The sequence below is a fragment of the Pleurodeles waltl genome, chromosome 2_2, assembly GCF_031143425.1.
Source record: "Pleurodeles waltl isolate 20211129_DDA chromosome 2_2, aPleWal1.hap1.20221129, whole genome shotgun sequence".
Lineage (NCBI taxonomy): Eukaryota > Metazoa > Chordata > Amphibia > Caudata > Salamandridae > Pleurodeles > Pleurodeles waltl.
Genome location: NC_090439.1, coordinates 32614579 through 33191294, shown reverse-complemented (window position 1 = coordinate 33191294; position 576716 = coordinate 32614579). Strand labels below are relative to the sequence as shown.

At 45.5% G+C, this 576716-nt stretch overlaps 1 protein-coding gene across 3 annotated transcripts; it reads right to left on the bottom strand.

The window, feature by feature from the left end:
• Positions 1 to 205551: 205551 nt before the first annotated feature.
• Positions 205552 to 495147, bottom strand: LOC138279996 (MARVEL domain-containing protein 3-like). 3 transcript variants are annotated; one of them, XM_069219446.1, is made up of 6 exons: positions 494691 to 495147; positions 368714 to 368757; positions 360656 to 360922; positions 332559 to 332734; positions 222246 to 222284; positions 205552 to 207786 (listed from the first exon to the last, which is right to left on the bottom strand). In XM_069219446.1, exons 3-6 carry the CDS (start codon positions 360874 to 360876, stop codon positions 207107 to 207109), a joined length of 1116 nt encoding a protein of 371 aa, XP_069075547.1. In that variant the 5' UTR covers positions 360877 to 360922; positions 368714 to 368757; positions 494691 to 495147; the 3' UTR covers positions 205552 to 207106. The 3 variants fall into 3 exon arrangements, with proteins under 3 accessions (XP_069075547.1, XP_069075546.1, XP_069075548.1); XM_069219445.1 differs by lacking the exon at positions 368714 to 368757; XM_069219447.1 differs by lacking the exons at positions 222246 to 222284; positions 368714 to 368757.
• Between the last annotated feature and the right edge of the window lie 81569 nt (positions 495148 to 576716).

Here is a 576716-nt window from a genome sequence, read left to right as displayed (position 1 = left end):
TTTTTTGTGAAGTGCCTACCTGTAGATTTTGGCCTCTAGCTCAGCCGGCACCTAGGGAAACCTACCAAACCTGTGCATTTCTGAAAACTAGAGACCTAGGGGAATCCAAGATGGGGTGACTTGCGGGGCTCGGACCAGGTTCTGTTACCCAGAATCCTTTGCAAACCTCAAAATTTGGCTAAAAAAACACATGTTCCTCACATTTCTGTGGCAGAAAGTTCTGGAATCTGAGAGGAGCCGCAAATTTCCTTCCACCCAGCGTTCCCCCAAGTCTCCCGATAAAAATTATACCTCACTTGTGTGGGTAGGCCTAGCGCCCGCGACAGGAAACAACCCAAAGCGCAACGTGGACACATCAAAAATTTTGGAAGAAAACAGAGGTGTTTTTTGCGAAGTGCCTACCTGTAGATTTTGGCCTCTAGCTCAGCCGGCACCTAGGGAAACCTCCCAAACCTGTGCATTTCTGAAAACTAGAGACCTAGGGGAATCCAAGGAGGGGTGACTTGCGGGGCTCGGACCAGGTTCTGTTACCCAGAATCCTTTGCAAACCTCAAAATTTGGCTAAAAAAACACATGTTCCTCACATTTCTGTGGCAGAAAGTTCTGGAATCTGGGAGGAGCTACGAATTTCCTGCCACCCAGCGTTCCCCCAAGTCTCCCAATAAAAATGATACCTCACTTGTGTGGGTAGGCCTAGCGCCCGCAACAGGAAACACCCCAAAGCGCAACGTGGACACATCCAAAATTTTGGAAGAAAACAGAGGTGTTTTTTGCGAAGTGCCTACCTGTAGATTTTGGCCTCTAGCTCAGCCAGCACCTAGGGAAACCTCCCAAACCTGTGCATTTCTGAAAACTAGAGACCTAGGGGAATCCAAGGAGGGGTGACTTGCGGGGCTCGGACCAGGTTCTGTTACCCAGAATCCTTTGCAAACCTCAAAATTTGGCTAAAAAAACACATGTTCCCCCCATTTCTGTGGCAGAAAGTTCTGGAATCTGGGAGGAGCTACGAATTTCCTGCCACCCAGCGTTCCCCCAAGTCTCCCAATAAAAATGATACCTCACTTGTGTGGGTAGGCCTAGCGCCCGCAACAGGAAACACCCCAAAGCGCAACGTGGTCACATCCAAAATTTTGGAAGAAAACAGAGGTGTTTTTTGCGAAGTGCCTACCTGTAGATTTTGGCCTCTAGCTCAGCGGCACCTAGGGAAACCTCCCAAACCTGTGCATTTCTGAAAACTAGAGACCTAGGGGAATCCAAGGAGGGGTGACTTGCGGGGCTCGGACCAGGTTCTGTTACCCAGAATCCTTTGCAAACCTCAAAATTTGGCTAAAAAAACACATGTTCCTCACATTTCTGTGGCAGAAAGTTCTGGAATCTGAGAGGAGCCACAAATTTCCTTCCACCCAGCGTTCCCCCAAGTCTCCCGATAAAAATGATACCTCACTTGTGTGGGTAGGCCTAGTGCCCGCAACAGGAAACACCCCAAAGCGCAACGTGGACACATCAAAAATTTTGGAAGAAAACAGAGGTGTTTTTTGCGAAGTGCCTACCTGTAGATTTTGGCCTCTAGCTCAGCCGGCACCTAGGGAAACCTACCAAACCTGTGCATTTCTGAAAACTAGAGACCTAGGGGAATCCAAGATGGGGTGACTTGCGGGGCTCGGACCAGGTTCTGTTACCCAGAATCCTTTGCAAACCTCAAAATTTGGCTAAAAAAACACATGTTCCTCACATTTCTGTGGCAGAAAGTTCTGGAATCTGAGAGGAGCCACAAATTTCCTTCCACCCAGCGTTCCCCCAAGTCTCCCGATAAAAATTATACCTCACTTGTGTGGGTAGGCCTAGCGCCCGCGACAGGAAACAACCCAAAGCGCAACGTGGACACATCAAAAATTTTGGAAGAAAACAGAGGTGTTTTTTGCGAAGTGCCTACCTGTAGATTTTGGCCTCTAGCTCAGCCGGCACCTAGGGAAACCCACCAAACCTGTGCATTTCTGAAAACTAGAGACCTAGGGGAATCCAAGATGGGGTGACTTGCAGGGCTCGGACCAGGTTCTGTTACCCAGAATCCTTTGCAAACCTCAAAATTTGGCTAAAAAAACACATGTTCCTCACATTTCTGTGGCAGAAAGTTCTGGAATCTGGGAGGAGCTACGAATTTCCTGCCACCCAGCGTTCCCCCAAGTCTCCCAATAAAAATGATACCTCACTTGTGTGGGTAGGCCTAGCGCCCGCAACAGGAAACACCCCAAAGCGCAACGTGGACACATCAAACATTTTGGAAGAAAACAGAGGTGTTTTTTACAAAGTGCCTACCTCTAGATTTTGGCCTCTAGCTCAGCCGGAACCTAGGGAAACCTACCAAACCTGTGCATTTCTGAAAACTAGAGACCTAGGGGAATCCAAGGAGGGGTGACTTGCGGGGCTCGGACCAGGTTCTGTTACCCAGAATCCTTTGCAAACCTCAAAATTTGGCTAAAAAAACACATGTTCCTCACATTTCTGTGGCAGAAAGTTCTGGAATCTGAGAGGAGCCACAAATTTCCTTCCACCCAGCGTTCCCCCAAGTCTCCCGATAAAAATGATACCTCACTTGTGTGGGTAGGCCTAGCGCCCGCAACAGGAAACACCCCAAAGCGCAACGTGGACACATCAAAAATTTTGGAAGAAAACAGAGGTGTTTTTTGCGAAGTGCCTACCTGTAGATTTTGGCCTCTAGCTCAGCCGGCACCTAGGGAAACCTACCAAACCTGTGCATTTCTGAAAACTAGAGACCTAGGGGAATCCAAGATGGGGTGACTTGCGGGGCTCGGACCAGGTTCTGTTACCCAGAATCCTTTGCAAACCTCAAAATTTGGCTAAAAAAACACATGTTCCTCACATTTCTGTGGCAGAAAGTTTTGGAATCTGGGAGGAGCTACGAATTTCCTGCCACCCAGCGTTCCCCCAAGTCTCCCGATAAAAATGATACCTCACTTGTGTGGGTAGGCCTAGCGCCCGCGACAGGAAACGCCCCAAAGCGCAACGTCGACACATCCAAAATTTTCGAAGAAAACAGAGGTGTTTTTTGCGAAGTTCCTACCTGTAGATTTTGGCCTCTAGCTCAGCCGGCACCTAGGGAAACCTACCAAACCTGTGCATTTCTGAAAACTAGGAACCTAGGGGAATCCAAGGAGGGGTGACTTGCGGGGCTCGGACCAGGTTCTGTTACCCAGAATCCTTTGCAAACCTCAAAATTTGGCTAAAAAAACACATGTTCCTCACATTTCTGTGGCAGAAAGTTCTGGAATCTGAGAGGAGCCACAAATTTCCTTCCTCCCAGCGTTCCCCCAAGTCTCCCGATAAAAATTATACCTCACTTGTGTGGGTAGGCCTAGCGCCCGCGACAGGAAACAACCCAAAGCGCAACGTGGACACATCAAAAATTTTGGAAGAAAACAGAGGTGTTTTTTGCGAAGTGCCTACCTGTAGATTTTGGCCTCTAGCTCAGCCGGCACCTAGGGAAACCCACCAAACCTGTGCATTTCTGAAAACTAGAGACCTAGGGGAATCCAAGATGGGGTGACTTGCGGGGCTCGGACCAGGTTCTGTTACCCAGAATCCTTTGCAAACCTCAAAATTTGGCTAAAAAAACACATGTTCCTCACATTTCTGTGGCAGAAAGTTCTGGAATCTGGGAGGAGCTACGAATTTCCTGCCACCCAGCGTTCCCCCAAGTCTCCCAATAAAAATGATACCTCACTTGTGTGGGTAGGCCTAGCGCCCGCAACAGGAAACACCCCAAAGCGCAACGTGGACACATCCAAAATTTTGGAAGAAAACAGAGGTGTTTTTTGCGAAGTGCCTACCTGTAGATTTTGGCCTCTAGCTCAGCCAGCACCTAGGGAAACCTCCCAAACCTGTGCATTTCTGAAAACTAGAGACCTAGGGGAATCCAAGGAGGGGTGACTTGCGGGGCTCGGACCAGGTTCTGTTACCCAGAATCCTTTGCAAACCTCAAAATTTGGCTAAAAAAACACATGTTCCTCACATTTCTGTGGCAGAAAGTTCTGGAATCTGAGAGGAGCCACAAATTTCCTTCCACCCAGCATTCCCCCAAGTCTCCCGATAAAAATGATACCTCACTTGTGTGGGTAGGCCTAGCGCCCGCGACAGGAAACACCCCAAAGCGCAACGTGGACACATCAAAAATTTTGGAAGAAAACAGAGGTGTTTTTTGCAAAGTGCCTACCTGTAGATTTTGGCCTCTAGCTCAGCCGGAACCTAGGGAAACCTATCAAACCTGTGCATTTCTGAAAACTAGAGACCTAGGGGAATCCAAGATGGGGTGACTTGCGGGGCTCGGACCAGGTTCTGTTACCCAGAATCCTTTGCAAACCTCAAAATTTGGCTAAAAAAACACATGTTCCCCCCATTTCTGTGGCAGAAAGTTCTGGAATCTGGGAGGAGCTACGAATTTCCTGCCACCCAGCGTTCCCCCAAGTCTCCCAATAAAAATGATACCTCACTTGTGTGGGTAGGCCTAGCGCCCGCAACAGGAAACACCCCAAAGCGCAACGTGGACACATCCAAAATTTTGGAAGAAAACAGAGGTGTTTTTTGCGAAGTGCCTACCTGTAGATTTTGGCCTCTAGCTCAGCCGGCACCTAGGGAAACCTCCCAAACCTGTGCATTTCTGAAAACTAGAGACCTAGGGGAATCCAAGGAGGGGTGACTTGCGGGGCTCGGACCAGGTTCTGTTACCCAGAATCCTTTGCAAACCTCAAAATTTGGCTAAAAAAACACATGTTCCTCACATTTCTGTGGCAGAAAGTTCTGGAATCTGAGAGGAGCCACAAATTTCCTTCCACCCAGCGTTCCCCCAAGTCTCCCGATAAAAATTATACCTCACTTGTGTGGGTAGGCCTAGCGCCCGCGACAGGAAACAACCCAAAGCGCAACGTGGACACATCAAAAATTTTGGAAGAAAACAGAGGTGTTTTTTGCGAAGTGCCTACCTGTAGATTTTGGCCTCTAGCTCAGCCGGCACCTAGGGAAACCCACCAAACCTGTGCATTTCTGAAAACTAGAGACCTAGGGGAATCCAAGATGGGGTGACTTGCGGGGCTCGGACCAGGTTCTGTTACCCAGAATCCTTTGCAAACCTCAAAATTTGGCTAAAAAAACACATGTTCCTCACATTTCTGTGGCAGAAAGTTCTGGAATCTGGGAGGAGCTACGAATTTCCTGCCACCCAGCGTTCCCCCAAGTCTCCCAATAAAAATGATACCTCACTTGTGTGGGTAGGCCTAGCGCCCGCAACAGGAAACACCCCAAAGCGCAACGTGGACACATCAAAAATTTTGGAAGAAAACAGAGGTGTTTTTTGCAAAGTGCCTACCTCTAGATTTTGGCCTCTAGCTCAGCCGGAACCTAGGGAAACCTACCAAACCTGTGCATTTCTGAAAACTAGAGACCTAGGGGAATCCAAGATGGGGTGACTTGCGGGGCTCGGACCAGGTTCTGTTACCCAGAATCCTTTGCAAACCTCAAAATTTGGCTAAAAAAACACATGTTCCCCCCATTTCTGTGGCAGAAAGTTCTGGAATCTGGGAGGAGCTACGAATTTCCTGCCACCCAGCGTTCCCCCAAGTCTCCCAATAAAAATGATACCTCACTTGTGTGGGTAGGCCTAGCGCCCGCAACAGGAAACACCCCAAAGCGCAACGTGGACACATCCAAAATTTTGGAAGAAAACAGAGGTGTTTTTTGCGAAGTGCCTACCTGTAGATTTTGGCCTCTAGCTCAGCCGGCACCTAGGGAAACCTCCCAAACCTGTGCATTTCTGAAAACTAGAGACCTAGGGGAATCCAAGGAGGGGTGACTTGCGGGGCTCGGACCAGGTTCTGTTACCCAGAATCCTTTGCAAACCTCAAAATTTGGCTAAAAAAACACATGTTCCTCACATTTCTGTGGCAGAAAGTTCTGGAATCTGAGAGGAGCCACAAATTTCCTTCCACCCAGCGTTCCCCCAAGTCTCCCGATAAAAATGATACCTCACTTGTGTGGGTAGGCCTAGCGCCCGCAACAGGAAACACCCCAAAGCGCAACGTGGACACATCAAAAATTTTGGAAGAAAACAGAGGTGTTTTTTGCGAAGTGCCTACCTGTAGATTTTGGCCTCTAGCTCAGCCGGCACCTAGGGAAACCTACCAAACCTGTGCATTTCTGAAAACTAGAGACCTAGGGGAATCCAAGATGGGGTGACTTGCGGGGCTCGGACCAGGTTCTGTTACTCAGAATCCTTTGCAAACCTCAAAATTTGGCTAAAAAAAAACATGTTCCTCACATTTCTGTGGCACAAAGTTCTGGAATCTGAGAGGAGCCACAAATTTCCTTCCACCCAGCGTTCCCCCAAGTCTCCCGATAAAAATTATACCTCACTTGTGTGGGTAGGCCTAGCGCCCGCGACAGGAAACAACCCAAAGCGCAACGTGGACACATCAAAAATTTTGGAAGAAAACAGAGGTGTTTTTTGCGAAGTGCCTACCTGTAGATTTTGGCCTCTAGCTCAGCCGGCACCTAGGGAAACCCACCAAACCTGTGCATTTCTGAAAACTAGAGACCTAGGGGAATCCAAGATGGGGTGACTTGCGGGGCTCGGACCAGGTTCTGTTACCCAGAATCCTTTGCAAACCTCAAAATTTGGCTAAAAAAACACATGTTCCTCACATTTCTGTGGCAGAAAGTTCTGGAATCTGGGAGGAGCTACGAATTTCCTGCCACCCAGCGTTCCCCCACGTCTCCCAATAAAAATGATACCTCACTTGTGTGGGTAGGCCTAGCGCCCGCAACAGGAAACACCCCAAAGCGCAACGTGGACACATCCAAAATTTTGGAAGAAAACAGAGGTGTTTTTTGCGAAGTGCCTACCTGTAGATTTTGGCCTCTAGCTCAGCCAGCACCTAGGGAAACCTCCCAAACCTGTGCATTTCTGAAAACTAGAGACCTAGGGGAATCCAAGGAGGGGTGACTTGCGGGGCTCGGACCAGGTTGTGTTACCCAGAATCCTTTGCAAACCTCAAAATTTGGCTAAAAAAACACATGTTCCTCACATTTCTGTGGCAGAAAGTTCTGGAATCTGAGAGGAGCCACAAATTTCCTTCCACCCAGCATTCCCCCAAGTCTCCCGATAAAAATGATACCTCACTTGTGTGGGTAGGCCTAGCGCCCGCGACAGGAAACACCCCAAAGCGCAACGTGGACACATCAAAAATTTTGGAAGAAAACAGAGGTGTTTTTTGCAAAGTGCCTACCTCTAGATTTTGGCCTCTAGCTCAGCCGGAACCTAGGGAAACCTACCAAACCTGTGCATTTCTGAAAACTAGAGACCTAGGGGAATCCAAGATGGGGTGACTTGCGGGGCTCGGACCAGGTTCTGTTACCCAGAATCCTTTGCAAACCTCAAAATTTGGCTAAAAAAACACATGTTCCCCCCATTTCTGTGGCAGAAAGTTCTGGAATCTGGGAGGAGCTACGAATTTCCTGCCACCCAGCGTTCCCCCAAGTCTCCCAATAAAAATGATACCTCACTTGTGTGGGTAGGCCTAGCGCCCGCAACAGGAAACACCCCAAAGCGCAACGTGGACACATCCAAAATTTTGGAAGAAAACAGAGGTGTTTTTTGCGAAGTGCCTACCTGTAGATTTTGGCCTCTAGCTCAGCCGGCACCTAGGGAAACCTCCCAAACCTGTGCATTTCTGAAAACTAGAGACCTAGGGGAATCCAAGGAGGGGTGACTTGCGGGGCTCGGACCAGGTTCTGTTACCCAGAATCCTTTGCAAACCTCAAAATGTGGCTAAAAAAACACATGTTCCTCACATTTCTGTGGCAGAAAGTTCTGGAATCTGAGAGGAGCCACAAATTTCCTTCCACCCAGCGTTCCCCCAAGTCTCCCGATAAAAATTATACCTCACTTGTGTGGGTAGGCCTAGCGCCCGCGACAGGAAACAACCCAAAGCGCAACGTGGACACATCAAAAATTTTGGAAGAAAACAGAGGTGTTTTTTGCGAAGTGCCTACCTGTAGATTTTGGCCTCTAGCTCAGCCGGCACCTAGGGAAACCCACCAAACCTGTGCATTTCTGAAAACTAGAGACCTAGGGGAATCCAAGATGGGGTGACTTGCGGGGCTCGGACCAGGTTCTGTTACCCAGAATCCTTTGCAAACCTCAAAATTTGGCTAAAAAAACACATGTTCCTCACATTTCTGTGGCAGAAAGTTCTGGAATCTGGGAGGAGCTACGAATTTCCTGCCACCCAGCGTTCCCCCAAGTCTCCCAATAAAAATGATACCTCACTTGTGTGGGTAGGCCTAGCGCCCGCAACAGGAAACACCCCAAAGCGCAACGTGGACACATCCAAAATTTTGGAAGAAAACAGAGGTGTTTTTTGCGAAGTGCCTACCTGTAGATTTTGGCCTCTAGCTCAGCCAGCACCTAGGGAAACCTCCCAAACCTGTGCATTTCTGAAAACTAGAGACCTAGGGGAATCCAAGGAGGGGTGACTTGCGGGGCTCGGACCAGGTTCTGTTACCCAGAATCCTTTGCAAACCTCAAAATTTGGCTAAAAAAACACATGTTCCCCCCATTTCTGTGGCAGAAAGTTCTGGAATCTGGGAGGAGCTACGAATTTCCTGCCACCCAGCGTTCCCCCAAGTCTCCCAATAAAAATGATACCTCACTTGTGTGGGTAGGCCTAGCGCCCGCAACAGGAAACACCCCAAAGCGCAACGTGGACACATCCAAAATTTTGGAAGAAAACAGAGGTGTTTTTTGCGAAGTGCCTACCTGTAGATTTTGGCCTCTAGCTCAGCCGGCACCTAGGGAAACCTCCCAAACCTGTGCATTTCTGAAAACTAGAGACCTAGGGGAATCCAAGGAGGGGTGACTTGCGGGGCTCGGACCAGGTTCTGTTACCCAGAATCCTTTGCAAACCTCAAAATTTGGCTAAAAAAACACATGTTCCTCACATTTCTGTGGCAGAAAGTTCTGGAATCTGAGAGGAGCCACAAATTTCCTTCCACCCAGCGTTCCCCCAAGTCTCCCGATAAAAATGATACCTCACTTGTGTGGGTAGGCCTAGCGCCCGCAACAGGAAACACCCCAAAGCGCAACGTGGACACATCAAAAATTTTGGAAGAAAACAGAGGTGTTTTTTGTGAAGTGCCTACCTGTAGATTTTGGCCTCTAGCTCAGCCGGCACCTAGGGAAACCTACCAAACCTGTGCATTTCTGAAAACTAGAGACCTAGGGGAATCCAAGATGGGGTGACTTGCGGGGCTCGGACCAGGTTCTGTTACCCAGAATCCTTTGCAAACCTCAAAATTTGGCTAAAAAAACACATGTTCCTCACATTTCTGTGGCAGAAAGTTCTGGAATCTGAGAGGAGCCACAAATTTCCTTCCACCCAGCGTTCCCCCAAGTCTCCCGATAAAAATTATACCTCACTTGTGTGGGTAGGCCTAGCGCCCGCGACAGGAAACAACCCAAAGCGCAACGTGGACACATCAAAAATTTTGGAAGAAAACAGAGGTGTTTTTTGCGAAGTGCCTACCTGTAGATTTTGGCCTCTAGCTCAGCCGGCACCTAGGGAAACCCACCAAACCTGTGCATTTCTGAAAACTAGAGACCTAGGGGAATCCAAGATGGGGTGACTTGCGGGGCTCGGACCAGGTTCTGTTACCCAGAATCCTTTGCAAACCTCAAAATTTGGCTAAAAAAACACATGTTCCTCACATTTCTGTGGCAGAAAGTTCTGGAATCTGGGAGGAGCTACGAATTTCCTGCCACCCAGCGTTCCCCCAAGTCTCCCAATAAAAATGATACCTCACTTGTGTGGGTAGGCCTAGCGCCCGCAACAGGAAGCACCCCAAAGCGCAACGTGGACACATCCAAAATTTTGGAAGAAAACAGAGGTGTTTTTTGCGAAGTGCCTACCTGTAGATTTTGGCCTCTAGCTCAGCCAGCACCTAGGGAAACCTCCCAAACCTGTGCATTTCTGAAAACTAGAGACCTAGGGGAATCCAAGGAGGGGTGACTTGCGGGGCTCGGACCAGGTTCTGTTACCCAGAATCCTTTGCAAACCTCAAAATTTGGCTAAAAAAACACATGTTCCTCACATTTCTGTGGCAGAAAGTTCTGGAATCTGAGAGGAGCCACAAATTTCCTTCCACCCAGCATTCCCCCAAGTCTCCCGATAAAAATGATACCTCACTTGTGTGGGTAGGCCTAGCGCCCGCGACAGGAAACACCCCAAAGCGCAACGTGGACACATCAAAAATTTTGGAAGAAAACAGAGGTGTTTTTTGCAAAGTGCCTACCTGTAGATTTTGGCCTCTAGCTCAGCCGGAACCTAGGGAAACCTACCAAACCTGTGCATTTCTGAAAACTAGAGACCTAGGGGAATCCAAGATGGGGTGACTTGCGGGGCTCGGACCAGGTTCTGTTACCCAGAATCCTTTGCAAACCTCAAAATTTGGCTAAAAAAACACATGTTCCCCCCATTTCTGTGGCAGAAAGTTCTGGAATCTGGGAGGAGCTACGAATTTCCTGCCACCCAGCGTTCCCCCAAGTCTCCCAATAAAAATGATACCTCACTTGTGTGGGTAGGCCTAGCGCCCGCAACAGGAAACACCCCAAAGCGCAACGTGGACACATCCAAAATTTTGGAAGAAAACAGAGGTGTTTTTTGCGAAGTGCCTACCTGTAGATTTTGGCCTCTAGCTCAGCCGGCACCTAGGGAAACCTCCCAAACCTGTGCATTTCTGAAAACTAGAGACCTAGGGGAATCCAAGGAGGGGTGACTTGCGGGGCTCGGACCAGGTTCTGTTACCCATAATCCTTTGCAAACCTCAAAATTTGGCTAAAAAAACACATGTTCCTCACATTTCTGTGGCAGAAAGTTCTGGAATCTGAGAGGAGCCACAAATTTCCTTCCACCCAGCGTTCCCCCAAGTCTCCCGATAAAAATTATACCTCACTTGTGTGGGTAGGCCTAGCGCCCGCGACAGGAAACAACCCAAAGCGCAACGTGGACACATCAAAAATTTTGGAAGAAAACAGAGGTGTTTTTTGCGAAGTGCCTACCTGTAGATTTTGGCCTCTAGCTCAGCCGGCACCTAGGGAAACCCACCAAACCTGTGCATTTCTGAAAACTAGAGACCTAGGGGAATCCAAGATGGGGTGACTTGCGGGGCTCGGACCAGGTTCTGTTACCCAGAATCCTTTGCAAACCTCAAAATTTGGCTAAAAAAACACATGTTCCTCACATTTCTGTGGCAGAAAGTTCTGGAATCTGGGAGGAGCTACGAATTTCCTGCCACCCAGCGTTCCCCCAAGTCTCCCAATAAAAATGATACCTCACTTGTGTGGGTAGGCCTAGCGCCCGCGACAGGAAACGCCCCAAAGCGCAACGTCGACACATCCAAAATTTTTGAAGAAAACAGAGGTGTATTTTGCTAAGTTCCTACCTGTAGATTTTGGCCTCTAGCTCAGCCGGCACCTAAGGAAACCTACCAAACCTGTGCATTTCTGAAAACTAGAGACCTAGGGGAATCCAAGGAGGGGTGACTTGCGGGGCTCGGACCAGGTTCTGTTACCCAGAATCCTTTGCAAACCTCAAAATTTGGCTAAAAAAACACATGTTCCTCACATTTCTGTGGCAGAAAGTTCTGGAATCTGAGAGGAGCCACAAATTTCCTTCCACCCAGCGTTCCCCCAAGTCTCCTGATAAAAATTATACCTCACTTGTGTGGGTAGGCCTAGCGCCCGCGACAGGAAACAACCCAAAGCGCAACGTGGACACATCAAAAATTTTGGAAGAAAACAGAGGTGTTTTTTGCGAAGTGCCTACCTGTAGATTTTGGCCTCTAGCTCAGCCGGCACCTAGGGAAACCCACCAAACCTGTGCATTTCTGAAAACTAGAGACCTAGGGGAATCCAAGATGGGGTGACTTGCGGGGCTCGGACCAGGTTCTGTTACCCAGAATCCTTTGCAAACCTCAAAATTTGGCTAAAAAAACACATGTTCCTCACATTTCTGTGGCAGAAAGTTCTGGAATCTGGGAGGAGCTACGAATTTCCTGCCACCCAGCGTTCCCCCAAGTCTCCCAATAAAAATGATACCTCACTTGTGTGGGTAGGCCTAGCGCCCGCAACAGGAAACACCCCAAAGCGCAACGTGGACACATCCAAAATTTTGGAAGAAAACAGAGGTGTTTTTTGCGAAGTGCCTACCTGTAGATTTTGGCCTCTAGCTCAGCCAGCACCTAGGGAAACCTCCCAAACCTGTGCATTTCTGAAAACTAGAGACCTAGGGGAATCCAAGGAGGGGTGACTTGCGGGGCTCGGACCAGGTTCTGTTACCCAGAATCCTTTGCAAACCTCAAAATTTGGCTAAAAAAACACATGTTCCTCACATTTCTGTGGCAGAAAGTTCTGGAATCTGAGAGGAGCCACAAATTTCCTTCCACCCAGCGTTCCCCCAAGTCTCCCGATAAAAATGATACCTCACTTGTGTGGGTAGGCCTAGCGCCCGCAACAGGAAACACCCCAAAGCGCAACGTGGACACATCAAAAATTTTGGAAGAAAACAGAGGTGTTTTTTGCGAAGTGCCTACCTGTAGATTTTGGCCTCTAGCTCAGCCGGCACCTAGGGAAACCTACCAAACCTGTGCATTTCTGAAAACTAGAGACCTAGGGGAATCCAAGATGGGGTGACTTGCGGGGCTCGGACCAGGTTCTGTTACCCAGAATCCTTTGCAAACCTCAAAATTTGGCTAAAAAAACACATGTTCCTCACATTTCTGTGGCAGAAAGTTCTGGAATCTGAGAGGAGCCACAAATTTCCTTCCACCCAGCGTTCCCCCAAGTCTCCCGATAAAAATGATACCTCACTTGTGTGGGTAGGCCTAGCGCCCGCGACAGGAAACAACCCAAAGCGCAACATGGACACATCAAAAATTTTGGAAGAAAACAGAGGTGTTTTTTGCGAAGTGCCTACCTGTAGATTTTGGCCTCTAGCTCAGCCGGCACCTAGGGAAACCCACCAAACCTGTGCATTTCTGAAAACTAGAGACCTAGGGGAATCCAAGATGGGGTGACTTGCGGGGCTCGGACCAGGTTCTGTTACCCAGAATCCTTTGCAAACCTCAAAATTTGGCTAAAAAAACACATGTTCCTCACATTTCTGTGGCAGAAAGTTCTGGAATCTGGGAGGAGCTACGAATTTCCTGCCACCCAGCGTTCCCCCAAGTCTCCCAATAAAAATGATACCTCACTTGTGTGGGTAGGCCTAGCGCCCGCGACAGGAAACAACCCAAAGCGCAACGTGGACACATCCAAAATTTTGGAAGAAAACAGAGGTGTTTTTTGCGAAGTGCCTACCTGTAGATTTTGGCCTCTAGCTCAGCCGGCACCTAGGGAAACCCACCAAACCTGTGCATTTCTGAAAACTAGAGACCTAGGGGAATCCAAGATGGGGTGACTTGCGGGGCTCGGACCAGGTTCTGTTACCCAGAATCCTTTGCAAACCTCAAAATTTGGCTAAAAAAACACATGTTCCTCACATTTCTGTGGCAGAAAGTTCTGGAATCTGGGAGGAGCTACGAATTTCCTGCCACCCAGCGTTCCCCCAAGTCTCCCAATAAAAATGATACCTCACTTGTGTGGGTAGGCCTAGCGCCCGCAACAGGAAACACCCCAAAGCGCAACGTGGACACATCCAAAATTTTGGAAGAAAACAGAGGTGTTTTTTGCGAAGTGCCTACCTGTAGATTTTGGCCTCTAGCTCAGCCAGCACCTAGGGAAACCTCCCAAACCTGTGCATTTCTGAAAACTAGAGACCTAGGGGAATCCAAGGAGGGGTGACTTGCGGGGCTCGGACCAGGTTCTGTTACCCAGAATCCTTTGCAAACCTCAAAATTTGGCTAAAAAAACACATGTTCCTCACATTTCTGTGGCAGAAAGTTCTGGAATCTGAGAGGAGCCACAAATTTCCTTCCACCCAGCGTTCCCCCAAGTCTCCCGATAAAAATGATACCTCACTTGTGTGGGTAGGCCTAGCGCCCGCAACAGGAAACACCCCAAAGCGCAACGTGGACACATCAAAAATTTTGGAAGAAAACAGAGGTGTTTTTTGCGAAGTGCCTACCTGTAGATTTTGGCCTCTAGCTCAGCCGGCACCTAGGGAAACCTACCAAACCTGTGCATTTCTGAAAACTAGAGACCTAGGGGAATCCAAGATGGGGTGACTTGCAGGGCTCGGACCAGGTTCTGTTACCCAGAATCCTTTGCAAACCTCAAAATTTGGCTAAAAAAACACATGTTCCTCACATTTCTGTGGCAGAAAGTTCTGGAATCTGAGAGGAGCCACAAATTTCCTTCCACCCAGCGTTCCCCCAAGTCTCCCGATAAAAATTATACCTCACTTGTGTGGGTAGGCCTAGCGCCCGCAACAGGAAACACCCCAAAGCCCAACGTGGACACATCCAAAATTTTGGAAGAAAACAGAGGTGTTTTTTGCGAAGTGCCTACCTGTAGATTTTGGCCTCTAGCTCAGCCAGCACCTAGGGAAACCTCCCAAACCTGTGCATTCCTGAAAACTAGAGACCTAGGGGAATCCAAGGAGGGGTGACTTGCGGGGCTCGGACCAGGTTCTGTTACCCAGAATCCTTTGCAAACCTCAAAATTTGGCTAAAAAAACACATGTTCCTCACATTTCTGTGGCAGAAAGTTCTGGAATCTGAGAGGAGCCACAAATTTCCTTCCACCCAGCATTCCCCCAAGTCTCCCGATAAAAATGATACCTCACTTGTGTGGGTAGGCCTAGCGCCCGCGACAGGAAACACCCCAAACCGCAACGTGGACACATCAAAAATTTTGGAAGAAAACAGAGGTGTTTTTTGCAAAGTGCCTACCTCTAGATTTTGGCCTCTAGCTCAGCCGGAACCTAGGGAAACCTACCAAACCTGTGCATTTCTGAAAACTAGAGACCTAGGGGAATCCAAGATGGGGTGACTTGCGGGGCTCGGACCAGGTTCTGTTACCCAGAATCCTTTGCAAACCTCAAAATTTGGCTAAAAAAACACATGTTCCCCCCATTTCTGTGGCAGAAAGTTCTGGAATCTGGGAGGAGCTACGAATTTCCTGCCACCCAGCGTTCCCCCAAGTCTCCCAATAAAAATGATACCTCACTTGTGTGGGTAGGCCTAGCGCCCGCAACAGGAAACACCCCAAAGCGCAACGTGGACACATCCAAAATTTTGGAAGAAAACAGAGGTGTTTTTTGCGAAGTGCCTACCTGTAGATTTTGGCCTCTAGCTCAGCCGGCACCTAGGGAAACCTCCCAAACCTGTGCATTTCTGAAAACTAGAGACCTAGGGGAATCCAAGGAGGGGTGACTTGCGGGGCTCGGACCAGGTTCTGTTACCCAGAATCCTTTGCAAACCTCAAAATTTGGCTAAAAAAACACATGTTCCTCACATTTCTGTGGCAGAAAGTTCTGGAATCTGAGAGGAGCCACAAATTTCCTTCCACCCAGTGTTCCCCCAAGTCTCCCGATAAAAATTATACCTCACTTGTGTGGGTAGGCCTAGCGCCCGCGACAGGAAACAACCCAAAGCGCAACGTGGACACATCAAAAATTTTGGAAGAAAACAGAGGTGTTTTTTGCGAAGTGCCTACCTGTAGATTTTGGCCTCTAGCTCAGCCGGCACCTAGGGAAACCCACCAAACCTGTGCATTTCTGAAAACTAGAGACCTAGGGGAATCCAAGATGGGGTGACTTGCGGGGCTCGGACCAGGTTCTGTTACCCAGAATCCTTTGCAAACCTCAAAATTTGGCTAAAAAAACACATGTTCCTCACATTTCTGTGGCAGAAAGTTCTGGAATCTGGGAGGAGCTACGAATTTCCTGCCACCCAGCGTTCCCCCAAGTCTCCCAATAAAAATGATACCTCACTTGTGTGGGTAGGCCTAGCGCCCGCAACAGGAAACACCCCAAAGCGCAACGTGGACACATCCAAAATTTTGGAAGAAAACAGAGGTGTTTTTTGCGAAGTGCCTACCTGTAGATTTTGGCCTCTAGCTCAGCCAGCACCTAGGGAAACCTCCCAAACCTGTGCATTTCTGAAAACTAGAGACCTAGGGGAATCCAGGGAGGGGTGACTTGCGGGGCTCGGACCAGGTTCTGTTACCCAGAATCCTTTGCAAACCTCAAAATTTGGCTAAAAAAACACATGTTCCTCACATTTCTGTGGCAGAAAGTTCTGGAATCTGAGAGGAGCCACAAATTTCCTTCCACCCAGCGTTCCCCCAAGTCTCCCGATAAAAATGATACCTCACTTGTGTGGGTAGGCCTAGCGCCCGCAACAGGAAACACCCCAAAGCGCAACGTGGACACATCAAAAATTTTGGAAGAAAACAGAGGTGTTTTTTGCGAAGTGCCTACCTGTAGATTTTGGCCTCTAGCTCAGCCGGCACCTAGGGAAACCTACCAAACCTGTGCATTTCTGAAAACTAGAGACCTAGGGGAATCCAAGATGGGGTGACTTGCAGGGCTCGGACCAGGTTCTGTTACCCAGAATCCTTTGCAAACCTCAAAATTTGGCTAAAAAAACACATGTTCCTCACATTTCTGTGGCAGAAAGTTCTGGAATCTGAGAGGAGCCACAAATTTCCTTCCACCCAGCGTTCCCCCAAGTCTCCCGATAAAAATTATACCTCACTTGTGTGGGTAGGCCTAGCGCCCGCAACAGGAAACACCCCAAAGCCCAACGTGGACACATCCAAAATTTTGGAAGAAAACAGAGGTGTTTTTTGCGAAGTGCCTACCTGTAGATTTTGGCCTCTAGCTCAGCCAGCACCTAGGGAAACCTCCCAAACCTGTGCATTCCTGAAAACTAGAGACCTAGGGGAATCCAAGGAGGGGTGACTTGCGGGGCTCGGACCAGGTTCTGTTACCCAGAATCCTTTGCAAACCTCAAAATTTGGCTAAAAAAACACATGTTCCTCACATTTCTGTGGCAGAAAGTTCTGGAATCTGAGAGGAGCCACAAATTTCCTTCCACCCAGCATTCCCCCAAGTCTCCCGATAAAAATGATACCTCACTTGTGTGGGTAGGCCTAGCGCCCGCGACAGGAAACACCCCAAACCGCAACGTGGACACATCAAAAATTTTGGAAGAAAACAGAGGTGTTTTTTGCAAAGTGCCTACCTCTAGATTTTGGCCTCTAGCTCAGCCGGAACCTAGGGAAACCTACCAAACCTGTGCATTTCTGAAAACTAGAGACCTAGGGGAATCCAAGATGGGGTGACTTGCGGGGCTCGGACCAGGTTCTGTTACCCAGAATCCTTTGCAAACCTCAAAATTTGGCTAAAAAAACACATGTTCCCCCCATTTCTGTGGCAGAAAGTTCTGGAATCTGGGAGGAGCTACGAATTTCCTGCCACCCAGCGTTCCCCCAAGTCTCCCAATAAAAATGATACCTCACTTGTGTGGGTAGGCCTAGCGCCCGCAACAGGAAACACCCCAAAGCGCAACGTGGACACATCCAAAATTTTGGAAGAAAACAGAGGTGTTTTTTGCGAAGTGCCTACCTGTAGATTTTGGCCTCTAGCTCAGCCGGCACCTAGGGAAACCTCCCAAACCTGTGCATTTCTGAAAACTAGAGACCTAGGGGAATCCAAGGAGGGGTGACTTGCGGGGCTCGGACCAGGTTCTGTTACCCAGAATCCTTTGCAAACCTCAAAATTTGGCTAAAAAAACACATGTTCCTCACATTTCTGTGGCAGAAAGTTCTGGAATCTGAGAGGAGCCACAAATTTCCTTCCACCCAGTGTTCCCCCAAGTCTCCCGATAAAAATTATACCTCACTTGTGTGGGTAGGCCTAGCGCCCGCGACAGGAAACAACCCAAAGCGCAACGTGGACACATCAAAAATTTTGGAAGAAAACAGAGGTGTTTTTTGCGAAGTGCCTACCTGTAGATTTTGGCCTCTAGCTCAGCCGGCACCTAGGGAAACCCACCAAACCTGTGCATTTCTGAAAACTAGAGACCTAGGGGAATCCAAGATGGGGTGACTTGCGGGGCTCGGACCAGGTTCTGTTACCCAGAATCCTTTGCAAACCTCAAAATTTGGCTAAAAAAACACATGTTCCTCACATTTCTGTGGCAGAAAGTTCTGGAATCTGGGAGGAGCTACGAATTTCCTGCCACCCAGCGTTCCCCCAAGTCTCCCAATAAAAATGATACCTCACTTGTGTGGGTAGGCCTAGCGCCCGCAACAGGAAACACCCCAAAGCGCAACGTGGACACATCCAAAATTTTGGAAGAAAACAGAGGTGTTTTTTGCGAAGTGCCTACCTGTAGATTTTGGCCTCTAGCTCAGCCAGCACCTAGGGAAACCTCCCAAACCTGTGCATTTCTGAAAACTAGAGACCTAGGGGAATCCAGGGAGGGGTGACTTGCGGGGCTCGGACCAGGTTCTGTTACCCAGAATCCTTTGCAAACCTCAAAATTTGGCTAAAAAAACACATGTTCCTCACATTTCTGTGGCAGAAAGTTCTGGAATCTGAGAGGAGCCACAAATTTCCTTCCACCCAGCATTCCCCCAAGTCTCCCGATAAAAATGATACCTCACTTGTGTGGGTAGGCCTAGCGCCCGCGACAGGAAACACCCCAAAGCGCAACGTGGACACATCAAAAAATTTGGAAGAAAACAGAGGTGTTTTTTGCAAAGTGCCTACCTGTAGATTTTGGCCTCTAGCTCAGCCGGAACCTAGGGAAACCTACCAAACCTGTGCATTTCTGAAAACTAGAGACCTAGGGGAATCCAAGATGGGGTGACTTGCGGGGCTCGGACCAGGTTCTGTTACCCAGAATCCTTTGCAAACCTCAAAATTTGGCTAAAAAAACACATGTTCCCCCCATTTCTGTGGCAGAAAGTTCTGGAATCTGGGAGGAGCTACGAATTTCCTGCAACCCAGCGTTCCCCCAAGTCTCCCAATAAAAATGATACCTCACTTGTGTGGGTAGGCCTAGCGCCCGCAACAGGAAACACCCCAAAGCGCAACGTGGACACATCCAAAATTTTGGAAGAAAACAGAGGTGTTTTTTGCGAAGTGCCTACCTGTAGATTTTGGCCTCTAGCTCAGCCGGCACCTAGGGAAACCTCCCAAACCTGTGCATTTCTGAAAACTAGAGACCTAGGGGAATCCAAGGAGGGGTGACTTGCGGGGCTCGGACCAGGTTCTGTTACCCAGAATCCTTTGCAAACCTCAAAATTTGGCTAAAAAAACACATGTTCCTCACATTTCTGTGGCAGAAAGTTCTGGAATCTGAGAGGAGCCACAAATTTCCTTCCACCCAGCGTTCCCCCAAGTCTCCCGATAAAAATGATACCTCACTTGTGTGGGTAGGCCTAGCGCCCGCAACAGGAAACACCCCAAAGCGCAACGTGGACACCGCAAAAAACACCTCTGTTTTCTTCCAAAATTTTTGATAAGTGCCTACCTGTAGATTTTGGCCTCTAGCTCAGCCGGCACCTAGGGAATCCTACCAAACCTGTGCATTTCTGAAAACTAGAGACCTAGGGGAATCCAAGATGGGGTGACTTGCGGGGCTCGGACCAGGTTCTGTTACCCAGAATCCTTTGCAAACCTCAAAATTTGGCTAAAAAAAACACATGTTCCTCACATTTCTGTGGCAGAAAGTTCTGGAATCTGGGAGGAGCTACGAATTTCCTACCACCCAGCGTTCCCCCAAGTCTCCCGATAAAAATGATACCTCACTTGTGTGGGTAGGCCTAGCGCCCGCGACAGGAAACGCCCCAAAGCGCAACGTCGACACATCCAAAATTTTGGAAGAAAACAGAGGTGTTTTTTGCGAAGTTCCTACCTGTAGATTTTGGCCTCTAGCTCAGCCGGCACCTAGGGAAACCTACCAAACCTGTGCATTTCTGAAAACTAGAGACCTAGGGGAATCCAAGGAGGGGTGACTTGCGGGGCTCGGACCAGGTTCTGTTACCCAGAATCCTTTGCAAACCTCAAAATTTGGCTAAAAAAACACATGTTCCTCACATTTCTGTGGCAGAAAGTTCTGGAATCTGAGAGGAGCCACAAATTTCCTTCCACCCAGCGTTCCCCCAAGTCTCCCGATAAAAATTATACCTCACTTGTGTGGGTAGGCCTAGCGCCCGCGACAGGAAACAACCCAAAGCGCAACGTGGACACATCAAAAATTTTGGAAGAATACAGAGGTGTTTTTTGCGAAGTGCCTACCTGTAGATTTTGGCCTCTAGCTCAGCCGGCAACTAGGGAAACCCACCAAACCTGTGCATTTCTGAAAACTAGAGACCTAGGGGAATCCAAGATGGGGTGACTTGCGGGGCTCGGACCAGGTTCTGTTACCCAGAATCCTTTGCAAACCTCAAAATTTGGCTAAAAAAACACATGTTCCCCCCATTTCTGTGGCAGAAAGTTCTGGAATCTGGGAGGAGCTACGAATTTCCTGCCACCCAGCGTTCCCCCAAGTCTCCCAATAAAAATGATACCTCACTTGTGTGGGTAGGCCTAGCGCCCGCAACAGGAAACACCCCAAAGCGCAACGTGGACACATCCAAAATTTTGGAAGAAAACAGAGGTGTTTTTTGCGAAGTGCCTACCTGTAGATTTTGGCCTCTAGCTCAGCCGGCACCTAGGGAAACCTCCCAAACCTGTGCATTTCTGAAAACTAGAGACCTAGGGGAATCCAAGGAGGGGTGACTTGCGGGGCTCGGACCAGGTTCTGTTACCCAGAATCCTTTGCAAACCTCAAAATTTGGCTAAAAAAACACATGTTCCTCACATTTCTGTGGCAGAAAGTTCTGGAATCTGAGAGGAGCCACAAATTTCCTTCCACCCAGCGTTCCCCCAAGTCTCCCGATAAAAATTATACCTCACTTGTGTGGGTAGGCCTAGCGCCCGCGACAGGAAACAACCCAAAGCGCAACGTGGACACATCAAAAATTTTGGAAGAAAACAGAGGTGTTTTTTGCGAAGTGCCTACCTGTAGATTTTGGCCTCTAGCTCAGCCGGCACCTAGGGAAACCCACCAAACCTGTGCATTTCTGAAAACTAGAGACCTAGGGGAATCCAAGATGGGGTGACTTGCGGGGCTCGGACCAGGTTCTGTTACCCAGAATCCTTTGCAAACCTCAAAATTTGGCTAAAAAAACACATGTTCCTCACATTTCTGTGGCTGAAAGTTCTGGAATCTGGGAGGAGCTACGAATTTCCTGCCACCCAGCGTTCCCCCAAGTCTCCCAATAAAAATGATACCTCACTTGTGTGGGTAGGCCTAGCGCCCGCAACAGGAAACACCCCAAAGCGCAACGTGGACACATCCAAAATTTTGGAAGAAAACAGAGGTGTTTTTTGCGAAGTGCCTACCTGTAGATTTTGGCCTCTAGCTCAGCCAGCACCTAGGGAAACCTCCCAAACCTGTGCATTTCTGAAAACTAGAGACCTAGGGGAATCCAAGGAGGGGTGACTTGCGGGGCTCGGACCAGGTTCTGTTACCCAGAATCCTTTGCAAACCTCAAAATTTGGCTAAAAAAACACATGTTCCTCACATTTCTGTGGCAGAAAGTTCTGGAATCTGAGAGGAGCCACAAATTTCCTTCCACCCAGCGTTCCCCCAAGTCTCCCGATAAAAATGATACCTCACTTGTGTGGGTAGGCCTAGCGCCCGCAACAGGAAACACCCCAAAGCGCAACGTGGACACATCAAAAATTTTGGAAGAAAACAGAGGTGTTTTTTGCGAAGTGCCTACCTGTAGATTTTGGCCTCTAGCTCAGCCGGCACCTAGGGAAACCTACCAAACCTGTGCATTTCTGAAAACTAGAGACCTAGGGGAATCCAAGATGGGGTGACTTGCGGGGCTCGGACCAGGTTCTGTTACCCAGAATCCTTTGCAAACCTCAAAATTTGGCTAAAAAAACACATGTTCCTCACATTTCTGTGGCAGAAAGTTCTGGAATCTGAGAGGAGCCACAAATTTCCTTCCACCCAGCGTTCCCCCAAGTCTCCCGATAAAAATTATACCTCACTTGTGTGGGTAGGCCTAGCGCCCGCGACAGGAAACAACCCAAAGCGCAACGTGGACACATCAAAAATTTTGGAAGAAAACAGAGGTGTTTTTTGCGAAGTGCCTACCTGTAGATTTTGGCCTCTAGCTCAGCCGGCACCTAGGGAAACCCACCAAACCTGTGCATTTCTGAAAACTAGAGACCTAGGGGAATCCAAGATGGGGTGACTTGCGGGGCTCGGACCAGGTTCTGTTACCCAGAATCCTTTGCAAACCTCAAAATTTGGCTAAAAAAACACATGTTCCTCACATTTCTGTGGCAGAAAGTTCTGGAATCTGGGAGGAGCTACGAATTTCCTGCCACCCAGCGTTCCCCCAAGTCTCCCAATAAAAATGATACCTCACTTGTGTGGGTAGGCCTAGCGCCCGCAACAGGAAACACCCCAAAGCGCAACGTGGACACATCCAAAATTTTGGAAGAAAACAGAGGTGTTTTTTGCGAAGTGCCTACCTGTAGATTTTGGCCTCTAGCTCAGCCAGCACCTAGGGAAACCTCCCAAACCTGTGCATTTCTGAAAACTAGAGACCTAGGGGAATCCAAGGAGGGGTGACTTGCGGGGCTCGGACCAGGTTCTGTTACCCAGAATCCTTTGCAAACCTCAAAATTTGGCTAAAAAAACACATGTTCCTCACATTTCTGTGGCAGAAAGTTCTGGAATCTGAGAGGAGCCACAAATTTCCTTCCACCCAGCATTCCCCCAAGTCTCCCGATAAAAATGATACCTCACTTGTGTGGGTAGGCCTAGCGCCCGCGACAGGAAACACCCCAAACCGCAACGTGGACACATCAAAAATTTTGGAAGAAAACAGAGGTGTTTTTTGCAAAGTGCCTACCTCTAGATTTTGGCCTCTAGCTCAGCCGGAACCTAGGGAAACCTACCAAACCTGTGCATTTCTGAAAACTAGAGACCTAGGGGAATCCAAGATGGGGTGACTTGCGGGGCTCGGACCAGGTTCTGTTACCCAGAATCCTTTGCAAACCTCAAAATTTGGCTAAAAAAACACATGTTCCCCCCATTTCTGTGGCAGAAAGTTCTGGAATCTGGGAGGAGCTACGAATTTCCTGCCACCCAGCGTTCCCCCAAGTCTCCCAATAAAAATGATACCTCACTTGTGTGGGTAGGCCTAGCGCCCGCAACAGGAAACACCCCAAAGCGCAACGTGGACACATCCAAAATTTTGGAAGAAAACAGAGGTGTTTTTTGCGAAGTGCCTACCTGTAGATTTTGGCCTCTAGCTCAGCCGGCACCTAGGGAAACCTCCCAAACCTGTGCATTTCTGAAAACTAGAGACCTAGGGGAATCCAAGGAGGGGTGACTTGCGGGGCTCGGACCAGGTTCTGTTACCCAGAATCCTTTGCAAACCTCAAAATTTGGCTAAAAAAACACATGTTCCTCACATTTCTGTGGCAGAAAGTTCTGGAATCTGAGAGGAGCCACAAATTTCCTTCCACCCAGCGTTCCCCCAAGTCTCCCGATAAAAATTATACCTCACTTGTGTGGGTAGGCCTAGCGCCCGCGACAGGAAACAACCCAAAGCGCAACGTGGACACATCAAAAATTTTGGAAGAAAACAGAGGTGTTTTTTGCGAAGTGCCTACCTGTAGATTTTGGCCTCTAGCTCAGCCGGCACCTAGGGAAACCCACCAAACCTGTGCATTTCTGAAAACTAGAGACCTAGGGGAATCCAAGATGGGGTGACTTGCGGGGCTCGGACCAGGTTCTGTTACCCAGAATCCTTTGCAAACCTCAAAATTTGGCTAAAAAAACACATGTTCCTCACATTTCTGTGGCAGAAAGTTCTGGAATCTGGGAGGAGCTACGAATTTCCTGCCACCCAGCGTTCCCCCAAGTCTCCCAATAAAAATGATACCTCACTTGTGTGGGTAGGCCTAGCGCCCGCAACAGGAAACACCCCAAAGCGCAACGTGGACACATCAAAAATTTTGGAAGAAAACAGAGGTGTTTTTTGCAAAGTGCCTACCTCTAGATTTTGGCCTCTAGCTCAGCCGGAACCTAGGGAAACCTACCAAACCTGTGCATTTCTGAAAACTAGAGACCTAGGGGAATCCAAGATGGGGTGACTTGCGGGGCTCGGACCAGGTTCTGTTACCCAGAATCCTTTGCAAACCTCAAAATTTGGCTAAAAAAACACATGTTCCCCCCATTTCTGTGGCAGAAAGTTCTGGAATCTGGGAGGAGCTACGAATTTCCTGCCACCCAGCGTTCCCCCAAGTCTCCCAATAAAAATGATACCTCACTTGTGTGGGTAGGCCTAGCGCCCGCAACAGGAAACACCCCAAAGCGCAACGTGGACACATCCAAAATTTTGGAAGAAAACAGAGGTGTTTTTTGCGAAGTGCCTACCTGTAGATTTTGGCCTCTAGCTCAGCCGGCACCTAGGGAAACCTCCCAAACCTGTGCATTTCTGAAAACTAGAGACCTAGGGGAATCCAAGGAGGGGTGACTTGCGGGGCTCGGACCAGGTTCTGTTACCCAGAATCCTTTGCAAACCTCAAAATTTGGCTAAAAAAACACATGTTCCTCACATTTCTGTGGCAGAAAGTTCTGGAATCTGAGAGGAGCCACAAATTTCCTTCCACCCAGCGTTCCCCCAAGTCTCCCGATAAAAATGATACCTCACTTGTGTGGGTAGGCCTAGCGCCCGCACCAGGAAACACCCCAAAGCGCAACGTGGACACATCAAAAATTTTGGAAGAAAACAGAGGTGTTTTTTGCGGAGTGCCTACCTGTAGATTTTGGCCTCTAGCTCAGCCGGCACCTAGGGAAACCTACCAAACCTGTGCATTTCTGAAAACTAGAGACCTAGGGGAATCCAAGATGGGGTGACTTGCGGGGCTCGGACCAGGTTCTGTTACCCAGAATCCTTTGCAAACCTCAAAATTTGGCAAAAAAAACACATGTTCCTCACATTTCTGTGGCACAAAGTTCTGGAATCTGAGAGGAGCCACAAATTTCCTTCCACCCAGCGTTCCCCCAAGTCTCCCGATAAAAATTATACCTCACTTGTGTGGGTAGGCCTAGCGCCCGCGACAGGAAACAACCCAAAGCGCAACGTGGACACATCAAAAATTTTGGAAGAAAACAGAGGTGTTTTTTGCGAAGTGCCTACCTGTAGATTTTGGCCTCTAGCTCAGCCGGCACCTAGGGAAACCCACCAAACCTGTGCATTTCTGAAAACTAGAGACCTAGGGGAATCCAAGATGGGGTGACTTGCAGGGCTCGGACCAGGTTCTGTTACCCAGAATCCTTTGCAAACCTCAAAATTTGGCTAAAAAAACACATGTTCCTCACATTTCTGTGGCAGAAAGTTCTGGAATCTGGGAGGAGCTACGAATTTCCTGCCACCCAGCGTTCCCCCAAGTCTCCCAATAAAAATGATACCTCACTTGTGTGGGTAGGCCTAGCGCCCGCAACAGGAAACACCCCAAAGCGCAACGTGGACACATCCAAAATTTTGGAAGAAAACAGAGGTGTTTTTTGCGAAGTGCCTACCTGTAGATTTTGGCCTCTAGCTCAGCCAGCACCTAGGGAAACCTCCCAAACCTGTGCATTTCTGAAAACTAGAGACCTAGGGGAATCCAAGGAGGGGTGACTTGCGGGGCTCGGACCAGGTTGTGTTACCCAGAATCCTTTGCAAACCTCAAAATTTGGCTAAAAAAACACATGTTCCTCACATTTCTGTGGCAGAAAGTTCTGGAATCTGAGAGGAGCCACAAATTTCCTTCCACCCAGCATTCCCCCAAGTCTCCCGATAAAAATGATACCTCACTTGTGTGGGTAGGCCTAGCGCCCGCGACAGGAAACACCCCAAAGCGCAACGTGGACACATCAAAAATTTTGGAAGAAAACAGAGGTGTTTTTTGCGAAGTGCCTACCTGTAGATTTTGGCCTCTAGCTCAGCCGGCACCTAGGGAAACCCACCAAACCTGTGCATTTCTGAAAACTAGAGACCTAGGGGAATCCAAGATGGGGTGACTTGCGGGGCTCGGACCAGGTTCTGTTACCCAGAATCCTTTGCAAACCTCAAAATTTGGCTAAAAAAAACACATGTTCCTCACATTTCTGTGGCAGAAAGTTCTGGAATCTGGGAGGAGCTACGAATTTCCTGCCACCCAGCGTTCCCCCAAGTCTCCCAATAAAAATGATACCTCACTTGTGTGGGTAGGCCTAGCGCCCGCAACAGGAAACACCCCAAAGCGCAACGTGGACACATCCAAAATTTTGGAAGAAAACAGAGGTGTTTTTTGCGAAGTGCCTACCTGTAGATTTTGGCCTCTAGCTCAGCCAGCACCTAGGGAAACCTCCCAAACCTGTGCATTTCTGAAAACTAGAGACCTAGGGGAATCCAAGGAGGGGTGACTTGCGGGGCTCGGACCAGGTTCTGTTACCCAGAATCCTTTGCAAACCTCAAAATTTGGCTAAAAAAACACATGTTCCCCCCATTTCTGTGGCAGAAAGTTCTGGAATCTGGGAGGAGCTACGAATTTCCTGCCACCCAGCGTTCCCCCAAGTCTCCCAATAAAAATGATACCTCACTTGTGTGGGTAGGCCTAGCGCCCGCAACAGGAAACACCCCAAAGCGCAACGTGGACACATCCAAAATTTTGGAAGAAAACAGAGGTGTTTTTTGCGAAGTGCCTACCTGTAGATTTTGGCCTCTAGCTCAGCCGGCACCTAGGGAAACCTCCCAAACCTGTGCATTTCTGAAAACTAGAGACCTAGGGGAATCCAAGGAGGGGTGACTTGCGGGGCTCGGACCAGGTTCTGTTACCCAGAATCCTTTGCAAACCTCAAAATTTGGCTAAAAAAACACATGTTCCTCACATTTCTGTGGCAGAAAGTTCTGGAATCTGAGAGGAGCCACAAATTTCCTTCCACCCAGCGTTCCCCCAAGTCTCCCGATAAAAATGATACCTCACTTGTGTGGGTAGGCCTAGCGCCCGCAACAGGAAACACCCCAAAGCGCAACGTGGACACATCAAAAATTTTGGAAGAAAACAGAGGTGTTTTTTGTGAAGTGCCTACCTGTAGATTTTGGCCTCTAGCTCAGCCGGCACCTAGGGAAACCTACCAAACCTGTGCATTTCTGAAAACTAGAGACCTAGGGGAATCCAAGATGGGGTGACTTGCGGGGCTCGGACCAGGTTCTGTTACCCAGAATCCTTTGCAAACCTCAAAATTTGGCTAAAAAAACACATGTTCCTCACATTTCTGTGGCAGAAAGTTCTGGAATCTGAGAGGAGCCACAAATTTCCTTCCACCCAGCGTTCCCCCAAGTCTCCCGATAAAAATTATACCTCACTTGTGTGGGTAGGCCTAGCGCCCGCGACAGGAAACAACCCAAAGCGCAACGTGGACACATCAAAAATTTTGGAAGAAAACAGAGGTGTTTTTTGCGAAGTGCCTACCTGTAGATTTTGGCCTCTAGCTCAGCCGGCACCTAGGGAAACCCACCAAACCTGTGCATTTCTGAAAACTAGAGACCTAGGGGAATCCAAGATGGGGTGACTTGCGGGGCTCGGACCAGGTTCTGTTACCCAGAATCCTTTGCAAACCTCAAAATTTGGCTAAAAAAACCCATGTTCCTCACATTTCTGTGGCAGAAAGTTCTGGAATCTGGGAGGAGCTACGAATTTCCTGCCACCCAGCGTTCCCCCAAGTCTCCCAATAAAAATGATACCTCACTTGTGTGGGTAGGCCTAGCGCCCGCAACAGGAAACACCCCAAAGCGCAACGTGGACACATCCAAAATTTTGGAAGAAAACAGAGGTGTTTTTTGCGAAGTGCCTACCTGTAGATTTTGGCCTCTAGCTCAGCCAGCACCTAGGGAAACCTCCCAAACCTGTGCATTTCTGAAAACTAGAGACGTAGGGGAATCCAAGGAGGGGTGACTTGCGGGGCTCGGACCAGGTTCTGTTACCCAGAATACTTTGCAAACCTCAAAATTTGGCTAAAAAAACACATGTTCCTCACATTTCTGTGGCAGAAAGTTCTGGAATCTGAGAGGAGCCACAAATTTCCTTCCACCCAGCATTCCCCCAAGTCTCCCGATAAAAATGATACCTCACTTGTGTGGGTAGGCCTAGCGCCCGCGACAGGAAACACCCCAAACCGCAACGTGGACACATCAAAAATTTTGGAAGAAAACAGAGGTGTTTTTTGCAAAGTGCCTACCTCTAGATTTTGGCCTCTAGCTCAGCCGGAACCTAGGGAAACCTACCAAACCTGTGCATTTCTGAAAACTAGAGACCTAGGGGAATCCAAGATGGGGTGACTTGCGGGGCTCGGACCAGGTTCTGTTACCCAGAATCCTTTGCAAACCTCAAAATTTGGCTAAAAAAACACATGTTCCCCCCATTTCTGTGGCAGAAAGTTCTGGAATCTGGGAGGAGCTACGAATTTCCTGCCACCCAGCGTTCCCCCAAGTCTCCCAATAAAAATGATACCTCACTTGTGTGGGTAGGCCTAGCGCCCGCAACAGGAAACACCCCAAAGCGCAACGTGGACACATCCAAAATTTTGGAAGAAAACAGAGGTGTTTTTTGCGAAGTGCCTACCTGTAGATTTTGGCCTCTAGCTCAGCCGGCACCTAGGGAAACCTCCCAAACCTGTGCATTTCTGAAAACTAGAGACCTAGGGGAATCCAAGGAGGGGTGACTTGCGGGGCTCGGACCAGGTTCTGTTACCCAGAATCCTTTGCAAACCTCAAAATTTGGCTAAAAAAACACATGTTCCTCACATTTCTGTGGCAGAAAGTTCTGGAATCTGAGAGGAGCCACAAATTTCCTTCCACCCAGCGTTCCCCCAAGTCTCCCGATAAAAATTATACCTCACTTGTGTGGGTAGGCCTAGCGCCCGCGACAGGAAACAACCCAAAGCGCAACGTGGACACATCAAAAATTTTGGAAGAAAACAGAGGTGTTTTTTGCGAAGTGCCTACCTGTAGATTTTGGCCTCTAGCTCAGCCGGCACCTAGGGAAACCCACCAAACCTGTGCATTTCTGAAAACTAGAGACCTAGGGGAATCCAAGATGGGGTGACTTGCGGGGCTCGGACCAGGTTCTGTTACCCAGAATCCTTTGCAAACCTCAAAATTTGGCTAAAAAAACACATGTTCCTCACATTTCTGTGGCTGAAAGTTCTGGAATCTGGGAGGAGCTACGAATTTCCTGCCACCCAGCGTTCCCCCAAGTCTCCCAATAAAAATGATACCTCACTTGTGTGGGTAGGCCTAGCGCCCGCAACAGGAAACACCCCAAAGCGCAACGTGGACACATCCAAAATTTTGGAAGAAAACAGAGGTGTTTTTTGCGAAGTGCCTACCTGTAGATTTTGGCCTCTAGCTCAGCCAGCACCTAGGGAAACCTCCCAAACCTGTGCATTTCTGAAAACTAGAGACCTAGGGGAATCCAAGGAGGGGTGACTTGCGGGGCTCGGACCAGGTTCTGTTACCCAGAATCCTTTGCAAACCTCAAAATTTGGCTAAAAAAACACATGTTCCTCACATTTCTGTGGCAGAAAGTTCTGGAATCTGAGAGGAGCCACAAATTTCCTTCCACCCAGCGTTCCCCCAAGTCTCCCGATAAAAATGATACCTCACTTGTGTGGGTAGGCCTAGCGCCCGCAACAGGAAACACCCCAAAGCGCAACGTGGACACATCAAAAATTTTGGAAGAAAACAGAGGTGTTTTTTGCGAAGTGCCTACCTGTAGATTTTGGCCTCTAGCTCAGCCGGCACCTAGGGAAACCTACCAAACCTGTGCATTTCTGAAAACTAGAGACCTAGGGGAATCCAAGATGGGGTGACTTGCGGGGCTCGGACCAGGTTCTGTTACCCAGAATCCTTTGCAAACCTCAAAATTTGGCTAAAAAAACACATGTTCCTCACATTTCTGTGGCAGAAAGTTCTGGAATCTGAGAGGAGCCACAAATTTCCTTCCACCCAGCGTTCCCCCAAGTCTCCCGATAAAAATTATACCTCACTTGTGTGGGTAGGCCTAGCGCCCGCGACAGGAAACAACCCAAAGCGCAACGTGGACACATCAAAAATTTTGGAAGAAAACAGAGGTGTTTTTTGCGAAGTGCCTACCTGTAGATTTTGGCCTCTAGCTCAGCCGGCACCTAGGGAAACCCACCAAACCTGTGCATTTCTGAAAACTAGAGACCTAGGGGAATCCAAGATGGGGTGACTTGCGGGGCTCGGACCAGGTTCTGTTACCCAGAATCCTTTGCAAACCTCAAAATTTGGCTAAAAAAACACATGTTCCTCACATTTCTGTGGCAGAAAGTTCTGGAATCTGGGAGGAGCTACGAATTTCCTGCCACCCAGCGTTCCCCCAAGTCTCCCAATAAAAATGATACCTCACTTGTGTGGGTAGGCCTAGCGCCCGCAACAGGAAACACCCCAAAGCGCAACGTGGACACATCCAAAATTTTGGAAGAAAACAGAGGTGTTTTTTGCGAAGTGCCTACCTGTAGATTTTGGCCTCTAGCTCAGCCAGCACCTAGGGAAACCTCCCAAACCTGTGCATTTCTGAAAACTAGAGACCTAGGGGAATCCAAGGAGGGGTGACTTGCGGGGCTCGGACCAGGTTCTGTTACCCAGAATCCTTTGCAAACCTCAAAATTTGGCTAAAAAAACACATGTTCCTCACATTTCTGTGGCAGAAAGTTCTGGAATCTGAGAGGAGCCACAAATTTCCTTCCACCCAGCATTCCCCCAAGTCTCCCGATAAAAATGATACCTCACTTGTGTGGGTAGGCCTAGCGCCCGCGACAGGAAACACCCCAAACCGCAACGTGGACACATCAAAAATTTTGGAAGAAAACAGAGGTGTTTTTTGCAAAGTGCCTACCTCTAGATTTTGGCCTCTAGCTCAGCCGGAACCTAGGGAAACCTACCAAACCTGTGCATTTCTGAAAACTAGAGACCTAGGGGAATCCAAGATGGGGTGACTTGCGGGGCTCGGACCAGGTTCTGTTACCCAGAATCCTTTGCAAACCTCAAAATTTGGCTAAAAAAACACATGTTCCCCCCATTTCTGTGGCAGAAAGTTCTGGAATCTGGGAGGAGCTACGAATTTCCTGCCACCCAGCGTTCCCCCAAGTCTCCCAATAAAAATGATACCTCACTTGTGTGGGTAGGCCTAGCGCCCGCAACAGGAAACACCCCAAAGCGCAACGTGGACACATCCAAAATTTTGGAAGAAAACAGAGGTGTTTTTTGCGAAGTGCCTACCTGTAGATTTTGGCCTCTAGCTCAGCCGGCACCTAGGGAAACCTCCCAAACCTGTGCATTTCTGAAAACTAGAGACCTAGGGGAATCCAAGGAGGGGTGACTTGCGGGGCTCGGACCAGGTTCTGTTACCCAGAATCCTTTGCAAACCTCAAAATTTGGCTAAAAAAACACATGTTCCTCACATTTCTGTGGCAGAAAGTTCTGGAATCTGAGAGGAGCCACAAATTTCCTTCCACCCAGCGTTCCCCCAAGTCTCCCGATAAAAATTATACCTCACTTGTGTGGGTAGGCCTAGCGCCCGCGACAGGAAACAACCCAAAGCGCAACGTGGACACATCAAAAATTTTGGAAGAAAACAGAGGTGTTTTTTGCGAAGTGCCTACCTGTAGATTTTGGCCTCTAGCTCAGCCGGCACCTAGGGAAACCCACCAAACCTGTGCATTTCTGAAAACTAGAGACCTAGGGGAATCCAAGATGGGGTGACTTGCGGGGCTCGGACCAGGTTCTGTTACCCAGAATCCTTTGCAAACCTCAAAATTTGGCTAAAAAAACACATGTTCCTCACATTTCTGTGGCAGAAAGTTCTGGAATCTGGGAGGAGCTACGAATTTCCTGCCACCCAGCGTTCCCCCAAGTCTCCCAATAAAAATGATACCTCACTTGTGTGGGTAGGCCTAGCGCCCGCAACAGGAAACACCCCAAAGCGCAACGTGGACACATCAAAAATTTTGGAAGAAAACAGAGGTGTTTTTTGCAAAGTGCCTACCTCTAGATTTTGGCCTCTAGCTCAGCCGGAACCTAGGGAAACCTACCAAACCTGTGCATTTCTGAAAACTAGAGACCTAGGGGAATCCAAGATGGGGTGACTTGCGGGGCTCGGACCAGGTTCTGTTACCCAGAATCCTTTGCAAACCTCAAAATTTGGCTAAAAAAACACATGTTCCCCCCATTTCTGTGGCAGAAAGTTCTGGAATCTGGGAGGAGCTACGAATTTCCTGCCACCCAGCGTTCCCCCAAGTCTCCCAATAAAAATGATACCTCACTTGTGTGGGTAGGCCTAGCGCCCGCAACAGGAAACACCCCAAAGCGCAACGTGGACACATCCAAAATTTTGGAAGAAAACAGAGGTGTTTTTTGCGAAGTGCCTACCTGTAGATTTTGGCCTCTAGCTCAGCCGGCACCTAGGGAAACCTCCCAAACCTGTGCATTTCTGAAAACTAGAGACCTAGGGGAATCCAAGGAGGGGTGACTTGCGGGGCTCGGACCAGGTTCTGTTACCCAGAATCCTTTGCAAACCTCAAAATTTGGCTAAAAAAACACATGTTCCTCACATTTCTGTGGCAGAAAGTTCTGGAATCTGAGAGGAGCCACAAATTTCCTTCCACCCAGCGTTCCCCCAAGTCTCCCGATAAAAATGATACCTCACTTGTGTGGGTAGGCCTAGCGCCCGCAACAGGAAACACCCCAAAGCGCAACGTGGACACATCAAAAATTTTGGAAGAAAACAGAGGTGTTTTTTGCGGAGTGCCTACCTGTAGATTTTGGCCTCTAGCTCAGCCGGCACCTAGGGAAACCTACCAAACCTGTGCATTTCTGAAAACTAGAGACCTAGGGGAATCCAAGATGGGGTGACTTGCGGGGCTCGGACCAGGTTCTGTTACCCAGAATCCTTTGCAAACCTCAAAATTTGGCAAAAAAAACACATGTTCCTCACATTTCTGTGGCACAAAGTTCTGGAATCTGAGAGGAGCCACAAATTTCCTTCCACCCAGCGTTCCCCCAAGTCTCCCGATAAAAATTATACCTCACTTGTGTGGGTAGGCCTAGCGCCCGCGACAGGAAACAACCCAAAGCGCAACGTGGACACATCAAAAATTTTGGAAGAAAACAGAGGTGTTTTTTGCGAAGTGCCTACCTGTAGATTTTGGCCTCTAGCTCAGCCGGCACCTAGGGAAACCCACCAAACCTGTGCATTTCTGAAAACTAGAGACCTAGGGGAATCCAAGATGGGGTGACTTGCGGGGCTCGGACCAGGTTCTGTTACCCAGAATCCTTTGCAAACCTCAAAATTTGGCTAAAAAAACACATGTTCCTCACATTTCTGTGGCAGAAAGTTCTGGAATCTGGGAGGAGCTACGAATTTCCTGCCACCCAGCGTTCCCCCAAGTCTCCCAATAAAAATGATACCTCACTTGTGTGGGTAGGCCTAGCGCCCGCAACAGGAAACACCCCAAAGCGCAACGTGGACACATCCAAAATTTTGGAAGAAAACAGAGGTGTTTTTTGCGAAGTGCCTACCTGTAGATTTTGGCCTCTAGCTCAGCCAGCACCTAGGGAAACCTCCCAAACCTGTGCATTTCTGAAAACTAGAGACCTAGGGGAATCCAAGGAGGGGTGACTTGCGGGGCTCGGACCAGGTTGTGTTACCCAGAATACTTTGCAAACCTCAAAATTTGGCTAAAAAAACACATGTTCCTCACATTTCTGTGGCAGAAAGTTCTGGAATCTGAGAGGAGCCACAAATTTCCTTCCACCCAGCATTCCCCCAAGTCTCCCGATAAAAATGATACCTCACTTGTGTGGGTAGGCCTAGCGCCCGCGACAGGAAACACCCCAAACCGCAACGTGGACACATCAAAAATTTTGGAAGAAAACAGAGGTGTTTTTTGCAAAGTGCCTACCTCTAGATTTTGGCCTCTAGCTCAGCCGGAACCTAGGGAAACCTACCAAACCTGTGCATTTCTGAAAACTAGAGACCTAGGGGAATCCAAGATGGGGTGACTTGCGGGGCTCGGACCAGGTTCTGTTACCCAGAATCCTTTGCAAACCTCAAAATTTGGCTAAAAAAACACATGTTCCCCCCATTTCTGTGGCAGAAAGTTCTGGAATCTGGGAGGAGCTACGAATTTCCTGCCACCCAGCGTTCCCCCAAGTCTCCCAATAAAAATGATACCTCACTTGTGTGGGTAGGCCTAGCGCCCGCAACAGGAAACACCCCAAAGCGCAACGTGGACACATCCAAAATTTTGGAAGAAAACAGAGGTGTTTTTTGCGAAGTGCCTACCTGTAGATTTTGGCCTCTAGCTCAGCCGGCACCTAGGGAAACCTCCCAAACCTGTGCATTTCTGAAAACTAGAGACCTAGGGGAATCCAAGGAGGGGTGACTTGCGGGGCTCGGACCAGGTTCTGTTACCCAGAATCCTTTGCAAACCTCAAAATTTGGCTAAAAAAACACATGTTCCTCACATTTCTGTGGCAGAAAGTTCTGGAATCTGAGAGGAGCCACAAATTTCCTTCCACCCAGCGTTCCCCCAAGTCTCCCGATAAAAATTATACCTCACTTGTGTGGGTAGGCCTAGCGCCCGCGACAGGAAACAACCCAAAGCGCAACGTGGACACATCAAAAATTTTGGAAGAAAACAGAGGTGTTTTTTGCGAAGTGCCTACCTGTAGATTTTGGCCTCTAGCTCAGCCGGCACCTAGGGAAACCCACCTAACCTGTGCATTTCTGAAAACTAGAGACCTAGGGGAATCCAAGATGGGGTGACTTGCGGGGCTCGGACCAGGTTCTGTTACCCAGAATCCTTTGCAAACCTCAAAATTTGGCTAAAAAAACACATGTTCCTCACATTTCTGTGGCAGAAAGTTCTGGAATCTGGGAGGAGCTACGAATTTCCTGCCACCCAGCGTTCCCCCAAGTCTCCCAATAAAAATGATACCTCACTTGTGTGGGTAGGCCTAGCGCCCGCAACAGGAAACACCCCAAAGCGCAACGTGGACACATCAAAAATTTTGGAAGAAAACAGAGGTGTTTTTTGCAAAGTGCCTACCTCTAGATTTTGGCCTCTAGCTCAGCCGGAACCTAGGGAAACCTACCAAACCTGTGCATTTCTGAAAACTAGAGACCTAGGGGAATCCAAGATGGGGTGACTTGCGGGGCTCGGACCAGGTTCTGTTACCCAGAATCCTTTGCAAACCTCAAAATATGGCTAAAAAAACACATGTTCCCCCCATTTCTGTGGCAGAAAGTTCTGGAATCTGGGAGGAGCTACGAATTTCCTGCCACCCAGCGTTCCCCCAAGTCTCCCAATAAAAATGATACCTCACTTGTGTGGGTAGGCCTAGCGCCCGCAACAGGAAACACCCCAAAGCGCAACGTGGACACATCCAAAATTTTGGAAGAAAACAGAGGTGTTTTTTGCGAAGTGCCTACCTGTAGATTTTGGCCTCTAGCTCAGCCGGCACCTAGGGAAACCTCCCAAACCTGTGCATTTCTGAAAACTAGAGACCTAGGGGAATCCAAGGAGGGGTGACTTGCGGGGCTCGGACCAGGTTCTGTTACCCAGAATCCTTTGCAAACCTCAAAATTTGGCTAAAAAAACACATGTTCCTCACATTTCTGTGGCAGAAAGTTCTGGAATCTGAGAGGAGCCACAAATTTCCTTCCACCCAGCGTTCCCCCAAGTCTCCCGATAAAAATGATACCTCACTTGTGTGGGTAGGCCTAGCGCCCGCACCAGGAAACACCCCAAAGCGCAACGTGGACACATCAAAAATTTTGGAAGAAAACAGAGGTGTTTTTTGCGGAGTGCCTACCTGTAGATTTTGGCCTCTAGCTCAGCCGGCACCTAGGGAAACCTACCAAACCTGTGCATTTCTGAAAACTAGAGACCTAGGGGAATCCAAGATGGGGTGACTTGCGGGGCTCGGACCAGGTTCTGTTACCCAGAATCCTTTGCAAACCTCAAAATTTGGCAAAAAAAACACATGTTCCTCACATTTCTGTGGCACAAAGTTCTGGAATCTGAGAGGAGCCACAAATTTCCTTCCACCCAGCGTTCCCCCAAGTCTCCCGATAAAAATTATACCTCACTTGTGTGGGTAGGCCTAGCGCCCGCGACAGGAAACAACCCAAAGCGCAACGTGGACACATCAAAAATTTTGGAAGAAAACAGAGGTGTTTTTTGCGAAGTGCCTACCTGTAGATTTTGGCCTCTAGCTCAGCCGGCACCTAGGGAAACCCACCAAACCTGTGCATTTCTGAAAACTAGAGACCTAGGGGAATCCAAGATGGGGTGACTTGCGGGGCTCGGACCAGGTTCTGTTACCCAGAATCCTTTGCAAACCTCAAAATTTGGCTAAAAAAACACATGTTCCTCACATTTCTGTGGCAGAAAGTTCTGGAATCTGGGAGGAGCTACGAATTTCCTGCCACCCAGCGTTCCCCCAAGTCTCCCAATAAAAATGATACCTCACTTGTGTGGGTAGGCCTAGCGCCCGCAACAGGAAACACCCCAAAGCGCAACGTGGACACATCCAAAATTTTGGAAGAAAACAGAGGTGTTTTTTGCGAAGTGCCTACCTGTAGATTTTGGCCTCTAGCTCAGCCAGCACCTAGGGAAACCTCCCAAACCTGTGCATTTCTGAAAACTAGAGACCTAGGGGAATCCAAGGAGGGGTGACTTGCGGGGCTCGGACCAGGTTGTGTTACCCAGAATCCTTTGCAAACCTCAAAATTTGGCTAAAAAAACACATGTTCCTCACATTTCTGTGGCAGAAAGTTCTGGAATCTGAGAGGAGCCACAAATTTCCTTCCACCCAGCATTCCCCCAAGTCTCCCGATAAAAATGATACCTCACTTGTGTGGGTAGGCCTAGCGCCCGCGACAGGAAACACCCCAAAGCGCAACGTGGACACATCAAAAATTTTGGAAGAAAACAGAGGTGTTTTTTGCGAAGTGCCTACCTGTAGATTTTGGCCTCTAGCTCAGCCGGCACCTAGGGAAACCCACCAAACCTGTGCATTTCTGAAAACTAGAGACCTAGGGGAATCCAAGATGGGGTGACTTGCGGGGCTCGGACCAGGTTCTGTTACCCAGAATCCTTTGCAAACCTCAAAATTTGGCTAAAAAAACACATGTTCCTCACATTTCTGTGGCAGAAAGTTCTGGAATCTGGGAGGAGCTACGAATTTCCTGCCACCCAGCGTTCCCCCAAGTCTCCCAATAAAAATGATACCTCACTTGTGTGGGTAGGCCTAGCGCCCGCAACAGGAAACACCCCAAAGCGCAACGTGGACACATCCAAAATTTTGGAAGAAAACAGAGGTGTTTTTTGCGAAGTGCCTACCTGTAGATTTTGGCCTCTAGCTCAGCCAGCACCTAGGGAAACCTCCCAAACCTGTGCATTTCTGAAAACTAGAGACCTAGGGGAATCCAAGGAGGGGTGACTTGCGGGGCTCGGACCAGGTTCTGTTACCCAGAATCCTTTGCAAACCTCAAAATTTGGCTAAAAAAACACATGTTCCCCCCATTTCTGTGGCAGAAAGTTCTGGAATCTGGGAGGAGCTACGAATTTCCTGCCACCCAGCGTTCCCCCAAGTCTCCCAATAAAAATTATACCTCACTTGTGTGGGTAGGCCTAGCGCCCGCAACAGGAAACACCCCAAAGCGCAACGTGGACACATCCAAAATTTTGGAAGAAAACAGAGGTGTTTTTTGCGAAGTGCCTACCTGTAGATTTTGGCCTCTAGCTCAGCCGGCACCTAGGGAAACCTCCCAAACCTGTGCATTTCTGAAAACTAGAGACCTAGGGGAATCCAAGGAGGGGTGACTTGCGGGGCTCGGACCAGGTTCTGTTACCCAGAATCCTTTGCAAACCTCAAAATTTGGCTAAAAAAACACATGTTCCTCACATTTCTGTGGCAGAAAGTTCTGGAATCTGAGAGGAGCCACAAATTTCCTTCCACCCAGCGTTCCCCCAAGTCTCCCGATAAAAATGATACCTCACTTGTGTGGGTAGGCCTAGCGCCCGCAACAGGAAACACCCCAAAGCGCAACGTGGACACATCAAAAATTTTGGAAGAAAACAGAGGTGTTTTTTGTGAAGTGCCTACCTGTAGATTTTGGCCTCTAGCTCAGCCGGCACCTAGGGAAACCTACCAAACCTGTGCATTTCTGAAAACTAGAGACCTAGGGGAATCCAAGATGGGGTGACTTGCGGGGCTCGGACCAGGTTCTGTTACCCAGAATCCTTTGCAAACCTCAAAATTTGGCTAAAAAAACACATGTTCCTCACATTTCTGTGGCAGAAAGTTCTGGAATCTGAGAGGAGCCACAAATTTCCTTCCACCCAGCGTTCCCCCAAGTCTCCCGATAAAAATTATACCTCACTTGTGTGGGTAGGCCTAGCGCCCGCGACAGGAAACAACCCAAAGCGCAACGTGGACACATCAAAAATTTTGGAAGAAAACAGAGGTGTTTTTTGCGAAGTGCCTACCTGTAGATTTTGGCCTCTAGCTCAGCCGGCACCTAGGGAAACCCACCAAACCTGTGCATTTCTGAAAACTAGAGACCTAGGGGAATCCAAGATGGGGTGACTTGCGGGGCTCGGACCAGGTTCTGTTACCCAGAATCCTTTGCAAACCTCAAAATTTGGCTAAAAAAACACATGTTCCTCACATTTCTGTGGCAGAAAGTTCTGGAATCTGGGAGGAGCTACGAATTTCCTGCCACCCAGCGTTCCCCCAAGTCTCCCAATAAAAATGATACCTCACTTGTGTGGGTAGGCCTAGCGCCCGCAACAGGAAACACCCCAAAGCGCAACGTGGACACATCCAAAATTTTGGAAGAAAACAGAGGTGTTTTTTGCGAAGTGCCTACCTGTAGATTTTGGCCTCTAGCTCAGCCAGCACCTAGGGAAACCTCCCAAACCTGTGCATTTCTGAAAACTAGAGACCTAGGGGAATCCAAGGAGGGGTGACTTGCGGGGCTCGGACCAGGTTGTGTTACCCAGAATCCTTTGCAAACCTCAAAATTTGGCTAAAAAAACACATGTTCCTCACATTTCTGTGGCAGAAAGTTCTGGAATCTGAGAGGAGCCACAAATTTCCTTCCACCCAGCATTCCCCCAAGTCTCCCGATAAAAATGATACCTCACTTGTGTGGGTAGGCCTAGCGCCCGCGACAGGAAACACCCCAAAGCGCAACGTGGACACATCAAAAATTTTGGAAGAAAACAGAGGTGTTTTTTGCAAAGTGCCTACCTGTAGATTTTGGCCTCTAGCTCAGCCGGAACCTAGGGAAACCTACCAAACCTGTGCATTTCTGAAAACTAGAGACCTAGGGGAATCCAAGATGGGGTGACTTGCGGGGCTCGGACCAGGTTCTGTTACCCAGAATCCTTTGCAAACCTCAAAATTTGGCTAAAAAAACACATGTTCCCCCCATTTCTGTGGCAGAAAGTTCTGGAATCTGGGAGGAGCTACGAATTTCCTGCCACCCAGCGTTCCCCCAAGTCTCCCAATAAAAATGATACCTCACTTGTGTGGGTAGGCCTAGCGCCCGCAACAGGAAACACCCCAAAGCGCAACGTGGACACATCCAAAATTTTGGAAGAAAACAGAGGTGTTTTTTGCGAAGTGCCTACCTGTAGATTTTGGCCTCTAGCTCAGCCGGCACCTAGGGAAACCTCCCAAACCTGTGCATTTCTGAAAACTAGAGACCTAGGGGAATCCAAGGAGGGGTGACTTGCGGGGCTCGGACCAGGTTCTGTTACCCAGAATCCTTTGCAAACCTCAAAATTTGGCTAAAAAAACACATGTTCCTCACATTTCTGTGGCAGAAAGTTCTGGAATCTGAGAGGAGCCACAAATTTCCTTCCACCCAGCGTTCCCCCAAGTCTCCCGATAAAAATTATACCTCACTTGTGTGGGTAGGCCTAGCGCCCGCGACAGGAAACAACCCAAAGCGCAACGTGGACACATCAAAAATTTTGGAAGAAAACAGAGGTGTTTTTTGCGAAGTGCCTACCTGTAGATTTTGGCCTCTAGCTCAGCCGGCACCTAGGGAAACCCACCAAACCTGTGCATTTCTGAAAACTAGAGACCTAGGGGAATCCAAGATGGGGTGACTTGCGGGGCTCGGATCAGGTTCTGTTACCCAGAATCCTTTGCAAACCTCAAAATTTGGCTAAAAAAACACATGTTCCTCACATTTCTGTGGCAGAAAGTTCTGGAATCTGGGAGGAGCTACGAATTTCCTGCCACCCAGCGTTCCACCAAGTCTCCCAATAAAAATGATACCTCACTTGTGTGGGTAGGCCTAGCGCCCGCAACAGGAAACACCCCAAAGCGCAACGTGGACACATCCAAAATTTTGGAAGAAAACAGAGGTGTTTTTTGCGAAGTGCCTACCTGTAGATTTTGGCCTCTAGCTCAGCCAGCACCTAGGGAAACCTCCCAAACCTGTGCATTTCTGAAAACTAGAGACCTAGGGGAATCCAAGGAGGGGTGACTTGCGGGGCTCGGACCAGGTTCTGTTACCCAGAATCCTTTGCAAACCTCAAAATTTGGCTAAAAAAACACATGTTCCTCACATTTCTGTGGCAGAAAGTTCTGGAATCTGAGAGGAGCCACAAATTTCCTTCCACCCAGCATTCCCCCAAGTCTCCCGATAAAAATGATACCTCACTTGTGTGGGTAGGCCTAGCGCCCGCGACAGGAAACACCCCAAAGCGCAACGTGGACACATCAAAAATTTTGGAAGAAAACAGAGGTGTTTTTTGCAAAGTGCCTACCTGTAGATTTTGGCCTCTAGCTCAGCCGGAACCTAGGGAAACCTACCAAACCTGTGCATTTCTGAAAACTAGAGACCTAGGGGAATCCAAGATGGGGTGACTTGCGGGGCTCGGACCAGGTTCTGTTACCCAGAATCCTTTGCAAACCTCAAAATTTGGCTAAAAAAACACATGTTCCCCCCATTTCTGTGGCAGAAAGTTCTGGAATCTGGGAGGAGCTACGAATTTCCTGCAACCCAGCGTTCCCCCAAGTCTCCCAATAAAAATGATACCTCACTTGTGTGGGTAGGCCTAGCGCCCGCAACAGGAAACACCCCAAAGCGCAACGTGGACACATCCAAAATTTTGGAAGAAAACAGAGGTGTTTTTTGCGAAGTGCCTACCTGTAGATTTTGGCCTCTAGCTCAGCCGGCACCTAGGGAAACCTCCCAAACCTGTGCATTTCTGAAAACTAGAGACCTAGGGGAATCCAAGGAGGGGTGACTTGCGGGGCTCGGACCAGGTTCTGTTACCCAGAATCCTTTGCAAACCTCAAAATTTGGCTAAAAAAACACATGTTCCTCACATTTCTGTGGCAGAAAGTTCTGGAATCTGAGAGGAGCCACAAATTTCCTTCCACCCAGCGTTCCCCCAAGTCTCCCGATAAAAATGATACCTCACTTGTGTGGGTAGGCCTAGCGCCCGCAACAGGAAACACCCCAAAGCGCAACGTGGACACATCAAAAATTTTGGAAGAAAACAGAGGTGTTTTTTGCGAAGTGCCTACCTGTAGATTTTGGCCTCTAGCTCAGCCGGCACCTAGGGAAACCTACCAAACCTGTGCATTTCTGAAAACTAGAGACCTAGGGGAATCCAAGATGGGGTGACTTGCGGGGCTCGGACCAGGTTCTGTTACCCAGAATCCTTTGCAAACCTCAAAATTTGGCTAAAAAAACACATGTTCCTCACATTTCTGTGGCAGAAAGTTCTGGAATCTGGGAGGAGCTACGAATTTCCTGCCACCCAGCGTTCCCCCAAGTCTCCCGATAAAAATGATACCTCACTTGTGTGGGTAGGCCTAGCGCCCGCGACAGGAAACGCCCCAAAGCGCAACGTCGACACATCCAAAATTTTCGAAGAAAACAGAGGTGTTTTTTGCGAAGTTCCTACCTGTAGATTTTGGCCTCTAGCTCAGCCGGCACCTAGGGAAACCTACCAAACCTGTGCATTTCTGAAAACTAGAGACCTAGGGGAATCCAAGGAGGGGTGACTTGCGGGGCTCGGACCAGGTTCTGTTACCCAGAATCCTTTGCAAACCTCAAAATTTGGCTAAAAAAACACATGTTCCTCACATTTCTGTGGCAGAAAGTTCTGGAATCTGAGAGGAGCCACAAATTTCCTTCCACCCAGCGTTCCCCCAAGTCTCCTGATAAAAATTATACCTCACTTGTGTGGGTAGGCCTAGCGCCCGCGACAGGAAACAACCCAAAGCGCAACGTGGACACATCAAAAATTTTGGAAGAAAACAGAGGTGTTTTTTGCGAAGTGCCTACCTGTAGATTTTGGCCTCTAGCTCAGCCGGCACCTAGGGAAACCCACCAAACCTGTGCATTTCTGAAAACTAGAGACCTAGGGGAATCCAAGATGGGGTGACTTGCGGGGCTCGGACCAGGTTCTGTTACCCAGAATCCTTTGCAAACCTCAAAATTTGGCTAAAAAAACACATGTTCCTCACATTTCTGTGGCAGAAAGTTCTGGAATCTGGGAGGAGCTACGAATTTCCTGCCACCCAGCGTTCCCCCAAGTCTCCCAATAAAAATGATACCTCACTTGTGTGGGTAGGCCTAGCGCCCGCAACAGGAAACACCCCAAAGCGCAACGTGGACACATCCAAAATTTTGGAAGAAAACAGAGGTGTTTTTTGCGAAGTGCCTACCTGTAGATTTTGGCCTCTAGCTCAGCCAGCACCTAGGGAAACCTCCCAAACCTGTGCATTTCTGAAAACTAGAGACCTAGGGGAATCCAAGGAGGGGTGACTTGCGGGGCTCGGACCAGGTTCTGTTACCCAGAATCCTTTGCAAACCTCAAAATTTGGCTAAAAAAACACATGTTCCTCACATTTCTGTGGCAGAAAGTTCTGGAATCTGAGAGGAGCCACAAATTTCCTTCCACCCAGCGTTCCCCCAAGTCTCCCGATAAAAATGATACCTCACTTGTGTGGGTAGGCCTAGCGCCCGCAACAGGAAACACCCCAAAGCGCAACGTGGACACATCAAAAATTTTGGAAGAAAACAGAGGTGTTTTTTGCGAAGTGCCTACCTGTAGATTTTGGCCTCTAGCTCAGCCGGCACCTAGGGAAACCTACCAAACCTGTGCATTTCTGAAAACTAGAGACCTAGGGGAATCCAAGATGGGGTGACTTGCGGGGCTCGGACCAGGTTCTGTTACCCAGAATCCTTTGCAAACCTCAAAATTTGGCTAAAAAAACACATGTTCCTCACATTTCTGTGGCAGAAAGTTCTGGAATCTGAGAGGAGCCACAAATTTCCTTCCACCCAGCGTTCCCCCAAGTCTCCCGATAAAAATTATACCTCACTTGTGTGGGTAGGCCTAGCGCCCGCGACAGGAAACAACCCAAAGCGCAACATGGACACATCAAAAATTTTGGAAGAAAACAGAGGTGTTTTTTGCGAAGTGCCTACCTGTAGATTTTGGCCTCTAGCTCAGCCGGCACCTAGGGAAACCCACCAAACCTGTGCATTTCTGAAAACTAGAGACCTAGGGGAATCCAAGATGGGGTGACTTGCGGGGCTCGGACCAGGTTCTGTTACCCAGAATCCTTTGCAAACCTCAAAATTTGGCTAAAAAAACACATGTTCCTCACACTTCTGTGGCAGAAAGTTCTGGAATCTGGGAGGAGCTACGAATTTCCTGCCACCCAGCGTTCCCCCAAGTCTCCCAATAAAAATGATACCTCACTTGTGTGGGTAGGCCTAGCGCCCGCAACAGGAAACACCCCAAAGCGCAACGTGGACACATCCAAAATTTTGGAAGAAAACAGAGGTGTTTTTTGCGAAGTGCCTACCTGTAGATTTTGGCCTCTAGCTCAGCCAGCACCTAGGGAAACCTCCCAAACCTGTGCATTTCTGAAAACTAGAGACCTAGGGGAATCCAAGGAGGGGTGACTTGCGGGGCTCGGACCAGGTTCTGTTACCCAGAATCCTTTGCAAACCTCAAAATTTGGCTAAAAAAACACATGTTCCTCACATTTCTGTGGCAGAAAGTTCTGGAATCTGAGAGGAGCCACAAATTTCCTTCCACCCAGCATTCCCCCAAGTCTCCCGATAAAAATGATACCTCACTTGTGTGGGTAGGCCTAGCGCCCGCGACAGGAAACACCCCAAACCGCAACGTGGACACATCAAAAATTTTGGAAGAAAACAGAGGTGTTTTTTGCAAAGTGCCTACCTCTAGATTTTGGCCTCTAGCTCAGCCGGAACCTAGGGAAACCTACCAAACCTGTGCATTTCTGAAAACTAGAGACCTAGGGGAATCCAAGATGGGGTGACTTGCGGGGCTCGGACCAGGTTCTGTTACCCAGAATCCTTTGCAAACCTCAAAATTTGGCTAAAAAAACACATGTTCCCCCCATTTCTGTGGCAGAAAGTTCTGGAATCTGGGAGGAGCTACGAATTTCCTGCCACCCAGCGTTCCCCCAAGTCTCCCAATAAAAATGATACCTCACTTGTGTGGGTAGGCCTAGCGCCCGCAACAGGAAACACCCCAAAGCGCAACGTGGACACATCCAAAATTTTGGAAGAAAACAGAGGTGTTTTTTGCGAAGTGCCTACCTGTAGATTTTGGCATCTAGCTCAGCCGGCACCTAGGGAAACCTCCCAAACCTGTGCATTTCTGAAAACTAGAGACCTAGGGGAATCCAAGGAGGGGTGACTTGCGGGGCTCGGACCAGGTTCTGTTACCCAGAATCCTTTGCAAACCTCAAAATTTGGCTAAAAAAACACATGTTCCTCACATTTCTGTGGCAGAAAGTTCTGGAATCTGAGAGGAGCCACAAATTTCCTTCCACCCAGTGTTCCCCCAAGTCTCCCGATAAAAATTATACCTCACTTGTGTGGGTAGGCCTAGCGCCCGCGACAGGAAACAACCCAAAGCGCAACGTGGACACATCAAAAATTTTGGAAGAAAACAGAGGTGTTTTTTGCGAAGTGCCTACCTGTAGATTTTGGCCTCTAGCTCAGCCGGCACCTAGGGAAACCCACCAAACCTGTGCATTTCTGAAAACTAGAGACCTAGGGGAATCCAAGATGGGGTGACTTGCGGGGCTCGGACCAGGTTCTGTTACCCAGAATCCTTTGCAAACCTCAAAATTTGGCTAAAAAAACACATGTTCCTCACATTTCTGTGGCAGAAAGTTCTGGAATCTGGGAGGAGCTACGAATTTCCTGCCACCCAGCGTTCCCCCAAGTCTCCCAATAAAAATGATACCTCACTTGTGTGGGTAGGCCTAGCGCCCGCAACAGGAAACACCCCAAAGCGCAACGTGGACACATCCAAAATTTTGGAAGAAAACAGAGGTGTTTTTTGCGAAGTGCCTACCTGTAGATTTTGGCCTCTAGCTCAGCCAGCACCTAGGGAAACCTCCCAAACCTGTGCATTTCTGAAAACTAGAGACCTAGGGGAATCCAAGGAGGGGTGACTTGCGGGGCTCGGACCAGGTTCTGTTACCCAGAATCCTTTGCAAACCTCAAAATTTGGCTAAAAAAACACATGTTCCTCACATTTCTGTGGCAGAAAGTTCTGGAATCTGAGAGGAGCCACAAATTTCCTTCCACCCAGCATTCCCCCAAGTCTCCCGATAAAAATGATACCTCACTTGTGTGGGTAGGCCTAGCGCCCGCGACAGGAAACACCCCAAAGCGCAACGTGGACACATCAAAAATTTTGGAAGAAAACAGAGGTGTTTTTTGCAAAGTGCCTACCTGTAGATTTTGGCCTCTAGCTCAGCCGGAACCTAGGGAAACCTACCAAACCTGTGCATTTCTGAAAACTAGAGACCTAGGGGAATCCAAGATGGGGTGACTTGCGGGGCTCGGACCAGGTTCTGTTACCCAGAATCCTTTGCAAACCTCAAAATTTGGCTAAAAAAACACATGTTCCCCCCATTTCTGTGGCAGAAAGTTCTGGAATCTGGGAGGAGCTACGAATTTCCTGCAACCCAGCGTTCCCCCAAGTCTCCCAATAAAAATGATACCTCACTTGTGTGGGTAGGCCTAGCGCCCGCAACAGGAAACACCCCAAAGCGCAACGTGGACACATCCAAAATTTTGGAAGAAAACAGAGGTGTTTTTTGCGAAGTGCCTACCTGTAGATTTTGGCCTCTAGCTCAGCCGGCACCTAGGGAAACCTCCCAAACCTGTGCATTTCTGAAAACTAGAGACCTAGGGGAATCCAAGGAGGGGTGACTTGCGGGGCTCGGACCAGGTTCTGTTACCCAGAATCCTTTGCAAACCTCAAAATTTGGCTAAAAAAACACATGTTCCTCACATTTCTGTGGCAGAAAGTTCTGGAATCTGAGAGGAGCCACAAATTTCCTTCCACCCAGCGTTCCCCCAAGTCTCCCGATAAAAATGATACCTCACTTGTGTGGGTAGGCCTAGCGCCCGCAACAGGAAACACCCCAAAGCGCAACGTGGACACCGCAAAAAACACCTCTGTTTTCTTCCAAAATTTTTGATAAGTGCCTACCTGTAGATTTTGGCCTCTAGCTCAGCCGGCACCTAGGGAAACCTACCAAACCTGTGCATTTCTGAAAACTAGAGACCTAGGGGAATCCAAGATGGGGTGACTTGCGGGGCTCGGACCAGGTTCTGTTACCCAGAATCCTTTGCAAACCTCAAAATTTGGCTAAAAAAACACATGTTCCTCACATTTCTGTGGCAGAAAGTTCTGGAATCTGGGAGGAGCTACGAATTTCCTGCCACCCAGCGTTCCCCCAAGTCTCCCGATAAAAATGATACCTCACTTGTGTGGGTAGGCCTAGCGCCCGCGACAGGAAACGCCCCAAAGCGCAACGTCGACACATCCAAAATTTTGGAAGAAAACAGAGGTGTTTTTTGCGAAGTTCCTACCTGTAGATTTTGGCCTCTAGCTCAGCCGGCACCTAGGGAAACCTACCAAACCTGTGCATTTCTGAAAACTAGAGACCTAGGGGAATCCAAGGAGGGGTGACTTGCGGGGCTCGGACCAGGTTCTGTTACCCAGAATCCTTTGCAAACCTCAAAATTTGGCTAAAAAAACACATGTTCCTCAAATTTCTGTGGCAGAAAGTTCTGGAATCTGAGAGGAGCCACAAATTTCCTTCCACCCAGCGTTCCCCCAAGTCTCCCGATAAAAATTATACCTCACTTGTGTGGGTAGGCCTAGCGCCCGCGACAGGAAACAACCCAAAGCGCAACGTGGACACATCAAAAATTTTGGAAGAATACAGAGGTGTTTTTTGCGAAGTGCCTACCTGTAGATTTTGGCCTCTAGCTCAGCCGGCAACTAGGGAAACCCACCAAACCTGTGCATTTCTGAAAACTAGAGACCTAGGGGAATCCAAGATGGGGTGACTTGCGGGGCTCGGACCAGGTTCTGTTACCCAGAATCCTTTGCAAACCTCAAAATTTGGCTAAAAAAACACATGTTCCCCCCATTTCTGTGGCAGAAAGTTCTGGAATCTGGGAGGAGCTACGAATTTCCTGCCACCCAGCGTTCCCCCAAGTCTCCCAATAAAAATGATACCTCACTTGTGTGGGTAGGCCTAGCGCCCGCAACAGGAAACACCCCAAAGCGCAACGTGGACACATCCAAAATTTTGGAAGAAAACAGAGGTGTTTTTTGCGAAGTGCCTACCTGTAGATTTTGGCCTCTAGCTCAGCCGGCACCTAGGGAAACCTCCCAAACCTGTGCATTTCTGAAAACTAGAGACCTAGGGGAATCCAAGGAGGGGTGACTTGCGGGGCTCGGACCAGGTTCTGTTACCCAGAATCCTTTGCAAACCTCAAAATTTGGCTAAAAAAACACATGTTCCTCACATTTCTGTGGCAGAAAGTTCTGGAATCTGAGAGGAGCCACAAATTTCCTTCCACCCAGCGTTCCCCCAAGTCTCCCGATAAAAATTATACCTCACTTGTGTGGGTAGGCCTAGCGCCCGCGACAGGAAACAACCCAAAGCGCAACGTGGACACATCAAAAATTTTGGAAGAAAACAGAGGTGTTTTTTGCGAAGTGCCTACCTGTAGATTTTGGCCTCTAGCTCAGCCGGCACCTAGGGAAACCCACCAAACCTGTGCATTTCTGAAAACTAGAGACCTAGGGGAATCCAAGATGGGGTGACTTGCGGGGCTCGGACCAGGTTCTGTTACCCAGAATCCTTTGCAAACCTCAAAATTTGGCTAAAAAAACACATGTTCCTCACATTTCTGTGGCAGAAAGTTCTGGAATCTGGGAGGAGCTACGAATTTCCTGCCACCCAGCGTTCCCCCAAGTCTCCCAATAAAAATGATACCTCACTTGTGTGGGTAGGCCTAGCGCCCGCAACAGGAAACACCCCAAAGCGCAAAGTGGACACATCAAAAATTTTGGAAGAAAACAGAGGTGTTTTTTGCGAAGTGCCTACCTGTAGATTTTGGCCTCTAGCTCAGCCAGCACCTAGGGAAACCTCCCAAACCTGTGCATTTCTGAAAACTAGAGACCTAGGGGAATCCAAGGAGGGGTGACTTGCGGGGCTCGGACCAGGTTGTGTTACCCAGAATCCTTTGCAAACCTCAAAATTTGGCTAAAAAAACACATGTTCCTCACATTTCTGTGGCAGAAAGTTCTGGAATCTGAGAGGAGCCACAAATTTCCTTCCACCCAGCGTTCCCCCAAGTCTCCCGATAAAAATGATACCTCACTTGTGTGGGTAGGCCTAGCGCCCGCAACAGGAAACACCCCAAAGCGCAACGTGGACACATCAAAAATTTTGGAAGAAAACAGAGGTGTTTTTTGCGAAGTGCCTACCTGTAGATTTTGGCCTCTAGCTCAGCCGGCACCTAGGGAAACCTACCAAACCTGTGCATTTCTGAAAACTAGAGACCTAGGGGAATCCAAGATGGGGTGACTTGCGGGGCTCGGACCAGGTTCTGTTACCCAGAATCCTTTGCAAACCTCAAAATTTGGCTAAAAAAACACATGTTCCTCACATTTCTGTGGCAGAAAGTTCTGGAATCTGAGAGGAGCCACAAATTTCCTTCCACCCAGCGTTCCCCCAAGTCTCCCGATAAAAATGATACCTCACTTGTGTGGGTAGGCCTAGCGCCCGCGACAGGAAACAACCCAAAGCGCAACGTGGACACATCAAAAATTTTGGAAGAAAACAGAGGTGTTTTTTGCGAAGTGCCTACCTGTAGATTTTGGCCTCTAGCTCAGCCGGCACCTAGGGAAACCCACCAAACCTGTGCATTTCTGAAAACTAGAGAACTAGGGGAATCCAAGATGGGGTGACTTGCGGGGCTCGGACCAGGTTCTGTTACCCAGAATCCTTTGCAAACCTCAAAATTTGGCTAAAAAAACACATGTTCCTCACATTTCTGTGGCAGAAAGTTCTGGAATCTGGGAGGAGCTACGAATTTCCTGCCACCCAGCGTTCCCCCAAGTCTCCCAATAAAAATGATACCTCACTTGTGTGGGTAGGCCTAGCGCCCGCAACAGGAAACACCTCAAAGGGCAACGTGGACACATCCAAAATTTTGGAAGAAAACAGAGGTGTTTTTTGCGAAGTGCCTACCTGTAGATTTTGGCCTCTAGCTCAGCCAGCACCTAGGGAAACCTCCCAAACCTGTGCATTTCTGAAAACTAGAGACCTAGGGGAATCCAAGGAGGGGTGACTTGCGGGGCTCGGACCAGGTTCTGTTACCCAGAATCCTTTGCAAACCTCAAAATTTGGCTAAAAAAAACACATGTTCCTCACATTTCTGTGGCAGAAAGTTCTGGAATCTGAGAGGAGCCACAAATTTCCTTCCACCCAGCATTCCCCCAAGTCTCCCGATAAAAATGATACCTCACTTGTGTGGGTAGGCCTAGCGCCCGCGACAGGAAACACCCCAAACCGCAACGTGGACACATCAAAAATTTTGGAAGAAAACAGAGGTGTTTTTTGCAAAGTGCCTACCTCTAGATTTTGGCCTCTAGCTCAGCCGGAACCTAGGGAAACCTACCAAACCTGTGCATTTCTGAAAACTAGAGACCTAGGGGAATCCAAGATGGGGTGACTTGCGGGGCTCGGACCAGGTTCTGTTACCCAGAATCCTTTGCAAACCTCAAAATTTGGCTAAAAAAACACATGTTCCTCACATTTCTGTGGCAGAAAGTTCTGGAATCTGGGAGGAGCTACGAATTTCCTGCCACCCAGCGTTCCCCCAAGTCTCCCAATAAAAATGATACCTCACTTGTGTGGGTAGGCCTAGCGCCCGCAACAGGAAACACCCCAAAGCGCAAAGTGGACACATCAAAAATTTTGGAAGAAAACAGAGGTGTTTTTTGCGAAGTGCCTACCTGTAGATTTTGGCCTCTAGCTCAGCCAGCACCTAGGGAAACCTCCCAAACCTGTGCATTTCTGAAAACTAGAGACCTAGGGGAATCCAAGGAGGGGTGACTTGCGGGGCTCGGACCAGGTTGTGTTACCCAGAATCCTTTGCAAACCTCAAAATTTGGCTAAAAAAACACATGTTCCTCACATTTCTGTGGCAGAAAGTTCTGGAATCTGAGAGGAGCCACAAATTTCCTTCCACCCAGCGTTCCCCCAAGTCTCCCGATAAAAATGATACCTCACTTGTGTGGGTAGGCCTAGCGCCCGCAACAGGAAACACCCCAAAGCGCAACGTGGACACATCAAAAATTTTGGAAGAAAACAGAGGTGTTTTTTGCGAAGTGCCTACCTGTAGATTTTGGCCTCTAGCTCAGCCGGCACCTAGGGAAACCTACCAAACCTGTGCATTTCTGAAAACTAGAGACCTAGGGGAATCCAAGATGGGGTGACTTGCGGGGCTCGGACCAGGTTCTGTTACCCAGAATCCTTTGCAAACCTCAAAATTTGGCTAAAAAAACACATGTTCCTCACATTTCTGTGGCAGAAAGTTCTGGAATCTGAGAGGAGCCACAAATTTCCTTCCACCCAGCGTTCCCCCAAGTCTCCCGATAAAAATGATACCTCACTTGTGTGGGTAGGCCTAGCGCCCGCGACAGGAAACAACCCAAAGCGCAACGTGGACACATCAAAAATTTTGGAAGAAAACAGAGGTGTTTTTTGCGAAGTGCCTACCTGTAGATTTTGGCCTCTAGCTCAGCCGGCACCTAGGGAAACCCACCAAACCTGTGCATTTCTGAAAACTAGAGAACTAGGGGAATCCAAGATGGGGTGACTTGCGGGGCTCGGACCAGGTTCTGTTACCCAGAATCCTTTGCAAACCTCAAAATTTGGCTAAAAAAACACATGTTCCTCACATTTCTGTGGCAGAAAGTTCTGGAATCTGGGAGGAGCTACGAATTTCCTGCCACCCAGCGTTCCCCCAAGTCTCCCAATAAAAATGATACCTCACTTGTGTGGGTAGGCCTAGCGCCCGCAACAGGAAACACCCCAAAGCGCAACGTGGACACATCCAAAATTTTGGAAGAAAACAGAGGTGTTTTTTGCGAAGTGCCTACCTGTAGATTTTGGCCTCTAGCTCAGCCAGCACCTAGGGAAACCTCCCAAACCTGTGCATTTCTGAAAACTAGAGACCTAGGGGAATCCAAGGAGGGGTGACTTGCGGGGCTCGGACCAGGTTCTGTTACCCAGAATCCTTTGCAAACCTCAAAATTTGGCTAAAAAAACACATGTTCCTCACATTTCTGTGGCAGAAAGTTCTGGAATCTGAGAGGAGCCACAAATTTCCTTCCACCCAGCATTCCCCCAAGTCTCCCGATAAAAATGATACCTCACTTGTGTGGGTAGGCCTAGCGCCCGCGACAGGAAACACCCCAAACCGCAACGTGGACACATCAAAAATTTTGGAAGAAAACAGAGGTGTTTTTTGCAAAGTGCCTACCTCTAGATTTTGGCCTCTAGCTCAGCCGGAACCTAGGGAAACCTACCAAACCTGTGCATTTCTGAAAACTAGAGACCTAGGGGAATCCAAGATGGGGTGACTTGCGGGGCTCGGACCAGGTTCTGTTACCCAGAATCCTTTGCAAACCTCAAAATTTGGCTAAAAAAACACATGTTCCCCCCATTTCTGTGGCAGAAAGTTCTGGAATCTGGGAGGAGCTACGAATTTCCTGCCACCCAGCGTTCCCCCAAGTCTCCCAATAAAAATGATACCTCACTTGTGTGGGTAGGCCTAGCGCCCGCAACAGGAAACACCCCAAAGCGCAACGTGGACACATCCAAAATTTTGGAAGAAAACAGAGGTGTTTTTTGCGAAGTGCCTACCTGTAGATTTTGGCCTCTAGCTCAGCCGGCACCTAGGGAAACCTCCCAAACCTGTGCATTTCTGAAAACTAGAGACCTAGGGGAATCCAAGGAGGGGTGACTTGCGGGGCTCGGACCAGGTTCTGTTACCCAGAATCCTTTGCAAACCTCAAAATTTGGCTAAAAAAACACATGTTCCTCACATTTCTGTGGCAGAAAGTTCTGGAATCTGAGAGGAGCCACAAATTTCCTTCCACCCAGCGTTCCCCCAAGTCTCCCGATAAAAATTATACCTCACTTGTGTGGGTAGGCCTAGCGCCCGCGACAGGAAACAACCCAAAGCGCAACGTGGACACATCAAAAATTTTGGAAGAAAACAGAGGTGTTTTTTGCGAAGTGCCTACCTGTAGATTTTGGCCTCTAGCTCAGCCGGCACCTAGGGAAACCCACCAAACCTGTGCATTTCTGAAAACTAGAGACCTAGGGGAATCCAAGATGGGGTGACTTGCGGGGCTCGGACCAGGTTCTGTTACCCAGAATCCTTTGCAAACCTCAAAATTTGGCTAAAAAAACACGTTCCTCACATTTCTGTGGCAGAAAGTTCTGGAATCTGGGAGGAGCTACGAATTTCCTGCCACCCAGCGTTCCCCCAAGTCTCCCAATAAAAATGATACCTCACTTGTGTGGGTAGGCCTAGCGCCCGCAACAGGAAACACCCCAAAGCGCAACGTGGACACATCCAAAATTTTGGAAGAAAACAGAGGTGTTTTTTGCGAAGTGCCTACCTGTAGATTTTGGCCTCTAGCTCAGCCAGCACCTAGGGAAACCTCCCAAACCTGTGCATTTCTGAAAACTAGAGACCTAGGGGAATCCAAGGAGGGGTGACTTGCGGGGCTCGGACCAGGTTCTGTTACCCAGAATCCTTTGCAAACCTCAAAATTTGGCTAAAAAAACACATGTTCCTCACATTTCTGTGGCAGAAAGTTCTGGAATCTGAGAGGAGCCACAAATTTCCTTCCACCCAGCATTCCCCCAAGTCTCCCGATAAAAATGATACCTCACTTGTGTGGGTAGGCCTAGCGCCCGCGACAGGAAACACCCCAAAGCGCAACGTGGACACATCAAAAATTTTGGAAGAAAACAGAGGTGTTTTTTGCAAAGTGCCTACCTGTAGATTTTGGCCTCTAGCTCAGCCGGAACCTAGGGAAACCTACCAAACCTGTGCATTTCTGAAAACTAGAGACCTAGGGGAATCCAAGATGGGGTGACTTGCGGGGCTCGGACCAGGTTCTGTTACCCAGAATCCTTTGCAAACCTCAAAATTTGGCTAAAAAAACACATGTTCCCCCCATTTCTGTGGCAGAAAGTTCTGGAATCTGGGAGGAGCTACGAATTTCCTGCAACCCAGCGTTCCCCCAAGTCTCCCAATAAAAATGATACCTCACTTGTGTGGGTAGGCCTAGCGCCCGCAACAGGAAACACCCCAAAGCGCAACGTGGACACATCCAAAATTTTGGAAGAAAACAGAGGTGTTTTTTGCGAAGTGCCTACCTGTAGATTTTGGCCTCTAGCTCAGCCGGCACCTAGGGAAACCTCCCAAACCTGTGCATTTCTGAAAACTAGAGACCTAGGGGAATCCAAGGAGGGGTGACTTGCGGGGCTCGGACCAGGTTCTGTTACCCAGAATCCTTTGCAAACCTCAAAATTTGGCTAAAAAAACACATGTTCCTCACATTTCTGTGGCAGAAAGTTCTGGAATCTGAGAGGAGCCACAAATTTCCTTCCACCCAGCGTTCCCCCAAGTCTCCCGATAAAAATGATACCTCACTTGTGTGGGTAGGCCTAGCGCCCGCAACAGGAAACACCCCAAAGCGCAACGTGGACACCGCAAAAAACACCTCTGTTTTCTTCCAAAATTTTTGATAAGTGCCTACCTGTAGATTTTGGCCTCTAGCTCAGCCGGCACCTAGGGAAACCTACCAAACCTGTGCATTTCTGAAAACTAGAGACCTAGGGGAATCCAAGATGGGGTGACTTGCGGGGCTCGGACCAGGTTCTGTTACCCAGAATCCTTTGCAAACCTCAAAATTTGGCTAAAAAAACACATGTTCCTCACATTTCTGTGGCAGAAAGTTCTGGAATCTGGGAGGAGCTACGAATTTCCTGCCACCCAGCGTTCCCCCAAGTCTCCCGATAAAAATGATACCTCACTTGTGTGGGTAGGCCTAGCGCCCGCGACAGGAAACGCCCCAAAGCGCAACGTCGACACATCCAAAATTTTCGAAGAAAACAGAGGTGTTTTTTGCGAAGTTCCTACCTGTAGATTTTGGCCTCTAGCTCAGCCGGCACCTAGGGAAACCTACCAAACCTGTGCATTTCTGAAAACTAGAGACCTAGGGGAATCCAAGGAGGGGTGACTTGCGGGGCTCGGACCAGGTTCTGTTACCCAGAATCCTTTGCAAACCTCAAAATTGGGCTAAAAAAACACATGTTCCTCACATTTCTGTGGCAGAAAGTTCTGGAATCTGAGAGGAGCCACAAATTTCCTTCCACCCAGCGTTCCCCCAAGTCTCCCGATAAAAATTATACCTCACTTGTGTGGGTAGGCCTAGCGCCCGCGACAGGAAACAACCCAAAGCGCAACGTGGACACATCAAAAATTTTGGAAGAATACAGAGGTGTTTTTTGCGAAGTGCCTACCTGTAGATTTTGGCCTCTAGCTCAGCCGGCACCTAGGGAAACCCACCAAACCTGTGCATTTCTGAAAACTAGAGACCTAGGGGAATCCAAGATGGGGTGACTTGCGGGGCTCGGACCAGGTTCTGTTACCCAGAATCCTTTGCAAACCTCAAAATTTGGCTAAAAAAACACATGTTCCTCACATTTCTGTGGCAGAAAGTTCTGGAATCTGGGAGGAGCTACGAATTTCCTGCCACCCAGCGTTCCCCCAAGTCTCCCAATAAAAATGATACCTCACTTGTGTGGGTAGGCCTAGCGCCCGCAACAGGAAACACCCCAAAGCGCAACGTGGACACATCCAAAATTTTGGAAGAAAACAGAGGTGTTTTTTGCGAAGTGCCTACCTGTAGATTTTGGCCTCTAGCTCAGCCAGCACCTAGGGAAACCTCCCAAACCTGTGCATTTCTGAAAACTAGAGACCTAGGGGAATCCAAGGAGGGGTGACTTGCGGGGCTCGGACCAGGTTCTGTTACCCAGAATCCTTTGCAAACCTCAAAATTTGGCTAAAAAAACACATGTTCCTCACATTTCTGTGGCAGAAAGTTCTGGAATCTGAGAGGAGCCACAAATTTCCTTCCACCCAGCATTCCCCCAAGTCTCCCGATAAAAATGATACCTCACTTGTGTGGGTAGGCCTAGCGCCCGCGACAGGAAACACCCCAAAGCGCAACGTGGACACATCAAAAATTTTGGAAGAAAACAGAGGTGTTTTTTGCAAAGTGCCTACCTGTAGATTTTGGCCTCTAGCTCAGCAGGAACCTAGGGAAACCTACCAAACCTGTGCATTTCTGAAAACTAGAGACCTAGGGGAATCCAAGATGGGGTGACTTGCGGGGCTCGGACCAGGTTCTGTTACCCAGAATCCTTTGCAAACCTCAAAATGTGGCTAAAAAAACACATGTTCCTCACATTTCTGTGGCAGAAAGTTCTGAAATCTGAGAGGAGCCACAAATTTCCTTCCACCCAGCGTTCCCCCAAGTCTCCCGATAAAAATGATACCTCACTTGTGTGGGTAGGCCTAGCGCCCGCGACAGGAAACACCCCAAAGCGCAACGTGGACACATCAAAAATTTTGGAAGAAAACAGAGGTGTTTTTTGCGAAGTGCCTACCTGTAGATTTTGGCCTCTAGCTCAGCCGGCACCTAGGGAAACCTACCAAACCTGTGCATTTCTGAAAACTAGAGACCTAGGGGAATCCAAGGAGGGGTGACTTGCGGGGCTCGGACCAGGTTCTGTTACCCAGAATCCTTTGCAAACCTCAAAATTTGGCTAAAAAAACACATGTTCCTCACATTTCTGTGGCAGAAAGTTCTGGAATCTGGGAGGAGCTACGAATTTCCTGCCACCCAGCGTTCCCCCAAGTCTCCCGATAAAAATGATACCTCACTTGTGTGGGTAGGCCTAGCGCCCGCGACAGGAAACACCCCAAAGCGCAACGTGGACACATCAAAAATTTTGGAAGAAAACAGAGGTGTTTATTGCGAAGTGCCTACCTGTAGATTTTGGCCTCTAGCTCAGCCGGCACCTCAGGAAACCTACCAAACCTGTGCATTTCTGAAAACTAGAGACCTAGGAGAATCCAAGATGGAGTGACTTGCAGGGCTCGGACCAGGTTCTGTTACCCAGAATCCTTTGCAAACCTCAAAATGTGGCTAAAAAACACATGTTCCTCACATTTCTGTGGCAGAAAGTTCTGGAATCTGGGAGGAGCTACGAATTTCCTGCCACCCAGCGTTCCCCCAAGTCTCCCAATAAAAATGATACCTCACTTGTGTGGGTAGGCCTAGCGCCCGCAACAGGAAACACCCCAAAGCGCAACGTGGACACATCCAAAATTTTGGAAGAAAACAGAGGTGTTTTTTGCGAAGTGCCTACCTGTAGATTTTGGCCTCTAGCTCAGCCGGCACCTAGGGAAACCTCCCAAACCTGTGCATTTCTGAAAACTAGAGACCTAGGGGAATCCAAGGAGGGGTGACTTGCGGGGCTCGGACCAGGTTCTGTTACCCAGAATCCTTTGCAAACCTCAAAATTTGGCTAAAAAAACACATGTTCCTCACATTTCTGTGGCAGAAAGTTCTGGAATCTGAGAGGAGCCACAAATTTCCTTCCACCCAGCGTTCCCCCAAGTCTCCCGATAAAAATGATACCTCACTTGTGTGGGTAGGCCTAGCGCCCGCAACAGGAAACACCCCAAAGCGCAACGTGGACACATCAAAAATTTTGGAAGAAAACAGAGGTGTTTTTTGCGAAGTGCCTACCTGTAGATTTTGGCCTCTAGCTCAGCCGGCACCTAGGGAAACCTACCAAACCTGTGCATTTCTGAAAACTAGAGACCTAGGGGAATCCAAGATGGGGTGACTTGCGGGGCTCGGACCAGGTTCTGTTACCCAGAATCCTTTGCAAACCTCAAAATTTGGCTAAAAAAACACATGTTCCCCCCATTTCTGTGGCAGAAAGTTCTGGAATCTGGGAGGAGCTACGAATTTCCTGCCACCCAGCGTTCCCCCAAGTCTCCCAATAAAAATGATACCTCACTTGTGTGGGTAGGCCTAGCGCCCGCAACAGGAAACACCCCAAAGCGCAACGTGGACACATCAACTATTTTGGAAGAAAACAGAGGTGTTTTTTGCGAAGTGCCTACCTGTAGATTTTGGCCTCTAGCTCAGCCGGCACCTAGCGAAACCTCCCAAACCTGTGCATTTCTGAAAACTAGAGACCTAGGGGAATCCAAGGAGGGGTGACTTGCGGGGCTCGGACCAGGTTCTGTTACCCAGAATCCTTTGCAAACCTCAAAATTTGGCTAAAAAAACACATGTTCCTCACATTTCTGTGGCAGAAAGTTCTGGAATCTGAGAGGAGCCACAAATTTCCTTCCACCCAGCGTTCCCCCAAGTCTCCCGATAAAAATGATACCTCACTTGTGTGGGTAGGCCTAGCGCCCGCAACAGGAAACACCCCAAAGCGCAACGTGGACACATCAAAAATTTTGGAAGAAAACAGAGGTGTTTTTTGCGAAGTGCCTACCTGTAGATTTTGGCCTCTAGCTCAGCCGGCACCTAGGGAAACCTACCAAACCTGTGCATTTCTGAAAACTAGAGACCTAGGGGAATCCAAGATGGGGTGACTTGCGGGGCTCGGACCAGGTTCTGTTACCCAGAATCCTTTGCAAACCTCAAAATTTGGCTAAAAAAACACATGTTCCTCACATTTCTGTGGCAGAAAGTTCTGGAATCTGGGAGGAGCTACGAATTTCCTGCCACCCAGCGTTCCCCCAAGTCTCCCGATAAAAATGATACCTCACTTGTGTGGGTAGGCCTAGCGCCCGCGACAGGAAACGCCCCAAAGCGCAACGTCGACACATCCAAAATTTTCGAAGAAAACAGAGGTGTTTTTTGCGAAGTTCCTACCTGTAGATTTTGGCCTCTAGCTCAGCCGGCACCTAGGGAAACCCACCAAACCTGTGCATTTCTGAAAACTAGAGACCTAGGGGGATCCAAGGAGGGGTGACTTGCGGGGCTCGGACCAGGTTCTGTTACCCAGAATCCTTTGCAAACCTCAAAATTTGGCTAAAAAAACACATGTTCCTCACATTTCTGTGGCAGAAAGTTCTGGAATCTGGGAGGAGCTACGAATTTCCTGCCACCCAGCGTTCCCCCAAGTCTCCCAATAAAAATGATACCTCACTTGTGTGGGTAGGCCTAGCGCCCGCAACAGGAAACACCCCAAAGCACAACGTGGACACATCCAAAATTTTGGAAGAAAACAGAGGTGTTTTTTGCGAAGTGCCTACCTGTAGATTTTGGCCTCTAGCTCAGCCAGCACCTAGGGAAACCTCCCAAACCTGTGCATTTCTGAAAACTAGAGACCTAGGGGAATCCAAGGAGGGGTGACTTGCGGGGCTCGGACCAGGTTCTGTTACCCAGAATCCTTTGCAAACCTCAAAATTTGGCTAAAAAAACACATGTTCCTCACATTTCTGTGGCAGAAAGTTCTGGAATCTGAGAGGAGCCACAAATTTCCTTCCACCCAGCATTCCCCCAAGTCTCCCGATAAAAATGATACCTCACTTGTGTGGGTAGGCCTAGCGCCCGCGACAGGAAACACCCCAAAGCGCAACGTGGACACATCAAAAATTTTGGAAGAAAACAGAGGTGTTTTTTGCAAAGTGCCTACCTGTAGATTTTGGCCTCTAGCTCAGCCGGAACCTAGGGAAACCTACCAAACCTGTGCATTTCTGAAAACTAGAGACCTAGGGGAATCCAAGATGGGGTGACTTGCGGGGCTCGGACCAGGTTCTGTTACCCAGAATCCTTTGCAAACCTCAAAATTTGGCTAAAAAAACACATGTTCCCCCCATTTCTGTGGCAGAAAGTTCTGGAATCTGGGAGGAGCTACGAATTTCCTGCCACCCAGCGTTCCCCCAAGTCTCCCAATAAAAATGATACCTCACTTGTGTGGGTAGGCCTAGCGCCCGCAACAGGAAACACCCCAAAGCGCAACGTGGACACATCCAAAATTTTGGAAGAAAACAGAGGTGTTTTTTGCGAAGTGCCTACCTGTAGATTTTGGCCTCTAGCTCAGCCGGCACCTAGGGAAACCTCCCAAACCTGTGCATTTCTGAAAACTAGAGACCTAGGGGAATCCAAGGAGGGGTGACTTGCGGGGCTCGGACCAGGTTCTGTTACCCAGAATCCTTTGCAAACCTCAAAATTTGGCTAAAAAAACACATGTTCCTCACATTTCTGTGGCAGAAAGTTCTGGAATCTGAGAGGAGCCACAAATTTCCTTCCACCCAGCGTTCCCCCAAGTCTCCCGATAAAAATTATACCTCACTTGTGTGGGTAGGCCTAGCGCCCGCGACAGGAAACAACCCAAAGCGCAACGTGGACACATCAAAAATTTTGGAAGAAAACAAAGGTGTTTTTTGCGAAGTGCCTACCTGTAGATTTTGGCCTCTAGCTCAGCCGGCACCTAGGGAAACCCACCAAACCTGTGCATTTCTGAAAACTAGAGACCTAGGGGAATCCAAGATGGGGTGACTTGCGGGGCTCGGACCAGGTTCTGTTACCCAGAATCCTTTGCAAACCTCAAAATTTGGCTAAAAAAACACATGTTCCTCAGATTTCTGTGGCAGAAAGTTCTGGAATCTGGGAGGAGCTACGAATTTCCTGCCACCCAGCGTTCCCCCAAGTCTCCCAATAAAAATGATACCTCACTTGTGTGGGTAGGCCTAGCGCCCGCAACAGGAAACACCCCAAAGCGCAACGTGGACACATCAAAAATTTTGGAAGAAAACAGAGGTGTTTTTTGCAAAGTGCCTACCTGTAGATTTTGGCCTCTAGCTCAGCCGGAACCTAGGGAAACCTACCAAACCTGTGCATTTCTGAAAACTAGAGACCTAGGGGAATCCAAGATGGGGTGACTTGCGGGGCTCGGACCAGGTTCTGTTACCCAGAATCCTTTGCAAACCTCAAAATTTGGCTAAAAAAACACATGTTCCCCCCATTTCTGTGGCAGAAAGTTCTGGAATCTGGGAGGAGCTACGAATTTCCTGCCACCCAGCGTTCCCCCAAGTCTCCCAATAAAAATGATACCTCACTTGTGTGGGTAGGCCTAGCGCCCGCAACAGGAAACACCCCAAAGCGCAACGTGGACACATCCAAAATTTTGGAAGAAAACAGAGGTGTTTTTTGCGAAGTGCCTACCTGTAGATTTTGGCCTCTAGCTCAGCCGGCACCTAGGGAAACCTCCCAAACCTGTGCATTTCTGAAAACTAGAGACCTAGGGGAATCCAAGGAGGGGTGACTTGCGGGGCTCGGACCAGGTTCTGTTACCCAGAATCCTTTGCAAACCTCAAAATTTGGCTAAAAAAACACATGTTCCTCACATTTCTGTGGCAGAAAGTTCTGGAATCTGAGAGGAGCCACAAATTTCCTTCCACCCAGCGTTCCCCCAAGTCTCCCGATAAAAATGATACCTCACTTGTGTGGGTAGGCCTAGCGCCCGCAACAGGAAACACCCCAAAGCGCAACGTGGACACATCAAAAATTTTGGAAGAAAACAGAGGTGTTTTTTGCGAAGTGCCTACCTGTAGATTTTGGCCTCTAGCTCAGCCGGCACCTAGGGAAACCTACCAAACCTGTGCATTTCTGAAAACTAGAGACCTAGGGGAATCCAAGATGGGGTGACTTGCGGGGCTCGGACCAGGTTCTGTTACCCAGAATCCTTTGCAAACCTCAAAATTTGGCTAAAAAAACACATGTTCCTCACATTTCTGTGGCAGAAAGTTCTGGAATCTGGGAGGAGCTACGAATTTCCTGCCACCCAGCGTTCCCCCAAGTCTCCCGATAAAAATGATACCTCACTTGTGTGGGTAGGCCTAGCGCCCGCGACAGGAAACGCCCCAAAGCGCAACGTCGACACATCCAAAATTTTCGAAGAAAACAGAGGTGTTTTTTGCGAAGTTCCTACCTGTAGATTTTGGCCTCTAGCTCAGCCGGCACCTAGGGAAACCTACCAAACCTGTGCATTTCTGAAAACTAGAGACCTAGGGGAATCCAAGGAGGGGTGACTTGCGGGGCTCGGACCAGGTTCTGTTACCCAGAATCCTTTGCAAACCTCAAAATTTGGCTAAAAAAACACATGTTCCTCACATTTCTGTGGCAGAAAGTTCTGGAATCTGAGAGGAGCCACAAATTTCCTTCCACCCAGCGTTCCCCCAAGTCTCCCGATAAAAATTATACCTCACTTGTGTGGGTAGGCCTAGCGCCCGCGACAGGAAACAACCCAAAGCGCAACGTGGACACATCAAAAATTTTGGAAGAAAACAGAGGTGTTTTTTGCGAAGTGCCTACCTGTAGATTTTGGCCTCTAGCTCAGCCGGCACCTAGGGAAACCCACCAAACCTGTGCATTTCTGAAAACTAGAGACCTAGGGGAATCCAAGATGGGGTGACTTGCGGGGCTCGGACCAGGTTCTGTTACCCAGAATCCTTTGCAAACCTCAAAATTTGGCTAAAAAAACACATGTTCCTCACATTTCTGTGGCAGAAAGTTCTGGAATCTGGGAGGAGCTACGAATTTCCTGCCACCCAGCGTTCCCCCAAGTCTCCCAATAAAAATGATACCTCACTTGTGTGGGTAGGCCTAGCGCCCGCAACAGGAAACACCCCAAAGCGCAACGTGGACACATCCAAAATTTTGGAAGAAAACAGAGGTGTTTTTTGCGAAGTGCCTACCTGTAGATTTTGGCCTCTAGCTCAGCCAGCACCTAGGGAAACCTCCCAAACCTGTGCATTTCTGAAAACTAGAGACCTAGGGGAATCCAAGGAGGGGTGACTTGCGGGGCTCGGACCAGGTTCTGTTACCCAGAATCCTTTGCAAACCTCAAAATTTGGCTAAAAAAACACATGTTCCTCACATTTCTGTGGCAGAAAGTTCTGGAATCTGAGAGGAGCCACAAATTTCCTTCCACCCAGCATTCCCCCAAGTCTCCCGATAAAAATGATACCTCACTTGTGTGGGTAGGCCTAGCGCCCGCGACAGGAAACACCCCAAAGCGCAACGTGGACACATCAAAAATTTTGGAAGAAAACAGAGGTGTTTTTTGCAAAGTGCCTACCTGTAGATTTTGGCCTCTAGCTCAGCCGGAACCTAGGGAAACCTACCAAACCTGTGCATTTCTGAAAACTAGAGACCTAGGGGAATCCAAGATGGGGTGACTTGCGGGGCTCGGACCAGGTTCTGTTACCCAGAATCCTTTGCAAACCTCAAAATTTGGCTAAAAAAACACATGTTCCCCCCATTTCTGTGGCAGAAAGTTCTGGAATCTGGGAGGAGCTACGAATTTCCTGCCACCCAGCGTTCCCCCAAGTCTCCCAATAAAAATGATACCTCACTTGTGTGGGTAGGCCTAGCGCCCGCAACAGAAAACACCCCAAAGCGCAACGTGGACACATCCAAAATTTTGGAAGAAAACAGAGGTGTTTTTTGCGAAGTGCCTACCTGTAGATTTTGGCCTCTAGCTCAGCCGGCACCTAGGGAAACCTCCCAAACCTGTGCATTTCTGAAAACTAGAGACCTAGGGGAATCCAAGGAGGGGTGACTTGCGGGGCTCGGACCAGGTTCTGTTACCCAGAATCCTTTGCAAACCTCAAAATTTGGCTAAAAAAACACATGTTCCTCACATTTCTGTGGCAGAAAGTTCTGGAATCTGAGAGGAGCCACAAATTTCCTTCCACCCAGCGTTCCCCCAAGTCTCCCGATAAAAATGATACCTCACTTGTGTGGGTAGGCCTAGCGCCCGCAACAGGAAACACCCCAAAGCGCAACGTGGACACATCAAAAATTTTGGAAGAAAACAGAGGTGTTTTTTGCGAAGTGCCTACCTGTAGATTTTGGCCTCTAGCTCAGCCGGCACCTAGGGAAACCTACCAAACCTGTGCATTTCTGAAAACTAGAGACCTAGGGGAATCCAAGATGGGGTGACTTGCGGGGCTCGGACCAGGTTCTGTTACCCAGAATCCTTTGCAAACCTCAAAATTTGGCTAAAAAAACACATGTTCCTCACATTTCTGTGGCAGAAAGTTCTGGAATCTGGGAGGAGCTACGAATTTCCTGCCACCCAGCGTTCCCCCAAGTCTCCCGATAAAAATGATACCTCACTTGTGTGGGTAGGCCTAGCGCCCGCGACAGGAAACGCCCCAAAGCGCAACGTCGACACATCCAAAATTTTCGAAGAAAACAGAGGTGTTTTTTGCGAAGTTCCTACCTGTAGATTTTGGCCTCTAGCTCAGCCGGCACCTAGGGAAACCTACCAAACCTGTGCATTTCTGAAAACTAGAGACCTAGGGGAATCCAAGGAGGGGTGACTTGCGGGGCTCGGACCAGGTTCTGTTACCCAGAATCCTTTGCAAACCTCAAAATTTGGCTAAAAAAACACATGTTCCTCACATTTCTGTGGCAGAAAGTTCTGGAATCTGAGAGGAGCCACAAATTTCCTTCCACCCAGCGTTCCCCCAAGTCTCCCGATAAAAATTATACCTCACTTGTGTGGGTAGGCCTAGCGCCCGCGACAGGAAACAACCCAAAGCGCAACGTGGACACATCAAAAATTTTGGAAGAAAACAGAGGTGTTTTTTGCGAAGTGCCTACCTGTAGATTTTGGCCTCTAGCTCAGCCGGCACCTAGGGAAACCCACCAAACCTGTGCATTTCTGAAAACTAGAGACCTAGGGGAATCCAAGATGGGGTGACTTGCGGGGCTCGGACCAGGTTCTGTTACCCAGAATCCTTTGCAAACCTCAAAATTTGGCTAAAAAAACACATGTTCCTCACATTTCTGTGGCAGAAAGTTCTGGAATCTGGGAGGAGCTACGAATTTCCTGCCACCCAGCGTTCCCCCAAGTCTCCCAATAAAAATGATACCTCACTTGTGTGGGTAGGCCTAGCGCCCGCAACAGGAAACACCCCAAAGCGCAACGTGGACACATCCAAAATTTTGGAAGAAAACAGAGGTGTTTTTTGCGAAGTGCCTACCTGTAGATTTTGGCCTCTAGCTCAGCCAGCACCTAGGGAAACCTCCCAAACCTGTGCATTTCTGAAAACTAGAGACCTAGGGGAATCCAAGGAGGGGTGACTTGCGGGGCTCGGACCAGGTTCTGTTACCCAGAATCCTTTGCAAACCTCAAAATTTGGCTAAAAAAAACACATGTTCCTCACATTTCTGTGGCAGAAAGTTCTGGAATCTGAGAGGAGCCACAAATTTCCTTCCACCCAGCATTCCCCCAAGTCTCCCGATAAAAATGATACCTCACTTGTGTGGGTAGGCCTAGCGCCCGCGACAGGAAACACCCCAAAGCGCAACGTGGACACATCAAAAATTTTGGAAGAAAACAGAGGTGTTTTTTGCAAAGTGCCTACCTGTAGATTTTGGCCTCTAGCTCAGCCGGAACCTAGGGAAACCTACCAAACCTGTGCATTTCTGAAAACTAGAGACCTAGGGGAATCCAAGATGGGGTGACTTGCGGGGCTCGGACCAGGTTCTGTTACCCAGAATCCTTTGCAAACCTCAAAATTTGGCTAAAAAAACACATGTTCCCCCCATTTCTGTGGCAGAAAGTTCTGGAATCTGGGAGGAGCTACGAATTTCCTGCCACCCAGCGTTCCCCCAAGTCTCCCAATAAAAATGATACCTCACTTGTGTGGGTAGGCCTAGCGCCCGCAACAGAAAACACCCCAAAGCGCAACGTGGACACATCCAAAATTTTGGAAGAAAACAGAGGTGTTTTTTGCGAAGTGCCTACCTGTAGATTTTGGCCTCTAGCTCAGCCGGCACCTAGGGAAACCTCCCAAACCTGTGCATTTCTGAAAACTAGAGACCTAGGGGAATCCAAGGAGGGGTGACTTGCGGGGCTCGGACCAGGTTCTGTTACCCAGAATCCTTTGCAAACCTCAAAATTTGGCTAAAAAAACACATGTTCCTCACATTTCTGTGGCAGAAAGTTCTGGAATCTGAGAGGAGCCACAAATTTCCTTCCACCCAGCGTTCCCCCAAGTCTCCCAATAAAAATGATACCTCACTTGTGTGGGTAGGCCTAGCGCCCGCAACAGGAAACACCCCAAAGCGCAACGTGGACACATCAAAAATTTTGGAAGAAAACAGAGGTGTTTTTTGCGAAGTGCCTACCTGTAGATTTTGGCCTCTAGCTCATCCGGCACCTAGGGAAACCTACCAAACCTGTGCATTTCTGAAAACTAGAGACCTAGGGGAATCCAAGATGGGGTGACTTGCGGGGCTCGGACCAGGTTCTGTTACCCAGAATCCTTTGCAAACCTCAAAATTTGGCTAAAAAAACACATGTTCCTCACATTTCTGTGGCAGAAAGTTCTGGAATCTGGGAGGAGCTACGAATTTCCTGCCACCCAGCGTTCCCCCAAGTCTCCCGATAAAAATGATACCTCACTTGTGTGGGTAGGCCTAGCGCCCGCGACAGGAGACGCCCCAAAGCGCAACGTCGACACATCCAAAATTTTCGAAGAAAACAGAGGTGTTTTTTGCGAAGTTCCTACCTGTAGATTTTGGCCTCTAGCTCAGCCGGCACCTAGGGAAACCTACCAAACCTGTGCATTTCTGAAAACTAGAGACCTAGGGGAATCCAAGGAGGGGTGACTTGCGGGGCTCGGACCAGGTTCTGTTACCCAGAATCCTTTGCAAACCTCAAAATTTGGCTAAAAAAACACATGTTCCTCACATTTCTGTGGCAGAAAGTTCTGGAATCTGAGAGGAGCCACAAATTTCCTTCCACCCAGCGTTCCCCCAAGTCTCCCGATAAAAATTATACCTCACTTGTGTGGGTAGGCCTAGCGCCCGCGACAGGAAACAACCCAAAGCGCAACGTGGACACATCAAAAATTTTGGAAGAAAACAGAGGTGTTTTTTGCGAAGTGCCTACCTGTAGATTTTGGCCTCTAGCTCAGCCGGCACCTAGGGAAACCCACCAAACCTGTGCATTTCTGAAAACTAGAGACCTAGGGGAATCCAAGATGGGGTGACTTGCGGGGCTCGGACCAGGTTCTGTTACCCAGAATCCTTTGCAAACCTCAAAATTTGGCTAAAAAAACACATGTTCCTCACATTTCTGTGGCAGAAAGTTCTGGAATCTGGGAGGAGCTACGAATTTCCTGCCACCCAGCGTTCCCCCAAGTCTCCCAATAAAAATGATACCTCACTTGTGTGGGTAGGCCTAGCGCCCGCAACAGGAAACACCCCAAAGCGCAACGTGGACACATCCAAAATTTTGGAAGAAAACAGAGGTGTTTTTTGCGAAGTGCCTACCTGTAGATTTTGGCCTCTAGCTCAGCCAGCACCTAGGGAAACCTCCCAAACCTGTGCATTTCTGAAAACTAGAGACCTAGGGGAATCCAAGGAGGGGTGACTTGCGGGGCTCGGACCAGGTTCTGTTACCCAGAATCCTTTGCAAACCTCAAAATTTGGCTAAAAAAACACATGTTCCTCACATTTCTGTGGCAGAAAGTTCTGGAATCTGAGAGGAGCCACAAATTTCCTTCCACCCAGCATTCCCCCAAGTCTCCCGATAAAAATGATACCTCACTTGTGTGGGTAGGCCTAGCGCCCGCGACAGGAAACACCCCAAAGCGCAACGTGGACACATCAAAAATTTTGGAACAAAACAGAGGTGTTTTTTGCAAAGTGCCTACCTGTAGATTTTGGCCTCTAGCTCAGCCGGCACCTAGGGAAACCTACCAAACCTGTGCATTTCTGAAAACTAGAGACCTAGGGAAATCCAAGGAGGGGTGACTTGCGGGGCTCGGACCAGGTTCTGTTACCCAGAATCCTTTGCAAACCTCAAAATTTGGCTAAAAAAACACATGTTCCTCACATTTCTGTGGCAGAAAGTTCTGGAATCTGAGAGGAGCCACAAATTTCCTTCCACCCAGCATTCCCCTAAGTCTCTCGATAAAAATGGTACCTCACTTCTGTGGGTAGGCCTAGCGCCCACGAAAGGAAATGGCCCACAACACAACGTGGACAGAACATATTTTTTCACAGAAAACGGAGGTGTTTTTTGCAAAGTGCCTACCTGTGGAGTTTGGCCTCTAGCTCAGCCGGCCCCGGGAGGGGGGGGCAGAAATGCCCTAAAATAAATTTGACCCCCCCAAGCCCCCCCTGCCCTTGCCCGGGAACAACCCCTGCCTACGGGGTCGCTCCCCCTGCATGACATTGGCGCCAAAAAACAAATCCCAGGTGCCCAGTGGTTTCTGCCCCCTTGGGGGCAGATTGACCTAAAATCGGCCAATCTGCCCCCAAGGGGGGCAGAAATGGCCTAAATACAATTTGCCCCCCAGGGGAGCGACCCTTACCTGATGGGTCGCTCCCCATCTCGAAAAAAACAAACAAACAAAAAAAAAAACACAACAAAAAAATTTGCCCTGGTGCCTAGAGGGTGCTGCCCCCCCCGGGGGCAGTTCGGCCTAATAATAGGCCGATGTGCCCCCGGGGGGGGCAGAAATGGCCTAAAATAAATTTGCCCCCCCCAGCCCCCACCCCCGCCCCCGGGAGCGACCCTTGCCTACGGGGTCGCTCCCCCTGCGTGACATTAGGCACCTGGGATTTGTTTTTTTGCGCCAGTGGTGTCTGCCCCCTTGGGGGCAGATTGACCTAAAATCGGCCAATCTGCCCCAAGGGGGGCAGAAATGGCCTAAATACAATTTGCCCCCCAGGGGAGCGACCCTTGCCTGATGGGTCGCTCCCCATCTCAAAAAAAACAAAAAACAAAAAAAAAAATAACAAAAAAATTTGCCCTGGTGCCCTGAGGGTTCTGCCCCCCCCTGGGGGCAGTTCGGCCTAATAATAGGCCGAACTGCCCCCAGGGAGGGCAGAAATGGCCTAAAATAAATTTGCCCCCCCCAGCCCCCACCCCACCCCCGGGACAACCCTTGCCTACGGGGTCGCTCCCCCTGCGTGACATTGGCGCCAAAAAACAAATCCCCGGTGCCTAGTGGTTTCTGCCCCCTTGGGGGCAGATTGACCTAAAATCGGCCATTCTGCCCCCAGGGGGGCAGAAATGGCCTAAATACAATTTGCCCCCCAGGGGAGCGACCCTTGCCTGATGGGTCGCTCCCCATCTCTAAAAAAAGAAAGAACAAAAAAAAATACAACACAAAAAAAAAAATTGCCCTGGCGCCTAGAGGTTTCTGCCCCCCCTGGGGGCAGATCGGCCTAATAATAGGCCGATCTGCCCCCAGGGGGGCAGAAATGGCCTAAAATAAATTTGCCCCCCCCCGGAGCGACCCTTGCCTACGGGGTCGCTCCCCCTGCGTGACATTGGCGCCAAAAAACAAATCCCAGGCGCCTAGTGGTTTCTGCCCCCTTGGGGGCAGATTGACCTAAAATCGGCCAATCTGCCCCCAGGGGGGCAGAAATGGCCTAAATACAATTTGCCCCCCAGGGGAGCGACCCTAACCTGATGGGTCGCTCCCCATCTGTCAAAAAACAAACAAACAAAAAAAAAAAAATTGGCCCTGGCGCCTAGAGGTTTCTGCCCCACCCCGCCCCCGGGGGCAGATCGGCCTAATATTAGGCCGAACTGTCCTCAGGGGGGGCAGAAATGGCCTAAAATAAATTTGCCCCCCCCAGCCCCCGCCCCGCCCCCGGGAGCGACCCTTGCCTACGGGCTCGCTCCCCCTGCGTGACATTGGCACCAAAAAACAAATCCCAGGTGCCTAGTGGTTTCTGCCCCCTTGGGGGCAGATTGACCTAAAATCGGCCAATCTGCCCCCAGGGGGGCAGAAATGGTCTAAATACAATTTGCCCCCCAGGGGAGCGACCCTTGCCTGATGGGTCGCTCCCCATCTCTAAAAAAAGAAAAAAGAAAAAAAAAAAACACAAAAAAAAAAATTGCCCTGGCGCCTAGAGGCTGCTGCCCCCCCCCGGGGGCAGTTCGGCCTAATAATAGGCCGATGTGCCCCCGGGGGGGGCAGAAATGGCCTAAAATAAATTTGCCGCCCCCACCCCCGCCCCCGGGAGCGACCCTTGCCTACGGGGTCGCTCCCCCTGCGTGACATTGGCGCAAAAAAACAAATCCCAGGTGCCTAGTGGTGTCTGCCCCCTTGGGGGCAGATTGACCTAAAATCGGCCAATCTGCCCCAAGGGGGGCAGAAATGGCCTAAATAAAATTTGCCCCCCAGGGGAGCGACCCTTGCCTGATGGGTCGCTCCCCATCTCGAAAAAAACAAACAAACAAAAAATATAACACAGCAAAAAAATTTGCCCTGGTGCCCTGAGGGTTCTGCCCCACCCCGGGGGCAGTTCAGCCTAATAATAGGCCGAACTGTCCCCAGGGGGGGCAGAAATAGCCTAAAATAAATTTGCCCCCCCCAGCCCCCACCCCCGCCCCCGGGAGCGACCCTTGCCTACGGGGTCGCTCCCCCTGCGTGACATTGGCGCCAAAAAACAAATCCCAGGCGCCTAGTGGTTTCTGCCCCCTTGGGGGCAGATTGACCTAAAATCGGCCAATCTGCCCCCAGGGGGGCAGAAATGGCCTAAATACAATTTGCCCCCCAGGGGAGCGACCCTTACCTGATGGGTCGCTCCCCATCTCTAAAAAAACAAACAAACAAAAAAAAAAAAATTGGCCCTGGCGCCTAGAGGTTTCTGCCCCACCCCCCCCGGGGGCAGATCGGCCTAATATTAGGCCGATCTGCCCCCGGGGGGGCAGAAATGGCCTAAAATAAATTTGCCCCCCCAACCCAACCCCCCCCCCCCCGGGAGCGACCCTTGCCTACGGGGTCGCTCCCCCTGCGTGACATTGGCGCCAAAAAACAAATCCCCGGTGCCTAGTGGTTTCTGCCCCCTTGGGGGCAGATTGACCTAAAATCGGCCAATCTGCCCCCAGGGGGGCAGAAATGGCCTAAATACAATTTGCCCCCCAGGGGAGCGACCCTTGCCTGATGGGTCGCTCCCCATCTCTAAAAAAAGAAAGAACAAAAAAAAATAAAACACAAAAAAAAAAATTGCCCTGGCGCCTAGAGGTTTCTGCCCCCCCTGGGGGCAGAAATGGCCTAAAATAAATTTGCCCCCCCAACCCAACCCCCCCCCTGGGAGCGACCCTTGCCTACGGGGTCGCTCCCCCTGCGTGACATTGGCGCCAAAAAACAAATCCCAGGCGCCTAGTGGTTTCTGCCCCCTTGGGGGCAGATTGACCTAAAATCGGCCAATCTGCCCCAAGGGGGGCAGAAATGGCCTAAATACAATTTGCCCCCCAGGGGAGCGACCCTTACCTGATGGGTCGCTCCCCATCTCGAAAAAAACAAACAAACAAAAAAAAAAACACAACAAAAAAATTTGCCCTGGTGCCTAGAGGGTGCTGCCCCCCCCGGGGGCAGTTCGGCCTAATAATAGGCTGATGTGCCCCCGGGGGGGGCAGAAATGGCCTAAAATAAATGTGCCCCCCCCAGCCCCCACCCCCGCCCCCAGGAGCGACCCTTGCCTACGGGGTCGCTCCCCCTGCGTGACATTAGGCACCTGGGATTTGTTTTTTTGCGCCAGTGGTGTCTGCCCCCTTGGGGGCAGATTGACCTAAAATCGGCCAATCTGCCCCAAGGGGGGCAGAAATGGCCTAAATACAATTTGCCCCCCAGGGGAGCGACCCTTGCCTGATGGGTCGCTCCCCATCTCAAAAAAAACAAACAAACAAAAAAAAAAAATAACAAAAAAATTTGCCCTGGTGCCCTGAGGGTTCTGCCCCCCCCTGGGGGCAGTTCGGCCCAATAATAGGCCGAACTGCCCCCAGGGAGGGCAGAAATGGCCTAAAATAAATTTGCCCCCCCCAGCCCCCACCCCACCCCCGGGACAACCCTTGCCTACGGGGTCGCTCCCCCTGCGTGACATTGGCGCCAAAAAACAAATCCCCGGTGCCTAGTGGTTTCTGCCCCCTTGGGGGCAGATTGACCTAAAATCGGCCATTCTGCCCCCAGGGGGGCAGAAATGGCCTAAATACAATTTGCCCCCCAGGGGAGCGACCCTTGCCTGATGGGTCGCTCCCCATCTCTAAAAAAAGAAAGAACAAAAAAAAATACAACACAAAAAAAAAAATTGCCCTGGCGCCTAGAGGTTTCTGCCCCCCCTGGGGGCAGAAATGGCCTAAAATAAATTTGCCCCCCAACCCAACCCCCCCCCTGGGAGCGACCCTTGCCTACGGGGTCGCTCCCCCTGCGTGACATTGGCGCCAAAAAACAAATCCCAGGCGCCTAGTGGTTTCTGCCCCCTTGGGGGCAGATTGACCTAAAATCGGCCAATCTGCCCCAAGGGGGGCAGAAATGGCCTAAATACAATTTGCCCCCCAGGGGAGCGACCCTTACCTGATGGGTCGCTCCCCATCTCGAAAAAAACAAACAAACAAAAAAAAAAACACAACAAAAAAATTTGCCCTGGTGCCTAGAGGGTGCTGCCCCCCCCGGGGGCAGTTCGGCCTAATAATAGGCCGATGTGCCCCCGGGGGGGGCAGAAATGGCCTAAAATAAATTTGCCCCCCCCAGCCCCCACCCCCGCCCCCAGGAGCGACCCTTGCCTACGGGGTCGCTCCCCCTGCGTGACATTAGGCACCTGGGATTTGTTTTTTTGCGCCAGTGGTGTCTGCCCCCTTGGGGGCAGATTGACCTAAAATCGGCCAATCTGCCCCAAGGGGGGCAGAAATGGCCTAAATACAATTTGCCCCCCAGGGGAGCGACCCTTGCCTGATGGGTCGCTCCCCATCTCAAAAAAAACAAACAAACAAAAAAAAAAAATAACAAAAAAATTTGCCCTGGTGCCCTGAGGGTTCTGCCCCCCCCTGGGGGCAGTTCGGCCCAATAATAGGCCGAACTGCCCCCAGGGAGGGCAGAAATGGCCTAAAATAAATTTGCCCCCCCCAGCCCCCACCCCACCCCCGGGACAACCCTTGCCTACGGGGTCGCTCCCCCTGCGTGACATTGGCGCCAAAAAACAAATCCCCGGTGCCAAGTGGTTTCTGCCCCCTTGGGGGCAGATTGACCTAAAATCGGCCATTCTGCCCCCAGGGGGGCAGAAATGGCCTAAATACAATTTGCCCCCCAGGGGAGCGACCCTTGCCTGATGGGTCGCTCCCCATCTCTAAAAAAAGAAAGAACAAAAAAAAATACAACACAAAAAAAAAAATTGCCCTGGCGCCTAGAGGTTTCTGCCCCCCCTGGGGGCAGATCGGCCTAATAATAGGCCGATCTGCCCCCAGGGGGGCAGAAATGGCCTAAAATAAATTTGCCCCCCCCCGGAGCGACCCTTGCCTACGGGGTCGCTCCCCCTGCGTGACATTGGCGCCAAAAAACAAATCCCAGGCGCCTAGTGGTTTCTGCCCCCTTGGGGGCAGATTGACCTAAAATCGGCCAATCTGCCCCCAGGGGGGCAGAAATGGCCTAAATACAATTTGCCCCCCAGGGGAGCGACCCTTACCTGATGGGTCGCTCCCCATCTGTCAAAAAACAAACAAACAAAAAAAAAAAAATTGGCCCTGGCGCCTAGAGGTTTCTGCCCCACCCCCCCCCCCGGGGGCAGATCGGCCTAATATTAGGCCGAACTGTCCTCAGGGGGGGCAGAAATGGCCTAAAATAAATTTGCCCCCCCCAGCCCCCGCCCCCGGGAGCGACCCTTGCCTACGGGCTCGCTCCCCCTGCGTGACATTGGCACCAAAAAACAAATCCCAGGTGCCTAGTGGTTTCTGCCCCCTTGGGGGCAGATTGACCTAAAATCGGCCAATCTGCCCCCAGGGGGGCAGAAATGGTCTAAATACAATTTGCCCCCCAGGGGAGCGACCCTTGCCTGATGGGTCGCTCCCCATCTCTAAAAAAAGAAAAAAGAAAAAAAAAAACACAAAAAAAAAAATTGCCCTGGCGCCTAGAGGCTGCTGCCCCCCCCCGGGGGCAGTTCGGCCTAATAATAGGCCGATGTGCCCCCGGGGGGGGCAGAAATGGCCTAAAATAAATTTGCCGCCCCCACCCCCGCCCCCGGGAGCGACCCTTGCCTACGGGGTCGCTCCCCCTGCGTGACATTGGCGCAAAAAAACAAATCCCAGGTGCCTAGTGGTGTCTGCCCCCTTGGGGGCAGATTGACCTAAAATCGGCCAATCTGCCCCAAGGGGGGCAGAAATGGCCTAAATAAAATTTGCCCCCCAGGGGAGCGACCCTTACCTGATGGGTCGCTCCCCATCTCTAAAAAAACAAACAAACAAAAAAAAAAAAAATTGGCCCTGGCGCCTAGAGGTTTCTGCCCCACCCCCCCCGGGGGCAGATCGGCCATAAAATATAATTTTCACCCAAGGGGAGCGACCCTTGCCTAAGGGGTCGCTCCCCACCAAAAAAAAAAGAAATGAAACATAAAAAAAAAAAAAAATGGTCCCTGGTGCCATGGGGGCAGAAAAGGCCTTCTCAAAAAAATGCCCCCCCTGGGAGCGACCCTTGCCCAAGGGGTCGCTCCCTTTTGTCAGTTTCAAAAAAAAAAAAAAAAACCCTGGTGTCTAGTGGGGTTTCAAAAGCCGGATTGCAAGCAATCCGGCTTTTGAAACCCTCGTAGGGACTTCAAAGGGAAGGAAATACTTTTCCTTCCCTTTGAAGCCCCTCCGGGCCTCCCAAGTGATTGAAAAAGAAATGCTTTTGCATTTCTTTTTCAATCGCGTTGGAAGCAGAGCTTCCAGCGCGACTAGGGAGGCCCCTGTGACAAATCAGCGCGCGCTCGCGCGCTGACGTCACAGGGGGGGGTGGTGGGGTCGGGGTGGAAGGGGAAGGTCTTCCCCTTCCATCCCGACTTGGGGGGGGGGAACGGGGGTGCAAGGGGGCGCGCTAGCGTGCCCCCAAGTTCCCCTGTGCCATGGACGAGATGATCTCGTCCAAGGCACAGGGGAACTGTAGCCTTGGACGAGATCATCTCGTCCAAGGCACAGAACCGGTTAATAATGGTTTAATTATATTTTTTGTTAATTTAGTTACATTTTATATTGATATATTTTAATTGATATTTAGAAATATTTTATTATGTGTTTATAGGCTAAATAAATATTTTCAAATATTTTTATGTGAAATTTAGTAGTTTACAGCATTTTAAATTAGTAGTTTGTTGGACTTTAATTATAGTTAGATTTTTTACTTATTCTCAAAAATGCATTTGCTGTCAATATTTTTTTTATATATTTGGGGAATGTTCTGCTAACGCGCCTGGTCCTTAGGGCCAGATGTAGGTAGGTAGATTTTGGCGAGTTGCAATTTGCGAGTCACAGCGACTCGCAAATTGCAACTCGCAAAACGAAATGCAGAAAGACTCGCAATGGGGTCGCAAAGACCCACCTCATGAATATTAATGAGGTGGGTCGCAGTTTGCGACCCCATAGCGAGTCTAGGCACTCACAGGGATGGTGGCCTGCTGGAGACAGCAGACCACCATGTCCGTGACTGCTTTTTGAATAAAGCAGTTATTTGTTTTCTTTTTGCAGCCCGTTTTCCTTAAAGGAAAACGAGCTGCAAAAAGAAAAAATTCCGAAACCATTTGGTTTCATTTTTTTCAGAGTAAGCAGTGGTCCATAGGACCACTGCCTGCTCTGAAAAACAATTTTTTGGGGCATTCACAAAGGGGAAGGGATCCCCTGAGGACCCCTTCCCTTTTGCGAATGAGTTACCATCCACTTCAAGTGGATGGTAACTGCGAGTTGGTTTGCGACCGCATTCGCGGTCCCAAAGCAACTCTGCATGGCGATGCGGTCGCTAATAGGAAGGGAACACACCTTCCTGTTTGCGAGTCGCAGCCTCAAATTGCGAGTCGGTACCGACTCGCAATTTGCGGCTGTGCATCGCGTGAGGCCTTTTGCGCCTCGCAAACTGCGTTTTTCGCAGTTTGCGAGGCGCAAAAGGCTTGCTATATCTGGCCCTAAGTAAGTAAACTTATAAGGGGACGAGTATAGGTCGATGAACCTTTTGGATCGCATGGAACATCCTAGTCATGTAGCGACTACTAAAATCAGAAATCAACATAACCAACCATCAATATTTAATTGACAACATCTATAACCATTTATTCATGAACAACCACCACTCGTTAAAGTGTTAAACAATTTTATTTCCCTATTGATTACAAAACTAAATCATCTATTAGATCAAACTTTATTCAATCAGATTGATTATTAGTTCAATAATGTAACGTCAATAACATAATCAAATCACAACTTGAAGAAACATATGCTTGAATACTCCTGCATAAGCCAATAAAAGATTTCCAGCATTAATAACAGAGTTCAGCAATTAGTTTGTCAGTCAATTGTCAATGTCACCCCTAGGAAGCCTACCTAACCAAGATTAGCATTAGTATGTGGGGCTTCATGGAAAACAATTTAGGAAACATGAATTTGGAAAACATCTTTCTAAGAGAAAATCCATAAACAGCGCATTTGGGGCCATATTTATACTTTTTGACGCAAAACTGCGCTAACGCAGTTTTGCTTCAAAAAAATTAGCGCCGGCTAACGCCATTCTGAAGCGCCATGCGGGCGCCGTATTTATTCAATGACGTTAGCCGCCGGCGCTGACTGGTGTGCGTGAAAAAAAATGATGTACACCAGGCAGCGCCGGCGTAGGGGAATATGGAGCTTGGGCGCCAAAAAATGGGGCAAGTCAGGCTGAGGCGAATTTTTCGCCTCAACCCGATTTGCGCCATTTTTTTCGACTCCCAACCCCCATTGAAATGACTCCTGTCTTAACAAAGACAGGAGTCATGCCCCCTTGCCCAATGGCCATGCCCAGGGGACTTCTGTCCCCTGGGCATGGTCAATGGGCATAGTGGCATGTAGGGGGGCACAAATCAGGTCCCCCTATGCCACAAAAAAATAAAATAAAAAATACTTACCTGAGCTTACCTTAATGTCCCTGGGATGGGTCCCTCCAGCCTTGGGTGTCCTCCTGGGGTGGGCAAGGGTGGCAGGGGGTGTCCCTGGGGGCATGGTAGGGCACCTCTGGGCTCCTTCCGAGCCCACAGGTCCCTTAACGCCTGCCCTGACCAGGCGCTAAAAAACGGCGCAAAAGCGGCTGGACGTCATTTTTTTTGACCCGCCCACTCCCGGCCATGAATTTTGCCCGGGAGTGTAAATACGGCGCACATGCCTCGGAGTCAATTTTTGAGACGGGAACGCCTACCTTGCATATCATTAACGCAAAGTAGGTGCTAAAAAATGACGCAAACTCCATGGACTTTGGCGCTAGACGCGTCTAACGCCAAAGTATAAATATGGAGTTAGTTTTGCGTCGGAATTGCGTAAAACAAAACGACGCAATTCCAGCGCAAATAGAGTATAAATATGCCCCCTGGTACCTAGAAGTAAAGGCACAAGTTAGTCGGTCACATTTTCATAGCTACCTATCCACAGAATGGATCAGCAACAAAGTCAGTCTTCATCTTCAGGTCATCGAACGATCAGCTACACATCAGGCTCTCAAAAGTATGAGCCCAATGACAGAATCTCGAACAGCGTCTCCTGATGTCATGAATGTCTCCCCTCGCATCTGCCTAAATTCTCCCACATCTCCTGAAGTTTTTGCCCCTTGTCATGACTTTTATTAGGGTCTCCCAGTCCATGCCCTTAATTCCCAATTGGTCAGTCAGTGGATATGACTTTAACCTATTGTACTGCCATTTGATAAAGTTTGTTTTGACCAATGACTTTGTGTTTCACCACTGCGCATATTAGTTGCTCAATGTTCACCAGTAGCACATGGTATGTTTTGTTCAGTTGAGCCGCCTATGGGCTTTGACATGGCATTAGCCATTACTTTCTGTATTCAGTTTAGCCGCCTATGGGCTTTGACATTGCATTAGTCATTACATTCTGTATTCTGCCTATTGGCTTTGACATGGCATTAGCCATTACTTTCTGTATTCAGTTTAGCCGCCTATGGGCTTTGACATTGCATTAGCCATTACATTCGGTATTCTGCCTATTGGCTTTGACATGCTGTATCCAGTCTAGCCGCCTATTGGCTTTGACATTGCATTCCTATTGACTTTGACATGATGTATTCAATTTAGCTGCCTATTGACTTTGACATGCTATTAGATATTCTGCCTATTGGCTTTGACATGATATTGTATATTGCATTTTGTATTCAGCTCAGCTGCCTATTGGCTTTGACATGATATTGACATTGCATTTTGTATTCAGCTCAGCTGCCTATGGGCTTTGACATGATATTATACATTGCATTTTGTATTCAGCTTAGATGCCTATTGGCTTTGACATGACACTAGACATTGCATTTGATATTTAGGTTAGCTGCCTATTGCCTTTAACATGACATTGCATTTGATATTTAGGTTAGCTGCCTATTGCCTTTAATGTGGAGTTAGACATTGCAGTTGAGAATCCAAGCTGTATTTTTCCAAGCTGTGTTTTTGCACCAGAGAACCAAGATGTTTTTCTCACAGTAGACTAGACATGATAAGAGAGAGTACATGGGTGTTGTTCTCTCTGCTTGAGCTTGGGAACAGGAGTAGTCTTGGAGACCTGGCCAGTCTCCAAAAGGCTTGCTCAGTTTCCCAGGTCTGAGAGGAGGGGGCACACCTTTGTAACAAATGTAACAGGCTGCAGAGAGTCAGATTCGAATCTGCCGGACCTCGTGCTGGAGCTTGGCGCAGGCTGCCAGCAATCCCGTGTGGGTAGATGAATCTCTCTTTCTCGCGGCTGACAGGGGTCATCAGCTTGCAGACCTTAGAAAGATGAAGCTGTAAATAATTCCCACACGGTGAAGTATTTGTTTTGCTTTGCATTCAATATCTTATAAATATAACCTGCTGTGTATATTGCAAACTGATATATTTTGTTTGATTAACGCGGACTTGAAAGCTACTAATTCGTCATACATAAAAATTGTGGTTGGGGAAGAATTAACAACAATAAAAGTCTTCTTTGACCTCAGAAGTGCATTTCTGTTGTGTTATGTTAGTGCTTAGAAACTAGATAAGAGGAAAGCACTACAATTGGTACCAGGAGTGGGGTCGGTCATTAAGTGGTGATTAAGGGGGTTTGACGAGTTAGTAGATTTCTAAGTGCACACTTTAAAAGTGTAATTGTTTTTTGTTGTTTGGAGAATTACAGAAATTGTTTTCTGTTTGGGGAATCACAGTAGCACGGCAGACCATGTCTGAGACATGTGTTGATAAACTGCCTGATGGTGCTAAGAAAAACTGTGAATTGTTTTCTGTTTGGGGAATTACAGAAGAAAATGCATGTGTAGCTAAAATGCCTGATGTAGAAAACGTGTCTTTTGGAAGTAATGATGACAGAAAGGTCTGGATACCTTTATCTGCTTACAGAGAAATGCAGGAGAAATGTAGGAAGTTGGAACATGAAAATAGGAATTTACGTGAGCAAATTAGCCCGACTGAAAGTTATAAAAGGGCTGTTTTTGAAGAATCTTTCTTGTCCCATTCCAGTAATGAGGGGGTTAAGACAGCTCCGAGCTGCACTGAGTTTTCGTGTGAGCCAGGGTTTTTGGCAGACAAAATGCATTCCTTAACTGATAACAGGGACGAGCGAGACCAGAATGTGATTTACGAGTTACCGTTGCAAAATGCACAAGTAAAACGAAAGATTTTAGAGCAAGAGCCGACTTTCATTAGCTTGTTTGATTTTTGGAAAAAGAATAGCCTTCATTTGAGAGAAATCCTAACACTTTTGTATATGATCACTGTGAAAAATTATATGCAGCTGCGCGCTTGTGATTTGGCAAATGAAATAATGCAGACTTTAGGTTTCTGCGCAGTGCAAGAAGGAAATACTTATGTACATGTAATTCAAGAACAAGGGAAGAAAATAGTGCCCCTAGCTAGAATCATACAATGGATCTGGTACTTGCAAGACAGGGCTAGAGTACCACAGGTAAAAGAATTACCAGTGAAATTGTGTGCACCATTTGAATTTGTGTCTACTGAAGATAAAAAGCATGTTCGTTTTACTAATGATTCATTGACTGAAATGTTGTTTTCTGGCACAGGAGAAGGAACAGCGTTGTATAATGTGTGTCAGATTTTAAAGCAAGAGCTACGTGAGATGTGTCATTTTTATGCTGATTTTTGGTTCATTGCTAATGTTTTAGCACCTAACTGGTTCAATTACCTTGCAGATGTTAATGAGAAAAATTCAGAGAGAGAAGTGTTCACCCAGAATTCTGCCTTAGTGGGGATGGCTAAGTGGGTGCCCAAGAAATGTAAACAGCTGAGAGAAAAAGCCACTTACAGGTGGGCAGAGATGAGAGAGATGCACATTCCCCTAGATTTGATAAAAACTGTGCAGCACGCACAAAAGCAATCTGTCATGCAAGCAGTCACAGAGCAGTTGGGGAGAGGAAAGTTACCAGAACAGAAATGGCAAATTGATCAGGTTTTAGGGAGAGTGATTGCTGCAGATTACCAAGGAAAAATCGAAATTATGCTGATACCTAGAAAAGAATCTGATTCATTCATACAAATTGGAGACAGAATGGCCCAAATTGGCAAAAGTGCAGTGAATGGAGGTTTGTTAAAGAATGAGTCTGCCCCAGCCCTTCTGACAGTGCAAGAAAAGGGAAGCTGTGGCGCAGCAGATAAAAACCTCAGTGCTGATGTGTGGGCTGAAGCCCCAAGTGACCCTCCAGAACCTGCAGAAAATATAACAAAGGGCCCCAAAAACGTCCTGCTGATTATAAAACAGGGAAAGAAAGAGGAAGGGTGCAGTTTAAATGAAAAATGTTATTTGCAAGAAAAGTCATACTTGTTTCTTTTGCAGATCCTACCACATTTCGCCACTGTCCCTGAGTGTGCTGTGTGGTCCCCCTTCCGGTGTGTGCGTGTGGGGTCGGGGAAGGGACCGAATCCCCAACCTGAACCTGGCTGAGTAAAGTGCCAGCACCATGGATCCATTTTGCGCAAACTGCGCCTTCAGTTCAAGTTCAACTTGTTTGATTGCATTCTTCCACCGGAACTAAGCTGTGTTTTTTTTTTTTCCCTTCTCGTATGGAACTCTGACTTTTGCTTATCTTCCAGCAAACCTTTCAGGTGGACCGTGCCTCTTTACATGAGCAGAACTCATGCCACATCAAATTGCTAACACTGTTGAATTAGAGACTCATTCAGAGTATAAAAATTGCCCAGTCTTTTTTATGTAGATGTATCTGATGTGAAAGGTTATGAGATCAATGTGTTAATTCACTTCTATTGCTTTACAGGGATTGCTTTGCTCATTCAAATCTGACTTACTGATAATGTTTTTTTTTTGTGCCGATGTTTTTTGTTTTTGTTTGAAACAAGAGATATGTGAAACAAAAATTCATTGGTCAAAGGGCGGAATGTACTGCCATTTGATAAAGTTTGTTTTGACCAATGACTTTGTGTTTCACCACTGCGCATATTAGTTGCTCAATGTTCACCAGTAGCACATGGTATGTTTTGTTCAGTTGAGCCGCCTATGGGCTTTGACATGGCATTAGCCATTACTTTCTGTATTCAGTTTAGCCGCCTATGGGCTTTGACATTGCATTAGTCATTACATTCTGTATTCTGCCTATTGGCTTTGACATGGCATTAGCCATTACTTTCTGTATTCAGTTTAGCCGCCTATGGGCTTTGACATTGCATTAGCCATTACATTCGGTATTGTGCCTATTGGCTTTGACATGCTGTATCCAGTCTAGCCGCCTATTGGCTTTGACATTGCATTCCTATTGACTTTGACATGATGTATTCAATTTAGCTGCCTATTGACTTTGACATGCTATTAGATATTCTGCCTATTGGCTTTGACATGATATTGTATATTGCATTTTGTATTCAGCTCAGCTGCCTATTGGCTTTGACATGATATTGACATTACATTTTGTATTCAGCTCAGCTGCCTATGGGCTTTGACATGATATTATACATTGCATTTTGTATTCAGCTTAGATGCCTATTGGCTTTGACATGACACTAGACATTGCATTTGATATTTAGGTTAGCTGCCTATTGCCTTTAACATGACATTGCATTTGATATTTAGGTTAGCTGCCTATTGCCTTTAACGTGGAGTTAGACATTGCAGTTGAGAATCCAAGCTGTATTTTTCCAAGCTGTGTTTTTGCACCAGAGAACCAAGATGTTTTTCTCACAGTAGACTAGACATGATAAGAGAGAGTACATGGGTGTTGTTCTCTCTGCTTGAGCTTGGGAACAGGAGTAGTCTTGGAGACCTGGCCAGTCTCCAAAAGGCTTGCTCAGTTTCCCAGGTCTGAGAGGAGGGGGCACACCTTTGTAACAAATGTAACAGGCTGCAGAGAGTCAGATTCGAATCTGCCGGACCTCGTGCTGGAGCTTGGCGCAGGCTGCCAGCAATCCCGTGTGGGTAGATGAATCTCTCTTTCTCGCGGCTGACAGGGGTCATCAGCTTGCAGACCTTAGAAAGATGAAGCTGTAAATAATTCCCACACGGTGAAGTATTTGTTTTGCTTTGCATTCAATATCTTATAAATATAACCTGCTGTGTATATTGCAAACTGATATATTTTGTTTGATTAACGCGGACTTGAAAGCTACTAATTCGTCATACATAAAAATTGTGGTTGGGGAAGAATTAACAACAATAAAAGTCTTCTTTGACCTCAGAAGTGCATTTCTGTTGTGTTATGTTAGTGCTTAGAAACTAGATAAGAGGAAAGCACTACACCTATAGTATTTCCTTACCAAACCTTCAAATTTTACTATTTGTCCTTTCACAAGATGCGGATTGGTCCACTATACGATGTCCTCATCCTCCGGCTCTTTAGGCATTGAAATAGTTGCATGTTCCTCTTCAGTCAGTGCCTCCATTGTTCATGTCCTAGGAAAGTACATTTAGCCTACTCTACACATAATTGTATCAAATTGTCTTCATCATCTCCTGTCCGCTAGTACATTGCAGAAAATTCTAGCTAAGCAACTTTTAACATCGGGTGGCTCAAGGGCAGGTCATGCATTCAGCTTCTAGCAGTGCGTTTAGTATTTCAGCTCTTCATGTGCGAAGCCTAGGAAGACTAGGCCTTAATTCCAGCTAAGTTAGCACTACAAGTTAATGCAAAACATAGGTTATACATTTCGATATGACATATTACTACATTATTCTTATATTTTTGTTCATTATTACACACAGTTTCAGTTATATTAGTACAATCTCGTATAAATGGCTTACATGCCCGAGGGAACATTTTCAAACGTGCACATTATTTTCTCTAAGATTAGTTTCTCTACAAATTTTTCATTATTCAAAACACATAAACATCATTATTAATTTTCTAATTAGCATATCTGCTCCAGCAGTCCCTCCTCTGATGACTAAATATGTCATCACACCTTTCTTTACCAACATTTTACACTTCTGTCTCGGCTGTATTCTGCCTTCTTCTCAAATGTCCCCCTATAGATTCTTCCCCTGGGTGGTTCTTCCCTCCTCTGGTAATTTTTAGATCTCCTTAATTTTATCTTTTGCCATAATTTGCATATGCCCCTTAATCCTAATATACAAGCGATCACAATTAATATTCCCTGTACAATTTCTAATAACATCCCATTCCCAATTTGACTAAACCAATTGCCCACTGAAGCAAATCCCTTTCCAACTTTCTCCCAAACCCCTGGTTCTTTCAACTCCTTCAAATCCTTACTTGAATTAGTTAAGTTAGTGAGTAAGTCCCTTATCTCTTTATCATTATTAGGTATGAACGAACAACAATGCCAAGCATTAATCATCCTACAGACTCCACCGTCTTTCGCGAAGAGTATGTCTAAAGCAAGCCTATTTTGAAGCGTCATATCTCTATCCACAGCTAATTCAGTATCTAACAGGAGTATTGCCTCTGTAAAATTTGTCAGCATATTATCCACAATAGTAGACAACTTCCGTATCTTGATTGCATTCAAAATAACTCCTACAGAAGGAATTACTGCACCAAAAATATCTCCCACAATTGCAGAAGAGGTTTCCCTCCTCTGTCGCTTACGATGTAATTCAGTCATTTTCGGAAACTACTTTAGATCATCTAGCTGATAAATTTTAGGGGAAACTATCCCTAAATAGCGTGTCCCGTGACATCCTCTAGGAAGACGGTAATAAGCATTCAGTCCACAAATATAATAGATCCCAGGAATTGCAGGGTCCTGACCATTCAACATAAAGGTCCATTTATTCTGAAACAAAAACACATGCCTACATTCACTCATTCCCACAAATAAAGTGTCAGCGCGTGATTTTGGCCTGTATATACAAAGCTTCCCTACATGTAATGCATCTAGAGCTAACTTCCCTTGTGTTTTAATAGCAGTGTAAGCATAATCATTCTTATAAATTCTCTTCTCTAATCCCTTCTTTAACTTTTCCTTTAATGCTTTTCTCCTGTCATCTGTATGCTCTATAAAACTCTTCTCTATCAGTGTGAGCAAACATGTTAGGTTGTTCTTGTGCACGTATGCAGTCCCAAATGTTAATGTTGGTTCAAAAAAGCCTCTAAATAGTACTATATCATGTTCTTTAGCTACTTTACTCAAATATCTAATAATAAGAACAAATTGAAAACACTACGTCGTAGTTAGAATAAAAGTATTGTATATACTCTTGGTTATAAAATCTTATTAGTAGCAAACTACAGCTTATGCCATATGTTAAAGGCAAACTATGGTACGTAACTCCTTCTTCTACTGAAGAAGGAATTTGCATACACACAAGACAATTCCTCGCACCCATCGTCTCAACATACTCACTCAACAAGCTATAGAAAAAATTAGAAGAAAGCTCTCCCTGAGCATTAGTATAATCGTGCAAGTATTTCTCATTGAATTTACTACACAAACAGATTTAGAAAGGCTTAGTTTCAGGAACAGAAGCAATACTAGCCTTTTTCATATCATGAATAGACATTCCCACAATCATTATTACAAACATTATTCCACACATAACTGCCACTCCGACGTTCAAATATCTACAATACCTAACATTTCTAACTTAGTTATTTAGCTCAGCCATGATCTGTAAAGAATCAGAAAGTAACTCTTAGATAATAACAGCACAAAATCAGAATGAAGGAAAAATACTTTCTCACAATTCAGTTTCATAACCAGGAACCCTTCTCCTTTGTCAAAATTGATTAGCAGCTTGTCACATCCGGGTTTTCAATTGTCATATCAGGTTATCAATGTCTCTTCCGGTTTTATTTCAACAGTCTCTTTCTTAGGTTTCTTAGATCAGCTCAACAATTCAGTAATTCGATCGCCTTTAGGTTAAATCAAAGTACTCACTCGGAACTTCTGTATCAAAACAAAAGGACATAAACTTGAGTTGCCATTCACTGGTAGCTGTATATGCCCAATTAGGACGTGCGTATCTTTGACTTGCTTTTCTCTTTATTTTCAACCTTTGATCACCACTTAGTTCTCCTTCACTCAGTTCTTCCTTTCTCGTAGTATCCACTTCTTCTATTGTTTCATTTATGACCAATTCTTTTTTCTTCCCAATCTGTGATTCAGGACAATTACCTCATTTTCTCGTTCCTTCTATCAGTATTCTTCTAAAGATTGGACTCTTTTCCTTTTCCTTCTTTATGGTGTTTTCTCTTGATGGACTTGCAACAGACTCAGGAGGAGTCGAATCACTTTGACTTTGATCCGTCTCAACTCTTTCACCCTCTTGATCTGACACTTGCTCTGTCTGCTTTTCATCACCGTCTGCTTCTGGGAGAACGTCTGCTGCACTAGGCTCTCTTGTTATGTCCATTGAGATAGGTTCTTGCACACTCTCGTGTAATTATTCACTTTCATCTCTTTCAGGGGTGATAGACCCATCTTCCACCAGATCAGGTTCAACTTCATGTTCAGTTGGTTCTTGTTCTGGTTCAAGTGCAGCTATCTGTTTTGCTGTTGTTGGTGCTCTCAATAACACTTCTTCATGCTCTTGTGGACACACCACTCTCTTTGTATGACTTGCTTGTATCCAGTTCGGGAGTCCTGCACACTTCACAGCTGTCGTAGTTGTTAGCACCATCTGGTAAGGACTCCTCCAACGCGGTTCCAAACAGGTCTTACAAACGTGCTATTTGAGGACGACCCAGTGTCCGGCTCTCAGATTGTGACCTGGGTCATGGATGGGTGGCAGGGTGGTGGCCTTTACCTGCTGAGAGAAAAAGCAAAGCACATCAGCCAGACCCTTGCAGTAGTCCAACCCCATATCATCTGTAATATTGACAAGTGCATTTGCTGGAACTGCTGGCAGTCTCATTGCTTTACTCATGAGGATTTCATGGGGCGACAGCCCTGTCTTTCTGTCAGATGTGTTTCACATTGACATCAATACCAAAGATAGAGTGTCTGGCCATTTCAGATTTGTAGCGGCACACATCTTGGCAATTCTTGATTTCAAGGTACCATTCATTTGTTCTACTAGTCCTGATACTTTAGGGCGATAGCTACAATGCAACTTCTGCTCGATGTTTAGTGCTGCATACAAGAGTTTAATCACTTTGTTATTGAAGTGAGTTCCCCTATCTCATTCTAAAGAGATCGGAAATCTGAAACGTGGTATTAACTCTCTAAGCAACAGCTTTGCTACTGTGAGACTGTCATTTTTCCTTGTGGGGTATGCGTCAATCAAATGACTAAAGACACACACAATCACCAACACGTACTTCGGAACCCCACACGCAGGCACCTAAATGAAATCCAATTGCATTCTGCTAAATGGACCTCCTGCTCTTCCAATGTGGCTCAAATTCACCACTGTCCCTTTTCCCACATTCAGCTGCTGACAAACTATGCATCGATGACATACTGCCTCTGCTGCTTGCCTGAATTTAGGATTGAACCAATCAATCTTGAACAATCTAACCCTAGTATCCATTCCAGTATGTGCCTGCCCATGATAGTAACGGGCCATCTGAGACAAAAAACTGCTAGGCAAGACCATCTGACCCTCCTAAGAAATCCAAATTTCATCAGGTCTTTGGAGACATTGCAGGACAATGCAGACAAAGAGGAAAAATGACTTTGGGTCAAATTAAAATGTTTTCAATTCTTCCAATGTATCAATCACTTTTAATGCAAAACTTGTGCAAGTACTATCTTCTTCAGGCATCAGTTCCCATTTGTCTTAAAACGATATACAGTTCAATGCGCAAAACCTTGCGACTTGATCCGCACATCCATTTCCCAGTGAAATGTAGTCCTGTGTCTTTTGATGTGCACAACATTTTACCACTGCAATCTCTTCAGGTAACTGTATTGTGTACAACAACTCTTTTATTGTGTCGCCATTTCTCACTGGTGTACCAGTAGAGGTCAGGAACTCTATTTGCGACCACAGTTGACCAAAATCATGAACAATTCCAAATCCATATTGTTAGAAATGGGGTCTTTGGTTGGCAGTCAGGTTACCCCCTGTCCAAGCAAGGATCCTCACTCTAGTCAGGGTAAGTCACACACAATCCAAATTATAATGTGCCCACCATCTGGTAGCTTGGCACTGAGCAGTCAGGCATAACTTAGAAGGCAATGTGTAAAGTATTTGTGCAATAAATCATACAATACCACAATTTAACACCACAAAAATACACCACACAGTGTTTAGAAAAATATATAATATTTATCTGAATAAATGCAGGTCAACACGATTAAAGATGAAATAAGCAAATGTAGGGATCTCACTGAAAGTGATATCAAGTATATTTAGAGTTAAAAGATTACTGTAAAAGCAATAAAAATTGTCTTAAGTTCTCCTAGAACCAACAAGTATCTTTTGCAGGGCAAAGTACCTGGTTTGCATTGAAAAATCCTCGCAAGGGACCACAGAGGAGGAGATGCGTGGAAAACGGTGAGTGTGCGTCGGTTTCGCCCCTTTGCACATGGACTTGCGTCATTATTTTCCACGTGGGGAAGACATTGCATCGATTTCCGGTGAGCGGACTAGGATCCTCTTCAGGTTGCGTGGTTTTCAGACACCCCGGGGACAATGCGAGGAATCCTGGGCTTGCGGAGCGAAGTTACCCCGTCTGTGTTGATTCCAGTAGGCGATGCGTGGAATTTTCTTACGCACAGCAGGTGCTGCGTTAATTCCTCTCAGGAAGTCCGGCAGCATTGTTCTGAGTCGGCTTGCGTCGATCCAGTAGGGCTGTGCGTTGAAGTTCCAGTCGCGTCGCTGCGTCGATCTTCTGTTGCGAAGTCAGGCTGCGTCGTTCCGCACATGGCGTGCAGTGAAATTTTCCCCGCGAGCAGGCTATGCGTCGTTCTTGGCAAGTGGTGCAGTGATTTTTCACCGCACAGGGATTTCAGCTGCAGGAGAGAAGTCTTTTTGGTCCTGAGACTTCAGGGAACATCGGGCGAGCTCTATCCAAGCCCTTGGAGAGCACTTCTGCAGCAGAGCAAGAGAGCAGCAAGACAGCAGGGCAACAACAAGGCAGCAGTCCTCTTCAGAAAGCAGTCAAGTGAGTCCTTCAGGCAGCCAGGCAGTTCTTCTTGTCAGGGTCCAGGATCTGGTTCAGGTATCTTCTCCAGGAAGTGTCTGAGGTGGTAGGGCAGAGGCCCTGTTTTTATACCCAAATGTGCCTTTGAAGTGGGGGAGACTTCAAAGAGTGGCTTAGAAGTGCACCAGGTCCCCTTTCAGTTCAATCCTGTCTTCCAGGGTCCCAGTAGGGGGTGTGGCGGTCCTTTGTGTGAGAGCAGGCCTCCACCCTCCCAGCCCAGGAAGACATAATGCAGATGTATGCAAGTGAGGCTGAGTATCCTGTGTTTGGGTGTGTTTGAGTGAATGCACAAGGAGCTGTCATCTAAACCCAGCCAGACGTGGATTGTAAGGCACAGAAAGATTTAAGTGGAGAGAAATGCTCACTTTCTAAAAGTGGCATTTCTAAAATAGTAATATTAAATCCAACTTCACCGGTCAGCAGGATTTTGTATTACCATTCTGGCCATTCTAAATATGACCTTCCTACTCCTTTCAAATCAGCAGCTATCACTCAAACAATGTATGAGGGCAGCCCCAGTGTTAGCCTATGAAGGGAGCAGGCCTCACAGTAGTGCAAAAACAAATTTAGGAGTTCTACACTACTAGGACATGTAAACTACACAGGTGCATGTCCTACCTTTTACCTACACAGCACCATGCTCTAGGGGTTACCTAGGGCACAGCTTAGGGGTGACGTATATGTAGAAAAAGGGGAGTTTTAGGCTTGGCAAGTACTTTTAAATGCCAGGCAAATTGGCAGTGAACTGTACACACAGGCCTTGCAATGGCAGGCCTGAGACAAGGTTAAGAGGCTACTCAAGTGGGTGGCACAATCAGTGCTGCAGGCCCACTAGTAGCTTTTAATCTACAGGCCCTGGGCACATATAGTGCACTCTACTAGGGAATTATAAGTAAATTAAATAGCCCAATTGAGTGTGATCCAATGTTACCATGTTTAAAGGGAGAGAGCATATGCACTTTAGCACTGGTTAGCAGTGGTAAAGTGCGCAGAGTCCTAAAACCAGCAAAAACAGTGTCCAAAATGTGGAGGGAGGCAGGCAAAAAGTTAGGCGTGACCACCCTAAGGCTGTCAGGTCTAACATGTTTCCCCCCCAGCTGAAAGTGGGAAGAGCTACCCAACCTCCTGGGAGCTCTCATCACTAAGACGGAAGTATCTGGAGAGACCATCAGTATTGGTCAATCCCCGGGCGATGCTCCACCGTAAAGTCCATCCCCTGTAGGAAAATGGACCACCTCAAGAGTTTAAGATTCTCACCCCTCATCTGCATGAGCCATCTGAGGGGCCTGTGGTCTGTCTGAAACCGGAAGTGAGTCGCAGGTATGGTCTCAGCTTCTTCAGTGCCCAGACCACAGCAAATGCTTCTCTTTCAATAGCACTCCACCTCTGTTCCCGTGGTAATAGTCTTCTGCTAATAAAGACTACTGGTTGGTCTAGGCCCTCCTCATTTAGCTGTGTTAGGACTGCCTCTATGCCATGCTCTGAAGCATCTGTCTGCAAAATAAATTCCTTGGAGTAGTCAGGAGCCTTAAGCATGGGGGCTGTGCACATAGCTTCCTTCAGGGAGTCAAAGGCTTTCTGACAAGCATCGGTCCAATTCACCAACCTAGGTTGCTTTTTGGATGTGAGTTCTGTCAAGGGTGTCACCATGGTTCCATAACCCTTGACAAATCTGTGGTAATACCCAGTGAGGCCTAAGAAGGCTCTCGGCTCTGTTTGGGTTCTAGGTGGTTGCCAGGCCTTGATAGTTTCAATCTTGGCCTAGAGTGGCTGCACCTTGCCACCACCTACTAGGTGTCCCAGGTTCACCACGGAACCCTGCCCAATCTAGCACTTACTGGCCTTGATGGTCAGGCCTGCCTGTTGCAGAGCCTGAAGCACCTCCTTGAGGTGGAGCAGGTGTTCCTCCCAGCTGTCACTGTAGACAGCAATGTCGTCCAGGTAGGCTACGCAGAAGGCATCCTTGCCAGCTAGGACCCTGTTAACCAACCGTTGGAAGGTAGTGGGGGCATTTTTCCACCCAAAGGGCATCATTCAGAATTAGTAATGGCCCTCAGGTATGGAAAATGCTGATCTCTCTTTAGCCCCCTCAGTCAAGGCGATCTGCCAGTACCCTGATGTGAGATCAAAAGTATTGAGGAATTTGACAGCGCCTAGTCTGTCACCGAGCTCATCAGCTCGGGGATGGGGAATTGAGACCCCAGTAGTCCTCACAGAACAGAAGTTCTGGCTTGGCACAGGGGGCAGCAGCTTTGGGTACCAGCACCACAGGGCTGGCCCAGGGACTACTAGACTTCTGAATAACCCCAACAGCCAACATCTTGAAGACTTCCTCTTTGATGCTGGCCTTCACCTTGTCTGATACTCTGATAAAGGAGGCAGTCCCCCTGTAAAGAACAAAATTTACAATGTCATGGACACACGTGTGTGAGTCCAGGGGTGAGAGAAAACAGGGAGGGGTACTGTTCCAGTAACTGGTAGCAGCCCCCTCTCTGGTCTAGGGTCAGGGAGTCAGAGAGAATAACACCCTTCACTGACCCATCACCTTCCTTGGCAGTGAGGAGGTCGGGGAGAGGTTCACTCTCCTCCTCCATACCCTCATCTGAGAGTTTTGAAGTCAACATGCTTCTGGTGACAAAGTGAGGCTTCAGTCGGTTGACATGGAGCACCCTTAGAGGATTCCCAGGGGATTGGAGGTCCACTAGGTGAGTGGCCTCCCCTTTCCGCTCCTTTACTTCAAATGGGCCAGACCAGCAGTCCTGGAGAGCTCTAGGATCTACTGGCTCCATTACCCACACTTTGTCTCGATGTTGAAACTCTACCAGGGTGGCCTTCTGGTCATACCAGTGTTTCATTAACTCTTGACTGGTATGAAGGTTACTTTTGGCTGTTTTCCAGAAGCGGTGCATCTGGTTGCGGAGGGCCAGCATGTAGCTGACCACATCCTGAGGGAGGTGCCTTTGGAGCTTTCTCCAACCCCTCCTTGACAATGCTTAAGGGTCCCCTGACAGGGTACTCATAGAGAAGCTCAAAGGGACTGAACCCTACCCCCTTCTGGGGTACCTCTCTGTTAGCAAAGAGAAGGCATGGTAAGAGGACGTCCCACTTACGCCTCAGGGAGGCCTGTGATCATGCCTTTCAAGGTCTTGTTGAATCTCTCCACAAGACCATTAGATTGGGGGTGACAGGGTGTGGTGAACTTGTAGGTTACACCACACGCATCCCACATAGACTTCATGTATGCAGACATGAAGTTAGTGCCTCTGTCAGACACTATGGCCCTCATTCCGACCCTTGCGGTTTCAAACCGCCAGGGTGGAGGGCAGAGGAAGCACCGCCAACAGGCTGGCGGTGCTTCCCGGGCCATTCTGAAAAGGGGAACCAGCGGTTTCCCGACGGTTTTCCCCTGGCCCAGGGAATCCTCCATGGCGGCGCTGCAAGCAGCGCCGCCATGGGGATTCCGACCCCCTTCCCGCCAGTCTGTTCCTGGCGGTTTACACCGCCAGGAAGAGGCGGGCGGGAACGGGTGTCGTGGGGCCCCTGGGGGCCCCTGCACTGCCCATGCCACTGGCATGGGCAGTGCAGGGGCCCCCTAACAGGGCCCCACAAAGATTTTCAGTGTCTGCTTTGCAGACACTGAAAATCGCGACGGGTGCCACTGCACCCGTCGCACCCCTGCAAATCCGCCGGCTCCATTCGGAGCCGGCTTCCTCTTTGCAGGGGCTTTCCCGCTGGGCCGGCGGGCGATCTTTTGGAGATCGCCCGCCGGCCCAGCGGGAAAGTTGTAATGACCCCCGCGGTCATTTGACCGCAGTGCGGTCTTTTGGAGGTTTCCGCCCGGCGGGCGGCGCCCGCCAGGGTCTGAATGACCCCCTATCTCCTTTGGGAATACCATACGGGTAAATATCCCCATCAGAGTTCTGGTCTCCACCGGTGCAGTTACGGTCTTCAGACCAGAGGAATTGCCTCTTGGTAACGGGTGGCATGGTCCACCATAACCAGGATGAACCTGTTGCCTAGCGCAGTTTTGGGGTCCAATAGACCGACAATGTTGATGTCCACCCTTTTAAAGGGGGTGCCAATGACAGGAAGTGGAATCAGGGGGGCCTTCACCCTTTTTCCTGTTTTACCACTGGCCTGGCAGGTAGGACAGGACCTACAGAACGCATCTGAGTTTGTCCTCATTCTGGGCCAATAGAAGTGGATGACAAGCCTGGCAAAGGAATAGAAGTGGGTGATAAGCCTGGCAAAGGTATTTTCTTGCCCCAAATGTCCTTTAACGGGAATGTTGTGAGCCAGACACAGTAGGAAGTTTCTGTAACACTGGGGGACCACCAGCGCACGCGCTGCCCCAATGGCCGGAACCTTAGGCTCACTGTAGAGGCGATCATTCTCCCAATATATGTGGTGATCGCCAGAGGCTTCACCTGCTGCCTGGGCTGAGGCTTGCTTCCTCATGCCCTCTAGAGTGGGACATTCTTACTGTGCCTTGCAGAATTCCTCCCTGGTGGGCCCACCCTCAACTTGCCAGCCAGCAAGCTCAGGTAGGTCACCTAGGGTGGCAATGTCTTCCCCAGTTGGCTCAGGGGCCTCCTCCTCAGAAACCCCGTCAACCACTGCGGGAACTTCTGGGACTGGTTTCCCTGCACCCCTTGCCCCTCCTCTTGGCAGTTGTCTGGGCCAATGTTCCAGGCTCCAGACGCCCTTGACTTCCCTCCCGGGCAGCCATGGACCGTGTGGTCATGCAGACCCACTCAGGCAATCCTAGCATCTCCATGTGAGATCTTAGCTCTACCTCCTTCCAGTTAGTGTGCTCAAGGTCATTGCCTAACAGACAATCTACAGGCATGGCTGGACTCACAGCAACTTTCAGAGTACCAGAGACACCCCCCCACTCAAAGGGAACCAGAGCTACCAGTAGGTGGCTCTCACGATTGTCAGCGACTATGACTTGGTGGAATGTATTTGAGAGGACCTGCTCTGCGGACACCAGCTGACCCTTGACAGAAGTCATGCTGGCTCCTGTGTCACGCAGAGCTTCCACTCTTTGCCCATTGATGGTGATCAACTGCTTATACTTGGAAGTATTGGCAGGCATGTGGGTTTTTGGCACCATCTCTGCATCCCCCAGGGACACTAGGGTTACCTCTACCTGCTCCCCAAAACTGTCTGGGACCATCTCCTCCCCGAGTGCTACACTAGCCAACCCAGGTGTCTGCCCTCCTTTGGGGGGCTGTGCCCTATTGGGGCACTTTGAGTCGCCCGCAGAGTGCCCATAATTATTGCACTCTGCACATTGGGGTTTAAACCTCCCTGTTTTATGGTCAGTAAAACCTCTCCTTTTGGAATCAGTTTCCAAGGGAATAGTGGTAACCAGTCCCGGTCTATTTTGGGTGCCTTTTGAGAACTCCTTGTTTTTAAGTTTTTCTCCCTCTCCTTTCTTCTGATGGGAACCCTGACCACCTTTGTGGGTGCACCCCCCAGATACCTTTCTGGACACTCTGGTGCTAATCCAGAGGTCTGCCTCCTCACCATGCTTCCTGGGATCAGTCAGCTTACTGTCTACTAGGTGCTGGTGCAACTCTGTAAAACAAATACTGAGCATATGCTCTCACTGAATCAAATTGTACAATCCTGTGTAATCATCTACTTTGCAGCCCCGCACCCATCCATTCAGTGCCTTACTGGAAAAGTCAAAGAAATCTACCCATGTTTGTGTGGACTGTTTGGTGCTGTCCCTGAACCTCTGACGGTATTTCTCAGGGGTCAGCCCAAACTTGGCAAGTAAAATGGCTTTCATAAGTGGATCTGTGTTTTGATCCTTTGGGTCCAGTGTGAGAAGTGTGTCCCTCCCCAGTGCTGGCACGTAACTCCACATAACTGTACCCCATTGCCCTTCAGAAACCTCATGAGCCCTTAGATAAATGGCTAGCTGCTTATGAAGTTGCACTATGTCATCTCCCACCACAAAACTGGGCACCACATTTTTGGGTATTTGAACCTTCTTTTTTCCAGCAGGTCTTGCCTGTATGCTGCCACCATTACTGCTGGACTCAGACTGCTTCGTCTTAAGATCCAGCTCCTTGAGACTCAGTTCATGACCCAACAAAAGTTTCTTTTCAGCCAAGGCTCTCTCAGCTTCTTGCGCTTCTCTCTCTGCCCTCCTTTCCTCCTCTTGAGCCTCAATTTTCAGTCTTGCCATTTGCAATTGGAACTCCCTCTCCTCTCTCCTTTCCTCTGCGGTCAGGCCTTGACCAGAGACACTGCTCCCTGCTCTGGCAGGGGGCAAAATTGCAGTGGTAACTTAATCCACTGATGGCAATAAATCCTCTGTGGGGCCATGTTCTGGCTCCTCATCCTCAGCATCGTCCTCTAAATGGGCTTCTGCCCAGGACCTCAGCACCACTTGAAAGTCCTCCTTTCTGGAGGCCCCTTGGGTGGGTACACTCATCTCCTTGCAGAACCCTTTTAGTTGTTTGACAGTATATATCTCCAACAGGGCTAGGTCAAAATCTCCTGCTTGAGACCCAGCCTGAGACATGTTGATTGAGGATTTAGGTTTAGAAAATTGTCAGAAAAAACAAATTTGCAAAAAGAGATAAAAATCAAGTTGACCTTCAACTGTGGGTAGGTAGTGAAATACTTAGCTACTGTATGTGACTGCACAAATACAAGTCCTATCCTCACAGCTGATCACCAATGTTAGAAATGGGGTCTTTGGTTGGCAGTCAGGTTACTCCCTGTAAAAGCAAGGACCCTCACTCTAGTCAGAGTAAGTCACACGCAATCCACATTATCCTGTGTGCGCCCTCTGGTAGCTTGGCACTGAGCATTCAGGCTTAACTTAGAAGGCAATGTGTAAAGTATTTGTGCAATAAATCATACAAAACCACAATATAACACCACAAAAATACACCACACAGTGTTTAGAAAAATATATAATATTTATCTGAATAAATGCAGGTCAACACAATTAAAGATGAAATAAGCAAAGGTAGGGATATCACTAAAGACACTTGATATCACTTTCAGAGTTAAAAGATTACTGTAAAAGCAATAAAAAGTGTCTTAAGTTCTCCTAGAAACAACAAGTATCTCTTGCAGGGCAAAGTACCTGGTTTGCGTTGAAAAATCCTCGTAAGGGACTGCAGAGGAAGAGATGCATGAAAAGCGGTGAGTGTGAGTCGGTTTCGCCCCTTCGCACACAGACTTACGTTGTTATTTTCCACATGGGGAAGACGTTGCGTCGATTTCCGGCATGCAGACTTTGAAAACCCGAAGAGGTTCCGACGCCCCGGGACGATGCAGGGAATCCTGGGCTTGCGGAGCAAAGTCACAGCGGCTGCATCGATTCCGGTAGGTGATGTGTGGAACTTTCTTCCGAATGGCAGGCGCTGCGCTGATTCCTCTCAGGAAGTCGGGTGGCAGCGTTCTGAGTCGGCTTGCGTTGATCCAGTAGGGCTGTGCGTTGAAGTTCCGGTCGCGTAGCTGCATCGATCTTCTGTTGCGAAGTCGGGCTGCGTCGTTCCACACGGCATGCAGTGAAATTTTCACTGCAAGCAGGCTTTGCGTCGTTCTTGGCAGGCGGTGCGTAACATTTTCGCTGCACAGGGATTTCAGCTGCAGGAGAGAAGTCTTTTTGGTCCTGAGACTTCAGGGAATAGGGGGCAATCTCTATCCAACCCCTTGGAGAGCACCTCTGCAGCAGAGCAAGAGAGCAGCAAGACAGCAGTGCAACAGCAAGGCAGCAGTCTTCTTCAGAAAGCAGTCAGGTGAGTCCTTCGGGCAGCCAGGCAGTGCTTCTTGTCAGGGTGCAGGTTCTGGTTCAGGTATCTTCTCCAGGAAGTGCCTGAGGTGGTAGGGCAGAGGCCCTGTTTTTATACCCAAATGTGCCTTTGAAGTGGGGGAGACTTAAAGAGTGGCTTAGAAGTGCACCAGATCCCCTTTCAGTTCAATCCTGTATGCCAGGCTCCTTGTAGGGGGTGTGGCAGTCCTTTTGTGTGAGAGCAGGCCCTCCACACTCCCAGCCCAGGAAGACCCATTCAAAATGCAGAGGTGTGCAAGTGAGGCTGAGTATCCTGTGTTTGGGGTGTGTCTAAGTGATGCGCAAGGAGCTGTCAACTAAACCCAGCCAGACGTGGATTGTAAGGCACAGAAAGATTTAAGTGCAGTAAAATGCTCATTTTCTAAAAGTGGCATTTCTCAAACGGTAATATTAAATCCAACTTCACCGGTCAGAAGGACTTTGTATTACCATTCTGGTCATACTAAGTATGACCTTCCTACTCCTTTCAGATCAGCAGCTACCATTCAAACAATGTATAAGGGCAGCCCCAATGTTAGCCTCTGAAGGGAGCAGACCTCACAGTAGTGCAAAAACAAATGTAGGAGTTTTACACTACCAGGACATGTAAACTACACAGGTACATGTCCTACCTTTTACCTACACAGCACCATGCTCTAGGGTTTACCTAGGGCACAGCTTAGGGGTGACTTATATGTAGAAAAAGGGGAGTTTTAGGCTTGGCAGGTACTTTTAAATGCCAGGCGAATTGGCAGTGAACTGCACACACAGGCCTTGCAATGGCAGGCCTGAGACAAGGTTAAGGGGCTACTGAAGTGGGTGGCACAATCAGTGCTGCAGGCCCACTAGTAGCTTCTAATGTACATTGTCCTGGGCACATATAGTGCACTCTTCTAGGGACTTGTAAGTAAATTATATAGCCCAGTTGGGTGTGATCCAATGTTACCATGTTTAAAGGGAGAGAGCATATGCACTTTAGCACTCGTTAGCAGTGGTAAAGTGTGCAAAGTCTAAAAACCAGCTAAAACAGTATCTAAAAAGAGGAGGTAGGCAGGTAAAAAGTTAGACCTGACAGCCTTAGGGTGGTCACCCCTAACACATATTGGCTGTCTGTATAGATTGTGACTCTCAGCCTCGCAGAAACATGGCAAGAGCTACCAATTCCACCAGCTTCTAATGTGCCTGTGATTGTATATACTGCATATCCTGCTCTCAATGTCCCTGTCCCATCTCTGAGACATATACCATCAACAAAGACAATTTGGTCATTTTCCTCCAATCGTGTGTCTCTAATATCAGGCCTTGGTTTTGTACACAGTTCAGTTACCTCAAGACAATCATGCTCAATGTCTTCCTCCTTTTCAATTTCAACAGTATCACTTGGAAGCAATGTCGCTGGATTCAACACTGTACATCTTTTCAATGTTACATTTGGAGCGCCCAAAATGCTCGTCTCATACCTTGTCAGTCTTGCACCAGCCAAATACTGTGTTTTCATCCTTGTCAGTAAGATCTCAACAGAGTGTGGTACCATTACCGTGAAAGGATATCCCATGACTACTCCCTCACATTGAGAAAGACTTTGCGCGCAGCAGCTGCAGTTGGTCAGACAACCTGGTAAAGCTGCTGTGACTGGACCCAAGGTAGCTGAAAAATAGGCTACCGGGTGATAAGCAACTCCATGGACATGTCACAAAAAAGACAAAGAACAAGCATCACGTTCATGGCAAAACAATGCGAATAGTTTTGTGTAATCAGGTATTCCCAACGCTGGAGCTCTGCACGAACTCTCTCTCAGTTCAGTGAACACTTTCATCTGAGTCTCATCTAGGGTAATGGGATTCGTAAACTCCTTATGAGTCAACTGCAGTAACGGTTTGGCAATCTCAGCAAAATTTGGAATCCATTATCGACAAAACCCTACCATTCCCAGAAACATTCTGAAATCTCTTTGTGAAGTCGGGGGACTTCTCTGCAAAATCATGGTAATTCTTTCTCTGGAAATTCTCCTTCACCCTTTCTCAATTTGGTGTCCCAGGTATTTGACTGAGTTCTGACAATACTGCAGTTTTATGGGTGACACCTTATGTCCACATTTTCCCAAATGGTTCAACAGGGCAATCGGGTCATACTTACACTCGTCCCTTGTCCTGGATGCGACCAGCAAATCATCAATGTATTGTACTAGAGTTGATAGGTACGGTAGTTCCAGTGACTCGAGATTCTTTTTCAGGATCTGATTAAACAGTGACAGTATCTGTATACCCTTGTGGAAGCCTGCACCAGATGTAGACTCAGCCAGTTTCATTTTAGTTTCAAATTCCTAGATAATCCTCATGAAGAGGCACAGAAAAGAAAGCTTGTGACAAATCATCCACTGTGAACCACTCTGCATCGCAAGGAATCTTAAACAATGTCACTGCTGGATTTGGCACCACGGAACAACACTTGACCACCATGTCGTTCACTTTTGGCAAGTCTTGCACAATGCGCACTTTTCTACAAAGCTTCTTTAAGCCCATTATCGGTGAGTTGCATGGTCTACTCAACCCTTCATTCAAAACCCCTTGTTTCATAAAATCTCCAATTATTCGTGCCACTTTCATTAGGACATCCTGTGCCATGTTATACTGTGAAAGTTGCGGGAATACTACGTTTGGCTTCAAAGTGATCTTAATCGGTTCCACCCCCTTAATCAAACCTACTTCTGTACCTGTCAGGTCCCACACATTTTCTTGTACTGTTCCCTGCAAATCCACATGCAATTCTTTCACAGTAAGCATTGGGACAAACTCAATCAATGGGTATTCCTTATTAGCATTGTTAATCATTCTCTCAGACACATGTTCTTCTTCATCATCACTATTAGTTTGTACCTCTATCCCAGTGTTTTAACAATTAATGGAGGATTTTGTCTTGCACAGTAAGTCCCTTCCCAGTAGGGATACTGGACTTGAGTCACAGACTACAAACCTGTGCAGTCCCTGAAAGTTACCAATCTCAACCTGCACTGGCTCTGTGATTGGATTTGTTAACTGTCTGTTCTCTACTCCCACAACCTGAACTATCCTGCCTGAAAGAGGTAAATTTGGAACTTCTTACTGTAGAGAGTGTAGCTCCCGTGTCCACTAAAAATGAGACCTTGTAACCCATCACCTTTCCTTTCACAAAAGGTATCCTCTGATCTACTTCTAGGGATGCTGCAAGCATACACGGTCCTTCATCCGAACTGTCACTCATCCATTCTTCATTTATTTCATCCTCATTATTAAATGGGAATTGGTGTACTGTGTCATTACTTCTGTCTTGTCTCTGACCTGTGACCTGTTGAGTAAGCATCATCTGTTGCATTTGCTGCCTAGGTACCATGGGAACCTGCTGTTGTATTGGTTGCAACTGTGTTAGTTGTGCATGCAGCACTTGCATCTGCTGTATGGGTTGAAAGTTCTGCACTTGGTTCTGAACACTTGGAATAAATCCTCTCATTTTTGGGACTTTCACAGTTTGAAATGTACTGACGTCACCACCTTGCTGAACAACACCATCCTGCACCATCAACGGACACTCCTGCTTCCAGTGTCCCACGTTTCAACACAAATTTCACGGTAACATATTTTTCATTTCCTGTATGCCATTCTGAACTACCACAGTACACAAATCCGGACCACGTGTCTTGTCGATTCCAGGGCCTCTACCTCTCATCTGAGGCTGGAACATAATAGTTCTATGCTGCCGCGGCATTGGTTGTACTAAAGCTCCTTGCACTCCTGTCTGAGCTGCCTTTATTGGCATTACCATTGCTTTTTCCTTCATCTTTTTCTGCTTCAATTCAATCTCATCACTACAGTATTTTGCATACTGCAACACCTCATCAATCCGCCTTGCTTGCCAACAAATCAAATGACTTTTATTCATCTGCCCTACTTCTGGTCTCAACCCTTCAACAAATCGGAACACAAAATGCAGCATGTCTTTTGGCTCAATTTCTTCCTTAACACTGTACTTTCTAAATGCTTTCAGCAATCTCTCATAGTAGGTATGTATCGACTCCTTAGTCTCTTGCACTGTTCTGTCAATTCTTTGCCAATCAATATTTTTGGGAGAAATTCTCGTCTTCAGGAACTCAATCACCTTATAATAATGTTTCATCACTTCAGATGAGGGTGCACCTGTAACTCTATCCCTTTCCGGTTCACTTGTTGGCCAATCCACTGCTTTCTTACACTCGACCCATAAATTAGCCAGAACCACTATCTCCAAAAATGTATTTGAGTCTTCCCACAGACATTTAGAGAGTTTTACAAACCTGTCTGTCTGCTGATACCATTCAACTGGTTTCTCTCTCAGTTTCGGGTAATCATTTGTGAATGACAATACGTAACTCCTATGCCATAGGCCCTCCTGGAATTTCTCTCATTGGTAGCATTTTCACTGGATCCTTTTCTTTCTGAACACCTGCAGACCCTTCGTGTGACTCTCGTTTCCACTTATCCTTCTTCTTTGCCCATCTACCTTCCAACTTCTAAACACATCTCCAGTGCTCCCCAGATCTGTACACTCTGCAACAATTATTTTAAGTGAGCCTTCATTCCTGCCGACCTCATGTGCTCAAAATCCTTCGCTTCAAAGTCTAACCAGTAACTTTGTTTCAAATGCTTTGTTTTCTCAATCACAAAATCATGTTTTTCTGCTAGCTCGGAGAATTTCTGATGTATCTTACTCACTTCCCTTGTAATTCTTGGGCACAAGTACCTCAGCTCTTCTTCTGTGTATGATTCTAACCTGTTCACTCCTATTGTTCCCTCAAATAGCTCTGTTACTTCTGTAGCTAACCTTACATGATTTATCTGCTCTTCACCCTTGGATGCATTTGGAGGTGTATTTAAACTGTCCAACCATTCACTCAATTGTTGAGCTGTCAATCCCCGTAACGAGATGTTATTTGCATTTGATACTGGTACCTGTTGCATTGCCGCACCTGGAGTTTGCGGCGTCAAAAGTTTCAAACTTTGACTCGCACTTGGGCCATTTACTGCATCTGGGAGTGCTACAAGTGGACTAAGATCCATTAACTGTCTAGATCCATTAAAGGTCTGACCCATAGATGACGTCATCTGCACAAGATCACTCACTCCCCTCCTCACGAGGCTCTGTGACATTTCACTCTGATCTCCTACACTCGGTTTCTTTTGTGCAAAAAGAGGTACCGCTGGACCAACAGTAATTGGTAGGAATATCGCATTTGGGGCTGCCCTGACGCTCGCACCTTGTGGAAAAGTTACCCCCATAGCCTGATTCATCACTGGTGTGACATCTGACTGTGTTCCTGTTATCGGTGTAAACTTCAGTAAACTCTGTGGCTGTGCCGGAGGCAATAACATTGGAGTCAGCTCAGTGGGAACTAGCATTGCCCGTGAAAGCACTTGTTCCGATGGCACCACTAAGTTCGAAATTATCTCAAGAACCGGTACATCTGGATAAATTCTCTGTATCGATGGTGGATGCATCTGGGCTTCGACCACAGAAGTAGTCCCTGCAATAGGAGTACTCTGTACTACCCCTTGTATGTGTCTGCACTGGTCCCACTAGCCCCGATGCTTGTGCTGGAGCAGTTGGGGCAGAACTAGTACTTGGACCTCCTTCCTGCATCACTTATGGCGGAGTTTGATCCCTCAACAACTGTGTGATAAGATCTTCAACATTTGAGTCTTCTTCTTCTACATAGGGCTTATTCTTTTCCACCTGCTTCATTCTCCTCTTGAATTTCAACTCTTGTTGCTCTCTGGCTACTAGCTCCCAAACCGCTAAAGCCTCAAACTGTGCTGGTCTCGGTAATGGCTTTGTCTCATATAATGTAATTCGCAATTCATCCAAAATTCTCAAACTAAACGTTCCATGCTCTGGAAACGCTAAAGCTCCCAACTTCTTTGTCATCTTGCACCACTGTTTCAACCAAAGACATGGTGCGACTCCTCACTCCTCCATCACAATATATGCCGGAGAATTTTCCGGCGGGGTTGGCTCCCCCACTGACGCCTTTATGTAAGAATCACCCTTCATAGCACTTCTAAACACTTTGAAAAACTTCATTTTGTCTATTGTATTTACTTTGATTCAATAATGAAATGACTTTTACTTCCAAAATTCCTTTCATCCGCTTACTCGACCAATTGCCTCTTACTGACGGCTGCCAATCCGCTCGCGACTCTTCTTATTCACCAACCTATCCCAGCGCGGCACACTCTGACGTCACACTCACACACTGCGGCTGACAAAGTCTTGCAGCTTGTCCTCCTAGACTTCAACTCACATAAACGAATGCAAAATATTCTGAGGACTTAACAAAAAATCAATAACTAAAACAAACCTGCTGGTTTACTACAGGAAGGTACACAATGGCTTCAGAGACCTTACGGATTTTCACTAATGGACCTTTCGCTCATATAGCTATTCCTCTTTCTCAGTCTCCCACATTCGCAAGCAAAATTCAGCCTGTGAATTTCACTCTCAACTGATCAATGGGCCTGTCCTGGTGCACATAGGACTCGTCAGTCAAAGAATTCTCTTGCTCCTTTAACTCGCACACCGACTTGTTGACCACGCCGGATCAACCTACTAAACCAAGCCGACTACAACATATAACCAAATGTCTCCTACACTTGTCAATATACTCCGGAGTCTTAGACCACGCAGGGTCCGTACATCACAAACAACCACGTGGACAATTTGTTAGCACAAAGCACCACACACATATGAGGTTCGACAAATTCCCTACTCTCAGACTGCAGAGTACACACACTCCTACTAACCTCAACTGGAATATGCAAACTCCCTACCTTGAATACATCACAATTCACCTGCGAATTGCTTAAGCCTCTGCAAGCACAACCTACCACTTTCATACTATCACAAAAACACCAAGAACATTCCCATCTATACTAGCGGGATCCAGGATCTGGGAAAGTCATTTCTGGGCTTAAGGGTGACATCATCTTTGCTACAATTGCCATTTCAGAAAAACAACATTCAAACCTCATAAATTACAAACAACTAACCCTAACTTAAACTACCACCATAACTAGTAATCACCTTATAACCAGTCCCCCAAGGAAACTAACCATCAAGCTGCTACCAAAAACTGCTAGCGAGCCTGGTCCTTAGTAAGTAAACTTACAAGGGGACGCTTAGAGGTTGGTGAACCTTTTGCACCCCTGGAGGACACCCATGGATGGGGGGACCCATCCTAGGTAGGTACAGGTAAGTTGAGGTAAGTATAATTTTTTAATTTTTTTAAAGAGGCATAGGGGGGCCTCTTTTAATTTGGACCCCACCACATGCCACTGTGCCCAGTGGCCATGCCCAGGGGACAGAAGTCTTTGCTTAGACAGGAGTCATTGCAATGGAGGTTGTGTGTCAAAAAATGGCGCAAGTCCGGTTAGAGCCATGTTATTTTACTCAAACCTGACTTGCATCATTTTTTTTTTACTCTGACCAGCCCGCAGCGCTGGCTAACGTCAATCCTTAAATAAGGCGCCCACCTGGCGTGTAGGAATGGCGTTAGCCGTCGGTAAATTTTTTGACGCAAACCAGCGCCGGCGCTGGTTTGCGTCAAAAATTATAAATATGGGCCTTAGTATTTCAGCTCTTCGTGTGTAAGGCCTAGGAAGACTAGGCCTTAATTTCAGCTCAGTTAGTACTACAAGTTAATGCAAAACATAGGTTATACATTTCGATATGACATATTACTACATTATTATAAATTTTTCATTATTTCACACAGTTTCAGTTATATTAGTACAATCTTGTATAAATGGTTGACATGCCCCGAGGGCACATTTTCAAACGTGCACATTATTTTCTCTACGATTAGTTTCTCTACAAACTTTTCATTATTCAAAACACATTAACATCATTAATAATTTTCTAATTAGCATATCTGATATAGCAGTTCTATATATCTAACATGCTCATGTATTATGTATTTTTGTTTTTATGTTCAATATTTGGGTATATTTTAAATGTTTCTTGGTGATTTTGCTCAAGCATAGAGTGACAATATTTTTGTGATCAATATTTTATGACCTTATTTCTGTATTTCAGTATTGTAATCAATATTGTCTTATACAGCCTTCCCACAGACCCTCAAAATGGCACAATCAGAGATCAAGGACATATAAAAAAAACGGGGTATCCATGAAGCCAAAATCAGTCATGTCAGGAAAATGCAGTATACAGGTAAGGAGTACCTGCTCTTAAGAAACAGCAACTAGAATCAACACAAGCTTTTTGTCTTCTCAAAAATTGTCCTTCTAAAAAAGCTGCCCTCTTAGTACACCTGGACAATGTTGTCTATTTTTTAATGATTTCAAACTTATCGCATTCATGTTTTATTTCTCCTTAATGATGTATTGATATCTATATTGCAGACTTGCATTTGTTTCTTGTGCTCATGCTATCACAAGCTTACAATGTGAGCACAGAATTCTATTATCTTTCTGATTCCAAACAACTGTTTTAGTTGACAGTAGGAGCCTTGGACCTTGAGTGCTTGCTCTCATCACCTCTATAAAAAAAAATTCTCCTTTTTAGCACATTACATCTCCTTTGTACTGGCCATTAAAAACATCTTGGGAAAAATTTGTAACAAAGCACTCACAAAAAGAACTGTGGATGAGGTAACAAACATTGGGGTGGCAAGGAGCGCCACACCAAAGAAAAGCTGACCCAAGACAGGAGTGTAGCACAGAAAACAGGTAAGAGACTAGACACTAACAAAGACTTTACAGCAATGGAAAAGCAGATTCTTGGGCAGAAGGACTTACCTGACCTTGATGGAAAGCCAGCATCAAATAAGCAAAACAGAATACACTAATGTGCAACTAAGATCTTTCCACTGAGATGCTCATGCCTGACCTTCAGCCCATGCCATAGTGCAATTCAAAGAACATAATAACTATAGGTCTGGCTATACAGTAATATGCCATTTTATAATATGTCAAAACATGGAGCCTTCTCGCACATCAACATGCAGAGCACCACAGCATATACAAAGCCACATAGTGTGCCAAGTCACACTTCCTTGCTCTGCCAACTGAAATAGTGTAACTGCAGCAGTATGCTCTACCATTTACATAGACTATAATAACTGACCGTAGAACATTGGACCCTTGGAACGTTGAGAGCTCCATTGAAGATAATGGAGTGACTCAGGTATAATAATGGATGATGCACACCTTCTGATTCCAATGGCTGTCTTTATATTCCTCCCTTTTTCATTTAGAACTTTCTACCCCAAAAAGTGGAATATTTTAATAGCCGTACAGCCCTTCTGTCTCGTAGCTATACCAGACCTCACCCTTGGTATGACTAAAATTTGGTGCCTCTAGCAGCCATTTTTGCCATTAAACTATTGATGGACCACAGCAGCTAAAAAAGTGATAGTGTTGTTTATAGGTACAACTGATAAGCTGCAGACATGTCCAAAATACCAAAAGCTTTTTCCCCAAAAGTTAAAACTGTCCTGACATTTCTGGACAAGGAAGGTCGAATTCTACAGTGTGAAAATAATATCATAGAGCATCCATTCCAAACATATACAGCCCTTTTGTTTTATGAAAATGTATTTTTGTTGAACCTTTGCATTAGTATATTCATACAGCAAGTAACTAGCTCTGCATGAGTGTTATCGTGAAAAGAACAGTGTGGATTCCATACACAATATTGACTCTTCCTGCCAGGAGGTGAGACACTTGAGAGGTGGGGTTTATAGCAAGCTGGAAGCAAGTCCTACTGTATGGCTACAATGCTAATAAATGCAACTTCTCCAAGCCATGAAACTGGTACACAATAATACCGAACAAGGTAACAGCACCAAATCAGTGAGGAATTGGGACTAACATAGGTGGTTATTACAACTTTGGAGGAGGTGTTAATCCGTCCCAAAAGTTCCATAGGATATAATGGACTCGTAATACTGCTGGTGGTATATCCGTCACTTTACTGTCACTTTTGGGACAGATTAACACCTCCTCCAAAGTTCTAATAACCCCCATAGTGTGGAAGATTCATCAGGTGCACCAAAGGAGGCACAAACAACAGCAGTATAGTGTAATATGTAAAAACAAAAGTGTAAAAGGAGCATTGCATCCCAGAGCAAGCACAAGTGTGGATAGGGCTACTCTTACCATGGGAAAGCGACTAAGGAGGCCACATCTCCATACTTTTCACAGACTGTCCAAGAATTTGATTTTATGTCCATTGTCCATAAAGGAGTTTTCCACAGATGGCATTTGTCTATCAGTTTGGCTTTTGTGCTAATTAGCTTTGTGCTAAAGGACAAATAGTTGACAAATAGTTGAGATGGCTCAGCTGAAGCAGAAGGGAGGGGGGGTCTCCTGTGAAGTGATTCAGAGGGAGGAGCAGATAGCTAAACCAGAAACCAGTCTTCCTGCCAAGTGTAAAGGCTGCTTGAATATCATCCAGGTGTTAGTTGATAGAATTCCCTTTAAGCTGCCTGAAGTGAAAGATTTTTTTCTTTTTGAGAGTTATTGTTAGGGTGTCCTAAGCTGAGCTGTGAAGTGTGTCCTCTTAACGGACAGTTTTAAAACTGTTTGCACTAGGTGCAATCTGCATATTAATAAAACCTACACTTTCTTTCTTTAAACTAAGATTATTTCCACATTGGGTGGGAGCCAATCTTATACTGTGTGTAATGCAAATGTAAAATAGTGACGTACACATTCACAGTGCTTCCTGTGAACAGTAGGGACCTCTTAGCCGGGGCTACTGGAATTATGCGATTGTGTAGCGATTTTTGAATAATTATCGATTTTCCACATTTGCCACACAGTCCTTCATCTGCCACATAATCTCAGATTGAGATAGAAACTTTTGAACCGTTTGTAACAAAAAAAAATATTTCTAATATTGCATCAACAAGTGTTGCCACTCAGTGAAAAGCCTTTTGCAAAGCTGGACTTATCACTTTTTTGTTGCTTATTGCTGTGGCAACCAATGACCAGACAGTCTTACCAAGATAAAAAATTATGAAATCATGAAATAATAGTATTACAAAATGTACGGCATTATGCCACATAATTTGCCTTTTCATGCTGTTTAATTTACTTAACCCTGCCACATAATTTGGCCCCTTGCTGCTGCATAATTCCAGTGGCCATGCACTTAGTACAAGTCACTATTCCCTGCTAAAGAAACAAGATTCAATTCCATGTGCCTCCGTTTGCCCACAAAAACATTTTCAGTGATCACATTAACCAACAGAGGTTTCACAATGTAAAATAGTGTATTTCCCACAGATTAGTTTAACTTTCATTTATTTGACATTTAAGATGTGAACTATGCGATAAGTAAATACCTGATGGTGATGCAAAGCCATGAACAAGACAGACATAGCCACCTCAACAAGGTTTGATCGTATGGTTCTTGTTCCAAGAGTAAAAGGAGAGGAATCAATCAGCGTGGTTGAATTTCTAGGTATTTCCTCAGCAGGGGTAATGTTTTTCTGCACGTATGTTGCTAAAACAGCTTTGTTTGTCTTCCGCAACAGACCTTCTAGAAATGCTAAAGCCAATGGTAGAGGTCCTAAAGGACGAGAGAGTACATTCGTTATTTGAAGTTTCCACTTTTGTGCTGTCACACTGATTAGACCAAAGTGCTTTGTGTGCTTTCATGATGATTGTCATGGCATTGCTGTTTACTGCCTTCTTCTTGGACATATTAGTGAAGGTTTTTCGTTTAATCATTTTCATTGGATCATGCAACTTCTTAATAGGTGGATTATTTTCAAGTCACTCAAGTTTGAAGTATGTATAGCACTGTTCACCTATTTCATGTGCCTTCATTATGTTGGATACTATGGCCCTCATTACGACATTGGCGGTCAGCTGACTGCCACTCCGGCGATGGCGGTAGGTCCATTGCCAGTCTGGTGGTGAAGACTGCCAAATTATGACCATGGCAGTGATCCCTCCCATCGACAGCCAATGTACCACCTGAACCGCCAGCGCTGTCCGTCCACTGACCATGGCGGTCGCCATCTTCAGGCTGGCGGAACATCACACCCCGCCCACCATATTATGACATAGCAGACAGCCAGGATTTCAGGGGCAGGACCACTGCCACCAAAAGCCTGGCAGAAACAAATCATATAAAAAGAGACACTCACCTACAGAGATACAGAGGAGTCCGCGGCCGCCATGGACCCTGAACTGGAAGTCCTGCCAACGCTGTATCACGTGATGGCAGTCCAGGAGCAGCAACGACGATGGTGAGTACAGGCGCCTAGCACACAATGGAGGGAGGGGAGGGTGACACACCTTCACACACAACACACACCATACACACATACCACACACCAAGAACTATCTGCAAAGTAATACAACAACATAAGCCACAAGTAACGAAATCTAGGACACATACCGTTGGTCCAACCACTGTAATTTGGTGGCAACAGCTACCCCAATAATATAAATGAGAAATATAAATACATGTATATGGAAAGGACCATTGGCCAGTCCAATGCTAGTGAGATACCACAGGGCAACCTCCAAGGCTCAACTTGACTCCTGACAGCCCAAGACACTCCACTAGGCAGGGGCATCATGCAGATGGTAGACAGGCATCTCAGGAGGTGGTGGTGAGGTTTCTTGGGAAGAGGTTCCCTTGACTTGGACTTGGGAGGGGGCAGGTCCTTGCTCCGTTGCTTAGGGGGCAGAGGTGGTGGCTTGGAGTGGGGGGGCCAAAGTGCCACTCCTGAGTCCCTTCGTGGCAGGTGTAGGTGCCGGGGGAGGGACATGACTGGACTAGGAGCTGGAGGTATTGGGCTGGGGGAGAGGGAGCTTCCTCTTATTGGCAAGACGGGGGAGGAGGAGGAGGAAAGAGGTCAAGGCGGGAAAGGATAAGTTTCTTAGGTCCAGTGGGGCAGGTTGTGGGAGGAGGTTTGGGAGTGGAGGTAGAGGGAGAAGGTGTGCTGGACTGGGTTGCAGTTGCATGGACAGTGTGTGTGTGTGTGTGAAGTGGATGGCTGTTGAGTATCTGAGTGGGTGCGTTTGTGTCTTTGGAGGGTGGGCAGACAGGGTGGGAGAGGACAAACAGGACATGTGTATGTATGTTGTGGAGGTGTCTACAAGTGAGGTGGGTGTGCTGCATCAGGTTGTGATGGTGGTGACTTGGCATGTGTGTATGGGGTGCTAGTCTGCATGTTTGCTGTTGTGGTCACTGTAGGCACGGCTGTACAGGGGGCAGGATCTGGGACTGAAGATGCAGTGCTTGCAGGTGTGAGTGTTGATGTGACTGTGAGGGAGGAGGAGAAGGGGGAAACAGTGGAGGCAACGGCTGTTGTTGTATGTACATCTGTGGGTTGGCTGTGGGTGTGCTTGCGGACTGAAGTGTGGTGCCTGTGCTTGTCTGTGCAAGTCGTCAGTGCATGCTGGTCTGATTGTGTGCATTCGATGGGTGGGGGGAGAGGGCTTTGGAACTGGGAACAGGTAGTTGGAGGGGGGATAGAAGGACCAGGGAGACAGGCTGCCATCAAAGAGGAGGCCAGCGCCTGAAATTATCTCTGTAGGGCAGCCAATCCACTGTGAATGCCCTCCAGGTAGGCATTGCATTGCTGCATCTGGGATGTCAGCCCCTGGATTCACTATGGTTTACTGTCCTACAGAGATGGGTCTCAGGAGGTCAGTAGCCTCCTCAGTGAGGGCAGCAGGGCTGACTGGGGCAGGGCCTGAGGTGCCTGGGGGGAAGGAAATGCCCACTCTCCTGGGTGAGCGGGCACAGGCAACTGATTCGGGGGGCTACTAGGAGGGCAGTGCTGGTACAGGGAGTGGCGGAAGATATTGTAGGTGGGTGGTCCCAGAGGGGTCCGCTACCACCAGGGAGCTTCCACTGGAAGAGGAATCAGAGTCAGGTGTTGTAGCTCCTGTCTCCCCTGTGGTACTCCCTTTGCCCTCCAACCCACTGGCCCCCTCGGCGTCAGTGGACTCTGCCTCCTGGGTCCTGTGGGCTGCAGCTCCCCCACTCGCAGGTGCCCCTGCTTGTTCGCCAGATGATGCTAATGCACACAGCGACAGGATGAGAAAAAGAGAGAGGGTGGGGAGAAAGAAAGGGAGCACAGGGTCAGTTACAGCAACAACAGCACGTATGGCATACACATCACAATCACTTGCTGGTAATTAAACTATCCAGTGACAACCACAGTACTTCACCATTGCCTGGGAACAACAGCAGAAAAGAACCCAAACACTACCGTCTGCACACCTCCTGGGACTCACTAATCCATGTCTGTCATTGTATGCCAGCTACTTGCCATTACCAAATGTACATACCACCCTACATTGCTAAGCAGGATGCCACAAGATTAGCTAAACCGGCATCTTGGGGCATCCACTGACTAGAACCTTGCATCCATACACAATGGCCGGCAACAAAAACGAATACCACAAAGTGTGTACTCACCCCCTTCTGGCTGCTGTTCTGCCATCAAGCGTCCATCCAACTCAGGATTGGCCACTGCCAGTATGTAGGCCATTAGGGGGGGGTTGGGGGTCTGATAGGCATCCCTCCCTCGTAGGGAGGCCAACCCAAGTTGGGCCTCTGTGGTCTTCTGGGCACAGCGCCTTAGGTCCTCCCACCATTTCCTGCAGTGGGTGCTCAGCCAACTATGGACCCCCTGGCTCCGCATGTCCTTGGTGATGGCACGCCACAACCCCTTCTTCTGATGGGTGCTGACCTTCATGGGGAATACAGACGAATGGACATCATGAAGTCAACACTCCATTATGTAACAGAAATGGCTTACATACTGCATAGTTCTCACATCAGGCCCTCACATGACCCTTACCTCTGCATACACATTGCATGCAGCAAAAATACACTCCCCAAATGACACACTGCCAGCACACACATACATCTACATACAGCCATGTCGCATCCAACGTACCCATAAGGTATTCACCTGTTGGTCTGGAGGCCCATACAACTGCCCATAGAAGGGTAGGACCCCATCCACAAGTTTCTCCAACTCCATGTGAAGGCTGGGGCCCTTTCCACTGTAGCATGGGCCATCGCGGGTTCCAGACCCAGGGCACAACAGCACACTCAGTGGAGGTGTAGACCTGTAGAGAGTCAGAAATCAAGTGAAGTGGGACAGAGGAAATGGTAGTCACGTCCGCCGCAGTGAACACCACCAGGGTTGATCACCATTGGTTCCTGTGCATCATAGACCTCCATGTTAACCAATGAGGAGTTGCATAGCAGTGCAGACCCCCTTTCGCCATGATGACAAATGCCAGCAGAGTGGGGTCACTTCCACCTGCCCCTGCACACAGGACAGGCGGTTGTCAGATCCTAATGCTGCTACTCATGGCAGACGATGAAATGTCTTTGTGAATGCCATCGGTATCTATGACGTAAATTATAAGTCTGCTACAAACATACATGCACTGTGTACTGTGATATTGTGTGTTCATACTTCCTGTAGTCACAGAAGTCTCAGGTTTGGTTTACCTAGATCCCTACTGTAGGAGGCTGGCCTGGTTTGTATTGGGTACCTTGGGTACTTACACCTTATACCAGGTCCAGTTATCCCTTATTAGTGAAATGTAGTAGTGTTCTAGCAGCTTAGGCTGATGTAGGTAGCTATAGCAGAGCAGCTTAGGCTTAACTATGAGACATGGCAAGCTCCTGCAATACCTCTTACAGTTACACAGTACTTATACACAAGTAAAGACAATACTCAGTGTTACCAAAAATAAAGGTAGTTTTTTTGGGTGACACAAGGACAAAAATATCTTAGAGGCAATACTCCTTCTGGAGGTAAGTATTATACACAATATATACACTAGACACCAAAATAAGGCAAGTAATTAGACATAGGATAGTGCAAGCAATAGGAAATGCTATAGAATGCAATGGGGGAAACAGGTCTAGGGGCAACACAAACCATATACTAAGAAAGTGGAATGCAAATCACAAATTCCCTCCTAAACAGGTGTAGTGTGTGCAGAATCGCTTGGAGGTAAAGAATACAGTAAAGGTAAGTAAATGACCCCACCCCAGAGCCCAGAAAAGCAGGAGTAAAGTACTGCAAGTTTCCTTAGGACACACTACACCTGGTGATTGGAATTATTGCAAGAACCAACAAAGTCTGCAAACAACAAATAGTGGATTCCTGGACCTGAAGACCTGCAAAAGAAGGAGACCAAGTCCAGACGTCGAAAGATGTTCCAGAAGAGCAGGAACCCTGCCAACCCAGAATAGGGTGCAAAAGAAAGAGTCCCTGGTTGGATCAAGACTGCAGAAATGCACCCCAGGAAGATGCCAGTGGGTGCCTGCATGTTGCAAAGGATGTCCCACGTCCTGAAGTTGGATGCAGGTGAGTTTTGGCGCTGGATTCCTCCAACAAGCCTTGGATCCAGCAAAGTCCCGTTTTACATCAACTAGACGCTACCTGGACCCAGGAGGCCCCTGGTGGCCTCAACTCTGTGTGAGGAGGAAGAAGGGGCTCTCAGCACTTCAGAGAGCCCTCAGAGCACCAGAGAGCACCCACGGGTGTCCTAGGACACAGGGACAAACGAGGTGCAAAATGTGGTTGGTGCAGCACTACAAAGTAAGGTCTCACGCTGCTGGAGAACAACTCAGCAAGTTGAGCGTCGCAGGATAGAGTGCTGGGGACTTGGGCCAGGCTGTACACGAAAGAATTTTGCAAATAGTGCACAGAGGCCTCAGGATGTGAAGAAGACGCAGTGGACCGGGTACTGTTGTTCTGGGGAAGGCAAGGTCTTACCTCCTCCAAATTGCGACAGCAGGACCACAGGACAGTCTGTGTCGATGGGGTCCACCCTCTGTGTTCCAAGGAGCACGCTCGATGCCAGGAGAGAAGTCCAAGAGAACCGGCCGTCGACTTGGAGTCACTCCCCTGCTCACGCAGGCACCTTCAGTCACCCCACAGAAGATTTCTTCGGTCCTTCTGGTGCAGGGTGAAGACAGGGAGTCCTCAGAGGGTGCACACCATGGAAACTGTTGCAGTTGCTGGCTGGAGCTGAAGTTGCAGAAGAAAAGTATCCCTTGTGGATACTTTGTTGCTGTTACAGCAATTCCTGGAGCAGGCTGTGGTTGAGCCAAGGTCAGAGGATGAAGTAATAGTTGCAGAGGATTCCTGCTGGAAACTTGCAAGAAGAATCTGAAGAGAACCCACAGGAGAGACCACAAAAAAGCCCTGAGAGAGGGGGATTGGCTATCGTATCAGGTATATATCTATCAGGAGGGGTCTCTGATGTCACCTGCTTGCACTGGCCACTCAGAGTCCTCCAGAGTGCCCCCACACCTCACAAAGAAAGGTGGCTGAAGACTGGGACACACTGGAGGAGCTCTGACCACACCCTTTGGGTGGTAATGGACAGGGAAGTGGTCACTCTCCTCTCCTTTGTCCAGTTCTGCACCAGAGCAGGGGACCCTGAACCGGTGTAGACTGGGTTATGCAAGGAGGGCACTATCTGTGCCCTTCAAAGCATTTCCGGAGGCTGGGGGAGGCTACCCTCTCCAGCCTGTAACACCTATTTCCAAAGGGAGAGGGTGTAACATCCTGCTCCCAAAGGAAATGCTTTGTTCTGCCTTCCTGGGACTGAGCTGCTCAGACCCCAGGAGTGCAGAACCCTGTCTGTGAGGTGGCAGCAGCTGTAGCTGCATTGCAAGCCTCAGAGAGCTGGTTTGGCAGTACTGGGGTTCATGGGGGAGCCCCCAGGATGCATGGAATTAGCTTCCCATTACCAGATTTGGAATGGGGGACAACTCCATGATCTTAGACACTTACATGGCCATATTCAGGGTTACCATTGTGAAGCTACATATAGGTATTGACCTATATGCAGTGCACGCTTATAATGGTGTCCCTGCACTCACAAAGTTCCGGGAATTGGCCCGAACTGTGTGGGGGCACCTTTGCTAGTGCAAGGGTGCCCTCACACTTAGTAACTTTGCACCTAGCCTTCCGTAAATGAAGGTTAGACATATAGGTGACTTATAAGTTACTTAAGTGCAGTGAAAATGGCTGTGAAATAATGTGTGCACTATTTCACGCAGGCTGCAGTGGCAGTCCTGTGAAAGGGTTTGTCTGAGCTCCTTATGGGTGGCAAAAGAAATGCTGCAGCCCATAAGGATCTCCTGGAGCCCCAATGCCCTGGGAGCCTAGATACCACATACTAGGGACTTGTAAGAGGGGTCCAGTGTGCCAATTGAAATTGGTAAATGAAGTCACAAGCCTAAAATGGCAAACTTAAAAGCAGAGAGAGCATAAGCACTGAGGTTCTGATTAGCAGAGCCTCAGTGACACAGTTAAGCACTATACAGACACCCACATTAGGCCATAAACTATGAGCACCCGGGTCCTGACCAGCAGGATCCCAGTGAGACAGGCAAAACATACTGACATACAGGCAAAAATGGGGGTAACATGCCAAGAAAGATGATACTTTCCTACACCTACCACTGCGGAGGAGGAGGCAAGCACCCATGTAGAGACTCCTAGTGGACTTGGCTACACTGGAGGAACGCCACATCATTATTGCCTATCATCTGGACAGGGCAACAATTACTGAACTGTGTCAACAATTGGACCCAGGTCTGATTCCTGCTATCTGTAGCACTACATCAATCCCCCCTGCAGTACAGGTATTGTCTGTGCTCCACTTCCTGGCAAGTGGTTCCTTCCAGGTGACTGTGGGCTTGGCTGCAGGAATGTTACAGCCAATGGTTTTAAATGTTCTTGGAAGGGTGTTGGCTGCCTTGCTAAAACACATGAGCAGCTACATTTCATTCCCCTAGAATGAAGATTTGTCCACTTTGAAGGCTGGATTCTATGCCCTGGGACACATACCACATGTGATTGGGGCCATTGATGGGACCCAAATTGCCTTGGTCCCTCCCAGGACAAATGAGCAGGTCTACAGGAATAGGAAGAATTACCACTCAATAAATGTCCAAATAGTGTGCCTTGCTGATAAGTACATCTTCCACATCGCTGCCAAGTTTCCTGGATCTGTGCATGATGCCTATGTGTTGGGGAATAGCAGCGTCCCACAGGTGATGGCATGACTACAGAGGTACAGAGTGTGTCTCATAGGTGAGCTTGAATCTTCACCCAATGTGTGTCACTTTATGCCACCTGATGCTGTACTATGTGCCATTGTACATGAGTAATATGTGTCCCTCACTACTTCCAGGTGACTCCGGCTACCCAAACCTGTCCTGGCTGTTGACCCCAGTGAGGAATCCGAGGACAGGGGCAGAAAATCAGTACAATGAAGCACATGGGCATACCAGGAGGGTTATTAAATGTACATTTGTGCTACTGAAAGCCAGGTTCCGGAGCCTCCATGTCCCTGATGGATCCCTATTCTACGCCCCTAAGAAGGTCCACCAGACAGTGGTGGCTTGCTGCGTGCTGCACAATTTGGCCTTCAGACGCCATGTGCCCTGCCTGCAGGAGGAGGTGGGAGACAATGTACCTGTGGCAGTAGAGGACCGTGAAGTCAGCGAGGAGGAGGAGGAGGAGGAGGAGGAGGATGTAGACACATATGATACAGCAGTACTTCCACTGACACTCAGGTAAGACTGTACTACAGTTCATACATCCATTACAGTTAAGTGCTGTGTGGCTGCTGTGTTATGCCAAGCACTACCTTAACCTCTCAATTGACTGTCACTCATGCTTTCCCTTTTTGCAGATGTTGGTGTGGTCACAACTGTGTACTGATGTGTGTAAGCAGTCTGTAGGCATCACATTTTTTTAATGGATTCACACATTACAGGGCATTTGTACAGGATAATGCAGTTTAAGACATTGCACATTGTTGTATGATGAACACAACTGAAGTGTCTGTGCTTTAAGTGTGTTTATTGAAGGGACAAATGATGGGATAGTGCAATAGAGTGGGATAATGTTGGACGTAACCTTCAGTGTAGTGGCCCAGTTGGTTTGTTGCACAGGTCCAGTATCCATGGGGCCACAGGAAAAGGAGCAATGGCAGTCCAAAGTGATCTAGGGCCCATATTTATACTTTTTGACGCAAAACTGCGCCAACGCAGTTTTGCGTCAAAAAAATTAGCGCCGGCTAACGCCATTCTGAAGCGCCATGCGGGCGCCGTATTTATTGAATGACGTTAGCCGGCGTTAGCCGCCGGCGGTGTCTGGTGTGCGTTAAAAAAAACGACGTACACCAGGCAGCGCCGGCGTAGGGGGAAAATGGCGTATGGGCGTCCAGAAATGGTGCAAGTCAGGCTGAGGCAAAAAAATCGCCTCAACCCGATTTGCGCCATTTTTTTACGACACCCATCCCCCATTTAAATGACTCCTGTCTTAGCATGCTTAGACTTCTGTGCCCTGGGCATGGTCATTGGGCATAGTGGCATGTAGGGGGGCACAAATCAGGCCCCCTATGCCACAAAAAAAAATAAAAAAAAATACCTACCTGGACTTACCTTTATGTCCCTGGGGTGGGTCCCTCCAGCCTTGGGTGTCTTCCTGGGGTGGGCAAGGGTGGCAGGGGGTGTCCCTGGGGGCAGGGGAGGGCACCTCTGGGCTCATTCTGAGCCCACAGGTCCCTTAACGCCTGCCCTGACCCAGGCGCTAAAATCCGGCGCTAATGCGGGTTTTTTTGACCCGCCCACTCCTGGGCGTCATTTTTGCCCGGGAGTATAAATCCGACGCAATAGCATCGGAGTCATTTTTTAAGACGGGAACGCCTACCTTGCATATCATTAACGCAAGGAAGGTGTTCACGCAAAAAAATGACGCTAACTCCATGAACTTTGGCGCTAGACACGTCTAACGCCAAAGTATAAATATGGAGTTAGTTTTGCGTCGAATTTGCGTCGAAAAAAACGACGCAAATTCGGCGCATAGGAGTATAAATATGCCCCTAGGTGTCTCACTGGCACACAAGGGAGACATTCAGAAGGGGCTCATTTACTGGAGGTGGTTTGGGTCTTGTCAACAGTCTCTGGTGTCTGTGTGGGTCACAGGGAACATTTGCAGGGTGGTTCACCTTCTGCAGGGAGAGGGGTGCTGGTGGCCTGTGAGTGATGTGGCAGGTCCCCCTGTTGAATACCTGTAGCAGATGTTGTTAGCTGGTGACTAGACTGGCTAGTGGAAGGGGCCCGTTGGCATACTGTGTACTCATGCATCGTGTTGACCATGTCACCCAGTACCCCTGCAATGGTGGCCATGTTGGCATTTAAGCCCTGCAACTGCTGCATGACCTCCTGGTGGTGTACACCCTGCAGCCGCTAGTTCTCCTGCAAGATAGTAATCACCTGGCCTATCCTGTCCTGGGACTGTTGGTAGGCCCCAAGGACATATGTGAGTGCCTCCTGGGCAGTCAGTTCTCTGGGTTGGGCATCCCCCTGGCACACAGCTCACCTCCCACTGCACCTGGCCCCGTGTGCTCTCTGAACGATGTACCCACTCCCACTTACACCACGGCCTTCATCATCTTGTCTGTGTGGTGTTGACTCAGGTCCCTGTACAGGTGGGCACACAAGTGATTGACGTGTCCTGGGGACAGAGGTTTGGGGATGTTGGGTGGGTGCTGTGGTGTGGTGTTCAAGTTAGATGGGGGGGCCCTGTGGTGGACTGGGTGTGGGATGTGGAAGCCGAGTGACCAGTGGTCCCAGATGGGCCTGGGAGATCATCCAGATCAGGACATACAGAGTTGCTGTCATCACTGAGGGCACCTTCTGGTGGAGGACTGGGTTGCCGTGGCACAGGCTCGCCGCTCACATTGGCTGGGGTACCTGAGGACATGTGAAAGATTTGTTACTGCCATTGTCTGTCACATATTCAGCATTTCTGGCTTTCCCTATGGGTTGGGTGTTGTCCTCCCAGCTTTGGTTAGTGTATGCTGGTGGATTGTGGGATTGGTAGTACTACATGCTGCCCCTGCATTACTGTTGTATGTGCATGCAGAGCCTGGAGGGGTTGCTTGCAGTGGGTAGAGCATGCAGGGTCCACAATTGAGGGTGGTTAGGTGTATGGTTTAATGTATGGGATAAAGTGGGGTAAAGGGAGTCAGGGTGAGGGGGTGACATGCCATGCAGGTTTCGTGGTGGTAGGGTAGTAATGGTGACATACCAGTGTCTAGCTCTCCAGTGACTCCAGTGAGGCCCTTAGGATGCTGGATTGCCAGGACTTTTACCTCCCATGCTGTCAACTGTGCGGTGGAGGTGGGGGTCCCCAGCAGACTTCATGATGGCAACATGGTACCTGGAGGCCACTGCACACACCTTCCCCCGTGGGTCCTTCCATCTCTTTCGAATGTCATCCCTTGTGCATGGATATGTACCCACAGAGTTCACCCTGTCTATGATCCTCTGCCTTAGCTCCATCTTCCTGGAAATGGATATCTGCTGGTCCTGTGCACCAAACATCTGTGGTCTACCCTGACGATTTCCTCCACCATGACCCGCAACTCCTCATCTGTGAAATGGGGATTCTTCTGTGGGGACATGCCTATTGTGTGGTGGGTGTAGTGTCTGTGCTGTGCAGAGTGTGGTAGGTGTTTGGGTATGGTGTGTGATGGGTTAAAGGTGAATAGGTGGCTGTGGTTTGTGTGTGCAGTTCTTGTATTGTCTTTTGCTGGCAAGGTGTTGCAGTATTTTCCTGTTTGCAAAGGATTGTGGGGGGGGGTTTATGGTGCTGTTGGTGGGTGTGTACGGTGTGTGTATTTGTGTCAGGTGTGGGTTTTTCAATCTTGTCAAAGTTGGCTTCTTTTGGTGTTGAGTGACCAATTCTGCCACGGCAGTGTGCACCACCAATAGCTGACCGCCGCTGAGTGTCCGCTGTGGTGATTTGTGGTCCATAATTTGGAGAATGGTGTATTGCTGGCATAGCGGGAAGGGTGGTGGGTCCAACAGTTTCTCAACTCCGCTGTGTCTGGCGGGATTGCCGTGGCTGGTTTCTGTCAGTTTTGTGTTTGTGTAATTATCTGGCGGGCAGATGTGCACCTCTGCGGTGGTCTGTTGGCGCTGTCATGACGGCGGTCTTCGGAAACACTGCCAATGTCATAATGACCACCTATGTCTTGAGAGACTCCTATGTCTTTGCTGTTGAGAGACTAATGCGATTATGTGGCCCAACAAATGGGTTTATCCTGCTTTGAACCAGACTAACAGCTCTCGTAACAGTATCTTTGTCGATTTCAATATGTGACTGACTGATGTGGGTCTGTGTGAGTAAGATCTGATCTGTTGTTACACACCATTTCCTTTATGTGACCCAAAAAGGCGCTTCTATGTGCAGCCATCATAAAATATATTTTCAGGGCAACCTACCTTGAGTTTGAACCTTGTTGGACCACCCGGAGTCTGTGTGTTTTTGTTGACTGTTACCTCTATTGCCTGATCAATCGGAATTCGTCAAACGGATTAACATTTGACAATTTGCGAGCCGAATCTCAGCGTTGTCAGGATCTACACACCATGTAGATCCCGATGACGCTGAGATTCGGCTCGCACATTTTATTTACGGCTAGGACTTATCATGGTCTGCTAAATTGTTACTACAAATGCAGCCACAAACTTTTGAAATGTATCTACCTTTCTGACATTCTGCAGAAGACAGTATATGGATTTCTTTGGAGTGATTGTACTTGGCACTCAGTCCAGTAGTTTTCCTAAATTGAATGAGCTACATTATGGATGAGTGCATCATACTACATTTTCATGCCTTGAGAAAGTCACAATAATGATGAAACGCGTGTTGGTTGTCGATGAGCAAATTAACAAGAAGGACAATCTCAGAACGAATGAAACTGCAAGTTCACAATAAAGAAGAAGTTAACATTCCGGCATTACTTTGATACTTGTCATCAATGACTCAGGCCCAACTTATTCACCAGAAACAAGGTGTGGTGGTCAATGTTCTTTGCTTTTGTTTCTCAGTGTTTGTGAGAGGAGCTTTAAAAGTTTGCGGTCAAAACAACTTGGGCAGCACAGCTATATGGCTGACTCAATGAGTTGTCCCCTTACTAGTAAGAGTCTCTTCCAGCTTATCAATGTTATCCCATGCTAAGTGAGGCTGAATATTGGCTGGAAAAACAATTTGGAAACTTGCTACTACCTTTAATGAGCACAGACACAAGCAGTATCATTTTCTTCCAGTTGTGAGTCGGAAATCCCATCAATTTTCTTGTTCATGTCTGTTGTCTTAACTTTTAAAACTGATAACTCTTTTTTCACACTCTGGTTTTCTCCTACAACGTCCCGTAACATGACACTATCAGGTTGGGCTAATACATTTTCTTGGTTGCCTGGGAATAGGTGGAGTCTCTCACTGAACTCTGAGTAAAATTTTCTTCTTGGTTGATTTGTTTGTTCCTTGTATGCCATAAGGGTTTCAAGCCTTTCATTGAGAGTCATCACACCTATTACCTTTTTGTTACTAGAAATCACAGTTCTAATGTATTGAAATAGTTCATTGTATGCTTCCTCTCTCATATTTTTGTAGTGACCATCGGTTTGAATGCAAGATGCATGATCTTCCTCCTTTGTGTTAACCCTTCCATAGTTCCTATAACGAGATGCATGATAATGGGCATCTGCATCGACTAAGTCCCTATTACAAACTGCTAAGATCTATGAATCACAATTAATGGCTGCACACTCTTGAATCCTTTTGTCTACTCTAACCTATGTGGCCTTGATAAAATGGAACATTAACACATGAGAAATTAATCTTTCCACAAAATATGCAGTCTTAATCATAAACGTTTGACTTTAATGATGTTCTTCTATTTAAGCGGTTGCTCGTGCACTTACTCATTACAGCATCATTACTATGAAGAGAGATGTACAGATTATTAAGCGAAGAGCTAAAGCAAGTGTCAGTAAACAGGCTCCTGCACTTCCTGTGGTAAAACACATGGGTAATCGTATTGTTTTCCACATTTATCACAATGTTGAACAGTGTAATGTGATTCCTTCCTTGAGTTGCCTCTAACAAACTTTTCCATGAATAATAGTCCTGTGGACTTATCAGCATAACTCCATGTTGGACATTTGACCATATATTAATTACACACTGGGTATCAGAGGGATAGGATGTGCTTGTCTCAGTCTTCTTCCTGATGCTGCATGGTCATTCATCAGCTCTGGAAAAATAAATAATTCTAAAAATTATACATTTTATTTGGTGTACTTAATATAATCATAATTACTATTATAATTATTGTCAATTAATATAATCACATTTACTGTAATTGTAATTTTTAATAATAAGATTCAAAATAATAAAAATTATGAAAAGATGTCTATTAACATCAAGGTATTTTGGGAATGGAGTGGAAAATCACAAAAGGCACAGAGTTATGACTTGCTACAACATATTTCCCAGCTCTAGGCATCCATACCTTGCCAATAAATCATATTAGAACCCATCCCCCCCAAGTGGTACCAATGACATGGGTGGCTCAAAGTCGATTAGGGTGGCATATGTTTAAAAAGTTAAGGTTTGGGTCTGGCAACAGAGTAATTTTGCTAGGTTGACATGGCAGTGTAAATCTGCATATACAGGCTTTGCAAGGGAGGGCCTGAGTCATGGTTAGAGGGCTACTTAAGTGGCTGGCACAATCAGTGCTGCAGGCTCACAAGTATCATTTAATATACAGGCCCTGGACAGGGACATGCAATGCACCAAATGTGGATTTCATACACCTAACTTGGTCCTGCCCGTCAATAGCAAAACAGTGGTGCAAAGTTCACTGCAACATTTTAGACATGATTGCTGTGGACATGGCACCTCCCCCAAAGTTGGCCCTACTGGTTGTACAATCAGATCATTGCATCAACTTAAAAGCCTGAGATGAGCTTGAGGGGGGTACTATAGTAGGGAACTATAAACATATATATATGTCAATATATATATATATATATGGACTGGCTTGCATTTGTGGAAGCTGGATACAGCTCTAGCGGTATGGTGGTTGGTGGGGAAATTGCCACGATATTTTAGAATAGCTCCTCTGCATTGTAATGCTTGTTCTGCACTCTGTTGGTTGTATGGTTACCAGGTGTCCAGGATTTGCCTGGACAGTCCCAGTTTTCGCCTGGACAGTCCCAGTTTTTCACTATCTGTCCCGGCAAATATCAGGAAATTAAGGGGCACATTTAAGAGACATTAGCACCATTCCAATGCAACATTAGTGCAATTTTTCAAGCTAATGTGCTGTTAGAAGGCCAGAAATGCAAGACCATATTTACCAAGTGGTGCAATGCATGCATAGCGCCACTTTGTAACCCTTTGCACTACATTATGCCTGCACCAGGCATAATGTATGCAAAAGGGGCTTTCCCCCCGTTAGGAGGGCCAAACAAATGGTGCAAGAAAATCTAAGAAATTTCCTTGCGCAATTTTTTCAGCACTTTTAATACCTGTTCTGAACAAGGGTTAAGAGGATTCTTCCATTGTTTACAATGGGCTTCTGGGTGCTTTGCAGGATTAGCATCAACATTTTGGACGCAAATCCTGCAAAACGCCGGGCTAGCATCAAAACATTTGACGCTAGTCCCCTAACTACCACCATGGTACGCCATATTTTAAATACAGTGCACACATGGTGGTGTTAGGGGAGGGACCATAAGGGGGGGCAAGAAAAGTGGTGCTGCAATGTGTGCAGCACCATTTTTCTTAAATATGCCCTAAATTCATGTCCCAGTTTTTAGAGAGGGTCAGCTGCATATGGTGGGCGTGCCTTTTTATGTTTTCCAAAGCAGTGATAGCTAGCAGCTGTTATAAGTAAGCAAATTAACCGTCATCATCCTGGCTTTAAAAATTGCATTTCATTTATGTTCTTAGTGCCTTTTCTGTCATTCTATGCCGGTGATTGCTCTCTCTCTCTGTGCTCAGTTGAAGTTAAAGTGTAGTCCTTCTTCTATGTTTGTGAAATGTCCCGGTTTTTGGCTTTGAAATTCTGGTCACCCTAACTCTGTGCTCCAAGGGAAACACAGTGCGATTAATACGTTTCTGTTGAGTGCTATCACTAGCAACAGCTGAGACACATATTGCTGGCATATGCTCAGAAATGTTTTGAACTTGTATAAATAAAAATTTTAAAAATATCACTAATGATACCAAGCATTCACTGAACTAGTATTTCCCCATTTTCATAGCAACTTTAGCCTGCATTAACAAATTTTTGCTACTTTTTTGATGCAGATCTGACTTAATCCTTTTTGGTACTCTAAAAGCAATGCAAATGACAATTTGCATTGCTTTGTAGAAATGTTTTTAAAAGTAGTGGAGTACGTTGCGCTGCCTTGTGTTATTTTGCCTTAGGAACGTTTTCCATGAGTAATGTGAATGTATAGGAATGACCCGGCACTAGACGCAACTCATATTAACAAAGACTTATGGACATGAGTTTGTGCCAAACTGGTGCACCAGCCAGAGGCTGGTGTAATAAGTAGAAATATGTTTATTTCTCCTTGTTATTTTCTCCTTGCTTGTGTGCTGCATTCACATACAAAGAGGAAAGGGCCTCAAATGATAGTTTGTGTACAGGAGGGTACTCCTTTCTGTACAAAACATACCCTGACCACAATGCAGACACCCTTACACTATTGTGTAAGGGTGCCTCCATTGGGGCTGGACAGCACAAAGTGCCCCAGCACATGGAGAAAGCACGATCTTTGTAAATATGGTTCAGTTATGCAACAAAGAGTTCATACAACACAGTTCAACAAACAAAGTTACTGCACTCTGTAAATATGGTACAGTTCGTGTTGTATGAATTCTTTGTAAATATTTGCCTTTGCTTGTATATCTTCTTGTTTTTGAGAATGTGTTTGAATACCCAGAAGATTTTGTTTCCTGTCCCTTAAATCTAGTTCTCAAGCCTCTTCCTAGGTACTTTGAATACTTTTAGCAATCTCTACTGCTTCGAAATGCAAGCGAGAAGGATTCTTGCAAGACAAAAGCCTTTTTAGAATATTCTCTCCCACATGGAGTTGTTCTCTAAAGAGCTGTTCAGTAAGTCGTTCAACTCTACAGAAAACTGCTAGGATACTAATAGCAATTCATTTAGTTATGGGTTTATATAATGTGGGTAAAACGCAAAGGGTACCACAGAGAAAGTCATTTTATATAAAACTAACAATTATGATGATTTATTCAGAAGTTTAATTATTTTGGTATAATATTTGTTACAGAGAGCAAATTTTATTTCATATTGCAGCCAGTACATTGGGAGTATTGTGGTGAAATGTCCATGTACTCAGAGTACATTGCTCTAATGATGATTCTCGAACATGACCACCAAGGTCTCGCTGGAACTCTATCTCTATTCTTTTTATTATCTCCTTGTATGCAAACTATCAAAGGAAAATGACCTGGGTAAGTACAAGTAGTTGTTGCAGAAGTATGCAAATGAATGTGCCACACACACAGCTCTGTAACACACATCTTTATACCTTAACATACTTTTATGCTCTGCTTGCATTAAGTCGTAACTTTAACCCCTTCTGTGCCGAGGACGTAATGATTACGTCTTCCGCTACAGTTGTTTTGTGCCAAGACTGTACCAATTACATCCTGGCACTGACCCATAGGGGAAGCGCTACTGCTCCCCCATGAGCTGCCTCCCTCCCCACACCTTCCCAGCAGAGATGGCAGAAAAAGTGCTTCCACTGCCACCCCGACACAGCATGCACATGCGCTGACATCATTAGAAGGTCCTCCCAATGCACTGGAAGCAATTTGCATTCAGCAAGTTGTTGGAGAAACTGGTGAGTTTCTCCTCGACGAAGTTGATCAGGGAGTACAAAAAGGCATCAGGGGAAAGGAAAGGCTTTTCTTTCACTCTGTTGTCTCCTTGAGCACTCCTGCTGCAAGATTGCATAGCAATCTTGCAGCAGGAATGCCCACTAGATACCAGGAATTTTTTTATTTTATTTATTTTATTTGTGGGGAAGAGCCCCCTGGAGAAGGGTCGCTCCCCCTTGGAAGCACATTACTTTTGGCCATTTCTGACCCCTTTGGGGGCAGATTGGCCTATTTTTGTTAGGCCCATATGCCCCTAAGGGGGGGCAGAAACCTCTAGGCACCAGGGATTATGTTGTGTGAATGTATTATGTTTGTGCAGGGCTGGCCCCTTGGGCAAGGGTTGCTCTCCTTTTGGGGGGCATTCATTTGAGCAGTTTCTGCCCCCTTGGGGGGGGGAGGGGAGATCAGAATATATATATATATTAGGCCCATCTGCCCCAAGATACAGAAACCACTAGGCACCAGGGGTTAATTTGTGAGTGTATGTTTTTTGTTTAGGTGTGGCCCCTCGGCAAGGATCGCTTTCACTTTTGGACCTTTCTGCTCCCTTTGGGGGCAGATCAGCCTATTTATGTAAGGGCCATCTGCCCCCAAGGAAGGCAGAAACCACTAGGCACCAGGGATTATTTTAAAGTAAGTTTTGTGTTTGGGGGGCAGCCCCTTGGGCAAGGGTTGAGCGGCTGCCCTTTTTGGAAAGTGCTATGCTGCCACCTGGAAAAACTACCAGACACATCACAGAACTAAACATCTGGGTGAGTCTAGAGTGGTGTGTTTTACATGCACCCCACAACATTTTCTTACCCACTATGCCTGGCAAACCTCCCACTTTGCCAGAAATCACACATTTTCCTACGTTTCTGTGATTGAACCTTCTGGAATCAACAGGAGTCTACAAGATTCCTACCAACCAGCATTGTCGCTTCTGTACCAATAAAACTTCTGCCCCACTTGTGTGGGTGCCCAAAGCAGAGTCAGCCTAAAAATATTTGAAAAAAATTGCCATTTTGGACTCTCTATGGTTCCCACTCAATCAATGGGCAAAATTGCGTAGAAATTGTCACAGGCACGTGGCCCCACCTACACGTGAGGTATAATTTTTATCAGGAGGCCGAGGGGAACGTTGGGTGGTAGAACATTTGTGCCAGTGCAGTGATCCCATACAGAATTGTGTGGAAAATGTGATTTTGTAAGCTAAAATTGAGGTTTGCAGGGGATTCTGGGTAGGGAAACGATGGGGGATCCATGCAAGTTACACCTCCCTGGACTCCCTCTGGTATCTAGTTTTCAGAAATGTCTGGGATTAGTAGGTTTCCCTACATGGCTGTCGAGCTCAGGACCAAAAACGCAGGTGCCCCTTTGCAAAAACAGGTAGTTTTGTAATAGATAATTTTGATGTGTCCACATTATGTTATGGGCCCTTCCCTGTCGTGGGCACTTGGCCTATCCACACAAGTGAGATACCAGTTTTATTGGGAGACTTGGGTGAATGCTTGGTGGAAGGAGGTTTGTAGCTCCCCTCTGATTCCAGAACTTTATATTTCAGAAATGCGTTTTTAGACACATTTTGAGGTTTGTAAGGTATTCTCAGTAGCGCAAACTGATGAGAGATACATATGTCACATCAAACTGAATTTCCCTAGGTTTCCTTGATATCTATTTTTCACTCTTTATATTTTACCAAATGAATTGCTGTATAACCAGTATACAATGAAAACCCACTGAAAGGTGCAGCTCATTTATTGGCCCTCAGTACCTTGGGTTATACAAACCCTATATATCCCTGCAAATGTGGCATGGATAGCATATGTGGACAAATCGTTATAAGGGGCCTGAGTGCAAACTACCCAGAAAAGCCCCCAAAAAAGGCCTGGCACAGGAGGATGAGGCCTGGAAGGAAGAGGTTAATAACCACACCCTAACACCTCGCATAGGATTAGGTGATTCCTGTCTACAGTCCACCCAGGACCACGAATGTCCTAATACGCATATCATCAAAAACACTACAGATGTGAATGCTCATTGAGACTGTTCTAGGTTGTATCTTTTTCTTTTTAGGTCTGAAATGGAAACCATCAATTACAAGCAAATAAGCATTTAAAACTTTAAACCATTCTTCCCCGGATTGCTTTGTAAACAACAAGCTATGCATCGGGTCTGACATGCATTCCTAATATATGCATCTAATACACAAAGGCGACCATGAGGTGGTGGCATTAGACCACGCAAGAGTAGAAGCACTCTTGTCTTGAGAAAAGCGATAACGGTATGGGAATGGAACAGTCGGTAAAACCTAACCATGGTATCATAAAAGTGTTCTGTATATCTGAAGGATGGATTAGCAGTGACTAACTGGCTAGAGGCATCTTTAGCTGCCTAACACTAGAAAAAGTAGGCGAGGAGGACTTGCTTTTCATGCTTGCAAATGTAGATGTAGACTGCCACAAAGAGAAAACTGTGATGTTTTGACTTCTACTTTTTATTTCAATTAACATGGACCCACCAGAATAATTGTAGCCTGCAATAATTCTAAAATATGAGGAAGCCCGCAGCTCACAAGTCGAAGCGTTTGCCTGACTCGCACAGCCCTCGATAGTTTCCGAAGTGAGAAGTGAAAATACAGTGAAGGGACAGAAGCGTTCAGGCGACGTAGGAGACTCACTACTACGCTCACAATTCGTTGACCCGGTTAATAAATAAATTTTCTCAAATTGAGGTGGCCATCGTGTGTGTGTACACGCACATGCCGTGCTCTAACAACGGCAGGCGACGTCACGGTGGTGCAGCGCTTCAGAAATAACAAATCAGACCACATGTTTAGGTAATCGAGTGATTCCCAGTGGTAGAAATGTCCTTGGGACCTCATTCTCCCTTAGACAAATCATGCAGAAACAGGTTACAGGCAGATTGATAGTAACTCAATACCTGCAAACAGTCTTCAAGGCTGCACCACCCCGGCCCGGATGTGGTCCCGCTGGGCCAATCCTTTGTTGCCACTATTTGAAAGAGAAACAAGAGAGCTTGAAGGTAACTGTGAGACCTTTTATCAGACCCACACTTCACACTGCGCTTATTTCGATGGCCGTTTATACTAACTAGCCCAGATTTACTAGGATTTTGAGTCAGGGCTGCATCACTTTCATAGTGCAGCACCGAGTCAAAATCATTTTTGTCAATTACTAAGCCATAGTGGCTTTGTGCGGTTTAGTAATTACAAAGGCCCATATTTATACTTTTTGACGCACAACTGCGCCAACGCAGTTGTGCGTCAAAAATTTTACCACCGGCTAACGCCATTCCAACGCGCCATGTGGGTGCCTTATTAATGGAATGACGTTAGCCGGCGCTGCGGACTGGTGTGCGTAAAAAAAAAAGACTCACACCAGGCAGCGCCGGCGTATGGGAAAATGGGGGTTGTGCGTCAAAAAATGGTGCAAGTCAGGTCTGAGGCAAAATTCAGGCCTCAAACCGGATTTGCACCATTTTATTTGATGCCCAACCTCCATTGACATGACTCCTGTCTTAGCAAAGACAGGAGTCATGCCCCCTTGCCCAATGGCCATGCCCAGGGGACTTATGTCCCCTGGGCATGGTCATTGGGCATTGTGGCATGTAGGGGGGCCCAAATCAGGCCCACCATGCCACAAAACAAATCGGGAAAAAACACTTACCCGAACTTACCTTTACTTCCCTGGGATGGGTCCCTCCATCCTTGGGTGTCCTCCTGGGGTGGGCAAGGGTGGCAGGGGGTGTCCCTGGGGGCAGGGGAGGGCACCTCTGGGCTCCTTCCGAGCCCACAGGTCCCTTAACGCCTGCCCTGACCAGGCGTTAAAAAATGGCGCACATCAGGCTGTGCGCCGTTTTTTAAGGCCCACCCCCTCCTGTGCGTCAAAATGACGCCAGAGTATAAATATGGGGCACAGGCCTTAAGGTCATTTTTTGGAAGGGAACGCCTACCTTACATATAATTAATGCAAGGCTGGTTCCACCTTCCAAAAAATGACGCACATGGTGGAATTTTGACGCCCGCGGGGTCGGCGTCAAAGTATAAATATGGGGCAGGGTTTGCGCCGTTCGTGCGTCAAAATATTTGGCGCACATTCGGTGCAAACAGAGTATAAATATGCCCCAAAGTGTCTTATTCAGTTGACTGATTGACACCCGATCTGTTCGATATAAGTCAATAAGGATGCTCAATAAAGGACCACACGCCAACTATGAAGCACAATTTAGCTTTAGTAGAATTTCAGGTAAATGTATGCATTTGGCACATCAACGAAGTAGAATGAAAAACCAGCAATGAAGAGCATCTATTTATATATGAGCAAAGAGTTCATTGACATCTATTTATATATATATATATATATATATATATATATATATATATATATATATATATATATATATATATATATCAGAAAAGAGTTAATTGATAGATATAAGCTTTGAAATATGCGTTTTGTACACAGTTAATCAATTACTGCAGCAAGCTCACATTAAGATGTTCAGGAAGCAAAATATAAACGAGCTGAGTACTTCAGATTATAAACAAAGTGCAAGCATAATAATCAATCATAATAATAGAGCTAAGAAACGAAGACCTTTCATCCCTGGGTGGAACTTAACTTAATCCACAAAATGCTGGGAAGCCCTGTACCGCCCGCTTGGACCTCTCTCCCTCTCGAGAGTCACGGTCTCTGAACAGCAAAACCAGGAAGGCAGCGCTGTGGGCCTGGCGATGGCAGCTTTCACAACCCCATCTGCGAGCTTCAATCCCCTCAACCGCACTTCAGTGCTTAAATAACCTGAAGCTTGGATTCTATCCCTTTCTTGCATCTTCTAGCTATGTTGTCAGCACGTGTCCCTTGGCTACTCTGACGTTCCCTAGCCATTGTTTTAATTCCGTCTTTTTCCTGTACTCCCATTCTCAGGGTTAAGACGACGTCCGTCTCTTTCTCCTACACATCCTGTTTCTTACACATGCAGCTGCGAATAATTTTATCTATGGAATGTTGGAAAACAAACTTGAAAACGACATTGCGGACTTTTCCACGTTGTTCAGGTTTCAGCAGGCATCATGCTCATCTACACTATGTTCAAGCTAATTAACCCTTCGCGTCAATGTCTTCAGCACCTTTCCCTATACTGATCACTCCACCCCTTAGATGAGCGCGATAATTTATTTTGATGTTTCGCTAGCTAGGTTGCTACGAATACTTGTCAGCATTATTCTAAGCGCTTGCATCTTAGTATAAAGCTATTTTGTGCGTACATATAGTCTACATAGTATAGTCATTAACGTAACACAAATAATCAATAACCAAATTAACGTATGTAATATTATATTTTGCGTCTTTGTAGCTCCTGGTGCCCAGCCTAAGAAAATGTCATACCAATGGTGCTCAGTTACTTGCTGGATGCGTGAAGCAGTGTGCATAAGCTGTTTGGCATCTATGGTCATCTGTATGGTGGTGTCCTTGGTATATTTAGCTGCCTTATCAAATTTAGCAAATGTGGCTTGTGCGTAGTGCCTGATTGCCTCTACTCTGGGCAGCTTAACAACAAGCGGGATGTTCTATTCTAACTGTGCTCGCATTTGCGTCTGTAATGTGGTGTGGTGAACTTAGTCAGTCGGTATAGGATGTGAGTGCTTATGTCAATAATGCTGGTAATATTGCACATACACATTACTTGCTCTTCAGTGGTTTGTACAAATCCGTTAATGAGTAAGGGATGTTTAGTAACGTAACATATATTCTCTGTCCCTATCTGATATAAGTCTGTGCCATTAATAGGATAAGGTAACCATTCACATTCTCCTGGTATTGGGTGAAGGCATGGATCTAGCACCCGTCCAGTGTGGGTACATACCCACCCCTTAGACCAATCTGCACATATAGTGGGATCTACAGTGTGATTTGTTTGATCAATCCACTTTTTGTCAGTATGACGTATCCACCATTCTTTACCTATCACTATGGGGAGCAATATAAAAGGGCACCAAATTTCAGGAGGAAGATCACTTCTTGCTATGTCAAAATGAGCAGAACACATTTCTCCTTCACAGTGAAACTGTATGGGCTTTACCCGTATTTCCTCAGGCAAATGCAATTGTTATCTCCAATATTCACCCTGAAGCTGTCCCCATTCCGCTTTAAAGTCTGCATACTGTTGATTAACAATGCTTTGCCACAGTATGCACTGGATGCCCTTGGACACTGTTTGTCAATGGCAGAATTTCACTTATGAACAATTTGGAAAAAGCTTTTAAAACACACAATCACAATACAACCCACGCAGGATCTTCCATACTTCTTGTGCGTGTGTGGGCCCCCATTGAGAAATTACCTTTATGGCCTCTCCTGTACTATATCCTGTAGAAGATAGCTTATTCCTAATGGCCTCAATATCAAAAGAATTCAGGGCCCCTACCCCGATTCCGGTGGCCCCGGCTATCAAGGATCCTAGATCTCTTCTAATGCGTAACTTTGGTAAGGGCCATAACTGTGGTGTCCAAGGGGTGCATAATGGATCATACTTTGAGACATTCCCCTTGGCAATATTTATCTGTAACACAATTCGGTTAATTATGCTTGCATGCAAAGCTTGCTTACATCCTATCCTATATCGAACTATGGAAACGTTGCCTAGGTTGCTAACCATGGGTCTTTCGGCTACATTAAACATGAAGGCTGGTGGTTTGGAATATCTAGCTCCTTTGGTTCCATTGTTCATTGTAACAACCACCATATGTCCTGGTAAAATACTTTGTTTGTCAGAACAATCATAAGGTGTGCACGGATATGCCTGTGCTGGTGTAAAAGGTACAATGGTATCACAATATTTACATATCATGCTTAGTGTATAATTGAAAGCCTGTACTGTTGCTGGCGTCCCTTGCAACTCATTTAGTCCGTTGGCATGTCGGATTTTCTGTCCAATTACCTTCCAGGTCAAAGCTTTGGCAGCCATCCACTTGCCTCCAGGTACCTTCACGTTGCAAAGTGAAACCTTTCCCTGGTCATCATGTTACTTGTGCATCTCAAGCCTCTAATGTAACTGAAGGTCCGTAACAACATTCTCTGCTACATTCGGTCAAACCCAAACACCTCTTCCAGTTGTAATTATGACCGCAAATAGGAACCACGTCACCGACTCAGATGTCATCATTTATGACCGTGGGGTCAGTTTCACTGCAGGTACAAACACAGGTACATTAGAGTTCTTTAAAATTTAAAAGCACAACATACGTACTCCCCACCCCTTGACTCAATATCTCTCCTGCCTCTGGATTTTTCCCTGGTTGGTGCACCCATACATTTCTTCCTGTACTTCCAAATCCCCCCTCACTTCGCTTGGTGTTATCGGTGGGGGGGAAGATCTTTCTTCAATGTGGGGAGTGTACGCTTGTTCACAAATCAATTGTGGAAGTCTGTCATGTGCTTGATATGATACAGCAGCATCTCCTTGGTTCACCAATACTACTTTAACTTCTCCTCTATAATCTGGGTCTATGACTCCCCCTAGCAACGACACTCCCTTGATGGCTAGGCTGGATCGAGGGGCAATTCTAACATATGTTACAAGTGGTACTCTTACTCCTATTCCTAGAGGAACAGTTTTCACCTGTAATACAGGTATTTCTCCATCCTCTGGAGCAAACAGGTCCAGTCCTATACTGCCAGAAGTAGCCTGCAAAGGTAATCAAGCTCTAGGGTTCGTTTTCCAGACAATCATTGTATGGGTGGTCTCTTTAACATGCCCTGTCATCCGAATGAAAGGAGTCTGCTGCCCAACTGGTCTATTGTTCAATTCAAACAAGGCTTGGACTCTAAAAGGGTGGAGTAGCAATTTAGACTAATGTGCTGATAACTTTTTTAGCTGTTCTTTCAACAATCCATTATATCTCTCAATCATGCCTGCAGCTTGTGGATAATAACTAAGGTGTAAAATCCACCGAATTCCTTGTTCCTGCGCCCAGTCCTGCACTGTTTTCCCTGAAAAGTGTGTGCCCCTATCTGTTTGGATCTCATCAGGTACCCTATAATGTTTTATCAGGTAGATTAGCCCTCATAAAGTGGACTTCTGATCTGCAGACTTACAGGGCATACCCAAAATGAGACCAGAGTAGGTGCCCACCATGGTCAATACGTAGCTTTTTCCTCCTCCTTTTGGTAGCGGCCCGATATAGTCCAATTGGCCCACCGTAGCAGCTGCAGTTCCTCTTCTTATATGGCCGCTAGGCTTCTTTTGCCGAAGCATTTGTCTAATCTGGTTGCATGTGGGGCACTCCTTTACTGCTTGTTGCACTTGTTCTTTAGTAACTGGAATGTGTCGTTGCTGTGCCCATGAATAAGTGCCATTCTTTCCTAGATGTCCGGATGTTGCATGGGCCAAGTTTGCTAAAGCAGCTTCAGCTCCCTCATTGATGACCACTGTTTGTGTTTTGGCCATCTGATTTGCAGTATTGTTGAACAGAGATGCAAGTGAGGTGTCCGATGGGCAATGGGGATCCACATGTCCCACATAGATTTGACATTTTTGCCCTTTCTCCAACATCTCTTCCGATAGCTGCTCGCCTCCCCAAATGGGGGTGCCTTTAATTTTCCATCCATCTTTGCACCAAGTCGGGGCCCAGCTTACTAATCCTTGGTAAGTGGCCCAGCTGTCTGTGTACACAAATGTTTTCTCTGCGATGGGGGCCTGTTCAATCACCGCTGCTACCCCCTGCAGTTCTGCCAGCTGGATTGATCCATTATCTCCTCCTCTCAGCAACAGCGTTTCTGTAGCAGGCTGGAATGCGAATGTTTGCCATTGTCTTTTTCCTTGATGTTACCGGGCAGTGCCATCTGTGAACCATGCATTTTGTTGTTCCTCTTCAGTAAGTTGTTCAAAAGGTGGGGCTGTTTTAAACGGTGAAGATTCCATTTCAGAAGGTTCTGGCGAGGGGGCCATTGCCTGCAAGTCCAATTCCCCTAGGATATCTTCTTGTAACTTCGACACTCCTGCTGGCCCCGGCTTTGCCCTCTGCTGCAGGTACCATTTCCACTTTACAATGGTAGACTCCTGCACCCTCTCTACTTTAGTGCCAACCCCTCCTTCTCTTATCCAGCCTAGTAAGGGGACCCGTGTTCTTAGGGTAACCGGCAGGTCACCAGTTATACGCTTCGTTTCCACTAATGCCCAATATGTCCCTGCTAGTTCTTTTTCTAACGGGGTGTAATTGCTCATGGATGGTGTTAATCTCTTGGACCAGAATCCTTGTGGCACCCTCTTTTTCCCTTGTCTCTGCCATAGGCTCCACATCACTACATCATCCTGTATTATCATTTCCAGCTCAAACGGGTCTCCTTCTGTGATGGGACCTAACGCAAAATAGTTCTGTAATGCATCTTTTGCCCCCTCAAAGGCCTCTTGCTGTTCAGGTCCCCATTGGAAAGGGTGCTTTTTTCGTGTGACTTGATATAATGGTCTCAGTATTAATCCTAAGTGAGGGATATGTTGTCTCCAGAATCCCATCAAACCAATAAATTGTTGTGCTTCTGCCTTAGTTGTAGGAATCTTTAGCTGCTGTACCGTATCAATCACTTTCTGTGGTATTCTTTTTACTGGCCCTGACCAAATAGCGCACAGGAATTTCACCTCTTGTGCAGGGCCTTGGACCTTTTACGGGTTAATAGCCCATCCCCTCTGCTGTAAGTACTCAGTTAACCTTTCCAGTGTGTCTGAGACTTGTTCTTTGGTTTCCCCAGTGATCATGATGTCATCAATTTAATGTGCAAGTCGGGTGTTCCCTGCAGAAAAGTTGGCTAAATCTCTGGCTATTAGTCCATGACACAAGGTGAGACTACGTACTTATCCCTGGGGCAACTTCCTGAATATGAATTGTCTGTTCTGCCAGCTTATTACAAATTGGTCTTGACTGGCCTCATCAATGTCAATTGAGAAAAAGGCATTTGCTAAATCAATGACGGCATGCTATTCCCCCACATCCTTGCTCAACTGTTCCACTAGCGTGATAATGTCTGGGACTGTGGCTGCCAATGGTGGAGCCACTTTATTCGTTGTTGATAGTGAACAGTCATTTGATATGTATTATCTGGCTTCCTTACTGGCCATATAGGAGAGTTAAATGGGCTCACAGCCGGCCTTAACACACCTGCATCTAGCAGGCCCCTGAATGGTTTCTGAAATCTCTTTATGACCTCCAGGTATGTGGTACTGCTTAATGCACACTGGCTCCTTTGGAGGAGGCACATGTAATGGGCTCCACTTTGCATGCCCAACCAGAACTATCATAGATTTCTTTATATGTACGCTCCTCACACCAAAAGTAAAGGTTCCTTATTGCGTATCCATAGTTTTGCCTAGTAACAAATCCATGCCAATAACGTATTCTGGTACTTCAGCTATTAATAACTCTGCCGAGAACGGTGGTCCTTTACCAATTGACAATTTGAGTTTAACAGGTTTGGCCTCTGTATCAGCACCCCCATAACCATTAATGATCACACCCTTTCCTGGCAGCCTCTTGGGGTTTCCATTTATCAAAGTTACTTCCGCACCTGTATCGAGCAGTGCCATAACATATTGTGTTCCTTTTTGCCAATAAATGATGAGGTACATGTGGCCGCCTGTCCCCAGGGCTTACCTCTTGCACTGCTCTGACTCCTGGGGTTTGGCCTGACCTTCATAATAAGGGGTCTGGGACTTCCCAGCCATCGCTGGATAAGTCTGGATATAGGGTTGAGACAGGCACCTTCCTACTTTTCCCTGATTCTTTTTTTTTCCTTCTCAGACTCTTCCATGGGTGGTGCTGAGGGCTGCTTTTCATCGAATGCCTCCTTTTCTTTCTGTCTACGCTGCAATGCTTTCCATTTATTAAGCAAATAAGGGGTATGCTTCCTGTCTATCTCCTCTTTCTTCACCCCAGCATTCAATAAATCTATCCACATCTGTCTGGTCACTTTTATTGTAGACTCTCCTCCCTTATACTTATTGTCTTGCCCCACAGCTCTTGCTGATTTTTGCCTGTCAAGCCCTTCCAATTGTGCCATTAATAATACCACATCCCCCACTGGTCTTCCCTCAGCGGGTCCTAGAAGAGCCAACAAGGCACCTTTCATATGCAGAGGGGCATTCCTAATCAGTAGTGCTCTGATCCCTGCTGTCACAGGTTCAACGTCAGGTCCTAAAAACTGTTGGGAATACAATGTGTTCTGCATCCCAATTTCTCGCAGTTGTTCATTTGCCTCTGAAATTGTATGCCAAGGGCCCAAACTCTCTTCCACATCTATAGCAGTTGGGTACAATTGCTTCACTCCTTCTATCAACCAACCCATTAGAGAGAAAGCTTGTTGCCCCTGTGCACCTCGTAACCATTGCCCTAATATGGCATGTGTAGTTACTGATCCCATTTTCAAAAGTTCAGTTGATGATAAATATGTACCATCTGCTCCAGTGTCCCACAATCTCACCAACCATTTATACACAGAGTGAGTTGTTGGAGATAACCCGTATGTTTAGGCAGATGCCTGCAGAGCCTTTGTTTAATCTATTACCAAACGAGAATTTTGTATTTGCCCACCATTCACGCCCTTTGATTTGTTTTGCACGAGTGGGCGAACCTCCATTGCACTTCCTCTTCCACCTTCAACTTCACCTACACTTCCTTCTCCACTTTCAACCCCACCTAGTTCTGCTACACGTACTTCCTCCTCATCCTCCCAATTCCAATCATCATCATTATCCGAGACTGTTCCATCCCAAGTATAAGGATCCCAGTTTTCTTTGCGTACTAATGCCCTCACTCGCACAGCTGAGGGTATTTTAGGCTTCTGCCTACTCTTCTGTTTTGCTACTCGTACTGCTAATGCGGTGCACCTTGCCTCCATTTGATCACGCTGAGTCACTGCACTTTCTATAGTCTCTTTCATAAGTAACTGCCTTTCCTGCAAGGCTGCAACCTCATCCCGCAGCTTCCTTATTTCTGCATCTTGGGTTAATGTTTTCCTGTATACTGTACGGAGCGCAGACAGGACAAGCCATCCCACTTGCCCTGCTGCTTTCAGCTCCAGCTTCGCCCGTCTTAGCTTCACACTCTCGACCGCATCTTCCACTAAGAGAGGAGTCACTTTCTCATCTAGTGCTTCCCATAAAACCGGCGCTGCCCACCGGTTCAGGAGTCCTGCCACACCAGAGAACGGGTCAGTTGCTTACCACACGGGAATGGATCTGGCTTCTGCCCCATGCTGCCTTCCGCTCTCTGCCCCACTTTTCTTACGTCCCCAAAGAAGCATTATTGACTTATATCCCACTTCTGACACCAAATTGTCTTATCCAGGTGACTAATATCGAACAGATCGGGTGTCAATCAGTCAATAAGGACGCTCAATGAAGGACCACATGCCAATTGTGAACACAATTTAGCTTTACTAGAATTTCAGGTAAATGTATGCATTTGACACATCAACAAAGTAGAATGAAAAACCAACAATAAAGAGCATCTATTTATATATCAGCAAAGAGTTCATTAACATCTATTTAAATATATAAGCAAAGAGTTCCTTAACAGATATAAGCTTTGATTAACTGTATACAAAACGCATATTTCAATTACTGCAGCAAGCTCACATTAAGATGTTCAGGAAGCAAAATATAAACAAGCTGAGTACTTCAGATTATAAACATAGTGCAAGTATAATAATCAATCATAATAATAGAGCAGAGAAACAAAGGCCTTTCATCCCTGGGTGGAACTTAACTCAATCCACAAAATGCTGGGAAGCCCTCTACCGCCAGCTTGGACCTCTCTCTCCCTCTCGAGCGTCACGGTCTCTGAACAGCAAAACCAGGGAGGCAGCGCTGTGGGCCTAGCGATGGCAGCTTTCACAACCCCATCTGCGAGCTTCCATCCCCTCACCCGCACTTCAGTGCTTAAATAACCTGAAGCTTGGATTCTATCCCTTTCTCGCATCTTCTAGCTATGTCATCAGCACGTGTCCCTTGGCTGCTCTGCCGTTCCCTAGCCATTGTTTTCATTCCGTCTTTTTCCTGTACTCCCATTCTCAGGATGTGTAGAAGAGAGAGACAGAGGTCGTCTTAACCCTGTTTCTTACACATGCAGCTGTGAATAATTTTATCTATGGACTGTTGGAAAAAAAACTTGAAAACAACATCGTAGACTTTTCCACGTTGTTCAGGTTTCAGCAGGCATCACGCTCATCTACACTGTTCAAGCTAATGAACCCTTCACGTCACAATGTCTTCCGCACCTATCCTTATACTGATCACAAAGTAATGCAGTAATTGCCTCAGGTAGGGGTTGCATGGGTGGAGTATGCATCCACCCATGTGCTCTGATGCACAACTAGATTTACAAAATGATGTGAGAGAAGCCTAACAAGAAGAAATATATTTATTTTTCCTCACTACTTCCTCTTTCCATTCATTCTGGGGCACACACAGAAAGGGGAATTATGCCTTTAAGGACTATTTTTGCTACAAGAATGTATCTCTTTCTGCACAAAAAAAGCCCTGTTAGTAATGCAGGCACCCTTGTACTTGTCAAGGACTAACATTTTTAATCCCCCAGAAAGGTGATGGGGGCGGGGAGTGAGCTAGGCCCGAACACGCCGATATGGGGAGGGTGACAGGGCAGGAAGGACTCTGGCCCAGCTGCTCAGGAAACCCTGGGCTGGGAACTACATAAAAGAGTTGGATGATATCAGTTGTTACATAAATGCCTGTACTTAGACGGTGCAGGAGGAGATGGTTAACTTTTTTCCACCCTATATCAGACACGGCAAACTACTCAACCACCCGATCTATGCAGAACTTTGACTCCAAACCATTGTTTTGGCTGGAAGAAGGACAGAGGAGGTACCTGAGGGAGTCAAATACATTAATGCTATGCCAGCCGACAAGGCACCAGGGTTAGATGGGTGTAGCATTGCGAGCCAGTGAAACTGGTCGCCAGACACTACCATCATGGCCAAAACTGTAGGGTCTAGAAAGCCCAATGTTATGTATGTGCTTTTCCCTTTTCCCCCACCCTCTACTGTAACCACCTGTTGTGGTATGCCTGAGGTCACGGGGTACGAGATATAATAAAAGGGGTGGACCCGGTGTGGCAGAATACGGCACAACACGTGAAGTAACGTTTCAGGAGTGGAACGAAGTGTCCGGTAGCTGCAGCCCTGAGCCAAGTGGTATCTAGAACACAATCCAGTGTGCCAAGTTGTTATGTACACACACCGGTGTCGGAAGCCTCCGACACTATAGATGGGCTTATGAATGCATTCTGTAAGGAATATGCACATCTTCTGGCACAACACCTCCTTGCGATGGTGTTTGTATAAAATGTCTCCAATCTATAAAAAGCAAATATATACATGCAAAGATACATAGTCTCATGTTGTGGTTGCACATTTTGGAAGCACACTTTTTACTAATCAAACCTTCCTTCACGAACCTTGCCAAAAGCTATAATAAATGTCTTCTTCAGATTAAGAAGTGCATCCAGGGAATCTTTTCGACTCCTTTCAGTGTGCATATCTTGGCTCAGTCGAAAGTAAAGCAAAACAGACAGTAACCCTATTTCAGGCTCAAACTCAATTTGAAATTTGCAGAGCACTTGCTCTTCTTGGTACATGACATCACCAGACCCCCTCAGTCGGTTACTGAACTATATTATGTATACATGTACACACACACACACACACACACGTACACACACACATATATATATATATATATATCTGCCTTTTCTAGGCAAATCACATAAACAATTCCCCTTTCTAATAGCCTGTGATTATCTAATTAGCCCATATAATTGTTAGGGTCTGTACACTGCTCTGACAGGAGAGGGGTTGTAACGATGTAGTCAGCTTCTGGAGTCTTTTTTGATGTGGTATCTTCACAGCTACTCGTTTAGCCTAACACACAGGTTATGGGACATAGGAGCACCCCAATGATTACAATCATATGTCATATTGCTGAAAGAGAAATGGTAGGAAAGAGGGAATGTTATTGGACTGAGCTGTAACCACGTCTTCAATGTTTCCCTTGTCCCCTCCCACCCCCATGGTAACATTGAAAAATGGCTTTTACTGTAGCTACTCAGAAAGGCATCTTATATCAATTACCCAGTTAGCTTCATTGTTTAACAACATACTTATTTTCATATCACTTGCACCAGTGCCCCAAACAATAGAAATTTGCACTGGATAAGAAACGCTTCAAAGATTTCTCAGTCTTGTCTCAAATTCTATGCTGGCAATTTTTAAAAAGTGCTTGTCCCTATTGACGGCATATTTAAGGGGGCAAATAGAATGCCATGTTGTTCCAGAAAAAACCCATACTGTGTAGGATATTCTGACCACTTGGCAGTTCCTGGAAAGTTGTAGTCTTATTCTTACCCTTTGACTCTACAATCTCCTTTTACTGTAGTGTGCGCTCATGCCTCTCTCCGACACTCAAGAGGCTGACGTACATGTTCGTCTTGCTTGTTTTGCTTGCCAGCTGTTGCTGCAGGTGCTCCCGACTAGGACCACCTTACTTGGACAATGATTCCACAGCGGTGGTGAGTGGGGCAGTTAGTGGAGGCTGCAATGGGGGTACACTGCCCAGTTACATGGCATAGCTCCCTTGCAGCGTCCTTTAACGTTTCCTGCATTGTCTGACACCTGGGTAGTAGTGGTGAGGTCACTGTAAAAGAAGCAAGCCCTGTGGGGCCCCAGCACCTACTCTACTAGCCAGACTAACATGGGCGAGTGTTTTGTTTGGCAAAAGATGAGGTCTATGGGTCCGGTTTTTGTGTGGCAGCTGTAGGCCCACTAGGATTTCTAAGCATTTTCTTGTACCTCTAATATTGTAAGCATTGGACTGCACCCTCTTCTCTTTGGACTAATGCAATTAATGTCTGTGTGGTAGTTGTGGAACCTCCCTGAGCTATATGCCGGCACTCATTATATATTAAGTAGTGATTTGAGCTTGTGGCAACTTGAAAATCTTAAAGAAATCATGTTGCGCGGAGTGAAGATGCCAGGTACTAGGAGGAACAGACTAAGGAAAATGCCTGTGAAAAAGTAAAATGTCAGGAAGAAGGGAATGTAGAATTAACTGATCAGAAGGAAGCTTTGGCCCAAGTACCCATGAATATCTCCCACCACGATAGGTAAAGTAATTGCCCAGTGGATAAAAAGAGTTCCCCACAGTTGATAGAACTTTGACCCGCTGGTTTCATCTAATTTGAGCAATCACCTTATCATTCTCTGGTCAGCCCAACTTAACTCAGTCTTGGGCAAAGGTCATTCCTGTGTTTTTTTTTTTTTTTTTAAATCTACTCACGGGCATGTATTGCATTCGCATACTCACACCACAATCCATGTGGTGCCTAAACCTTCACACATTTTACCACAAATAAATACTCAATTTGTTAGTAATAAGGAATATCTGAATGTAAAAAATGCTAAATTTACACAAGGTGAATAATAGTTATCAATTCCAGTTTTACGGATATGAAGCTACACAGATATTTACAAAATGTATGTAAGATAGACCACTGTCAAGAAACTGGGCCCGATTTATCAAGGATTTTATGACGAAACATTTTGGAAAGATATCGATACTCATCTCAACAGCTAGTCCGGCAGAAGCAGTTGGAAGTAAGAGTAAGGTTGTTCAATCAGGAAAATACTGTTTCTCTGTCTGGAACCTATCAACTTTTCTTCTATGGCACAGTCAGCAGGATAGGTAAATGCTAAATTAATGACAGATTAGAGTTTGCTTGGTAAACTAGGTTACCAGGCACAGTAGGTTTACTGATAAGGTTTTTCATGAAGATATAACTACATCCAATCAATCCATTTTTTTCAAATATTGGTACCTCTCCTGTGAGCGTTCATGCTGGATGTGTTGTTGCTGCAGAAAAACTTTCTTTAAATTATTGGTTTAAAACAATGATGATCAATAAAACATACTAGGTTGTTAAAAATTGCTCTGAGCTCCTCAAATATATTACATCATGTATTCACTTGCTTTGTGTGTCCTGTAGAGCCTCCTACTTAATGACAAAGTAAGAACTAGTGATATAGTTTAGTGTAAATAAGTGGAAGCTGTCTGATCCATCTATCTCCAAGATTCCTATGTTAAGAGGGGATTATGTATTCTCCAAAAGGCGTGCTATGTCTATTAGAGCTAATCGAAAGAAATGCAAAAAAAATAACAACAAATGTTCACAATGAACCACGTGTTTCAGAAGCAATGTAGAGAACAGCATGTGATCTAGATCGCTGGCAGACCCAAAGACCGGTGCACCTTTATAAATAAATGTGAACCCACTTAAACAACAGAAGGTTGACAACCTCAAGGAACCCGGTAGTGGATTTTATGGTGCCCGAAGAACAGTCACGTTCATTGGTAATAATAAGGAGGCATTCTGTCCTCAGTAGTGTTTAACCCCACCTCTCTTCCAATTTACATATCAAAATAATACTACCAAGTAGACGGTGAAAAGAAACTCAAGATAATTCCCCCTCAAAAGGCAGTTAAGTTTAGTGAAGACCCACAATCACAAGGGGACCCACTAGTCATATACTTCAATATTCTAAAAGGAGAGAAAAAAGGGAGGAAGATGAAGCCATTAAATAGATCTAAATTATTAGGAGCATTCAAACTTTGTCCCTCCCTAACAGATACTGACTCAAGTGACCATAGCAAGTATGATTTATGGAGGGCAATTGTGCAGTGAAATAACCAAGGTCACATTGTTCTCTCATGCGATGAAGAGTTATAATTTAGCAGCGAAAAAATAATTGGCTTCCCAAGGGATTAGAATAGTGCCTACTTCTGAAGCTACACCCCTCCACTCTAGTCCTTTTTTTAAAATATTCCCAACCCTGCATGAACAAGATAAATAATTTTTGTGCTATTGCCAAAAGACTAAAACAGGGCGATTGACCAAAGATCATTGCTTGAAAGCCACCCTATTTGACCGGTATCAGACTCATCTCTTCACTCCATAGGGTTAGAACCTGAATTAAAATGATTGTTTACACCTTTGCACCCACATCTGTTAAAAAGATGGAAAAAATGCAAATTTAAATACGCATGTTTTATTCACAATACATAAAAACATTTAACACATGCATAGACTCTCTCTCTCTCACACACACACTAAAGTACAATAAAATCCACATTTTTTGTTTTCGTTTTTTTAAACTAAAAAGCCATTTTTAATCTCCAGTTGAAGATGTCTTTCGCCAACCCCCAAAGATGTCCGACACCAGACCCGTAATGAGGCCCATAGTTTTTTTGTCTCGCTATAAGTCGACTGCCAGACTCGAGGTGAGGTCTCCCCCACCAGACCCATTACAAGGTTTCCACTGGTCATCAAGGTAGAAACTGTGTGGCGGCATTAGTCTAAGCTCCACATGGAGCGGAGGCCAATGTCATTGCACAGGGGGGGCCAGTAGGCAGTGCAGTCCCACCCGTGGCACCAGGCACTGGCTTTTCACCATCCTTCCCATGGCGCTGAGTTCAGTGCAGCCCTGGCTGAGTACAACACATAACGCTGTCACCCCATTGGGAACCATGTTTCTGGTGGGGACGGCGGTCCCCTGGGAGGTCCGCCCGCCAGGGTTGTAATATGGTGGTCAGACAGCCTCATAGTTGCAGCGGTCTGATCTTCACTGCGATGCTTGCAGTCCTTGGACCATCAGCTCGTAATGAACCCCATAGAAAGTACAATAGACAACAAATGGCAACTCATTGATTGAAATAAATGCACATTCTAATTGTGTATTCGAAAAGAAATTACGGGTGCTCATACACTGAAACACATCGTTGCCATGTGTAAGTCTGGGTTGCTGAAGAGCAAACCCGTTCTAGAAACAAAAAGCAAAACAGTGGAGCACACCCAAATAGTCAATATATCTACACTTTGAAAACAAGTAATGTCTGATAAATCAAATTTAAAAATCACAATAAATTACACTATAGTACTATTTCTTAGACGGTGTTGATGGACATATTCAAACAGAAAACAAATATACAAAAAATAATACTATCCACAAACAATATTATCCACAAAATAGACGATTTTAATACAAAGAAAAAGATATATTTTTTATCCACATAGATATAAACATAAAACGAAAAACATATAAATACAAAATAGAAAACCATCAGCCAACACGCGTTTTGTCCACACCAGACTTCTTCATGGCTGAGAAAATCACAACAAACAACACCCCATTATAACATATATATCCATAGCTTTATACAGAAAATGTTTTTTATATTACATTTTTCTTTTTCTAAAATAGATAAGCACAATTTTTTGTCAATAAAGTAGAAATATAGAAAAACCACCATACCAACATCGTGCTTATAGTGTAACAATTCAATAAATAATAAATAGCAACAGCGAAAAACCACCACCACGTATCCTTTGTGACAAAGTATTATTTACTGTCCGAGAGAGTTACGTGCAACACTCCACATATCTCCAAATATCAGATATACAAAGGCCACAAAGATGTTTTTTAATACAGCATGCGAACCCAAGTGCATGAGAAATTCGCAAACAGTAGGTTACTTTGTATCCAAAGCAACCCCACACTCCACCATGGTGAAAGAATAGTTTCTGATGAGTCCGTACCTTTGACCACTTAATTGCCCGTTACGCTCATATCCCACTTTGGAGCTATCATAAACCACAAAAGGGAAAGAGCAAGACCCCATTAACCTCCTTTTATTAGCAGAATATTTTTTTTGAATATGGGGATATAAATTGTAATTTCACCCATACTAACCTGCTTGCAACCAAAGTTAACCGCCTCCTAAACTCTTCAGATTAGGTCTCAATATTGTGCGTCACCACTTTCTTTCATATATCCTGGAACAAACTAAGAAACAACAAACAATTGGAATGTTCCTTATATCCTCCCTTCAAAACCTCAGTTTGTATTGTTAATGTAGAGCCACAGTTTACCCATACTGAAATGTTTTTAATAGTATCCACATGATTACTAGGAGCAGAACAATTATCACAACAAGGCTCCGTTTGTCCATTACTTTAAGCTAAACACGCCTCCCAATACATTCAGTAATAGGTCAGGCCTCCAATGTTGCCTTACCTCCTAGCCCATCTTCAAATTTCCCTAATTCACCAACCTTGCGTTAACTGGTTTATCCAGACGTAATGTCCAAAAATTCAGCCCCTCCTGTAGGTCTCCAGACTTCCAGGTAGCAAATGCGAGCCTCATGCGAGCATTCTTAAATGCCGTGTTTGCGTTCGTAAAAAGTGAATAACACAAAGAACGGACTTTTACCTGTCGCGTTTACCCGCGACAGCCATTTTGAAGCGATAGCTGTTATATTGAAGTACCTTCAGCTGGCGCACAAACCACGATTCCCAATCATATCATGTACAAACTAATCGTAAGAGCAACACACCCAAGCATTGTCTATAACACCTTTATCTAACCGAAATTGAGAATAATGAAAACGAACCTCAGCGAACATTTTTAAATGACGCGCTCCAGCTCGAGAGCAATAATACATCAAAAAAAAGGAAAGAGGGAAACTTATGCACACGTCACACACGACGCAGCAGCCATTAATATATTCAAGTAGCCACGACGGCCATCTTTGAGTAGTAATTTTGCCAATACAGCCCTTCCAATTCACGCACTAAACAGATTCATAGATAACAAAGCATGTGGGCAAAAAATCATTCTATTCACCCATAAGTCACTGTTGTCAACAATTTAACCACATCTTTCATAATATCCTCAATGCACCAGTATAACTCAATTCTTGTGAGAACCTACCAATTAGGTCCACTACAAACAAGAGGAATAGACTTCCCCTTTCTTCATATCCCCAACAATCATATCTTTTAGTGACAGCACAGTTAATGCCACAAATGCATGCAAAGATGTATTAAAAGTGCACATGCAAAGAGAATGGTGAAAAGTCTCTCCAACGTGCAGAGGGTTAGAATGTTTTATATGTATCACAGGAATACAACTTGTCATTTGTATACATATTGTTCTTATCAAAGATACATCAAACAGATACAGACCAGGATCATATATTTTAAAGAAAATGGTACAGTTCATCATCCAAATTCATTCCCATTTCAATAGTTCTTAATTTAATGATCCATTTTGCTTCATTTTTCCGCAACTCCAGTGTTCTATTGCCACCCCTAGGGTTCATCGGAATGTGATTTATGCCCATATATTTAACTAGTGGGACCTCAATTCCTGGATGTTTTTCATTAGCGTGTCGCACTACCGGTGATGCTAAGTCATAATTTCTTAAGGCTTTAATATGCTCCTGAATTCGTTCCTTTAAGGGCCTGATGGTACTACCTACAAATATTTGGCCACATATACATTCCAATATGTATACCACAAATTTCTTGTTACAGTTAAAGTAGAGATTTTGTAATTATCACTACCATTATAACTGAATTCAGAAGTTTTATGCAGTGCCATGTTACACATGTTACAGTTATCACACCTATAGAAGCCCATAATTTTATTGGAAAGCCATGTTGCTTTACATTCCATTATGGGTGGTAAAAAACTCTTACAAACTTCATTTCTAACGGTTTTACCTCTTTTGTGGATCATTCTTGGCTTCTTAGGAAGTAGAGCAGCAAGTGTATTGTCTGTCTGTAGTATATTCCAATGTTTGCTTAAAATACGGTATATGTTATAACTATTCTGACTATAGGCCGTACAAAGGTTTGCTGCTCTATATGACGAGCTGTCTCGCATTTTAGTATTTTGGCCCAATAAAGTGGTTCTACAGACTTGATCGATCTTTTTTCTTGATGTCTTGATAATACGTTTGGAATAACCTCTCTGTAAGAACCTATCTTCAAATTTATTTAGTTCTATATTGCATACATTGGGATCACTACAGTTTCTTTTCAACCTGGTCATTTCCCCAAACGGGATAGCTGAGATTTGACTTTAAGGGTGAGCACTTTCAGCGTTTAATACAGAATTACAGGCTGTTGGTTTGCGATGCACTTTCGTATGGATCTAATTGTCCACAATAGATATATCCAAATCCAGAAAGCAGACATTGTTCTTACTATATTCATAAGCCATTTGTATATTGAAAATGTTACAGTTAACATAATCATAGAATTCCACTAATAGTTGTTCAGATCCAGTCCAGATCATTAAAACATCATCAATATATCTTCCCCAAAAGAAAATTTTATCAGTAAGGACAGAAGGGCCCTTCTTCCAAACATGTATTGCCTCGAAGAAACCCAAATACAGATTTGCATATGATGGAGAAAACCGTGAGCCCATGGCTACTCCTTGTGCTTGTTTGAACCATTGCCCTTCATGTATAAATACATTATTTTCCAATGTAAACTCAATCATGCATAATATCATTTCAGTGTGTTCCATATGGGATGCAGATCTTCCAGACAAAAAATGTTGCACTGCCTGTAAACCCTTGTCTTTGGGGATACATGTATATAAAGAGGATACATCCAAAGTGACCAACATCATATCTGAGGTCCAGGTCACATCCTCTAGCTTACGGAGAACATCCTTCGTATCTTGTAAGTATGAAGGGATATTTTTCACAACCGGCTGCAGATAACTATCAATAAACTAGGATAGTCTTTCCGTAGGTGCTCCTATTCCCGATATTAGGGGTCTACCTGGGGGTGAGATGGTATTTTTATGCAATTTGGGTAACATGTATATACACTGTGATGTAGGGTAAGGATTGAAATTTTACTTTAATTCCAAATCAGAAATTAAACCCTGATTACACCATAGAAGTAACATTTTCTCAAGTTTGTCAACAATAATTTTAATGGGATTACATAGTAGCGCATATCTGAAATTACAATCAGCCAGTTGTCTATCTATTTCTGGAATGTAATCCGCTCTATCTAAAATCACAATGTTTCCCCCCTTGTCTGCTTCCTTGATCACTATATTTTGATTGCCCCCCAGTTCTTTTAAGGCCAGTCTCTGCTTGTTGGTTACATTAAATGATTTGTGAAAGTTACCTAGTTTGATTTGTTTTTGTAGTTTGTGCAGATCTTCTTTAACTAATCTCCCAAACACCTCTATAGCATTATTGCTGGGTAGCTTGGGGGTAAAGCTGGATTTCGGTATAAGGCCACTATCTAGAGATGTATCCTGGACAATCTTAAAGTCATTCAATAAATGTAATCTATCCATGTTGTTATAATCCATATCTTCCAGGGTAAGCAAATGTTCGATGTCCATAATATCTTTGATTGTGTATGTGCTCACTATAGCACTGGGTGTTGTTTCCATGTGTGTCTCTGTCTCTTCTGCAAAATATTTCTTGAGTTTTAATTGTCGAAGAAATTTAAAAAGATCGATATGTACTTGAGTCATGTCGCAAATATTGGACACACAAAAACCCAATCCCTTTCCTAACACCTTTATTTGTTCTTCGGTGAGGGTACATTTAGATAAATTCACAATCGAGATGCTATTACAATCTTGTGCAGCATCTGTCACATTTTCATTAGGTACGAGTATCAATTGTTCTTGGTTTTGTTCTTTGCTGCTCTGGTCTGAACCCCAGTGGTTGGCTGATTTGAGGCCTCCCCCTCTCCTTTTGCCTCTAAGTGTCTTTGTCTTGTATTTTGAAAAGGCTGACTGTGAACATACCTCTTGTTTCCTAATCTGTATCTTTTTGCTTCCTGTAAAAAACTGGTGGAGGCCATTTGATCATCATTGATAATTGAATTGCTGTTATCACTAGATAGAAAGTACCAAGGTCCTCTGAAGGTTCCACAAATGTTCAGCACCACATTTGAATCACTTAAGTCTCTTCTGTAGATTAAAGCCTTCGAATGGACCACCTAAAATAGGTCACCTAAACTATAAAGTAAGTAAAACCCTTCCTTCCTTCTAGCATTCCTTGCATCTCTCTGAATAAAATATGGAACGTACCAAAGTACCTCAATCTATCTACTTCAGTAAATTGGTAGTTCTCATGGGTCAAAAGAAAGATTCAACCAGGAGTAATAACCAAGCACTTTCGCCATAGGATGATTGATGGCTTCTCCATCTAAAGCATTCCGAATAATTCATTAAGGGTCCTCCAGGAGGGCAAAATACCTGTAATTGTTCTGAGGATTCTGATAAATACCAGTGCGAATGGGGAAAGAGGGGGCCTCTGAATGCTGAAGAACTGTATATAGGCTGCAAAGTGATAGTTTGGTGCCCTCTGCATGTTTTGCAACTTGTATTGTAATTCATTCAAGGGGCTGCCATGAAGTGCAAAGGAGAACAATGAAGTTTTATAGCTAGATGGTGTGGGTTTCTCCTCTAGCATTAGGATTCATTCAAAGTGATAGTATCAGTAATCTTTAGATTCAAATACTGTTACAGGCAAATGCTATTTCTTCTGCTACGTGATGTCATAGAGACTACATTGATCATCATGTAGTCATCCCGTCACTTAAGCTGGGTGAATTGGGAAGTGTGGTGCAGTGATAGGAGAGGGATCATTTGTGGTGGGCAGGGTGGTTAATAGAGGTGGGCCTTGTACTGGGCTGTGCCTGGCGCTCTTTCATGTGTATTTACAGCTATCAGTCTGGCAGCCTAAGACGGATTACACGAGGAACAGCTCAGTGATTTTTAGTTGCATACTGTACAATGCTGAGGGAGACTGGGTGAGAGGGGATGTCATTAAGTGGGGATTAATCATATTTTTCAGTGTTTCCTTTGCCCTCCATGTCTGTGTTTCTGTTATGATCTTTGTGTGGGATACATTTAAAGCTTAAATCCGAGGGAAAATCATCCAATTTAGATTATGCAAATCAGGATGCTGAGCTCTGCAATGAGGAAATATCTTCAAACTTAACATTTGAGAAGTAAACTGCTGGACCAACAATTTAAAGATAGGTAGAAATAATTTGCTTTGAGTTAAAGGCCCTGTATACGATTGGCATTCACAACCTTGTTTTTTAATTTTTTTTGAAGAGTAAGCATTTTTCCGCTCTTCTGCATATTCAAAGCAATTATGAATTGACTACCTCAACTAAAATAAATATATAAGAATCTCTTGGGAAAAAAAACATATCATTCATGCCAATTGAAGAGGCCAGTCTACAGAGCTTCTGCTTTGGGCAGCATGTCTGTATTCAGTCTAATTCTTGATAAACCTACAGTGTTATAAGTAAACCAATTTTGATTCACCATGAGATGTGATTGCTTTTTGTTTCAGATGGATCAATCTATTTCAATTTTATTCTTCAACTACTTTAAAAGGTATTGAGTTGATCTGCATTAACTGGCAGGGTATAAGGTGTCATTTCACCTTTCCTTGTTTCTCTAAAAATCTAATATATGCAAATCAAATTCTTCACCATGCATCATAAATGTTCCCTTTAGCATTGTACTTTGGGATGACAGCTTTCATTTCCTTTTATATCTATAAACCAGTATCTGTTTTTGTAGGATTTCCAAGTAATTTTGATTCCTGAACCTCTAGATTCTGACATTGTTTTCAAAAGAACTGATGATTAATTCATTATCTTGCTTCTATAATAAATTATTCCAATACTAATGGTTAGATGGGTCTTACCAAGTTTGAAGTTTCCAACATGGACTGTCAAAATTTCAACATTAACTGTTCTTCACTAAAGATCATATTTAGTGGATGGCAGCAAAGCTCAACAACCTATATCTTCGATTTCCAACTTCTTATGCTTGAACAAGAAAAACATTTTGCCAACCCTGAAAAATAGGGACATAAACAAATGTAAGCACGTAAATGAGTGGCAACAGATTATCGGCTGCTTTGAAACCATGGAGAAGTGCTTTGTTTTAACTGCTATTCATGTAGCCCGATAAATCATTGTATGGGCCAAGAAGAATTTTCCAGCCCCAACAATAATGGAAATGCTGTATGAAATAGATTACCGTATTTTCCGCACTATAAGGCGCACCTAAGAGCCTTAAATTTTCTCAAAAATTGACCGTGCGTCTTATAATCCGGTGTGCCTTATGTGTGCACCGACTTCCAAAATCTGTAAAAATGTTGTTGTGCGACTTTGGTAAGCACTTTGCTTGATTGACTTTCGGACCATTTTTCCCTGACACAGGGACGTAATACGTACACTACGTAAGCTGGCAGCGATAAACCAATCAGAGAACATTACAGTACGTAAGTTTACCTTCTCCACTCCTCCGGTAGGTATACTACCGGTATGCTGCAAAACAACATTTGTTGGTCTAAGGACCCCTGAAAATGGCACCAGTGAAGAGACATGCTTACGAGGCAAAGTTTTTACAACACTATGAACACCGTTACCTTTTTTTGTAGACCATATGTTTTAGCATGCACCTTATAATACGGTGTCCCTTATGTATGGATTAAATACAGAAATAGATCCCGTAATTGAGACTGCTCCTTAAGATGCGAAAAATACGGTACTCCATCTGTGCGCCACTGAATCTATTGCTAACTCTTTCAAGAATAACTTCACAACTGGGAGGACACACTGCCTCTAGCTTATCAGTCATTGCATCTCAAGTAGGTTCACTCTATCCTTATTAAAAATATGAACTCCTTTTCTTTGAATGGTTGTAGTTTTTCACCTTCTTATCCTGTTATTTGTTTCATTCGTTTTAAACTCTGTTGGAGATAGCAAGTTGGATTTCATTGGACAAATAAAAGAAAGGAAGAATAAACAAATCATCATGGATGCCTCTCCAGCCAGGTGACGTTGTCAAATGTCAACAGTATGGGTGTTGAAACTACCTCTTTTATTAGACCTAGTTATTCTGTGCCAATTTAAAGTCTTTCTTCAGACCTATAAGCAACATTCAGAGAGATCAAGGAGTGATAGCACATTTGAGTGGCTGAAGATGTCTAACGAAATTAAGATCACCAACTTGTTAATTCTTGAGGTTCGTGTAAATAATCAGTCAAACTAACTTTCTATTCACTATATCAGGGTCTCCAAAAATGTATATTTCCTGGCGATCGAAAAAGTAGGCATGTTTATTCAGAATACCCAATCGGGCTTTATGACGATTCAAGTAACATACAGTTCATCAACCTACAGGAGGTGTTCGGGTAGTGTATCAGATTAATACTATACCATTGTCTCTGAACAACATCATTGCAGGAAGGTCTGAACCATGAACGGACAAAAGCATCTGGTCAGAGGGGTCAGATGGTAACACAATTACACTACACTTTAATGCATCTTTTGCATGCTGTGTACTAACAACAGATTTGAGCTGTTGGGCACCATAACTAAGTGCTGGTGCCTACCACCTGGAACCAAGACTTATTTTTCATGATTAGACTTTGATTCAGAATGAGAGCAGGAGAAAGGAGGAAAAGAATGATAGGAAATGATTAAGAAGAGAATGAAAAGATGTAAAGAGCCTGCAAAGTGATAGATAGTGAGAGAGGCATGAAGAAGCTGCTATACACACTTGTGAGTGTGTGTGTGTGTGTGTGTGTGTGTATATATATATATATATATATATATATATATATATATATATTCAAGTTACATAGATGTGTAATTAGTAGTAGTAATATTGTTAGGATTTGTAGAGCTCACCCCAAAGGGTTTTCCGGCACTGTACAGGAGGTTTTTTTTAAACTTATCCCACAACTTACAGGACCTAAGCGAGGCAGGCAGAGAGTTCCAAAGTTTGGGGCTCAGACAAGAAAAGGGGTGACCATCTAGCCTTGCAACAACTGCATAATTCAGATTACTAGATGAGATAGATAGGTCACTAGTGTCACCATATTGTCCCAAAGGTAAAGTGGCCTAGATATTGAGCACAGTGCCTTAAATTGGACTCACATGCCAATCGGGAGCCAATATAGAAGATGAGAGACTGAGGAATGCTAAGGAAGATCATGTTGAAGCAGATATATTAATTAGAAATTATTAATAAATGCTTAAATGATATGGTTTATAAAACTTCATAGAGAAATTAACCGTAGAGAAAATTAATGTGCACGTTTGAAAATGTGCCCATGGGTAATGGAAGCCACGTATACAAACTTGTAATAAAATGACTACAAATGCGTGAAATAATGAAAATGTATAACAATAATGTAGTAATGTATAACCTATGTTTTGATTTATATTGTAGAGTTAACTTAGCCGAAGTTGTGGCCTAGTTACCAGGCCTCATGCAGAAGCTGAATTTCTAGCGCGCTACAGATGTTGGTGCGTTGAACTGTCCATGAACTGCATATGTTAATAAAATCTGCTTAGCTAGAATTTTCTGCTATGTAATGACGGACAGGAGATGAGGTACTAGAGTAAGTAACAATTTTGGTGTAAGACAGACTTGATGTACTTTCCCAGGAGTTGAACATTAGAAGCACTGATTGGAGAAGAAGATGCAACATTTTCAATACCTGATGAGCTGGATGATGAGGACATCGTACAGTGAACCAATCAACGAAAAGAGAACGGGGAAATCTTAGAAGTTATAGATTTGTAAAAGTAATATTATAGGTTAGAGTCATAACTGCTGATTGACTGACCAAATAGGAATTAGGGGGATGGACTGAAAAACTCCAATAAAAAGTCATGACAAGGGGCTAAAACTTCAGATGCGAGGGGACAATTGATGATGCCAGAAGACGCGATTCGAGATTATGCCATTGGGCTCATGCTCTTGACAGCCTGATGCGTTGCTGATCGATTGATGACCTGAAGACGAAGACTGACTTTGTTGCTGATCCATTCTGTGGATAGGTAGCTATGACAATGTGACTGATTAACATTTGTGCCTTTCTTTCTAGGTATCAACTGCGCTGTTTAATATTTTTTCTCTTAGCTAGATGTTTTTTCCAAATTCATGTTCTAAATTGTTTTGGCATGAAGTCCCACACGGTAAATGCTAATCTGGGTTAGGTATGGTTCCTTTGGGTGACACTGACAGGGATAAATGATTGACAAACTGATTGCTGAACTCTGCTATTAATGTTGACATATTCATCTTTGTTGGCTTATGCTGAAGCATAAGAGTATATGTTTTCTCAAGTTCTGATTCGATTATGTTATTGATGGTCTCTAATAAAGTAATTCTGAGCTGATTGAATAAAGTTTGAATTAACTTTAAGATTTGGTATTGTAACTAATAGGGAAATAAAATTGATAAAACATATAATTGAGTAGTGGTTATTCATGTAATGTTGATATATTGTCTCATGCTTAATGATTCTCTTAGTGATTATTGATTGATTACATTGATAATTGATGTTCATCGATTACTACATAGCTAGGATACTCCATGCGATCCAAAAGGTTCATCGGCCTATACACGTCCCTTTGTAAGTTTACTTACTATGGACTAGGCGCGCTAGCAATCACATAGCAGCCAAGCCGCCGCATTCCGAACGACTTGGTTGCATTGAAAACTGCAGTTAAGGGACAACAAGTAAAGAATGCTACCACGATGGAGCCTAGAACAGATCAGTTCCTGTATCACCGCCCTTTGGGCTGAAACAGAAAAGAGCCAAAGTATTTTCGTTAGCCACCTCCACCACATCAGAATAGTACCTTTGCAAATACTGTTCATAGTGGTTTCCTGCACTCAGTAGTGTTGCAAGTCTATATATTTTCGCTTGACACTTATAAAAGAGTGAGTTTGATTTATCCTACTAGGTGGTAAGTGCATTTGATATAAATGTAAAATTTTGCTAGAACTGTGAGACTATTTGAAGTTGGCTTGCCTTTTCTTTGCTGAAACAAATTAAATAAAGTTTACGCAGATGGCTGTGGTTAGTATCCAATTGACCTACACAAAAGCAGTAAGGCTGCAGACCTTGAAAGGGAAAGTTAGCATAGCACGATATATACAATAACAAACCTGGCTGCAACACGTTAAATTGTTCATATGATGGTCTGCGTGGACCTTGTTATTTAAATTAAGATGGCCTGATGCAGGAGTGTGAAAACGGGATGCTGAATATACACACTTCATCAGGCCTCCAAAACCACTTTTCAGTTACAACTACAGAAGGAAGACATTAGGTCTATTAAAAAGTTGAAGTTTGAGAAAAAACGTACATTTCCACTTCTACAGTATTATCATCTGTAATGGCTTTTTATTTCATGCACGCACTTCACCAGATTAAGTTTATGTTACCTGTGGTATACCCTCTTCATGGCAATAGCAAGGATGGTTGGATATAATGCTCTGTATACAGACACAGGCTGCCCTACTCCTTGTTCCTTTTAGTATGACAATGACGCAGTGAGGGCACAGAGTGGCCACTTTAAGAAACCACGCGAAAGCAGACTTGCTTTGCCTGAGTACCATAAGATTCCATTGCGGCGACACCATTCTATAATGACCTAGAATCAGTAACCATTATTATCAAGGTTGTGGATCTTACACGGGCCCTCAGAAAAAGTGTGATGTTAATAAAGGGAAACCCATGTTCCTCTCTCACCTCTCTCGTCTCAGAACTCAGTTACTCAAACTTCGAACTAGGAAAATGTGCTCTAGGTGTCTCATCTATCAAAGCATGGTCCTAAGTGGTGAGAAGGTAACCTAATCTATCCTTCTTAGCCCAGTCCCACTATCCCTCGGGATATCATTCCAGCAATGTGCACCTGTGCAATCCACAGGAGCAGAAGTAAAGCCAAGTGAGCAGTGCTTAATTTTTATAAGAAGTCCATGGACAAAGGGTGTCATTTACAAGGTTTTGACACAGGTCAGTTTTTCAAGGAATCTTGCTATCCTGCACTGCATCAAAAGGTAAAGGCAGGAATGTACCCTATCTGAGGTACTGTGCATTCCTGTCCTTCCCCCTTGCTCTGGTGCACAATGGCTGCCATGTACCAATGCAGGCACCTTGGTACCATGGTGCAAGGGTGTCTGCATTGTAGGAATGCAGCACACATGGGAGGAAATACGAGGAGAAATAGTGATTTTTCTGCTCCTTATGCCTCCCCATGGGCAGGCATAGGATTTTGGCACATTCCCAGATTTATCAGGTTTGGTTAATCTGGGAATACACCCATAATTAATGGGCTTTGTGTGGGAACACCCACGCAATGGCCACAGAACGCCTCCCCAAGACAAAGTAATGCAACGCAGAGAATTTCGTTGTGTTACTCCAGATTTATAAAGCCACGCAGGGCCACGCAAAGAGCATGGCACAAAAGAGACGCAAATGGGTTCATAAATATGCCCTAGATATATACATGTATTCGCCCAGCAAAGGAGAATAATGACACTTACAAAGAAATATATGTATATTTTATGCAGTTTACTTGCTTTGTAAATGTCTACCTCACTGGCTCAGTGTCACACAATCTAGTAGTATCACTGAAGCTATAGAGGTCATTTTAATTATTTAAGGTGGCATTGATGGGCTTCTAAAGTAAATTCATCCAATTCCAATTCATGGTCATTGTCTGACAATGGGATTTATTGCTGGTATTGGAGCATCTGTCATCTTTCTACTTAGACAGAGTGTCAAGGGGACTGGAGAGGGTTAAAATTGCAGGGAGACTTTTCACGGTGGAGTTGGAGGGATTATGGATGTAGGGTTATGGAAGTGGGTGTTGCATTGGGATTTGCCTGATGACCTCTTGGTTCCTTGCCACCTCACAGGAAACTATGATGGAGAGAAGCAATCTAATACTTTATGCTGCCTTGTGTGAAGGGTAAGGTAATGATTGGTAGGCATGGCTTCCAAGGGGTAGAGTGCGATGGGGTGAGAAAGTGCAATTCTAGTGTGACCCTGGAAATGTTGTAATAAATTATAGTACTTTTACTGGATAATATCCACTAATAACTATCATCCTGCGTAAAGGGCTCACAATATGTCCTTTGTCATTGGGCCACAGGACTACTATTACATCCCCTAGATGATGGCAAGGCATTTTTGGGTTGTATGTGCTCCCATTCAGAGAGAATATGGTGTGGCGGTTCAGGTTAGAACTGTCGCCACTACAGCAAGCCCCAAGACTAAATTGCAGTAGTTGGCCCATGTCTGTAGCGGCATGGTTAGCAAATAACAATGCAATGGAATGCACCCAACAGTAATTATTTACCAGTGTCTGAGATTAATTCCATCACTACAATCATTATTTTGTTGCTTTTCTCCATAGATGTTGCCTGATGCACTTTTTTTTTGTCTTACAGCAACAACCTAGCATATTGAAGAGGAAAATTAACAATGCACAGCCCTCATGCCTTAAGCAGAAAGAATTGAGAGCAAGCATCAGTTTGAATACGGTGTGAGTGCTGTGCATTGTCCATCGAAATCAAACAGGGTTAAAAACCTAGGTAAGAGAGCAGGCATCAGTAGGGGATGGATGGACCATGGGATTTGAACCATAATTTTGAGTGCTTCCTTTATACTCAATGTGTGCTGGCTAGTCCGCTATCATTGTTCCTCCTCTAACTCTGTCCTCATGCTTCCTTTCGTTGATGTCCCTCATTAGATGAAACTGTTGAATTGCTAATCAATCCCTCCTCCAGCACCACTCACCAGGCCATAATGCTGGCAAAAATAGTTATAATCTATCTGTCAGAAGCAGCATAACTTTCTCACTCTAGAACAATTCTTACAGATGTGATAATAGAAAGTAAAGTAAAAGAACTACAAAATCCAATGTATTCTTTGTAGTTTACATGTTATTTTAGTCATTGCTGTCATACCATTAAAGTTAACACAGGGAAACACACTCTGCTGGGCCTGCCTGCTTTCCTGCTGGAGACTCTGTAGCATAACCAAAATATTAAAGTCACAGCTATCTGTGACCACGAGAAATGCTAGCATGTCTCTGAAGCCAGTAAGAACGTCCCTGGCTTCTAGTCTCATAATGCATTAAACTTAAACTAATATGATTGCCAGTTGCAGCTTAACCAGCATCAGAAGTTGGTTTTACAACAAAATACTTAGTGCATCTTAAGATGGAGTACTTATGTGCTCCTCTTGTACTTTGGTGCAGATGGGAGTGGGGGTTGTCCTGCAGCTGGGCCATGCACCAGCAACAGTGCAACTGATGCTCATGGCCCTGCTGTTCTGTGACAAATCCAGTCTCAGCTGACTATCTTAATTCTGCGAAAGATTACGAGGTTGTGGGCTGGTCAGTTGGTACTCCAGGACAATGCATGCTCCACACATATCACTAATGTGACACTGCATAGGGCTTTATTTGTACTGTGCCCCATCAAAGCATGGCATCCAAAAGGAATGATAATTGCTCCTGCTTTCTTCTGAGGTGGACAGCATTCTGAGGAGAATGGAGCTTGGCCTAGGTGTATGTCTGAAATTAAAAGTGTGCAGGTGCATTGCACAACATAGATGCCTTACCGCCCATACATTACAAAGAAAGAACAATTTAAGGGGATAAATAGACAGAGGTGACAATCTGTTGATGTTACCTACATCCTCCCTTTCCATTTTTAACCTTCTCATGAAACAAACTCATTAGGCTACATATTATCTAAAAATACTACTTCTAGCAAATCTTGTAGAGTGTCCACAAAATTAATCCTCCATCATCCCGCAAAGTGGCCATACCTGAACATAAGCTCCCTCCCTACTTAAAGTATCACCTGTAGGCTGAACACCAGTAAAACGCTAAATTTGTTTTATTGCTGGGAGAGAAAATGGATGTGTGTGGATAGAGGGCATGGTTCTGGAACTGAATCTTGCCCAATTCTTTTTCTTGGTGTCTTGATAGCAAGATCCTAGCCCTGCCGCACTTGAAGTGAAAGAGAGCACAATCCTTGTACCTCATGGTAGCAAAAGTTAAAGTTTGAGAGGAAATCAGTACACAAGGAACGAGGTTGTTTTTCTTTTAATACTACCTGTAAAGGAATGGCCTAGATGAATCTTTTTTTTTATTCTTCGGCACAGGATATTCTAAAACCCCATCACCCCTCACCCCAGCTTTTTTTCCCATAAGCACAACTATAGACCAATCAAGAAAACCATTCCTCAGCACACAGATCGGGTTTAATCTCCTCGGTCAATCTTAACCCCTTGGCTGCCAGGCCTTTTACCTTCCTGTGCCGAGCCTTTTTTTTGGCTATTTGGAGCAGTTCACGCTTAGGCCCTCAAAAATGTTTGTCCACATAAGCTATCCACCCCAAATTTACGTCCTTTTTTTCCAACATCCTAGGGACTCTAGAGGTCCCCAGAGCTTGTGGGTTCCCCTGAAGGAGACCAAGAAATTAGCCAAAATACAGCAAAATGTTTTTTTTTTTTTTAAATGGCAAAAAAGGGCTGCAGAAGAAGGCTTATGTTTTTTTCCCTGAAAATGGCATCAACAAAGAGTTAGTGGTGCTAAAATCACCATCTTCCCACTAAAATCACCATCTTCCCAGCTTTCAGGAACTGGCAGACTTCTTTTTAATTTTATTTTTTTAACATTTTATTGGTTTTGGTACATATAATAATACAAACATAACGTATCGAACCCTCCCCTCAAGTAGAGTAACTAGATCTGCTATTAGTCGATTATAGCAAATCTTGTAAGCAGTATGCCCTTTTGATTATGGATTCTCCATCAACAGGTTACTGGTTTGTCATTGCTATATAGCCCTGCATGTGTGTCTATCATAATTGAGAAAGATAGGCAAGTTCCATGGGGTGATGCAGTAGTCTACTAATCGCTGTCAATGTATATGTCTCCGCTTGAGGGGGTCAAACCACCTTCCTCCCTCCCACCCTTCCCAACTGACGTTCGTGTGGCTGGTAAGTGCAGTGCAGTAGTTAATGTGTGTGCGAGCTTGGTCACTTATGAAGAGATCCTAGATGTGGTTCACTCTTGGGTGTGGTTGGGATGTTCCTGAACTAGTGTTTCGCTACAGTGCGTGAGTTATGGAAGGCTTCGGGGGGTCTATGCCAATCTGCCAATGGTCCCTTATGAGTGTCAGGGCTCCTGCGATTTCTCTACTCTCTGCTCCCATTCATCAACCAGCATACTCCAGGCTCTCACTCTATCTATAGGGCCCTGGCTTCTCCATGCCTCTCTATGTCTAATCGTCTCTTCGGCTTTGGACCACTTGAAGACTTCCCTCGCCCATGCTTGTATTCTTGGCCCTGTTGTCGCTTTCGATGTCACTGCTCTCTCTCTTTTGGCTAGAACAAGAGCTAGATCTTGAAATTGATTAGTGTATTTATGCTTGGGTTGATGCCGATAACCTCCCAGAAGGCAATGTCCGGGGTCCTCCGGCACCTCGCGTCCAATTGCACCAGAAAGGAGTTGTGTTATGCCATGCCAATATTCTCAGATTGCTGGGCAGGTCCAGAACATATGTATAAATTCAGCCCCCTCCTCCTGGCATCTGGGGCAACCAGCTCCCAAGGCCCCAAAGTGCCTCTTTATTCGCCTGCTGTGAGATATGCAGGATGAAGGACATATGTATTTATTAATTTAAATAGGGCGTTTCTAGAGGCTCTCGTAGTCCAGGATAGGATTTCCTCCCATGTCTTGTCTTCTATTGTTGCCCCCAGGTCTGCCTCCCATTTCAGTTTAAGGTCAGAGAATGGTCGGGTCGTGTTAGCTCGGATTTTTCTATAAAAGGCAGATACTGCTCTAAATGTTCCCGTTGCCCTCACAAGGTATTGTGCAACTTCCGAAGTGGGGGGGGCTCTGTGCTTCCCGTACGCCAGTGTCTTCTTGTTTGTGATTGCTCTATGTAGCAGGAAACCCCCCAATGGCAGTTGGTATCTATCACAGAAGTCTGTGAATGGCAGTAAGGAGTCTGCTTCATATAATGTGCCCAGTATTGTGGCCCCCGCACTTTCCCATCTTCTAATCGCACCCCAGTTCCCAGTGTGTAGGAACATTAATAAGCATCTCAATGGGATTTCAGGTGAGTAGGGTCTGGGGCATTGTGCCTTACGTAGGTACCTCCTCCAGCATCTATGGATGACCTCTAGAGCCTGGAATCCGCTGGCCCTCGGGCCAACGAGGTCCAGCACCACCCCGGACAGTGTGCGTAATTCGGGAGTAAAAGGTAAAATTTCACTCTGGGGGTGTCGTGCGGACAGCTATCCACCTGGTCAGCCACTGAAGCTGGCCGGCCAGATAATAATCTTAGAAGTTTGGAACAGCCAAGCCTCCCTCTTCAGTTGTCCTGCGCATCACCGCAAGCAAGAGCCTTCGCCTGCCTGCGCCCCATATAAATTCTGTGAGCATAGAGTTCAGGTTATTAAAGAAGCTGCCCGGTATCCACACTGGGTGGGCCGTGAAAAAATAAAGTAGCCTAGGGAGGGCTATCATCTTTAATAGTGCTAGTCTTCCTGCCACTAAGATGGGTAGTGTCACCCAGAAACCCATAGAGCCTTTAATGCCTCGCGGTACTCATTCTATATTGCCCTCATAGAGGTTCTGTGAGTCATGATAAATGTGGACCCCTAAATATATTAGGCATCTCAGTTCCCATTGTAGTTCTCCTATAGCCCGGGGGGGGTCGGGGGGGGGTCCCTCCCTCCCTCCATGAATGGAAAAAGACTGGATTTCATCCAGTTCACCCTCAGGCCCGATAGGTCTCCGAAGTTTTTCAGTAGCGATTGAGCCCCTTGTAAATCCCCCTCCATGTTCCTGAGAAAGAAGAGGAAGTCGTCTGCGTATAATGCTATATGATGGGCCCGAGCTGCTATGGTAATGCCTCTGTAAGCTCTGCCCTCCCTAGCCGCGCAGGCCAGCGGTTCCATCGATAGTGCGAATAGCAAGGGTGAAAGAGGGCAACCCTGTCTGGTACCCCTCTCCACTTCATAGCTGTCAGAGATGGTAGTGCCTGTGCGCACTCTGGCCTTTGCTGTATCCTAATCCAATTTTGTCCATGCAACAAACCGGGTTCCCAGTCCTAGTCTATAGAGAACCTCGTATAAATACTGCCATTCCAAGCTGTCAAATGCTTTTTCGAAGTCAATGGCTAATACTGCTGCTTTGTTTTTATCAAACCCATTGCTGTTCATCAAAGCTAAAAGGCGGCATATATTATGTGCTGTTTGGCACCCTGGTATAAAGCCAGCTTGGTCAGAGTGTATAATTTGGGGCATGTGATGCATGAGTCGGGTCGCTAATATTTTGCTTAGTATTTTATAATCTGTAGTTAGCATTGACAGTGGTCTGTAAGAGGTTACATCTGTCGGGTCCTTCCCTGGTTTCAAAAGCGGTATAATCAGTGCCTCTCGCGTAGATAAGGGGAAGGACTGGGGTTTAGCTGCTGAGTTATATACCGCTACTAGCTTAGGCCCTAGTTTAGAGAGATAAGACAAATAGAATTCTATTGGTAGCCCGCCTGGGCCTGGTGTTTTATTACGTGCCATAGAAGTTATTGCATCTTTCACTTCCGCCAACGTAATTGGTGCCCCCAGTTTATTCGCATCTAACGTTGATAGCCTGGGGAGCGGCAGATGGTGTAGAAAGCTCTGAATTTCTAAGAGTGGGGGGTGTACTTTGCTAGTGTATAAGTCTGTATAGAATTTCCTGAATTCCTCATTAATAGCCATCTGTGAATTCACCCGGGACCCTCCAGAAATAGCAAGTTCTACTATTACTGAACTTCTCTTATCAGGATTCGCCAGCCATGCTAAAAGTGTGCTCGCCCGGTCCCCTTCTGCATGTGCTCTGGTTAAGATAGCTCTGTAGTCATAGCAGCGTAATTGGTCAATCGCTGCCATTGTTTTTTCCCGTTCCACAGTGAGGGACTCCCTTATATTTGGGGCTCGGGGACACTTTCGCTCTAATTCCCTCTGACTGCGCTCAGCTCCCTCTATCTCACACAGTAGTGTTCGTCTTTCTCCGGATGCTACCGATAGGCATTTGCCTCTGATGACCACTTAAAATGCATCCCATTCAATTAGTTTGGAGGAAGACGAACCTTCATTAGTGTCAAAGTGTCTATTGCTTCGCCGATGGCATGTTCAACCTCTCATGCTAGAGGATGAGGCGTTTAAAGTCGCTACGTGGGTATTGGCGTATTTGTCAAGTTGAACAGAAGTGGATTATGGTCTGAGATTGTTCGGGCCAGGTATTCGCTAGCTTGTGCTGTCCTATGTATTTCTGGCGAGGCTAGGAAAGTGTCTAACCTGACATGCAGGTCATGCATGTGTGAGTGGTATGAGTATTCTCGGTCTTGTAGACATTTGGCGGGCGCAAAATACTCAAGGCCGCAGTTGACTTGCCACGCCCAGTATGTGTTCGCCGTTCCTATTATTGGTGAAGTGGGGAGGGGGGGTGCGACCGATCTAGTGCTATGTCTGCTATGCAATTAAAGTCCCCCCCCAACATTACCGATCCAGACAGGTGTCCTGCTAGCTTTGTTGATAGGATTGCTAAAAACTCTCCTTGGTTTGAATTGGGTCCATAAATGCTTCCTAGTGTTTTCTCTTTGCCGTCTATTTTTCATGTGGTTACAGTGTATTGCCCTAGTAGATCGTTAATGGTTGACAGGTGTTGATATGGAACTCCTGCCCTTATCCATGTTAACGTCCCCCTAGCAAATGCCGAATGAGTTGTGCAGAAAACTCTACCTCTCCAGCGTTTCTGGAGTGCCTGGCCCTCGGTTGCATCCAGGTGCGGCTCCTGGAGCATTGCTATATGGATTCCTCTTCTAGTGAGGTAAGCGAATACTTTGTGGCGTTTGGCCATAGATCTTAATCCCCTAACATTCCATGTTAGACATTTCAGGTCCTTTGCCCCATCCATCTGTCATTCAGTAATGTCCGCCTAGCTTGTAGTTTTGCATCTTACCCAGCTCGCTCGTCATGAACTGCAACATGTCTAAATAACAAAAATTCCAACTCCCCTTTCCCAGGGCAAAGGACATACTGGCTTCCCCCAAACTTTTACGTATCAACAAGGTTTAAACTGCTATTCTAGGTCCTGCTGTGATATACACAGTTGTTGTGGGGGTGTTGCGTCTGCCGTCAAGTAGGCGGGAGCTCCAGGAATCCCTCGAGCCATCCTGACCACACTGAACTTCGATGCTGTGGGAAACGTGTGTAGATGTTACCTCAAGTAGATTCTTAATCTCATGACAGTAGGCGAAGTTCTCCGTTCCCACCAGAGTCTCTTATTGCACAAATTGTCTTATAGCTCGGGCTTTCCAAACTGGTGCTTATTGCTCATATGATCTCATCTGCTGTGCCTGGCGTGATCATGGGTAGCAATATGCTCGATTGCGTGGAAGTCGCTGTCGGAGTCCGAATGTTCGTACTCTTTCTGCAGGCTCTGGGACGAGGCAGCTCCTGAATTCCAGGCTTCCCCGCCGATCCTAGCTGCTGCTTCCATCGCCTGCCTCCTCTTGTTGAGAACCTCATCTGCGGTGGGGGGATCGCCTCTGTAAGTCAGTTGATGTCTGGTCGATCTGGGTCATCTTTGCTTCATTCTATGTTGAGGGCTAACGTTTGTATCTGATATTGGTCTGGACTCCAACCATGCCCAAGTTTCCTCCAGTGTGGAAAAGAACTCTGTGCCCGACAGGGCAACCACTGAGTCTGGCAGGAAATTGCATTGAGTAGCGGATCTCCAGTTCACGTAGTTTGCATTTTACTGCATTGTAATTTGCTCTGTGCTTTTGCACTTCCCTTGAGAAGTCTGCGATAATAGAGATCTTACTATTGCCTATTGTTAATTCACCTTTCTGCCGTGCTTGTCTCAGTATATGATCTCTGTCTCTGAAGTGGAGCAGTTTCGCTATCATTGGCCTTGGGAGCACCAGGGGGAGGTTGTCTGCCAGGAACCCTGTGTGCCCTTTCCAGGGCAAAGTATGCTAATAAACCCTCCGGGGCTACCTCCCTTCTCAGCAAGTTCTCCAGGAAGTCTATCATGTTTGATCCTTTGCTTTTTTCTGGGAGTCCTATAATTCTAATGTTGTTGCGCCTTGCCCTGTTTTTAGTGTCTTCTGCTCTGTCTTCGAGAGTTTTAAGGTGATTATCGACATTATTTAATCTGTTACTTGTTAGTGCCAATGTTGGAAGTCCTTCCACTAGGTCTCTTTCAGTGGTGGAAACCCTTTCAGCTAACTTTTTATGGTCGTCTCATAAAAGTCCCAAGTCTATACTTAGCGGCATCCCGAGCAGCATTGGAAGTCAAAATAGATACGCTATGGCTTGTAGTACGTCTTGGAGAGTTGGTTCGCTGGGCTCCATTAGCAGCGGGCTGTGCTTTGTAAGGCCCGACCCCTCTGTGCGTGTTCTAGAATGTGGGGGACCACCCCATGTCGCAGTCCCTTTTTTTGGTGGTCTTCCCCATCTATGAGGAGTGCGATCCTACTGCCCCACCAGCCAGCAACCAATGCAGATAATAACGCCTCAAACTATGTGTTAGGCAGGCCGAGGAGAGCTTCTCATGTGCTCCCCAGTTTCCCATTCATGTGTGGGACCCTACTGTGATCTTGGGTCCTATCCCGGGTCTCGTGGCCTGTTCTCAAGCTTTCCCCCTTCTCTCTTGAAGTGTCAACTGCGCAGACGACGGGCCTCAGCGTGCCCCGGGCGAGCCATCTCTGGCTTGCTTTGTTTGGCTCCGGCGTCTGGTGGTAGACGCCATTTTGAGCGTGTTACAAAGTTCAGACAGAGGAGGCCGTCTTTCAGCACGACCCTGCTCCAGCGTTAATCCAAGGCGCGTAGAACAGTTTCAGTGCACGGTCGTATACCTGCGCTTTGAGCGGGTTGTAAAGAGCTTCAAAAGCGGTCTATGCAGTAACGTTGTTAGTATTTAACAGCCCACTCTGGTATCCCAAGCTTTGTATCCTGCAACGGAGTTGCGAGGTTGTCTACTCAAATTCTAGCCCATTACTCTGGGCACATATGATTTAGGTACTTGCTGTCTCAGTGTTTAGAGGCTTATCCCTAATGCTTCAATTGTGCCGTAACTTAAGCTGTCTCCGATATGCCCTTCGTTTTCAGGTTGTTGTGCCCGCTGTGCTCGGCTACCAACGCAGAGGAATTCTCACTTTTATTTCGCGGGTTTGCTATGCACTGGGCAGAGACGTGAGCTACTCAAACCCCCCTAGTGGTCTTGAGTCTGGTGTTTCCGCTCTCAAGGCCGCATGGGCATGCCCTTTGGTTCCCTGCGCCGCTCCTCTGTCTGCATGCGCTACCACTTTCGGCATTGGCCCACACCCCCTTCTGTTCTTGGTCCGCGATCTGGGTTCCGGATTCTGCTCATTGCTGGCCGAAGCACCGCAGCCGATCTGCCCTCGCTGCTATTGTTTCGTGGTGTTCCCAAATAGGAGGGGCTGCTTCATAGGTACTTTTTGCTATCTCCGGCACCCGTTGGCAGCCGCCATTTTGTGTACGCCACCAGTCGTAGTTAAAAAGTATTTTCTGGTTCTATTCCGCCACATTTAATGTCGCCGATGCCAGTTCCCGACTCTCGGGGGGGAATAGTCATCCACTCGTCCCTTGAGATCATTTCAGGGTGGGCTGTTGCGGTGCGGCGGCGGTCCCGGGTCCCGGAGCTCCCTATGTCTGCAGCCTACGCCATGCTTGTCTTGGCCACGCCCCCCCTTCAGGAACTGGCAGACTTGAATCAGAAAACCAAATTTTTCTATGCAATTTTTGCATTTTACTGAGACATTTTTACTATTTTTTGTGCTTTCAGCCTCCTTCCAGTTAATGACAGAAATGGGTGTAAAACCAATGCTGTATCCCAGAAAGCTAAACATTTCTAGAGAATAGACAAATTTCTGAATTCAGCAAGGGGTCATTTGTGTAAATTCTACAAGGTTTTCCTAGAGAAAATAACAGCTGAAATAAAAAATATTGAAGTTGAGGAAAAAAAAAAAAAAACATTCATTTTTCTCTGTTTTACTCTGTAACGTTTTCCTGCGATGTTGGATTTTTTAAACCAATATACTGTTATGTCTGCAGAACTCTTTTGGTTGTGGGGATTTATAGGGCTTGTAGGTTCATTAAGAACCCTAGGTACACAGAGCCAATAAAGGAGCTGCACCTTGCAATGGGTTTTCATTCTATACCGGGTATACAGCAATTTATTTGCTGAAATATAAAGACTGAAAAATAGGTATCAAGAAAACCTTTGTATTTCCAAAATGGGCACAAGATAAGGTTGAGAAGCAGTGGTTATTTATACATCCTTGAATTCCGGGGTGCCCATACTAGCATGTAAATTACAGGGCATTTCTCAAATAGACTCCTTTCTCACATTTTTGCCTGCCAAATGTAAGATAGTGTGTAAAAAAGATAAGGTGCAATAGCACTTGTTTTTCTATTCTGTGTTCCCTCAAGTCTCCTGATAAAAATGGTACCTCACTTGCGTGGGTAGGCCTAATGCTCACGTCAGGAAATGCAACATGGACACATCACAATTTTACACTGTAAAAAACACGTCAGATTTCAGCTGTAGATTTTGGCCTCTAGCTCAGCCGGCACCTAGGGAAACCTACCAAACCTGTGCATTTTTAAAAACTAGACACCTGGGGAATCCAGGATGGGGTGACTTGTGGGTCTCTCACCAGGTTCTGTTACCCAGAATCCTTTGCAAACCTCACAATATGGCCAATAGGGGGGGGGGGGGTACTTGCATTTTTGGCCTTGGGCTTAGCAGCCATCTAGGCAAAACTACCAAACCCAGACTTTTCTGAAAACTAGACACCCGAGGGACTCCAGGGAGGTGTAACTTGCATGGATCCCCCAGTGTTTTCTTACCCAGAATCCTCAGCAAACCAGCTAAAAATAAAACAAAATCAATTATTTCCCACATTTCTGTGTGGGATCACCAAACTGGGACAAATTTCCTACCACCCAATGTTCCCCTCAGCCTCTGAGTAAAAATGAAAAGTCACTTGTGTAGGTGGGCCAAGTGCCTGTGACAGGGAAGAGCCAAAAACATGTCGAAATTGAGTGAGAACCAAAGCGGGTCCGAAAGGGCAGTTTGAAGAAAGAAAAAAAAAAAAAAAAAAAAACATTGTCAGGCTGACAAGTGGGGCCGAATTTTTATCGGTATAGATGAGACAATGCTGGGTGGTAGGAATTTTGTGGATTCCGGAATGTTCCATCACAAAAATGTGAAAAAAATGTGTGATTTCCAGCAAAGTTGGAGGTTTGCAGGGCATTGTGGGTAAGAAAATGGTGTGGGTGCATGTGAAGCACACCACCCTGGACTCACCCTGATGTTTAATTTTCAGATGTGTCTAGGTCTTGTGGATTTTTCTACATGGCACCGCCCCAAAGTCCAAGAAGTGCAGCCCTCACCATTCCAAGTGGGACGATTTTGAGAGTTAGCCAAGCTCTCATGACACAAATGTAAAAACAAAACACAAAATAATCAAATGTCCTCTTGCTTGCCGTGGATAAGATTTTTTAGTGTGCCAGGGGAGAGCTGAAAGACTGTTACCCCTTCAATGTCTGCATGAGCCCCCTCGCCAACATCGTACGCAAGCACGACATCATCATCACCTCCTACGCCGACGACACCCAACTTATACTCTCCCTCACCAAGGACCACGCCAGCGCCAAGACCAACCTACAAGAGGGTATGAAGGACGTCGCAGATTGGATGAGGCTCAGCCACCTAAAGCTGAACTCTGAAAAAACGGAAGTCCTCATCCTCGGCAACACCCCGTCTGCCTGGGACGACTCCTGGTGGCCCACGGCTCTCGGCACCGCACCGACCCCCACAGACCACGCCCGCAACCTCGGCTTCATCTTGGACCCTCTTCTCACCATGACTAAGCAAGTCAACGCCGTGTCCTCCGCCTGCTTCCTCACCCTCCGCATGCTCCGTAAGATCTTCTGCCGGATCCCCGCCGACACCAGAAAAACCGTGACCCACGTCCTCGTCACGAGCCGCCTGGACTACAGCAACACCCTCTACGCCGGGACCACAGCCAAACTCCAAAATCGCCTGCAACGCATTCAAAACGCCTCGGCCAGCCTCATCCTAGACGTACCACGCAACAGCCACATCTCCGCACACCTGAGACACCTGCATTGGCTCCCAGTTAGCAAAAGGATTACCTTCCGACTTCTCACCCACGCACACAAAGCCCTCCACGACAAGGGACCGGAATACCTCAACAGACGCCTCAGCTTCTACGTCCCAACCCGCCACCTGCGCTCCTCTGGCCTCGCACTCGCTGCTGTCCCTCGCATCCGCCGCTCCACGGCGGGTGGGAGATCTTTCTCCTTCCTGGCGGCCAAGACCTGGAACTCCCTCCCCACCAGCCTCAGGACCACCCAGGACCACTCCGCTTTCCGGAGACTCCTAAAGACCTGGCTGTTCGAGCAGCGTTAACCCCCCCTTTCTTTTCCCCTAGCGCCTTGAGACCAGCACGGGTGAGTAGCGCGCTTTATAAATGTTAATGATTTGATTTGGGGTGGGGGCATAACCATGCCCATACTGGTTGGTAGCCACCACCCCACTATTTTATTTTTAATTCCCTGGCATCTAGTAGACTTTGTGCCCCCCCCCACCCCCGGGTGTGGATCGGGGTAATTGCCCCATCTGCCCACTGGTGGGCAGAGCAACTTTGGCCCCATTTATTTGGGGTAGGGGTATGGCCATAACCCCCACCCTCTTATTTTGAAAAAAAATTGTTCCCTGGTTTCTGGTGGACTTTCTGCCCCCCTTGGGGGCAGATGGGCCTTCCAAAAAGAGGCCAATCTGCCCCCAAGGGGGTCGATAAGGCCAACAGTAATGTGCCCCCCATGGGGAGTGACTCTTGCCCAAGGGGCTGCTCCCCCCAAAGAAAACACACATACACACACACCAATCCCTGGTGCCTAAGTGGTTTCTGCCTCCCAGGGGCAGATCGGCCTAATAGAAATAGGCCAATCTGCCCCCAAGGGGAGCAGAAATGGCCTAAAATATTTCCCCCTTACCACACCAGGGAGTGACCCTTGCCTAAGGGGTCGCTCGAAATTAACGGGGGAAAAAAATCCCCGGGGCCTAGTGGTTTCTGCCCCACTTGGGGGCAGATCTGCCTAATAAAAATAGGCCAATCTGCCCCCAAGGGGGGCACATACGGCCTATAACAAATTTCCCGCACTAGCGGAGCGACCCTTGCCTAAGGGGTCGCTCTCCACATATTAAAAAAAAAATCCCTGGGGTCTAAGGGTTCCGCCCCCCCGGGGGTAGATCGGCCTAATTACAATAGGCCGATCTGCCCACGGGGGGCGCAGAAATGGCCTAAAACAAATTTCCCCCCACAGGGAAACGACCATTGCCTAAGGGGTCACTCTCCACATCTGAAAAACAAAAAAAAACAACAAAAAAACTGATCCCTGGGTCTAGAGGGCATTTCAGCAGCCTGATCGCTTAATGACCCAGCTGCTGAAATGCTGTGAGAGACATCAAAGGGAAGGAAATTCCTATCCTTCCTTTTGAAGCCTCTCAGGCCCCCATCACATGATTGGAAGATAACCATTTTTCACCAGCGCGATAGGAGAAGGCCAGACGTCACTGGTGGGGAATCGGGGGTGGAAGGGGAAGCGATTCTCCTTATTGCCCTGCAATTTGTGGGGGGGTAGAAGCCCAAGGAGGGAGCGCTAGAGCTCCAGTGCATGGACATAATGGTTATGTCCTCAGCACAAGAGCACTGTGCGGCGGGCGTAACCATTACATCTGCGGCACAGGACCAGTTAACCACCTACAGTCGTCAAACTGATTTCATCTCCATCATTCCTAGCCCAGCATGAGTGTTTCATCCTTACGTCAATATTGCAAGTGGCCAGTAACCAACCACTTTTGTGTCTTTTCCAAGGTTGCTTTTATGTTCCACCTGTTCCCCACTTAAATCTTTTCAGCGTATCCCCGGCATCTTCATTATGGTTCTCTGCACACAAAGAAACAGTGTCTGTCTTTGTTATTTGTGCGGAAATTTCAAATTTTGCTTGACCACTCCGCATACCCCCAGAAATGCAATTTTCAGACTTTATTCTGTAGGTGGCCACCATAAGGCTTTCTTACCCTGACTTAAAGCCTCAGCCCTGTGCACAGATTACAGATTCATGTAAGAATCAGTTTTAATTCGTAATTATTAATTCTGCTCTGATAGTAACAAAAATGGATTTTAATCCCAATAGTTCAAACTCAATTACATGACAACAGGGAAACTACAGAGAGGTGAAAATAAAGGGCTCTTGTGGCTGTGGTTTAGGGGTCTTACCTGGCACTTTTTTTGGCGGCTTCACATTTGGCAGGTGAGGGTACCTCAGATGGAACACAAGAGTGCAGCGTGGCATTTGTGTCTTGCTTATAAATCACAGTATTTGAAGGCAAAGGCTAAGTGACAGACACATGGGTCTGTCCACTGAAACCCTGAGTGTTTCCTTTGTCCCCAGTGCATGTTCTGCTACAGTTCTCTAGTACTGAATAGCTCTTCAGATCTTATGCAGTCTTTTATATCTTGCCCCCCACCAAATGATCTACCAGATCTCTAAACTATTATTTCCTCTGCATAACTGAAATGTTTGTGGTGTGTTGTGTGAAAGGCAGAAAGAGGGCAGCAATACTAAATATTTGTAGATGATGCACTGTCACACTCTAAGTGCTGGTTCTCCTTAATGCTGCCTAGCGCCAGACAAACAGAGCCTCATTTACAAAACCTGGCACATTGCTGCTGCAACGCAGCGATGCCCCAAAAAGTTTAATGCTGGTATATGACAGATCTAAATGCCATGTTTGCACCAAATTTACAAAACGGCACACATGGCGTTAGGATCTAGGATGTGTAACAAAAAAAACAAAAAATGATGCTCGCTTGCATGCTGCATCATAAGTAAAAATGACACTACTGCTGCAAATCTGACGCCAGGCTGAATTGCAGCACTTAATTTGATGTAAGCCTTCCTAGAGTCACATTTGAGCACCTAAAGTATAAAAAAAAAAAATACATTGAAAAACAAAATATCTGAAAAACAAACACTACCGGAGACATTCCGGAAGCAAACATGGAGAACCCGGAACACCACAGACTCCCGGAAAACCCCAACAACTCCAGTACCAGCCAGGATGTCCAGACAAACTCCCAGAAGAATGGGAAGAGAAAGTACAATTTAGTGAGGAGAAAAGCATCCTGATCATTGAGGTGACGGAGTACCAACATCAACTCTTTATCGCCTAAAATTGCCATTAGGGAGGAAAGAGGCCATGTGGCAGTCCACTGTGGACAAAGTCAACACTGTGGCAGAAGTCAAGAGGACAGTCATCGACTGTAAGAAGTGCTGGCATGACTGCAGTACAGAATAAATGAGAAACTGGCCAACAACCGCAAGGCAGCATTGCAGACCAGAAGTGGAAGTACGTCACTCCCTGGAGCAGCTGGATGAGTTGGAGGAGATGGTGGCAGCCGTCATCCCTGAGAGGTTGGTGGCAGGAGTCCCAGGGCACGACAGTGCTGCATATGACTAACAACAAGAATCTCAGAGTAAGTCACAGCAGGTAGCTATGTCCCAGTGCTAAAACGCATAGTCTACAGGCCAAATGGAAGTATGCTGGCATACTTATGGTTAAACAGCAAAGACACTTAGGGCCAGATTTAAGAGAAAATGACGGTGTGCAACGCTGCCAAATTTGGTACACTGTCATTTTCAAAATGCAGGAATGTGCTGTATTTACTAGAATACGGCGCACCCCTGTTTTCCCCTTCACGGGTGCTAAATATGCTGCCGTGCACCAAGGAAGCAACCCTTGCACCATAGTGCAAGGATGGCTTCGTTGAGAGGGAGATTGTGTGTGTGCTGCTTTCTGCATTTAAGATTGTATTTGTGCAGGAAGGAATACCTTCCTGCACAAACACAATCAGCAAAAAATTAGGAGAAATGAAATTGTTACTCCTTGTTGTGCCGTACTAAAACCATCTCTGGGCTGGCGTTAGATTTTAAAACTTGTAAATCTGGGGCAGTGCCAAAATGCAATGGGTGCTGCTATGGCACGCCCACATCAACACCCATTGCACGTCCTTCCACGCAAAGTGTTGCGTGAGAAGGGGTCGTATTTACAAGGTGGCATTAAACCACAAAAAGTATCTTAACGCCACCTAGTAACTACGGTGCAGTGCATAGCGCCACTGGAGCGTCACTTTTAAATATGCCCCTCAATATGCACTGACCTCCCACAATTAGCACAGCCCAGTCCAGATCCGCCACCTCACTCTCTTCATTGTGTGCACCATCAGTCCACGTTTGCCTTACTTTGTATTCTGGCACATGCACTGCAATGTACAACAGTACTAACTACAACTACCAGAAGGCACAGCAAAAAAACATGGACTGGAACAATACACCAAGTATGCACAATGCTGCATTGCACAACCTAACTGTTACAATGGAGGACACCGTGCACAATGTAGCTTCTCGGTGTCACATGGGCCTATGCACAAAAATCTAGAAAGAGAATGGAATGGCTGTGTCACAGGAGAAACAACTCATCTGAGATGGGGGGGGTCAGGTGTGGGTGATGGGAGGTATCCACACATATGTCTGTAGTACCCTGCATTAAACTGTCTCTTGCCTGTCCCTATGTTGCTCCCAGCTAACATGGTGGGCAGGGTGAGTGCACACAGATGTCGGCTGCCATGGAGGGGATCACAGGAACGCCTCAAAAATAATCAATTGGACTGGGTGCGGATGTAAGAGATGCACACCACAGGACCATTTGTGTACAAACTAATGAGGTTGTGTGGGCATGGTAGGTCACTGCTGCTGCTCTGCACTGAAGGTGCTAACTGTCCCTGGCAAAATTACATTTGGTTTGAATGGGGAGACTGGGCATACTCAGGAGGTGGGCATGGATATGTGTACTGCATTGTAGCTACACAAATGCACAGTCAGACCCAGTAGTGCAAGTGTAACGCATGTGGCACACCTTGGAAGGCATGGAAGAGACCAGCCCATTGGGGGACTACAACCTATATGTCATGTGGCACGTGCCAGCAAGGAGTCTGATGCAACATTGCCTCACAGTGCCACATGTAAAACTTTGAGGATGTCAAACAGGGACAAGACAAGGTATACCAAGAACCACTTACCCATCACAAATGACAGGACCCATGGAATAACCCAGACTGATGTGGGTGGGCCTGCTGATGTGCGATTCAGATGTAGCTACTTGCCATAATTACATCGTAGTAGAGGTGTAGAGTGAGGCCCCAAACAACAGCTTTCTATAACAAAACAACATGTAGTACCACTGGATTATGGTCATGCATAATCCATGTTGTAGGCATGTGAGAATGAATGTATGATCTGAGTAGGATCACTGTGTGGTACTTACCTGTGCACCGGAACCCAAAAGTGGGTAATCAGGAGGCATGTACAATGGCGTGGGCATGAGTCACATGACTAGTGACACTCTGCAAAAAAAAACTCTGATCATGATATGGGGGAACTGTCAGTGAGCTAAACTCCCCAGTAGGACAGGGCCCATCCCCTCAGAGTAGGCACACAGTGCTTGTGAGAACAATGAGGAGAATCTGCAATTTGGAACAGAAATACTGTGAAACTGTTTATCAAAACCCATGCCTAACAGGAGTACTACACATCACTGTTGTACGAGGATATGACGTAGCATGGCGCTGCATAATTTTGAAAGTGCAGGGATGCGTTGTATTTACTGAAATACAATGCATCTCTATGCACCAGTGCTGAGGAAAGTATAAACTACTGGCTAGCGCTAATGCAGGCACCCTTGCACCATGTTGCAAGGGTATCTGCATTGTTGGGATGATGGTTTATGTGCAGATGTTGTCCCTTCCTGCACACACATTAATGGTGTCTTCCACTTTCTATGTTTGCTGCAGAATGCAGCACACAAAGAGGGAAAAACAGTGAGGAAAATGTTATTTCTTACCATTGCACTACTTTAACGGAACCCATGAGGTGGTATAGGAATCTGACACATTCCCATACTTGCAAATCTGGGAATGCATCAGGTTTCTTAGGATTCCATGGATGTTGTATTGGACAACCCACAGCAAAACTCAGGAAACACACCTTTCACACAGTGTTATGCGGGAAAGGGGTCAGTACTTGCAGGGCCATGAAAAAAACACACAAGGTGGCTTTACGTCGCCTTGTAAATAGGGGTCGGTACACTGTGCCCAACTGGAGTGTAATGTTTGATGCTGCAGTGGCAGTGTGTTGCTAGGGCCTCATAAATGAGGTGCTGAAAGTGCTACTTTTGAAACCTTGAATGTTAATGTTAGTGTCTGCTACATGTTGACATGAGTAATCAGGCTAATATGGGTCCATCCTCTGCAATGAGATAGAGATATAACTCCTGGCCAGCTGGCTGTCCTGGACTTTTCCGTTGATGTGGATGACCAGCTGCAAACTATACATCCTGACACCCTTCAGAACTTCCTGGGCAACATACACACACCATCTCCAGGGAGACTTGACAGCATTGATGGGTCTCCGGATGATCTTTCCAACACTCAACATACACCACCTACCAGCCCAGAGAGAGCTGTGGACTCCCAGGACCCACAGCTTATATTCCAATAGACTGCGGTAGGAGTCCAGCAGGGGCTGGCTGATCAGGTGTGTGCACCGATGAAGACCATGGCAGACACCCTAGAGGCAGTCCATTGATGCCTCAGTCCAAATAAGGGCAACTCGGCCACCATACGAGGTAGGTGACTCTGTTCTGTGGCCTCCAGCAGTCCCTTGTTGACAGCACTAGTGTCATGAGGCAGAGCTATGAGCCATGAGCCAAAATGGCACCAGCAAGGTTGTGAACAGTCTGGGGGCAATCCAAAATGTCTTGGAGCCCATGGAGTGGAAGCAGGACTCCCTCATGGCCACCATGGGTGCCTACCACCATGATTTTGCTGCTGTGCTACAAAACCAGCAGATCCTCCTTGCTGCTGTGCTGCGTTGTGTTACCACAGATGAGCTGCAGTGGACGTGGAATCCACATCTTCAGCCCCATGTGTGTGTACCTCCCTTTACTTCAACACCTACCGCACCACTGTCACAGAAGGCACCACATTTATTAGAGGAAGAGGATGTGGAAGGCACATCTTTCTCCAGAAAACTGTTGACCTCTCACATTTGTGGACTGTCATTGTGGCCAATCTACCCTAATGGCAATGTGGTCCTTCTCCTCACTGGAACACTCCTCTCTTACACATGTCCCATGCCATGCGCCCCCCCCCCACCCCTCCAATGGACTCCGTATGGACATTCAGTGGATTGATACATCTGTTCGGGTTGTGTCATGAAATGTACATCAGCACATCATGCAAAATTGCACCTGTAAATAAAACCACTTACTACAACACCTGTGTGTTTTATGTGTGCCTGAAGCAGGACCAATTTGAACGTGTTGTATTGTGTGAAGTAAATACATTGGCTCCATGCCTCACGTCCCTTTGGCAAGTAGTGAGAGACAAAACCACACAGGCTGAGTGAAACATATGGGATGAATATGATATGTATGTTGACTATCAAGCAGTTTCTGATGCGCCCCAGCATGTAGTGCAACAGGTATCATGCAGTCATTCTGAAAGCTGGTGTAATTCACACTACAGGTGGCTCGTCTAAGCAATGATATTAGCAATGTAACAACATTGCTCTGACAACCAAATAATGCATGTGTGAGTCTGTGAGGGGCAGGCATCAATGTGCGATTAACAAATTCTTGAATTACGGTGAGTGCAATGACAACATTCTACCAAAGCATGTCCCATGACTTACCTACACGGATCAACTGTATATGAATACCTGTTTTGGGATGTGTACCTATTCACATCCAGATTGTCACATGCACTGCTCAACAATATTCGTAGACACATGTAGAGAATATTTAAGAGCCCCTAGCTCCACCAGAGCATCATTTTTCATGACACTCCGGTGGCACAATGACCTGCACCGTATTTACAAGGTGGCGTTAAGCCACTTATTGTGGCTTAATGCCACCTTGTAAATACAGCTCCTTCACACGCAGTCCTTGCGTGCAAGGGGCATGCAATGGGTGTAGCTGTAGGCGTGCCACAGCAACACTCATTGCATTTTGACGATGCCTCAGATTTAAGAGTTTTTGTAAACCTGAGGCAGTGTTAAAGTCTAATGCCACCCCAGGGGGGCCATTAGCAATGCGGGACGAGTAGGAATACTTTCATTCTTCCTTGTTTTTTGTTTTTTCTATTTGTGCTGCATTCAGCAACAGGCATAGAAAGAGCAGAATGCCAGAAATGATTGTATATGGTTGGGAATGTGCAATGGTGCAAGGATGCCTGAGTAGGCGCTAGGGGGCTCAATTTAGCCCCAGTGCAGGGGAAAACGCATGGGTGCGCCGTATTCTATTAAATACAGCGCATCCCTGCATTTCTAAAGTGACGCAGCACCGTGCCACTTTTTTTAGCACATCTGTCCCCTTCTGTGATTTCACTGCCAACCTGACAGCTACTTGCCCATAGGAAATTCATCTAGTCACACTTGTAGCTAAATACTGCTAGCAAAGCCAAAGGCATTTACCTAACATTACATGACCAGGCATACTAACTCCTACACAGTAAACATGATGGACACTCTAATGTAGCAAATATTAAAATTTAATAAAACCAGAAATGTTACTAAAACTACCTAAACAACAAAACCTAAATATCCTAATCTACACTACCTTATACTAACTAATGCCTACAACTATCGTAAATAACCTTATTTTTCCTATACATTTAACGCCACATTATAAACAACATTCCCCACCCCCCTTAAAACACATCTGCAGACAACGACAATAGTATCTACAGCTAGACGTAAACTAACTAAAGAGCTAGGCCTAAACAAAGCCATATTTTCTGCATTTTTTTTTTTATTGTATTTTTTAATTTTTTATTTACACATCCCTTAAACTTCAACCACCCCTCCCACTAAAAACACCAAATAAAACAAACCCCTACAAATGTACACACCCCTAATAAAAACTAAGTACTAAAACTAACCTACTTACACTAACTTACCTAAACCAAGCTAACTAAAAACTCCACCAACAAATACAACTATCTGCAAGGAGAAGGGAAGAAAGGGTCCAATTGGCTCAACATGCCCCTCATGGTCTCTGTTTAGCCTGCTTTATTTCCCAGAGCTGGATAAGCATGCTGTTTATTTTGTGCTCCAGGCTGGTGACACAAAACTTTACGTCCGCAACTTCCTAGCGCATGTCATGCTCAAAGTCATGGGACAGTACTTATGTTGGACCACAGAAGACTGTTTTGGCCATGTGACTGCTGGTGGAGGTAGATGGTCCTTTCCCCTGCAGACTCACCCTTGTCTGCACCCAGAGCCTTTCTGGTGGTAGCAGGTCCCATCTTAGGTACATCTTGCGAAAAGGTTCTCCAGGAACCTGATGCCTTTTCATTGAAGACCTTGTGCACATGTCTAATGTGTCTATACCATTCCTCCCTCTGCTGATGGTGTTTTTTCAGTGGCATTAGCCAAAGTAAGTTGAGCAAAGACTTCAAGTTACATATATTGTGTCACAACATTAGGTGTCTGATATGATACCTAGAACCTGTAGATTCTAGGTAGCAATGTGCCCAGATATGTGTCCTTGCCATATGTGATAAAGGAGGGCTGATAACTCACTCACATCAAACAAAGTTGTGTGAAACAACTCCTATATCAACTTCTGTTAGTACAGGATGGTCTGTGCCACAACTTCTTGCATCCTCCCCAAGTAACTGCACGTGTCCCACTACACATGCCGTTGCCTCAACATATTTGTCAGATATTCATGTCACCTTGCTGCACACCAGCACTCAGCACAACCATTTGATGGATGTGTGCATGCATGCCCTACATCTCATCTGCAAAGGTACCTTGGGATGGCAATGGCTAATGCTGTTCATCGTATGATCCTATTTGCAGTACACTTTGGAGACTATAAGGGGCAGCACTATCTGAAGATGGATTGGGCATTGGCATGTTGCATGACAATGTTGTGCAGACATTCCTCTGGTCCAACACACATTACCATATGTGTGAAGATGACAGGGAATAGCAATGTTGATCCATTCAAAATAGAATATGGGCATCACACCACGAGTGGGCAATTCAACTGCACTCCCAAGTGTGGAATTTTGACCTCTGTCCTGCTACACTTAGGGCCTTATTCACAAGTCCCTCACTCCTGGAAGAGCTTAATTTTCTGTGATGTTCCTGTGGCACACACAGCAGGAACATAATCATAAACTAAGTGATGCCACCCTGCATGACTTTTTTGGAACCTGTAATCCTGGCACATGCCCTTACTGACATCACTGTGTTGTGACTTAATGCCCCCTGTGTGGGCTAGCCATACACATCGGACATAGATAGTCTGTTGTTACTCAGTGCAATCTGTGCGTCTGAAATGCCTTTGTTAGGTATACCATTCCCTGTCATGTTCACCTATGAAACAACCACCACATATGATCAAAGAGCAATGACCACAGTGCCATGATCTGTGAACATACCAGAAAACATGTGGGCCCTCAGTGATAGCAATCAGATCCTCCTTGACATTAGTCAGAGACAAATGCACACCCTGGACACAGCCTCTACCTTACTGTCCATATTCATGTAGAATATATGGAGTTTGATTTTGAATACATGCACTTTGAACATGGCTTTGCACACAGCATACAAAATCACACATTCCTTACACTACCGATTAGACATACAGCATGACACCCACTGGTGCACTGGGGTCACTTAAGCTCTGAACCTCTCCTGTGGTGTAAGGCTCAGGTCCACCTGCAAGGCATAACATGAACACTGTCATGGTTGAAAAAGGAACACTGTGGTCAAATACTGAACATTACACATGACTTGCAAATGGCAATAGAACCATTCAGGGTATAACAACTTATGTATGCCATTGAGCCATGTCAAATTAGCTATTTTTGTAGGGCAGGCTGACATATACACACAAATGATAAAACTATACATATATGTTTTGGGCACATTGTTGAAGCATTTCAAATGACTTGCTACCCCAAGATTTTGCAAGGCTAGCTAAGTGTAATGGCACTCTGTATCTAAATGATTAGCAGAACACACTAAGACAGGAGTAGCAATACCCCAGCCGTACTCTTTTCATAACATGTACATGACTATGCTACATACATAATTCCTGGGACATCCATGTACCCTCATTTAACAGACATTGGTATCTGTCATTGCTGAAGAGTCATCGGCACCAAACCTATATGTTTTGTCCATCCCCAAACCTCAATATTTTCAAACCAGACACACGTGTGATATATTCAGTTGTATGACTACATAGTTCTGACATGCAAACTGAGTCACGTACATCATGCCGCATTTAAATGAGACATGATCAACTGGAGTGTCTCAAAATAGGAGAGCTCCTGCTAAAACACAAGTTAGCAAAGGTCCTAGCAGCAGGCCATGTATTGCAAATGTGCTGTGCGTAATCTGAAGGAAAGTGCACATCTGTTACCACCACGGTGCACATGGTAACAGTGAAAGTGGCCACTAGGTATGCTAGGGACACTGCTCGGGGTGGGCACATGGCAGCCCAGTATTAGGAAGCCTCTGTCATGCTGTCTCTTTGAAAAATCTGTTTTCTAGTGCGATGGCACCTGTGCCCTGACATATATGAACCACTGACAGTATGGGCCTCATTTTCATGCCTAAGTGTCACTCTGCACAACCAGAGCAACATTTTCTTGAAGTTTCTGAGGCACAGTGTGCCAGGCCAAATGGACAAAGCTGGAAATGCATCAGAGTCCTACACCCCTTCAGGGGTAGCATCACAGTGGCCCAATGGGAAGGAAATAAATTATTTCTCTAAATTTTTCCTCTTCCTATGTGTGCTGCGTTCTACAGCACACAGAGACAAAAAAAAATGCCATTAATGATTGTGTACGTGCAGGAAGGGACACCTTCCTGCATGTACACAATCATCCCTGTCAACCATGCACCCTTGGACAAGGGTGTCTGCGCTGGTGCTCGGCAGCAATTTGTGCACCACCACAGGGGACAAGGACAGGAATGCGCCATATGTCAGAGTTATGGTACATTGCTGCACTTGCTGTGGATGCAGGGCAGCGCAGTAACATGACTTGTGGCCCTTATTTAGTAAAGGAGGCCCTATTGGCACCAGACATCTAAAAGCATGTACAATCCAAAGAATGATTAATAAAGACAGTGTACTTACCAACAGTTCCAGTGACTTCTATCCTGATGTAGTCAAGGAGGTCAAGTTCCCTGCTGATGACGTCTGCCCATTGATGCTTGAGCTGGTGGGTTGTCCGTTCCACCTCAAATATCTGCTGCAGTGGAAGTGGACCTTCTCCCACAGCAGCTTGCGTGCCTCTGTCTTACAGCCTTGGATGACACGTCTTTCCATGGCCACCATGTTCGGCAGGTAATTGGTCACCAGTCAGAGGAACCCTCCAAACTCCTGGGCACTCATGTTTTTCACCCTTCCCCAAAATGTCCCACCCTAAACGTATAATGAGCAGCCCACACAAAAAAGAAACCAAAACTACCCCCAACTACCTCTAAGAGCTATACTACCCCAAAGACCAACACACAACAATACACAGTAAAATACAACACAAAATACTAATACAAAGGATAATTGAGATGTGAGAGACACATCATGGACATTAGATAGCACAACAGACTCCAGAAACAGCACTCCTCTCTCCACCAGCAACACAACCTCTCCCAAACACAGACACAAGGACTGTGACTTAAAGAGAAACAAAGTAACTTCACAGTTCCTGGTTTTCAGCATGGCTGATTCACTGCATCGCTTCCTGTGTGGATGTGGCACGTCTTCAGCCAATGTGGTGTGAAGCGTAAAACAAAACAACAATGTGTGGATTTCACAGAAGGCATGCCAAAGTACCATGATGAAATTCTGATGTGTCAGATAGAAAGCGTCATTTTTGGCTGACGTGATGGCGAAAAACATGCATTGGGCTAATGAATCGACGTTTTTTTTTTTTTAACACAACAAGTAAAATATGCAGATTTATGTATATTGTGATGTTGAATGCATGTAAAAAGTCATAGGCTGTGTTGCCTGTGAATAGTTGGGTTTACGTGCTTCCTGTCTTTTTATGTGTGCAATGTGTGTGTTGGGAGTGTACATATGTGAAAGTACATGCATTACTACTCTCAGAATACACATTGGGCACAATCTCTAGGTTTGGGTAAAGGCACATCTTAAAATCGTTGGTCTGTTTTGGCACCTGATTTCATTGCTTAGATTACCCCCAGGGATGCCGTAAACCTGCCCTGGTATGAGGTCAGCATACCCACATCTAGGACAGCACAGACAGTTGCCAATCTGTGCTGTGTCTCAAGGTGCAGACAGCAGGCGCTCAGGCAACTTGGAGGGGTTACAGTCTCCCGCACAGGCAAGTGTTGGGATAGCCTGGGAACACATGTAAATGGATGTATGGATGGTGCCAGTTGACCATGTTCCCCCATCTAGGGGGATCTCATTAGGGGATGTACTGCCAGTTCACCTCAGGAGATTGATTTGGGGCCAGGGAAAAAGTCAAACATCCAGTGTACGCTCCAAATCAGAGTGGGGTTCTAATTGGCAGGTCCCCAGGCACCCTCGCACAAGAGGGTGCAAACTATGTAGGTGCCACAGCGAGTCTCCCTATGCCACAGCTTTTGTCATGGATGTCAGAACATACCCGTGCAGCACCTTCAAGCATTTGCATACACTTTATGCTCCTCCAGGGTCCCTGCAAAGGGGCACTGTGCACTTGCAGTACTTCTACCACACAGAACTTGGTACCTTAAGTGCAAATGGATCCAGACCATTTCCAAATGGGGTAGCAGGTGAAGGTGCCCTGACTAGTACAATTCCCATGCAATATCCATGTAGTTTGACACTTGGACAGGTAGTGGGACTCATGTGGACCAGGCTCAGTCCCAAAGCTTGTCAGACATCCCTGTGTTGCTTCACTCTTCAGAATAACAGAACTATACACTTCAGGATAGTTTAGGGCACAATGTGAAACAATCACTCTCGCACACCTTAGTAAGTAGAATAATTAAGTTTATTTATGGGGCAAGTTCTTATAGAGCTCTTATATAGCAAAACTGACCACACTAACATATCATGAAAAATAACATGAGAATAACTGCAAGAATATAAACACTCTGTGATATCATGAAAAATAATACCATATTACACACACACACACACACACACACACAATATCCTTCAATGCTTATAAATTGAAAGGCTTTACCGAAAAAAGATTCTGCATCCCTCCGCCACGCACACAAAGCCGGGTAACGCAAATCGACTGGCGCAGGGAGTCTCCTTCGGGACAATCAGTCCTCCTGGCATTGCGTCCAACCCAGAAGAGAGTTCCTAAAACCAGTCCATCAGGGCTCCTGACCTTTATATTATTTACTAACACCCAGGAGTCTTTTGTAGAAAAAGATCGCCTCCTTTGCAAATTGTGCAATCAGCCGTACCTTGTTCACCCTTCGAGACGTCTCCTCGGAACGGGCCAGGTTCCAGAAGAGGGCTCCAAGGTGAAGCTTGCATTCCTCCTTGAGTACAGACGCATCCCCCTGTTGTCCTAACTGATAGCTCGTGGAATGTAAATAGCGCCCTCCATACCAGGCAGATGGAGCGAAGTTGAGCAGAAAAACACCCCAGCCTGCAGAAGCTTGTGGAAAAACACAACAGTGCTTTACGCACAGAACCAGAATTGACAAAATGGAGTCGTGGGTCAATGTAAAATGGAAGCAGAGGCCAATGGTCCATAGTATATTTCATTGACCTTACCCTGCACCACTGTTCACCTTGCACGCAGTGCATGTAGCAATACATTCCACCCTTGGACTATTTGGCCAACTTACAACTAAGTATTTCCTATAAGCTGAAATGGCAATGCTCTTGGGCGACACTGAGATAGAAGGTTAGGCACACACTGAATACAACATAACTAAATCAAAATAACTATTATGATAATGATTACACCAAGGATATAACGCAGTTGACCTAAATCAGGCTGCCATCCATAACCCAGTCACACCACCCCTTGTCAACATCTTGTTTCACCCCCTGCACTAACTTATGCAAGGCCTCTAGGTGGGAGTTGATTGATATGGAGTGATCGGATAAATTAAAACAACACAACCCTTCAAAATCGCTGCAGCCATGGTTGTGCTTGAGCAGCAAATAATCAATAGCTGCACGATTCTGCAAAGCAGCTTTTCTAGTTCCCTGTACATCTAATAACAGCTCAGCTAAAGCAGCTGATGTATAATTAATATTCTTAACTACTAAACATGCAAGTTTATTAATAACTCTGGTATTATACACTGCACGCCCTGGCACCCCTACAATAGAACCAGCTAAACTGACATATTCTGTTTTGGAAAGCAATGATATTTCAGAATCACAGTCTGCAGGCAATTGAATAGTGTCTCTGACATAGCGAGGGTGTAGAGCGGTATCCATAGGAAACATGAGAAAGCCTAAGCGTGTGCAGGCACAAGGCCCTCCAGTTAGATTGGCCGGGATATAGGTAAAAGAGATGTTACCACATGAAAAGAGCCAACCTTTAGGCATCTTAACATTTCGAATGTGGCTGACAGCAGGCACCACATTCTGGCAGAACATTGAATTATTTACATTCAAACAGGTCATGTCATTTCGTGAGTGGCACAATGTCTGCTGTGCAGCAGGTAAGTTTTTGTCTCCTTTCTCCAGTTTAAGCTGAGCACATTTACCTATGTTTTATACGATCACAGGTCAATGAATAGCACACATCTCCATTTGAGATGTTAAACGTGAGTATGGATGTCATGTTCCTCCACAACCGCCTGCCCACCTCCGGGCAATAACGGCAGTACTCATAGAGTGACAGATGGGAGTGAACGTCACTCACATCCACCATTCCATCCTGGTTTGTATCGTTAAAGATGTGCAATACTACCGCAGCAGGAGAGGGCACCACCACTAGACAAGTGGTAATCAGATCTTGAACGCTTCACATGTTACTCATACAGAAGTGAGATACATTCAGCACTTCCTGCCCCAGATGAATCCAAACATTGTTCGGTTGATGCAATAGCGTCGGCATCTGCGGCTGACGATTGAATCTTTGGGCTATGAGCCCCTCCCGCTCCCCGGTGTAGCCTCCCGAAAGGGCTCCATACACCACACTCATCGCACAGGCACCCCATAGGATGATATGAAAAGAACAAAAGACAAAACACATATAATCATTCTCGCAAATAGCATTTGTCAGCGGGAACATGTTCCCATTTGTCTTGACCAGGTCGCATAACTACCAGGACATTGATGTCACTGCCATTGGACCAGACAGTGGGTTGAGGAGGGTTATTTGGGGATTCAATCCACACTTTGGCCCCTGGGTTCTTGTCAGTAGATCTGAACCCTCCTTTGCCTCTTACAGTGAGAAGGGCTGGGGCACTCCCCTTCTTGACAACACCTCCATAAACCGGCATGATGACAATCTGGGCAACACAATCACCGGGTTGCACCACTAAGTCAGTGTCACCACTGTTCAAGAGAATGACTTTCAACTCGCCCTGGTAGTCTGCATCTATCACGCCTCCTAAAATTTGGATGCCTCTCAGGGCGAGCCCAGATCGAGGGGCGAATAGACCATAATGCTCAGGGGGAATCTGCATTCCAACCCGTTTCAATCAGAGTGATGTCTCTAGGCTTCAGTCGATGCATTTGTAAAGCATGTAGGTCAAGTCCTGCAAATTCTGGTGTAGCCCGATATGGGGCCAAAGCTCCTGGAGCTGTTTCCCAATTCACGATGGTATTGCTTGCTGTAAATGGATTGATCTGTAAAGCAGGCGTGAGCATTCTCTCATGAGAGGTGTCTCAGCATTCGTAAGGGGTCGGTTGTTCAGAATTTGCAAAGCATCGTATAAATTATCCCTCCACCCCTTCAGTGTCCCATCAGACAGTTTGTGAAATTGTTCTTTTAACAACCCATTCATTCTCTCCATCAGTTCCGCTTCTTGCGGGAAGTAAGGCATGTGAAAAATCCACTCAATGTTGTGTTGTGCACAATAGTCCTGCACTAGTCTGCCCTTGAAGTGGCTGCCGTTATCACTCTGAATTTGGAGCGGCACTCCATAGTACAGAATTAACAGATCTAATGTTTTCAGGGTGCTCTGCCGAGTTGCGCGTTTGCAGGGAAAGGCTATGAGATAACCAGAGTAGGTATCCACCACTGTGCAGGCATACTGACATCCTCTGCTCACTGACATTGGTCCAATGTGGTCAATCTGCCATAAGTGTCATGGCAATTTACCTCTACCTAGCTGGCCTCTCACCACCTGTGGGACCGGTCTGTGCTGTGTATACTGACAAATGGGACATTCAATGATTGCTGTTTTAATGAAATCTAGGGGAAGATACATCCCTCTAATCTCTGCCCACCTGTGAGTAGCTTTTTCTCCAAGATGTCTGCATTTCTGGTGTGCCCATTTAGCCAATCCCACCAAATCAGAATTCTGCACCTCCACTTCAGCCTCTTGAATCTTGGCTCGATCGTCTGCAAGACAATTGAACCATCGGTCTAATGAATCAGTCGGACAGTTAGCGTCCACATGATAGACAGTCACGGTGCTTTGAGGTAACATTTCCCAGCTCTCCTGCCATAACTCCTTCCCCCATACCTCCTTGTTATGGATTTTGTACTGATGTGCATGCCACGTGGGAAGCCAAGTAGCTAACTCATTGGCGGTAGACCAGAAATCTGTATAAATGTGACATTTTCCGGGTAGCTCTTGTTTCAAAGCTGGATACACAGCGTAAAGCTCTGCAAACTGGCTACTTCTGTCCTGTAGTTGTTAAAAGCTTCTTTGTAACAGGATTATAGGACACTGCTTTCCAGTGCCTTTTCGCTCCCACATATTTTGGTGAGCCATCTGTGAACCACACATGTTTTTTATCATCTGCAGATAAGTCTGCGAACGGCTGGCCCCATCCTACCGGAGATTCACACACCGGAGGTACAGCGTGCAACATTTCTGAATTCTCCACGGGAGCCTGCGCTACCTGTTCATGCAAAACAGCGGTTCCCTTTGGACCCCCTCATGCCCTGTCGTGGACATACCATTTCCATTTTATAATGCTGGATTCTTGCGCATGCCCAATTCTGTGAGTCTTAGGAGAACTTGTCACCCTCTGCATGATGGGGATTTCAGGTCTTACAATCACATTATGTCCCAATGTAATTTGCTCGGTATCAAACAGAGCCCAATAGCAAGCCACCAGCTGCTTCTCAAAGGGAGTGTACCGCTCTCCTGCCTCGGGTAACTTCTTTGTCCAGAATACCAGAGGCACTCCCTTTCTTCCTTGTTTTTGCCATAAACTCCAGTTAGCATGCTGCCCCTGGACTGTCACATTCAGCCCGAATCGGCCACAAATCCAAAGCACGCTGAATGGCGTCTTTCGCTAATTCCAACGCGTGCTGCTCCTGCTCTCCCCATTCAAACGCATTCTTCTTTCGTGTAACTTTGTACAATGGGGCCAAAATCTGAGACAAATGGGGTATGTGTTGTCTCCAATACCCGAATGGTCCAATAAAACACTGGGCTTCCTTCTGATTTCGCGGCACTGCAGATTCCTTAATCTTTTGTTTCACTTTTGGCAACAATTCTCTGTGTCCCTGATTCCACCGAATGCCCAAAAATGTCACGCTCTGAGACGGTCCCTGCAACATTCTTGGGGTTAATTTCCCACCCTTTTTTCTCCAAATGTTCCACCACCCTGTCTAGCTGAATCTGCACCTGTTCTTGTATCTATCCCTGCATCATCACGTCATCTATGTAGTGGGAGATTCGCACTCCGGGAACCACTGGTACTTCATCCAAATACTCAGCCCTACCATCTGTCACCGGCTGGTGGCAATGTAAATTCCCCTTGGGCAACCTACAGAAGGTGTACTGGCGCCCAGCCCTCTTGAGTGCCAGCTGGGGCTGGCTCTCAGGGGCTATTGGTATCGTAAAAGAAGCATTGGCAATGTCAATTGTCGCATACCAGGTCCCATTGTGTTTCTGTATGTTTTCAATCAAGGTAATGGTGTCTGGGACTGCCACAGTCAGAGGAGGGGTATATTTATTCAACTGGCGATAATCAATGCAAATCCTCCAACTGTTATCACTTTTACAAACAGGCCAGAGGGCATTATTCCACGCAGTGGTGATGGGAATTACCATCCCGGCCTCCAGTAAATCATGTATAGTCTGGCTAATCTCTTCATGCCCTCCCGGTAATCTGCACTGTTTCATTTGAATCACCTTGGTGGCTTGGGGCAGTATTACCGGAGGAATCTTCAACAGCCCCACCCTTACTGCGGCTATTGATATAAATCTCTTGGAACCAAATTGATAACATCCATCTTCCAAATGTAGGGTCATCCCTTTCAAAATGTCAATCCCAATAATGTACTCTGGAATGGGCACGATCAAGACAGTGTATTCTCTCTTTGGGAGTGCCCCTATTTTCATGGGAACCACTATCTGCACTGCTGGGGTTTCTTTTCCACCCAATCCAGTAATGGTGAAGTACTGTCCCTTGAATTTTCTTGGGTTTCCATGAATTAAAGAGGCCTCCGCTCTTGTGTCAACAAGGCCTCAAACTTTCTGAACATTTCGACATTTCCAAAAACTTTCTACTTTAACATGTGGTCTGTTATCTTAGTGAGCCCATCCCTGCACCGGAGTTTGACCTATTTACTAGTCTATTTTCACTCTGCGCACATCGGAATCTGCCCAAGTCAGATCTGGATACAGTCTACAGTAATTCTCAGGGAGCTCCTCCTCCCTGTTTCTGCCTCGCAATCTCTCTGAGCTTGCTAGCTCCCTCTCCCACTCTCTGCCTCGAGTTCTCTTGGGACCTGTGAGTTCCCGGTCTCTCTCTCTGCTCTGGGTTCCCTCTGAGCCCCTGTGCTCTTGCTCCCAACCTCCATCATCTAGGGATCTCTCTCTGCTGCGGGGCGCTCTCTCTCTCCCGCTCCCTCTTCATCCTCGCGCTCCTCCCATCCTGCCTTTCTCTGGCTCACCTGTTTGTTATCTTTCTTGTTCCCTTTCCTGCTTCCCTCCTTATCCAAACCGTGTTTGCGGTAAATCTCCCACATATCCTTGGTGGTTATCCCATCAATGTCATCCCAGGCTACCCCATCTTTCAGCAAGGCCAAAAACATGTCCCGCTTTGACACCCTGTTATCAGTGCGTTTCTCAGACCATGAATTCCTCTCTGGCTTAGACCACTCTCCTAAATCACTTAACTCACACACGGCTTCTACCACCTGAGACAGTGGGTTACCAGTCTGATTAATCAATAGAGTCATGATGACATGCTTGTATGCAGGAGGACCGGACCTAATCAGCCGGTTTCGCACAGACACATTTAAAACTCCATTCATCAAATTATGAGCATTACCCAGAAAGATAGCTGTTTTCATCCCTTCCTCCTTCAATCTCTGTACTGCATCTCTCAAAGTATACCAAGGTTTATCATTCGGCGGCCAGTCTGACTCTGTTGGATACTTCTGACCACACCTGTGTGCCGCTAACTCCAACAGATTGGTCATGGGACCATTCCCTGGATACGTTCTAAACTCATTTTGGATAACTGGGTCCGTACTTAAGATACAAAGCCTCGGGGCTTCGCCGTGATTTAATTGGACCCCCTGACACCCCATATCATGCACTCGCACCGTCCACGTAAGCAATGTTTCCCCTGACCTCTTTCGAAATCTGTCTATCACATCACTTAGTTCTTGCTGTGTGTAGTCCTCCAGACCATCCAGCATCACCCCTCCAGGGTTAGCTGGGCTATGCTGTAACTTTCGCTGATATATTGGCTGCGCACGGACAACATTCCTGCGCTCTGTCTTTTCCTGACTAACATCTTGACAATTATCACCCCCAGACTCATCCAAAAAAATCTGACGTGTCCCAGATGTTTCCATCCCAAAATTCAGGGTCAAAGGCTAACCCTGCCTGAGAGATAGCTAAATGTACCTTCTTTTTATTAACTTTCCCTCTTTGTTTTTTGTGTTTATATTGAGCGACGCTAACTGCTGTCCTCTTTGCAACCAGCTGGTACATTTCAAGTTTGTCACTTAACAATTTATTTTGACAAGCTAACATGGTAGAGGAATTTCGGGCTTCTACTAACTCCTTCTCCAGCTGCTCGTGGTCTTTCTGTAACTGTAAACATTTTTCATGCAACTTTCTGTACGCAGAGAGCAAAATCCAGCCTCGCCTCCCTAACGTACAAATCTCTTTTCCCTTGTCCATTGACACTTTTTGTAGACATGTTAAAACATTTTCAGGTTCTGCATCCCACATACACGCATTCCAATTTTCACACAAACCAGCACAACGTGACCATTCCTGAGCTATAAGTTTATATGGGGCAGTTTCCCACCCCGGTATTTCTATGTCCGGATTTGATATATGAGAACTTGCTTTTGAGCTCGCTTTGATCTTGTTAAACATTTTTTTTTTTTTTCAAATCCTGCAATCGACTACGCCAAAATGTGTTACTTCACTCTTCAGAATAACAGAACTATGCACTTCGGGATAGTTTAGGGCACAATGTGAAACAATCACTCTCACACACCTTAGTAAGTAGAATAATCAAGTTTATTTGTGGGGCAAGTTCTTATATAGCAAAACTGACCACACTAACATATCATGAAAAATAACATGAGAATAACTGCGAGAATATAAACACTCTGTGATATCATGAAAAATAACATGAAAATAGCTGCAAGAATAAGTGCATATTACAACTCACACACAATATGCTTCAATGCTTATAAATTGAAATGCTTCACCGATAAGAGATTCTGCATCCCTTTGCCGCACATAAAGCCAGGGAACCCAAATCGACTGGCACAGGGAGTCTCCTTCGGGACAATCAGTCCTCCTGGCGTTGTGTCCAACCCAGAAGAGAGTTCCTAAAACCAGTCCATCAGGGCTCCTGACCTTTATATTATTTACTAAAGCCCAGGATTCTTTTCTAGAAAAAGACCCCCTCCTTTACAAATTGTGCAATCGGCGGTACCTTGTTCACCCTTCGAGACGTCTCTTCGGAACTGGCCAGGTTCCCAGAAGAGGGCTCCAAGGTGAAGCTTGCATTCCTCCTGGAGTACAGGCGCATCCCCTTGTTGTCCTAACTGATAGCTCGTGGAATGTAAATAGCGCCCTCCGTACCAGGCAGATGGAACGAAGTTGAGCAGAAAAACACCCCACCTTGCAGCAGCTTGTGGAAAAAACACAGAACAGTGCTTCATGCACAGAACCAGACTCGACAAAATGGAGCAGTAAGCAAATGTCAAATGGAAACAGAGGCCAATGGTCCATAGTATATTTCATTGCCCTTACCCTGCACCACTGTTCACCTTGCACGTAGTGCATGTAGCAATACAATCCCTAGAAGAGCATAAACAAGGATGTCAATTTAAGTGACCTTGGCCCATCTGTTTCAATGTGTTCTGCTTTATGTAGCTCATATTGACCATGTTGGACTGGACCATGGATGCAAAATGTGCATGAAGGTGTTGAGTAAACTGTGATGCAAAATAACAGCAGATTGCATGGATATGTGAGCCTCTTCTACAGCCCCATGTTGACATCCACATTGGTCATCCAGGTTATCCATGTAGGTTCTCCAGCACTGATGCACCAACAATGTCCGTGCAACACATCTATTACACTGTGTGACACTTGTGAGCCTCTTGAGGTGCATTCAGTTACTCCATGGCTATGAATCCATGATAAGCCACACAACTGGACTCTGCATGGCCTCATGGATATTCTTGAGAGGGGTGTGCCAACAGATGACACTGTTGTCACCTCTCCCAGGGACCAACGGTCTGTGGTACCTAGGCTCCTATCTATACGACCTGCCATCCTAGGAAAGACCACTAGCAGCCTGGAATTTGGCTTACAAGATAGGAAGTCTTATCTCTTCTTCGCGGTATTAGTTATGATAAATTCAAAAGAGGCAGGTTGTTGGATTTCTCATTACCAATCTCTATGGTCCTTTCATCATACATTTAGCTCCTTCTTAGCAAAATTTGGGCTTATGTCATATATTCCCTGTAGGAAAGTCCTCCTTTTTGCCCAGGTTACCCCCGGTTTCTGGATAGATACTGGTGGTTACTGACTCTTGGCTGTGTCCTAGGTAGTGCTTACCAGTCCCAGGGTCAGTGCTCTGTGTAAAGTGGATATGCTAATTATAATTAACAGTACTAACCTACCTATAAGTCCCGAGTATATGTTAGGGCATGTAGTTTTAGGGAGCCCAGTATAGGTAATACACCCATAGGTGCACAGCTGACGTGCCCAGTGTCATTTTAAAGGCAGGCCTGCCTTGCTGGCCGCTTTTAAACTAAAGGTATATGCAAATTCGACTTTGCCATGTAACTATAAGCAGGGACCTTATAAACATTGTTTTATAAGCCCTGGTGAGATAAAATAGCCAAATTTGTTTTTCCCTCACTGTAGTGAATGGCCTCCAAAGGCTAAAATGGGGAGACTTTATTTTAATTAACAAGTCCCCTTAAGTGTCAGATATCTCGAGTTTGAGATCAAGATAATTATTATATTAAATCCAACAATTGTAAGTTGTGGGATTTATTATAACTAGTTCAGGTAAAGAGTTTTAAACTCTACCTAAAAAGTTGCCAACTTCAGCTCTGTAGTGCCCTTCTCTGATTGACCAGCCTCTGGCAGCCTGGTCAGGCTGCCTTGATGAGGTGTGAGTGGCCTGGGATGAACATAAAGGATGTGCCTGGGGGAGGAGATATACCTCAGCAGATGGGGGAAGCAGGAAGGGTTGCCAAACCGGTCTTCAAATGTAGTGAGGGACATTTGCAGCAGCCCAGCACCTCCCCCACATCATGCAAGCCCAGACAATTAGGTGCCCTCTTGATTAGATTAGGAGAGGGCAGGAGAGGAGTGTGTTTAGGATTTTTATCCATACCAGTGGGTGGGCTCAGCCAGATCTAACCTTCAAAAATCTTTTCCAGCCATGTTGGATTTTTGAGGAATGTTGTTCCCTGGGATTGATTTTTGTCACATTTCTCAGGAAGTGGTAATCAAAGGGGGAAGGAGCCTGCCTCTGATTGGATACCAAAGACCCCCCTGTTTTTCACCCAGGAGCAAGGATAAATACGGCAGAGCTGCACCCACACCTAAGATCCCTACGCGGAAGAACATCAGAAGGACTGCCTTGTTGGACCCCTGACCTGCACCTGAACACTGCATTCAGTACTGCACAAGCTGCACACTTGGGCTTCACCACAAGAAGGTCTTTGCCTGGTTTCAACTGGTTCAAGGAGGAACTCCCTGTATGCTTCAGGTGAAAAATTGCTAACCCGAGTTACCTGAAGAAACTGACCAGTGGCTATTTTGGAGTTTGAGCCAGGTGCATTCTGGGAGTTGTGGTCTGCACCCTCAAGGAGCAACTCGGAGCTGCTGGAACCTTGGGATGAGCTGTGGACTCTTAGTGAACCTTAAAAGACATTCTGGAAGAAAATCCAGAAGTTTGGAGAACTTTTGGGAAAAATCTCCATAGAGGGACCAACCCGCCACAATTATCCTAAGAGGCTTGCCTCAACCGCGACCCGGCCTGATTTGTTGTTTCATCCCGCTGAAGAAAATCTTCGAAAAAGTGACTAAGTACGAACGTAGAAAGTTGACTAGTAACTCCCGCACAGTGTATCCAAAGAGGGCTCCAGGGACGGCGGATCAAGATTCAGGTTTGACCCAGTCGAAGGATTATCATCTTGAAAAATCGTCTAAGTTCAAAAGTAGAACTTTTCACCTAGGTCTCCAGTGATCCATATTTGAGGAAGGGCTCCAAGGAGGTCAGATCGGAACGGCAACTTTGTCCTGCTGAAGAAAATCTTCAAGAAAATGACGAAAAGTCTGAAGGTAAACTTTTGACTGAGGCCTCCCGCTTGCTGTAGCTGAGCAGAGCTCCATCGCTGTCAGCCTTAAACTTTGACTTTGACCCGGTCAAGGTGCGACCAGATTGTTGCTATTCTTTTCTTTGTGCTAAAAAAAACATCAATTCTTTCAAAATGCTTATCTCCAGTTCCCCTTGTCCGATTCTACTGGTTTTGGTGTCACAATTAAGATAAATATATTCCCTATTTTTATAAATTGGTTTTGGATTTTTAAACTGTTTGCTGTGTTTTATTTAATTAACGTTTTGTGATACTTCAATGCTCTAAACACTTTGTCCCCTAAGTTAAGCCTTTTCGCTCGTTGCCAAGCTACCAAGGGTTGAGCTGGGGTTTATTTTTTTGAGACCTAACTGAACCTTGTGGGGGTTAGTGGCCTATTTCTAAGTGCAGGTACTTACAAGCCCTTTCCAACATTCCCATATGGATCTAAGGGCCTCATGTATGAGGCTCTAGCGGGACACTGCACCACTGGAGTGTCATTTTTTTCATGTTCCAGTGGCTCAGTGTGCCAGCCCATATTTACAAGGCCATGCAAAGTCACCTTGCATGGGTTTTTATGGCCTTGTAACTATGGAGCCCTTTTATGCATAAAACTGCGTGAAAGGGCCATTCCATGGGTTTTGCTTGGGGTGTTCCCATGCAACACCCTTGGATCCCAGAGGAATGTGATGCAATCCCAGATTTACAAGTCTGGGAAAGCATCAGACTACTATGCCACCTCAGGGGTGGTGTAAGAGTGACACAATGGGGAGAAAGAGGAAAACAACTCTTGGGATTTTTTTGTGTGCAAGAAGGCACACCTTCCTGCACAAAAACAATCATCCCCACAATGCAAGCACCCATGCAACATGGGGCAAGGGTGCCTGCGTTGGCACTTGGCAGCAATTTGTGCACCAGCGCAGGGGGAGAGGACAGAAGTGCACTGTATCTTGTAGATATGGTACATTTCTGCCCTTTTCCAATGGCGCAGGGCAGCACAGGAAAGTACTTGCTGCACCGCCCTTCACCATGAGCCTCGTAAATAAGGCCCTAAGTGTTTATTTACAATGAGAATAAAATTTGATGTGTAATTGTACCCTCACTGGGGCATATCAAACATCTTTTGAAATATCCCTGCTTATAGTTACATGGCACCCCATGAAATATATGTGAAAATTAAGTAGAATAACACTTTGGAAGAAACTGTACTTCCAAAGTCGATTTGCCACGCATTTAGCGTTTTGAAGATAGTCTGCAGGCAGGGTTGCCTTCAAAAAGGGGCAACAGACAGCAAAGTGATGCACACTCCATGCAGCAAATCCACTGGGCCTAGAAACTTCCCTCCCATATTATATACTAGGGACTTGGGCCAAGGCGGAATCAGAATACCTCTTATCTACTAGGGACTTGCAGGAGTCTGTCATTACCAATTGTAATTGTACCACATACCTTTTTACAGAGAGCGGGCCGTGGGTCTGGTTAGCAGACCCAAGGTACAGCCAGGGTCAGATACCACCAGTAGCAGCTTTAAAAATTGGGGTGAACATGTTCAAAGGATGACTTTCTCACAATGTGACTGGGCAGGTATGTAGCCTACACAGTGGTTGTGTTTATATGTGTTACATAGGTACAATGATTCATGTTGTCAAAATCTTCTGGCATTATGAAAGTCATTCACGTAAGTACCACCCAGATTTTCTAGTATATGGTACATCTGCCATGTTGCTGCTACTGATGATACATTTTCAGCTTGCTCCCATCATTCAGTTCTTCATAATTCTCTTTGTCATCGGGCCATGATATATTTGGCCATGCCTTGATATTATGCAATATGCAGCACACTAGTATTAATTTAGTGATCATTGGTGGAAAGTTGAGCAATTGCCCTCCAAACATATCCAGACTCCTGAAGTAGTACTTGTGTACTCTGGAAATCTCCCCCTAACTCCTACAATGTACCACATCATGCTTAGGACATAAATGTGGCTTTACTAGGCTTCCAGTTTGGGTGTGTTTGTGAGGAGTACTCACCCACAGTTGCAGACTATGGTGTATATTTATACTTAGCTATGTGCTGTTTTAGGGTCAACATTTGTTTACACTAAAACTGCGCAAGCCGACTCCATATTTAAATTTTTATGATAGACCCCTATAGCGTCAAAATATTGGTGTTACCACCACGTTTAGGGTGCATGATACCACCTTGCGTCAATGAGATGCAAGGTAGGTGTTCTCGTCCTAAACATGACGCTAGCCCCCTAGCGCCATATTTATCCCCTGATGCAAAAACAACGGTAACGAAGGAAGCGGACTCAAAAGTTGTCACTAATCTGACATTGCACCATTTTTTTAACGCCTGTTCAGACCAGGAGTTAAAAAGAGGCTCACACACCACCACTCAAGGAATAAACACAGAAGGAGCCTTGGAAACTGCCAGGTCAACAAGGAAGTGCTACTGTTCCAGCTTGACACACGCTGCAGACGTATGCGAAGACAGCAGATCCAACCACCGCAGCAACCTCAAACCCCACCACAGCAGCCACAAAGGAAGTGCAGAAGGAGGGAGAGGATCTTTTGACAACGCATAACCATCTTTGGAATGAGGGAACAAGATGTGGTCTGGATGTACAGACTCTACCGGGAGTCCATTGTACACCTGCTGCACCAGATTGCGGCACACACCATGGCAAGGCTGCAAACTCCCCACAACATTCCACCCATGACAAAACTCCTTGCTATCCTCCACATGATGATGTTTGGATCATTCCAGACAACAGGTGCACTAGTAGCTGGTGTCTCCCAGTCATCCTTCTCCATCGGCCTACCAAAGGTCCTGGACGCAATCCTACACCTCACGCCCCAACACATCTGCTTTCCAAACAGCCAGCAGCTGCAGCAGGACACCAAGCAAGGTTTCTATCAGATTGCTGGGTGCAATGGACTGTATCCATGTCCAACTGGTGCCACCTGCAGCAACAGAACACCTCTACAGGGACCGCAGGCACACATTCCATCAATGTGCGGGCCATCGTGGACCACCGTGGGCTCTTCAGCAATATCCTGGCAAAATATCCTGGCAGCATTCATGATGCATACATCTTTCGCCACTGGACCATCAACCAGCGGTTCCAGGATGGTGAATATGGCAATGGGCTACTCACAGGTAAGTCACCATACCAATCATACAACACACCAACCAGAGGACAAACACCACAATCAATACATGTGGGCAGGCCCACAAAGATGTACACTCAACACATAAGCCACATGACACACTACAGAGCACACATTGCATGTCACAAACACACACACGCAAATCTGCATAACACAGCAACACCCTGATTGGCAAATCTCGTGTGGACAGCTGAACCCAAGTCTCCCTTGCATACAGAAGCTGCTCACAAACCACTACAAGTGTCCACAGGTTGACAACTAAATACAGATCACACACACAAACACTACACCACACCAAACAAAGAAGCGCACAGGCATGTAAATGGCATAGGCTATAGTCATGTTGAGGAAGTCACACATAGGCACAGTCCCACATAAACCCTGGTGTGCAAGCCTCGGCCAGAAGCTAAATCCAATGCCACCCAAGTGGTGCCATAACCAAGTATACATCAGCTACACATACCGGACATTCCTGTAGTGTGCACATACACATGTCTGCTGCATTGCGTCCCACACAAAGGTACACAAAAATATCTGCCACTGAAGACCATGGGGCTGAATCATACGAAATGGAGCAGCACCTACTCCAGTGCCACCTCACATGCACCCCTAGTGCCCCCTAAGAACACAATGTCTGTTCCAACTACCAGAAATGGTCCACCATGGTGTTGAGTCTGTGAAAAAACATTAACATTCATGGATGACACAGGAGGTAGCAATAACCTTTGTGACATAAGTGGGTCTACTGCCACCATCTCAAATATCCGTGAGACACAATTTGTGGGCATGTGACTCCTGAAGGTCTAGCTCCATGCACCACCAAATATATTGTCCCATCAAGTTAAAATATGAATTTGCAAAAGAATAAGAGTCTTACTCCATAGAAAACAATGGAAACGATGATTTTCCACAAAGTACCTGGTTAGTGTCAAAAATAAAGCCGCACGGGCGAGTATGCATCGGAAAAGGGCAACAATGCATTGAATTCCTTCCTCGCAAGGGAGGCCGTGCGGAGTTTCTTCTCCGGTCGGGAACAGCTTTGAAATCATCAGTATTCAGTTTTTCTGTCTTCAAAAATTGATTAAAAGCATAATTTTTAACACAATTAAGGATACAGCAAAAACAGGAGGTCAAAAGCAAAAAGTCTGGGGTAAGACCACCCTAAGGATGACCAGACTATCACTATTGCCTGGGTGTATCCCAGCCTTCCCTCTGTATTTTCCCCCGCATCTGCCACAGATTTAATCTCTACTACTCCACCATTCTGAGACTGATCACCAACTGTCCTGTGATTGTGTGTCTGTTCTTCCACTACTGTCTGATCAGTGTAATTGTATACTGATTATGGACATAATTTCTCATGGGAAAATTTTTTGCTATCTTTCTGCAATTTCGGGTCAGTGATGCATCATTTTTCTCCCTCGCAAGAGAGCAATGAGTCGCTTTCTAGACTGTCACCTCGGTTCCGTGCAGTCGAGTTGACTTTGACGCCCAGGGACGATGCATGGAAAATCCTGTTGCACGGTGTTCGAAAACCATGCTGCATGGGGTTTGCATCGTTATCAGCAGCAGCAAGCTGGTGTTGTGCGTCGTTTCTCCAGCCACGATGCATCGATCTCCCAGCCGCGCTGCAACATCAATTTTAGCCGGGAAGCTGGCGGCACATCGTTTATCAGCCACATTTAGATGGTGCATCGTAAATATCCTTTCACAGCATTCTGTGTTGTGGAATTTCAGCTCTTCTCTGCCACCTTCACCTTTTAAGGGCCAAGAGGCTTGATAGGACACCACTTAGCAGAGCAGGTGTCTCAGCAGAGGAAGTCTTTGATGGCCCTGAGACTTCGAAACAGGAGGTAAGCTCAGTTCAAGTCTTGGAGATTCTTCACAAGCTTGAATATACCACAAAGTCCAGTCTTTATTGGGCTATTCTGCAGTTGCTGCTTATGCCTTTGAAAGGGTACAAAGCACATTCACAGGCAGGGGCAGCACTTTTCCTCAGCTCTTCTCCTTGGCAGAGATTTCTCTTCAATCCAGAAGTGATCTTGATGAGCTCTAACGTCTGTTGTTTACGGTCTACTACTTATACCCCATTCTGCCTTTGAAGTTGTTAAACTTCAAAGGGGAGTCTCTTGTTTGCAAGATCCTACCTTGCCCAGGTCAGGCCCCAGACACACACCAGGGGGCTGGAGGCTGCATTGTGAGAGGGCAGGCACAGCCCATTCAGGTGTAAGTGACCACTCATCCCTAAAACTGACCCAAACAGGGAATCCACAAACCGGTAGAGTCACAGAATGGTTTAAGCAAGAAAATGCCCACTTTCTAAAAAATGGCATTTTCAAACTAACAGTCTAAAAACCAACTTTACTAAAGGACGATATTTTAAATTGTGAGTTCAGAGACACCAAACTCCACATCTCGATCTGCTCCCAAAGGGAATCTGCACTTTAAAGATATTTAAAGGCACCCCTATGTTAATCTATGAGAGAGATCGGCCTTGCAACTTTGAAGACTGAATTAATCAGTATTTCACTGTTAGGACATGTATAAGACATCAGTACATGTCCCACCTTTAACATACACTGCACCCTGCCCATGGGGCTACCTAGGGCCTACCTTAAGGGTGCCTTACATGTATAAAAAAGGGAAGGTTTAGGCTTGGCAAATGGGTACACTTGCCAAGTCAAATTGGCAGCGCAGGACTGCACACACACACACACACACACACACACACACAGCAGTGGCAGGTCTGAGACAGGTTTACAGGGCTACTCATGTGGGTCGCACAACCAGTGCTGCAGGCCCACTAGTAGCATTTGATTTACAGGCCGTGGGCACCTCTAGTGCACTTTACTAGGGACTTACTAGTAAATCAAACATGCCAATCATGGAAAAATACAATTTCTCAGAGAGCATATGCACTTTAGCACTGGTGAGCAGTGGTAAGGTGCCCAGAGGCCTAAAGCCAACAAAAACAGGTCAGAAAAAATAGGAGGAAGGAGGCAAAAAGTTTAGGGATGACCCTGCAAAAAAAGGGTCATTTCCAACATTGCAGAAGTGAGTATAGATTTCAAGTGGTTCATATTGGAAAATGTTTTTTTTTTAATAGTAAGAGAGGAAGTTATGTAGACAAGTTCAGAAACATTAGGGACAATATGGACAGCTGTAGGAGGAGGTATTTGTACTATGAACCTACTGGGTTATAAGGCCGGGAAGGGGGGGCGTAGATTACAATTTACAGAACTAGACCCCCACTTGGAGGACCTCTCCGACGTCAATTTAGGATGTACTCCATCATGGTGGGGGAGTAGCATAAAGAAGCTGACTCGAGTTAGCAGTATAGACATTCGTATCAGCTGGACAAGGAGAAGAACAGAGTGAAGTATCAGAATAAACCACGTAGTTATACACAGCCCTGAAGTAGTGAATTGAATAACCTGGTATATACGGGCTCGTATAGGTCAGCAAAACGTGACAGTCATGTGCTTTGGGTTGGCGAATCAGGAACCGCTTAGAGAGAGGCTGGCACTCGGGTAATGATGATTCCACACCTGGATGCTGTGAGCACCGAGATATCAGTTAACACTGTAAGGGGTGAAAATACAGGGTCTGAAAGACGAGATAAAGTTGGGGGTTTAACTTACTGACTGGGTCTGTCATGATGCTCGATAGGTACACATGATTAAATGAAGGCATATATCGGACGGTTACTAGAAAGGCATGAGGATTACATTTGAACAGTGACAGGTGCATGCACAGCAGTGTGATTAAGCATAAGAGATATCCGTGCATGCCAAAACAAGGTCTGGCAGTTGTTTGGGGGATGTGATGGTTAATGGCTTTATGCATCTTGGAACATTGAACAGGTTTGATGGACTCCGTATTGATGACTGATCAGAGGTACTCCTTCCCACCTAGATAGTTACTGAGGAACATCCAAATAAGCACTAAATATGTTCCTGAAAGGGCAGTGGAGGTAGATATATGTTACGAACTGTCTAGGTATAAGATGGATACAATCAATATGTTGTGGGAATACTAGCTACAACAGGACTCCCCTAGGAAGGATCCTAGTAACAGGAGTGTGATTAGAAAGGCAGTGAAATAAAGAAAAAGAAGGAAAAAGGAGTATAAGTTAGGCCTATGTGAAATATAAATGTATTCATGGCTGGCCACTCTAAGTTGAAGCATTTTTTTGCAGTGCATGGAAGGATGTGGTGACATAATAGGGCATAAAGAGGAATAGAGGAAGACGGAGGGAAAAAACTAGAGGCATCCGGAACAGCTTCATGTCAGAGTGCTAACCGAAATAAGGAGCACTGAAAGTATGCCTTTGGTGAGTAGGGACTATATAATACAAGGAGGATTGAAGAATATGAAATCACCTTTGTATATTGATTGGATGAACGTGTGGGTGAGTGTGAAATTGTTAGATTTGACAGTGATTATAACTGTTGATATGGGATATGTGTGGGGGGATGAAATACTTGTGGAGATAGGCCATCTCACCATGTTTTACTTATTCTTTCACTTTCAGAAGGATGTGTGGAAGATATTATGCTTTTGTTTTATGTTTCTTAACAAATGTCCTTAAATGTTTGTGGGAGATCATATTACTGTCCTGAAGAAGGTGGCGATAAAACTGTGAAGGCCACTGAAACGTGTTGACATATACGCAATACTGAATCTGCTGTGGCATGCTACAACCAGACTGACATACAGATATAACGGTCATTTAGCATGCAGAACGAGTATATGGATCAGCAGAATTTCCATAGACAATTGTGCGTAGTCTTATGCTTGTCTCCCAGTTTTTATATTTTCTGTGAGGATCCGTTTTTGTGATTTTATAAAAATATGCGATGCAGGGATGGGGTAGAATGCTGGGTTGTGTACTTCGTATTTGTTTTCTGTATTTTGTATGATTTTAATCATTGTGGTTAGGCACAGGCTTTTGACTTGCCAAACAAGAATGTGCCTTGCAACTTTAAACAATCTGAAAATCTACATATCATTCTAAATGCAAGACAGAAAACATCTACCTGGTGTTACTTATTAAACCGTTAATAATGGCAGGTGAGAATGCCCCTTGTCGTTCCTTAAAACACCAGCACTCCTAACCTGTGGTGGGCTCGACACCCACACTCATTTGTAAAAATAATAAAAACGTAGTCCAAAAACAATGCCAGAAAATGCCCACTGTGTATGTTTAGCAGGACTGGAGTGGTGCGCAGGGGAGGGGTAAACACTGGAAGAGGCATGACATATGCATGCCTTTGACAAATGGGGAGAACGCAAAATAGAGAAATTATGATGTCAGCAAATGGCAAGCCTATGGACGGGCTGAAGCCCATGATGTAAATAAAAGCATATCTTTGTTCGAGACAGCGTATGTGCAGCATCTAGAGCCGAGACCTAAAAAACTAGGAATGGGGGGCAACACAAAATGGATTGCATAAGAGTAAAACTATGGGGGCACAGCATTGTGTCATATACTCGAGAGAAAGAACCTACCCAACCCTGGGGGGGTGGAATGGCTTCCAGATTCATGTACAAGACTGTGTAGGCAGAGTAAAGCTCAATCTGCTCCCAAAGGGAATCTGCACATTAAAGATATTTAAAGGCACCCCTATGTTAATCTATGAGAGAGATCGGCCTTGCAACTTTGAAGACTGAATTAATCAGTATTTCACTGTTAGGACATGTATAACACATCAGTACATGTCCCATCTTTAACATACACTGCACCCTGCCCATGGGGCTACCTAGGGCCTACCTTAAGGGTGCCTTACATGTATAAAAAAGGGAAGGTTTAGGCTTGGCAAATGGGTACACTTGCCAAGTCAAATTGGCAGCGCAGGACTGCACACACACACACACACACACACACACACACACACACACTGCAGTGGCAGGTCTGAGACAGGTTTACAGGGCTACTCATGTGGGTCGCACAACCAGTGCTGCAGGCCCACTAGTAGCATTTGATTTACAGGCCGTGGGCACCTCTAGTGCACTTTACTAGGGACTTACTAGTAAATCAAACATGCCAATCATGGAAAAATACAATTTCTCAGAGAGCATATGCACTTTAGCACTGGTGAGCAGTGGTAAGGTGCCCAGAGGCCTAAAGCCAACAAAAACAGGTCAGAAAAAATAGGAGGAAGGAGGCAAAAAGTTTAGGGATGACCCTGCAAAAAAAAGGTCATTTCCAACATTGCAGATGTGAGTATAGATTTCAAGTGGTTCATATTGGAAAATGTTTTTTTTTTTAAATAGTAAGAGAGGAAGTTATGTAGACAAGTTCAGAAACATTAAGGACAATATGGACAGCTGTAGGAGGAGGTATTTGTACTATGAACCTACTGGGTTATAAGGCCAGGAAGGGGGGCATAGAAAGCTCAAGAACTCAAACGTAGAAACGTGTTGCTAGCACTTGTTGAGACAGCACTTTGGGCAAGGATTGGAATTTTGGACGAAATAGTGAGCCTTGGTCGGTTTGAAGAAGTGAAACTAACCCCTGAAAATCACAGACAACATTGCGGTGTATCTGGTGTTGGATTACTTCATTCCACTTCCACAGTGCGGAATGTGTGGTGCTCCTGCTGAATTTGCTAGATAAAGTCTGGGTACTAGTCAACTATGGCGAAGGAAGGTAATACCTCATCACGGACTACATCTTGTGAAGCATAAAGTCTCCCAATAAGTCCATCTCGATCACTTCCAGAAAGCCAGTTACTTGCATACTACGCTAGTTTATGTACTGTGAGGAAGATGAGATTGACCTGCTGTTTGTAAGCTTTGGATAAGACTTCCACATCGTTTCATGATATATGTGCTTGTGTGTCCTAGATCATCATTTTATCACTCAATTTCAGTCACCAACTCAGTCACTTCATAAATGTTTCCCCAAGTGCTGCAATATTTTCCATATCATCTGTAAGTTGATATCACTAAAGTTATTCTCAGGGAGGTTATCCTCAGGTTGAAGGTGATCATAGTGATGCCCCTGCTGCTATGGGATCTCCTCGCAGAAGAGTCCAGCACTCCATTTTGCTCCAGTCAGTAAACTTCTGGATTGTTGAAGGAGGTTTTCATTTCTGGCTTGCCCTTAATTCCAAGGCTTTTGGGTAGTCAGTAATGCTGCTGTGGACCAAATGCGTGGCCAGGAAGAAAAGGGGGATCAAAATAGGTGGTTTAGGGGACAGTAGCCCATAAACTAGTGACAAATGGAGGAATCTTACCCAGTTGTCGTGGTCCGTAGTGGGTTGTTACCCTGGCAGGAAAGCAAACAAGTCGGTACATGCAAAGGGTGCTGAGTCCAGAGAGTATTGTAGCTCCCAAAATGAGGACAGATTTCAGCTGGGGCCTGCACGTGAGGCAGCAAGGCCACAAGCCAATGCTGGTGACTGGCCCTAGATGGGGTTCATTAGGAAAATCATAAGCTCTTCTGCGATCATTGGTGGTAAATATCACACACTTGCAGGAGACTCACCTGTGGTGAGTGTAACTTGCCTAATGATAGGACATGTCATCCCAATGGTTCGCTTTGGCAGGACTCCGATTAAATAAAATATAAAGCTAGGAATCGCTTATGCAGTATCAGCTTGAAAACAGAAGAAACAAGATTTGAGGGTGAGAGGAGCCAGAGCCACACATCATCCTCGTGTGTGGCACAAGGAATGCTCCTTTCACTTTCCTAGTTGAAGCACATTTCAGTATTGACATGACATTGCAAGAAGGTGATTTCAAGTTTCATGGTTACACTTACATTTTTACATGTTTTGTCTTGCAGTGGGCAAGCCCATGCTAGCTTGCTAATATAGTAGACAGAGGTTTCCAACTAGGTATGCTACCTTTACAATGAATCATTATGTTGAATTACATTTACAATGCATTTTTATATTGCATGCCATTTACATAGACTACAGAACATATTTTTTGTTTTCATTGTTTATGGTCACATTGAAATGTAAGATACTCTCTTATGTCGGAGTTATTCAGATTGCGTTCATGGTGGTTTCTAGTCATCCAGAGATTACCTTACATTCAAGTAGATTAACTATGTTAAATTGGAGGTCTACTTTCTCTGAAAATAAATTGTAGTGTCAGTATAGTTGTAGGGCGTCTTATAAAATAAGTAAATTAGTAAGTTTAGAGGTGTCAGGGAAAAACACAATAATATCCAAAGCGCACACTTGGTTTTGTAAATGCTTGTTCAAGATGGCTGGTGGGAAACAATCTAGGCAAGGAACAACTAATCATAACTAGTTCTCGTAATAAAGGAACAATGTTGGTTAGAGACTTCGCCTGATCACTTAACAATCCCTTTCATGCATGAACTGCGTACGAAATCCTGATGGTACACCAAGCTCAAAACAGATCGCAGCAAAGTGGCAAATTTAAAAATCTCTTTAAAAAAAAACTGGTACGGTTAAAATGAAAGTATTGAATCAATCACATACCAAGTATAAATCCATTGTGTGTGATCAAGACAGCGAGTGATTAACAGTGATATTTGTAATGTATTATAACACGTCAGACCACTCAGGAATATGATGTCTAGGACGCAAATATTTTATTCATAAAACGTATGTTATGCAGCACAACTCCACCTGAGGAATGAATGAAAAGCATTAAACGGCTGTATATAATACAAAGTGGTGCAATTTACAGAAATAATCCTGTACGGAATATTATACTCATAGGAAAAGCATTTAATTAAAAAACTGTGGTGAAGCTCAAGATCTGTCTGCACTATGCACATGCAAAATGCATATTACTCAGAGTTAACATCACTTAAAGTTCTATTTAATACATATCCACGTTATTACAAAAATTATACAATGCAGCAAAATTCCCAGTAAAGACGGAAGGAAAAATCTTAGAAGGCAATACACAGTACACGGTTAACTGCAGTTGTTATATCCAATACTACAGCATATCATAATTCTATTAACAATATTTAACAGTGATATAATTCAAGTGTTACCGCAGCATCATACTGCCATTACTCTGTTTGTGAAGCAGAATGCTGCATGGTGGGATATCTAACCTTATAAAGGTACCCGCCATGCAGCACTCCGCTTCTATATGGTTGCTGAAATCCCTGGGGGCTTTTAGGAACTTGATAAGACATGACAGTTCTGTACCCTATACACCTAAATATATTGTTTTTGGTAGTGGAATAGGCAATATTGGAAAAAAACTGGCCTTAAGACTGCTGATCGTTAATTTCTCCCTCCTAATTATCTGACGGTCAACACATACAGTTAACGATGTCTTTCCACCTTAGTTAGTGTATGTGCATCTCAAAAGTATAAATTCAGTTTACAAAGTCAATATATTGCAGTAGAACAAGCCTGGTGGGTCTACTTTAACGTGATAGTCAATGTAACTTAGTAGTCACCTTCGTTGACAATAATCAAATAACCAAACACTGAGCAATATTTGCCACTTTCACTTTCTTCTACAATTCTTGGTGCACCAATGGCAGCTCAGTAACAGTTTTACATTTAAAGTGGCGTATGCCTGCAGAAGTGAGTAGTTACAACAGACGTGGCTGTCAAATATTGCTGTTTGGATAAGGACTATTCATTAAGCTTACATTTAGCTCATTCTAGGCGACCCTGAAATGTTTGCACGAATTATAAAACCACGCACCTTAATATTAAAAAATATATATTATATGAAAAAATGAAAACACATGACACTGTCAGTCACTCTATAGTCCCAAGAAATAAATGACATACTAAACCAAGCCCTCATTTAACGCACACGCAAATAAAATACACAATTAAATCTCATCACTTAAAAGGTATCCCTGAAAAAGCTGCAATTTAAAAGATAACTAAGATATGGCCTGTTCTCTTGTTATACCACATTTCTTCTTCCATCCAAGATGGCCGCCTTGCCTTACACAGGTACAGAAAGAACCTTTCCAGCAGTCACCTAAGCAAACCTTGCCTTGCCTGACCCTGAACAATCACTTTTGTCTCCGACGTCACCTGCACAAAGATTGTGTGCCGAACTGGCTATTACGGAGACCAACTAAATTCCTTCTCAGAACTGCATTGCTTTTACATATTGCAATATGCTTCCTGGCGGAAAACTACACCAGCGTAATTTCTGCTGCATCTTCCTGGATTTTGTACATATTGTAATCTCGCTCTTTGAATGAGCTAGCGATGTAGTCCTCTGGGGGAAGGTTCCTCCTGTATTCCCGAACACTTTTGATTGTCAGTCCGCATAGCACTGCGCTTGGCAAGTACAAACAAGCAGCCACAAGGCCAAAAATAGCAACAGCCGCATCGCCACCTTGTACCTCACAGTTCATCCAGTTATAGCCTCGCCCTGCATACAGCTGAGCCCTCTTTTTACACAAGTCCGTTGCATTCACCACAGTGATAAAGTGGAGGTATAGGGCAACAGCTACAATGTAACCCACACAGGCAAGTACTTCAAAGACCAGTTCGGCCAAGAGGATGCGGATTGAGAGATGATGGAAGGGTCTTGCTCCAAGAATTAGGAAACCAAGTGTGACAGCACCTATGGCCAAGCTGAAAGACACTCCACCATACACGCCTGGTGCTCTCAATTGGCTATACTGCATGTCCAGTTCACGTGCCTGCTGGAACTCTGTACCTTCGAATGGGCTGATCATCGCATCCATAGTCAAGGAGCCCATTCCTACGCCACCTGAGGAAGTGAACCCAGAGGTCACAGCAAAGGAGGCTACCACACATATAAGGACTAAAATGTTGACTAGAATCTCCACAAACTGCAGGATACCTGCAAAAAAAGAAAAACAATCAGATGTGGAGGACTTCTGAATGCATATTATTTACTATTAGACTGAAATTTCTTTTATACATCAGTGACCAGTTAAAATTAAACTGAAATATTTATATTCATCACAATAATACAGCAACACCAAATCATATTTCCTGGCTCCAAAATGGTGGCACTTAGTACTACCCTCAGTTTCCTACCTAACCCCCAACACTTAGTGCTTTACCTACCTTGCTGCTGAGTGACACACAAAGGAACTTAGGGCCAGATGTACAAAAAAAATTCTAGTCGCAAACAGGCCAATTCGCAGAACCGTCCCGTTTGCGACTAGAAAAATGCCTTTTGGGATGTACAAGGTCCAAACTGTGATTCAGTAACTTGTTAACGACTCGCAATTTGGCTTTTGTGATTCGGTATTAGGAAGGGACGTGTTCAGGGCATCCCTTCCTAATACCAAATCTAAATGGTATGTATAATTGTTTTGAGACCATGAATGCGGTCCCAAAACAATTGCAGTTAGCACCAATTTCAAATTGGTGCTAACCCATTCCTCTTTGTGAATGCATGCAAAAACGTCTTTGAAGAGCAGGACCACTGCCTACTCTTCAAAAATGAAACTAAAAAGAAAGAAAATGAAACGTTTCAAACAGAGCCTGTTTTCCTTTAAGGAAAATGGACTGCGTTTAAAAAAAAAAAAAAATGCTTTATTTAATTTACTAACTTCTTTAATATTAATGAGGCAGGTCTATTGGCGACACACCAAAAATCGCAAAAGAAACTCAAAGGAGTTTCTTACATTTGGCACAGCGATTCCTTAATTACGATTCGCATGGAATCGCAATTTCAAATATTTGTACATGTGGCCCCAAGTTACTAAATTGTATAATGGGGTGCAGGAAGATAGACCGATGACCCCGGGTCCGCCCTTGAGCAGTTGAATGCAATGCTGAACTTTCCACTGGAGCCTGCGGAGTGGGCCTTCAGCTGTAGACAGCTGAGCATACTTACATTTAACAGTAAACTATGTATTATACACTTTACGTATTTTCATCTAATGTATTACACTCTTGTCGGATTATGCAGCTACGTTGTGAGAGGAGATGCGAATTGTGTGCGCTGTGGAGCACCAAACGCAGATTTCCTGCATCTCGTCTGGCTCTGCACCTCAGTCTGACGTTTCTGCACTCAAATAAGAGGCCCTGCCGACCATGGTGCTGGAAACGGTGAACAGTAAACCCGGAATGTGCTTGCTGAGACTGGTCAAAGACTTACAACCAGCAAATGGTCGATTTGTAGCGGTGGCTTTACTGTTGACAAAAGCGAAGAGTTGCTCTACATTGGGGCAAAGAGTACCCACCAAACGGCAGAGGATCTTGAAAATTGTATACTGCAAAGAACAGTTGGAACTGTATGCGAAAGGTACCACGGGCATCAAGGCCGAAAGACAAGTGGGTTCCCCCTCACCGCAAATCTGTTCTCGGCCCAGGGGGAGACATAGTGGATAAGGACTGTGGGCCTGTAGACATCATCTGTATATTTTTTGATATATTACATCAGTGGAAATGATGATGAACCGATACAAATGCTCTATCTCATTGTCAGTAGCACTGAGGTCGCTATGTTGCTTTAAGTTTTATTGGTTCTGAGGAGGTAAAGAAAAATAATTTAGTGCAGAACGGTGGCACTATCATTTCAAGTACCAATGTGCTCAGCTTCTGCCTTTATGTGACAAATCTCACTTCTCAGCAATATATTTCGTTTCACTCCAGGCTTACTTGTTCGTGCAACCGGAGAATAAGAAGCATTCCCAGATAGATGACATTGTTCATGCACCCTGGGGAAGTGTTTTGCTAAATGTATTTAATGTCAGCATTATTTTATCAAAAGGCCGTGGTCCATAATAGGTCTCATTTTGTTTTTTGCAAAGGGGTTCTGTAACGATGCCCGTTCTTATTGGTAGTACCACTGTGTGTAACTGTAGAACATGTACGTATAGATTTGAGCAAAGAAGACTGCAAGTCAAACATTTGCCGTAGATGTGGAAGGTGGTCTGCAGGCCAGGAGTACAAATCTAGGAAAAGAATAGGGCTGCGCAGCAAGCCGTTTTTTAAAGGCTTTAACATATTGTGTGATTTTAGGCAAATCACTTTACCATCTCACTCACATGGCACAACAGTGGCTAAAAAGAGATAATACAGTTGGGGTGCACTATCCCGTTTGCAGTTTACGCCACATCTTTGTGGCACACAACCAATGCACCTTGTGACGATTTCTTTCCCTCTGCACCCACGCTCAAATACAACACAGAGGCACATGGTTTCTTTCATTAGCATGGGATCACGCCCATGATAATGAGAAACATCGCCTTAAAATATAGTTTTAGATAATTCGCCTGCAGAAGTTTTATTGGTCTGGATATTTATTTTACGCTGGTTTGGATATTTTATTTTGGCTACTGCCGGCCCTCCAGCCCTGAAGGCAGCGTGCAGAGTACCTGTGTGTGAGGGCACCCCTGCACTAGCAGACGTGCACCCACGACCATTTTTCTGTACTTCGTGAGTGCGGGGACGCCGTTTTACGTGGGTACTCAACATAGGTCACTACCTATGTCCAACTCTATATTGGTAACTCTGAACATAGGCATGTTTGGTATCAAACATGTTGGAATCACACCCCAATGCTTTTGTATGATTCCATGCACTCTGAGGGCTCCTTAGAGGACACCCCCAGTATTGCCATTCCGGCCTTCTGAGGTTTTCCAGGCAGCCCCAGCTGCTGCCACCTCTCAGACAGGGTTCTGCCCTCCTGCTGCTTGAGCAGCTCAAGCCCAAGAAGCAGAACAAAGGATTTCCTTTGGGAGAGGGGTGTTAAACCCTCTCCTTTTGGAATTAGGTGTTACAGCCTTGGGAGGGGCAACCTCCCCAAGCCTCTGGACATGCTTTGAAGGGCATAGATGGTGCCCTCCTTGCATAATCCAGTCTACACCAGTTCAGGGACCCCCAGTTGCTGCTCTGGCACAAAAGTGGACACAGGAAAGGGGAGTGACCACTCCCCTGTCTATCACCACCCTGCGGGTAGTGCTCAGAGCTCCTCCAGAGGGTCCCTTGGCTTTTGCATCTTGGATTCCAAGTTCGCAGGGCACTCTGGGAGTATATGAGTGGCCAGTGCCAGCAGATGACATCAGAGCCCTCCCATGATAGGTGCTTACCTGTTTAGTTGTCCAATCCCCCTTTCAGGTCTATTTAGGGTCTGTCTCGGGTGGTTCTTCAGATTGGGATTGCAAGATTCCATTAGGAACCCTCTGTATCCTTCACGTCACCTTCTAACTGAAGAAACTGTAGAGTTCCTGGAGGGTACAGATGCAAACTGCAACAAAGAAGCAAAGACCACTTCTGCAACATTTTATCTTCAGCTCCTGCCAGCAACTGCAACTGTTTCCCAGTCGTGCATCCTCAGAGAACAGCCTGTCTTCAGAGTACACAAGAAGAACAAAGGAATCTCCCTTGGAGTGTAGGAGTCGATCCCCTGCTTCAGCAGGTGCCTATCTGCAACGATGACTGGTTGTGTGGGAGTGGGACCCCTCTCCTGACAAGCTGCATGGATACTGCATCACAGTGCTGGACTGAAGTGGTCCAGACATCCAACTTTGGTGGAGGTAAGAGCTTGCCTCCCCACACATGTTTTGCAGTTGCCAAGGCTTGTTGGCATCCTTCTGCAAACTTCTTTGTGCACTGTGCAGCTCTGGCTCCCTGCACTCCTTCCTGCAACGCACAGCTTCCTGCATGGTTCTCCAGAGGCGTGGGACCCTTTGTTGTAGTGCTGCGTGGGCCTCCTTTAGCACCTTCTTTGTCCCCATGCTGTGGGACTCCTGTGCGCGCTGCCTCGTCTTCTGAGGGCTCTCTGAGTTGCTGTGAGCCCCTCTCTGACTCTCCCTCCTAGGTACAGTCCACTAGGTCCCCTCCTGGTCCCAGGCAGCGCCATTTTCCACTAACCGCGAGCTCTACGTGTGCCGAGGCGTGTTGGCAGAATCCAGCAATGCAAACCAGACTGCAATCATCCATCCGGCATGGGACATCTTCTGCACCAACCAGGAACCCGCATCTGTCTTCTTGGATGCAGTACTGACTTTTGTTTTTCACCGGTGGTTCCTCTTTTGCACCTTCATCCGGGTTAGCGGGGGCTTCTGTTCTCCCTAGACTCTTCAGTGCTTCTTGGACTTGGCCCCCTTCTTCCACAGGTCTTCAGGTCCAGGAATCCATTGTTGGTGTCTTGCAGTCTCTTCTGGTTCTTGCAAACTCTTCTATCACACGTTCTTGTGTGCTCTAGTAAAGTTACTGTGATTTAATCCTACTTTCCTGGGCTCTGGGGTGGGTTCAAATACTTACCTTTGGTGTTTTCTAATACTCCCAGCACCCCTATACACACTACACTTGCCTAGGTGGGAAACAGACTTTCGCATACCACTTTCTTAGTATATGGTTTGTGTTTCCCCTATGCCCATTTCTAACTCTTGTGATTTTCACTATTTACATAGTTTTTTGTTTTTACAGCTATTTCTGCATACTAGTGTATATAATTTTTGTATTACTTACCTGCTAAGGAGGTATAGTCGGTATGGTATTTTTGGCATTTGTGTCACCAAAATAAAGTACCTTTACTTTTGTAACACTGAGTATTTTCTTTCATGTGTGTGAGTACTGTGTGACTACAGTGGTATTGCATGAGCTTTGCACGTCTCCTAGTTAGGCCTTGGCTGCTCATCCACACTACCCCTAGAGAGCCTGGCTTCTAGACACCGTCTACATTTCACTGATATGGGATAACTGCACCTGGTATAAGGTGCAAGTACCTTAGGTACCCACTACAAACCAGACCAGCCGCCTACAATCACCACTACTATTACCATTAGCTCAACACCACTCAATACCACTCCACCAGGAATATTACCCCAATATTACACACCAATACTATACTACAACCAATGCCAGCACTAATACAACCAATTCCACCAAAAAACCTTTACTGCCACCTATTATCACTAATATCTACAATACCACAGCCACATATCCCACACCCCACCTCGATAACACTACTAATTCAACCCACATATATCAGTAATATCACCACCTATACCACACCCGAAACAACATCAGGACCAGGACAAAGCAATGGCAAAGACAACAGGTCTGGCTTTTCTTGATTAGCGATTGGATGAAAACGTCTGCATGCCCGTATCTGCAAGCGTTCTCACTGAATATAACCCGTTTGACTCTGCCACTTGTTACTTTCAGTCCACTAAAATCCTCATCATTTTGTTCTATTGACTTCTTGTTGGTCTTCCTGTTCAATGTTCTCATGTTCACTTGTTCGCAATTCCTTTGCTTTCCTCCTTTACAAACTTGTCCATATTTCTCAGTTTCTGGCTCCAACTCCTTGGCTCCCCTTTTGAACTTGAATAAAACTCAGCATTCTTCGCTCTGCAAACAAATGGATATATGATCTTTCTTATTTTCATCCCTCCTCTATTATTCCGAGTCATCTCTCATGCTACAATGTTTACTGGGCAGCATGTATAATTGTCTATTTTACCTATACATTATACCATTAGTTTAAGTACTGCAGTACTGTATGTTATTTTGGTGAAAGCACCTTATAAATTTAATAAGCAAATACAAATAAGTGAAGGAACATTCAAGAAAATATTTAAGTGAAAAGGTCCCGCGCCATGCTAAATCAAGGACTACGGCCGCCCCCCCCCCCCCCTTTTAAAAAAAAAAGTTTTACTTGCGATGTGCTTGTGAAATCTATAGTTAATATACCTCTTAAAAGGGCTTACATCCTGCCCCCTTGCTTTTCACTGGTTCCTGTGGTTGCCACTTAGTTTTCGTCCAATTCTATTGGCCGTAGCATACTACTTCTTGTTGTTGCTTGTGTGTTTGGCCGCGGGACACTGATAGGAGCAAAGTACTGTTTTCATCTGCTTTTGGGGAAAACATTTTTTTTGTGTCTTGCAGAGTTTCGCTCTCCCTTGTTCTTATTCACTTTGGCCAATAGTGCAGCAGCGCGGTATCGCTCACTTTTAACACACCTGCTACTACATACGCCGAGGTCTTCCTTTTTAGTCTGCAAAACGGGACCATTATCCTACACTGGCCCGCTCCTGGCTACAACTCCCATCAGACCCGGTGTCTCCTCCCCTTTGGTTATCCCTTTTCTTCATTCCTTTGGCCTTCTATTTCAGCTGGTGCACTGTGTGAGAAAGTAGCCTCTTTCTAGCCTTGTTACCCCCACTTTGGGCCTGTTTGTGAGTGTATGTCAGGGTGTTTTCACTGTCTCACTGGTATCCTGCTTGCCAGGGCCCAGTGCTCATAGTGAAAACCCTATGTGTTCAGTATGGTTGTTATGTGTCACTGGGACCCTGCTAGTCAGGACCCCAGTGCTCATAAGTTTGTGACCTATAGGTATGTGTTCCCTGTGTGATGCCTAACTGTCTTACTGAGGCTCTGCTAATCAGAACCTCAGTGGTTATGCTCTCTCATTTCTTTCAAATTGTCACTAACAGGCTAGTGACCAATTTTACCAATTTACATTGGCTTACTGGAACACCCTCATAATTCCCTAGTATATGGTACTGAGGTACCCAGGGTATTGGGGTTCCAGGAGATCCTTATGGGCTGCAGCATTTCTTTTGCCACCCATAGGGAGCTCTGACAATTCTTACACAGGCCTGCCACTGCAGCCTGAGTGAAATAACGTCCACGTTATTTCACAGCCATTTTACACTGCACTTAAGTAACTTATAAGTCACCTATATGTCTAACCTTTACCTGGTAAAGGTTGGGTGCTAAGTTACTTAGTGTGTGGGCACCCTGGCACTAGCCAAGGTGCCCCCACATTGTTCAGGGCCAATTCCCCGGACTTTGTGAGTGCGGGGACACCATTACAAGCGTGCACTACATATAGGTCACTACCTATATGTAGCTTCACAATGGTAACCCCGAATATGGCCATGTAATATGTCTATGATCATGGAATTGCCCCCTCTATACCATCCTGGCATAGTTGGCACAATCCCATGATCCCAGTGGTCTGTAGCACAGACCCTGGTACTGCCAAACTGCCTTTCCCGGGGTTTCACTGCAGCTGCTGCCAACCCCTCAGACAGGCTTCTGCCCTCCTGGGGTCCAGCCAGGCCTGGCCCAGGATGGCAGAACAAAGGACTTCCTCTGAGAGAGGGTGTTACACCCTCTCCCTTTGGAAAATGGTGTGAAGGCAGGGGAGGAGTAGCCTCCCCCAGCCTCTGGAAATGCTTTCATGGGCACATTTGGTGCCCATTTCTGCATAAGCCAGTCTACACCGGTTCAGGGACCCCTTAGCCCTGCTCTGGCGCGAAACCGGACAAAGGAAAGGGGAGTGACCACTCCCCTGACCTGTACCTCCCCTGGGAGGTGCCCAGAGCTCCTCCAGTGTGCTCCAGACCTCTGCCATCTTGGAAACAGAGGTGCTGCTGGCACACTGGACTGCTCTGAGTGGCCAGTGCCATCAGGTGACGTCAGAGCTTCCTGTTGATAGGCTCCTTCAGGTGTTGCTAGCCTATCCTCCCTCCTAGGTAGCCAAACCCTCTTTTCTGGCTATTTAGGGTCTCTGTCTCTTGGGATTCCTTAGATAACGAATGCAAGAGCTCATCCGAGTTCCTCTGCAGCTCTCTCTTCACCTTCTGCCAAGGAATCGACTGCGGACCGCGCTGGAAGCCTGCAAAACTGCAACATAGTAGCAAAGACGACTACTGCAACTCTGTAACACTGATCCTGCCGCCTTCTCAACTGTTTTCCTGGTGGTGCATGCTGTGGGGATAGTCTGCCTCCTCTCTGCACTAGAAGCTCCGAAGAAATCTCCCGTGGGTCGATGGAATCGTCCCCCTGCAACCGCAGGCACCAAAGAACTGCATCACCGGTACCTTGGGTCTCCTCTCAGCACGACGAGCGAGGTCCCTTGAATCCAGCAACTCTGTCCAAGTGACTCCCACAGTCCAGTGACTCTTCAGTCCAAGTTTGGTGGAGGTAAGTCCTTGCCTCCCCACGCCAGACTGCATTGCTGGGAACCGTGACTTTTGCAGCTACTCCGGCCTCCGTGCACTTCCGGCGGAAATCCTTTGTACACAGTCCAGCCTGGGTCCACGGCACTCTAACCTGCATTGCACGACCTCCTAAGTTGTTCTCCGGCGACGTGGGACTCCTTTGTGCGACTTCGGGTGAGCACCGTTTCACCATCCTCATAGTGCCTGTTTCTGGCACTTCTGTGGGTGCTGCCTGCTGCTGAGAGGGCTCCTTGTCTTGCTCGACACCCCCTCTGTCCCCTGACGCAATTGGCGACATCCTGGTCCCTCCTGGGCCACAGCAGCATCCAAAAACACTAACCGCACTAACCGCACGATTTGCAGCTAGCAAGGCTTGTTGGCGGTTTTTCGGCGGGAAAACACTTCTGCACGACTCTCCACGGCGTGAGGGATCCGTCCTCCAAGGGGAAGTCTCTAGCCCTTGTCGTTCTTGCAGAAACCTACGCTTCTACTGTCCAGTAGCAGCATCTTTGCACCCACAGCTGGCATTTCCTGGACATTTGCCCATCTCCGACTTGCTTGTGACTTTTGGACTTGGTCCCCTTGTTCCACAGGTACCCTCGACTGGAAATCCATCGTTGTTGCATTGCTGGTTTGTGTCTTTCCTGCAGAATTCCCCTATCACGACTTCTATGTCCTTTGGGGAACTTTAGTGCACTTTGCACTAACTTTTCAGGGTCTTGGGGTGGGCTATTTTTCTAACCCTTACTATTTTCTAATAGTCCCAGCGACCCTCTACAAGGTCACATAGGTTTGGGGTCCATTCGTGATTCACATTCCACTTTTGGAGTATATGGTTTGTGTTGCCCCTATCCCTATGTGTCTCCATTGCATCCTATTGTAACTATACATTGTTTGCACTGTTTTCTAATACTATTACTGCATATTTTGGTATTGTGTACATATATCTTGTGTATATTTGCTATCCTCATACTCAGGGTACTCACTGAGATACTTTTGGCATATTGTCATAAAAATAAAGTACCTTTATTTTTAGAATATCTGTGTATTGTGTTTTCTTATGATATTGTGCATATGACACTAAGTGGTACTGTAGGAGCTTCACTCGTCTCCTAGTTCAGCCTAAGCTTCTCTGCTAAGCTACCATTATCTATCAGCCTATGCTGCTAGACACCCTATACACTAATAAGGGATAACTGGGCCTGGTGCAAGGTGCAATTACCCCTAGGTACTCACTACAAGCCAGTCCAGCCTCCTTCACACTGTGCTTGTTTTAACTGTTTCCTGCTTCTCTTTGTCGTTCCCAGTATTGGAGAGCTTTGCAGGAGTACTAGCTGCATTACATTCGGATATGGTGTACACACCGCACGGTGGCAGCGAAGGGCTTGTCATTACATAAGGACACCGCATACACATTGTGCAGTGCAGCAAAGGGCTTATTAAAACTAGATGTTATGTTGGAAGCGTACGTGTTTTAATGGAATTTCCTAAATTAAATAAAAAAAATAAAAAATAAAAAGATACCTTTGCGCACAGCGAGAAGGCAGATAACGTTGTCAACTAAGGCCACGGATTCCTTACAGTCGCTCAGAATGGTCATATGTAGAGGAAAACAACAAGATGGCCGGCACTGCTTTAGAACGCATAATGTGAAGGCATTTCAATTTTGCATTCCAAAGAAGTGCTAACTAGCCATCTTGTTTTAATTACAGACAGTAGGAACACTCCCGTGCGGTCGGTTGTCGCGACATGAAGCTCCCATCAGCTTTCTACTGCTACATTTTATTGGCGATTTTGCAACATAGGAAACAGGTTTTTGTCACGGCCTCCGCTCTACAATCGGTGATTCTGAGCAAAAATCAATGCTTGTTTTCTCCTTTGCATTTCCGCATGCGACGCTCACTAATAAACATGTGCATATGTCATCATGCTTCTAGAATCCTGTTTTTGTATTAAAGGAAGCAGTGGATTTCAGGGCTCTCCAAATGCCAAGTGTGTTTAGGATTACGGCTCATGCTTTTTAGGGACTGGACACTACCTGCACACTTTCATTCCTTCTAGAGTCAGGGTACCTTTAGCTGCTTGGGCACTTAGTGTTTTCTTAGCAATCTGGTATGAATTAGCATGCAAGATAAAGCAGATAGAGTAATGGGCATAACAGTTTTATCACTGCACTCTTTTTCAGCAGTGGCAGGTGTTCTTGTGATCTAAGACCATGGCTCACACTCTTCGATCGGCAATTCCACACACACACCTCTGTAGCATGCACTGCACAACCCAGTGATGTCACTGAGGGGGGAGGTCATTGCTTTCAGCAAATGCAGCACCATAACAGCACTAGGTTATGCCTACCATGGAAAGTTCAAGTAAGTGTGATTCCGTTTAAAATCTTACTGTACTAAACATGCTTTCTGATGCTCTTTCTGCAGTTATCTTACCTTCCTAAATGTGAAAGATGTGGGCACCATTGACCTGGACAAAGATACCACTGGTTTGGACAAAGATGGTACACATTGGACATTGCGAGTTATGATTAGAGTATAATAATCCTTTCAACGAATAAGAAACCTCTCCTGCTACACAGACATTATCTTCAAAATAGAGGACTCTAACATATATATGTAATTTTTTCGCCTCTCTGGACTTTTTTGGCTCAATGTTGCCTTATAGCAGTTAGTTTTTTTGGGAGAAGTTAGCTTAAAGGGGGATACATCATACGTGCCTTTGTCCTTGAGTTGGACCGTTTGTCCGGTCTGTTTCTTTTTATTCGTATGATTGACATTGTATGAATGTATATATTTTTTAGTGTTTTGTGTCCCAGGATATATAGAACAATTTTGATATTATCTGTGTAGATTGAATAATGATATGTTTGTATTCATCATGTAATAAATATTAAAAGTGGTTACACAATCTCCGATTTGGTTAGTAGGGCTTGTGTCTGTTGGCTTTCCTTTTCTTTTTGTATTTTACTTTTTGCGTATTGTTTTCTTCTGGGATTCTGTATCTTAGGAACCTCTTTCTGAAGGTGGATTTAATTCAGTTTGTGGGCACAAAATAATCTAATTATTAATAATCACATTGGCGAAACCTACTGCATTTACCAATGCTTGTTTTGTTTTGAGAAGGCGCTTGGATGTGCAGTACTAACCTAGGACCTTTATGATACCCCACAGCCATTTTTTTATCCCAATCAAGATCTATACTCCAAAGATCTTTCTAGCCAACAAAGCAAAACTGTGTTTCACATACGAGCAGAACTTAACTTACATTTACACCCAAATTACAGTCCCCCATGACGAGGGCTCTAGGTGTTTTAGAAGTGTCAAACTTCCGTAGGGGATACTATGCACACAACATTGGGTATATGTTTGTTACATAACCTGCGTCTGAGCTTCAATGACCAAATGACACTGGAATCCAATGCCTTCCCATTTGTGGGTATCCTTCGACCTACTCTGAAAATTGAGTGTTTTTGTGTTCCACTGTAACATTACTTTCTTTTGGTCCTAAATGGGCCTCCCCTTAAGCATAAGAACATTAAGCAAAGAATGAGCCCATACCAATGAAAAACTATCATCTTCTAGGCACAAACATACCTGCTTGTATGATGCATGCTAATGAAAAAAACTGAATAAAAGCCTTGGGGAGAAGAAATCCATTCTCAGTGCCCGGGTTAAGTACGAATAAAACTAACTTTTTTTTAAGGACACAGGGCTGCTTAAAAAATAAGACTTATGTTGTTAGTATTGACAAAATAATATATGATACATTCGTAAAAAACAATATAAAAAAAAGAACATTTCCAACACATATGCAGTCTGTTGAACTTTTAGCACTTTCATTGAATATTGTTAATGCATGAATTTCAATAGCCATCAACATCTTTATGCTGCTTGGATTGTAGGACTCTTTGAAAAGAGTTAACAGTAATTAATGTACGAGGATCACAGCCACAGGAAACATCTCAACAATCTACTGGGCAACCCATTTGCCACATCAGATTCCTTATTGTCCTCCAACATCTCTGCTAAAACATGACCCTTCTGGATATTAAGAGACCACTATGCATACATGATTCCACATACAATGTAAAGAAAACACTAAGTGGTTCTCTGAACTTTAGGCTTCAGTGGCTGAGGGTGGTTACCACATCCCCTTTTTATTTTGTTCCCATCACGGGCTATCAATTATTTCAACTGCCTCAGGTCTCTACATACAATTCAACATTTAGGTTTAGAAGCCCGATCCTTTTTCCAATGTAATTGCAACGTTCAGCCCAAATGGCAGTCGAGAACCTTTGAAGTCTGAGAAGATTTTATCAATTATTTCCAGAGATTCTTGCTCTTACATAGTTGGCCCTGACTGAAACAAGGACTGCCGTTCCTCTATGACACTATCCTTTTCAAACAGTAACTCCTCCATTTTGTCAACCACGCCAGTGGTTGCGCAACAGATAAGCATTAACATGTTCTAGTTACTCCAAAACTAGTACAACCTATCTCAAACCCAGCTAGCTTTCTATCCAGCCTTGCAAGGTCTTAAAGTACAAGGGGCTGTATGCTCCTCCTTCCAAGAGTTAGGCCCCAATGTTGCCCAAACACGCGACACCCCGTCTATCCCATACACATCACTCAAAACCATCAGCATCCAAGGAGTGTGACGCGCGCTGGCAGCTTTTCAAAATCCCCCATGACTTCCCTCATTAAACGTTTCAAACTATCAGGAGTTCACTTGAAAATGTGCCAGGCATTCCTTGCTTAACTTCTGCTACTCCAGTCTCATATGTACGCAGGGTGCAATATTAAGCAGCACAAGCAAAATGAGAGGGAAACTAAAAAAGGAAAACACTCTAATGCAGAAAATAGGATGGCGAACCTCAAACAGGGAATCGATAAGGGAAAGCAGTTCGATCCTTTGGTCTACACCATGTTTTGTAGGTTGGTGACGCTTACCTAAAACGAATACGGATTGTGGAAAATACATACTTGGGCAAATATCACATTAGACCAGTTCCACCATTGCTACATTTGCCACTTTTTTTCCCTGGAAAGTGCCCCTTTGAACTGAAATTCAACAAGCTCTTCTGAGCGTTGAACCCTACTACAGTATAAAAGAAGCAATAATCAACTTAATCAGCAGACTGCATGAATCGGCACCAAGTGCTTCGGTTTCACTAGATACACAGAGAAAGCCATGTACGCCGACCTTAATCAGTTGCTGAGGAAAAACAGGATGCCAGCATCGAAGATTATATTGAGGCTGGTGTAATCGTCATGTTTTCAGCACGAAAGCCAATAAAGCTGCATGGATTTGTTCGTCTGTAATGGTTCTGAACAACAATGAAGAATCAAGGACGAAGTAAACCGATCAGCATTTATTTGGTGATCTGGAACTTCTTTTTAAAAACTTTGGTGACAATAAGATATTACATTTCGACTTCACAACAGATGATTATCTTCATTTCTTTTACGATATGTGAAGCAAACATTTGGGATTTTGGATATTTGCTATTCTGAAGCTTCAGAGGGGGACGTATACCAAAACGTTAGGTAGAGCTCTCGAAGTTGAAAACCAAAATGAACACAGAGGTATATCAGTCAAAGAAAGAGGAGTTGTTAAAGAGCTGTGAAGGAAGTTAGGTCAACATGAATCAGACCGAGGGTGTGCAGAAGAAATGAGTGGAAGTAAACACGCGCTTGTGAAAGATGTCCACAAACTGAATGGTACAGTAGAAGGTATCAGACCAGAAAGGCTGGTGGTGGCAGACTGTGAAGGGAATGTGACTGAAAACCCTAAAATACCAGGTTTTAGTGAGGCAGATGAAATATGGGGATTTAAATACGTGGGGTGTTTTTAGAGCATGCAGGAAGAGAGTATAAACAGCTAGAGGCCTGGTAATCATAATATGATGAGAATTTGGACGGTTGGTGCCCAAGCCTGTACTGAGGACTAAGACAGTATACAATATGGGACAGCAAGGAAGGGAAAAAAAAGTAAGCCAAAGAAGAAAGTGCAGCAGCTAAGTTGATGAACAAGAGAATGGGTGGTTCCACACTGGAGCTTCCATAAAGCTCAGTATGCAGGGCTGGCAGAAAATTTAGCAGGACACATAGTAGACCGAGTGTGGAAGCCGAGAGAAATTCCAGTTAGAAGGGTGCATGGGAGATAGTATGAGATGCTCAGAAGATGTACTACAAAAGGGGGGGGAGTGGGGGGGAGAGAGACAGCACGCGAGCGCTCTACTCAGTTAACAAAGTTCTGTTTCAGAAAGGGAGTGAATGTTACATCTTAGGGCAGTACAAACAAATGAAATACTTTTTTATTTTTACAGATACTCAGCTAAGTTTAATGGAATAGTCCATGCTCAAGTAAAACCTACCAAACAACAGTTCAGCTTCCCCAACGATAATGTAATTATCTAAAAAAAAAAAGAAATAGTGCAGATTCCATAAGAACTACGCAGGATGGAACAGAAAGGCTCATACCATTGACAGTCAGAATAAAACACAAGCACATCTACTTCTACCACACTACATATTAAAATAAATATGCCATAACATGCCATGGCTTACTTTTCACCACACCCACTTGCCTAATTAAGCTAGCCCATTAACTCCTACAAGCAAGCAATTAAAATTATATTTAATAATAATACCACAACCTCAGGAGGTATTTTCTCAACCACCTAGAAAATAGCATTTTTTTGTTTTTTTAGAAACGGGACTAAAAACACAAGAACTAAATACACTTTTACAAATACTTACGAATGTCGTGCAACTGTAGTAATTTAGCTCACAGAACAGAAAGTTAGAAAGTGTAAAGAAATGGAGTATTATGCAGTGAGGCTGGGTAAATCTTACTATGTAATACTCACAATACCAAAAATTGGGTCCTTTGGATTCACTCTAATAAATCCTTAGCTCTGGCCTGGTAGCTTGGCAAATCGCAGTCAGGCTCTACTAGAGGAACATGTATTAAGCATTTCAAAGCACCAACATGGAAGATATGTAAATTACCTTGGTGCTGAATGTGGGAGCTGTTGGTACTGAAAAACTCACTTGTGACACTGTCACTTGCAGGTCGAGTTCTGGGGGAGCCCAGTGGAGGTTAACTTTGTTCGGGACCCTGGACCAGGATTCACCAGGCAAAACAATTCTACCTAGCTCAGGTGTCTCGGTGCAGAGGTGTGCTTGGCTAACCTTGGTGCTGAACATGAGCTGCGGGCGCTGGATTTACTACTAAGACAGTGCTGGTGAGAAAGCACATGTGAAAACTAGACAACAGAGCTCCTGAGGTGCACAGTGGAAGTCGCAGGGGTGTTCCCTTGAGGTGCAACATCGAACAAAGGGGTAAGTAGCCAGACTGGCCACCGGTAAACCTGGCAACACCAAACAGCGCTTGAATACTTTGACTTTTGGGGGGAAAGCATTAGTTGACAAACTTGCTGGAGGTCAGGACTAGGTTTCCTAGTAGCCACTAGACCATGTACATTTGGGTGATCCCACGGAGGGCTGATGGCCAGTAACTTCTTGGTCCAGGGAGTGCGGTTTCAACCTGCAGGCTATTAATACCTCTAGCTCAAGGGAGTTCTGCTGATTTTTCGGTTGCAGAGGGGTTCTCCTTCCTTTTGGAACCGGCGTCTGGTGCGGGACAAATCGTAGTTGTGCAGGTGCAGCAGGGTGGCTGCCACAGGTGCAGAGCTCTGCACCCTTTTCTTTGTGGAGTCCTGGAAATGCAGACATGGGTCTCCTCTTTGGCCTTGGTCGCAATTCACAGGAGATAGTAGGTATGGTGTCAAGGGTGCCCCTTAAATCCTAGATTTACATGTGTTATGAGTGTGGGGCCAAGTATCCAATGGGCTACTAGTCTCTGTGGCTAATCTGCCCCTGAGGTGACCACATTCAGGGTTGTGTATCATCTTTCCTACCTTGAAACCTCTATTTTGCAAGATTGCAAAACTCATCTTTGGCTGTACAGACCAGATAGCCCACCCGAGAGGAGTGGCAAAACTTCTAGGGGTGTACGCTGCCCGACTACCTGCCTGCCCGTGTGCAGCGGCAGAATGTGGCTTTGTCCTCCTCAGTGTGACAGCCTACTTGCATACCAGAGGCGGTGAGCTTCAACTTCATTCGCCTTCCTGCCAGGAAAGGAGGTGGCACCTCCTGCCGAGGCCGGTCTTTGTTTTTGATTGCTGGGACTGTTTCCTTTGCAGGGGTGTCAGAATCCTGTCTTGGAAGCAGCAGCTGCTGTCAGCCAGGGCACAGGAACGCTGGGGCAACCAGGTGGGCAGACTCTAAGGTAGCCACCTGAGTGCATGCCACATTGAATCTGACTTCGGATTCAAATCGGGTTTAATGAGACATACTTCAACTGAGCCATAATGCAGTTGGCTTTCTCAGGACGCCTGGGTGCCAACCCATGTTATCCTATGGATCACATAGTAGCCTATAATTGAAAGGGCTACTATAGGAACATGTATGCTTGCACCCATATGTCCACACGTTTAATAGAATATGATATGCCCTGCATCCTGGGCTTGTGAGACCTACTTTAGTGGTGACTGGCATATATTAAATGCAGAGCTTGAACTTGCCACACATGGTGTGGGCAATGTCGAGTTTGAGCAGTTTTCACTACTCCTACAGCCTGCAATGGCAGGCCTGCTCACATCGGTTTACTTGGGTTACTCTGGGTGGCACAATCAGTGCTTCAGGCCCTGGTAAACCCTTTAACACTCATGCCCTAGGTACTAGGGACTTATAAGGGGGTTAAAGTCATTGCCAACTGGGGGGCGTGGCCTGACCGCCGGGCAAGATGGCCGTCACTTTGTGAGGCTCTGCCTGGCCCGGGGCCGTTTATCCGACTATTTTCATATCCGACAGTGCTGGCGGGCGTAAGCCTGGCGCGCTCTGCTCAGAGAAGCCCCTGGGCTGCCTTCGGCGGCTCAGGAGCAGCGGAGCGGTCGGAGCAGCAGTGAAGGAACGCAGGCGGGCCTGCTGACGGCCGTGCTCGCGCGGCTAGAACGTGGTGCGAGCGGACGAGCGTGGAGGCCCGCGGCGGCTTCTGAGGAGTGTGGCCGTGCGTGGAGCTAGGCAAGGTGCATAGCGTGCGGGTGGACTTGAGGCCCGCGACTGCTCCCGGAGGTATGTGATCGGGTGCGAGACTGCGCCTGGGGGCCATTCGGCGACGTGGTCGCGTCGCGGCCCTGCAATAAGCTTGGCCCTGGTGGCGCTAACGCGGAAGAGGCTCTGACGGGCCCTGAAGCTATCTCTGGGCCCGGCGGCTTAAACGGGCGAGGAGGAGGCCAGTAAGGAGACAAGCCGTCGAGACAAAGCCTTGAGGGGGCCCTCGAGGTTCGTAGCTTCATTTACTTGGTATCTGGGAAAACGGACTGATCATTCGGGCGGGCCCCTCGGGCCGCTAACTCAGGGATACGAAGTGAGGCCCGGCGGAGGGCGGTGAAGGCTGTGACTGCGGTGGCCCAAGGAGGGTGTACGAGTGGCGACTACCCGGATGAGCAGTGCGGGCTGATTGGGCCTGTGAGGATAAGCCGATGTTCTGAGATCCCGTTACTTGACGAGCCCAGCTGCTGAAGCAGGAGCCCGCGGTGAGCTCTGCGTTAACTGGAGAGGTTGCTGGGGTCTGGGCCTCCCTTTGCTTGGCTCTACTTACCTGGACCTGGTCGGAGGTGTTGAAGCAGGGTGGAACTATGGGTAAGGCTGATCAACGTCAGGCCAAACTTACCTTCGAAGGGGGGGAAAAAAAAGAACGCTGCTGCTAGCTCCCAGCCCTGTGAGGAGCCGAACGGAGAGGATAGCCCTGAGGTATTGGTGAAGTCCATGTTTTTGGAACTTAAGGCCAGCCTGGTGGGCATTGACACCAAACTGGATCATGTCACCGAACGGCTTGACCGCATTAGGGCGCGCGTAGATGATCACGACACAAGGCTTGAGGCCTTGGAGTCACGTACATCTGAGATAGAGGATGCACGCCGGGGTGACAGGGAACAGATCGCACGTATGGACCGAATCCTTGAGGTCATACGTAACAAGAACGAGGACTTGGAATCAAGATCACGCCGCAATAACATTCGAATTGTGGGACTGCCGGAGGCGACCGATATGGGGCAAATGGAAGACTTTATTGAACAGATGTTGTCTGAGTTGTTCGGCGGTGAGCTCTCTCGGATGCTGGTGGTTGAGAGAGCTCACAGATCTTTGGGACCCCGACCCCCTCCGGGGACTCCCCCACGTCCAATTATTGCACGTCTATTAAACTACCGTGATCGTGATGCTGTACTCCGTCTGGCAAGGGAGAGACGTCCGTTACTTTATAAGAACTCCGAAATAAATTTCTTCCCAGACTATACACTTGGTGTGCAGTCCCAGAGACGTGCCTTTCTGCCGGTTAAGCGACTGCTATCCCAGGCGGGTGTGAGCTTTGCCCTGTTATATCCTGCCAAGCTGAGGGTGCGACATGAGGGTAAGATGCACTATTTCACGGACTTGAAACAAGCGACCAAGTTTGCTCGACAGCTGCCGAGGGAGCGGGAGACCGCAGAGCGCCGTGGCAGTGACGGCACTGCCCTAAGTGACAATGACTAATATGCTCCGATCGACCTGATAACCATTGTTGGAACTGCTGGGGCGCGCCAGCTGCTCCTTGCCTGGTCCCGGCTGCTAAGTGACTGGTGATTGGCCCATGGGCCCTCTCTCCCGATGCCATCTGGGTGGAGAGATACTAGTCCGGTCATAGCCCCTGGGATGAGTCCTATTATTCACTGTTCTTGTTTTCGAGGAGGGTTTTGGGGCCAAGATGGGTGGGTAATTAGTTGGGTCCGATTGGGGGGCCTGAGTGGGTGGGGGGTTTCTCACATGTTAGTGGGGTATTGTCCCTTCATTTATGTATGAATGTTCTATTTGTTTCCTTGCGAACTTTATGGCAGGTGGGGATTGGCCTTTGCGTGCAAGACTGGCTGACTGTGGATGGGGCCGAGAGGTGAGGAAGTATCTGGGATCAGATGTTTGACTTGGAATGTACGAGGGCTTAATGATAGTAGGAAAGCTCAACTTGTGGCTGCATATGTTAAGAGACATGCAATTGATGTATGTATGCTTCAGGAGACACACTTAGTGAAGTCCACAACACACAGACTAAAATCTGGGTGGGTAGGTGAGATGCATTGCTCAACATACTCGGGTTACTCCCGTGGAGTCGCAGTACTTATTCGCAAGGGTCTGCAGTGGCGAACGAAAAAAGTTCTGGTAGATCCCAATGGCAGATATGTACTGATGAGTGGTGTGTTACTGGACAAGCCGTGCCGCCTAGTCACTGTGTATGGGCCGAATGTTGATGATCCAGGTTTCTTCATGGAGCTGTGGCGCCTGGTGGAGTAGTTGGGGCCGGGTGCGGTGCTTTGGGGGGGGGGGGGGGGGGGGGGGGGAAATTTTAATGTCGTACTTGATGCCAAGCTGGACAGGGAGAGTAAGGCCAGGATGCAACATGTTGCGGCGGCTAGGGCCTTGGAGGCCGTGACGCGTGATGGTGCGCTAGTTGACTTGTGACCGCAGCGGCATGGAGTGGCGAGAGAGGGTACATGTCTGAATTATGTGCATGGTAGCTGGTCTCGTATTGACCGCTGGCTGGGTTCCAGGGACATGCTGGCCTGGACTAGAGCGGTTGAACATCTTCCTCGTACGCTGTCAGATCACTCGCCGGTGTGTCTGGAATTGAAGATACCGACTGAACTAGGTAGATCTATTATGTGGCGGCTGCCTAGGGGGGGGGCGCTTCGCGATGCGGCCTTCCGTGAGGCACTGCGGGAGGCGATTAAAATGTACTTTGCAGAGAATCAGGGATCGGTGGAGTCCCCAGGAACCCTTTGGGAGGCATTTAAAGTTGTTATCAGAGGGGTTTGTATCTCGAAACAACACGGTATAGTTAAAACACTGAGACGAGAGATGGCTGAAATTGAGTCACGGCTTGCTGAGCTGGAAAGACGACTGGAATCTAACTGGTCTAATGAAGTCCTTGCGGAGATCCGCCAAGAGATATCGCTGTATGAGGAGGTTTCTCTTAGGGAAATTTGCTTCCTCGGGAGGAAGGCTCGCGCACGTCAGTATGGGGAGGGTGAAAGGGCTGGACGTACATTGGCAGCTTTACTTCGTAAACCTTGGGCCAATGACTATGTCTCTGAGGTCATGGATGGAGGGGGTGAGAGTGTGTCGGGATCAGGAGGAATTATGCAGGTGTTCACTGAGTTTTACGCTGGGCTCTATGCAGCTCCGATGGGAGCTGGTGTGACTGATGCACAGATGCCCTTTGAGGATATTGCGTTAATATGGTTTGATGAGGTGCATAGGAAATACTTAGATGAACCATTCACAGTGGAGGAGGTGACTGCGGCCATACGCGGCTTACCTGGAGAGAGGTCACCTGGACTGGATGGCCTAACCTCTGCGTTTTATAAAGAGTATGTGGATATATTAGCCCCTCGACTATTGGAGGTCTATGCAGAAGCCCTGGAGACTGGGTCGCTCCCGACCTCGCTCCGGGAGGCACTGATAGTGACAATCCTGAAGCCTGGAAAGGATCCGACCCGATGCGACTCGTACCGCCCGCTTTCCATGATAAATATTGACAACAAAATCCTAGCGAAGATGATTGCGGCGAGGCTACAGCCTCTTCTCCCCAGTTTGGTGCTCCCGGATCAGTCGGGTTTTGTCCCGGGAAGGTCTACTGGCCACAATTTGCACACCTTTTTCGCGGTAGCGGGAACACTGGTAGAAGATGACAATGCAGCAGCTGTTTTCCTGGACGCAGCTAAAGCATTTGATTCCTTGACATGGGACTATATGTTCGCTCTGTTGGGTCGGGTGGGAATTAGTGCGCGCTTCCTCCGCTGGATTAGATTGCTGTATACATTGCCCACTGCTAGATTGCGCCTTAATGGGAATGTATCTGCCCCGTTCCCTGTTGCGCGCGGCACACGCCAGGGTTGCCCGCTATCCCCTCTCCTTTTTGCTGCGGCAATGGAGCCCCTGGCGGCCCGGCTCCGACAGAATTATAACGACAGAGGATTGCAATTCCGGCAGCGACCAATATTGATATCTCTGTATGCAGATGATATTGCATTATATGTACGGAATCCCGACCAGAATCTGGATGCACTACTTGATGAGATCGTGCGTTTTGGTACCTTTTCAGGTATTAATATTAATTGGTCTAAATCAGTGGTGCTGCCTTTGACCCCCAGGGTGCAGCGGTATGACTCTCGATACCCCCTGGTATGGGCGGATGGACCGGTGCGGTATTTGAGTATACAGCTGAGTTGTGAAGTGGAGGAGCTGTGGCTGGCTAACTATGGCACTGCTCTGACGTGGCTGGAGGGGAAGGTAGAGTCCTGGCGAACCCTCCCGCTTTCATTGATAGGACGTATTGCTATTGCAAAGATGGTAGTTCTACCGAAATTTTTGTACCTATTTGTGAATCTCCCTCTCCCGCTTCCGAGAAGTTACCTGAGGCGTCTGCGCTCAGCACTGATCTGCCTGGTATGGGCGGGCCGACGCGCGCGTATTTCATGGGAGAGGCTGACGTTGCCATTCGAACTAGGTGGGCTCGCTGCGCCGGATATGGAGCTGTATTATCTATGTGCTCAGGCGCACTATGCGTATTACTGGCTGAATCCTATCCGTTATCTGCCGCACCTGGCGCCTGAGAGCGACTCTGTGTGGCCGGACGACCTGGCGAGAGCATTCGGAGGACGTGTACCGTCCCGGGTGTGGGGGATTGACACGGTGGCATGTACGATGCGGGCGTGGGGTATGTTAATGCGGCGGTCCGGGGTTTCGGTCCCGTTCGCTCCTTCCTTACCGGTAATGGCGATAGCTGACGAGCAGTTGTATCGTGACGGTGGAGTACGTGGGTTTCTCCGAGATGCTGGCCTAACTGAGTTGAGAGATTGGATGATGGATGATCGCTGGCTGGTCGCGAGTGCATGGCACTTCAGCGTATGTATGTGATCCGAGTTCGTTCTTTTTTGCGGAACCGCTTGTGGAGTTCGGATGAGGCCCCGGTGGAGTTCCGCGCTCTGGAGTCTCTCTGCTGCGCGCGGTCGCCTAATAGGCTGGTCACCAAATTATATAACTGTATGCAGGAACAGTGGAATGATCTCCGGGAGCCGTCTAGATTAGCGTGGGAGGCGGATCTGGGAGAACCCATCTCGGAGGCTTTGTGGCGTACCTGCTGTGCGCATATGAGAGCGTTGACGCCAAATTACAGGTTTAGATTGCTGCATTTTAAATTTTTGCACAGACTATACTATACCCCAGTGCGGATGCACTCCTTGGGGTTGCGCGAAGATGCGCGCTGTGCGCGCTGCCAGGCGCCGGAGGCTAGTTTTTTACATTTGGCGTGGGAATGTGCGGATGTTTACGCCTTCTGGGTGGCAGTTTTCAATGCAATCTCTGAAATGGTCGAACTAGAAATTCCTGCCACTCCTAGAATCGCGCTGCTTGGGTGCGTGGAGGACATCAGGGCAACACACAGACGCTTAGTGGGCCTACTATTGCTGTTAGCCAAGCGTAGAGTGGCCATGTGCTGGGGCGGGACGAGAGCGCCGCGCCGCTCTGAATGGCTAAGAGATGCTGCTTTTTGTCATGATCAGCTTATAGTCTTCTGGAGCCTGATGCCTGAAGGGTCTAGACCCAAAGATATTTGGACCCCACTGAATAATTTCTTAGCGGCCCAAGACGAGTGAGTGATATAACCAAAGAAGCCCGGACGAATTACTGACCCCTCTGTACGCTGGCATCTATGTCAGGAAGGTGAATGGCTGTTGTTGTCTGGTTGTATTCCCCACCTGCCCCTTTTGTTTATATCTGTTGATATCCCTGATCCAACTGTATGTTATCACTACTGCATCTCTGGCAGAAATTCCCCCGTGGTAATTCCGTACAGATCTTGTCCCCAATTAATGGATGGGAAATTTAGAAGAACAAACTGGATTGTAATGATCAATGTGTACCTGTCTGATTTCTCCTGTACGGAATGTATGTTAATATTGCAGTGGGCGGCTATTGCTCTTTAGATATGCTGTTCTGCAGGGACTGTTGTTCTACTTTTATATATTTGATATGATAAAATCAATAAAAAAAATAAAAAAAATAAAATAAAAAAGTCATTGCCAACTGGGGATATCAATTTAAATATGTCAGATCTTTAGAGTGAGCAATGGCACTAGGGCCTGGTTAGCTGGTTCCAGTGCACTTTCAGAGTCATAACCAACAGCACTGGTGCAAAAAGTGTGTGGTGACCATTCAAAAAGGGCACTTTCCTACATTACTACCCCCCCCTTCTCTGATGTAAGGTAATGAGCAACTAACCCCCCTCTTGGTAGTTCTGTAGTTATCATCTATGTGGAAGAACCAGGAAAAGCCATCTGGATTGGCATAGTCAGTCCCAGTTCGGTCTTTCATTGTAAAGTACATTCCTTGTAGGTAAATGGACTCTCTCAACAATTTGGGGTTCTCTTCTCTCAGCTGCATCAGCCACGCCAGAGGCATGTGAACAGTTTGAACCTTGAAGTGAATGTCGAAAGGTAGGGTCTAAGGTTCTTCAGAGACCAAACCACAGCAAAAGCTTCCCTCTCAATGGCACTCCAAGACTGCTCTCTCAGGAGGAGTTGCCTGCTGATATAGGCAACTGGTTGATCTTGGCTCTCATTATTTGTTTGAGACAACATGGCCCCAACCCATGTTTAGAACTGTGTGTTTGAACAATGAGCTCTTTCCCATAGTCTGGTGCTTTTAGGACCGGGTTCAGGGTGTCAAAAGCTTTTTGGCATCCTTTGGTCCAAATGAACTTCTTGAGGTGCTTTTTGGAGGTAAGCTCAGTGAGGAGGACCACAATGGTCCCATACTCTTTCGCAAAGCTTCTGTAATATCCAGTCAAGCCAAGGAAATTCCTGGCTTGGGTCTGGGGAGCCTCCCAATCCAGAATGTCCTGGATTTTGGGTTGGAGAGGTCTCACTTGGCCTCCACCTAACAAGGTGGCCCAAGTAGGAAACAGAACAGTCCTAACTGGCACTTGCTGGCCTGGATAGTTAGGCCTGTCTGCTGCAGGGCATGTAGTACATCTCTCAGGTAGACTAGGTGACCCTCCCAGTGGAGCTAAATACACCAATATCATCTAGATATGCTGCACTAAGAGTTTTCCAGGCCTCAGAGAGCACTATTCACTAACCTTAGGAAAGTGTCAGGTGCATTTTTCAGACCACTTGGCATCACTTTCAATCGGAAGTGTACTTCTGGGGTTGAAAACAAATAGATCTCTCCTTGGCTCCCCAAGTGAGTCCAATCTGCCAGTACCCTCATGTTAAATCAAAAGTACTTAAAAACTTGGCTGCACCTAACTTGTCAATCACTTCATCTGCTCTTGGTATACGATGTGAATCAGTTTTTATGACTGAGTTTAAACCGCTGTAATCCACACAAAACCTCATCTGTGGTTTTCCTTCCTGTGAGTGAGGCTTAGGGACCAGAAGGACTGTGCTGGCCCAGAGACAGTCGGAGGGTTCAATCGCCATTACCTCTAGCATCTTGCTTTCTTCAGCTTTGATGCAACTTTGTCAGACAGTCTATAAATCTTGGTTTTGACAGGCAGGCTGTTACCTGTGTTCATATCATGGACACATCAGTTTGTCTGACCAAGGGTCAAAGAAAACAGTGCAGGAAAGTCCTCAGCCAGTTTACTGAAATCAGCCTGTTATTGTGGAGCGAGTGTGTCTAACAAAACACCCTCTACTCAACCATCTTTGGGATTTATTGACAGTAAGTCAGGTAGGGGTTCACTTTACTCGTCCTGCTCTTCATCAATGACCATGCGCATGGTAATGTCAGCCCTGTCTTTGTGGGTGTGGCTTTAGGAAATTTACATGGAGAACTTTGTAAGGACCCATAGGGGTCTACCAGGTAGGTGACTTCCTCCATCCTATTCCAAAATGGGGTAAGTCCCAGTCCACTTGTCCCGGAAGACCCCGAGAACCACAAGTTCCCACACCAACTGACCTAGTTGGTACTCAACCGGTGCTCACTTCTAGTCATATCAGAGTTTGAGAAGCTCATAGCTAGCCTCTAGATTCTGGTTTGCTTTTTTCATGTACTAGTCCACTATGTCCTGTCTTGATTGGGTTGTTTGAGAGATTACTCCCAACCCTCCCTCGCCAAACTTAGGGGACCCCTTACAGGGTGGATAAACAGAAGTTAGTTCAAAGGGGCTAAAACCATCCCCCTTCTGAGACTCTCCATATGCAATTAAGAGACATGACAACAGGGCATCCTATCTACTTCTGAGTTTTTCAGGGAGGTCTATGATCATGCCTTTCATGATTCTGTTGAACCTTTCAACTACACCATTTACCTGGGAATGATAGGGGGTGGTCAATTAGTAGATCACCCCTCATAGCTTTTAAATAAGCAGACATGAAATCTGTCCCTCTCTCAGAGACCACCTCTTTAGGAAACCCTGGTGAAGATACTAAGGGGGACCTTTGCCACTGCAGGGGCAGTGACCATCATGAGGGAAATTGCCTCTGGTTACCTAGTGGCATGGCCCACTGCCACTAGAATAAATCTGCTCCCAGATGCAGTTGGAGGGTCAAGGAGAGCACGATGTCAACCCATACCCTCCCAAGAGGTGTCCCAACCACTGGCAGTGGAATTAAAAGAGGCTTTGGGTGTCCCCCTGTCTTGCCACGGGCTTGACAGGTGGCCGAGGAGCGACAGAACTCCTTCACTTTCTAAGACATCTGGGGCCAATACAAAATGGGCAACCAACCTCTCACATGTTTTGATTTGTCCCAGATGTCCAAGGGAGATGACATGGGCTAAGATCAAAATAAACTCTGTACACTTTGACCATCTCTCTCTTGGCTGCCCCTGGTTTGGGGTCCCTGGCCTCAATTTAGAGGATCCCATCTTCCCAATACACCCTTTGGGCACCACTGTACCTATCATTGCTGCGCTGGATGCTCAGTGTATGAATTTATGTTCCCCCCTCATGGAAGTGCTTGCTTTGGCAATTATTACTCATTGAATTCTCAAATTAGTATTTCCATTGAAGAACTCTTGGCTTGTGACAACTACAACACTTCAACCGTAATATATACTTACACATATTTTAACTCCTATTCTTGCATATCTGTGCTGAGAGGAGAATGTGAGCTAGTCCCTGATACCACTTTTCTGTTCTAGGCTCCATCATCCTAGATGGCCTTCCTGGTCTCTTCCTACAGTTTCTTCTGTCTGCTCCTTACCCCTTTAACCTACTGACAGATATCAGTCACCAGGGGTGGGAAAATTTACACATATTGATGCTGTATTACAGTTGTTCTGACCGTGTCCTTTTTGCTAAAAGGTGGAACTGCAGAAGAAAACACACCCATGTAATCTAGGATTGCCTCTCCCAGCCCCAGCACTCTTCCTTTTTTTCGTTGGTATACACATACAGATGGAAGGAAGGGGACCATGGAGGTTGTTCATATCATTTATGTAGGATCATTCCTCAAGCTTCAGATATGGCTTGTGGAGTTCTGACACAGGTGCAGTCAAAGGGGTCAGTTTCCAGACTGGCCACCAAGAAACCTTAAAATTGTCCTGTTGGTAACACAAGCAATTCAGGAAAACCAGTATTGCTTAAAGTAAACCAAAAGCATAACAACATATGAAAGACGGAAAAAAATAAAGAAAAACATTTAACTTGTCACTTTGCACAAGCACTTATGGCACACTTCTGTTCATGCTGGAACAACCTAAAATGACATGTTCATAGAGATTTTCATATACATTTGCCATAATACATGCTTTCTGCATTCATTTCCCTCCCGTTATGTTTTTTTAAATTTTTCTTTCTTTCATATCTTGAGTTATGCTTTTGTGAACTGCTGTTAAACAATCAATCAGTCAAGTCTTACAGAGCGCAGATTGTGGCCCCGGAAAGGGGGGAAGAGGGACGGTGAGGATGTTGTTTGTCTCCAGGTGCTGTGGGGTATCTGTGAGCACTGACTGGGTGGGGATGTCAGTGGAAGAGCCAGGTCTCTTCCTGAAATCCTGTAGGGAAGGGCAGGACCGCAGATAGAGGGGGAGGTCGTTACAGGCTTTGGGTGCGATGTGGGAAAACGATCGGCCTCTGGAGTGGTTATGTTGGATGCGAGGTATGTGGGCCTGGGTGAGGGAGGAGGAGCGAAGTTCTCTCGTTGGTTGGTGGAAGGAGAGGTGGTTGTTGAGGTAGGCCAGACTGGAGTTGTGGAGGGCTTTGTGAGGAGCTTGAAGAGGCATCTTTGCCAGTGGCGAGCCCTGAGGTGAGGAGTGATGCTTGTTCTTCTGGGGAGGTTGAGGGCGAGTCTGGTGGCCACGTTCTGGATGGTCTGGAGGCAGTCCACAAGTTGTTTCTTGGCTGTGGCGTAGAGTGTGTTGCTGTAGTCAAGTAAGCTGGTGATGAGGGCTTGAGTGATAGTTTTTCTGGCTGACAGTGGGATCCAGCAGAAGATATTTCTGAGCATGTACAGGATGTTGAAGCAGGCTGAGGAGACAGCGTTGATCTATTGCTTCATAGTCAGTTGGGTGTCCAGGATGATTCTGAGGTTGTACCAATTGTCGTCCCAAGGGGAGGGGCTGTTCCAGAAGATGAGAACCTCTGTCTTGTCTGAGTTCAGCTTGTGGCAGTTGGTCTTCATCCATGTGGCGATTTCAGTCATGGCGTTTTGGAAGTTGGTTTTTGTGGTCGCAGTGTCGTCTGTGAGGGATAGGACTAGCTGGGTGTCGTTAGCATATGAGATAATGTTCAGTCCATTGGTACAGGAGATGTCTGCAAGGGGTGTCATGTAGGTGTTTTAGAGGGTTTGGCTGAGGGAGGAGCCCTGTAGGATGCCACAGATTATGTCTTTGGGCTTGGAGACTAAGGGCGGTAAGTGGATCCTTTGTGTTCTGCCGGATAGGAAGGAGGCTATCCAGATGAGTGTGTTGCCTTGAATTCCTATGCGATGTAGTCTGGCGATCAGAAACTGTGTCAAAGGCTGTGGAGAAGTTGAGGAGGATGAGGGCGTTGGATCCTTCTTTGTCAATGAGGCGTCTGATGTCATCTGTGGCTGCTATGAGGGTGGTTTCTGTGCTGTGATTGGGTCTGAATCTGGATTGTTTAGGTTCTAGCAGGTTGGTGCCTGCCAGAAAGTCTCTAAGCTAGCAGTTGATGGCTTTTTCAATACCTTTGCGGGGTAGGGCAGGAGTTAGATGGGGTGGTAATTTTTGAGTTCATAGGGGTTGGCTGTGGTTTTCTTGAGGAGAGGCTTGACCTCAGTTTGTTTCCAGGTGTCGGGGACAGTAGCAGTAGAGATGGAGGTGTTGACTTCTGTGAGGCGCTTCCAATGGCATCACTTCAGAGGTTTTAGATGTGGTGGGGGCAGGGCTCCAAGGCGTATCCAAAGTGGATGTAGGTCATGATGGAGATGGTGTCCTCAGTGGCTAGTACCTCTAGACCAAGGGAGTTCTGGTGATGCTTTACAGCTGCTGAGGGATTCTCCTTCCTTTTGGAAGGAGACTCTGGTCCAGGATGAGTTGTAGATGCAGCCATGAGCATCCTTTGTCCTTGGTCGCAGTTCAGAGTAGATCTGAGGTTCTGGTGTCAGGTGTGCCCCTTAAAATCCTAGGTTTAGGGGTCTTATGGGTGTGGAGGCAAGTGGCCAATGGGCTACTAGTCTCAGTGGCTAATCAGCCCCTGAGGTGACCAAATTTAGGGGTGGTCACGTTTCCTACCTAGAACCCTCTATTTTGCCATTTTCCAAGATGGCAAAAGCCATCCTTGGCTATACAGACCAGGTTGCCAACCCCAGACCATCCTTCTGGGTCTCTATAACTCCCAAGTACCTAATTTTCAAGCTTGCCTGGGAACAGGAAGGTGGCTTTGTGCTCCTCTGGGGAATCGCCTACTTGCATACAGAGGTGGTGTGCCCTTTGAAGCTTTGATGTGCCACTTTACTAGCCTTCCTCCCAGGGAGGGAGGAGACACCTCCCACCCAGACAGGCCTTGGTTTCCGACTCCTGGAAGGGTTCACACTTCCTTAAATGGGGTCAGAATCCTGTCTTGGCAGCAGCAGCTGCAGAGGGTTAGCCAGGACACAGAGGATATTTAAGGACAACCAGGTTGGATTTAAGTCAGGTTTAATGAGACAAGCTGTTTGATACCAAATGTGATATACGTCAGTGGGGCCATAATGGAGCTGGCATGCTTGGGGGTGCCTGGGTGCCAACCCATGTTGTTATATGGGCCGCTGATCACTTATGGTAGTCTTTAATTGAAAGGGGTACTATTGAGACATATAGGCTTGCACCTATATGGCCACATTTTAATATAATGCACCCTGACTTCTCGGCTCACGAAGCCTACCTAGGGGTAAGTGGCATAGTAAAAGCAGAGTTTTGACCGCGCCACACATGGTGTGGGCAATGTCAAGTTTAAGCAGTTTACACTGCTCCTGTAGTCTGCAATGGCAGTCTTGCTGACCTATGTTTACTTGAGTCACTCGGAATGGCACAATCATTGCTTCATGCCCTGGAGACCCCCTAAACACCCATGCCCTGGGTACCAATGGTACCATATACTAGGGACTTCTAACCAGGTTAAAGGCTTTGCCAACAGGGGATACCAATTTACCATATCAGATTTAGGGCGAGAGCACTGCCACTGGGGCCTGGTTAGTAGGCTCCAGTCCACTTTCAGAGTCATAAACAGCAGCACTGGTGCAAAAAGTGTGGGGATGACCATACAAAAAGGGAATTTCTTAAAGAGTGTATTTTTGTTTTCGTTTTAGCTGTTTTTAATAAATACAAGGCACTGCTTAACCCTGTGTAAAGCCAAATAAACAAACATTTTTTTGTTTGTTATAAAAGGAAATATTGTTATGGAAAAGCTCGTGAAGCATTCAAACAGGCACCAGGTCATATTCTTCACCTGCAAAGCAAAAATTAATGCATGATCTCAATTGCACGTTAACAACACCGCTCGCATACGCTAAGGCAGAAAACTAACACAAAGCTCACCAGCTGGCATCTTAGTTATTAGATGGCTGTTTAAAGCGTTCCTCACTCTCACATTGTTCCTCCTGGACAGACTTCGTGACAAGTGGGAAACAGAGCTTGGAGAGACTTCAATATACTTGCTTATCTTGCCACAATATTTAGGAAAGCAACATTTTTGTTTAAACAGTTGTATGTACTAAAAGATACATTATTTTTTCTAGGTGACAATGCTCAGTGCCCTCCATGTCCGCTACTGGATCTGGATATGTTACTTGTTGCAGACATGCCCTGCATTAGCCAGTTTCCGGTCAGCGGTTACCCACAACTTAGCCGAATATCAGGCTATAGTAACAGCTGAAATGTTTGCACACTAGGATTATTTAAGCGCACCAAAAAAAAAAAAACACAAACAAAAAAAAGCACCCTGGCTTGCTTCCCAGGCATTGTACAGCTTCCTGAGCCTGCAATGCTTAAAACCAATGTAATGAGTAACAAATCGAATATCCGATGTTATGAGATTGCAACACAAAAAGTTCAATAAAAATGTTTAAAAAAATAAACTAAATGTTATTTGCTGTGCAAACACTCATTTTACCACCAATCTACCACATGCCTGTCAAGTAAAAAGCCAGAGACTTTGTTGGATAATCTCTTTGGGGCACATGTGAAATGGTTTCTAGATACCTTTGTATGGGCTCTAATCAGAAAATCATTCTTCTGGCATGCACAAATGAAGGAAAGCACTCCCATTATAACATTACTGGTACATCAAACAAAACATGCAATAACATCTCTGAGCCTTTCTAATGCCTGCAAGGCTGCGAGATTACACAATGCTCATCATCAAGGTTTGGGAAGGAATCTTCCACTTGACCTTATTGCGATACTACATCGTCTGTACACCTCACTGTCATAAGACAGCCTTCTAGTCCTCCTCGACTGGAGCTTCACTCATTAAAGTATGAGTATCATAGTGTTCTGCGGTCTTAAAGTTCTGAACTCCCATTGCCTAGCATCATGAAATTCAAGCAGTGGGGCCAATTACAAAGGCTCACAGTGAAATCAAATTCAGATCCTAGTATGGCACCTCATTTGCATGTGTTTATGTCGTGGATAAATAACAGGTATACACTAATTTTATTTAGATATGGAAGGTAGATGGCCACATCAGATAAGGGTGCTCAAGAAATTCTGATAATGGTGGTCGATTAAGGACAGCCGTTTCCTTTATGGACATTCTTAATCTTTCCTTCTTCCAGTAATCCTAGGACCCTTTTTTGGTGGTGGCAGTGATTGCCATCGGTGAGCATTTTTTATAAGTCCATGGCTAACACATAATAATTTCAGTGGTGGATAGGGCACACGTAACTATGACAGTAGCAGTTGTGTTGGGGAATGCTGGTAGAAGCCTTCATCTTTCTTGCGTTGTACCCACTGTGCGTACTGATGAAGCTGTGTCATGTTACATGCCACCTCTTCAGTCTATCGGAGTTTCGCTAAAATAGCAAAGTTATTTGTGTTGAAGGGGATGCTTTAACAGAGTGGATTCTTGGAAATGAAGTCTTGTTGAGGACATCTGTTATAAGAGAGGCTGAGAGCATACTTAAACAGTTAATCATGTAGTTGGACTTGATGCAGGATGCATTCTTTGACATTAAGCTCTGCTGGGAATATCTGTGCTGAGTTATAGTGCATTCTTGGGAATATTTACCTAAAGGAACACAGAATCTGTTATGAGTGAAGAAAAGCACATGCTAGGATATAGGTCTGTTAGGGTATCTGCACTGAATAAGGCAGATGTCTTGGTTTATGTAACCTACCATGGACATCTGTTCTGAGGTTGAGTGCCTTCTGAAACGTGTAGCACTATGGTTTTTTTTTTTTTTGGTGAGCAACAGTGCACTTCACTATTTTGTGGGCGTTCTGCACCAAGTGTGGCTGTGTGCATTCTGGAATATGAAGTGAGTTTTGTGGTCTTGCTACAGACTACTTCAACTGTCGAAGACCGCATTGTATTAAATGGTCCTTAGAGTGAATTTTGAGTTTGTTCATGACTTTAGGACATCTTTGTCTATTTCACTTTGGAGCTCTTGATTTAATGGCTTTGTTCCCTATTCCTGTGCTTCGCCTGCCTCTTGAGAGTTTGGGTTTCAGCTTTGTTTTAATTGGCCATGGTGGAGAGTGTACCCGTCCATTTAAGACTAAAAGAGGAGTCAGTTAGTGGTGCCTTCTTGCCCCTTTATTTACACTTTATGTTAATTATTTAGATAAGTTTTTACATTACAAATGAAAAGGTTTGCCTTTGGTAGGTAGTCACCCAAAATCAGTTCTTTTACATTATAATGATGTTTTACTGGCGTGGACAGCCAATGCCCTTCAAATTCTGCTAGATAGACTCACACAGTTCATGGGTACATTAAAATAAATGTCTGTAAATCACAGCATGATCTGCGGACAGGACATAGCGCCGACACACCTACATACAAATTAAGGGGGTTCAAGCTACACGCTTTTCATTTCCCCCTTCCAAATAGACTATTGGATACTAAGTGCAACTGAGCACTGTAAAGAGTTGACAGTTCCCCAAAACATAGAGAAGACATTCACATTTGCTACTAAGTTGAGTTCTAAACCTTTCAAAGAGACATGCTTGATTTAGAATAGTAAATGCCTTTAGGTTATTAATTAAGGGGCTGGTTGTGGGTGTACATAGACTGCAAAGCAATTCAGAAGGTGGAGAATGCTTTCTTAAGAGAAGGACTTGCAGTCCCTCAGAGTAGTTCGCCCTATATAGGTCAGCAATAATTGGGTATGATCTGCCTAGAAGATATTATTAGATTGCTACTGTTATTGCATGTCACTCATTCTGGTTCAAAAGGAGACATCCATTAATCAAACAATTATACATGATTGTTTATCCTTTGATTATTAACATTTTTTAAGCACCCTGGCTTGATTATATGATAAGAATGTACAGAATATTTGGCAAGAGTGTAAAACTCGAAGATCCGGAGTCCATTAATATATTCTAAATTGGAAATCAAATGTCTAGTTAATCAAGCAAAGAACAATTAAATGGAGGGGACCGAGTGCAATATAGGTCAACAGTAGCAGCGTATTCATCTTTAATATCTAGTGAAGATCTTCAATCACACATTAGGATAACAGATTTTTACTGACCAGGTTCCACCTAAATATCGTACCCTATACTGTGGCTTTCCCAAGGATAGATCAACAGCTGAGGGATCTCCCTCTTAGTCCATGAGACGAGTGCACAGAACATAGCACATTGCACTTTGTTTTTGTAAACATTACAAATCCCCACCGAAGCATTATTTGAAACTGCTGTTGATAAAACTGAACTTTGTACAATGTACACTAGAAGTCTCCAACCTTTTCAGTATTAGGAGATACTTATGTTTAATGAAACTTATCCCGAGCTACAAACATTATTAGTCTTGTAATAGTGACCACATCATATAAAGTTACTTTAATGGGCACCACAAACACGACTGCTAATAGTAATCACCTCAGTGGATCAGGCAGGGTTGCTAGAAGTAATGTTAAAATGCTTTGTTAATTTTGAATTCTATGTCAGGACCGGAGGCGAGGATTAAGCTCTACTACCTTCATTTATTTATACTCCAGCAGGCTTCAACAAACTCCTATAAACCACGTTTCCCAGCAGGCCACAGGAAAGAAACTACAAAACTTTATAGCAATGAACAGACTAGTCCCTGTGACTTCCTCTTTCTTTCCTGCTCCAGAAGGCGGATGAGTGATTTTTATTCTCTTACATATTGGGATGTTAATACGGTCTTACAGACTTTTTGCTCATCAATTGTGACTGTTTTCTTCCAAGAGTGTGTTACCAGCCAGTGGAACGCGTTTCAGCGCTCCTTTGGCAGCCTGTTTTCATTTCTAATGCCCGGGGACCAAGCAAGTGCGATGCACAGGTAGGCCCACCAGAGGACACACATGCGGACTAGACATGATATGTGCACCTTATTGCTCCACAGGATGCGCTCATCCTCTGAATTCACCAGACGAACTGCAATTTCTGTGGCGCCTGTGCTTTTGCTTTGCATATTCCACAGGAAGCCTGCAAGCTAGAACGCTCTGCGGGGTCTGTATTTTCCTTGAAATAAGAGGCATGAAGCCCTTGTACAAGCGGGTGTGTAATTTGACACCTGCTTCAGGCATAAATGCGCAATCGCACTCTAATCTTTGCCATTAGGGGGCCGCCCAACCGCTTACATAGTTAAACCTAAAAAATAAAAAAACACTGCAGGGTGTTTTTAGCCCCAGGGCAAGCCCCATTGCATGTTATTTACCGCACCCACATCCACTGGTGTCGTCTAGTACCACAGTTGCAGCCCCAAGAGGTGCTTTTACATATAAAGGCAGTTACACATTGTACATACAAATGCAGGCTGAAAACACTGAAGAGGAGTCAGTCTTGGGGCTTCCTTTCGATGACGAGTTTTCTGAGGCAGTAGATGCCTCAATCGATAAGGCTATAGCTTCAGCGATCGTGCCACTAGAAAGGCACCTAATTCAGGTGGCATAATCCTGCCCAGCCCCTCTTAATATATTTATTGATGCAACCCACCTCAATGGTTACCTCAACGTCTAACCAGGCTGAACAACGCCTGCCCAAGCACAAGGCGGACGCAGGGGTTGATCCGAGCGCATTCAAGCAGCTCAAAAAGGCCTTCCTATCTAGACCTGCTCTCTCAGCCTTGATAAAGACTAAGGGGAGCTACTGGGCCTCGGGCCAGACAACCAGTCCTTTACCTCCTCCTTCCCGGACGGGGATGACTATGACCTCCATTGCGAATCCAATAATGAGATGAGCCCTTTAAGAAAATTGGCGCCATCGCCTAGCGTTACTCCCATTCCCTTGAACGATCAATTGGGTATGCTGGATCCGGTTGATCCCATTTATCCTTGGTTCACCTCCACAAACCTCTTGAAAAGGACGTGCAAACTCGTCTCTGGCCAGAATGTCCCTGACCTTCCATGGCAGGCAAAGTGGCCCTCATGCCAGAATGGCTATGTTTTTGGCAAAATACATTTGTGACCCAAAGAAGGGCATAGATAGGTCCTGGAGAGTATGCCAGGAAAAATTCCTGGAAGTCATAGGGCCCTTGTCTAAGATTCTCGATTAGGTGGAGGAGGCAAAATCTTCGGGTAACCCAGTCTCCCAGGAAATCCTCTCTGGATGGGTGCAACACACAATAATATTTCTTGGCAATGCAAACTGCACATTGTCCATTTAGAGGCGGCGTTTTCTCCCAATAAAGGTCAACCCCAAGCTGGGGGACCTGGCTTCCACAGAAGCAGGTTAATGGACAAGGCAAGGGGGAAGTACACCTACACTTCCACCGTGTTCTGGTAACTCAATAATTATGAATAAACGATTTATGTAGCATCAATGGAAATTTATTGCATAATTGTGCTTCTTCTTTATATGTTTATCACAGGAGAAAGTTAAACTTATCCCTTATCGGATACGAAGAACGCGTGAAGCCAAAAGAACGGTTCTGGTCACACAAAGTAATTTCTTGAATCATACTCATTAATGTTGTGAGCCTCAGCCCACATGTTTGAAGGGCGACCGGGGGAGGGACTGCACTGATTATTTTTCAGTACACCACACCGATTGATACCCCCACAACTAATATACTACATCTTCAGCACATATTGAACTATGAAGAAGCCACAGACCACGAGATTCTAAATCCTATTCTGGAATCCCTAGGTGCTACCTACTTGACTTGATTCCCAGTCCTGATGATGATGACTGATTTATCCTTACATTTTGGGTTGAAACGTCGACATGTTTTTGAATGTGAAATTAAAATTGTATAATAGTTGTATGTGACTTCAGGGCCTCCTGGATTGACGGAGCCGATAGAAGTCCATATTGTTCTTCAACCACCTTCTCTGTATATATTGTATATATCACCTTCACTTCTCTGCACAATATTCACTTTCACTGTTTTTTTTAACTAGGAGCACCTAACAGAATAAGATTAACTTTCTCCTGTTATAAACATATAAAGAAGCACAATAATGAAATAAATTTCCATTGATGCTACATAAATTGTTTCTTCATAATTATTGAGTTACCAGAGCACCTCGGAAGTCTAGGTATACTTCCCCCTTGCCTTGACCATTAATCTATCTGCATTTACTACCCTGGTCAAAAGGGTTAGAGGGTACTTGCCTCATTGTTCTTACACTCCACAGAACCAGGGGCAGAGGCCAAGGAAGACAATATGGATGAATCATTTATTAATGAATTGTAAAACTGTGTACACATTCATGTCCCTTGACAAGGTAGAGGCCTCCATTAAGAAAATCTTCCACCCACAAATGTTTGTCAGGGTCGGTTGTGGCTGGGAATGCTCGACCGTCCATTTTTACTCACAGGTCCTCCAACCCCACAAGGCCAAGGCTATCACAAGACCCAATAGCATGACCAGTCCCATCCTGGGGAATTCTTACCCTCCAAGAGAGGCCAGAGAGGTCAACACACGAGGCTCCTCCAGAGACCGGTTTCATGGACCTCAATCAGGTGAGTGTTTGTTGTTCTTCCTGACAAAAAGTGGGAAATCAGCTGGCACTGTTCCTACACAATTGAGAAAGGCTGACCTTGGATTTGTGGGTCGTATACAGTCCAAGAATGTCACGTACAGTTCTACAGCTCCCCAGTGAAACATTTCTGGCAGCATCCATTGTTTTTTCCGAACCTCAAAATATTATGATTGAATCAGGAGGTGAATGATCTCATGTGCAAGGAAGGTATTGCCCAGTCTTCTCTCTACCTTGACGGCTTCTGTGCTGGGAACGTAATGGTTACGTCCACCAGCCCAGTGCTCCTGTGCAGAGGATGTAACTATTACGTCCTCACACATGAGCTCAGAGGGATCTGTGGGCTTCCCTCCCATCTCCCCCACCCCACCAGGCAGGGATGGTAGGCGAAGCCCTTCCCCACCGACCCACCAGTGACGTCTGATGACATCAGTGCGCGATCGCGTGCTGACTTCATCAGAGGCCACCTTGATTGGAAGAGAAATGCTAAACATTTCCCTTCCGATCATGTGATGGGGGCCTGAGAGGCTTCAAGGGGAAGGAAAGGAATTGCCTTCCCTTTGAAGTCTCTCAGAGCATTTCAGAAGTCAGATCGTGAAGCAATCTGACTGCTGAAATGCCCATTTGACACCAGGGATTTATTTATAAACAGAAATTGGCATAAGGGGAGCGACCCCTTGGGCAAGGTTTGCTCACCAGGGGGGCAATTTTTTTCAAGGCCTTTTCTGTCCCCCACCCCCAGAGGCAGATGGGCCTTTTGTTATTAGAAACCTCTAGGCGCCAGGGATTTTTTTTTTTTTTTTTTTTTTTTTAGAGGTGGGGAGCGACCCCTTAGGCAAGGTCGCTTCCCTAGAGGGCAAATTATATTTAGGCCATTTCTGCCCCTATTTTTATGAGGCCAATCTGCCCCCAAGGAGGACCGAAATCACTGGACACCAGGGATTTTTTTTTTTTTATACTAGTGCATAAGGGGAGCGGCCCCTTGGGCAAGGGCCGCTTCCCAGAGGGGCATAATATTTTTATGCCTTTTCGGCAGGGGCAGATCTGCCTATTGGAATTTTCGGGGGTGTGGGGAGGGGGTAGAAACCCCTAGACACCACGGATATATTTTTGTTTATGTTTACTTTTGTTTTTTATATATGGGAAGCGACCCTGTGGGGGCAAATTGTATTTAGACCATTTCTGCCCCCCTCCGTGGCAGATCAGTTGATTTCCGTTAGGCCAATCTGCCCCCAAGGGGGCCAGAAATCACTGGACACCAGGGATCTATTTTAGGCCATTTTTGCCCCCTCCCCTTGGGGCCAGATCGGCCTATTTTTTGCAGGGCAGAATCCCACCAGAGACTAGGGAAGATTTTGTTTCCAAAAATAAGAGGGTGGGGGTATGGCCATACCCCCACCCCAAATAAATGGGGCCAAAGTTGTTCTGCCCACCAGTGGGCAGATGGGGCAATTATCCCTGATCCACACCCGAGGAGGCAGAAAGTCTACTAGATGCCAGGGAATAAAAAATAAAAAAAATAGTGGCATGGTGGCTACCAACCAGTATGGGCCTGGTTATGCCCCCACCCCAACTGAAGAGGGTAACAGTCTTTCAGCTCTCCCCCGCACACTAAAACATCTTATCCCATGGCAAGCAAGAGGACATTTGACTATCTTGGGTTATGGTTTTACATTTGGGCCATGAGAGCTTGGCTCACTCTCCAAATTGTCCTACTTGGAACGGTGAGGGCTGCACTTTATGGACTTTGGGAAGTTGCCATGAAGAAAAATCCACAAGACAGACACATCTGAAAACTAAACATCTGGGTGATTCCAGGGTGGTGTGCTTCATATGCACCCCATACCATTTTCTTACCCACAATGCCCTGAAAACCTCCAACTTTGCTGGAAATCCCACATTTTTGTGATAGAACCTTCCGGAATCTGAAGGAATCCACAAAAATCCTACTACCGAGCATTGTCACATCTATCTATACCGATAAAAATTCTGTTGCACTTTTTTTTTTCTTCATACTGCCCTTTTGGACCCACTTTTGTTCCCCCTCAATTTCGACATGTTTTTGGCTCTTCCCTGTCACAAGGACTTGGCCCGCCTACACAAGTGAGGTATCATTTTTACCAGGAGACTGAGGGGATCGCTGGGTAGTAGGAAATTTGTCCCGGTGCGGTGATCCCACAATGTGGGAAAAATTAGATTTTTTAGCTAAATTTGAGGTTTGCGGAGGATAGTGGGTAAGATAACATTGGGGGAATCCACACAAGTCACACACCCCTTAGACTCCCTGGGGTGTCTAGTTTCCAGAAATGTCTGGGATGGTAGGTTTTCCTAGATGGCTGCTGAGCCCAGAACCAAAAACGCAGGTGCCAGCCTCCCCCTCCCCCCCTGCAAAAACAGGTAGTTTTGTATTTGATAATATTGATGTGTCCACATAGTATTTTGGGGCATTTCCCAATAGTAGGCCTACCCACAAAAGTGAGGTACAATTTTTATAGGGAGACTTGGGAGAACGCTGGGTGGAGGGAAATTTGTGACTCTTCTCAGATTCCAGAACTTTCTGTCACTGAAATGAGAGGAAAAAGTGTTTTTTTTGGGCCAAATTGAGGGTTGCATAGGATTCTGGGTAACAGAAACTGGTCAGAGCCTCACAAGTCAGCCCATCTTGGATTCCGATAGGTGTCTTGTTTTAAAAAATGCACAGATTTGGTATGTTTCCCTAGGTACCGGCTGAGCTAGAGGCCAAAATCTACAGCTACGCACTTTGCAAAAAACATGTCCGATTTCATAGTAAAAATGTGATGTGTCCATGTTGTGTTTCCTGTTGTGAGCATTAGGCCTACCCACGCAAGTGAGGTACAATTTTTATTGGGAGACTTGGGGGAACACAGAATAGCAAAACAATCGTTATTACCCCTTATCTTGCTCTATATTTTTTTCTTCCAAATGTAAGACAGTGTGTAAAAAAGACGTCTATTTGAGAAATGCCCTGTAATTCACATGCCGGTATGGGCACCCTGGAATTCAGAGATGTGCAAATAACCACTGCTTCTCAACACCTTATCTTGGGCCCATTTTGGAAATACAAAGGTTTATTTTTATATTTCACCAAAGTAATTGCTGTATGCCCGGTATACAATGAAAACCTGTTGCAAGGTGCATCTACTTTATTGGCGCTGGGTATCTAGAGTTCTTGAGGAACCTAAAAGCCCTATATATCCCGCACAACCAGAAGAGTCCAGCAGACGTAACGGTATATTGCTTTAAAAAATCTGACATTGCAGGAAAAAGTTACAGAGTAAAACATGGAGAAAAACAGCAGTTCTTTCACCTCAATTTCAATATTCTTTTATTTCAGCTGTTATTTTCTGTAGGAAACACTTGTAGGATCTACACAAATTACCCCTTGCTGAATTCAGAATTTTGTCTACTTTTCAGAAATGTTTAGCTTTCTGTGATCCAGAACTGGTTACACACCCATTTCAGTCACCAGCTGGAAGAGGGCTGAAAGCACAAAAAAAAACATAAAAATGAGGTATGTCCCAGTAAAATGCCAAAACTGTGTTGAAAAATGGGGTTTTCTAATTCAAGTGTGCCTGTTCCTGAAAGCTGGGAAGATGGTGATTTTAGCACCACAAACCCTTTGTTGATGGCATTTTCATGGAGAAAACCACAAGCCTTCTTCTGCAGCCCTTTTTCCCCCATTTAAAAAAAAAATTTAAAAAAAAAAATGAAATTCTCGCTGTATTTTGGCTAATTTCTTGGTCTCCTTCAGGGGAACCCACAAAGTCTGTGTACCTCTAGAATCCCTAGGATGTTGGAAAAAAAGGACGCAAATTTGACGTGGGTAGCTTATGTGAACAAAAAGTTATGAGAGCCTAAGCGCGAACTGCCCCAAGTAGCCAAAAAAAGGCTCAGCACAGGAGGGGAAAAGGATTGGCAGCGAAGGGGTTAAGGGTTTTATCAGCAACATTTTTTTGGTGGAAAAATTGAATGGAGGTCAGTGGCCCATGATAAACCTCAAGGAATTCAATGGGTGATTACTTACTGCCTCTTCAAGATGAAGAGTATTCATATTCTGCAAGATCTGTTGCAACTGGAGGACTGGATGGTATGGTTAGATCTAAAAGACTCATGTCTAACAATTCCTATTTTCACACATCTCACATTTCTGTAAGAATCAGGTACACAAGTTCAAAACTCTGCCTTTTGGTTTCTCTATGGAACTGTGGTGTTTCACCAAGCTGGCAATTAAATTCTTCCGCACCCAGGGTTTCCAGTTGGTCATTTACTTGGACAATCGTCTCATGAATCAGTGTCCTGTCAGACTGTGGGAACAACCGCAAGCGGCAATCCACTTGCTAGACAACTTGAGTTTTGTCATAAATGAGAAGAAATCCCTCTTGGCCTTGTCCAAACAGAACTTCCTAGTTTTTGTCATTAACCGCTTCTGTGCCGCAGACGTAATGGTTACGTCTTGCGGCACAGTGCTCCTGTGCCGAGGACGTAACCATTACATCCTCGGCCCAGAGCCAGGAGGGAGCGCTAGAGCTTCCTCCGTGGGGTTCCCCCCACCCCTCTGTAATGACATCAGCGCGCGATCACGCGCTGACATTACACAGTGCTGGTCGCACTGGAAGCCATTTGCTCCCAGTGCGCGATCGGAGAAACAGGTGAGTTTCTCCTCCAGCGGGTTGGGGGTTGTAAACAGAGAGGCACCGGGGGAAAGGAAAGGGTTTTCCTTTACCCCGGTGTCTCTCTGAGCATTCCTGCTGCCCGATCGCATTCCGATCGGGCAGCAAGAAAGCCCACTAGACGCCAGGGATTTTTTTATTTTTATTTTATTGTGGCAATGTTTTAGTGTTGCGGAGCGGCCCCTTGGGCAAGGATCGTTCCCATTTGGGGGGCATGTTTGTGTGGCCATTTCTGCCCCCCTTGGTGGCAGACCGGCCTAATATTTTTAGGCTGATCTGCCCCCAAGGGGGGCAGAAACCACTAGAACGCCAGGGATTTTTTTTAATATGTTTATTTATGTGGGGGGCGTCCCCTTGGGCAAGGGGTGCCCCCCCAAGGGGGGCATTGAACTGTTGGCCATTTCTGCCCCCCTTGGGGGCAGATGGGCCTATTTCCTTTAGGCCCATCTGCCCCCAAGGGGAGCAGAAGCCACTTAGACACCAAGGATAGTGTATGTTAGTGGATGGGGGGGTGGCCCCTTGGGCAAGGGTTGCCCCCTTTTGGGGGCACGTGTACCAAGGCCATTCCTTTTCCTTTTTTTTTTTAGGCCCTTTGTCCCCAAGGGGGCAGAAGCCACTTAGGCACCAGGGATAGTGTGTGTGTTTTTTTTGTTTGGGGTGTGGCCCCTTGGGCAAGGGTCGCTCCCCGTGGGGACCCACTACTAAAAGGTATTTTCTGCCCTCCTTGGGGCAGATAGGCCTATTTTTTAGTAGGCCCATCTGCCCCTATGGCAGAATCCACTTAGGCACCAATTTCTAAATGCTTGATGGTGGGATGTTTGTCAACTGACGAAGTATTTGCATTTGTGATAAATCTTTTTCCTCCTTTTTGTTCTAGTTCAAAGCTTTTGCTTTCTTTGCTGTGGCTCCTTGCGATTTTGGCGGTGGTTGACCTGCGGTTTGCATAGTTGCATGTTTTAGGTAAGTAAAAACTATTTACTCTAAAGGAGTATTGTTGCCCTGCATGAATGACATTTGTAGGTGGTGTACGAAATGCAGGTTTGTGTGAAATTATCCTTAGATTTGTGCACGATGATATGTGTTGTCTTATTTCTAATTTGCTTTTCTTTCTTTCTTGCTTTTTAGTGGGATATCATTGGTGATTGCTGTGTCTGTACAGAGTAGTTGCTGGTGATTCAAGCTTTTTCAGGCAAGTGAGCAGTATAGTTTGAGTTTATAACTCTTACTAATAAAGCTACACTTTATTACTTTTCTTACACAGTGCTGGTTCTTGGTGGTGCATTTGTCCAGTTAATTTTCGTAGGAAACATCATGGCTAGCCGCAGGATTACCGCTCAGCAGGCGGTTGGTATGCTTTTTGAGTCATCGTCTGATCATGATTATGACACAGACTCTGCATCTGAGGCAGAAGAGGAAGTGAGCGATTCTGGCAGTGAAGTTTCTGTCGGAGAGGAATCTTCTGATGAGGAAGCCACTCTCAGTGCAGATGAATGGGCTGTTTTAGAGGAGGACACTGAAGTGCAATTAGTGCAGCAACCTGGGGCTGAAAGGTTTTCCGTTAGAAGACCTTAACTCTGGGTGGCCCCAAACATGGAACAGCCAGAGTTGCCTGCCTTTACTGGTCTCCCGGGGTGTAGAGTCAATACAGAGAACTTTTTGCCTGTCAATTTCTTTGAGTTATTTGTGGATGATGTGTTTTTGGAAGAGATTGTTGAGCAGACTAATTTGTATGCGGAGAAATATTTGAGGGACAACGCTGCTAGATTTAGGCCACGCTCTAGAGATACCCAGTGGATTCCCACAAATTTGGAGGAGATGAAAAGGGTTTGGGGTTTGACTTTTTTGATGGGGTTGATAAAGAAGCCGTCACTGGCTTCTTTTCGGTCTACTAGTCCCTTGATGGCAACAGCTATATTTCCTGCAACCATGAGTAGTAAACGGTATTTGCTTCTTCTTAGGATGCTGCATTTTATTGACAATGCATTAGCCTTGCCACGAGACTACCCTGATTCTGACCGTCATTTAAATTTTAGGCCTGTCCTTGATCATTTTGTAGATCGGTTTTCAGAGATCTATGTTCCAGGGAAAGAAATAGCTGTGGACGAGTCTTTGATCTTCTTCAAGGGTTGTTTGGCTTTTAGGCAGTACATTCCTAGCAAGAGGGCAAGGTTTGGAATTAAATTGTATATGCTGGCTGAAAGTAGTACAGGATATGTGTATAATTTCCGTGTCTACACTGGTAGGGATTCCAGTATTGACCCCCATAGTTGTCCTTCCACTTTTGGAGTTGCAGAGAAAACTGTGTGGGAACTTGGTAGACGACTGTTCAACAAAGGTCACCATTTGTATGTAGATAACTTCTACACTGGAGTGCAGTTGTTCAAGGAATTGTTTAGAGTGGACACTGTTGCGTGCGGCACAATTCATTGTAACCGGAAAGGCTATCCAAGGGAGCTTGTCTGTAAAAAACTTGAGGGGACAGTGCAGTGCCTTGCGGAATGATGACCTGCTAGCACTGAAATTTTCAGACAGGAGTGATGTCTACATGCTAAGTACCATCCATGATGAGAGTACTTCCCCCGTGACTGTTTGGGGCCAGGTTGCTGAAGTGCGCAAACCTGTGTGCATTTTAGATTATAATAAGCACATGGAAGGCGTAGATAGAGTTGATCAAAGGTTGGAACCGTATACTGCTATTCGTAAGTCTTACGTTTGGTGTAAGAAGTTAGCTATTCACCTCTTCCACTTAGCAACTTTTAATGCTTTTATTGTGTTTAAGGATAAGTCTCCAGAGTCAAAGATGACATTTGTGAAATTTCAGGAGTCAGTGATAGAGAGCCTTATTGTGGTGGAACAGGCCAGCATTCCTAGAGAAGCAGTGGTGGAGGATGTGGCTAGATTGAAAGATCGCCACTTTGCTGAGCACATTCCTCCCACACCCAAAAAATACTTTCCAGCTAAGAAATGTAGTGTGTGTTTTCGAAGAGGTATCCAGAGGGAGACTCGAATGTACTGCCCAGATTGTCCGTCAAAGCCTGGGTTGTGTGTGGGTGGTTGTTTTAAGAATTACCACACCCAGAAGAATTACTGGGAACAACCATGAGTGTAAACTGCCTGTTTTGTATTTTCATGTGTTCAGTTTCATGGTTGGCATTTCTGTCATGTACTTAGTTAGAGCTTTTGCATTTGTAGTTTTGTAATTATTTCTAATTAGTTAGTGGTTTCTTTGTTTAAAAAAAAAAAAAGTGATGCCATTGTGTGTGGAGTGGCGCTTGGCTGAGGGTGTACATAGTGTATATACTGACTTGCTGTTGGCTACTGCAACACACTGCCAGTCAAACACTGGTCCACACACTCCCATCAGCTGGTGTGATTGCTGTATCAGGCATGTGGGCATATGTAAGTTATGGGCCCTTGAGTGGCGCTGTCTGTCGATGCGAGTGTTGTAATGTGCTGGGCCCGTGGCTGGCAGCGTGAATGGTCTTGTGCATGTTATGTATGAAAGGTGTGTGACTGGACTGTAAAGCGGATGGTGCCTTGCCATGGCTTTACAACTCACGAGCTGTGTAGTCATTGGTTCAGTTTTTTGGCCTTTCAGTTATTAACAGTGCATTTCATTTTTGGGAAATCTCTTGTTAATAAAATTTGATCCACTGAACCATCACTCACCCTTGTGCCAAATCCAACCAGTATGTGTGGTAAAAATGTCAAAACCTGCTCCGCTGTAATCAGGCGTCACAGCACACCTGTTACACGCTAGGTGCCTCGTGTGGGACCCCGAGGATGAAGCATGCCACCAACTTAGTTGGTGGGTGAGGTGTCTTTTTAACATAACCTAAGTGCATTTCTTTTCACAATTTTTGTGTTTGGAACATCACATAAGTATGTGGACACACCAAAATGATCTATTGCAAAACTACCTGTGATGGGGGAGGAGGGGCCACCTCTGGTTTTGGTCCCGGGTGTGGCCTTCATCTAGGGAAACCTACCAAACCCAGACATGTTTTAAAAATAGACACCCCAAGGAGTCCAAGGAGGTGTGGTTTTCCTGGATCCCCCAACATTTTGTTACCCAGACTCCTCGGCAAACCTCAAAATTTGCATAAACAAATCATATGTTCCTCACTTTTCTTTGTAGGATCACCGCTGCAGCACAAATTTCCTACCACCCAGCGTTCCCCTCAGTTCCCCAAGTAAAATGATACGTCACTTGCATGGGACCCCAAAGCAGAGTCAGCCTAAAAGATGTATAAAAGAAAAATATGTGCTTATCAACTTGCTGTGCTATCCCCTCAACCTCTACAAGTTTTGGGCCTTTTTCTGTTGCAGGTACCTGGCCCACCCCCACAAGTGAGGTACCATTTTTATCAGAAGACTTGGGGGAACGCTGGGTGGAAGGGAATTTGTGGCTCCTCTCGGATTCCAGAACTTTCTGTCACCAAAATGAGAGGTAAAAGTGTTTTTTTGGTCACATTTTGAGGTTTGCAAAGGATTCTGGGTAACAGAACCTGGCCAAAGCCCCACAAGTCAGCCCATCTTGGATTCCCCTAGGTGTCTAGTTTTCAAAAATGCACAGGATTGCTAGGTTTCCCAAGGTGCAGACTGAGCTAGAGGGTAAAATCCACAGCTAGGTGCTTCTCAAAAAACAGCTCTGTTTTCTTTGTGAAAATTTGATGTGTCCATGTTGTGTTTTGGGGCTTTTCCTGTCACGGGCGCTAGGCCTACCCCCACAAGTGAGTTACCATTTTTATCAGAAGACATGGGGGAACGCTGGGTGGAAGGAAATTTGTGGCTCTTCTCTGATTCCAGAACTTTCTGTCACTGAAATGATTGGAAAAAGTGTTTTTTTGGCCACATTTTGAGGTTTGCAAAGGATTCTGGGTAACAGGACCTGGTCAGAACCCCACAAGTCACCCCATCTTGGATTCCCCTCGGTGTCTAGTTTTAAGAAATTCGCTGTTTTGCTAGGTTTCCCCAGGTGCCTGCTGAGCTAGATGCCAAAATCCACAGTTAGGCACTTTGTAAAAAAATAAATAAAAAAAAACACCTCTGTTTTCTGTGAAAAAATTTGATGTGTCCACGTTGTGTTTTGGGGCATTTCCTGTCGCGGGTGCTAGGCCTATCCACGTAAGTGAGGTACCATTTTTAATCGGGAGACGTGGGGGAATACGGAATAGCAAAACAAGTGTTATTGGCCCTTGTCTTTCTCTAAATTTTTTCCTTCAAAATGTAAGACAGTGTGTAAAAAAAGACGTCTATTTGAGAAATGCCCTGTAATTCACATGCTAGTATGGGCACCCCCGGAATTCAGAGATGTGCAAATAACCACTGCTTCTCAACACCTTATCTTGTGGCCATTTTGGAAATACAAAGTTTTTCTTGATACCTATTTTTCACTTTTTATATTTCAGCAAATGAATTACTGTATACCCGGTATAGATTAAAAACTCATTGCAAGGTGCAGCTCATTTATTGGCTCTGGGTACCTAGGGTTCTTGATGAACCTACAAGCCCTATATATCCCACAACCAGAAGAGACCAGTTGACATAACGGTATATTGCTTTAAAAAATCTGACATCGCAGGAAAAAGTTACAGAGTAAAATGTGGAGAAAAATTGCTATTTTTTTCACCTCAATTTCAATTCTTTTTTTTTCAACTGTTATTTTCTGTAGGAAACACTTGTAGGATCTACACAAATGACCCCTTGCTGAATTCAGAATTTCGTCTACTTTTCAGAAATGTTTAGATGTGTGGGATCCAACATTGGTTTCTCACCCATTTTGGTCACTAACTGGAAGGAGGCTGAAAGCACAACAAATAGTAAAAATGGGGTATGCCCCAGTAAAATGTCAAAATTGTATTGAAAAATGGGGTTTTCTAATTCAAGTCTGCCTGTTCCTGAAAGCTGGGAAGATGGTGATCTTGCCACCGCAAACCCTTTGTTGATGCCATTTTCAGGGGAAAAACCACGAGCCGCCTTCTGCAGCCCTTTTTTCTATAAAACAAACTTTTCACTGTATTTTGGCTCATTTCTTGGTCTCCTTCAGGGGAACCCACACAGTCTGTGTACCTCTAGAATCCCTAGGATGTTGGGAAAAAAGGACGCAAATGTGGCGTGGGTAGCTTATGTGAACAAAAAGTTATTAGGGCCTAAGCGCAAACTGCCCCAAATAGCCAAAAAAAAGCTTGGCACAGGAGGGGAAAAGACCTGGCAGTGAAGGGGTTAACTCAATGGAAAAGACTCTCAGCTTACCCTCTAGGAATAGAAAGATTCTAAGAGAACTGAAGCACACCCTGTCCAGACCAACAACTTCACTGCACCAGGTAGCTCAGGTGGTAGGACTTCTATCATCCGCCATCCAAGCAGTCTTCCCCGGCCTGTTGCACTACAGGGCCTTCCAGCAGCACAGGGCTTTTCACCTCTGCATGGGCCTCCAATATTCAGAGTAAATTCCTCTAACGAAGGAAGTCTAGGAGGAGCTGTGGTGGTGGCTGGCTCACATAGAGGCATGGAAAAAGCAGAGCATCTTTGGTTCCAACCCAGATATCATCATAGAATCGGATGCCAGCAAGTCCAGATGGAGGGGACTCCTTCACACGAGGAAAGTGGTCCATAGCAGCCTGGAATTAATGGCAGGATCCTTTAGAGTCCAGTGTTGGACCAAAGAAAGGGTGAATTGCTGTGTCCTCCTAAAGATGGAGCTGGTAAGATGTTGGCCACAGCATGGGCAGATTTCTACAGCAAGGTAGCAAATACCTGGGGTCCAAGCTGTACAGCGCATGAATTTGTTCACATACCTGGCATCTCAAGGCCTGGCCTATAGGACGGTGAATATCTTTAGGTCAGCTATTTCGGCAGGACAACCTCATTACGACCATCTGTCTTGCGTTACCTCCAGAACCTTGATATTCCTCTTTATGGGACATCAATCAAGTCTGAAATCTTTATAAACCCTGGAATGATTTTTTATCTCAAAGAGGTTTGGGAAACTAGCCATGTTGCTATATTTGATTTCTTGCCGCAGGGTCTCGAATATCCAAGCTCTTGATGTTAGGGGAAACGTTTCACCCCTGGAGTGACATTCCGCATTTCCCACTGGACAAAATACAGTTTTTGGTTGGTTTCCTACCTGGCAATTAATAGATCAACAAAGCTGTGTGGTGAGGTGCCTGAAAGCTTACGAGAGTATGACAGAGGCGTTTTCCCCCTCCTAGGGAGAGACAACTGATAATATACTTCAAGACACTGTTCAAAGCTGTCTCTTCTCCAACAATTGCATGATGGGTCTGGTGGGTCTTGTCGGAACCTGGCAATGTGACAATTTGGTGCTCACTCGGTGAGAGGTACCATGGGCTTGAAGGCAGTGAATTTGAGTGCCCTACTGAAGGATATTCTTAGTCGGCCAACTGGCCCTTGGACTCCATATTTAAGAGGTTTAACTTTAAGCCTGTATTGGATATGACCTCCTTGGTGGTGGACAAGCTTTGAATGAACATAGGAAAACAGACTTACCTGAGCTGCTCTCAACCTAAACTTGGGAACTACCGACAGTTTTCTCTTCTGTTTTGCCTACTTTATGCATCTCTCTACCCCTGAACGGGTTTTGGTTTGACTTATTCTAGATGCTCCCTTGTGTCTGGACAAAGCTAAATCTCTGTGAAGAGATGTAATGATATCTGAACACGTGTCAGGGGTTGCTTTTGTTCATACCAGGTGCCTTGGATGCTATTTTACCAGTCCAAAGGTGTAATACTGTGCCTGGAGTGGTGAAAGGCTTTTATAATTTTACAGCTCAGCAGGGATGGCACTGAGCCAATCCTATGCTTACAGATTTTGCTGTGCAAATGGCAAAAGACTTTGCCCCTTTGTAACTGGGTGTGGATGGCCCTGTGCCAATCTTATGCTTAAAAAACTGTACTAGAAAAACAGACATTTGAGGTGAGCAAATCTAGAGGTTCACTGGTGTTGCAGGGTGCTCCTTACTGAAGCTCCTCCCCACCTAAACCTGGGAGCTACCCTGAGTTCTATCTTCTGTTTTGCATATTTTATGAGTCACTCTCATCCTGAAACGGTTTTGTTTTGACTTATACTAGGTGCTCCCTTGTGTCTGGATAAAGCTAAACCTTTAGAAAGAGCGGTAAGGACATTGAAACACTTGTTGCTTTCATTCCTGTTTGACTTGGATGGTATTTTACCAGTCCAAAGGTGTAATACTGCACCTGGAGTGGTGAAAGGCTTTTGTCACTTTACAGCTCAGCAAGGATGGCACTGTCCCAATCCAATGTTTACAGATTTTGCTATAAAAATGGCAAAAAACTTTGTTGCTTTCTAACTTGGTGTGGATGGCACTGTGCCAATCCTATGCTTAAACACTTTGCTAGAAAAACAGACATTTAAGGTGAGCAAATTTAGAGTGTTGCTGGTGTTGCAGGGTGCCTCTGACTGCACCTGCTTTCAACCTAAGCTTGGGAACTACCCAGACTTCTCTCTTCTGTTTTGCAAAAATTATGCATCGCTCTAACCCTGAAAGGGTTTTGGTTTGAAATATATATATATACACACATACATATATACACACGGTTTGTTTTGTTTTAAACCAAGCAAAAAATTCTACTTTAGTAGGCTGGACCAGGACAAGAGAATTACTTGTTGGCGAAGCCTAATGTAGACCGACAATTTATTTGCAACAATTAGTATGTATATGTATATCTTACATGAAACTGTCAAATAGTAAAGAAGCAATTGGAAGTGGTAGTAGGGAAGCTGCAAATTGTATAGGTTATGTTGGAGGTTTGCCCTAAACAGTGCCTTCTGTAGTTCATCAAAAAACCCAAGAAAGAAAAAGCCTATTATTTATTTGTAACGCTGGGCCTAGTCATAGTGTAGAGATGCCTAGCCACTGTCTTGCTTCTCACAGAAAGCAAATGGCAACAAGATGTCACTGAGACAGAATTAGCTAAAGAATTACACTTTAAAGCGGTGAGGTGTGACGATAAAACATATGAGGACATGACAGTGTGAGTGGATATGTCACAGAAATGAAGACGGAGAATGACATTTTGTCACAGGAAACAGCTCACTTAGTATAGCTTGCAATAGATGTCCTCCCTCACACAATAAAATAAAATGAAAATCTCTCAAGATAAGGAATCTCTAGTGTATTCATTGAATGTGGCTCAAAATGTGAAATATTGTAGTTTCTATGAAAATGCTAAAAAAAATTTTTTTTTTTTAAATGATTCAGGAGGGAGGAGCCAAGGCATGAAGGAATCTGCATTTATCGTTCCGAAATATATCTGAAGTTAAGTATCTTTTTCTTCTGGTGGATATGTAAATGCAGATTTTGTATCTTAGCTACTATGTGACTATCCACCAGATATCTGCCACCAGGACACCTCTGGAGAGAACAGTGGAAGCAGCCATAGCCCTAGTAGAAAAAGCATGATGCCCTCCTTAGTGCCTATACTGGCTAGTGTGACAGATCTTCATATAGCAGATAAGCAAGTGTAAAACAGTGCAGTCTGTAACAGTCTGGCCCTTCTTAGCACAAACAAAGCCCATAAAGGGCTGCTCATTCACACTGTCCTGTCGGGTGAGGCTGATGTAACTGAACACCATACATCTGGGATTCTTCCTGTGCTATCTCTCCTAATCCCTTGGTTAGATGTGAAAGAGGCAAGAAAGGGCTGAAGTGTGACAGACTGGCTTATTCTGATGACCTGTGTAGATTTGGTAGATGGCTTCCTTGCTGCCAAGATGCTGCCTGCAACCTCATCAGAAAAGCAAAAGGACTCCAACTTGCACTGCTCAATCTCCACACAAGTAGTCTCAGCATTTGGGGATTGTGGTTGAGGACTTAGCCACCATTTTGCAAGAGCGGGTCCAACCTGCATGTGAGTTGAAGAGGTGGCTGAATGCTAAATGCCAACGTATTGGGGTCACCAAATACAGTGTGACCAATTTATAGCTATTAAGATCAGTAGCACCTAATCTATTTATACCTTACACAGGGCTTTTGAGAGAAGTGAAAGTGATGGAAACAAATACAGCACACCAGTTGCCAATGAGTCTTGAAGGCCTGCGCCCTCAGGAAACCGTTTAGAACTAAGTATATGTCATATTCATGGATCTCTACACCATGGCCCAATCTGGAGAATATCATCTCAATTACTACAGGGTGCAGTTCCCACTTTTTCCTCAGTGAGAGGCAACTGAAAGCATTTGCCTTCACATTGAGAGAACTATTTTGGTGAGCTGCTTTCAGGAAAATTCCTTGTCACTATATACACTGCTACAGATGAATACCCTCCCAAAATCGGGTCCACAATACATGACTGCCAGTTGATCCTGGTCCTGCAAAATTGCTTCATTTTTTCTCAATAGTCCCATCAAAAATGCCAGTTCCTAGATCTGAGAAACAGTCTTTGATAAAAACCATTAAAAATACTGTAAAGTCAACATATATCAGTAATTATAGATCTATTTAATTTCTCCCTTTCAATTATACTAGAGAAAACTATATATAATCAATTGCACATATATGCAGATGAAAACCTTCTTGAAAGCAAACATGCAGGTTTTCATCCTGCTTGGAGTACAGAGTTCGATTTGGTATCTGTACTTGATAATCTCAGGAGAAAGGTTGATGGTGGGGAGGTTGAGGTCTTCGTCCTACTGGACCCGTCAGCAGCTTTTGACACCACCCCTATATTATTTCCCTGAGGCATCTATCCTATCTCTTGTATTATTTCCTCACAATCTATCTTAGTTCAAATGGTATTTACTATCTACTAGAAGTGGGTGAGGCAACAAATTAACAGGGAGAACCGAGACAGATGTGCCAAGGATATGACTTGACTAGGATACTGTGCACAAACAGAGCCATGACATTTTTTTGTAAGTAAATCATCAGCAAATATGTAAAAATATGATAACATTTTCTTCAAAGTTTAAATTAGGGCGTGTCTAACTTGCAGAAGCGTTTCACCTTAAAACCTCAGATTATATCACTGCAATGAGAGGTATTAATTAAAAGTGATCATTTTTAAAAGCGAACTCTCCTTGACAACAACTACATTAACAAACTAAGAGGCAAAGTGTGTTGTCCTCTCACCCTATATGTGACCTAAATTCTCATTATAGATGGAGCAACTTATAACATACTAAATCAAACATAAGGGTTCTGTACAAGGCACATGTTGAACTTGTGTATTTGAAGGAGCTCTCATATGTGTTAATGAAGAAAAACAATCCTTTTTGACCATATTGTGTGACACTAGGAAATTTGTAGAAACCGGGATTTATTCCAGTTTCCTGATTTCAAATAGTCCAAATTCAGTAACTAGATGGGTATCACTTTCTTTTTCACATCAAAGATTAATGCTATGTCTCATTCTTTGTGCGGGAGTTTAGTGTGTGGGCGTCAAAGGGAAGATACACAAAACCTCAGGTCTTTTAGGGGTTTACGAGTCATAGAGGACATGGAGTGAGCCAGTTCCAGGCTAAAATCTGCACGGAGCATTTGGCACTATCAGTTCAGCATATGAGGGCGCTATTGAACCTTAATTTATTTCCTGCTATACTGAGAGCCACCTTATCAAACAAATCTCATGACCCTTCCATGAAAAAATATTTGCTATATACCAGGTGGCAGATGTGGAAGACTTTTCTTGAACTTCACCCATGTAAACAAAAAAGTGCTCATTCCAACTCCTGCCTATCTAATTCCTTAGATTGTCACTGAAACAAATGGGCCCCTGTTCGGTACTCATGATAAAGCTACATACTTGGCCACAGATATCAAGTGACCTTTCACTGAAAGCTCAAGCAGAAAACGTCGGTAAACCCTGCTACTGGCAGCTGAAACCACTGTGAAAACGTCCTCCCTTCGTAGAACGATTTCACGTTCCAGTGATGAATTTTGTTATCCAATCTAGATTGTATTATGGAAATGCTGCCTATCTTTCTACTTCAGAATCCAATATTCATCAATTACAGCTAGTTCAAAATGCTGCTGCACATCTTATTACAAAAACTCCCAAGATCGCCCATGTCTCTCCAGTATTACGTCAGTTGCACAGGCTCCCATATAAAGAAAAGGATAATATTGGAAACAGAGGACTGTATCAATAATAACATCACTGTCTTGCAAAAAAAATCTTCTAGACAAGTGTTGCAATAAAGCTCCCAATTTTTAGCAACTGTCCCCAAACAGTGAGATTCCACAACAGTACTTTAGCTTTTCATACTTATTTTCAGACTGAACGAAATCTCAATTCAGGAAACATCTAAAAATTAGTTTATACAGTTGGTAACATGTCTGTCTTTTGGGCTGTGCTACATACTGTAGCACTAATATTCTTCAGTGAGTACTGTGCTTCAGAAGTAATCCACCACAGACCGTATCCCTACTCTATAAATACCAACTTTATCTGACTCAGCCACTATTGTTTTTGTCTTATTTGGCAACATGTGTGCTTCTTTGGTTTATGATCAGGCTCCTTACACCTTATGAAGGGTTAACAGACCCCCCTATTTGTTCTTACCAATGCAACTGTGTTATCTACCATGGTCTTATAATTCTATATATAAAAGTTTAATCTAGTAATTCAACCATTCGCAAGTGTCCTAACCGTGCCCATATTTATCAGTGTCTTACTATACTTGAAATGAAATAACCTTAATATTGATTACTGATGCAGCTTACTTATTTTCAGAAGGAATTCAAGGGTTCCACCATTCCACTTTAGCTGATGACACTAGAAAACAAAGCTAACAAGCTTACAGGCCATAAAACATTGCTCCTCCACCCTTAGCAAAGCTGGGGAGAGAGAAATAAAGGAGAGTGCGAGGAAACGTCTTCGTAAAGTATGGGATAGTTGACAAGTTATTAGAGGTTTTCAAAAATACTGGCGCACCTTTTGTAAAATAACTATTCATTGTAGGTGGCTACGGGCGTCAAGATGGCGGTCGCACTCTAAGAGTGCTCCGGACCCCTCCGTCATCTGCCCGGATAAATCGACCTCTTTGATCCTGTCCCTTCACTCACAGGACCCCCGGGGGTGTGCTGGCAGTTGGCGCCCCCGATCGGCTGTGGGCCGCGGCTTCCGGGAGCTAGTGCTCCCTTAGAAAATCTAACCGGACCTCCAGCGGCTGGGGCCGGACCTCCAGCGGCTGGGGCCGGAGCTCCTTGCGGCGCTGTGCCTCGCGTGCCCAGCCTGGCCGCATTGCCGGACGGGGCTCAGCGAGGCCGCATCGTGTCTGCTGGCGCCCCGGAGGTGGTGCCGTGCTGTCCCGCGCGGCGGAGAGAAGAGGCGGCCCCGCCCGACGTCTCCTGGAGCGGCTCCCATGGGCCGGGCCACCCCCCGATGTAATCCGCACCGGAGCCGAACCCGAGGAACGGGAAGAGGAGGAGGCGGAGCCGTGCGCCGGCTGGGTGCATATGGGCAGGAGTCCCGATTAAAGACGGCCGACGGGGCGCCCGTGGTCGCCTGAAGATGGGGGCGCTTGGGCCCCCCCACCCCCGAGTCCTGACCGAGTCGGGGATCGGGGAAAGAAGAAGCGGACTCGCCCCCCCCCCTTGACCCCGCGCTGTATTTTGGACCCAGTCGAGACTGGGGGTGCGTTGTGCCCCCCGGCTGGGCCTGAACCGAGGCCGGAGGACAACGAAGGAGCTGCGGAAGCATTGCCGGAGTGGGGCGATGGCTGGATCGGGCCCCCCCAGGTTCCGCTGTATCTGGTGGGAGCGGGGGGCCCGAGACCCTCCCATATACCCTGGGGAACAGGAGTGGCCCTGACCAGACGGGGCGAAGGCAAGGACGACTGGACCGGACCCCCTCCTCCTCCTATTATTTGACGCGGTGAGTGACCCTGCCCCACTGGGAGGTGGGGGAGTGCGGGGAATCTGGGGTTTCGCCCCACGGCTGCAGATTTGTGCCTCAGTACTGCTGGCTGGTGCCGGGCCCTGGAGACGGCTTGAGCGCAGGCCCCCCTCTGGGTGCCCCCTCCGGGGAGCCGGTGTGCGTGGAGGATCAGAAGATCGATCAGTTCACTGCGCCGGCGGCCCCCCGAACCACAGGAGAGACTACACCTGGCGACCCATCTCCGAACGGAGTCAGTGCTATCCTTCAGGCAATCCAAACATCACAGCAGGTGGTAGAAACAAAAATTGGGGAGGTGAGAGAAGATGTGGGCCTCATCAGACAAGACCTTAGAAACGCAGTGGGCTGGATCACGGAAGTGGAAAATCGCGTCTCACAGACCGAAGACGGCCTGCAAGGACCTCAGGACCAAGGTAGCCCAACTACAAACCCGAACTGGCGAACTGCACCGCCGAGCCGAAGATGCCGAAAACTGCTCTAGGCGCAACAACCTGCGCTTTGTGGGCTTCCCGGAGGGAGTGGAAGAAAACAATCCAACCCTCCAGGAATTCAGGGGTTTTAAGTCCTGGATACCAGAACACACCCTTTCATCATGGTTCGCAATTGAATGGGCTCACAAGGCCCTGGCCCCGCGGCCTCCACCGGGCAGGCCTAGGAGACCCATGATTGCTCGCTTTCTAAACTTTAAAGACCGCAACACTATTCTTAGGGAGGCTAGGCGCTCCCCCGACCTCCTCTGGGACAACCACAAAATTCTAATTTTCCCCGAATACACGCGAGAGGTCCAGGCCTGACGTCGGTCATACGAACAAGTAAAACAAAAACTCAGAGCGATGCAACTTTCCTACATGCTCCTCTTCCCCGCACGCCTCAAAGTTATCCTGGCCGGCAAGGCACACTTCAAGTCGCCTGAAGAGGCGTGGGACTGGCTCACGGAGGAGGGGGTGAGGAGCCGGAGGGGCCCGCGGACCGACCTGGGGAGGCCCCGGGTGCTGGACCCGGCCCCCACCTGAACATACGGAGAGGCCGCAGGAGGACAAGGTCCATACGCGGGAGGCGGAGGAGTGCGGACGCCCCGGCGGAAGAGGACAATGACAATGTTTCAAACCTGGACTCCCGGGCGGGCGGGGACCCCGGGGGCTCCCTGGGAGACCAGGCCCCGGGTCAAGGGCCAGGGGGAGATCGCCTGAGTCAATCCCCCACACTTGGGTAAGGCGGTTCCACACGTTGGGCTCTGTTATATTAGGGGGAATCTACCACACTTGGCATTGATCTGTGCAGATTGAATTAGGGGGACACACGCCGCAAAGTGGTGGTTTCTAGCAATATCCAAAGTTTGGCCACCACTAGTCGATTGCAACTGATCCGTCTCAATGGAGGGGTCCATCACTCCACTTAGTGACAGCCCACCTGGCTGTGACACCCCAGTAGGGTACTTGGGCGACAGATGCTTCATGGGTAGAAGTATGGGGGGGGAAGGTTCTTTAGGGTTTAGTACAGTTTTGTTAAATTTCCTTTGTTGCACCAGTCACACTGACCCTTCGCGCTTAGATAGTCCATCTCTGGGCCCCCGAACGGGCTCCCAATACTTCACGACATTAGCACCATACAAATGACATCCTCACTGACACAGGTCCTTTCATGGAACACAAACCGTCTACTGGACAAAATCAAGAGATCCGCGGTATTTAGCACCCTGCGCAGGTATGCCCCATCAATGATTTTGTTACAAGAGACACACCTCCTCGGTACTAAATGCCCTATGCTGGCGAGGGGGGGATATGATAAGGTTTACCACGCAGGGTTCACAAGGGGCTCTAGGGGGGTGGCCATCCTATTCCACCACACATTGCCCATTGTAGTCACAACCACACACTCAGACCCACAGGGTAGATTTGTGGTGGTGACGGGAACGCTAAACGGCCTACCGTTTAATGTCGTGAGTGCATACGCCCCTCTGGCCGGACTAGACGCCTTCCTACTCGCGCTCCGCCGGGTTCTGACAGACCTCCCCCCAAGGCACTACACTAATAGGAGGGGATTTTAACTCCGTCTTAGACCCCAGACTTGACGTCTCTGGATCTGTATCCACTGCGCGGTCCGGAAGGGCGTCAATCTTGAATGGGTGGGCCAGCGGTCTAGGTCTGTGTGAGATGTGGAGGACCTGGCATCCCAGGACACGGCAATACACACACACACACACACACACACACACACACACACACACACACACACACACACACACACACACACACACACACACACACACACACACACACACACACACACACACACACACACACACACACACACACACACACACACACACACACACCGGTCGCCCACCAATCCCAGGCCAGAATTGACCTCGTGTTCATGCCTGCACTCGATGTCTCTAGGGTCACCTATGCGGAAAAAAATACTACCTCGAGGGGTTTCTAACCACTCTCCAGTGCGAATCCGACTGGGAGGCATTGACCCGACTCAGCGCCTGATGTGGCGCATGAACGCTTAGCACCTACAAGAAGAGGAATACACTCTCGAGATTAGGGACCACCTTACCCAATATTTTGACCTGAACGTAGGATCTGTACAATCTCTGGGCACGATCTGGGCTGCATGCAAGGCCTCACTCAGAGGCTACGCCAAGCACCTTGTCCGTATACGGGAATGCGTCCGTGACTCATGGGTGGAGAATCTCGAAGCCAGGGCAGCATACCTTGAACGACTAGACACCACAGCCGCCTCAGCATCTATCCTGAGGCAACTTACCACAGTCAGGGAAGAGATAAGGCAGATAGTTCTGGAATCTGCAAAACATTTCTGGAGGGCCTCAATGGCCCGTATGGCTGGGGGGACAAGAATGGTAAACTACTACACTGGTTGGCCTCACGTCCACTAGCCGATAGAATTATCCTGGAAATCACGGATGAGACAGGTTTAATTGCGAAGATACCGAGTGAAATTGCCAAAAGCTTTGCCTCTTTTTATGCGCAACTATATGCGGAACGCCCCTGGCCGAGAAGGAAGCCCCCCTCCTAGATGACAATGCCCTTCCAAAAATTACACAAACGGCCAGGGAAAACTTAGAGGTTGCCATAACACTCGCTGAAATTACAGCGGCAATATCCAGCTTACAACGGGCAAAACACCTGGCCTGGATGGCTTCCCGTCGGAACTTTACCACATGTATGGGGACATTCTAAGCCCTCACCTGCTCAATATGTACGATGAGGCTGAGAAGAATGGCTGTTTCCCTTCCGGGATTGACCAAGCCACAATAGTGGTGATCCCGAAAACCCAACCCCTGTCTCACAACCGCTCGGCATACAGACCTATCTCTCTCCTGAACACCGAGATCAAGGTGCTGTCAACTGTACTCGCCACTAGGTTGAGGGTTGTACTCCCATCGCTGGTACATCCGGACCAGTGTGGGTTTATGCCGTCAAGTAGCACTAGACACTGCATCAGACGACTACACGCCGCCTTGGCACACCTCGAGAGCCTGACCCGTTCCCCTTTGGCCCTTCTTCTAATTGATTTCGAAATATTCTTTGACACTGTGGACTGGTCCTACCTGGAACACGTCCTACGGAATAACGGTGTTGGGCCTAAATTCCACTGTCTTGTAAAACTACTATATTCTAACCCAATCGCACATGTCCAGGTAAACGGTGTAGCCTCTGAACCGTTTCCCATCCGTCGGGCTATCGCTTACTATTTGTCAGCGAGATATCCACGACGGGAGGCTGGGAATGTCCAATATCTATTTCTATTATCTAGCAACACACCTGCTGGTGATGAACGACTGGTTGGGGGGGTGGGCTGGACAGACCCAGCGTACAGACTGGAACTCCAAACCATAGGCTACAAGGGAATTTTGAACGAGCTGTACGGGAGCCCGATCTCACGAGACACTCCGGAAGTGACTAGGACGACTCTCACAGGGTGGCGAGCAGCCCAGAGGGTGTCGGGCTGGTGGAGCCGTCTCACTCAGCAGACCCCTCTTTGGCAAGGGAAGTGGTTGGCGGAAGTCACCGCATGGAAGGTTTCCAGAAATGGGACAATATTGGAATATCCACCCTGGGAGACGTATGGGGAGGGTCACACCCGCGATCATTTGGGGAACTCCAAGGAACCTACTCACTGAACAACACCCAATTCCACAAATATTTACAACTTAGACACACCCTGTTAGTACATGTGCGACCAGGGGACCATTTTCCAGAACACAGCCCACTGGAAGCGAAGGTACTGATGGGAGGCCTGGGCAGGGGGGGAATCTCTCAGCTATACCGCACTATACTTACCAACACCTCCCCACCTCTCGAGGGACTCCGTTCAAAATGGGAGAGCTGGGTGGGTCCAATAGAAGAAACAGATTGGAGAGAAGCGTTGATGGCTCCCCGATCACTGGCCATCTCCTCCCGATTCCAAATGTTACAAACCCTCTACCTGCATGCAGCGTACCTCACCCTCAAAAGACTCTTTAAAGCAGGCCTCCGGCCTACAGCTAATTGCCCACGATGCCCCAACCCGGGGGCTGACTTTTTTCATATGGTCTGGGCTTGCCCAGTCAGAGATGTACTGGAGGGCAGTCATAGGAGAGATCTCAGAAGTCCTACAATCTGAGGTGGAGATGTCTCCTACACAGCTTCTGCTGGGGGTCATGGGGGAAACGGGACTAACTAGAGCGAATTCGACCTTCCTGGGAGTGGCTTGCTTGGTGGCAAAAAGAGACATCATGGTAGATTGGAAGGCCGAAACAGCGCCGACTTTAGCCAAGTGGAGGCGAGGGGTGGACTGGTGCGCGCAATGCGAAAAAACGAAATATGAAGCAAGCGGATGCCCAAACAAGCACAATAGAATATGGGGGAAATGGATAAACACGTTAGACAACTAACCTGTCTGTGCCCATGAATGACGAACTATACCAGCCTCGGACATGACGCCTCCGTGATTAGGGAGAGGGGTCCAGGGTGCGCATATACAGTAACGCTATCTGTTGATATATTGTGAACTAATGTCTCGAAACTAGACAAATACACACATGCAGTGTCTGTGGAGCCTAAGCGGGCCAATGGGACGAAAGATGTATTTTTGTTTAATGGTGCCACACTATTTGTGTTTAAACTTTTATTTCCCTTCTGTTTATTTTATCTAAAACGCAATAAAAGTTATTTATAAAAAAAAACAAAAAAACTATTCATTAACACTTTTAGAATGTTTACACAAAGGTGTTTATTAAAACAGAAAACGCAGGAACAATAATTACGTTGAGGATGATAGTTTTAACGTGTGTAGAGATCCCAAACAAATGTTAAAATATTCCTACCACCAAACGTTCTGGAAGCACAAAATAAGTAGTACCTTTCCAAATAAGCATTGGCGTCTATTTGAAGGTTATAAGTCAGACGTCCTGGCTCTGGCAAAGATATTTGCATGCTGAATTTCTATTACAACAGCAGACCAGAGTCAGCAGCAGGGAAGCTGTTAGGCACGCTGAATCGTAACAATAGCCCAGATGCTGAATGTGGCCTGCAAGGAAAAGGGTCTTTCTTCAACAGAAACCATTACTGTAACATCTCTTTGGCATTCCTAGCAATTTATCTGTTTTGCACTAATGTGAACCAATGTATTTTGCAATAAAAAACATAACAGAGAAGGTTCCTTTTTGTACTCCTTTGCCTTGATCTAAGATGTGACTGAGGCTCTCTCAAAGTAACAGCAAATACTGGCAACACAAAGCACACATTGGGCTCTATTTACAAATGTGAATTTACATGTGTAGATTTACTTATACGTCAATTTACTCTCACTCTTAGCAGCAATTATTACTTTTGATTATGACCCATTTCCGAAAGTAAATGGTACTAAAAATTTTAAGATTACATGTCCCAACCCCTGAAGCCAGGGGGTGTAGCAAAACTTGCGGAAGTTACTACCAGTAACTTTTTACACTTAGGCGGCAGTCTTCTCCACAGATGCAGAAATCGTCCTATTGTAATGTATAGAGAAAAGTTTTTTTTTAAAACAGCTTATCAAAACATTGACATGATTGCCTTTGCAGAGGTGTTCGCACAGAGCAGACCAGAGAGGTGAATGTCTCTGCACTTATGTTTGTGAACAACATTTTCTATAACATGAGTAGTACTGTTGTAGTACTACTAAATGTACTACAAGGTGCAGTTGGTAAATAGGCCCCACCTCTATAAATACTGTAAAGAACAGGACATGCAAACAGATATTCTGTTACACAGGCTAAAAATAGTGGTGGTCTGTTTACTGATCTTGAGATCAAATTTTATTAATATATAAGTGGCATAGAAATTAGCATATGGTGACTAGTTCACCTCCATTTAAAGGCCTAGAAGAGAAAATACCATGAGTTTTAAAATGTGCATGCTTGAATTATGGTGAACCATGTGGCCACCATTCATATTAAACACTACGTTTTGATATGAGAAATTTACATTTATATTAAATGAAGTACTAATGTGAATTCATGTTGAGAATGTTTTTGAAAGTATTAAATGAATATTAATTAATCACACTTAAATTTAAATAAAGGGATTTTATTAATGCAAGTTACATGTGTGCGGAAAAATAAATGCATGTTTAAATCAGTTTTAACATGTTATAAATAAATAATGTTTGCAATTAAATAATTTCCTTTGCATAATTGAATTGTAAGGTGTGCAATAGGTTTATAAATGTATTAATGTGCATGAAGGTTTTTTTTTTGTGTTTTTTTTTGGTAGCTTGACTAGGCTTAAAAGATTCATTTTGCAGCAGTAATGGAAAATCACTTGTTTATTCTGTCCCCGCTGACCTGAATTATTTTCCTAGGTTGCTAATGTGATGTTGACCGTTCTATCATAGTGAAGGCAAGAAACATGTTTTAAAAATAACAATGTTGCACTATTTATTCTACTTGTGGAACAAGACAGAAAATCTGTAGTTCTCATGTGAAACATATTAGTTTAGTTTATTGTGTTTCGTGAGAAAGGATCTCAATTAATAACGATGGAATGTAACATTTTGCCGGAAACACGCGAAATCATACACATAAAATGAAACTTTTGCTAAGAAGTTTTGGAATAGCTGCAAATTCGATGGTGCCTTCTGCAGCCACTGGATGCTAAATCTGACATCTGAAGTGAGCCCACCTGAAGTACCAATGAATGGATCGTGCATACTTCTAATTAGTGAGGAACTTTGGAAATAGTTGGTTTATGTTGGTATAGGTTGGCGTCGTTCCTAATGTGTTGAAGATGTCCATTTGCCCTCTGCCTCTTCTGAATCCCTTTTTACCCTTAGCTTTATTTTGAAGAATAAAATCTTAGTCTTAATTGCTCTAGTCTGTTATGCGGTTCAGCAGTAATAAGGCCAACTATTACTGAACTGCTGATTTGTCCTATGTGCAGACCGTGTTCTGCACCGTCCTGATGCTGCTGTAAACTGACGGAAGAAGGTGACCGTCCTGTCTGATGAATCCTCACTTTATGCTGTCCCATGAGGAGTGGAATAACTAAATGTGGTTTATTGTTTCCTTTTCAGTTAAGTACTTACACCAGCATATTTTGTCCTAGTTAGATGTTTTTCTAAATTATTTTTGTATTTCTTTTATTTTTGCTTTTGTCTACGTGTTACTTTGTTCCCACACATGGAACTCTAAATTCATGTTAGTGACAGAATGGCCAAGCCCTGAAAACTTAAATCCGATATGGATTGTGAAAACTCAATTTTGATCATTTACTGTAGTCACCACCATCTGCTTTGAATTCTAACAATAATGTACATATTGTGTTGTTGCTAATTTACATTTTTCTTTTGGAATGTTTGACAGTACTAATGTTCAGTAGGGTAATTATTTTCAGACATTACGGTCAGCCTATTGGTTTAATGTACCTTTATAACTTTTACTAAAAGTTTTGCTCAACAGTTCCAAATATGAATACAGTTCAGAATGTCCCAGTTCCAGTTATGCCACACCCAATTAAGAGTGCAGTAATGACACATGGTGAGTCTACACCTAATGTACAGACACCTGCACAAATTGTGAACCAGAGACAGACCATGCCAATGTATTCCCCAGTAATGACACCACAGAATGTTGCCCGGAATCAGTCAAATCAACCGTTTGGTACAGTATTAACTGACCAAACTAAAGCATTACTGTTCCCACAAAGTCAGACAAATTTGTCAGGACTAGAAGCGTTAACAGTTCCTGTAACCATAGGTCGGTCCAGTAGTCCCGATGTATGCCCGGGACAATAATGACAATGGTCCCCAGATTTCAAATCCAGTATCGGCAATGAATTCACCTTTTGGAACTAATGCTGAAGTGGAGAGACTGAGCACTGCAGTGCCAGCCATGACCCCTATGAAATGTTTTGGTTCAAACCAGACACAAAATGGAGTTAGTCCACTGATTGATGTGACATGTCCCAGTGGGATCATCTGTGATGGTTCAAGTGCAGGCTATGAGAGCCCCATGGAATGTACCACAGTTTATGGCAGAGAAAGAGGAAATAATATTAGTTTACAAGGATTGTCAGCACAACAATTGACTGAGTGGTTAGACAAATTACATGGAGCATCAATTCCAGGAAACATGCCTGAGGGAGAAAAGACATTGAACATGGTTAGATTAAAATTGGAATTAAATGAAATGACTGAAGGAACACTTTAATTAGACAGATTAGATTCTTACAATGAAAATAAATAGCACTTCATGTGCAAGGATGTTCCACTTCAAGCAGGACAGATTTATGAGCAATTAGCTAATTTGGCGGAGAAATAATGACATTGAGATGAATAAATCCAAACAACCGTTGAAGAATTACAGATCAGAATTTGATTTGAAAGACACTGCAAACATGAGATCACCCGGAATGAAAATTCATTTTAAGGACTTGATTCAAAGCATTCAATCATAGGGAGCATTAGATAAATGGGAGTGCAGATGGGCAAAGAAAAGAGATCAGCTGAAGAAACAGACTTCACCTTTAAATGATGTACAACAGGCTGAGGGAGCTGTTAAAAAAAAAATATGCCAATGAGAGAAATTCAGGGAGGGAATTTTGTTCATGTTCCTTGGAGCACAAGTGACAAACTGTCATTTACAAATGATTACCCACAGCTGAGGGAGAAACCAGTGGAATGGTACCAGCAAACAGAGGTTTGTCAAGCTTGCGAAATGCTTGTGAGATGATCTGAACACTTTTTGAAATTGTGGTTCCAGAAGATTTGTGGGTTGAGTTTAAGACGAGCATTGACTGGCCAACACATGAGCCGCCAAGAGATGCAGTAACAGGTGCGTCCTCTGAAGAGGTGATGAAAAACTATCATAAGGTGATTGAGTTTCTGAAAACTAGAGTTTCCCCCAAATATATTGATTGGCAAAGGATTGACAGGATGTCTCAGGAGGCGAAAGAGTCTGTTCATGCTTATTATGAGAGATTGCTGAAAGCATTCAGACAATACAGTGGCACAGAGATTATTGAACCGAGAGATAGGATTAATTTTGTGTTCAGATTTGTTCAAGGATTTGAGACCCAAAATTAGTAACATGATTCAGAATCATTTAATTTGATGGCAAGGAAGGCTGATTGATGAAGTGTTACAATATGCAAAATATTGTAGTGATGAGATTGATTTGAAGCAGAAAAGGTTGAGGGGAAAACGCAATGGTGATGCAGATCAAGTCTGCCCAAGCAGCATATATACAGAGTCCGCAGGGAAACGTGACTGTAGGAGGAATGCAGGGAAAACAGCAGCAGGGCAATATGGTGCCTCAGTTCAGAGGTAGAGGTTGTGGAATTCAAGTAGTTCTGAATGCGAATGTGGCTGATATTCAGAACATGAAGAAAATGCTTCCCTGTCATGCATGTGATAACGTCCGACATTGGAAACAGGAGTATCCATATAGTAATGTAAATATTTTTGGTACAAGGTTGTGGTGTTGCACAGATGTTTGACAACATCTGTCAAGTAAATTTCAAAATCGGAGAGTTCAAAATCCCCGAAATCAAACCATGAATGTTCCTACTGGAGCAGTCCAAATGCAGGTTCCCTAGCAACAAGTACAATTTCCCAAACAGCAGATTTACGTCCCATAGCAAAGGCAGATACCACCAGCTCCGATAGCACAGCAACAGGTGATGGTTCCTTAGCAGAACGCAAACCAAAAAACAAATGCAAATGTAAATCAGTTAATCACACAATGCCAATTGATTGAGTTCAGTGATGATGAGATGAGTGAAGAATATATGAGTGAGTTCAGAAGAGGATGAATGTGTGTTGGCTGCCTCACTAAACGTAGATCAGCATGTTCCTTATGTGGATGAGTGTTATGGGTCATACCTGGTTGACATTGGAGCAGCTCGTTCCTCTGTCAGATCTACAGAAGTTCCTAAGGTGCCCCTTTCAGGAAGAACAGCTCAGGTTTAGCAAACCAACATTTGGTAAACCCCATTACAGAGCCCATTCCAGTTAAGATAACATTCTTTTAGGGTATGCACCGATTTGCAGTTTGCGATTCAAGTCCTGTAAAGTCTGGTAGGAAAAGACTTGCTATTCAAATTAAAATGTTCCATCACTTGTACATATGAGGGGATAGCAACTGAAACCAATAACGATGATGAGACTTTCAGTCAAACCTATGAGATGTATCCGCTCATTACATTGTTTCCTGCCATGACAATTCATGACTTGCCTGATCAATTACAAGAGACGGTAACACATAGTTTGGGATCTTTCTGGAAAATATTTGGACTTATTCAAGGTGTTAAACCAGTCAAATTGACAGTAAAGCCAAATGCAGCTTTCCTCATGATGCCACAGTATAACATGACTTCAGAAGTAATTGAAGGTATTACCCCGGTAATTGCAGATTTTGTTGAGAAGGGAGTATTAAAAGAAGTGATGGGGAGCCCATTTAATTCACCAATTATGGGATTGCTAAAGACCACATATGTACAGATTTGAGAAAGGTGAGCAAAATTGTGGTATCCTGTTGTCCTGTAGTGCCAAATCCAGCAGTAATTTGATTTCAGATTCCATGTGAAGCAGAATGGTTTTTAGTTATCAATTTGCCACAAGCATTTTTCCCCAGTGCCTTTGCATAAGGCTAGTCAATTCCTTTTTTCATTCCAATTTGGCAACTATGTGTATTTATGGTGTCCTACTCCACAGGTGTTTTTGTAATCACTGTCCATTTGTAATCAGATACCGAAGAAGGATTTAGAGTCCTTGAACATGCCATTTCAGTCCGCTTTAGTGAAGTACCTTGATGACATGATGGTCGCGTCCAATACACATGAAGCTTTCAGACATGATATCATAGCGTTATTGAATCATTTTGGTGAAAAAAACACAAGGTTTCCCCTGCTAAGTTACAGTATTGCCAGAAAGCAGTAAAGTATTTGGGTCACCAAGTTGAGAAAGGTGAGAGGAAAGTGTCCCAAAAAAAGGGTTGCAGTAATTATGCAAATGAATCCCTCAGTTACACAGAGAGATGTCAAAATGTTTTTGGGCATGGTGAGCAACTGTTGCCAATGGATCCCGAATTTTTCAGTAATTAATAAACCATTGCAGAAGTTAACACACAAGGAGGTTACAGACCAAGTCCCTTTCAGGGAAAAGTGCATGAAAGCTTTCACTGAGTTGAGAGAGAGTTGTGCAGAGCTCCAGCTTTGGGAATGGCTGATAATTTATACAAAAGGTTTTGCACTGTTTTATCATGAACATGATGGTTGTGCTCGTTCTGTTTTGATGCAGTCGCATGGAGGAACAAACAGGCCAGTGGCATATCTTTCCACCACATTGGATCCTGTTGCTGCTGCTTTGCCCAGCTGATTGCCCCCCCCCCCCCCACGACATTCTGATGGGTTGTGCAATGAAGTTATCAGCAGTACCTGCAAATGCACTTGTGAACATAACTGATGACTTATTGCTGGATTATTGCAAAGGTCTGGTTGATGTGGTTCGAACTTTTGCTGCTTCAACCTGATGAGATAGACGTCCCTAGAACGGTATCACAGCTTGAAAACTGGAGATTGGGTTGTAATAAAGAAGCATGTGCGGAAGACTTGCTTAGAGCAAAGGTGGAAAGGATTGTTTCAAGTTTTCATGGTGACTACAACAACTGTGAAGCATGCTGGTCTACCGAACTGGATTCAAGCAGGCCACACACGAAAAGTTCTGTGTCCTCGTGAAAACACAGAGTCTGATCCCACAAGAGCAAATGCAGACGAAGAAGGAGGTCAGGCTTGACCAAGCTGTGAGGACAGAACCAGTGCCTGAAGCAGAAAACATGCAAAGTGGTGAAGGTACAAGCAGCGTGCACGCAGAAAAAAGTGCTGGAGAGCAGTCAACTGATTCCTGCCAGTACAGCAAACATTGCTAAAGCAGTTGCACCCGAAAAGAGAACTGTGAAAGGAGATAAATGGCCTGTAGCTGCACATGAACTGGTTGCTGATAAACTCCCATCAATAACAGTTGAAGAGTCAAATAAGAGCAAAGCTGAAGATGGGTGCTGTATGGAGAGTGAAAAGCAAGAGTGCAAAGCCGCAGATACTCTCCACCTGAATGGATCTACCTGGTCACGAATGAATGGGAGAGCAAGTTTATAGCCTTTTGTTTTGCATGTAAGAAATCAGTTGAACATTCTGGAACTCGAAATCGCATCTGAACTGAGTTTTGAAATAACCTTGTCAATTGATTAACAAAGATTTATCACTCGGAAAGTTACAATAAGCGATCATCAGACTGTGTTCCATTGAAAACAAACTTTTTTGAGAGTTTTAGTTGAATCTTGAAGGACTTTCCTGAAGAATCTAGAACTGCTGTAAATAGTACAAAGACTTTAAAAAGCTGCTTTGTTTTCGATTTTTGCTCATTTTCGTTTTTATATTTTTCATTTTTTTTCTTCTCTGATTCTATAGAAGCCATAAATCCTGGACAGGGTAAACTTGTAGAAGTAAATATGAGTTCTTTGGTTTAATAATATGTATCGTGTCGTGCATTTTATTGATTGCAGGAATGAGTGTTTCAATGAAAGGAGAGTTGAAAAGTACAGCAACTCCAGTGCAGAGTGTGCTAACTTCCAACCAGGATAAAGTTTGTAAAGACGAGGGATTGCTTCAATTAGATGACAAATGGAGATTTATCTTCCAATGTGTATTACAGTTTCCTGTATGAGTATGTGGATACAATGAACATGAATGATTGTTATGTGTGTGCACAAATTCCTTCAGAAGGGATCACTTATCACAGTTTACCACTAATGTATGGTATTAGTTGCAGTGTACTATTAACACATTTGTATAATCAAGAGTACATTCAGTACTTCTATTATAACTATGATTTAGTTTTTTCTTTTGTTCCCATTAATCAGCATTTGAGCAGCATTGCTAAGGCTAGGAACATAGATATAGTATGAGGATACTTTGAACCTACACTGACATTTGGCACAGCATATGCACATAGGAATAACTTAGCATGTCTTCTTACATCAGTAAAAAGGGAGTTAATTAATCAAGTAGATGATAAAATAAAAGTAATGAAAGAAAAGTTAGAAAAGGGTATAGTTAGCAAGAAGAAAACAGTTTGCAACACTCTTGATACACAAGCTATAGATTGGCAACATGTAGGAAAGCTTTTTATATATTGGACCGCAATCAAAAGCTCACAATAAGTTTGTAAGAATGGGTGAATGTAGACATGTGTTGCAGTTCGAGAGTGTATAGGATTTTATGCTAAATTGACAAGACCCCGCTGTACCTGGTGTTTATTACATTTGTGGTTAGAACGCTTATTACAAGTTTCTGAAAGGCTGGAATGGTACATGTTATTTAGGAGTGGTGTTCCCGAAAACTACCAAGAGACGTAAAATGAGATTGAAAAAGCAGAGCAAGTATTTCACATATTCCAGGAGATATTTTTGAAGCCTTTATTCCATCAGTGGGTGTGATCTTGAATGTCAAAGAAAAGGACTTTATCAATATCAATGATTGAAGATAAGAAGTTGACTTCAGGTGCAATGCTCCTAATGGATACAGAAATGGTTACGGCAAGGTCAATGATGCTTCAGAATCGTCTTGCTTTAGACACCCTTTTAGCAAAAGAGTTCAGAGTCTGCAGAGTTTTGACATCACAACACTGCTGCACTAATTTCCAAATCGAATCTATTATTGCACCTGGAAGCGTGGACCTCTGCAACTAACATCATTCCAAAAACACAGACGGGTTTCAGGGCAGGAATGAATACCCTTGATCAATCTTCTAGCGGTCGCACTTCTTACTGATAACGCCAAGAGAAAACACGTCACTTTATGCCTGCCTTGTCAATTTAAAAGCTGCCTTTGATAAGGAGCTGCACTAGAAATTATCGGCAAAAACAGCCAGCTGGGGTATACCACTGAAATTGCTAGATACAATTAGAAATCTATACACAGATACCTGGGTTCAGGTTAAATTTGGAAATGGCAACAGAATCCCCCGGAAGATCCCTACGTATAATAGTTAAAAACAAGAGGGTGTGCTTGTCCCGACTTTATTTAACATCGATACTACAGATTGTGACTCTAGAATAGCAGGAGTGGCATGTTATTGCAGGTTATCGGACTGAAAATCCTTCGGATTAGTTACTTAAAGGACGTTGTTAGACTTGGCATCCTTGCCGTGGTCTACCCTAACCTTTTGCCTCTGCGTCCAAGTTTGTTGATGTGTGCTGGACTTTACCACTGCTAACCAGTGCTAAAGTGCAAGTGCTCCTATGTAAAATGTATGTGTAATTAGTTTATCCATGATTGACATATTTGATTTACTATTAAGTCCCTAGTAAAGTGCACTAGAGGTGCACAGGGCCTGTAAACGAAATGCTACTAGTGGGCCTGCATCACTGATTGTGCCACCCACCTTAGTAGCCATGTTAACATGACTCAGGCCTGCCCCTACAGTGTCTGTGTGCGTAGTTTTAAACTGCCAATTCGATTTGGCAAGTGTACCCACTTGCCAGGCCTAAACCTTCCCTTTTTATACATGTAAGGCACCCCTAAGGTAGGCCCTAGGTAGCCCCGTGGGCAGGTTGCAGTGTATGTTAAAGATGGGACATGTACTGCTGTGTGTTACAAGTAAAATACTGCTAAGTTCAGTCTTCACTGTTGCAAGGCCTATCTCTCTTGTAGGTTTACATGGATTAACATGGGTTAACATGGGGGCTGCCTTTAAATAACTTCAAAGTGCAGGTTCCCTTTGAGAGCAGATAGAAATATAGAGTTTAGGGTCTCTGAACTCACACTTTAAAAATACATCTTTTAGTGAAGTTGGTTTTTAGATTGTTAGTTTGAAAATGCCACCTTTAGAAAGTAGGCATTTTCTTGCTTAAACCATTCTATGACCCTGCCGGTTTGTGAATTCCCTGGTCTGGGTCAGTTTGACAGTTGGGCCGTTTGTGAATCCCCTCTAGATAATGGGACAAAGGGAGCTGGGGTGTAGCCTGCACATCCTAATGATCCATCTGTGCTAGGAGGGAGGGAAGGAGTGGTCACTTACACCTGAATGGGCTGTGCCTGTCCTCTCACAATGCAGTCTTCAACCCCCTTGTGTGTGTCTGGGGCCTAGCCTGAGCAAGCCAGAATCTTGTGAACAACAGAGACTTTCCTTTGAAGTATGCCTACTTTAAAGGCAGAAAAGGGTATGAGTATTGGACCCTAAACCCCTGAAAATTGGATCACTTCTGGATTCAAGAGGAACCTCTACCAAGGAGAAGAGCTGAAGAGCTAAGAAGTACTGCCCCTGCCTGTGACTGTACTTTGTTTAGCTATCCTGCAGTTGCTGCATCTGCCTGTGAAAGGGGACAAAGACTGGACTTTGTTGTTCATTCCTGCTTGAGAAGAATCTCCAAGGGCTTGAATTGAGCTTGCCTCCTGTTTTGAAGTCTCAAGGCTATCAAAAACTTCATCTGCTAACATCTGGACTCTCTGCTGAGACTCCTACCCTGCCAAATGGTGCCCTATCCAGTCCCTGGGCCATTGAAAGGTGAGGTTGGCAGACAAGAGCTGAAAATCCATGCACAGATCGCTGTGCAGGGAAATTTTTGACGCACAATCTGCAACGCAGCTGATAGATGCACCGCAGGCCTCGTGGCTAAAAAGCGCCCCTTCACCTGCATTGTGCCTGGGAGACAGACGCATTGCGGCTGGAGAAATGACGTACAACACCTGCTTGCGGCTGCTGATAACAAAAAGCCCACGCAGTTCTGCTTTCTAACACTGTGTGACCAGATTTTCCATGCACCATCCCTGGGCATCAAAGTCAACCTGACTGCGCGGATCTGAGGGTCCCGTCCGGAAATAGACCCATCGCTCTCTTGTGAAGGATAAAAACAATGCATTGCCGACCCGACCGGAGAAGAAATGACACATTGCGTCCCTTGAGAAGGAGTCGTCGATCCATCGCTGTCTTTTCCTACACACGCTCCTCCATGCGGCTTTATTTTTTACGCTAACCAGGTACTTTGTGCAAAATCATAATTTCCATTGTTTTCTATGGAGTAAGACTCCTATTCTTTTGAAAATTCCTATTTTAACTTGGGTATGTTGGATTTTTGTAGTTTTGGTCTTGTTTGATTTAGATAAATATTACCTATTTTCCTAAATTGGTGTGGTGTCGATTTTGTAGTGTTTTCACTGCATTACTGTGTGTGTTGGTACAAATACTTTACACATTGTTCTGAGTTAAGCCTGCCTGTTCGTGCCAAGCTACCAAGGGGATGAGTGTGGGTTAACTAGGTGTGTTTCTCCTTTGCCCTGACTAGAGCAAGTCTACTTGCTTGGACGGGGAGTAACCTGACTGCCAACCAAAGACTCCATTTCTAACAGACATGATACCCCTCTGCTTAACCAGCGTCAGTCAGTTGTTTAAGTATATTTTATATCCACCAAAATATTTATCTCAAGCTCAGGTGAGGCTGGAATTTGGGTTGTTCCATCAAGCTCCGATTCAGGAGCGGGGGTGTGGGTTGGGGGGTCAATAATAAAAATGTGCTGGAAATTAAGAAACGCTCCTGCTGATGATAGATCATGTTGGTTATCTGTACTCAGGCAAGCTTTTACCAACTTCAACTTAAAAGTATGATTGGACACCAATACTACTTTCCCTTTGCTTAAAATAATTGTTAACAAATCTTTTAAACGTTATTCTTGGACATCTGATAAAGCAGACATGGTGCAACAACACCACAGCTGGTTTGTCCTACATATACTGCCAGGCATCGTCAGCCTTATGTTAGGACTCATATTGCAGGCACCATTCAACATTTTTTTTCTCCCAATCCGCATGGGTGTTTTTCCCTCTAAAGATCTAGTCCCATTGTGGAAGCAAACTTGCCCAGACCCTTTTTGCCGCCTTTGCTGTTTGTCGACTGAAAGCATTCTACATTTCCTGTGTATCTGTCCGGCGGTCACGCCAATAGGAAATAAATGTCATGTCCATCATTGAAAACTCTATGAATTAGATCTTGTTGTGCAGCCATGATTGTGCTTTTAAATGGCCAAGAACATACAGCTGGTGGCTAGAGCTACTAAATTTTTACTGCATTTTAAAAAGCTGCTCACCCAATTGGTTGAGACCTAGGACAGTCTTCTCCATGTCGTTCTTCACCAACGGGCTAATACGGGGTCTTTATGCACTGATAGAGGGGCTTTTTAGTTTGCACTGAATAACTAGGACTGATCCTTGCTTCCCTTGGTGCTTTAGTGACCGGTTAGCTCCGGTCACCAGCCTATTTTGTTTTAGCTTGCACTTTTAATTTAGTAGGCTTAATAGTGAGAAAAGAACATTTTTGGTGTTTGTGCCGCTGGCTCAGATCAACCAATTCAAGTATAGCAAGCCGGAGTGCCCCAAAATATGCACCGCCAGGGTCTCCCAAAGGTTTACGTCGCTACCACATTGGGTCCCTATGTTTAAGTGTAGATCTGCTTTTCTTGTAAAAGAGGATAATAATAAAACTAACTCAAACAACAAGTCAAATGTTTTTCAATATGTCATAGTGGTTATATTTTGTTAGCATAGCAATATTTTAATTTTCATTTATGAATATGTAACATGTAATGGTTTTAATGAACTCTGCATTAAAAAATGTACTTTCTTACTATATCCCAAATATCAGCAGGGAGATAAGGAGATACTTATCTAATTTGACAAGTCCGAAAAAGTACCTAAATGACCTAAAAGAGACAAATGTTTGGGAGACAATAGGTGAAGGATGTTCACAGGTAGGATCTTGGTTTGGATAACTGGGAAATGATATTGTGAGAATGGTCCTGAACCTTTACTGATTGTGAGAGTGTGTATTATCTGTGCACTTTCATTTTACAAAGCTTACAAATTTTGGAGAAAATAAAGGGTAAAGAATATACAGAGGAGGGAAGAAATGAATATGTGAAACAGATAATCAGGCGATGAAGGTAATGGAGAATTATCACAAACCTAGATCTATGTGTTATCAAGCTACAAGTTTTTGATTTTGTCTCATTGTGAATGAGAAAAGTTCTTTAGTGACGGCACAGATTGCCGTCAGGAGGGACTGAGAGAGATCAGATTTTATTAATATATTCATGGCATAGATGTTAGCATGGGGTGACTAATTAACCTACATTTAAAGGCTTAATAGAGAAAATAACATGAGTTGTTAAATGTGCACATATGAATTATGGTGAACCATGTGGCCACTATTTGTATTAAACACATTTTGATAGGAGAGATTTGCTTTAATATTAAATTAAGTACTAATGTGAATTAATATTAAGAATGTTACTGAAGGTATTATATGACTATGAATTAATCATTCTTATATTGAAATACATTGGTTTTATTAAAAATAAAAGCATGTTTAAATCAGTTTTAACATGTTATAAATAATGTTTGCAATAAAATAATTTGCTTTGCGTATATGAATTGTAAGGTGTGCAATAGGTTTCTTTCTGTATTAATGTGTATTAAGGTTTCTTAGCTTGACTAGGCCTGAAAGACTGATGTTGGAGCAGTAATGGAAAATCACTTGCTGAATCTGTCTGCTCAGACCTGAATTCTTTTCCAAGGGTGCTAGTGTGATGTTGAATGTCCTACTGTATTGAAGGCAAGAAACATGTTTTAGAAATAACAAAGTTGCACTATTTTGTTTAGCTGTCTAACAAGACATGAAATTTGTAGTTCTCATGTGAAATTTATTTGTTTAGTTTATTGTGTATCGTGATAAAGGATCTCAAGTAAAAATAACTAGAGAATGTAATATTTTGCCAGAAATATGTAAAATCATACCGATGACAATGCACTTTTGCTGAGAAGATTTGGAATAGCTGCAAATTCAATGCTGCCATCTGCAGCCACTGGATGCTGAATTTGACCTCCGAAGTGAGCCCACCTGAAGAACCAATAAATGGATTGTGCATACTTCTAATTAGTGGGAACTTTGAAAATAGAGTATTAGTTCATGGTGGTGTGGGTTCAAGTGGGTACTGATGTGCTGAAGATGTCCAGCTGCCCTCTGCCTCTTCTGAATCCCTTTTAACCCATTGCTGTCTTTTGAAGAATAAAATATTAGTCTTAATTGCCCTGTTCTGTTATGCGGTTCAGTACTAATAAGGCCAACTATTTCTGAACTGCTGATTTGGCCTATGTGCAGACCATGTTCTGCACTGTCCTGATGCTGTTGTCAACTGAGGCCGGAAGAAAGGGACCGTTCTGTGAGCTGAATCATCTCTGTATACGGTCCCATAAGGAGTGGTATAACTAAATGTGGTTTCTTGTTTCCTTTTCAGTTAGGTACTTACACCACCATGTTTTTATAGTGAGTTAGATGTTTTTCTAAATTATTTTTGTATTTCTTTTATTTTTGCTTTTGTCTGCATGGGTTAGTCTGTTCCCACACATGTAAGTCTTAATTTTTATTAGTGATAGGTGTGGTCCAGCCCTGAAGCCTGAAATTGATTGTGAAAACTGTATTTTGATGATTTACTGATTTCACCATCATCTGCTTTGAATTCTAACAATAATGCACATATTGTGTTGTTGCTAATTTACATTATTCTTTTGGAGTGTTTGACAGTATTGATGTTTAGTAGATTAAATCTTTTCAGATGTTACCGTCAGCCTATGTTTTTCATGCATGTTTATAACTTAGTTTTGTGCACCATTCACATGACATTGATTTTGGGATTGTCATAAAAGCTTTGAAACTTTATTTAGCCTCAAGCTTGATTTAGTGTTAAATTGTTTGTGGTGCCTAGAATTATTTGTGATATTATGTCATTGTTTTGTGATTGAATGATCCTACTGACTACTACACTCTTTGCCAAGTCCAAAGATTCAGTTGACCCCAATAGGTGAGAATAGTGATGGTGTCTCATCTGCGATCTTGTGGTCATTGAACCCAGAGTGTGGAGAAAATTCTTCTTGGGCCCAATGCGCTATTCTTTAACAGTTTTTAGTTAAGATTTGTTTTTTGTATTTCATATCCTGACCTTAAGTGATATCAGCAGATCAGTTTTCTCTGATAAGGGTGTCTCCGATGGCTTCTAAATATTACCTAGCCCCTCCAAATTATTCATTCAGAAGCAAAGGTTTCATGGTTACAATGGAACCAAGGTCAGAATTAGGTCTACTTAGGGATGCTTTGCTGCATATACCTATGGAAAAGCAATTAAGAGTGTTCCATTTGAAAATCTTTAGCGCTAAAAATACATTATAAAATATGCTGAAAGAGAACTCGTCATCACTCAATCATATTTTTTCATATAACAATAAAGGAAGCCAATAGTTACCAAATGAATCTGAACCTTTGATTTACTGATAGAGAATTATTCATCTTTTAGGGATTTGCATTCTTCCATTGAATCAAAGAAAAATATATTATACATTGTGACCTCAATAGGGTGGGAGGGTAATGCTTGTAACTATACTTTTAAATAAGCATTCCTCTCCATTCCCTTGCACACATCTATGTTCAATTTACAAGAAGTTCCCTGATAGTTGTATCCATATGCATGAAATATCATCTTCCAGGCTCTCTCACTCGCCTGTCTGTAGCTACTCCCTTCTTACTCTCACCCTGCACCATTCTGATGTTGTTGTAGGCTTTAGCTCCATGTTGAACTAGTACTCATCCCAGCTGATATGAGAATGGCGGTGCATGCAGTCTGCAATGTGCTCATCCACGCCATGTTATCTTACCTAACCCTAGTCTGCTTCCCACTTCTCTTTCAGACATATTGGTGGCGACTGTGGAACCATGCTCACTTGGCTCACTTTCTCTGTCACATGTTCTATAGTTTTCATATTTTGTAAATTGCCTTGTGGGGACTTTGCAATCAGGTTATCTGCCTTAAATCATTGACCCCCTAAAAAACCTGGGCTGCCCTTTTAGCTAATCCAACCACCTCCCCACAAAATAAAAAAATAAAATGCGTTTGAAACCTTTAAAGCACAACTCTACCTTTCATCTCAAGATCAACAAATTGAGCTCTATTAATCTAGAAATACAAGCACCCGTTATTTGCAGTCCTTGCAAAATGGAAAACGACTGATATATAGAAATATTATATAGGCCTTAAACCTATGTCACTTTAGGTTTCAGAGCAGTTCAGAACTGGAACTTAAAGGTTTTACTGAAATCTTTGCCAAGAATAACTGCAAGATGCAAACTGTAATCACCTTGGCAGGTACACTTCTTCGTGTCTGTGGCAGTGATTGGATCAGAAGGCTTTGACAGTTTTCCCTGCACCTCCTCATGCAGACTAAGGGCCTGATTACGATCTTGGAGGATGGAATACGAACATTCTGTCTGCCATATTACGATATCCATCACGTCTGTGACATAATACCTCCGTCCATCAAGAACGTAATCATGCTCTAAAACTGCAGAGCCACCCACGAAAATGCCAGTTTACAGGAAACCTGAGATCATCTAAGGTTCCAGCTTTGGGAACACAAAGGAGGTAAAACACTAAACAATGCAGACCACTCAGGGAATTTAGACACTAGAAAGAATATTTTTAAAACAAACGCAGACCTTAGACAAAATGTTGGAATAATACTTCTGCTTCTCGACGTTAGTAAAGGGGGCTCTTTCTGCACTTTAAGCTATAACTACTCACTCCTTTTGAGTCTTTCCAGATTGGCTGACAAAATCAGCTATATTGATTGAGAGATTGCCGCAGTCTCTCCTCAGACTTTTATCCGTTCAAAGATGGCAAAAAGAGTTCCATTTGTTTACACAATAAAAAGCAAAGAAATGCACTTCTACTTGAAACTCTCCTCTGTTTCAGATAGAACAAGTTACTCACCTGTACACTGTAGTTCTCCAATATTGATATCTTTGACAGACTCACATGCTTGAATCTTACCTATAGTTGAGGTGTGAGTACCCATGGTAATTATAACTAGTAGTAAAATTCCACTAACTTAGACTAGGTACATATCCCATAGGATTGTGTAGCAACCCTCATCGTTTTGAATACAACCAAAGTTCAACCAATTAGAAAGAAGCTTGTGTACTATTCCTCCTGTCCAGTGGCCTTACACCTCAGATTTCGAAAAACAAGTGCATAAAATACACCATAAAACTAAATGTAAGAGCAAGGAGGTGAGCAACTGAAGGGGAGGCAGGAGGGTCACATGTGAGTCTATAAAAGCTATCAATACTGAAGAACCAGAGTGTACAGGTAAGTACATTTTTTCTTCTCAGTACTAAATCTTTCATACATTCACATGCTTGAATATGAATAGCTAGCAGTAGTCAACTGAAACACTTCCGTATGTTGTCCAATTCCCTACCCTCCTTATCCGAAGGAGCTGAACAAGGTGTCTTTGGGGTTTTCCATCTCCTTTGTCCGGCCTGCATAACAAATGAATCGGGCTTCGGGTGACCAGTCAGACAGGGTGGAGAATTCTCAGGATCCTTTTATGTTTTTTTTATCCAGCCTTGCTATTACTGCTGCTACTGTAATGGGGTCCTTTATGACCTTGAGTACCTCAGCCCAAACGCTGTCAACAATTAATATGAAGTTTATAGACTTATTTGACTCTTTAAAATTGTATAGGAAACATTCTGTTAGCTGAACATAGACCTGGAGATCAAATCACTCTGCAGCTCTCTAGAAGTGCATGGAAAACCCCTATGTCATTTGGGGGTAAGCTAACTGCTGGAGGTGTTGGTGGTGTCAAAATATGGGTCACATAATCATACCATTCACTCCCAGTAGCAGTTATCTAGTCAGGTGGCATCTCACCCGCTTCAGGGCTCATCCTGATCTCCATGATCAACATAGTCATCATGATGGTGATAATCTGATGACAGATGTCAGAACAAAGCCTAAGTGCTCCACAGTTCCCCCCCCGCAGATACAATTGTTCATTTGGAATAAACCTTTTGCCTGTGCTTATTTGGACCATGAAGGCCCTCTTAATTCGGATGGAGCATTTAAAATGTATCCTTCTTGCTGTCGATTTTTGCTCAAGATTCCTCTGGGTGTTGCCACAACAATCGGCTGACAGTCAAATGTTCATTAAAGATTTGCAAGTCTTTGTCAGGACTTATGCATGCAGTATTTCCCACTCGAAGCAGGACCCTGCTCCTGCTTCCTAAGCATACAGAAACTCCATGGCTTCGTTATGGGTACAGGTGCATTATTCTTTACTATACAGGCATGAGGGCAACTCTGTTGTGGAAAGAATGAACCGTGACTAAAGCAGTCCTTGACAGCTACAGTAATATGCTCAGGACGTAGTATGATCCACCACTTCTCTTCCAGGGGATCCTCATCAATAGTCCTAAGCACTGAATTACACACGCACACACACACAAATACATCTACATGCAGCCTATATTATAAAGGTAAAAACATGTCTAATTTTTATTGAGTTTTCTTTTAATAAATTTAAAAAACAACTCCACAATTTCTGAAACTCACATAGATAACAGTTCTATGTCTTATTGAAGAGAAAACTAATTATCAGCACCAACATTTTTAGCTAAAAGGCTGCATTCAGATTAACATAGTAAAGCAAATGAATGCACCGTGCTTTAAGGCCTCGGAGACCTCCAGTACCCCACCATGCATCAGAGCTCAGAAAAAAGTGACGGTTAGGAGGCAGTTAAATCAGTTCTTTTTTCCTGCTCCTTCAGAAAGTATCCCAGAGTACTTGCTCCAGAGTTTTTTGTGAAAACAGTGATTTTTCTCACACAAATTCAAAAGAATTTGACTTCAATCAATGTTAAGTACATTTTGTACTTTTATCGAATTTTCCGAGTGCAAAATAGAGTTTTTATCAGTCAAAATGCCATCTCTTTTTAACAAATGCCCTTCCCGTGGGAGGAAGATGGCAATCTTAGACCCTCATTCAATCTGCATTGCTTATTTACCAGCTTCTCATAATCCTGAGACATGTTATTGTAAAACTCTGTCAAGAAGAACTCTCAGGTGCAGAGAGAAGAGCAGACTTCATGCGCTTCAAGAGAGAGGAAAGGTGAGAACTTCAAGTGGCCTCGGGGGGTCAAAAACCTCTGTTACAGAGCCCTTCTTTCTGGAACATTGAGGAAGGTCAAAAGAAAAACGACGTTCCTTGCCTCAATCATCAGGTAGGAGGAAAGATGTACCTATCTGTTCCCAGTCTGCTTTGGGATCAATGTCAAGAGGGCCAGTCCGACAGCCATCGACAAGACCAACATCTGAGAAGTCACCGACGAGGCATGGGCAATCAAATTAAGAGTTCCAATCCAGTCAACACGGCCGGCACTGCAAAAGTCTGTCGAAACAGGATAATACGATATTGAGACAGGCTATATCGTCTGCGGCAGGCTCACCGTCAACTAATCCTATGCCACAAGAAATGTAGACAGCACAGGATTCAGCGGCAAGGCCTACCTCACATCACCCATCGACTCCCCCTGCTGAAGGTACAGTATCAACGTTGGGAGATGGTAGACTTCAAGTACTGTCGAGTCAGATTAGACAGCGAGAGAGGCCTAGGTCGACATCACAACCAAGATTCTCGATGTCGAGAAGCAGATCTCTTTCCTCAGATCAGATCTGTTGGTGAAGAGACAGTGCCAGGGGCAGATAAGTCCCCCCTACAATCTCTGCGTCTCCCTCGACATCGGACTCCAGGTTCGTATTATTCAAAAACCTATTCCCCATCCAGAACACCTACACCTGCACATACACCATCAAGGATGCCAGGCAGGCCTAGGGGTCTACTCAGAGTGAAAACACCAAGTAAAGAACCACGATCTCATTAATCTCAGTCTAGATCTACACATACCAGATCGTGGGCCAGGTCACTTCACCACAACCATTCAAGGTCTCGAAGAAGGCACATATCACCCTCTTAGTCTTCAACTTCTCGTTCCTCCATAAGTGACTATTCACCACCGCTGACTCCCCTCCACCTAGAGTTTCCCCTCTGGACGACCTGGTTACATTTAATGTCGTCCTCATCAGAGGGGCGACAAAGCTAAACATTGACACTGCAATACCTGTGTCTACTTTGTTGATCAGGGGGCCTGGATGTGCTCCACGGACCTTCAGGATGCCTACTTCCACATTCCAATCACAAGAAAACAGAGGTATCTGCACTACAGGGTAGCATCCATGCACTACCAGTACAAAGTCTTACCCTTCGGCCCAAAATCATCCCCTCGAACATTCTCGAAATACATGAAATTAGTTGCAGCACATCTGAGAAAGAAGCAAATTTTTGTCTATCCATACCTAGATGACTGGGTGATCAAAAGTGACTCCCCAGAACTAGCACAACAGCATTATCAGGTTTGCCTCCAAACTCTGCAAAATAATTCACACAGATTCCAATTCAAAGCATCCATTACTCGAGAGCGACACTGGATACAAACCACGCAAGAGTGTATCCTTCGGAGAAAAGGTTATACTCAATCGACATGACCTGTGGTCCAACAAGGAACAACTTTATCATATAAACACGTTGGAACTCAGAGCAGTCAATCTAACACTGAAAGCCCTCTATCCTTCCATTCAGACAAACTCTCTGCTTGTTCAAACGGAGAACACACCACAATGTATTAAATGAACAAGCAAGGAGGGACCCTTGCAAAGACCTGATCGTTGGAAGCACAAGTAATCTGGAAGTGGCTATTTGTCAGAAAATTTACGACATCGGTGGTTCACCTATCAGGATCCTTGAACACCCAAGCAGATTTTCTGAGCCGAGCTTATGCAGAAGATCACAACTGGGTTCTAAACTACAAAGTCGTTCATACTATTTTTCAGGAATGGGGGCAACCGCAAACAGATCTATTTGCAGACAAAGCAAACAAAAAACGGCCAAGCTTCGAATCCAGGTTTTACCGTCCAGGAACAAGGGGGAATACCCTTTTGATAAACTGGTCAGAAATGTTTCTGTATGCGTTTCCTCCCATTCCTCTAATTCCAAAGGTCATCATCAAGCCCTACAGAGCCAGGAACAGGAGGATCCTAATAGCCCCTGCATGGGCTCACCAGTGGTGGTACACGGACCTACTTAATTTCTCAGAGAAACCACACAAGATTGCCGTGCAGATAGTATCTCCTTAACAAACTCGAGGGGCTATACTCCATCCCATCCTTCCTTCCTTTAGCTTGAGAGCAAGGCTTCTGAATTCCACCAAAATGGCCATTTAGGTCTTTCACGGGAAAGCATGGACATTCTCAAAGAGTCCAAAAGACCATCGACGAGATGCACATATGCGTTTATTCTGGATTCACCACATATAAAGTCTTTTCCATTTAATTTCCTTCGGTTCTGGGGCAGAAGGATGTCATTTTACCTTACCTCCTCCATCTGCCAAAATCAAGTTTGCGGTTTACATCAATAAAGGTACATCTTGCGGCTATAACTGCTTTTAGAAAATCGCCTTCTCAGACATCCTTTTTTTCAAATGCCCGTTAAAAAAAATTGGGAGGGTTTAAGAAAAGGCCCCCTTCCCCATTCCTTGGGAGCTAAATGTGGTACTTTCAAAACTGAGGGGTCCACCTTTTGAGCCCATACATAGGTCTTCCCTACAGCATATCACATGGAAAACAGCACTTCTTGTAGCTATTGTTTCAGCGCGCACAGTATGTGAAATTCAGGCTCTCTGTGCAAAAGATCCTTACACAGTGTTCCACGACAACAGGGTAATTAGAAGAACCCATCCTAGTTTCCTGCCAAAGATGGTTTCTGATTTTCATATTAAACCAGACTATTTCGTTCCCTAAGCTTTTCCCCAAACCTTCAACGCCAGCAGAGAGAGCTCTGCACTCTTTAGATCTAAAAAGAGTTCTACAATTCTATTTGGATTAAACAAAAGACATTAGACACGCTGATCATTTATTTGTGAACTATGGACCAATGAGCACAGACATGGCTACTTCCAAATAAACTATCTATAGATGGACAGTTTCTTGCATTGTATTTACCTAACAGTTAGCCAATAAGCAATTGACTGCCAGGCCCAAAGCCCATTCTACCGGGGGCATGGCAGCAACACCAGCTCTTCTAAAAAAAATGGCTCCATCTCTGAAATCTGCAAAGCAGCAACGTGGAGATCGGTACATTCTTTCACAAGACATTACTGTCTTAATAGAGATACAAGAGCAGGCACCCAAGTAGGACGGGCCTCGTTACAAAACCTGCTTAAATGAATTGATCAACTGCTGTAGCTTAATCTAGCTTCATCCACAGGGGTATGGGATGGGCTTGCTACTCTATTCAGTGCTTATGACTATTGTTGAGGATCCCCTGGAAGAGAAGGTAAATCTGGAACACTTCTGTGACTTGCACGCAAGCAACCAGTATAAGATGTCTGCCCTTGCTGGAGTCAAGGCGAGACCAGAGCCTTCCGGCTGGATCCCACAAATTGGGGACCTTGTCAGAGAGAAGGTTGTGGTGAAGGAGGAGTTCGGATGATGACACTGTTCTCCTGTGCCGGTCCTTGGCATACAAGGTACAAGAATTATCATTTTTCCACCACTTCCTGGTTCCAAAGAATCATTTTGTCTCCATTAAACATTTAAAATTACATCACGTGGCCAATATTAAATAACAGGCCACGAGGAGTCCTTGGTAGTTTCCCAACTCCTCTCGCTACTGTTAGACCTGACAGCCTTAGGGTGGTCATCCCCCAACTTTTTGCCTGCCTCCCTTCACTTTTCTGACACTGTTTTTGATGCTTTTAGGACTCTACACGCTTTATCACTGATAACCAGTGCTAAAGTGCATATGCTCTCTCTCTTAAAACATGGTAACATTGGTTCATACCCATTTGGCATATAAGATGTACTTATAAGTACCTAGTAAAGCGCACTACCTGTGCGTAGGGCCTGTAAATTAAATGTTACTAGTGGGCCTGCAGCATTGATTGAGTCAACCACATAAGTAGCCCCTTAACCATGTATTAGGCCTGCCATTGCAAGGCCTGTGCGCAGTTTCACTCCCACTTCGACTTCACATTTAAAAGTACTTGCCAAGCCTATATCTCTTTTTTCTACATATAAGTCGACCCTAAGGTGGGCCCTAGGTAACCCATAGGGATGGGTGCTATGTAGGTAAAAGGCAGGACATGTACATTTGTGTTTTATATGTCCTGGTAGTGGAAAACTCCTAAATTCATTTTCCACCACTGTGAAGCCTGCTCCTTTCATAAGATAACATTAGGGTTACCCTCATATACTGTTTGAGTGTTAGATTCCGATTTGAAAGGGGTAACCAGGTCATATTTAGTATGGCCAGAATGGGAATAGAAAATCCTGATTGTTGGTGAGGTTGGCTTTTATATTCCTATTTTAGAAATGCCACTTTTAGAAAGTATATCAAAAGACTACAATGCCCACTCTAGCGATTCATCTATACACAAAAAACAATACACAGCAGCATAATAAGTTTAGAAAATAAATTACATCATTTATTATTAATACATAATAATTCAATAACATGCAAGAGCCTGAAAGCCTACCCCTATCTCAACCTAAAAATATGCAGGACAGAATAAAGTGCACGTGATTATCAGAAAAAAGAGAACAGAAAAGTCCATTCAGCCAATATATAAATACACAAACAAATACATATATAGAGCCTGTTGTCTCAACTTTCACCACATTGAATCATTAAGACAGGAAATAATCAATCCTCAATATTGTCCAAAGAAATCATTGCATCCAGGCTCAAAGAATTATCGTCGACGTTTTGACCCATCCAAATCACAGGCTAAATCCGAGCTCACATCAGGGTCTTCATCAGGACTAGAACGATAGGGGTATTCATCACAAATTTTGATATCAAGCCTTCATCCACGTAACGCCACATGTCCCATCACCAAATGGCCCTCTTTATACTCTTATTGAAAACATTTTCATCCACAGTATCATCCATAACAATTATTAGAGCATGTTAAGAGCATCGACGGGAAGGAACGCAGCGAGGCCGCCATGCTGTTAACATGCTCTACCTGTGCCATCTGTGCCTTACAGCCTGCCTCCCATCAATGTCTGGTCTGAGCTGGTTGACCGCTCCCTTGTAAATTTCACCCAGACAACCACAAACACAGGACACTCAGTCACACCTGCACTCATCTGCATACTGAATGGATCTTCCTGGGCTGGAAGGGTGGAGGGCCTGACACTTACATTTCAAAGGCCAGTGGCCTGGCCTCACACAATGGACTCCTGTATCCCCCTAATAGGACCTTAGCAGATAGGACTGCAATGAAAGGGGAACTTGTGCACTTCAAAACCACTCTTTGAAGTCCCTCCCACTTCAAAGGCATTTTTGGGTATATAAGCAGGGTTTCTGACCCCCACCAACTCAAGACAGTTCTGGACCTGCACCTGAACTCTGTCAGAAGACCTGCCTAGCTGCCAAAAGGACTCTCTGAGCTGCTTTGCTACAAAAGACTGCTGCCCTGCTGTTGCCCTGCAGCCCTTTGACTGTGCTGGAAGCACTCTGCCTTCCCCCCAAAAGTGCTCTCCAAGAGCTTGAATTGAGCTTGCCTTCTGTTCCCTGGTCTCGGGGACTACAAAGACCTCCACTGCTAGATTTTTGCTAGTACACCGACTCAGCGACTTCGGAACCACTTCAGCGAAGCCGCAGCCTGCTCCCGCTCCATAAACCTAGCTGGCTGCAATGACTTCGATCTACAACGCAAGTCTGACATTGCTGCGACTCCGCTGCCATCACTCCGGGTCATTGTGTCACTGCGAAGTCGACCCATCACGTCCTGACGGACCGGAATCAGCAACCCCGCCGGGTCACAAGGAATCGACGCATCGCAGATGACGACGCATCATCTCCCTGCATCTGGACAGAGCCAACTGCTCACCTGCACTTGCTTCACAGCGCTGAACAGACGCCTCTCTACTTGGACGCCGTAAAAAGACTAATGCCGCATCGACTCAACTAGCTCCTCTTTCCAACTCCGTGCGACGTCCTTGTTCTTCGTTTTCAAAAGGTACTGTACCTGGGGGTCCGTGTGACTCTGTGACCGGACTCAGATTGTTGGGAACAACACAGTGATAGCCCCAGTTGAAGCTATTGTGTTTTCTAGGCGCTTTAGTCAGATTTAATCTTTAAAAAGTCATATCTTTGCTTGTGTACATTTGATTTTCATCATTTCAACAATATTTTATTCAGCTAAATATTCTCCATTTTTCTAAACCTGGGTGGTGTCCTTTTGTGGTGTTTTCACTGTGTTACTGTATGATTTATTGCACAAATACTTTACAGATTGCCTTCTAAGTTAAGCCTGACTGCTCAGTGCCAGACCTACAGAGTGTTGGTACAGGATAATTTGGATTGTGTGTGTGACTTACCCTGACCAGGATTGTGGTCCCTACTTGGACAAGGGTGTATACCTCTGCCAACTAGAGACCCCATTTCTAATAGATTCCATACAGGAAATTCATCTGCAGCATGTGAGAACCAGTATAGCTGTTTCTCCCTAGCTTTGGGGGGGTTGTGAGGGGGTTTAGGGGCGTTGTCCTAGAATCACATTTGTTACTTCCCATTTCCTCTACAAATACCAGCCACAATACAGTCATGAGTGCTGTACTTCCTGCAACATCTTAAGTTAATAATTTGTTTTCTACAATTCCACCCCTCAATGACTACCAATTCTCTATTACCACCTGTGGCTCCCACTTTGACAGACTGGTTTCAAGATATTTTGTAGGTACGGATGACGTTTCATAACACTCTTGGCTCTTCCACAGTCTCAGAGATTTCACTTACGAAAATCGGTGTTTTCTTTTCATGGTTAAAACGTACCTATTTAGTTCCACTTTGGATATATGTTTGAATTATCCTAACCTTGGTCGTTTTTTCTCTTTGGATTTGTAACCGTCTTTTTCTTGGTAATCAACGGCCACTATCACCTAGAACGTTCAGCCACAGAACTGGTCGAGGAGGTGCAGACATCTCATTCTTCTTCCCATAGACGTGACCCGTGTGAACATTTCAGGAGTGCCGGTAACAGATTGAATTGTTTGGGATAAAGCCACATTTGATGTCTTCAGCCCCACCGAGATTCTGCAGATTCCATATGTATTAAAAATTGCCCTGGGTGACATCATTGTACCTGGTTATAGTCAGATGATTGGGATATTGTTACTATTAATGCAATTCTGTCTGAGTTACAATGCTGTACTCTCTTCGAAGAGGATCATTATGTTAATTCAGCTAATTACGGAGACATGTTCTGTTACCATCATTATGGACATCACTATTTACAGAGAGCTAATATTAAGGAAACAATTTTCAATTATACATAGTGGGAACACTGTCCCACTCCCCCTACAGGTCAGTTCTCAAAAATACAAACCTAAATTTACATATTTTTCCAGTCACAATATAACTGACCGGACATCCTATTTTAAATTAGTCCCCACACCGGCAAAGAAATACATGCTGACACAACCCAAACTTATATATACAAACTCCTTTGTTAACACATTAGCTGTACAAGGCTACGAGTATTGGGAAGAAACCATAGATATCAACTCTATTTGGGGAACCAATCACTGGCAGATTTAAGGAACAAACACTGTTTAGAGCCTGTTTAATCCCTAAACAAAATGACTTTTCTGAATGATACGGTTCAACACACTACAGCCCTGATTATGACTTTGGTGGACGGAAAAGGCCATCAGCCGGAATTCCGACTGGTAGGTTGCCACCAGCGTGGCAGCCTCCCCGCCAGTGACATTACGAGTTTCCTGCTGGGTCAGCTGGCCCAGTGAGAAACAGCCTACAGCATTGTCTCTGGCTCATAATAGAGCTGGCGGCAATGCTGTAGTGCGTATAGTGCACCAGCACCCGTCGTAATGTTCACTGTTTGCAAAGCAGACGGTGAACATTGTGACAGGGCTGGCCAGGGGAGCCGCTGCACCCCGTCTCTGCCAGCCTTTTCATGGCGGTGCTACTGCCATGAAACCGCTGGCGGAGAAAGGAGTCTTAATCCCCAGGGCAACACTTGCAGCACTGCCCTGGTGGATTATGACCGCCCGACTGACATGAAGTGGTAATCTGGTGGTCTGACCACAGCGCTACTGCTGCGGTTCTAATACGGTGCTCAGACCACCTCATTGGGGGCGGCCGGACCACCACTGCGATCCTGGCGGTCGTTAGACCACCAGGGTCTTAATGAGGGCCTATGTGTCTGGGATTTGCATAGATTAAGGACATGAATGGCCCCAATATTCCCTCTATTGCCCTCTTTGACAACTGGCAGAAAAAGAAATGGCCCAAATGGCACATTTAACTCTACACTTGCAGGTCCAAACAAATGGTTATGGTGGGTACAGGACACAAATGGTTGTCATGCGTGTTTTTTTAATTCCTCACAGGGGTTCTAGGCAAGCAGGCTGGACCCTCATTATTCTCCATCTCAACACTCAGACGTAGTCACCACATATTCAGTGTAGAAGTGATGTCAACTATGGTTAGGTTATTCCCCACTGCCTGCAGTAAAACAAAATTTTTCTCTCCTATCGGAGGACATGGACCGCTCTGATTTCTTGTTGGGTTCCAGAGCTTCCCGTTCAAAAAGCTTTATTTATGAATATCTATAATGAAATGTTTAAATTGTCCCAAATGGAAACCGCTGCATGTTTAAGACAAATTGATCAAGATGATTTGGATAAAGTACTTGCTGTTGTTGATAATACCATTAACACATTGTCTTCTCAAACTTACAGTTTGAATGATATTGTGCAAAATGATATGTCTTTATTGTACCATCTGCAAGGTCAGCTTAGATCAATTTTGCAAGTTAGCGTAACACTCCAGGTCCTTAAAAATGTTTGCAAACCTTGGCAAAACATTAATTCGAGTCACCCATTTCTGCCATTTAATCTAACCCGTAAACAAAGCCTCACGGCTCAAAAAGATGATACATAAACTATGTTACGTACCGAGAAGTTAGACAAGCTACCCTTTATCACTGCAGAAACACCATCGGCTGTTTGGCAAATATATGGTAATATCGCTCCCTATTTCAACATTCCAGTTCACTTCTTGCATGAAACATTTCCTCGTGGGTAGATGTGAGGCCCTGGGAAGGAGCTTCATCCACGAGATATGGTCACTCCCCTTCGAATATTGTTTTGAATGGCTGGATCGTGAGGTGTTCCTTACTGAAAAAGAGTGACTCTTCTGTTGGCCACTCACTTATGTGCAAACATGTTACTGTTCACGGCTCCTGTAATACATCTTTTCCAAATTTGGCCTGTTTTTTTAAAAGCAATTCCAAGTTCCCACCATTTTACCCACTCCTATTGTTCTTTCCAATGGCAGTTATTTCGTTTTAAATGATCAAGACTGTTGCAGAATGAAAGCTGGCTACCCTCTATTGTTTTGGTTTCCCAACTAGTGAAATGTTGTAATAACGTCCTTTTCCCTACCACACATGCTGTTCTTGATAGTTCGTTATGGCCTCCCACTTTTCAACTTTGAAGGCAGATTTCAATAAGCTATGCAGACTCAAAGCCTTATGGTTGCAAAAAGAGGTAGGGTTAACTTTGGTTAGAGAAACACTTAAACTTCAAGTCCCAAGGAGTCTAGCGAAATGCTGTCACTCATCTACAAACCTCCCATTACATTTTGGAGAATTAGTAAAAAGCATCTTTAATGCTTTCAATACTGCCAGCATAGCATATTTCTCTGAAATCATAGGCACGGCCCTGGTCAGTACCTTCCAGCATATATTTGGAATATACGGTCTTTTATTAATTCATTAATTTCCTATATTTTTGGAGGCATTCCCTGCATTTTATTCCTCATCTGCGGCATTTCTGTCCTATTTTTGTTACTTGACAATGGATGTGTCTGCCCAAAGCATGTTAATGCTGGACCTGCCAACAATCCAGAAGTGCGGAAGCGCATGGTCCAGCAGCCTGGAGCCCCATTACTCCAGGAACTAGACTTTGACTGATCACTGTCATTCCGACGGCCTGGGTTACCTGTGTTCAACCCATATTCCACTGTCTGTGGTGTCCCTTTGAATGGGCACAGTGTAGCAAAGTACCCTCTTTGTGTATTTTAGCCACACTTTCTGCCTGATGTCAGTGTGTTTGACTGTGTCACTGGGATCCTCCTTACCAGGAACCCAGTGCTTATGATCTCTCTCCCCTCAATTTTGTCACTGCATACTGGTAACCCAGTATTTTATCCCAAATTGGCATACTGGTTACCTCTTATAAATCCCTATTATATGGTACTTACGTACCCAAGGAACTGGGGTTCTGGGGATCCCTCTGGGCTGCAGCATTACTTTTGCCACCCATAGGGAGCCCATGCAAAGGCTTCTGCAGGACTGCCATTCCAGCCTGCGTGAAATGCTGCATGCACCATTTCACTGCCATTTACACTGCACCAGGTCACGTATAAGTCACCTATATGTCAGGCCTTCCAACCCTGAAGGCTGGGTGCATAGTACCTGTGAGTGAGGGCACCCCTGCACTAGCAGAGGTGCTCCCACGTCATCCAGGACCATTTTCCAGGACTTCGTGGGTGCGGGGACGCCATTTTACACTTGCACTGGACATAGGTCTATACCTATGTCCATCTGCACAATGGTAACTCTGAATATGGCCATGTAAGGTATCTAACAACGTGGAATTGTACCCCAATACTGATTCTAGTATTGTTGGTGCAATTCCATGCACTCTGGGGGATCCACAGTGGACCCAGCTGCTGCCACCTCACAGGCAGGTTTCGGCCCCTATGTTGCTTGAGCAGCTCAAGCCCTGGAAGGCAGCACAAAGCATTTCCTTTGGGAGAGGGGTGCTACACCCTCACCCTTTGGAAATAGGTGTTACAGGCATGGGAGGGGTAGCATCTCAGAGCCTCTGGAAATGCTTTGAATGGCACGGATGGTGCCCTCCTTGCATAATCCAGTCTACACTTGTTCAGGGACTCCCAGTCCCTGATCTGGTGCAAAACTGGACAAAAGAAAGGGGAGTGACCACTCCCCTGTCCATCACCACCCCAGGGGTGGTGCCCAGAGCTCCTCCAGAGTGTCCCTGGTTTTGCCATCTTGGATTCCAAGGTGGTGTGGCACTCAGAGCATCTGAGTGGCCAGTGTCAGCAGGTGACGGCTGGACCCTCCCCTGATAGGTGCTTACCTGTGTGGCTGACCAATCCCCCTTTCAGGGCTATCTAGGGTCTCTCCTCTGGGTGTTTCCTCAGATTCAGATTGCAAGACTCCAGCAGGAATCCTCTGCATCCTTTACTTCACTTTCTACTGACAAAACTAAATCTGGACCCTCCAGGAACTCTACAAATTGAAACAAAGAAGCAAACATGACTTCTGCAACACTGTATCTTCAGCTCCTGCCAGCAACTGCAACTGTTTCCAGGCCGTGCATCCTCTGAGGACTGCCTGTCGTCAAGCTGCACCAGAAGAACGAAGGTATCTCACTTGAAGTGAAGGAGTCACTTCCCTGCTTCAGCAGGCACCTCTCTGAAGCGACGACCAGTGGCGTGGGTACCCTCTCCTGACGAAGTGCGTGGATCCAGCAACACAGGTGGTGGACTGAAGTTGTCCTAAGGTCCAGCTGTCCAACTTTGGTGGAGGTAAGAGCTTGCCTCCCCACCCAAAACAGTACCCCCGTGCACCGCGTGTTTTGCAGATGCCAAGGCTTGTGTGCGACCTTCCACGAAGTTCTTCGTGCACAACACAGCTCCAGCCCCCAGCACTCCTTCCTGCGACGCACAGCTTCCTGAGTGTTTCTCCGGCGGTGTGGGATCCCTTTGCGTCATGCTGCGTGGGCCTCCATTTGCACCTTCTTTGTCCCTGTGCTGTGGGTCTCCTGTGTGTGCTGCCTGGTCTTCGGAGGGCTTTCTGAGTTGCTGAAAGCCCCCCCTGTTTCTCCCTTCTGGGTAGAGGCCACCAGGTCCCTCCTGGTCAGCACCATTTTCGCTAACTACAAGCTTTGCATGTGCCAGGCCTTGCTGGCAGAATCCCGCAATGCAAACCACACTGCAATCTTCCATCCAGCGTGTGACATCATCTGCACCAACCAGGAATCTGCATCAGTCTTCCTGGGTGCAGTACTGACTGTTCTTCTTCACTGGTGGTTCTTCTTTTGCACCTTTCATCCGGGTTAGCAGGGGTTCCTGTTCTCCCCGGACTCTTCAGTGCTTCTTGGACTTGGTCCCCTTTTTCCCTAGGTCTTCAGGTCCAGGAATCCATTGTTGGTGTCTTGCAGTCTCTTCTGGTTCTTGTATATTCTTCTATCAAAGGTTTTTGTGTGTTCTGGGAAACTTACTGTGATTTACTCCTGCTTTGCTGGGCTCTGGGGTGGGTTCTATAATTTACCTTTGGTGTTTTCTTACACTCCTAGAGCCCCTCTACACACACTTGCTTAGGTGGGAAACTGTCTTTCGCATTCCAGTGTTTTAGCATATGGTTTGTGTTCCCCCTAGCCCATTGAAATCTATTGTGATTTTCACTATTTGCACTGTTTTCTTACCGTTTTTACAGCTATTACTGCATTCTAATGTATATACTGTGTATATTACTTACCTCCTAAGGGAGTATAGTCTTCTAAGGTATTTTTAGCATTTGTGCTACCAAAATTAAGTACCTTTATTTTTGTAACATTGTGTACTTTCTTTCAAGTGTGTAAGAACTGTGTGACTACAGTGATATTGCATGAGCTTTGCATGTCTCCTAGATAAGGCGTGGCTGCTCAGCTACAGCTACCCCTAGACAGCCTGGCTTCTAGGCACTGCTTGCCTACATTTCACTAATAAGGGATAACTGAACCTGGTATAAGGTGTAAGTACCTTTGGTACTCACTACAAACCAGGCCAGCCTCCTTCACACTGGAAATCTGCCTTGCTCTGCAACCTCCTGTTCCTATGGACATAAATTGGTTGATGAGACCAGTAAAGACCTATTTCCGAAGTTGTCCATTGAACTTGATTCAAGATGACTGGTGTGGGTTTCTTACCAGCAGGGAGACAGGTGCATTGGCACCAGGATTATTCACCTCAGATTTACATAAAAGGGAGGCAGCACAACCGGACATTTCCTCATCATCGGCTGATAATGAGGATCATATCTGTTCTCTTGAACTATGGAACGGGGATTTGAAGCAATCATCTGAGAAGATGGAATCCGTCCCGGATTCACTAACTAGTGATTTGTTGGAAGAATTCTTGTGTGCCTCCAACCCCAACTAATTTGGCCCGTTTTTCTAAATTCCCGCCCACCCTTTGTAAATAGTTTTTATAATTGTTTCTATTACACTTTCAATATTGTGTTGAGTTTGCTTGGCTTATAAATGTACTTTTTTATTACATTTGTGTATTAGGTTGCCGTCTCTGCCAATGGGTGGATGGGGGTGTTATGAACCCTGTGCATGGACTCACTTTAGTTATGCCTAATTTTTTAGCACTTAGAAACCACAACGTCTTTGCCTTGCTTTGTTGTACATTGCATATTTTTCCCTTTGTGCCATTGTTTTTTTGAAACACACTGTAATTTCACTTGTGCAGCCACTTTTTTCAGACTGCTGAGTGGGCACAACAAGTGCCAGGTGTGGTCTGTCCACCCAGCAATCGTTCCTAGGCTCCTAAAGGCATTGCACAGTGGCTTTTCACTGCATCAAGCTAACATTGTAAGTTAGGTCCCATAGTGTTTATTTTTAGAGGGGAGGAATCCAGCAGAGCTGACGTGTGAGGAGCAGATGCCCTCCGGGGCATGCAGCCTGTGTAAACTGGGTTTACACTTCGCTATGAGGACCACCTGACTACACAGAGGTATGGGGTTCTCCACTCCCAGAAATCAAAAATAATAATAAGCCTTCCTGCGCATACAATTACAGGGTAGGCTCAGGCTACTAGATTCCATTATGGTGGCAGGATCTGTGTCTTCTAACTAATATTCTGATTTTTATAATTGCCAGTATTGTAATCACATCTAATTTGCTTCATAATAGACTATGTTCGTTGCAATAAATATACTGTGAACTTTCATTGTGTCTTTTACTGTTGCTATGGATATGTATGACTGAGATAATGTATGAGAAGGACTGACCTGTTTTCCACCTTTCCCTAAGAGAGTGCTAAAAGGTTGTGCCTTTTGGGTTGCCACAATTACTTGTAACTCTGTAAGGTTAGGAGGGCAAGCAAGGCACTGTGAGCTAGTCGGGTATTTTTGTGTAACAGTACTGATTTGGCAGAAGTGGAGCACACCCTGCATTCTAACGTTCTGTTATCCCAATGCACAATTCTACAAAAGCAGATGCCCTGCGACAGCTGCTGATATCGTCAACACAAGTCTTACCATTGACAAAGCCGTACACACTGTAGAAGTCGATGTCGCCAGCATAGCCATCTTCGCTGTCAACAGTGCCGTAGACCACCTTGATGATTTAACCAGCGACTTGCCTGATTTTTCAGAGGCAGGCATTTTTATGTCAGAAGAAGCTAAACCATCAAAAGGTGTGGATACGGATGCCTTTTGTTTTGTTGAGCCTTGGAGTGATGAGGAAGTTATCTTTTCCATTTCTGGCTTCTTCCTGTCTGCCGTTTTGAGGGTCTTTTTAGGTGGTTCACACATATCTTTTCTAGGCCTTTCCCTCTTTACTTTCCTTTTCACCTACGAAGAGGATCCTCCAACTCCAGAGACCAGTTTCAGATACTTTCTTTTACTGAAGCCTTAACAGCAGCCTTGCCTCTCTGTCTTTGAGAGTTTTTGCTGATAATGTTCTACAGTATTTGCAGTCCTTGAGTTTGTGATGCGGTTACAGACCGTACAGTAATTCCTTACAAGGACCTTCAGAGAAGGGCCTAATTTTCCCACATCTTACATGGGCAAAACAAACCCTTTTTTGAACCTTCTGTTAATGATCGCACCCGTCAGATTAGCCATTATACTTCTTTAGTAAATAAGGTTCACCTTGAGGTCACAGATGTGACAAAGACGAATTATGAGGAGAAAACTGAGAACAGCTTAGAGAGACTCCCTCTCGAACAATGAGCAGTTAGAGATCTGAGTTATGAAGCCACTGGACAGGAGGAATGGGACGCAAGCTTCTTTCTGATAGGTTGAACTTTGGTTGTATTCAAAACGATGAGGAATGCTACACAATCCTACGAGATATGTACCTACAGTCTAAGTCAATGGAATTTTCCTACTAGCTATAATTACCATGGGACCCCCACCTCGACGATTGGGAAGATTCAAACAGAAGAATCTAAAAAAAGATTTAATACTGGACAAACCCAATGCCTCAAATACTGCTTGCAAAACATCCAGACCTGGATGTCCAGTGCTTACCTGAGGCTCAACCCGAACAAGACAGAATTCCTGGTACTTGCCAAGAACAATAAAAGAGGTACAGTACAAACCCTGCTCAATGACGTGAAATTTAAGGACTTTGAACCCCCAATGTATACAAATTCCAAGTCACTTAGATTCATCATTGACACAAATCTCACCATTAAGGAAACATAGCCAAAATAATAGCACATTCAGAAATGGTGTTGAAACACTCATACTCGCATCTGGATTGTGGTAATGCCCTACTTCACCACCTCTCAGATTCCACACTGGCCTTATTCATAGCGCCTTCCAGAAGTGGAACCATGCTTGCAATCCACAGAACAGTATATCTTCCACATAAGTATGGTAAACACCTTGCACGCCTGTTTCTTATAGGGATGAGTATTTATTTCAACAACACAGTGCTATTTATCAGACAACATTGTGTGGACCATGACGAAACACAATGGTAGTCCGCTCATAGTCATGAGGAAGCTGAAAGTAGAACAAGTGCCAGAAGGGAGCAAACTTGGTTCTGTAGCAATTTCTTGGGTGGGTGGGAGAAAACTCAGGCAGCACACGAATCGTGGTCAACATGCATGGGAAAAGAGCAACCACAACAGAGCTGTCTAGTGTTGCAGAAGTCAATTTTCCCCAGGCGTAAGGTAAAAGGCAATCAACGCTTAAGACAGAACGTGCTCCTCAAAAGCCACAGCCATCCCACAGTAACGAGGAGCTTAATCAACACGAAGGCGCATTAACTGCGCAGGGAAATGAGAATGAGATGCATTGCCACAGAGCCCGGTGCTTCACCCCAGGTCGAACCGGAAAATTAAAGCTAAGCATTATATAAAATGGTGGTCCACACTGTGGGACTCTGTTTACATATAAACACACTCGAGGTATTTTTATTTCTAGTCTTACCACTGTTTTTTCTTTCGTGCCAAAGTTACATTAACTAAGAGCTACTTCAAAGGCTGTACCTTATTATGCCTGGAATGTTTACCTTAACTTTGCACTACACTTTTCCAACAGCGTGTCGTCCCTCTTAAAAAGGGCTGAACCGGAGCTTTTATGTTTGAGGACGTCATCAATACGTTCATCTCACATAACTATCCCAGGAACGGCATTGTTGCTTGCTTGTTCCCAGACAACAAATAGTCTTTTCATTCTGTAGGTGCAGAGTCTGCATAAAGTGTTCTGCCACCACAAAGCATTCGGAGTACAAAAGAACCCCGGGAAATTCCCAGCCCTCACAGGCAGGGACACACATCCCGTTGAGAAATCGCTTTTCTGCTCCGAGAACCATTGAATATAAACACTAACGATCGCCAAGCGAAGGGACCACAGAATAAGTGAATACTTTGCATCAATGTCCGGTTTGCCATTAGTTACTAGTATTAACCCAGTGAGTACGCTGAAATAACCAATGAGCAAAAAGTCATTTATTTACCACGTTGCAGTTACGCTGAGCTTCATTTTTTAATTTTTTATTATGACCTCTATGTACTATGTAAATCATAATAAAAAAAAAAAGCTTACAAAATGACTCGTTCATACTGCTCTAAGCAAACTTGTAGTAAACAAGAACAGTATAAAACAGGGCACACGATTAAAAAATGAATCCTGGAGGACGAATAACCACGTGCAATTCACATCCAGTGACCTCACAGGAGAAGAATTCACATTCCTAATATTTTCTGCGTAAAAGACAACAGCCTATTTTAAAATGAAAATTGTACTATAGTCCTCTATACATAAACGGACATGTAAGTACCTATACAGAATGTATCTACGCATCTCAAAAGCAGACGTATATTTACATATACTTGTCTGAATGCCAACGGTTAATGGTTCAGACCAGTGGGTCCCAACCTTTTGATTTATGTGGACCCCCATTTTAACAATAATGGAACCCAGGGACCCCCACTGAATCATCATTGGAATCTGGGGACCCCCGCCTGAGTCATTACTGGAAGCTGGGGACCTAATTTGTCAACATTTGTTAATAATTTTTAATTTTCTAAGCAGTCGCGGACCCCCTGAGAAGGCTTTGTGGACCCCCAGGGGTCCCTGGACCACAGGTTGGGAACCACTGGTTCAGACAATGAGCAAATCTACTTTTAAAGTATAATCCATGCTTTTATAAACATTTTAATTATTGACTTGTATAAAATAATGTAAATGTGTGTATGTGATGTGGGTAAGTTAGGAGCTGCTGGAGTTGTCATTTATACTCCAAGTTAATGAAGCTGGCATCCTGGACGACAATAACATTAAAGATAATTATTTGCAGTACACAAAACATTTGACATGTTCCATCCAGCTTAATTTGTGCCGCTAACAGCCGCAGAGATGGCTGGGGTTTATTTTTCATCATCACACTTTGAGTAAGAACAAGAAATAAAGGCAAAAACTAAAGGAGAAATACAAAGATAGGACAGAGAAAAAGATATTAAAAGACATTAAAGATATCAAAAGAGCCTACAAGAGTAAGAATATGACTAAGTGAAATGCGGTGCAAGAAAAATGAATGAGGTGGAATCAAGATTAGACATCCCTGGAAGTTGGTAACCCGGGCATTCAGCTGCGCCAGTAATGGGCTCCTAGAAATAATATGCCTTGTTTTAAATATCATTTAAATGCGGAACATGGCACATCAGGTTTGTGATCAAGTGTAGCTTTTTTTTTTTTTTTTTTTTTTTTTTTTTTTTAACATCTCTCTGAAGAAACCTTCGGTCTGTATGAGTGTTTCATAAGAACAACAAATGAAAGCAGACAGACATAAATGTGGAAAAAAAGTTTTACAATTTAGATTACATTTTTGTAAATGGTCTGTTTTAATAACATTTCTGCTGTGAGTATTTTTGCGATTTTACTTCGCTGTTCTTCTTAAAGCAGCCTTAATCTTTGCTTTTCATGGGACTGCTTCAGTGTCCATTTTTGTTGCTCATAATTCAACTGTTTTAAACCCTATTCTTGTGTATGCGCTGTCCCTGGAGCATTTATGTGTCACCCTTGTTAGGTCCAACGCACAGGAACTCTTGGCCTGTTGTAACCTATCTGTGGGCTTTTGACCACGCCCATCACTATCACTTGTTCATGGGCTTGCCTTTCAAAAATCCCTTGTTATCATTAGTAAATGCTTTACGTTTGTCCCTCCTTCGGGCAGTTTTGTTACCACCTAGGCCATCAACTCTGTTACATGGATAATTGCACGTTTGCCCACACGTTTGACTGCAAGCAAACATCTTTTTCCTTTTGTGTCTCTCCTTCGCGCTCACGCTCGTCGTGAACGTGGCGCTTTGAAATGGCTTTCGTATGTCAACTATTTTACTTTTAATTTTCAATTTATGTGGCAAGAAAAGTCCAGTTGGGAATTTACAACGCTAATAGCTCTAACTCGAGCAAACGTGAGACCCATTGCATTGCAAATGTTTGTTTTTAATAGGGTGAGTGTATAAGTCAAACTATTTTATATTGTTCTTTTCCCCCCACCCCAAACACAATTTGTGATTTAGCACTGAAGAGAGTACAAGCCCTGCTCCTTTTTCTCTTTCTATGGAGTGTGCACTCCCTTCCTTTCCTTACTCACACCAAGTTACTCACACTTTTTTATATAATACCTAAGGCAATGGTTGTGCTGTTTATTGCAAGACATTTATTAGCTTCCAGGGCTTTACAGCCTAGTCACTGCTTACCATTTATTGGTTTTACAAGTCGATCATTTGCTTGTTTAGTATTCGTCAGCTTCAGTGATCTTTCCTTCCTCTTCTGGTGTTTGTCCCTCCCATGCAGTGCGGACCCATGACTTGGACCCTTCCACTGCTCTACTTTTCTCTTTTTTACTTAAGCATCTTACTACAGTAAATGCGTTTTCCAGCGGTCTCCCTCACGTACTTCATATTACTCTTTCTCCCTTATATATTTCTCCTTTTGTTCTCCCTCACGCAGTTGCTGTTCTTGCTTCCTCCCCGACATAACACATTCCGTTGTCGTTCTTCTTCTCTGTTGTCAGTGTGCTTCCCCAATCCCCATCTGTCCACCCTCCTTTAACGTGTGCTTTCCCATCCTTGACCTTCAATGTCCGAGTCCTTCTCTGTTGTTATCTCTCACCTGTTCTTTTTTTGTTCCTCCGTTTCCCTCATTCTCGCCTGCTCCCCTTTCCCAACTCACTTCCCAGTTGGCTTTTTTTCTTATAAAAAAAAAAACAGCACCTTTCGCGCAACATTTCACTTACTATTCTATCTCAGAGTGGCAAATAAGAAGAAAGAAAAGGCTTCCCTCATGTTTTATGCATATGCATCTGAGTTGGCAAGGCCACAAACCAACTCAACCGCCATCTTTCACTCTTTTTCAGCCAATACTGCACAGCAGCTGAGCTGTTTCTTGTGATCCCTTTGGCAGCACAAATAACCGCTGCAGGTCAGTGTTGCTCTCTCTTGCCTTCAGTCTGTCTCTACTCTTCACTGCCTTCCTCTATCACATCTTCAACTTTCCTCTCCCTTCATTGAGCCCAATGACTTGGTCAATAGCAGATGCTTTTAAAACTTTGCCAGCATTGGCAAAGCCAATGGTGGAAGCCAGCTTGCTTTTAAGTTTACCAAATTTACATTCCAAAATGGCAGAACATATTTTTCCTTATACTTTTACAGTGGTCCACCATGCTGTGTCGAAATAAATGGGACAGCCATTTTGAAAGTATAGAAAACCCACTTCTAATGCATCTGGATGCCTCTACTGGTTTCTCTAACTGTTATATATACATTGGCAACCCAAGATCAATTGGCTTTGCTATTTTTTATTTGTTTGTATTAATAATTACCATTTTGCCGTTAGTGTTTTTGCTTCTTCCATTTACACCTTCTTAAACGATGGAAGGTTTAATAGCCGGCATTTAAGACAAACATGGTTAAGACAACCTCCTCCTGGTCCATTCTCACAGTTAAAGAGGACCTGCCACTGGGCTGGCGTGTTAAAGTCAAGAAGCCACATTATAGGCCTATAATATGCCATAAAATACAGGAGCAGTGTTGGGAAACAACGGGACACCACAGACACTTTTCTGACTCTCAACTTCAAGCTAAAAGGGACCGGGTGTCCCACTGCACACATAGTAGGGGACAGTGGGGTGTAAACAGTCCACCCACAGTGTGTGCTCTGTCTTAAGACACTAAACCTAAAATTATTTTTCGAGCTCTCTATCCGCTAAAGTCCCATTCACTCCCCTATTCTTGCCAGACTACTCATTCTGGTCATCTCCCATCATTTTCATTAACTGAAATTTCCTGCAGGTTGTTTTGAGTCAAACTAAATTCTAATGAAGTTACCACTAACCACAATGCCACTTATTAATTAGCTCCTTCTCAATTTATTTGAAATCTGGTCAAAAATTATATTTTAGGTAAGCAAATCAGAATTATATAAAAGAGTCAAACAGAAATCATGAACTAAGCATGCGCACATCTTGTTCAAAACAAATCCCAACAGCAACGATTTCAAATTCCAATCTACACCTGATTTGTTTTTCTACTCATTACAAAGCAGTGTGTGTGCTGTGCAAAGAGGGGAATCAAGAAGTGTATTAACGTGTTTGGAAATAAAGGGAGGCTTACAACTGATTAAAATCTTACAGTAGCTACAGTAACACACCCAGTGTGCCTTTATTAAGTTACAGTAAAATCACATAACAAAACAGACCACACAGGCTTCATCTCTAAAATACTGCATCTTGGGAAAAATTAATCCTGTATACAAATTGTGATTTATATAATGATACTTTTATGCACAGTTCACTGTAGTCTGTAGTAACACCAACTTGCAATATAAAAAGAACCAGCTCACCGCTGACAGTAAAAGTTAACTGCAAAATCCCAGCCAGATAATCTACAGAAACATTAACAGTAAAAATAAAAATAAAAAAAAAGGTATAATTACAACAATATTTAGTGAGCAAAGATAACATATCTGGCAGGCCAGAGGAGCCTAGAATAAGGCAATATTACCTATTTTATAACTGAAGTCTAAGGTCTATTGCCACAACCAAAGTACAATTCTCTTCTGCTTTTCACATATCGCAAGCTGTAGTGATAACAGAACAATGTAGCGTTTGTGTAAAAGTAATTTCAAAGTTACATGAAATTTGTAAAATACGTCATGAGTGGTTGATCAGTTTTCCTTTTAATTAAAATGCATTAATCATCACTGCCTCACATTTTCTATCCACAGCAGTGTTTTGGTAAAGGAACCAGTTAAGGAGTGGGGCAAGGAGAAGTTTCAAAATTGCACCTGCTAGCAGAAAATGCAATTCCATAATCCTGTGGAATATTAGGCCCCCACTGTTTATCATTGTTTGTGTTGATATTGGCCGACGTATGCCTCACTTTTTAAATCACCAATAGTCATAAACAGAACAAGTGAATGGTTTATGAAGAGTACTGTGCACCTTTCATTATGAATAGCTATACTGAAGCGTCAAACTGGATATTTTTAAGAATGGCAGTTGCAAGACAGTGGACAGATAAAGCTTTAACGAGGTCATTTTCCAATTGATCCTCTGCCACTCTTTCTCATGGCTGTCTGAATAAAATAAGCATCGATTCCTGCTCGAACAGCCCTCTAAGGTGTACTTGGCAATCTGCATTTGACAACTGTATTGCATTCTGGGAAGAAGCCTATCCTGGACCACCTACTTAGGAGCGAATCTGTGTCCAACATTTGTGAATGTACTGACTGGTAGTGGCAATTGCACTACCACCTGAACTTGGACATACAAACTGGAGTTTCCTTACAGCTTGAACACATTCTGGAACTGGAAGTGATAAAATACTGAATGGGTCTTCCTGGGCTGGAGGGGTGGAGAGCCTGATACTTACATTTCTAAGGACAGTGGCCTGCCCGCACACAAAGTTCTGCCAAACCCCCTACTTGGGACCCTGGCAGACAGGGTTGTACTGAAAGGGGTCCTTGTGTATTTCAAAACCACTCTTTGAAGTCTCCCCCACTTCAAAGGCACTTTTGCATACATAAACTGGGTCCCTGACTCTACCAATGTAGACACTTCTGGACACTTCAAGATACTCCATGGGACTGACACTCTGCCCCAGAACCTGCATCCTGCCAAGAGTAACTGCCCCTTATATTTTTCTAAACCTGTGTGGTGTCTTTCTGTGGTGTTTTCACTGTGTTATTGCAGAATTTATTGCACAAATACTTTACACATTGCCTTCTAAGTTAAGCCTGACTGCTCAGTGCCAAGCTACCAGAGGGTGGGCACAGGGTAATCTGGATTGTGTGCGACGTACCCTGACAAGAGTGAGGGTTCTTGCTTGGACAGGAGGTAACCTGACGGCCAACCAAAGACCCCATATTTAACAGAAACACATTCACCAAGTACATCACGTTCATCCTCTGAGGACAATACTAACTCTCCAACAGCACAAAATCATACCAAATCCAAAACACCTCCCTTAAACTGCCTACTAATAAATGCCCATTCTATGTCCAGAACAAGCACCATATCTTCGATATAATGACAGACACAAGCCTGACCTACTCTTCATAAATAAATCACGACTGGGAGTGTTAAGAGTGGGGGGGGGGGAGACATTGCTTCAGCACTGCATGAAGCTACCCCCCACCACCCACCAAGCTATTTGTTATACAGAATTGCACAGGCAAATGAGGAGGCGGCTTAGCCATCATATTTAAGGAGACAACAACTCTCACCAAAGCAGAGAATGAGTCCTTGCAAGGGTGTGAGGCTGCCCATGTCAGATGCAACCCAACACTAGTGTTTTCCTCAAACGTTGTCCTAGGTTAAATACCACGACCTAGCAATGGAACATTCTTGGACACCTCGCTAGACACATTTTAAGCTACCTATAAATACTTAAACCTATGCATTAGTAATGACATGAACATATAGTTTGGCAAACCTAATATGCCCCACTCCAGAACAATCCTCACTGGCCTAGACGCGCTCAACCTACAACTGCTCATTCACAAACCCAGATACATTGCAGGACACACCTCATGTGTCATTTTTGGCAACACATACCTTCTCATGTTACAAAGGGTTACTCCAATCATGTTGTCAGACCACTACCTGGTTGCCTTCCAACACAAGCCAGCACATCCCAACACAGCTAAACACAATTTATCCACTACTATATATCAACCTGGGAACAAGCTGATTTTGGAGAACCTGGAATCCCATTTTACTTCTAACAGATCTGGACACCATAAATGTACGTGAAAAACTCAATGGTTGGCTTCATGAGGCTTTTGATATTTTCATCCAACAAAAAACATCAAATCGTAACAAAAGAAAACAAGCTCTTTGGATGAACGCAGATATAATAAAGATGTAAATCGCTAAACTTTAATGCACCTGGCTGAAAATAAAAACCCTCAAGACAAATTACACTTACACAGACATAACAGACGTAAAAAAAAAATATATATATCTTAAAAGAAGCATACTACTTAAGCAGAACTCTGAATGCCAAATGCTGCAATAAATAATGTTATAAAATACTCTCAGAATTTTGCAGTCCTAAATGCACTGATAAAAACCCACCCCAATTCACAGGAATTGTCACAAACTGACTACTCAATACAAAACAAAATCAGATATATGAGATTTATAACCACCTTGCAAAAAAAAAAAAAAAACTGTGCTAATCCTTTTCCAATAAGTTCCTCCTGTGGAAGGTTAACTCAGCCTTTGCACTCCTTTACTTTCACCAACTGACTTTCTGAGTCTTGTCAAAGTCAGCAGGCTGAGCTGGCTGCCCTTGTGACCCTCACAAATCTTTAAAAACATTCTGCTAACAACCTCAGCAGCAAATCCAGGCAGAAAATCAAACACTTACTTAAAGGGATTTTTTTCCCCAAAGGCTTAAAAAAAAAAAAATGAACATTCACTTGCCCATTACTACAGAAACCAAGCTTGGACCCTCATGACCCGACATTTACAGGTCTACAGCAAATGGAACATTCTTAGCCTTAGCCCAGATGGCACAATTCATTGAAGAAAACAACCTTGTCTCAGACTTCCAAATGGGAGTTCATCCAAGAAAAGCCCGCTGAATACACTCATATCTCTACCTTGTATGACCTTAAAAACACAGTAGACCAGAACGAGGTTACTGTGCTACTTCTCTTGAATCTTTCAGCTGCCTTCAAAATGGTCTATCATTACACACTAATTCAAAGACTCAAGGACGCTAGCATAAAAGGTACAGCTCCAGCTTGGATCTCACTTTACCTTCACACTAAAATAAATGTAATCCATACTCCCCCTTTCTCATCCAAACCCTACAGCATAAAAGCAGAAGTCCTCCCAATGCTCTAACACCCCACCCCCTCCTGTTTAATATCTACATTAAATCATTACCAGAGCTGATCACTGTTTTGCAGTTCAAAAGCTAAAACTAGGCAGATAACATTCAGATACTTCTCAAGTGGAAAGCCACAAAGAAGAAAACAGGAAACTGCAAAATCTTCAGTTGCCTCTGAGCTGTTGGCCAGCGGATTACATGGCTTCAAATTAAATGCCTCCATAACTGAAATATTCACCTGTGGCAAAAAGCAAAAAAAAAAAAAAAAACACAACGTATGGCCCTGCCTGTGCCTGGCCAGCTGATCTAGGACCACCACAAAAAATATCAAAGGAGGTAACAAACCTTGGAACTACCATGGACTCCAAGCTGTCCATGAATACGCGAGTGCATAGAAAACTGAAATTAAGAGATTGACATTGATTTAAGATATTGGCATCTTCCCACGCCTAAGATCACCCCACAAGGTAAAGCGACAAACTATCTTGTCCTATTAAATCTAGATTATGCTAATGATCTAAACGAGTGGCTCCCAACCTTTTGACTTCTGTGGACCCCCACTTTATCATTACTTGAACCCAGGGACCCCCACTGAATCATTATTGGAATCTAGGGGCCACCCCCCAATTACTGAAAGCTGGGAACCTGATCTGTTAATATTATTTTATTTTCTAAGCAATCGCGGACACCCTGGGGAGGCTTCGTGGACCCCCAGGGGTCCCCAGACCACAGGATGGGAACCGCTGGTCTAATTACATTCACTTTATCAAACTTGTGAAGATTACAGATAATTCAGTATTCTGCTGCCAGACTATTTCTGCATGTAAAGCCAGTAGCCCATATCTCCATCGCCTTAAAAGTCTTCACTGATTACCAACTGCCAGAAGATCCTCCTTCAAGCTGCTTTGTATCGTCCGCAAGGTAATACGTGGCAGAGGTACACTTTTCACCTGGAACAAAATTACAAAATATATCCAACAAAGAAACCAACACTCTAAACTGGCACTCAGTCTCCAATTCCCAGCCTACAGGAACAGCTTTCAAAGTGCAAGCAACTAATCAATGGAATCCCTTAATCCCAAAAATGAAATCCATCGAGAACCATCTCAGCTTCTGAAGGCAAGTCAAGGGCTTCCCAACATGATTACAGTACTCACAATACAACAATCTACAGCAATAATATCAAGAAAACAGCAAACCAAATGAATAAAAAAAACCTCTGCTATGTATCCAACAATGCACGGGTATTTATACATGACAACACACACAGATATATATATTATATATATTGCCAGTTGAAGGCATGCAGCAGAAACGAGTATGCTGTTTCATTTTTATATTGCTGTTTGAGCTCTTTGGAATGTTTGGCACTTATTGAATAAATCTTTGATCACCCTACATGTTGGACAGTAGATCCATCTGTGCCGCCGTGTTGGTGACCTGGAGGACACTGTGTGAAGGAGAAAATATATACATATGATCCAACTCCCTGCTGAAACTGACTGCTACTGCCATCGAGGTTGGTGCTCAACTACAGAAGCAGGATCGATGAAGATCCACAAACTGTCCTTTCAATCGTCGTTTGAAAGGAAGAACTGGCACTCCAACCTTTTATAATCCAGTCAATTTATTCTTCTTCCATCAAAAGCTATATTGTTTGGGTCTGACGCATTTCAACCATGTCGGTCATAGTCATAGCCCATAATTCCATAATACAAAATCTAAGCCCTACCACCCCTAGAAACGATATCCTGCAGTATAATAAACAAACAAAATATTAGCGGCATTATCCGAATATTTTATTCAAATATATTATTACGCCATGCCCTATTAATTATCATCCTAATTTTTTACCAATTCAAAACATCCTAATTTCCAAATTCTCAGTTTTCATAAATTCAAGTTCTAGATTAACTCACTTTCTCTTCGTGTAATTATCCAGTTCACAATTATTATTTTCAATTTATTATTATTCTTCACCTATGCCAAATGGCATTTCATCTCCTGCAGGCATGAACCCTTACTTCATTCATTTGCTATAAATTAGTATAATATCTTATTACATTTTTATGTTTAGCACCAGAGCGATTCGGGCATAGTCATACAACAATACAGGTGTACCCAACCAATTAATCCAACAAAGAACCCATGTTGTGATAATCATATATCAATATTATACCGTTCAAAATAACAATACTATATCTATTTCAACCCACATGCACCTAAAGCTCTTCATCCAGATTCAAGCCCCACGGAGATCTGCTATTTAATCAGATTATATATTCTGATTCCATCCTCCTGAGAATGCGTTCCCTGTCTCCTCCTCTTGGTGACAGCAACACTCTGTCAATTCCAAAGAAAGACATCCCATCAATTTTTCCATCATGCTCCTGCCTACAATGTTGCGCTATTGGATAATTCCCATCATTATTTTTGATGGCACGCCAATGCTCTAGAATACGTTTAACTGGAAAAATTGTACTGCCCACATAACAGTTTACACAAACACATGATAACATAGATCGTAAAGTCTGAATTACAATAAATGCATTTGTCAAGCTTAATTTCTTCCCCTGTGGGTAAATTGTATGTCTTGTGATTAATACTGTATTTACAGGCCTTACAATCAGCACAACTATAAAACTATAAAAACTATAAAAACCTTTCTGTTAGCCAAAAAACAGGTTTTCCTTCTTAATCGTATAACTGCGTACCAAAATATCGCGTAAAGACCTGCTTTTTTTTATATGTGATTCCAGGAAAAGGGCTCATCAAGGGTCCTATCACTTATCTGCTTTTATCAAATGCCAATATTGTTTCATAATCTTCATCACTTCATCTGAATCTGAATTGAAAGTGGTAATACATCTCACTGTATTATCTTCACTTTCTGTTTCTTAGGGATCAAAAGGCTACCTCGTTGTATCCTAGCAACTTTACTACAGGCTTCTTTGATAACCTTCATATGATATCCCCTCGATCTAAATTTTGTCACCATGTTTCTCTGTTCTTTTTCAAAGATCTGACTTGTGCTACAATTCCTTTTCGCTCTAAGTAGCTCGCCATACGGGATGCTCCATTTCAATCCTGGCACATGGTGACTTTTCGCATGCAATATGCTATTACCAGCTGTACTCTTTCTAAACAAATTAGTATAAGCAGTTTCTCCTTCCACTGTCACTAAGACATCTAAGAATTCCATGACCCGTTTATCAAATTTATATGTGAAATTCAAATTGAAATCATTTCTTGGTAACCATTCTAAAAAATCTTGTAATGTGTTCTCAGGACCATCCCAAATAACAAATAAATCATCAATGTATCTTGTCCAGAGAATTACATACCTCATCCATCCTACATTTTCTTCCGACATCACATAGTGTTTCCCACCAACCCATAAATAGACATGCAAAACTTGGAGCAAATCAACTTACAATCGCTGTCCCCATAGTCTGTCTAAACCATTTATCCTCAGATAACAAATAATTATTTTCTAAACAGAATTTTAGCATGCTCATATAAACTTAATGGTTTATCTCCAAAAAAGTACTCACAGGCCTTAATTCCTAATTCATGTTTGATACTGGTATACAGAGACACTACATCAATGGTTACCATGATATAACTTGATTTCCAGGGAATATCCTGAACTTTTTTGATGAAATCCATACTGCCTCTACAATAGGAGGCAAGACTCAATACAGAGGGGCACAAGAAATTATCCAAGTAGATAGAGGTATTCTCAAAGAGACTACCTCTTGCTGACACTATCGGCCTCCCTGGCGGATTGCTGCTATCCTTATGAATCTTAAGCAACATATACAAACACGGTGCTACTGGCTTCTTAATTGTCGAAAATTGTAATTTATCACTACTAAGTGAACCTTGACTATACCAATCTGAGAGCAGGGAAAAATAAGATTCTATTGAAGCTTTGTATGCTGCTATTGTCAACACTTCATAACATTTTGAAAATTCCAATTGTTTCCGTGCCTCCTGTTTATATTTATCCAAATCTCACAATACCACATTCCCCCCTTTTCCGCTGGTTTAATTACAAAAGATGTTGCATTCTTTATCGTATCAAGCGATCTACGTTGACCCAATCTCAAATTACTAGCAAATCGTTTCTTGCTCCTCTTCCATAATTCCAGCAGGTCAAACCCCACGGCCTCATGGAAGGCATCAATATTGTCATGAGGGGTAGTGGGATTGCATCTGGATTTCGGCTTGAAATTACTCCACTCGGCCTGCTAGTATTCAATCCCAAATCTATTAACAATTCACTTTCGGTGTCCCACGGTCTTTCTCCTACCTCTAATTGTCTTAAAGTGGCCAAGCCTTCAAGATCCCCAATACATAATTCTCTGGATATATCCACGAGATCCATATTTCTGTACTCATTCTCTCCTAATACACCAGGCTTATCTTTTTGTTGAGTAAATATCTTCAATAACTTAAGTTTCCTGATAAATCAGAAATATCAATACATGTTTTTACATAATCAAAATTCGCTACAGGACAGAAGGACAACCCAAGTTCCAATAAGGAAGGTTCGTCCGGAGTCAAAATATGGGAGGAAATATTCACCACTGTCAGTTTGTTCTCACCTATTATTTCTTCTTTCGACTGTCGAGTATCCCTCACATGTGGCAAGTAGCTTTCTTCCTGCTACCCCCCCTCTCCTGTTCCTTTTCCGTCAACATTTCCTTCTTTTCCTCTTGGAGGTTTCCTCTGGGGTCGTTGATTTAGTGGTAAAAAACTATAATCTGCATATGTAGCAAATGGCTGTCCTGCAGTTCCACTTCTGCCTGGTTGTTCATCCAAATCTGAGATATTCTCTGAACTGGATCCTGTTGAAACTAACATGTTGTTTAAGAGATTAATTCCGTCTAAATTCCTTCCCTGCCATCTCGTATTTCTTGCCAAATGTTAAAACTCTGCCCACAGAATAATCAATCTTATCCCTTAGAATTTTTTATTTCTTTCTAGTTTTAATTTCCTCCTCATAATTCACCAACCTTCTTTCCATCTACTTGAGAAAGGTGGCAATTTCCTCTTTCTCTGGTCTGTTATCCAACATAGCCCTTAATTTTCTAATCTCCTCACTTGTTTGCTGTAACTCCATGGCTGCATATTTCAACAAGAGCCCCAACATCCCCTTGTCCGTAGATGCCATCAAAGCTGACAATTCCTCCAGTAGTTTTGGGTGTGGGTTTAAATATGTAGGATTAATTAATATCCTAAGTCAATGTGGGATTCTTCCTACCTCAATACAGTTATTTAATGATATAACTTCCCAGCTCCTATTGATTTCCTTTGTGCATATTTTTTCCAAATGGCAAAATGGCTGTTTTAAATTCTTAGCTATATATATATCTATATGGAAAATGTCACTTACCCAGTGTACACCTGTTCGTGGCATGAGACGCTGCAGATTCAAATGCTGTGCATTATACTGCCATCTAGTGTTGGGCTCGGAGTGTTACAAGTTGTTTTTCTTCGAAGAAATCTTTTCGAGTCACGGGACCAAGTGACTCCTCTCTTTCAGCTCCATCGCGCATGGGCGTCGGCTCCATCTTAGATTGTTTTCCCCGCAAAGGGTGAGGTAGGAGTTGTGAGTATACTAGAGGTGCCCATGCAATGGAGTAGTAATGTATGTACATAGTGTGTATTAAAATAATATTTATTTACATATTTACAATTTTCATGCAACTAAAAAATGGCTACAGGCCCCCGGCGAGGTGGGAGGGCGCATGTGAATCTGCAGCGTCTCATGCCACGAACAGATGTACACTGGGTAAGTGACATTTTCCGTTCGATGGCATGTGTAGCTGCAGATACACATGCTGTGCATAGACTACAAAGCAGTAATCTCCCCAAAAGCGGCGATTAGCCTGTAGGAGTTGAAGTTGTCTGAAATAATGTTCTTAATACAGCCTGTCCTACTGTGGCTTGTTGTGTTGCTAACACGTCTACACAGTAATGTATGAGGCGTAGACCAGGTGGCTGCCTTACAAATTTCTGTCATTGGTTTATTCCCAAGAAAAGCCATTGTGGCGCCTTTCTTTCTCGTTGAATGTGCTCTTGGTGTAATGGGTAATTCTCTTCTTGCTTTAAGGTAACAGGTTTGAATGCATTTAACTATCCATCTGGCAATGCCTTGTTTGGATGTAGGGTTACCTGCATGAGGTTTTTGGAAAGCTACAAATAATTGTTTTGTTTTACGAAATTGTTTTGTTCTGTCAATGTAATACATTAGTGCTCTTTTTATGTCTAATGTATGCAAGGCCCTTTCAGCTACTGAGTCTGGTTGTGGAAAGAAGACTGGGAGTTCCACAGTCTGGTTCAGATGGAATGGTGATATAACCTTTGGTAAGAATTTTGGATTTGTAAGGAGAACCACTTTATGTTTATGTATTTGTATAAAGGGTTCTTGAATAGTAAATGCTTGTATTTCACTCACTCTTGTAAGTGATGGGATAGCTATTAGAAAGGCTACTTTCCAAGTCAGATATTGGATTTGACAAGAATGCATGGGTTCGAATGGTGGGCCCATGAGTCATGTTAATACAATATTAAGGTTCCACAAAGGTACTGGTGGTGTCCTTGAGGGTATGATTCTTTTAGTCCTTCCATAAATGCTTTAATAACTGGGAGTCCAAAAAGCGATGTTGTATGTGTAATCTGCAGATAGGCGGATATTGCGGTGAGATGGATTTTAATGGAAGAGAAAGCTAGATTAGACTTTTGTAAGTGTAATAAATAACTTACAATGTCTTTTCTGGAGGCATTCAGTGGTAGAATTTGATTAGTGTGGCAGTAGCAAATAAATCTTTTCAATTTGTTTGCGTAACAATGTCTTGTTGTAGGTTTTCTCGCTTGTTTAATGACCTCCATACACTCTTGTGAAAGATTTAAATGTACGAATTCTAAGACTTCAGGAGCCAGATTGCTAGATTGAGCGATGCTGGATTCGGGTGTCTGATCTGTTTGTGCTGTTAACAGATCTGGTCTGTTTGGTAGTTTGATGTGGGGTACTACTGATAAGTCCAACAGTGTTATGTACCACGGTTGGCGAGCCCAGTTTGGTGCTATGAGTATTAGTTTGAGTTTGTTTTGACTCAGTTTGTTGACCAGATAAGGAATGAGCGGGAGAGGGGGAAAAGTGTAAGCAAATATCCCTGACCAGCTGATCCATAGAGCATTGCCCTTGGACGGAGGGTGTGGGTACCTGGATGCGAAGTTTTGGCATTTTGTGTTTGCTTTTGTTGCAAATAGGTCTATGTTTGGTGTTCCCCAGCGGTGGAAGTGATCCTGTAGGATTTGGAAATTAATTTCCCATTCGTGAGTTTGCTGGTGATCTCGACTGAGATTGTCGGCTAATTGATTCTGAATGCCTGGTATGTACTGTGCTATTAGGCAAATGTTGTGAATTGCCCAATGCTAAATCTTTTGTGCTATGAGACACAGTTGTGACGAGTGTGTCCCCCCCCTGTTTGTTGTCATATTGTCTGTTTTGACAAGAATGTGTTTGTGGGTTATTAGTGGTTGAAACGCTTTTAATGCTAGAAATACCGCTAGCTGTTCCAAGTGATTTATGTGAAGTAGTTTTTGTTGATTGTCCCATTGACCTAGTATGCTGTGATCGTTGAGGTGTGCTCCCCACCCAACCAAGGAAGCATCTGTTGTGATAATAGCGTGAGGCACTGGGTCTTGGAATGGCCGCCTTTTGTTTAAATTTATAGGGTTCCACCATTGAAGCGAAGAGTGTGTTTGGCGGTCTATCAACACTAGATCTTGTAGTTGACCCTGTGCTTGCGTCCACTGTTTTTCTAGGCACTTTTGTAAGGGCCGCATGTGTAGTCTTGCGTTTGGGACAATGGCTATGCATGAGGACATCATGCCTAGTAGTTTCATTACAAATCTTACCATGTATTGTTGGTTTGGTAGTATGCTTGATCTTACATTTTGGAACGAATGGACTCTTTGTGGAATTGGAGTGGCAATTGCTCTTTGTGTGTTGCTCCCAAGTATTGTTGTATTTGGGATGGTTGCAGATGTGATTTTTGGTAATTTATAGAGAGCCCTAGTTTGTGTAGAGTTTCTATGACGTATTGCGTGTGAAATTGACATTGTTGTTGAGTGATGGCTTTTATTAGCCATTCGTCTAAATATGGGAATATGTGCATGTGCTGTCTCCTTATGTGAGCTGCTACTACTGCTAGGCATTTTGTGAATACTCTGGGTGCTGTTATTCCGAACTGTAGCACTTTGAATTGATAGTGTTTGCCTTGAATTACAAACCTTAGGTATTTTCTGTGAGAAGGATGGATGGGTATGTGGAAATACGCATCCTTGAGATCCAGTGTTGTCATGTATTCCCCCTTTTTTTAGTAAGGGAACTACGTCTTGAAGTGTTACCATGTGGAAATGATCTGATTTGATGAAGAGATTCAGTGTTCTGAGAAAATACAGTGAGTAAACGCCTGTTCCTTTTTGGTGATTGGGTATGAGCTCTATTACTTGTTTTTGTAACATTGCTTGGACCTCTATAGATAATAGATCTAAGTGTTCTTGAGACAGTCTGTGCGTTTTTGGTGGCACATCTGGAGGGAATGTTGTGAATTCTATGCAATAACCATGTTGGATAATTGATAGGACCCATGTGCCTGTGGTAATATGTGTCCAGTTCTGGTAGTACGTGGTTAGCCTCCCCCCCACTGGTGACAAGTGCTGGGGTGTTGTGACATTGAAGTCACTGCTTGCTAGGGCTTGGTTCATGGGTTGGAATTTTCCCCTTCCTTTTGGGAATTGTCCTCTATAGGAACCACGAAACCCCCACTCTGGTATTGTGATTGATAGGTGGGTCTTGTTTGGGAGGTGGAAGGTTCAGATGTTTGTTGCCGAAACCCCCCTCTAAATTGTGGTTTCCTAAAGGTGCCTCTGGCTTGTGGGGAATAGAGCGTGCCCATGGCTTTGGCCGTGTCCATGTCTTTTTTAATTTTTTCAATGGCAGTATCGACTTCCGGCCCAAACAACTGTTGTTGGTTAAACGGCATATTTAATACCGCATGTTGAATTTCTGGTTTGAATCCAGAACTCCGCAGCCATGCATGTCTGTGAATGGTTACAGCCGTGTTGACAGTCCGTGCTGCTGTATCTGCAGAGTCTGATGCAGACCTTATCTGATTGTTTGATCCGGCCTGCCCCTCTTCAACTACTTGCTGGGCACGTTTTTGGTATTCCTTGGATAAGTGCTGTATGATGTCTTGCATCTCGTCCCAGTGTGCCCTGTTGTAGCGTGCAAGTAGGGCTTGCGAATTAGCAATTCGCCATTGATTGGCTGCCTGTGATGCCACTCGCTTGCCTGCTGCATCGAATTTACGACTCTTTGTCAGGTGGTGGAGCATCCCCTGATGATTGAGAGTTTGCTCTTTTCCTTGCTGCTCCTACAACCACTGAGTCCGGTGTGAGCTGCTGCGTTATAAACACTGGGTCTGTTGGAGGTGGTTTGTATTTCTTTTCAACCCTAGGCGTAATAGCTCTTCATTTTACAGGCTCTTGGATGACCTGTTGTGCGTGCTTGAGCATGTCCGGTAGCATTGGTAGGATGCGTGGGTGGATGCCAGAGTTTTAAAAAGGAAGTCGTCCTCCACTGGCTCAGTGTGCACTGCTACATTGTGGAACGCAGCTGCCGTGGCTAGTACCTGCATATATGCAGTACTGTCTTCTGGTGGTGACGGCTTGGTTGGATAACATTCTGGGCTGTTATCTGATATTGGTGGATCATATAAATCCCATGCATCAGCATAATCTTGGGTCATCCCTGTATGTGTGGGTGACTGCATTATAGGTGTTCCCACTGGTGACAATTGTGGTGAGTGCAGTGGGGATGGTTGTGGTGAGACTTGTGGTGCTGGTGACTTGTCTCTAACAGTAAATCAAAAAAGATTACACACGGTTCCACCTAGTACTGTGGGTTTCTTTCAAGCAAATGATCAATGATACCGGGGTGTTGGAACCGGCGTAGGTTAACCGGCAGTGACCATCCCTAACGAAAATCAGAGTTGATTTTTTTAGCCTGGACTCCCCCGATGTGGCCCTACCATGAATTTTTGGAGGGTTTTTGACTTTCATATTTGTGGAAATTTCCACGATTTAAAGGATTAGGTATGTTATTAGGTCCTGACGAATCGCATAAGGTAATTCTTCTGTAACAAGCGAGAAACATGTTGACCAACTACATAGAGTGACACAGGGGACCCTGTGTGCTCTGTCTCTTGTATACTATTTTCCTCTAAGAGACATTACAACTACTACTATACCTACCTATATCTCTATGGGGTTTGTGGACATTATCCCACTAACTCCCCGTGTTTTGGTTTTTAATCTTGCCAGAGGCATAAGCACGAGTATTAAAATTATTAGTTGTTACCTCTAGGCATTTTTAATTTTTCTATATACCAATCCTTCACTTCATTGTTTTCGACCGGCTTTCTCGATTCTTAAAAGATCTCCGGCAAAGAGCCCCCCTGCGGGGCCCATCAGGCATTGCAGCGCCGGCCTGATGAGGAGCTGGCCCTATGATGAAGCATGTCACCGGATGGTGAGTGAGGGCTCTTGCTTCGAAAAGCTTCGGTTCTCAGCTATCGACCGAACTATTTACTTGAAAGAAACCCACAGTATTAGGTGGAACTGTGTGTAATCTTTTTTAATCTTTTTTGATTTACTGTCTATTGGGAACCTTATACACGGGACCAGGAGTTACTCTCCGAATATCCCAATTTTTTGCCCCTCCTTTGTTGTTTCTCCGACTTGTCTCTAACCACTTTGGCCTTTGGTTGCATTTCTGTTTCCTGAAATGGAAGTTTTCTTTTAGAATTGAGTGGAGTTAAAGTCTGAATCTTGCCAGTATCTTTTTGGATATGTAACCTCTGTTGTCTTTGGTCAGGTTCTTCCATTTCCAACTCTTGCTCAAATCTATGTCTTTACTTGAGTTGCATGGAAAGCCCTTGCTCTTCAGTGTATGAGCTTCTTTTCGGCTCCGAGGCCGCTTTTTCAGTAACGAAGTTTCTGATGTCATAGTCTTTTTCGGTTCCGAGGAGCTTTTACGGGGTTTGTTGGATTCGATCACTCCGTGTTGAAATCTTTCGGTGCCGGAATCTCGACCGGAGTCGGAAGTCTTAGGCAACTCTTTGGCCTTTTTCGGTGCCGATGTCTGGTCACCTTCCTTTCAGTGGGTTGAGCCATGGCCTGCTGGCGGTGGCGTCCCTATGGCTTTAAGTCTTTTGGTGTGACCCTGAGTTTGGGATGGGGCAGGTTTACTCACGGTCTGTTGCCCCGTCGAGGGTCGTTCACTGTCGGATTCATCCGAGTCAGTCTCTTGGATGGAGATTCTTTCCTCCTCCTCGACGTCGAGCTGTTTTTTCGGTTTCGACGCCATTTGCAGTCTTCTTGTTCATTGATCTCTCAAGGTCATCTTGGATCGAAATGCTCGGCAAGCTTCACAAGTATCCTCTCTGTGTTCGGGTGACAAACACAGATTACAGACCCGGTGCTGGTCTGTATAAGTATACTTTGCGTGACACTTAGAACAGAAACGGAAGGGGGTCCGGTCCATTAGTCTGGGACGATGGGTGTGGTCGGGCCGACCAGGCCTCGGTGAAGAGTGGAAGCCCCGAAGGGCCGCCGAAGCAGTCTTGATGTCGGTGCTGATACACTAACACTAAACCGGTACCGAGCGATAACAATACCGTCAAATTTTTCCATACTTTAGCTAACTTTCCCGATTCGAAATACGGAGCGAAGAGGAACACGTCCGAACCCGATGGTGGAACGAAAACAATCTAAGATGGAGTCGACGCCCATGCGCAATGGAGCCGAAAGGGAGGAGTCACTCGGTCCTGTGACTCAAAAAGACTTCTTCGAAGAAAAAACAACTTGTAACACTCCGAGCCCAACACTAGATGGCAGGAAAATGCACAGCATGTGTATCTGCAGCTACACATGCCATCGAATATATATATATATATATATATATATATATATATATATATATATATATATATATATATATATATCTCCCCCCTACTGGCGGTTGCCAGTTCGGAGTTATAGTTAGGACCTAGTTTCCATATGAAGAGCGTTTTGTTTTGCCAATAACTTTGGTGCCGATTGACAAATCTTCACACAATTTTCAGAAGTTCTACTTCAGTGGGTTCAGCTGCTGTCTAGAAAGTTTCAGGGTGATCCATAAAGCAGGGATTTTGAATACGACTACAGCCCAAACCGCTGCTAGCTCTTGGTCCACAAAGAATGCTTTTTGTGATTTGGTACAAATTTGTTCAGTAGTTTTTGTTGTTGTTGTTTTTTTAGGTATTAGGGTTTAAAAAAATATAGATAACTAGAGACATGGATCCTACACAGATCCAACTGTCCCAGTGTTGATATCTGATTTTCTGGCAAAACTTTGGCAGTCATCTTCGGACTTTGCTTCAGCTGAGTCAGGCAAAAAAAAAAAAGGGGCCTAAGTAGGGACACCTTGAGCCCCTAGCCTTGGCCTAGGGGTCCCTCACAGATCCCGCCAGACCTAAAAAGCGTATTGTTCATTTGTGTTTTTTTTTTAAAATCTCGGGAAAAAAATAATGGATCTGTGCACAGGGCCTCCCTCCTAGTTCTTATATTAGCCCTGGGGACCACCATCTCCCCCCGGGGTGATGATGTCAAAATATGCTCCCCCGGGCTTGCTCCTGCTACGTCCCGGGCTGCCAAGTCAGACCAAACACTCTGCTTCCAGCAGGCGAGTGCTGTCAAAGTGCTCTCGACCGCCGGAAACAGAGGTGTCCCTGCCCAGATATTCGGTCAGGGAAAGAGATGAAACATTTGCTCTTGCACACAGGGAGCTGCGTGTTTAGTAGCTCTCTTTGTGCAAGAACAATGCCAGCTCCCGCAGGAGGCAGGAGCCAACTGGGGCTGTGGGGCCTTCAGGCTCCCCCTCTGGTTCCAGTGCGTGTCCTGGGGGTACCTAGGAGACCTGGCCAGGCCCCAGGCTATGGGGCCCTCCCCCTATTAAAAATGAAGGCCGGGCCCCAGGGGATGTGGTCCTCAGGGCCAAAATTGGCCCAGAGAGGCAGGGCACACAGCACCTCTCCCTAGAGTCCATGGGTCTCCCTTTAAATTGCAAATGTGAAAATTACCTGAAAGCTCCACCCACATTCCCCCGCACTGTCCACCACCATCGCAGTAGGCAAAGGTCTAGGTGCCTTTAACCAGGATGATATACAGCTTACCAAGAGGCCCCCTATGTGTTTCCCGTTGATTTTAGGGGCACAGTCTTGATGCAGAGGAATATGAGGATTTCTTTGCAAAACAAAGAAGCACTTAAATCAAACAGATAAGAAGGACCCTGGCTTGGTGGAGATTTAGGTTTTTGTAGTCTCGTTGGCCTCTCTATAGCAGGATTCATATTATCACAAAATTCGGGAGAAAGATGCACGAGGAACAACCTTATTGCTAAATCCACAGAAAGACACCTAGAGACATTCCCTCATGATCCATTACAGAGCTGTAGGGTGGAAAACACACTGCACATTTACCCAACGAGGTAGCACTTACTAACTAACCAGTATAAAGTCATTCAGATGGGTAGACATTTTGCTCAAAACTCTGGACTCTTGTGGAATAAAAGGCAGGAGAGGTTCTTCTGTGGCCTAGTCAATCACACAGCTACTGACAACACCCACACAGACACTCACAGACCCACTTACTCACACATCAGCTCAGATTCACTCACATACCAATGCATCCACTCACAAACCCACTCAGAAACTCATGCACTGACTCACAGACACAATCAGACTCATGTACCCACTCACAGACCTACTCACGCACCCACTCACAGACCCAGACACCCACACAACACACACCCACTTACACACCCACTCAGACACTCATGCACCCACACACAGACCCAGTCAGACATTCATGCACCCACTCACAGACCGACTCACTCACACCCACCCACCCACACACACTCACAGAGACAAACCCACACTCAGAGACTCCCTCTCACACATACTGTCACACCCACATAGACCCTCACACAATCACTCTCACACCCAGGCAGACACTGTACAATGAGCGCTATAAAGCGCGAGGGGGCCACCGCTGTGCTGGAAGCACGCGGGGCGCACCGGGCAAAGCCCGGGCCAAGAGCATGCCCTTCCACACCCGTCAGAGGCTGGGTTGGGCCTTCCCTTTTGGTTTTGGCTCCCGCCTTATTTTATCATGTATGTTTTGATGCAAGGTATAAGCTAACAGATGGGCCTGCCCTCTCCATTATCTCATTCTTATTTTCAGAGAGGTGTATTGAGGGTTTTAGAGCCGAGATCTACAATATGGGAAGATGCAAACTGCAGTAGAGTAAGGTACCATCCCAAAAACCTCAAAAGGGATCTACAACTGACTCCTTCCTAACCCAGGCCATGGGCTTGATTGCAAAAGAAATCAACTTGGCTGAAAGGAGGTTATCTTTGGAGCTAGGGGTGGGCCCGAGTGGCAGGCCACTTGAGGGTTCTTCCACGGTCCCACATTCCCTCTATGACTTCGAAGGGTCTTTGGATATTTCGCCTTGAGACCCCCCGAATGACTCCCACCCAAGAGAGGTAATAGCTGGGAGGGAGTACTTGGTGGACTCTTTAGTACAGAACCCACCTACAGCCAAAAAGAGTGCTCTGCCAGTTAAAGGGAAGCAACAGCCCAAGCAGCCAGAGCAAACAGGTTTTATGAGCAGCAAAGTGGGAGTCCCGGATGGTAGCCGGGAGTAGGATCTTGTACTGGATACATTTAAAAACATTATCGAGCAGTGTCTGGCTCCAGTCCTAGGAAGGTAATCCGAATTGGAGACATTGATCGTCACTTTGACTAGGCCAGATCCCGCGCTGACCACTCATTGGCCCCCAGTGCTGGAGGAAGGAAGATGTGAGGATAGTCGCCTGCAGGGAGAAGCAATTAGTAATCTAGAGTTTAGGGAGTGGGGCCATCCTCTCTTAGGAGTTCTGCCTTCGGCTCCTTCTAATGTTCAACCCTCATAACCTCCTGCTGCGGGCTCCTCATTAGGTATCATAAGGGGCCCCTTGTTTCATTAAGTTGGGACGGAAATGGTAATACGGGGCAATCCATAGGGGGGCTAGAAATAACAGGGGTAAGGTTGTTCCATTTGCACCATCCAGAAGACTGCCCCGTCTGAATCTGCCACCTGAGCGCTGCCCATACGTGGCAGTATTAGCTGGTGTATCCCCCCACCCCCTTGAGTTTCCCCACGGTGAGTCAACGGAAAAATGCAGAACAAGGCGTCACTGGCTGAGCCAAAAACACTACTTTTCACCCCATGGAATCTAGGAATATACTACTTGTGTGAAGAATTGAGTGGATTGGTCCTACAAATAAGTCCATTGAGGGTGACTGTGTGGTGATTAATTGTAGAACCCCGGGTATATCAAAGCGGTTGATTTTCACTACCAGGCAACCTTCTATGATGGGACCAGGCATTAGGATTCTGCCCTTAGGTTTTTTCTATAAGCCCACCACCCCGTCGGTAGCTAGGGGTTTTAATTATCCGGAGCAGAGCTGTGCTCTCCTCCTGTGATATCTACCAGAAATAGGTTCACCCACTGTCTGATCTTGGTGAATTAGATTGTCAAACTATCACTGTACCTATGGGGGTTCCAGCTGGGGTTAAGCCAGATGGCTGCGCTCCTCAGGAGGGTATTCCAGCATGCGCATCCAGGGAACGAAGTTTCTTTTCATGGAACTGTACCAGTCTGGGGAATAAACTCTAAGACCCTCAGTGGTTTACGTTCATCTCCCAGTATGACATCATATTACTTCAAGAAACATGGGCACAGGATCTGTGTTCTGTAGAGGGTTTTGAGACCCACATTGTAGTAGCAACTCCTTATCAAGGGCCAAGAGCTAGTGGTGGTTTGGCTCTATTATTTTGACTAACTGCACAGCTGCAAGTTGTTCCAATCCCTCTTAGGCACAGTGGTATACAGATATCTTGGGTTGTGGTTTCTGAAACGTTTCACTTCTTTGTTGTAAATTATAATAACAATTTGTTACTCAGGGTGTCAGATCAGGTCTCTATTCCAAGCACTTCTGATCTTGGAAAGGAAGGTGGGCCCCTAAGTTGGGGTGTTTTAATGTCCTTTTTGCGGAAGATTCTAATGCCAAATTAGGAATGGACTCTTTGGGTGTAGATCCCCTCCTTATGGATGATTGGGTATCGGCCGCAGACCCCCCGGACCCTAGAGGTAAACTGCTGGTGACTGAAGTGAGACGTGCTGGTCTCTGATATATGCTGGAGAGTGGCAAGCGGTGACTTACTCAAACCCACTTTTGTTGGGTGGGGAAAAGGGACTATAATTGATTATATTTTTTATTTTTAATGGTTTTGCTGAGCATTTTATCAAGGGGCCGATCCATAACCAACCTTTTAGTGACCATAATGCCATAGAAGCTTGAATGGTTACTCCCACTACTGGACTGTGAACTTGACTCCAGGTGCAATAAGGCTGAGACCAAGGTAGGAGGTGAGCTGGAGGAAATGTTTGATCCCCATCCTACCGGTGGAGGTTAAGAGATGCAGTAATGTGTTTTCTAGCTCCCTCTTACTATTTGAGGCCCCACCAGTGGCCAATCTCGCAGTTTTTCAGTCTCTGAATAGCAACCTCAGATCCATTATGTTGGATCTTCAAGGAGAGCTAAAAGACCATAAAGATGGATGGTTTGATAAGAATTGCCGTATTGCCAATAAGCGCCTCCGCAAAGTCCTTAAGGACCACCCAAGGAACGGCCACTCCATCAGTGAAGCTAGGGCTGCTTACAATGAGGCAATAAAACGTAGGAAGCAATGTCTCTAAGAAGAGAGGTGGGAGCAGTTAGTGGGTGCCTGCAAGGTCGGGGATGTGAGATCCTTCTGGCGTATAGTGAATGGGAAGTCTGCTTATCCAGCTTTCCTTGACATTGTAGTGACCACCATACCTGCCCAAAAATGGGTTGCCCACTTCAAGAGGGTTTACTCACTGGACAGTGTAGAACAATTGGGGGAGGTGGACCTGGCTGCTCCCTCTCCGTTGCACTTAGATTTTAAATTAGAGGAAGTTCAGGTGTCAATCATTGGAATCCCTTCCAATTAATCACCCAGCCCTATGGACTTATATAAGGAAAATGTTACCCTGTGGGCTCTGCTATTGACTAATGTTCTTTACGCTGCATTGCAAACTGGTATCCCTAACTCATGGAAGTCAGCAGTAATAGTGCAGGTTTAGACAGGACACAGTATGTTACTGCCCCATCTCTTTCCTGGACTCCAGGGTTAAGATAGTGGGACGCATTGTCCTCCTTCGTATCGAAGAATGAATCAAAGCAAATAATATCTGCCCGGCCCAATATGGTTTTAGAGAGGGCATAGGGACAATGGAACAGTGCCTTAATCTTAATCTATTGGTGAGGAAATACGTGGTAGCCAAGAAGGGTGCTGTCTACCTGGCCTTTATGGACCTGAGCTGTGCCTTTGATAGCGCTGTTTGATCAAAACTATGGTCAATCCTGAAAGGTCTTGGGCTGCCCCAACCTTTGGTAAATTTTCTTCAAAGATGTTAACGCCTCAGTTAGATTTGGAAAGGCAGGGGGAATGCTCTGATGTTTTTAAACTAGCTAGGGGAGTCAGGCATGGATGTGTTATAGCACCAATCCTATTTTTATTATACATCAAAGGCCTGAATTCACATCTAGTTACCCACGGCAAAGATTTTTTAAAAGTCAAAAATAATCCTGTCCCCTCTTTATTATATGCAGATGACGCAGTCATCCTTTTTCACACACTGAATGGTCTTAAAGTTCTGGTGGATCTGTTTGTTGATTTTATGGGTGGCCTGCAACTTGATGTTAACACTTCTAAGACACATTTTATGTTTGTGGAAAGCGGAACCCGAAACTCAGACCGATCTTAATTAAGGATCAGGTGGTAACAAAGGTAATCTCCTTCTCATATCTGGGTGTCACCTTTGATGAGCACTGTACATGGACCAAATGTCTCGCAAACCGCTGTCTGAGCTTTGACCAGTCATGTGGGGCACTCTTTAGATCTGCTCGCTTAGTTGGGAGCAAGCCTGTTTTACCATTGCTGCAAATCTACAAGATGAAATGTTCACCTGTACTATTATGTGGCGCTAAAATCTGGGGGTACTCAACTGTATATCTATTTAGCGCAAAGAAAACCTTTTTTTTTTTTAATACAGAAAGCCATTAGGGCTGGGACTGGATAGCTCAAGACGTTTATGCATGAAGAGTTGGGTCTGACCTTTGCGGAAGATCATGCTAAAATTGTGATATGTTGTTGTGGATATCTTTCTGGAGTGGGGAAATGGCAAATTTTAACAGGGAAGTCATTGAGGACTGCCTCAATTGTGACTTAGGCCTTAAAATCCTATGGCTTAACTGTATATCAGCAGGGCGCCCAGACTTAATTTTTAATCCTGAAGCGTTGAAACGGGCTGACAAAAAGACGGTGAAGGAACTGCTATAAACACAGCTCAAGTGAAAGTAGAGAACACGCAGCCTTGGGTAGTAAGTCAGCAAGGGCCATGATGATTTTAATTACTCCTCTTGGCCCAGAACCCTATTTTTCCTTTGTTAGAAACCCATGGAAAAGAGTCCTTCTCACTACGTTCCATCCATTGCAAATATGCTTCCTGCCTGGCCAGTATGAGCATATTCGATTGTTCATCATATGAATTATGTAAATTGTAATGTTTTGTACTTTTATGATTCTTTTAAAATAATCGAAATAAAGGAATTTCAATCAATAATGGTATACATACATGTAGAAATTAAAAAAACAAAATCTATGCATATTTTTGCACAAAACACATTCTACCAAATACAACCTTCGATACGAGGTTAAATATTTAAACACAACTAGAACCTAAGAACGCGCTCTTTATGTTCTCTAAATACAGAGGAAGTTCCCACAGTGACCGTTATTAGAGTATAAAATGTTGTGCCCTACTGCAAAACTGTGTTGATGACACTGCCATTTTGCCAAACAATGGAAAGGGTCTTTATCTGCTGATTCTAGCACAGGATCTTCATCATGGACATTGTCAGCACCAACCACGGAAAGGCACTTACTCCTGCCTTCCCATGGTGGCAAATTATGTGTAGATTGATTCAGAACACCCACAACTTTACATGTTTACGAGTGTTCTTTTCATTTACAGGGTCATTTCAACAACCACATTTCCACAATTGCGCTCATAACCCTAATTTCATAAATGCTGTAAGAAGAGCTCAACCCCGTTTATGGTTTTTTGCACTCCTAACAAGCATCTGCAATGCAACGGGTCTCACATTTGCTTGTGTTTCATCTATTAGCATTGTACACGCCTAACCGGACTTTTATTGCCACATAAACTAATGATAAAAAGTAAAACAGTTTCACATATGTGAGCCGATGGTCGCCATGAGCGTGAAGGAGACACAGAAAAGGAAACAGAAGTTCGCTCGCAGTGAAACGTATCAGCAAAAGTGCAATTATCCATGTTACCAGCAAAAGTGCAATTGTCCATGTAACCAGCAAAAGTGCAAGTATCCATGTAACAGAACGGATGTCATGCAAAGCACTCAACTTCTGCCCAACAAGTTCAGACTGTGCAAGAAATGAAAAAATAAAGTAGTCCAGGAATCAGCTGAAAACATGGAGCCTCGTATGTTTTTAGTAGTTTACCGGTGCGCTCGAGGAGGACTAAATACTGGAAAAGGCATGACATATGCATGCGTTTCACAAATGGAATCAATCGATTTTTAAAAGGCAAGCCCACAAACTAATGAAAGTGACTGGCATGACGTGGACAGAAGCCCACATAGAGATTACAACATGGTCCAGAGCGCTTGCACGCGCTCAACCTAAAAAAGTAACATTTTCCCAATGCCGAGCCTGTGAATCGAGGAGTGGATTTGCCATGTGTACAAGGTTTTCTTGGCAAGACTATGTGGAATGCAGATGAGTGTGAATGCCATGACTTCTGAAACTCACTGTACTTTTTGATGGACACTTTTGTTGTTACTAAAAATTAACCAACAGCAACATACTTGTGTAATAGTTATTAATCCAACAGATTTAGTGCAACCATAACAGACTTAACCTCTTCATTCACTGTAGCTTCAAACATGCTTTTTCTATTCATGCACAAGGCTTTGAAGAATAACATACCTCTCCGGGAACATAAATTTGAGCACTTTTCAGAAAAGGACAGCTTTTTCAACGGCATGTTGCGTGAAGGAACGCCGTACGACTGGGAGGCTGACACAGGTGATCTTAAATGTGGCTCAGAGTGAACAGCTGGTGGTCTTGACTGCTGGCTGCGTGGAGGGCCTTGTGAAGGAGGTCTGTGCAGAGGAAAAACGTAGTTCATCAATGGATGGCAAAACAGAAGTTTGAGACAATTTCTTTATAACACTTTGATCAAATGCCAATTTGGAGCTTGCTCTGCATCCAAAAACATGCACTACTCACGTAAGGAAGTGTTAGGCTGAAGGTGCCCGTAGCGTGCCACGTGGTACAAACAAAGGCCAGACGGATGTGGACAAACAGCAATTCCCTGGAAGACTTCAAGGCCTTCAAAGCTGCCATCAAATCCCATCTCATCAGAGCCACCAGGAAAGCCCCCCTGCGGGACCGTATCAGTGCCACCACTCACAGTTCCAAAGAGATCTTTGCCGTGGTCAAAGAGTTTGCCAAACCCTAATCGGAAATGGCAAACATTCCTCCATCCCAATACATCTACGACCAACTAGCAAACTTCTTTAAAAAAAAAAAGATATACGCCAGCTTCGAAACCCAAGACTCTCCAACAACATTACTGCTCAGACACCACGAACCATCGGAGATCCTGCACCACTGGACACCCTCATCACGGACAAGACATGCTCCATCATCAGCAGCATCCACTGCAGGGCCTCTACGGACCCGTGCCCACGATGTTTTCAACAAAGCAAATACCTTTATTGCACCAGAGCTCCGACACACCTTTAATTGTTCCATAGATACAGCTACCTTCGCAGAGGACTGGAAGTACGCCGACATGTGTCCACTCCTTAACAAACTCACAGTCAGCCCCCTGGACATCCAGAATTACCTCCCCATCTATCTGCTGCCTTTCCCAGCAACGTTTATTGAAGAGGCCATCAACACACAGCCTCATTAGCACACCAAAGACAACAACATCCTGGACATCTCCCAATCTGGTTTAACCTCTTAGTTGCTGGGCCTTCCCCCCTCCCACCCCCTCCAGTGCTGAGCCCTTTTTTGGCTATTTGGGGTAGTTCGCGCTTAGGCCTTCATAACCTTTTGTCCACATAAGCTATCCACGCCAAATTTGCGTCTTTTTTTCCCCCACCATCCTAGGGATTCTAATGGTACCCAGAGTTTGGGGTTTCCCCTGGAGGAGACCAAGAAATTAGCCAAAAAACAGTGAAAATTTCGTTTTTTCCAAAACAAATGGGGAAAAAGGGCTGCTGAAGAAGGCTTGTGGTTTTTTTCCCTGAAAATGCCATCAACAAAGGGGTTCTGGTGCTGAAATCACCATCTTCCCACCTTTCAGGAATGGGCAGACTTGAATCAGAAAACCACATTTTTCAACACAAATTTGGCATTTTACTGGGGCATACCCCATTTTTACTATTGTTGGTGCTTTCAGCCTCCTTCCAGATAGTGACAGGAATGAGCCCGGAAAGCTAAACATATCTGAAAACTAGACAAAATTCTGAATTCAGCAAGGGGTCATTTGTGTAGATCCTACAAGGTTTTCCTACAGAAAATAACAGCTGAAATAAGAAAATATTGAAATTGAGCTGAAAACAACAGCCATTTTTCTTTATGTTTTACTCTGTAACTTTTTCCTGCGATGTCAGATTTCTAAAAACAATATACCGTTTTGTCTGCTGGACTCTTCTGGTTGCAGGGATATAAAGGGCTTGTAGGTTCATCAAGAACCCTAGGTACCCAGAGCCAATAAATGAGCTGCACCCTGCAGTTGGTTTTCATTCTATACTGGGTATACAGCAATTCATTTGCTGAAATATGAAGAGTGAAAAATAAGTAGCAAGAAAACCTTTGCATTTCCAAAATGGGCTCAAGATAAGGTTTTGAGGAGCAGTGGTTATTTGCACATCTCTGAATTCCGGGGTGCCCATACTAGCATGTGAATTGCAGGGCATTTCTCAAATAGACGTCTTTTTTACACACTCTCTTATATTTGGAAGGAAAAAAATGTAGAGAAAGATAAGGGGCAATAACACTTGTTTTGCTATTCTATGTTCCCCCAAGTCTCCCGATAAAAATTATACCTCACTTGTGTGGGTAGGCCTAGCGCCCGCGACAGGAAATGCCCCAAAACACAACATGGACACATCACATTTTTTTGACAGAAAACAGAGCTGTTTTTTGCAAAGTGCCTACATGTAGATTTTGGCCTCTAGCTCAGCCGGCACATAAGGAAACCTACCAAACCTGTGCATTTTTGAAAACTAGAGACCTAGGGGAATCCAAGATGGGGTGACTTGTGGGGCTCTGACCAGGTTCTGTTACCCAGAATCCTTTGCAAACTTCAAAAAGTGGCTAAAAAAACAAGTTTTCCTCTCATTTCGGTGACCGAAAGTTCTGGAATCTGAGAGGAGCCACAAATTTCCTTCCACCCAGCGTTCCCCCAACTCTCCCGATAAAAATGATACCTCACTTGTGTGGGTAGGCCTAGTGCCCGCGACAGGAAGAGCCCCAAAACACAACGTGGACACATCACATTTTTTCATAGAAAACAGTGCCTACCTGTGGATTTTGGCCTCTAGCTCAGCAGGCTCCTGGGGAAACCTAGCAAACCAGTGCATTTTTGAAAACTAGAAACCCAGGGTAATCCAAGATGGGGTGACTTGTGGGGTTCTGACCATGTTCTGTTACCCTGAATCCTTTGCAAACATCAACATTTGGCCCAAAAAACACTTTTTCCTCTCATTTCGGTGACAGAAAGTTCTGGAATCTGAGAGGAGCCACAGATTTCCTTCCACCCAGCATTCCCCCAAGTCTCCCGATAAAAAAGGTACCTCACTTGTGTGGGTAGGCCTGGTGCCCGCGACAGGAATAGATCACACAACGGTCAATGTTGGTCCTTACATGAGGCAGCTGTTGACCCTGGGGTGATCCATTCCTGACGCAGGCACTAGGTGTAGGCACTCAAGTGGGGTAGTGTTTTTATCAGGACAGGTGAGGAGTCACTGGGTGGTAGGAATTTTGTGGATCCCAGCATATTCCTGTAGTTTGTGTGACAGAAATGCGAGAAAAATAGAGTTTTTATTCAACATTTCAGCTTTACAGGGTATACTGGGTAAGAAAATTTGGGGAATCCACACAAGTGACACCTCTGTGGACTCCCCCGAATGTCTAGTTTCTAGAAATGTTTGGGTTTAGTGTGTTTCTCTATATGGCCGCCGAAACCAGGACCAAAAACACAGGTGCCTGCCTTACAAAACCAGTTTGTTTTGCCATAGATAATTTTGATGTCTCCACAATACAATTTGGGCGGTGGAATTTGGGGCTGAACTAAATTGGGGAGCTCCCAAGAGAGCACTCTCTCTCTCTATATCTCTCTCTCTCTCTCTCTCTCTGCTTGCCGCCGCATTCACCTGCTCTCTGGGTTGGGCTAATCCACTATTACCCAGTTGCACAAACTGCTTGCGGAGGGACAGCAGGACTGTCCTCATCACCTCCCTCATAATGTACTGGAAGAGGAGTTATCAAATGGGACTCCTCCGACTGAAAAATCACTCCCAGAGTCTGCGCCATTGTCCTATCCCTCAGATGCTGTCTCAGTATCTGATGTCTCAGTCTCTGATCCTATGTCAGAGCTGTCCTCTATAACCCGAGTGCCGGCAGCAGTCATCCATCAAGATGCCATCTCTGCTATTGGCTAAACTGTTGCTCTAAAACACTAGCCTACGTAGACAGTCACAAAATCGACGGTGTGTGTGAGATACGTGCAACAGTAGAGGCCACCTTACCTGCGCTTCTTCCCTCAATCAGCACGTTCTTTCAAGACACTCAAAAAACACCTTGTCACATACCATTCGTCACAGTCTTTAGCACCTCCTGCGCCCAGTCCAACAATCATTATTGGTGCTCCCACTCCCTCCTCCTCCTCCTCGGATTCCCTAATTACCACCCAGCAAAAGTGCCCTTCATCTCTCCATAGCCGCCCTCCACCCCGCACATACATTTCATTGGTATTATAGCGCAGGTAATGGCTGACTTTACTAATGTATTCAGCTATTTACATAAAATACAGATTTGCTCTTTGCAGTAGGCATATAAACCTTCTGCGCTTGTTTATGGCACTAAAACTGCCACAAGACAAGTCTGACCCTTTTGCAGCAGAAACATAGTCACAATACTTACTTGACTTTTTTATTGCTGCCTAAAAGCTACAGTTGAAAAGCGTCAGTTGAAGTATGTGCATGTCTTTGAAGACGCAAGCTGCAAGACAACTGGCGGCAAATATATATATATATATATATATATAAAAATATATAAAACTTTTATATGTGGGACTGGTTTTCCTGGGGGCCGATCGCAGCCTCCAGGGAAACCACACACATATTGACAAAAGTGATATATATGGCCCCCAGGGAAACCCTACAACAACTAAAAAAAATATTGCCCCCACAAGGGGTTACCCTGCCCACGGGGGGGGTGCATGACTGCACCCCCTGCCCCCCCAGCAGGGGGCACCTACCTTTTTTTTTTAAACAAAATATGCCCCCTGGGGAGGTGGGAGGAAACCTGAAACACTTTCAGGAAGGCCTCGTAAGAAAGGGGATATTCTCCCCTTTCTTACGAGGCCTTCCCGAACGTGGGGAAGGCCGTTTTCCCCATCAGAGCAGGAAACGGCCCCAAGGCTGCTTCCTGCTCCGATGGGGAAATCAACTTTGTAACGTCAGCGCATCTCGCAGTGCGCTGATGTCACAAAGGGGCGGGGGGGAGACATGGAAGCTTCCATGTCTCCCGGGGATATTAAAAAAAAAAAAAAAACGCACCGAGGATTTATTAACCCCCTCCCTGGTGTCGACCACTGGTCGTAACCCGCACCAGGGAGGTGGTGCGGGCGTCGGTCAACGCCCGCAGTGAAGGGGTTAGGGAGCAATCTCAGCACGGAGACCGCCCTCCTCACTGCCACAGATGACATCTGCTTGCTCCTCTGACCACAGCCATACAGCAGTCCTCATCCTACTGGACCTACATGCCTTCTTCGACATGGTTTCGCACCTCACCCTCTGCTCCAAGCAGCCGGCATCTGTGGAAAGGCCGCTAGAATAGATACGCTCCTTCCTGTCTGGCAGAACACAGAGTCAGACTCCAGCCTCATCTGTAAGAACCTACGGAGATCAGCTGTGGAGTTCCACAGGGCTTCTATCCGAGCCTCACACTCTTCTACACAGCTCCGCTCACATCCATCGTCAGGAACCACAGACTGAACATCGTCTCCTATGCCGACACCCAGCTGATCATCTCACTGACCAAATAGCCCACAACTGCCAAAAAGAATTTCCACAAGGTGATGGAAGCCGTCGCAACTGCATGAAGGACATCTGCCTTAAGCTCAACTCTGACAAGACCAAGATCCTCATCCTGGGAGAACTCCTGGTGGCCAGCCACCCTCTGCACCCACCTCCCCAATGTACCACAGGTACAACCTCGATTTCATCCGGGACTCATAGCTCACCATGACCCACCAAGTCAACTCAGTCGTATCCTCCTGTTTTCACACACACAGACTTTTCCAGAAGATCTACAAATGGATAGCAAAGGACTGCTGCAGAACCACAACCCATGCCCTGGTTACCAGCAGTCCCAACTATGGCAATGCCCTCTATACCAGCACCACCCAAAACAACCTGAAGAAACTGCAGCACATCCAAAATGCCTCCGCCAGACTCATCCTGGAACTTAACTGCTGCAAACACATCAATCATCGCCGAAGAGACCTCTACCGACTTCCTACTGAGAAAATAATTAACTTCAAACTCCTTGCACACACATACAAGGCCATCCACAACCTAGGACCCACCTACCTCAACCACCGCATCACCTTCTACTCCCTACCAGACCTCTCCACTCAACAGGCACTAGCCACAATACCCCGCATACGGAAGACATCGGTTGGAGAAAGATACTTTGCCTACCCCACAGCAAAGAGCTGAAACACCCTGCAGCTCAGGTAGTCACCATTGTTTCCGCAATTCAGGAAGGACTGTAAAAACCTGGCTATTCAACTGAAGCACAGAGGACAAACTCCCCTCAATGCCTTGAGACACTTACGGTGAGAAGTTTCTCTCTATAAATCCTGATTTGATTTGAATGCCCCACCCACACAAAAACAATAACCATAACCTGCCAGAACCCAGAGAAATATGGAAATACCGACGTACCCACTTGTTTATGTTAAGATTTTATGATACAAAGGATGTATGGTTTAGATAGATAGTTCCATAGATACAGCTACCTTCCCCGAGGACTGGAAGCACGCCGACATCTGGCCACTCCTGAAGAAACCCACAGTCAGCCCCCTGGACCTCAATAATTACCTCCACATATCTCTGCTGCCTTTCCCAGCAAAGGTGATTGAAAAGGCCATCAACACACAGCTTCATTAGCACATCAAAGACAACAACATCCTGGACATCTCCCAATCTGGTTTCAGGAGCAACCACAACACAGACCGCCCTCCTCACTGCCACAGATGACATCTGCTCATCCCTCCTTTGACCACAGCCATACAGCAGTCCTCATCCTACTGGACCTACATGCCTTCTTTGACACGGTTTCGCAGCTCACCCTCTGCTCCAGGCTTCAAGCAGCCGGCATCCGTGGAAAGGACCTAGAATGGATACGCTCGTTCCTGTATGGCAGAACACAGTCAGACTCCAGCCTCATCTGTCAGAACCTAGGGAGATCAGCTATGGAGTTCCACAGGGCTTCTACCCGAGCCCCACACTCTTCTACGTGGCTCAGCTCACGTCCATCATCAGGAACCACGGACTGAATATCGTCTCCTATTCCGACAACCTTATGTGTGAGACGTTGCTCGCTATAAGTCCTGATTTGATTTGAATGCCCTACCCTAAACAAAACAAATAACCATAACCTGCCAGAACCCAGAGAAATATGGAAACACAGACGTACTCACTTGTTTATGTTATGATACGATGGATTTATGGTTTAATATGTATTTGTTTAGATCCCCGTTGTGTCGATACGTGATTTGCCCACACTAGTGAGAAAATTAATTTTAATAAGTTTTTTCCAAATTTATGCGTATAATCTACTTACTATTTTTGTGGGATGCTATTGTTTTTCCTGGTCATTTTTATTTTTACTTTGTGAATGTTTTAAAGTGGATGTAATAATCAGTAAGAGCACGATAGTCTATTCACTATCTCTATACAGGTCTGCTTGTTAAAGGAAGTAGGGCACTGTGTTTTGGTATTACGCCTTTGACAAAGACCGGCAGGTCAAAACGCATCACGGCGCTTTTGGAATAAAATTTATGAGCGTGAATCACAAAGTGCGGGCTTCTCCTTGCTTGTTGAAGGTGCTTGGTGACTATGAATGTTTAGCTGGTCCTGCGCCAGCTGCCTGGCACTGACCCCTGGTCGGAAGAGCAGCAGGTTCGTGTTTGTTGGTTATACATATCCGACTCCCACCGCCATTGGCTGATGGAGTTTGAATTGGACATTAGGGATAATTGGGGGTGAGGAGTTGGTTAAGCGCCAGTTCTTGTGCTGTAGTCAGGCACAGGTGCTGGCTGTCTCCCACTTCATTTGCCTGCTCGAGAACCCTTGGTTTATGATGTCTTACTGACAATGGCAGGGGTTCCGCCTCTTGGTTTGGATTAAGATTGAGACGGCGTGACTAGCACTCTTGGATCTTGTTTGGAGAAGAGAAGTGGCGTGTAGGGGAGACTACAGCTGCTAACATGAGTGAAGCCAGTTTGCAGAGGTTGGAGATAGCACGTGGTCTGTTCTCGGAGGAGGTTGATGGCCAGCAATTGGAAAATAGTGGAGATATCCAAGATGTGGGAGAAGGAGCTCAGACTTTAAAACGACAATTGTATCTTTTGAAAAACTCACAAGGAAGTGATAGCCCTGGATAATTACATTGAGGTGGATAGAGTACCACCCAGGTGAAGCATTTTGATAACTCCTACATATCAGAACACACATCCAAAATTGTTGGAGGAGTGGTCAGTGCTCATGGCGGCAATGTGCAGGACCATGTTGGGCTTACTTTCTAAATGTGCAACAATGGAATTAGAGCAAGTGACTGAAGAAATTAGAGCGTTTAAAGCGTTCCTGACCCAACGTCCTGCACTAAATGAAGATTCAAGCTTTTTATAAACAGATGGAAGTGAGAGTTAGCAAATATGATGTGGAAATGAAGACAAAGAAAAAAAATTGAAATATGGAAGGGATACGGTTGACTATGCAAATGGATGGATCCTTACATTTGGGTGTACATTTGGTACACCCAGACATGAAGTTCAACAAGTGTCCTCTCTGAGGCAACAGGGCCTGGCGGTTTCTGAGTCTAGTTCTGATAATTATTCTGATTTGGATGAGACTCGGGGCCAAGTTGGATCTGTGGACCAGCCCTTTACAACCCTCAACAGTTTACAGCAAAATCAAAGCCCCATAATAAAACCTCCAAAAGGCAGAGGAGGCACTGCCGAAGGAGGTACAAAATTAGACAAGGGCAACAAACAACAAAAAGAGTCAATCTGTTGCATGGGAAGGATACAAGACAGAATAGACGGAACAAGTGATAGGTGAGAATAGTTTAACAGTTATTAATTTATCCACTCATGCACTAACTACTGCTGAACGTTCCTTTTAAGAACTGGGTTAGTCATTTTGTCCTACTGCTGACTTTGATTATTCTAGAACTTGTATAGATGTATTTTAGTTCATTAGACAATTGAAACCTTTGAAGGTGCATATGCAACAGAAGGGGAAGAGTAGATCTTTGCCTATTGGAGAAATTGCTACTGAGGGTGGACATGGTACTATGGCTGATAATTTATGTATTGGCGACATTGAAGATCTAGCAGCTCCTAGGGAATTGGAATGTGGGGGTATGGACTGGGACATGGAGAGGGATCTCTTGTGTTTGGAACTGGATAAATAAAGTAGGAACGATTTGGGCCCAAAGTCAAGATGCAATCCAGTCACTCCCTCCCACCCCCCTAATGATATTATTTCATGGGGTAGTATCTTCAGAACTTTTAAAACTATGGCATAACTGTTGTAAGGATTTTGCTAAAACTCTCACAGCAGGGCAATGTTTAGCTTTGGGTAATTTGACCAAAGCTACCTCCATTGTCATAAAACCTGCAGACGAAGGTGGCAATGTTTTCCTGTGGCACGTGAATAAATATCGGCAGGAGGCATAGAGATAGCTAGTCCGATCAGACAGTTCTGAAAAAGCTTCACTAGGAGCATACAATAAAACCATTACACAGTATCATTTCATGCTATCTGACTGGCATAAGCAGGGCCTCCGGACTACAGAGGAATTTCAGTTCCTGTTGACTGGAAAACAGATTAGATTGCACCATGTTTTTATATGTTGCCTAAAATACACAAGCATGACGCAAACCCCCCCCCTCACCATCCCCCAAGGAAGACCTATTATTTCAGACATCAATAGTCTTTTGAAGAATACATCGATCTACCTGGCTCATTTTCTTTGTCCCTACATTTTGTGCTTACCCACATTTTATAGGGACAGTATGGATTTTATTTCCAAAATCCAGGGTATCCCTTGAAGGTTGACCTTCATTATGGCCACAATTGATGTTGTGTCCATGTATACATGTATCGATCACCAGCTGGGTATACATGCATGCAGACATTTTTTTCTGTGACAATTCTTTAGCCTTTACAACCACTCTATGATGCTTTTAGAGATGTTAAAGTTCTGTCTCGAGCATAACTATATTTTATTTGAAGAATAGTGGCATAGGCAGTAGACAGAGATGGCAATGGGGAGTTGTTTCGCTCCCAGTTATGCTGGTATATTCATGGGATGGTGGGAATCACAGGTTGTTTGGACAGATGGAAATGAGTAATGGACACAGCATTTAATTTTTGGACAAGGTACATTGCTGATCTTCTTATGATCTGAGATGGGCTGCAGTCCACCCTAGATACATTCCTGGTCTGGATAAATGATAATGATGTAAACCTGAGGTTTACACATAAGACAGATAAAGTAAAGATGGAAATTTTGGATGTACTTGTTACAGTGGAGGAAAGTATGTTGCATACTAGCCTTCATCGTAAGAGTACAGCAGGGAATAGCATATTACATGCTCGGAGTCACCATCCGCCAAGTGGAATATCCCATATGGGGAATTACTCAGGGTGAAAAGGAACAGTAGCATGCAGGAGCGTTTTTTGACACAAGAAATAATGACAAAGATTCTTGTTCAGAGGGTATCCTGGGAAGATTATTAAAGCAGCTTGTGAAAAGGCCACGAGAGTCAGTATAGATAGCCTCCTCTTACCCAAAGTAAAAACCAGAGAGGGAAATGCAATAAGGTTTATTTTACGACTTACAACAGTGAATCAGCTGCAGTGAAAAGAGTTATGAATAAATATTGGCATTTAATTACATCAGATAAAGTAATAGGCAATTTCTTAGTCTGTATCCCTCTTTAACATACAGGAAGTGCAAATCGCTGAGGGATATGTTAGTACACAGTGGCTCAACAAAATAAACAGGATCCTGGCTGACGAACCACAAGATTTGTACACATGTAAGAGATGTAAGGCATGTGGCCATAGTAGGAACAGAAAGAAATACACTACCCACGGGTCCCGTTGTAGTTCAGACTTTGTGTTATTTGTCTTCATTTGTACTTGTGGCCTTCAGTACGTGAGAAGTACTGTGTTCCCTGTCAAGAAAAGGATACTTGAACACTTTTGTGCAATTAGGAACACTGACTTTATTTATGCATTGGCAAGACAGTGACAAAGTGCAAAAAGTAGACCCTGATGAGCTATCTTTCTTTGGGATTGACAAGGTGAGACCGAATGCGAGAGGAGTAGACATGGAACTCACCTTGAGACGGTTGGAATCCGAATATGTTATGAGACTGAACAGCAAATTTCCCAGAGGACTGAATCAAGATGAGGAATTCCATGTGCATATGGGTCAAACCAAATGAACTGGTGGCTATCGTGAACACTATGGTACAATTATGTCTCAGTTCAGAAGATCTTAATGAATGTATCTTTGTCTCTCTTTTCATTTCTTACAGCAATGATGATTTTGACTTGTAAATCTTACTCTTATCATTATGGTGGTGTTCTAAATTTGAATTACTATGTTTCTACTGTTTAATGGTGATTAGGGGGTTTAAATTGTTTTAGCAGAGTTAATTTGGAGTAAGTACATGTAGGGACCTGTGTTTTCCACTTTGTTTCCCTTGACCTCTTTTTCTTTTCTCTGTGTTATTATATGAGTAGGATTGGACTATCGTGGTGCCTGGGTTCTATCACTGTTTTGGAATAGGGTGCTATCTGTGATCTGCCACCTCGTAGCTCCACAGGCAAGTGAAGCCCTTCTGTCCCTGAACTCTGATCGCTGTCAGTAGTTCGAGGCCCTCCTCCACCCGCAGGCTTCTGCCTGCGCCTCATCCCTGGTGTCTAGTGGGAGAGCTCTGCTAGGCTGCCCTCTGCCTCTTTTCTCCTTCTCACTGTTCTTATTCTTTTGTGTGTTGTTCTTTTTGTGCCTTTCCTTTCTGCACTTTTTCTCTATCTTTTCCTTCTTCATTCCTCTCTTTCGCTCTCCCCGCTCGCTCTCCCCGTCACTGCTGCCCCTGTGGCCCGCCGCCCTATTCTCTGTCATTCTCTATCCCCGCCACTGCTGCCCCCTTGGCCCGCCCCCTTTTTCACACTGTTTCCCGCTCCAGCCTCCCAGCTGTCCTCTCCTTCCCCCTCGCTACTTAATGGCAGCCACTGCGCAGTGGACACGCACAGCAAGGGCGCCTAAGGCAAGCCCGTCTGTGCCAGTCTGCACCCATCCGCAACCAGTGCCAGGACCCCTGGTCCTGCCACCCGCCACCTCTACACATCAGCAGCACTTATCGCACTCAACACAGGACGCAACAACAACTGCAAGCAAGCATCTCCAGATAACACCCACGGTCTCTTCAGCTGCCTCCGCTGCAACAAAACTTACACCACGACCAAGACCTTGGACCCAGAACAACCCACCCGCAACAACTCTCCAACGCCAAAAACTCTGAAGTGCATTCTCCCTAACGTTTGCTCCCTCCATAAACACGCTACAGAAATCTGGGACCTCCTTGACAGCACCACCCGGACATTGCATTCCTCACCGAGACCTGGATCAACACCACCTCAGGCCCGGAATTCACCATCACTATCCCCCAGGGATACAAGATCTCCTGGAAAGACCGTCCCAGCCGCCCTGGGTAGGGAAATCGCCATCGTCCACGGGTCCAAACTCCACCTGAACACACACTCCGAAGAATCCACAAGCCTGATGGAACATCTCCACTTCAAGCTACACACCAGCCCGACATCCACCATAAGGGGAACCCTCATCTACCGCCTCCCCGGACCACGTACACCCTTCGCCGACTCCATCACGGACTGCATATCCGCACAAGCCACCAAAGCCACCGATTATACCCTGCTGGGAGACCTCAACTTCCACCTTGAGAATCTACAAGACACCAACACCACCTCCCTCCTAGACTACGGCCACAACATAGGACTCCGACAGATCGTGACAGAGCCAACACACTAAGTAGGACACACTTGCGATCCCATCTTCACTACGGGAACCTCTGCTACCTTCAGTCATACCACGGAACCCCCATGGACAGACAACCGATGCATCTATTTCACCTTTAAGACACCCGTTATCAGACCCCAACTCCAACCATCACAAAGAAACTGGACAAGAGTAACCGACTATCAGCTCACTGCTGCCCCCGCCATCGCCACTCCCACCATCGCACACGACGACTCAAACACAGCAGCACGCACCTTCCACAAATCGGTCAGCAACTGCGCCAGCACCATAGCCCCACTCAAAAAGAACAGCCCCATGCAAAAAAAGCCAGCTGGTTCACCCCCAAACTCCAAAAATCTATACGCACTTGTCGCCGCCGCGAGAAAATCTGGAGAAACACGAAATCCACAGAAGCCCATAGCAACTTCAGAGCCGCCACCTTCACAAACCACCAACTCATCAGAAACACCAGAAAAAGCTATACAAGACAGAATCTCCTCACAAGCACACAACAGCAAGGAACTCTTCAGCATTATTAAGGAGTTCACCCAATCCAACAGGGAAACAACTGACATCCCACCCTCGCAGGACCTCTGTGACAGACACAACACCTACTTCCACCACAAAATCAAGACCAACTACGACAGTTTCAGCAAGGACAACCTATGCGCAGAAGCCACTCTACCAAATTCCGACTCCAACAAACCAACAATCACCACCTGGACCCCCCCCTCACCACCGAAGATACGCTGAGAACAATGAAGTCCATACACTCCAGGGCCGCTACGGACCCATGCCAACCATCACATTTTCAACAGAGCCGCAGACACCATCGCCCCCAAGCTCCGCCTCACCATCAATCGCTCACTGGCTGCCGCCAGCTTCCTCGACAACTGGAACCATGCCGAAATCAACCCCCTCCTTTAAGAAACCGTCAGCAGACCCCACCGACCTCAAGAACTTCAGGCCCATCTCCCTAACTCCATTTCCTGTGAAAGTCATCGAAAAGGCAGTTAACAGCCAACTCACCACGTTTATAGAAGACCACAACATCCTCGATATCTCCTAATCCGGAATAAGGACAAACCATAGCACCGAAACAGCCCCCCTGGCCACAACAGATGACATTCCCTCCCTGCTGGACAAGGGAGAGACAGCGGCACTTATAAACAACTCGCCCCCTTCCTCGCAGATCCCACACCACCTGCGGAGTGCCCCAGGGATCCTGCCTCAACCCCACGCTGTTTAACGTCTACATGGCCCTGCTAGCCACCCTCGTCAGAAGACACAGAATAAATATCTCCTACGCCGACGACACCCAAATCATCCTCTCTCTCTCCAACAAACCCGACAAAGCCAGACAACTTCAACAAAGGCATGGAAGCAGTTGCCAACTGGATGAGACACAGCCCTTCACCTCAACGCAAACAAGACAGAAGTACTCACCATGGGGCCCTCAACCCAACGTGTGGGACGACTCCTAGTGGCCGGCCACCCACCCTTGGAAACCCACCCACCACCTCCAGCCAAGCCTGCAACCACAGAATCCTCTTGGACTCCGACCTCAGCATGAACCATCAAATCAACTCAGTCACCTCCACCTGCTTGCGCACCCACTGCCTCCTATGCAAGTCCTTCAAGTGAATCCCCCTTGAACATAGAAAGACCGTTACACATGCCCTCATCACCAGCAGACTGAACTACGGCAACACACTATGCCAGAATCAACAAAACTCACTGCAAACTAAAAAACATCCAGAACGCAGCCGCCAGACTAGTCCTCAACTTACCTCGACACTGCCACATCTCGCAACAACTGCGTATACTGCACTGGTTCCCTATAGAGACAAGAATCACTTTCAAGATCCTCACCCACGCACACAAAGCCCTCCACAACACCGGACCAGCCTACCTGAACCAGTGACTCAACTTCCACGTACCCCACAGGGCCCTATGCTCAGCCCAGCTCTCACTCGCGGAAGTACCCCGCCTCAGGAAAACCAGAACCGGAGGACGCTGCTTCTCCTACCTCACAGCCACCGCCTGGAACGCCCTCCATCTTCACATCAGACAAACCACCTCTGTCTTCAGCTTCACAAAGGAACTAAAGACATGGCTTTTTTAAGAACCACCTCACCGGTAAACGCTACACTCAACCTCCCCCTCCCCAGGACCTTGAGACCCTAACGGGTGAGTAGTTGCGCTTTACAAGCACTGATTGATTAGCCACTTGGCTTTTTGGATTCCTTCCAATTATGATTATATGATACACAATGTAGGAGGATCGATTATACCACTGGGTATGGAATAATAGTTTTCATTTTGTTTGTTATGATTTAATGATACAATGGTATTATGGTTCAAAAAGTATTGGTTTAGGTCCCATTGCGTTGATACGTGATTTGCCCACATTAATGAGAAAATGAATTAATTTTATTTTTCCCAAATGGATGTGTATAATCTATTTACTATTTCTGCTGGATGTTATTATTGTTTTCCCTTGTTATTTTGACTTTGTGAATGTTTCAAAGTGGATGTAATAATAAGTAAGAGCATAATAGTCTAATTACTATCTCTAAACAGGTATTGGACTGTTTTGTAAAAGAAGTAGAGCACTGTGTTTTGGTATTACGGCTTTGACAGACTGACAGGTCGAAACGCTTCAGCGGCATTTGGAATAAGATTTATGAGCGTGAATCACGAAGTGCCGGCTTCTTCTTGCTTGTGGAAGGTGCTTGGTGAAGATGAATGTATTTTCACTGAAAAACCAAAGGTTACAGGGATGTTATAGTTAGGCTCACATTTTAAACATACAAAACCTAGAAATTCATATATTATAGTTGGAGTTATTTCAAGTAACTATAACTTGCACACCAAGGTAACTATAACTCGCGCCCTCACCATGCACTGCTACTTACCCCACAAATTACGGCACTCATGACACCTTTGATAATATCAATGTAATACTTGCAGTAATATTTTTGATGAAAAGAACTGCATGGCCGGGGTGCAAGTTATAGCTAGTTTAGATGGAAAGAGAGAGAAAGAGGGAGAGAGAGTTTTTTTTTTTTTTTTTACCAATGACAGTCAAACCCACACATGTGATTGGAAAGAAATGTTAATGTTCCATCACTAGGAAGATTTAACAGTCGAAACACCAGTAAATAAACAAACATGCTGCCAAGCGATTCTAGGATTTCAACCTTCAGCATACTGAGTGATAGCTCAAGGCCGTGACCATTAGCCCTGAAGTGACTGTTCTGCATCCCAACATAACTATAACAGAAACCACTAGACACCAGGGAGTTTTTTTGTTTGTTTGTTTTTCACGTAAGGGGAGCGACCCCTTAGGCAAGGGTCGTTCCCCTGGGGGGCAAATTTATTTTAGGCCATTTCTGCCCCCATAGGGGGCAGAAACCACTAGGCACCAGGGATTTTTGTTGTTGTTGTGTTTTACAGATGGGGAGCGTCCCCTTAGGCAAGGGTCGCTCCCCTGGAGGGGAAAATTGTATTTAGGCCATTTCTGCCCGCTTTGGGGGCAGATCGGCCGATTTTAGGTCAATCTGCCCCCAAGGGGGGCAGAAACCACTAGGCACCAGGGATCTTTTTTTTGCGCCGTCACGCAAGGGGAGCGACCTTGTAGGCAAGGGTCGCTCCCCGGGGTGGGGGGCAAATTTATTTTAGGCCATTTCTGCCCCCCTGAGGGCAGATCGGCCTATTGGTATTAGGCCGATCTGCCCCCAGGGGGGCAGAAACCTCTAGGGGCCAGGTCAAATAGTTTTTTTGTGGGTTTTTTTTGTTTGTTTTTTTAGAGATGGGGAGCGACCCATTAGGCAAGGGTCGCTCCCCTGGGGGGCAAATTGTATTTAGACAATTTCTTCCCCCCTTGGGGGCAGATTGGCCGATTGTAGGTCAATCTGCCCCCAAGGGGGGGCAGAAACCACTAGGCACCAGGGAGCTTTTTTTTGCGCCGTCACACAAGGGGAGCGACCTTGTAGGCAAGGGTCGCTCCCCGGGGTGGGGGGGGTGGGCGGGCAAATTTATTTTAGGCCATTTCTGCCCCCCCTGGGGGCAGATCAGCCTATTGGTATTTGGCCGACCTGCCCCCAGGGGAGGCAGAAACCTCTAGGCGCCAAGGCAAATAGTTTTTTTGTGCTTTTTTTTTGTTTGTTTGTTTTTTTAGAGATGGGGAGCGACCCATTAGGCAAGGGTCGCTCCCCTGGGGGGCAAATTGTATTCAGACCATTTCTGCCCTCCTTGGGGGCAGATTGGCCGATTGTAGGTCAATCTGCCCCCAAGGGGGCAGAAACCACTAGGCACCGGAGATTTATTTTTGGCGCCAATGTCACGCAGGGGGAGCGACCCCATAGGCAAGGGTCGCTCCCGGGGGGGTTGGGGGACAAATTTATTTTAGGCCATTTCTGCCCCCCCTGGGGCCGGCTGAGCTACAGGCCAAAATCCACAGGTAAGCCCTGTTTTCAATGAAAAAATGTGATGTGTCCATGTTGTGTTTTGGGCCATTTCCGGTCGCGGGCGCTAGGCCTACCCACACAAGTGAGGTACCATTTTTATTGGGAGACTTGGGGGAAAGCTGTGTGGAAGGAACTTTCTGTCACCGAAATGTGAGGAAAATATGTTTTTTTAGCCACATTTTGAGGTTTGCAAAGGATTCTGGGTAACAGAACCTGGTCAGAACCCCACAAGTCACCCCATCTTGGATTCCCCTAGGTCTCTAGTTTTCAAAAATGCACAGGTTTGGAAGGTTTCCCTAGGTGCCGGCTGAGCTAGAGGCCAAAATCTACAGGTAGGCACTTTGCAAAAAACAGCTCTGTTTTCTGTGATGTGTCCACGTTGTGTTTTGGGGCATATCCTGTCGCGGGCACTAGGTCTACCCACACAAGTGAGGTATCATTTTTATCAGGAGACTTGGGGAAACATAGAATAGCAAAACAAGTGTTACTGCCCCTTGTCTTTTTCTACATTTTTCCCTTCCAAATGTAAGAGAGTGTGTAAAAAACACGTCTATTTGAGAAATGCCCTGTAATTCACATGCTAGTATGGGCACCCCGGAATTCAGAGATGTGCAAATAACCACTGCTTCTCAACACCTTATCCTGTGCCCATTTTGGAAATACAAAGGTTTTCTTGATAGCTATTTTTTACTCTTTATATTTCAGCAAATGAATTGCTGTATACCCGGTATAGAATGAAAACCCACTGCAGGGTGCAGGTCATTTATTGGCTCTGGGTACCTAGAGTTCTTGATGAACCTACAAGCCCTATATATCCTCGCAACCAGAAGTGTCCAGCAGACGTAACGGTATATTGCTTTCGAAAATCTGACATTGCAGGAAAAAGTTACAGAGTAAAACGTAGAGAAAAATTGATGTTTTTATCACCTCAATTTCAATATTTTTCTTTTTCAGTTGTTATTTTCTGTAGGAAACCCTTGTAGGATCTACACAAATTTCCCCTTGCTGAATTCAGAATTTTGTCTACTTTTCAGAACTGTTGATTTTTCTGGGATCCAGCGTTGGTTTCATGCCCATTTCTGTCACAGACTGGAAGGAGGCTGAAAGCACAAAAAAATCGTAAAAATGGGGTATGTCCCAGTAAAATGCCAAAATTGTGTTGAAAAATTGGGTTTTCTGATTCAAGTCTGCCTGTTCCTGAAGGCTGGTGATTTTAGCACCGCAAACCCTTTGTTGATGCCCTTTTCAGGGAAAAAACCACAAGCCTTCTTCTGCAGCCCCTTTTTCCCATTTTTTTTCAAAAAAAACGAAATTTTCACTGTATTTTGGCTAATTTATTGGCCTCCTTCTGGGGAACCCACAAAGTCTGGGTACCTCTAGAATCCCTAGGATGTTGGAAAAAAAAGGACGCAAATTTGGCTTGGCTAGCTTATGTGGACAAAAAGTTATGAGGGCCTAATACTGCCCCAAATAGCCAAAAAAGGCTCGGCACAGGAGGGGGAAAAGGCCTGGCAGCGAAGGGGTTAAAAAGAAAAAAGCACGGGAGCCCACACTTTTGTTTTGGCTGCAAATTCACAGCAAATGTTTTTTGTTTTTTTTATGATTTCTTTTTGCACCAGAGCTAAGGGCTCAGGGTTTTTTTTTGTTTTTTTCAGCAACTCAGCTGAAGCAGGGTCCCAAGATGGCTGCCAACACTTCCTGGTTGAAATGTTGGCAGCCAATCAGAGCTGTGCATTTCCCAGCAGGAGCTCATTCATCATTATTTGTAAAGGCTTTGTGAGAGATACAAATTTGGATTTCCTTAAATTTCTCAAAAACTACTTAACGGATATAAACCAAATAAGCGAAAGTGTAATCCGTGTACCGAAAGCAAGCTTTGTACCAAATTCAATTGAATTCCATCCAGTGGTTCAGGCTGTAATCGTGTCTAAAGGTCCTATGGGAATTAACATGGGAAACAACTTTTGACATTCCTCTCTTCTTCTCGGCCCCCGCTTGATGGATCACCCCAATCTTTCCATGTGCAACAAGAATCACCAGAGCGTTTATTGGGCAAAATATCGTGAAGATTTGTCAAACAGTTCCAAAGATATAGGGAAGTCAAAAAACACTCTTTCTATGGAAACATGGTCCTAATTGTAACTACATAGCGGCGACAGCCACAAGGTAATGTAATATATATCATCTCACTTTCTTCAGCGGTCATACTGTTTTTAAAATTGCCTTTACAGCGTCGTCTTCAAATGGGCACAAGTGATCTGAACAGCAAAGGAGCTATTATTACCTATCTCATTACTCAATGAAGATGCAGGTCCTGTGCTAGTTTAAGCCCAAAGGGCATGCTCTGAGAGACAATATTTCATGGTACTAAGGGGTATTAACCCACTTGGGCAAATAACTGTTAGTGTAATGCAGACAGTCGAATGACAATGTATAACCGGTCCACATTGCTATTTGGAGATGGGGATATAAGACCATGTATGGCTTTTGAATATGGTCAGTTAGACTACATATGTGCACTAGAAAGCTGATTTATAGGTTAGAATTGAAAACGGCATGCATTATTGATGTGTTGGGAACTGAGCAAAGTTTTTTTATTAATGTTTTTATGTCTATGATGACGTAAGATGTTCTCACAAGGTAGCATACAGATTAATAAAGACAGTTCACTGCCGCAACGCGTTCTGTTCCCTGTGATGTGCTGATTTTGAAATAAACGTAAGTAGCACTCTAACGGAGTGCCATTCATTCATTATGATTTTGAAGGGGAGTGAGGGAGGATTATATATATATATATATATATATATATATATATATATATATATATATATATATATATACACACATATACATATATATATATATATACATACATACACACACACACACACATACATGCATACACACACACATACATACATACACACACACAGTCTATGTAGAGGGTAAAAAGAATTCCAGGATTCCAGATTACATTCACTTTTTAAAGTCCACTAAGATATAAGCTTCAATCATGGTTGGAGTAAATTTGATGGCATCAAACAAACCTGTCGCCTGTACCCACTGGCGGTCTAATTCTTCTTGGAAGGGTCACATCCTTAGGTGGCAGAACAGAACCAGAGGAATGCATGACAACATCATCCCCAAAAGTGACTTGTAAAGGCATACTGAAAGACTTTTCTCTGAACAGACTTTACAAATGATATGAGCTTTATTTCTCTTTTTGATGTGGGGCAGACCTTGTTGTTTATAGCATCTAGTGTTGCTCCCAAAAAGGTTATATATCTTGATGGATGTGGGTTTGTGTTTTTTCAAATTCAGAGTAATACCCAGTTCGTTGAACAGGCATCAAGTGAAATGTGCCTAAACAAGCCAGTCGTCTAAGTATGGGAACACTTGGTGTGTTTTTATATGGGTAAGTTCTAAAGAGGAACTGCACTGCTTAGAGTACTACACTGCTTAGAAACATTGCTAGTCTCTAGGAGTTCTACGGTTGTATCCCAAAAAGCTGCATTCTGTAGACTGAACCTTAATTTTTCATTTTTATCACATCTATGGTTTGTTATAAAGGATAATAATCTTGCCCTGAGTACATGTATTGCACTTAACAAGCTACCGTCTTCTTAAAAGGAGTCCATTCATGCACAACTATTTAAAAGCAAATAGCCTCATTCCAGCTTCATTTGTTAAGATTGAACACGCTATCCTTATGTTACTTTTTCCCTCAAAATATGCATAGTGTTACCCTGCCCTTTTTAATTATTATTTCTTTAACTTTTTTCTTCGACTCTACTGACCTGAAAATCTGAGTCAATAAATCCTTTTTTGCTATATGCACCTAACTTTGAGGTAAGGTACACTAAGTTGATTGCTCTATTAAGTGTCCTCTTAATCCCTTTCAGGATATTTTGGCCCTCCAGAGGCTTAGAGCTACAGTTACTACTGCTCTAGGAACAAAGTGCACTCTCAATTTCATTCAAAAACTTCAACTGCAAACCGAAGTATGCACTAATAGGGTGGTTTGAAAAAGAATGCATCAGAATGAGTCTCAGTTCGGCCTACCTAATTAAAATTAATTAGGTTAGCTGTAAATTGCGACTAAATCCAATTAGCTATAACCATAGGGATTGTGACCTGTAAGGGTTAGCAGACTACCATCTGTCACTGTATTTGAATGTGAACGTTATTTTGTTTAAACAAACAAAAAAAAGTAGCCGTACGTGCTTCAAAATAATTGGGATTTTTATTTAGTTTTTTACTACAAAACAAGTTTAGATTTTTCGAACGTTGCATGTGAGAGCTGGCAGTCGTCCCTGGAACCACATCCTACTTCCACTGAATTTTGTACTTCAATTTAAAAAGCGTCAAGGGTCCAAATGAGACCCCCGCCCCTTCCTCTCTTTGCAAAAAAGTTAGCACCAAAACTTGGGAGTAAGTGACGTTTCGATAGTTTGCTACTAGAATTCTAGTTGCAAACCATTAATACTTGTAGTACAGCTTTGCAATTAAGCAAGGATGCCACCAATATGTACCTTCCAAATTGTGATTTAGTATCCACTAGCAGACTTACTTTAGGAGTATGCAATAACTTACAGGCTCATTAGTTTAGTACATGGGGAAAAGATTTTTTGAAGTTGCAAACTCTGAATCAGAGTATTCAGAATTTCTGTAGTCTGACTAAGATTTAACATCATTTTATACTAATGGCTTATTCATAAGGTCATTTTCTGGTATTTTGTTTTTTTTACTGCATACATGTTTTCAGAACCACAAATCCCACACGAATGTGATATTGCCTAATTGGGCTTGTGGACTATACAAACAGAACTAAATTGTGTTTTATCCAGTTTTAATCAATGATGTACACCACTTTCAGAACCCACACCTAGGCTGGGAAGAGGTTGCCTGCAGGACAATACATGTATCCAGTTGTGCAGACGTGTATAATTCATTTAGGTCCTGACTGAATTCTCTGTCTGAATTACCGATTGTTATTTTCTGTTCAGAATGGTGATGGTTAACTTGTATTACCAATCCATATGGTGACCTGGTTCAGATAATGACTTACAGACTGCAACGATGACACACCAAACTCGAAAGATTGCATATTATGTGTATTCTGTAATACTTTTCTTTTACGTTAGACTTTTATAGTTTTCAAAGAGCACGTTGTCATTGTGCTGCTCACACAATATGTCACTGTTTTTATTATGGTTTTTGAGTAATGTTATACATAATTAAAATGCAAGATAGTTAAATACATATTGGCTCTGAACTATAGAATGGGTCATTGTTGGACATATATTGAAGTGACTATGCAAACTGGTTTCTTCTCTACTTTCATACTTTTAGGGCATTGCTAACTGGTTTCTAGGCTTATTAAAGGTCCTGCACAGAAGCACATTGGTTGTTGTAAAAAAAAAAAAAAAAAAAAATAATAATAATAAATAAATAAAAAAAACTTGTGCAGAGGAAGAGTCAGCTCTTCGTGCATTTAAAAAGAAGTGTGTCATTGCCCAGATATTTGGCATTAGCATATATCAAATTTGGGCAACAGATTGTCTTGGAATGGAAATTTCTGCACAGAAGCCTAATGTGAAGCGAACCTGCTCTCAGTTATGTTGATTATGCTATTTGTTGGATTATACGCACAAAGAATTGCAGGTTTCAGAAGATGCTGGCAATGCACTTTCAAACAAAGGGCTGAAGAGAAATTAGGTAGAAAATTAAAGTATTGGCTTTTTTGGTATAAGAACCACAGGAGCTCTTGTTTGTTGTGTGTAAAGAAAAAGATTTGCATTTAGAGTATGAGCCCTGTTCAGTGTAAGGGTACTGACTGCTAAGAGGCCATTCGCTTAGGTTTCAGGTCAGAATCTTCTGATGACTATGTAGTGCCAGTGCCAAACTCTCCTGCTCTACAAATACAACAGTCCCACACTGCCCTAAAATCTACATGCTTACATAGCTGTAGGATTTACCAAACGATCTCGCTCGTACCTCGCAGAGCATTGTGGAACCCATGTCGTAAAGGAGGTCCCGGGGGGATTGCCGAGTTACGAGCCTTTTACCCCCCGGGGTGTTTGGGGAAGTGGATTAGCCTTGGGCGCCGTTTTGGGTGCTTTGGGCTATGGTGGGAGGTATTTGTAAGGGGCCATTTTGTGCCCCAGTCGTCATTTTATCGATGCCCTGGGTAGGTTCGGAGCAGTTTTTCGGTAGTGAGCCTTAGTATGGTTGGTGATTTAGTAGCAGTGTTGGCAGAGTTAAGAGGTTTAGTGAGGATTATTTTCTGAGAATTTTTGTTGGTGGCCCAAAAAAAAAAAAAAAAAAAAAAAAAAAAAAAAAAAGGAGAGAAGAGTTTGCCCATACCTCAGTTGGAGATTTGGCGGCAGGGTGTTTCAGTGGTGTGAGGAGCCGGGCAGAGCGTGCGTTTTGTCTGTTAGTAGTAGAGGAGCATAGTGCAGAGTCATGGCAGCAGAAGCAAAAGTGCAAGAAGCGCTCTCCTTGTTAGAAGAGGCCGGCCGGTTGGACTTGGTGCGGGTAGAGGCAGCGGTGGCCTCCCGGCCTGCGAGGAGGGCGGCGAGCAGAGTGGCGAAAGGGGAAGGCGCAGGCGCTCGCGACAAAGGGCGGGGAAGGGGTGTAGCTGCACGGCTTCGGTAACTGCAGCCGGCGCCAAGCGGGAAAGCGGAGGTGTGGCCAAGGAGGAAAAGGCCCCTTCGCGATGGGCAACATTTGGTTGTCGGGCGGCAAGGCGAGGAGCAGGAATCATCGGGGGAAGAGAGACCCATGGAGGGTACGAGTGCTGGTGGCGGGATGGAGGGGAGAGGGGCGGGGTCGCGTTTGGTGGAAGGAATTATGGATGAGCTGTCTTCACGTTTTGGGGGGCCTGGGTGGCTATGAGGCCCAATGGCAGGACACCGACGAGGAGGTGCGGGGGGGGTTCTGGGTATAGCTCATGGGAGGAGGGGGAGGTAGCAGTGGGCACGTGGGGGGATTCTGGCAATACCCAATTTATTTGGGAGTGGAGTGATGAGGGTGAACAGGGAGAGGTGGAGGAGGATGGTATTACCTTAAAGTTACATCCTCCTCGCCGTACTTACGTAAAAGGTAAGGTCCACAGAGAGCAGATGGGCAGGGAAGTGGGCCCAGAAAGGTCAGGGGAAAAGAGGGAGGGTGGGGGTCAGGCAGGTATGGGGCGCAGGGCAATGGACGACGCAGGATTAACCGGTTCAACGGGCATTTCATGGCAGGGCAGCAAGACAGGACAGCGGGACCTGGGACGGGCAGAGGGGGTTCGTAGACCCCAGGAGGAAGAGAAGGCGGGGCCCCGAGCGGCTAGCTGGATGGCGGCGAAGAGGACATCGGAGGAGGGTGGTTGGTGAGGTTATGGTTGCTCCACGGGGAGGGCGTAGCAGAGTGGGTGTAGCGGCCCTGTTGGAGCGGCGACCTAACCAGGCACCACAGGTGCGGAGAGGACCCTTACAGGGTAAGGTGGTGGTGCACACGGGAGGTAAGACGGGTGAAGCACAGGCAAGGGATCTGGGGGGCGCCCTGCCTGCGGAGACGCTAGCATGGATGGATGACCTTGATTATGAGGAGGATAGCAGGGACGAAGGGGGGTTGAGGGAAGGTGTGGAGGAGTGACTAATGTTGTTCAGTCGTTGCAGGAGACAACAGCGAAGGATGACGGAAGTCACAGGACGGGGCGAGTGGCTCAGGAGCAGCACCAGCCCTTGTTGACAGGTAAGAGGTCTGCCACGTCTGTTTCAGTGGCAGTGGAGGCAAAAGTGGAGGTTGAGAAGGAGCGCCTGCATAAAGGTGTTTATGTGGCTGATGTAGGTGTTGGGCCTGACGAGACGGGGGTACTGAGTGCGCCTCCGCGGGAAAAGGAAGACAAAAAAGTGGAACCAGGTACTGGGACGGGAGGGGAAGAGGAAAAAACCTTCCCTACATGGGAACAGCGAAGCCGCTGGGTTCCCATTTGATGATGGCCATCAAAGAAAAGATCTGGCGCTGGGAATATGTGGAGATGTTAAAATTACTATATAGAGAGGTGCGTTCTAAGGAAGGGTCTAAGGAGGAGGAGTACTAGTTGGCTAAGCGGACAAAGGTAACCGTTACTATTGAAAATCTGAAGGCGGCATTCCTAATTTATGCCAGTGTGTATTGCGAATGCTTCCCAGAGAGGGCCGTAGTGCTAATAAAATACATGGATGTGATCAGGAAGGCGCACTTATGGTGGCTACACTTGGGTTCAGTACGACGAGGAGTTTCAGGCGCATTTGGCAACAGATGACTCTGTTTTATTGGGCAAAATTGATGCGGACTTATGGCAGCATACCATAGGTCCTGCAAAATTCAGGAAGACGGTCTTTATGGCTAGCTGCCTGCCCATTACGTATCGGCCCTTTCGGGATCGCCCCAACAAGGGTGGGGCAGGGACAGCAGCAAAGGGCACGTCAGGAGTGGGTGCGGCAGGGACTGTCAAGTCAGGGGCTTGTTGGAATTACAACAAAGGGTTGTGCACCCGAGAGTACTGCAAATTACGACACAAATGCTCATGGTGTGCTGGGAAGCATGCAGTCATTCAGTGTCACGCTTCCGGAAATTCTGGTACGTCAGGACAGGGTCAGGGCACAGCCTCAAGTGGTGCCAGCATGGGGAAACAAGGAACCAATAGGTACAGAGGTGGTCAGGGTGCGCTGGGAAAGAGCTTGTACGCCGGTTATGCTGGACAGGTTGCGTTTTTGGCTTGACCAATATGACAACGAGGAAGTGGCGCGTTTGTTGCTTAGTGGTTTTTTGGAGGGTTTTTGTTTGCAGTACATGGGTCCGCGGGTGCATCGGTGGGCGGAAAATCTTAAGTCGATCACGGGATGAGAAGCAATTGTGCAAAAAAAAGCTGGTTAAGGAAATAGCAGAGGGGAGGATGAAGGGTCCGTTTGAGGATTGGCCTTTGGATAACCTCATTGCCTCTCTGATTGGGGTGGTCCCCAAAAAAGAAGCCGGACAGTTTCGGCTCATTCATCACCTCTCTTGGCCGGAAGGGGGTTCGGTCAATGACTTCATTTCGGAACATCTGACTAGGGTATCATTTGCGTCTGTGGACGTCGTGATTGACGTGGTGGAAGTTTTTGGTGAGAAGGCCTTGATGGCTAAGACAGATATAAAGTCTGTTTTTCGCCTGCTACCGGTGCACCCAGACGATTTTGAGATACTGGGTATTCAATTACAAGGGCGATGGTATGTGGATAAGGCATTGCCCATGGGTTGTTCTATTTCCTGCTTGTTATTTGAGCGTTTCAGCACTTGTTTGCAGTGGATATTTTCCTGCGTTACGGGACACAAAGGGGTGACGCATTACCTGAATGATTTCTTTTTTGTGTCCCCGGCAGAATCGGATCATTCGTCGGCAATTTCAAGACATTATGGAGGACCTGGGTGTGCCCCTGGCCCCCGAAAAAACAGTTGTACCATCCACAGCACTAACCTTTTTAGGGATTGAGCTAGATACCAGTCTGATGGTTGCCAGGCTGCCCCTAGAGAAACAGAGGAACATGATTGTGGCGATTACACATATGGTGCAGAAAAGCAAAGTCACTGTGAGAGAGGTTCAGGTATTGCTCGGGCATCTGAATTATGCTTGTCAGGTGGTGAGAGTGGGTCGGACTTTTTGCAGGCGTTTAGCACTTTTGCTGGCAGTGAGGCAATTACCGCACCATCACGTTCGGCTCCGGGTGGGAGTAAAGGAGGATTTACTGATGTGGTGCGTATTTTTGGAGCAGTGGATTCCCTTGCGGTCCTGGCAGACGGTTGATTGGGATGTGCAGATTTTTTCAGATGCAGCGGGGGCTTCCGGTTCTGGCCTGTATTGGCAGGGGAGGTGTTGCACGGAATCTCGGCCGCCGTCGTGGACCAGAGCGGGGAGGAGCATAGCATTCTTGGAATTGTTCCCATTGGTGGTCACTGCAGTTATCTGGGGGCACGCTCAGGGGGTAGGAAGCAGCAGGAGACTATTAACATGACAATTGACTTTACCAACGAATCAGTACAATGTAAAGGGTAATAAGAAGCCATGTGGTAAGGAACCGGAGGGGGGGATGGGAGGGTGGGGGAGTGAGGGGGGAGGTATGATAGGATAACTCAATGTATAGTGAGGTGTTCGTTTTGTGAGGCGTTTAGGCCAAGGGCATTTTATGGTTGTAAGTGCACCTGTTTCCAATAAAGCGGCATGGCGTCCTTCTTCCCCAATCATCAAATTCATAGACACATTAAGCTACTGTCACAGTGGTAGTGTAGCAGAGATGTTTTAGGCTTACTGAGGAAACTGGGCCACTAGTAAATGGAGGGTTTCCTCCATGTGAAGGCAGAATCCACATACCCACTCGTCTTTTTATTACAGGCACATGCAGGGTGCCAGGAGATGGCCTTCTCCCCAAGGTCTATTTTCTAATACATTTAATGACCTGTTTTTAATGCTCTGAAGACAAAACATCCGGAAAAAAAAAGTGTAAAACATTGTATGAATAAAGGAATGACAATATGTTTCGAGTGATCAAATCCATGACTTCACTATCTAAAATGAGGCACCCGAGGGAGAAGCAGGAACAGAAACATACTACATTTATAAATTCGGCTAAAACATAAGTTGAATGGTAAATGATTAAACGAGTTTGCTTACTCTTATTCTGGACGTTCCACTTGCAACATCCTTAAAGTGCACATTGAATATGTGTTCTATTTTAATGGCAGACGTCTTTCTATAAAGAATAAACTGAACTCCGCTACAATTCTAGGAGGTATAAATGCTAAAAAGTGGTGAAGCCTGCACTTTTTTTTTTTTTTTTTTTTTTTAGGACTTTTTCCTTCGATTCTCTCCTTTTAATCCCCGACTGCTTGCAGGTTTCATGAGACCCTCGTGGTCATTCTTTCTTAAAATTGGGAAAAATATTATGTTGCGGTGATTACCTTCCATTTGAGGGCTGCGGCTTTCGAGCTCTCTTGTCTTCACTGTCTGATCGATGACTCTCTCTACTTCGGTGCAGCTGATCCCGTGAATTGTCTCGCCCTCCGTGCTGCTCTTCCCAGTTTTGGTATCTTTTTGGTCTCTCGTGCTGGTTTTCCTGCTCTCGTGATTTGCTGGAAGGAGGGCCTCGGTCAGTTCGTATATTTCTTTCAGAGTATGCCATCTTTGTGTTGTCACACAAAAAAATATTCTTCTCAATGTAATCAGGTCTGTGGAGATTGATAAATTCATATGCACAGGTTACTACTGACGCATATTTAATTTTGAATACAAAATACAAGTCGCAGAGCAACGGTAACTAATTTTGATCTATGCAATATTTGCATGACTATCAATACTCAAGGATTCAAAATTAGATAGATCTAGTGGCTGTGTTTGAAATCTTGACACTGAGCACAACGAAGCAGTCAACTTTGTACACCAATTCTATAGACTTATAGAAATATGTGATATTGTCTGATACTAGTAGATGGTTTTACAATTGAACTCAATTAATTTCCCCTCATGAATGGCTCGTGAAAAACATGTTAAATAAAACTATGTTCCCCAGATTAACCTAGCCAGTAATGGTGTAGAATGGAAAACAAACGTCCGGCAATAGGGTTACCAGACATTTTAGCCGTGCGACATTAAACAGAATTTTGGTCAATAACAGGAGGTAAAGCATTAATCTGGAACGTCGCTGCTGTGATTTATTGTATGAATTTGAACAATCTATTTTATCTGCCGAAGGTTCTTTTATGGTTTAAAATAATCATATATTTTTAGATTTGCTTTATTTGGCTACCATAAAAAGTCATGCAACACGGAATTTAAACAAGCATAGGCAAAAACAATAGGTCTAGCATTAACAAACTAACGTTTGGTTGTGGGGAACAACCTGACCCAGTTGTCTTTGTGCCTGGAGGTGCCACCATCTCACTGCACTCGAGAGGGCGAGGAGTCATATACCAAAGCCGATACCGTCAGTAACAGCCCCACTGCACAGGATGCACGTTTGGTTGTGGGGGACTACCTGACCCAGTTGTCTTCACGTCTGGAGGCGCCACCAGCTCACTGTACTTGAGAGGGGGAGGAGACATACCCGTAGCACTTCTAGCGCCAGCAACAGCCCTGCTGTACGGGTTGCACGTGGGCCACACCCAGGCAAAGCCCAGGCCAAGGGAAGGTCCATCTACTCCAGTTCACAGTCGACTGAGGCCGGGATGGCCTCCCCCTTGGCCCCTCGTTGTAAAGATGCCATGCTTATGAAAGACTATTATGCGATGGGTAAGAGAAAATCTACAGCCCCAATTGTGTCTAATGTGTCATATTAGGAGCATTTCATTTAATAAGTGGTACTATTACCAGCTTTTAGAGCACTGCTATACACACCAAAATTGAGTGTATGGAGAAAAGATTGCATACTACTAAGAAAGTACTAACTTTGGCTTCATTCAGAGATCTCACTCCAGAAAACACCCCTATTAGTTCAAATTTGGAAGACCCACAGGGGGCCACACTAGAGGACAATACTCGAGTAACAGGTAAATCATATGAATTTACGGAGGGTTTGGAAAATTTCTTGGAGAGCAAGCCACATAATGAGTGGGACTCTATAGGGTCAACCAAGAAGGAAAAAAAAGCAAAGTACAACAGACAAATTTTGGCCCTAGAAATCCACCAGTGGCCATGAAGCGCCCTAATAAATCAGCAGCTAATGCATCTCTTGAGAAGGGTCCCTCACCACCAGAGTCTGATAAAGGGTTACCATTGCCCCAAACATTAATATCAAATGAGAACAAGGGTGAACCTACCATATTTTGTCAAACGCATGGCGGGCTCGCTCATGAATCTGTTTAGTCCAGTTGTCTCACCGATTAAGGGTATTGAAGTGGTACTGAAAAATTCAACACAGCTCTGAACGCCAGCAGAGCAAACTAGAAATGTTTGCCCGGGAAGTTAACAATATACTTTAATCAGCACAGAATATCCTGAAATGAGCAGAGGCTCTCAAAGGAAAGCTAACAGGGCTGCCCATGAACAGGCATTACAATGCAGTACTACTGACCATCTTGCTGCACCTCCGCAACTGGAAATTATTCCCCCCCCAACATCTGACCCTGGCTATATATCCCGTAGGAAAGACAACGAGCTCCTTGCAACAACACTTCAAACTATCTTACAGTTACCCCCCAGAGGCTAATCCCTATGTGACTGTGCAGTACCAGTGTTGCAGCCAAGACAAACTAAAGAGGAGTCCCAGCTAAAAAAAACACACAAAAAAAACATAAGGCCACTTGCTGGCTGTGCTTGTCGACGGGGAACTTCAGCAGTAAAAACGTATTTAAAAGGTATCATCACAGTACAGAGAGTCTCATAGTTAGGTAACCGCACTAAGAGGGAAGAAGATTGTACAGTTATAATGTTTTGTGATGCACAACTGACTGGCTTTTTACTGCATAGTCTGTCCTGACTAGTTTGAACTAGGCCTTGCTTTGCTGCACAATTTATTGTTGTGCCTGTTCGACCTACTTGTTGAGCCAAGAGTCCAGATCACAGGGAAGAAGTTCACTGAGAGCAAGGAGAGCTTCACTGGCAGTGGTCCACGGGCACAAAATGATGGGCAAGCGTGCCTGACTGGAGCCCTGTGGTCGAGAGCAGCAATGCTTGCTGTGCAAAAAGAGAAACTTGCAGAGACATTCGCTGATTCTATGTTCAAGTGGCTAAATTCTGGTGCAAGCGGGCCCTTTTGGGGTCATGAAGAGCCCCAAAGCTTGATTTCAGGGGCCACAAAACCACTTTCAAGGGCCCAGGACTGGAGAGGAGCCTCTTGGGGGTCAGGAGCTGGCTGAAGACAGGCCAAGGAACTGTAGCTGATGTGTTGGAAGTCTTTTGTGTCCCTGAGATTTCAGAAGAACAGGAGGAAAGCTAGCAAGCCCTTGGAGTCACTCTAGGTTCAAGTGAGATGGGTCCAGTCCTTTCTCAGCAAGGCAGAGGGCAGCAGGTATCAGGGCAGCACAGCAGCAAAGCAGTTCTTCCAAAGTAGCAGTCCAGAGTGGCAGTACTTGCAGCAGCACAGCAGCCCTTCTTCCTGGCAGAGATCTTCACAGGTCCAGATGTGTACTGTTTCTATAGGGTCAGAGGTCCAGTACATATACCCAGTTGTGCCATGAAGTGGGGGTGGGGGGCTTCAGGTAAGGGTCACTGAAGTGCACAGAGATCCTTTTTTCCTGCCTTGGCTTCAGACTGGGGTTAAGAATTCCTTTGTGTGAAAGCAGGATACCTCCTATTTAGGTGTATTTGTCAGCTCCCCCTTCCCATGGGGACTCATCAACATATGCAGATGGCCACTCAGTCACATCTACCCTTCCTATGTGTGAGGCTGTCTAGAGGCAAGACAGAAATCTAGCTGTCACCCAACCCCAGACTTGGGTTGTTGACAGGCTGCAGGCAAACTGGGCTAAAAATAGGACTATGCAACACTAAAAAAAGTGGCATTTTCAAAATGGTAATAATGAATCATATTTTACCATTAGAGGACTTGTCATTACAATTCCATAGGTACTTAACATGACAGGTCTACCCCTTTGTAATCAGAAATTACTGGTTGTATAACACACCCAAGCATGCAAAAAAACGTATGCCTGAATAAAGCAGTGAGAACCACGTCAGCGCCTTTACCATGCATGCCTTTACAACTAATTTTGTTGTAAAAGCATACATGGTATAGTAATATGCATGGTAAATTCCCCACCCTGCCCCCTAACTAACATGCCCCTGTACTTAACTACCTCACTATTCCCGGAGCCCTAAATCTAAAAAACTACCTCAATCTCCCCTGCTCTTAAAACTACCCCAAGGCTTAATTCCACACAACTACTCCTACCCCCTCCCCCAAATCCACCCCGAATCCCCCCAAACCCACCCCCCAAGCCTTATAATCCCAAAACTACCCCAACCTCCCGCCATAAGCCCTAAAGACCCCCATGCACCCCTCAATACCTTTTCAAACTATCCACCCCCACCCTGAGGCCTAAATTTGAAAAACTACGCCCCCTCAACCTGAGCCCTAAAAACCCCACCATGCACCTCTAAAAACAACCCATCCCCAAACCACCCGACCCCCCCCCCATTCCCCACCCTGAGGCCTAAATTCCCTTCCCAACACCCTCCCATCCCTGAGCCTTAACCCCCCCAAACACACCCCTGAGCCCTAACCCCATCATGCACTCCTAAAATCGAAAAAAACTCAGTCTCTCCTAAAAAATATGCCAGCCCCACGTACCTCAACTGATCAGTCTTCCTGCTTGTCCCCCCATCTGCACAGCTAGACAGTTGCCTGAACCATGTATATGTTGTCTCCCTAAATCACACAAATGTGTATTTAAGACATATACGTGGTTCAGGCAAGCGTCGTTCAGCTTGTGGCCTTCCAGTACGCATGGCTGTGCCTGTGTAGTTTAGGCAGTTTCCGTAATTACAGCTTATGAAATGCAATAAGGAATCCCCAATGTTATACTGCCCGAGGAGTAAGCCTCACACCAGTGAAAAACGAAATTGAGAGTTTTTCACTACCAGGACATATAAAAGTTAAAAGTACTTCCTGTCTTATTTACACAGCACCCTGCCCTATGGGCTACCTAGGACCTACCTTTGGTAAACATATATAATAAAAGGGAAGTTTAAGGCTTGGCAAGGGGTTTAAAATGCCAAGTCAACATGGCAGTTTAAACTGCATACATGCAAGCTCTGCAATGGAATGCCGGAGACATGTTTACAGGGCTACTGAAATGAATGGCACAATCAGTGCTTCAGGCCACCGAGGAGCATTTAATTCACAAGCCCTGGGCACCGATAGTGCACTTTACTAAGGACTTATAAGTCAATTAAATATGTAAATTGAGGATAAGCCAATGTTACCATGTTTTAAGCAGAGAGCACATGCACATTAGCACTGGTTACCAGTGGTGAAATGTCCAGAGCCCTAAAGCCAACAAAAATAGGATAAGAAATTGAGGAGAAGGGATGCACAAAGTTTGGGGATGGCCATGCAGTAAGGGCCACATCCAACAATTATCTTTCAAGATAAGTAAAACCTTTTTAGAATCTCCTTATTTTCAGGTAATCTGTTTATTATTTTGTAGCACAACCACGTACAATTTTGATCAGCTTTTATTATAATAACAAATTGCAGAAATCCAGCAATAAAGGATTCACTGGACTCCAAGCTGTGTGAAGTAATACGTGGGACAAAAGGGGATTATATTTTAATATAGGGAGGGAATTTCAGCGGTCATCTGCCCCATTTCTAATAACGCTTTGGGCAGTCTATTGGATAAAGATGCAGCCAACCACTTGCACTTCGAACATAACCAATGTGGTTATGTGTTAAATAGAATGGTAGTGAGGCAGAACCCTGTGCTTACTGCAGATCTGGCCGAGGAGGCAGTCACTAGTCAGGTGACTTTTACTGGAAGGTTGGTGGTAGCTTGATTGACTTAATCTCATTATATAGAGAGGTGGAGGAGAAAGTACCTTAATTTCACCATCCTCCACTGACACGAGTGGTCACAATCCCCTAGGTTTAAGTCGGTCATTGGGTCCCACCACAACAAAGATATACCATCCCTTCATATGAATATGCTAAGAACAGGGTTGTTTGACCCAAGTGGGTGGACACTGACACAGGGGAAATAGTGAGAACGTGGTGTGGAGAAAGTATAGCACATTTTATGGTTTGTTTGATTGTGAAGCAATACCATTAGACATACTGGACGCATATAGCAAAAAACATAAATGTGCCTCAAATATGTTAATAGCCCCTTTGACACTTGCTGTAGAAAGGACAAAGAAGTGGATTGACAGGCCTTGTTCAAAAGGTCACAGCTCCTTAAAAAGTGCCCTTAAAAAGACACGTAGGGATCCTGAAGAAGAGCAAGTCACAGACATCAGTGTAAGGCCATGATTAGATCAAGAAATTAATAAAGAAAGGAGATCAGGGAACAGCTAGAGAAGGCGAATGTGACTAATTATGTGTCCCTTTTTTGGTAAGTGGTGAATTCATCTTATTTTGTAAGTGGACACAATGCCAGGAATGATGAAACTTTACAATCTTGTCATGGGTGAAACACTTTACCAAGGCCTTTGAACCTAAGTATCTAGGGAGTATGAACAACTATATAGTGGATAATATTCCCACCCCAAGGGAAGGAGAACATCTGGCAGTTTCATTAGAAGAGACTGTTTCGGCAGTGAAACAAGCAATAAAGCCCCAGAACCGGATGGGGTCCCCATCTGGAAGCATTATTGATCTTTGGGCCCACTCTTAGTGAATGTACCGAGGAGTCCAAATGCCAGTGGCCCACACAAGTCTTGCTCAATGCAGTTACTATCCCAATTTAAAAAAAGGGGACAGGGCCCTTTTGTTATCTCCTAATTTTGCTTACCGATTCAATGGCGAAAGTGAAGGGCAGCTGGACCATTTGGATTTTTGGGACCTGAGAAGGGCTTTATAACTGCACAGAACGGGTTCAGACAAGGGCTGGGAACCATAGACCAGTGCTTGAATCTCCATCTCATATTAAGGGTGGATGTTGTCAATAGGGATAAATTATGGATAAAGATGCTGGTAATGGGTGCTGATCCAAAGATTGTATACATACTATCTAAATTACATGAGGAAGAAGTGGGCTGCATTAGATATGGGTCTAAAGGAGAATGTACACTCCCCATTAAGACCAGGAAGGGTGTAAGACAAGGCTGTGTACCTGCCCACTTTTGTTTAAATTAATGATCTGGAGGCATATCTGCTGGGGTACAGACTGATCTCCCAAGGGCTGGAACGAGATGCCCCCCAATCCTGGTGTATGCCAATGAATGCGTCCTCATGTCCAGAGCAGTGGTTGGCCTACAGAGACCATTGGATAGATCTGTGGAGTTCATGGACAGCCTGAGGCTATCAACAAACAAATACAAAACCTTTATAACGTTATGTGGACAATCTAAAAGCAAAATGAGCCCATTTTATGTGAGGGGCACCAAACTTCAGACTGTCCATACTTTTACATACTTGGGTATACTCTGTGTAAAGTGAGTCTGGAAACATGTGAGAAAAACGAGGTGCACGATATTCAACCAGAATAGGGCATCTATATTCAAATCTGCAAGGAAACTGAGCTCTACTCTCCTTGAGGCGATAATATATTCAAAGTTACATATATCTTGGCTGCCTCATACAGTGCTGGTGATTGCAGATTGCTTGAACTTAGACATAGCGTGTAACATCCAGTGGCTACAGTACGTGAAGGCCCAATTGTACTCAGTTGGATAACAATATCTCTTCAACAATCAACAGAATCAAGAAATGCGTTCTAAAATACTTGTCAAAAATAACACTGTTGGCCCGTATATCAACCAAAAGAGCTGCTGGTGTGCCCACAGAGATCTTTTACCCACCTCGGGTTCAGAAACCACTAGTGCTCTGGTGAGACACCATCCCTATTCTCACCAATAGAGGTCGTCCAGACCTTTGGTCTTGGCAAAGAGTGTAGTAGTCAGATTAATTCAATCCCAAGTCAATGACATGAAACCATCAACAGTTCTGGACACCAAGAACCATTTAACACTAAATTAAACTCCAAACCGAATAAAGTTTCAAGATTTATTACAATCCTAGAATCAATGTAACACATGTGGTGTGTAAAAGTAAGTTGAAAATATACATGAAAACCATAGGCTGACCGAAACGTCTGAAAAGACTTAACCTACTAAACATCAATACTGTTAAACATCCCAAAAGAATAACAGATTAGCAACAACAAAATATGCACATTACTATCAGATTTCAAAGCAGATGGTGACATCAGTGATTCATCAAACTACAGCTTTAACATTCAGATTTCAGGGCTGGGCCATTCATATCACTAACACCAAATTTGACTTCCATGTGTGGGAACAGGCTGATGCATGCATGCAAAATCAAAAGCAGAGACAAAAAATAATTAGGAAAAATCACCTACCTAGGGTTATTTGCTATAAAAATATGCTGGTGTAATTATCTAAACTGAAAAGGAAAATAAGAAGCCACATTTTAGTTATACTTCTCATGGGACAGCAGACAGAACATCATCAGCTAGAACGGTCACTTTCTTCCGACATTAGTGGACAGCAGCATCAAGGCAGTGCAGAACACAGGCTGAACATAGGACAAATCAGCAGTTCAGGATTAGTTGGGCATATTAGAACTGAACAGCATGAACAGTTGGGGCAATTAAGACTAAGAGATAACTCGACTTGGAGAAGCCAGAGGTGACAGCAGCTGACCTAAAGCAGGAATAGATGGATGCTGGTGGAGTTCTGGGCAGACTTGAGACAGGAGTAGACTAACACAAACTAACTCCAACATGAACTAACTCCAGGTCTCCAAATTTCCCCACCAATTAAAAATATTCATGATCAGTTGATTGGTCCTTCAGGTGGGCTCATTTCTACATACAAGATTCAGCGTCTAATGGCTGCCGGTGGCACCATCAAGTTTGCAACTATTCCAGATTTTCTCAGCAAAAGTGCAATGTCATTTCAATGACTTCACCAGTTCCGACAAAATATTACATTATCTAATTGTTGGTTACTTCTGGTCCTTTCTCACGAACAAAATAAGCTAACAGTTCACATGAGAATCATGAGTTTCCTGTCTTGTTCGACAGCTAGAAAAAATACTATTACATAATTAATCCTCAAACATGTTATTCGCCTTCAAAACAATAGGACATTCAATATCCCATCAACAACCGAGGGAAAGAATTCAGGTCAGAGGGAACAGAATAAACAAATAATTTTCCTCCACTGCTGCAAAACTAAGAAAGCCTTAATACAATTAATACACGAATAATCCTATTGCACACCACACAATTTAAACAAAATATGCAAAACAAATTATTGAATTGTAAACATTTATGACATCTTAGAACTGATTTAAACATGCGTTTATCTTTCTGCACACACGTAACTCATGTTAATAAAAAACATTTAAATAAAAGATTAATTTGCGTTCATTTAATACTTCAATTCTAACATTCATTTTAATAAAACAATCTTACCGTTAATACACAGTAGTACTTAATTTAATATAAATGCAAATTTCCTTCATGTTAAAGCAGAATGTCCAATATGAATGGCGGTCACATGGTCCACCATAATTTAAACGTGCACATTTTACAACTTGTGTTATTTTCTCTGTTAGGCCTTTAAATGTAAGTTACTTAGTCACCATATGTTAACTGCTATGACACTAATATATTAATAAAATTTGATCTCTCACAGCTGAGGTGTAGTGTGGCAAAAAGATGGTGGAGGCCTATGCATTATTTATTATGACTAACCACGAGGCACCATATCTACACATTCTCCCCAGCACACCAAGATATTACCAGGTAAGATTGCCTTAACATGGTCAATTTGTTGGTCTCATACCCATCACAGGCAAATTGCGATTAAGATATTGCGGTCTGCTCACGTGACACAACATTTACTCAATCACAGAGGCACGTTCTTTTTTTGTGACATTTATAGGATCTCTAGGAAAATATTCTAACCCCTTTGCTTAGAAAGCTCAATATTAGATCTTGCAGATGAGCTCTGCTCCATCTGCAATTGCTACGAACAGAAATTGCTTAACATCCAGTATACAAGTTAATTGCAGTAGCTGTAGGGCTGCGCAAATTGTTTGGAAAATAACTAATATAAGCACTTTACACTCTTGTTGCTATTCCCAAGTGTCAGGTTTTCCCAAAAGAAAGTGTTCATGACTGGATTCAAAAGTGATTGTCCATGTTCAGATTCCACATGGGTATACAGCGATGAACTGATCTCTTAATATGTAGATATGTTTTTTACGTCTTGCCTTTTTGGCCTAGATTTTATGGAATGTGATTTTATACTGGATACAATTAATTGTACTGTGTGCTGTTAGAAATGGGGTCTTTGGTTGGCAGTCAGGTTACCCCCTGTCCAAGCAAGAGCCCTCACTCTAGTCAGGGTAAAGGAGAATCACACTCAGTTAACCCCCACTCACCTCCTTGGTAGCTTAGCACGAGCAGGCAGGCTTAACTCAGAGACAATGTGTTAAGTTCCAACACACACAGTAATACAGTGAACGACTACAAAATGACAACACAGGTTTAGAAAATAAGAAATATTTTATCTAAATAAACAAGATCAAATACGATAAAAATCCACAATATACAGTTAAAAATACTAATTTAGCACTTAAAAGTAAGAAAACAGTGATTTGAGGTAATAATGCAAGTTGGTAAAATGTGGTGTCGTAACAGAGTTGATTCCTACAATGCAATGCCATTGGCGCCGTTCACGCAGTCGGTCAACCCCCTTTGGAACAAGTAGAAAACAGGCTGGTGTACAGTCAGGGAGAGTGGCTTCGTTGGGTCCAATGCGTTCCGGTGCCACGGGGCAAAAGGACTGCGGCGTCGCATCTTCTCTACAGGGCGATGGAGGTGAGGCGGAGTCAGATGCGAAGTCAGTACCTTGGTTTCAGCAGATGCAAAGTCCGGCAGAGTTACAATGCTTCAGGGCAACCTAACAGGGTCGCAATGACGTCACAGGGTCGCAGGCGCTGCAATGGCGTTGGATCATCACGGTCGTTGGACTTGCCACACTGGTGTCAGCGAAGTCAGGCAGGATCCATGGCTGCAGCGACATGAGGCCTAGAGGGTCGGACTTCTACGAGGTCCACCGCCTTGGGGCAGGTGCTGTCGCTGCCCCGGGATAGCGGCGTCAACTCACAGGGTCGTCAGATTCGCAGTCAGCGAGGTCCACAGCCTCTGGGCAAGCGACGTTGCGGTTCAGGGGAGCGGCAACCTTTGCGAAGTCACATGGCGTCGTCCGGCATCGCTAGACTGATTTTTCTCCAGGAATTCACTTCCAGGGGTCCAGGAACTGGAAGGCACCCTCTGGCAAGCTTGAGTCCACAGCAAGTAGACTCAGGTCTGGCTGGTGAAGCCTTTGCTGCCCCAGAGGCTTCAAAACAGGAGGCAAGCTCTAATCCAAGCCCTTGGAGTCACTTCTTAAGCGGGAATGCAACAAAGTCCAGTCTCTGTCCCCTTGCACAGGCAAAATGAGCAACTGCAGGACAGCCCAACACAGTACAGTCACAGGGCATCACTTCTCCTCAGCTCTACTCCAGGCAGAGGTTCCTCTTGCAACCTTGAAGTAATCTGATATTTAGGGGTTGTGGGTGCTCTTATATCCCTTTCTGCCTTTGAAGTAGACCTACTTCAAAGGAAAGTCTCTGTTGTTTTCAAGATCCTGCCTTGCCCAGGCCAGGCCCCAGACATACACAAGGGGGCTGGAGACTGCATTGTGTGAGGGCAGGCACAGCCATTTCAGGTGTAAGTGACCACTCCTCCCCTCAGCCCAGATGGCCCATCAGGATATGCAGGCTACACCCCAGCTCCCTTTGTGTCATTGTCTAGAGAGAGGTGCAAACAGCCCAACTGTCAAACTGACCCAGACAGAGAATCCCCAAACAGGCAGAGTCACAGAATGGTTTAAGCACAAAAATGCCTACTTTCTAAAAGTGGCATTCTCAAACACACAATCTTAAAACCAACTTCACTAAAATATGTATTTTTAAATTGTGAGTGCAGAGATCCCAAACTTCAGCTGTCTATCTGCTCCCAAAGGGAATTTGCACTTTAATCATATGTAAAGTCAGCCCCCATGTTAACCTATGAAAGAGATATGCCTTGCAACAGTGAAAAACAAATTTGGCAGTATTTTCACTATCAGGACACGTAAAACACATAAATACATGTCCCACCTTTTGCATACACTGCACCCTGCCCATGGGGCTACCTAGGGCCTACCTTAGGGGTGCCTTACATGTATAAAAAAAGGAAGGGGTACATTTGCCAAGTCTAATTGGCAGTTTAAAACTGCACACAGAGACACTGAAATGGCAGGTCTGAGCCACGTTTACAGGGCTGCTCATGTGGGTGGCACAACCAGTGCTGCAAGCCCACTAGTAGCATTTGATTTACAGGCCCTGGGCACCTCTAGTGCACTTTACTAGGGACTTACTAGTAAATCATGCCAATCATGTTTAAACCAAGCAAGAATGCAATTTATGCAGTGTATGCACTTTAGCACTAATTAGCAGTGATAAAGTGCCCACAGTCCTAACTCCAACAATAACCGGTCAGAAAAAATAGGAGGAAAGAGGCAAAAAGATTGGAGATGACCCTGCAAGAGGGAAAAAGTCCAACATTATTTTCACTAATTAAATAAAGATCTTTATTATAATACTTGCAAAAACAGGAATCTACAAATGCGCAGAGACTGTGTGTGCTGGGTCTCGACACAGCTTGCCTTTTATGTGTCTTCTAAGACAGTCGCAAACTTCTAATGTACCAATAATTTTATGCCATTTCTTGCAGAACAGCATGAGCAATTTAATTAGATAAGCTAATGTGTTAATAAAATCTGGGTTAAGTAATGGCACACGTGCGTCTGTGCTAACACTACCACGATCTTAATGTGGACAATAGAAATTTTAAATTATTTTGCTAAATGAAGAGCACACAAGGAAAACAACCATATTTTCTACTGAGGCCACAAATTCAAATGGGCAAAATAGTGCATTTATATTTACTAGGATTAGCTAACAAAAATACCCAATCCGCCTAGTTCAGTGATAAAAATGTTGTTGCCTTGCAAAAAGGTCCACACAAGGAACAGAGGTACCTGTGGTGAAGAGGAGAACATCATTCATCTTTTATCTATAGCATCTGATGATTTAGTCTGATGAAAGAGCTGCTGCCGTTGCTATACCGTCATTCACAACTCATGGGTTCAGTAAACCACTGTCCTAAGCCTAGTGTTGAAAATGTTTAAGCCACATACTCTAGCTATATTTTGGTTGGTGTCTCCTTTACCATTTTTTCTTCAAACTACCAGTGTTATAATGGAGTTGCATTAAAATAATGAGTTATAGCATGACAAGACACTGACGCACATCTCCAAATATAGCACACTGCTGTGGGAATGCTCTGTATGGATGGGTGTGTTCATCGAGTGCTCAGTATAATTAGTGAGCGATGGTGTGCTTGAAACCCACAGCAAAAGCTGCAACTATGCATCAATTTGTAGCTGCAAGAGTAAGGATTCTAGCATTAGGAGTAGGTGTATGGATCAATTTAAAGTGCACAGGTGCTGGGTGGCCTATGTGTGCAGTGTTTTAGAATGTGATGTTATTAGACAGACTGCTCAACTTAGGTTGCAGTGAGCATGAAGCTGTACCTACGCATTGGTGTAGAGCTGTGTTTCTCAAACTTTAGGTCGCACTCATTGACAGGTCGTTTGGTGGGTCACAAAAGTCAAAAAATTAATAAGGGTGCCTTACAATTATGTATTTATCTCGTCACATGTCAGACTATGTCTTTTGCTGCTTATTTTTGAACATGGGAATGTGTTTACAAATTCCTTTCACTTTGCAGTCAGAAAGAGAAAAGAAAAGTAAAGTGAATCATATGACAATATTGCTGGGATACATGAAGTGTGAAAAGAATTGCTGTAGGATGTCAACACAACAGAATGTAAATAACTGTACACGAATTGTACACACTCAACAGTTAGGAAAGGAAAACAAAATTGGTAATTCTGAAATGTGAAGGAAACAAAGATTTTAATAAGATCAGAACAGACACTTTCTTCAGTGATGAACAATTAATAAATATACTTTCAAAACCGGATATCCACATACTATCATTTGTGTACAATGTAGTTTTGATCATCCAACTGCATGCCTGGGCAAATTTAGTGACCAGTTCAAAGGAAAATGTGCTGCATGTACATGACAATGTGCTGCCACTCGGTGCTTTAGTTACATTTAAAAAAAAAAGTCCGCCTCACGTCTATTAAAGCTAGGTGGGTCGCGAAAGTCTGTCACACTAAAAAGTGGGTTGTGTTTCGAAAAAGTATGGTAAGCACTTGTGCAGAGAAAACTGCAAATAAGAATATCGCCTTGTATGCATTAGGGTCTGTGCTTTAAAACGGCCAGTACTAGCAGCTGCTGAGTAACCGTACTTTTTTTTTGTTTGTTTTTGAGAGGGATAGTACAGGCACTTCTAAAGGGAGTTGCAATACTTTTAATTGGAGTGTACGGCACTTCTCACAAGCAAGCAGGTACTCTGGTACAGGGTACCCTCTTCTCCATTTAAAGCACAGATTAGGGTACCTAACAAATTTCGACTGCTTCAAAGGCAAAGATTGCATCCATATACACAAGTTGTTAACATTTGTAAATACGATTCACAAATGCAAATAATTTACTCTCCGGTGCACACTCTAAATAAATGCATTCAGCTAGGAGCTCGGTTTGCATTACTGACAATGATTCTGCTGTAAAAATCTATACACACGTTTGCAAGATTTAACAATTTATGAAGCTTACAGAATGCTTCCGGATTAAAAGCAAATACATGCAGAAGCTTGATCGGTAGACCGGCGTTTACTTTCATAATAAATAGTGCACAAAATGTTGCTAACTGAAAAAAAAAAAAAAAAACTATAGCTAAACTACTGTCCAGTTGTAAATACCACCTCTCCTCAGCACCATTTAGTAACGTGTGTGTGATTTGTGACTATCCTTAATATTTTTTAATTTTATTTTTTATCACTAATGGAGAATCAGTGTAAAGCCATCATGGATAACCTGATAGGCAGCGTGAGAATAGCAGCCCGATGCTTACAGAAATTCACAAAAGTGCACCAATATATTTCCTTCCACTGGTGGAGATTTAAGACGTGCATGAACTCGCCACAGTTAACCGTAGACAAAGGCCTAGGCCTACCAACCGTACTCGTAGCAAGCTTTTGTAAAACGATTTCGGCATGCCCGAATCCACATTTTTTTGGCTGATGCAGACATCTGCTGAGCAATTCCAAATTCACATTTCCTACACCCATTTTTCCCCAGCAAAGAAGTTCACTAAAAAGTGTCCTGGGAACTAAGTCACTTCTGATTAAAATACAAATAAAATGAATTTTGTCAAGGCATTCAAAAGCGCTCTGAAGGGAGACGTATATATCGTAGCAACTGAAGGGGAGCCTACACCACCTGAGGGTACTCCAGCTTATATAGTTATGGAAGAAAAGGATGTCGCACCTTGTTTATGGATGAAACAGTGGCGCAAATTAACAGAAAAAGAGGGATGTCTAGCGTTCCCAGAACATGGGACATTCAATACGAAGGTCCTAGAAAAGTGAGGTGGATGTTAAGTACACAGAAACCACCTCCAAGGCCAGCACAATATGAGGCTTTAGCGGTTTGGGATCTAATGGCTCTTAAACAGAGGCAAGAAAAGTTTCAAAGAAGGCTGAGAAGGGCAGACAAATCCTATGCTGAGGCTAGATGGGATAACGAGAGTAAAATGTGGAGAAGAGGAATTGTCGATGGAATAAAATGGTTTCCAGCGATAGCACAGGGAGATGAAATACAGGGAAAGAAGGCCTCCTGTAAGACAGATAAAGACTCGAACAATTCTAAAGAGAATAAAAGACCTTGGGAAGAGGAAGATGATTCAGACGATGAGGAATTTATGGACAGATTATTACATGATCGCCCGCCACCTTATGCGGTGAGTGACAGTGCTCCAAGCACTAGCGTGGATCCTGGGAACCAGACGCAGGAAAAGGGAGTTGTTGATACGGTACAGACTAGTGATACGGATTTGATACAGAATGGTGTCAGTGTACCCACTGCACCAGACATACCGATACAGTTTCATCCTCCACCGCAGATACAGAGAATCTATCCAGACGTTCCAGTACTTGAGACTACTACAAATCTGATAGTGCCGCCAGACCCGATATATACAAAATCAAAATTAGTGCAAATTGAGTCAACTCCGAAATTAGTGTCCCAACCGCAGCCGCAACTGATACCAGGGTACAACCCAGTAGCTGGTCCGCCATTAGTGCCTGTTCCGGGTACTTTGGAACAGACCTATGGAGTTGCTGCTCCACGAAGTCTGGGACCAGGTAAGACACCTGCCTCCATATCATTACCGATTACTGTGGGTCCACCAGTGCCATTGTATGCCCAAGGCAAAACAGACGTATGTGACCAGGGAGTAATGACTTAAGATGCAATAAGAGGAGGGTCTATGGGAACTCCACAGATAATGGCCCCAGGAGAACAAGCAATTGAAAAGCCGAGGTCTTTAATAGACCATAGCCCAGTAGGAGCACCCATAGAAGCAATGCGTTAAGCAGGGCTAGGGGTTTTGACTCCGCAGACAATGAGTACAAACACCTCACAGTCACCAATGATACATGCAGCGAGCATCGCACTGCAGGGTTTTACAGCACAACAGCTGAACGAATGGTTAGAGAGGACTTATACTTCACAAAAGGCTGCAGTGACCACGGTCGAACCAGAAAAAGAAAGACAAGATGAGTACCTAAACTTCGTAATGCTAGGTGCAGAATCTGCTGTATTAGTGGAAGGTACAATAGGGGTAAATAGATTGGAGTCATACACAGAAGCAGAGTTAAGATTCCTAGGTCCTAAGATCACCAAAGAAGTGGGCAAAGTGCATCAGAGACTAGCGAACCTGGCAGATAAATACAATATTGATATCGGAAACACTAAACACCTGAACAGAAGTTACAGGTTGGATTTTGACTCTAAAGACTTTGAGCACATGAGGTCTGCAGGAATGAAGGCACATTTGAAAGAATGGATGCAAAGCGCGCAAGTTTGGGGTGCGCTGGAAAAATGGGAAGGCAGATGGGCAAAGAAAAGAGACAGGGAAAGGGGTGACAGTCCAGGGTCAAATCAAGCCAAAGCCTCACCCGATATGGAATCAGTAAAAATACTGCCTATGAGAGAAACAGCTGGGGGTGTCTTAGTTCATGTGCCATGGTCCAGAGAAGACATCCTATCCTTTACTAATGATTATCCTAGATTAAGGGAGAAGCCGATCGAGTGGTACCAACAGACAGACAGGTTTGTGAACCTAGCAAAGTGTCTTTGGGAAGACTTGACTACCTCGTTGAGATCATTATTCCGCCTGATTTGTGGCTTGAGTGCAAGAGAGGAGTAGATTGGCCGACGAAGGAGCCGGCAAGGGACAAGGTGACAGGGGCACCCTCTGAAGAGGTGAAGAAGTACTATCATAAGGTGATTGAGTTTTTGAAGCAAAAGGTGTCGCCGAAGGTGACTGATTGGCAGAAGATCGACCGGACCTCTCAAGAGGTTAAGGAGTCAATACATGCTTACTATGAGAGATTGTTAAAGGCATTCAAACACTACAGTGGTACTGAGACTATTGAACCGAAAGACATGAACCACCTTGTGTTCAGATTTGTCGAAGGACTGAGACCAGAGGTTAGCCAGATGATTAAGAATCATTTGATTTGTTGGCAAGCAAAGCAGATTGATGAAGTGTTGCAGTATGCGAAATACTGTAGTGATAAGATTGAGCTGAAGCAGAAAAAAATGAAAGAGAAATTGATGGTGATGCAGATAAGGGCTGCACAGGCAGGAATACAGGGAAATGGAGTTCAACAGATGATAAAGCAACCACAAATGAATGGTGCGTTTCAAACACAGCCGAGAGGTCGAGGCCGAGGGTTTGTGAATCGCGGTCCAGAATTCAATACTGTTGTGGTTCAAAATTACGTACAAGGGGCAAAAAGGATGTCACCATGTCACGTGTGCGGGGGTGTGGGGCACTGGAAACAGGAGTGCCCGAATATGGTGCAGGATGGTGTTGTTCAGCAAAGCACTAATGTTGGTACATTGCAAAATGTAAGAGGCCCAAAAATAAGACATCAAAACCCAAATTTTCAGAACAATCTGGTACAAATGCAAGGGGTACAGCCCATGCAGCAGATGCAAATGCCGCGTTTACAGCCAGCGCAAATGCAACCAGTACAACAGCAGGTTCCCATGGTACCTAGACAGCAAATGCAATTACCAATGGCTCCGATGGGACAGCAACAGGTGATGCTTCCTCAACAGGTCACAGGCCAGGTAATGAGTCAAAATGGTACAGTACACAACAGTTTCCATTGCGAGGTGAAAATGGCATGAATAGAGAGTGGTCAGATGATAGCTCAGATAGCGAAGAGTGCAGATTTGCAGCTTCCCTAGAGGTGGATCAAAGGGGTCCATATGTGGAGGGCAAGGCGATGGGTTACAAAGTCTCATTTCTGGTTGACACCGGAGCTACACGCTCTACAGTCAGAAGTGCAGAAGTTCCAAAACTACCACTTTCAGGGCGTACCATAAGGGTAGTTGGAGTAGCAAACTAATATCTGACAAATTCTATTACAGATCCAGTGCAACTTGAGATCGGACATTTTCAGGGGCTACATAGGTTTGTAGTCTGTGATTCAAGTCCAGTATCCCTAATGGGAAGGGACTTATTGTGCAAGACAAAATGCTCGATTACCTGTTCCCATGATGGAATGGAAGTGTAGACAAATAGGGATGAAGGAGATGAAGGTCAGTTTTTAGCGGAAGACACAGGAACAACAAATGAGGATTACCCTTTAATTACCCTGTTCCCAATGCTTAACATGATTGATCTACCCGTCGAATTACAGGGAACGGTAACAGAGAAAGTGTGGGACCTGACAGGAAAGGAAGTGGGACTAATAAAAGGTGTGGAACCAGTTCGGGTCCAGGTAAAGCCAAATGCAGTGTTTCCCCAGGTGCCTCAATATCATGGCACAAGATGTTCTCATTGAAGTGTCACAGATAATCGCAGACTTTCTGAGACAGGGAGTCCTGAAGGAAGTTTTGAGCAGTCCATGTAACTCTCCCATAATGGGTTTAAAGAAGCCCTGTGGAAAGGTTCGAATTGTGCAGGATTTGAGAAAACTAAACGAGATTGTGTTCAAATGTTGCCCCATGGTGCCCAATCCAGCAGTGATCATGTTTCAGGTTCCATGTGATGCTGAGTGGTTCACCGTTATAGATCTGTCACAAGCTTTCTTTTCGATACCTCTTCATGAGGACAGCCAATTTTTGTTCAGTTTCAAATTTATGGATAAGATGAACAGTTAGTGCAGAATTCCACAAGGGTTTTCTGAATCACCGTCCATCTTTAACCAGATATTGAAAAAGAATTTGGAAGCCTTAGTACTGCCTTTTAACTCGACTCTAGTGCAGTACATTGATGATTTGCTGATTGCATCTAAAACCAGAGACAACTGTAAATACGATACCATTGCTTTGTTGAATCATTTGGGAAAGAACGGACATAAGGTGTCACCCAAGAAGCTGCAATACTGTCAGAAAGAGGTGAAATACCTAGGGCATCTAATCGAAAAGGGGTCCAGGAGAATATCAAAAGACAGAATAACAGCTATTTTGCAAATGAACCCTCCAACAACAAAAAGAGATGTCAGGATGTTTTTGGGAATGGTGGGCTACTGTCGTCAGCAGATACCCAACTTCTCGATCATCTCGAAACCTTTAATAAGACTGACAGGAAAAGAAATCAAGGATGAGCCATATACCATAGCTTTGTCCAAAGAGGAGCTTGAGTCATTCATGGAATTAAGAGAATGCATGTGCATGCACCAGCGTTAGGCATGCCTGATTATACGAAGCCTTTTCTACTGTTTTGTCATGAACGTGATGCCTGTTCTTTGTCTTTCTTAACACAGGTACATGGAGATGTAAATTGCCCTTTAGCATATTTTTCAGCTACTTTGGACCCTGTCGCAGCAGCCTTACCGGGTTGTTTGCGCGCAGTTGCAGCAGTTGGTCAGAGCCTTAAACAGTGTGAAGGCATAGTCATGGGATACCCCCTAACAGTAATGGTTCCGCATTCATTTGAAATTCTGTTGACTCGAACTAAAACTCAGTACATGACAAATGCTCGACTCACTAAGTATGAGACAATCGTACTGGGGTCACCGAATGTTTCCCTCAAACGATGTACTGTATTGAACCCGGCAACTTTACTTCCTGTTGAGAACGCTGAAATTAACAATGAGGAAGAGTTTGAACATGACTGTCTTGAGGTAATTGAATTATGTACCAAACCACGTCCAGATATTCAGGACACACAGTTAAAAAAAAATGACTATCATGTTTGTCGATGGGTCCTGTTTAAGAGATTCGGTTGGAACACTGAGAGCTGGATATGCCGTGTGTACCATAGCTGGTATCATTGAAGCATCCTGGCTCGAGAGAGTGTTCTCTGCACAAGTGGCAGAATTAATTGCCCTTACCAAGGCATGCCACGGAGCTGTGAATCTGAGAGTCACTATTTATACTGACAGCAGATACGGATTTGGAATTGTACATGATTTTGGTCAACTACGGTCACAGAGGGGTTTTATGACCTCTTCTGGTTCTCCTTTGAAAAATGGTGAACAAATAAAGGATTTGTTACATGCGATTCAGTTACCTCTTGAAGTTGCCGTGGTAAAATGCAATGCTCATGTTAAGTCACAAGACTTTGTGTCCATGGGAAACGGTTATGCAGATCAAGTCGCAAGGTTTTGCGCATTGAACTGTATATCGTTCAAGGAACAGTGGGAATTGTTGCCACAAACTGAAAATTACACATGTTTGAACCTTGCTTTAATGGTGGTTGATACTCTAGATGAGTTAAAAACCTTACAAAGTCGTGCAAGCAAAGAGGAAAAACGTTCCTGGCAAAGAATGCAATGTGTACAAAGGGCTGATGATTTGTGGGTCTCCGAGGAAGGAAAATTAGTCCTGCCAAACTGTCTTCTATCCCAGTTTGCCAGACTGTATCATGGACAGGCTCATCTCGGGAGGGATGCGATGATCAGGTCATTTAAAACCGATTGGTTCAACCCAAAATTCAGACATGCTGCAGAGGTTATTTGCCACAGGTGCGTCATCTGTCAGCAGATGAATGCCGGGAAAGGAACAGTAGTAACATTGAGCCACATAGTGAGAGCTGGCGGTCCATTCAGCAAAATGCAAATGGACTTCATTGAAATGCCTGTTTGTGGAGGATTGAAGTATGTGTTGGTGATTGTGTGTGTTTTCAGTCACTGGATTGAAGCTTACCCCACACGTAGAAATGACAGTCTTACAGTTGCAAAGCTGCTACTTAGGGAACTGATATCGAGGTTCGGCTTTCCGGTCTCTATAGAGTCAGATAGGGCAGACACTTCGACAATGAGGTGATTAAACTCCTGTGTGCCGCACTCAACATCGAACAGAAGCTGCATTGTAGCTACCGCCCGAAGCATCAGGGCTAGTAGAGCAAATGAATGGTACTCTGAAATCGAGAATGGCAAAAAAGTGCGCAGCTACCAATATGAAATGGCCAGATGCACTGCCCTTAGTGCTGATGTTCATGAGAAACACCCCAGACAAGAAAACGGGACTGTCTCCCCATGAAATCCTCATGGGCAGAGCTATGAGATTACCAGCAGTACCTGCAAATGCTCTACTGAATATCACAGATGATATGGTGTTGGATTACTGCAAAGATTTGGCTGATGTGGTTCGCTCTTTCTTTCACCAGGTGGAAGCTAACACATTACCACCGATCGGAGAGCCAGGTCACACCTTGCAAGCTGGTGACTGGGTGGTTGCCAAGAAGCACGTAAGAAAATCGTGTCTGGAGCCACGCTGGAAAGGTCCGTATCAAGTAATCCTCACAACCACTACTGCTGTGAAGTGTGGCGGAGTTCCAAACTGGATACATGCCAGTCACACAAAGAAGGTAACGTGTCCTGTTGACGAGGAACTTGAAGCTTCCGGCACAACAGCTCCAGGAGGAGAAGTCTCAGAATTAGAAAACAGTCAAGAAGAAACTGAGACTGCCGGAGGGCCCACTGAGAACGGCCTAGTCCCTCAAACAGTGAATGAGTTCAGGAGAGGTGACAGAGCGCCTATCTCAGTAGAGGCAGCAGGAGAACTAAATCAAGGAGAGGTTCTCCAAGAAGTAGACTGGTACGGGTTACAGCATGAACCCGGTAAAGATCCAGAAGAAGAAGAAAGAGAAATAATAGAAAAAGATCAGAGTGTGCCAGCATCTCTCGAGCCAGCTGCAGGTCCATCAAGCGAAAACACCATATCACAATCAGAGGGTGTTGTCCAGCGTTCTGAAAAGACACATCGAAAAAAGACGCATAAAGGTGATAATTGGCCAGATAGACCACTTTTCAGGATAAGAGACACACCAAATGAAGCAATAATAGAGGAGAACGATACATCCCGAGTGGAAGACCTAAGTCAGCAAGGTGAATGGAGGTTGAAAAGAAAGAGAGTTGCAAACAGAAGATATACTCGTCCTGAATGGGCATATGCTACAACATCTGAGTGGCAACAAGAATTCCTAGCATTCTGTTTTGACCGAGAAGTACCAGGCCAATACTACGGTACCTGAACTGATTTAAAGGAAAACTTGGTTAAAATCGAAATTGAAAACTGAGGAAAGAGACTTATAAATTACTGAATGTGACATTAAAACCGGATTTGACCTGAAAAGCCTGATTACGACAAGCTGCTAACCTGATTTGACAAAAGGGGTCCTGGTGCGAGTGAAAATGCTGTAAATACACGCAGAGAGCAAGAAAAAAAAAAAAGAGGAAAAAAAAAAAAAGGTTCTGAGTCATCCTCTAGTTGATTATTATTCTGCTATCTGATACTATATAGACATGGCTTACAATAGAAGTAGTAATAAGGGATGTAAGGTGTGTGGTTGGTTAGGTCTTATAATAGGTATTGTGTGTGCAATAATAATTGTGGGAGTGATTGTGGGAATGCCATGGATAGAGAAAGAGACTATTAACACTACTTCATAACCTGAAACTTCAACCCTAACACCGTGGGAAAGATTTGAACAGGATGCTGTTGCATGAGGGAACCAATTCAAAAGGGGAACTTTCTACTGATGTCTTCTATCGCTTACTGAATGAGTATGTGGAGACTATGGATGCGAAAGACTTGTGTGCACTAAAATTCCTTCATCTGTGCAGGAAGGAGTTACCTACCATAGCCTTCCTCTAACTTACGGGATTAGCTGTAGTTTGATACTAACAAGGTTCTATAATCAAGAGCATGTGCAATACTTTTATTCAAATCTGGATGTTGTGTTTTCTTTTGTGCCTGTGATTGAATTCCTGAACAAACTAGCTAAAGAACACGATATAAAAATAGTTAGGGGAACTTGCTGCAGAAAGAGCTATGACTCTTCAAAATAGGCTTGCTTTAGACATTCTTTTAGCAAAGAGTGGAGGGGTCTGCAAGATGCTCAATGAGCGTCATTGTTGCTCGTTCATTCCAGATAATAGTAAAAAGATTAGAGGTATGCTTACTAACCTAACTAGAGATAGTGCAGACTTGAAGGAACCTGGAGTTTGGGAGAAATTTGGAAAGGGAATTGCCAGAGTAGGGAGCTGGTTTACCAATATTTGGAATGGGGTACTAGCAAAAATATTAATGGGTCTATTAATTATTATGGCCTGTCTATTAGGATTATGGGGGGCATGTAAAATAAATGGTAAAATTAAGAAAAATTGGACTAAAAGATCCAGAAGAAATGAAGAAAGCGAAAGAGAGAAAATGTTCAATGAAATTTGGGAGAGTTCACACAAGAGACAAGATGTTGAAATGCACATTATGCGCAAAGTGAAAAATTTTAAATGAAAGGTCAAGGGAAAGGTTGTGTGATGACGGGCGTCAGCAGAGGAGGGACTGAGAGAGTGTAGATTTATATAACCTATATTAGATTAAAATATCTATATCAATGTGTGACGATGTTGCATAGAAAACAACAATAATAGTGACTTTGCTTAAACGTGCATTTGAATTATGACGGTAGTGTGTGTGGCAAACAATGTATACGCAAACTAATATATAGAATAATTAATGCTATGATTATGGAGTTATATTAACGATTACGATATTGCATTTATATTAAAAACCTTATAGGCTTTAAGTTAGCGTGAGCTGCAATTTAGCTGCCTGGCTCTCATATTAAAGGCATTTTTTTTCTGTTTTTCAGTGTGCTGACTCGCAAAGGGCCATGACCCTGCAAATGTTCTTTTCTTCCAACTTGGTAGATGCATGTATCTTTTGTGATTCCGTTCCCATCCGCATGCTTGCTGCTTTGGTATAAATTTTATGTGGTAAATTGAAACAAATGTAGATTAATGTAATGTACAAGGACGTTTAAACCATGGACAAAGCAACTCATGTCCAGAGAAGACGTGCCAAACTGTGAAGTAACCGCCGGATGTGCCCCCTCCGAAGACGTCAATTATGAAGACCAATCAAAGTGTTATGAATTATCGTGGGGTGACAATTGGGATTACTTAATGTATAATTTGATAGGTTAAAGATAGTGGGGTAAAACAAATGTCCAATAGAATTTTGGGGGAAGGTGTTATGGAAAGGGGATAAAAATCCATGTCACAGAAGGGTCGAGGGAACTAGGTAGGGAATGCTATTGATTTTATCCAGAAACTCTGTCACTCTGTTTGGTGACTTTGTGACTTATTAAAACCATCTTCATCCATAGACTGCCCATTCTTAGACTTCTCCTCCTTATGAGGGAAGTGTCCCCTGTCCTTTAGACAAAGTTTAGACTGGTGGCGTTTTGACCGATGTCCTGAAGACGAAGGCTGATCCTGTGCGCTGACCCAATCCTTGGAGGGTAATTATGACAATGCATTTTGTAATTTGTCTGTTTGCTTTTCCTTTCTAGGTACCAACTGCTTGTTTTGCTAGAGACCATAGCTAGATGTTTTCCAAATTGGTGTTCTAAATTGTTTTGCATGAAGCCCAACATGCTGATGCTAATCTGTGGTTAGGTTAGGAGTTCACTTTGACTGACGCAAATAGACAAATGACTGACATTACGCTATGCTGAACTGAGATGTATATGATATTTGTTGTATTCTAATCTATGTTCACGCCGTGCTATGTCCTTATGTTTGTGATTCTTGCATTAATGAAATCTTATCACAGTTGCCATATCGTGACTATGCTTTTATGCTTCCTGGTGCTAAGATTAATTCTTTTGCTCGTAGATTGTAATCAATAGGGAATAAATTCATAAAATTCTATCAAAGGTGTGGTTATTCATGACTGAAAGGTCATGGTTGCGCCGACAATTTGATTAATGTCTTTATCCAAAGTAAAGTGCATTGTGGCGGTAGATATTGATGACATTATTGATATATTGCTTGACATATTGATCAGTTATCTCGTCCTACGGTGTGTCTCCACTGGGTCACAAGATTCATTGGCCTAAAACGAGTTCTAATGTGTAATAAATTAACATAGAAGGACGCGTTATCAGTTCTATAGGTGATATATGACTCATATAAACCAATTACACATCTCAGGTATCAGAGGTTCTCAATATTTGTGATGTTCTACTACCACGTGTCATTTACACATGCTAATAATGTGTTACATACCTTTGGGTTTCATGTATACACTTGTAGAAGAAAACAGAAGCTCACCGTATGAGTGCTGAACTAATGAAATACATTCAAATGAGAGATAAAAATCCTCCATTCACAAATTCTAGGGATCATGACTCTTTACCAGTAGAATAGTAAAAAGAAAATTATAACTGGTGTCTCCTATTCAAGGACAGTTGAGAACAGACTATCTTTATAGCTTTCTTTTCTTCACCACTAGGTCCTGCAATTTATATTTCTGAGCTTGTTTGTGTATGCAAAAGATAAAACAGCAAATTGTCTGGCTAGCTCCTCTAACAGGTTTGCCAGAGTTTATTTTTAGGTCTTGTCTACTGGACAGCACATGTGCTGCCTGTTCCAAGATGTATTATCAGCTTACAGTCAGCTTGAAGCCTGCCCTTACTTACCAAAGCTTTGTTTCATTGTCATTCTGATTGGTATTTGCTTATTTTCCTTTAGCTTGTGAGGGGTTTACCTCCTCTTCATGCATTTGTTCTCTCTGCTGGAGCATGGCTACATTACTTGTGTCCTCCCACTCCACTAGTCAGGCGCTACTTTTATATTTTTGTTTAAGTACTCCACGAGAATGCATGTGTTTTCCAGCTCTCTCCCTCCTTTACTTCCCCCAGCCACTCTTGGTTGCTCTTTCCCTGCCATTGTGCTCCTCCCCGCACCCCCATCCATGATGAAATCGCCCTTGAGTGCTTCACCAGTGACTTTTTCTTGCCCTTGTGCTTCTACCCTCCCGCTTCATGCTGCACTCTCTCATTAGTTTGCTTCCCCTGCTCCCCTCTCTCCATTTTCTTTTCTCCTCATATCGGATCTGCCTAATTGTCTTTTTTCTTTTTTTTAAAGAATTTGTATAATTTTTCTGCTTGCATGCTTGGTGTATGCACCTATAAAATGATGTAGTCAGCTGTGTCAGCGGCTTTTTTCCTCTTAAGGTGTAGCCATGCTGCACACTATCAGAGATGCTGTACAGCGCGGTTAAAACCATATACAAAGCCAGTAGGTCCCAAAGGCAGGACCTATTGGATTTGCCAATGCTTGGTTGACTTAATTACTAAAGTATTAAAATTATCCCTTGGAGGAATTATTTGGGGCATTTTGGCTTTTTTTGTATGACTGTTAATTGGAGTCAGGTTAGTTGAATAGGCACAGACCTACTGTCAACATCATTGTAAGACTTTACTTGCAGTTGGTAGTAAATATTAGTTCTCTTCTCTACTGCAGTTTTCAACAAACATTTTTTGCAAAATATGATCTAGTAATCAATCCAAGTGTCTTTCTAAAATAGATCTCTCCTTTATTAGAACTCATTACACCCATTTAATGTGTTCCATGTATTAACTACTTCCCAACGCCCCTTAAATTGGCAACAGAACCTTTGAATCATACATGTATGGAATGAGTTTTACATTATTTGTATATTATTTTTATAAAGGAGAAAGAAAGCTATATTTGTTTCCTACAGCCTTAATGTCTATGGTTGCTAGTGTAACGTAGTAGTATTAGGCTGTGTTTATAGCCCATTTCTTATTACCTTCTGCCAATAAGTATAGTCCTGGGGTGTGGAATTTATTGTAGTAGATACTTGTCAATGGGACAGGTTGCTTCATAAATCTACTTGTTCTATAAAAAAAAAAAATCAACTGGTTCCTTTCGTGACATGTAGTGCGGCAACAAATTACGGCAGCACCTAATTATATAAGAACTTTAATAATAGCCTTTGTGATTATATTATGGGTAATACTATAGTAGTGCTTGAACACTAGCAATTTCCTTATTTGGCTTAAATATTTTCTAGGAGTACGATTTCCTGGTCTACTTCTATAAATTCTTGTGAATTCACAAAATATGTAAATCTGCACTAATGCAAAGACATATCATGGGTGCACTTTTCTGATTTTCTCCAAGAATTGGGCCCCTAATTAAGTCTGGCGTTAACTAAGAGCTTTTGTTTTTATAAAAATTGTATATTTATCTCCATTCATCTATCGGCTGGCATCACTGTAAATTATCACAATCTGCTTTTTCACAAGGAGCATATTGGCAGACCAATTGGTTCTGTTAAGTGCTCGGATCTACTATGGTAATGTGTGCTTTTTTGAGACCAAAAAATATTTGTGCCTCTTGACAAAGTTTGTTAGATTACTGAGGGCCCAGAAGCTCTTATAACAATAAACTTGTACAAAAGCTATGTCAAAACAAGATACGCACTGACAAAGCCCATCTCAGATCTACTGGCTTTGCCAGTGCTGGTTTATTTTCATGTTTACCATAATGTTGAAACTCGTTAAACCGACTTTCCATTATGAATATTTTTTGGAACTACTAACATACATCAACACATTTTACTGAATGTTACCTGCAATTTCACAGTAGTTTAGCAAAACCTTTTTTTTCTTAGTTGCACTTTTGTGAACATTGTATTTTGAAAGCAAAGAATCGTAAATCTTGCTTTCAAGCTTATGCAAATATTTGCATCTGATCAGAGCATTCTGGGAGCAGGATATGTGTTTTCATATTGTTAAAGTTTTCAAATGTATGTGCACAATTTTTAACTGAAACCACGGTCATCATTGCAGTCCGAGTTTACAACTATTTAGCGCCCTCACCCTAATAATAAAGGCTTTGCAATAATGAACCATAAATACAAGCTCGGACAGCATCAACATATGTACAGAAATATTACCTCAACTGCAGACAGTTCGCTGCCTTGCTCCTTAATGTGGTACTGTAAATTGGCAGCCAAAGGGTTTGTGCTACAGGGGGTTGGGCCTACTTGTCCCAAGGACAAAATAAAGTTGAAAACGTGCTGTCCTTGACTTCAAACAATACCGGGCTATAGGAGAAATTCCACACCCCTGATAGACTATGGTTGTCCGCTACATTTTAGCAGTATTAGGATGTGCTTATAGCTCACATAAAAGAATGTTTTTGCTATCAATATTACTATGTTATAGACTATAAACACTCTGTACAAAATGTAAAGGATGTTGTAACTGCATGCCTATATTATGTGCACATTAATTTTGAGAGTGTTTTTGTCTTTTTCAAGTAATGTGGTACCTTCTAGATACTATCACTGTACTTCGCAATTGTAAAACAGCTTGTGATTGGCTTAAAACAGTGTCAATTATAGGAAACAGCAAGTTTACACCAGTTTTCATCATTTTCATTGTAAGTCTGTAAGGGGAAGGTGTTCTTTTCCTGTCGGATCACTGTGTTGTTTGGAGGGTGATTTGGATATTTTACTTGGGCAGAATGGCTGACCACCAAGATCCTGCTGCGCATCAGGAGGAAGAAGACCAGGAGGGAGAGCGGCATAAAAAAGTTAAAGGACACAGTTGTGTGGCAACTTTTTGTTTTAACCTTTATTTATTGGTTTCATCAAACACAAAAAAACAAAATAGCATGATCAACAATGGGTCGCAATTAAGCATTAGCAACAATACAATCATATGGCACAGATGCAGTTGGAAAACTGTACATAGTGAAATGTACACAAAGAGAACCACAGGAGTAACCGCTATCATGGTGCCACAGTTCATCAATGCCCCACCCCCAGTGCTTACCGTGTCCTCCCCGCTGGATAGGGATGTGTCGCTTTAAACCTGATCACCCCCCAGAATCGCCATCATCCTTCCCCAAAAATCTGCCACAAAGCGCCAACCAAACCTCCAGATCGGCTTGCAGTTTTGCTTCAATGTGGGCACGTCGAAGATGCCGTTCCCTCTGCCAGTGACCATTTCAAAACATCCCAAACCCACAGGGCTTTTGTCGGACCCTGATTCCCATCCAGGTAATGGCTACCCTCCACCATGCCAACATTACAGCCAATTGCAAACAGCAGTAGGCCAAATTACACTTCCTGGAACAAACAATATTCTCCAATAAACAATGCTGAGTGAGGTCACACACCAGGTCAGTTGCCCGACCAGAAGGGCCCCTCAGGAAACTTCTCCACACCGAGGGCATAAAATACACATACATAGAGCCACACCGGGGGCAGGCAGATGACAGTTCCGAATTAAACCTAAGCAAGCTCAAGGGCGTAATATACGTACGATGTAAAAAGCTAAAATGGATCAACCTGAAACAGGCATTTTTGGAGACAGATTTCAGTAATGCACGTATCCTGGTCCAATCCACATCCAACAAAAAGGAGCCCAGTGTCCTCTTCCTAGGCCTGCCAAATCCAAAGCCTCCCATGTATTACATCTGCTTGCATTGCCCTATACATCAAGGAGACAAGATTACCCCCACCGAACCTGACAGCAGCAAAGGGCCCAATACCACCAGCTTCGATGGAGCCTCCAGCAAAGACAACCAGAGATGTCTGGGTATCTCAGATGTGCCTGCATAATGCAGAAACTTTTCACCTCCGAGTCCAAACACTGAGTTTGCATCTTCAAAAGTGAGTTACATAGAATTGGGATACAAGTTCCACCCCCTCTGCCCCCCTTGCTGACAACCCCCAACGTGCCGGGCCTGGAATGACATAACCGTCTCTAGCGGTTGGAACAGTGCCAACACCCAGATCTATATCGCCCTATAGGGAACTTCTCTAATCACCAGTGTGACCACTCTCTGCCGTATCACTGTGGTTTGATGCACAATACACAAAGCACCGCCAAGCACACCCGAGCCTGTCATCAACAGTTCCAGCAGTTTATCGTCTTCCTCTATTCCAGCTAACAATACTTTCTCCCAGTTATCCCCACTCTCAAACCACTGGGCTGTGTGCTGCATGCGGGACACCTAGTGGTAAAAGTCTAGATTTGGCACTCCAAGTCCCTCTAATGAGCATCCTATGAGCCACTCTACTCCGCTTACGTGTCCACAGAAGAGAGGTGAGCAGGAAATCAGCCTACAAAACACTCTGGCCTATAAAGGGCACAGCGAGTTCTGGATGCTATGCAAACATTCTAGACACCTCTATTCTGCCGGTTACAGAGACATCAGCAATGTATTCCAGAACTGCACCGAAGCTTGGAGCCTCTCAAAATGTTTTCTCCTGAGTATGCAACACCATGACCATCAAGTATTGGAATCGCTCATGCTCCCAACTCAGTCCCACCAATGCCACAAGAGGGAACAACAATGACTTTTATTTATGTGCAGACATGACATCACCAAAGCTCTCCAAAAGCTGCAGTAAAACCGCCAAAGATTCCCTGGGGGCGTGCAGAAAAAACAATCCGTTATCGGCATAAAGAGATAACATGCCAAGTCTGCCCGGGCTCAATACCCCAGTCATGCATGACCGGACGGACCTGGATAGGCAGCAGCTCCATCGCCAAGGCAAACAAGAGGGGCAACAGTGAACAACCTTTCCTGGTTCCACCCGAACCCACTCTCCAGGATTAGTGTAAAGCAGTTATATCCAGGTGCGAAACCAAGATGCAAATCCCACAGCCTGCAAGTCCCCCAAAAGATACTCCCAGTATTCTGTATCAAAATCCTTCTCAATGTCAACGGAGGCCAAAACCATCTCCTTCTGGACACCCTCTACCTCATGCAACATATGTGTCAACCTCCACAGATTCATAATTGCATGAGACCGGGGATAAAGTCACACAGTATGTACCAGCCCACTCATGGCCAGGTGCAGTCTGTTAGCCAGCACCATACATAACACCTTTACATCGGAATTGATCATTGTGAGGGGGCAATATGACACTGGGTCCACCCCATCCGCAGCCGGCCTTGGCACCATACATATAAGACCCTCTGCCATACTGGGCAGCAGCACCCCTACCCCTCTTCATGGCTTTTAAAAACACTAAGAAATTTGTGGGAAACTACAGCTGAGAATCCTTGACAGAATTCAGTGGGTAACCCATACCCTCTGGAACTTTATGTTTTTGTAGCATTTGTAGAGCAGCCCGCAGCTCCTCAAGCATAATATCCACTTCAAGGTCTCCATTAATGGCATTCCCCAGTGTGGGAATGTCTAGAGGCTCCAAGTGCATCCAAACTCGATCTGCGGTGGAGCGGACGCCCCGACAGTACACCCCCACCAAATGTCACTGGAAAGGGGCCACAACTGCCTCCAGCACCACAGCCACGTCACTGGTTTCATCTATCAGAGGAAGCACAGGAGAACACTCATCTCACATTGTAGCAACCAATCCAATAACATACCCGACTTATCACCTTCCCAATGCAGGCGCTGCTGTTACTGTGTACATGTGTATGCATTCAAACTAACACATTTCTCTGCGATACTCTGCCAGGCATTCCGCTTGTGCCTCTGACTCTCCAGTCTAGACAAATTCTGCCCCTGCAACATCACTGGCACACACACACCTCCTGGTGCAGCTCCTGCTGAAGCTGCCTATAAATTCCACAGGTCAGCCATAAGCTTTGGCCCCTCATAACAGTCTTCATGGCTTCCTTTTTTTAAAAGAAGGACCCATATAGTCCACCAGTGCATGCAACAGCGTCTCCCTACCACAACATCCAACAGGACCTTAACTGGAAGCCTCCATAATCGTACTGGCGCTCCTCCTAAGGCCTATTTACAGGGGACAGATGAATGGTCTGATAAAAAGTAAGCCTCCACTAGCAGCACATCCCCAGCCTGCCAAGAAAATCCTATCTAATCTCCTGTGGGTACCATGTGTAAGTGAGTGGCACGTAAACACCGCACCTAATGGGGGAAACACCCTCCAGGCATCTCAAAGCCCTAAATTAGCCACCACTGTTCGTAGTACTGAAGTAGTCTTCAGCTTCATATCAAGCCTTCGGGGCAGTCTATCTTCCTCAACATCCAGGACATAGTTGCAATCCCCCAACCACAATATCGGACCATCTAGGTGCAACCCCAATTTTTCCTGTATTTTGAATAAGAACTGTGTTTCATCAACATGGGGGACATATAAAATGACCAGAGATATGGTTGTGCAATCCACTCAGCCATGTAAGATAAGGTACCTCACCTCCTACATCCATTTAGGTGAGCATAAATGGAGTTCCCGGGGCAACCCACACAAGCACCCCCCGGCATAGGTTAAATAGGACGCATGATACACCTGGCCTTTCAATTTCTTTCACACACTTTCAACTTTTGCATCATTGAGGTGTGTCTCCTGAATAACTGCAATCTGCACCTTGTGACATTTTAGAAAAGTTAACACCCTAAAACTTTTGACATACATTTCCAACCCCCAGACATTCCAGGTTAGTGTCTTGAAATCGCTACTCATGTGTACATAGTGATAGTAGCCAAACCATGCTATGTAAAACAAATCCAAGTGTAACACAAAACCGTAAAACAAAAACCCTCTCCCCCAAACAAACAGTGTAGCCATCTACCTACATAGGTCCACCTATCACATGCCAGGACAGCACTTTTACCCCACCCCATCCAACAGGCACATGAATGTCCCCCTTCCCCCTAACCAGCACTGTCTAAGGCATGTGCCTTGAAATAGAATTCTTGATCTTGCAAGCAGAGAGGAAGTACTCCCCCAATTGCGAGAAACCAGTTTGCCCAATACATAATGTCTTATCCCATACATATCTGCAGCCTCACTCACCGCTCTTATCCTGAATAGGAGCTGTTCGTGCCCCACCTACAACATATGTATTAGACAGTCACATACCTGGAGCTCCATCACTTCCCTGTCCCATCCAGAATTCAGGCAACAAAGTCTTCCACCACGGTCTACCCCTGCCCCACCTACTTTACCACTATCACCCTAGATGCTGTATTAGGACCATATATACAACATGCAAAATGCCCCACCCTGGGCACGCTATTCATTATGGAAATTTATTTCTGGGGCCAAAGTCGCTGATGTTGACTGAATACTCGATACAAGGATGGCCCAGGGGGTTGGCCTGACTCTGGCATCTGGGATGCCCCTGCCCCAGCCACCGGTTTCATAGTCTTGTATGGACAGACTGGGGATTCTGAGCTGTGGCCCCCGATTCAGGCCCTTCTAAAACAACCTCTACCGTGACCACGACCCAGTAACTCTCCAGCACGATCCTGAGCACCTAAGTTCCTAGAAAGGATCTTGTCCTATATCTTCAGCCTCTCCCAGATCTCCTCTGGATTCCCAAAAAAAGTGTGCTTTCCCCATTAGACAGAACCTTAAGCTTAGAGGGGTAAAGGACCATGCATCTCAGGTTCATTGCACGCAGTTCTTGCTTCATTTCCAGGAATGATTTCCTCCAATCCTGCACCCTCCAAGTAAAGTTCAGAAATACTGCAACTGTATTGTTTTCATGTTTCATATGGGTTGCTCCCTGGTGGCCTGAAATTTACAGTCTGCATCTGTGATTTCAAATCTTTGTAATCAATGCCCCCCAGTGGAGCGTTCGAGGCGGGGCGGCATTAACGCTCGATGTGCCCTCTCAATCACAAAAAAAATCAAAAGGCCCTCTGTCCTCAGCTGCTGCCGTACCCATTGGTCCAAAAGGTTTTCAGCAGTGGTGCCCTCTGCCCACTCGGAAAGCCAAGGAGATGATGTTCCTGCGGCAAGAGCAACCCTCCTTATTCTCCACCTTAAACTTCAAGTCCCCCGTAATCGTGGTCACTCTCAAAGCTGCCACCTCACCCTGGAGCATTTCGATATTACCCTCACAGGTCAGCTCAAAGTAAATTAACATCAATAGTCACTATGTATCTCTATTTTCTACTCCAGGGCCATGCGCGATCAGTGAGTGGTGGATCGCCATCGGATGGCTCACCCTCCCACTCTGGAGAAGCAGCAGACGAATCCGCCCTTGTCTGTCGAACAAGCCCCTGATACACCCGTACTGTTGGTAGTTTATTGAGTAATGGTGTTGATGGTCGAGGCCCCGGGCTGTCTGTCCTTACCCATCTCGCCCCTACCAGGGGGCTCAAAGTAGAATAGACCAGGCACCGCGGGAACCCAGCAGCCACTGACAGAATGTTGCTGACTCAGCTGCAGCACCCTATAGAAAGCTCCGAGGGACCAGCTCCTGCCCCCAAGACCAACTCAGAAGACCGATTCTGAGATCCAGTCTCCACAGTAGAGGCAAACAAACACATCGCAATGGGGGTGTGGGTGGTGGGGGGTCATCAGAGCTCTGTCACCCCACCCATAACAGCACAAGGTGTAGTTAGTAATCTACTTAAGCAACAAACATCACTTATGAGACCACAGAAGCCACACGCAGTGCCACAAACTATGCCCCCATCACCTTGACAGCCCAGGATAGGACTAATGTCTCCACAGCACACAGCTGTCTCAGCTTCGAGATGAGGAGGCCAACCATAGCCCCCAGCCACAGCAGAGTACCAATCAGGGACAAAATGCCTCCAGAGCCCTGTGATGGCAAGATAACATTGAACTGGTACCCCCAGCTGGGGGCGCAGAGTTATAGGCCGCAGACCAACATTCCTTGTGCTGCCAGGTATTTTACCTCTGCAGTGCAGCCCCCTCTCCAGCAGGATTCTCTCCTCTTCTCCAGCATGTTGTGTCAACCCCCGGCACTCCCATGCCCAATCCTGGCTGCGGGTGCCAGTGAATCCACCAGCCTCACTCTCACCTCCCTTCCTTGTGCTGCCAGGTATTGTACCTCTGCAGTGCAGCCCCCTCTACAGCAAGTCCTCCCATCCAATCAATAAGAACTCTGTTTTCTGGCCCACAGCGGGATCCTCTCCTCTTCTCCAGCATGTTGTGTCAACCCCTGGCACTCCCATGCCCAATCCTGGCTGCAGGTGCCAGTGAATCCACCAGCCCAACTCTCACCTCCGGGCCTCCTGAAGATTCTACTAGGCCGAATCCCCCACACAGGCGCCGGCAGTCACTCATCCCAAGGGGTGGCATGGCACTCTCACTCTACAGTCCCTGTCAATGATCACTCGTCGGTACCAGAGCCAGGGCTGCTGTCGATCTACCTCAGCAGCCCTCCAGAGACCTCACACACAGGTCCCTCCTGGGCCACATCCAGCTCCAGACGCCAAAGCGTCTCACCTCCGGTTGCCCGCTCCTGCTAACCAGGACTAGGGAGCTCACAGGAGTGATTGCTGCTGCCATGGGCATCCGCCAACTCCAGTCAGTCAGCACTGGGCAGGGCAGCTCACCAACCTGTCCTGTTCCTCACACAGGGCCAGCTCTCGGAAGGGAAGATCCCTTTTTTGCTGTGTGCAACCATGACTAGGCCACACCCAGGCAGCCTGGGACCAGGAGCCTCAAACAGCCAAAGCCAATCCAAAAACATGTCTGCAGGGCAATTCAGTAATGTAGCCCTCGATTCACAGGGCAGATGCTAAGCAGGACTCCGGATGATGTAGAATTTTAAATGGACAGGCCAGAAGCTGCAGGAAACTACGTCCTGTCAGCGCTCTTTCCAGGCCACATCACCATCCTTAGCGAGCACAGCTGGACCCTCTGGAGGGTTGGCTGAACCTTCAGCCCCACCCACTGCATCTGTTCTCCCTTAAGTACCTGCTCCTGGCACCACGGTGTTACTCCAAAGGTGCGTCATGTTGTGGACCAGAATGAAAATACAGCCACCTTCTTACTGTGTCACACAGTAATTGCTGATGGTGAGAAATACAAACATTCACTGGGAACTTTACATCGCTCACCAGTGTCCTCCCCAACCCCGGATTTTTATTTTTCATACCCTTTCTTGTCCTCTCCTATCCTATCCTGTCCATCCGGTTATTGTTTTGTTGGTCACGCTGACCTGTTACAAAACAATAACAAAACCACCCATAAAACATACAAAGCAGCAAAAAAAAGTTCTCACGGGAACTACCCAAATATTTCAAATACTAAGAGCTTGTGTTATTATCAACCATATATTTCCGGTCACAGAAAAATGTTTTGAAATTTAATATAGTGATCAGAGTAAGGTAAGACAAATATGTTGTTGTCTGTGGAGTGGTGTGGCTTACACTACAGTGAAGTGTTATACAGTAAAGTGTTACTTCAGTGAAGTCTAGTTATTTGCCTGTCTTTGGGTTAAGTGCTATTGAGTTCAGTAGGTTTGGGAATACTGTTATTAAGTCTAATACAGGGATTACAGTGTAGGAGAGTAGAGTGACATACATTGGAGTATTGTGTAACTCACCATTCACAGTTCTGTGGGGTTGGATGCAGGGCCTGGCTCCCTAATTTCCTTATTTAATGCAGTATCCTGTATAGAAAATACTTTCAGTTTTCTCCTTCGATTCCATCACAATCGTGTCACATCTTTTGCATGAATTAAGAATGTTAGCACTCTAGATTCTCATTAGAAGACTTTAAGCTGCTGATCACCAGGAAGTTAACTGGAAGTCTGCTATTGATATTGAACGTGCATGTTTCAGTCCACATGTCAAAATGTTTTAATGAAGTAGAACAGAAAGATATTTGAGAAATCAGTTCAAACATGGCTAATCTTTCTTTCTACAGCTCTAATGATAATTTATATGACAAAATGAACCCCTTTGTTTTGTTTCTTTCTAAATTAAATGTTTTAAGCTTTATCAGTTTGATTCAATCAAGATGGCTTCAGGTGTGTCACACTTTTGTCAAGACTGTTAGCATTCTGGTTGTTCTTTAGAACACTCAGAGAGGCTGCGGTGGAACATAGGGGAATCAACTGACATGCTGCTCCTGTTGGAAGTACATGTTTAATGAGAATGTCTGACTTCATTCTCATACAGCTGAGAAAGATAGTGTTTATTTTCAGAAAATATGCTCTCATTTTAGCTTCTGGAGCACTTTCCATAACCTCTATGAGAAAGTCAATCAGAAAACAATTTTCTCTCCAACATGATTCATGAAATCCCAGCAGGGTACAATCACCCTAGAACACACCACAATTCCTCAAATGAGTATATTACCATTAACAAATGATTTATATTACAACTAAAATTTGTCATCCTCCTCTATACTTTCTCCTTTTAGCGACCCTAAAAACCTGCCATTCACTTCAATGCATTTTAATGTGGTGCTGCCATGTATATTGGTCTCAAAATGGCTGCCATCACTTTCTGGTTGAAGTGCGGAAAGCCGATCAGATCTCACCATGAGATCTGTGCTTAGGCTCCACCCAGATATACAAATTTGGTTTTCCTTTATTACCTTAAAAGCTACCTAACTGATTCACACCAAAAAAGAAAAAAGGGATCTTTCTGGACCAAGAGCTACCTTTCTGCTAAATTTGGTGTACTTCCATTTAGCAGGTTGGGTTGTAGTTGTGTCCGAAATATCTATGGGAATTTACATGAGAAACACATTTTTTTGTCCCCCCCCCCTTCGTCAAACGGCCCCAAAGTTATAACCAAGTTAAAAAAACGCTTTTTCAGGGGAAACTAGGTCCTTACAATAACTACCTACTGGCGGCAACCAGTAGGTTTTTATGTATATATTGTATATATTTATTAAATTAAAAAAACAAAGGTTACGTTATAGTTAGGCTTACTTTTCAAACGTTAAAAAAAACACAGAAAGTCAGCAGTTGCTTCAAATAACTAGTAACTGTAACTCGAGCCCTAAGGTAAATATAACTCTCTATCCCGCCAAGAACAGTTTCCTCAGCAAGAATTTTATTTCAAATGCTGCAGTGATAATTTCAATTATGCCGTAGAAAACGTCATGACTGATGGAATGTATGGGGTAATTAGCAGTGCATGGCGAGGGCCCAAGTTATAGTTATCTTAGGGCATGAGTTAAGAGTTACTTGAAGTACCCAACTATAACTGCGGTTAGGGTATTCCTACTATGCCCCCTTTTGTTTTTTATGGTTTTTTTTGGGGGACTTGGCTGAAGCAGAGTCCCAAAATGGCTGCCAACACTTCCGGGTTGAAGTGTTGGCAGCCAATTATATCTCAGCATGAGATCTACAAGATCCGCAGAGCCTCCGTATCCCCAGATACCTATGTTTCTTTTTAATTTAATATCTCAAACTATTGAACGGATTTATATTTGCTAATAACTTTGCCCATATTTGACAAATCTTCAAAAAACATTCCCCAAAAAATGTCATCCACCTCAGCTCCTTCCTCGAAAGTTTTGGGGTGATCCAGCAATCATTTTCCATAGACTTCTTTGGACACAAATACAGCAAAAACCACTGAACGGAATTACACCAAATTCGGTAGAAAGCTAGATCTTGGTCCATATATTGTGATTCGATGTAAATCGGTTCAGTAGTTTTTGAGAAATGAAGGGTAAAAAAAATCATTGTATTTCTAGGTGGTTGGGCTTGAGAGTCCCTCCGGGTCCAGTGAATTTCAAAATGGAGCCCTGCGACTGGTCAAAAAGGCCCATTTTACTCCCCCAAGTGCTCTGCTAGCCTGGTAGTTGGAATGTTAGAAATGAAATGGCAGCCGTTACTGTCAAAAATTAGAGGTGTTGTGAAAATTAAGTAAAAAACTACACAATGTGGTAGCAGAAAGGCCTGCTGTCTCCCTAGATTTAGAGAGGAGGCGTCTACGGGATAACTACTGTGAAGAAAAATGTGTATTTTCTAACTAATTTTTGTGATCTCACAAGATCGTCAACAGTAAAAGGGGTAGATGAGTTCTGATTACATTCCATTAGTAAGAATGCATACTGTGATCATTGTTTTTAAGAGGAAATGTGTAAGAGCTAAGCACTGTGATGAGTAGATGGTTAATTCCTATTTTATGGAGATGGTGTTTGTCAGAGTGCACTGTTTACACCCATCAGCTTTGTAAGACTTCTGGGTAGGGTATAGTCTCTTTCCACACTGAATTATGCACATCAGTTATCAGAGAGAATGGTGTTAGCAGGGAGGACAGTCCCTCTTCAAACACTACTACGTATATCTCATCTGAGAGAGAGGGCTCAGTGGAGAGGCCAATCCCTCTATACACACTCTACTACACACAGACATCATCAGAGAGAGACAGAGCAAGAGAGAGAGAGGTCTGATAGGAGAAGCCAGTCCTTGGACACACCTTACTACACTAACCCATCATCTGACAGAAAGGTCTGACCGGAAAGGCCACCCCCTCCTCACACACTTCAATGCACACCCACCATTTGAGAGGGAGGTCTGAAAGGACATACCCGTCATTCTCCACACACTACTACACACATCTGTCATCTGAACAAGAAGTCTGAATGGAAAAGTCAGTCCATCCACACACCCTATTATGCACATGTCATCTGATAGAGAGATCTGACAGGAGAGGGAGTCACTCCTCGCACACTACTACACACACCAGTCATCAGCAAGAGGTCTGAAAGGACGGACCGGTCATTCTCCACACACTACTACACACATTTGTCATGTGAGACAGAGGTCTGAAAGGAAAGGTCTGTCCAGCCACACACCCTATTATGCATGTGTCATCTGAGAGAGAGATCGGACAGGAGAGGCCAGTCCAACCGCACAAAGGACAGTCCCCCTCCACTCACTACTATGCACACCTGTCATCTCAGAGAGAGCTCTCAGCAGAGTCTCTCTCTCCCCCTCCCTCTCTTCCTTACTATGCAAACCCATCATCTGAGAAACAGGTCTGGAAGTAGACGGCTGCCCATGTACACACCTTACTACGCACTTTCGTTAGCTGAGGAGAGGGCAAGTGCAATCCATGCAGCCACCCTACTACACATACCTTTCATCTAAGAGTTCTGAGGGAAGAGGCCAGTCTCGTCTCACACCCTACTACGCACACCCATCATCCAAGAGAGGGGTCTCACTGGAGAGACCAGTCCTTCCGTACACACTACACACCTGTCATGTAAGCAATAGGTGTCAGTGAAGAATATATACTCCCATCCCACATACTACTATTTCCTTACAATTTTGTGGCTCACAAGCTTCAGGGAATGAACCTTGCTGCATGGACATGTGCGATCTCGAGAAAGGCTTGTGAAACCTGAGAGGTAATTACCTAGCCTGCCCCAAGGTGTTTTATGATCTAGTGTGACTACAACAAAGTGTTTTACGATCCTGCATGATTCTCGTGAAATAGTATTGGGGGTGCATGGTTGAAGTAAAGCTGTGATGTGATTTGGTGCAGATCAGGATAGCTCAGGTTGTTCTTGGTGACTTGGAGGAGAAGAAAGCCTGTTGGAGTTATGGTCAGCACAAGTGACTGATTCTAGAACTGAGAGACTGGTGTCTTCAGCTGTATATAAGAAATCTCTTGAAATACAGTTAATCAGAAATATACTTCATGAACTTTGACGACAAATGTCAGTAAGCACACTACTGTTGGTACATTTATCCTTTACAGGGTTTAGTGAGCAAAAAAGCTGTTTCTAGAGGTGCATATTTAATAATATATTTTTTTGAGAGGTAGACTTTAGATTGTGGAGAGATATTACCAAGTATTGTATGCTGTGTTACAAAAAATGAAATGTTTCCTCACTTACCCAAATTCATCCATTCCAGCGTTGATGAAGGAACTCAATTTTTTTCCAGCGCTTCTGGCTTTAAAGTGAACTTCTTTAAATCATGGGGTATGGGAGTGGCTGATCTGCAGGGAAGTTTCGAGGCCCCCATTCCGAGGGCTGGATTTCAATGGTCTAACTAACTCAACGATTAATGACGCTTTTTAAAAACTAAAATGCTAAATAAAGTTGATGAAAAAATGAAATGTTCAATCTGTATGTAATTATAAGTAAGAGAGGCAGTGTTTCCAAAATTATAAAACAAAGCATCTGCTATCTGTTAATACAAGGCCTAGGGTTTTTATGAATCTTACTGTCCACATATTATACCTCTATGAAATGTTTGAGTGGAGATATTGCCATTTCTAGAGTAAAACATTGTTCTCACTATTAGGAAAGGTGTGTTAAGAGGAATATGTTACTTTAAAATTGCTATGGAACCATGTTTTAAGGCATATTATAACTTAATTGTGGATAAGAAAAATGCAGTGTTTGAGGCTGTGGATTTTATTTTGTATTTTTTTTAACAGAAAGGAACATATTAGTGGTGCAGTACACAAAAGTAGGTGATTATGGGTGAAAAACTGTAGAAATCTTCAGACAATTTAGTGATGCTTCATTGTAATCAATTGCTGATCAATATGAAGCTTTATATGTTTTTTTATTTTTGGGGGGATGGAAAACAGATACTCTGAATAACAGAAGTACCATTTTGCACAGTATATGGAGGAGTAAAACAAAACAAAAACTTTGGAAGAAAGATAGAACAGTATCTGTGTGGAAAGTCGGGGAAAAAGGTAATTGGACAAGCTTGTTTTGTGTAGCTCTACTCTACATGTTTTTGATGACAAAATGATCTGCTTACTTAAGCAGCGAAAAGTGTTTTAATTATATAAGAAGAGATTATTATCTGCTTGAGCATTGAGTACCTGGGCAGGCATAGTGTCACCAGGTTCAAAAGTTAAGGACACCCCTGAGGAGTTCTCAAACTATGCAGCACAGGTTAACTCAGCGTGAGCAAAGTGTTGAGGGTGTATAGCCCTCAAATGTCGCCACATGCCAGTGACACTCCTGGTGCATTCTTTGTTCTTGCTGCCCCTGCTGAACTGCTTTTTGTATACCTTGCCAATGAGCAAAGCTAAATGATTATTTGTAATGTTTGTTGTTTTTACTGTGGCTTTGATAGTTTACTCATGTTACTGTTTGTTATGTTGTTTAATCGTGTTAAAATGTTTGAATCTACAACTGATTTCTTTCCTTAATAGCTTTTGAAAGATTTTAAAATTAATACAGTCTTCGAATGCTGACGAAGTGACAGTTCATTTTTCAAGAACTGTATCTGTTCTCATGCGCATATAAGTATGTTTAGGGTACTCGAAAGAGATTAGTGCTTTTCCCTACTGTAGAATAACGATTTTTATACAAAAGGCAAATGCATTCTCAGTTTAGTACACACAGCTGCCTGCTGGTGGAGAAGGCACATCTTGGTATGCAAGCTTGTCACTCTAGGGAGAAGTTTCAGCGCAGAACTCTCTTTGTGTACACTGTATTACAGATGCCTGTCCCCATAAGGAGTTGGCAGAGAGAAGTGAGCGTGTTCTTACAATGCATACACTGGTTGTGTAAGACACAGTTGTCAACAGAGAGGACACTCCTTTTTACACTCTAGTAATGACATTTGTTATCATGAAGAGAGGTATCAGCAGACAGCAGTCACTACCCACATCATATTTTGCTGTTACTCTGGTGGGGGGTGGGGGGAGGAGGTTAGTCTCAGTTGAGAGGGAAGTGCGTATTCCTATCATAGTCAGTACAGACTATATAGTATGTAAGATATACTTATGAGTATAAAGGTATTTCAACTGTATACTTTATTTGTACCTCTTTCATAATGGGGAGATGTGTGATCACAAAGGTAAGCCACTTTTCACACCCTAATCAACACAAGCATTATCCAGAGACAGTTTCTCTATACACTATGCGGAGTTATCATGCAAGAGACTTGTCTCAGGAAACCAAGCAGTTTCTCCCAACAGCCAACTGTGGATACCTGACACCACAAGAAGAGGTATGATTAGAGAGACAATTCTCTCAAACCCTACTAGAGACACATCTTACCCTGGTAAGATGTGTTAGCAGAGAGATGACTTCCTTCCCAGACAACACTACATATCAGTGTTGTTCTAAGGAGAAATATGAGAACTTATGCCACTGGTTCACAGCAATGTACTGTATATCCAAGTTGTCTTAGAGATAGCTGTAAGTGAAGAAGACAAAGTTTCCCTACATACACAAGTATATATCTGACAGACTGGGGCGAGCAGTGAGTGGACAGGTAAACCAATTCCCACACACTAATAAATATGGTTATTTTCCAGGGGAGAGGTGCCAGTGAGGAGGCTAGTACTTGTTATACTTAATATGGAAGAGAGCGGTCTTACAAGTGAGGCAAGTACCATTCCCTTTCTACAATACATATTACTGAGCCTGGGAAAGGTATGAATGGAAAGGCAGTGTCTCTTTACACCCTAATCTACATGCCAGTTCTCTTCATGCAAGGACTCAGTGGACTGGGCAGCATTTCCCCATAGTCTAGTAGTCATTATTGTAAGAGACAAGTACTGTAATGAAGGAAAATGTAAATTCTTCCTCTAAAGTATTTTACGATCTTCTGAGAGTCTTGTAGGGCTGGATATAGAAAAGGGAGTAGCTGAAATCTAGTGCATATAAATTATACCTATTACAACAGGATATGTTCACTGAAAATGCACATTCCATTTCAAAAGTACACTCTTGAGGTAGGGGAGGGGGGCTCACAAGCATAAAGCAGCACACAATGGATCCTCTGAGGGATGTGGAGGATTGTGTGCCTGGCTCTAGTGAGAGGCCTGCGACAGTCACCCATGCTATGTATGGGAGCATCACAGTTCTCAAAAGTGTTTCGAAAGAGTCATCAAGAAGGAACAAAAGGGGTACATAGTACAAATACCATACACAAGGAAAGTATATGGTAGCTATGAACAGAGCTTTTTCAAGCAACATTTTCAACAACTGTATTTTTGGTGTTTAACAGGGATAGAAAAAGCACAATAACAAGAAACAGAGTTAAAAAACATTTCTTCCAAAACAAAGGAGACGATGTTAAGGAACAAATGTAAAAAACAAAGAGAAAAAAAAAACTGCCTATGTGACTTATGATCCTGTGCAAGCCTGTCCTGTGCTCCCATGCCAGATTGAGAAGAATAAAATAATCTCCTTACACAAACAGCAAAAAAAGGGATTTGTTCAGATATGATGGATTTTCAGTTGTGAGGCAAGTACCTGGGCGGGCACACTGTCACCAGGTTGGAATGATGTGGAGCCCTCCTCAAGAGTTATCAAGCTCTGCAGCACGAGGCTCACTCAGCCCTAGCAAGTCGTTCAGGGTGCACATTTCTCAAATGTCATCAGATCCTGTGGTACTCATGGAATAATGCTTGTTCCAGCCACCCCTGCTGAACTCTTTTTCCACATGTAACATATTAGATATGTGGCAGATACTTTCTTCCCACCAGGCCTCATCTATAAAACTTGCCAGAGTAAAGACTCCCTGGGTGACTGAGGTAGCCGACTTGCAGGAACAGGAATAGGGTCCTCATCGGAGTCAAATGATGACATTCAGATCACAGAAAAGCAGCAAACTCAGAGAGGAAGCCAAAAAGGTGTACTCAGGGAAAACCTCAACAGGCAAATTAAGCAACAAGGGAGGAATCTTTCTATGCAAAAAAATAAAAGAATAAAATAAAAAACAAATACCCATATGAACTAATCATAAGCTTTTCTTGGGATGTCTTTCATTTCCCGGACACCTCGTAGATGTCTCGCAAGAGGACCGCAGGTTTTCAGAAATGTCTGGGTTTGGTAGGTTTCCCTAGATGGCTGTTAAACGCAGGTGCCACCACCTTCCCCCTGCCCCAAAAACGGGTAGTTTTGTATTTGATCATTTTGATGTGTCCAGATAGTGTTTTGTGGCATTTCCTGTCGCGAGCACTAGGCCTACCCACACAAGTGAGGTACCATTTTTAATTGGGAGACTTGGTGGAACACTGGATGGAAGGAAATTTGTGGCTCCTCTCATATTCCAGAACTTTCTGTCACCGAAATGAGAGGAATAGGTGTTTTTTTGGTTAAATGTTGAGGTTTGCAAAGGATTTTGGGTAACAGCACCTGGTGAGAGCTCAACAATTTCAACATTTTTACAGTTCAGCTGTTATTTTCTGTAGAAACCCTTGTAGGATCTACACAAATTACCCCTTGCTGAATTCAGAATTTTGTCTCCTTTTCAGGAATGTTTAGCTTTCCGGGATCCAGCACTGGTTTCACACCCATTTCTGTCACTAACTGGAAGGAGACTAAAAGCACACAAAAAAATAGTAAAATTGGGGGATGTCCCAGTAAAATGCCAAAATTGTGTTGAAAAATGCGGTTTTCTGATTCAAATCTGCCTGTTCCTGAAAGTTGGGAAGATGGTGATTTTAGCACTGCAAACCCTTTGTTGATGCCATTTTCAAGGGAGGGGGGGGGGGAAACCACAAGTCTTTTCTGCAGACCTTTTTCCCATTATTTTTTTTTTTTTTTCATACAATATTTTCACTGTATTTTGGCAAATTTCTTGGTCTCCTTCAGGGGAACAAACAAAGTATGGGTACCTCTAGAATCCCTAAGATGTTGAAAAAAAGGACACAAATATGGCGTGGGTAGCTTATTTTGACAAAATGTTATGAGGGCCTATGTGCGATCTGCCCCGAACAGCCAAAAAAAAGGGCTTGGCACCTTAGGGGGAAAATGCCTGGCAGGGAAGGGGTTAAACACTCATGTCTTTCTATCTTCAGAACAACAAAAATACTTATGAACGTAATTCCAAATGTCTGATCTCGCAAGTAGATTGCAAGAGCCAAACCGGAAGTAGAGCCCCCTTGTAGTGCACACAGGGGATTGTGTGTGTTTGTCTCCTGCGATCGTCTTGCAGGAGCCATAAGTTAGTAAAGAAAATAATTATTACACTATAATACTGTACCGACAGATCAGAACAAAATGTATAACACGGATCTCATGAGCCTTTCACAAGAGCAATCACATACCTTAAAAATAAATGCACATAGTGAAAACACAGTTTATATTATAGAAAACTTATCAATGTCTTTTTAAAATATAAATATGAAGTTTATGTAAAGATACATACTAAGACTTTGAAAACTATGCCGGGAATATTTCTGTATATGTAAGGTATAAAAATTAAGAAGTTGAACATTCTCAGCACAAACATCGTTGAAGTACTTAGTTTCTTTGTAAAAATATTTTTATTTTTAAAAAAACCTTGAAATTAACTGAAACAAAGGTTAACGTAACATATGGGAATTTCTTAGTGACATTAGCATTTTGAACACAAAAAAAAAAAAGAAATTCACCAGCTATAGTTAGCAGCACTAACTATAACTTGCGAGCCACATATACTGCTTTTGACCTCGCATATGATATCACTCATCACATGTTCTATCACATTATTTATGACATTACTAATATCTCAAACATCATCATTGAAGACATCATCCAAACTTTGTTTTCCTCTATATAGGTGTATAAATTATTATAGCATTACAGGTCTGACAGTAAGTACAAAATAGCTCAGGACAAGATCAGGCATATTTTTTTTTTTTACAAACACAGAAATAGCTCCCTTAGATGTTGAAAGCAAGCATTATGTCCAACTTTGACAATATACCATAAACTTTATGCAAAGCATGGTTCACATTATCACTCAACCACAGATATATGGGAAACCTAATATGAACACAAATTAACTGTTCCTTGCATACAGTTAGTCTTCAAGGCCAAGACTTATAACAAGCTCAACACCTCTACTCATATATGGTGCATTACGTGGTCATGTATTCTGTATACACTTACAACTATTAGCTGGATCTAAGCTGTACAAAACTAATATTGCAGTCATCTACCACAAAGCAAACTGTAAAACAAGCATACTCATTGGGTGATGTTTTTGGAGATATAATTGATGTCAGTAATATCAATATAAAAAATGTCATAGAACAGATCATGAGTGATATAATACACAAGGTCATTATCAGTGTGTGGCAGGGTGCAAGTTATAGTTAGTGCTGCTCACTATAACTGGTGAATTTCTGTGTTTTTTTTTAGTTCAGAATGTTAATGTTGCCATTGAGAAATCTACCCAACTATAATGTTACTTTAACCTTTGTTTTTATATATATATATATATATATATATATATATATATATATATATATATATATATACACACACACACACACATACACAAACTGTAACTTGTGCCCTCACTATACACCGCATATAACTTCACATATTACATCACTAAAACTGTGCTATGACAACTTTATTCACATCACTGATATCTGAATTTAAATCAATGACAATAACACTGTGTTATAGTTTCTTCAGTTAACTGTAGAATTTTAATGTTTGAGTTTATAACGTTACATTTTAACTAACATTTTCACGTAACTATGTCACTTTTACCTTCTGTCAGTGAATTTCTACTTTTAAAAAAAAAAAATTTATATAAAGAGTATGATTTGATTAACATACATCACTATGTCAACCCCTCCGCCATGAAAAGCATGGTGTTGGCCATATGGCATGGCATGGCATGCAGCCAAGTCCAGTGCCCAACACCTTGTGGGTCGCCATCCTCCCTCTGAGTATGGCCTTCTTTTTATTATTATTTTCCGATCATGCGTGATTCTCGCGAGAGTCTCAGGAGACAGCGCATCTGCCGGAGCTCCAGTGAACCTCTTCGAAGCACAGGCAGCTGTGCAGGCTTATGAGAGACTCCTGCTGGATTGTGGCACCCAAAAAAAAAGTTTTTCACATTTTTCCTGGGGTGGTCGCTCACGGACTTCCCCTAAAAGGTCAGAGTATCCCTTTCCTGACCGCCTCTAGTTAAAATAATTAAATTATTTAGGATACAGGGACTGAGTTCCTGTGTCCTGTAATGGCGCCTACAACATTCTGTTTGTGTTGCACCCAACCAATCAGGGAGTGCTCTTGTAGGACTCGCTGGAGCCTTTAGCTCTAGCGAGATGGCCAACAGGAAAAAAAAGGCCCTTTCGGCCAATCAGATCACTCCATTATTTGAAGTTGGGTGACTGCAGAAATCCTAAGTGACTCTTGCGTACCCTGATGTGCAGCGATCTATACATTTTGAACCTTAATCTTTCAAAAACTACTGATTGGATTTACACCAAATCACAAAAAGCCCACCTTCTGGATAACCATCTAGCTTTCTGCCAAATTCAGTGTAATTCCATTTAAACATCTCTGCTGTACCTCTGTCTAAAATTTCCTGGGGAAAATCACATTTTGGGACCCCTTTTTTCTTGGCCCCTGCTTGATGGATCACCCCAAAACTTTCCAGGAAGGAGCTAAGCTGGATTAACTTTTCTTTGTAACATTTTGTGAGGATTCTTCAAAATGCACAAATGTTTTAGAAGAGCAAGTTGCTGTCTACCAATCAAATCTCTTAACCACACCTAGATATCAATAAATTCTGAACCTTAATTTCTCAAAAACTACTGAACAGATTTACATCAAATCATAAAACCCATGTTTTGTGAGTAAAGACCAAGTTTGATGCTATTCTTTTCAGCTGTATTTTTCTGCAGCACTGTTCAATTTTCCAAAGAAAAATTGCTTTGGGAAAATGTTTTTTTTGAGAGCCCCCCTTTTTCTCTGTCCATGCCTGACGGATCACCCCAAAAACTTCCCAGGTAGTAGATGAGACTACTTTTTTGGAAAGTTGCATTAGGATTCACAATGAAAAAAAAAAAAGGTTAAAGTAAATAGTTAGGTATGATAAAAAGATCTAGTTTAAAAAAAAAAAAAATAAAGCCTCAGAAATTCCCCGGGGAAAAAAAACAAAGGATAAAATGACTTTATAGTTTCATGACTATCTGAGTGATAACTAATGTTCTGAACTCCAAAAACCACAGAAATCCACCAGTTCTAGTTATCCAAGCTAACTTGCGCCATCGCCATGCACTGCTTATGACATCACATATTACATCACTCACGGTATGTTCTATGACATCATTGATGACATGAAAAACTGGATATATGATATACTATTTTACTAGGGACTTATGAGTAAACTAAATTTGCCACATTTACCATGTTTAAGGGAGTGAGCACAGGCACTTTAGGATTGGTAAAGTCATAAAGTCACTGTAGGGGGTCCATAGCCCGGAAACAGAAAGAAAACGCTTTAGGCTTGTCAGTCTTTTGAGGTGGGTTTTTTATTTATATACTTTCTTCTTTTAGTCTCTATTGTTCACTTTCAACTATTATAAGTTCTTCCCTTTTTCTTATGTTTTTTTCTTCCTCTTTCTTTCCTTTAGTAGGTATTCTGTTATTTTCCCTTTCTTTTTCTTGGTAGTTATATTCTTTGTAATGTTTCTCCATTTTTTTTTCTTCACAGGGGTTCTAGCTTTGGGCGTTGTGCCTTCGTGGAATGCCCGAATGAAAAACAAAACCGAAAAAAGGTAAGTGGACTGGTCTGTCTTTTATTTAAATTTTTATAGGGTAAGGAGTGCAGGGACACCAACCCATTAGTGTAGGTGACAAGTTAGGGCACACCTTATAAGAGTATTAGTCTTCGTAGAGAGAAAAAAAACAAGCATTCTCCTGAACGGTCAAATTCGGTAACTTCTGTAGAGGACCGTTCAACAGGGGGTCCTGTCCCTGCGGATGAAACCCGTCTATGTGAGAGTGAAGAAAACAAACAATAATAATGAATGTGCAATAAAAAAAAGAAATGGAAAACAGAAAGGTAGCGATCCCGCTATAAGTAGGCCTTTTTACCAGCCGAACCCCGAGGGGCTTAGTAAACAGGCACCTGTGTAAGCCACGTCCCTCCAGTGACGTGGCTGGTTTCAGTGACGGTCTTGACTTCCCGGTCAGTCCACTTGCGTCGTAGCATCTCGGATGCGGACGCCTCCGTCCCATCTTCCGTAGCTATTCCACCTTTCGCGTTCTCCTCATCCTCCAACACTGCCGGCCTCTCTTCCTTCACAACTCCCAGAGCGCATGCCTCGTCCTCTTCCGTTTTCACTTTTCTCTTCTCGCTTAGGGGTCGACATTGGATGACGTCACATTCGACAATCGAAAGGTGCGCCTGGAGTACTGTTCCTCGTTCCCTGGGGTACTGTAAATAGTCTGGGAATCATCAACCCTGCTACACATCCTCCCCCTTGATAAAGGCTGTTCGAGTCTTTGACCAATGGGATGTCGTGTTAGATTGTCGGCAGTGACTAACTGGTGGTCGGGGATGTGTTGGACCTGGAATACAAATGGTTGTAATTCCATAAACCATCTTAAGAACCGTGGATTAGTATCTTTGTGACGTGACAGCCAAGTGAGGGATACGTGATCAGTCTGTAATATAAAAGAGTGCCCCAAAAGATAATATTGTAGAGTTTCTATCGCCCATTTAATGGCCAGACACTCTCTCTCTCTCTCTCTCTCTCTCTCTCTCTCTCTCTCTCAATAATCAGATATCATTGTTTTCTTTGTAATAACTTTCTACTAAGGAATACAATAGGATGGTTGTTCTCACATTCATCTTTTTGATACAGGACGGCTCCTATTCCGATATTGGAGGCATCAGTTTGCAAATAAAATTGTCTTTCGAAATCGGGACAGTGTAATACGAGTTCAGTGGTAAGGTAATGTTTGATGGTATCAAGACTATGCTGTTGTTCATAAGTTTGCTATTTTATCTGTGTTGGTTTTCCCTTTTTCAGTAGTTCTGTTAATGGTGCGGCTAGCGTAGAAACATTTGGAATAAAATGTCTGTAATAGCCTACAAGACCTAGGAAGGAACGGATCCCCTTTTTCGTAGTTGGGAAGGGTACCTGTAAAATAGCCTCCACTTTATTCAATTGTCGTTTAATTTGACTGTTCCTATGTGATATCCGAGGTAGGTGATATTATCACCTGCCATTTTACACTTTTCGGATTTGCAGTGAGACCTGCTTCTCTTAAAGTATGAAACACCTTATCTAGGTGTCGTAGGTGTTTCTCCCAGGATTCGCTAAAGATCACAATGTCCTCAAGGTACGCAGCTGCATAAGGGTTATGTACTCTTAGCGGTTTATCCATTCAAGGAGATCCTTGTCCTCGTTTTACTCCTCCTCCTTCCATTTCTCTGCAGTCATATTGAGTAAAGTCTGGGGTTGGCGACCAAAGACTAACTTGAATGGACTATGTCCCGTAGAGGATTGCACATGCGTTCTTCTAACATAAAGGACCCGGGGACGTTTCTTGTCCCAGTCTTTCCCTGAATCGTTGAAAGTTTTCTTTAGCAAGGTCTTGACTGTGCGGTTGTACCTTTCCACGAGTCCATCCGTTTGTGGATGATAGACAGATGTACGTATTTGAGTTACCCCTAATATTTGACAGATCTGGGACATTAGGTGTGACATGAATGGAGTGCCCTGGTCGGGAAGTATCTCTTTGGGAAAACAGACTCTAGAGAAGAAGCCTATCATAGCATGTGCTATGTTTTTCATGGTCATACTTGTAAGGGGTATGGCTTTCGGATATCTTGTTGCATAATCTACAAAGACCAAGATATACATATAACCACGTGAAGACAGTATGAGAGGACCTACCAAGTCCATTCAAACCCTAGAGAATGGTATATCAATGATTGTAATGGAAACAAAGGTGCCTTTTTCTGGGGTCCGGGGTTTACCAGTTGACATGGTGGACATTGTAGGCAAAACCGTTGTATCTCTGAGAAGACCCCTGGACAGTAAAATCGCCATGGGAGGTATTCTGTGGTCTTCTCTCCCGAAATGTCCACCCCCATCCGATTGCGAGCTAAATGTAGTGTTTGTATCCAGAATACTCGCGGCACTACTAGCTGTAATCAGTCTGCGTTATGGTGTTGGGTCACCCGATCTAACAAACCCTTTTGTACCAGAAAATACGGACCCACCTGTCCGTTTTTTTCTGTCACCGCATTCTCCCAAGCATAGCGTAGTATGGGGTCTTCCCTTTGAGCGGTACGAAGCAGAGGTTCAGAGGCGAACACTGCTTTTTCTGGCCCAGTGGGAGTAACAGATGAGTGTTGGTGACGATGTGCCTTTTTCCTTCTCGTTTTTCTGCTCTACTTAATTTGGGTCTCTTTTTTCCCAGGGAGATGTCTATGTGGGAAAAGGGAGCTTCCTGCCACCATGTTCTCATTGTATTGTATCTGTACTTTTGACGCTATCTAATAGTTCGGGAAATTTGTCATAGTCTGTTCCTATTATGACCTCTTCCACGAGGTGTGGAATAACGCCCATCCTAATGGTATCCGTCTGACCATTCCAGTCAATTGATACTGGAACTAACGGGTATTCTTTGAGGTGCCCATGAATACAACAGATAGACACGGATTCAGCCAAAGGAAATATCGGGCTATCTACTAAGCTGTCTCTAATAACGGATTGAATCCACCAGAGTCAATTAATACATGAGTGGATTGTTCATTGATAAGAATGTCTTTCGTATACTGTGGAGTGTCTTTCCCAGTATAAAACACTCTTCCCATGTAACCCCAACCTCTATGGGTTCTCAGTGGTCTCCTTAATGTGGACAATTGCGCGCGATATGCCCCCATTCTGCGCAATTGTAGCACTGAGGGAGTTGATTCGGACTTTTCTCTATATTTTTCTGGTTTAAGAAGTCCTATGAATTCTTAGTCACTTTTGGCCTAAGTGGGAGTTGAGGGGCCTGCGGACCTATGGAGAGTCCTTTTTGTGTTCCTGCCTTGAACTTAGGAGCCCGGTGATAAGCGCAGGCAAGATCTATGGCTGTAGGTGTGTCTATTTTAGGATGCTGCTTAATCCAATTTTGCGTGGACTATGGTAATGCTTCTAGGAATTGTTCTAAGAGAATAATTTTAGTTACTTCATCTTTATCTGGGTTATTAGGTGTTAACCATTTTAACCCCAGGTCTTGGATCCGAAAAGAAATGGCATGAGGATTCTCCATAGCGATCCACTCGGTTTTGCAGAACATAATCCGAATCCGATAATACTCTGTGTCATGTCCGACTCTTTCCAGAATTCCCTTCTTGATTTCGGGATATGGAGTAGTGCCGCCGGGGTTTATACTCTGGTAGGCGGCTTGTAAGGTCCCGGTTAGAAGAGGAGCCACATACTGACCCCGCCGGTCTTCCGGCCAGGTCACAAAAGTAGCAACACGCTCAAAGTTTGTGAAGAACGCGTCAGGATTTTTGCCAAACCCTGGAATTTTTGTAGGACTGAGCTTGGTACATTTGGGTGTACCCGAGTGGCTGCAATAGTATCTGTTAACTTCTGTAATGCAGTCTCATGAACTAGTTGATTGTTGGCTATTATCGTAGCCTGGCTCTTGAGGCCGTTCTGGAGGGTTTCCCTATCAGTTTTGGCCTCCTTTTGTTGTTCTTCCCAGACTATCTGAAGATGGCGCCATCCTTCCCCCAAACTCTATCATTTCTTCGAGCGTGGGTTTTCTTTCAATAGTGTTTATTCCGGGATTTACATGTCCAAAAATCCCACTTCTGACACCATTGTAGGGGGCCCCTAGCCCGGAAACGGAAAGAAAACGCTTTAGGCTGGTCAGTCTTTTGAGGTAGGATTTTATTTATATACTTTCTTCTTTTAGTCTCTATTGTTCACTTTCAACTCTTATACCTTCTTCCTTTTTTCTTCTGGGTTTTTTCTTCCTCTTTCTTTTCTTCAGTAGGTATTCTCTTCTTTTCCCTTTCTTTTTCTTGGTAGTTATATTCTTTGTAATGTTTCTTCTTTTCTTTTCTTCACAGGGGTTCCAGCTTGGGGCGTCGTGGAATGGCCGAATGAAAAACAAAATCAAAACAAAAGGTAAGTGGACTGGTCTGTCTTTTATTTAAATGTTTTTATGGGGTAAGGAGTGCAGGGACACCAACCTGTTAGTGTAGGTGACTAGTTAGGGATTCTCCGTATAAGAGAGTACTAGTGTTAGTAGAGAGGAAAAACAAGCATTCTGCTGAACGGTCGAATTCGGTAACGTTTGTAGAGGACTGTTCAACAGGGTGTCCGGTCCCTGTGGGTGAAACCCGTCTATGTGAGATTGAAGAAAACAAACAATAATAATGAATGTGCAATAAAAAGAAACGGAAAACAAAGGTAGCAATCCTACTATAAGTAGGCATTTTTACCAGCCGTAACCCGAGGGGCTTAGTAAACAAGCACGTACCAGTGTGGCTGGTTTCAGTGGCGGTCCAGGCTTCCTGGGCAGTCGACTCACGTCGTAGCGTCTCGGACGCTGACGCCTCCGTCCTGTCTTCTGTAGCTCTTCCGCCCTCTGCCTTCTCCTCTTCCTCTAAGTCTAATGCCTCCTCCTTCACAACTCCCAGAGTGCACGCCTCAGCCTCTTCCGTTTTCACTTTTCTCTTCTTGCTTTGGGTTGACGTTGGATGACATCACATCTGACAATCTAAAGGTGTCCCTGGGGGACTGTTCCTTGTTCCCTGGGGTACTGTATGTAGTCAAGGAATCGTCAACCCTGCTACAGTCAACAAAACACAAAGAATATTGCGGGGGGAATGAAGGCTGACAGGAATATATACATATAACCCAAAGCTGCAGGCCAGTTGCGGCACTCTTCGATACTTCATGGTGGTGTGTTCAAACCGGCAGGGCCACACCAGTGAAGATTTTCCCCAATATTGTCACCAGATGACTGCAAGAACAAAACACATTCTAGGGATTTTTTTAAAAGTTACTTAATTCATTTGTTACAACTTAAAAAGCTAAAATGTCCAACGCATTTCAGTCCTCCCTGGGACCTTAATCACAGGATAGTGTGCCAAATATGCACTTCATATTTAGCACTTTGGCCCTGTAGGGAATAATTGTACTTTTTTTTTTTTCAAAAGATGGAACTAATTTAATGTCCAGAATTCATCCTACTCTTCTACAAATGCAGAGACCAGGTAGGTGCATTATCAACTCTAATACCAGATAATAAAAATGACCACCTTCTTCGATGGCAATACCCCAAGTTTAAATTTATCATGAAGAAACTTATGTTTGACTGCCATAAACTTGGTTGTTTGGATGTTGATTTCTAAACCCCATGACTCACAGAAACCTCAACATCTATTCAGTAGATTTTTCAGGTCCACAGGAGTTCTTGAAATGACTAAGGTGTCATGTGCACATAATACACCTGGATAGGTATACAATCTAGTTTTTGGCAAATTCATGAGTGCAATCTAACAAATAGCTAAATGCATCATTAATGTATAATGACAAAAGAGTGGAAGCAAGGACGCATCTTTGACTTACCCTTTGCATAACTGGGATTGTATCTGTTAGCTCACCCTGCTTTTGGAACTGAACTCGTGCAGAATTAAGCTCATGGAGCCTCACTAAAAAGCACAGTAGCCTGTAAGCGACACCTAGTGACTTGAGGGAGTCCCAGAGCTTACCCCTCTGAACTAAATTGAAAGCAACCCTGAAGTCAACAAAGGCAACATAAAGATGGTGTTTAACGTAATGTATTTCCACAAGTCTTGACAGACTGTACTGACTTTAGCTCTAAACCCAGCAAGGAAGAGAAATAAGATCTTAACCGTGTTCATCCATTGGTAGAGTTTCTCCAGGACCTGTCTGCAGAACAATTTCTGATGGTTGACCAGCAGGCTGATAGGCCTGAAATTCAAAGAATTAGACTGGTCACCTTTTTAAAGATGGGTATAATTTCTGCCCCTCTCCAGAAACAAGGCTCCCCATTTGATGCCATTTGGCAGGAGGTTGATATACAGGCCCCATAAAACTATCCCTGAGTGATAAAGGTGTCCAGGCACTTTATCAAGCCCTGGAGGCTTCCCTAAATTTAGAGATTTAATAGCCTTCTCCATATCGGCCATGGAGGTTGCGCAGATTTCAGAACAGCGCCTGGATACCCTCATGGGTGATGAGCAGCGCTGTACAAATCTATATTAAATTACACAACAGGAAAGGGCAGTACTCCATTAATACCTTCTCCCTGGGAGTACCAATAGTGATTATTCCCTGCCTTATAAATTGAATATACAATGGTTAACCAAAACCTGTGGTGGTTGAAGTGGATAGATGATGTACAACTGTCAAAGCTGCCATATACAATTATATGCCAGAAAGAACAGGTGTCCCCCTCAAACAGATCTTTCCAATTTTCTTCATTCCATTAGCTTATACACTCAAATAAAATGTGTTCAAATACATCTCTGGAAGCGCAAAGTGCAATAGGATCATGGGATAGGATGCTTAAAATCAACAGTGTTTTTGCCTTGCGGTATTAACTTGTTTATCAAGGCTCAGCCCTTGATCTAACCAGTTGCCGTGCTGGAAAGGACTCAACAATACAGCCTTTAAATAATGCAAACAAATAGCTATTTATTTAGACTGTTGGTGTGTCATTAGGGCAGTCTGACTCATTATGAGCAACGGTTGTGATAAAAGCATAGTACTTTTTTATGAGGCATGAGAGGTTAGCTTTTACCATGGACCACTTGATTGTCTTTGCTGTAGCTCCAATTTTCGGTTTTAGTCTGGAAGATACGCACTGTCCAACCACATCTTGTAATATCCCCTCCTTTAAGGTCAACTAGAAAGCATTTTAATTACTGTCCAGTCTTGGCAGCATTTTCAAGTCTACTAATCTTGTCACACAATCTATCCTACTTAAGAGTCCTCATACAAAGGTATGGGGTCTCTCCTTGTCTGACAGAGATAGACCATTACAGTCAGGTAAGCTTGCAGTAATGATGAAAGAGACTAACTGAATGGCTGTTACCTACCATGATTTTAAAAGGGTAGCATCTAGACTAGGAATTGCCAAAGTCTCATTTTCTAGTTCAATGGCAAATCTAATACAGTCTGTTAGTTCAAAGGTATAGAAACCACTCACTTACATGAGGTATGAACTGCCCATAAGATTAAAGATGTTATTTTAGAATAGTGAGAATAGGAGACTGCTCCTGGTCAATGGTCTACTGAAGATATTATGAAGTGTTAATGAGAGCCCACTCTTTGCTTGAATGTTCAACCCAAGAGTTTCCAGAAAGTTAATATACAAATCCTTTATTACACAGTTTAACTAGGTTTCAACCCAGATACTAAGGCCCCCAGAAACACAACATGCATTAGATGGACGGGCTTGAAAAAAAATAAAAAAATGATTATAACCCTTGTTCTATACATCGGCTCCGTCACGCAGGTCTCCTGTAAGGTACAGATCTGAAAAGAATCAATCAAACCTGCCCAATCTAGGCTGATCAGTTTACTGAAGAATGCTGCTAAATTCCACAAAAGGAGTTGTTCTTAGGGATCAATCACTGGTTGGGTACTCCTAACACAATTTACCACTACCCTCCTCCGGCACAGTAACGGTTCACAATAACAACGTCCCAACTGGGAGTCCTAGGGGCAAGACATTGGGAAGAGTAGTGTAGTAGCTTTTGAGACACCTGCGGGTACCACACACCCTCAAATGGGTGCAGCAGCTTAGTGAATAAATCCATAGATGGTATAGTATTGGCCATGAGACTGAACCTCTCTGGGCTGATCCAATGCAGACCCTCAGAAGCAGCAAAATGTTGGCAAGAAGCAGTTAGAGGAAGTCAGGCTGAATTTAATTTTCAAACCCAGGAGGACAGTTGTGGGAGCATCAAAGGCCAATACATCATCAACGAAGTGCACACTGGAGAGAGAAAGCTTATTATATCATATGGGGCAGCAAGATGAATGTATGATGTAACAACTAATGCGAGAATCATGCATGCCTGAACAATGCGGTTGCAATAACGACCGCATTGTTACCACGAATGCCTTTACCAGTCGTGCCTTTACAATGATTTTTCCATTGCAAGTGTATGCCTAGTAAAGGCATGCGTGGGAACGTCATGTGTGGTTCTAGCATGCCACACCCCACCTGCCCTAATGCCCAGAAGTACCCCACCCCTAAAAACTACCCCGAACCCCCCACCACGCCCTTAACAAAATGTACCCCAACACCCCCATCCACCTGAGCCCTAAAACCTTCCGACTCCCCCACCGGCCCTAAAAAATTAATTTAAAAAAAAACAAAGAAACACCCCTAAAAACAAAATCCCGACCCCCCCCACCCCTGACCCCTAAAAAAAACTACCCAGCCCCTCCAGCCCATGCCCCAAGCCCCTAAACCAACCCACCCCTAAACCCTATCCCCCAACCTTGCCCCAACCCCACTTACCTGACCAAACAACCCAAACAATCCCCCCACCTGTCCCTAAAAAACAAAACTACCCGATCCCCCACCTCGCCCCTAAAAACAAGCTACCCCAAGGCGTCCACCCACCTTAAGCCCTAAAACCTTCCCCGGCCCTAAAAACAACCAATCCCCCGCCACGCACCTAAAAACCAAACTACCCCGATCCCCCCCACCCCACCTATAAAAACTAAGCTACCCCGATCCCCCAGCCCCCTTAAAAACAAAAACTTTACCCTGGCCTCCCAACCCCCTTAAAAACAAAACTAACCCGATCCGCAATCCCCCTTGAAAAGAAAACTACCCCAAACCACCCCCCCCCCCCTTGAGCCCTAAAACCTTCCTGGACCCCCCCACCCTCAAAACATACACCCCCACCCCTAAAAAGCAAACTACCTTGACCCCACCCCTAAAAACAAAACTACCCCGGCCCCAAGCCCTATTCCATCCCATGCCTAAAAAACTACCCTCCAATCCCAACCCCCCATTACCTGTCCAAACTACCCCCACCCTGTCTCTAAAAAACAAACTACCCTCATCCCCGTGCCCAGCCCCTAAAAAACAAAACAAACTACCCAACGCCCCCAGCCACAAGCCCTTAATCCATCTCCCACCCCTAAAAACTACCCCCAAACCTGCATACCTGAACGCCTCCTCTCCCGATCCACACTGCCTTTTTCTCTGCCTTAACCAAGCACATGCGCAGTTCAGCACATGCATGGTTAAAGCAGAGAAATAGGCAGTCGTTGTTCCGGCAAGCGTGGTGCGTTGTAGGCATCATCGTTGTTCCAGAGTCATGGTTCAGGAAGTTTCCCCTGCAGAGTTACTAGTTTTGCAAAGACTATCAGGATGAATAATAGCAAAGTAATATCTCTTCTTTCTAATCCAATAAGTTACCATGTTGATAGGTGAGTATGTATGCCCCTTTAGTCCCTCCATCAGTTTCGGTTCATTTGTCTTATATACAATTCCTCCTCTTTTGGTGGCATACCTCCAAGCTGTGTCATAATTTCTAAATTCAATCTGTTGGGACCAAGTTCTGATACAATCATTTAAGTTCCCCTGGTGAACTTTTACTGCAAGTCCCTGTCCTCTTCCCCAAGCCCCCAATTCTAGTACCCAGAGCATGCACGAACATACACCCTCTAGCACTATTCCATTGCAGATGTCGCTATCAATACCCTTCTGTACGCTATATCCTTTCTCTGTCCTTGCAATCTGCACTTTTCCAGAATGATTCTCTTCCAGCCTTCTCGGGGAGGTAAGTGAACAATCCCTTTTTGATGAACCCACAGGTGCAGAACAAGAGGACAACATTACTCAAGTCTCTTAGGTATAAGTCTCTAACAGAGTCCTGACCTCTAAGTTCCCTGGTTGTTTGTCCAATATCTTGATTATGTGAAATTCATTGCCACACCTAGTGGATTGAATTTGAGAATTAGGAGCTTGATTTTCAGGGTTTAAAATCATCAAAAGGGCAAATCTATTTAGACACACAGATGAAGGGGCTAGGTGGGTATCTCCCTCGCTTTCTCTGAGTGGGTTGTCTTGATCAGGTTGGCACACTTGGATTTTGTGAGAGAAGGGTCCATCGCTATTCAATATTTCTCACTGTGGCATATGCCCCTGAGCGACCATTTATCCAGCAAAACTAGAGTTGGAACTTCAGGGGTTGTTGTGGGCTCATTAAAGAGATGTTTAGGTTGGCTTTTCTTATAAACATTTTTGCTGAAAGGGGTCTTTTTATTTTCTGATTGTGCCTATGACAAACTTCTTCCCCTGGGTAAGTACAGTCCCCACCTCCTCAATTAGTACATCAATCTCTTTCAGGGTACAATTTTCAGCTACATATTTAGCAACATGTGTTGTTTTACTCTTTACCTGAAGTGGTTCCTCTGCTTGCCTTTCCCCCCCCCCATGAGTGCTGCCTAACTGTGCTATAACATGGTACAAGGTCAATTGTTAGAGAACAGTTTGCTCTTCAACTCCACGTATATATTGAGACAAACTATGCACAAAACAGTCTTCAAAAGAAGGGTGAAATTGATCTAAACTATTCAAACCCGACACCCACTTTCTGAATGCATCCTGTAAATTTAGCTTTATAGATAATGTACACAAAACACAATACAGAGTAACCAACAGATGCAGAAACCAAGGGGGATGGCCCTGTCCTGCCTCTTCCTGGCTCTGAAAGGCGCAGATGGGCCAACCCTTGGCCCAGGTGTTTCCCACACAACAGAGCAGAGCGATACCCTTTATAGCTCAGGAAATCATATGGAGCTTGAAGCAACAACTTGAGGCGGTACAGTGGCCCTCTCCCTACACGTCACAATTCGGCGACCGGCTGGGAGGTCGGTGTGTGTTAACTATCTGAAGAGTGGGCATCAGTGCTCTCCCGGTGCCTCAGAATCCCTACCGACGTGTGGTTGGTTTCTTCTGGAGTCAAGCGGAGAGTGGGAGTCCTGCAGCCCGAGGAGGACGGAGCTAAGCTGATTGAGGGGGCCGGCTGAGGGGACAGCGCAGCACCACGTCGAGAGGCAAGGTGAGGTGGGGTTGGGGGCCAAGTTGGTTATGTGGGATTACAGGTTACGGGCTGTCTGGCGACTGCAGTGGGGTGTGAGGCTGGCTGCATGGGCTACAGGATTGACTGGGCAGGGGTGCAGTAGTGACACGAGCACAAGTGTGGGCTGGAGTCTGCTTCCACCAGCCTTCCACCCATACCCCACACCACAAGCACCATTGTCACCGCTGTCACCCACCACCCCCGCCATCGCCGCTCAGCTCCCCTCCCTCCTGCTATCCGAATTGCCCTCCCTGCTGGAACCCCACCTCAGTCGCGACCCTCGCTTCACCGCCCTTGCACCCTAGCTCTCACCTCACCCTCACACCCCTCCACTCTTGCGCCTGAGCTCTCCTGCACCAACCGGGAGGCGAGTGAGTCTAGGGGAGGAGGAGGGGGGGAAAAACAGGAGTGCTGAGTAACTCTTTCCACCCTGCCCCCATGTTCTAGCGTCTACCCCTCCCCTGACTGCCCCTTGTGCCCCTCAAGCTACCCCTCCTGTGCATCAGCCTCATCAGGTCTTCACCACCCTCATCCCAGACACTCGCCTCACCAGGACGCCATTGCGGCATCCATCTCACCACCCAATTCACCATCCAGAACCTTAGCGTCGCAGCTCCAGGGGACAGCGATCACTATCGACTAGAGTCAATTCTCATAGACGCAGAGAGGCAGGCAGCAGGTGAGTGTGGTGACTGTACTCAGTCACCACAATGGGTGTTCAACAGTCAACCTTAGAAGCGGCCCAGCTAGGGTGGGTGCAGCTTGCGGGGTCTGGAAAGCCTTACTTGCCTAAGCATCGTCAGTAGTGGTATCTACAGCGCTTTAGTCTATCAGCAACTGCACCTGCGGAACCTAGCATGGCAGTTACAACAGCCGCCCATTAATCCATGAGCTCCAACATTTCCACTAACTCCTTTAACCCGACAGTCAAGCCTAAGGGGCTGCCAGGAGGCAAAGAAGGGAAGGGAAACATACAACCATGTGGTCCGGCAAGACAAGAAAGTCTCCCGCCACAAAAACAGCAATGGGGAAGCGGAAAAGGAAACCCCAAGCTCCGTACAGCCACCACACGACACAGACACAGATTCCATCACCTCTCACCGAGGTGGAGTCAGAGATGGATAAGGAAGGAGAAGGTTCTATTGCCAAGCCCAGTGCTGGAACAATCAAAAAAGCGCTGCACCACAGACTGTCAACAAAAATCTACACCAAGTTCCTTGTCCTAAAAAAATTACGGCTCCAATTTTTTTTTTTCAAACAGCAGCCTACAGCCACCACTGAAACTTTCAATCTCCATATAAACAACTGAAAGCTGCCCACCTCAGCATGACACTCCTACAACGGGGCTTACATTAAGTTCAAACCCCACCCAACCTGCAAAACCTCGCACATCTTCACAGTCTACAGGGCAACACGCTCAAGCAATCAGGGTGGAAGTCCACGAGGAGCCCTGGCAGGCCCCGGAGGACCAATGATGGGCTTCCCTTCATCAAAGTAATATGTGCCAAAATCTTTCAACGCTACAGCCTGCATCCTTCAAAAAGGAGAGTCAACCATCCATAGACATCCAGGTGATGACCCTGGATTTCGACACTGCCACCCAAGAAAATCCAATGAACACTGCAACTCAGGCCCCCAGCTTGCCAACCCTCCCACCAAACCTAAAAACATAGGGGGTCAGCACAGCAGCGGATAGAGAAACATTTTGTTACCTAGACACGCAAGAATGGGAGGACATGCTGATTTGGATACTTCCATGACTCTCCTTCAGCCACTCAACTTACCCCTCAATCCAGACTCAAGCCGTCTGTCCCCTAAGGATGGTGCAGGGATCAACCCTAGCATGGACACGATCATCGGAACACCAACTGATCAAGATCTTGTTGCAAACTCTCGCAGCTTACATACGGACGGGGTCTAGGCCTCCATACTCAAAACCATGCAGCTCCTAGTTGAAACACTTCACTAGGAGTCAGACAAAGTGGATGTTCAGCTAACCCTGCTTAACACATTGGCAGTTTTTGTAGCAGGAATAGACGGTAAACTAGGTGACCTAAAATTCCTCCTCACACAGCCACAAGAAAACCCCATGAACACTCGTAGCAACTGCTCATGTGCGCTAATAATAGACAAACTATCTACGCTACCCTCCATGCTTACTCACCTTTGTGTGTCTCTAACAGCAGGAGATCCCAGTCACCTTACACGCTCCTGCATTGAAACCAACCCTAGAGCTCATGACTCAGCAAAAATAAACCCAGACTCCTCCAAGAGCATAGCGCATGAACTAGGATCAAGGAGCGAGGAACTGAAATACAGGCCTAACCAGACGTTACCTACAACACTAGCCCTCCCCCCCGGGTTCTAATAACAACCACCATCCAACCTCCTAGGAACAGGCAATCACCTGGCAGATCCATGGAGAGCAACTCCAATGTGAAAGCGTACGGCAAGCAAAAATGTGCCCAAAGGAAGAAAGGATGCAAGAAGGAGCTTGTAGGGAAAGGAAAGATCAGCTCTTGGGCATCCAAACTGGCAACAGACCCCAAACTGGGAATATCAGTAAATGTGTCCTCCAGCGAAGTCACAACTCCCCGGACTCCTGGCTCAATGGTGAACACAGAGTATCCATCTTCAAATATGGCCATCGATCGGGGGATCTCAGACATAAACGATCCCTCTTTGCCAGGAGAGGGGGTGGGCGCTGCCGCAACAGTCAAAATTCCGCAGCTCTCCATACTGCAGCAAATGCAATACACGGAAATCTTAGTTAACCTACACGTTCGACGTCCTTGAACTCTTCACTCGCACTGTCAACAGACTCTCACCCACAGGCTCACAGGAAAGGTCAGGGAGTGACCAGTATACCAGCTAGCCCTTCACAAAACTCAGAAGCAGGATATAACTGCTGCAGTCAGGACGGGGAGGACCGCCAAACCAACAACTGTAGAAACTGGAACCTCGACCAGAGGCTACAAACACTAACATACTTACTTTTCATCCACATTACAATTCTAAGGGCATTGGCGACATCCTGAATAGGGGAAACATTCTCCGACTTCTATCACAAATTCTTTCTACAAGCAGCCTGAGTACAACTGATCTCCTGGCAGCACAATTCTTCCTCCCAACCACCACACCTGCCCTTGGAGTAACTAAGGCCACAGGGAAGACAAGATCAATTGCCCAAACAATCTTAGCTGAACGAGCAACTTTTAATCGCTGGGGCATCAGTATCACCATGCACTCTAAGGTTGGCTACCCGATTCCTCAACTAACATCAGGACCTAAACCAGACCCCCAAATCAGGGAAACACGCTCTGTACTCAAGAGCGCCAGGGGCTGTTCACCAACGTCTTCAAGTGCTTCCACCACAACTACGGGTGAGTCCCGGAGCCACACGTTGCATACATCAATAGACCATCTTCAACCCTACAACGACTTAAGGTGGATCTCAAGAACAATCAATAACTGTAACTTGTCCTGGTGACAAACTCCAGACAAAAGGCAGGGCCCCATACTACCAACGGTAGATCTCCGCCTTTGATCTTGGAATGTGAACAGCCTACCTTCCAAAGCCTCAGACCACAATTTTATTCAGTACATCAGTACCTTTGTCATGATACTAATGCAGGAAACATGGCTGGATGAATCATTTCATTTAGAAGACTACATATGCTTCTTGAACTACAGAAGTGGAAATACTTGTAAAAATATATAATTTAAAATGTATCATAACAATTATATTTTTTTCAATACTGTTAAATTTCTCTTTTTTCATTATTTAGAGATTACCAAGTCTGGATGAAGAATGTAGTCACAGACAGCAAGAAGAAATTGTTATTTCAGGGTATGATACTGTTGATACTGGTTTACTGATGAATGGTGTACTTTATGTGACAGTAATACAACACTTTATTGGGTGACAGTAATACCTATCATCCTATTATATATTCTGTTTACTGGTCACATTTCTTGAGCTTGGTGATGCAGATGTTTTCTTGAACAACCCAGTTATTCAAAACAATTAAGCACCTTAGATGGTTGTAACCCTACTCTGCAATCATCACTCTCTGTACAACTCTTCACAGACAGCCTGTTCCCGCCAAACACCTCAGAACACTTACATACTTAGGACCCGACTAAGGAAAGCCTTAGTCTTCTGTTCAGGTATATAGAGAGGCCACTTCTTCTGGGCAGCAATGGGCTATTAGGTGGCGAAGTGCAGAGTATGCATAAATTTTCCCTTTGTACAGCTCTTCACACAGAACACACGTTACAGACACCAAAGCCACATTAAGAGACCAAGACCCAACTACAATCACCTTTAATTTAACCTGTGCACATCTCTTGAAAGAGTGGTCAGTCCTTTCAGATACGCTAGCCTAATTGGCTGACAAAGCACTTCCTAAACTCACTCTTTGACGAGTGTGTGTATCTTCATGGAGAGCCCACTCCTCCCAGACAAACAAGCCTTATGACATGGCAAATCACATACTATACCCAGCCTTCGCCCTGTACAGTATTGATGTACATTTACAAATAAATTGTAAAGTTGTACTTGCTCAATACACAGATAGATTTTGTGCAGACTTTGACTAACAGAGCCCCTTCCACTGTTCTGCAACAGTGTCTGCTTTGTGTTCAGGATAGCTTTTATGCTGAAAGGAGAGCCTTCCTGCTTCGATGATATCCTTTAAGACTATTTCCTCTGTGTGCTGTACAATGTAGCACATATACAAAGAGAAACAAACATATTTCTCTTTGTTATGGTAGCCTCAATGAGGTGGAGGACTTTGGCACGAACCCACGTCCCCTTATGGATATGGATTTGCATCAGGATCCGTGGGTTGATGCATGGGAATCTCCATACAACACTCAAGGAACATTCTAGATGCAAACTACTTCTAGGCAGTGCACTACACTGCATTGAATTAGTATTGGATATAAACCAACAAAAAAGTGATTTCTGTTAGTTTACAGCTAGAAATATAAACTTCATATAAGGGCTGCATAGAAAAGTAATACACACCTGGTGCACGTTCTTTATAAATGTACAATAAATTCATGATAATAGTTTGGTTTTATTTACACCTATAAAAATGGACTTATCTTTTATTATTATAGATTACAAAAGCATACTATTATGATATACCTACATAAAGAGACGCCTGACAAACAATAACATTTTAAATTTTTTTTTAACCAGAAAAGACTGTCCCGAAAAGGAACTTTTAGAATTTTATATTTGTTGGCACTTTACAATTTTTTGAGGGGTTGCACTTAAAAACAAAAACAAAGCTTCGGATTGTGGAGTGGGACAAAAGAAAGTGATTTCTCCCTGATAGACAACCTCTGCTATCCTGCATAAACATCCTTACTGCACCTCCTGCAGTAGGTGACCATGTCCTTATAAGCAGAGTTCTGGTACAACTGCCCTTGGGGAACTACAGTGGGCACAGCATCACTGGGTCCTTGAAGGGTACAGGTGTTCACATGGACACCTCCTCCTGATCCCCAAGGAACTTAACTCTAGCCAGCCGGGTTGGATGCATGGACCAATCAAGTGCTTCCACATTCTGGAAGTTATGAGACTGCAATTCTTTGCAGTCCCATGGGAGATTTCCTTGTTGCAGATTTTACAGGTCACAGATTTTGAGGACACTTTCTCTTCCTTGGCTTAATGTCATAAAGTTGTTATACAGGGGACTATTTGGTAGCTTTAGGAGTATCCATTTCCACCTCTGCAACATCAGCCCCCGTCTGTCCTTAAATCCATAGTTCAATCAGCCCAAGAAAAAGAAATAATAATAATTTGCAAACAATGCAACAGAAGCACCAGTGTCCAGCACAAGATGTTGTAACACCAATGTTGTATTCCCAAACGAGGATGAAAGGGTAGGAACGTCATGTGGATGGAAGAAGACTTTCAACCAATCATATATATTTCAGGTGTGTGCCACAGGTCTCTCAGTACTCCTATGGGAATCACAAAACCCATTAATTTGAAAACTTAAAGTACAGTACTGATAAATAAAAAAAGAACAACTGAAAAGATCATTGACATTACACCTAACTATCCTAAGAACACCTAAAATGTTTTTTTGTTTTTTTTAAAATAGAAATTCACAGGAAAAAAGGTTGAAATGAAATAACAGTTTGGTACAGAAAAAAGACCTCCACTTTAGATTAACATTCAATGACAGACATGATCCAATGAGTGTTGCAATCTGGTATCATTCTGGAAGGTATTCAGCAAAGTGCATCTAGACCTAATTTTGCACAGCTCTTTATTACTAACAGGTGTAAGCATTTCCAACATGCTTGGCCTTTTAATGCATCTTGGGTGTGTGAAGCGAGTGAGCTCTACGTCAACAACTGTGGACAGCAGACATTTTCTGTCTCATTAATTGACAATAAGACATCAGCTAGCTATAAAAGCTTTGCTACAGGGTGAAGGCTGTATGTAGTAGGTGCTTACTCACCTTGAATGTCTTGAGGAAGTTGACTCTGCATGACAAGTTGTGCATATGAATGAATACTTTATACACCAGGTACTACCCACCCATGTGTTCTCTTGATTGTGCAGTGTGCTAGGGCCGGTTGGCACATCAAACCTTAATAAGCAAACTTACAAGGGGACGCAAATAGGTCGATGAACCTTTTGACTCGCAATTAAGATGTTCTTACCATATCGCCAGTACATAATCAATACAAAATAATCAATAGTCATTAGTAATCAAAAAAAGCAATAATCAATGGAGTCAGTAACTGTCACAAACAATGACATTTCAGTCATAAATAACCACACCTTTAGTAAAAGTTTTAGAATGTTTATTTCCCTATATTAACAATAAGGTCATGTAGATTCATTTGAATTTGAAAGTAAACCCATACTCAAACAACACTGGTTGTCCAAAGCGCCGGAAGAAACGCAGTCTAATCTAAGCTTGAACTTCAACATATTATAACATTTTGGTGCAAATCAACAGCAAAGTCAACTATGACAAAGTTATAACCTACATGGAATTCAGCATAGAAGTTCATCAAGCATTAGTCCCTGTTATCCTAATTCAATTAGTGAGAATCCTTAACTAACATCAGATTGGCATCAGCATGTTGGACTTCATGCAAAAGATTTAGTAACACAGATTTGGAAAAACATCTAACTATGGCTCTATCAAAATAGCGCAGTTGGTACCTAGAAAGAAAAGGCAAATATGCATAATAATCACATTTCAGATATACCTATCCTCAAGGTGCATCAGCAAAGCAGAATCAGTCTTCGTCCTCAGGATATCAGTCGATCAGCAAGGCATCAGGCTCTCAGTCAGGAAAATATGGGCACAATGAGCCAAAAATGTCAGAATGACTGAATAAATGTCTTCTCTCCGAATGAGCGTTGTTAAATGAAAGTCACCTAAACTATCCCCTATGGTCAGTCAATCGTATGTTCTCACACTGTCCAATAAAACTACTATCCCAAATCTATGAATTCTAATATTTCTCCATTCTCAGATTGTTGATTGGTTCGTCTTGCGATGTCCTCATCACATGGCTTGTCAGGTAACAATATTGTTGCAGCTTCTACTCTAGTCAGTATCTTCATTGTTCTTGTCCTGGGAAAGTCAGTCTCACACATATTACACATACAATGCTGCAATAGCAAGAACATCATCCCCTAGTAGTTGGTTCACACAAAAAGCTTCAGTTATGAGCACATTTAAACAATATAATAGACATTTCACAGTTTAATTCACTTGGTCAGCATTTTTATTAAATGCTAAGAAATGCAGCTTTACATGAGGCCTGGCAAAATATGCCAAGACACTCGCTAAGTTAAGGCCTACAATTAATAAAGCTAAAGTATACTTCGTAACTCTCAATATGACATATTACTGCGTTTGTCTAACGTATATTAAATATTTCATAAGTATAAATCATTGATTAGTACACTTTGTTAACAACGGTGGCCATTCTTCGTGATCACATTTTCAAATGTGTGCATTATTTTTCTTTGTTGGTACATTTTCTACATAAACTTATTCGAAATACATAAACACTTAATCATTTTTATTAAAGCACGTGGACTAGCAGGCCTTCACCATCTAAATGGTCTTCTAGGTTGTCTAGAGGGAGTGGGCTCTCTGTGGAGGGTTTCTGTGTAGGGGAAGCTCTGATTGCAGTGGTTACTTCCCTGTTATTGTCTTGTTCATTGCCCTTAAAAAGCCGGCTAACGGCGAAGAGCTTGGTGCCATGGAAGTGACTGTGCTTAGTAGGGGCTTGGCCACCTGAGTTTGGGTGTCCGGTGAAAGTGGGATCCCTAGGAAGAGCTGTTTGCAGTGCAAATACTGTGTGCAGCAGGGACTTCCCAACTGTGTGGAGCCGACTGCCCACATAGGTCGTCTATCATCAAAATATTTAGTAAAGGGTAAAGGCTGTGCATAGGAGGAGCTTGGTCCACCTAAGGGAGATTGTGTGTCTGAAAGGTAATTTATTCTTTGCAGGATTCTACTCACTTTAGTATTTAGTAGCTCCTTTCATACTTGAAATGCCATATTGGTTTAAATAGATTGACTTCAACTGTAGTAGGTTGAAAGAATTGATCAATGCGGTCATCATTATGTCATTTAAGTCATCAGTGATGTCTTCAAAGATTAAATATGTCATGAGAACTAAAATGTGAGGTCATAAACGGTTCATGGTGGGATGCAATTTATAGTTGGCTCACTGAACTCCAACTGGACAATTTCAGTGTTTTTGGGGGGATTAATACATCACACTACTATTGACACTGTTACCCAACTATAGCGTTCCTTTAACCTTTGTGTTTTTTCAGCACATTTCTAGTTTTTTTGTTTACTACAAGTTAAGATCTTTTCTCTATGCCCAACACTAGAACGTCTGACCTATGTTTTTCACATTATGTATGTACATATATGTGTATATGACACTATTATGAGCATTATTTTAACACGTCATTATATTTGTGTGTGTCGTAAAGCCTATTGCAATGTAATAGCTCCTGATTAAAATATACTTAAAACATAAGTTCAACGTAGTCACCCCCGGTGTAATGCCCTGGCCGAAATAGGGGATTGAAACAATTCCATATGGAATATCACTTTTCAGAATATACATAGCATCTTTTTTACTTCTACAGTCCAAACCAGGAGATTCTCAGTCATGCGTTAGGAGTTCAGAATCATGCTGCAAGGGTCTGGATGTAAAATGGTTATGTGAATCACACAATTATAAAACATAGGCAGCAGAGAAAGAAAAATTGCACAGGTTTATAATGTCGATTCACAAAGAGCTTACAGGACCAGGCAGCTTACATGCATGCATAGGGCTAGAGTGATAATGATAATTACATATAAAGAATCAATATACAAGATGAAATGACATCAAAATTAGTGAAACAACCCCAAGCGTCTTAGGGTACAAAAATACAGAATAAGAGACAGAATTCATAACGAATTATTCAAATGTCATCTTTACAGGTAGTGCAATTATTTTTCTTCCCAAACATCTGCTTGCTAGTGTGGGGCAGGAGGGCTGCGGAAAAAAGGGATGGTGGTGGCGAGAAAGACAATATAGCGCTGAAGAGAAAAGAATGAGGACATCAGTAGAGAGAAAGCTTCATGCAGCGAGTATGTCAGATGCAGGTATTTGCTAAACTGCTGACCTTAGTGATTCAGGGTCCACTATTGCATGCACTGAATGCGGTTTTGTCCACATGCTAGTCCAGCTTGAATGAGAAAAAAGGTTTTGAGAATTTTGCGCAAAGAATACAAAGTTTACTCAAGGTCCTTGGAATTGTGAGATTCCGAGGCTTCGTCACTTTAGGTATAATTAAGGATTTGCTGCCATGCTTGACACATGATCTTTCATCTGTTGCATAATTAATGAAAAGCACTGCTTCCAGCTCAAACGGATCAAGTGTTATTAAAAATGCTACCACGAGAGTTGCAGTGCAGTGGCATGGCCTTTAAAAAGGTTAACCAGTCACCTTTTAGTTGCAGAGTACTATTTGCAAGTCTGAACACTGTGTGGTGAAAGGTTTTACCCCATTAAGTTCAGTTTAACAGGTATTGCCAAAGCAATTATGTCTAATGGTGACTGCCAGCCTTTTGGATTTGTGAATGCTTCTTTTGTCGTGGTTTTTCTAAAGCTTTATTTTAGGAGGAGTAGCCGGGCTCTTTCCAATATAAAGAAATGATAAACATTAGATAATAGCAAAAATATATTTTTGGCCTCATAAAGCATACTTTGTCATAGCAATTCTAGTAATTAAGGAACCTATTTTGTATATGAGCTGTTTGTGAAAGAGCAGTATGCCGTCACTCAGTGACGATGGCCAATGGCTAAAGTGAAATGACTTATTACCACATCCTCTAACTTGTACTGGATAGAAAGAAAAATATGAATGACAATAACAGAGCTATTTATGAAGTTAACTATATTATATAAATATCATTTTAACAAAATCAAATCCTCTTCACTATCTCCAAACCTAAAGAATGACAAAATAATTAAAAACTGCCACGTTACGCCACATAATTTGCCCTTTCTTGTGGCATAACTTAGTCAAACCTGCTGCACAATTTGGTCAAAGCCTACTGCATATTTCCAGTGGCCAAGGATACAACAGAACATTTCAAAACTCATTTTGTGAGGCATACATAACCCAATCAACATGCTCTTTGAAGTTCAAAATTTTAAACATTTTTTAGATAACACTTACGTGTGGATGTTCGAAAAGGAAGAGCAGAAATAACTACTGACTCCAAGGTACATACTGACTATTTTTGAAGACGTCTGGTCAGCTCTCTCAACTTTTCAAACTTTACCTACAAGGGACTTCTCTTCTTTTTAACCTTTTTTGTATTAAAGAGGAAACACCTACCTGTATCACAGGCTCAGCCGAGCTACATAATTTAATTGTTCATTAATTAAACACAAAACAAAACAATTTAGCTCTCATCATTAGCAAAGCACAGTAAAAATAATCGCAGGAATCTGGGTACTGCAAAAACCTGACCACGACTGTTCCATATACCGGACATCCACAGGTTACTAGACACTCAAACACAAAATAAGAATGTCATATTATTTACATATACCACCACAGGACAGCCAAAACGTTAGAGCCAACACCAGCTAACCACTGGTATCTGTCACTGACCACTCTGCTTTACTTTCACCCTCTAGATAGAACCTCCTGTACAATATTTGACATTTAAATCATGTGTCAAACAAGGTCTTAATCAAACCCAGTGGACCATGAAAACTTTGTCAATCCTTGTTTTATCATGCCTAAAAAATCTCTGGAAGTAACATCTAGCTTAGGCCAGTCTCCGGCCCCAGTATGTAATCCCTTTTTAAAGGAATGACCACCCGCCACAAATATGCCAGCTGTCGCCCTAATTAGAAGAATCCAAGCAGACAAACAGTTTGGCAAAGCACGGACCTATCTCTGATCTAGCTTGCTTGTTTTAATAGGAAAATATTTAAAAGCCATCGTTCGACAAAGGTGTTTGAACAGGATCACAAGTCTGGCTTCAGACCCAGGAGAGGAACTACAACCATTCTGATAAACAACAAAAGCATTAAATATCGTGATGAGTTTCCGGGATTTGTCTAAAACCGATGATACAGGTGACCACTGCTCCAAATTAAACAGTTAGTGAATATACACAGGGATATCGGTTACACTATTAACCATCATCCCTCTCCGACAGGTCTAATCAAATAAAATATTAAGAACTCAATTCAAAGAGTGTCGTGATTAGATGTGGGATCATCGCTCCTCACGGTCCCTGTTATTTTTAGAAGGCAACAGGCGACATCCTCAATCACTCCAATAACAATCACAGGCATTCAGCAGTCAAATCCAGAGATCTTGGAAGGAGTAAGAATTCAAGAGACCATCTCTAATATTTCTAATCACATACAGCATCAGATGCAAAAATTTAACCTAATCCTTACGTTTAATGATTCTCCCCCCTACACTCATGCCCGCAAGTGTGAAGCCATACCTGGTGGGACGTTCCAATATTGCAACATTTAGGAATCCTTCGATCTGCCTTCATGTGTTCTACCCAAAAGAGTTCAATGAGGTTTCTGGCTAAAGAAAGGTTAGTCTCCTGTGTAAGCACATGAAAATCATGACAGTGTTGAAAAAGTGTGTTTTCGCCGGTTCCTACAGTCAATAACACTTAATAGTCACAGGAGACAGCTAACTGTTGGGAAAATGTGAAAGGCTGAAACTCGACCAGTTTTACCAGACTACACAAGCATGCGTAATAAATGAATTAAGCAACCAAAATAAATCCATCAACATGTGTCAAAACATGGAAGGTTACACATCTACCTATCAAATCAGTATAAAGGGTAACCATTCAGAATACATTAGTACAAAATAAAGTGCTCAGAAAGCATCACAAACTACATTTATTTATAGGAAGAAAATGCGGATTGGATTTGGACTGAAACCAATCCTGGTGTCAAGGTGAACAGGTGTCTGTTATACCTGTTTAAAAAATAAATGCCAGAACGATTAAAAGCGCTACAGACCCAACCAAAAATTACATTCTAAGTGCTATTTTTGATTTGCCTCACCAAAGAAATGAGGTTCAATAAATACTTCCACTAATCTGGTCTTAAGAGGCCCCCTTTTGCAATTCTACCAACGCCCTTGAGTATTCAATCAAAAGAGAAGAGCCAGGGGAAAAGAGCCAAAAAATCATGGTGAAAGCAGTGATGCTTTGTGGCTGAAGTAGCAGTGAGCCGATCTACTGTGGGCCAACAGTAACTTATTCCTGTACTGTAGGTGTAAATGTTAGTGGGGGTTCCAAATAGCTCTCAAGCACCCCCCTCTTTTTTAATAAAGGATCACAATGTTAATATACTTTTACATTTTTTAGGGAGACACAGCTTCCAATGTAGGCTGCCAATAGTGTATTTGATTTGTAACAGGAATAACTGAACATAAATCAGTGTTTGAATTGGTAAATATGTTAAGAGTGGTGACACTCTATAGAATTATCGTGACAAAATAGGTTTGTCTTTTGTTATGTGGTGCTGATCCCATGTAACACTAGCTTTTCCCAGGTCTGTGCCTAGCATGTTTTTTTTTTTATCTACAAGCTGTTAAGATTTCTTTGAATGTGCTATGTTGATGTTAAAGGGAAACGTCATCCTACAAGATTGTGGAGTCACTCAGTTAAGAGTGTTTTTTCTTTTTAAATATATTTTGTTAGACCCTTAGGACAGCAACAGCAGGTAGGTCCTCTCAGGGCTCCATGCTACCTTAAGCTGTCCCCATGTCATAGCTTCCACTCCAGACAATACACCAACATTCCATTAAATCATTCACTCACAGAATTCTAGACAGTAGCTCAGACTTGCAGGGAATGGGGATACACAGGATACAACATGTTAGTTGTTGCTGGAAACTGATGCACTGCTTCTCAAGTCAACTTTTAAACAGTTCCTTTTGGAACTTTGAAACTGTGCTTTTAGTTATTAGTGTCTTGCAACAACATAAAATGGATGCAAAAGTTCAATTTTCACATGAAAACAGGCAGGGACATTTTTCACAGTCTGCTTTTAGTAAGTGTCATATTCATGAGAATTACAGGAAATGAGCGAAAGAAAAAACGCAATTCCACACCAGTGTCTGTTTACAAGTATGCAGTGACGCAAACCACAGGGTGCAGTATCGTCAACAGAAGACCGTGATGTAAAAGTTCAAAAGGTTGGAACAAAATACTTGAACTTGAGAAACAAAAGTGGCTTGTCTTAAACTTCCTGGTTAAACACAATTGTTAAAAGTAAAAACTGCCAGAAGGAAAGGTCAGCATGTGAAAAACATTATATAAACTCAGCAGGTTCATTCACAACATGGGCATCCACCCAAACACACAAAAGGCAGTTTAAAGCTCTATATAAGTATCACCTTCCGCCCAGAAGACAAAGTGCTGGCCCAATAGGGTAAAATGCCAAAGAACAGACTGCACTGGTGCAACCTGAGATTTTGTGTTTAATGAAATGCTGTAATACTGACCGAGATCTAGATTTCATATCCACATGAGTGTAACTGAGGCATGACAGCATCAGAGCGATATGCCACACCTCTGAAAGAGATGTGGCACTAGCACATCTAAAAGTAGATTACTAATTTTAGATTCTAAATCCCAATATTAATTTTTGCATGTGGTTGCAAATGGTGGGCATCAGTACTCATGTTTAAGGCTTATTTTTCTTTACCATACTTTAAAGTATAGCACAAAGAGGAAAAATGGGAGAAGAACGATACAAAAGCAACAAAGGGAGGCAGGATCTTAAGATAAAGAGACTAGAGGGCAGGATGGTATAAGTCAAGTTCAAGAGGTGGAATTCTGACTATGCCTGCTTTGGCAGGGGTGTAGAATGTCACAAAATATCAACTTGTCCATAGGACAGGTTGCTTCACAAATCTACATGTCCTGTTTAAAAAAATAAAAACTATTTGTCCCTTTGCTGCCATGTAGTTCCACAACATACAGGGAGTGCAGAATTATTAGGCAAATGAGTATTTTGACCACATCATCCTCTTTATGCATGTTGTCTTACTCCAAGCTGTATAGGCTCGAAAGCCTACTACCAATTAAGCATATTAGGTGATGTGCATCTCTGTAATGAGAAGGGGTGTGGTCTAATGACATCAACACCCTATATCAGGTGTGCATAATTATTAGGCAACTTCCTTTCCTTTGGCAAAATGGGTCAAAAGAAGGACTTGACAGGCTCAGAAAAGTCAAAAATAGTGAGATATCTTGCAGAGGGATGCAGCACTCTTAAAATTGCAAAGCTTCTGAAGCGTGATCATCGAACAATCAAGCGTTTCATTCAAAATAGTCAACAGGGTCGCAAGAAGCGTGTGGAAAAACCAAGGTGCAAAATAACTGCCCATGAACTGAGAAAAGTCAAGCGTGCAGCTGCCACGATGCCACTTGCCACCAGTTTGGCCATATTTCAGAGCTGCAACATCACTGGAGTGCCCAAAAGCACAAGGTGTGCAATACTCAGAGACATGGCCAAGGTAAGAAAGGCTGAAAGACGACCACCACTGAACAAGACACACAAGCTGAAACGTCAAGACTGGGCCAATAAATATCTCAAGACTGATTTTCCTAAGGTTTTATGGACTGATGAAATGAGAGTGAGTCTTGATGGGCCAGATGGATGGGCCCGTGGCTGGATTGGTAAAGGGCAGAGAGCTCCAGTCCGACTCAGACGCCAGCAAGGTGGAGGTGGAGTACTGGTTTGGGCTGGTATCATCAAAGATGAGCTTGTGGGGCCTTTTCGGGTTGAGGATGGAGTCAAGCTCAACTCCCAGTCCTACTGCCAGTTCCTGGAAGACACCTTCTTCAAGCAGTGGTACAGGAAGAAGTCTGCATCCTTCAAGAAAAACATGATTTTCATGCAGGACAATGCTCCATCACATGCGTCCAAGTACTCCACAGCGTGGCTGGCAAGAAAGGGTATAAAAGAAGGAAATCTAATGACATGGCCTCCTTGTTCACCTGATCTGAACCCCATTGAGAACCTGTGGTCCATCATCAAATGTGAGATTTACAAGGAGGGAAAACAGTACACCTCTCTGAACAGTGTCTGGGAGGCTGTGGTTGCTGCTGCACGCAATGTTGATGGTGAACAGATCAAAACACTGACAGAATCCATGGATGGCAGGCTTTTGAGTGTCCTTGCAAAGAAAGGTAGCTATATTGGTCACTGATTTGTTTTTGTTTTGTTTTTGAATGTCAGAAATGTATATTTGTGAATGTTGAGATGTTATATTGGTTTCACTGGTAATAATAAATAATTGAAATGGGTATATATTTTTTTTTTGTTAAGTTGCCTAATAATTATGCACAGTAATAGTCACCTGCACACACAGATATCCCCCTAACATAGCTAAAACTAAAAACAAACTAAAAACTACTTCCAAAAATGTTCAGTTTTGATATTAATGAGTTTTTTGGGTTCATTGAGAACATGGTTGTTGTTCAATAATAAAATTAATCCTCAAAAATACAACTTGCCTAATAATTCTGCACTCCCTGTATTATGGCAGCAATCTCATTATATAAGAGCTATGATAACAGCCTCTCCGATCATGCCAGGGCTAATATTATAGTAGGGCTTGAATACTAGCAATTTCAAGCCCTACTATAGCAATTTGCTACTATTGCCACCTTTCTGCATATCTACATACTGAGACTGGAGGAAGCAGTAAGCAATAGTTCCAGGGTTGGGATGCCTGTGAGTCTGAGCAAACTTACTAACTTGCATGCTTTAAGGATTTTCACCAGCTCTTCTATAATATTTTCCCATACTGAGAGAGATTGGAAATGTACTTCTGTCAAGAGCAGAAGCAGAAGTTATTCCAGGGTTAGGATATCAGTGGTTGGAGGGAAAGTGAATTTGTAAACGCTCAAAAGATTTTTCACACGAGAAAATCTACACATGCTTATTTGCTTGTCCTAAAAAACAGTTCACAAATAGTTTTGAGCAGTACAAATTCCTGGTCTACCTCTGTAAATTCATGAAAGCCACAGACATACACCCTGGGTGCATTTTTGTGACTTTCTTTAAGAAATGGCCCCATAATGAGGTGAATTGTTAACTGAGATATTTCGTTTTCATCAAAGACATACGCCATGGGTGCACTTTTGAGACTTTGAGAATTGGGCCCATAATTTGGTCAAGCGTTAACCGGGACATTTTGTTTTTAATCACAATTCTATTTCTCTCTCTATCCATCTACTGGCTGCGAGTGATAGAATTCTGCTCTTCCACAAGGAGCATATTAACACAAAGTAGTTTTGTTCAGTGCCAGGACTAGTGTGGCAATGTGTGCTTTTCAGGACCAACATTTTTTTTTGTTGCTTTTTGCCAATGTTTGTTACAATGGTAAGGGCCTGGCAGCTCCCAACATAAAAAAGTGTTACAAAAGTTTTGTCAAAACAAAACACACATTGACAAAACCAAAAAACTGACCACCAATGTGGGATTGTTCGGCTTTGTCAGTGTTTGCTTGTTTTCACGATTCCCATGATTGTGTTAAAAATGGTTACGCTGACTTTCCATTATGAATATTTTTCTGAAAATACTAGCATGTATCAACACATTTCAGCAAATGATTCTTCAAAGAAATAGTCCTTAAAATTTCACAGCAAGTTATTAAAACAATTTTATTTCTTATTGCCATTTTTTGGAACTTTTACTTTGAAAGCAAACAAATCATCAATCCTGCTTACAAGCTTGTGCAATAATTTGCATCTAATCAGAGAGCATTCTGGGCGCGTTAAACATAGCCTCATATTGTTAAACTTTCAAAAACATTTGCAAACATTTATTTTGTTGAACAACTGTCAGTAGTGCAGTGTGACCTTACAATGTTTATTTAGAGCACTCACCCTAAATAATAAAGGCTTTGCATTAATGAACCATAAATACAAGTTTACCATTAACATATGGACACAATGATTATCTCAACTGCAGACAGTTTCCTTCCCTGTAAACTGGCAGGCAAAGGGTTTGTGCTGCAGGGGGTTGGACCTAGTGCCCCAGGGGCACAATAAACATGAACACTTGTCCTTGACCCTAAGCAATATGTCCTGGGCATAGGGCTATAGGAATTCCACATCCCTGGGTGGTCTTCAGTAAATCCGGCACCGGGCAGTGCCAGGTTCACAAGTGAAACTCAGGCACCCGAAATTTATTTTTTAAGGACTTTCATTGTGCTGTAAAGAGGTTATTGTCCTGCTGCTTTAAATAGGTTGTTGGGACAAAAGGAATTAATTAAAAATTGGAGAGATGTTACAGATCTTGAGTGGAATGAAAAATGCACAGCAATACGTGGAAGAGTGCGGCCTGAAAGAAAGAAATGAAAGAAACATAAGGGTTTCACTTTTTAGTAATTAAACACAACACCCTATGTGGGCTTGCAAAGTAATGCTGGGTCTTCAAAAGTAGTAGACGAGCCCTGGAATGACCAGCCATGTTAAATAAGTATGCATACAGACAGCTGTTTACAACTGACCTTTTTTTGACAACAAGCGTTCAAAAAAGGAGGTACTTTTACAGTCAACTTGAGCAATGACATAAAACATACCAATTTTATTGTCAAAAAGTTTTCAAAAAGTGACTACTTCCAAAAGGTAGGAATCTTCAACAGGTGAAAGCACCAAAAGTATTCAGTCTCTGAGTCCTTCCACACGTGCAAAATTCAATTTTTTCCAACTCTGATCCTTCCCGCCAAAGTCAACAGCTTAAACTTTGAAAATGAATTGCTTCGGTTTCCCTTATTGGATTTTGTTGTTTTTATGTCATTGTATGTAATAAAATGTACTCAATTTTACTAAATTGTTTTTTTTATTTTTCCTGGGTTGGTTTCCAACTTTATTACTGTTTTGGTGCTGCATAAATACTTTAGACATTGCCTCCAAGTTAAGCCCTAGCTACCAACTGGTTGAGCTCAGGTTAATTTAGTGGCTTTAGGCGTTTACCCTGACAAGGGTTATGTTTATTATTTGAGGTGGTGTACCTACCCCCTAACAATACCCCATTTAATTTTTTCACAAAGGCCTCCACAAAATTTGAGAAAGAATAGGCACACAAAGCAAGCACAGGTGAAGGGGAGGGAGCAAGCAACGCAATTACGCTTGAGCTTCTGCAATAGCATCATCGTGCCCCGTGTGCGACTTCGTTTGTCAAGCACACTTATTAAATAAAGCAGTCCATGAGACACGCTTCATCCCGCAGGAGAAATGGAGGTGACCCTGGATGTTCTATGAGCGGGAGGATGTTAGCCCACAGCCATCACAGCTGAAGGCACAGGCAGTCCCAAGAGAGTGGCATCCCTCTGGTAATTCTGTACGGAATGGAGCCCATGGAGGTTTATTGGAGAAACCATGACAAAGAGGGTGGCATGTATCAGTAGTGGGTATCACCTCAAAGAATCAGAAGGGCCCCCAAACACAGAGGAGAGCTCTCAACAGATCAAGCCCAGGGAAACTCAGGGGACACTTAGGAGGAATCTGGAATCAGGGACTTTCATAACACGGAAGAGGAAGGCAGTAAAGATTCAAGATATGCCAGACTCAAACGAGTGCTGGCTAACCCCCTGTAAAAGATGTGGAAGTATGTGAGGAGGTGCACTGCATCAGCTAAGCTACTCGTCCTGGAGTGGGCAGAGGAGAAGGGGAACACAGAGTACCACGTTGTATTACCAGTTGGGAGGACGCAGGACACAAGACAAAGCTTGGCTCCAGCCTGATCTGTAGGTATTGGTAAATTCTGCAACTCCAAACACAGCAAGTAGTAAATCAGTAGAGATTTCAGTTCAGAATCCTAGTCCACAGAGCTAGACTTGTCTGGCGCCCACACCAGACACTGCGGGTCAATATTGTCAACTTCGTAGTGTCTTGCAGGTTTTTGGACGGAACCTTTTTGGCTCCAAATGGACTCCATATCAGTGTGATGCAATCACTAGAATAGAACGTAATGAAAGCTTGGTTCAGAATGTTGAAGTTCACAGGTACACATACAGGAATAAAAATTGTGTTAGTTATAGCTGTGTTTGGTGCCGTCATGGGCAGGTAGCCAGGCTGGGAAAGATGCTACAACTTACCAAGCCTGCTAAACAGTCATTGTGCCACAGCACTTGATGGAGTGACTCAAGGAGAGGTTCTCAGGGTTGTAGTTACACACCTGTACATACTCAAATTAGCTGCCCACAAGGCTGCTGAGTGGGGCTCAGAACAATTTCATAGGACTTCAAAGAGGTGAAGTCAACAGTTGGATTCATAACATTTTGATGATGGCAGCTAAAAGAGAGGACACAGTTCCAATTAATGTTAAAGACAACCCTGAGTCTCACAGGTCAAAAGACTTTGGAGAAAGGTTGCATTAATATGATCATCAAACAGCGTCAGAGAGCACGCTACTCTCAACATCAGTAAGGTCAGGTCCACACAAGATGGACTGCTTGGATAGAGACAATTAAAGATTTCATTGATGCTCTTGAAGAGAGTGATAACAAAAAGATTATCAAGTAGAACAAAAATCTTGCTGGTGTGAAAGAAGTTATAAAGAAAATACCGAGAACTGACAAAGAAGCCATGTACAGTCATACTAAAAATCCTTTGAATCTCAAGTTCAATTCAGTTCCAAACGTGGTTTACAGTTTGTCAAGAATCTCAAAGAGTTGGTGAAACTATCAACACATTTGTAGAAAGACTTGATGCACTCAAACACTAAGTTGAATGAATTTAATAATGAGAAAGCTATGCATCCGAGTCATCAAGGGATGCTTGTCAGATTCATTCAGAAGACAAATGCTGAGAGAAACTCTTAGCCTGGAGAAAGTGCTGATGGCTTCAAGAGATGAGGAACATGCTGAGAGACAAGCTGCTTACATGGAGTCCAGAGGTGCCAAGAGCAAGTCAGTCATGAGTGAAAAGTAATCTGAAGCAAAAAAAATGAAGGACACAAAGTGATATTTACATGTAAAAATAAATTGTGTTTGTTTTGCATGTAGATTTTATTTTTTACATGAGGGAACCTGCCCTGCTATTGAACAGATATGTAAAAGCTGTGAGAAAGAGAACCATTGTGTGACGACGTGTACAGCGAAAGAAAAAGTAAGTGCATCATGGTGCAAAACTAAAATGGCTGCCAGAACGTTCCAGAAGCAATATTCGACAGACATCCACAAGGGCAAGCAGCAGCATCATTTGAGGCAAATCGATATTAAACTAAGCTGATCGTCATCTAAATCAAACAGTTCTTCCATTTCAAGAACAAGTGAAAATGAAGAAAGTGATTGTGCACTGTTGATGTTTACCTCAGAGAAACATGCACACGTTGGACTGGTCGTATGTGAAAATACATGTCAGTCAAAGAAAAGTTGACATGCAAAAGCAGCAAAAATCAAAAACACACTGTCCACAAGTGACACTGAATGGGTGTTCAAAACGTTTCATTATCAGCAGGGGTGCACTGATAAACATAATGCCTGAAGAGAAATACAATGAACTACCCTCCATTGCCATGGCTCATGCCATTGAAGACCAAAGAGTTTACACGGGCTGCATTGATGCCCATAAAAAGTCAAGGTTCATTTAAAGCAACAGTGAAACATAAGAAAACTAATGTATAAACACCGATCCATGTGCGTCAGGGTGCAGCGTCAAGTGCCTGTTTACTCAGTTTCAATACGACTGCTGCTACAGGAATGTTTTCAGTGAGTTACAACATGAATGCTCAACACGCAATTGTAAGTCAATTTACTTAGGCTTTCCTAAACCATGAAAAAAACCGAAGACTATAAAAGCACAACTGCATATTAATTAAGATATCCATCCTGTTGCTCAGAGACAGACAGGTTGCTTTTCATTTACAAGAAGCTGTTGAAAAAGAACTTGCATGGTTACTGAAACAAGACATTATTGAGCATTCCACTGGTCCAACACATGGGTTTCTCCTAAGTGGTAGTGCCCAAAGAGGAGAGTGAAGGAGCTGTACGCGTCTGCGTTGACATGTGTCAGGCAAACAAGGCAACTGAACAAGAACGACATCCAGGCCCACACATTGCTGACAAGATAACACAGTTAAATGGTGCTAAGGTTTTCTCTCATCTGGATTTAAATAAAAGGTATTATCAGTAAGAACTTTAAGAAAGTTGCAGATAGATTACAACCTTTCCAAGACATGGTTTATTTTTAAACAAAAAAAGCATCTTCATTTTAGTGTGTCATCAGCGGAAAAAAATTTCACTACGTCATTCGATGTAGTATACAGCCTGATGTAAATGTGTTCAATTGTAGCGATATTAGTTTTTGAAGCAATGCAGAAGGAGCACAATAGTTCTCTCACAAAAAACATGTAATTTACTCAGTGATGCAGGACTGACTTTGAAAACAGACATGTTTGAGTTCAACAAGACAAAACTAATTCTTTGCCCATATCTTTTCTGATGGGGGTAGGACACCTGATCTTGCAAAAGTACAATCTCTGTCAAATGCCGATTCCCCAACAAGATGTTATAATGTTACGTTCTTTTCTTGCTATGGCCAGTTACTGTTAACTGTACATACAAGACTCTGCCACTGTCACCGCAAATGTGAGTAGTAAGCCTGAAGTGTCAGTTCAGACTGGAAAGAGGGTTCAGAAATCAAGATGTATCAGAGGGCTCATTTGGAAAGCAGGGATAACATTTTAGAAAAGAGTGGTCATGCTGCTGTTACTGTTTCATCCTAGATAGGATTGTCAGGGGCAAGAGAGGGGGAATAGAGATTAAGAGGGATGTAATTTAGACTGTGCTGCGGAACCAATATGACAGAAAACTGAAAAGAGAATGTGTAAGACAATACCAACGACGGTGGGCAGTAAGAAATAGGAGATGTATGAAAAAGCAGACACATCAAAGAACATGACTTAGAAAGAGTAGAAAGGTGCCATACATGGGAATTGCGGACCTCCTATGTGGACATTTTCTATGGAGTACCATAAAAAAACGATTTAGGCAACTGAGCACATCAATATATTTAAGTTGTTACATAGAGAAACTAGGTGTAAAAAGGTATAAAAAAACTATGGAAATTGAGCTAACCAAGTGCCCCAAATTGTCATCTGACAGACATGTGGCATTCACATTCAATGCCAGTATTAAATGTAAGATGCTCAGGTGCAGAGTAGCTCTTATTAAAATATTAGATGGGCTAAGAATGGCAAATAATTTTTTGAGAGATTACAATGGTTATGTTATGATGACAGGGGTTGGTCATTGGTAATCAGGATAATGAACTGCTGATTCAGTTCATAATTACCACACTGTCCATGTCTACACGCCATAAAGCAAACTGGCTACTACTGCTGATTTTGCCTTTCTGGGGCATCAAAGGTTGGGATGCAGAAGGCCAGGCTCCATCTAAGCCTACTGGAACTCCAACAAAGAGGCACTTTATCAATAGCAATACAACCATAAGCACAATTGTGTGAAATGCAAGGGGCAAGCACCTAGTCATGCTTTGTGTTCAAGCTTCAGATGTAGGGAGCAGAGCGCTGAGGCAAAGGTATGGGATGCTAGGTAATGAAAATTACTCCAATTAAAGTAAACAGGATAGAAGGGTTTGCTGTGTAAGTACTCTGGCAGGGGAACTGCTGTGTTATTGAGGAGTGGATTTACAGACGGTTTCAGGTGTTGATATTTGGGCCCTAGGGTAAGTAGGGCAAGTAACAGAAAGGAGGCAGTGCAGGACAAACCGATAAAGGGAGTGAGTTGGCAAGATTATTCACTGCCTCACCCCTGCCAATAGTGAATTAAATCATTTTCACCTCTAGATATAGTCACAAAGAAAGTGGAGGGCTGGAAGACAGGGACTTCTGAATGATTTTTAGGATCACAGCTTGTACAGACTGTACCATATTTCAATATAGACAAGATCATTTGGTTAAAAGGTGCAGAAAAGGAGCAGACATTTGAATAGTGGAAATTCAGTCAGCTTTCCAATTGCTAGGCACCCAACGCAAATTACAAGTCTTAGTGGACTATGATGTTCTGTGGCTTGCTCGGTTTTTGAGATATTCAGTTTGGAGTAGGTGGCGAGGACAGGGACAAGGCCTGAGCAGATGATGCACTACCTTGACTACTTTTTGATGTTGGGCAGAGCTGGTGTGGTATGACAGTGCAAAAGGCTGAAACTGGCATTCAAATAAGAGGGTAATATGTTTGGTATTCAATTGGCACTTGAAAAGAGAGATGCCTTGTTTTTTTCTAGGCACCAAGATGGATTTGGTTCAATAATTTCACAACTGTCAGATAAACTGGCAAAACTGAGAAGTTTGTTAATAGCTGCAGTGATTAAAAAACTATGAATTGTGGTTTATGCCATCTGAACTTTGGTGTAAAGAAGTGGTGCCAGGCAGAGCTTTCTGTGGGCAGATGGTGTTGAAACTACACCACAGGATTCGGATTACTGACAGAGTAAAGATGGCATGTGGCATGGGTTTCAGGCAGAGGAGCAGTTTAGAGGGCTAGGAGAAAGATATTACCTTACTGAGTGAGATGAACATGCTGGCCTGTTCAGATTCCAAGACTGTAGCAATGGTGTGACTTTGTGGCTGTAGGATGTCCCAACAGGACAGGAGGCAGGGTTTGGGATTGTACCAGAAAATGGGCCATGCAGCATTCAGATGAGTGGAGAAAAGTGGCCTAGTATTGCCGTTTTAAAATGTTCTCTTGTTTATTGGCAATAAGATTGTTGGGAAATAAATAGCAGAAGGAGACATTTGTGGTGGACAACGAAAAGGTAGTGGCGGACACCAACAGATTTGAGAAATACAGTGCCACAAAAGATGTGGATGTTTGGAATGTGAGGACGTGGTAGCTGGCTAACAAATCAGTGACATTATCAACAAGACATCCATACAGCCAGGCATGGAAGGAATCACTGGACTCTGGTACATGGAAAAAAAGAGGACAAGAGAGGAGCAAACTAGAGTGCATGAAGAATGAGGATATTAACTTTGATGAGTTGGATTGAGAGGGATCTGCATCAGTTACCATATCATGGAAATTGGTGTGGATTACATTCTATTGGGAAATTTTTCCGAGGTTACAAGTCGAGTGACAATGAGGTGGGTAGGAGAACTTTAAAAGGGTGGGCATCAGATCAAGGGAGAGAGGTGACCACTGGTTGCCAATTACTGAGGATATTCTGAAAGGCGTAATCAATCAGGCAAGATCTGTGTGTGAAGCGGCCTAGAAACTGAAGGTAGTTATGGCAATTTTCTCTGTTTTTCACTTTGGATGTCTGAGGTGGTCGAGCAAAGGAGTGTGGAGATTTGAAGAAGAAAAAGGATGTGTGGCTGAAAGGTGTTAGGATGCAAGTAGGGAACCGAAATGTAAGACTGATCGGAGGACAGCAGGCAATGATGTGTGGCTAGTTTTCGTGAGTGGCAACACTACTAGCTGGTAAGACTGTGCAGACACTTTACTCGTCTGACTGGTAAGGTTAGAGGTCTTTTGTTTTTGCAAGAGGATGAAGAAAAATGTTACTACCATAAAGGTGCTGGGATTGTTCAGGTTGTGCTTAAAGAAGGGTGGCTGAGACTGGGTAGCAACTGTATGTGGAGATGTGTGCGCCCAGGAGGTGGAAAGCAGCAAATAGGAAATGATTCAAAATTTTTGACCAGGTCTGTTTGCAAGGAGTTATTCGGAGGAGGCCTGGATTTGTGGACACTCAATCATGAAGTGGGCCAGGGACCATGCGTTCAGATATTGTTATGGGCAAGTGCTATGGTTGGACTTCGGAAAAGTGGCAGTCCATCAGTATTGACTGGGAGACCTGGGGTATGGACACTTGATGCCCGCCTTATGGGATGTGATGGACAAATAGCATGCCTGAATATATTTTTGCTTTACATGCCTGCAAATTAATTGGGCCCAGTCACAAACCTTTAACTAAGATTATGAAACAAGACTTTGGGAACATGGGGCAAAGAGGCTCTTTTTTTAATGCAATTGCTGCTTAGGGTGGTGTACAGAAGGACTTGAAAGTCAGCTGCAATCAACAGCAGGAGGCAGCAGGTAAACGAGAAGGTGTTACAACTGCAAAGTCAAGGGTCACAAAGTTATTAGGCACACTGTTTAAGCACAATTCCCACCTACCCTTACAGAATAAGAGATTGTAAGTGAAAATGTTGATTTAGGTACTGCAAGGTTGGTGGCGAAACATGTTTGAGGTAAGGTACTAGTCAGAACACTGCAGGGGAGGGTTTTTCTGGTGGCTGAGAGATTACTCAAAGAAAAAGATTAGGTTAAAAAGGTAAAGGAAAGGAACAGGAGGAGCAGAGGGAGAGAAAAGGAAAGGTAAACTGGAAGTATGGCGGTAGGCTTAGTCCTACAGCAAGTAGCACAGGCAATCAAAGGGAAATATTGAGAGGCAGGAGGATGACTATGTTTAGTTTGAGTCCATGATTGATAGAGAGGAGGGTGGAATTTTAGGGTGGCAGTTGAAGGGATAGGTATTCATTGCTAGAATATATTATTTTTTTTACAGGGTATTTTAGTGTTTTGTGGCATAGTGAAGATTTGGAAATGTGGCATTGCTGGGACAGAAAAGTATATACTTCATGGTGATGGATGTGCGCCACTACCCTGAATACCCAAGCTGCAGTAATATCTGAATCCTTGGTACAGATTTTTCGCCATGGGCAAACACGGATCATGCGTGTGCACCGAGGCCCAGGTGTGACTCACAGATTGTGGTCTGGGTACCCTGATAGTGGTATAGGGCTACAGCCCTTACCAAGAGTTAAGTCACCCAAGCGAAAACTGTTTGTGCAGTTGAGTGACCAGGCCTTTGTACCTGTGTCTCTAGAGTAACACCTACTGGCCCACTCGTACATTTCGGCCTCTTGTTGTACCTAGTTCACCCTTGACTTAAATCATGTTACTATGTGGCACAAGTGTGATTTTGTGAGTGCAGCGTGATGCATGTGTGCCTGTGTGTGATAAAGTACATGGAGCATATTGTTTCATACTGGAATCCCAGGGCCTTGGAAAGGCATGTGGAAGTGTAGGAGCCATTCATGACAGATTTGTGGATTGCATGCATTCCGGAGGGCTGGGTGGGACACACACAGTGGAGGAAGGGAGAGCGAAGTTCTCTTGTGCACCTCAAAAGGGATTCTTTGATTCCAAAAAGGTCATTGGTCACTGAGGCCTGGGCACATCCAAGGAAGAAGATTGGGCTGATAAAGGAATCCTTAAAAGAGTAGGGCTACTGGCCTTTGTAACCTTTTGATAGGAATGTGTCAATGAGGCTGATATCCAGGTATGATCCTCTAGCTACTCTCATGATGTGTATTATGGTGCTATTTAATTTGGAGTTGCTCCTGCTATGACAGACTGTTTCCTGGACAAAGGACAGGACGGAAGTGTAGGCACGTCAAAGTGGGCATCCACCACATCACAAACTTCAAGAGACTAAGTACCTGTTTACGAATTGCTCAATAATTCCATTTGGTATGTAAACCCAGGTTAGCCCACAGGCTGGAATTACGAGTTGATAGGTATTTAATCCATCCGATTATTGGATGCGTTAAATAACTCAACCTTCAAGAAATTTCAGCAATTCAACCCTGCCAGAATTTAACAGGGGAAAACCACATGGCAGTTACATATCATGCAGATTTTGGTTTGTTAAACACCAAAATCTGCATGTTATACCCCAGCCACTCGTTATAGGTGGTATTTATCACATTCGATAAACAACATACACCATGGTATTGTTATTTATCAAAGTGAGATAAATACTGCTTAGCTGGTAGTCAGAGCCTAAGACACTAAGGGCCGGATGTACAAAACCTTTTGCAAGTCGCAAAGAACGATTTTTGCTGTTTGCAACGTGTAGAAAGCACATCGCAATGCCCAAACCCTGTTTAGCGAATCAGTAACCTGGTTACCGAATCGCAAAACGGGACTGCGAGTCGCAATTAGGAAGGTGTGTTCCCTTCCTAATTGCGAGTCGCAGCACAATGTTGTATTGTTTTGTGACCGTGAACGCGGTCGCAAAACAATCGCATTTAGCACCCATTTCAAATGGATGCTAACCCATTCACAAAAGGGAAGGGGTCCCCATGGTGCCCCTTCCCCTTTGTGAATGGCATTAAAAACATTTTTCCAGAGCAGGCAGTGGTGACCACTGCCTGCTCTGAAAAAATTAAACAAAAACATTTCATTTTTCGCTTTTGTAACGCATCTCGTTTTCCTTTAAGGAAAACATGTCGCATTACAAAAAAAAAATTAAAAACTGCTTTATTAAAAAAGCAGTCACAGACATGGTGGTCTGCTGTCCGCAGCAGGCCACCATCCCTGTGAATGCCGCCACTCGCAAGGGGGTTCGCAAATTGCGACCCACCTCATTAATATTAATGAGGTGGGCCTTTGCGACCCCCTTACGAGTCGCAGATGGTGTCAGGGACACAAACCTACATTCTGAATTGCGACTCGGAAATTGTAACGAAGTAACTTGTCCGCTGAGATCTAAATCAGGCCCTAAATCACATCTGTGACTGGAAAAGGATTACAAAGGGGAGCTTGAGCCTCCCAAAATTGCCAAACCATATCTGTACATCACCATGGATAAGCTCAGCACAACCTCTGCCTGTAAGGACCAGACCTAGGAACTAAGGTCTGCTAGTCTCCCTAATGGGTGAAGGGACATCACCCAGGAGAATCAAAACCAGCATATTCCTGCCTGTCAAGATCAAAGGATTCCGTGACGAGGAGAGCACCCTTAGCCAGTTGGCTCCTGGCAAGTGAATACCTTAAGTGGGGTATGAGATTCCGATCCATGTCAGATCCGCTGCACCAATCGGGTCTGCATGTGTGCTATCGTCCATGACCCACCGTATGCCTGGAAGGGGATGCTATGAAAAGTAAAGACTGTCAATCTGGTGCATCACTGTGACTAATGAGGGCCATCGCTCTGTGCAATGTTGTGACCCAGAGGAGCCTTCCCCCTGTGTGCCGCTGTTCGTGACTCCCATAGGTCAGGTGGGCGCTGCAGTGAAGAGAATGCCGTCGCCCTGAAGCACTGAGGTGGCGGAGAGTGTTGTGACCCTTGGTCCGTGTAAACTTTGCACCTACCTATCTTCCCACCCCCATTGACCCAAGGAAGAGTTGGACTGCTTGACCTGTGCTACTACTGAGTCAAGTGCTGAAGGGGTAGTGCTTGGGCCACAATAGGTCAGGCCCTGAGACATCAACAGTAAAAGGCTTCAACCCACATGGTTAGACCAAGGAGATCCTGCTTGCTCCGTGGTCCTCTAAGAGAGGTTTAGGCAGAGGTCAACTTACTCTCAATTAAAGGTGGCCTTTTACACAACAAATAAATGCACCTGTAGTATTTCCTCTCCCAATGACCAGGTCAATTGGCGTCTGGGTATCATCTAGAATGCAGTCAAAACTGCACTCTTTTTCCTGACCTGAGGGAACAAGAAACACTTTTGCTAACATCTAGTTGAAGGTAAACATATGTTCCCAAACACTGCTGAAATGTAGTTTCTGTGATGGGTAGAGCAAAGAGCAATCAACAGACCATATGTTTTTTGTTGGCGGTGGTGGAGGGGAGAGGGGGTGCAGAGTAAAACTACAAGCAGCATTCTCTGTAATGTTTTTAGTTTTATAGCAGGTGGAGCTTGGGCTGCACCTACAGCCCTACCTATGTTTTCAAACCTCCAAGGATGTGTATCTATTAGGTCAGCTTTGATCTTTAAACCCAACTCCATAACTGTTAAGAGGTCCTGTGTCAAACATCAGGGTCACCATGAATCAGTCCTAACTTTTAGCCACCAATGTTGCATTCCATGAGGTTTAGTTCTACTTGCAATATTCTATCTAGGTATAGGCTTAACCCCTTCTGTGCCGCGGACGTAGTGGTTACGTCCCGCGGCACAGTGCTGCTGTGCCGAGGACGTAACCACTACGTCCTCAGCACACAGCCCAGAGGGAGCGCTCTCGCTCCCTCTGTGTGCTTCCCTCCCACCCCCCAAAGTCGGGGATGGAAGGGGAAGCCCTTCCCCTTCCACCCCGACCCCCCCACCCCCCCATAATGACGTCAGCGCGCGATCGCGCGCTGACTTCATTATGGGTTCCTCGCCGCACAGGAAGCCATTTGCTTCCTGTGCGGCGACGAGAGAAGAGGTGAGTTCCTCTTCCCGGTGGGTGGGGGGTTGGGGCTAAAGAGGCACCGGGGAAAAGGAAAGGCTTTTCCTTTTCCCCGGTGTCTCTGAGCATTCCTGCTGCCCGATCGCATTGCGATCGGGCAGCAGGAATGCCCACTAGACACCAGGGATTTGTTTTTTTTGTTTTACTTCTGTGTTTCTGGCATGCGGGGAGCGGCCCCTTGGGCAAGGGTCGCTCCCCTTTTGGGGGCCATTACTTACGGGCATTTCTGCCCCCCTTGGGGGCAGATTGGCCTACTTTTTAGGCAGATCTGCCCCCAAGGGGGGCAGAAAACACTAGATCACCAGGGTTTTTTATTTTTATGTGTATTTATGTGGGAGGGGTGTCCCCTTGGGCAAGGGGCGCCCCCCCCCCAAGGGGGCAGAGAACTGTTGGCCTTTCCTGCCCCCCTTGGGGGCAAATCGGCCTATTTTTTTTAGGTCCATCTGCCCCGAAGGGGGGCAGAAGCCACTTAGGCACCAGGGATTGTGTGTGTAGTGGATGGGGGGGCGCCCCCTTGGGCAAGGGTCGCTCCCCTTTGGGGGGCATGTCTTTTAGGGCCATTTCTGCCCCCCTTGAGGGCAGATCAGCATATTATTTTTAGGCTGATCTGCCCCAAGGGGGGCAGAAACCACTAGAACGCCAGGGATTTTTTTTAATGTGTTTATTTTTGTGGGGGGGCGTCCCCTTGGTCACGGGGCGTCCCCCCAAGGGGGGCATTGACCTGTTGCACATTTCTACACCCCCTGGGGGCAGATGGGCCTATTTTCTTAGGCCCACCTGCCCCCAAGGGGGGCGGAAGCCACTTAGACACCAGGGATAGTGTGTGTGTGTGTGTGTGTGTGTGTTAGTGGATGGGGGGGCCTTGGGCAAGGGTCGCCCCCCACTTTGGGGGCACATGTACCCAGGCCATTTCTGCACCCCTTGGAGACAGATCAGCCTATTATTTTTAGGCTGGTCTGCCCCCAAGGGGGGCAGAAACTACTAGAACGCCAGGGATTTTTTTGTATTTGTTTATTTTTGTGGGGGGGTGTTCCCTTGGTCACGGGGCGCCCCCCCAAGGGGGGCATTGACCTGCTGCCCATTTCTACACCCCCTGGGGGCAGATGGGCCTATTTTCTTAGGCCCACCTGTCCCCAAGGGGGGCAGAAGCCACTTAGACACCAGGGATAGTGTGTGTGTGTGTTAGTGGATGGGGGTGGCCTTGGGCAAGGGTCGCCCCCCACTTTGGGGCACATGTACCCAGGCCATTTCTGCACCCCTTGGAGACAGATCAGCCTATTATTTTTAGGCTGGTCTGCCCCCAAGGGGGGCAGAAACCACTAGAACGCCAGGGTTTTTTTTTTATTTGTTTTTTTTTGTGGGGGGCGTCCCCTTGGTCACGGGGCGCCCCCCCAAGGGGGGCATTGACCTGTTGCCCATTTCTACACCCCCTGGGGGCAGATGGGCCTATTTTCTTAGGCCCACCTGCCCCCAAGGGGGGCAGAAGCCACTTAGACACCAGGGATAGTGTGTGTGTGTGTGTGTTAGTGGATGGGGGGGCCTTGGGAAAGGGTCGCCCCCCACTTTGGGGGCACATGTACCCAGGCCATTTCTGCACCCCTTGGAGACAGATCAGCCTATTATTTTTAGGCTGGTCTGCCCCCAAGGGGGGCAGAAACTACTAGAACGCCAGGGATTTTTTTTTATTTGTTTATTTTTGTGGGGGGGCGTCCCCTTGGTCACGGGGCGCTCCCCCAAGGGGGGCATTGACCTGTTGCCCATTTCTACACCCGCTGGGGGCAGATGGGCCTATTTTCTTAGGCCCACCTGCCCCCAAGGGGGGCAGAAGCCACTTAGGCACCAGGGATAGTGTTGTGTGTGTTTTTTTTTTTTTTTTTTTCTTTTTGAGGGCTGTCCCCTTTGGCAAGGGTTGCTCTCCATGGGGACACACTACTAAAGGTATTTTCTGGCTTCCTTGGGATAGACAGGTCTATTTTATTAGTAGGCCCATCTGCCCCTATGGCAGAATCCACTTAGGCACCAATTTCTAAATGTTTGATGGTGGGGTGTTTGTCAACTGAAGAAGTCTTTGCATTTGTGATAAAAAATGTTTTCCTCCTTTTTGTTCTAGTTCAAAGCTTTTGCTTTATTTGCTGTGGCTCCTTGCGGTTTTGGCGGTGGTTGACCTGCAGTTTGCACAGTTGCATGTTTTAGGTAAGTAAAAACAATTTACTCCAAAGAAGTACTGTTGCCATGCATGAATGACATGTTTGTAGGGGGTGTACTAAATGCAGGATTGTGTGTGAAATTGTCCTTAGGTTTGTGCACAATGATATTTGTTTTGTCTTATTTCTAATTTGCCTTTCTTTCTTTATTTTTAGTGGGATATCATTGGTGATTGCTGTGTAGTTGCTGGTGAATCAAGCTTTTTCAGGCAAGTGAGCGGTATAGTTTTTGAGTTTATAACTCTTACTAACAAAGCTACACTTTGTCACTTGTCTTACACAGTGCTGGTTGTTGGTGGTGAATTTGTCCAGTTAATTTTAGCAGGAGAGATCATGGCTAGCCGCAGGATGACCACTCAGCAGGTGGTTGGTATGCTTTTTGAGTCACAGTCTGATCATGACTATGAGACAGACTCTGCATCTGAGGCAGAGGAGGAAGTCAGAGATTCTGGCAGTGATGTTTCTCTTGGAGGGGAATCTTCTGATGATGAAGCCACACTCAGTGCAGATGAAGGGCCTGTTTTAGAGGAGGACATTGATGTGCCAATAGTGCAGCAACCTGGGGCTGAAAGGTTTCCCGTTATAAGACCTGATGTCTGGGTTGCCCCAAACATGGAGCAGCCAGAGTTGCCTGCCTTTACAGGTCTCCCGGGGTGTAACGCCAATACAGAGAACTTTATGCCTATCAATTTCTTTGAGTTATTCATGGATGATGTGTTTTTGGAAGAGATTGTTGAGCAGACTAACTTGTATGCGGAGCAGCATTTGAGGGACAACGCTGCTAGACTTAGGCCACACTCTAGAGCTGCCCAGTGGATTCCCACAAATTTGGAGGAGTTAAAAAAGTTTTTGGGTTTGACTTTTTTGATGGGGTTGTAAAGGAAGCCGTCACTGGCTTCTTATTGGTCTACTAGTCCCTTGATGGCAACAGCTATATTTCCAGCGACCATGAGTCGTAATCGGTATTTGCTTCTTCTTAGGATGCTGCATTTTGTTGACAATGCATTAGCCTTGCCACGAGATCACCCAGATTCTGACCGTCTTTTTAAGATTAGGCCTGTCCTTGATCATTTTGTAGATCGGTTTTCGGAGGTCTATGTTCCAGGCAAAGAGTTAAGTGTGGACGAGTCTTTGGTCCTCTTCAAGGTTCGCTTGGTTTTTAGGCAGTACATTCCTAGCAAAAGGGCACGATATGGAATTAAATTGTATATGCTGTCTGAAAGTAGGACAGGATATGTGTATAGTTTCCGTGTGTACACTGGTAGGGATTCCAATATTGACCCCCCTGGTTGTCCTCCCACTTTTGGAGTTACTGAGAAAATTGTGTGGGATCTTGGTAGACGACTGTTCAACAAAGGTCACCATTTGTATGTAGATAACTTCTACACTGGTGTGCAATTGTTCAAGGAATTGTTTAGAGTGGACACAGTTGCTTGTGGCACAATCCGTTCTAACCGGAAAGGCTATCCAAGGGAGCTTGTCTGTAAAAAACTTGAGAGAGGACAGTGCTGTGCCTTGCGGAACGAGGAGCTGCTAGCTTTGAAATTTTCAGATAAGAGGGATGCATACATGCTAAGTACCATCCATGATGAGAGTACTTCCCCTGTGACTGTTTGGGGCCAGGTTGCTGAAGTGCGCAAACCTGTGTGCATTTTAGATTATAATAAGCACATGGGAGGTGTAGATAGAGTTGACCAGAGGTTGGAACCTTATACTGCTATTCGTAAGTCTTACGTTTGGTATAAGAAGTTAGCACTTCACCTCTTCCACTTAGCAACCTTCAATGCTTTTATTGTGTTTAGGGATAGGTCTCCAGAGTCAAAGATGACATTTGTGAAATTTCAGGAGTCAGTGATAGAGAGCCTTATTGTGGTGGAACAGGCCAGAGTTCCTAGAGAAGCAGTGGTGGAGGATGTGGCAAGATTGAAAGATCGCCACTTTGCTGAGCACATTCCTCCCACACCCAAAAAAGACTTTCCAGCTAAGAAATGTAGAGTTTGTTTTCGAAGAGGTATCCGGAGGGAGTCTCGAATGTACTGCCCAGATTGTCCTTCAAAGCCTGGGCTGTGTGTCGGTGCTTGTTTTAAGAATTACCACACCCAGAAGAATTTCTGGGAACAACCATGAGTGTAAACTCATGTCTGTTTTGTATTTTCATGTGTTTAGTTTCATGGTTAGCATTTCTGTCATGTTCTTAGAGCTTTTGTGTTTGTAGCTTTGTAATTCTTTCTACTTAGTTAGGGGTTCCTCTGTTAAAAAAAAAAAAAAAATATGATGCAATTGTGGGTGGAGTGGGGCTTGGCTGAGAGTGTACATATTGACTTGCTGTTGGCTACTGCAACACACTGCCAGCCAAACACCAGTCCACACACTCCCATCAGCTGGTGTGATTGTTGTATCAGGCATGTGGGCGTATGTAAGTGATGGGCCCTTGAGTGGCGCTGTCTGTCGATGTGAGTGTTGTAATGTGCTGGGCCGGTGGCTGGCGGTGTGAATGGCCTTGTGTGTGTCATGTATGAAAGTTGTGTGAATGGACTGTAAAGCGGATGGTGCCTTGTCGCGGCTTTACAGCTCACGAGCTGCGAGTCATTGGTTCAGTTTTTTGCCTTTCAGTTACTAACAGTGCATTTCATTTTTGTGAAAGCTCTTGTTAGTAAAATTTGATCCACTGAACCATCACTCACCCTCGTGCCAAATCCAACCAGTATGTGTGGTAAAAATGACAAAACCTGCTCCGCTGTAATCAGGCGTCGCAGCACACCTGTGACACGCTAGGTGCCTCAGGTGGGACCCCGATGATGAAGCATGCCACCAACTTGGTTGGTGGGTGAGGGGTCTTTTTCACATAACCTAACTGTTTCTTTTCAAAATTTTAGTGTTTGGCACATCACGGACGTATGTGGGCACATCAAAACAATATATTACAAAACTACCTGTGTTTGGGGGGGAGAGGGCACCTATGTTTTTGGTCCTGTGTGCGGCCTTCATCTAGGGAAACCTACCAAACCCAGGCATTTAATAAAACTAGACACCCCAAGGAGTCCAGGGAGGTGTGGCTTGCGTGGATCCCCCAACATTTTCTTACCCAGACTCCTCTGTAAACCTCAATGTGCTTAAAAAAAGCATATTTTCCTGACTTTTCTTCGTAGGATCACCACTTCAGCACAAAATTCCTACTCCCCAGTGTTCCCCTCAGCCTCCCAAGTAAAATGACACCTCACTTATGTGGGTTCCCAAAGCAGAGTCAGTCTAAAGATGTATAAAAGAATATGTCCTTATAAACTTGCTGTGCTATCCCCTCTATCTCTACAAGTTTTGGGCCTTATTCTGTTGCAGGCACCTGGCCCACCCACACAAGTGAGGTATCATTTTTATCAGGAGACTTGGGGGAACGCTGGGTGGAAGGAAATTTGTGGCTCCACTCAGATTCCAGAACTTTCTGTCACCGAAATGTGTGGAGAATGTTTTTTTTTAGACAGAATTTGAGGTTTGCAAAGGATTCTGGGTAACAGAACCTGGTCCGAGCCACACAAGTCACCCCATCTTGGATTCCCCTAGGTCTCTAGTTTTCAGAAATGCACAGGTTTGGTAGGTTTCCCTAGGTGCCGGCTGAGCTAGAGGCCAAAATCTACAGGTAGGCACTGTTTTCAATGAAAAAATGTGATGTGTCCACGTTGCGCTTTGGGGCGTTTCCTGTCGCGGGCGCTAGGCCTACCCACACAAGTGAGGTATCATTTTTATCGGGAGACTTGGGGGAACGCTGGGTGGAAGGAAATTCGTGGCTCCTCTCAGATTCCAGAACTTTCTGCCACAGAAATGTGAGGAACATGTGTTTTTTTAGCCAAATTTTGAGGTTTGCAAAGGATTCTGGGTAACAGAACCTGGTCCGAGCCACACAAGTCACCCAATCTTGGATTCCCCTAGGTCTCTACTTTTCAGAAATGCACAGGTTTGGTAGGTTTCCCTAGGTGGCGGCTGAGCTACAGGCCAAAATCTACAGGTAGGCACTTTGCAAAAAACACCACTGTTTTCCTTCACCAATTTGGCTGTGTCCACGTTGCGCTTTGGGGCATTTCCTGTCGCGGGCGCTAGGCCTACCCACACAAGTGAGGTATCATTTTTATCGGGAGACGTGGGGGAACGCTGGGTGGAAGGAAATTCGTGGCTCCTCTCAGATTCCAGAACTTTCTGCCACAGAAATGTGAGGAACATGTGTATTTTTAGCCAAATTTTGAGGTTTGCAAAGGATTCTGGGTAACAGAACCTGGTCCGAGCCACACAAGTCACCCCATCTTGGATTCCCCTAGGTCTCTAGTTTTCAGAAATGCACAGGTTTGGTAGGTTTCCTTAGGTGGCGGCTGAGCTACAGGCCAAAATCTACAGGTAGGCACTTTGCAAAAAACACCTCTGTTTTCCTTCACCAATTTGGCTGTGTCCACGTTGCGCTTTGGGGCATTTCCTGTCGCGGGCGCTAGGCCTACCCACACAAGTGAGGTATGTACTGCCATTTGATGGAGTTTGTTTTGACCAATGACTTTGTTTTTCACCACTGCGCATATTAGTTGCTCAATGTTCACCAGTAGCACATGGTATGTTTTGTTCAGTTGAGCCGCCTATGGGCTTTGACATGGCATTAGCCATTACTTTCTGTATTCAGTTGAGCCGCCTATGGGCTTTGACATTGCATTAGCCATTACATTCAGTTTAGCTGCCTATTGACTTTGACATGCTATTAGATATTCTGCCTATTGGCTTTGACATGATATTATATATTGCATTTTATATTCAGCTTAACTGCCTATTGGCTTTGACATGATATTATACATTACATTTTGTATTCAGCTCCGCTGCCTATTGGCTTTGACATGATATTATACATTGCATTTTATATTCAGCTCAGCTGCCTATTGGCTTTGACATGATATTATACATTGCATTTTGTATTCAGCTCAGCTGCCTATGGGCTTTGACATGATATAAGACATTGCATTTTGTATTCAGCTTAGATGCTTATTGGCTTTGACATGACACTAGACATTGCATTTGATATTTAGGTTAGCTGCCTATTGCCTTTAACGTGGAGTTAGACATTGCAGTTGAGAATTCAAGCTGTATTTTTCCAAGCTGTGTTTTTGCACAAGATGAACCAAGATGTTTTGTTCTCACAGTAGACTAGACCTGATAAGAGAGAGTACATGGGTGTTTTTCTCTTCGCTTGAGCTTGGGAACAGGAGTAGTCTTGGAGACCTGGCCAGTCTCCAAAAGGCTTGCTCAGTTTCCCAGGTCTGAGAGGAGGGGGCACACCTTTGTACCGAATGACACAGGCTGCAGAGATTCAGATTCGAATCTGCCGGACCTCGTGCTGGAGCTTGGCGCCAGCTGCCAGCAATCCCGTGTGGGTAGATGAATCTCTTTCTCGCGGCTGACAGGGGTCATCAGCTTGCAGACCTTAGAAAGATGAAGCTGTAGATAGTTTCCCACACGGTGAAGTATTTGTTTTGCTTTGCATTCAATATCTTATAAATATAACCTGCTGTGTATATTGCAAACTGATATATTTTGTTTGATTAACGCGGACTTGAAAGCTACTAATTCGTCATTCATAAATATTGTGGTTGGGGAAGAATTAACAACAATAAAAGTCTTCTTTGACCTCAGAAGTGCATTTCTGTTGTGTTATGTTAGTGCTTTAGAAACTAGCTAAGAGGAAAGCACTACAATTGGTACCAGAAGTCGTGGGGTGTCGGTCATTAAGAGGTGATTAAGAGGGTGTTGACGAGTTGGTAGATTTCTAAGTGCACACTTTAAAAGTGTAATTGTTTTTGTTGTTTGGAGAATTACAGAAATTGTTTTTTTGGAGAATCACAGTAGCACGGCAGACCATGTCTGGGAATGCATGTGTTGATAAACTGCCTGATGGTGCTAAGAAAAACTGTGAGTTGTTTTTTGTTTGGAGAATCACAGTAGCACGGCAGACCATGTCTCAGAATGCATGTGTTGATAAACTGCCTGATGGTGCTACGAAAAACTGCGAATTGTTTTCTGTTTGGGGAATTACAGATAGTGTTTTGAGAAATAATTTCTGTTGTACATATGTAGAAAATGTGTCTTTTGGAAGTAATGATGACAGAAAGGTCTGGATACCTTTATCTGCTTACAGAGAAATGCAGGAGAAATGTAGGAAGTTGGAACATGAAAATAGGAATTTACGTGAGCAAATTAGCCAGGATACAATAATTCAAAATAATGCTGAAAGTTATAAAAATGAAGAATCTTTCTTGTCCCATTCCAGTAATGAGGGGGTTAAGACAGCCCCCGAGCTGCACTGAGTTTTCGTGTGAGCCAGGGTTTTTGGCAGCCAAAATGCATTCCTTAACTGATAACACGGAGGAGAGAGAGGAGAGAGACCAGAATGTGATTTACGAGTTACCGTTGCAAAATGCACAAGTAAAACGAAGGATTTTAGAGCAAGACACCCCGAGTTTCATTAGCTTGTTTGATTTTTGGAAAAAGAATAGCCCTCATTTGAGTGAAATCCTAACACTTTTTTATATGGTCACTGTGAAAAATAATATGCAGCTGCGCGCTTGTGATTTGGCAAATGAAATAATGCAGACTTTAGGTTTCTGCGCAGTGCAAGAAGGAAAAACTGATGTACATGTAAATCATGAACAAGGGAAGAAAATAGTGCCCCTAGCTAGAATCATACAAAGGATCTGGTACTTGCAAGACAGGGCTAGAGTACCACAGATAAAAAAGTTATCAATGAAGTTGTGTGCACCATTTGAATTCGTGTCTACTGACGATAAAAAGCATGTTTGTTTTACTAATGATTCATTGACTGAAATGTTGTTTTCTGGCACCGTAGAAGGAACAGCGTTGTATAATGTGTGTCAGATTTTAAAGCAAGAGCTACGTGAGATGTGTCATTTTTTACGCTGATTTTTGGTTCATTGCTAATGTTTTAGCACCTAACTGGTTCAATTACCTTGCAGATGTTAATGAGAAAAATTCAGAGAGAGAAGTGTACACCCAGAATTCTGCCTTAGTGGGGATGGCTAAGTGGGTGCCCCAGAAATGTGAACAGCTGAGAGAAAAAGCCACTTACAGGTGGGCAGAGATGAGAGAGATGCATATTCCCCTAGATTTGATAAAAACTGTTTCAGCACGCACAAAAGCAATCTGTCATGCAAGCAGTCACAGAGCAGTTGGGGAGAGGAAAGTTACCAGGACAGAAATGGCAAAGTGATCAGGTTTTAGGGAGAGTGATTGCTGCAGATTACCAAGGAAAAATCGAAATTATGCTGATACCTAGAAAAGAATCTGATTTATTCATACAAATTGGAGACAGAATGGCCCAAATTGACAAAAGTGCAGTGAATGGAGGTTTGGTAAAGAAGGAGTCTGCCCCAGCCCTTCTGACAGTGCAAGAAAAGGGAAGCTGTGGTGCAGCAGATAAAAACCTCAGTGCTGGTGTGTGGGTTGAAGACCCAAGTGACCCTCCAGAACCTGCAGAAAATATAACAAAGGGCCTCAGAAACGTCCTGCTGATTATAAAACAGGGAAAGAAAGAGGAAGGGTGCAGTTTAAATGAAAAATGTTATTTGCAAGAAAAGTCATACTTGTTTCTTTTGCAGATCCTTCCACGTTTCGCCACTGTCCCTGAGTGTGCTGTGTGGTCCCCCTTCCGGTGTGTGCGTGTGGGGTCGGGGAAGGGACCGAATCCCCAACCTGAACCTGGCTGAGTAAAGTGCCAGCACCATGGATCCATTTTGCGCAAACTGCGCCTTCAGTTCAAGTTCAACTTGTTTGATTGCATTCTTCCACTGGAACTAAGCTGTGGTTTTTTTTTTTCCCTCTCGTATGGAACTCTGACTTTTGCTTATCTTCCAGCAAACCTTTCAGGTGAACCGTGCCCCTTTACATGAGTAGAACTCATGCCACATCAAATTGCTAACACTGTTGAATTAGAGACTCATTCAGAGTATAAAAATTGCCCAGTCTTTTCTATGTAGATGTATCTGATGTGAAAGGTTATGAGATCAATGTGTTAATTCACTTCTATTGCTTTACAGGGATTGCTTTGATCATTCAAATCTGACTTGCTGATAATGTTTTTTTTTGTTTGTGCTGATGTTTTTTTTGTTTTGTTTGAAACAGGAGATATGTGAAACAAAAATTCATTGGTCAAAGGGCGGAATGTACTGCCATTTGATGGAGTTTGTTTTGACCAATGACTTTGTGTTTCACCACTGCGCATATTAGTTGCTCAATGTTCACCAGTAGCACATGGTATGTTTTGTTCAGTTGAGCCGCCTATGGGCTTTGACATGGCATTAGCCATTACTTTCTGTATTCAGTTGAGCCGCCTATGGGCTTTGACATTGCATTAGCCATTACATTCAGTTTAGCTGCCTATTGACTTTGACATGCTATTAGATATTCTGCCTATTGGCTTTGACATGATATTATATATTGCATTTTATATTCAGCTTAACTGCCTATTGGCTTTGACATGATATTATACATTACATTTTGTATTCAGCTCCGCTGCCTATTGGCTTTGACATGATATTATACATTGCATTTTATATTCAGCTCAGCTGCCTATTGGCTTTGACATGATATTATACATTGCATTTTGTATTCAGCTCAGCTGCCTATGGGCTTTGACATGATATAAGACATTGCATTTTGTATTCAGCTTAGATGCTTATTGGCTTTGACATGACACTAGACATTGCATTTGATATTTAGGTTAGCTGCCTATTGCCTTTAACGTGGAGTTAGACATTGCAGTTGAGAATTCAAGCTGTATTTTTCCAAGCTGTGTTTTTGCACAAGATGAACCAAGATGTTTTGTTCTCACAGTAGACTAGACCTGATAAGAGAGAGTACATGGGTGTTTTTCTCTTCGCTTGAGCTTGGGAACAGGAGTAGTCTTGGAGACCTGGCCAGTCTCCAAAAGGCTTGCTCAGTTTCCCAGGTCTGAGAGGAGGGGGCACACCTTTGTACCGAATGACACAGGCTGCAGAGATTCAGATTCGAATCTGCCGGACCTCGTGCTGGAGCTTGGCGCCAGCTGCCAGCAATCCCGTGTGGGTAGATGAATCTCTTTCTCGCGGCTGACAGGGGTCATCAGCTTGCAGACCTTAGAAAGATGAAGCTGTAGATAGTTTCCCACACGGTGAAGTATTTGTTTTGCTTTGCATTCAATATCTTATAAATATAACCTGCTGTGTATATTGCAAACTGATATATTTTGTTTGATTAACGCGGACTTGAAAGCTACTAATTCGTCATTCATAAATATTGTGGTTGGGGAAGAATTAACAACAATAAAAGTCTTCTTTGACCTCAGAAGTGCATTTCTGTTGTGTTATGTTCGTGCTTTAGAAACTAGCTAAGAGGAAAGCACTACAAGGTATCATTTTTATCGGGAGACGTGGGGGAACGCTGGGTGGAAGGAAATTCGTGGCTCCTCTCAGATTCCAGAACTTTCTGCCACAGAAATGTGAGGAACATGTGTTTTTTTAGCCAAATTTTGAGGTTTGCAAAGGATTCTGGGTAACAGAACCTGGTCCGGGCCACACAAGTCACCCCATCTTGGATTCCCCTAGGTCTCTAGTTTTCAGAAATGCACAGGTTTGGTAGGTTTCCCTAGGTGGCGGCTGAGCTAAAGGCCAAAATCTACAGGTAGACACTTTGCAAAAAACACCTCTGTTTTCCTTCACCAATTTGGCTGTGTCCACGTTGCGCTTTGGGGCATTTTCTGTCGCGGGCGCTAGGCCTACCCACACAAGTGAGGTATCATTTTTATCGGGAGACGTGGGGGAACGCTGGGTGGAAGGAAATTCGTGGCTCCTCTCAGATTCCAGAACTTTCTGCCACAGAAATGTGAGAAACATGTGTTTTTTTAGCCAAATTTTGAGGTTTGCAAAGGATTCTGGGTAACAGAACCTGGTCCGAGCCACATAAGTCACCCCATCTTGGATTCCCCTAGGTCTCTAGTTTTCAGAAATGCACAGGTTTGGTAGGTTTCCTTAGGTGGCGGCTGAGCTACAGGCCAAAATCTACAGGTAGGCACTTTGCAAAAAACACCTCTGTTTTCCTTCACCAATTTGGCTGTGTCCACGTTGCGCTTTGGGGCATTTCCTGTCGCGGGCGCTTGGCCTACCCACACAAGTGAGGTATCATTTTTGTCGGGAGACGTGGGGGAACGCTGGGTGGAAGGAAATTCGTGGCTCCTCTCAGATTCCAGAACTTTCTGCCACAGAAATGTGAGGAACATGTGTATTTTTAGCCAAATTTTGAGGTTTGCAAAGGATTCTGGGTAACAGAACCTGGTCCGAGCCACACAAGTCACCCCATCTTGGATTCCCCTAGGTCTCTAGTTTTCAGAAATGCACAGGTTTGGTAGGTTTCCCTAGGTGGCGGCTGAGCTACAGGCCAAAATCTACAGGTAGGCACTTTGCAAAAAACACCTCTGTTTTCCTTCACCAATTTGGCTGTGTCCACGTTGCGCTTTGGGGCGTTTCCTGTCGCGGGCGCTAGGCCTACCCACACAAGTGAGGTATCATTTTTATCGGGAGACGTGGGGGAACGCTGGATGGAAGGAAATTCGTGGCGCCTCTCAGATTCCAGAACTTTCTGCCACAGAAATGTGAGGAACATGTGTATTTTTAGCCAAATTTTGAGGTTTGCAAAGGATTCTGGGTAACAGAACCTGGTCCGGGCCACACAAGTCACCCCATCTTGGATTCCCCTAGGTCTCTAGTTTTCAGAAATGCACAGGTTTGGTAGGTTTCCCTAGGTGGCGGCTGAGCTACAGGCCAAAATCTATAGGTAGGCACTTTGCAAAAAACACCTCTGTTTTCCTTCACCAATTTGGCTGTGTCCACGTTGCGCTTTGGGGCGTTTCCTGTCACGGGCGCTAGGCCTACCCACACAAGTGAGGTATCATTTTTATCGGGAGACGTGGGGGAACGCTGGGTGGAAGGAAATTCGTGGCTCCTCTCAGATTCCAGAACTTTCTGCCACAGAAATGTGAGGAACATGTGTTTTTTTAGCCAAATTTTGAGGTTTGCAAAGGATTCTGGGTAACAGAACCTGGTCCGAGCCACACAAGTCACCCCATCTTGGATTCCCCTAGGTCTCTAGTTTTCCGAAATGCACAGGTTTGGTAGGTTTCCCTAGGTGGCGGCTGAGCTAAAGGCCAAAATCTACAGGTAGGCACTTTGCAAAAAACACCTCTGTTTTCCTTCACCAATTTGGCTGTGTCCACGTTGCGCTTTGGGGCATTTTCTGTCGCGGGCGCTAGGCCTACCCACACAAGTGAGGTATCATTTTTATCGGGAGACGTGGGGGAACGCTGGGTGGAAGGAAATTCGTGGCTCCTCTCAGATTCCAGAACTTTCTGCCACAGAAATGTGAGAAACATGTGTTTTTTTAGCCAAATTTTGAGGTTTGCAAAGGATTCTGGGTAACAGAACCTGGTCCGAGCCACATAAGTCACCCCATCTTGGATTCCCCTAGGTCTCTAGTTTTCAGAAATGCACAGGTTTGGTAGGTTTCCTTAGGTGGCGGCTGAGCTACAGGCCAAAATCTACAGGTAGGCACTTTGCAAAAAACACCTCTGTTTTCCTTCACCAATTTGGCTGTGTCCACGTTGCGCTTTGGGGCATTTCCTGTCGCGGGCGCTTGGCCTACCCACACAAGTGAGGTATCATTTTTGTCGGGAGACGTGGGGGAACGCTGGGTGGAAGGAAATTCGTGGCTCCTCTCAGATTCCAGAACTTTCTGCCACAGAAATGTGAGGAACATGTGTATTTTTAGCCAAATTTTGAGGTTTGCAAAGGATTCTGGGTAACAGAACCTGGTCCGAGCCACACAAGTCACCCCATCTTGGATTCCCCTAGGTCTCTAGTTTTCAGAAATGCACAGGTTTGGTAGGTTTCCCTAGGTGGCGGCTGAGCTACAGGCCAAAATCTATAGGTAGGCACTTTGCAAAAAACACCTCTGTTTTCCTTCACCAATTTGGCTGTGTCCACGTTGCGCTTTGGGGCGTTTCCTGTCACGGGCGCTAGGCCTACCCACACAAGTGAGGTATCATTTTTATCGGGAGACGTGGGGGAACGCTGGGTGGAAGGAAATTCGTGGCTCCTCTCAGATTCCAGAACTTTCTGCCACAGAAATGTGAGGAACATGTGTTTTTTTAGCCAAATTTTGAGGTTTGCAAAGGATTCTGGGTAACAGAACCTGGTCCGAGCCACACAAGTCACCCCATCTTGGATTCCCCTAGGTCTCTAGTTTTCCGAAATGCACAGGTTTGGTAGGTTTCCCTAGGTGGCGGCTGAGCTAAAGGCCAAAATCTACAGGTAGGCACTTTGCAAAAAACACCTCTGTTTTCCTTCACCAATTTGGCTGTGTCCACGTTGCGCTTTGGGGCATTTTCTGTCGCGGGCGCTAGGCCTACCCACACAAGTGAGGTATCATTTTTATCGGGAGACGTGGGGGAACGCTGGGTGGAAGGAAATTCGTGGCTCCTCTCAGATTCCAGAACTTTCTGCCACAGAAATGTGAGAAACATGTGTTTTTTTAGCCAAATTTTGAGGTTTGCAAAGGATTCTGGGTAACAGAACCTGGTCCGAGCCACATAAGTCACCCCATCTTGGATTCCCCTAGGTCTCTAGTTTTCAGAAATGCACAGGTTTGGTAGGTTTCCTTAGGTGGCGGCTGAGCTACAGGCCAAAATCTACAGGTAGGCACTTTGCAAAAAACACCTCTGTTTTCCTTCACCAATTTGGCTGTGTCCACGTTGCGCTTTGGGGCATTTCCTGTCGCGGGCGCTTGGCCTACCCACACAAGTGAGGTATCATTTTTGTCGGGAGACGTGGGGGAACGCTGGGTGGAAGGAAATTCGTGGCTCCTCTCAGATTCCAGAACTTTCTGCCACAGAAATGTGAGGAACATGTGTATTTTTAGCCAAATTTTGAGGTTTGCAAAGGATTCTGGGTAACAGAACCTGGTCCGAGCCACACAAGTCACCCCATCTTGGATTCCCCTAGGTCTCTAGTTTTCAGAAATGCACAGGTTTGGTAGGTTTCCCTAGGTGGCGGCTGAGCTACAGGCCAAAATCTACAGGTAGGCACTTTGCAAAAAACACCTCTGTTTTCCTTCACCAATTTGGCTGTGTCCACGTTGCGCTTTGGGGCGTTTCCTGTCGCGGGCGCTAGGCCTACCCACACAAGTGAGGTATCATTTTTATCGGGAGACGTGGGGGAACGCTGGATGGAAGGAAATTCGTGGCGCCTCTCAGATTCCAGAACTTTCTGCCACAGAAATGTGAGGAACATGTGTATTTTTAGCCAAATTTTGAGGTTTGCAAAGGATTCTGGGTAACAGAACCTGGTCCGGGCCACACAAGTCACCCCATCTTGGATTCCCCTAGGTCTCTAGTTTTCAGAAATGCACAGGTTTGGTAGGTTTCCCTAGGTGGCGGCTGAGCTACAGGCCAAAATCTATAGGTAGGCACTTTGCAAAAAACACCTCTGTTTTCCTTCACCAATTTGGCTGTGTCCACGTTGCGCTTTGGGGCGTTTCCTGTCACGGGCGCTAGGCCTACCCACACAAGTGAGGTATCATTTTTATCGGGAGACGTGGGGGAACGCTGGGTGGAAGGAAATTCGTGGCTCCTCTCAGATTCCAGAACTTTCTGCCACAGAAATGTGAGGAACATGTGTTTTTTTAGCCAAATTTTGAGGTTTGCAAAGGATTCTGGGTAACAGAACCTGGTCCGAGCCACACAAGTCACCCCATCTTGGATTCCCCTAGGTCTCTAGTTTTCAGAAATGCACAGGTTTGGTAGGTTTCCCTACGTGGCGGCTGAGCTACAGGCCAAAATCTACAGGTAGGCACTTTGCAAAAAACACCTCTGTTTTCTGTGATGTGTCCACGTTGTGTTTTGGGGCATATCCTGTCGCGGGCGCTAGGCCTACCCACACAAGTGAGGTATCATTTTTATCGGGAGACTTGGGGGAACATAGAATAGCAAAACAAGTGTTATTGCCCCTTGTCTTTCTCTACATTTTTTCCTTCCAAATGTAAGACAGTGTGTAAAAAAGACGTCTATTTGAGAAATGCCCTGTAATTCACATGCTAGTATGGGCACCCCGGAATTCAGAGATGTGCAAATAACCACTGCTTCTCAACACCTTATCTTGTGCCCATTTTGGAAATACAAAGGTTTTCTTGATAGCTATTTCTTACTCTTTATATTTCAGCAAATGAATTGCTGTATACCCGGCATAGATTGAAAACCCACTGCAGGGTGCAGGTCATTTATTGGCTCTGAGTACCTAGAGTTCTTGATGAACCTATAAGCCCTATATATCCCCGCAACCAGAAGAGTCCAGCAGACGTAACGGTATATTGCTTTCGAAAATCTGACATTGCTGGAAAAAGTTACAGAGTAAAACGTAGAGAAAAATTGATGTTTTTTTCACCTCAATTTCAATATTTTTCTTTTTCAGTTGTTATTTTCTGTAGGAAACCCTTGTAGGATCTACACAAATGACCCCTTGCTGAATTCAGATTTTTGTCTACTTTTCAAAAATGTTGCGGTTTCTGGGATCCAGCGTTGGTTTCATGCCCATTTCTGTCACTGACTGGAAGGAGGCTGAAAGCACAAAAAAATAGTAAAAATGGGGTATGTCCCAGTAAAATGCCAAAATTGTGTTGAAAAATTAGGTTTTCTGATTCAAGTCTGCCTGTTCATGAAAGCTGGGAAGCTGGTGATTTCAGCACCGCAAACCCTTTGTTGATGCCCTTTTCAGGGGAAAAACCACAAGCCTTCTTCTGCAGCCCATTTTTCCCATTTTTAAAAAAAAAACTAAATTTTCACTGTTTTTTGGCTAATTTCTTGGCCTCCTTCTGGGGAACCCACAAAGTCTGGGTACCTCTAGAATCCCTAGGATGTTGGAAAAAAAGGACGCAAATTTGGCGTGGGTAGCTTATGTGAACAAAAAGTTATGAGGGCCTAAGCGCGAACTGCTCCAAATAGCCAAAAAAAGGCTCGGCACAGGAGGGGGAAAAGGCCTGGCAGCGAAGGGGTTAAAAATACCAGCATGAACAATGTTTGTCAATACAAGCCAGAATATGGCTTGAAGTGTCACATGTGACACAGGTCTCCTTGACACTTATGCATTTTTCAAGTATATTTTTCTGCGTTCTTAAAAATCCAGTCTAATGAATGATGCTGGAAGGTATACTCTGTGAATGGAACAGAGGGCTGATTAAAAACACCAAATCTCCTTACTCCCAACTCTGATTCAAGAGACAAGTAGTCACAGACACATATCATTATTTTCTCGAACATGTAATGTGAAAGCATAAGTCATACAGTAAGAGACAAGATTACATTAGTGGCCGCCATATACAACATTACTGGCGTAATTTTCTCAGTTCACCAAGCACTATTGCCAGCACTAACGTAAAACAGGTTTTTTTCAGTATGGAATACCTCTACGTCATAAACAGTCATAGCTGAAATGCCCCTGGCACCAAGTTAATTTTAATAGTAATAACTGTGCCCAAGGCTGCATGATTTATCCCTCAAGTATTAGCTTTAAGTATATTTTGGAAATTCAACCATTATTCTCCAAACATCAGCTGATGAGTTTTCAAAACACACAAACTCACGTATCAAATCAATGCTTTTAAATTGTATTAGACGTAGAATAATGCAGCCAAACAAAAGCTACTAATTTAGAAGACTGGTCTGCACATAGGAGAGCTTAGTATGGAGAGGTAGCAAGCTACTAATACCTCTTTAGCTACTGATTGGAGTAGACCATCATAAAAGACTGAAACACAAACATATCAGCATAGTAAAGCAAACACTGAGGTTGCAACAGTAACGTGCTTAAATTCAGAAAAATCAATAAAACAATTATTTTTTTAATCAATTCAAAAACTTCCCCTTAGGACTATCCACTATTGAGAAGTGCAACAAGTTACACACCACTGCTGCAGCTGCATTAACATGATATGTTATCTTACTGGATTTGAGCCAGTAACTCCCAGACTGCATACATCTCTACAATAGCTGTATTAACACACAAACCAATTTTATTTTAATAATAATTGCGCCAGCAACATGCAGGTTACACAAAGGTTGTGATTACAAGAGGCCTTATTAATTCTGATGTGCAGTAACTGCTGTTACCGCATATATGGCAGTTATGAATAAGGGATTAACAAAATAAATGTGATTTTTTTTTTTTTTATTACGTTTTCTATGCAGTTTAAAATGTACAACAAGAGCATACATAAGTCAAAAGTTAACATCGACTCAAACATGCCTACCCATCGTCTCTCCATTCATCAAGCCGTAAGCATACTGAGCTAGACATCGCATTCACAACATACATACATTGCATACTCATAGTCCCATGTCAGATTTAGTACTTCCGGGCGTCTCACAATCTTTTCTTCAACAATGTTTGTCTGAATGCGCGACTGCATACATTATCAAGGTCTCCCATATATCTTTGGGTTGCGACTCTCTAGGTAACTCCTCTGCATATAATTCTGATTGAGTCTTACAATATATCATATCTGTCAACCATCGCACCTTGGTAGGCTTAGCCCTCCCACACCATTGAAGAGCGACCGTGTGCTTCGCCAAGAGCAGGTCAATGGACACAAATCGCTGACTGGCCGGTGGGAGACTCTGAATCAGGCCCAGCAAGCATACTGTCGGATCACACATTATTTGTTCCATTACTATCTCCTTAGCCTTTTAAATAAGGACTATAAATTCTTCGCCAAGATCATCATTGCTAGAATATCACCGCTAGCTCAAGGAGTGGTTCATACGGACCAATCAAGGTTCTTACCAGGGAAAACTATTATATCTAACACTCATTTTTTGGTACAAGCTATTGATTTTTTCTCAAATAATAAGACCAAAGCAGCTATCATCATGATAGACGCTGAGAAAACCTTTAATTTAGTAAAATGGGGACTTCTTTTTGCAATTTTGGCTTTCCTTCAAAGATAGTGCAACTGATAAACAATCTCAGTGGCAGAGCCCAAGCTAAGGTTATTGTCAAGCACATATAGTGGGAACACTTTCAATTAGCCGGGGGACCCGTCAGGGCTGTCTTATGTCTCTGCTGCTGTTTGCACTATTTATCGAGCCTTTGGCCGCAGCTCTCCGGCAAGACCCTTAAATTAAGGCACCTCTCCAGGATGTGCCAAAGCAGAAGTTATTTGCTAATGACTTGATTTTATATCTGGAAGCCGATTACCAAAATATTTCTAGAACCTTTGCAAAGATTAAAGTTTTCTCCGATTTACAGGGGCTATAGAATTAACCAATGTGAAATCAGAAGCTCTATTAACTCCCCGGGCCCAATACTTCCAATCAAGATGCGGCCCGAGTACAAGCTGCAAGTCCTATTAAATATTTAGGTATCTTTGTATCTTATGAGTTTTAAGACATATATTGACTCAATTATCTGCCGACCCTATTTAAAGCCCTTAATTTTCTACGTCAATGGCAGCCTTATACTCTTACTATTGTTGGGCACACTGCACTGGTCAAAATGATGATTTATCCACTTTTTCTGTTTATTTTCTATAATAATGTAATGATTAAGGTACCCCAGGGATTTTTTTATCGATCTAGAGCAGATCCTGCAACACTTATTTGGCTAGGGGAAAAGTCCCGGACCAAGTTGGTAAACCTGTGCTTAAATATAGAGGATGGTGGATTAGCACTTCCCTAACGTAATAAGTATTATCAGGCCACCTTTTTAGATTGGTGTGTTAGAACAGTTCTGTACATCTGCTGCTCTTATAATTTCTATCTTCAGCAAATGCTCATTGAAATAGGAATTAAGCTCTACCCATTCCTTAAATTCCCCAACCTCTCCAAAAGGGTTAAGATACACATTTCAATTTCCCCTCCTGTTTCATCCGGATGTTCTATTAAAGGATTGTGAGCCATTTAAGTAAAAAAAAAAAAAAAAAAAAAAGAGATTATTCATGACTGGGGAAGAAATAGGATATCACGGTTCAAAGATGTACTTACGGTTGGAGCTGTGAAGTCCTGGAGTAAGATAAAAAATTGGACAATCCAGAAATTTCAGACACCCTTTTCAGATCTGCAGTTTAAAAACTTTCCCCAGAATGTTTTGACTTCATGTGACCCACTGGTTTATCCTTTTAGCCAAGCCTACTTCCAAATAGCACTAGTGGAAGTAGGCAAATGGTACCAAATATTGACACAACAACTTAGTAATAAATTGGTTCCGGTTGCCCTAGATAAGATTGAGCTCTCCATGAGTTGTAGGATTGACTACTCTACCTGGAGCCAGTACAACCAGTGGGCTTATAAAACTATTAAAGGAGCCAATTATGAAAGAATGGCCTTTTTTCTAAATGGATGCTTTACTACACATCACCTCGGCTCCAAAAAATGTTCTCTTCCGCATCCGACCTATGTTTTAGATGTAGGCTTGCAAAAGGCGACTGACTCCATTTATGCTTTGCCCCGTCTTATATGACTTTTGGAGCCAGGTTTTTGAGTGCATTGGAGATAAGCTTCAGGGCTCAATCCTACCTGATCCTTTGGGAGCACTGTTTGGGATATAACACTCATTAAATCTATCTTGGTATAAAAAAAAAAAATGTTATAGTGTCTTTGGTGGCTAAATCTTTGATTCTCCAAAAATATAAAGCAGTAGAAACTCTGCCTTTTTAGAGCTGGCTACTTAAAATGCATCAGGTAAAAGGAAGGGAAAGACTGTATGCCTTATTCGTGAGGGCTCTTTTGTGATTTAGAAAGATTTGGGAGAGAGACACAGGGATAGATAATACAATCTATAGGTCGTTAGGTAGATGGAATTCAACTTTCAAAAGAATGTGCTGTGATGGTCTAAGTGAATTAAATTACTAGTGTTTTCGTATAATTTATGTGAATGTCTTTTCTAAATATGGCTTAAGGTTGATGTATTTGTACTTATTTTGAAGAATTGCTTCAGCTATTGGCCTTTTTTATCCCCCTGCTTCAAATGTAAAAAAAAAAAAAAAAAAAAAAAGGGAGTATTTGTAATCTGCTTCCGAAACTCATGCATGACTGCATAGTTTTGTCCCCCGCCCAACAGCGAACCCAGTGTACATCTTCACGCAATCCACATCTGCAAAGCTTCACAGGAGTAAATTATGTTTTATGTAGAAAATTATAAATGTATGATGCTGAGATTACAGTTGTCATTAAGCATCTGTAATTGCACACAGCAAAAACAGCATTCTGTCTCCTCTATTTCTCTCCCTAATGATTCGCTCCGCACTCCCAGAGCCCTGTCTGTTAGCTGTCTGTCTGCTTGCGCCGTTATACATAGTTTAGTTATTAAGTGGTGGTGTGTGTCGCTGGTAAGCAATACTTGTAGGGCAGTGAGTGGACACCACAGGGAACTGAGGCTAGTGCACAGCAGTTCTGAATCTGTGGTAATGAGTTGGGGGCACATCTGTTTGGGGAAGAGGTCCTCGGTGTTCACAAATGTGTCATTAGGGTATGCATCTCAAATAGTACTTAACCCAGGCTAGTGAAGCATTTTAGGTGCTTTACCTCTACATGCGGTATGTACTCACGTACCAGATACCAGCTGTACCCAAAATGGGCTTGGGCGCTTAATATAGATATTGATCTGGTGCATTAAATCTTCCCCGGGTTGAGGACATTCCAACTGATTCTGGACTGTTTTTCTCACCCATACCAAAGTTACCAGTAATAATCAAATTATCTTGAAAAAGTGATTGGGCAGGATTATGGGAATATTGACAAATAGGTAGAGAAATTTCGATAACATCACCATCTGTAATACTGCTCTTCTATCCGCCAGGGACAGAGTTAATCGGGATCAAAGGGTCATCTGATCCTCCAATTTGGAAAGTGCTGTGCCATCATTGTGACGGATCACCAGTTCAGAATCCCTGTAGATCCACCCCCCCTAGTTATTCGACCGGGTCAGTATCTCACTTCAGGGGGAACTCAATGGGGCATGGCAGGGTGTCTGGCGTAAGTGGAAGTATAACAGACTTGGACCAGTTGTTGCACAGCCCCACGTAATGTTTGAACCCAATCTATTCCCGGATTACATGAGAGGTGCACTGAGGGGTCCTGTATATATATAGCACCATGTTGTCAGCATAAAAGGAAATGCCTAAATGTTGCAGGCTAAACTGCAGTACTGCAGCCGCATGCCGTTGGCAGGTAACACATGCCAAGGGTTACCAAGTAAAGGCAAACAGGGGAAACAGGGGGCACCCTTGCCGCATACCTCTGCCTATTGGGAAATCAGCCAACGTGTCTCCGTTGACACGGACTTGCGCTGGTGGCCCTGTATACAACAGACGGACCTCGCAGAGAATTTTCTGGCATACCCATACGAGTTATGATGGTGAACACATACTCCCATGCAATGGAGTCAAACGCTTTAGCAGCATCCAATAAGATGTCCACCACCTGCATGAAGAGATCTAGTTGATGAAGCAAAGATTGTACGCAAATTATGCACTGTGGGGAGTGATGATACAGCCAGATTGGTACGGTAGGATTAGCAAGTGGGTCTCTAAACTTTCTGCTAGTATTTTTGAAGCTATATTGGAGAAAGCTGTCTATAGGACTCACTGAGTTCAGGGGACTTATTTGGTTTCGGTAGCATCACTAATAATGCTTCTTGAAGGGATGGGGCAGAGTTGTTTTCTGTTATGCATCCTTATACATAGCATTCAAGTGCGGAGCCAATGGATCTACATAGTATTTGTAGAATTCTCTGGACAATCCGTCCACTCCGGGAGCCTTTCCATTTAGGAGGGATCTGATTGCCTCTTTAACATCCTCCACAGTGACTGGCTGCTGTGGGTATTCGTGCTAGCTCTGAGATAACCAGCCAATGCAATATCATCTAAGTACCCCGCCTTATCAGTCAAAGGATCTGTAGCTCAAGTTTGATAAAGTTCTGTATACGAGTTCTGGAATGCCATGAGGATGCAGGATGTATCATAGCAGTCTCTGTTGTCTGCATCAGTTATCTTTATTATATGCCCCTGCTCCGCACGTGTCCGCAGTCTAAGTGCTAGTCTATGCCCCAGCCGCCCCACTTCACCATACACTCACACCACATGACATTTCAATAGGAAATGTGATTCCTGCTCTGCTAGTGCCCGGGAACTCAGAGGCATTCACGAGTTTTACCAAGTGTAGCAGGCAGCGGGCTGGTCTCCTGTATGCCCTCAATAGACCGTAATTGGGTAGTTTTTTTGTGAAGCCGTTGTCTAATTGCTTAAAGTACCCCAGCTTGAGTGCTGACACAGACCCCCCCTCCCCGGATTGTGACTTTAAAAGCTTCCCACAGAGTGTCCTGACCACTCACGAGCCCCTCATTTGTACCAAAGTAGGTTATAATTGCTGACCGCATGGCCTCAGAGAATGGTACAACAAACTACGCCAATCCTCTGAATCGCCACGTAAAAGGTGGAGGGGCTACACTCAGCAACGTGAGGCTGAGTAGTACCGGACAGTCATCCGACAAGGTTTTGGGCAGGTGCCCAGCCTCTGTTACTCATGGCCAGGCCTCTTTTGATATTAACCAGTAATCTAAATGGGTTCATGTCCCATGAACCGACGATGTAAAAGTACCCTCTTTTTTGCCTGGGTTGGTGGATGCACCAGGCATTCACTAGTCTTCACTCCTCCATACTCTCCCGTAGAACAGTGGCTGATTTTTGCAGTGCAAGTCAGTAAGGGAAGATCTAACCAGTCTGTCATCTTGATACTTGTTCAGGTCCCCACACCACAATACTGTGGTCTCTTGTAAGCTGTGCAATCAACTCCACACTGACATGAAGAAATCAGGATCATCCACAATGAATGCATATGTATTAACTAAGGTTATGTCGGTGCAATATAGGCATTCCTGTACAAAGGTTAGGCAGCCCTGCTCATCTATTAGTGATTGTGTGACTGTGAAGGGGACCCTAAGTTTGGTTAATAGGAGAACGCCACAGGATTATGAGAAATAAAACAAGGATAATCTGTATACTGTCCAGCAGGTGCCCACTGATTTGTATGTACTTGGTATTAAATGAGATTATTAGATTAATGTAATATGTATATCATGCCTGTCTAAATAGTTAAGGACCAGGGGTTATTATGCCTGTGTACATTCCAAGACATCAGGTTTACCCAACCCCCTGGTCTGCCCATTGAGGTAATTCTGTCACTGAGGGTGCAATGGGTAATAGCCTAAAAGGTGCAGCGTGCTGATAATCACAAGCAGTGCGGTAACAAATAAACAAACCTTCCTCCCACCCACTTAAGCATTTTAACATTGCTAAAGTCATTCTCTTACACAACATCCCACTGTATTCCCACCAACATACAATGGACAAAATAAATTGAAACGGTTCAACATAGCCAAACCATATGGGGCTCTCCTACTCAGCAGGGGATGGGGATCGTCAGCCTCCCAGTGCCTCCGGGTGACCGAAGGTAGCCGAGAGGTTGCATCTTCGCACCATCCCAGCCTACATGTACATTGTATTGAGGGTACCCTATCACCGCCATTAAGGCTCATGTTACCCGTCTCAATGGACAGCTTCAGACTGCCATTTACAGGTGACCCAACATGTTCCACCGTCAGGCTAATGGGTAGGTATCTTCATCTTCTGCAGCGTTTTCCACTGGTCTATCTCGTTTGAATGGTGTTACAGTCCGCCGAAATTCGTTCACATCCTTCCGAGTAGTAAATATATACTGCTTCCCTTTCAACCCCACCCGGAGCCTGCCCGGGTACAGTATGGCATATCGCAGACCGGCCCTCTGGAGCTGCTTTTTTTTTTTTTTTTTTTTTAAACCAAGCAAAATTCACGGTGGGCTACCTGAACTGCAACCATGAAATAAATTGGGGTAAAAGGCTATCTGGTTCCCCTGGTAACTTATATATTTTTTTTCATGTGCTAGCCTTGAGTATTGTGTCTCTTTATAGTTCAACAGCCTTGCAATGATCTGATCGGCTTAAGTGGTGTACCTGTAGGGGCTGTGCCATAAGCGAATGGTGCACACATTCCACTATAAACAGCTGCAACAGAGCTTCTGCAATGAACACCGAAAGTATCATCTTCTCCACATGTCTCCATCTTTCCCACATTGGTCAATTCAGGCACACCTATGATTCACAGGGTATTATGTCATGATTGAGCCTCTGAATCTTCATTGTTTGCTTGTGAAACAGGGAGCACCTTCTCCATATTAAGGAATTTTGAGAGAATGGTTTGCAGATTATCTTCTGTCAACAAAATTCTTTGTTCCACCGCTGTAAATCCAGATTGGCAGACATATGATCCATTCAAAGATTGAGGGTGACAATTTTACCATCTATGGACTGCAGGCTAATCTGCATCGCTAACAGGGTTGTCTCCAGCGATGGTGAGCCTGCAACATTTGCCATAGTAGCCAATAACGTATCCCAGCTACAGACCATATAACTAAACGCCCCCAGGGGCATTTCCTCTTTCTTGAGTGCAACCTTTTGAATACTCATGAATCATTTACCTTTATTGGAGTCTACACCAGAGAAACACAAGAAAGCGGAGATGAGGAATCCTTGGTAACAGAAGGAAAACAGTCACCTTAAACAACAACAGTGGCATTGCCATAGTTCTTAACTGTAAATTTTGCACTCTCACATTGTCTACCACAATAATGCGTATTTGAAACCAACTGCAAGGTTAACTTACATGGAACTAAATATCCCCAATTGTGTATTATGAAAACGCATGATTCCCAGTGGGGAAAAATAATTGTGGAAACAGGAGGGAGGGGATAATCCTCGCCTCTGTGTCCTTAATAGAACTGAAGCGTTAATTTACGTAAGCTAGGAAATTTTACATTCATTCAATGACAGGACCAGAGGTGAGGATTATGCTCATTTAAAGCTTATCCACCACCAGAGACACCATGTCAAATAAAAACAATTAAACATAGAGCCCAAATACCCAGTTTGCGGGGTTGATATCTTCTAATCTGGCCCCTAGAGAAATGGCTTTGGAAGCCACTGCCCCTCTGACAAAGCGGGCACTGAGTTGTCAGTAAGGGAGGTGAGGGAGTATGGCGGGGTGGGGGGGGAAGACAGCCTCGAAAGGTTTTATCAAGGATATAAACAGCTGTCTTTCACCTGGTGGACAGAAGTCTTCTGTCAGGTTTTCATGTGCTTTTAGGCACCTCACCACCCAAAACTTAGGATGGGAATCAAAAGCCAGGTAAGATATTGATCTCAAGTCTCCTGGAAATATGCAACATGACTCCTTGAGGGGTGAATACTCTACTCAAGACAACCAGGTCAGGACTCGGACATCAGATCCCCTACAGCATGAAACCAAGCAGAGGAGAATTGTCAGCTTTGCAGATAATTCTTTGCGTGAAAGGTATTCATTCCTTTGCCAGGATTGGAAAAGATTCAGGACCACTCTGACATCCCACAGAGTGGAGCACTTAGGTTCAGGAGGCAGGGATAGACGGATGCCTCTCAACAACTCACAGACCAAGTGTTGTTCCCCCACGGGAGACCCTTGCATTAGCCAATGCCCTGCAGAGATAGCCAAGCAATAGGAATTATCTGTCCTGTATGTTAGTCCTTGCAACACTAAAAATTCCAGGAAATTCAGGATTGGAACAATTCACACCACATGGGATCTTCTTGGAGTTGAACAGAGCAACACACCCACCTGGGGTACGCGGAGTTACATCGTTTGGAGGTACCCTCTGCCCATGCTTTGACAGCATACTTTTCAGCCTCCTGTGAAAAGCCCAAGACTTGCAATTTTTCCCCTGTAATCCACCATGCCAGGAGAGGTAGACGGCCCTAGAGGATTAGCTGATGGTGTTGGCCAAGGGGATTTTGTGGATTATCTGGAGCAAGGGGAAGACGGACTAGAAACTTCCAAAAGAAGTTCAAGAAGAACCGGAAACCAGGCTTACAATCTCTATATTGGGGTGATCAGCACCACCTTTGCTTGCTGTCTCCTCAACTGAGCAGACAGTCTCATTGTCATGGTGAAGGGAAGAAAAGTGCAACCTTTCTCCTTCGACCAATCTTGCAGGAATGCATCCCTCACCAGAGCAAAGCAATTGATGATCCAGGCGGGAAGCAGAGACGTCGATCGAGAAAGGGCCCCAGTGTCTTTGAAGCTGAGCATAGACCCTTAGGATCCAGTTGCCATAACCTCATGTCCGGCCATTCCCCCAAGCACCAGTCTGCAATCTGGCTGGATGTTCCCGGGAGGTGTTCCGCTGTGACCGATACGTTGTTGTTGAAGCAATACATCCAGATTTCTTAGGCTAGGTCCACTAGGACTTTTGATTTGGGACCCCTGAGATGATTTATGTAGCGGACAGCTGAGACGTTGTCCATCTTGAAAAGCACTCAGCAGTTCACTTTGTCCAGCATTGAACTGTGAAGGAGCCCGCCATGAGTTCTAAGCAACTGATGTGGAGAGGCTGTGCATCTGCGGACCATTTTCCTCCTGTGAATGAATGACTCTCCACACTAGGCTCCCCATCCGGATTTGCTAACGTCCAACTCGACAATGAGATCTGAGTCAGAGCGGAAAATTACCCTGCCATCCCATGCTTCCAGATATGATAACCACCATCTCATTTCAGTCTTGATCAAGCATCCCTTGCCACGGCCAGCCCTAACAAAAGGGTGTGGGTGGAAGACTTTCTTTATGGAGGTCTGCCCCTTATCCAGTGATGTGAAAGTGGTGACAAATTTACCCAGTTCTCATACAAAAGGTTGTCAAAGAGGATTCCCTGGACCAAAGCGCCTGCTTCACACGAGGCAAGGTCCCCCAAATTTGGATCGATTTTGTAAGAAGGGACCGGCACCATTCCACAGAGAGCACACAGTTGGGGTTGCCCAGGAAAATAACAGCCCTCTGCACCCACACAGACATCTTCTGGGGAGAGGGTGTTGGCCGTGGCTTTAGCTTCCTCAGCCAACTCTAAGATGTTTGTCAGGGGGGCCTATGACATCAAGGAGCTTAACCGGACACGTCTTCCATGACCTGTTTATGTCCTTAACGGGGTCTTGAATGCATTTATGAACGAAGGCGGCCATACGAGTATCAATTTCTGGAGTGGCCGAACCTTTGCCAACAAGAGAGGGCCGTGGGCATTCTGCCCAGAGTTTGGCCCAAACCTCTTTTTCCAGGAGTTTTCTTAGTCTGTTGGAGACATATTTGCCTACCTTATCAGAGGTAAACCATTCTATGGACCTGGGGTGGACTAGTTCCTCCAGGTTCAGCATATCAGAAGGATCCTCTGCACTTTGGGATTCCATTTGGGAGGTATTTAGCAGAGATGCGTGTAGGAAAGTACCATCTTGTCTGGCATGTTACCCCCATATTTCACTGTATATATGTTGTTTTAATGTATGTGTCACTGGGACCCTGCCAGCCAGGGCACCAGTGCTCATAAGTGTGCCCTGTATGTGTTCCCTGTGTGATCCCCAACTGTCTCACTGAGGCTCTGCTAACCAGATCCTCAGTGGTTATGCTCTCTCTGCTTTCCAAATTGTCACTAACAGGCTAGTGACCAATTTCACCAATTCACATTGGCATACTGGAACACCCTTATAATTCCCTAGTATGTGGTACTGAGGTAACCAGGGTATTGGGGTTCCAGGAGATCCTATGGGCTGCAGCATTTCTTTTGCCACCCATAGGGAGCTCAGACAATTCTTACACAGGCCTGCCACTGCAGCCTGAGTGAAATAAGTTCCACGTTATTTCACAGCCATTTTTCACTGCACATAAGTAACTTATAAGTCACCTATATGTCTAACCTTCACCTGGTGAAGGTTGGGTGCCAAGTTACTTAGTGTGTGGGCACCCTGGCACTAGCCGAGTTGCCCCCACATCGTTCTAGGCAAATTCCCCAGACTTTGTGAGTGTGGGGACACCATTACACGCGTGCACTGTACATAGGTCTCTATGTACAGCGTCACAATGGTAACTCCGAACATGGCCATGTAATATGTCTAGGATCATGGAGTTGTCACCCCAATGCCATTCTGGCTTTGGGGGGACAATTCCATGATCCCCCGGGTCTCTAGCACAGAACCCGGGTACTGCCAAAGTGCCCTTCCCGGGGATTCACTGCAGCTGCTGCTGCTGCCGCCAACCCCTCAGACAGGTTACTGCCCTCCTGGGGTCCAGCCAGGCCTGGCCCAGGAAGGCAGATCAAAGGACTTCCTCAGAGAGAGGGTGTTACACCCTCTCCCTTTGGAAATAGGTGTCAGGGCTGGGGAGGAGTAGCCTCCCCCAGCCTATGGAAATGCTTTGATGGGCACAGATGGTGCCCATCTCTGCATAAGCCAGTCTACACCAGTTCAGGGATCCCCCAGCTCTGCTGTGAAACTGGACAAAGGAAAGGGGAGTGACCACTCCCCTGACCTGCACCTCTCAGGGGAGGTGCCCAGAGCTCCTCCAGCATGCCCCAGACCTCTGCCATCTTGGATTCAGAGGTGTGCTGGCACACTGGACTACTCTGAGTGGCCAGGGCCAGCAGGTGACGTCAGAGACTCCTTCTGATAGGCTCTTACCTGTGTTACTAGCCTATCCTTCTTCCTAGGTAGCCAAACCTCCTTTTCTGGCTATTTAGGGTCTCTGCTTTGGGGAATTCTTCAGATACCGAATGCAAGAGCTCATCAGAGTTCCTCTGCATCTCTCTCTTCACCTTCCGCCAAAAGGATCGACCACTGACTGCTCAGGACACCTGCAAAACCGCAACAAAGTAGCAAAGACGACTACTGCAACCCTGTATCCCTTCATCCTGCCGGCTTTCTCGGCTGTTTCCTGGTGGTGCATGCTCTGGGGGTAGCCTGCCTCCTTCTTGCACCAGGAGCTCTGAAGAAATCTCCCGTGGGTCGACGGAATCTTCCCCCTGCAACCGCAGGCAACAAAAGACTGCATCACTGGTCCTCTGGGTCCCCTCTCAGCACGACGAGCGTGGTCCCTGGAACTCAGCAACTCTGTCCAAGTGACTCCCACAGTCCAGTGACTCTTCAGCCCAAGTTTGGTGGAGGTAAGTCCTTGCCTCCCCACGCTAGACTGCATTGCTGGGTACCGTGTGATTTGCAGCTGCTCCGGCTCCTGTGCACTCTTCCAGGATTTCCTATGTGCACAGCCAAGCCTGGGTCCCCGACACTCTAACCTGCAGTGCACAACCTTCTGAGTTGTCCTCCGGCGTCGTGGGACTCCCTTTTGTGACTTCACATGGACTCCGGTTCACTCCTCCTCTAAGTACCTGTTCCGGTACTTCTTCGGGTGCTGCCTGCTTCTGTGAGGGCTCTCTGACTTGCTGGGTGCCCCCTCTGTCTCCTCATCCAAGTGGCAAGATCCTGGTCCCTCCTGGGCCAAAGCAGCACCCAAAAACCCTAACCGCGACCCTTGCAGCTAGCAAGGCTTGTATGCGGTCTTTCTGCGTGGGAAGCTTCTTCACGACGTGGGACATCCATCCTCCAAAGGGGAAGTTCCTAGACCTCTTCGTTCTTGCAAAACACTAAGCTTCTTCCATCCAGTGGCAGCTTCCTTGCACCCTCAGCTGGCATTTCCTGGGCTCCTGCCCACTCTTGACACTGTCGCGACTCTTGGACTTGGTCCCCTTGTTTCACAGGTACTCAGGTCCGGAAATCCAATAGTGTTGCTTTGCTGGTGTTGGTTTTCCTTCCAGAATCCCCCTATCACGACTTCTGTGCTCTCTGGGGGTTGTAGGTGCACTTTACACCTACCTTACAGGGTCTTGGGGTGGGCTATTTTTCCAACCCTCACTGTTTTCTTACAGTCCCAGCGACCCTCTACAAGCTCACATAGGTTTGGGGTCCATTTGTGGTTCGCATATATTTTTGGTATTGTGTACATATATCTTGTGTATATTTGGCATCCTCATACTGAGGGTACTCACTGAGATACTTGTGGCATATTGTCATAAAAATAAAGTACCTTTATTTTTAGTAACTCTGAGTATTGCGTTTTCTTATGATATGGTGCATATGATATAAGTGGTATAGTAGGAGCTTTGCATATCTCCCAGTTCAGCCTAAGCTGCTCTGCTATAGCTACCTTCTATCAGCCTAAGCTGCTAGAAACACCTCTTCTACACTAATAAGGGATAACTAGACCTGGCACAAGGTGTAAGTACCTCTGGTACCCACTACAAGCCAGGCCAGCCTCCTACAATGCGCCTTTTGGCCCAGCCCCAAAGAGCCTTTAGTAGGGGGAATCTAGAGGTAAGTTAAGGGGAACCGGGCAGCTGTTGGCCATCTGTAATAGGCACCTTTCTAGAGGTTCTATGGCAGAACCTACCACCAATGAATGGCGGCGTCCATGAGTTGTCAGAATTCTTCATCTATGGAGAGGACCGAAACAGTCTTCTCCTCAAGGTATGCCCATTCTCCTGGGAATGCACATTTGCCAGTATATGATACTTCCCACTAGGTAGCCCGAAGGGAGTTTAGTAGGTATGGGAGCCCATATGTGTAGAGGGGTGTAGGAAAGAACCATCTTGCCTGGATTGTTACCCCCATTTTCACTGTATGTATGTATGTTTTAGCCCGTGTCACTGGGATCCTGCTAGGCAGGACCCCAGTGCTCATAGTATGTGTCCTGTATGTGTTCCCTGTGTGGTGCCTAACTGTATCACTGAGGCTCTGGTAACCAGAACCTCAGTGTTTATGCTCTCTCTGCTTTCTAAATTTGTCGCTGCAGGCTAGTAACTAAGGGACAGATGTAGCAAAGGGTTTTTCCCATTCTGTGTCAATGGGAAAATGTGTTTGTACATATGGCCCTAAATTTACTAATTCTCATTGGCACACTGGTACACCCATATAATTCCCTTGTATATGGTACTTAGGTACCCAGGGTATTGGGGTTCCAGGAGATCCTATGGGCTGCAGCATTTCTTTTGCCACTCATAGGGAGCTCAGACAATTCTTACACAGGCCTGCCACTGCAGCCTGAGTGAAATAACTTCCACGTTATTTCACAGCCATTTTTCACTGCACATAAGTAACTTATAAGTAACCTATATGTCTAACCTTCACCTGGTGAAGGTTGGGTGCCAAGTTACTTAGTGTGTGGGCACCCTGGAACTAGCCAAGTTGCCCCCACATCGTTCTAGGCAAATTCCCCAGACTTTGTGAGTGCGGGGACACCATTACACGCGTGCACTATACATAGGTCACTACCTAAGTATAGTGTCACAATGGTAACTCCGAACATGGCCATGTAACATATCTAAGATCATGGAATTGTCCCCCAAATACCATTCTGGTATTGGGGGGACAATTCCATGATCCCTCGGGTCTCTTGCACAGAACCCGGGTGCTGCCAATCTGCCTTTCCGGGGTTTCCACTGCAGCTGCTGCCAACCCCTCAGACAGGATCCTGCCCTCCTGGGGTCCAGGCAGCCTTGGCCCAGGAATGCGGAACAAAGGATTTCTTCTGAGAGAGGGTGTTACACCCTCTCCCTTTGGAAATAGGTGTGAAGGGCTGGGAGGAGTAGCCTCCTGCAGCCTCTGGAAATGCGTTGATGGGCACAGATGGTGCCCATGTCTGCATAAGCCAGTCTACACTGGTTCAGGGATCCCCCAGCCCTGCTCTGGCGCGAAACTGGACAACGGAAAGGGGAGTGACCACTCCCCTGACCAGTACCTCCCAGGGGAGGTGCCCAGAGCTCCTCCAGTGTGTCCCAGACCTCTGCCATCTTGGAAACAGAGGTGTTGAGGGCACACTGGACTGCTCTGAGTGGCCAGTGCCAGCAGTTGATGTGAGAGACCCCCTCTGATAGGCTCTTACCTCTCTTGGTAGCCAATCCTCCTTTCTTGGTTGCCAAACCTCCTTTTCTGGCTATTTAGGGTCTCTCCTCTGAGGAATTCTTCATATAACGAATGCAAGAGCTCACCAGAGTTCCTCTGCACTTCCCTCTTCGACTTCTGCCAAGGATCAACCGCTGACTGCTCCAGGACGCCTGCAAAACAGCAACAAAGTAGCAAGACGACTACCAGCAACATTGTAGCGCCTAATCCTGCCGGCTTTCTCGACTGTTTCCTAGTGGTACATGCTCTGGGGGGTCACCTGCCTTCACCCTGCACTGGAAGCCAAGACGAAATCTCCCGTGGGTCGACGGAATCTTCCCCCTGCTAATGCAGGCACTACAAGACTGCATCACCGGTCCTCTGGGTCCCCTCTCATCCTGACGTGCCTAGTCCCTGGAACACAGGAACTCTATCTAAGTGACTCCCACAGTCCAGTGATCCTTCAATCCAAGTTTGGTGGAGATAAGTCCTTGCCTCCCCACGCTATACTGCAAACCTGTGTACTGCGTGATTTGCAGCTGCTCCGGCTCCTGTGCACTCTTCCAGGATTTCCTTTGTGCACAGCCTAGCCTGGGTCCCCAGCACTCCGTCCTGTAGTGCTCACCCTCTGAGTTGGCCTCCGGTGTCGTTGGACCCTCCTTTGTGACTCTGAGCCAGCTCCGTTTCACAAATCTTCCAAGTGCCTGTTTGAGTACTTCTGCGGGTGCTGCCTGCTTCTGTGGGGGCTCTCTGAGTTGCTGAGCGCCCCTCTGTCTCCTCCAAGGGGTGACATCCTGTTCTTTCCTGGTTCCCAGCAGCAACCAAAAACCTCTACCGCGACCCTTGCAGCTAGCAAGGCTTGTTTGCGGTATTTCTGCGTTCAGCCTAAGCTGCTTTGCCATAGCTACCTTTTATCAGCCTAAGCTGCTAGAAACACCTCTATTCTACTAATAAGGGATAACTGGACCTGGCACAGGGTGTATGTACCACAGGGTACCCACTGTAAGCCAGGCCAGCCTCCTACAAGGGGCAGGAGACCCACAATACTTTTGGGCCTTAAAGGCAATGTTTGACTGGTAATGAACCAGGGTTTTTTTGTATGCGCATAGCACTTATTTATTATGTGGGTAAGATCTGGGCTGTGTATCCTGTAAGACCCAGAAAGGTAAATTACTGCCTGGGCCCCAGCCCCTGTAGCAGCCAAGCGTGCTATGTGGACAAAAGAAAGAAGAAAAAGTATTTGCAATGCAACGGGTCTCGCATTTCTCCGAGTTACAGCTATTAGCAGTTGTAGATTCCTAAACAGACTTTTCTTGCCTCATTAAATGGCAAATAAAAAAAAAAAGTAAGAACTGCGCTATCGTGCTGCTACAGTTCACTCGTAGTGAAACCTATCGGCAAAAGTGCAATTGTCTACGTAACCAGCAAAAGTGCAATTAACTATGTAACAGGGTTGAGGTCATGCAAAGTGCTCCACTTCTGTCAAGCGAGATCGCGCTGCAAAAAAAGAAGTCTACAAACCGGATGGAAAACAGCGAGCCTCGTATGTTTTCAGTACTTGGTCGCTGCATTCGAGGAGGGCCAACCACCGGAAAAGGAACGACCTATGCATGCCTTCCACTAATGAAAACAACCAGATTTTAAAAGGCAAGCCCACGAACCAATGAAAGACACAGACGTGACATGGACAGGGCTCCGAGCCCTTTTTTAACTACTACAGCGTCTCGCAAGCGATACGCATGCGTAAGCACATGCTAGCTCAGGCTCAACCCTAAAAAGGGAACGATCCAGTTCCCTGATACAGACCCGGATCAGGCGTCTGCCACTTGCCTGATTTTTAGTGCACAGCCTGTCAGAGCAGGGTGTCTGGCATCGGAGCAGGTTGGTTCTCAATGGCAGAAGGGCTATTTAAGTCAGCAGGGGGTCACTCCAACAGTACTCTCTGTGGAAGCGATGACAGAGTGACGCAGTGAGCGTGCCAATCACCTGCCCTTTAGAGGGTCACCGTGGTACGCGGTCCCCGCTAAGATGAGGAGAAACGGCAGCAAGCATTGTTGGAGGAAAGTGTTAATACATATTGAATTCACTGGTAAGAAAAAAAATGCTTTAGCTCGCTGCCGGGTTTGAAACTGCAAACCTACATAGTAAGGAAGTTTCCTCAGAGGGAAAGGATTCAGTTCCCACTAAAATATACCAAAATAAAATGATTTTGGTGTGACTAACGTAGCACTGAGATTCCAGCACGTGCTTCAAGCTGGAGCAAAACAGCTTTTTGAGAGTTCTGAAAATTTTAAACCACTGGCACAACAGTGGCTACTGCATTTCAGGACTAAAGTGCACCGAGGGGTCTGTGAATGGGCTGCTGATGATAAATTATTGCATGCAGAGCTGCTGGAACAATTTTTAGCGTGCGGGTGCTATCATTAATGTTATATCACGTAGGTCATAGGGGCTGTGATGGAAACAAGGGTCATACAGAAAGAAAGAAAAAAAAAACACTGTAGCAAATGTGACCTGCAGTTTTAGTAGGAGTGGTATGTAGCTGGTGGTGCATTTTGGATCACTGCTTTGCTAGCACACTGCCATGTACAGACAGTACATTTTCCATTAAAATGACCACTAAAATTGCACAGACGTGCAGTTTTACTGGTAAAGCTATATAGCTCAAAAACTATGTGTAGAAATTGGGTTTCAGTTAATACTTATCATTAGTGCATCACCAAGTAAAGTGTCTTGATTTGTTTTGATCTAAATAAAACATCTGTTTCCATCACACTTCAAAATCACAAAAAGGTGCATCATTTGTTCTTTTCTAATTGGTGATATAATTAGAAATGTCTATAGTTCATTTCCCAATATTTAAATGTTGCGTTTTTTACAGAAAATAAAACTGACATGATAAAGCCCTTCCTTTCGCTTCCTGTACCCCAGCAGGACTGTCTCCTAGACAACTTTTACAAAATCCTCACTTTGAGTCAAAGAAATAAAAATACACTCAAGGGCAGCAAAATGGACAAGATAAATACAACATTTTAAGGTATATTATGTGCTCATTCCCCTTCTGAACTCAGCATGATTATTTCCGAAGGTGCTGCAACACACCCAGCAGCTTTACTTCCAACGCCTGTGAGTCCTACACGCCAGGAAATGCTTGCGCTATTTTGATACCGTGAGAACAGGGTGCACTGCTGTACTTTGTGAAATGTGTCTGTGACTCATTAACGGGAATACAATACAGTGCTTGAAGTGGAAAAATAGAAGTGCAGGTACTCTGTAACAGTGTACCTGCTTTGTTTCTGAGAAGTACCGGTACTCTCCAATTAAAAGTATTACGTTCATCTTGAGAAGTGCAGGTACTCGCCCTCTCAAAATAAAAAAAAAGTGCCGTTACTTAATACCGGTCAGTACCGGCCCACTTAAAGCACTGGATACAAAAACATACTTTGAACCAGAATGGCAGAGCTTTGTGTGAGAGCAGATGTGCCACAAAACAGTCTTGTGGAGAATTATATCAGTGCTAATTAGAAATCAATATAGCGGTGGCGGCGGCTGCTCGGTGTGCATCCCGACATCTTGTGGATGTGTCTTTAGAGGGATAGTGGTGTGCAAACTACAACCGGCCAGGTGTCATGTATGAGCACCCAGATTGCAATGTACAAGGATTGTCATTGAAACCGTAGGATGGAACTGCTGTGCATTTACAAGAGTTGTAATAATGTTCAATACCGGGATATTAAGACACCATATTAAGACACCGATGGGAGTAGACAAACTGTCTAACTCTTGAAGGAGAGGGGCATCGAAGACTTTTGGATTGGACCCCTTGTGTTTTTGGGGCCTTCTTCACTCCTGGCGTTCCTATTCCTCCACATTAGCATCTCTTAAGGGTAAATGACATGCGCTGCAGCTCCCCACTTTGTTACTCCCACCCCCGGCGCCTCTGTTCCGCTAGAGTTCACAGTGTAGGGTGACCACCTGGCATTGAGGCAAATTCTGGACAGGACTGTTAAAAATTCAGGACAAAGGGTAAAAATTCAGGACAAAAATTCAGGACAAAGGGTCAAAATTCAGGACAAAAATTCAAGAACAAACATCGGTTTTACAGACACGCGCAAGAGAGGCCATGCCTCACTATGTTGTCAGTGCATTTATTTACTCTTTTTTTAACATAGCACTATTTATTCACGGTGGACCTTTTGTGATTGCCTCCTGGTATGCTACATTCAGGTGTCACATTACGTCCTTGTTCAGTAGTAAATTAATGCCCTTCAGTACTGCGGCAAGGTCATCACCCCTACCCAAATCTACCCGATCTTTCCTGAAGAGAAAGTGACAGCAAAAATTTGATTATGTTTCTGAACATTTTAAAATCCCTGGCAAACAGTTTGGGACACATTAAGGTAATTAACCTTATGCTAGTTTAAACAAATTGAAAAAAAACATCTGGCTTACCCCAACCGCCCATGGACTTTCAACCTAATTGTTTTTTAAAGAGGCAGGGCAGATGGTGTGGGTGACAGTCTCACACCTAATGTCAGGATGTGATGTACCTATAACTTGTCTGTAGTCTCACTGCACTAGAGTGTATGAATGGAACTCTACATTTATCTCAGAAATGGGAGCCCGGACTACCAATCAAAGATAATCGAGGAGGATGAAACTGAGATCAAATGGGAGATCCATGGCAAGTAATTCAAAGGGTTGTTGCTAAGAACTGGATAAATAAAGAAGAGAAGAACAAGGTGGGACAATTCCTAAAATCAGACAATATGGGTCCACCAAGACTATTTGAAGGTATTGGCCACCTGGGGATTTGTCTCTGCACACAGGAGCGAAACAGAAGGGGCACTGTCAAGTGGTTGAACAAGCAACACCCATCAACCTTGGCAAACTCTTCTGGTGCAATGGTCCGCTGTTAGTGCTTTTGAAGGGTGAGCAGGGGCCAGACCCCTTGCAAGGTTGTGCAAGGCAATTGTCCATGTCTTTATATGGTTTTGAAATTGAGCAAAAGCCAAACTAGAGATCTGGGTTATCCCTAAGGGTCAAGTACACATAGAATCTTCAAAATATTTGGGATGTAAATTGCACAAACAAAATTTAGAAATTTTAAAATGTAATTAGTGTTTCTTTAACATATGGCACTGTTTTCGCCTTCGTATACAATTAGATCTCAGATTGAACTGGAAACCAGTTACCTTTTGATACCTAGTGATTAATATCTACCATTCTTACACTGATTTCCAGGATGAAAATCTCGGCAGAGCGAACGGTCCCTCCAAGCCCAGTTTGCTTTTTGGTCTTCTCTTCTGCTTTCTGTAAAGGCCACGTGGCACTAGTGAAGATGGTGTGCTACCCCAATGATAGTATTATTTTGCAAACCTTCCCCTGCTCATCCTTCATTCCTTCTTCAGATAGGCCACACGTCTGATTTGGTCACTGCGGCGCCATCGGGAGCTCTTTCCACTCTAAAGCTAACTGTGACTGCGGGTGGATTAGGTCTTCTGGATTTAGGATGCTATTATTCAGCTGCACAGGTCCAATGGGTGGCTCACTGGCTTTCTGCTCACCTCCCTGCATGAGATGGGGTTTACCAGTAAAGACTTTTAAGGAAGGCTTAATGCACTGCTCATGGTTTCCTACTGACCATTCTACGGATCACCATCCGGGGTTATCATGCACAGCTTTCTCTTGGCTTGCCAGAACCTGTAAACTGACACGAAGAAACCCTATGCTCCTGCACTACCTTTGCTAAGCCTTCCCACTCACACAGGATGGCTGTGCTCGGAGCAACTCCATCAGTGGCCTGTTGCAGGTGTCTTAAAATTGGGGACTTTGTTTCTGAACAGTGAGCTACTAAATTTCCAAACCCTTGTGGCAGACTACCATGTTCACGCCGGTCAACTCCTTACTTACAACCACCTTAAATAATTATTAAATGCCCTATTTCATGTCTGCCACCTAGCACTAACCCTACAAGAGGTGTGCCAGAAGCTCTGTACCATAGGAAATGGTGGCAAACTGATAGAATGGGTGTACAGACCTATCCTGCAACATGGAAACCACTCCAGGTCTTCTCGTCATACTACCTGGGTGATTGATGTAGCCAAACCTCTGCAAGATATGGACTAAAATACTGGACGTTCCCCACAAAGTACCCCACAGCTGTCACTTTAGGTAAATTCATAGTGCTGCCTTGTGAATGCATTCTGCCCGTTGCTTGCCATTGACCTTGCGGTTTGTAACTCACAATTTGTTGCTTTCAATTTGCTGGCTTTATTTGTTTTAGGCTATGCAGCTTGAATTCGGCCCTTCCCTTGCCAAAACCTTATTTACAGTATCCTGCTGAGTGCCTTTCTGTAAACAGGCCTGTAAATCTTGTTCTTATCTTTTCATATTTGCTGTGCATTCAAAGAACAAAGTCAAATGTCAGGCTCTGTCTTCGGTGGGAACTTAGTGTTTACTTTCCTTTCTCTGACTTCAAAGTGAGAGGATTTATGCGACAATCTTGCTGGATACTGGGGTTAGGAAAGAGTTTTTTCTATCACATGACAACATTTAAATAAACTTCAGAATATATCAGAATTAGAAGTACAAATCAAGCATTTTTTTGTTAATTTTGAACTGTGCTGGAAACAAATACCTTTACATGATTAAAACAAATCATTGCATTAGGTGATGCAATTTACACACATCATCATCTGTGCACAGTATAGTTTGATTCAAAAAACTGTATATTTGTGAAAATGTAATGGTCATTTCAATCAAAAATGTGTTGTCTGTAATGGCAGTGTGTTAGCATATCATCCATACTGCACTCCACTCTGCTCTGCTCTGCTCTGCACCACTACACGCCACTGCACCCTAGTCTGTATCACTCTACTCCACTCCATGCCACTGCACACTTCTCCATTCGGAACCACTCCACATTATGCCACTGCACTCTATGCTACTTCACACTATGCCTCTCTACTCTATGCCACTGCACTTTATGCCTCTCTACACCACTGCGCTCTGCTCGTCTGCACGTCATAGCACTCCAGTCTAGGCAACACCAATCTAATCCGCACAACTCCACTCTCTGCCACTCTGCAACACTACACTGTACGCCACTGCACTCTAAGCTAATACACTCTATGCTAATTCAGTTTACTCTGTAACACTCAACTCTATGCCCCTGCACTCTACATCAATACACTGTACATCACTCTAATCTACTCTGCACCCCTGCACTCTATGCCACAGCACTCTACACTACTTTACACCATCACACTCTATGCCACTTTATGCAACTCCACTATAACCTGCACCTCTCTACTCTAAGACACCTCACTCTACTGTGAAATAATCTACTTTATGCCACTGCACTCTGTGCCACTGCATTCTATTCCACTGCACTCTCCACTCTATGCAACTGCACTCTACTCTGAAACAATCTATTCTATGCCACTGCACTCTATACCACTCTGACCACTGCACTCTAGTTCAATGCACTCTACACCACTGCACGCTGACACTCTGCAACACTGCACTGGCCGCCACTATATTCTACACACCTCTGCTCTGTACTACTGCATTCTGCACCAATATACTCTATTCCACTGCATTCTATGCCACTCTACTCTGCCCAATGCCACTATATGCAACTGCACTCTACACCAGTGCACTCTAAACAACTGCACTGTATGCCACTGCCCTTTACTCTGCACCACTGTATTCTATGCCACTGTTATCTGTACCACTCTACACCACTACACTGACACTCTACTTTGCAACTCTGCACTCTACACCACTCTACCCCACTGCACTCTAGGCACTATACTCTACTCTACACCACTCTACAATGCTCCACTCCGCACCAATCTACTCCACTGCACTCTGTGCCACGAGTCTACTCTGCACTCTGACACTGCACCACTCTGCATTACTGCACTCTGCTACTCTATTGTATGCCACTCTACTCCACTGCACTCTATGTAACTCTACCCCATGCCACTCTATGCCACTGCACTCTGCGCCAATGCACTCTAAACAACTGAACTGTACGCCACTGCCCTCTACCCTGTACCACTGTACTCTACGCCACTGCTCTCTGTGCCACCCTACTCCACTCTACATCACTGCACTGACACTCTACTCTGCAGCGTTGCACTCTCCACCACTGTACTATACACCGATGTACTATGTACTACTGCATTCTATGCCACTGCACTCTATGCCACTCTACTCTGCATCACTCCACTCTACAGCACTTTGCTCTACTCTGCACCACTCTACACTACGCCACTGCACTCCCTGCAACGTGAGTCTACTCTGCAATCTATGCCACTGCACCACTCTACACTACTGCTCTCTCTGCCACTCTAATGTATGCAACTCTACTCCACTGCAATCTATGCCACTCTACTCTGTCCCACGCCACTCCATGCCACTGCACTCTAAACCACTGCACTCTACGCTAACACACTCAAACAACTGCACTGAACCCCACTGCACTGTACTTTGCACCACTGGGCTTTACCCCACTGCTCCTATCCTACTCTACTCCACACCACTATGCCACTAACTTTAAGCCATGCTGAACAGCAGATACTTTGGTGTATAACATGGCTAATGGCTAAAACACATTAACAAAGCCAATAACTCTTTTGTAGATGAGACCTATTGCTTTGCCAATGTTTGTTAGTACTATGAGGTACCGAAGTACCTGAAAGAACTGTGAAAAATACAATTACATCATAATAAAGGCTGCTACAAAAAGCGCAAATACATTTTGGTTAAATAAAAAAAAAAGTGCTTCTGAAATACAGATTTGAATAATATACAGTTTATACCTAAAACTAAAAAAAATTATAACACTCCATTAAAACCACACATTCCACAGCTCACCTTGGAACACCATTACAACACCTCTCTAAAAGTAATGTCTTTGCCACGAAAAAACTTCAAGTGACTCCTTTTAGTAAAGTCAATGCTGGTTTTCAAGCGCTTTTGTATTTGCAGATTTACCAGTTGTGCACATTTGCATGTCTTTAGGGAAGGAGACCCCCTGGCAAGAAGGTCTGATTTTTATCTATCTGCCCCTCCCTCCCTCAGAGCACAGGAGACTCCCTGCCTTTGAAACCAACTGGGGAAACTCCTCTGCCCATAATTTCGCCCTGCCTCTGTTGTCCTTTAGGTGAAAGGCTGAAATTACGGACAAATGCCGTCCGTTAAAGGTTTCATCATGGACAACGGACGGCAGGGCGAAATTACGGACAGTCCGTGAAATTTACCGACGGGTGGTCACCCTATCACAGTGTGCAGGGCTGGTCGTCCCTCCGGACCACTCCCGTGGACGAAGAAACCCAAATGAAATAGTCTGAGACCACTGTGGATGCCACAGTACTAGGAACGCACTGCATGGCGCAGATTAGCGTAATTGTTTATTCGGAGGTCAACGTGAATGTGTAAGTGGCACAGTGCCCGCTAAAATTTGAATCGCGTTCTGAATCAATATAACGGAGATTTAATAGTAAAGAAATATATTTTGGCATAAAATATTAAGGTCTAAACTTTAAGATTTTAAATACAAAAGGAAAACAACTTAAGTGATTGTCATTGCACTTCGCCAACGAACAACAGGTAAACAAACCAGGCCCTGAATTTGCTGATGTTGCGTCTTCTCATGCTAAATGAGAAAGGATCAAGGGGTATACGCCCATGTTTTTCACCCCTCGCATGACATATACACGTTACTGGGGCAAGTAGAATAGCTTGTAGGGAAATGTATTTATTTTTGAAATTTCATATAGCGTGGACACAATCTCTGGAACACAAAAATACGCCCATTAAACAGACGCCCCTCAGCCGTGGGAACGGGTACACCCACATGCAAAATAAAAAATACACACCTGTGTAGCTCCCGCCCTGTCTATCCGAACTTATGTTGACATGCTTTTACACTAGTTTGTTTACTGAGATTTTACTTCACTGCTCGGACTTTACCATTTCGTCACCACCTTTACTCCTTAAAACGCAATCCAGCAACCTACATGGCATCAACGTGCAGTCAAAAGTTGACTTAAATTAGCTGCTGAAACGCGTGACAATGAAAAAACACCCCTTTCAACATAAAAGGATGCGTGTACTTGTTAGTCATAGCGCGCGTGCACCGTTTACAACAGTGTAAAAGGGAGGAAAGTGATTGTAAAACTGTCGTGCGCCGTGTGATGAAATAAAGGAAATTCGTTTCTTCAGCGGTTTTCCTGCTGTGCCTGGGTGAAAACAATTCCTTGTTTACTACATCGCTACCCGCGTGAAGAGTAGACAGGTACCACTGAGAAATGGGGTTTAACAGGGCGTTATCCTGAGGGGCCGCTCTTACCTTCGTTTTGCTGCAGTTCGCGGAGAAGAGTCTACTTCGCCAGGTCCCTAATGCACCGACCCAGCGCATGCAGTACGCGAACGGGTGGGTGAAAGCAGTTCTCCCCCCACTGCACCGGCGGGAAGCCGTCTCCCACACAACACAATCCCCCAGGTTTCCTCCGCGACAACGCGTTCCTGCTCGCTACTCTCGCCCGAGCAGCGCCAAGCTGCCAAGAAGTGCCTTGCCCGGGTTTCGGGAGACAGGTGAGACCGGTCTAACTGAGAACAGGGAGTGGAAGCTCTGCATACGCTGCTCCTCCCTCTGCTGCTGATACCGCCCATCAGGCGCCTGTCTGAGGCACAGCAGGGAGGCCGCTGGCCGCCAACTGCGGGTTCATTAACACAGATTGCGCACTCAAACACGCTTTCCAAAACCTATACGCGCGCTCCGCAAACCAGCCATCCCAGTAATAACAACTCAGTACACGTGGTCTCCAAATCTTTCACATATTACACAAACCTATATACGCCTTGCACAAAATATACAAACAGTCTAGAAATTACTCAGACACCCACTCTCTTTACAAATTATACGCGCCACAGACTTCACTTCTCTCGTTTTTGTCACGCGAATTCTATATTGTTTATCCAACTCCGGTTTTGTACTATGTGGCGTGAGCTGTGTGTGTCTGCACAATAACCATGCAAGTAACGAGAGCAGAAGCCTGCTTTATTGGACAGGTTTGGATACTCATTAATATGACAAAACAGTCTCAAACAACCCCGGCCTTGTAAGGTGTGCCTTCACATGCCCTCCGTTATTAATGATGACCACACACATGAACGGGTGCATGGGGAACTGCCTGGTCAGCAGCTCCCTGCTTTATTTAAGACCTCAGGCTGACGCCCGCCTTCTTGCCCTCAGAGGGCAACAAACTATAGGAGAGCCCAGGTGGCTCTCACCATCCATCTCCAAGGCTTTATTTAAAAGAAGAAAATAAAACAAAGGTAGGATACAAAAAGGAAAAAGTAACAGTAAAGCATACGCATGGATAAAGGGGTCTCCTCTGAAGTGAAAGCTTCACACAAAGGTTTGTTCTGACCAGGTGTCATCAAAATCTGTGTGTGCCTATCCACTCTCAGGGTGCAGAGTTCTCCCTGTCCGAGCTGCAGTCTTAGCAAGCGAAATCTCAAAGTCTCTGGCTGGGTGCTGGATTGGGCCGGAGGTTATACCGCTCACTCCGACCGACCATCGCCTCTTCGTCGGCTTCACCTGATCGACCTACCCTTATAGGGGGCAACACCTCTCGAGTGTCTGTTCTCTTTTCTGGTCCATATTCTCCTTCTCCCACAGCATCATCCTCTTCCTCTTTTTCGGTCACATCCGTCACACCTGCTCGCTTGTAATGTGACACGTTTCTCATCACTCGCCTCCCTCCCCGACAGACAGTCACCATGGACCCTCGGACCATTACCACCTCCCACACCTCCGGTTCAAATTTGCCTCCAGGATGCCGGTTTTTCACGACCACACGGTCACCCACCTGAAGATCATAACAACTGATTCTCCTTCTATCATTCGCCTTTTGATTTGTCCGCATCCGGCGCTGTTGGGTGGCTTCAACATCCAACTCAGGAGACTCCCACTGAGAGCCAGCCAGGATGCAATCCTGCTGAGCCACCATGAACATCAATGCAGCCGGGGCACAGACAGTCGTACTGTGGGGCATTTGTCTATATGTTCTCAGGAACTGGTGCAAGCAGTGTTCTACATCCTCGCTTCGTTCCACACCAATCCTTAAAGCTCGGTTAAGGGTCATAAATCTTTCTACATCACCATTTGCCTGTGGCCAGTATGGCATGATCTTGTGGCGATGTATTGCAAAACTTTCAAGGTAACTTTTGAAATCCTGTCCCTGAAAAGGAGGACCATTGTCTGTTCGTATTTCATCTGGGAATCCAAATACCGCAAAAGTTTTGTCCAGTACTGGTCTCATGTTCTCAAAGGAAGTGGAAGCCACTATTTCCACCACAGGAAACTTTGTGTACGAGTCGACCATAACTACTGTCAGCCTTCCATCGGAAAAGCTTCCAAAGTCCATGCTTAGTTTTGACCATGGCTTCCAACTGGGAGGTTCGGTGACTATTGGGAAGACGAGCTGTTCAATGGAGGTGCTGATGCATGAGCTTCCAACAAGAGTATCCACCTTCGCGTCTATGCCTGGGGACCACACCTTGGCTCTGATCTGCGCTTTTGGCTTGGTGGCTCCATGGTGGCCCTGATGGGCGAGTTCCACCACTCGGTTCCATAGGAAGCACAGCAGCACTATTCTCTGCCCTCGTAGGACGAGAACGTCACCCCTACAGACAACTCACCCTTCACCTTCCACATCCCTTGCATGGTAGCCCTCTCTTCTGGGTCATATGTTCTCACTACTAGGAACGTTCTCACTACTAGGAAGCGTTTCCATTGTCTCCTGAGTGCTTCTTTGACACAATTAAGGGCCAGGTCCCTTTCAGCAGCTTCAGCAATGTCCGTCACCGTTAAGGCCGCAGGACAGGGCGACTGGATGATTATGTTTACGAAGTTCTTTGTGTTCTCTTTCTCCCCTTCTTGAGAAGCATCAAGTGGATTAGTTGAGGGGTGCTTGGATAGATAATCCGCCGGGTTATTCACACCTGGCCTGTAGATGACTTTGAATTGGTAGGGTTGGAGCAGGACAGCCCAGCGTTCAATCCATGGGGGAGCCAGACGCATGGTTCCAGCAAATAGTGAGACCAGGGGCTTGTGATCTGTAACTACTTGGAATTCATGGCCATAGAGGTACAGGTGGAAATTTTTGCACACCCACTGAATCGCCAGCGCCTCTCTTTCTACCTGGGCATAGTAAGTCTCCACAGCCAGCAGCGCCCTACTGGCATATGCCACTAGGGCCCATTCTTGATGACTCTGTTCTTGCAGTAGGACGGCTCCCAGTCCCACAGGGCTGGCATCAACCACCACTCCTGTCCGCTTCCTTGGGTGGAAGTACGCTGTGGTCACCTTGTCAAGCAGTGCCTCCTTCACATTGTGGAACGCCTTGTCTGTCTCTGGGCTCCATTCCCACTTGTGATTCGTCTTTGTGAGCTGTCAAAGTGGTTCTGCCATCGTGGCTAGCTAGGGGATGAACCAGCCACAGTACGCCGCCATCCCCAGGAAGCTCCTGACTTCTGTCGCACTCTGAGGGATCGGAGCCTAGTTAATGGTGTCTACTTTTTGCGGGTCTACTTGAAGCCCCTCCCTCAAGAAGATATACCCAAAGAAGTCAATGGACTTTTGATAAAACGCGCACTTTCTTTTGTGAAGTGTGAGGCCCGGGTCAGCGAGTCTCTGCAGCGTGGCCCTCAGGCGGCAGTGGTGCTCCTCATGTGTCTCTGAGAAGATCAGGATGTCATCACTCAGGTTAATTACTCCTGTCAAGCCTGAGAGTGTTTCTCTGATAGCATTTTGAAATACCTCCGCCGCTGATGACACCCCAAAGCTCAACTTCTTGAATCACCTTAACCCCACATGAGTGGAGAATGTGGTGATATTCCTACTGTCAGGGTCCAGCTCTAGCTGATGATAGCCTGAGTTCAAGTCTAGCTTCGAGAACCACTGGGCTCGGTTTAGGCCTGCAATTATGTAGTCAATTGTGGGTGTAATGTGACATTCTCTCATGATAGCGCGATTGTGTAGACGCATGTCCATGCAGAAGCGGATCGCTCCTGGCTGTTTGGGTGCAATCACTAATGGCGAGACCTGGGGGTGGGCCCATCAACCTTTTCGATCACCCCTTGCTCTTCCAGCATCTGTAGTTCTTTCTTGACTGCTGGCCTCAGATGAAAGGGCACTGAGGTCTCAGCGCCACTGGTGTCACATCCGGGCCAATGTGCAGCTTAACACTCTTGCCCCTGATCTTCCCCAATCCTACAAACAGCTGTTGGAATTTACTGAGGAGAGATTCAATGTGTGATTCATATGACTGGCGTCCGAAGAAAACTAGTTCCAGGTCTTCCGCAGTGTGGCACCCCAGCAGAGTGCCTTGGTCTCCTTTGATCACGTAGAACCTAGCATTGGTGGTGTGTTGTTCGTTAGTTACGGATACTTCTATGGTGTCTTGCAGGGGGAGCGGGTCACACCCTCCATACGTGTAGATCTTTGTGTTGCTAGGGGTTAAACTTGGTTTGGGTGAGAGTTTTTGATACATTGCATTGTCCATCACATTAGCTGAAGCCCCTATGTCGATGAGCACCGTTGCAGATTGTTGTTTATCGTCACTGTGCTCATGGGGGGTGTTGTAGTTTAGCAGCGATTAGATTAAGCATTAGCAGAAGACATCTTGTATTTAGTAACTATTGTGAACATTTCGCTGAATCCATTTTGTATTCATGGCAGCCATTTTCTTTGCCACATGCTGCCATGTGCTCACCATGTGCTCTGTCCTACCTTTCTGTTAACTACTCTTGAAAATCTGCCTAGTGACAAGTTATATTTAGCATCTCCCACTTTCGCACATGCTCAGTAAGGTCTGCAGCTCTTAGTCCTTGAAAACTGTTAGCTCCTCCTACCAGTCGACTGTGCATTTCCAAATGACCTTACATGTATGCAAGCCTTGCTTCTATAATTGTACCACCTCCTTTTAGCCCCTGCGTGGGTATAAAAGGACCATGCTCTCTCAGTTCAGTGTGCTACTTCAAACATTACCGAAGGGTGCTGTTTGAACTGTGGTACCACCTCATGAGGTTAATAAACTTTGTCTTTTATTTCAGTTTCTGTGCCAACTTCTTCCTACATGGTCTGAGGACTTTGTGCAGAGAAAGGTGAACCCCTTGCACTAGTAGGCCTTGCTGAGGCTTACTTCAACAAATTGGCACCCGAACAGGGACTCATCGGCGACTCGGATGCCCAACGGATTGGTCGCGACGAAGGATTGAGATCTCGCTGCGGACGATCAATGCCTGAGGAGACCCGAGTCTTGGCAACCACAGCGTTTTTCCCTTCTTTCTGATTTGACCATCCAGGTGGTGCCGGTCCTCGACTGAGATCCTTTATGTTCATTTGTGATGCAGTGACCATTTGGTCGATTTTAGAACTTGGCAGTTGGAACCTGGACACCCTGTGATTGGTAAGAGACGTTTTACGGCACTTGCTGTGGGTTTTGATGCCTTTGTTTGGTAATGTAGTTTAGCACTACTTACTGGGGCTCTCGTGTTTTGGGTGACTAGTCAATTTGTGTCCTTTGAATTGATATATAAATTGCAATTTATATAGGCAGGTAATGAGGAGAATTTTCTCCAATTTAATTTTGATTTGAACGGCACCTTAAGTGCTACTTTGATTATAATATTGCATATTCTGCACTATTTCTTGGCATGCCTGTTTTTAGCACACTTCGTAGGATGTGTTGCTTTTGTAATGGTACCAATTTGAGACTGGAAGAATCACAATCGGCACCCCCAGAGGGGACGCCCAATAGAGATATGTATGTTAAACATGGTCTTTCTTCTATAATGTACAGCACATTATGGAATAAATACACTCGTGCGGATCCTGAGTTACATTGGCCTATGTATGGGTCATTTGATTTGTGAAAGATTGAGTATGTGGAACAATGTATGTGTAAGCAAAAGTCTAGGCAAGATATGTTTGACTGTGTACGAATGTGGGAGAAAGAAGTGCGTGGACGAGTGAAGCGTGAGCAAGCCTTGCTTGAGAAAGAGCAGCAGAAGAATGTATATGTGAAAGCATTGGAAATGAGAAAGAAATAAATAAATGACTTAATGGAGCTAGAAGAGAAAGAACGTAAATTACAGGTAACTGGCCAATACACCGTTAGGCAACCTCTCTATCCTATCCTTAATAAACCACATGATGATTTATTGTTATTAGATCGCCCTCCACCTCCGTAAGTCGTTCCTTCTGCCCCTCATGAGTTAGTTAAGGCCTCCAGTTCGGAGCAACAAAAGATGTGAGACAGTCGCTCTATGTTGCCTGCTGACCGTGCGTCTGAGCTTAGATCTATTGCTCGTAAAACAATTCATAGCGTTGTCTCTGCTTCTGACCTTTTAGACAACATGAAAGGGTGGACGGAAAAGGAGCAACTATATTTTACTGAGGCATTTGGCTCAGAAGTTATTGAACTATATCGGAAATATTCTGATGAGTTAGAGCCCGATGATGTAGAAGCTGATCATAAGCAAATGCGTGATAGTCTTTTTTTTTTCTCCTAGGTGGCTGATGCAATCAGGCTTTTGGTGAAATTATGTGTTGTGGCAGTCCATTTGCAAGAGGAGAAAAGGGCTGTGGACGTAGTTGCACGGACATCTCAGACCGGTGGGGTGCAAGCTTCCATCTTCGGAACAGATAAGACTATGATAGTTCACGCGAAACCAATGCGGGAGGCCGCGCCTTTGTATGTTCCTCCTAAAGGATTGGGTACAAGTGATGATAAAACTTCTGTTGATGCTAAGGGTTATTTTATTTATAATTGGGTGTATACTCCTTGGAATAGGGCATATGTAATGGCACTTAAAACAGCATTACCTGACCCGCGGAAAAATCCAGCCGCCTTTTATGGGGAAGTTGAGGGAGCAATTCGTTCTTGTACTATGACTTTGTCTGACATTGATTTATTTTTCGGATTGATATTACCGCCAGATATGTGGAGAACTGTTCGTAAAATTGATGATCGTGCAGTTTTTGGGGCGTCATGGAAAGAATTAGAACAGATGGACGGGGATAGGGAACCTGCGAAAAAGCCATATCAGTTGATTCTAGATCTTCCTGCAGCCATATTAGTTAAGTTAAAAACGATTATTCCCCCTAAAAAGATAGATTGGACTGTTTTAGCATCTTGTAAGCAAAAGGCAGATGAATCGGTCTCTGATTTCTTTACACGCTTTGAAGAAGCATTTCATGATTTTAGCGGCCAGTTATTGTCAGATGATACGGGCAGACATTTGTTTGTCGATAAATATGTCGCAAATCTGTTACCAGGAATAGATAGTCGTCTAAAAGCTAGTGAAAGTTCATGGACTACCTCTACTCCGGTTTCTCTTTTGACTATGGCTCAGTATTATGAACGTCAGGAATTAGAAGCAAAGGGTAGCGAGGATGAAAAGATTAAAGAATTAAAGATAAAGGTTATGTTGGCTCAAGCTTATGGTCCAACTTTTAGAGGTAGTGATATAGGTGGACGTGGATCTTATGGTTCTTCTTACACTCGTTCGAATTTGTCTGTTGATCAGTGTGCGTATTGTAAGAAATTTGGGCATTGTGCTGCCGATTGTCCAGCACTACGTGTTCGGGGACAAATGAGAAATCGCTCAGGATATTCAGGACCTAGAAGAAGCACTAATGATCATGCTAGAGTTGATGCTAATGTACGAGGGCAGGATGGGTTTAACACTTTTGATAGACGGAACCAATACCAGATGTCTAACTATGTGCAGCCTGATTTCGAAGATTCTGCTTATGCATAGGATTGCCTAGGATGGGGTAAGGAATCAGTTGAAGTTCCAGTAGATCAGAGGGGTCCCTAGGTTACAGCACATGTTTTGGGTTCTACTGATCAGTTTCTGGTTGATACAGGAGCTACTCGTAGCGCCTTGTCTAAACAATTGATTCCAAGGGCTCCCCTGTCTGGCTTAACCATTACATCGATAGGTTTCGATGGAACACCTTCCCCTAGCCCATTGTCACAACCACTTGCATTCCATGTTGATAAATTTAATGCTCCATGTCCATTTTTGCTTTCTCCAAATACACCAGACAATATTGTGGGTCTTGATATGCTCAAGTATTTCAGGGCTACAATAGGATGCTCTCCTGAAGGGGTGTGTGTTATTTTAAATGATAATCATCCTGCGATGGAAAGAGTTTGTCTTGTTAAAGAGGATATTGCATTAGCTTCACTCCCTAGTACTTTGTGGGCTACTTCAGATACTGATGTGGGACAAATGATTATTCCACCGGTACATATTAGTGTCAAGGAGGGAGCTGTATTGCCACGTTTGCCTCAATACAAAATTTCACAGGAGGGCGTAGAAGCACTCACACGAATTGTGCATGATCTTATTGCAGTTGGAGTTGTTGAGGAAGTTCTGTATAATGTTTGTAACAGTCCGATTATTCCTATTCTGAAAAAGGATACTGATACCAGGATTTACCGATTCATTATTGATTTACGAGAAGTCAATAAGATTGTGATACCACAATATCCTGTGGTATCTGACATCACGACACTTCTTACTTGGGTTCCCCCGACAGCAACTACGTTCTCTGTGATAGACTTGAAGAATGCTTTCTTTTCGATCCCTATTCATCCTGACAGACGATATTTGTTTGGTTTTACTTTGAATAAACCATCATGTAGATTTTGCAGAGTTCCTCAAGGCTATACGGAGAGTCCAAGTATTTATAGTCAAGCGTTAAAACGACAACTTGATTCTTTTGTTTTGCCTGAAGGTGTGGCTCTCATACAATATGTCGATGATATTTTGTTGGCGGCTGATACCCCTGAGCAATGTGAAAAGTGCACTTTGTCCTTACTTTCTTTTCTTGCTTCACACCATCATAAAGTGTCACGAAAGAAATTGCAATATTGTAGACCAAAGGTAACCTATTTAGGTCACCTTTTGTCTAAGAAGGGCCGTGCACTTACATCAGATCATATTCAAGCAATTTTAGACACACCAGTACCCTCTACTCAGAAAGATGTTCGTGCATTCCTTGGTCTTACTTCTTTTTGTAGGCAATGGATATTAGGGTTTTCACACATTGTCAAACCTTTGCTAGGACTTTTGACTAAAGATACTCCAATGCCCCTCCCATGGACAGATGAATGTGAGACTGCTTTCCGGCAGCTGCGACAAGCCCTTTGTTCAGCACCAGTGTTAAGTTCTCCAGATTACATGAAGCCTTTTGCACTTTACGTACATGAGAAAGATGGATGTGCATTGTCAGTTTTAGTACAGACACATGGCGATAAGCAGCGTCCCTGTGCATATTTTTCAGCAGTATTTGATCCTGTCGCTCGAGCGTTGCCTGGGTGTTTTCGTAAAGTTGCCGCAACAGCTGTATCAATATGTCAGAGTGAAGGGATAGTTTTGTCACATAAGCTGTTGGTGTTAGTACCCCATGCGGTTGATGCTCTTTTAAATCAAACAAAGGCACAACATTTAACTAGCGCTCGCATAACAGGATATGAGTTGACATTGCTGGCTCATCACATTACACTGAAGAGATGTGCAACACTAAATCCAGCCACTTTGTTGCCATATCTGGTGACTCAGCCTCAGTCACAAGAAACACCTGATTGTATATTCCTTACCGAAGAACAGACAAAGGGTCGTATTGATTTACAAGATACGCCCCTTCTAGATGTAGATGGGTAACTGTGGGTTGATGGGTCTTGTTTGAAGTTGCCAGACGGTACGACCTCAGCTGCATATGCAATCACCACAATACACACGGTAGTGGAGACAGCTCGTATACCACAGAAGTCAGCTCAAGCAGCTGAACTAATAGCTTTGACACGAGCATGTGAGCTTAGTACTGACTTATGTATGAACATTTATACAGACAGCCGCTATGCTTTTGGAGTGGCTCATGATTTTGCTTTGCTTTGGAAGGAGAGAGGCTTTCTCACATCCCACGGGATGCAGATAATGCACAGAGAATTAGTGCAGAACCTCTTGACTGCATTGACATATCCAAAGAAACTAGCTATTGTAAAATGTAGTGCACATAAGATAGGGCAAGGTAATGCTCTTGCGGACCGCGTAGCACGTGAGACTGCGATGCAGCGAAGTACTACTTCTATGTATGTAGTGAAGTCACAAGCTGAACGTTGGCATAATTCTAGATAAGACGTATTAGATATACAGAAATCTGCTTCTGTGAAAGAACGTGAGCAATGGTCTGAAGATGGAGAATTGGATGATGAGGGCTGTTGGCGGAATAAGCAGATGGATAAATGGAAATTGCCTATAGCTTTTGTACAACCTATGGTTCAGATGGCACATGGGCTGGCACATGTTGGAGCTTCAACAATAACGAAGTTGCTTACGCAAGTTTGGGAGCATCCAGAAATTTCCAGTACAGCTAAATGAGTAGTACAGTCTTGTTTGATCTGTTTACAATACAATCCTGGAAAAGGGACACATACTCCTGCGGGAGTGGTTTGCTACACCAACTGCACTTTTCGAAGTTCTACAAATGGATTATATTCAGCTTGAACGCTGCAACAATTTAAAGTATGTCTTGGTGGTGGTATGTGCCTTCAGTAAATGGATAGAGGCGTACCCCACAAAGGATAATACTGCCATTACCACAGCAAAGGTGCTTTTGAAAGAATTTTTCCCTAGGTTTGGTGTTTGCAGACTTTTATGGAATGATAACGGACCTCATTTTGTTGGGGAAGTTATTAAGTATGTCCTGAAAGGGTTAGGGATCAAACAGAAGTTCCATTCGGTTTTCCACCCACAATCAGCAGGGTTGGTGGAAAGGTATAATGCTACTTTGAAGCTGAAGTTAGCGAAGATACAGGCTTCCACATCCTTAACTTAGCAGGATGCATTACAGTTGGCATTATTGTCTATTAGGTCAGTGCCACACTCTTGACTCGGCCTTAGCCCATATGAAGTGGTTTTCGGGAGGCCAATGAACATTTGGGGGGTTCCTAAGCCAAATTCTGTATATGATGTACCTTGTGTGTTACGACTCGGTCGTCCCATCTCTAGGGGGCGCTGCAAGGGGACTGTCGGAAGCCTGGGAATCACTTTGAGCAGTTCTCTAAAGTCCCTTGCTGAATCCGGTTTGTTTCTCTTTTGGCCATGGTATACTTGTGTAGTACTACATTTGCTTCCTGGGACTGCAAATCCCATAATGCACAGACTGGTAGTCAAGAAAGCCCGGATTCTGTTTCCCATTGTTTTCTATGGGAGAAGTCCAGTTGCTCCTTTTCAATGGATCCTCTCCTCCAGGACTTGCAAATGTCCGAAACTACGCACACCTGAACCCTCTCCTGTGCAGCCCAGCTTGGAACTGCTTATAAGCAGCCATTTCCTCAAGATCCCTGTTGTGCATTGGACTTCGATTCCTTTGTGTTACAGACTCTTTGTCGGATGGTGTTCCAGTTTTGTTCCTGTTCTGTTCCAACTTGATCCTATTTCCTGTTTCTCTGCCCTGTTCCTGATTGTTCCAGCCAGACTCTGCTCCCTACTTCTTTGCCTTGTACCTGTTTGTTTCTTCAAGGGGCTGCTCCCTGTTTCTCTGCCCAGCTCCTGCCTTGTTTCAGCCTAAACCTGCTCTTTGTTTCCCAGTCCTGTTTACTACTCATTCCTACTCCCTGTATTCCAGTCCTGTCCTTGCCTGTTCCAGCCAGAGCCTGCTCTCAGTTTCCCAGTCCTATCTCTGTTTGTTCCAGCCAGAGGTTTGCACCCTGTTTTCAAGTCCTAGTCCTGCCTTTACTTCAGCCTGAGCCTGTTCCCAGTTCGTGCCTCTGCCTCTTTGTTTGTTCCCTTCTGTTTCTGTTTCTTCCTGGTTCTTTGTGTCTGGTAAGTGTTCTATCAGTCTTCACCAGTGTATAAGTATCCTCCTTTGTACTGGGGTTGGCTCCTGGTTTCCAGGAGGCAATTCCAGCCCCCATCCTTGTCTAAGTGTTGTATGTTGGCTTTCGTGCCTAACAGTGACAGTGTGCTATTGCTGTTTTCTCAGGAATCGCCACTGTATTTCCAGCTGGACCCACAAGAGCGTGTCCTGTGTATGTAAGTACTATCCTTGTTTGTGCTCTAGGGTCCAGAGACAGAATCACTTCTGCTGCCTCCTTTCTATGGGGCTGGCAGGGTGACTATCTGTAAGAGCAAACTGCACAGAGGCATTGAGATTCCCTGTCACTGTGGGAGTTTCTGCGCCTTACTCTGTGTACAACCCCAGTGTGTTTGTCCACTAGTAATCCGTTTCCTAATTGTTCACACAAGGGTTGCTCTGCTTTTACTTTCCTGTTTCCTGTGTCTGTCCATAGCTGTCCTTTCCGTGTATGCCTTTAGCTGCTCTTCTGCCCCAGTACACTACCTCTTTAGGATATTCAGTGACCTCAAGGGGTGTCCCAACCAGAGTCCTGATCATCCCCGCCCGAAACCGTGACATTGTGTCTTGATGAATGATTATTTGGCACAGTTAACCGACAATTTGGTTTCTATTCATCAACAGGTTCGAGAAGCACTTCCTGACAGATCTACAGGTGAAGGCCATGAACTCCGACCTGGTGACCAGGTGATGATTAAGTCCTTTGAAAGATCAAGCAGCTTGGAACCAAGGTGGTGAGGCCCAGAACAGGTGCTCCTTGCAACAAGGACAGCAGTTCGAGTGACAAACCGAAAGAATTGGGTCCATAGTACTCACTGCAAGAGAGTGCTACCTACCTTGGTGGAACCTGCTGTGCTGACCGATCATCGAGAGATTTTGACTACGGAGAAAGGCCGTGCTATATCAATCTGCCGAGGTCTTCCTGGACCATCCGACTTCTGCAGTGTCGCAATATAATTTGAGACCGAGGAAAGAATCTGAAAATGTTTTGAAAAAAACTGGTTGAGCTACCGCCCTGGGTTAGTGAAATGGAAAGCCAATGTGGCAATGGGGGGAGGGGGATCAGCCATGCATTAGAGTAGTGACACCCGTCTTGGCCCGTGGTGAAGAAATCAGCGGCTGCCCAGGGATAAGAGCTCCAACGATTGTTTTTAATTCATTTCTGAAAGGGTCGATTATCACTGTTGCTAAAATGAATAATAAACTGATCATTAGTACTATGGGGTTTGTTGTTGTTTTGGTGATTATAGCAATAATCACTTGGTTTGTTGAAAAGAAGGCTCCTGCTCGTGAGTTTTTTGTTGCCACTACTCCAGTACCAGAGGATCACTATTACTTTACGCTTCCCTATCAGGAGCAGAAGCACCGTCAATCGTACTTCAATAATACTTTCATTCAGATGTTGCATCATACTCATAATGCTACAAATACTACTAACTGTTGGGTATGTGGAATGATACCTGCGCATCAAAAGAAAGTAGGAACACCTTTCATTCCTCTTCCTTTTTCACACAATGGTTCTTGTCAAGCTTGGTACACGCTTTTGTTTGCATCTGGAAAATGTACAGAGGGCGGACTTCTTTTTCACCTTAATAAAGTATGCTACTAAGAAAAAGATGGGTATCCCCAAGCCAAAGGAACTAAATGGGAATGGGAAGAGTATCAACCGGACAATGTTTCAATACCATACGTCTTCACAAATACAAGAGACTCTGACAAGAAAGAACAATTTGTGATTTCTGTTACAAAAACTAAAGCAGATTTATGTATACGTAGCATTGGGCGAATTCCAGTAGGGATAAGCGATTGTACCTTGATTTGAACTATTGAGGGTGTAAATAATAGTAGTTTTACAGCTTCACATAATACATATTTTGTTTGTGGTAACTATGGATATTACCAACTACCTGTTAGGTGGTCAGGTGTGTGTTATGTATCTTTTCTATTACCCCCTGTGTTTTTGGCCCCTGCGTCATATCACCGAGATTTTAAACTGTTCAATGACATCGTTAAAAATAGATATAAAAGGGCAATAAGTACAAATGAGGTAGACCAAACGGATACTAGTCTGCAACAATATGTTGATTTTAATGTAGGGTTGTTCCCCTTTGTGGGTGCTGCGTTAAACAGTAGGAAAGTGAGACGATTGACTAGGGTTGTGGAAGCTGTTACCAATCAGGCAGCTCTGGCACTTGGGAATATTACTGAGGAGCTCCAAATTGCGAGGATTGTAGCGCTCCAAAATCGTATGGTACTAGATGTGATATTAGCTGACCGAGGTGGTGCATGTTGCATCATTGGTAGTAGTTGCTGCATTTTTATTCCCGATCACTCACCTTCAGTATATGATGCAATATCTAAACTGCATAAAATTGCTGCAGAAATCCACACAGAGACTGGTACTTGGACTTTTTCTGGATGGTTTTGGGCTCTTGTTTCCGCCTGGGGCTGGAAACTACTGACTATCCTGTGTGTAATGATTGCAATATTTTTCACATGCTGTATCTGTATTCAGTCTGGTCCAATGTTCTGCTCCATGTGTATTACTGCTTGTAAGCCTACCAAAAGAAATATTACAGAAATGAAAGCACAACATATGTTAGATAAGGAAATAGCTGAAATGATGAGCATAAATATACAAGATGAATATTTAGATGATCCTAGAAAGACGAATGTCTTCAGCTAATGCTGAAAGGGTCGTCTGTTGTAGTTTAGCAGCGATTAGATTAAGCATTAGCAGAAGACATCTTGTATTTAGTAACTATTGTGAACATTTCACGGAATCCATTTTGTATTCATGGCAGCCATTTTCTTTGCCACATGCTGCCATGTGCTCACCAAGTGCTCTGTCCTACCTTTCTGTTAACTACTCTTGAAAATCTGCCTAGCTACAAGTTATATTTAGCATCTCCCACTTTCGCACATGATCAGTAAGGTCTGCAGCTGTTAGTCCTTGAAAACTGTTAGCTCCTCCTACCTGTCGACTGTGCATTTCCACATGACCTTACATGTATGCAAGTCTTGCTTCTATAATTGTACAACCTCCTTTTAGCCCCTGCGTGGTTATAAAAGGACCATGCTCTCTCAGTTCAGTGTGCTACTTCAAACATTACCGAAGGGTGCTGTTTGAACTGTGGTACCACCTCATGAGGTTAATAAACTTTGTCTTTTATTTCAGTTTCTGTGCCAACTTCTTCCTACATGGTCTGAGGACTTTGTGCAGAGAAAGGTGAACCTCTTGCACTAGTAGGCCTTTCTGAGGCTTACTTCAACAGGGGCAGTCGCCTCTTGTGCTGTCTCCATCCTATGAATGAGATGACAAAAATGTCCTCTTTCTCATCCTCCTCATATGGCTGCATTTTTGTGTCCGTGTGCCCACGAGGTGTACTGTCTCCTGTAGTTATGTTCTTTATCCCGGCCGCCTTCCCTTTGGACTCCCACTGTCTTCCCCTCCCCATCCAGCACATCTTGGCAAAATGGTTACCCTTTCCACACTTAATGCATGACTTCCATCTCGCCGGGCATCCTCCTGGCGTCTTGTGCTCATAGCCGCAGCTGCCGCATGTCCCCTCTCCTTGTCTCGAGGTGCTCTGACGACGCATGGGAGCTTGGCGGGTTTGAATAGCGTCAACTTGTTCCTCTTTCACTGGCGGTGGGTGTGGCGCTGTTGTCGCTGATATAGGTTGCCCCCTTACAGCGGCCATGGCATCAGCGCAGATGGCCGAGAGTTCATGGGAACGTGCCAGGATCAAGATTTCATCCAGGGAGATCCCAGGTTGCCGCAGGATCAGTTTCCCTAACATGTTGGACCAGCAACCTTGGATAATTTGTGCCTGGATTTCTTCATGTTGGTTTAGGCCCACGCACGTGCTGGCAAGTTTGCTTAGTCTGGCATAGAACATGTCTACGGACTCTATGCCCATCTGCTGGGCCTGACACAGTTTAAAGTGCTCATAGTTAGGGTTTACTTGGGGGTCGAAGTACCTGTTTAGTGCAGCCACCGCAGCGTTGTAATCTGCTGCATCTCCTGTGTTGGGGAGTGACTTGAAGAGTTCATGATGTTCGTCGCCTCCCATGTGTAACATCAACGATCTGCGTACCACCCGTCCGTTTCCCTGGTTGCACAGAAGTAATTTTCTATGCATCCTAGCCAGAGGTGCCAGTGTGGTGCTGCTATGGCAGGGTCTATTAGCTAGCTAAATGGGGGTAGCGCGGCCACTGATGAGTGGACACCTGGAGAGGCATGTACGGGTTGCTGCTCACAGCTCTCTTCATTCTTTTTTTTTTCCAGTCACTCTTGCTCACCTTAATGTGATGTGTTGTACTTCAGTCTTGAAGAGTATCTGCCTTTCGTGCTTTATCTGGACATATACCTCTTTTTCAGAGCCTCTTTATTCAGATGCCCGTGCAGTCCTGATCAGTGCAGTTTGTGCCCTTGACTTTCTTCTCCCTTTGCCAGTGGAACTGTATTCAGTCACTTCATAATTCTTTTTTTTTCTTTATCCTGGCGTGTATCTCCTTATTTTCTTTTGTCCCAGTCCATATTTTACGAATGCGTGTTTTCTTTTCTCTTGTGTGGGTACGTGACTGCTACTATTTAGGGAGCAGGCCTGATTTGCCTCGCTCCCAATCCCGATTCAGGCAGGCATTGCTGTAGACGCCCTCCTGGGTCCTTGCGGCCGACCGGCTTTCCAGACGAAGACGCGTCGCAGGCCGTCTTGCAGGAGAGATGAAACTGGTGCTGTGCAAGCACCGCTGTACCATCGCGCCTCGCCCAGCCCAGCGAGCGTGCTTTCACTGCTCAACAGCAGCGAGGACCTGCAGCCTTTGGGGTAAGCCGCTGCAGCTTCCTGCACACCGTGTCGCAGAACACACGGAGTGCTTACTATCGGGGAGCGGGTGGGGGTCGCCGACAGACTCAAGCGTGTGAAGGCGAGTCTTTTCTCTCCTCTCATATCCCGGCCTCGTCGCCCTTATTAATGATGACCACACACATGAACGGGTGCATGGGGAACTGCCCGGTCAGCAGCCCCAGCTTTATTTAAGACCTCGGGCTGAATCCCGCCTTCTTGCAACAAAGTATAGGAGAGCCCGGGTGGCTCTCTACAGGCTCCACTAATACAATATAACAACCTGACACCCCCCACTCTTAAGGCATTCCCCCCCACAAAAAGTAATAAAAGCAGAAGACCGCTTTAATTGACAGGTTTGCAGAATCATTAATATAACAAAACACGCTTAAAAACCCCAGCTTCACTAATACAATGTAATAACTTGACAAACCCCACCCTTAAGGAATTTCTCCCCACAATAATAAACAGTGCCCCAAATGTCATTCAACCATTCATTCCTCCTAATCACCTTCCTTCCTACTCTGCCCACCATAAGTCTCCCCCAATCCTTCCATCCCATCTTGCTCTTTTTTCTTTTTATGCCACCAAGAAAAAAACCTGCACATGTGTTTTTCTTGCCCCCTCCCAGCTTGTTCACCAGGTAAGAGAAGTTACATTTTCACCCCGGACTGTCGCTAGAACAGTCCTCCCATACTTGCACACACCTGAGGAATGAAGAACCTGACTGGTGTCATATTAGGGGGTCGGGGGCTAGGCTGTCACCACAACAGCCTCTTATCTGTAAATATTATATCCATAAGCCAATGTTGTACATGTGTCTTGATCAACCTGGCTGTCGCTTCAACAACCTTAAAGCATCCTTTACTCAACAGTAATTGTGCCAACTTGTCCCTGATTTCTAGTGGGTATAACTCATTCTCCATAAAGGATAAATGAACCACATCTTGTCTAAAGAATTCAAAGTCATCTCATTGTATATTTTTATGTTCAATAAAATCTAAACCCCTGGCTTTACAAAATCTGATCATGGCCCCATTTACCTTCCTTCTGGCCTTTTCAACCGCTGTACATTTTAAGGCACCCCTCCAAAGTCGACTGGGAACGAAAGCTACCCAAATCATCCTTTTACCTAAAAATGACCTGCTAATGATCTCTAAATCCATTCTTACAACTTTTATTACCTCAAACCTGACTTTTTCACTAAATAATTTTTCCCAGGTGTAACAATAACACATCCGGGCAGCTCCTGTTAATTATCAATTACGATAAGCTAGGTAGTAATTGTCCCCATTTCATACCCCCCCATCCCCACCAGCTCAAAGACACAACTTGAAGGCAAAACCCCAATTTTTTCCCCATGGTCTCTTCTCAACGTGTTTACAGCCCACTTCATGAACGAATGCCCTATGATCCATACAGAAAAAGCTGCCAAAACAGATCCCACTACACAACCAAGGGTAAGAAACAACAATTAGCTGCCCATTCACAACCGCTCCAAACTCCTGATGTAACGCAAGCAATTTGAACACCATCTGCCAACTGCCTGTAATTATATTTGTGTTTTGACCACTGACTCCACTATGCACTTAGCAGCACACCATCACATTGGTGCCTACCAGCTTAATTTTGTCTGTTGACTTTATTTTATGTCTAACTTAACGTTTGCCACTGCCACGTTAGAGGTGCAGATGTTAGAAGTGCAGAAGATGCAAGTATTTTTCTGTGCCCATGTTATGCGATGTGTTTTTCGCTCATGTTTTTATTCTATGTGTCTGTGTGTTCTTTCTCATCAATGGCTAAGGCATACCATGGAGGAGTCAGAGAGATAAGGATGTATTAGGATCATGCTTTTGGTAAGGCAGGGAACGGTTTGGTTTTGGAGAAGCACCTTGGGATCTTGGCCAGTTCCAACGTGTTCCTTTCAAAAACTGACCTGAAGTAGCCAGTAATTTTGAACAATTTACGAAGCGGGAGGGATTTTCTAGAATTCTCCTCTCTGACTTGTTTAAGATATATAAGAGACAGAAACCGATTTGACCATGGAGTGAATTCGACCTCTGGCAGGATCAGGACACTGACGCCTGTCATCTTTCCCGTGAGGGTAGATCTCTCTTCACGGTCGATCCAGAGTCAACGACCTGTTGCTAGCGGAAGAGATGAGGCGAATTCAACTGTGCCCCATGGTGGTGAATTTTTCATTCCTTTTTTTGATAAACCATTTAATTCATTTTTATTGCATCAACAACATGATAATAGCAGTTCACTTCTGTTCCACAGATCCACAACAGTATACATTCACAATCACATTTATCCCCTTGGCACTCAATTGAACATATTGCTAATACATTGGTTCGTCTACAGACACATTCACTTAATCTTGCTATAAGGCAAATGACACTGCAATACTTATTACAGTGTCCCTCTCCATTCCCCCACACCTTATCATATTTGCCCGAACATCTTTTCGACTCATACACTATCTTCTCTTGTTGGGCACAACAGTCGACCCCCTGCTTCCATCGGATGAGCGTTGGCGCAGTCTCTGTGTCCCAAGAAACAGCTGTGTCACCCTTGGCCACCAGGCACGCCCTCCCTAAGAAAACACGATCCGCCCTGCTATTTCCTACTCCTTCCAGAACACCCAAAAGGTTTTGTAACAGGGTCATATCTACCTCCATTGCTAACACCTCGGAGAGCTCCCTGTTCACCGCTCGCCACTATGTCGCTATGCGTGAGCAGGTCCACACCATGTGGTAGAAGTCCGCACTAGGACATGAGCATCGGGGACAGCCAGCATGCAGTCGGAGACCTGCTTTGTACATTCTATCTGGGGTAAGGTATGCAGAATGTAGGTAGTATGTCTGCAGCAGCCGGAGGCGAGTAGCTATAGTCAAATACCTGGGGGCCATCAAGGCATCACGCCAGTCTTCCTCCTCCAGCGCACCCAGCCAGTTTTCCCATCTCTCCCTGAGGTTCACTAGTGGCTTTGCTGGTTGGTGACCAGTGTACGATATATCTGAGATATTCCATCCCTGCCCAGGCCACCCATCATGACCCTCGCTTTCACCAGACTAAATTCAGGAAGGGCCGTACCACCCTGGACGTGTGTTCCCAATGCATGTCGCAACTGTACATTTTTATGAAAGTGGGTCTTGGAGAGCGAGTACTGCTCCTGCATCTCCTGGAAGGACAGCATGTGGGAACCCCTCCAGACATCCCCTAACAGGGAAATACCTATACTGTCCTACCTGTGGAACCCCCCCAGCGCAGAAACCTCATGCAACCACATACTCCGCAACAGTGGAGTTTGCTGAGTGAGACCTGCCCACCACCCCGTCCATCTCTGTGCTGCCCTCCAGCCTACAAACATCATGCTTGTCATTTCAGGAACTTCTCGTGGGAGAGGGGCACCGTACAGTAAATCAACCAATTTGGGTAAGCTCAACGTAAATAATTCAAGTTGATATGCTGGGTCTGACCACCTGCCTGTCAACCAATCGTTGATCACTAGGAGTTGCATAGCCAGATAATATAGATACAGATTGGACATTCCAGGGCCACCCTCCTGCACATCCCTCTGGCAAATGTGTAGAGCGAGTCTGGGGTGGGAATTATGCCATAGAAATTGTCGCACTAGTGCATCCGTTTCCCTAAACCATCCCCTGGGGAGCTGATAGGGGTAGTTTTGCAGAAGATTGAGAAAGCAGGATAGGATCATCATTTTATACTGCGCAATCCTACCCAGGACATTAGGGGGCAGGGTCTGTCTGTTTTTGTGATCTTCCTTGAGTTTTTGTGTGAGCGGTGTAACGTTAAGTGCCCATGCCAACTCAGACAAGAAGGCTACATTGATCCCCAGGTATTGGAAGCTGTTGCGCCTAATGGGGATACAGTCCTGCCAGTCGTAGCAGTCTTTGGCTGGATACAGCAGGACCAACACTGACATACCCGGGTTGATGGTCAGGCCTGAGGCCTCAGAAAAAAGCTCCAACAGCTGTAGGCATTGGGGTCCACTGCGTGCCAGGGCACATAGGTAAAGGAGTACTTTGTCTGCAGACAAAGCAATGTGGTCCTCTCGTCCTGGGGACCAAGCTTCCCCCTTGATGAGTGGGTCTTTCCTTATGACCTTCACCAGGGGCTCGATCGTGAGGGCAAAGAGAAGCGATGATAGTGGGCATCCCTGACGGGTTCCCCATCGGATGCTGAAAGGGTCAGAGCTCACCCCGTTAACTTGTACCTGACCTGTTGTGTTAGAATAGAGGAGTCGCACTAACCCACGAAACGTAGGGCCTATCCCTGCCCTTATGAGTACCTTGGAGAGAAATGACCAGTCCACCGTATCAAACGCTTTCTCAAAGTCTATAAGGAGTAACGCTAGGTTTGGGGGCAAAGAGTGGTGACGCGCCAGCGCTGCTTGAAGCTGCCTAAGGCAGTGCCGGGTACTTCTTCCTGGTATGAACCTACATTGGTCTGGGTAAATTAGGAGGGGTAGTACCTTCTTCAGTCTACTAGCCAATATTGTAGATAACATTTTTATTTCAGTGTTTAGGAGCAAGATGGGGCGGTAGGCTGCACAGGAGGTCGAGGGCAGCTGGGATTTTGGAATTACTATGATGGTGGCCTGATCAAGGTCCGAGGGGAATCTCCCGGTTCGCTCAGCCTCGGCATACAGATTTAACAGGTGAGATGGCAAGAGGTCGCTACACTTGCGGTAAAGTTCCGCCAGAAAACCGTCCAGGCCCGGAGTTTTACCTGAGGCCACAGCCGATATCGCCTCTCTAATATCTTCCAGTGCCATGAGTTCATCTAATTCCTCGCTCCACGCAACCAAGATGCCAGAAAGGGATATGTCACACAACAGGGGATTTTTCCGCTCTATCTGGGGTCGCAACTGCTCTGCACACAGTCTGGCATAGTACTCAGCAAAGCCCTGTGCGATATCGTGGGGCATCCTACAGTGGACACCTGAGTCAGTAATTAATTCAGGGACAGTTCTACCACGGAGAGGCTGAGATGCCAGCCAGTGCAGTAGCTTACCATTCTTATCACCCCACCCATATACGCGGGCCACTGAGGTGAGACACATGTGCTTGGCGGACTCAAGCGTAAGGTGACAGATTTCCTCACAGATCAAGCGAGGTTGCCTGGTGGTGGCCGCATGGTTATGGGCTGAGAGCTACATTTCCAGATGCAGCTCCTGAGCTTCAAGGTCAGCCACCTGCTGGTTCCTCACCCTCTCCCGCACTCGGAGGAGATGCCTAACGTGTCCCTGGAGGGTGGCACTGCAGGCAGCCCATAATACACCTGCTGATTGTACGGAGCCAGTATTGTGCTCGAAATAGTATGTGACCTCCCCCCCGCATGGCTTGGACATAAGATTCATCTTGAAGGTACTGGCCATGTTGTTGCCACATGGGGCGCTGAGCCCTTCCAGGGTCCTTCATCTTCATCAAGAGTGGTGCATGATCCGAGACTCCCTGTGGAAGTATCGCCATGGTGGTGACCTGAAGGACATCAGATGCCAGCATGAAGAGCAGGTCTATTTTTGCGTGTGTGGGGTGCGCCGCTGAGGTGTGTGTGTATTGACGCACTCTGGGGTGCCATATCCGCCACACATAACAGAGACCCAGCCTCTCAGACCAGCTGAAGAGCTGTTTGGCTTGGGCCACCCTTATCGCAGTGGGAGGTCCCGTGGCGTCAGCCTCTGGGCACAAAACCGCATTGAAGTCGCCCCCTCAGGATTGCCAAGCCCGGGCGAAGTTGCAGCACTTCCTCCCGGAGAATCATTAGGAAGGGCGCGAGTGCCCCAGGGGGGCATATATACTCAAGATGTTAGCTGGTTGGCTGCCAAGCGTGCCTGACACCGCAACATAATGGCCCTGTGTGTCACTGTTGGTTGCAGTGATCACGATGGGCATTAAGCGGTGTATCAGGATGGCCTCTCCTCTGGAGCCTCTAGCAAAGCCTGCATGCTATATCCCATCATAGCCACCACGCGACAGCATTGGGCAACATGTGCCCAGCAAGTGCGTTTCCTGAAGTAACATCACCGAGGGGGCAGAGAAGCGAAGGGCTCTAAAAACCGCAGATCTCTTGATCTTGTCTAGGAGACCATTAACGTTCCACAAGAGGATTTTGTCAAGAAGTCCAGTGGCGTAACCTCCTGCAAAAAAGAAGGTTAATATAGCTAAAACACAGCAAGAACAAAACTTAAAAAAACAACCCCTTTAGACCCCTCCGAACTACCCCGCCCCACACTTCTATTCCAAAGCATCTGTTGCCTCATAACATAACAAAGACCCCTTAGCCCAAATATCCATATCCTACTTCTGATAGTGGCCCTGAATTCAAAGTTGTCCCCTTTGACACTTTATGGCATATCAAGGACATCGGCTGCATTGTGTGTCAGGTTAGCAGGGGGTCTGGCTCAAGCTGTCGTCCTCCAACATTGACATGTCCTGTCCCCACTTAAATGCGGGCCTCCGTAGCTGACTTCAAGGGAGACACGGATCTGTCCGGGCCAGCCCCGGAGAGTCCTGGTTCCATAAGCTGCTTTCTACGGCAAAATACTGTGCGCCCCCACTGTCGCTTTAGACCCTGGGAGACTTCTCTTTTGAGTGGCCGAGAGTCCCCCAACCGAGGGAGAGGCCCTCGTCTGGGGGTCTGGTGTGTGAGCCATTCCCATCCAGATTCCGGTGTCTCAAAGAAAAATTGCTTGTCTTTGAAAAGTACCTTGAGGCGTGCAGGGAACAACAGCATGTAGGACAGCTGCATTGCTCTTAGTGTCTGTTTCACTGCTTCGTACGTGGTTTGTACCTCTCTTGTATAGTCTGGAAAAATCTGAATTTTGTGATTCTCCCACCGGACCTTGGGTTGTTTCCTCGCCTCACCAAGTAGTGTATCTTGGTCTTGAAAATGGAGGAATCTGGCAATGATCGACCTCCACTGCCCTCCTGGCAGAGGCTTGGGTGCCAGTGATCGATGTGCACGTTCAGTTGCAAACCAACGGGACAACTTTGACGCCGGCAGCCAGGACTGATCCACGTCTCCACGAATTCAGCCGTTTGGTTCTCCTCTGCACCCTTCGAAAACCCCACAAATCGCAAATTATTGCGCCAGGAGCGTTTTTCTGCATCCCTGGCTCTATGAAGAAGTTCTCCTGTACGCATCAGCAACTGGGCCACTTTGGATTTGAGATCCACTATCTTGTCTTCAATCATGGACGTACTGCCATCCCAAGGTTTTGTCGGAGCAGGCCAACATCTTTGCACACTTTGCCTATTTTGGTCTTAACTGCATGTTGTGAGGATCGAATCGCTTGGAGGATAGTGTCCAGTCCCTCCACCTACGGTCATATTGATCAGTTCGTTGCCGTGTTCCGGGGGGGGGTTGCTTAGCACTTCTGTCTTTCCCCACGTTAGGGCCGGCAGGGGGCCCAGAGGCACTCGGACGGAGACATTAGCGGGCGCCCAGAGAGTGCGTGTCAAGCACCAGAGTCAGTGACTTGGCCTCTCAGCCCCTCTTCTTGTCTGTGAATATTATCGTCAGGGGTCGCTTTAGACCCTGGGAGTCTTCTCTTCTGAGTGTCTGAGAGTCCTCCAACCGGGGGAGAGGCCCTCGTCTGGTGTTCCTATGTGAGCCATTCCCATGCAGATTCCAGTGTCTCAAACAAAAATTACTTGTCTTTGAAAAGTACCTTGAGGCGTGCAGGGAACAACAGCATGTAGGACAGCTGCATTGCTCTTCGTGTCTGTTTCACTGCTTCGTACGTGGTTTGTACCTGTCTCATGTAGTGATTCTCCCACCGGACCTCGGGTTGTTTCCTTGCCTCACCAAGTATTGTATCCCAGTCTTTAAAATGGAGGAATCTGGCAATGATCGACCTCCGCTGCCCACCTGGCAGAGACTTGGGTGCCAGTGATCGATGTGCTCGTTCAATTGCAAACCAAGGGGACAACTTCGATGCCAGCAGCCAGGACTGATCTACGTCTCCAAGAATTCTGCCGTTCAGTTCTCCTCTGCACCCTTCGGAAACCCCAAAAATTGCAAATTATTGCGCCAGGAGCAGTTTTCTGCATCCTCGGCTCTATGAAGAAGTTCTCCTGTACGCATCAGCAACTGGGCCACTTTGGATTTGAGGTCCACTATCTCCTCTTCAAACATGGACGCCCGGTCTTCAGCTTCCTTAATACGACGTACTGCCATCCCAAGGTTTTGTCGGAGCAGGCCAACATCTTTGCACACTTTGCCTATTTTGGTCTCAACTGCATGTTGTGAGGATTGAATCGCTTGGAGGATAGTGTCTAGTCCCTCCACCTACGGTCATATTGATCAGTTCGTTGCCGTGTTGCGGGGGGTTGCTTAGCACTTCTGTCTTTCCCCATGTTAGAGCTGGCAGGGGGCCCAGAGGCACTCCAAAGGGGAGATTAGCGGGCACCCGTAGAGTGCGTGCCAAGCACCAGAGTCAGTGACTTGGCCTCTTGGCCCCTCTTCTTGTCTGTGAATATTATTGTCAGGGGTCGCAAAGCTTTCAGCTTGTCCCCTGACCTCACGGTCAGCTTACCGGGTGTCTTCGTCCCCAGACGTGCTGCACTATTCCCAGTCTCACTTGCGCTTGTCCCAATCCGTCCACTGCATGCTTGTGGTTGCTCGGTGAGTCAGTCCGGCCTCGTCGTCCAGTCCAGCCACAGAGGCACCTCTCTCCCTGCCCTTTATCCATCCAACTCGGATCACTACTTGCTGTGGCCCCCACTTAATTCCTCTATCAAGAGTCCAGACGGACGCAGTTGTCTCAGGATCTCTCCCTGTCGAGCCTCACCTCGGATACCAGCCCGTGGAGTGTTGTTGCAGCCCGTGCTCATCTCACCACCCCGTCTGGGCCCCGGCCACTCTGTCTCTTCTTCGCCACCGGATAGGTACTCAGGCATCACCCCTCCATGCGCGGCACAGGCTGAACCCCTGGGGGCGTGGGGTTTACGCCGCTCACTCCAGCCTTTGTGTGTGCCACTGGGGCCCGGCCCCACTTCATCAGTCTTCTTTCTCTCTGGGGACCCCTCTCCCCTGCTCTCCGCTTCCTCCAGGCCCACTCCTCTCTTGTGGGCCACATATGAGAGCCGCGGCCCGGCCGACTCCACAAGCCAGAGGGCTATCCTCCTGCACCCACTCACCACTGGCTGGCGACCTGGCCCAGGTCTCGACATCCCTGGGTACTTCTCCCGTCGGGGGGGTGCCTTGCCCACTCACCCCGGTCGTCAGCCATGCTCTGTTCTTCCTGCGGCCGCTGCCTCAGACCTGGGCCTCCGGCGCGGGAACCTCCTCCTCCTGGCTCCATGGCTTCTCTGCCCTCACTCCTCACTTTCTGGGGAGGCCCGCTCTTCTCCTTGCGGCGGCGGTGCTCAACCGTTGTCAGGGCCGCTTGTCAAAGGCCAACGGCCCCAGTCGGCGCCCTGGCCCACCTCATGCACCTGACGGGGCGTGCCACCGGGGCCACTGCTCCTTCTGTCGCTTCTTTCACCAGGGACTCCTCCCCGGAACACTGCTCTCTCCAGGCGTGCCCCTCTCCTGCAGCCATTGTCCTAATTCAGGGTCACACACACAGGATCCTCTTCTCGGGCCCACGGCCTCATCAGGCTCTACAGGCCAGCCCTGCCAGGCAGTCGCTGCTTCCGCCGCTCTCTGCCTCAGTCAGTCACCTCCTGCATTGTAGGTTCTTCTTTGCATCTCCTGGATGGGCCACAATTTTCTTGGATACAATTGGGCCGCGGGACAAAGGGCTTTCACGGGCGGATGACGGAGGGGTCCGGAGCACTCTAACTTACTCCCATTCTGGTGTTGGAATACAAACTCTACTGGAACTCCACCAACTCATGTAAATTGATACCACGTGCCGATGGGACATATGTCTCCCCCAGTGCTGTTAAACAGAATAGTGGTCCCCTTACCTTCTTGATCTGCCTTGGAATGAGTCAAAAAGATCTTTACTGACTTATCATCTGACTCGACGTGTTGCCCATCCTCTTGTTTCCCTCCCAATAATTCTGAAAGCACCAAAAAACAGCCATATCATGCAAAGATTAAACAACATCACTTCAAATGTTGAATAACAAACTAGTTGCAGAAGTGGAACTAATGTTATTAACTTACCCATCATGATAGGTTCTCTTATGAACTTCTTATTTGTGTAATTTTCAAGAGTAGCCTGTGAGAATTCTCTTTCTTAAATCACTTCAGTTGACTTTGAACCCCAAAACATCTTTCCATAAAAGGCAATACCTGATAGTTTCCCCGCTATTGTATTCATGGAAATTTTATTTTCAATGTTAGTCACAATAAATGTAATGACATCTTACTCTCTCTGTTGCAAACCTTCAGGGGTACTAGGCCTAAAACACACTCCGGTTCCCACAAACTCCTCCCAAGCTCTTCTATAAGTGACTGTTGTGCTTGGAGTGCTAGATTTCTCGAGGTCCAGGATCCTCATTGTACCAGGCCCAAATCCTCTTGGGTTACAGCTGTTTTCCGCAGATCAATTCTGGGTGCCAAACGACGTAATGTCTGCCACTACAAACGAGATAAAGCATCTGCATTGTCATTCTCCTAACCTCGTACATGTCTAGCCATAAAATCAATGTTAAACATAAGGCAACAGAGCATGAACCTCTGAAGTAGCTTAAGCATTCTTCTATCCTTGACCTTCTGACCATTAACAAGATCTACCACTGTTTTGTCAATATGAAATAGGACATACTTGTTGGCTAGATATTTGCCCCAGAACGCTAGAGCCACTAATAGCAGGAAGAACTAAAAAAAGGCTATGCTCGTGCTGTCATCTTTCCAATGAGTGGGCCACTGCTCCGCACACCACTTACCATCCCAAAAAATTCCAACACCTGATGCGCCTGCTGCATCTGAGTAGATTTGTATTTGCCATTGAAATTTGCTTGCAAAGTACCACAGAGACCTTCAATTGAATCCTTGTAGGGAAATTAACCACACTTCCAGATTTGTCTTAATGTCCATAGTGAACCTGATCCTATGATGGAGAATAGAAGTGCTTACCATCACAAAGCCTAGTCTGCGACAAAAGGCTCTACCTGACATCACTACATGCAAAATTCAAGTGCCCTAACAATTGCTGCAATTGCCTAAGGTGCATCATGGCTGCCGCCAGAGCTTGTCTCAGTAAAGGGATCAGCTCTCAAACGTTAGCCAGAGGTAGCCTCGCTTCCTTGTTTACTGTATGCCGAGAAACAACATTTGTTTACCTGGACCTTCAGTCTTCTCAGGCACCAAGGGAAAACCTAAGTCCTCAGCTACGACCTGAAACTTCTGTAATGCCGCCGTGCATTAATGTGTGTCTGCCTTCACCACAAACAGAGAGCCATCCAAATAATTAGTAATGCCTCCATGCCCGACTGAAAAGTGAAGCACCATTGCAAAAATGAACTGAACAACTCAAATAAACTGAAAGAAACCACACAACCCATCCGTAAAACTTTGTCAACATGGAACTGATCCTGGAATGGAATGTCCAACAATGAAAAAATCCACAAGGTGAACCGGCAATAACCTGAAAGCAGAATTTATGTCACATTTGGCTAATTACGCGCCCGTCCCCAACCTTGCAAATCAAAGCTATGGCCACATCCAATGAGAAAAACTGAACTGTAGTATCCTCTGTTGCAATAAAGTCATTAACAGAATTGCCTTCCGGTCACAACAGATGGTGAATTAGCCCAAACTCGCCTGGTTTTTTCTTGGATACTACTCCCAAAAGAGATACCATAAGATCTGGTAAATGCTACTTATTAAACGGACTTGCCATCCTATCTTCCAACACCTCTTTGTCCAATTTTGCTTTGATCATTGAGTGCAAATTTTGAGCACAACGTCTTCCTCTAGGGCCTTGGTTAATCAAGCCTAAAACCAAGTTCAAAACCTGAGCATAATGACACAGCTGCTTCCCTCTCCGGCTAAAACAATAACCAATGCTTCAACCTTTCCAGCTTAACTAGAGTAACATCCCTTGTTGCCATGACTTCCAAAACCCTGCCTCTCCCTTGGTATTGGCCCCCAAAGCATTGGAAGACTGCATGCTTCCCTCCACACTTAGAACATTTGTGCTTGTACTTAAACATGGCTCTGTTACTAAACCCTCTGTTGAAGTTCCAGCAAGCTCCAGGTGTGTTACCCTGCCCTCTGTTCCATTGACACCACCCGCCCTCTTGGGGTGGGCATGCTCTCTGTTCCATTGACACCACCCTGCCCCCCTGGGGTGGGGTTACTTTGAAAGGGCCGATAAGGTCCAGCAAGACCACTTGCTGTATGCCTAGTTGGTGGTGGCTTCCGCGGGTACATTCACTGAACCCATAACTCATTATCCACCTGTTCCTATGGTTTCTCAGGTGTCCAAACTATTCTCGCTCTAAATTCTTCATGGTAATGAAACCATGCATATCCCCCAAATTCGGCCTGGGCCTTCCTGATAGTATCCATGTATTTAAACATGGCAACCACCCAATCAGAGTATTTCTCTCAATAGGCACTCGCAAATATAAAAAAACGCTGAGGTCTAAGTGTCAATATTAGTTGGTACTCGCGGCATCCTTGCTAGCTCCTATGCTGCTTCTCTAGACCCTTCCTTTGCCTGCAATTCCCTGTGTAGTAGCTTGTATACATCCACAAATGGTCCGTTGCAAATTTTTTCTTTTATTTTGGCAGAGAGGTGAGCCCCCAGAGGCATTGATACTCCCATGTATGGCAGCCTGTGATATACTGAAGCTGCATCTTTGTCCTGTTTTACCTCCTGCAGTTCACTATCTTCTTTAGCTGCTTCATCCTCTCCTGTGAGCAACGTACCTTTCACTTCTGATATTGCGCCCTTACATTTTTTATTATCTGATTCTGATTACTTCGTAGAGACCATTATTGACTCACCCCTTCTCTTCCCGCTACCTTCTGTGTCATTTTCCATACTGACCCCTTTGTCCACCTCCATGTGCCCAACTCATGTGTCCACTGATGGGACTTGCAGCCCATGATCAAACCTTCCACTATTGCAACTCACCTGTTCTCAACCGTTGCACCTACCCTTTGGATGCTTGCTCCTTGACTGGTTTATCCTCTGAAATGACACTAACAGAAACAACATCAGCCTTCACCCCCCCACCTGCTTCTTTGTATACTCCTGAACATGCTATTGCCAATGCGGAATTTCACCCTCTTCCAACTCTTCGCCTTCATCCTCATAATCCAGCTCACATTCCATTTCCATCCCATCCTCTCCACCACTCATACCCGATCTTTCCCCTTCACCAATCCCACCATCATAATTTCACCAATCAATAGATTGTGTGGCTTGCTGTTGTGATGAAGATGTTGCCTCATAGTCGGGAAGGTTGCCTGAGACCTCTCTCTCCCTTCTTGCTAGGTTGCAGAGGCCATTCCCAACCTCTCCAACCACCTTTTGTTTTCCAACATCTGCGGCCTTGTCCTCCGGTGGCCCGACAGGTCATTCCAACCTGTGGGATTGTTGGTCCTGTTCCCTCCTTGCCTCACCAAACTCTGATCTCTCACTCCCTCCAAAGCCTCATTTTCAGTCCATACCCATCTTCCACATGAGCCCTTGTGCTGATCCCCAATTAGCTGCCCCTGTACCAGTAGCTGTCTTTCCTGCATCTCCCCTGCTGTTTTAACCTGGGTGTCTTCCTTTTTTGCTCTCCTATCACGCTGTTGACATTGCAGCCTATCTGGCTTATTTCTGTGTATTTAACTTGTGCCAGCTGTATTTGGTGCCTTCGCTACTATGAATTGCCTTGTTGCTTCCCACCCACCTCCTACACCTGTGTTCTCACTGATGCTTTGTTTACACCTCATTATCGGGACTAACACAGCGCGATCATCTCGCAGCTGCAGTCCTTCTTCCGTTTCCATGAAAGTTCCCCTCAGCGTACTCACGCCGGGCTCCACACACAAGCACACTAATGCCCACTGTGTTTCAGGCCTTGCATCGGCACTCCGCGAAGGAGGAGCCAACGCCCCTCTGGGTTCCCACTTCACCGCTTGAAGTGCATGCGGCTGCTTCCTAACACTAGTTGACCTCTACTCATGGGCCAATCTTTTCCTGCCCTGCCCGCATATACTTGCACTTCCCGCCGTATCATTGGCAACAAGATAAGCCTCCTTCAACTCGGATTTCAGTATCACATTTACTGTCACGCTGCCCTCGCTGGTAAAAGACTCCTCCTGCGCTTGCCCCAGATGTTTACTTTTTGCCCTCAACATAGCCCTCGGCAGTGAGCAAGCCAAAACTGCTGTGGCAACTCCGCTTGCCGGAGAACTCATAGGCCTTGTCAAACCCACCCAGGCCTGCAATAGAACCTCCGGCTGCAAAAGATCCTCCCTCCCGGCTTCAAAAAGAACGTTAAAAACTCACCAATATTCCAAACAACCTTGGGGTATGGGGGAGCAGCACAGACCACTGACATAGTATTTGTGTGAAAAAGGACACTTTTATTGAAACAGGTGCACATCACATAAATCCTGGGCCTTATGCCTTACAAAACTAAACCTCACTATACAAACAAGTTACCTACATTAAACTACCCTTACCCCTAAAATTTCCATCCATCTCCCCACAAATGTAAACCTGCAAGGCTCTAACCCATCCTGGGCTAAACCTCCTCATGTGAAACCTTTAACCTCCCATACAGTTGGCTGCAGCTATTAACCTGTACCTAAGTTAACTTGTTAATGAACCTTAAACTTCCTGCTTTGCCCAGGCGTGCGCTTGTCTGTCCATTCCCTTTCCACATGGATTGCTGCTGTCAAAGACAATAAACTTGGCTAACCCATGGCAACTTCTTGGCCAACTGCTGCCCAGAAAAAGGATCACTGCCATGACGTTTTCTGACCTCCCCCCCAGCCCTCCCCTGATACTTTATGCCCCCAACACAAGTTGAGAGGCTTGACTACCACTTCTCATATTTGCAACAAATAAAGCTCCATACCAAAGAATGACACATGAACACTCAAGTCCTTGTGCTCAACTTTACCCGTCCCTTCTGCCTGGAAAATGTCCTCATCTCTCTATTAACCTTTTTCCTCATCTTTTTAATAGCTGTCGACTTCAGTGCCCCGGCCAAACTCTCCTTGGTAAAATCTCAGTCCGCATAACATGGCTACCTAATCACTGTCTCAGGATTTCAAGCAAATCATCCTCCAACGGACACAAGAGTGTTACCCCTTTTCCAATCACCAGGTCATTTTGCATAAAGGTGCAAGCAAGATATCAGGACACTGTCCTCCGGTCATTAACCTGCTTAAGCCCAGCAATAATTGCTTACATCTCATACCCCTTTTGTCATACCATCTAACCTGTAACTTTGAGGGGTCAAAACCTAAGGTGGAGCTGTGAGTGCTTCGCCTACATCTCTGCTCTCTTTACAAACAAGTGCCCGACAAACCAGGTCCTTCCGAGCCTAGAACCAAATCTGAAAGACACAATGGTAAGGATTTACAAAATTAACTAATTTACACTCCCTGCACACAACGCTCGAAGCAATCCGAGGCCCAACTACCCAAGCTCATGATGCGTTCCCTGCTCCATCCCCCCCTACCCGCTTCTGTCATCATCCCTATGTGGAACAAATGCGTGCCCTATCTTTTCGCCTTCACACCTCTATGTGTAAGGCCCTTGCAGGGTACCGCCAACAGCTGGAAAGCAGTTACAGTTTTTCTGCCCTGCTGCCTAAAAATCTTACCCTCCCTGCAGTACAATTCGTTCTCAGTGAGGCAGTCAAACTGACTGGGTGAACAATTGGCTACTGGATATCTGCGAAACTGTACCAACCTACCCTGCCCTCTGATCCATTTTTGACTTATGAAGTCAGAATTGCAGACCTACTTCACATTGACATACCTCTTCCCCTTGACCCCTATGGTCCTTCCACCTCCAAAGAGCCCTGACACGCCTAAAACCCTCCAAAAACATCCAGGTCATCAAAGTCATGAATAAAACCTGTTCATCCTCCCCTAAAACGAACAACAGGCAGACGCCGTAGTAGCTCAAAGAACAACTCCTAAGTGAGTGGCTTTCTCTTTGATCCAGCTCGCCCAATCTCCCTAACAAATCCTTCTAAAATCCAAGTTCCCAAATCACCAGCCGCTGGGGTGTAACCCCATAGAAGCTTACTCATAAAGGCAGAGCCCGCTAGTTTACCTGTAATTGTAATTGGACTGTCCTTTCTCAATTAGGGACAACAAAAACAGCACAACATCCTTCATCCATTCCTGGACATCCCTCCTCCACTGTGCTTCACTATTAAAGAACGCCACCTAAGCCTGACTGTAAACCTGTCTTGTCGACACGGCCAGTGATTCTACCACCAGCTGCAGTATCCTTTGTCGCCTACTGATGATGGTTCCTGCGGCATCCTGCTCCTGACAGTGCCCTCCTCTGTGGCCAGCCCATAGAATCTCTCCCACTGTGAACGAGACAAATCATCCGCACTGTCATTGTCCACTCCTCGTACATGTCAGGCTCTAAACATAAACTCCAGACATTGTAAGACAAAAACCCGTAGCAACTTCAATACTTGAGCGTCCCACGCAGACTGCCTGTTCGCTGCTTGAACCACGGCGATGTTATCAATGTGGAACAGCACATTCTTGCGTGCAAATTGATTGCTCTCCCCACAAAGAAACCGCTACCACTAAGAGAAAGAATCCCAAAAAGGCTATACTCTGTGCCCTGCGCTTTAATTTGACTGGCCATTCTTCTGCACACCATTGCCCCTGCCAGTACAGTCCAAAACCAATTCTATCTGTACCGTCAGAGAAAGAGTGTGCATCCCACTCAAAGTCAGACATTGCCACTAATGGTTCACTGTTCAAAGATCCTAAGAAGGATCGCTACATTCACAAATCCACCTTTATCCCTGCCGACAGCAGAATATGGTGATGTGGCAATGTCAAGCCAGGCAACGACATCCCCAACCTTTTACAGAATGGTCTCCTGGCTCTTACAACCTGGCAAGCAAAACTGAGGTGTCGCAACAGCAAATGCACCTCCTTAACCATTACCGTGTTCTTTGCCAGCATTGCATCTAATAGTACCTGCATTGTTCGTTTGTTATCCCCCATTAGGCGGGCTTCCATTGCCCTGACCCAATTTCATTGCCCATGAAGGACAGTACCGTGCTGGGTCTGACTGTCTTCTCTAGCACTAGCAGGACCCCCAGGTTCTCCATGATCTGAAAACTGAGCAGCCTCCGCTGACAGTCCTCTGTTTGAGGTTGCTCCACAAAAATTAAGTCATCAAGGTAAAGGGTCACATGTATGTAACCTGTGCTCTGTAGGAAAGTACCCTCTTTCCTGGTATGGTTACCCTCTTTTTCTGCCTGATGTCAGTGTGTTTGACTGTGTTCACTGGGATCCTGCTAGGCAGGACCCCAGTAATTATGCTCTCTCCCAAACCTCTGTATTTCATCCCACAGTTTGCACACTGGTGCCCCACTGTAAGTCCCTAGTATATGGTACCAAGGTACACAGGCCATTGGGTTTCCAGTGGATCCCTATGGGCTGCAGCATCTATTTTGCCACTCATAAGGAGCCCAAGCAAAGGGTTCTGCAGAGCTGCCATTGCAGCCTGCATGAAAAGGTGCAAGCACCCTTTCACTGCCACTTTTCACTGCACCAAGTCACTCATAGGTCACCCCTATGGCAGGACGTCTAGCCCAGAGGGCAGGGTGCAAAGTACCAGTGTGTGAGGGTACCCCTGCACTAGCAGAAGTGCCCCCACAAACTCCAGGACTATTTTCCCGGACTTCGTGAGTGTGCGGGGACACGATTTTACACGTGTACTGGACATAGGCCAATATCTATGTCCAGCTACATAATGGTAACTCTGAACAAAGGCATGTTGGTATCAGACATGTTGGAATCATACCCCAATGCTTTTGCAAGCATTGGTTGTATGATCCTATGCTCTCTGGGGGCTCCTTAGACGACCCCCAGTATTGCCATTACAGCCTTCTGAGGTTTTTCAGGCAGCCCAAGCTGCTGCCACCTCACAGACAGGTTTCTGCCCTACTGTTGCTTGGGCAGCTCAAGCGCAGGAAGGCAGAACAAAGGATTTCCTTTGGGAGATGAATGTTACACCCTCTCCCTCTTTAAATGGGTGTTCCAGGCTTGGGAGGGGTAGCCTCCACAAGCCACTGGTAAAGCTTTCAAGGGCACATTTGATGCCCTCCTTGCATAAACCAGTCTACACCAGTTCAGGGAGCCCTAGTCCCTGCTGTGGCATGGAACTGGACAAAGGAAAGGGGAGTTACCACTCCCCTGTCCATCACCACCCTAGGGGTGGTGCTCAGAGCTCCTCCAGAGGATCCCTGGGTTTGCTGTCTTGGATTCAAGGTTGGAAGGGAACTCTGGGAGCATCTGAGTGGCCTGCAGGTGATGTCAGAGCTCCCTCCTGATAGCTGGTCACCCAGCTAGGTGACCAATCCCCCTTTCAGTGCTATTTAGGGTCCCTCTCCTGAGTGGTTCCTCAGATTCAGTTTGCAAGACTCCAGCAGGATTCCTCTGCAACCTCCACTTCGACTTCTGACTGAAGAAATTGCATCTGAACGCTCCTGGTCCCGACAAGCTGAAACAAAGAAGCAAGATGCATCCTGCAACGTTGTATCCATGGCTCCTTCCAGCAACTGCAACATTTTCCTAGTCGTGCATCCTCTGAGGACAGCCCGTCTTCAGCTTGCACAAGAAAGAAGAAGGAATCTCCCTTGGGGTGAAGGAGTCACTCCCCTGCATCTGCAGGCACCAATTACAACGACTACCCGCTCCCCTCTCCTGCTGAGCTGCGTGGATCCTGCAACATGCATCATGGACTGAAGTGGTCCCGATGGCCTTTCTTCCAGCTGTCCAACTTGGGTGGAGGGAAGCCCTTGCCTGCCCTCGCAGGACAGTGACCCTGTGCACCATGTCCTTTGCAGCTGCCAAGGCTTGTTGGCATCATTTCCAAGGGATCTTCAGACATCTCAAAGCTCCAGCCACCAGCACTCCATCCTGCGATGCACAGCTCCCTGAGTGGTTTTCCGGCACCGTGGCATCCCTTTGCATAGTGGTGCGTGGGATACTAGTATATATAATTTGAGTATTGCTTACCTCCTAAGGGAGTATAGCCTTTATGGTATTTTTGGTACTTGTGTCACCAAAATAAAGTAACTTCATTTTTGTAACACTGAGTGTTTTCTTTCATGTTTGTAAGTACTGTGCGTGACTACAGTGACATTGCATGACTTTTGCATGTCTCCTAGATAAGCCTTGGCTGCTCATCCACAGCTACCTCTAGAGAGCCTGGCTTCTATACACTGACTACACTGCACTAGTAAGGGATGCCTGGACCTGGTATAAGGTGTAAGTACCATAGGTACCCACCACACACCAGTGCAGCCTCCTAAATGCAGCACAAAAAATCCCATGGAGGAATGTACTAAAACATTCAAAGAGTGCACATGAAATAGAGCACCCCCATCGGTTACGCCTTATCCATGTACCACTGTCCCTCAAATCGAATGTCTAATAGCTGGAAGTTATGCAAATGAAGAGGAAGCAAGCAAATTGCTGACTTCATGTCGCTCCTTGCCAATAGTGCACCTCCACCTGTATCCTCTACAATGGTCAAAGCCACATCAACTGAGGAATACTTAACAGAAAACTGGTCCTCGGGAATAAACATTTTAATAGAGGTGCCCTCCGGCCACAAGAGGTGATGGATGAGCCTGAAGTGTCCTTTCCCCTTTTTTCTGCACCACCCCAATTTGCTATACAATGAACTCCACCATGGGCTATTCATCCAATGGCCTGGCCATCCTCCCCTCCTGAATCTCCTTCAACTATTTTTCCCTTGCCACATGTTTTAGGGGGCCCACTGATTTTAGATTGTTTGGCCACCTCTGCATTCTTGGCCCCAGGTATCCCAAACAGAGCCATGTGAATCCCTCCTCCAATAGCTTGGCGTCATCCATATTATCATATTGTGCCAACCAAACTTGGAGCCAATCTAGTTTACTGGGAGTAAAAGCTCTTACCCGTAGCTCCTTGTGCATCCCGTCCTCCCCTAAATCCAGAACTCTGTCCTCGCTGTTGACCAACAGGCTATCCCTGTGGCTATTCACTGTCCTGCCAAGTTACTTGAGTGGCCTCCCGCCCCATAGAAGTTAACGAGGGCATGTCTGCCTGCACATTTAGAGCATTTGTGTCTAAACTTACAATACTCCCTGGTGCACAATCCTTTATTAAAAACACAGCATGCTCCCTTCTGTCCACTTTGTCCTTTGCCCGCTACCCCAATCCCTCCATGGGAGGGGAGCCCTTGAAAGGGTCAATACACAATAGAAAGCCCACTGGCATTTAAACTGTCTTGCAAGATTTGGAGGGGCCCATTGTATGGTGCCAAATATCAAAGTCCACCTCTCCCCATTGCACTTCGGGTTCTGGCGCAATGGATGACCGAAATTCATCATCATATTGGGCCCATGCATAGCCCCCATAGTTAATCTGCGCTGTCTGTATTGTGTCCATATACTTGAAGAGCGCCACACACATCTTAGAGTGTTTCTCATAACAAATGCTGGCAGTGCTTAATTTGTAAATAAAAGCATGCCGTGGCCCAGAGCCCTCCTCCTAAACATGCGGCTGCTGCAATTAAATGTGGGAACACGGAGTACTGAGGCAGCGTAATGCTGAAGGCCATCTCTATCCTCTTCAATCCATTTAAAGCCACGCCCTGCCCCTTCGTCTCCCATTGTGACGCTTTTTAGTTTTTTTCTTCTTTCGTCTTTCCCATATGTGTCTTTTGCTCACAGTAAATGCCTGAGGCAGAAGAATGAGAGCGGCCCTCAAAAATAAGTGCCAGTGCTTAGCACCGGAAACAACAACTATAAATTAAGCACTGAATGCTGGTGTAAATGAGGAACCGTCCAGTTCTCCATTGTTAAGGGTATTTTAGGATGCTTGGCCATCTCATAATATTCTTCCTTCTCGCCTTCCATTTGACCTCAATTCCCTATGTAATAGTTTTAACATCTCAACATAGTCCTATACCAGATTTTTCCCTAGTTCCCTGCATAAGGAGTGCCCCCAATTAATTTGAAACCCCCATGTACGGCAGTCTCTTAATTTTTTAATTTCTTGCTTTCTAGCGCTTCCTTTATGCCCTCTGCCTTACCACCCTCTGTTACCCCTTCCCCACTCTTCTGTGTTATCATGTGCCACACTGCACTGTCCCCCTGTCTGTACCCATTCCCCCCAACCCCCAGTGGTGCACCAACATCTGGTATCTTGTCCCCCTTCCCCAACGTCCCTGCATGTGTCCCCTGTGAAGTACAATTATCCATGTCTACCCCAGTGTCGGTCACATAAGATCACTTTTGCAGCAATATTTTGCCTTCCTGTGCACTATCGCATCCATTCCAATTGATACCATTGCAGCAGTCTAGCGCACTTCTGTGCAATCCTTGCCTCGTGCCGAGGCTGGTGCTCGTTCTGGAGCCCGCTAACTGTTCCCTCCTGTCTGGCACAACATTTTCACCGTGTTGCTGCTGCCCCACATTCAACGTCTGCAAAACACCAACTACAGGTTGATGAGTATACCTCCCCTCCCCGACCCCCCTCTCCCCATTGCCACATCTTCTCTCCTCACACTGCACCTCATACTCCACCAATTCCCCTTCCTCCAGGCTCTCATCCTCGTAATCCAACCCTGTATCCTCACCCCAATAAGATGATGCAGCCTTGGTGGCAGAATTTGTTACCTGCCACTGCAGCATTACCAAAGATCCAAGTTCCAAACTCTAAGTCCCTCTGTGGTGGGGGGCTGTACCATACCTTCCCTACCTCTCCTCTGATGCATGATGTCTCCATCCGTGGTGTTGCTTGCCAGGAGTAGCACTGTATCCTCTGCCCGGTTGCACCACCGAGGCCCTGATGGGCATTCTTTGGGGGCAGAAGGAGGGGTGATCTTGTTCTGTGATGTTGTCCAGCTGTCCGTACCGCCAAGCCTTTGCTTCATCCCGGGGTCATGGAACTGTACCAGGCTCTCCCAAGTTCTCCATGCCACTGTACTTAGCACCCTGTAAAAGGAAAGAAGGGTCCAATGTGCTGGCTACCAACTCATGCCATACCAGGTGCACCCCTGCCTCCAACAACCGTTCCCTGACAGCTATCCCTCTGCCTGCTCTTGTGTGCACCGGCGCACCCTGTGCTGCTATTGGGCCATACCTCTGTTTCCCATGAAATGCGTCACTGTAGTCCGCCCTGGCATACACCTTCTTAGGTCACTCCCATACTTCCTCTGGCCAGTAATCCTCATCCTAAGTTTGCAACCCCAACTTGGCATCTTCACCATCTCTGTCCTCACACTATCCGCTCCATTCAAGCCCCGCTGCAATAGTGGGTGTCTTATTGGATCTTACAGCTGCTGGAGCCCCGTCACCCCCTTTGCTAGCTGTTCCCTTGCCCCCACTGCCGCATGATCTAACAAACCCCCTGTCAAAGGATACCACTGCCCAGAAAGTACCGTCACCCCAAGCTTGCCCATACCTCTCTCAGTCAGCCCCTGACACATTTTATGGCCTGACCGCTTTTTCTCCTCCAAATCCAACCCCTCCTCAATAGCTGCCCTGAACTGGGCTCTTTCCGCCATGCTTTTACTCTCCCAGCTGCAACCTGCCTAAGCACCCACCCTTTCCCCCTCCCAGCTCCAGCTCGCTGCCCTCTTGCGATATTCATAGGCCCCACAGCTTGTAATTGCTCCCCCATTCCCCTTCCTTTCCCGGCTGCTACTCGAGCATTGTGCGTAGCACCGCCCTCCTTCTGCCTGTCATACCCTGCTTGCATTGCCAGTGTGCTTAATTCAATAGAACTTCCTTGGCTCCTTCCCATATACTCTCCTTCCCAACCTGTCCACCTGTTTCCAAGAGGTCATGCTGCCCAATAATGCTCCTCAGAGGCAGGGAAGCCACCCCAGCCCCAACAACATTTCCCAAGACCTCCCTCCCCCTCTGCACATTCACCACAATGTGTGAGGCTGAACACTCAAGTGCAAGCGCTGCCCCCAGCCAATCACACATGCACTCGGGCCACTCTCCTCCCTCTGGAGCGGCCCCTCACTTTTACCACATGTCCTGTTGCTATGGGGTTCCAGCGCAGCAACAAACAGGCCAGCAGCTCTGCAGCGACCCCGCTAAGGCCCTAATCATCAGGCGACCTGACAGCACACCACTGTCATCCAGGAGATCAAGATACCCTGCCTCCTGAAGGAGCTGCTTTGTTGTCAGGTGACATGTTCAACATAAGCAAGGTACTCCGAGCCAGATCAACGCTCCTAAGTCACTACACTGACATTCAAAGCAAAAGCTCCTAATCACAAAACTGACACTCAAAGCAAAAGCTCCTAAGCTATTGCCTGAAAAGCAAAAAGCTCCTACACTGCTGCCAGCTACTGTGTTATTACTAACAAAATGGTGGCTAGCTTCCTAAGAAGGCCAGATTTAAACCCGGAGAGCCCACTGTAGCCCAAAAAGAACCTCAGAAAATGGAGCCATCACTGAACTGCTCCAGTCCCCAAACTATCCCAGTGGCAGACCTCCCTGTGGTCAGCTTCCCCCCTCCCCCCCAATATACTGTTCACAAGAATGAATGATCCAACTGGAGCTTAAAAGGTGGAGGACAGCAGGCTTATAAGAGGGGATCTTGCAACTCATATTCTTACTAATGATAAGAAAGAAGAGATGTGTGAGGGAAGAAAAGAGGAAGGGTAAAATAAACCAAGGGAAAGGAGAAGTGAAGCACAGGAACAAGAAGATAAACCTTGCTAAACGAAGAGCCATAGGGAGTTAAGGAATTAACAACCTGAGGAGAGGAGTGGATGGTGAAATATATCGATCATATAGTTTGCAACAATAAGATGGAAAAGATATTAAGACAAAATGGCCAAGTACAGAGGAGATTGTTTAGAACAGTAGTTAACCCATTTTGTAATCTGAGTGCCAGTTAGATAATCCTGTTGTACTATTTTCCCTCTGGACATGACCATATACTAGCTTTTGATCAACAGACTGATATCCATAAACAGGGTCAGGAACTTTTACTAAGAGGAGGACACTGTTGTAATTTTTACTTGATTAATTACCCTGTAGCTCCTTTCCTCCCAGGTAGTCCATGCCAGCCTTCCTCCTACTCCCTTTTCCCTGCCCCACATGGTATGCACCTTTAGAACTCTGATAATGAGTTCAAGATAGAATGTTGGTGAGAGACTTGAGTTATGACAGAGAAAAAAGTGTGTGATAGAGGCGAGCTGGAGATTTACAGGTTGGACTTAATAACCTCTTTGATCTTACCTTTGTGACTTATCTCTTTATAATAATTGACAACGAGGTGGTGCTGTGTAGGGGACATGGTGAATCTCAACCCCTGAGAGTTTGAGTCTTGCTTTGCCTACTGGTTTTTGATTTGTGGACCATGGTAAATGAATTGTGAAACCACCTCGTGGAGTTGATAGTTGACAGAACATTTCAGGGCTACCAGGTGGATGTCAAGATCTAGGCCCTCATTCCGACATTGGCCGGCGGCGGTCGCCGCCGGCCTGTCGGGGGCCGCCAGAATACCGTTCCGCGGTCGAAAGACCGCGGCAGTGATTCTGACTTTCCCGCTGGGCTGGCGGGCGGCCGCCTTCAGGCCGCCCGCCAGCCCAGCGGGAAAGAGGCTTCCACGATGAAGCCGGCTCGGAATCGAGCCGGCGGAGTGGAAGCTGTGCGACGGGTGCAGTTGCACCCGTCGCGTATTTCACTGTCTGCGAAGCAGACAGTGAAATACATTTAGGGGCCCTCTTACGGGGGCCCCTGCAGTGCCCATGCCAGTGGCATGGGCACTGCAGGGGCCCCCAGGGGCCCGCGACCCCCCCTACCGCCATCCGGTTCCCGGCGGGAGAACCGCCGGGAACTGGATGGCGGTAGGGGGGGTCGGAATCCCCTCGGCGGCGCAGCTAGCTGCGCCGCCTTGGAGGATTCCTATGGGCGGCGGTACACTGGCGGGAGACCGCCAGTGTTGCCGGTCCGACCGCGGCTTTACCGCCGCGGTCGGAATGCCCATTGGAGCACCGCCGGCCTGTCGGCGGTGCTCCCGCGGTCCTCCACCCTGGTGGTTTGAAACCGCCAGGGTCGGAATGAGGGCCCTAGTCTCCAGTTTGAGCAAGATGTTGGCGCGGGCAACTGTGACACTTCAAATAATCAGGCACTGGTATGCCCCAGAGAAAAGAGTACTGTTATGTCCCTGAGTCCTGACCACTTTCTACATGTGAGGGAGCCTTTGATATCACAAGGAAGCTTCTTTGTTTGTGATAACATGTAAAGCGCTCGTTGGCCAAGAACTGCATTGTCGAAATTCTCTGCTGACAGTGCTCTGTGAGCGGAGCACAAGTAGACGTCTGAAAGCAGTGCTCATGAACTCGTCCCCATCCACATCTCACACAACCGAGAGAAGGGCAAGCCCCACTGTTATCCAGTCAGCTATACCTGCTCCTACACTCCTCTGAGGCAGCTTGTCAGATTAGTTCCCACCCTGAGCCAGTCAAGGTCTTCAGCTCTTTTCCTCTCCTCAGTCAGAATGTTGGAGGAGTCCCGGCCTCTACATCCAGCGGTTAGCAATAGGAAAGGACAGTGGACTTGCTTTGTTAAGCGGCAAAAGTGAAGGGACTAAGGATGTCCTCACTTAGTCATGCAGTGACCATCATCTAGCGATGTAGAAGGTGAGAGTAAGCCTTAAAGTGATACAAGTCCTGTGGTGTGTAGGAGTAGTCCACACCCTGCAACAGCATCCATCCTGTCCCAAGAGGATTTACTGCACATACACCCCAGTAAAGAGAGAAGTAGTAAGAGTAAGTGATAATGTAATTTGAGAAAGAGACAGACATACTCGAGGTGGACCATCAGCATCACTCTTCTGGAAAGTAATTTCAAAGAAACTACAAATGTTGTGCTAGAGAGACATAATTTCTCTAATAGAGAACACTGGAAACATAAAAAGGTTGTGACATACATTGCAGTGCTCAAGGATCTCTTAGCTACTTTTGAATTTGGCATCCTCACAGACTCTTTAATTAGAGACCAACTGGTAAGGTATACCAATGATCGGAAAGTGTAGAAGAAGCTGTTATTTCTAAATCCTTACCTTTCAGAAGCCATTAATATTGCAAAATATATTGAACACACTGCTTTATGTGTTAAATAAATGAGATTGGCTGAGGACACACAGAAAACCAATAACCACAATCTACTGCCAAAGAAAGTGGTAAACGTAAGTGTATCAAATGTGGTTACCACAATCATTTAGCCAGTAGTCCTAAATGGCATGTGAGAGGCGCTATTTGTAGGAACTTTAATAAAAGAGAACATTTTGTCAAGTTGTGTAGAGAAATAGGAAAAAATATACATGACTTGGGGAACACTGACAAAAATGAACAAGACAAAGAGCAATTTCTGTCCCAAGTCAACTCGACAGAGACTGATGCAACAGTGCCGTATCCCACTTGTGATATTTTATTTGATGGGGTCAAGATATAGGTATACACTGATTCATGTTCCTCACAACCTCTTATAGATAACAAAACATTTCACGAGAAAAGAGGGAGTAAGATATAAGTCTTAGAAACCCTGTATATTAAACTGGGGCGGGGGGTGTAATGAAGATCCCATCTCTTTGGACGGTATGGTCAAAATGCATATTGCTTTTAAGGACAGACACTTGGTGGGGAAGGTTATGTCACTATACAGGGATCCAACCTTTTAGGGTAGAAACTCCAGAAAGTATAGGGATTAAATTACATCCCAACAGTGACGAAAGAGTGCTGCTAATAGACAGGTCTGTGACAATTGCCCAATAGTGTTTTCAGAGAGATTGGACTGATTGAAAGGTCTTATACACAGAATTAAACTGAAAACTGTTGCTGTATCAGTGGTACACAAACCAAGACCTGTTCCCTTATTCATGAAGGCACCATTGAAGAAGGAGATAGAAATGATTGAGTGTTCAGAGTAGTTGTACCCAATTGTCCTGACATCCAAGAGCGGGGTAAAAGAGATACACCTGTGTATTGACATATGGGACTTGAATGACAATATTTCACTAGATCACTACCCCCTTCACAGAGTTAACAAAATGCTAAGTCTCATAAATGATGCAAAGTACTGACGTATGCTTGACCTATCTTCTGCGTATCACTAGTTAGCACTACACACTGAATTCCAGCCCATAACATCTTCACCACCCTATTTGAAACATATAATTCCTGAAGAGGCCTTTTGGTTTGGCCTCCGCGGCAGTGATTTTCCAAAGGATTATGCAGTACATTTGGAGAGAAACCTGTAAAGTTGTGTTTCCAGGATGATATTTTAATTTATGGGTCTACAGAACAGAAACACAATAGCAACCTGTGTAGCACACTTTGCAAACTGTGTGATGCATGACTTATCATCTAAAATAACAATTGTAAGATTGGAGTCCCATCTGTTTAATATTTGGAGTACAGCACCTCCAGTGAAGGCATTAAATCAAAAATAAACCTGGTAGATGCAGTTAAAATACAGCTTTCCCTTCAAATAAAGAAGAAGTTAAGGCAGTCATTCTGATCGTCGCCCGCCAAGCGGTTACCGCCATTTGGCCGCTCCGCGGTCAAAAGACCGCAGCGGCCATTCTGGCTTTCCCGCTGGGCCGGCGGGCGCCTGCCAAAGGAGCGCCCGCCGGCCCAGCGGGAAAGGCCCTGCAACACAGAGGCCGAATGGAGCCGGCGGTGTTGCAGGGGTGCGACGGGTGCAGTGGCACCCGTCGCGATTTTCACTGTCTGCATAGCAGACAGTGAAAATCTTTGTGGGGCCCTGTTAGGGGGCCCCTGCACTGCCCCCAGGGGCCCCACGACACCCGTTCCCGCCATCCTGTTCCTGGCGGTAAGAACCGCCAGAAACAGGGTGGCGGGAAGGGGGTCGGAATCCCCTTGGCGGCCCTGCAAGCTGCGCCGCCGTGGATGATTCCCAGGGCCAAGGGAAAACCGGTGGGAAACTGCTGGTTCCCCTTTTCTGACCGCAGCTTTACCGCCGCGGTCAGAATAGCCCTGGAAGCACCGCCAGCCTGTTGGCGGTGCTTCCGCGGTCCCCGGCCCTGGCGGTCATGGACCGCCAGGGTCGGAATGACCCCCTAAATCTTTCTTGGGGCTAGCGGAGTATATGTCTAAGTTTGTAGAAAAAAAAGTCTGACCTTGTACAATCCAGGAGAGCCTTACTAAAAAAAAGATATGCATTTTGATTAGAACGTTGAACATGTGGAATCCTTCGACAGAATAAAAAATGCAATTGTCAGTTCTCGCAGCATAGGGAACTTTAAAACCAAAAGGAAAACTATACTAACAATTAAGGCCAGCAACAAAGGCCTTGGGGCCTCTTTGTCCCAGATTTACGATGGCTCAGAAAGAATAATTGCTTTTGCTTCAAGGACAATTAGAGACAGTGACCTTATTTACTCCACTGTGGAAAAAGGAGCCTTAGCTTATTTTTGAGCGATCAGCCAATTCAAGGGCAGATCACAAACCTTTGTCCATAGTCTTTTCCACAAAAGACGTGGAGAAACCAATGTCTATGGTTGTAAAATGGATTTTTATATTGCAAGGATACCATTTTAAAATGGTGTATTGTCAAGGCGAAAGGAATAGGGAAGCTGACTTTTTGTTGAGAATGCCATTACAACCTGAAAACAATGTTTACAATGACCCTGAGTTTCCCATGTAGACTGTATCAATGTTTGCCTAATGAAATCAGAATGGAAAGTTGCCATGTCAAAAGACAAAGGGGGTCATTCCGACCCCGGCGTGCCCAAACACCGCCCGCGGTCAAATGACCGCGGGGAGCATTCTAACTTTCCCGCTGGGCCGGCGGGCGATCTTCAAAAGATCGCCCGCCGGCCCAGCGGGAAAGCCCCAGCAAAGATGAAGCCGGCTCCGAATGGAGCCGGCGGATTTGCTGGGGTGCGACGGGTGCAGTTGCACCCGTTGTGATTTTCATTGTCTGCCAAGCAGACACTGAAAATCTTAATCGGGCCCTGTTAGGGGCCCCTGCACTGCCCATGCCAGTGGCATGGGCAGTGCAGGGGCCCCCAGGGGCCCTCGACACCTTTTCCCGCCAGCCTCTTCCTGGCGGGAAGGGGGTCGGAATCCCCATGGCGGCGCTGCTTGCAGCGCCGCCATGGAGGATTCCTTTGGCCAGTCGAAAACCGTCCGGAAACCGCCGGTTTCCCTTTTCTGACCGCGGCTTTACCGCCGCGGTCAGAATTGGCCAGGAAGCACCGCCAGCCTGTTGGCGGTGCTTCCGTGGTCGTTGGCCCTGGCGGTCAATGACCGCCAGGGTCAGAATGACCCCCAAAGTTTTGGCTTCTGTGAAGCAGAACATTGTAAAGAGATGGCTAGAAAGTGTAGTGTGTTGCCAAAGGAATTGCAGCGATATTGGAATGTGAAAAGTGCACTTTTAATAAGTGATGATTTAATTTTTAAGTAAGCGACGTTGGTGCCACCATCAGAGTTAACAGAGCACATTGTAAATTTAGCTCATGGGGGCCACCCAGGGAGGAGCCTAACTAAAAACAGAGTCAGAGCTGAGTAAAAAGTAAGGAATTTGTATGCATGTATTATGAGCGACAAAACCAAGGAAATACTCTCTATAGACTGGTCAACGTGCCTCGAGGTCCAACTTTTTTTTTTTTAACTTTGTTTATTGGTATTTCTGTAATTGATAAACAAACAATACATGGGTGGGCCCCTCGACACAGGGTATCCATCCGGATCTATACATTCTAATAGCTGTGTATACTATTCATTTACATAACCACTTCGCCCCTCTCGCAAACAGTATACATTCCGGCAATCAGTACCGCACATTAGCCAGGTCCTGCCTGTTATCATTCTACATTGAGGTCCGTGGCTTCCACATCCTTCCAAACAGTACCATACAAACTTTAACCAGTTCAATAATGAAAAGAAAAAGAGAAAAGATAACCGCAAATCGAACAACAAAATGTGCGCTGGCTTCATAAGCTGTAGTCAGTGGGGTAAGTAATATAGGTAAAATTAAGGTAGGTCTCAGGGAGATTGAGTTCGGCGCCCACCCCCCCTCACTGGAGTGGTGTAATCCAAACCCATTTGCATTCAGCCTATTGTGGTCTCCTGCCGTGTCATCCTCTTTCTAGGCAGCATCTCGCCCAGCCTCCAAGGGCGCCTCGCCACTTCCAGTCCCACATGTCTCCTCCACCTCCCGCCTTCGAGCCTCCCATTCTTCCAGTATCTCATTCCAGAGTGGTGCTAGAGGTCGCATCCTGATTGCCCGATCCTCTTCCCTACGCAGCCCCTGTAATTCGGCCTGGGCCCATATTGACACATCTTGCCTCCAGTCCGAGAACTGTTGGCTCAATGGAGACTTCCAGGCCATGGCGATCCGCCGCCTGAATAAGACCAAGGCGAGATCCAGAAACCTAGTGCCCACCCTCTTAGAGGGTGGCCTCTTATGTAAGCCCAACAGACATAGGTAGGGGTTTAAGTTCAAATGCGTGTCAAGTGTTTCCCCCACATCTTCAAGTACTCCCTTCCAACCTCTCTGTGTGGTATGACACTCCCAAAGCATATGATGGAAGCCCAGGCCCACTGCATCACATCTAGGACAACCTCTAGGCTCTCCCCTATATATTACTCTGAGCTTATGTGGAGGGAGATACATTTGATGTACAAAATTATATTGGCTATATCGAAAACGTGTATTCCTGGAAACACTCCGGGGGTACGCTAATACTTTCTGCCATTCCACATCCGTCAAGTCTTTGCCCACTGCCTCCTCCCATCTCGTCCGGAGTCTCCGCAAAAAGAGCAATGAGCTGCTGTGAGAGCACCATTCAGTCTAGTAATCAAGTGTGCATCCTCTCCTGCCGTCAATAGGAGGTGCAGTATAGTATGTGTTTCTGGCTCCGCATTCACAGTGGGCCATAGTCTACGCATAGCCAGCACCAGCGTCCTATACGTAAAAAACTGCCCCCTCGGGACCTCACTTTCCCCTATGAGCTCCGGGAAGGGGTGTAAAATTCCCTCTCTAAAGAGATCCCCTAAAGTCTGCACCCCTGCCCGGCTCCAGGTCTCTAACTGCCCCCAGGTCTCTAACTGCCCCCATGACACGGTGTGTTCCCGCACCCCTAAAGGAACACCAGATAATGACACCCCAGGTGAATAGGCCACATTCGTACCTGTATGCTTCAGGCATCGTCTACAACAGGAGAGAGCTACCTGCAATAAAACAATCCTTTTAGGCATGACATTCCAAGCACCCAACAATCTAGCCAAGAGATGGTCCGGTTGCAGCAATCCACTGGATGTGGTCAAGTCCAGCCACTGCCTCCCTGCTAACCATCTAGCCACCCATTGAAGTTGACATGACAAATAGTATAGCTCAAAGTCTGGTATAGCTAGTCCACCCTCCGAAGTAGGTCGGCGGAGGGTAGAGAGAGACGTCCTCTGGTGACCCCCATCCCACACGAGTTCCCGAAGGAGCATGTTCAGATCCCTAAACCAGGCCGCTGGTACATTCACCGGGATATTGGCAAAATAATAGAGCAGTCGGGGTAACTTAATCATCTTAGACAACGCCACGCGGGCCATCATTGAAAGCTTTGGGGAGCGGCAAAATGCCACACACAATCGTAAGGATCTGAGCGCCGCACCAAGATTTCCATCACGAGGCCATGCAGGTCATGAAAGACCTGTACGCCCAAGTATTTGAAGGTACGAGGAGCCCAAGGAATATCCACTGGACAGGAGGTAGGACGCTCCGTGCCTTCAGTCATTGGGAAAACATATGTCTTCCTCTTATTTACCCAGAGACCAGATGAGCCACCAAACCGCTCAAGTAGAGTGAGGGCCCACTGGATCCCGGATGCACTATCCCGTAGATAAATCAGTAGGTCATCCGCACAGTGTGATATAATGTGTTCTTCGCGGCCCCATTGTATCCCCGACCGCTTCCCTCCATCCAGAATTGCGCCGCCAGTAGCTCAATTGCTAGCGCAAATAATAAAGGTGAAAGAGGACCGCCCTGCCTGGTGCCCCGAAATATTGGATAAGAAGTTGACATCACCCCACCCACCTGCATCCTCGCTACTGGGAGACAATACAAGAGTTCGACCATCGTATCCAGTTCTCGCCCAACCCCATTCGGGCCATCACTGCCCTCAGGAAATCCCATCGTAGTGAGTCAAATGCTTTCTCGAGGTCCACTGATAACAGTACAGCCCCGGGAGGTCGCTCCCCATGTGGGAGATGCAGGAGTGTAAAGAGCCTTCTCAAATTCAGGGAGGTATTGCGTGCAGGTATAAAACCGTTCTGGTCCGCATGAATGAGACGAGGAACATGAGGTAGGAGTCTATTAGCTAGGGCTTTACTAAGGATTTTGAAGTCGCAGTTCAGCAAAGATAAAGGCCTAAAATCAGTCACCGACGCGTCTTGTGACCTGGTCTTAGGCAGGGGAACCACCAGTGCCTCTCGCAGAGTCCCAGACAAAGCCCCAGCGTCTTAAGCCTCATTGTAGAGATCAACCAAAACAGGAGCCAACAAATCTACATAGGTCTTGTAGAACTCCATAGGGAGTACATCGGAACCTTGTGTCTTCCTGCGGCCAACTGTGTTATAGCGATTTTCACCTCCTCTAGAGTGAATGGTCCTCCTAGCGGATCCTGATCATCCGGCTGTAGGGTGACCAGTGGAAGGGGCCCTAAATGATGTTCTAAGGATTGCGGTAGCGCCTCCATGGGCCGGCTATAAAGGGAGGTATAGAAGGTTTTAAATACGTGAGGCAGGCCATAAACATGCTTCCCCTCCACCCCGTACACTCGTGATCAGGGCGTTACCTCTCTCCACGCGCACCAGCCAGGCCAAAAGCCTACCTGATTTGCCCTCCTCTTCCTGTATGGTCATCATATGCTGCAGATAATCGTGCAGTGTAACCGCTCCAATGTTTGATGGAACGCGCCCTGTGCTTGGTATAGTCTATGCTGTGTGGCCAAATCCGGTCCCTGTTCCACCTCCCTATCGTGAAGTTCCTTTTCCAATTGATTTACCTTGCACACCAGAGTATGTCTAACACCTACTGATTGTCCCAAACAGTGACCACGCATCACCACCTTTAAAGTCTCCCATTCTACACAGTGTGATGCAGTGGAGCCTCTATTAATACTGATATGCTCTGAAAGGTGCAACCTGAGTCCCTCCCTGTACACTGGGTCCTCCAGAGCCCTTGGCTGCAGCCGCCACAACGGAGTGGGTGCTCTTCCCCCTCACTCTGCCAAGTAATGAGTAGCGGGCTGTGGTCACATAGGGTATGGCCCAAATATTCAGAGCCCACAATCTCATGGGTGATGGAGTCCGTGCACTGCACATGATCTATTCTTGTGTGGAGTTGGTGCAGTCCCAAGTAAAAGGAGTGAAAGGAGTAATCCCTATCCCATGAGTGTTGCACCTGCCAAATGTCCTCCAACCCCCAGTGAGTCAACCAGTCAACAAGATATTTCACCATCCTGTGCGCTGCCGCCCCAGGCACGGGCAGAAGGGAACGGTTCATATCAGTGTCTAATACGCAGTTAAAGTCACCTCCAATCATAAAGAGGCCACTCAAGGAGCCGGCCAGATGCCTCAAGAGGGTCTGCCAAAAGGGAGTCTGCTCCTGGTTGGGTGCATACACACAGCACAACACTATGGCCCTCATTACAACATTGGCAGTAAAAGCTGCTTACCGCTGTGCAGAAAACCGCTAGCACACCGCTGCGGCAGTGGAATTCCGCCACAGTCATTATGACCCACTGCTCGAAATCTGCCAAAATTCAGACACCCATAGAAGTCCGCCACACCAAAGGTCAGTGATAAACTAGCGAAAACAAAACCTCCACGGTCACGCCAACAGAAATACGCTTACACTATCACGACACACAAATCTTTCAACCGCGGTATTCCATTGCCGGTACACACCACCGCGCTCAAAATACACACACATCTACAAAACACAGCCACATTGGACAATTCGAAATACACACACCTGATACACATACACACACCACTCCCACACACCCATTACAAGATAAAACACCCACCCACATCACCCACAAACCCCTATGACAAAATTACCGAGAGAAGGCCAGAGAGAGACACTACAAACAACTGCCAAGCATCCACAGGCACACAATACCATCACCCACATAACTTCCACGCACCTCACACAAAAAACCACTAAATATCACCCCACGTATCACTACACACACCACCCCACACATCACCCACACCACCCCATGGCACGGCAAAGACACCCCAGGTTCTCTGAGGAGGAGCTCAGGGTAATGGTGGAGGAAATCGTCCGGGTAGAGCCGCAGCTATTTGGATCACAGGTGCAGCACACCTCCATAGCTAGGAAGATGAAGCTATGGTGCAGAATAATGGACAGGGTCAACGCAGTGGGACAGCACCCAAGAAATAGGGATGACATCAAGAAGAGGTGGAACGACCTACGGGGGAAGGTGCGTTCCGTGGTCTCAAGACACCACCTTGAGGTTCAGCAGACTGGCGGAGGACCCCCACCTCCTCCCCCACAACTAACAACATGGGAGGAGCAGGTCTTGGCGATTCTGCATCCTGAGGGCCTCGCAGGAGTAGATGGAGGAATGGACTCTGGTAAGTCAAATCTTAACTATTACATCCCCCACCCTACTTGCATGCTATCACATACCCCCACCCTCACCCTCACCCTCATCACCCCCATCACTCCAACTCCTCACAAATGTCCCAGCATCACAAACCACACATCCTAAAACCAAGCCCTGCATGCAACAACAAAGCATGGACACCCATCACCAAAACATGGCCATTGCACATACCCATACACCCCCCTAAACCACCATCACACAAGGACCCACAGAAGAATGCAAGCACTGGGGTACACGGTCACCCACCCATTGCACACCATGCCACACACAAATGTAATAAACATCCTTTTATACCACTGCGGGACCCTTACCCAACGTCACCGGACATAAGGGTCCACACATGTCCACACCACCAACAGAAGAGGCCCACAGTGATGACAGCAGCTCTGTCCAACTGGATCTAGATGACCAGCCCAGCCCATCGGGGACCCCTGGACAGTCGCTTCCCCTGACAAAATCACAGGCCACCACAGAGCTTCCCCCCTCTGGAAACACCAGCACAGCACCCACACAGCTGGCCCATACCTCTGTCCCCAGGACACATCAATCAGCAGTGTGTCCACCACTACAGGGAACCCAGGCTAACCCATCACCCCAACAACAAAAGGGACCTGGGGGCAGTGGCAGTGGGTACATGGTCCAGGGGGCGGAGGCCCAGGAACACAGGGGAACTGGGAGGGCTGCTGTGCGACAGGGGGAGGACAGGCCAAGGGAACCCACTCTCCACGAGGCCCTCTGCAACATCATGGGAGCCTACCACCATTCCCAGGGGACGATGGCAATGGTACTGGCCAAGTTTCAGGAGACCCAGGGCCTGAACCCAGGGAACGCAGGCTAACCGGAGGAGGAACAGTATTTGGGCTTCAGGGAGGAACTCAGATCCATCAGTTCCACCCTGGGCACCATCGTAGGGGTGCTGAAGGAAGTCCTCAACACCAGGAGGGACACTGTGGCACAACAAGGGGCCCCTGACACTAGCCTGGATGATTAACTGCCCACCACCGCCGCCGGTGCTAGTGGACAGGAGGCACCGCCACAGGACCACCACACCAGCACCCCACCCCCTGCAGACGGAGAACCACCCCGCAAACGGTCCCTGAGATCCAGGACAAAGACAGAGAACGATGCCAAGAAATGAGACCACCCTGAATGTCATCCTTCTGTCCCACTTTGTCACCCTGTCCATCCTCAAACTGCCCCAGCTCCATCTCCTATGCCCAGTTGGGCAATGCACCTGTGAGACTAATAGACTGGACTCTGCCATGGACATTCCTCCACCATCACCCCTCACATTTTACAACCCCCTCCAATATTGAGCACTTAAATAAACACCCTTGAAGCACAAAACAATCTGGAGTCAGTCTGTGATTTCGAAATAGTGTATTAGCAATTACAGTGTCAAAATGCTCTTTCAAATGTAATGTCAACATACCTATGTCACACAGCTCTAGTCCATGAGGAAACAAAGCAGATGTCACACAGTGGGACCCACATCTGTGAAATCGTAAGGGAAAGTGACAACTCAGTGACCATACACTGTGTGAAAACGACAGACAGTTGAGAGGTAGTACTGTTAAAGTACATGTAGTAAGCAGGTTTGTATTCTTACCTGTGTCTCACTGGAAATATTGCAGGATCACTGAGTTCCTGTTGTCGATGTCCTCTTCTTCTGCTTCCTCGTCTTCACTGTCCACAGGCTCCATAGCTGCAACAACACCACCATCTGGACCATCCTCCTGCAGAAAAGGCACCTGTTGTCGCAAAGCTAAGTTGTGAAGCATATAGCAGGCCATGAAGATCTGGCACACCTTCTTTGGTGAGTAGAATAGGGATCCACCAGTCATATGGAGGCACCGGAATCTGGCCTTCAGGAGGCCGAAGGTTTGCTCTATAATACGCTGAGTTCACCCATGGGCCTCATTGTAGCGTTCCTCTGCCTTTGTCCTGGGATTCCTCACTGGGGTCAGCGGCCATGACAGGTTAGGGTAACCAGAGTCACCTGCAAATGGCGAGGGACAACTGTTAGACACACACTAACCTGTAGGTATATCCCCAGACCCAGACAACCATTCCCACTGTCTTGCTGCCAGGTGCTCACCTAATAGCAACACACGGTGCCTCTGGAGTTGCCCCATCACATAAGGGATGCTGCTATTCCGCAGGATGTAAGCGTCATGCACTAAGCCAGGGAATTTGGCATTAACATGGGAGATGTACTGGTCTGCCAAACACACCATCTGCACATTCATGGAATGATAACTCTTCCGGTTCCTGTACACCTGTTCACTCCTGCGGGGTGGTACCAAAGCCACATGTGTCCCATCAATGGCACCTATGATGTTGGGAATATGTCCCAGGACATAGAAGTCACCTTTCACTGTAGGCAAATCCTCCACCTGAGGGAAAACGATGTAGCTCTGCATGTGTTTCAGCAGGGCAGACAACACTCTGGACAACACGTTGGAAAATATAGGCTGGGACATCCCTGATGCTATGGCCACTGTTGTTTGAAATGACCCACTTGCCAGGAAATGGAATTCTGACAGCACCTGCACTTGAGGGGGGATTCCTGTGGGATGGCGGATAGCTGACATCAGGTCTGGCTCCAGCTGGGCACACAGTTCCAGGATTGTGGCACGATCAAGTCTGTAGGTGATGATCACATGTCTTCCCTCCATTGTCGACATGACCACCAGCGGTCTGTACACCGGAGGATGCCGCCATCTCCTCACATGTCCCAGCGGACAGTGCCTATGAAGGGCAACAGCGAGCACAGAGTCAACCAACTCAGAGGTACGTACCCACAGCTTACACAGAACACGAATCATAATCCGAAATTTGGCCTGTATGAGTGTTGAGCCAAAGGCCTAGGTACGTGTGACGCAGTTAAAAATTAAGCCATGTGGGCCCCTGAAATGGCAGCTGCCTGACCTGTAAAGTGGGACAATGGGATGTGAGGTAACTGCGCTGGCGCTGTACACCATCGCGGTAGGCGGTCGAAGACCACAGCGCAATTCTGCATTGGTTAACATTGGACCCCATGGGTCCCAGGAGCCAATGACGATGTACGCCGGTGGTGATGGTACGCACCGCCGTGGACGTGACTGCCATTTTCTATCTGTTCAATCACTCGATACCTGATCTTCGACAGGAGAGGACCTACACTACAAGTGCTGCTGTGACCTCAGTCTGGAAGAGACAATGGCTCGTGCGTCTTGGGAAAGGGCCCCTGCCTTCACATCGGAGGAGTTGGATAAACTCGTGGATGGGGTCCTACCCAGTACACGCTACTCTACGGTCCTCCAGACAAACAGGTAAGTACACTGGGAGCATGCTGTATGGGCTATGCCTGTGTGGGGTGGGGTGGATGAAAGATGGGGGGGGGAGATCGAGGCGTGCATGAAACGACGGTGAGTGCGTGTGTCACATGGCAAGGATAGGGATGGGGGCCAATGACCGTGACGGTGCAGTTGGTAATCACTTTTCTTTTCCCCCTGTACAATTCATGTAGGTCAGCGCCCACCAGAATAAGGATATTTGGCGTGCCATCGCCAAGGACGTCCGGACCCTGGGGGTCTACCACAGACGGAGCACCCACTGCCACAAGAGATGGGAGGATATTCGCCGCTGGAGCAAGAAAACGGTGGAGGCCCAGCTGGGGATGGCCTCCCAATGTGGGAGTGGTGCCCGTCACACCATGACCCCCCTGATGTTCAGGATCCTGGCGGTGGCGTACCCGGAGTTGGATGGGCGCTTGAGGGCATCACAGCAGCCACAAGGGGGTGAGTACACTCTCATTCTGCTGATTTTGCATGCAGGGGAGGTGTCTGGGTGGGGGAGGTGGGCTGTGGGTTTCCCTAGGCCAGGGCGAGTGTGCTAGTTCGGTCCCCTTGTTCTGGCAGACCCTGTGGCACCCCACCCCACCTGTGTACAGTGCCAAGTACACCTAGTCGGGCTCCTGTGTCATCCATGTATGCAGATGTCGGCCATAGCCTTGTAGGTCATGTCCCAGGGATTGAACAGTGGACCCCAAGTGCGCGGCGTAGTGCAGGGGGCTTCTGTGTCTGTCGTGTCCGCCAACGGTATCGGTAATGCATGCACTCAACATGTCTTTCTTCTGTCGTCCCCCCCCCTTCTTGTGGTCTCCCTGTTCTTGTGTGCACTAGCATCATCAGGCAGAGGAGCAGTGGCACCAGAGCAGGAGGGAGCTGCATCCCACATGGCCCTGAAGGGCAAGACAACAGACTCGGAGTTCACCAGTGGGACGGAGGGCGAGGGGAGCTCCACGACGGGGACAGGAGCTGAGACCAGTGATACAGACTCGTCCTCTGATGGGAGCTCCCTTGTGGTGGCGGCAACGTCTGTGCCCCCGCATCTACAGGTACAGCCGCCACACCTCCTACCAACACCGCCCTCCCAGCAGCCCCTCAGCCTTTGCCCCGTGCCCGCTCACCCAGGAGGGTGGACATCACCTTCACCCCAGGCACCTCAGCTCCTCCCCCAGTCATCCCTCCTGCCCTCAGTGAGGAGGCCATTGACCTCCTCTGGTCCCTCACTGTTTGGCATTTTGAATGCCATCCAGGGTGTAGAGAGGCAGTTGCAACAAACATATGAATTTCTGGAGGGCATTCATTCTGGTCAGGCGGCCCTTCAGCGAGCTTTTCAGACACTGGCCTCAGCACTGATGGCAGCCATTGTCCTTGTCTCTAGCCTCCCCCCTCCAACTTCCTCCTCCCAGACCCAAGCTCCTCTACCTCATCCTACCCAAGCACACCTTCAGACCAGCATGCACACACGTCAACACACAAGGGAAGCTCTGGCAAACATAAGCACCAAACATCCCACAGGCACTCACGCAAGCATCACACACATGCAGACACACCAACATCCACTGCCGACACTGTGTCCCCCTCCTCCTCGTCTCCCTCCTCCCTCCCAGTCTCGTCTACACTCACACCTGCATGCACTACATCTACAGCCACTACTTCCGTCACCAGCACACACAACACCACACCTCGCTCACGTGCAGTCACCACCCCCACTGCCATTCACACGTCCCCTGTGTCCTCTCCCAGTGTGTCTGTGACGCCACCTCCCAAGGTAGACAAACGCAGGCACACACCCACCCAACAGCCATCCACCTCACAACAGCCTCCAGCGCATGCACCTTCACCCAAAGTCACCAAACGAACACCTCCTACAACCAAAACCTCTTCCTCCACTCCCAAACCCCCTCCAGCTACCTGTCCCAGTGTAACCAAGAAACATTTCCTGTCCAACATTGACCTCTTTCCCTCTCCTCCCCACCCCGTCAGTCTCCTAGGGCCCAACTCTCCAGGTCCCAACCTAGCACCTCAGCCACAACATCTCTGGGACCAGTGGTGCCTGTAGTCACCAGAATCTGGAGTGCACCAGCCACCAGGGCAGCCAGTGTGGCACAGAGCCATAGCATGGACAGTCCCCCACCTGTTAAGCATCAAAAGTTGGCCAGTGCCCGGCGGGAGAGGGGGATGACTCCAGCCACCAAAGCCGCTCCCAGGGGTACAGGTGGGAGTGTGGAGTCATCTGCGACACCTTCCAAGGTGGGGAAGGGCCACAAGAAAGTCAGCAAGTCTGGGAAGAGCAGCACAGCGGAGAACACCGCCATCATCCCCGCTGGCCAGGAGGCCACCGCCATCATCCCTGCTGCCCAGGAGGCCACCGCCATCATCCCAGCTGCCCAGGAGGCCACCGCCAGCACCAGCCCTGCTGCCCAGGAGGCCACCGCCAGCACCAGCCCAGCTGCCCAGGAGACCACCGCCAGCACCAGCCCAGCTGCCCAGGTCAGGACCGCCAGCACCAGCCCAGCTGCCCAGGACAGGACTGCCAGCACCAGTCCCGCTGGGCCAGACAGGACCGCCAGCACCAGCCCCAGCCCCGCTGGGCCAGACAGGACCGCCAGCGCCAGCCCCGCTGCCCAGGACAGAACTGCCAGCACCAGCCCAGCTGCCCAGGACAGGACCGCCAGCACCAGTCCCGCTGGGCCAGACAGGACCGCAGCCCCGCTGGGCCAGACAGGACCGCCAGCACCAGCCCCACTGGGCCAGACAGGACCATCAGCCCCGCTGGGCCAGACAGGACCGCCAGCACCAGCCCTGCTGCCCAGGACAGGACCGCCAGCACCAGCCCAGCTGCCCAGGACAGGACTGCCAGCACCAGTCCCGCTGGGCCAGACAGGACTGCCGGCACCTGCCCCGCTGGGCCAGACAGGACCGCCAGCACCAGCCCCGCTGGGCCAGACAGGACCGCCAGCACCAGCCCCGCTGCCCAGGACAGGACCGCCAGCACCAGCCCAGTTGCCCAGGACAGGACCGCCAGCACCAGTCCCGCTGGGCCAGACAGGACCGCCAGCACCAGCCGCGCTGGGCCAGACAGGATCGCCAGCACCAGCCCCGTTGGGCCATGAAAGACCGCCAGCACCAGCCCCGCTGGGCCAGACAGGACCGCCAGCAGCTGAGTCACTTCCAAGGACCCTGCCGCCACAAGCACCGCTGAACAGGACACCGCCGCCACAAGCACCGCTGCCAAGGACACCGCCGCCACAAGCACCGCTGCCAAGGACACAGCCGCAACAAGCACCGCTGCCAAGGACACCGCCGCAACAAGCACCGCTGACCCATGAGCACCAAGGGCACTGACGTTACTGAGTCTGTCACAAGCAGGATGAAGCACACTGGGGACAAGGCCCCCTCCAGAACCAGTGGAGAGATACATCCACTACCTCTGTCCTTGGCAGGATGAAGCACTCTGGGCACAAGGCCCTCTCCTCTGTCCTTGGCAGGATGAAGTACTTTGGGCACAAGACCCCCATCCAGAACCAGTGGAGTGATACATCCACTACCTCTGTCCTTGGCAGGAAGAAGCACTCTGGGCACAAGGCCCCCTCCAGAACCAGTGGAGAGATACATCCACTACCTCTGTCCTTGGTAGTATGAAGCACTCTGGACACAAAGCCCCCTCCAGAACCAGTGGAGACTGTTATCCACTTGAGAGACTGTGGCTTTGCACTCCCCAGGACAAAAGCAGTGGGCAGTCCACCCACTGGAGAGACTTGAGAGACTGTGGCTTTGCAATCCCCAGGATTGAACAGTGGGCATGTGGCCCCCTCGTGGATTTGGCGTCGTGCACACAACCGGCTGTGGTGCCCCCCCCCCCCTTTCCCTTCCCCCTGAGGTGCCTGTTTTATTGCTATCTGATGCCCCTGCAGTGTTCTCTCCGTCATGTTCGGGGATTGAGTGTGGGCCTCCCCATGCCGTGTGGGCCCAGTGTTCCACGGACTTCAATGGAGCACTACCTGGACTACTATTCTTGGTGTATATATTTGTTTATAGTGTATATATATCTTTGCGTCCTGGATTTTAATAGATTACAATGGTTATACTAATTTCTTCCGGGGGAGTTTGGGGGGTGTAACTGTGATGTATCATGCTGTATTAGTGTGTGTGTTGTAGTGGGTGAGGGTGGGGGTGTTGCATGTGTGTGTCCCTGTTTTCCCTCCCCCCTCCCCTGAGTCATAGGTGCAGTACTCACCGTTGTCTTCGCCGCCGGCGTTCGTGCTCCTGGTAGAGGAGCAAGAAGATGAGGGCTGGCAGGATCTGGAGCTCGGGTTCCACGGCGTCCGGATTCCTCGTGGGGTGTGTAGAGGTGAGTGTTTTCCCTTCGAAGTCCTGTTTCTGCCGTGTTTTTGTCCACAGTGAATCCGCCCCGGAAAAGGTGGTGGATTGGTAGGTTGTGATACTGTGGGCGGTACAGTGTCCTCCGCCTGTCTGTTGGTGGTGACCGCCAAGCAGTTTGTTTGTACCGCCGTGGCGGTCGGAGTGTTAAAGTGGCTGCCTTTATTGGCGGTTTCCGCCACAGTAGTAATTGCTAATTTTTTACCGCCGGCCTGTTGGCGGTCTTACCGCCGCTTTAACACCGACCGCCAGGGTTGTAATGACCACCTATATGTCTGCCCTGTAATCTACCCTCCATCAGGACATATCTGCAGCTGGGGTCCAAGTCCACAGATATAGGCTTGAATGGAACCCCAGCCCTCACCCAGATCAGGCCGCCCTTGCAAACGCTGAATACGTGGTGGCAAACAGTTGCCCCCTCCATCTGTGTCTTAACTTGTCTACCTCTCCAGTCATGAGATGCATCTCCTGGAGCAGTGCAATATGTACCTCCCTTCTCTTGAGGTATGCCAGGATCCTGTGCTGCTTAATAGGAGACCCCATCTCCCTGATGTTCCATGTTAGCAACTTGAGGGCCATCATTGGGAATAAATGAGTACATAGGAGGACGGCCACCACCTCCCACACCTAACCATACTCATCACCCCCCTACGTCCCACAAGAACCACTGCAAGAGTTAGATCAGGAATAGTTAAGCTCCAGCACATTCGAAAGTAAGGAAACCTTAAACCCCAACTCCTACTGCCCATAGCAATACCACAACAGGCAGTTGACCAATAAAAGCAAAGCAAACATAGCATTAACAATGAGTCATGTAGTGTTCTCGCCATTCAATTAGTAGCGGTCAAGAATCAAAGTTGTGGACCGTGGCCACTGTGGGCCCATAGACAGGCATAAGCCCCGGGTGATGTGTGGCACCCCTCAGTAAAACCTCAGCACAGGTCATCTGCCGTTTAGGGGTCACCTGTGGTGACGCATACGAATGATGCAAATCTGAGTCAATAGAGTGAGAGTGACGATCTGATTCATCTCTGCTAACCTCATCAGCTGAAGCTCTCCATTGTAGTGATGCCACTGCCTCCAATGCAGCCTGTCTGGCCAGCTCTTTCTGTGCAGGTGTCAGTCTCGTTCTTGGGCGTGATCTATTCCGCTTCCTCCGCGCTCTTCTGCGGTCTTGCCGAAATGCCTGCCCCAACTGAGCACCCGGTTTGTCTTTCGCCATGTGTGTCTCCAACCACTCCCAGGCCCCCTCCGGCATCTGAAGGAACGTGGTATGTCCCTCTAGTATCACCCAGAGTCTGGCCGGGAACAGGAGCGAGTATTTAATGTCCTCTTCCCTCATGGCCCTTTTCACTGCTGCATAAGAAGTGCATCTGGACTGCACCTCCGCCGTGAAGTCTGGGAATAGTGTCACCGAGCCATTGTTCACGCAGAATGGGCCCTCTCCAAGGCAAAAACAGGGGGTAAGCAGTCCTAGGGCAACCTCCTGCCGCAGTCACTGCTCAAGAAAGGTCACTGCGTCCATCCCCTCAGCTCCCTCCGGAAGGCCAATTATGCGTACATTGTTCCTCCAGTTGCGACCCTCTACGTCCTCAGCCTGATGTTTCAGTTGTTGAACCCGGTCCGTTAGCTGCACCACCGTAGCATGGAGATCCTGTTGCTTCAGAGCTATATCCATAAGCGTTGCCTCAGCACATCGTACTCTGTCAGCGAGCTTCTGATGGTCTGCACGCAGCAGCCCAAGTTCCACTGACACCTGACCTATTTCTCACTGGAGAGTCGTTTTAGACTCCTTAATGGTGCCCAGGATGTTGTCCAGCGTATCTTGTAAGGAAGGTTGAACCGGCGTAGCCATGTCTGACTCGGTTGGATCACTGTCACGGCTTTTCCCCTGCGATTTTCCCTTCGAGTGTTGTTTGGTAGACAGAAGGGCAGGCTGAGCGCCCCCCCAGCAGGTGGTAGCGGAAGCTACGTGGATCGCTCACCAGGCTGTCCAGCCGCTCACCAGGTCAGCACTGCCAAAAAAGAGCCCGCTATAGCAGGGGATCAGGCCCCCAGGATAAACCCCACACACGTTATCATCTTTTCATCACCACCACTGGCCCGTAGGTGACGTTTTTATGATGGTTCCCCCCACTAGGTCACAGTCACCATGGGCTCAACAGTTCGAGGTCACAGAGGGAGCCCTCCGGGTGGAGCATCATCCAACATACGAATGTCACAAGACGCCTCATCCGTCAGGACTAGTCCGGCTCTCCACGGGGCCCAGTCAGGACATGCATGATAGGTATGTGCCTCAGTCTGTTCTCCGTGGGGCAGCCACACCTCAATATAGGCTGCCGTACACCTTCAGATATTCTCTGTGGCCCACCTCCTCTTCGCCGCCCGGTGGGTGCCCCCCTCCTGCACCCTGGGGGCTTCACACCGCTCACCGCAACTGCATTCCAGCAGAAATGACTCCCCTGGCTCCTCTTGTACTGCCAACCGGCAAATGCCCAGCTATGTCCCGGGGCTGATCTGACCCTCAATCGTGACCCTCAATCGCACCCAGCCACCGCTGCCGTTTCAGGCCTCTGTGCCGCCACACCAACGCTCTGGCATCTCCTTGTAAAACCCATCTCACCCATTGGGCGATAGTAGCTGCTGAAACTGGTTTCTTCAGAACTGTTAAGCCGTCCCTGGTGCGCTTCTGTCATCGCCTCATATGTTGTGAGGCATCAAACTACACAGAGTTTGGGTTGAGAAGAGAAAGGGGGATAGTGAGCCACTTTGGAATTGGACTTGGTTCTCCTGGAAATGATGAATGAGACCCCATCCGGAATAAAAACATACATAATATCCAGTGCTCCAACATTGGACGTTCTCTTACATGAGATTAAATATAATATTATCTCCAGCTTAGCTTTTTAGGTAAAAGCTCTTTACCTGATACATATTTGTTATCCTGCCACGTATGCAGTAGTCTCAGAACCACATTGACATCCCAAAGGAAAGAGTTGTGTGGTTCTGGAGAAGTAGACAATCAAATGCCCTCAAAAACTTCAGACCATAAGGATCTTCCCCCGTTGGTATGTCATGGAAAGGCATATGGCATGCTGAAATAGCTGATCTACATCCATTTACGGTGCGATATGCCAACCCGGCACCATCTAATTCAGACAAAAAATTCACAATGTAGACTACATCTTCCCCATGGGATCGAGGTTCCTTTTCAGACACCAGTATGACCACCTACGCCAAGCTGAACCATATCACTGGATCTTAGAATCGTCTTCTGCTCTTTTGATTAGAAGGGCAGCTTGCATCAAAAGGCCTTGGACTTCCCAGCATCCCCTGTAATCTTCCAAGCCATCAGTAGGAGAGTTCCATCCTGTACTAACTGGTGCAAGTTGCTGTCCTTCAGAAAATGAGGAGTCTGGTGAAGTAGGGTTGGAAAATCCATGGAAAGTTCCAGAACACCTGGAAACTAAACTTGTGATTTCCACAAATATGTTGAAAGGATCGCCTTTGCCTTCCAATGCCTGACCAGCGCAGTAAGCCTGCCAATCATCACGAAGAAAGGGAACGCATACTCCAAATTTGACTTTAGTCTTGTAAGAAGGCATCCTCCACATCTGCTAGAGAGTCCGGATGCCAACTGAAGAAGTGTGGTAGCTGATGATTGAGTCATGAGGCGAAGAGATCTATCTGACATGTGCTTCATCAGCCCATCATTAAAAAGTGATCTAATTTCCATGCGCTGGAATAGAGGAAAGACCAAATGAAAGGGAGCTGAATGGGAACAACTGTTCCTCCCATTGAAACTGTAGAAAGTGTCTGTGGGCTGGAAAAACTGGGATGGTGAGATAGGCGTTCTTCCAATCTCACTAACCAATCTTTGGGAAGATTATACCCTTCATTTTGAAGTGTCAAACACAGGATGGTAACCCTTTTCCTTTTTTTCAATCAGTTGTCCGCATACCTTTTGTCCATAGGTTTTCAAATACGGCTCACTACATATTGTGCTATCTTCTCAGCAGGTACCCAGTCCATGGAGCAGGGGTGGTATTCTTTGCGGATGGGAAAGAGCATCTGTTCCTCCTCTACAGACTCCTAGTAATGATTTAAAATTATTATTTTTTTATCTTTATTGTTTAGATAATGAAAACCATAACAATCAAAGCATTGTATACAATATATAAAATTCTATAAAAGAAGGACAAGCAAAAGGAGAAAATGCTATAAAATCTTTGAAATAAATATACAACTAAAGTGAGATGTGCCAAGATATATATGTATTTTTTCAAATGATTTTTTATAGCTTGCAATTCTAAAACAGTCGAGGGGCGAAGTGACCATTAAACCAACTTTGCAGACACTTGATGCCCGTGGTGCAGTTGATGTTACATGCTAACTCAGTGTGTACAGCCTAAGAACCTGCTGTTGCGCCTACTGGCTTCTCTGTGCTATAACATTGACAAAACTTTAATACGCGACTAATAAAATAAATGAACACTTAAAAGTGACCCAACTGTCAGCTAAGGTGTGTCCTAAATAGTAAGTTTACGCTTGTGGTGTGGACAGTCAGAAATTTGATGAATCTGCAGATTGACTGCGGATCGTGAGGGTCAAACATTTACATCACTGCTGGCCGACAGGAACGAGTCCCATTTCTCTCGAAGACTGGTTTTAACAGTTGTCGTTGTGCTTCCTTTAAGGCCGGGCAAATACAAATCAGATGGACCATGTCTTCCTTGGAACCTTTACATAACCTCCACGAAGATTCTCCTCCATTCTTCCAAGACGGTTGGTCCGCTCTGGATGGTAGAGTGCCTAGACGAAGAGCCAGCAAACAACGCTTGATATGTAGTGCGAAAGTTGAAATCAGATATTGTGATGGCGCCAAGGTGGTATAAGTGTGCATAAGAAGCCAGGCGTGCAAGCGTTGTGCAAATTTAGATTTATCAGCTAGAAATGACTGCAATCCCATTTCCTTTTTTAGCGCTCAACACAACAGTGGATATGAGATGTTGGAGTCCCACAGGTGCATTATTTCTGTCTCTTGCAGAGAATTATACAGATACCTTTTATATACTGATTTTGGATTGTTGCTCACTGAATACCATAAAGCCATGACTAGAGGGCTGGTCATATTTTTTCTTATTTTGTACCAGGACTTTATTGTATGCGCTTTCCTGCCCAACTGCTGGTGTATTAGGCCAAATTCTAGCCTGACCTGTGCGGGAGAAGCGGAGCCAGGAAGTTTAAAGACCTGCTTATAAATCTTTATTTGTTGTTGGTCCAGTAGCAGGGCATCTTCCCATATAAAGCTTCACTTCCATATGTAGTGGCTGGGAGGAACTTGGCCGACATAACAGACAGTAACGGTTTATACAATGGGCCTTTTAATCTTTTTGCTAGGGTACAGAAAGCTAACGTTAAAGCTTTGCTCTTCTGTGCAATGTAGTGCTTCTGCGGTGCGAGATTGGCCTTGTTATCATTAATGATGCCAAGGTATTTATAGCAGCGAGTTGTTTCAAGGGTAATGCCATTCAACTTTATATTGTTAGCTAGATTCAGAGGACATCCCATGGACATGGTTTTGGTCTTTGAGGTGTTAACTTCTAATTTGTTGGTCTTTGCATATTCACCTAAAGTAGTGACCAACCGCTGCAGCCCTATTTTCGTGTGGCTTAGCAGAACAATATCGTCAGCGTATCAAAGGTGTGATAGGGTCAAACTTCCCATCCTTGGAGAGTGCAAGTTGGTTGCATCCAGCTTCAAGGAGAGATCTGCTGTGAAAAGGTTGAAGAGGTGCGGGGCCAAAAAACAGCCCTGTTTTAGTCCTATATCTGTCGGTATCCTCCTCGAAATTTTTGAGCCATCTGCTACCTTGACCTGTACCCAAGTTTTATCGTATAGCATTTCTATGCATCTGAGAATACGCTCTTGCAGGCCCCACCTTCGCAATTTGCTCCAGAGAAGTGCCCTATCGACTCGGTCAAAAGCACTTTTGAAGTCCACGAAACAAAAATATAGTTTTTTCTTCAAGCATTTTGCTCGGTTGGCAATGTCTCCTAGTGTGAGAATGTTAATCACTGTACCATATCCCTTCCTAAAACCAGTTTGATTCAAAGGAATCAGGTTATTTGAGTTTGACCAATTGAGCAGGTCGGCCAGGACTAAGGTGGCGAAGTATTTGGCCTCGCTGTCAATTAACGCTATCAGTCCTAGTAATTATTCTTTACATCTGCCATGGATGATCAGGCGACATCTATCTATCTATCTATCTATCTATCTATCTATCTATCTATCTATCTATCTATCTATCTATCTATCTATCTATCTATCTATCTATCTATCTATCTATCTCTCTCTACATATATATATATTGCCTGGGGCAAGGATATAACTAAACAAAAGCTCTGATCTGTTCAGTGCACTCGTTTTTAAAACAAGGTCTTCCTTTCACTGACAGGTGGAAGGAGAAGACAATGAGCAGCGCTGAGGTGAGGGAGCGATGAGGTGACTAAGGCCCTCATTACAACCCTGGCTGTCGGTGTTAAAGTGGCGGTAATACAGCCAACAAGCCAGCAGTAAAAAAGAATGGAATCACGACCATGGCGGAAACCGTCACATAGACAGCTGTCGCGTGGGCTCTCATTATTCTAAATGAGACTACTGGATTTCTAGGCAGCAGGATCGATAACGGTGTGGGGGACTGAGTCTGACCCACGTGTAAAGAACTCTGTCACCCTAAATCTGTTTTTTGCTCCGGCTAACTAGCAGTGCCTCATTTCTCCCATGTGGAAAGAATAATTCGGCAGCCGAGCGCATGACATCTTTGGAACTTCTCAGGGAAGTCGTGGTTTCTCAGATCTAAACCAACTCTCTTATTTCCAATATGATCTCATATACAAATGACAAAGACAGTATAAGTTTTATATAATGTTTTAATAAAACAACTGTATTTTAGATATTAAGGCGTGAGCCACAATAACTAGAACCATACAACACAGTAGGATTGAAATAGTCACCAGGAGAGTAAAACATAAGAACAAAGCTATGATATTGTCTAACAGTTTCTACTCTCCCTCTGCTTGTTCTATTTAGAGCACAGCATGTTAAGCTTCTAGCTTGCCTATTAGAATCACTGTGGAGACATCAGCCCTCATACCTGAGCAAAGACCTGTGATCTTGGTTCAGCATCTGCAACGAGGCAGTCAGCGTCTAGTTGTGGTTCCATGGTCGGAATCTCCCTCTCCCGTGTATTGGGACAAGGAAGTGATTTTATAACTAACATGTCATCGTGATCACAAAATGTCCCTACGCAGGAATGCCAAGTCTAAACTCCTACCACGTCTATCGGCAATGTACCAGACTGTATCCTTGACTGAAGCACAGAGTAAATATGTTATGGAGAACTCCAGTGCTGAAGTAGGCAAAACAGTGTGATATGAATAAAAAACAACACCGTAGAACTGGCTATTTGAAAAATAACAGTACGAAGCCTAATAAAAAGCATGTAGAGCAAAGTGCACAGAGGCTCTAAGCTGTCAGCAAATGAATAAAATATATTCAGGGCAAAGTGCACAAAGGCCTAAAGCCTGAAGCTAAAGCGCAATGAATACGTAAAACTAACCACACTACACCCTCCCCTTGTCGGTAGCAAGTGGTTCCAATAATATAAAAGGATGCCCCAAATATAAACAATATCTAAAACAATTATTTCGACAAGGTGAGAAGACAACAAAGTCATAAATTTTGGTAACATGTGATCATAAAGCCAAATTCAATATAGTGTCAATTTCGTAAAAATCCAATCGTCAGACAGAAGCAATAGAACGCAGGAGTTCCTCCACTTCGATATATGTCACTATCGGAAGATCCACGCCACAAAGTACCATGGAGCAGGTGTGATCGAAAGCCCCAAAACCATTCAGGGCGGCACCCCGTGCAGGGCCTATGAAAGAGACAATACCATCTTCCTCCAGGAAGGGAATCTCATAAACCGCCTCACGAAGCAAGCGCATCCGTAGTGCACAAGTCTGGTAATGAGCCCTAACCGGGAACATCAACAGATCAGTATCGACCATTGGAGGGCGCTGCAGTGAGAGACAGAGAGCCAGTGCATGTTCAAACGAGCACCAAAGGCATCGAAACACGGGTTGCACACAATCCAAAACCGGTCTGAATGACAGAGACCAGTCACACTCCAAATGTCCCAGGAGTGTTGCTCCAAAATGCTGCATCATGCGTTCACGACACAGCTGCGCTGACGGGAGCAGCAATACAGGATCTCGTCGTGACGGGACAGCCATTGCGAAAAAATTGCAACAACAGCAAAACTCCAGCCAATAAAGCCAAAGTAATCGGGAAACCCCCAAAAATGCTTCCGAAAATAGAATGTATAGCCGAAGGTATCAAACCGAATATGGAAGAGAAGGTATGAGCAAAACCAACACCAACGGCTTTGAAAAAATGTGCAATACCAGCAGTGCTGGATGCATTAAATATACGTCCCACAAGTTCACCGAAGTGATTTGGAAAGTTAGTATTCAAAAGGGACTGTATCTCCGCCGATGACCTTGCCACCTGAAGTGCGTAGGTCTCGCTAGCAGATGTAAGGGCCACATGTTTTTGAAACAATAAAGCTTTTAGCCGACTCAACTTGTCGAAATCAACCTTGGAAGTAGCAATATGAGGCCAGATGTCCGCTACCTCCCTAAATTGAGTGGGGGGAAACAACACATTCCCGCAGCACGTAACGGCCTTGTTGACAACGATGATGTAAACTATTCCGGCACGCATGCCACAGCAGCGTTCACTCTTAAGAACAATGTAACTGCCGTTAGAAAGCACCTGGAAAGTGTTTTTAATAACCGGGACTGGAACTCCCTTCAGATAACAAGCTAAGTTAGCAATCGAAGCGTTACACGCCCCGTGCAAGGACAGCTGTTTACAAACCATTGAATGGCTGACAGAAGCTTCGCATTCGCTGCCGCTAAGAAAAACCTCCTTCAAACCATTAACACATCTGTACTGAAAGGGAAGCTCCCACACCTCGTGTATGTAACTGTCTCCCAATAGTTCATATCTACCCACCGGAATGTGCTTCAAACAAGAAGTAAATTGCAAAGTGGAGATAGGCAAATTAATAACCCCATGAATCAACCACTCAGCTGACGGAATCTCAGCTACGGTGAAAGGCAGTTTCTCTAATTTCTCAATATTTAACATAACATATGTCGCTTCCTTTTTAGCCATCAGTTGTTGTTGACGAGTCAAATTAAAAGAGATAAAGATCTCTCTGGCACGAACGTGCTGCCATGGAACGCGACCCGCCTTCAAGGTCTGAAGAGTCCAACCCAGCTGCATGATGGACCGCGTCTGACTCTGCCCATGATATAAAGAAGACATGTCCGATTTAATAATGTCAATGGCAGAGGAAACAATGCTGTCAATCGTGTAAACACGGTCAGAAAGGGTATGCATGCCATTATCAACAACAGACAAAGTCTGCATCAGATTTTCCTGATCAATCTGCCTCCACCGGGCTACAGCCTCTTGTTGTGAAATCTTCCAAATCTCATTATAAACTTCGTATAAGAACCTTTTCTTCCGTGGTAGTTTGGGACCTGACAAAAAATCTTGCAAATCAGTATCATTAGACAGTAACTTGAGATGTGACTTAACTGCATCCAGCGTGGATGACTTCAACCATTGCTGACAAAGCTTCCCCACACTGTATGTAGTTATTATATCAGCATGTTCTGGTGATACGTAACGAGGGTCTGTCCTACTAGTCCAGAACCCCCCTGAAGAGGTGACAAAACATTGATGACACACATTAGTGTCTACAGGCCATAATAACCACCCGCCTGGATGTAACGATGAATGTTAAGCGTACCATTCTGGACCCAATGTGTAAAGTCACTAAAAGTAGCATTCACATAGTGCTGCCAATTTTTTAATTTAGAATGGACAGGTATACTAGGCAAAGTCAACTCCCTAATTGTCGCTAAGCCCAAACAGCTAGTCTGTTGTACTGTGTCATTGAGGAAAATCATCTGCACAGGGATAATACATGCTCTAAATAACGTGTCCCTGCCTTGCATTTGCCAATTTTTCGAACCCCAAACACTTTTCAAGTCAACAGTTTTAAACCAGTATTCATACCCCTCGACCGAAAGTTTAGATACAAACAAATTTGAATACAGTAATTTAGTATCGGTCAACAACATTTGCTTGTTAGAATACGGGGCAACTTTAAAATAGTAAGACTTAGCATTTCGTTGATCATGCCCAGAAAAATATGCAAATTTATCATAATACGTTTTCGAACTCCCTTGTGGAGGAGTCAAGCAATGTTCCCATTGCACATAATTAAACATGGACTTAGGGCTACTAGCTTTATGAATAAAGTGGTGTCCATAATAGTTGTAGCAAAACATGTCACCATGATTATCTCTAAATTGGTAAGCATCTTCATCGTCATAGACAGTATTATATTGCAAATCTGTTAACATAGAATCTACTGTCTTCACATCCCAATCATCAGAAACAATGGCAGGTATAACAATATCATTCATTGATAATTTGAGGACATACGGTATTTGAATCAATTCAGTGGGACCATATATATCAAACATTACTTTATCCCACACAATCCCATCCAGAATTGGTATTGCAGAAATGTTTACAGTGGACAAGTCTCTTCGAACCATATGAGATGAAAAATGCGGTTTTAACACAGTCTCCACGTGCTCAATGTCCGATCGATCAGGAAGAAAATGACCATGTATTATCAGAAAAAAAGTAACCACAAATCCCAACCATAATAAAAGAGTCATCACGGCCAAAAACAGCCAAAAATAGTTCCAAGGAAAAACAAAATATGTGCGTTTAAGCCAACCCAGCAGCCGTCGTGGACCGTGGACAGAAGACATCGAGGACGAGGAGGCGGACACATCATTATCAGCGTCGTTGAAGCAGCCAGAAGCAGTTCTAGCAAAAGGTGCAACCGTGAACAAAGAAGCAGATGGAGGCTCTCGCCGTGGCACGCTATAAACCACATGTTCAGAAACATCAGTAGAACGTACAGCAAGTTGATCAAAAGATTCCATATTAATCTCGGTCGGTGGAACAATCGCAAGATCATCATCCACCCTCCCCAAGCTCGGAGAGGAAACAGTGTCAGTGAAAATCACCTGCAGCGGGACTTCCTCCCCAGTAGTGAGAGGGATTCCGGAACTACTGGGTGTCCCTCTTGGTCTGCTGTGCAGAATCGGCCACATGTTGTAACTTGACATTATCAATGGAAACAAAGCGATTTCCTTTGGCCCCTCGCAGCGGCGGTAAAATCACAGTTCTCGTGCCGCTTACCCCCAACACAGGGACAGGTGCTCGATAAGAAGGACCAAATTCTTTTTTAACTGCAACCTTTTCACACACTAGATCCCCAATCCTGGGTATCCAACCAGTAGGTGTTACTTGCTCATCCTTAATTCCTGATGAGGCAGCACTGGCAGAAGAGTTATCTTCCCGGAATTGTTGTAAATCCTGCAAAACAGTGACACGATCATTTATGTCAAAGGGCGTATATACCGCCTCCACACCAGGACCATCTAGATCAGGAACATACATTTGTGTTCCAAACAGGCACTCATATGAAGTACGACCCCCCAGTGACCTTCTAGGCAAGTTATTAAGGGCTCTCTGTACTCCATATAGGTGGGCTAGCCAACCACGACCCGTACCTATAACTCTGGCCGTTAAGGACTGCTTTAAATCACGATTTAAACGCTCCAAGACAGAATTTCCCTCGGGATGAAATGGAGACGAGAATTGGAGTTGGACCCCCAACGAAGCCATGGTGTCCCTGAATGCCTTAGAGGCAAAAGCAGGGCCCTGGTCCGAATGAAAAGCCGCAACTGCAAATGTATCGACAAAGATGCGCAAATCTTTAATAACAGTTCGAGCGTCAGCCGAGCGTTGTGGCCATACCCACACAAATCTGGAGCACGAATCTACAGCAACCAATATATATTTGTATGCATTATCTGGTGTCAGCGGACCACAATGATCCAAGTACACACACTGTAATGGTTTATTTGAAATCAGAAGGGGCGTCTGCTGCGGGCATCTAGCCGACGACGCTTTAATTTGTTGACAAACGTCACAACAAAGGACATATTGCTTTGTCTCTTTATAGAGACCAGGCCACCAGTAACGAGCCTGTAAAAGTGAAATTGTGGCAGCCACACCAGCATGTGCAGAAGCCACCCCCTCATGTGCTGCAGAAATTAATCGAGGTCTCTCAATTTTATTGGGAATTTCACGTACACCAATGCCTGGAATTGTAACAGTAGCATTCAGCGCACCATTCAAGCAGTAACTATATTTAGAAGGAAATCCTTTAGGAAAGGGCGTGCCATCAACCATAGCCTTTATGGCAGCCGAAATTTATGTGTCTGGTTTGGAACTCGAACGAGTCACTGCGGCCACAGTGGCGACAGCCACTGCCAATTTCGCAGCTTCATCAGCCAAAGTATTCCCAGCAACGTGTATTCCAACGCGCTGGTGTCCAAGTGTATGCACAACATGGACTTTAGGAAGCGTTTCCTTCAGATCCGCAACCTTACCCCACAACATTTTATGTTTAATGGTGTTACCTTTAGAATCTCTGAACCCATTCATCTTCCAATAGTGTAGATATTCGTTGAAAGACTGTACACAGTAGTAGGAGTCACAGACCAGCAAGGTTAAAATCGCCGGATCCGCATGCTCCAACGCTAACAATAGAGCTTTGAGCTCAGCCAGCTGTGCCGTGCAATCTCCCAAGGTTTTAGTATAAGTATGTCGGGGGCAGAACACTTCCCCCTCCATAGTGCCGCTCACCACCGCACATGCAGCAGAATACTGTTGTTTAGTCCCAACCGCCGGTTGCGCAGAGCCATCGGTATACATGACCACTTGATATTGGTCAATAGGCAACGTACCAGCAGGAACAGGGTATTCCATCTCATATTGAAGAAATTCTTGAGTCTGCAGTTTAGGGTCAAATACGTAATCTACATCAGTTCCTGTCAAAGACGTAGCCCATTGTATCCATCGCGGGTGCAAAGCTTTCGAATTTGTAACACTCGCTTTTGTAACTGCCTCTAAGGCCGGAATTGGGGAAACGACAACAATGCGTTGGCCCTGGGCTAGCGGTCTTTCTTTAATAACAGCCATCTGTACTGCAGTGAGAATTTTCTCAGTCTGTGCAAATCGTTGTTCTGCAGCAGAATACAAGTGAGACTTGTATGCAATCGGGACTGTCTCCCCCTCATTAAAGGTGGCATAAGTAAACCCAACAGCCCCAGGTATCACCCTGATGACTAAATGTGTCTTATTGTCCCGTGTGTGTAAGTGTTTAACTGCTAAGAGATCACTCTGTAACTCTCGTAGTATGTGTGTATGTTCAATCGTCCAAAATCTACTCGAAAAATTTGGGCGAATCAACTCGTATAAGGGTTTTATACGCGTCGCATAATCAGGAATGTAAGTTCTGCCAAAATTCAGAAACCCCAACAATGACTGGAGCTTCCGAACCGTATTAGGAGGCTGCAATAAAGCACATTTCTCCCAAAAATGTGGCGCTAAGCTCTTGCCTTCACTCGACAACTCATATCCCAGGAAAATGTCGCTGAGGAAGGCAATCTTTGATTTCTTAAAATTAAACTTATAGCCAATATCAGCAAACCCCACAACAATGCGCGATACACGCTTTAGATGTTGCAGAATCTCATCGTCCGTCAGATACATGTCATCAACATATGATAACGCTTCAGGGTCGAACTCATGCAGCATTTCAGTTACACAAGCCGAAAACAGTCCTGGGCTATTCTTATACCCCTGAGGCAAACGAAAAAAAAAATTCTGAGAGCCAAACGCACTGAAACTGTTATAGTCCCGACTCTCGGGCGCTATATTCTGGCAGAAAAATCCATTTGAGATATCTAATGTTGTCTTGTACTTCTTACGTACGATATTATTCATAAGCGCTGCGCTATGTGAATTCTGTATTGCATATGTGCGTGTATGACTATTCAAATGTCGGTAATCCACCACTATCCTATATGAATGGTCCGGTTTAGCAACCGGAAATAAGGGATTATTCATCGGCGAGACACAGGGCTCAATTACACCCTGATACTCCAATTGTGTAAGAATTTTCCTAACCGATGCCCTTGCTTCAAATTTGATAGGATACTGCGGTTGTGGCTGAGGTTCGCCCTTTATCGGAATTACATGATAAGATGATTGTCTATCCCACCCCACGTTATTCTATACAGGGCGGGAGCCTGTGCTAGAGCCCATGATGTACTATAGGACTCCGCTAGTTCTCTCGGAACAAGTGGTGAGAAGGAAGGTGTAATAACCTCCTCCCCAACCGGACAGTCGCGAACAAAGTCAGGTGGCCAATCCTGTTCGGCCAGCAGAACATCATATGATTTTACCACATGGTCCCAAAAAATGGCGTTTATAATACGGTCAATGTCCCCTTCCAATCGCAGAGTCACTTCATAGACTCTATCAGGATCATAGACTCGCATGTCCGCCGTCTCGACTTTTATGAAGTCATCAGTTGCTTTCACCTCCAGATGCTCTAGAAGACTCCGGCGAACTATTGTGACCTCTGCCGCGCTGTCTAACAGTGCTAACGCCCATGTCTTGTTCGTCAAGAGAACTCTCTTCTTGAGCGGCATGTCTAACTGAGACTGCTGCCACTTTCTTCTTTTTAAATTGCTGTTTTTGTTGCAGCGGTTTCTCTTCTTGTTTAATAGAAACCTCCGCTGAGCGTTGTGAATCCTGTCTCGATTTCACGTACTCCGTCCTCCGCTCTGACCGCCCACCTCTCTCACTTCTCTTTTCTGAGGAGTCCTGAAAGGAACGAGATTGGCGTGTATCAGTATATTGATATCTATCAGGCGTCTTCAAAGTTTCCCTATTCCTGAGATTATACTTATTCTGTGGGGTCTCCGGTTGCGGAGACTGCCTACCATCTTTCTTAGGTGTTTGCTGTTTCTTTTCCCAGCGCTTTTTCGAGCCCTCAGGTTGTTGCTGTTTAGCATTATCTTTATTATTTTTACCCTGTAACTGGGGTTTTTGTGGTCTAGCCCCTAGGCTATCACGACCAATACTAGAATATGTTTCTGCTATTATTATGATTAAGCAGCGGAACATCCCGAAGACGCATTCGCACTGCTAGTGCTACTGCCTCTCCTTTGAGATTACTCAAAATAATAGAAGAAACTGTGGCAAAATTGCCCAGCAACTGCATGCCCAAATCTAAGGCAGGGGCAGCCCCATATTCATCTTGAATCTGTTTAAGCACGTCCGGTAAATTAGCTAATGTCGGTGTACCGTGTGCCGTAGAGTAGAGCGCGGCAAACACTGTGCCCCAGGTATAACAAAGGCCCACCGGAGGAACCATCCCATACGGCAAACACATCGTCAAAATTCTATGTTTATCCTGAGGTCCCGTATGGGGAAATACTGCTTCCAGCATGTTAATTTTTTGCGCCAGCCAAAATGGAGTCTCCTCTCGTTTAGCCGGTACTTTACCCATAACTGAATGTACAGTGGCCGGATTAATACCCGGAACCACTGCCTGTGGGTGCGCTGGAGCAGCACGCGCTGCATTCGTATTTAGTGTCTGCATGACAAACTGAACTAATCGTCTATATGTAGCCGTTAAGTCTGTATATAAACGACGAACTTCAACCACTGCCAATTGAGCAACCGCAGGATGAGGTGTATATGTAGCCAATAAAGGCCAGGTAGGACCATCATTACTCAGCGGACCTAACCTAACTTGTGCTACTGTGTGTGGGAGGGCGCCATCAAGCCAATTATGGTGTTCTTGATAAGATAGAGGTATTTCTAAATAAGCGTAAGCCCTGTATTGTCCAGGGACATTCGCAACAGTGTATTCGTGAAAAGTATTTGTTCCCCATCCAGTGCTGGAAATCTGACCCAAGAATAAAAAAGTTCCGTTCTATAGGCTGCATGGGCGTCCACCACAAAAGTGACTGGACCCCCCTGGACCGTCAGTCCATGTGCCAACAGATGTCCTGTGAGCGGGTGACGCATATTAATTGCTATATTCACTACATTAGGATTCGCCATTTATAAAAAATAGCTCCAGGTCAGAGAAGGCACACCAGTATCGGGGTTTTCCTTTCAAAGTTCAAGCTTGAACAACCAACCACTAAGCAATAGGAAGACCAAGAGAGTCAGTCGGACCTAATCATTAGAGCCAGACCACCGTTGGCGGCGCCATGTCGCGTGGGCTCTCATTATTCTAAATGAGACTACTGGATTTCTAGGCAGCAGGATTGATAACGGTGTGGGGGACTGAGTCTGACCCACGTGTAAAGAACTCTGTCACCCTAAATCCGTTTTTTGCTCCGGCTAACTAGCAGTGCCTCATTTCTCCCATGTGGAAAGAATGATTCGGCAGCCGAGCGCATGACATCTTTGGAACTTCTCAGGGAAGTCGTGGTTACTCAGATCCAAACCAACTCTCTTATTTCCAATATGATCTCATATACAAATGACAAAGACAGTATCAGTTTTATATAATGTTTTAATAAAACGATTGTATTTTAGATATTAAGGCGTGAGCCGCAATAACCAGAACCATACAACACAGTAGGATTGAAATAGTCACCAGGAGAGCAAAACATAAGAACAAAGCTATCATATTGTCTAACAGTTTCTACTCTCCCTCTGCTTGTTCTATTTAGAGCACAGCATGTTAAGCTTCTAGCTTGCCTATTAGAATCACTGTGGAGACATCAGCCCTCATACCTGAGCAAAGACCTGTGATCTTGGTTCAGCATCTGCAACGAGGCAGTCAGCGTCTAGTTGTGGTTCCCTGGTCAGAATCTCCCTCTCCCGTGTATTGGGACAAGGAAGTGATTTTATAACTAACATGTCATCGTGATCACAAAATGTCCCTACGCAGGAATGCCAAGTCTAAACTCCTACCACGTCTATCGGCAATGTACCAGACTGTATCCTTGACTGAAGCACAGAGTAAATATGTTATGGAGAACTCCAGTGCTGAAGTAGGCAAAATAGTGTGATATGAATAAAAAACAACACCGTAGAACTGGCTATTTGAAAAATAACAGTACGAAGCCTAATAAAAAGCATGTAGAGCAAAGTGCACAGAGGCTCTAAGCTGTCAGCAAATGAATAAAATATATTCAGGGCAAAGTGCACAAAGGCCTAAAGCCTGAAGCTAAAGCGCAATGAATACGTAAAACTAACCACACTACACAGCCACTTTAACACTCCGACCGCCACTGCGGTAACAACAAACACCGCATCGGTAATCGCCAACAGACAGGCGGAAGACAATGTACCGCTCACACTATTACAAGGCACCAATCCGCCAGCTTTTCCGGGGCAGTACCAACGCCATTAAAAACACGGAGGAAACAGTACTCTGAAGGGAAACCACTCACCTCTCGACACCCAAGGAAGAACTAGGACGCCATGGAGCCCAAATTGCAGATCCTACCCATGTTGCTGTATCTATTAATACACCACGAAGTGGAAAGAAGGCAGCGGCAGCAACGACGACGGTGAGCACTGCACCTAGCACACAGGGGAGGGGAGGAGGGAAAAGAGAGAGACACACACATGCGACACGCAACACCCCCACCCCCAACAAAATACACACACACATTTCCAATAACATCCAGATACACCCCGTCACCCCCTGGAAGAACGCAGGGACCAAACAAAATGAGTTTAACTAGTGGAATATTCAAACAATCATACAGACCAAGAGAACAGCAAATAATCAGTTTACACAAATATTTACAGCAAGCACACAAGTCCGTACACTGTCCCATGAAATGTCCGTGGACCAGTGGTCCCAAAAAGCATGGGCGAAGCCCACACATGACACCTGCCTCAAAACGGAGAGAACACTGCAGGGGCATCAGGTCAAAAAAAAAACAGGCACCTAAGGGGGAAGAGGAGGGGGGGCACCTCAGCCGGATGATGGTACGACGCCACTGCTCCTTGAGGGGGCTCCATGCCCACTGCTTGGTCCTGGGGAGTGCAAAGCCACAGTCTCTCAAGTCTCTCAAGTGGGTGCTCTGCCCTCTGCTTGGTCCTGGGGAGTGCAAAGCCACAGTCTCTCAAGTCTCTCAAGTGGGTGGTTTGCCCACTACTTGGTCCTGGGGAGTGCAAAGCAACAGTCTCTCAAGTGAGTGGTTTGCCCACTGCTTGGTCCTGGGGAGTGCAAAGCCACACCTATCAAGTCTCTTAAGTGGGTGGTTTGCCCACTGCTTGGTCCTGGGGAGTGCAAAGCCACCGTCTCTGAAGTCTCTCAAGTGGGTTGTTTGCCCACTGCTTGCTCCTGGGGAGTGCAAAGCCACGGCCTCTCAAGTCTCTCAAGTGGGTGGTTTGCCCACTGCTTGGTCCTGGGGAGTGCAAAGCCACAGTCTCCCAAATGGATGTGTTTCTCCACTGGTTCTGGAGGGGGCTTTGTGCCCAGAGTGCTTCATCCTGCCGAGGACTGGGTGAGTGGATGTATCTCTCCACTGGTTCTGGAGGGGGCTTTGTGCCCAGAGTGCTTCATCCTGCCAAGGACTGGGTGAGTGGATGTATCTCTCCACTGGTTCTGGAGGGGGCTTTGGGCCCAGTGATGCTGCACCTGGGGTGTGGCAGTTGACTTCGTCTCACCTGGGTGTCTCAGCCACGCGATGTACCTGGAACAGGTAGCATGATACTCCATGGAGGCAGAGCCACACGGCAACTTAGGCTGCCAATAGCTGGTTTGTGTCAGTGCTGGAGGTGGTGTCTCAAGTGGCGTTTCCAGGGTCCAGGACATCACCTGCAGACTCTCACAGCTGCACACTGGGGATGGGGCTGACGTCTGACAGAGTGGCATTGGCTGTGCACGTGGTGGCGGAAATGCAGCGGAAATGCTGCCAGTGCTGGCTGTGGTGCAAATGACTGTCGTGGTGGATGGAGACACCATACCGTCTCCGGCAGCCTCGGATGGCTGATCCTTGGGGAGGATGCTGCAGACTGACATTGTGGCAGTGGCGGTGCAGGTGGCGGTGCAGGTGGTGGTCGGAGTGGCAGTGGTGACTGTGGTGCATGTGGCTGCCATCCCTGATGATATGGTGGTCACCAGCCCCTCACAAGGAGACATTGTGCCAAGAGGTGATGTGCCCTTTGGCATGTGGCCCTTCCCCATCTTGACAGTCACTGCAGGGACCTTGGCACTGTCCACTCAGTGTTTGGGCGAGGCCTTGCTGGGTAGGTGGGGTGACTGTCCCCTGCTGGAAGCCGGCCCCTTTTTGACCTTTGCAGGTGGTGGAAAAAGGTGGTCTTTCTTTTCTGTCGGAGGCACACTAGCAGCTCTGACGGGTGCCCCCTTAGACCGTACTGGAGTAGCGGGGACCACAGCAGATGCACATTGGTGGCTGAGGTGCTGGGCTCGGATCTAGTCATCCTGGCCCTGGGGGAAGGACAGGGGGGAGGTGTAGGGAAGAGGTTAATGTTTGCTAGGAAAAGTTTTTTTGACAAACTGGGACGGGAAGATGGAGGGGGTGTTGGAGTGGAGGAAGAGGAGGTGGTTGTAGGAGGTGTACGTCTGCTGAGTTTCGGTGAAGGTGCATGGGTTGGAGGCTGTTGTGAGGTGGATGGCTGTTGAGTGGGTGTGTGCCTGCATTTGTGTACTTTGGGAGGAGGGCTTACAGATACACTGGGAGAGGACACAGGGGATGTGTGAATGGTAGTGGGGGTGGTGATTTCACGTGAGCGGTGTGTAGTGATGGGCATGCTGGTGATGGAGGCAGTGGCTGATGATGTAGTGCATGCAGGTGTGAGTGGAGATGAGACTGGGAGGGAGGTGGAGGATGTGGAGGAGGGAGACACAGTGGAGGAAGTGGATGATGGTATGTGTGCATGGGTATGGTGCTTGTGTGATGCCTGTGGGATGTGTGGTGCTTATGTTTGCCTGAGCCACTTTTGTGTGTTGATGTGTGTGCATGCTGGTCTGATGGTGTGCTTGGGATAGGCTGAGGTAGAGGGAATTGGGTCTGGGTAGTGGAAGTTGGAGGGGGGAGGCTGGACACAGGGACAATGGCTGCCATCAGTGCTGAGGCCAGAGCCTGAAATGCTCCCTGTTGGGCCGCCACGCCAGAATGAATCCCCTCCAGGTATGCATTTGTTTGCTGCAAATGCCTCTCGACACCCTGGATGGCAGTCAGAATGGTTGACTGTCCAACAGTGAGGGATCTCAGGAGATCAGGAGCCTCCTCACTGAGGGCAGCAGGGCTGACTTGGGCAGGGCCTGAGGTGCCTGGGGCGAAGGAGATGTCCACCCTCCTGGGTGAGCGGGCACAGGAAACACACTGAGGGGCTGCTGGGTGGGTGGTGCTGGTGGGGGGGTGGCGGTTGTACCTGTTGTTGGGGTGGGCACAGAGGTGTCCGCCACTGCCAGGGAGCTTCCATCAGAGGAGGAGTCGCTGTCGCTGGTATCCCCTCCTGTCCCTGTTGTGGAGCTCCCCTCGCCCTCCGTCCCACTGGTGCCCTCACCCTCTGTAGATTCACCCTCCAGGGCCATGTGGGATGCAGCTCCCTCCGTCGCCGGTGCCTCTGCTCCTCCGCCAGATTATGCTAATGCACATAAGGACAGGGTCACAAAATAAGAAGGGAGGAAGACAGAAAACACACATGATCAATGCCAGCAACACCACTACCGTTGGCGGACACAATACACAGGGACCAGCTCTATGCACTAGGCTATGCACTAACAGTTAGTAGGAAATTCACCAGGCCATGGGGTACTATCTCTAACACCATTTGCTGCACACCTGGAACCCACAGGAGCCTGCCCAGCTGTAGATGCCCACTAAAAATATTGGGGTTGGAGTGCCTCAGAGCCTGCCCAACAAGGAATCTACCCTACCAAGTTCACCCACAGCCCACATCACCCACCCAGACACTTCGTAAAGCGTGCAGAGTCAGCTTAATGACAGTGTACTCACCCCTTTGTGGCTGCTGTGATGGCCTCAAGCACCCATCCAACTCTGGATATGCCACCGCCAGGATATGGAACATCAGGGGGGTCATAGTGCGACGGGCACTCCTTCCACGTTGGGTGGCCAGCCCCAGCTGTGCCTCCGCCATCTTCTTGCTCCAGCAGCGCAGGTCCTCCCATCTTTTGCGGCAGTGGGTGCTCTGTCTCTGATAGACCCTCAGGGTCCGCACTTCCTTGGCGATGGCACACCAAATACCTTTCTTCTGATGGGCGCTTACCTAGAGGAAAGGTACAGGAGGAAAGGAAATTACTCACCCGTTCGGACCGTCATACTCATTGCCCACCAGTTCCCACCCATGCCCTGACGCACATACACTTACCATCCTTACATGCAGGCCTCAGCACCCCCCACATGTATCTTCCATCCACGCCCCTCAAAACATACATTGCCCATGCAGCATGCTCACAGTGTACTCACCTGTTTGTCTCGAGGACCGTAGAGTAGCGTGTACTGGGGGAGGACCCCATCCACCAGTTTGTCCAACTCCTCCGCGGTGAAGGCAGGGGCCCTTCCCCAGACACTTGAGCCATTGCCGCTTCTAGACTCAGGTCACAGCAGCACTTGCAGTGTAGGTCCTCTCCTGTTGAAGGTCAGGTATCAAGTGAGTGAACAGATAGAAAATGGCGGTCACGTCTGCGGCGGTGTGCACTGTCACCGCCGGCATGCATCGTCATTGGCTCCTGGAACCCATAGGGTTCACCAAAGCTTAATTGTGCGGCGGTCTTCGACCGCCTACCGCAACCCTGCACAGCGCCACCGCAGTTACCTCATTTCCCCTTGTCCCTCCTCACAGGTCAGGCAGTTGCCATTTCAGGGCGGCACATGGCATGGCACCTAACTGCGTCACAGCACAATTTGGCAGATATACGGACAAACTATGCCACACACGGATTTACTCACATTACTGCAAACACACTTGTGCAACCTATGTGGTACATGACCCTCTGCTCACCATTCTCCTCCATAGGGCACATCTGCTGAGGCAGATGATGAAATGGCATCATCCTCCAGTGTACAGACCCCTGATGGACCTGTCAACAATGGACGACAGACACATCATTATCACCTACAGACTTGATTGTGCCACAATCCAAGACCTGTGTGCCGAATTGGAGACCTGATGTCAGCTATCCGCCATCCCACACGAGTACCCCCACTAGTGCAGATCCTGTCAGTGCTCCATTTCCTGGCAAGTGGCTCCTTTCAAACTACAGTGGCCATGGCATTTGGGATGTCTCAGCCAATGTTTTCTAACGTGTTGACCAGAGTGTTGTCTGCCCTGCTGAAACACATGCGCAGCTACATTGTGTTTCCACAGGTGGAGGATTTGCCCACAGTGAAAGCTGACTTTTATGCCCTGGGACATATCCCTAACATCATTGGTGCCATTGATGGTACCCATGTGGCATTTGTCCCCCCCCGCAGAAATGAACAGGTGTACAGAAATCGAAAAAGCTACCATTCGATGAATGTGCAGATGGTGTGTTTGGCAGACCAGTACATCTCTCATGTGAATGCCAAGTATCGTGGCTCTGTGCATGATGCCTACATTTAAAGGAATGGCAGTATCCCTTATGTGATGGGCCACCTCCAGAGGCACCATGTGTGGCTAATAGGTGAGCCCAAGGTCCCCACACAGTATGAGTAGGTGTCTGGGTATGGGGTAGTCCCTAAGGGTTAGTGTGTGTCTAACAGGTATCCCTCGACATTTGCAGGTGACTCTGGTTACCCCAACCTCTCATGGCTACTGACCCCAGTGAGGAATGCCAGGACAAGGGCAGAGGAATGCTACAATGAGGCACATGGGTGAACTAGGCGTATTATTGAGAGGACGTTCGGCCTCCTGAAGGCCAGATTCCGGTGCCTCCATCTAACAGGTTGCTCCCTATACTACTCACCGAAGAAGATGTGCCAGATAATCGTGGCATGCTGCATGTTGCA

Bases quoted from the DNA above. Each gene is read 5' to 3' on its own strand.
- LOC138279996 (XM_069219446.1), bottom strand. From the start codon at position 360,876: ATGGCATACTCTGAAAGAAATATACGAACTGACCGAGGCCCTCCTTCC. The intron at 222,285-332,558 runs GTATGTTATTCT...TTTTTTTTTTAG, and splicing joins AAATTTATGTTCCCGGAGAG to ATAATTACATTATCGTTGGG. The intron at 207,787-222,245 runs GTAGGTTTTACT...CTTTTTTTGCAG, and splicing joins GGAAGCTGAACTGTTGTTTG to GTATCCTGCAGTTTGTGGAG.